Source organism: Manis javanica, chromosome 5, assembly GCF_040802235.1.
Source record: "Manis javanica isolate MJ-LG chromosome 5, MJ_LKY, whole genome shotgun sequence".
In the NCBI taxonomy this organism is placed as follows: domain Eukaryota; kingdom Metazoa; phylum Chordata; class Mammalia; order Pholidota; family Manidae; genus Manis; species Manis javanica.
The window spans coordinates 89,566,468-90,143,183 of record NC_133160.1 but is presented as its reverse complement, the minus strand read 5'-3'; the positions used below and the strand labels follow the sequence as shown (position 1 = coordinate 90,143,183).

Below are 576,716 nucleotides of genomic sequence, written 5' to 3'. Positions count from 1 at the left end.
AGGATCTGAACACACACTTGTCCAAAGAAGAAATTCAGATGGCCAACAGGCACTTGAAAAGATGCTCCACATCACTAGTCATCAGAGAAATGCAAATTAAAACCACAATGGGATATCACCTCACACCAGTAAGGATCACCACCATCCAAATGAAAAACAACAACAAATGTTGGCGAGGATGTGGAGAAAGGGGAACCCTCCTACACTGCTGGTGGGAAGGTAAATTAGTTCAACCATTGTGGAAAGCAATATGGAAGTTCCTCAAAAAACTCAAAATACAAATACCATTTGACCCTGGAATTCTGGAATTCCACTCCTAGGAATTTACCCTAAGAATGCAGCATCCCAGTTTGAAAAAGACAGATGCACCCCTATGTTTATAGCAGCACTACTTACAATAACCAAGAATTGGAAGCAACCTAAGTGTCCGTCAGTAGATAAATGGATAAAGAAGATGTGGTACATATACACAATGGAGTATTATTCAGCCATAAGAAGAAAACAAATCCTACCATTTGCAACAACATAGATGGAGCTAGAGGGTATTATGCTCATTGAAATTAGCCAGGTGGAGAAAGACAAGTACCAAATGATTTTACTCTTTTGTGGAGTATAACAACAAAGCAAAACTGAAGGACAAAACAGCAGCAGACTCACAGACTTCAAGAAGGGACTAACAGTTACCAAAGGGGAGGGGTGGGGGAAGGTGGGTGGGAAGGGAGGGAGAAAGCAATTAAGGGGCATTATGATGAGCACATAATGTAGGGTGGTCACCAGGAAGACAGTAGCACAGAGAAGACAAGTAGTGACTCTGTAGCATCTTACTAAGCTGATGGACAGTGACTGCAGTGGGGTGTGGGAGGGGCACCTGATAATATGAGTGAACACAATAACCACAATGCTGCTCATGTGAAACTTCATAAGATTGTGTATCAATGATAATTAATTTAAAAAAAAATAGTGCGTTTGCCTAACTCTTTCAATAAAAACTTATTACTACTTTGTCAGTCAATTGGTTGTATTTCCAGGAAGAAATTTTCTTTTAATCAGACTTACTTCAGTTTTATTGAGGTATAATGGACATAAAAGAAACTACATGTATTTAAAATATACAGTTTGATAAGTTTTAACATGTGTATGCATCAGCAAAACAAAGTAATAAATACAGCCACTCTCCAAAGGTTTCCTAGAGTACTGCCTTCTTCCATTCTCTTCTCCTTACTACAGGCAACCACTTTTCCATTTTCCATCACTTTATTTTTGTTTATACTTTCTAGAATTTTATATAAATGGAACCATACAGTGTATATTCTTTTCTCCAGAGTCTTTCATTGTTAATTATTCTGAGATTCATCCATGCTGTTGCAAAGTACTGATAGTTGGTTCATCACTGAGTAGTAGTACATCATCAGGGCCCCAATTTGTTTAGGCATCCATCTGTTGATGATCATTTGGGTTGTTTTCACTTCTGGCTACTACAAATGCAGCTGCTATATACATTTATGTACATTTCCTCTTGTGAATATATGCATTTCATTTCTCTTGGGTACTTACATAGAATCAGAATGGCTGGACCATGTGTGGAGCGTATGTTTACATTTTTACAAAACTGCCAAACTCTTTGCTGAAGTCATTTTCATTTTATGTTACCACAAGCCATGTGTGAAAGTTCCAGTTGTTTTAGATGCTACCAAAACAAAGTGTGGTCATTTTTTTGTTTTTAGCCATCCTAAGGAGTGTGTAGTCATAGATATTTAATTGTGGTTTTACTTTACATTTCCCTAGTGAACAGTGATGATGAATGGGTTTTCATGTATTTAACATCTATATATATTCTGTTGTGAAGCATCTGTTCAAATCGTTTGCCTATTTTATTAAGCTTTTTAATCTTATTATTGAGTTGTTAGAGTTTTTAATATCTGAGATACAAATCTTTGGTCAGATACATATTTTGCAAATATTTAATCCTGATCTGTGTCTTCAATTTTCATTTCCTTGACAGTGTCTTTTGAAGGGCAAAGTTTCTTAATTTCCAATTGGCTAATTCTTTTTTATACTTCTTGCTTTGTTTGTTACATTCAAGAAATCTTGCCAGACCAAAGTTTCAAGTATTTTCTCCTCATAGTTTTATAGTTTTAGCTCTTACATGAATGTTTATGATCCATTTGAAATTAATGTTTGCTTGATAATGTTAATACGATTATGAAGAAGAGAAAAGCTACATTTTTGCAAATGACTATCCAATTGTTCCAGCACAATTTATAGAAAAGATTATATTTCCCTTATCAGCAATTTGGTAAAATCAATTTACATGTCTGAGTCTATTTCTGAACTCTCTATTTTATCCCATTGTTATATTTTTCCTCTCTGTATTCTAATATTACACTGTCTTGATTGTTGTAGCCTTATAGTAAGTCTTGAAATTGAGTAGTGATTAGTCCTTCAACTTGTTTCGTCATTAAATTTGTTTTAGCTCTTCTAGATCCTTTACATTTTCATATAAATAGGACAATCACCATGTTACAAAACAAAAGCTTGCTGGGATTCTGATAATATACTGAATCTATACATCAAATTGGAAAAATTGTCATCTTAACAATATTGAGTCTCTGGTCCATGAATACATGTATCTTTCCAGTAATTTAGGTTTCAAAATCTCTCTCTGTAGTGTTTTGTAGTTGCAGGGTAGATATTCATCTTTTGTCAAAGTCATACCTAAAATTTCATGTTTTTAATACTGTGTAAATGGTACTTCTGTAAACTTAAATCTGTGATTTATTTGTTGCTTGCATACAGAAATACAATTGAATTTGCATATTGATCTTTTATTGTGCAAACTTACCAAACTCATTTATTAGAACTTACTAGTTACAGCAGGTATTTTGGCCAATTATATCAATGTTCTAAACAGATAGTCATGGTATCTGCAAATAAAGACAGTTTTACTTCTACTTTTCCCATCTAGATGCCTTGTATTTCTTATTCTTGCTTTATATGACATTTGGTAGAATCTCCAGCACAATGCTAAATAGAAGTGGTGACAGTAGACATATTCAATTTCCAGAAGAGTTTGTAGAATTGGTATCTTGGGAATTACCAGAAATCTATGCATTGCTGATACATACATATTGTTGATACTGACAGGTCTCCATGCCAAAGAGTGAGAAGGCAGGCTGCCCCGTTCCTGTGCACTCATTTATTAACTTTGCCATTTCTTCCCTACCTTTTTAAAAAGGCTCCAGCAGTATTAACCCAATTTAGTGACTTGGACCTCACAGACAAGTATTAGGGCAGGGAAAAAATGTGCACATGCCTGAAGTCCTTCTGAGGGGCTGTTGAATATGTGGCTGTCATTATACCCTTCTGGTCAGTACCCAGCCTCCAAGAGCTGAACTTAGCATCTCCTGTTCTTAGCTGAAGGCTTCAATAGCCAATGTCCAGACAGCAGGACAGCTGCCATTTGACACTTTATGTTATCTTGTTACATCAGGGCGTACTGGTTTTCTTTCCTTTACCACAGGAAATTTTGTGTTTTCCCATTACCACAGGAAGTAGAACCAATGTTTGATTCCAGTTATTTTTCTCTTTCCTCAGAAATAACTAACTTTTGTAAGGTAAAGCTCTAACCCCTCTCATTAATAATTCATTCATTCATTCAAGCATCCATTCAACAAGTATTTATCCAGTAGTACTATTCCAGGCATAAAGGATATAGTGGTAAGAAAAATATACATGATCTGTTTTCTCATCCTAAGAAACAAAAGGAATTACAGGTAATTAAAGACACACTTCCAGTAAAACATGATATATTAGGATGTATAGAGTGTACTAGAGAAAATAAATCAAGATTGTCGAAATCAGGCCAGCAAGTCAGAGAGCATTACGTATTGTCAAGTAAAGAGGTAAGAAAAGTGTTCCAGACAGAGGAAGCAGAATGCTAAAAGGTCTTAGAGGTAAAAGAAATAAAGTCTAACATACTTGCGGAATTACAGAAATTCATGTTAGGTCTCCTAGCAAAGATAAGGACAGAACAGTGGCTAGGTCACTTGGGGTCAATCAGGCAGGTCATGCACTGTAGATATTGTCTCAAAGACAATGGAAGGTCAACAGTTTTTAAGCACGGAAATGATGCAACTGGATTTCTGGAGAATCATCTGGCTGCAGTGTAGTGCTTAGGCTAGAGGACAGAAATGTTTGCATCAGGAATCTATTAGGAGATTTTTGTAGCAACTCAGACTTCAAGTGGATAGAAAACTGGATTAAATAGGTTAGTGGTAGTGGATATAAGCAAAAATGGACTAACTTGAGACATAATTAGCAAGCAGTTTCAAAAGAACCTAGATTGTTTCACTGTTGAAGCCTGAGGGCAATGTTGAAGGATGACGGAGATGTTAAAGATAACTTGGTTTCTGTTTCTAGCCAACTTTAGATCCCCAATACAGAAGGAAAACTGTTGAGTTCAGAATCTAGAGAGTCAATGGAAGAGCCAAAAACACATGTCCAGTGGCCAATTACATGTATGGCCTTGATGCTCAAGAGATGTTGAAGCTGAAATGTATATTTGAAAATCATCACATTTAACTTTTAAATTTCATCACATATTACTTTTCTCTTACATTTTTTTTCTGCCTTCTAAATGATCTTTTTAAATTTGAGCTCCACATCACTTAGCTTTCTGGTGCCAACTTTTTATTAAACATGCAATCCATCCTTATTTTACTATGGTCTCTTCGTTTTACCCTTCCCTTCTAACTGGGCACCTCCTTATTGTTGTCTAGTCACATTCAATAGCTTTTATTGTATTGAGGTTGTCAGTTTTCAAAATTCATTTTGGTTTCTGTAAGAAAACACTTCTCAGAACTATGCTCATTCATTTCCCATTTAGGATGCTGTTTTCATTTCAGTGTAATAGAACCTTTTCTTCATGAGCCCTGTACTGTTTCCCCTCTCACTCATTCTCAGTCAGAAAGATTCTTAGTTTTGGTTTTCGCAGAAGTTGATCCTAGGAAAGAGAATCTAACGCATGTAGTTTGTTTGGGAAATGTAAGAAACACAGATAGGGAAGGGAAAAAAATACAGGAGAAGGAAGGTCATAAATAAAAGGCCCATTGTCAAATCAGCTACTGCTATGAGCAAATCCATGGGAAAACTCTGGGAACCAATGGACAATACACACCTGATAATTATTCTACTTGTGGGACAAGGACACTGTTAATGACCTTGAGTGGGGTGCTGTCACACTTCTGGGCAGAGCTTCCTTCTGCAGCCTAGGTGAAAGCTGCCAGGTAAGAAAATGTGCGTATTGGCTGTTGGAGATCTGCCAGAAGCCACTGAATGGTTAAGTCCTGGCAGGAGTGGCACACAGGGTTTACTACAGTGACGCATTTTTTCCCCTAGTATACAGGGAGTGTGGATGAATCCTTGTTCTTTTTACCTCCTGTCGTGCTTCACCCCTAATTGCCAGCACTTCAGTACAGTTCTCACGATAACCACTGGAAGTCACCATCAGATGCCACAATTAAAGGCTCAGTTTGCTATGGACTGAAGTTTATGCACCCTGCAGAATCAGAGGTTGGAGCCTTAACCTCCACCAATGCTTTATTAGAAGATGGGGGTCTCTAACGAAGTAACTAAGGTTAAATAAAGTCATCAGGGTAGGACCCTGATCTAATAGGAATGGTAGAAATGGTGTCCTAATAAGAAGAGACACCCTCACTCTCAATGTCTAATCACATGGCTGGTCTTTCTGACAGCCTACCCTCCATCATGAGGCATGCCATTAGCAAAGCTAGCTTAGGGGCCCACCATGAGTTACTCATAGCATAGACTTTCAGGGCCCACTATGAAAATGAGACAGGGACCATGGATGTAGTCAGAGTAGGGGGAGGGCCCCTGGAGTGGGCAGGGCAGGATATTTGCAGTCAGAGCAATGTAACTACATGCAAGGAAACCCCCCTGCTAAAACTCTATGTTAAACATTGAGCTCTAGAATCATTCTTCAATGAAATCAGTTAATGTTCCCCAGATAAAGAAGAGTAGCACATGCTTTATTATGCTAACCATTTATAATCATGTGTAAGCATGATTTATACCAGGCCTATGTGCTGTCTTTCTCCTTCAGATCTGATGAAGTGATTTTGCAAACTGGGCAACTAATTTAGCAAGTAAGCCCAGGCATAAACAACACAGTTAAAGGCAGGAAGGATTCCACCTTAAAGATAAGATTGCATTTTAATACCCAAGAGGTTAAAACCTTAGAAATTCTTGACTTACTCTTTAGCAAACAATACCTCAGCCCACCTTGGGGGGCTGAGCAGGTGGCCTTGTTTCCTGTGCCCCCAGACCAAGATGCTGGTATCTCTGGGAGAAATCATCAGAGGAAGTTGCTTGTGTTAGTTAATTCTAAATATTCAGAGACCACTTAACAAGTCCATACCCCTAAGTTTTTTCATGTTCTTGAAAAATCCTCAGCTGCCTATAAAACCCCCTAGACAATGCACCACTACGGACTCTCTTGTCCCCTCCTGGCATAGCTGGGAGCTCTGTCCTTTCACTGTATCTCTAAATAAAAGCCTGTACCTTGCTCTCCTACCTTGACTGTTTGTGAAGCTCATTCTTCGTTTCCACAAACAAGAACCCCAGCATCAAAAAGAAAGAACTCCTATCCCTTATGAAATTACAAGAATTTAAAGTATCCCTTCCAGGAACCAGGGACAAAGACCAAATTCTCTATTATACCACCTCTCCCTGTGGAGACAGTTTGCATCTGTTTTAATCTAGATCTGGAGAGAGTTGTTGTGTACTATTACTAATTTCTCATTTCTAGCAGGCATTCATTTAGTGCATTTTTCATACTAAGAATCTTTCTGTTCCTACCACCCAACCTTCTAAAAAAAAATGGAGTACATTAAAACTACATCCTGCTCTGTGAAAGACACTGTTAAGAGAATGAAAAGACAAGCCACAGACTGGGAGGACTAAGTATCATTAACAATATGAAAAGCCCCACATTATATGTCATCAAAGAAATGTAAATTAAAACAAGATACCACTACGTATATTTTAGAATGGTCAAAATACAAAACATTGACAACAATTGCTAGTGAGGATGTGGAGTAACAGGAACTCTAGTTTACTGCTGATGGGAATGTGAAATGGTGCAGTCTCTTTGGAAGGCAGTTTGATCGTTTCTTGCAAAATGACACACACTTCTTACCATTTGATTCAGCAATATGCTCCTTGGTATTTACCCAAAGGAGATGAAAACTTATGTCCACACAAAAACTGCACACCAATGTTTATAAAATAATTGCCAAAACTTGGAAAGAGCCAAGATATTCAATAGGTGAGCAGATACATAAACTGGTACATGTAGAAAATGGAGGATAATTTAACACCAAAATGAAATGAACCATCAAGTTGTGAAAAGACTTGGAAGAAGCTTAAATACATGTTAGCAAATGAAAGAAGTCAATCTGTATGATTGCATAATGTATAATTCTAACTATACGACATTCTGGAAAAGATGAAACTATGGAGACCAAAAAAAAAAAAAGAATCAGCAGTTTCCAGGGGTTAGGAGGAAGGGAGAGATGAAGAGGTGAAGCACAGAGAATTTTTAGAGCAGTGAAAATATTTTGTATGAAACTATAATGGTAGATACTTGTCAGTACACATTTTTCCAAACCCACTGAATGTACACCAGGAGTGAATCTCAACAAGAACTATGTACTTTGGGTGAAATGATATGTCAATGTAGGTGTCAAAATGTATCACATTGTTGGTGGTGTTAATGATGGGGGAGTTTATGCATGTGGGGGTTTTGGGGGCAGAGAAGGTGAAATCTTCAGTTTTGCTGTGAACCTAAAACTGTTTTTAAAAAAAAAGTCTATGAATAAAAAAATCCAAACTATATCTCCAGGATATGCTACTTTCTTCCAGGACCCTTGATGTTTTATCAAAGCTGTAAAACCCAAGTGAATGTAGAAATATAAAAGAGAAAGAGTACCCTTGCAGGAAAAAGCAGACCTCCTTGTCTTCTGGGTGGACACAGACCTGGGTCATTGAATGGAAGGTAAGCCAGAGGAGAAGCACAATGTGTTGTGCTATTCTTCCAATATAGTGGAATATTTTTATTTCATGATATTTCTCCATCCAGATGAACTGGCTTCACTTTTCATAGAAATTTCCTCTAAGATTCTGCTACATGTTGTTGGTCAGTCTGAGGTTTCAGGAGTGGTACAAATTTTTCAACTTAATAATAAGTTGTGAAAAGCAGAATAAGAATATGGAACTAAGTACCATTTCAAAATATAATTTTCTGACCATTTCCTTTTAAATTACTTCTTTAAAAACTTCACATCTAATCCTATGTCATTCCAGATTTTTGAATCCTTGAATTATTAACAAGTTCTGACTTGCTTTTCACTAGAAAAGTAGATATGACAAAGTTGGCTGATAGAGCTTCATCACAGAGAACCCTCACGTACAACTTCTCTGTGTACTCAAGATAATTCAAACCCATATGCAAGTGAGATGCAGGCTTCCTCCCCATGAAACATTAAGGTTGCATTTTACAAAAGGCTTTTCACTCCCATATATTTCCTTTGTTTATTTTTGTCCTGGTTTGTTTATTTTTATTAGAATTTACAATTCAATACTCTATCAATATATCAGTGTCTGAACTTATATATAAAATATCAAAATATACAAACCCTATATCAACCTAACACTCTCCTTCCAGAATCTAATTCTTCCCTGTAACTATCCTTGCAATTAGCTAACAGCTGGTGTCATATTCTGTTCAGATTAACCCTGAGTGATGTCACCAATTTTGCATCCCAGAAAGACGAATTTGCAGCTATGCATTAAATATTTCATCAGGTTATGTAAAATATAACCAATTGGGTTTAAAGGTGAACCATTATCTCAAACTATCACCATAAACCATCTTTACCTTATTTTCAGGAGACCACCAGGGAAATATTATGCACAAAAATAATTTTAACATCTGCTTTGGTCACGATTATGATCCTCTCCAAGGCAACTTAAAGAATAATCATTTTTGTCATGTGAGAATACCAGTTCTGTTCTAACTAGATAAGTACATGCGATGGCAGAAGACAGAGGAAAGTCAGAAAGGGAAAATATGAATAGAAGATGTATCAGCTGTGAGCCATACACCCTTACTTCACAACGTAACAAATCAGTCCACATAGAGAAACTTTCTCTGATGAGGGATGCTTAGGTCAGTCAAATGTGCGTCTCAGTCCTTTCCTTGGCTGCCAGACATTAAAGACGCTTTCATTTCTCAATCCATAATAAGACTATCCCAAGAATGTGGGCTCCATGAAGAGAGGGACACGTCATTCTCATTCTGTTTTATATCTAGTTTTTAGCACAGTCTCCAGCACATACTGGAGTCTTAATCAGTAGTGAGCTACATACTATCAGAGCCCTCACCAATTTAGTGAGAAAGCAGGGAAAAGAAGGAAACAAGTTTTAAGCAATTAGGATAACATTTCATAACGGAGATATATCCTGAATGCCGTGGGAACACTGAGAAAGGAACCCCTAATTCTGCCTAAAAGAATTGGAAAACATACCCAAGGACGAGAGAAGAACTTGATCTTAAAGAATAATAACATTTACCAGTTGGGGAAAAATGGGAAGGTATAGCAGATTGAGGAAACAATACACAATTCAATGGCCCTGAATAATGAAGACTTTCTCACGCTCATGCACCAGCTGAAGTTCCTTGGGCAGCATCGTGCGTGAGGGAAGAACAATTGGGGAACGTTCTGGTAAGGTGAACCTGGGCCAGACTGTGAAGGGTGTTGTGTCTCAAAGCAAGGAGTCTAGCTTTCATCCTGTAGGTAGCTAGGAGCTACAGAAGGCTTTCAACAAGATGAAAATTGTGATTTTGAAAGATGATCTTTGTATTGAGTAGTTTAGTTAGAAAGTATCTAAAAAAGACTAGTTAGAAATTCTCACATTAAACCAGTCAGTAGTGAGTGATGGGGATAGATACTAAGACAACAGTAGAAACAGCAAATAGAGATGAGTTTGAAAGATATTTAAAGGGAAGGATAGTTAGGATGGTGATTGAAAGATTGTTTTCAGTTATATGCCAGAGATTATTCTAAGCCCCTGGAATAAAATAGGGAACAACATTGACACAGTTCCCACACTCATGGAATTCATAATGTGATGGAGTAGCAAGATGTATTCTGTGGTGATGCTCTTAGCTCCCTCAGGTCCTACCTACCCAAATTCCAGGTGTACAGAGTGCTGACTGCTGATGCCCTACAGCTACGGCATTCACTGTGCATCCACTGCCTTCACCTGAGGTTAAGGCCTCTCCTAGAGAAAGGCTTATGGCCTAAGATTGACTGAAAAAAGGAGATAAGGGGCTAGCCTTTCTCAGTCCTTCAATGTGGAACAATGTCAAAGTTCCAGAGCTCACGTGGAATCGGCTGAAGCCTCCACTGCCACCACATTCCAGTGTGATTCCGCTTTGCCCAGTCCTGCCTTCCTAACTCCCTTACATGTGTATCTCTCAATTACCAATAAACAATCTTCACACAATCCTCCACCTTAAAGTCTGTTTTCAGGGAGCCCAACTGAAGATAGTCAGTTCCAGGAGTGGTCTTAGGAAGCCAACTTTAAAATAGAATTTGGGAAATGGATCAGTTGCCAGAACCTGGCAATAAGAAGCCCGTCGTTTGGCAGGTGGAATATAGATAGGCCCTGGCCTGGTGTAATGGTGCAATTATTGTATCATCACAGTGGTAGATGGCACACTAGCTGATAAAATACCTCTGGCACTTGAGAAGTATGAGAGAAACACCAGAAGGACAACAGAACTAGGTGGCTGTTGCTGAGAACTGTTGATTCATTGGAGAGAGATAATGACAGGCTCAGGATGATTCATCAGTTCAAGGCAAAACGTGAAAGCCATGGTGCCTTCTTGGTTGCATTTAAAGTTCCTGACTTCCTGAAGCTGGAGGTCAAACAGAGCCAAGTCCAGGTGCTATATTTAAAGTACAGCAATATTTCCACAAAGGAAGCTCTGGATGGTATCTTACTCCAAGGCCAAAGCCTTACTGTGGAGTTAAGACATTAAAATTTGGAATGGGAGACTCTGTGAAAACACTGGAGAATCTTGACTGTAATCCCCTGATCCCACTGGGCCTGCAATAGGGGCTCTGAACTTGTTTCTCAGTGATGCAGGTATTGACCTCTTCTTACCTGAAAATCATGAAGGGGTGTCATGAGACAGGTGATTTACAAAACAGTGCTTGTCCCCTCTGGATCTGCCACACCCACTGCTGGCATTAGACTAACTCGGGTCAAATCCTGGCACAGATGAGCTATGCCTGCTGTGCAAGGAAAAGAGCTGCAAGAATCTGGCTAACAAGAATGGCCAAGGGCTGGATACTCATGGAACTGGACTCTGAGGGTGCTGTGCAAAAAAAAAAAACATTTAAGGAAGAGTTCCTCTGATGGAGGCATTCTCTACTGATGCATAATTTAACACTCTGGCAAGCACCTCAGGAGAAAGTATCAGTGTGCTGCAAAGATGACAGAAACTTGGAGAAAGTGATGGTTGCTAGTAGATAAAGTAGAAATGCCAAAAATGCTATGGCTATAGAGCAAGGGGTCCAAAGGCTCAGAGAGATAGATGTGCTAGACTGAAAACCCTACTAGGCACCTACATTCATTAGAAGTCCTGAAGGGTGTCTTACCAGCGGCTTTCAATCCTGAGCAAATTCACTCTTTATTCCATGAGACCAAAAAATGACAGTGGAACATTCTTGGGGTGAAAGGGTTTATAAACAACTTTATTTGCACGGTGACAGGTCACTCACTAGAATCCAGTCCACTCAGAGCAAGTCTGCATGCAGCAAGCTAGTCTCTGCCTCTGGGCCTCTCTGTCCCCGCAGCCGTCTCAGTCTCCGTCCTCGGCACTGCCACCAACTCCAGCCTCTGCTCTCCTGCAGCTGTGCAGCCCAGAGCACTGGGCAGAGCTCTTTATATAGAGTCAACAATAATGTATTGCCTACACTTGGGTAGTGAGTAAGCTGACCAAGGCCAGGTGAGAATCCTGGCCATAGGTACTTTCATTTTAGCTATAAGGAAAATCCATATACCAAATCATAAAAGGAATGTGCTGGTGAGAGGGGCACCAGGACACTGAGAAGCTCTATGGCTGTGCTGTATAGTCCAAAACATATGATAGGAGATGGTGTTACAGGGCTGGGCTAGCTGATAGTGAGGGGAGTGATGGGACCCCAAATGCTGGTGGTGGCACTTAACAGTCAGAAGCAAGGTGAGTACAATGATCACAACCAACAGCAAGGTCAGAGTGGCTGCCAGGAGTCTTGACTCTCAAGGAACTGTTGCGATGGTTTATAGACCATGGTGATCCTAGAGCCAAAATGTGTAGACAGCCAAGAAGAAGTTGCTTAACTCACACAGTCAAAAAGAAAAACGCAGATGGGTGATCGCAAGGCTGAAAGCAATTATCAGGTGAGGAGTCAGGACCCCTTGCCCAGTTTTCAGTTATGGCCAATTCTCAGGCCCTGAAACCTGAATGAAGGAGGGGCTAGGTCCTTATGATAAAAGCATACCACAATGACACCACAATAGGCATACACAGTAATAATTCTCCTATTTTTACCCCCAAAGGAACCTACAGCTATTTGTTCAGGAAACCATGCACTAGGAAAAAGGGCAAATCCGCACCTTTCATGGACTGTTAAACACTGGGTTTAGATTAACGTCGACGTCTCGAGATGCAAAACACTTTCTCAACCTCTTTTGGAGGACAAGACAAATAGAGGCCCCCAGTGAATGGCCCACAGTAGATCCACAGGCTCCATAGACCACACCCAGTGGTCATATCCCTGGTTCCTAGATGTGTAACTGGAATTCTTAGTTGTTAGTAGAACTATTATGTTGGTTTGTGGGTCTATGGCATGAGGGTTATTATAACAGGGAAAGCTAGGTCAGTCTCTGTATCCCCCAGCCAGGCCAGGCAGTGACTCACAAGTGCTCCTGCAGATGTGGGGAGTAGCAGGATTGCTGTAACACCACCCAGAGAAGTGGCTTTAAATGTGGATTGTAAGGGAGAGTAAAGAAAAATATCAAAGTATTTAACTTGTTGGACTGAATGTGTTTTAACATCATTAACCAAGATTAAGAATACACATGGAATAATGGCTTTGAAGAGTTGGAAGAGGAAGGTTACAGGTTGACGCTGGAGCCTATTAGGTCTGAATATAGAATTAGCTAACCCAGGAAAGCCAGAATGTCAGAACAGGGCCCACATCTCTGGGCTAGGGCAGGGGTGACAGAGACCGGGCTTTCCCATAGTAGCCAGTGGGGTGCAGGGGATTTGAGGACCGGGAAAAGTAATGTAGGTATCTTGAGCTGGGCATGTCTGGGGCAAAAAAAGAAGAGCATCCCAAAGGCTCAACATGAAACATACGAAATAGAGCAAATTGTATTCAGAAACAAGGAAAGAAACTCAGCAGAGCGGTGACAGTCTCGTACAGAGTGGCCTCCAGACATGCCAGTGGCCGGGCCACCAGAGGGGTGGGATGATCGTAAGGTAAGAGATCGTAAGGGAAGAGACACAGTCACCTCATGGTACACAGACTACAGGGAGACATCTCTACCGACACCTTGGGATCCAGAGACACAGCTCGAGTAGGAACAGCCTCTCACCCATTTTGTCTAAGGCTCATTGGGAATGTAGAATCTGTAGAGATCTGTGGAAATAGACTGAGTTCCATAATGGATGCAATGACTTTGAATACCAGGTCAAATAGAGATATTGGTTTAAAACTCAAGAAATGCATTCAACAACAATAAAAATTACTAACACCTGAGTATTTCCTATTTTACCTTTCCCCCCTTCTCTCCATTTGTGCTTACTCAGAGTTGCCTTTAGGTATAGGAGCTAGATAATGAGTGGAGTCCAGAAAAGGCAACATAAAACAAAGAAGTAAAGTTAATCTACGCCATAATAAACTTGGAGAGTAAGACAGAAAAATCAGGTGGGCTTAAACTTAGGCAAGTTTTTGAGGTTTTGGAGACAAGAGTGGAAAATTGAGTGTTTCAGGGAGCAGCTGCTGTCTGCTGCAGCATTCCCAAAATTGCAAAAATGAAGGTGACATTCTAGCCTGGGATATACATAAAGAATGCTATCAGCTTATACATTTCATTGAGATGCTCTTTAAAGACTTGAAGAATTTTAATTATCTTAGAACCAAATGACATTTTTTTTATTGCCACAACTGATAAAAAGGCCTGCATAGGATCTTTGCTTTAATGAATGTATGTTAAATGTTTGCATAATCATATACTGGACTGTTTATAAGACCATCTTATGCTAGGAGTTACAGAAGTGATTTTAAAAATGTGGAATTTATTCTTATGTTACCACCAAAAGTATTGCTTTAATTGTGGGCTAATGAAGGGAGGACAAAAAAAAAAAAAGACTGGACATACTATGTGATATTGGATTTGTGCCAGGTGAAATATCAATGTAATTATAATGTCCTAAACAAACAGTATGGTTCAAATAAAAGAAACTGGATGAAAAAAATGAGTTACCATACATTCCATAGTAAAGCAACATCCAAGATAGAGGGCTCATGTCTTAATGTTTTCACATTTATGTTTCAAGAAGAGATACATCAGTGTCATCAAAACAATATAATCTACCAATATAAACTAATGATGCTAAATTTAAATACTTTATTTTAGAAGTTTGCTTCTAAGTTAAAATTATGTACCTTTTTAAGTTATCAATTCATGTCTGAGTATATTTAAGTAACATCTTCATTAAAATAATTTACATTAATGTAGGAAGAAAGAATTTTGCCCCTACAAATGTCTACTTTTACTGAATTTGAAAAACACTTGAAATACAACTGGCCATATGCAAGGTTTGATTTTTAAAATGTGCTCTTTGACAGGCACAGGCCACAGGGGGCAGCTGGCAAGTAGGAAGGATGCCAGAGCAGTTCTAGAGCAAAGGAGAGTGGGAACTTTTTGTCAAATCTATAGAAAGTTTTCTTATATTGAGCTTTTTAAATTTCAGATAATAATATCTGAGTCTCAATTCATTAATATCATTTATGTTTATGACATTTTTCACCTTATCACAAATATCCTTTGCTGCACCAAATCATAATTTTGTGTTTTCTATGAGTGAGTACTGCATTAACCAAATGTAAGATGAATCTTGGTTTTCCTTGAAATCATAGTTTAAAATAATATAGTCATATTCTAAACAATGTTCTGAAAAGTGACATAATTAAAGAGCAAAATGGTGTTATGTCAACTGGAATACTTCTATTAAAAACCCCTGGATCCATAATTTTAAATCACACCTAAGCAACAAAGACTCTATTGATAAGTCATCAATCTTTATCCAGTCATTTCTATTCATTCTTGAATACTACTAACCTTCTTTTAATTCTTACTTAATTTGTTACTTATCCAATGTGAATTTTTGAGTAATTACAGGTTTCAAATATTTAGTCTGGATGGAATTACAGTAAGATTATAATTCCTACTCTGATTTATTTTTTGTCTCTGTGCTTCCTCCTATTCAAACTATGTTCCAGCCAAGTTGAAATTCTTCCATTTTCTGAAAAGTGCATGATCTCTCTAATCTTAAAAATACCCTTAAATGTTCACACCATTGAATCCATCCCATCCAGCTGCTTTTTCCCAAGACTTATATAGGGTGCCAGATTCAACAAATAAAAACACAAGACACCCAGGTACATTTGAACTTCAGATAAACAATACATCGTTTTTTTACTAAAAGGATAGCCACAATATTGCATAGGACATACTTATACTAAAAAATTGTTACTTATCTGAAATTAAAATTTTACTGGGTATCTGTATTTTATCTGGTAATACTGTGGCTACAATGATTCTAGCTGGTGCTATAGCTTGTGATTTTTCTCAAAGCATACCCTCTCACTGGCATTGCTAAATAAAAAAGTAGCAGAGCCATCTGTACAGAAAAGTAAGACAATAGCCCTAGACCCAGTCTAGCAGCCTTTGGTGTGGAATTAAGCTCTTTCTGTTGATATCCTGAACCTCCTTTCCAAGTTAATTTCACAACCTGCACTACCACATTGCTCAGTATTATTTTCTACATGCATTATTTCAGATGCATGAGATCTGACTTATGTCTGACACCCCCTCCAGGACAGGCATGGAAAAAGGGGGATCCATCTAAAACTAGAGTTCCTGGGGCCAGGACCACACATGGTAATGAGTGAGGCTGGTCAGTATGGCACAAGTTCAAGTCCTGTGTAAGACTGGACCTGCCAAGCAGGCATATGAAGCATCAAGTTAAGAAAAGAAGAGAGAATATAAGAATGAAAAAAGGGAAGCAATAGACAACATACTCTACAAGGTGAGGCAGTGGGGAGATGAGCTTCTACAGAGTATTTATAATGAAACTCCTCAGCAAGGGGAAAGTTGTTAAGAGGGCCAACCTTAGTTGGACAATTCACCTTCCACCTTTGGATGCCCAAAGACAGTTAGGTTCCATCTTCAATCTTAGTGGTGGCAGACACTCTTCTCCTAGGCAGTTCTTTGATCTCAAAGCTCTAATTCCACTGGAACAATCAAATTCTAAGACTATGTATATCACACCCTAGGAGAGACAGCCATGCAACATCACAAGATTGTATAATTTTAGCCCATGATTGGAGGGACTTTGCATTAGTCACCTTTGGGGTAAGAGCTGGCGTATCTGACAAGCAGGCAGTCGAACATTTGGTGAGAAGGTGAGAAGAGCAGACTGTGGTAGAAATTAGTGCCTCTCCCCACTATTTCCGGTTTTCCTCTCCTTCTTAGGCCCGTGCAAGGATTGTTATTTCCCTGTCCCCTTGCTTCGGTCAATTAAATGTTAACAAGTGATATGTGCATTCACAGGTAGAATCATTTAAAATATAATTCTCCAATTTCTCCCCTATCTTTGTTCTTGTACAAGCAGCTGTTAGTATGAAGAAACATAAGACTGAAACAAGCTGAAATGCTAAACTGCTAAATCAAACATGTGGTTTATTATAGTGACAGCAGAGTTTTTGGTTCCCCTTGCATTGGAATAAAATTTCCTTTTTAAGCATTCAGATTTTGAGGGTGTTACCATAGTCTAACGAAGATTATCTAATTGACACTTTAGCCTAGACTCCAAATTTTTTCTCATTTCGCACAGTAATATTTTTTGTAGTGTCTATTTTTATTCTTGCTATAATGGTAGTATTTGTCCATTTATTAGAATTGGAAAAATCCATATAGTATAAAAGGGAATCCAGATTATCCACAGTCATCACTATAGGGTATTTTGTCAACATGCTGACATTTTTTTGTTTCTGTAGCCAAATTAATGGTCGCAGATACAAAATATAATAAATTTTAATGATTAACCATTCCTTCATGGTTTAGAGTATTAGGAAGCTCAAGAACTACCCTTCAGCTGCTTATCTTTCTTTGAAGAGTGGCTAAAATTTACTTTGTATTTGCCAATAAACCACTGGAGTTATAGTTCAAGTGATTTTTTTTACATTTATATTTTATCTTCTCAATATTTCTGTCTTCAAGAGTGCTTTCCAAATTACTCAACCTTGACAATAAATTAGAGTAGAACAAATGTTGGATTGATGGATTGACAGAACCAAATTCACATGATTCTGAGTCTTCCTAACACTGTTCTAGTAAGAGGAGGTGCTGATCAGGAATTCGGAAAGCGCATAGCACTTGTCACTCAATCCTAGAGCCTCTCCAGTGATTTACGATTAGAAATTCATCTTTGAGGGTTAAATATTTTTCCTATGTCTTAGCACAGTGCCTTCAAGTAATATATTCTAAATCTGTATCTCTTGCTGCTAAACCAATTTTCAAGGGTTTTCCTTAACCTGAAGATGCATTTAATCCATCAGAAGATGCTTACTAAGTAACTACTCTGCACCCAACACTGTGCAGTAGGACATGGAGGGACAAGGATGAGTTACTATATTGTGCTGAGAGGGTTCTTAAAGAAAAATGACACCTTTAAGATGATGTTCTTTCAGCTATGTCTTACAAGCAGTTGCTTGTATATAGCTTTTCTAGAGAAGCATGAACAATTTATGCATTCTGCTTTCGATTTCAGTAAGACTTCTCTCTCATACGCCATGCACAGACTGAGGCATATAGACGTATTTCAATGTCCCAAGAGTAGTCTTGAAAATTTCCCTGGACCTTATGTTTCTAACCTGTCCTTAATCTCACTCCATCCCCATTCCATCCCAATTCTTGGCTCCATGGGATGTGTTTGATTCCACCTCTGGCAATTTATATTTAGTATCTGTAATCAGTCTCACTGGGGTTAGCTTCTCAGCTCTGCCTAAGAGATTTTGGTCCAAATTCTGATTCTTTCTGTGGCAGATTGCCTCACCTAGGTAGAGCTCATCCTAATCCTCACCTCTATGGCTTGGCTGATACTCTAGCCAAACTGGCCCTAGGACCATAATGGAACGACATGCCTTTTTCAGAAAGCATGATTACTACAGTATTCATTTTTCCTTCTGCTCTTCTTTGCAGTCTATATAGGTAAACAAAAGCCTCATGTAGCTTAGGAAAACAACGGTAAAAATTATGTGTAATAGCTTTAATGAAAAGCTAATTGGAAAAGTAAAATTTGGAGCTTATTTGGCAATTGAAAACACAAGCTTATAGTTCACAAACAGCATTTGAGACAATAGCATTCCTGTTTCATGTTGCATTGCATTTGTTTTATGGTACTAAGCAAAGTCTCACTTTTTCCAAAGAAAGTCACCAGGCCTCTCTGCACTTGGTACCAATTTAAATGAGCACATCCAGTTCCATTATTACATGAAGAAAAGGGAGCCTACTGTTTCTGACAGCGAGCTGGCCCTTTTATGAAACCACATGAGCATATTATGCAGCCACCTGTTTTAGGAGCCAGCAAATTGGCCAGCAATTATTAACCTGCCTTTTTTTTCAAAGTGCTGAAAATAAGATGGCAATTATGAACAGAAGAGTTAAACAACACATTTCTCAGGTTGTTATTACCATCTGAAATGTCACCAAATATATAAAATGGACATTCAAAAGCCCTTTTTCTCCTCTCTTTACATTAATAGGTTTCAGGCTTAAGAGCTTCCACCATATTTCCTGTAAAAGACTTCCAACCATATTGACGTTCACCAGAGCCTGCAAATCTAGAGTGATTGACCCTTTATAACAATTTTAAAATGAGGACACAGAAGCACAGAGTATTCAATGTCTTATTCACCAATAAAAAGGAGGCCAAAAAAAGCAGCAGCATACAGGCCCAGAATGACCCACCATGGCTTTGGCATCTGCAAGGTCTGGTTTGACAGCTGGTTTTAATCTGAACATGTTTTATTAATTTGGGTACCTAACTCAAACTCACTAAACCAGTTTTATCAGTAAAACAGGATTTTTAAAAAAAAAAACTGCATCATAAGATTGTTGAAACATATTGAATAAAACCATGTGGTTAGCACACAGAAAGGTATAAATAAATGGTAACCACTTCTACTGAACTTTGTTTTACTGTTTGCTTAGAGCCAATCCTAGGAAATCAATCAGTATACTTGAGTATTGAAGTGAAAGGAACATCCTTCCACCAATTAAGGAGGTGAACAGTTACCGCACAGGAATTATAACACTGTTGGGCTGAGTTTAAGGACTATAATTTGGGAATTGCATCTGGATGAATTGGAAAGGATAGATGCAAATGTGAGTGTTGGTGAAAAATCTCATAAAAATGATTTTGTGATTGTCAATAGAACCAGAGTCTTCTCTGGAAAAAAGAAGAGCTCTTGCTACAAATGCTACCACTGACTCAAAATTATCTAGCTCTGTGGTATTTAACAATGATTATAAAATCACAAGAGTTTATCTACCATGTATCAAGTGGCTCACATCCACAAATTCATTCAGTTTTACCACAACTCTGTGAGGTATCACCTTGTTTGTACAGGTGTGGCAGGTGATGTTGCAGGAATTAAATATACTGTTCACGGTTTTATGACTCATAAGGCAGAGGCAAGGAACCTAGGTCCATCTGACTTGAAAAATCAAGTTCTCACCATTCTGTTTCCTCCTCAAGAACCAGGAAGTCACCAACAAAAAAACATATCTATATTCTACTTAAGAAGAAAATAAGAAATTTAAAAAAGGGTGGGAGGGGGACAGTTTGAGACAGTGGCTAGGAAGATCCTGAACTTACCTCTTCCCATAGACACAGAAAATATACAGCTGCATGTAAAAAAGCTTCCTCTGAAAACCAAATAACAGCACGTCCACAGAAAGGATGAAGGGCCATGTGGACACAGGTAGGAGAGGCAGAGAAACACCAAAAGCCCCACTCTAGGCACAGAGACCCACCATCAGGAAGGAGCTCAAAAATACAGAACTTTCCCTGAGAAGCAAGGGGTTTGTGCCCCGCATGCAAGCACCCCAGTCCTTGGGTCCTGCACCTGGGAGATGAGCCCCCAGAATGTAAAACCAGTAAGTGGATCATGTACAGGAGAAACAGTACTGTAGGGCGTGGAGAACCTGCTCTTAAAGGGCTCAGGCACAGACTCATATACCCTGCACCAGCCTAAAAGTGCAGTTTGAAAAGCACCCGAGGCCCACTAGTGTGGAGGAGACCCACTTACTAATCAAAGTGACTGCTGGAAGTGAAAAGACCCTGGGGAAGCTCTAAGGCGCAAGTGCGCTGGGAGATGCCGGCCTACCAGGCTACCTGCCCACGCGGGCCAGAGCTACCTTGGTAGTTCCCGCCCCGCCTCCGCCCCAACCTCAAGAGCAGGTGGTCGTGTCTGCGCCAGCGCCGCCCCCTCCCCGCCAGAGCCTCGGCCCTGCATCAGCCAGCCTGCGGCAGAGCACGGCCCAGTGGGCACCGGCACCACCGCACAGGGCGGGTGGGTGTAAGCTCCTGGGCCCCAGGGGTCACCTTCCACACAGGCCACTCCTTTAAGCCAGGAGAGGTAGCTGTTTTGCTTACTACGAAACACCAGACTATTTTATGAAATTTCTAAAGATCTCAGACTTGAAGTAGATATAAAACAGGAGATCCATCCATCCTTTCCCAATCCATTTCATTAGTATTTTACTCTTATTAAACCCTTACAAAGCACTGTCAATATTCTTTAGGGGGAATGTTTGACATTTTAGAGCATTGTTTTTTAATTATTGGTGTACAAATACTCTCCTAATTAAGTGATTTTCCTCAGTACAGGTAATATATAAACAGCTCAGCAATTTTCCGAACTTTACCTAAATTCCCTACATATGAAAAGTTTCAACTCAGTTATCTCTCAATGGTAAATGAATGAAGCTAAGTAAAAATCAGGTAGCTTCTAGAAATCTTTATAATCCATTTTCCACTAAAGATGAACTAATTGCCCTTTTTTTTACATGTCAGAATGCAATATTTTTCTGTATTTTAACCTTGAAGGTGCACTCCTTCATTCAAAGGCCAGAAATCCCTTTTTTACTGTGGTTTTATTCACACAAAAATTGCTCTGTGAGCATGGTATATACACAAACGATGTGGTACACTGAATGATGGTGGAAGTATAAAAACAAAATGTTAGGACTCATTCATACTTAGATTTATCTAAGAAGTAATAGGTAGGACATTTAGTATTAGTGACATGACACAGGCCCCCTCACTTAGTCCAGAGGGCGTGTGAGGATTGGCAGTGTTGCTCTCTCGTACCCAACACAGAGTGTGCAGGCAGGTACATTTACTGATCACAATAGAAATTGCTTTAAAAAAATTCTTGAAATGAAACAGTTGATGGAAGACAATGCTAACATTATCAACTTGCCTAACATGAAGCATAGCTCTATGAATTTTTAGCTGTATTTACAAATGATGCAAAACTCAATCCAGTCATTGTAAAAATCCAGCAACCATAGAGATAAGTCTTTAAATACATCTTTTGGGGTTTTTTGCTTATTATCAAAGCACAAAAATCTTCATGCCTTTGAGAACATGTTTCTGTTGTGCCAAAAATAACCAAAACAATGTAAATAAATCAGTATGATGATAAACCAACACTCATTCCACAGTTAGCTAATATTGTTTGAAGATACAGGGGAACAGAGTTGAAGAGGTAAACAAACAGGTATCAGAACTAATTAAGCAATGTGGGAAATTTGTTATACAGTTGGGTCAAACAACTAATGTTTCTATTATGCTCAATGTACTGTATTTGCTAGATATTCTTTCAATGGCAAAATAACATGTAAATCAGCAGTGTGTGAGCCATTAGAGAATAGATGTATTACAGAATATATTTTCCCAATAATAAATGACTTATTTTTATATTACCATAGCTTATGGAAAAGAAAAGATGTTGTATAAATTGATCCCTGATGTAGAATCACCTTGGAATGCTAAGAATAATTTTGGGAAAAGTCACATAAATAGCCAAGCTTTGTAAGTCAGTCACTGCCTCTTTTTGGACAACCCAGCACTACAGTGAAAAGAAGCCAAATGTACAAAAGGTACATCATCCTTTAGGTTAAGTTCATTTTCCAATAATACCTTTAAATAAAAAGGTATCCTTTCAATGTATGTAATCAAATATGTAATGACTATGAAGATCCTTCGTCCCACAGAGAGGCTTGCTTATCATCATGTAACAAAATATATTAAAGGGTTTCAGAACTTCAAGACAGCTTACATATTTTTTTGTCTTTAAAAAAGAGAAAAGTGTTCCAACGTTGCTTTCCTTCTGGATACAGAAAGGCTGTTCTCATAACACAGATATTTAAAACAAACAAACATAAACAGTTCTATACATAAAGGTGGCATTTTTACAATGAATGACAAAGTGTTTTATGAAAGAAAACTGAGCTATAGAAAGAACACTTGAAATGGACGGTTGAAATTATTTCCCTCACTATTTGATTTGCTGAAAATAAGGAGTGTAACATAAAAACATCATCAACATGCTTTAAACACTTGTTAACAGTAACTAATGTCAAGTGAAATTTTGAAGGGTGTTGAACTTGTTTGTTAAAAACTTTTTAAATGCAATACTTCTTTTAATTATTTTGCAAGAACAACTGATTTTCATCTGGGAGAAGGGAATTTACTATAAGAATTTTATAAAACAAAATTTTTAAAAAGCAAAACAGAAGCCAAAATTGTGAGTGAAAGCTATTACTTAGTAACCACAGCCAGTGTATATCATTTCCATTTACCTTCATTTTTTTCTGCAGTAATATTTTTAGTTATGAAGACTATTGGAATCATTGACCATAAATAATAATAAATAAACTAATATAAATAATAAATTAATTAAACCATATAGTCACTTTTATATACCACAAAATGGATTATAGTCCATCTTTATATTTGAAATTCATTTTGATGGGTTTATACATAAAAATCAGTAGTTGTACGTAATAAATAAATATACATGTAATATAAGTAAAGGCTTAAAAATTTTTACTGATGAGGTCTGAAATCCAAAAAGATTGGTGATGACTCCTGACTGTTAACCTCTGCTTCATGTTCCTCTTTTGATGTTCATGCTCTTGACCGGCAGGTGTCAATATCTCAAAGTGGGGCTGAATTTTTCCTGTGGGCAGAATGGAAATCTTGCTTCATACACAGGAAAACTACCCTGCTAGTTCAAGAAATGTCAATGATTTGAGTTGTTTCCCCTAACAAAAAAACAAGGTAAGTCTTAATTTCATCAGGCAAAAATGGCAACATGGTGGTGCATTTTTGCATTCATATTTGTTCAGTGGGTTTTAAGAAGAATAGAAGCCTTGTTTGACTTTAGGAGAGGTTGAGGGAAAGACCATACCAAAACACCTTGCCGTGAAACCACCTGATTCCTGAGCTGAGCTGAGCAGGGTAGAATGAGCATGTGCCATGGAGAAGAGACACCTGGCTCCCAGTCCTCGTAGTAGTGATCTTGTGCTGAATACCCTAGGCAACCAGTCTGTAAAATTTGCAGAGTTATACCCAAATCTGGATTATTATCATGATTATAGAGTGGCAAAAAGAAAATATCATGCTGAGGCCCTTTACACACTGATTTATGAAATTAAAAACACCATCAGAATAAAGATGGATTAACTGAGTTACTTGCCTTTTTGTTTTGAACCAGGGACACTTCAGGAATGAAAATTAAGTATTTCAATAAGAACATAATCCAGTATCCATGGATCTCTCTTTCTCTCTTTTTCTCATCTACTTATTTATACATATATACTTCTGAGATAAAATGGCACATATTTGAAGTGTGCAATCTGATGACTTTGACCAGATGCACACTTATGAAACTATCACCACAATAAAGTTAACAAACATATGCATCACCCCCAAAAGTTTCTTCATGACCACTTGTAATACTTCCTTTCTGTCTCTTCCATCCCCTGCCTATCACCATACAACCATTGATTTGCTTTCTATTACTAGATTACTTTGCATTATAAGAATTTTATGTAAATGAAATACACAGTGTGTATTCTTTTTTTGTCTGGCTTATTTTATTCAGAGTAATTGTTTTGAGATGTATGCATGCTGCTGCTTATTCCTTTTCATTGCTAAGTAGTATTCAGCTGTATGGATATACCACCATTTGTCCATTTAGCCATAGATGTTCATTTGAATTGTTTCCAAGTTGGACTATTGCAATAACGGTGTTGTGAATAGTTTTATTAAATTCTTTATGTAGATATGTGTCTTCGTGTTGCTTGCAGTGAAATGAATAGGAATGAGATGACTGGTCAGATTGTAGGTGTATGATTGTCTTTTTAAGAAATTACAGACCATTTTGCAAAGTGGTTGTAATATTTTACATTTCTGCCAGCAGTGCATGAAACTTCCAGTTGCTCCGTCTCCTGATTGACAATGGTTGGTGTACATAGATTCTTTAATTTTAGACATGTTTTTGATTTTTAATTTTATACTGTTACTTTAATTTACTTGTCTCTATGGACTACTGATGTTGAGCATTTTTTTCATTTTCTTATGTACCATCCATTTATCTGTGATGTGTCTGTTCAAATCTTCCACTAATTCCTAATTGGGTTGTTTGATTTCTTATTATAAGCTTGAAGTGTTCTTAATATATCCTAGATTCAAATACTTCATCTATCACATATCTGATTTGTAAATCTTTTTTGAAGTCTATGACTTGTATTTTCATTCTTTAAGTGTCTTTCAAAAAGTAACTGCTCTTAATTTTGATGCAGTCTTATTTAATTGTTTTTTTAAGAATTAAGATTTGAGCACTGTGTCTAAGAAATCTATGCCAAGTCTTACGTCACAAAGATTTTTTTCTGATATTTTCCACTTGATTTTCTACATTGATGATTTTGACGTCTTTGATATGATTATGCAGTGATGAAAGATAACTTTGTTTCTTTATGTTTAATATGAATGTCTTCTCTTTCCTTTACTTGCCTTGTTGGCTTGAATCTCCAGTGTTGCGAGAGCAGACATATATATTATATTATATTATATTATATTATATTATATTATATTATATTATATTATATTATATTACATTATTATTTATATAATATAATATAATACAATATAACACAATATAATATTAATTTAATATAATATATTTATATTTATATAAATTATATTTATATAAATTAAATATAATAATTTAATTTAATATATAATATATATATATTATTTATATAATATAATATAATACAACACAATATAATATTAATTATATTGTGTTGTATTATATTATGTTATAATATAATATAATATAACATAATATAATATAATATAATTAATATAATTAATATAATATTATATTATATTATATAAAAGAGCAGATATCCTTCTAAAGAAATACTCAGCCACCGTCTTTCCCTCTTAATTAGGATGTTAGATGTAGGTTTTTCTTAAACCAAACCTTTAAAGATTAAGGTATTTCCCCTCCATTATTCATTTGATGATATTTTTAATTTTAGCAACTACCTTCCCTACATCTATTGAGATGAATGTGTGTGTGCATGTGTGTTAACATAGTGAATTATCTTGATTTTCAAATGTTAAACTAACCTTGCACTTCTGAGGTAAACTTCACTTGACTGTCATGTATTATCATTTTTATACAGTGTTGTATTTGCTCTGCCAACATTTTGTTAAGAATTTTTGTATATTTTAAAATATATTGTTTTTTTTTTACCTTTCTTGCAATGCATTTTTCTGGTTTTGGCATAAAGATAATTCTGGTTCCACAGAACAAGTGAGGTAATAGTATTTCCTTTTCAATTTTCTGAAAGAATATTTATATAATTGCTATTATTTGTTCCTTAAATGCTTTCTGATAGAATTCATCATTAAAGACATTTTAGCCTGGAATTCTCTTTATGGAAAGGATTTCAAATTAAATTTAAAAGTATTTAATAGATATAGGGATATTTGTACTACATATTTATTTTTCAATAAGCTTGGTATACATGTCTTTCAAGGAAATTATCCATTTCATCTAAGTTGTAAAATATATTAACATGAAGTTGTTCATTTGATTCCATGTAATCCACTGTATATTTGTAAAACCTATATGCCATCAACTCTCTTACTCATATTAGTAACTTATGTATTTTTTTCCTTTGCTTAATTAGTCTGGCTGTAGATTTATCAATTTTATAGATTTTCTTTAAAAGCCAGACTTTGGTTTCATTGATTTTTTTTCAGTTGTCTTTCTGTTTTCTATTTCATTGGTTTCTATTTGACTCTGATTTTTACTATTTCCTTTCTTCTCCTTAGTCTGGGTTCCATTTGTTCTTCTCTTCTACTTTCTTAAGATGAAAATTAAGGTTTTTTTAGAACTTATTTTCTTTTCAGTGTAGGCATTTTGTTTCATAAATTTCCCACTAAGTAATGAAGCATTACAAATATATTGATGTCCTCTATTTTAATTTTCATTCCATTCAAAATGCTCAAATTCTCATTTTAATTTTTTTTGACCTGTTTATTTAGCATTCTTTTATTGAGTTTTCTGATATTTGTGTTTTCAGGTATCTTTCTGTTACTGGTTTCATATTAATTCCATTGTGGTCAGAGAAGATATTTTGTATGACTTGAATCCTTTTAACTTTTTGAAATTTGTTTATGGCCCAAATATGGCAAACTGGTCCTGGTACTCTGAAAAGAGTATATACTCTGTCATTGTTAAGGGGAGAATTCTATAAATATTGATTGGGTCAGATGAGTTGCAAATGGTCAAGTCTCCCCTATCACTACTGATTTAATGTCTACTTAGTCTATCAATTGAGAGAAGGATATAGAAATTTATGATTATCACTGTGGAAATGTCTATTACTTCTAATCGCAGTTCTATGAGATATTGCCTAATGGATTTTAAAACTCTTTTATTATATGTTTTAACACTTAAGATTGTTTGGCCTTCTTGATGAACTGACCCTTTTGTGGTATTGAAATGAGCTATTTTATCCCTCGTTATGTCATTTTTCTCTGCAATCTACTTTGATATTAATGCATGATATTAATGTATGAATGCCCTCAGCATTTCTATGTCTAAAATGTCTTTATTTTACCTTCATTTTTGGGGGGGAATTTCCCTATGTACAGAATATAGGTTAATAGCTCTTTTCTTTCATTACTTTAAAGATTTTATTCCACTGTCTTCTGGTTTGAATTGCTTCAAATAAGAAATTTGCTGTCACACTTGCTTCCTTCCTCTGTACCTAATTTAATCGAATCCCCTCACCCCTCTGACTGCTTCTAACATTTTGTCTCTATCATTGGCTTTGAGCAATTTGATTATGATGTGCCTTGCTTACTTTTAACCATATTTCTTGTTTTGGGATATGTGGGGGGAGGCTAAGGGATTTTTTTTTCATGCTTCATATACCTGTGGGCTTATTGTTCTCATCAAATATGGAAGCTTTCAGACATTATTCTATCAAATACTTTTTCTGCAGCCCACCTTCGGGAAGTCCAATTACATGTATATTGTCCTCCTTGAAGTTGTTCATCTTAATTTTTAGTGCTTTATTTGGATGGTTTCTTTTTCTATTTCTTCAAGTTCACTAGTGTTTCCCTCAGTAATATCTAATCTTACATTAATGCCATCAGGGTATGGTTAATTCTCATTATTTGTTGATTCTGTATTTACAGATTCACTTACTCACTAAAATTTATTTGTAATCTCAAGGTCAACACTCACTGTACTTTCATGGTCAGTCTTGGACTTGAGCAGAGCAGCAAAAAGAATAGAGGCCCCTGATGTACACATTCACAGCTAAGGTCAAGTGAGCAAGACTCTGCCTTCTTGTTTCAGTTTTCATGCTGTAAACAAGTGTCCCTTTTTAAGTCCATTTAGTGCCTCATTTTTTGCATTTTTGTATCTTTGGTGATTCTACTGTCCAAAATGGACTCTAATCATAATGCTGAAGGGCTTTTAGAGTTCCTGAGAATAGGAAGGCTATGATGTGTCTAACTAACTGTGTTAGAAGGCTCTTCTACAGAGAAATACATGTGTTGATGAGCTTCATCCAGACATGAGATATAGTGCTGTTGACTTTGAGTTCAACGTTAACAAATCAACAATGTATGTTAAATACGGTGTCTCTAAACCGAAACACACATAAAACAAGCTTATGCAGTGATTAGTTGATGAAAATTTTATGACTAGAACCTAATCCCATGTTCACCCTAGGATAAAATGTTCAGTACTAGTTCAGTGTTCATTACAACTTTATAAATCCTAACTACCAAAATAACAAGAATCAACTGTATTTTTCATCTCAGACATAGTTTCATCTGTCTAACATTTTCATCACTAAGGTTTGATTTGAGAATTTTTCATATCTTTCATTTCTTTATTCAAAATGTTCAATCTTTCTCTAAGCTTCTCAATATAATAAAGTTTTAACAGTTGTGATTTTGTCTACTAATTCTGACATCTGTGTCATTTCTGAGTTAGTTGCTATTGATTAATTCTTCTCTATATATCTGGGTTTACTTTCCTGCTCCTTTTCATGTTGTAGAAATTTTTTATGAGATATAAATAATTTAAATTTTACATTTTTGGGTGGCTGATACATTTGCATTCCGTATAGATATCCCTGAGCTTTGGTCTGGGTGCCATTGAGCTGCAAATATATCAGCCAGTTTGATCCTTCAGAGTTTTGCTTTAAAGCTTTGCCTAACAGCTTAGAAGCTTAAAAGGAAGCTGTGAAAGGATCATACTGTTTCCAAGGGACTTAACTGCATCCCAGAACAAAGTTCAAGAAGATCTATAGGATATTGTAAATTTTACAAAATTTTGGTTAATTTTATCCCACTACTAAAACAAATTTCCAGATCTCCAGAGTTACCTTTTTGTGTAACTCTTTTTTTTTTGGCATTCTTATCTGCAAATTCTAGATATTTTTGCCTCCCTGGTTTCCAGTTCTCTCTCCTCACCTAAGGGAAACTACTGGCTCTGCCTGAGAGTTCCCTGTGCTGTGACCCAGAAACTCAATCAAGTTAGTTGCATGGAGGAATTACAGTCCTCACTGCATTTGTCTTGTCACTCAGCAATCAGTTTCCTTTTGATGATGTCCAATACCTTTAAAACTGTCCTTTAGTATATGTTTTCTAGTTTTTTGGTGGTATTGGACATGAAGATAAATCAGATCATTGTTATTCAATCTTTTCCTTTATATATTTTCAATTCTGAAAAAAAAATGTGACTTAATTCCACTTTTTTCAGTCAAACTCATCTACAAGAGTTAAGCAGGTAAAAAAAGAAACTATGGGCTTACTTCTTTTCTTTATTGAAAATTCTAAATTACAATGCATAAGTATAGTCTAGTACATGCCAGTAAATGTGAATACACAGAGTAATAGTATTCTTCTTCTAGTCCTTAGTGTTCACGTACTTTAGATTTAGAACTAAACATTGTAAGGGGTATAATAATCCCTGTTTTCTGTGGCTCTAGATAAAAGATTCATTTTGCAACATCACTACAAATTTATATTATTAAAAGCAAACATTAATCTAGTCTGATCCCTTGCTTTGCAAATAGGGAAAGTAATACTCATGAAAATTAAGTGACCTTCCAAGGTATCACAGCTAGTAATTGGCAGGGCTGGGAAAGAATCCTGGTACTAATTTCCAGTGTGATTTTTTCGCACCACAAAAAATGCTCTTTTCACTCTAATTATATCTGTTTTATATTAATGGGTGCACATCTACTTGGGTAAAATGCCGAGTAAATATATCATAGTCCCAACACAAAGCAGATAGAACTAAGAGCTTAGAGAGAGAAAAGAATTTATTCTTAAGGAAAGTCTAATAAAGAGAACACTCACAGGGGTGTATGCAAGGTTAAGAAAGCCAATAAGATGTGGTGACTACAATTGTGGGAATCCCATAGCACCGGTATGGCTATGAGGCTAAAACAAAAGAACAGAGTCCTACGGGAAGAATTTAGCCATAGAAGAAAAGACTTGGCAGCATCTGTGGATGTAGAACATGGTCTCTTCCCAGCAAGGAGATCAGGAAAACAAACCCCGAGATCTCTCTGCTCCAAATCTCCAATCTTCTGTGAGTATTTCCCACTGGTCAAACAGAACAGAAGCCAGAGGGCAAAGGAGTCCATAGAGGCCAGCCTCCTGGGGCACAGAGTAGAGAAGAGAAAATCAGACAATGAATCTGGAAGAGAATTTAGAAGAAACAGTAACCTAAATTTTCTTTTACCTAAGCATATGAAAAAATTTGTGGCCACAGAAATGTCAAGGAGATTGAAAATACCAATCAGTCATTTGGGGACAGTCAAAACTGTTTTGGAAATCATCTCTACTTTGACTTTTTTCATAAGCCCTTTACCTTAATTGTCTATTCTTATTTTTTTTTTTTTTACTAAAAATGAAATGTCTATGTTAGTAAATTTTCATTAAGAAGATATCACTAATGAAGTAAAATGACAACAGGATCCAATATATATTTGTATTTCCAAGATACTTATGGAATTTAAAACAAAGGATATTTTAATTTATTAAAGAGTGTCTTTGTTCATGGAATTAAAAAAATCAATTCTGAGCGCCATCAAGAGCATTCAGAACATATTACTTAAGTTTTGTTATTCAGACCTAAAAATGACACTGACATGTTTGTTCGAAATCCAGCTAGAGGAAATAAAATCTGCACAAAGATGGAGTACAACTTGTATACTGTTTTTTGGATCTTGAGGCATTCACACTTCATATCTCTTGAGCTAAGTGTTTTATTTAACCTTCGACTTGGTATACTTTGATCAAAAACAACTTGTGACATCAAGAAGGTTGTAGGTAGGATGATTTACTTTTTCTGTTTGCAAGAATGCATAAAACTTTGTATCAATCCTTTATAGTTTCAAGTTACAGAGTATACACTCAGGTCTTTCAAAACAAAATGGTTGCAGAAATATCACACAAACATTTCCTGTGTTAATTGTTTTTTCCTTGGAGGCCTTTTTAAATGGCTGTATCATGGTGAATTATGCTGGCAATAGAAAGATGGTTCATTTATAAAGTTCATGTAAATGATGCATAGGCAAACGGTTTTTTGTTCTGGTTGATAAAAGTTAATCAAATGCAAGATGGCGTAGAGCAATTCAGCATAAATCTTCCACAGAGTGCTGCTTACACCTCCCATCTACCAGGTAGAGAGAACATTCATCTATTTCTAAACTGTTCCAATAAATCTTTGATTAAGAGAACTGTATCGAAGTAGCTGACTAATGACTTGTTTTTCAGAACTCTTCTATTAAATATATTATAAATGGCATCCCAATTCTTCAAATGGCATCCCAATTCTTTCAAGCGTGAAAGCAGAGACATTTGAAACTTAAGTGAGAACCATAAATGAATCAAAGGGGGGAAAGGATTTGTCTCAAATGCATATTTCTTTCAATATCAGAGAACCTGCCACAAGGCAAAGGAGAGAAACCTAAGTTCAGGTCTACAATACTCTCAGACGGCTGGATGTCAGTCCCTCTAAGGCCTAGGTTGAAAATCAGATTCATTAGTGGTGGTGTTTATAAGCTCAATGGCAAAAACTCTATTACTATTCATTTCAGATACTCTCTAAAGCCTGAGACTAAGCACTGATTTCAAAAGTAATGCTCTCTTCCTCTGTGTATAGCCCTCAAAAGGAAAATTAAGCTGAGTAGAGGTAGCTTAACTGATGGGGAGTAAATGGCTACTGTCTGAGTAACATCTGCCTCTGCAACTGGTCTGCAGCTCAGAAAAATTGCCCTTGGCCGCGCTTTTGTACCTGACCACATGATGCCACATAATCCGTGTTTTAAAATTTGCCCAGTGGGCATTTCAACATAATGTGTGCCCTTTCATAAAGGACCATATGAACTGAACTACGTCCATGATATTGAGAGAATAATTATGATATCTACTTCTTAGTATCTTTTTTTTAGGATTAGAAACTTGTATGCCTACCACTATCACAATGCCTGACAATAAAGACCTACGTGTCCACTTCCCTTTTCTTCTCCACTGTTCAGACGCTGGGTCCAAATATTCCAGATTTGTTTGTTACGATAGTAGCTCCTGCTTATTGAAGGTTTTCTGTGTGCTGATAATTTCTCATTTATTATATTCAAACCATACAAGTCTTTAGGCTAGATATCATTTATCATATTGATGAGTAATCCAAACGTAGAGGGGTTAAGGAACCTAACTGAGGTCACAGTATCTGTTCTGGACAGATCCAGAAACAGAACTGAGTTTTATCTAAATTTGAAACCCATGTTTTTTCCATTGCTTCTTTCTTATTAAACTGCTGAAGGTATTGTGTTACAATTTCTGATTCTGCTTATAATAGAATACAGCAATTATAGATTCACACTTAGAAGACTGAAATTCAGGGAGATCAGTCAAATGCCTATTTCAAAAACATGAAAATTTCAGAAAGATTGTAATATCCCCCCAACCATCTCTTTTTTACCTTAGCTCTGATAAAATAAACTATGTGAAATTACAAGTCCTAATCTGTGGATTCAAACAAGATGGTCCCAATAGATAACCCTAGCTGGCATAAAGATATTTTTATCCAGGGCATAGTCCCACCCAACCATTGCAATTATTTGTTTATTTTAATATGAAAGAAAAAAGTTAACAAAACATTAAATCCTCCTAGCACCTGAACTTCATTTTTTTTAATGAAGTGCATCTTTGTATGTAATTTACTTAATTTACAGATGATGCTTGCATTTGGGGGACTAACTATAAATGAAAGGGGTTAAAGGGTTATGATAATAAGAAATAAATGTCCTTATGTTTGTATCATATAGTTTGCAGAATAAAAAGGCAAATCACATTACTTACCAATCATGTTTATAATGGTTCTACGTATCTTCGAAAAGCAGGATAACATTTCTCCATGTTTCTCTTTCCCATTGCATTTAATTAAAATGTGAACTTTTCTAAATTGACTGAGTCAGTTGGCTCTACTGCATATATTTCAGGCTCTGTGTACAAATTCTTGGCCGGATTTCAATTTGGGGAGGATTAACCATTTTGCAATCTAATTTCCTTCCAGCAGAATGCTTCTGGTTCTTTGTCAATATTCAGGGGGAAAAACTGAGCTCTCCAAGAGTCTAGCTCTCTCTGTACAAATGAACTCTCAGGTTAATCTTCTTGATTACTTTCTCTCCCCTCCACCCGTCACCCCATCCTGGCCAGAACAGTCTACATACAGACAATGTCTCCTCAGATGGATAAAGATTGCATATTATCATCCCCCATGAGTCCAGCCTTTGCCACACATGGCTTATGCCAGATTTCATCAGATAAATTAGAATCTTTAGCCCAGAATTGCATCCTGAGGAATTTTTCTTTTGGACAAGAATCTGGGCTAATGATTTTGAAAGTCAGTCTTAGTGCTTCCAGGTTCCTTGACTATTCGTGTTACAAATCCTTTAGAGATCACTTAGGTCAGTGACATCATTCTGCAATGACACTAGAATACAGACAGGTAAAATAAAAGTATCACAAATGATTTAATGGCAAAACATGGACCATGGCCCTTATAATACATATCCAGTGATTTTTCTGCATAACAGTATTGCATTATACACAGGACTTTTCTCATTTAAAAATTTTTGATATTTGCTTTTAATCCACTGAAGTAAGTGAACTGGACGATTACTCATATATTTGATCTACATGAAGACACATCTTTTCCACTTTTTAATACCTCTTAAATAGGGATAAATCTTAGAAGCAATGGTGTCTTATTGCTGCTGTGAGCCTGGTGTCAGTAATGACGTGTCATTACCTATTCATGTATAACCTTGTTGATCTTCTGGTGGCGTAATTGAATAACTACAACCTTTGACACTTGGTTGAAAAAGGTCTTTGAGAACTTTTGAGAAATTAAAATGACTTAGATGTTGAGTTTCATTGACTTACTCTGCTTAGATCAAGAAACATACAGAATCAAAACTTACAAGGTGGATGTCTGCAGCTTGGAAGAATCCCCAGAACAATAGTGAAAAATCTTAAAACTGTAGCATCGTAGTTGTTCTCAATAGTTCAGAAAATCGCTTGTGGGAAAGACCAGGCATTAACAACTGTGTCTAAAAATTAGGGCGTACAGTAGTCAGAATCTGTGAAGTGAAGAAGCTTTAGGAATATCTTAACTAATATATTTAGCTTGTGTATTCCATTTATTTATGTGCAAGAGTACAGTAAAACCACAATCTTTTAAAATAAATATAAAAATTATTTTCAATAAATTTAAAATAGAAATTCTAACTCATATTCCAATTCTCAGTGTTTTATTCTTTTTTAGTGGTAAATAGAACAACAGTATATCTTACAATTAATGGCAATTTGAATGTAATAAAATAATACATATGTTTAGTTTAGAGTAGATTATTAACTAGAGAAAAGATCTAAATCATATTTTTCCATCCTAATCAGGTAAGATAAATCCAACCTAATAAACACTCAGAATAACCAAGAATTAAATTTTATGATAGGGATTGTGTACATGCTGCTCAGCAAAGAGAACATTTTGAGGGCTGGTGTCCTCATGCAGGAAGTAAGTTATCAGCAGGGCCATAAAGCTTATATTGAATTTCAATAGACCAAGGGAAGATTGGAGGAGAAAAAAAAATTTTTTCATCAAGCAGGTCATCCAAATTGGCCCTGAAATGATGGACTGAATAGGCTGCCATATAGCATTGTGCAGTTTGCATGGTGCATGAAGGCCCCTTGCTGAGGGAGTGAGCAAATAGGGACCAAAATCCAACCCTCACCAGCTTATGAAGCCAAGCATCCCAACAGAGAGCAGCAATAATTTGAGGAAAGCTGTGCCTTTATATAAGTGATCCATCCAAAGAGGACCCCTTTTTACAATTCCCATAAAGGTGCAAGATGTGCTGGTGGAGGCCAAGGATGACATATGTTGACCAAAGGCTTGGTGGAAGAACAATGTGCTGCATATTTACAGGACAGTAAAAAGGTTCTCACTGGGGAATAGAAGGGATGAAAATCGGATAGTAGATAGGATTAAATTATGGAAAGTCTTGAATATCTACTCTCTGACGCAACTGGATTGAAGTTTGAAATCAGGGTCTCTGATTCATCCCTACGAAAAATTATTTGTCCTACTAATGAAGTCCAGAAATTAGAATTTGGTCAAATCTGACACACCAACTGGATACCTGGGAGTAAAGAGTAGCCAATTCTTACCTATTTGAGCCAATCCTGGCAGACTTGGTGGTTGGGAAGCATTTTAGATTTGTAGTATGGGAATGATGTGATCAAAACAATGCTTACAAGCAAAGAGTATCACGGCATGTAATCGGGGAGTGGTGAAGGAGGGGCAGACTGGGGTCTGAAGGATCAGCGAGGGGGTATTTTTTAGTACCTGACCATGCACAGGAACAACAGGGAAGAAGGAGAGGGGCACATGATTCTGTTTCGAATCTGGGTGACTAAAAAAATATAATATAAGATAGATAAGGAAATGAGGGAGACAGGACAGGTGGCTGAGAAATGAAGACTATTTACTAAAATAGAAAACCCTTATGGGCAATTGTTTCAAAGGTCTGTGAAAGAAAAATCCCTCAATCTTTAGAAGACTAAAAAAAAAAAAGAAATATTATTCCTTTAAAAGAAGCCAACAAGCTCAGGATGGGTGGATGAAATGTTGCTAATTAGCCTAAATAGGACAGTGGTTTCATTAACGTTAAACAGGTAAGGAACAAAAATGTAAACTGGTGGTTCGCTCTCTCTACTCTCCAAAGACTTGACCATAGATAATGGTTTTCTCTCAATAGAATATACTATAATCTTCTCTGATGTTGAGTATGGGTCTACTGTTCTCCTAAGGTGGTGGCAAGTTGCATTTCACTTCAAAGTAAAGCAGGCAGGATTTTGGTGGCAACAAGCATGCTGCAAACGACCTGGAGGGAGATCCACCCTGCAATGCCAGGCAGACATAGGGCACGGGGGAGCTGTGAGCAAAGGAGACTGCTGCAGGTACCAGAAGGAAGCCCAGCCTAACTAACAGCACAGTAGACGACAGGAAAGACAAGGAACTCATGGCTCCAGAAAGTCAACTGTCAGATGAAAAGTGCAGCATCAGCAAACTCAGGAGCAAGGAAAATTCCCTAGGCGGTCAGGCAGCATTAGCAAGTCCATCAGCAGAGGGAAGGTGCTTGAATCCTGCAGGTGGGGAAGGCTTAGGAAAACTAAAACGTGACTCAAATTACAGGTATCAGGTAGGCTACTGAGACTCAGGCACACAGAAGGAAATAAGGATCCAGCTGCAAGAAGGGGAGTAGAAAGGAAACACCAAACTTCTGGAATAAAACAGCTACAATAACTGGAATATAAAGCACCAGAGCTCACTATAGAACAGAAAGACTACTGTTTTCAAGGAACCTAGCATGTCATGGAAACTAATAATGGGATTGAGTCGTTCAGTCTCTCCAAGCCTCTGCTTCCTTGCCTATGACATGAGGACAGTTGCTCTTTCCTCACGTTAGTTTCAAGAAATATCATTACGTGAAAAAGAAATCCACAAAATTATATTTATCCTATGATTCTGTTTATATTAAACATCTGCATCTAAGTTTCTGGGTGCACACATGTACACACACATAGACACTTCCACGCACAGAATCTGGAAGGAAACACATTCCCCTGTTTTCAGTGGTAACCATGGGGAAGAGACAGGAGAGATGACTTAAGTTTTATTATAAACAATTCTGTTTCTTTAGCTGTTTTACAAAGTGCATGCATTAAAATGTTATTCTCAAGCAAAACAAATTTCAGAAGATCAAACTCAGAGTTTCAGTAAAATAATGTTTGTTTCTAAAGTGTGCAGCATGGACAACCACATAGTTAGACCTCAACAAATGACAGTGCTGTCACTATTGTTGTTGCTGTTGTTAAAGGGGAAAAGGCAAACATCTACAAAATTCATAAAACGCAGTGGCAGGAGAGTAAAAGCCCAAGCACAGCTCGGAATATAAGCACAGTGCAGAGAAGAATGGGAAGTGACTGATGTGTGTTAAGCAGGATGGAGTCTGCCTGAGAAGGTTCTGTGGAGATGAAGCAGATTGCACAGAATTCTGAGGGTGGGAAGAGATGTGGTTTGCCAGAGAAGCATGGCATGAGAATTTTAAAAATGGGTTGGAAGAGCTAACGATCTAATGATGCCAACATATCTAAGTCCACTTTCAGATTCAGACCATGTCAGAGCCTTTCTCTTCAGAGATTCAAACATGCAGCAGGCAGTAAGAGAGGCTGTAAATGGGCCTTCCAGGAGAAAGCACAGGTTGTGGAGAGAACGGTGCATGTAGTTTTAGAGAATGTCATCTTTCCCCAGGTGGCCTGGGAAGAACAAGGCCAGTGCTGTGGGAGATCAGACAAGAGGAGCACCTTGTGTGAAATATTCCCATCACTGAGGCTTTGCTCACGTGGAGGTCACATAATTCATCCAGTGCCTCCTCACTTCCAGACTCCTTGTGGAGGTGGCAGCAGCCTGGGACCATGCTGCCTCCAAACACCACGCGTCACAGAGCTCCGTGTGTATGACCTCATTGCCAGTTCTTTCTGCTTTCGCCAAGTGGCTCTTCTGGGCTAGCCTAATGTGGCATTATGGACAACATGTTTGTTTTCACCAAAAAATTTATATGTTGAAACCCTAAGCCCCAGTGGGATGGCGAAAGGAGGTGTGGCCTTTGGGATGTTAATCAGGTCATGCATTCTTTGGAGATCAGTGTTCCCAAAGAAACAGAACCAGTAGTAGATAGACAGACATCACACAGACATAGACACGGGTGTGGATACAGAGGGAGCGGAGGGAGAGAAAGAGAGAGAGGGAGATTTATTATAAGAATTAGCTCACATGGTCTGTCGCCTGGAGAACCTGGGAAGCCAGTGGTGCAGTGCAGTCTGGGTCCAAGCATGCCAATCTGAGAGCAAAGATGGCCAGCCCAGCTCAGGTGGACAGTGAATTTGCCCTTTTCTGCTTTTCTGTTCTATTCAGGCTCTTAACATATTGGATAATTGCTCACCTTCATCTTTACTCACACCATCAATTCAAATGCTAATCTCTTCCAGAAACATCCTCATAGACGCACTGAGAGATAATGTTTCCCCAGCTCTCTGAGTATTCCTTAACCTAGTCAAGTTAATGCATAACATTACTCATCACCGGCCACCAGGGTGGAGACTCCGGGATGGGACTGATGCCTTTATAAGAAGAGGCAAGAGAGAGCTTGCTTCCCCTCTCTCTCGGCCAAGTGAGGACACAGCAAGAGAGCCGTGTGCAGACCAGGAGGTGGGTTCTCTTCAGACAGCAGATCTGCCTGCACCTTGATCTTGAACTTCCCAGAACTGTGAGAAATTAATTTTTGTTGTTTAAGCCTCCCAGGCAATGGTAATTTAATACTGCAGGCCTCACAAACTAAGACATGGCGCGTACGGGTTTCTGTTCCTGGTCATCCACAGGGGTCTGTGCATTTCCACCATCATTCTCGGGGCCATACACAGAGCTTCCTGAAGCCAGCAGAGGTGCTAACACACTGGTAGCCAGGCTCCCTGAATCTCCCAAGCCTGCCCCAGGGTGCTGGCCCCTTCCTTGGTCATCACAGTGCCCTGCTGAGTGATGGGCCCCAGAAGCTTCTTATGCTCACTTTCTCCCTTGGAGCACAGCTTGTGCCACCGTCTCTTCTTCCCCAGACCCTCCCATCACACTCCCATCACTTCCTGCCGCACAGTGTCCAGCTCACTCACAGCTTTCTCTGTGTCAGCACACTGAAGTTTCTCATGCAACCTGGATCTCAGGAGTGTCCAGGCAGTCAAGGGATCTTTGGGGGGCTCATTCACTCTGGTGCTACATGTGTTCCTCAATATACTGAGCTCCTCTTGGCCAAGAGCAGCCTAGACATTGGGACCCATCCAGCAGACTGTCCGGCACTCTTTGAAACCAGCTTTGTCTTTTTCCTACTTCACTATACCAACATCCATCAGGCCCCCATTTATGGCTTAGGAAGAAGATGAAAAAAAAAAAGTGGAAAAATGCCTGTGAGAGCAGACATTGCACTCCCATCCTCAGGTCATGCAAACCAAAACTCTCAGGCTGCCCTTTTGATGAAGGAAACCATCAGTATCAGAACTCTCAGCTGAGGCTAGGCAGAAGCGTGCCACAGAACAACAGCAGGGGAAAGGCGTGTGTACATGCCCAAGGCCGACTTACAGGGAAATGTGGGGCGTGCGAGTGAGTCCCCACAGGCAGGGTTTACGTGAGAAGGGAAGGTGCTTGAAGCTTCACAGCAATAGTACAGAAGTCCTATAATATTACATCCTAGTTAGAAGCTTGTTCAGAAATTCACTGGTCAGTTACGCCAAGCCTGAAGCTGAGGAAGAAACCATGGGCCTTGTAGTGGTTTGCTCAGGCTGTCACAACAAAATACCACAGCCTGAGTGGCTTAAACAATAGAAATTTACTTTCTCATATTTCTGGAGACTGGAAGTCCAAGATCAAGGTGCCAGCAACCCTGTGACCTCACTTCACCCCGCTTAGTTCCTTGAAGGCCCCATCTCCAAACATAGCCACACTTGGTGTTATGGTTTCAATGTAGGAATTTTAGGTGAACACAAGCATTCAGTTCATAACAGGCCCCTAAATAGGATGAGCTTTCCCAGGAATTTATAAGTAATGTTGAGAATACCTACAGGAAAGTTAGCACTATGATTTTATTATAAGCATAAGAAGCAATACTTGCTTTAACAATACAATGACAAGGTTTCACCCAACAGAATACCAGGAAGGAGAAAGCAGACCATCCAGGTGGGGACACTTTCCCTAAGAAAAGGGATGAGTTGAAAGAGACTGGATAACTAACGCTTCCTGTAGAACAAAAGGAAGCAGAAGTACCAAGTATTGGAGCATGAACTTCGGGAAAGAAACAGAGGTGGAGCCAGTGAGCTGGGAGAAGGCTGTGCAATGCAGGCTATTCTATCCACAACTCTTTTCTCATAAGATCACAAGTCTGTTTAGATTTCTTATTAAACACAATGAAGGGGCTAATGTAACAACTCCTCATAACCAGGAAAGTACCACCCTTTGGACTGTCACAATAATTTCAAAGCACCATTTACAGGTTTAATATCCACAATGCAAGGGATGGTTCCATGGATCAAAGAATTGTCTCATCCAAATGTCAGTAAGTTTGGTCTAAATTTATGAAGTCTCTGAGGAGTACCTGAGGCCCTAGGTCACATTCATCGTTCATTGACTCCTACATACATTTGTTCAATTCCTATAGGTGTACAAAAACTGGGATGACCCAACATGAATAAGACATGCAAGTTGTTCTCCAAGGACAATTAAGTTATGCACAATTAAATATGATGTTTGATGACATGTTCTCTAGTAGTTGTATAAACAGAGCAGTAGGGCAGTGATGAATTCAAACTGGGTGAGAACAGAGTGGAGAACATCAGAGAAAACCTATGTGAGCTGAGATGGAAAGGATAATTAGAATGCCAGCCATTTACCATCATAGAAGTAAGGGAAAGGCCACGCAGGTAGAAGGACCAACAAGGGCAAAGGCACAGAGGTTTGAAAGTAACTGACATGTGTGCCACATAGCACAGGACACAAAATATAATTTTCATAGGTGAGACTGGAAAGACAGGTGGAGATCAGGCTGGGAAAATCTTTGTAAGTCATCCTAAGAAGCTTAGGTTTCAGTCTGTACAAACCGGAGACCTATGAAGGAATTTGATTCAGGGAAGTGACATCATTTATACATTTAAAAAACAGCCCACAGCAGAGAAAGGAATGCAAGGAGGACAAGCTGAGAGCACAGCGCCAGTGCGAGGACAGTACGGACAGAGGGAAAGGAGATGGAATGGAGTCCAACAGGCCTGTTAGCGCTGGAATCAACACACTCCCTGTGCTTTGGGGAAGTTCATTAAAACTGGTCAGTGGCTTTTAAGGTTTCTGGGATACCAGCTAAGAGTAAAATGTAGTGATACAAAGATCTCCAATATTGGTGCTTTAGGGGCAAGTTGAAGACAAAACAGGAAAACAACAACAGAAGGCAGTTTATTGTGACAAAAACTATATGGTCTTATGCTAATTATGAATAAAGCTAAGTTTACTTTATCTGCTATGAGTTTATCCATCTATATTTCCTTGAAGCACTGGTTGGGTAAAATCAGCTGCTGTGTTCCTAAAATGCCAGTGCACTATAGAGATAAAGTTTCTTCCAAGGTAAAGAGTTCCCAACACACAGTGATACCTCTGAAATTTGTTTCTCTACCAATTTAGCCCTCGACTGCATCATTATGTTTTCCTATAACCTTCAGGACATAGCCCATCTGTTCAGTAATGCTTGAGCCTGAACAATATGGATGGGATGGTGACAAGGAAAAAAGCCAGCAATATGATATTGTTGCTTTTTTAATCTTTACAAAGCTTAAACATGTGGGTCTCAATGTCCCCAATAATCTTAACTCACAGGGTGAAATATCAATCTTTGCCCCGAGAAAGCAACCATGCTTTTCCTTCTTTTGATGCACCACTGTTCACTTGAAGATTTGGAAAAGGCCATTGGACAGGGTTTGAGCAATAGCTCTGTGTTCACTAACTTCCAAGGATACTGACCAAATCCCCAAAATCTGTTCTGCTTGTTAGAGATGCTGCTCTTCAGGGCCAGCTAATTTCAGCATGTCACATCCGGGCAGAGGATTACCAAACTTGTTGGATCATAGTGTCTGGCAAGCAGTGCTGCTGGCAGTAGGAAGGTTTGCCCCATTTCTGGTTTGATTCCCTGTCTTTTCTGAACTTTCAGAAAGAAAGTCAATGGGAGCCAAACATACCTGGTATTTTATTATACCATTTCCACATAGTCTTACTCTTCAGGTGTTTTAATACAATGCTCATGTTATTAAAGAGGAAAATAAACACAAATCAATTTCAGTTATGTAGTTATACTTAAAGTCTGATGTGATAAACCAGAACTTCAAAGTTCAAGTCAATACCTTCTCATTATGCAAAAGGTGTGATAAACATATTAATGTTATATTTTGAAATTCTAGAATTTCATACCTAGGTTTCAGTCTTGGAATAGCTCTTACATACCCAAGTATTTCACAAATTCTGTTAAACATCCAGTGTCCTTAAATACTAACCTAGTCCAGGGTTACTAAAAAGTAAGGAATCTTTATGATAACTAACATTAATTGATAATTTACTATGTGCTAGATACAGCATTAAGTGCTTTACATGTGCTAACTCATGTAATCCTCACAACAGTCTTGTAGGAGTGCTGTCATCATTCTCTTCCAAGGTAACAAAGCTAGTGGGTAGGAGAACTGGATTTGATCAAAATCAGGCTCTTATTCCAGAGTCTACACTCTTAACCATCAAATGATAATTTTTGTTATTTAAAATATATATACACACATACAGAAGAAAGCCATGAAGGGTTATATTATCATTTTTTTCAGTGATTGTATTTCACAAGGTTTTAATCATATTTTTACTTTTTTTGTTTTGAAATAATTTCAAATTTACAGAAATGTTGCAAGGAGACTACATGGACTTCCCATATACCCTTTACAATGTTACTATGCCTTACTGTTACAATGTTACTATGCCCTACTGTTAATATCCTACAAAATCAGAGTATAATTTTTTAAACCAAGAAATTAATATTGGTACACACTCTTATCTAAAGTACAGAACTTACTCAAAATCCACCAGTGTTTCCAGCGCTGTCCTTTTTCTGTTCCAGGATCCAAACCAGGATCCCACATTGCATTTAACCAATACGTCCCCTTAGTGTCCTCTGATCTTCGACAGTCGTCCCTCTTTCCCTGTCTTTCATGACTTTGACACTTTTGAAGACTACTTGTCAGTGGTTTTATGGAATGTTTGTCAATTTGGGCTTAATGTTTTCTCATACTTAGTCTTAGGTTATGCATTTTTTACATGGAAAGTGGTATTATGCACCATATTACTGTATACCGGAGGTTGATACATATTAGTTTTGATGACATCGACATTGATAATTTTGTTAAGTTGTTTGCTATGCTCCCCCACTGTTTTCCCTCTGTATTAGTATTCAGTAAATAAAGTACGTAAGATTCTTTGAGATTATGCACATATCCTATTTCTCCTCAAACTTTTACTCACTAAGTTAACAACTATCCATGATCATATTTGCCATTATTACTGTGGAGTTTGCCTAATAATGTTTGTATTTCCTTTAACTCTTCCACACTGATAAGTTGGAATTCTGTAAGGAAGAGCTGCCTCTCTATCCACCACCCATATATTTATTTGTTTCATTATTTACATTAATATGGGCTCCTGTATATTTGTTTTATTCTTTTGGTTATAGTCTCATGGTTATAGTTTTGCACATACTGTTCCAGGTTTGCCCACCAGGAGCTCCTTCAGTTTGGCTCCTGTGTCTGTTCAACATGACCCATTTTCAATCACTTCCTTATTTTCTGGTACAGAAAGGTATTCTAGAATCTTCTGATATTTTCCCTATCCCAGCATTGGAATCAGCTATTTCCCCAGACCTGGTTTCTTTTAGTAGAGAATGGTATTCAGAAATCAAGGTCTGGGCTCCAGGTATGCTCATTGCTACTGGGCTCTCCTTTCCTGTAGGCCCACTTAGGGCACAGAGTTAGAAATATATAGGTATATACAGTCACCCACAAAAACACACATCTGTATTTATCTCTGTATCTATCTGTAAAAATATATTAAAGCCATGGATTCATATTGATCTCTCCAATTTCAACACAATACCACAAGGTTCATTCTAGCATTTTCCTATTCTTTATTTGTAACATTTTTCTCCTACCAGAAGAAATATGGATCTCATTATCTACAATATGTTTTACTTATATGTAAATCCTAGCATATGAAAAAAGCATTTTCAGAATTGCTAACCCATATTGCTATAAGAAAAAAATTACTAATGAGAATACCACATTTTCATACAGTTATTTTGGTCTTTCATCTTACAAATACTGTTTTCCAAAATTTCTTTGGTTCTTTTCTTCTCCACCCCATTACTCTTTTTTAACTAATTAAACTTCTTGTTATTTAACAATAAAAACATTTTCTTGAGTGTTTTTTTAAAGACTACATTCCCTGGGGTCTGTCTGTATGTTGGCTGGATAATAGAAACATCACGAGCAAAATAAAGTATGAACGTGATAGCAAATACAGGTTCACGAAGTGATCTTTTTAAGTCCATCATATTAGTAACAAGTGCTTACACACAGTTTTGTCTTGAATAACACTCAGCTGCTCTTTTCTGGGGTCTGTGGACAAAATCTCAAGATGCTATGAAGCTCCAGTAACAGTCTCTCCAGGGCTTCCCAGCTCTCTCCTGTCACTTGTGTTATCCATCTTTACCAGCACTTAAAATGGTCACATAATGTCATGTCTGGGAAAATGGTCAGGAAACTTAAAAATCATTAATGAACAAATCAAGAGAGTGCATCATGAATATATATTTCAAAAAGAAATCAAAAGTCAACATCTTTTGTATCTTTCATAAAACATATTCCAGGAAAATATGGGAAGCATTATGAGTATTAGGTTTATGTTGATCAGTTTACACCCTTGGAGACACAATGATATATGCTTGATTCCTCCTAATGCAGATGTGCTATTGTCCTAACAAAGCTAAGGAACTTCCAATAAACTGACCATTCCCTTTGCATGGAGAATAACATGCAGCATTCGTCACAGCAGTAAAAGAGAACAATTCTAGACTTTTAACTAAAAACCCTCACTTCCACTTCCCAATTAAAGCAGTAACTCAGTACAATAATGTTAAAATAATAATAATCTTCCTCCAAAGTTACTGATAATTCGTAATGCAATTACATTTCATAAGGCCAGTTTGGATTTTCAAATCAGAAAGTTATTAATACAGAGAAATGTTTTATTGTAATCACTATTCACTTGTCCCCAAACCAAGAAATCTGTCTTTCTACTGAAGCCCAGTTACCAAAGCCCTAGTATCAGCACTGTCCAGCATCAACCTATGGATGACCAGCATCTCTCCTCCTGGAGCGGGAAGTTGGGTCTTCAGGAACTTCTAAATCTAAAAGCAGGAATCTGCCAACATTTCGACCATCCCAATTTTATTTTCATTTCATTTGCATATAAATGTCATACCAACACATTCCTGGAAATCAGGTTAAAAGCAAATCACATATTGCCTTAGATGTCTGAGGCTTTACTTCTTATATGGATTCCAATCATATATGCCAACCAGGATGTGACAGAAGCAAAAATATAACAATAAACCCTTATCAAAATAGTCTTGTCAAATAACATTTTAAGTCCTGGAACATGGTCTTAAGTGTATGTTATGCAATGTTTGCACATAAATCCCATTGTACTAAAAAATCCACCTAGAAAATGAAAACTTCAATTGTACTGTTAAAAAGGAGTAAAATTAAAATCAGTGTATTGGCTTTAACACTAGTCATATTTATAATTAATGTACACTTGGTTGATTAAGAATTTAGAAGATCCGGAATGAGAAGAAAGAGGATGGCGATGATTTGGATTGCTCACTTTATTTTAGAAATCTGTTCAGAAAACTTGAGGTTTCTCCCTCCTCTCCCAGCTCTCTCGCCCCATTAATATGCCCATAACAAACAGGGGCAATTAGTCTCTTGCACTGACTTCTTTTCTAGGGAGAGAGTGGGACTGAAATTTAGTGGTCATTCAATGCTGAAGATTCAGGAGAAAAACTCTTTAAAAATTTTTCTTAATGTTTCAATAATGTTTTTTTTCCCTCAGCTGCATTGAGGTACAATTGACAAGAAAAAAAAGTGTAAGATATTTAAAGAATATATTATGGTGACTTGATAGACATGTATATTGTGAAAGGATTCACTCTGTTAATTAACATACTTACCAACTTTTTTTTGTGTGTGTGAAAACATTGAAGTTCTACTCTCAGCAAATTTCCATTTTATAATACAGTGTTACCAACTCTAGTCACTATGTTATACATTAGATCCATGGATCTTATTCATCTTAGAGCTGGAAGTTTGTGTCCTTTTACCAACCTCTCCCTACCAACCCTCGGCAACCACTTTTCCACTCTCTATGATGTTTGACTTTTTTTAGATTCCACATATAAGTAATATCAAGCAATATTTTTTTCTTCCTGGCTTATTTCACATAGAATAATGCCCTCAAAGTCATTCCATGTTGTCACAAATGGCAGGATTTCCTTCCTTCTCATGGCTGAATAAAGTTCCATTATATATAGACCACATCTTTATCTATTGACAGACATGAGGTTATTTACAGGAGAAATCTTTATGTCTGATTTTGTGTTTTGAATTCCTTACCTCACTATCTAAAAAGGAAACAAAAGGAAATAAAATGAAAACTTTATTAGCTGACAATGCACTGCTCATCATCATTTTTCTAATTTTACACATTATTTTCATACAAAGCAACCTATAGGAATCAAATTGCTATTCAAATATTTCATATTTCTTACACAATTATACAAGCATAATATTTCAATAAGGAGAATATTTGAAAATGGATAGATTCCTATTGAAAATCTGACCAATTAATTTCATATTGACCTATTTTATATTGAGAAAACTAAAGCCTATGAAGATTGAAGAACTAATCCAGTCACATATTTCTAGACAGTAATATTAAAATCTTAAATTTTACTATTAAAATATATTAAAAATAAAATGTTATTTTAAATTATTTTTATAACTAAAAATAAAAATAATTAAAACTACATTATTTACAAAGAATGCAAAGATATTGCATATTCAGGGCATATTTCATATTTTTTCTTTGACTATTTTGAGATACAATTTATACTTATAAGGTATACAGTTCAGTGGGTTTTTGTACATTCACTAATTTATGAATTCCAGAACACTTTCATCACCCCCCCAAAAAAATCCTATATCCATTAGCAATCACTCTCCATTCTTCCCTGGCAACCCCTAATCTATATTTTGCCTCTATAGATTTGCCTATTTTGAAATTTCACATTTATATAATTTATATTCTTAATTGTATCATAATTCTAATTCTTAATTATATTTATTATGTTCATACAGTTCTTAATTATATTCAAATGTCATGTTCTTCATGTAGTCTTTTGAGTCTGGTCTCTTAGCATGATGTTTTCAAAGTTCATCCATGTTGTGGCATATACCAGTACTTCCCCCACTTTATGACTTAATAATATTCCATTGTATGGATATATCACATTTTGCTTATCCATTTATTAGTTAGACATTTGCTTATTTATACTTTTTGGCAATTATAAATAATGCTGCCATAAACATTCTGTATAAGTTTTTGTGAGGCTATATGCTCAGTTTACTTGTATATATACCTAGAAATGAAATTGCTGAGTCATATGGAGATTCTATGCTTAATTTTTTGAGGAACTGCTAAACTGTTTGGCAAAGTGGATTCACATCTTACATCCCCATCAGTGATGTGTGAGAGAATCCCCATTTCTCCACATCCTCGCCAACACTTGACTATTATTCGACTTTTGATTCTAGTCATTTTAGTACATGTCAAGTAGTACCTCACTGTAGTTTTGATTTATAGTTCAATAATGACTTAGTCATTCTTTCATGTGCTTATTGGCCATCTTTGGAAAATATCTTCAAATTCTTTGCCCATTTTAAAAAATTAAGTCATTTGTATTTTTTTCATTGCATTGTGAAGGCTTTTTATATATTCTAGATACTGCTCCCTTTAAGGAAATATATGTTTGCAAACATATTCTCCCCTTCTGTTGGTTGTCTTTCACTTATTTTGATAATGTCCTTTGAAATACAAAAAGTTTTCATTATCAAAGTCCCATTTATTTTTCTTTTGGTTGCTTGTGCTTTTTGTGTCAAATGTGAGAAACCATTACCTAAGTCAAGGTCACAAGATTTACAGCTGTTTTCTTCCAAGAGTGTTATAGTTTTAGCTCTTATATTTGTATCTTTGATCCATTTTGAGTTAATTTTGGTATATACTGTGGAGTTTGGATCCAACTTAATTCTTCCACATTTATTGAAAAGACTATTCTTTCCCCACTGAATTGTCTTAGTAATTAATTATATTACACTGCTGTCTTGGACCTCATCGATGTCACATATTGCTAAAGCAGTTTTGTCTTCTGTGTCTGTTTCCCTTTCTTCTCTGGCAATTGTGTTTGCCATTTGGGCCCAACTACAGATAGAAGTCCTTCTAGCAACTGCTAGGGATGTTTTAAGGGCCCTTTAAAACATTCCATTGCTCTTTCACTCATTATTCTATTGCTCTTCCCGTCTCAACATTTGTTAAAAGAAGTTGTTGGGAGACTTGAACAAAGAAACTACAGAATTCTGGAACTGAGATGTGGTCACCTTCCTTCACACTCTCTGTTTACCTCTAATCCTACATAGAAGTTTTGATTTCCAAATCTTTAAAAACGAGATTGTAATGTTTCTCGACTAATCAGTCTACACTCTAATGCCCATAAAAAAGGTAAGCAGGAAAAGACCCAAAGATCCACTAGAGACTAAACAACAGCTGTTTCCCAAAGGTAATTAAAACAGAAAAAAGAAACCATTCTTAACTTTCTCATTTTGGCCCAAAGACAAACTTTTCTAAATGAAATTACTTGAAAAATGTTAATGACCTAGGAGTATATAATGACCAAAAAAAGTACCAAAATGTTAATAGACACTTTTTAGAAAAAAATTGTCTTGCTCAATTTGTGGTTCTGTTCTCAGCATAAACATTTAGGGGACTGAAGACTGGATTCACTGTTTTCAGGAAGATGTACTTTAGAACAGGTGAGGACATCTGAATTATACTGGTGGCTAAAGCATCTCAAAACGCAGAGTGTTTAGAACCAATTTAAAAAACTTGATATCTTAAGTGAATCACTACAAATAAATAGTCAACAAATTATTTGTTACCTAGCAAGCATTTAATGATAATTTGCTTGTGCAAATCCCAGCTTACCAATTGTCACTGACGTGACTGGTTAGTAACTCTGTGGGTGCCTCTTATGGCTCTAAAATATTGATAGCTGATTAAATTGACCTTACGTGAACAACCTTCAGAATTCTTTTCCATTTAATCTAGAAGTTCATTAACTGATGAAAAACAAACAAAAAAAATGAACTAGTTGGCAATGAGATACTACTACATACCCACACAACAGCTACCATTTAAAAAGCTTACAATACCAAACATTGATGAGAATGTTGGAATGAGCAATTGGAAGTCTGAAACACAGCTAGAAGAAGCATCAGTTAGGATAACCACTTGGAATTCTGGCATTATAAATCAGAGCTCATCAATGCCTACTCCATGACCCCAGAGTAATCAGTTCATGTGATCACCAACAGCAAACGTACAAATATGTTGATAGCAGCCTTACTCATCACAGCTCAAATAACTAGAAGACAAGCAAATAAATTGTGTGTGCTCATTGCAATGGAATGCTACACAGCAATAAAAAACAGATCATAGCCACAGACATGGAACCACACACTCTCCCAGCCATGATGCTGAGCCAAAGAAACCAGACACAGAAGAATACATCATATAAAACTATGTATTAAGTTCAGGAGCACGTAAAATTAATTCAAGGTGTGAGAAGTCAGAGTAGTGATTACTTTTGGAGGTGGTATTGACTGGAAAATGGGGAACTTCTGTGGTAAGGGAATATTTGCTTGAGCTGTGTATGATTATATAATTGTATACATGGGAAGATACATCAACCCATGCATTTGCAATTGGTGCACTTTATGTACTTACTCATATGCATGGTAAACTTCAATAAAAATTTTTAAACAAAATAGGGAAAGTGACCCAGGAAAATAAAGAAATTTTCAAACCTTTTCAATATGAAACAAAAAGTTACACCTCACTGACCTATAGCACAAAAACACAAAGAAGAACCTATAAGTGGCTGGAGCACAGTTGGACCAAAAAGAGAGGTGAATAAAGCATCAGGCATCATTATCTCTCCCCTACTGCTGATTTGAGTCCATAAATCCTACAGTTTCAACTCCAAGAAATCAAATGATAAACAAGGATTGTCTTCTACAGAGGCATCTGAGTTCTTACTTGAAATCATAGAATGTTTCAAAAAACAGATCCTAAAATTTCTAGACTTCATTTATTTTGCTCTGACACAAACTCACTTCACATCCAAAGAATCAATCAATATTGAGGTTCATCCACACTGAACTAAGTCATATGTTGATTCAATTCTACTTGAATGGCTTTTACATAATCCCTAGGCAGGGGCCTTGTCAAAATCTTTGCTCAGTACAATTCCTGGGACACTGCTGACATTCAGTTGATAGTGTCTATTATAATTAATACCATAATAGCAATAATATACAAGGAAAATACATACCACTTGCAGTTTGCAAAAATACTGGCTGCAGCTAACACAGAATTTTAATTCAGAATCAACAGTGAAAAGAGATCAGACAGCAGCAGGAGGAATTGGATTCAATGAACTGCAAACTCATCCTAAACTGCAGGAAAGACAATACTGTTAAGCGAGCTCTCCTATAGGAGACAGTTAAATTAAGCAAGATAATTCCATGTTCCTAATGCATTTATTTGACCATAATGAAGGTTGATGTCTTAGCAGCTATGTGAAACCAAACCTTTCTCTGAAAGTAAAAAAGGATTGGAAGGGTGTCTGTGTATGTATGTCTGTGTATATTTGAAAAGGTTCAAAAGTCTTGATGGTAGGGTGAGAAAGGAAAAACATAATAAAATACTTTTGTGACTGAAGAAGATGCTGTTTACTTAATGAAATGAGTTACACCTTTAGCTCCTAATTTCCAGTTCAGGAGAAACTGCTGGTATAATGAGGATTAATAAACATTCCCTAAACGTACAAAGTTGTTGATTTTTTTTTCTCATTTCGAAAGCAGCCAACATCTCCTTCCCAATCTTCAAGCCAGGAACACACATCTAACTTTGCCCAGAAAAGAAAAATAATCCGGCCTACATTTCACAAAAACACCTGTCAAAAAGCCCCAGAGCAAGGAAGACTTCCCTCAAATCCAGGTTTCTTCTCAAAGGCTCTTTTTATGATCTCTAGTAGGTGATGCTCCAAGTGTGGCCCCTGAATAGCAACACCAGCATGAGAACTTACTAGAAATGCTAAATCTCCTGCTCCACCCGGATTTCCTGAATCCAAATATGGCTGCAGCAAGCAGGTAATCTGTGTCTCAGCAAGCCCTCGATGATTTTGAGGCATGCTCACGTTTGTTTCACATCAGTTCCACATACTCTTCATACTCCCTCCAAAATAATAACTGGCCTAGGTTGCTGGCCACAGCTGCTGCAAGTTTCTCTTCCTGCTCCATTATTTTTTTTAGTTTATTATTCTTCATGGTGGCATCATATTTCCCATTTGCCACTTAGCATGACATTATTCAAACAGAATATACTCTCCCACTAGCAATCCTTAAAATACAAGAAAAGTTTCATGTACCCCAAATCCTGCCAGTATCTATGAAATTGCATTAGGCCAGCACAAAGCACAACAAATTTTCTGCAGCCCAGTCCTAAGCACCACATTCCTGAGCATCCCACCCCAGCAATGCCTTATCCTTCAAATGCAATTCTCCTACATAATTTGTGAGTTAGCATGAAGGCTTCTGTGGGCATGCTACTGATAGCCAGATAACAAAATGTGAAGGAAGTAATTAACATGTGACATTTCTGGGTCCAGACTTTAAAGAAGCAGTTGTTCCTTTTTCCCATCCATCTGCTGTACAACGTGGGGCTGCAGGTCCGGAGCAGTGGTTCTCAAACTTTATCATGCTGAGGAATCACCTGCTTGGAGGAGGGGGGCTTTAAAAAATGCTAATTGCTCAACTCCACCCCTAAAGTTTCTAACTCAAGGACTTGGATGAGGTCTGAGAATTTGCATTTCCAATGAGGTCCCGGGTGATGCTTATGCCACTGGTCCTGGGACCACACCTGGAGAACCACAGTCTTGAACTGTTGTTCTAGCTGATGATGGAGCCAAAAGAAAGAAACTGCTTCCCTGAGTGACCATGTGGAGAACGATGAGCTGAGCAAGAACATCAGTCTCACTCTATACACTGGTAAGAAATAAACTCCTATTGGTTTTGAGTCAGTATGGAAGTGTCTATTTTTATCACAGTTTATTCTATTCTTAACTAGTAACATTCCCTAGAAAAGTAGGTTTGGGATCTTATATTAAAATATATTTATAATTTTAATTCATATGAAACAAGAAAGACAATTAACAGACAAAAAAGAAACTTTAATTAGAAATAATTGATTTATATGTTTTATCTTTTGTTTGTTATAGATTTTTTCAGTGTTTATCTCCCCCAGAATTTCAACAAAATACTTATGAACTAATTTTCCTTAGTGCAATAAGACATTTTGCTCTGTCTAGTTTTCCATCAATATCTTTTTTTTGAGACCATTAGGAAAAAGCTATCTAGTTTATTTGTACTTTCCAGTGTCTAACACAGTGCCTGGCAAGACATGACTGAGATTTTTTTAAATGTATTTTACTTTTGGTGAGATGAGCAACAAAAAAATAGTAAGGAAAATGGGCAGATGAATGTTTTTAAAACTTTGTTTTGTTGACTACCAGATTCTAAGTTCCACAGATACATTCAACAAATATTTCCAAAAAGTATTCCAGGCACTGCTCAGATACTAAGTAAAAAAACAGTGGACAGAGAATCAAGACCCCAGCTACCAGAGTTTACATCCTGTCTTGCCTGAGGGTTTCAGCCCCATGTAAGCTCACTATGGATTCTGTGAGACCAAGAAATGACAATGAAATGTTCTTGGGGTAAAAAGGTTTATACCTAGATTTATTCTCATGGTGGTAGGTCAAGCCCTAGAATCACACTTGCATCCAGCCGTCCATAGGTTTGTAATCCTCCTCTGTCTCTGCCTCTGCCCAGAGCACTGGGCAGAGATTTTTATATAGTGATTCAGTCAATAATAGCTTATCGTCTATGAGTGTGGAAGCAGTAGCCTAGCAGTAGGCTAATTACATCATCAAGTAGTTTAGGGTCAGGTGAGAATCCTGGCCATAGGAACTCCCATTTTCCCCATACATCTCTATGACAAAAGACAGAAGGAAGAAAACGTTTTTTTAAAAATATTTTTTAAAAATCAAATAGAAACAAGTAACAGAGTCACATATTCATGAGGACAATTAAAACAGGATGACATTCTCTAAGATGCTTGGCATAGACAAAAGTCAAATTTTATTTGGTATAGAAAACAGGAAAATCTCTATTATACCAGTAATACTTATAATAGGTCCCTGTACTGATTTCATCTCACCCAGGGAGGTTTGACAGAGCACAAAGGAGGTGGCAGACATGCTGACTCGGCTTTGTGAGCCTTCAGTACAAGTTCTCCCCTGAACTCCCAGGAAATGGGAGATGGAGGAAATGGGTTTCAAGTCTAACATTGTCAGAGCTTTTGTTAGCTCTCAGAGGGCTACCTACTATGAAAATATTCTCCCTATTTTGCAATCTACTACACTTCTCTTTTCCAGTCATTGGCTTATTTTATTAATACCGTGAACTGTAATAATACTTGATTCATAATGTCATATAGGCTATAACCTCCAGCTTTGGGTCAAACAGACCTCTTTCAATTCACTCAATTAACTACATGGCATTGTGTAAGACTACACTCAAATTTCTTTACTTGTTGAAGGAGATAATAGTAGTGACTATTTCATAGGATTTGCGGGAAGTGTACATGAGACAATTGCGTATAAAATACTATGTAGCAGATGATCATTGAAAGTATGCAACTCTAATGAGGACTAAGAACTTACTCAGTAAGGGTGAGAAAATAAAGCAGCCACAGTGAAAGACTGTCTGAATCTGGGACCATAGTATAAAAAACATTCTGGATTTTGGCATTTTATAATGTGGTGATTGTGATGAGTTGTTGAAATTAAGTTAGACGGAATAAAGGAGGGTAGAAGCCAAGAAACTATGAGTCAGGGTGTTGGGTGTGAAATACAAAGATGATGACAGAGGGTAGGAGTCAAGTGCTAAAGTTATTAAGAATGTGAAGTCAGTAGATGATTCTTGAAGAAGAGGTGTTTCTCAGTTAGATTCCTCTGTTATATGCTTTAATAGCACCTAGTATTTTTCCTTTGTGACACTCATCTAAGTTGTAATTAATTAGTTTATTGATTGATTGATGTTCATCTGAGAGATAATAAACTTCTTGAGTATTAGAACCAAATGTATCTTACTCCCAAGTGATTATATTTGCTTATAAAATACAGAGTTCAGCAGAAAGCTTAATTAATGTTGGATGGGTGGATGAAGGGGTGAGGGATGGATGGATGGATGGCTAGATGAATGGATTAGTTAGTAGATAAATAGAGATGGTACTAACAATAAATGGCATCAAGATCAAAAGAAAAGAGCTGTTGAATAAACAGGATAATCATCTGCAAAATGAAATTATACCTAACATCCAGCATTTCTTAGTGATGGTTTACTTATTTTTTACCTCTCTATTTAATCCGTAACTCTTCTTTCCCAGATTAATAAACCACATATTTACAAACCTAATTGACAATTAATCAGTAGGGTAGGTGACCTTTTAGCCCCACTAAGATACTCCTAGAATCTCTCAGCATCATTTATCTTGGTAATATATATATATAACAATTTTAAATGTTAATTCCATTTCTATAAATTATCCTACATAGACTCATTCAAGTATGTATGATATGCATACAAATATTTTTCTTTGACATATTGTTTATAATACTAAAAATGGAAATAACACCACATGTCCAAAAATAAGAGATTTGTTAAATAGATAATACATTCATACAATTGAATTTGATGCACCATTGAAAAGATCCTGACCTTTAAATATCTCCATAATGCACCTTTAAATTAAAAATATGTATAAAATAGGGAATAATCTATATAAGATGATCCTATTTTTAAAGTATCTACATGTGGCTCAGGGGTTGGCAAATACTTCTGGATAGCATTGGGGGTTTCCTCCTCCTTTCCTTTCTCTCTCTCCTCTCTCCCTGCTCTTGTCATGTCTGATTAATGGAAAGTGGTCTTGGTGAGACATAATAAAAAGACAGACTTTCAAAGCAGGACACACAGACATTTGCCAGGAGTGACCAACAGTGCTAGCCATTCTCCAGCTCTGTGTAGCCTGGCAGCCAAGGTGTAGACCCCGTCCTCCTTCTCTAGGTGACATCAGGCACTTAAGCACCAAGGTTTTTAGTGAGACTGACAGTGATGACCAGGGTGCAGTGGAAGAGGAGAAGCACACTAGGGAAGGACGGGATCTCTCTGAGATTACATGCCAAGTGGGAGCTCTACAAACTGATAGATGACCTGAAGAAAAAGTAAGGAAGTGTTTTGCCCCACTCTCTGGACTCCAGAAGTAGGTGTGTCAGCTCTGGTCCATGCTTCCAGGTGCTCTTGGGGTAACAAAGTGGTAAGGTGTGTATATTTACATATATGATTGCATGTGCAATAAAAGAAATTCTTGTATGATATCAACCAAGCTGTAAGCAGTGATCATTTCTGTGAGGCGAGTAGTTTTGCTCCACTGAGGGGAAGCATTACTGGGATGCAAATCATAGAGGAATGAAGATAGAAAGGGGGGACCTCATAAACCTCTGCATCGTTTGTATGGTTTACAGCAATCAAGTGCCATAATTTAAAAATGAACAGGGATTTTAAACATGGCTCGACCAAACCTCAGCTTGCTTGTATATTAACTAAGCCTGAGCAGGAGAAAGAGGTCCTAATGTCAGTTTGACTTTCCAAGGGGAGGTCCATCTGCCATTAGAGTTGCCCCCAAATTTGGGGAGAAATTGTTCTGAAATCTCAACAGAAAAGCTTTCATTCCATCTTCTTGGAAGTGACTATTTAGCTGTGCAAACAAACATAAGTTATTCAACTTATCTAAGTTTAATTTAGACATACCTTGTTTTCATAACCACTTACATAAAGAGTAAAGAGATCACACACCACCAAGTCCCACACCCAACACTCTATAGAAGAGCTCTGTTCATTGACACAGCACAAGAATTTGTATTTTCTATTACCATTAACTTAAATAGCTTGAATTCCTTAAAAATAAGAAATTCTGCAATTATCTATGGTATTCAAAGACTCCCAGCTATATAGTAAATAAACATACTCCTTTCACATTAGTGGACTCCCAAGACCTTAGACATTAAAGTCACAAACATTACCATTTAATAACTAGGTACAAAACTGTATATTCCCATTTCTACACTAGATTTCAAGTGTTTTAAAGGCCAGATGGGGTTTTTATTGTTGTTGTTAATTTCCTATAGCACTAAGTAGAGTGCTTTGCCAAAAAACAGACAGTTAACTGCAATCGATAAATACTAAATTCATCACACAGAAGTGATGGGCAACTTCTCTTCCTTGGGCTTTCTGGCTGTAATTTTTAAGTTTGTCCGCTGATGAAGTGTAATATTTCAATTCTTCTGTTCATCTAGCACCTCCTTTTTGGAAGCCTAAATTATTAGGAAACCTACCACATTGTAGAAAAAGAAGAGGTAAAAACACAACTAATAGATTTGGTTTTTATAAATAACTTTACAGGAAGGTTGGCTAGTAAGTATGTATTTAATTCATGGCTCATATGATTCCTGTCCATAAGACTGTAACTAACCACCACTCAGCTATTGCCAGGGACTCACCAGACCTCTTCAGTTCTCTTTCATAGTTTCCCTTGGAAATGCCCCTGCCATTGATCCAACAGAGAAGCCAGTGCCTTACTCCAAAATTGTGGAATGTGGGTGCCCTTTGCTCTTATGAATATTGAAAGATCTCTTATCAGTTACTGAGTTTTAAAAGATACTTTTAAAATCGAAATTTATACACTGGTTCACTTCAGCATGTATTTGTGTTCCATTTTTTCTATAAAATAGCTTCCCTGCACATCAGCCACAGAACATGACTCCAAAATGAAAAATTCGTGACTGGGTGTAGGAGGCAAAAGACTAAAATTAGAGAGACCAACGAGCTCTAATATTAGGGATTTGTTTTAAAAACACCATTTCTAATGAGAACTATCAAGGAAAGTCTCTAAAACTGAATTTACTTGTTGAGTAAGTTGAAGTCCTAGTCTAACAAGAGAAATAGGCAGCCTTTCCACATTATTTTTGTAGATGTATAGTTAGACTCCAAAAAAAACTGTTTTCATCCATTTAGTTGGGTAGAGAAGAAAAAATAGTATTTGGTCTAAAGAGAAAAGAAATTGATCAGGACACAGGTAGGATAAAAATAAAGAAACCCAGAGAGATTCTTTTGATCAGTTTGTCTATGGCTTTTAAGACCTTCCCCATATGAGAGTTACACAGCACACAAACAAAATTAGATGTCACATACTGCGTTTAGAAGGTGTACTGTGTCACTATGGTAACTGGTTTTGCTTAAACACAGCTTTGCGTGTTGTACAATCTAAATCAGCTACAGAAGAGACACACGTACAATATTCCTGGAGGTTATATAAAATGCTCCTGTTACATTTTTCTGACATGGGGTATTTTAGTTCATGTTTGTAAGTGCTTTTTCTTTAAAATTTTCCTTTCTAGGTAGTGTGTCTATGATCACTCAGTTGTTATGATGCTGGAAGCAATACTACAGAAAAATTTCAGGTAATAATCAGCATGAGAAAAGAGTAACTTGCCTATGCTGGCTTCCATCAGTAAGTTTTCAGTGTGGCGAGTGTGAACTGTGTGACCTACCACCTTTCAAATGCAATTTTATTTGGCTTATCTTTGTGAAATCTTTTGGATCGTTTTTCTCTAACGATTATCCCCAAATAGCACTCCCACCCCCACTGACTCCTCCATATGATAAAAATTGCTAAGAAAACACTTAAGGCAAATTGAAAGAACTTCTAAAAAAGAGAGGAAGTTGCCACAACATGGTTTCCAAACTGAGAAATATTCTAAGCATTCTTCTAATCAATTTTCCTTGAAGATTTATCTAAAAGAAAAAAAATAATTCATGGATTGAACTCCATTACATCACCCTGTTAAAAGTATGTGATTCTTTGTGTTTTTAAGCCTCCTTTCCTTTCTGTTTTGTTTTGTTTTGTTTCCTGAGAAGAGAATTAACTATGATACAGCGTGGGGGAAGTTACATCATTGGGTGTTTTACAATTTTCTGGACTACATTGATTTCTGCACTAAAATGGAATAATGTCTATAGTGTTTGTGAATATTTGTCCAAAAAAGAGGAAGAAGTAATCATGATGTTTCTTTCCCCTATTGAATGAACACAGTGAAATTATCCAGCTTTCAGTTACAGGATGTATCACAAAGTTTGTCCAGTGTCTGTAGCTGTGTCCCTTCAATTTGAAGGAATATAGCTACATTTTATCGAGCCCTAATTATGTAGCAGGCACTTGATGGAAAACTTAGGATGACATGCCATTTAATTCTCACAAAACGTCACAAGGTAGGTGTCATTATCTCCATTGAAGAAAAGGAAACTAAAGCTCAGAGGGGTTATTTTCCCTATTGTACACAGATTGTAATTTGGCAAAAATCAGATACAAATGCAGAGTTCAGAACACATTTGTTCAGAAAACACTCGACCCATTTCTGAGGGTGCTACTAATTGTCAACAGGTAAGGCCTTACTTGCATTGGTTTTAGTTGGATCTGCTGTGTTTTTCATTGGAACTCTCATGCCTCTGTTGGGTATCATTACTGCCATCCACGAGGAGGACCACTAGGAGGCAGTATTAGCCTGAACCCAACACCAGACTTTCAAGTCATCATCACTGGCTTGCTGTGAGCTGGAGTCTCCATCTCTATGAGAAAGTAAGTATGTAACACATTCTGTTTTCCCCACACCATCAAGACTCATTCTGGTGAAGTATTTCCTGAAATACTGTTTAAGATGGTGCCATGTCCTGGCCTATGTGTGCAATGAAAAAAGGAAAGATAGGGGCTCAGTGGAAGTTTCTCAGAGCAAGTCAGTAGTGGCAGTGCCTGGGGACATGGGGGCAGTGGGACAGGCCAGTGGCCTGAATTCACACAGTCTGATGACATGGTGGTAGGGAGAAACTATAATCAGCCTTCCAGAATGGTAGGAGCATGGTGAGAGTGGGATGAGGAGCTATGATCTGTCTCCCCTGTAAAGAGACCCTTCTGTGCCACTGATGTGACCCACCGACAGGTCGTTGAATGCCAGAGCTGGGGGCAACCTGCAAGAGCACATCATCGATGTTTGCCTTGGAGAGCTTCTTACCTGGTGTCCCAAGGCCACGGGGGCTGGACCAGGGGAGACTCCCAGGCGAGGCTTCTGGTTGTGCATCCCAACCATTTTTTAGTTACAGTGTTCCCATTTTTATCAGTTTTATATTTAGGAGTTTGCTTAGGATTTTAGTTTATAAAAGAGGCCTTTTTTTTTTAGTTCAAAACTGTTTTATAAATGAAGAAACTAAAAGTTAGAGGCAATCTGCTAGACAAGATTCCTTTCTTCAGTAACGAGCAAACTGTTGGAGGATCTTGCTTTTGATAGTACAGATATTTATGCCCATGGTGTTCTGTAATAGCCCAGCCCAGCTTTGAAAATCTGCTAAGAGGAGTGGGCATCAGAAGAAATGACAATTGATGGAATAGCCCAAGTTCTCTGCCTCAGTTTTACCAAAATGTCTTGCTGTTATGGACCTTGAGACAAATCAGTGACAGAAAGTCTGCATTAATTTTATCTTTAAGATGAAAACATCAGTACCAGTCTCCTTTATTAGAAACAGATTCAAAGGGCAGAGTTGGCTGGGTTCTCTATCAAGAAAAGAGCACAGGGCAAAGGCTAAAGGAAATGAAATGGTATGTTAAAGAGAGTGATTTTTTTTTTTATATACTATTGACATAGAGAACTGGAAGTCTTAATTCAGCCAGGGAATTGAAATGATGCTTGACAGAGGCATGAACCAACCTCATGGTTCTTCATATGAGCAGAAAAAAAACCCAAAGCTCTCCTTGCAAGTAAATGTGCAATGTGTTTCTAAGAAAAACATTTCCATGATTCGGGGCAACAGAATGGCCTAGAAAAGAAAAAGCACCAATTTGGACCCAGAGACATTCCTGAGTGTGAACTCAGAGCTGCCAGTTCCTAGTTGAATGTCCTTGAACAAGTTGTTCAGTCTTTGTGGGCCTCTTTGAAAATGCCTGCAGAACTATTTTGAAGATTAGAAGGAATGCAGGGTGTATGCCCGGCATGTACCCGGCATTATTATTATTGTACACTGTTGCTGTGTCTATCGTGATTGGACTCGAAAATACAGATTCAGAGTTACAGAGAGGTGACTTGGGTGATTTCCCACAGTAAGGATATTTCTCTGGTTCTGCAGCCCGTTTTGTCTAGTAGGGAAATTGTAACTGTTTAGTCGTGGTGGTCTTGAGTGCTATGAAGCTTCTCAGCAGGGAAAAATGTCATGAGTGTAGGAACAGGCATAGGGTTAGAGTGGAAGTAACACTGTCATGTACAGACTGTCTCTGCCCTGGGCTAGGTAGGTCTTAGGAAATGGAAACACATGTATTAGCTCCAATTTTGTACTCAATGTTTAAGCATCATTGATAGACTAGAGAGAGAGATATACTGCCCCCTCAATTGGTATGGCACTGGCTATTTGTAAAGCCTCAACAACTGGTGCAATGAACTGTGGAAGATGTCAACTTGGAGAAAGAAGAAGCAAGAGAGAAAGTTCAGGAAAAGTCTGGGAAGGAACAATTTAGGTTGGAGATGTCTTCTTGTGTATCTTGAAAAGTGCCACCTGCAATCCTAGTATTCATTCAACCATGAAGGTTACATCTCACAGGCTGGAATATTTTTAATGTTATTGTAAACTCCAGGAATAATCTTGCTGTTTGAACAAAGTTCATTTGAAATTAAGCTATTCAGAAAAATATGAACTGAGCCAATTTTCTCAAGAAACCCCAGAGGTCTGGAGTCATTGGATGTAGAGTAGCTAACAGCCCACCTGGTTGGCACTAGGGCTCAATGCTCTAGAATTATTACTTGGCCAAGGGAGCAAATTACAAGATGGGCTATTACAGAAAAAAGGGCAAAAAGGGGACAAGTCTTGGAAAAGCTTCCCTAAAATGACTGTGGTAATAAGAACATGGAATTAGAGATTTTGTGTATTTTGAAATTTTTCTAGAGCAACAGGAAAAATAATACAGACAATAGTACTGCATGTGGATGCGATTTCTTTTTCTTTTGAGAATGCTGGAAAACACTACCTTTGCCCCACATGCAAAAGTCTATCAGGCTGATTATCTATCTACCATGGGTAGAAATTATGGTTTTGAAAATTTAGCCATGTGGGTCATACTAAGGATGTGGGATGGCCATGTGGGCCATAGACATTGAGGGCTATAGTTGGTCGCCCTGCTCAAAATGTATTAGCCAGACCCTGGTTCTACTGGGACAGAGGGCTAATGGAATCTACAGTGCTTCTTTGCCAAAGCTTTGTTTCCTAGCTGTGGGTTTTTGAGCTACAATTTCTTGCTAAAGGTGACCTTTTTCTTTTGCAAGTAAGAGGCCTAGGATGAGTTTATGAAAACACCCTATTTAAATAAGTGCATCAATTTAGTATCTTGAAGTAAATAAGGTTAATGAATTGATGCATTTTGGGTAGTCTCTGAACATAATTAAATCCAAACATTACCCAGAAGGGAGTCATATTGCTGACTGCCTTCCAAAAGGACAACACAGGGGACAATAGCAGCCTACAGACTAATTATTAAATCTTACCTCCTCATCAGGGAGAAACAATGGATTAAGTATCCTGAATCACATTAAAAGTTCAGGGTTGCTTTGCATTTCACCCAATATTCTGATTCTGCCATGCTCTTTATAAAATTAAGAGTCCATGAAGCCACACAGAAGAAATCTATGTCCTACATACACATGTTTCCTCAGGCTACATCATTGCTTGGGGATCTTTTCTTTAAATTTATAAACAGTATTTTCTCTTACCTTGTGCTCCTGAATTGGTTCTGGAATCTCCATTCCCTTTCCAGTTTCTCAATCTTGAGAGTCCCCAGTGAGCATCTAATCAATGTGTCATAGACATGCTTAGCTATCCAACAGATTCCACCATTACTTTAGTCTTCCACTCTACTTTTAGATCCCTATCTATGTATCTTCTGCCAAAACCACTAAAACCTTAGAGGCCCCAGAAAGAAAATCCACCATTGCTGTAACTGACCTGGGCACTGTCTGTAGCTGTTGCCCACCAGAGTCACTGTGTACCACCAACATTTGGACTTGAAGCTCTTGGGCCCACTCATTCCCTAAGACTAGGGTTGTTAGATTTAGCAAAGGAAAATACAGGTAAGCAACAAACAAATGTCTCATTTAAGTTATGCCATAAATATTCCACACAACAAGCCTACCTCATTTTATTGCACTTTGCAGATACTGTGATTTTTTACAAATTGAAAATTTGTGGCAACCTGTGACAAGTCTACAAATACCATTTTTTAAACAGCGTTTGCTCACTTCATGTCTCTATGTCATATTTTGGTAAATCTCACCATATTTCTAACCTTTTCATTATTATTGTATTTGTTATGGTGATCCATGATCTTTGAAGCTACTGTCGTAACTGCTGTGGAGTGCCATGGACTGTGCCCATATATGACAGGGAATTAACAGATAAATGTTGTGTGTTTTCTGACTATTCTAAAGACTGGCTATTCCCTCATTTTTCTTCCTCTCCTAGGCCTCTCTATTCCCTAAGACACAACAAAATGGAACTGGGCCAATAAATAACCCTTAGAATGGCTTCTAATGGTTGAAGTAAAAGGAAGAGGTGCACATCTCTTACCCTAAACCAAAAGCCAAAATGACAAAACTTAGTGAGGAAGCCATATTGAAAGTTAGGGTAGCTGAAAACAAGGCCTTTCATGCCAATTACCAGAGTTCTGAATGTAAAGGAAAAGTTCTTGAAGGAAATTAAAAGTTCTCCAGTGAACACACAGTTGATAAGAAAGTGAAACAGCCTTCTTGCTGCGATGGAGAAAGTGTTAGTGGTCTGGATAGGTTGAACCAGTCACAATATTCTCTTATGCCAAAGCCTCATCCAGAGCAAGGCCTTAACTATGAAAGCTGAGAGAGGTAATGAAGCTGCAGAAGAAAACTGGAAGCTGTAAAGATTGGTTCTTAAGGCTCAAAAAACAAGCTCTCTCCATAACTTCAAAGTGCAAGGGAAGCAGCAGGTGCTGATACAGCAGCTGCAGCAAGTGTTTGAGAAGATCTAGTTAAGATAATAAATGAAGGTGGCTAGACTAAACAAAAGATTTTCAATGTAGATGAAACATCGTTTTATTAGAAGAAGTCATCTAGGACTTTCATAGCCAGAGAGGAGAAATCAATGCCTGGCTTCAAAGCTTCAAAGGACAGACTGCCTCTTTTTTGGGGGCTAATACAACTGGTAACTTTAAGTTGAAGCCAATGCTTACATACTATTCCAAAAATCACAGGGCCCTTAAGAACTATGCTAAATCTACTCTACCTGTGCTGAATAAATGGAACAACAAAATCTTGATGACAGCACATCTGTTTACAATATGGATTACTGAATTTGTAAGCCCACTGTTGGGACCTATTGCTCAGAAGAAAAGATTAGGCTCAAAATGTTACTGCTTACTGGCAGTGCACCTGGTCATCCAAGAGCTCTAATGTAGATGGACAATAATATAATGTTGTTTTCATGCCTGCTAACACACTGTTCATTCTGCAGCCCATGGAACACGGAGACATTTCAACTTTTAATCCTTATTATTGAAGAAATACATTTGGTTAGGCTATAGCTACCATGGAGATTCCTCTAATGAATCTGGGCAAAGTAAATAGAAGACCTTCTGGAAATGATTTACCACTCTAAATGCTATTAACAACAGTCATGACTCATGGAAAGAGGTCAAAATATCAACATTAACTGAAATTTTGAAGAGGTTGATTCCAAACCCAACCATAGATGACTTTGAGGTGTTAAGGACTTCAGTGGAGGAAGTAACTGCACATGTGGTATAGAAATAGCAAAGGAACTAGAATTAGAAATAGAGCCTGAAGATGTGGCTGAATTGCTGCAATCTCATGATAAAATTTAAATGAATAAGGAGATGATTCTTGTGGACCAGCAAAGAAAGTGGATTCTTGTGAAGGAATCTACTGCTGGCAAAGATTGTTGAAATGACAACAAAGGATTTATAATATCACATAAACTGAGTTGATAAAGCAGAGGTGGAATTAGAGAAATTTGACTCCAATTTTGAAAGAAGTTCTGCTAGGGGTAAAATGATATCAAACAGCATCACATGCAACAGAGAAATTGTTCATGAAAGGAAAAATCAATGGATGTGGCAAACCTCATTGTTGTCTTATTTTAAGAAATTGCCACAGCCACCTCAACCCTCAGCAACCACCAACCTGATCAGTCAGCAGCCATCAACATGAAGGAGAGGCCTGCCACCAGCAAAAAGATCATAACTCACTGAAATCTCAGATGATGGTTAGCATTTTTTAGCAATAAAGTGTTATTTAATTAAGGTATGTACACTGCTCTTTTAGACATATTGCTATTGAACAAATAATAGACTATAGTATAGTGTAAACATAACTTTTATAAGCACTGGGAAACCAGAAAATTCATTTGACCTGTGTTATTACGATAGTCACCTTATTGCAGTGGTGACTGCAATATCTGTGAGGTCTGCCTGTTCTAAAAAAATAATTTGTTGTCTATCTCACATTCAAATTTAATCAGATCTTCTGTATTTCATCTGGCAACCCTAAGACATATATAAAATGTATGTTTTATTTCCAAAAAAATATTATAAAGTAGTTTGTATTATTATTGGTTCTACTTTATTAAAGAGGAGCTGAAGCTCAGCAGGATTTCATAATTAGTACATTGTCACTCCACCAGTAAGTGCCAGGTAACTGATTTCAGTCTCATGCTCTGAAGTACTCTCGATGCTACTCAATCTCTCTTCTACAATGTTTCATATACCATATTGCTGCTATACAGAGTCTGTCCACATTATTAGAAAGGGAATATTGAAAATACAGCACATAGCTGAGTGGAATTTTCCGTTAAAAGTGACAAAACCCTGGTACATCAGTCTAAAAGTAATTTGCATTTGCTATGGCTTGCACACCTAAATGAGGCGGGCTCCAGTTGCCAGGGGAACCAGTTTATCTGAGAATCAAAAATGTGATAGAGCCTTAATATTTTAAAATATATTCATCCATCTTGGTACCTCTCTTCTTTATCCCTTTGATCAATGTACCATTTGCCCCAAAACTCAAATTCCATGCCCTTTATACTCTGTTTCACCTGACTGGGAATTGCCTAACTAGTAAAGCAGTTTACCAGCTGTTTCCACGTACCTCATGGCTGCCTGCTTTCTTTGCCCACTTGTAATGCTATTCAAGGATGGCTCTGTGGCTAGTAACCGAATATTATACCCTTTCTTTTTCAACTAATAGACAGATGACTCCAGTATCTGTCCTGACCAGCCATTGGTTGTAGTCTTTATAAAAACTATGATTCTTACTAAAGAGAGTATTAAAATAATTTCACTACTTTAAAGTCATTCACTTAGAGAGGTTTGTATACCCCTGAAAGAACAGGGACCCACTTCCCTTCATCTGATTGTGTTCTGAGACATACACATGTGTGTTGGATCCAGGAGTGGAACTTCTTTGAAAAAGAACCTAAGAGGGTTGGAGCAGGAAATTATCTTATTTCTATTTCTACTATGTTCAACATATTTTTTGTTATACTGAATCCTTTGTTTTTGAAAAACAAAGGTGACTTGACATGTGCTATTGCAAAACATATCAACTTAGCAACCACAGTCCAAAAGAAGCTTTCAGTGTCTGGAATATTTCCACATATAATCTGTACACTCAGGCTAGAACCCTTCAACTTTCAGTTACATTTAGATGGGAGTTTTGAGCTCAGGAAAGCCTCTTTTTCCTGCAAGGACTCCCCATTTGTAGATAGCAACTACCTTAAATAAGTCGTTTGCTAGACATGACATAGGACATAGCTTTCCTTCCCAATAAAAAACTTTATGTGCCCAGATGGCAGGAGCTTACCATATTTTTGTTCCAAAATACATTAGTACAGGGGTTGCAGATTTGTTCCGAATCACTTCCAGCAGCACTGTGTTGAGGACACTCTTCAGGCCTTGTTTGTGCTCTAGACAGACTTTCATGAGTGATCAGTTTTGTTTCCCATGGCTGCAGAGAGGGGCACACATGCTTTGTATTTATTACACCTGTACCAGAAGCATAAATTGATCACATGAAACTGGGAATTAGCTTCAAGTTCCTGAGACAAGAGAGCAGGATTTCTATCTAGCAAAGGCAGCTTCATGTCTTCCTCAAACTAGTTGACCGGGACACTTGCTAAGCAGGGAGGCACTGCTGCCTGTCCCTCCTGCCCTGCCATGTTCCCTCAAAGACTTGTTAAGTACTCCAGGGTGCATATGCTTGCTCGTAGCTGTGCAGAGAAGCACTGGACTCATCTTCTCACATACCATCTCAGCTTCAAGAAGCACTATGATACGGGAATAAAGCACATGGAGGACTGGATGCCTTTCCCCCTCTATACCATATTCTATCAAGAGAGCCCCATCTTTAAGTTGCTTGAAACACCACCCCAAATTTATCAAGTTCTTAATGGAATACTCCTTGAATTTTACTTATCACTCTGTTTCTACCCAAGAATATTTCTACCCAACATTTTTCCAGGGGCTGGCTCAAGATAGATTTAATTAACAGGCAGCAAATCAAACTCAGATCACCACTGCCACTTAGGTGACAAGTTCTTTCTTATTAAAAAAGGACTGAAGCTCCTTCCTATATCCTTTTCCCCCTTTGTTTATAACAGAAACCCTCAAAGTGTAAAAGAAGTCAGAATCAAAAGTACTGTTTGCATGGTTATGCTTTCTTGAGACATATTGCAGTACAATGCGAAAACCCTCAGGACAGAAAACCTGGGCCAAATTTCTACTGTGCCACCTAGAACATCTCTGAGCTTTAACACTAAAATAGAACCTGTCACATGCACTTTAAGAGACTTCTAAAAATAACTTTTGCAAGTCAGTGTTTTGAATATTTGAAGTTTTATAAAAATATGAAGGAGCGTGATGATCACACTACAAATTTATATGGTGTGTTAAAATTTTTAAATAATGTTTATTTCAAACAAGAAAAGTGACAACTTTCAAATAGCCAAATTGTTCTCAAATTTTTAATTATCAGGTGACATTGTAGGGAGAGGCATTGTCTCACTTTGACCCCATCAGCAAACAAAACAGTTGCTTTCCGTTTCTTAGGATGATCCAGTTATCAAAATAAATGCAGGATATCAGGTCATACCAAAGTGAGACTTACTAGGTTTGAAACCTGAAAAAACAAAAAGATAAACCACAAAACAAAGGAAAACATGTTCAATTCATAGAGTAAGAAAACAATTTTCTCCTCAGTCAGGGGCTCTAATGAAAGTAAACACTGAAATAGGAAAAAAAAAATACCCATCACATTTCAGCAAAGCAGGGGAACTCAACTAATAGTCTCTCTCTGCAACACACACTGCTTAATGCTGCCTATCTCATTAGTGGCAATATGTTTTAAGAAATGACACACTATAAATTATTCCAATCCCGAGTGTCTTTCTCAAGATGATCCAAACCAATCACACCCCACAACCTCACTTTTGTTTATTTTAAGTAGATGATAGTCACCAGTATAATAAAACACATACTTTACTAATAAAATTTACCCTTGAGCTCCAACAATCTATATAGAGCACTGAGAATGAAGGGAGGGAGAAGCTTGAAGTTAGAATTTTTCATTTTCTTTTCTAAGGAATGAAAGACCAGATATGAAGTATGTTTTAGGAAGATTGATTTGTAAATGGTGTAAGGGAAAGAAACTGGAGATAGTTAATTATTGCAAAGTAACCTGTTGTTGGGATGGAAGGCCAATGAACAACAACAACAAAAAGAGACTATTATAATGGTCCAAGGGTCCATTTATTCATTTGTCAAATATTTTGAGTTCTTATATGTGCTGGTTATGAGCTAGACACAGAGATACCATAATGTTAAGCAGAAAACTGGTGAGAATGAGGCCAAATAATTGCATATACCAGTAAGTGTATAGTATCAGATATAGATGAGTTCTGTAAATGTAAGGAAAACTGTTTTATAAAGTCATAAAAAACAGATACAAGAGTTATGGATCAGACAAGGCATCCTTAATGAAGTGATATTCAAACTAAAATTAAAACAGTTGAAAGAATTAACCAGGTAAGATGGCAAGGAAAAATGGGAAGAGGCTGAAAAAAATATTTCAAGTAGAGCTAACATCATGTTCAAAGGCCCTGTGGCAAAAAGCAAGTGATTGCGATAAGGACATGTGTCTAGGTTTGGAGAGAGAGGACAGAAGACAAATAATGCACATGAAATATGTCAAGTGGTAGTTAAGTATTTAGAAGAAAAATAAAGAAGGAAACAGAGAGGGATAGAGCAATAAGGTAACATTTGGGCAGAGACCTAACAGATGGAGGAACATGGATAGCTGTGGACAGAGTTTTCCAAGTAGAGAAATCAGCCAGTTACCTCAAGTAAGAGCTTGTTGTTTAGTTTTGGAAAATAAGATACCCCCCTAGCTTCTAGGCAAAGGGAAGAACACTGGAAATAAGACCTGAGAAATAGTACAGACTACAGATCACTACTCTTTATTAAAGTGAAAGGCAGTGGAAGATTTTTTTGCATCAGAATTTGATTATCTGGCTTGTATTTTTAAGGATCTGGCTGTTGTGTGGAGCACACCCTGTGGGGCAGGAGCAGATGCAGTCATTGGTGTAGGTAGAAGGAAAGGTCAAGGATGAATCCTAAGTATCAGACCCACACGTCTGGAGAGCACCACACATCAGCCAATTCATTCATGTGGATTGGCAATACCAGAAGAAGACTGAGCTTGTGGAACAGATGGCAGGGGAATCACAGGAGGAGAAGAGAACATGAAACCTATCTTACACATTTGAGTATGAAGTGCTTTGTGACATCCAAGTAGAGATGCAACTGTGGAAGTTATCAGAGGATAACTGAGGACAGAGGATAATTGAAATCATGAGTGTAGAATAGATTGCCTAAGAAGGGAGAATAAATACACTGAGAAGACAGAAGGCATAAGACCCGTGTTAAACAATGTTGACATTCAATGGTGGAGTAGCAAAGAGAATACTAATCACATTAATAATACTAATAATGCACAAATGTATGAGAAGGAGGAACAACTGGAGCTGTGGCAACATTTGTGGAGTGCTTATTATACTTCAGGTGCGAATCTTCGTGCCTCACATTATGAATTAATCTTCGCAACAATCCTATTAGGGTTCTTTCATTAGCCCTATTTCAGTAATTTCAATGATTTGACTAGGATCTAGATTTCCTAGTTTTTATATCAGCTCTGTATCAACTTTCCTCAATCATCTGCAGATTCAAGTTGTTCTTTATGTCAGGACTTTTTTTATTATTCATATCTTGAGACATTTTGTTGTTATTCCACAGGTGCTGAACTCTTTTGTTTTCTATATGTTTTTACCCTATTTGTCATCCACATTTGTTTCTATTTTTTTAATCATTGTGATATCTTTGTGGATTTTTCTCTTTCATTTTGTGCAATTTCCTCAAGCCTACCCAGATTCACCCATTTATGTTTGCTTTTATTGTAATTGTTAAATATAGCTTTCATTTCTGTGGACATTTTTTCCTCTTCCATCTCCTGCTTGAAATTCTTCCTCCATGCGGTACTCTCTTCTCTTGGCTTCCCTGCTGTCTCTCACTGTCGTGTATGCTTCTTCCTGCCTCCTGGTTCCTTCTCAGGGCTCTTTACTAGCTCCTTCTCTTCTCCCTGAGTTCTACACCTTAGCACGTTCTGTACTCGACCTTCTGACTTCTTGTTTTCTCTCTTTGTTACTCTGCCCTTCAGGTCCATAGATTTAAGGAACATCTATACTCCTGCGATCTCCAAACTGAAGTTTCTACCCCAGTCCTCTCCCCAAAGACTTCTTTCTATTCAGCCTTTTAACAAATCCATTTCAGTGCCCACCAGCCCTTCAAATCTGGGAGGTTTAAATCACAGCACCAGATTTTCTTTCTGAAATCTGTTTTTCTTTACATCGTTCTTAGTTCTGTAAATGGTACCACTGTCTTCCCAGCTGCTCACACCAAAAATTTCATATTTATTATTGATTCCCATTCCCAAATCCAATCCACCATTTGGAGGGCTTAGACTTGTCTCTCGTGATCATGAGAAAAATCAGCCTGAATGTCAGCTGCCGCAGACCTCATTTCCGAGCCAAATTCTTGGCCCCTGAAAAGGAACACCAGTTTTCTTGGGATGAAGAAAAAATTCCTTGGAGAAGGAAAAATCATGTGATTAGTGATAAAAAATGTCTTTAATCCTGGAAAGATTGAGAATTAAATTTAGAAATGATTAAGTAAATCAAATCCATAGTCTTTCACATTAAACTAAGAAATAATCTCTGTGCTTTTTTATTTCAAATATTTGTGATATTTAAGAGAACTTGGCATATTAGAATCAAGAGTATAATTTAAAATATCTAATTACTAACTTATACTTGCAATTTTAAGATAAAATTTAAAATATCTAATTACTAACTTATACTTGCAATTTTAAGATAAAAAGTATAAAATATTTTATCACCTACTTGTGATACACTATTTATAAGTATAAATCATTAAAATTGCAATATAGAACTTCTTAAGTACTTTGTAAGTTTTGGATAGTCATGTAATTAAAATAGCTAAAACAATTAAATATCTCAAACATATAAAGAGAATTTTAAATGTTCACTCCCCTTAAATTTAGTTGCTTCAATTTAACAGATTTTGAATAGAAAAATGAGATTTTAATAAAAGAAACTCATAATTTCAATTTTACTAATTAAAAGGGGAGAAAATGTACAAAAACCCCCTTTAGGCAATACTGATATGTGCCTGACACACAGCAATTTTCCGACAACTATCTATTGAATGAATGATGAGATTGGATCTACCTTAAATTTATAATGCACCGAAGATCCAGGCACACAGTGTGATGTTTTATTTAAGGAAGATAGGAACAAAGCTTCTGGAAAGTAAGTATCAAGGATCGATGTATTTTATTAACCTTAACAGCAACCATATACTTAATTACTTCCTGATATTTCTAGAGCCAAAACATCCATCAGTCCTGCCCACCTTCCCATGTGTTCTCTAGATTGCCCTCTTCTCAGAAGGCAAGTGGATAAGAAGTTTACAGCAGTCATATGCCTACTCTATAAAAAGATACTCATCCACCTAGACACTTAGTCCATGGGCCAACACTGAGATCTTGTTTCTATAACTGCACAATAGAGAGAATCTGTGACCTGCATAATAAATTCTGGACTTCAGAAACCCTTTTAAAAAGGCTCATTTCCATTTTAGTCTATTCAGATTGCCATATTGTTTATTTGATTAACTGCCAGAAAAATTCAACTTTTAAGCTTGGTGTAATTTCAGACTAGACCACACTGCCACTACTCTCAAGACTATCTTGCAGAAAAACCTTTGGCTTCTCTCTAGCTCGATTTAAAAATAAGTATGGCTATGTCTAAGATTGTAGCCCTAAAGCTGAAATGCTCTGTAGTCAGATGCTCATCTTGTGACATTTTACAGGAATTTCCCCAGAACCCAACCATTGGATCCAAGTCCCTAGTACCAATTTTACACACTGGAAACATTTGTAGGTTAAAAATATCAAAATCTTTTCCAAACCAGACCCGACTCTTTTCCTTCAGTAATCTGTTTCTATATGTAAACTTTATAGATGCATCTGTTTTGAGTTACATAAATATACCAAAAATGTATTTTATAGCAGGAAGATTTATGCATTCCATATTCTCACAGCTTGAAAATGGCCAAATTTGTTCTCTTGAATAAATGCTCTGGGGATAAAATCAAAAGAACAACTCCAAAGCAATATTTTGAGAGTTTTTGCCAGCATCAGAGAAAAAGAAGGTGCATAAAAAGAGACACATGTATATAACACATATATCCACATATCTGATATTTATATTGATAAAAGGGGATATACTGCAGATAATTGCAAGTGATATGGCCATTCAAATTTCTTTCTTTTTTTGGCTTGATATATATTACATGTAAATTTTTCTATTTCAGTATGAGTGTGTTCAATATTCTTGTATTCAGTTCAAAGTAAATAAGAGAGTCAAGAGAGTACCAGTTGTGACCGTATAGAAGAAAGGATTTTATGCAGTATTTGTACAACTACTAGAAGGTTCTCACCACCAAGATGTCATGAACATTTGAGACGGTGGACTCCCACAGCTGCAGGCAGGCAAGGAGAAATGGAACTGTATGTCACTACCGTCTGTTACCTCCTTCCATAGGAAAATGTGTGTCCAGGGTGGAACCCCCTCACCTATACTCTCTTTCTCCAACCTCCCACAGACAACTAACTGCAGCAGAAAAAGAACTCTAATCAATATTCAAGAGCAGTGACAAACAGGTAGTGGGTGCAGAAGATGGAATTCTTGGAAGAGGCTGCAGAAATTGTTGGAAAAGTCCTTCACGTAGAGGTGCAGAGACAAGAAATCCCTGACAATTTTCCAACCCGAGCCCCATTAACTAGTTTCCACTCCTGCTTCATGATGCTTGGTGCTCTTTTTAGCTCCAACCCTATGGTGATATAAACTCCTATCCATAGCATGGGGTCAACTCTGCCATGCCTACCTCTTCTCAGTGGATATGTCCCCGCCTGGTATCAGTTGGTATTAAACTGGGTAGACCAGATGAGAAGCTAGAAAGCTATTCAGTTTCCTGATTTTTTTTGTTAGAGAATATCCTAATTCAAGCTAATAATCAACTTACTTAGAGCTATTAAGCTTTTTATATCTTTAATTTAGAAAATGCTGAAAAGGAAAAGTAGTCTCAAAGATTTTCTCTGCATACAAGTAAACGAAATGTTTAAATATCAATGAAGGAAAAAAATATTTGCAACATCAATAAAGGCATTTATCCTTAAGCACCCAGGCAGACTAGGTTAGGGCAATGTATTTGAAAGGAAGATCTGCCAGTAGTTGGCAACAACAAAGGACATCTCCTTGAGAATAATAAAAGGAATTCTCTGTAGATGGCCATGTGCCTGCGGAATTCTAAGCATGAAATGTTCTTATGAAGAGCTCCTTCTGTTCTGCCATCATTCCTGGTAAGATTCTGCTCATTTTGGGCTCCTCACCTTATCTGTGCATCCCATCTTTCACTAATCTTTCACTAGTCTCTTTTTGAAATATACATTTATTTTCTACGCTGGCTACTTTTGAAAAATTTACTTTTTTCCTTTCCCTTTAGGAAGCCAAATATCAACACAACCCTGGCTGGTAAACATGGGACAGAGTTGAGTTGTATCAAGAAAAAAACTCATTTTCACACAAAATGGGAAATAATAAGAACTGACATTCTCAAACTATAAATTCCTTTAACAATTCTAGAAGCTCCTTAACAAATTTCCATGAAGCTTTGCATTCTGTTTTTTATTTTTGTCAATAATCTATTTTTAATAATAAAAATGAATTAAATTTTAGTATTAACTTGAAATGTTTTAATTCTTGGTGTGGCAGTTATATTTTTGTCTGCTATCTTTCAATGTAAATGTGTAATTTTTCAGTCATACCATAAATAAATTAAATGGGTTTTTGAGGGCTGATCTGGCTGAGCACTATATTTTTATAGTATACACATAAAAAAACATTATGAATAATTAATGTCAAAAAGACTTTTCAAACACAATCTCTTTTAAACTGAGTTGTGCCTGAAAAGATATTTGCAGAATATATAACCATCTATACATTAAAGTTTCTCAGTGTAATCCAAGTTTGGTAAATTTTCCCTTTTACTATATCAGTTGTGGCATCAACAAAAAGTGTTGTGAACTCAGCAATTACCTTCACACAGAAAGCCAGCTGCAAGTATGGGTGTGGTCCCATCAATCTGACATACGTGTTCCGACCCTCTTGCAAATACAGAGATTGAATAAGATGCAAAGAAGCCAATTATCCTGATTTCAGGAGGCACTGCAAGCTTCATTAGCAGAGAAAAGCAATTTTTTTTCATTTGCCTGGATTTCAAATCTTCTCACAGCACTTTCTGGTAAAATACAATTTGACCTGCAGATTCTGTAATGAAAATCCACAATTACATATCTCTGAAACTAATTTTTATGTGCATAAAAATATGTTCCAGAAGTTCTGCCAACAATTTTTCATTGACTGAGCAGAACTTTCTCTTTTAAATCCCTAGGGATTAAGTGTCCATATATAGCCCCATGGTAATTGAGTTTTGCCTGCACAGTATGAAGATTTCCCAGAGTTTAGGAGCAATATGAAGCAGACATGGTGCTCCTTAATCTTAAACATTTGCAGAATATAGTTTTCATGCCTCACCAATCTAAAACTTAAGATAAAGGTAAGTTATATATTTGGACATTTGACATATTTTTCTTTGGCCTCATAGCTAACTGATTTTTCTCAAATTATCTACGTTCAGTGATTTCATTCTTAATTAATCTTGGTTTTGTTAGGAAGAATTTAGGTTTAATTTCCAGACAAAATATTTCAAAATTATTTTCTCCAACTATAAGCCTCTAAACTCTCTCTCCCAAACTTTAGCTTATTCTTTAGAAATTCCATTTATTTTAAAAAAAACCCTACTTTTTCATAATGAAATAAATTTTGCTCAATAATGTGATTCATTTATCAGTTGAACAAGTATTAACTTAGTGCCAGAAATATTAAACAGATAAAGGAATTAACTGGTTGTTGAGTCATCTGATTTGATAATACTGAAAACCATATTCACTTAGCTAATGTTGATTATGCTTTTATGTTCCAAGTACTGTGATGTTAATGGGTTTACAAAGCAATGATTTGAAAACCCTGCCTTTAAGAAGTTCACATTTTGCCAGAGAGACAGAAACAAACAACCAATCAAATGAAACTGCAGAGAGATAAATGCCTCAATAGAGGTACTGTGCAGCGTATTATGAAAACGAAGAAGGGGAAGGGTCTAATTTTAATGTGTGGCAAGGATGGTTCAAGGAATCTTCCTAGAAGGGGCAGCACTTGAGTTGATTCATGAAAAAATTTTCCAGAGAGAAAAGGAGAGAAGGACACTCCAAACAGAAGCCACAATAAATGTGAATGTGTGAAAAATGAGAAAGAAAGGCAAGTATTTTGGTGAAGGAGAGTGTAAAATGTATACTGGGGAACATTAAGATGTGAAGACAGTTCTGAAATGGGATTCTATCTGTGGAAAATTCTCATTTAATTCACATAATCTCAGAGTAAACACTGAGATTTGATTGACAGTATTTTCTGTATCTGTTATTTTTAGCTAATGAATATGCAGGCCCAGTGCCAGCCACCCTATGAGTCAGGAGTTGGCAGTAGGTACACATGAAATTGAAAAATAATTGAGAAAGACTAAGGGGAGTTTTCATGCCAGACTGAGTCTTCACTCATCAGTAGTATCAATATCAGCTGTACATTTCCAGAGGACACTTTGGTAGGCCTGAAAACCTGAACCAATGCTGGGAACATAGTGGTTTATCTCCTGCTTTGTGCAATCATCTCATTCAGATATTTTATTTTTTGTCCATCAAAGAAATTTTATAACATTTAATTGTGTGCTAGTCTCTATCTACTGTAATGCCCATGCATTACAGTATAGAGCTTGGATTTTTATTTCATAGGTGATATAAATCACAAAATAGGTTTAATTAGGGGAGTTATGGCTCACCTGGAAGTTGTACTTAAGTTGAATGCAAAAACATTGAGGTAGAGATATTTATAACTGGCCCTTCACAATAATTCAGGTTGTAAAATATTAGGGCCTGAACCAAAGGGTCTGGCTCTCAGTGGAGAAGAAGGGGTATATTTCAGAGATATGTAGAGCTTCAGTATTTAGTAACAGAATAGATGTAAAGGATGGGAAAGAAAATAATGACCTCTGAGGACTTTCCTTCCAGTTATAGAGGTTAGCCTGCATCAAACCAAATTTACACCAAAAATAGTACAACTAGACTAAAAAACAGAAAAAATCCACTTGAAGGCATGAAAGAGCTATCAGGCAGCCAATATTTGAGGCAATCAAGGTCCCAGAGAAGAGGAAAAACACACTGAGGTGAGTCAAGGATTCTTATGACTTCAGCCCAGATGCCTTTGCCATTCATAAGAAAACTGGAGCCAAGAACCCCAACAGCCAAACAGAAAGAGACAGAGAAGCTCAACGGAGTGACTGGCACTTTCATAATTACTGGAGACACATAGAGTTCAAGGCCTACCAACGTGAAGCAAAACTAACATCCATAACTGACTTTCTAATGGGACTCCTGAAAGAGTATGTGATAAAAATAAAGGTGAATTAGAAATAGATTGAACCTCACAGGGTGAAATTTATACACAATTAACTTAATTACCAGACTGGATTATATAATATACCCCTTATTAAACTACCTATCAAAAGCAAAATTACACTATCTGAGGGAAAAACATCAGAATCTATCCAATTGTCTATATATAACATCATGAGGTCCATAAAACATTACTGTACATACCAGAACACAGAACCAACTGATCAAAAACAGATCCATAAGTGATGGAGATATTTGTTTGGTAAATAAGTGATTAGCATAGAGCTTTGGAGCAAAGAAGTAAATCTGAGTCTATTAAAATAAAATGAAAAATTTAAAACTGGAAAACAAAGTAACTGAAATAATATTTTCAATAGCACTTTAGACAAAAGTGAAGATAGTAAATTGACAGTTATGTCAATTAAATAAACTCACAATGAAGCACAGAGAAAAATTGATAACACATACAGAAATGAGAATAAGAGACCTACAGGACATAGTGAAAAGGTCTATCATAGGTGCATTTGGAATCTCAGAATGAGAGTAATGAGCAAACAGAGCAGAAAAACATTTGAAGAAATAATCCTGATAATTTCCACAAAGTGATAAAAGACATTAAGTCACAGATTCAGGATGTTCTGATTCCCAAACTTAACAACTATAGAGAAAACTGTATCAAGAAAAATCAAAGTAAAACTTCTTAGAGCCCAGTAAAAGAACAAATCTTAAGAAGAATAAAGAAACACCACATTTATGGGAACAGCAGTAAGATGAAAGCTGACTTCTCTACAGAAACTGTGTCAGGCAGATGACAATACAATTCTATCTTCAAAATGTTGGAAGAGTAACTGCCAACCTAAAGTTGCATATCCAAGAAAAATACCCTTCAAAAACAAAGGCAAAATAAAGTCATGTCAACCCAACTAAAACAGAGAGATCATTATTGGCAGACACACACTAAAAGAAATATATACAAAGTTACTTAGGCCTCACAGAAAATGACCCCAAAAGGAAGCAAAGAGATGCAAAGGGGAATAAAATGAAACAGAAAGAGTACATATGTGAGCAAACACAAGTAAATATTGACCATTAATACAATAGTAATGTATTGTGGTGTGCAAAATACATGAATAATTAAAATACATGATAAAAATATCACAGAAAGTGGGAGTCTTGCATTTTATGTGAATGGATAAATTAATTGGTATTACCAAAATAATAATAAACAAACAAACAAACAAATAAATAAATGAATTTGGTATTAAACTCTGATGAGTCAAAGATTAGTGTTTTAATATCTGGAGTAGCAAAGAAGTAATACATAGAGGAAAACATCAAATTAAAAAAATCAATTAATCAAAAGGTATAAGAAATGAGAGGAAAAGGTATACAGAAGAAGTAGAAGAAACAGAAAACAAATAGTAAGATTATGGGTATGAACACAAATATGTTGGTAATTACATTAAATGTAAATGACTAAACATTCAGATTAGAAATCAAACGTACTCAGACTGGCTACAAAAAATGAAACCAAAATATACATTACTTATAAAAGAAACATTTCTATTTTGAGGCACAAAAATACTTAAAGTAAAAAGATAAAAAAGATACCATGAAAACACTAACAAGAAGTAAACAGTTATAACTATACTAATTTCAATGAAGCACCCTTTTAGGCAAAACTCTGTAATAAAGGTAGGAAAGAAAAATTCATGATGATAAAATGCTCACTTCACCAGGAAGATAAAGGAATTCTAAATTAAAATATATGAAGCAAACCTGAAACTGAGAGGAGGAATCTATCAAAACTAAAAGGAGAAATACGCAAATCCAAAACTCGGGAAATTTTTAACATATGTCTCCTATAACTGATAGTATAATCAAACAAAAAAGACTGGCATAGTTTTACATTTTTGCAAATCCCTTTAAAGCTTTAAATCTCTTTAAAACTTTGTGTAATGAAAAACAGCTAGATTCTTAGTTCCTTTTCTGCATTCAATTTGAAGTATGATCACACATTAAGTACCTCTGGAAAACTCCACTGTTCACTCATGAAAGAATGAGAGTTTAAAAGGACCATCTGAATGACATTTAGGAATCCCCATGGCTCCTTGGACCACACCCTAAAGCTACTATTTTAGATATTTGGATTTTTATATTATTTTCTAAAATTTCATTTTCTAACTGTTTTCTGCTCTTATATGGAAATACAATTGATTTGTGCATATTGATTTTGTATACTGAAAACTTGTTAATTTACTTAATCTTTATACTTTACTTGCAGATAATTTTGTATTTTCTACATATATAATATTAGCACTATGAAAAATGGCAGTTTTATTTTCTTCTTTCTAAATCCGTTTATCTTCTATGTTCTTTTCTTCCTCTTTTACAAGGTTGAGCCCGCCAGCTCCACATTCTGAGGTTCTGGAAATGTCCAGTTTCTCTATCTGGATGGCATGCATCTTCATCTTGTGGTGATTCACCACCCAGTAAACTTTGTGCAGAGTCACTGATTACATTTTTATACTGGCCAAAGAAAACTCAGGCTTATGAAAAAATTCAGAATAATGTTTCATGGTTCTGTGGTTTGCATAGTGCATTTGATTTTCCTTTGAGATTTTCTTAGGCAATCTACCTCTTGAGATGCATGTTAAAGGGTCAAAATTTGGATAATAAAATAATTATTGCTTCCAGAGAAAGCATTAGGCCTGCTCATGAATTATTTAGTTTTATAATTTCACCTGACTCTGCCTGCACATGTGTGCCAGAAAAAACACCCATTTCAGTTGATGCCAACTAGATTTCTTTTTTTAATCCCCACTTGAGAGTGCTGACTACTTCAGCAGGATTTGAACCAATTCACTTTGCCAAGTAATTCAAGTGGTCCTGCTGACCAACCCTTTAACCTGGTCTCAGCAAGGTTAAAGATAGAAGGGAGTTAAGGTAACTGCCATATTTCCTCTTGCTGGGTCCCAGGGCTCTTCCATTATTTCCTGTTTGCCCAATCCCCAGAATTGTGTAGGAGGAATAGCTGGGCCCTGCTTGCTAACAGAGAGATCAGCAGGTTTTACATAGTTCATCATTATCTAATTGAAAAAAATTGCAATGGTATCATCGGAATAGTAAGAACACATTTTAAAAAGGCATTCTGGAGACTGGAAGATATGCTGCTCATCATTATTTGGGATAGGAAATTTTCTAAACATATTCATTGAAAATCTATCCTTAACACTTATTCTGTTCATGTGGCTCAAATTACCTGTACAAATGTAAATACTTATTCTATTTTCCTGCCCCAAACATTCCCCTAGGCAATACAGTTGTTTAGGAGGACAGATTGTAGAGGAAAATTGAGAAGTGACCTCCAAAGCCTCTTAAAGGAGGTGGTTGGAGGCAGAGCCCAGAGTACCTGCTTGGCTCTCCTGGGGAAGATTCTCTTTTCATGCTACTCTTGAGTTCTCCCACTGTCTTTGTCTCAATTTCTCAGAGAAATTAAGACCAAAGAAGGATTAATTTCCTCTCTGGGAAGGATGGTATTTGCGATTTTTAAAATGTGCATTTCTTACATAATGCATTTAGTTTTACCCTTCAATTTAAAGTCCATTTTAAGGAAAACTCCTAGGTTTGTTAAAGACAAATAAAGCTCTTTTTTTAAATCAATGGTCAGTACTGGCAACTCTAGAACAAATCCTGGCAGGGATGGTAAAGGTAAAGAGGAGACACTGAATTCTGGAAAAGCACATCTCCTTTCCCCTTTCCTCACTCTGTCAGGGAACACTACACCTCTTACGCAGCTGACAATAACCAGCTGAGAGGAGGCATGAGGGGCGTGCAGCAGCTCCGAAGGACCCCATCACACCGGAGAGCTGGCTGTTTTCCTCTCTTGTTGACAATCAGCAAATCCTCTTTCCAAATTGGAGTGCCATTAAAATCTAGAACATCTAACTCCCTCTCTACAGGCCCAACTGACACCTGGGGTTAAGGTCAGATACATCATGGGCTCTTTTTTTGAACAAATAATGGATTTAAGGCAGTGAGGCAGAACACAGCTCTATCCAAACCCCCAGTGACATATTTACGGAACCAGGTCTGGCTGGAAGCAAGGTGAAAGAAACAGCAACTCTAATTGCAGTCAGCCAAGTGGACAAGCTGATTGGTTGAACACTGGCCAAGCTCTTACCATTAAAAATACTACAGTGTTGCTGCCAGAAGGGGTGTTGGGACCAGCTGCCAGAGGTAGCCATTACATAAGCCAGAGCTTACCTGCCAAGTAGCCAGAGCCATTGCTACATCTCTTTTGGTCACAGTTATTCTGAGAGGGCACTTGCAAGTTCTTTGGCTGTTTAAGGATTGTACCAGAAGAAATAGGTTCTTCTGTGGAGCCAGAGAAATTGCTTCTAGGCCAGAGCAGCTGGTGGAGTTAGCCCCGAAGGACTGGTGAGTCTGCCCTATTGGTGGGTAAAAAGTAAGAGAATCCCCAGGGATTTAGGCAAATGACCTCTTTAAAATTGCTGCAGCATTTTCAGAGGAGCAAGGGTCAAAAAAGCAAATAAATGCACCATGGCTTGCCAAAGGAAAAGAAGGAAAGAAAGGTGCATCAAATTATCTGATTCTCTTAATTAAAAGATGCTTATTTACCACTCTAATTAGGTTTGAGCTTAGTAGCAGTTTCCTGAGGACCATTCTCCACAAGAAAAAAGGAAAGAAAGCCCAGAGGACAGTGATGTAGGTAAACCAGACAAAACCTTTCCTTTGTCTTGAAGCCCTGGAAATGGGGATGTATAGCAGGAACCACCAGCTGAGAACTCCCGTGCCCATCCCCTGCCACGGCTGTTGGGCTAGAAGAGCCTCAGTGAGCTGCCACCCTGTTCTATCTGCCATCATTTCACTCCCAGTCTCATGCTCCCTCAGAGACTTATCTCTCCACTTCCTTTCCTCCAGGATCATCCCCTTCTCCACCCCACTACACATGTACATTCACAACGTCACATCCACAATCCATTCAACCGCCACCTGCCTAAATTCTCATTCTAATATACAAATTTGGTCTTGTCACTCATCTACACAGAATGGATGAGGGCTACTCTATTACTTTTGTTTTAAGTCTGAGCCTGATATGGTGCACTCCCTCTACTTTATAAGCCTGTTCTCTGCTCATCCCCCACAAGCTCTACAGTCCAAACAGGATAATTTACAACAGTGGTCCTCAACATGAGCAGCATTCTAATGACCAACAGAACTTCTAAAAAATCCTGAGGCACAGACAGAATGCCATACCAATTAAATTGGAATTTCAAAGCATAAACCTCAAGCATAAGTATTTTTAAAACTTCTCTTGTGGTTACAAGTTTGAGAACCACTGTTACGAACCAAGTGTTTGGATCTATCTCCCCCAAATTCATTTGCAGAAATCCTGGATCCCCAAGGTAATGGTATTAGCAGATGGGGGTCTTTGGGAGTCTGTGATATAATGAACCATAAGAAATACATATTTGGTCATTCACATGACCAAGTATGTATTTCCCAGGTGTATTTGGCCTTCACAGTTCCTGAAGACACTGCAGAGTCTTAAAGGTGAATGTGTTTTGTCATGTTAACTAGAGACTTTTGGACCCCTGACCTAAGGGTTGGGGCCGGAGGTTAGATCAGCCAATGAACAATAGTTCAGACAATCATGACTATGAAGTGAAGCCATCATGCAAACCCCTGAGAAGAGCTTATCTGCTCTCCTGGATCCTGCTTCTCAGTTGCAGAGAGCATCTAAGCTTGGAGAGCCAGGATGCTTCCATGTGTCACTGAGCCAGGCCACAAGCTCCAAGAGGGCAGAAGCTCCTTTATTGGGGACCTTGCCCTGTGTTTCTATTCATCTGCCTGTTAACCTGCATCCTTTATGGTATTCTTTATTAAATCGGTAAAAGTAAGTGTTTTCCTGAGTTCTGTGAGCTGCTCTAGCAAATTGAACCTAAGGGGGAGGTCATGGGAACCTCCCACCTGTAGTCGGTAGGTCAGAAGCACAGGGAACTGCCTGGGGCTTGCGACCAGTCTTCAGGGGAGGGTGGAGGGCAGTCTTATAGGACAGAGCCCTTAACCTGGGGAATCTGGTGCTGTCTCTGGGCAGATAGCCTCAGAACTGAGTTGGGTTCTCTGACACCCTGCTGGTGTTTGAGAACTGCTTGGTATTACGTATGGGGAGATCCCCTCACATACACTTAAACACATTGAAATAGGGTCCAGGAACCTGAACAGAGTTGTATTACTATTACTGCTGTGTAATGAAATTGTTGTTGTATATATACGTAGGAAGAGAACACCTTGCAGAGGTGATAAGGTCATGCAGGCAGATCCCTCATGGGACGGGTTTAGTACCTTACAAAAGGGACCTGTAAGAGGTCTCTAGCTGTCTTTCTGCCCTGTGAGGACACAACAAGAAGCTGGAAATCTGCACTTTCCACCAGAACCTGACCACACTGGCACCCTCATCTTGGACTGTGTATTAGCTGCCCCATATGGGATTTTGCTATAGCAGCTGAACTAAGACAATCACCACTTATGCTTTTGCATATGCTTTTTCCTGGACTGGAAATGTGTTATATTACAATTTTCTTTTTTTTCCCCCCTACTTATACAGGATATGGGTAAAATATATTCTCCTACCACCCTTCAGTGCCCTCCCATGGCAACTCATGCATGCCTGCATCCTGATCCTTGATTTCTCTTATTTCCTCCATAACTGGACAAGAAAATCCTCACTGGCAGGAATCATTTTTTATTTGTCTCTGTGTCCACAGTGTTTCCTGAGGAAGGAGAACAGGTGCACACCAGTACCAAGCTTGGACTTAATTCTCAAAGCTCTTCTTCCAACTTTTGGAAAGCAAGCAGTCCTCTGCGTACAAAAACCCCACAGGCATCCTAATTTTAGGATGTAATAGAGTAAATGGAGAAGGAAGACATCTGGAAGATAAGGGCATAACAAGTACTCCAGGCCTTTGGTAACACTTGGGGTTTTGTTACTCTGCTGTGTGAAACTGGAGGAGAGTCTCTTGATAGCTTCCATATTGAAAGATTTAAAAATAGAATTTTGAAATGTTCAGTCAAGAACAGGAAGGCTCATAAACAGTTTGATTTCAGGCCCTTACTCAAATGGGTTTTGCTCCTTAATGCATTTTGGCAAGGCACGTCCCCCGATGTAGGAGGCGGGAAGGATATTTAGATCTGTGCAAACTGAGGCCTCCCCAGTTTCCATTCAGTGGGAACTCAGAACTCTTCCAAGTAAAAAAGGGCTCCTGGACACGAGGCAAGAAGGACATAACGTTGTGAGAAGAGATCCAGATTTAGTAATTAGGATACAAACATGAAAGCATTTCTTTGCTGGAAAGACATTTAAAAATCCTGAGATCTGCAGGCCAGGGCCTGCCACTGGAATTGGCAAAAGAAGAAGAAACAACTGACTTTCATTTTGGCTTTTGCCACCAGTACGATTGCTTTGTGATTCTTGCCCAAAGACTCTAAATGAGATGCTTGGTGTGTATTCCAAGGTTCCTGCCTTCTGATGTGAGCGTGGAAGACTCAGAACACTCCTTTTCCTCTCTTTCCAGTGGAAAGAGCTATAGATAATGAGCTCCCTTTAACAGTATGTTGAAAATAAAGTGTATTTTCCAACATAGGTGGCAACCTGATCATTGCTGCTTAGGAAAACCACAAGGACATAAAAAGGAAAACATGAGGCACAAAAAACATGTGAAGAGGAATATTTTTTCCTATTTGGGAATTCTCCTAAGAAATCTCATCAGAGAATATTTACACTTCTTATGATATCAACCTTCTTATGTTAAGGAGACCCTATTTTTAGGAGCAAATATGACAAGACAGTAGAATGGTCTTCTAAAGGACTTAGAGTCTAGTGCAAACACCTTTTAAGAATCACCTAGATCTGAAGACAGGTATAGAAGTGTAATTGAGAGATACAGGGTTGAGTGCATGGTATACACATTTTACATAGAATTGACATTCTTCAAAATTCTTGGATATCAGGTTAGTCCTTTGTCTCTATTTCTTCTTTGGATCCAGTAACACTAGGTTGAAAACAGAACTGCCATTTCTATAGATCAAAACTTGTCAGATATTAGCGATTACATTTAGTTCACGCTAATATTAAAATGATTTCAAGTAAAGGAGACATGGGGCACCTGAGATAAATTGAGGCCCCTTTGAATTTCATCTTTAAATTTCAACCACCTACTTAACATTTAAAAATATGTACGGTTAGTTAACATTTATAGAGTGCTTCTTACGTGTTCGGCAGTGTTCGGCACTGTGCTAAATGACTTGGATAGAAAGTCTTATTTAATGCTTACAACAATTCTATTAGGTAGGTATTATAATTACCCCCAATTTTCAGATAAAAAAACCGAGGTTTATAAAAGTTAAGTAAAATGCTCAAGGGCACAAAAAACATGGCAGAGAGCTGGGACTCAAAACTGTGTCCTGGCTGGCACCCAGGTTTGGCAGGAGCCAGTGGACTGTTTCCAAGGACCTAGTTATAAAGGGTTATAAGGGTACATTACAGCAAACATAAAGAAATGAAATAAACTTACTATAATTCTTCTCAGGATGACTGCTGTAGGTTGGTTGGGAGAAAAACTTTGGTAAACTGCATGATTTGGGTTCGGGGTGGTGAAGAGAGGTGACAGCCCCCAAGAGATGTGGGTGCTCGCCCGGCAACAATCATTTGGTTACTCACGGAGTGCCAGGTACCAGGACAGGGTGTGATTGCCACAATGGCTGCTGGTTCATATGCTTTGAAGTGAGTGTTGTGTCACTGTGCTATTTCCTCCCCAAATGTATCCCTCATTTCCAGGATTCACTGGAGGCTTTTGAATCAATATTAAGCCTTGGGATGTGACAGATGGGCTTGTCCATCCCTTGCTCAGTGTGGATACAGTTTGCTACTCTGTGCTCTTTTCATACTATAGAATCTCCAATTACTTGTTCCAGTCAAACAGATACTTTATGCTAATGCTTCAGTGGAAAATAAAAAAGGCACATTTTGGAAGGGTGCACGTTTGGTGATCAAATAACTGAAAGCATATTGTGGCAAAAGATCCAAAAGCCTTAAAAAATCCTCAGACATTCCTCAGCCAGTGGTTTTTTTTTTTTTTCCACTGCTTATAAGCCACTAACTCTGCATCTCAGTTGCGTGAGGGTTTAAACAACGTTCCAGCTTAGAAACTACCATTGCTTCACAGAGCGTACATGTCCAGACTTTTAGCAGGAAGTTGCATGCAAGAGGACAGCCTTGTCTCCAAAATCATCCATTATGGACTCTTCTCAGAACCTTTGATCTTAACTAGTCAACCAAGTTTCTAGGGCTTTAGTGGCAGAAACAGATCAATTAATTTGACTTAGTCACATTTTTTTTTTTTTGCTGGTATAGTTTGGAGCATAATAACTTAAAAAGATGACCAAGATAGGCAAAGACACTTTATTAGACGAAAACTAATACTATAAAATATAAGCACCATTTTCTGTGACCTGTAACTTGAGGAACCCAATATGTTATATATGGTCAACCATCTCCTGTGTCTCATTTAACTCTTAATACTATATATTTAACAAATATTATAACCACATACAAACACCAACCAGTTAGAGACATTGTAATAACTGGTCTCTACTTACCTCTTTGTACCATTTAAATATGAGCCTTGATATTTTAGGTTGGCTTAATGTTGAGTCAGAAAGGTGTAAATGCTGTGAGCAAGAGAAGTTTAGAATTTTCTTTCCATCTATTATTAATTTCTAGGAATTTGATAAATAACTTAAAAATAAAATGGTTTGAACACCCAGACATCATCTGCACATAACTTTTCCTTTTGTTGAAATTCTAGATTTGCAAAGAAATCATTGTATATGTTTGTGTGCATAATACCATGTACGTTCTATAGGTTGATTAAGGCATTTGTAATAGAATTACTTCCAAAGTTTCTTTTTACTTTCTGCATTGATTTTAGAGATAAAACCCCATTATTTCTCTGAAGGAATGAGCTACAGAGTTCTCAACAGAATTAAAAATTAGCATTCAGACTGAGCACAGTGCTAGGCCATAAACAACCTGTCTTCATAATTAGTCTTTGTTTAGAACGTGATGTTCTACCTTCAGATATTTATGTGAAAGCCACATAGACTATTTAGTCCTCTTGAATACAAGGAGAAAATTAATTTTTTTAAACTGTAACTCCTACCCAGATTAACTCCTCATTTTATGATAGCCTTTACTTGGTAGGCAGCAGAGAAAGTTCTAAAACTTCTCAGCCTGACTTGGGTTAAGGAGGCAGGGTGCACCCCCCTCTTCATCTTATACCTAAATGTGGACCAAGTGAGGCCAAATGATCCCTGGGGACAGGATAAACCCATAACTTTTTCATTGTCTTTCTCCTCCTCTTTCTGCACACACCTGGCCTAATTCAGGCACAATGTAGAAAGGCTAACTACCAGGCCGGTGAGAATGATCCCCATCAGCTCCAAGGAAAAGGCAGTGCAGTGATGGGAAATGCCCCTCAAATCTTTCTGTGGATGCTGTCAGGCAGAAGACAGTGAACTGAAGCCTTGGAAGTCCAAGGCCGGCACATGCTACATGGTATGCTACAAATTGGAAATGTTTTCAGTGTTATTTATTTTATCATTTAAAATGTCACATGATTGTTTTCATTCTACTCCAATATACGTCTGTCTAAATAGGAAAATATTTTATTTTACCTATCACAGAACAAAGTTGACTTACCAAGGAATCAAATTATTACTTGGGATCAAGATCCAAGAAGATACATGATGTTTTCCCAGGGAATCAAATGTCCTTTGGCATACCAGTTCGAGGATCTCAGATGCAGATGAAAGAGTGTTGAACCTAGAGAATAAGATCTGGTTTCTAATCTGCCTCTGTCAGTAACATACTCTTCAATCTTGATTATTCTGTTTAATATCTATATCCTCCCCTGTTGCTTTTTAATGAAGGAAAGTGTTTTCAATACATTCCAGCTTTCACATTCTATAAAGCTTATATTTTGTTATAATTTTATACATATTTCCTTTAGAATAACTTATATCACATCCAAAATTCCTGAAAGCATTTGATACTTCCAGAAAAGAGAATGGAATGGTCATGAAAAATGAAGGAAACATTTCTTAGAGCAACACCAAGAGTTTATCGAAGTCAAGGAAACTGATTGAAGACTCAGAAATCAGCACCAGTGATTGGTGTACTCGAACTTCAAGATTTCTGCTTTTCTCTGATTTTTTCATTTAAAGGTGGTTAGTAATAAAGACAAAATATTTAGCAAAATTCTGTATGCAAATATTCTTTCACCTAGCAAAGCCTCTTTGAAGAATCTATCCCCAAGACATGCCAGCAAAAATACAGGCATAGCACATCTATAATAGCAAAAACACTATAGACAATCTAAAAGTTCATCATTGACGCACTGGTTGTGTTAGGCAGAAAGGCAGATATAAGCGGAGTGGTGAGAGAATAAAGCCAGTAAAGCTCACTAAAAGGGACTTAAAAAGTTAGCTAGATAAAACCAGAGAGCCAGAAAAGACTCACAGAGTTAATTAGTTGAAGTTTCAAGGACCAGGAGTGACCTGGAATGTTCAGACGCTCACCAGATGAAAAACAACTTCCTAGATGAGTAGTTTCTAAGCACAGACACTCCCCAGATAAAGAATATGTCAGAGAACAGGCACAAAAACCATCAGAGCACAGGCCATGTCTCCATTTCACCAGGTAGACCAGGACTCCAAGGCCAAAGTAGTCAAGGGCTTCTCTGCCCTGCCAAACACCTGGTAAAGGAGCCTCACAGTAAACCACCTGTGCCTGTCTAACCTTAGGCAAGCCTGTTCACCTGCACAGGGCAAAATAAAATTTTACTTTGCCTTCTTAACTCTGGTTTCATGTGTCAATCTATGTGACTTCCCTGTAACTCCAAATCAACTTTCTCCCCAAAAGTTGAATAAACCATAGTTTGTCCATATTAGGGAGTACTATAGAGCTGTAAACAGGGCATTAGAAGTACCTTTATACAGTTCAATAGGTTGATCTCTATAATTTGTAAAAAAACAACAGAGACAAAGTGAATATAGTATAGTTCATGTAAGAATGGAATAAATATGAAGATATATATATATTCATGTTTTTTTAAATGGAAAGATAAACCAAAAAGAAGTTTTATTAAAAATACCATCTATAGGGGGAAGGAGGAAGTAGAATGGAAAAACAAAGATGACTTCTTTGAATATACTTTACTTTGTTAATTTGACTTTGGAAGTTTTGCATTTTTATAACACAGAATTAAATATCAAAAAAGCAATGCTTAAAAATGAAAAGCAGCATTGAAACAATGTCAGCACTTGTCAAATTGTTAATATAACTGCTTAGAAGGTATTTTAATCAGCTTTACAGCAGAATACATTTACTGTATGGAACAGGGGATATATCATATGACAAAAAAATTACAAGAAACAAAATAATAAATCTTAAAATATTTTCAGTAACTGCATTTCTGGAGATAGAATTGGTATTGTTATTCTGATTGCTGCACATGAATTGTGGGATAAACCAAATGAGTGATTATGTTTGTTCATTGAGGACTGGGATTTCCTGTGTGGAAGAAAAGATAAACAGATGAAAGATAAAGTAAAAAACATTATAGCCCTAAAATTAGATGTAAATTATCAGTAGAAACTTATAAATTGGTTATCTTTTAAGAAGAAACAAATTTCTTTCTTGGCAATATTCACTAAATATTCAAGTTTAGAAACAAGAGCTTATCCCATAGCAGTTCACACCTATTTGCTCACAGTCTCTCAATTCCACTATTAGAGAACAAGGCTGCCTGAAGAAAAGGAGTGTTCCAGGTCTGGGGCCGGAAATGTACAAGACAAGCCCCAAATAGCTCAAGGTAGCAGGAAGCACTCAATAGCTTCAATAGCCACACTAACAGGTCTCAGAAGCAAGGGTGGGCTGGAGCCAGGACACATAGGCTAAGCAGAGCTGATTGTTAAATATCCAGAATTTTCTGACCCTGTTGTGAAAATCTTGATAGCTGAAAATTAGACATATTGGGAGAATTTACACCAAAGAAATTGGCAAATGCTACCTGTTAGCCTCATTTTTTTTAAAGAAGTATTTTGCCAGAATGACATTATACAGGAAACAATTCAAAGAAGCTACTGTGGACAAAGGGATAATATTCTGAGCATCAGTAAGTATAATAACTGCAGTGAAGTAAAATGTATCACATGTAATTAAATCAATGTGTTTATAATATTATCACACAAACAAATATTTCATTGTCCACCCTTCAAAGACTATGAGGTAATCAAACTTCTATTCTGCAAAACTCAAAAAGAAGAGGAAAGAACCTAGTATTTATCTTGTTTTTCTATACCAAATATACAGGGCAAACACAGAGGTAGTAGGGAAATCTTCTTTCTATAAATCTATGCCAGATAATAAGTGATAAAAGAATGATATACTATCACCATTTATAATACCTAATTAATGAATGACTCTTGGCTATGAACAGAAGCAGCTGCTCACATGACCAAAAGGGAGAGAATCAGATATGTGCTTACCTACAAAACACCATCCATGAAATAGCTTTGCTTCCTCCACCTGCCATTTAGAGGAAATACATGGAAAAGAAATATATTAATGAAATGCAATCAGCAAGACTTTTTGGAAACTCTACAGGACAAACTGCAATTTCTTCAAAAAGAGTTATGAAGAAATATACAGGGATGGGAAAAGGGGGAAAGAAAGAAAGAATAGCTATAGATTATATAGAGATCTTTAAAACAATCAATCAATTGCAATGTATGGACCTTATTTCAATCCTGATTCCAAAAATATGAAGGGGGAAAAAAAGAGTTATAAAACAATCAGGGAAATTGAACAATGAATGAACATTTAATGTTATTGAGGAATTAGTAAGTTTTAAAGTAGAGTCAAGGTGTTGTGTCCATGTTTTTAAAATAAATTTATACTTTGGGGAATATTTGTGGATGAAATGGAGTTTGTGTCAAAATAATGAATGGGCAAGTATAAAGGTAGGTAACGGTATAAACCTTTGCTACTCCAAGAACAATCCGCTGGCCAGCAGAATCCATATCATCTAGGAACTTACTGGGAATGGAGAAGCTCGAAGCATCAACTGTAAACAATACTTCTGAACACTCAAGTTGATTCTTATGTTCATTGCAGTTTGAGAGGCTTGGATTTAATAAAACACAATTGGCCATTGTGTAAGCTGGTGATAGGTGCCATAGGATGCCAGCCTCCCTGTATTTGTATGTATCTGAATGTTTCATTATGTAAAGTTTCTCCAAAAAAGGAGAGCCAGATTGGAAAGAAGGGTGGCTGGAGTGTGAACAACCCAGAAGTATAGACCTCTGGTTTCTCTCTTCACCTCACTTTCCCTAACTCAGCCCCCTGCTCTGGTACTGTACCATGTGGCACATTCCCTCACTGATTCTGAGGTGCCCCCACAGGGCACCCTGCAAACCTTTTGAATTTGGAGGTCATTTTTATTGGGCTCTGATCATAAACCACAAGATATCTGCAAGTAGTTTACATAGATGGAACAATTTCTCTGTTCCCAGAGTCCTAACAGCTTCTCTGTGAACTGTGTTTGAGGCTTTCCATGGGAGTTGAGCAGATGGTGATGCCTCCGGCCAGGAATGATTGGCAAAACTCATGAGGAGACCAAGTTTTCCAGCTGACTCCATGCCATGGTCCAGCTGCACTTTGTTACAAAGGTCATTATGATTTCTGCCATGATTTTCAAAAATATTTCAGCACTGTTGTGAAGGCAACAAGTGAGAGGTAAAGGGAGATGTCTGTAGACATGGATGGAGCATTGGATTTTCTGCTGCCAAACGAGAAATAGAAGTAAGGTTCAGAGGATTGACCAGACCAGAGGAGAATCAAGAAAACAAGGATCATTTTGTGTGCTTTCCCTCTTCTGTTAGGCAAGTTCTTTTAATATACAAATAGATTCTCACAATGTTCGAAAAATCTACTCAACTTGATGCATTTATACATTGTCCCACCTCATTGTCAATCTTAATATCTGTTTCTTTTTTTTTCAGTTTACACAAATAATTGCCAAGAATCCAAGGTCTTCTGGGAATCATTCTGCCCAGAAATTTAATAAACCAAGCCAGTCAGTACTAGGCAAATTCCATCCTATATTTGAAGACAGCAATAATGGTCTTTCAAATATTTGGGGAAAGAAGTTAAGTTTTACTAAAAATCAAAATAAATGCAAAGGAAAATAATGAGGTGACACCTTCACTCTCAGCTTGGCAAGTGCTAGATAGGGATGAGGAAAAGCCAGCAGTCTCCCACAGTGCTGATAGGAAAGTGAGAGGAGAAAACTTGCTAGACACAAATTCAGCATTATATATCAGTAGACTTTAAAGTTTAAGTATAACTGACATATAATAAATGGCCTATATTTAAAGTATACAACTTGTTAAGTTTTAGCATGTGTTTATGCCAGTGAGCTCATCACCATTATCAAAGTAATGAGCATATTCATCAGCCCCCAAAATTTCCTCATGCCTTTCAGTAATTTCATTGTGATAATCATCCCTGAGGACGCTCCCTCAGGTCCATGGTGTAACCTAGAATATGATTGAAATGAAATTATACAGAACGTATTATTTCATCTGGCCTCTTGCACTCAGGATTATTTTTATTTACGCTCAAGCATGCATCAGTAGTTTATTCTGTTTTAATGGTGACTAGTTGCTGAATGTTTGCCCCGCCACCAACCCAAATTCCTTTGTTGAAACCTAATGGGATAGATAGTATTTGGAGGTGGAGCATTTGCCAGGTGGTTTGAATCATGACAATGGAGCACCCGTGATGGAATTAATGCCCTTATAATAAGAGAAAGTGAGCTAGCCTTCTCTCTCCACCATGTGAGGGTACAAGGAGAAGATGACAGTCTGGTAGCCAGGATCTGGACCTCCAGAAAAAATCTAATAATGCTGGCACCCTGGCAACTTCTAACTGAGAAAAATAAGTATTTGTTGATTATATCACCCAGTCTATGGTATTGGGTTGTTCACCCAGTCTATGGTATTGGGTTGTAGCAGCCCTAAGACACTAGGATTCCATTGTATGGCCATGCCACAGTATGTTTATCCATTTACAGCTCTATGAACATGCATGTACAAGTTTTTGTGTAGATAAATACCCTTGTATAAATACTGGGAGTAGAATTGGAATGACTTTTTTAAGGTATTAACACTGTTTTCCATAGTGATTGCACCATATACATTCTCACCAACTCTGTTTGAGAATTGTAATTACTCAACATACTGGCCATAGCTTGGTTTTATCCATCTTTTTATTTTTGTCATTCTAGTGGGTGTCTATAGTATTATCTCATGGTTTTAGTTCGCACTTCTCTAATGAATAATGCTTAGTATCTTTCCTTTCACGTGCAAATTTTCTATCTTTATACCTTCTTTGGCAAAATGACAACTCAAATCTCTTCCTTGGCAAATTTGGTATTCTTTTCTTATTATTGAGTTTTGAGAATTCGTTTTATGTTTTTGATATAAGTCCTTCATCAATTATGTGAACTGAATATTTTCTCAGTCTGCAGTATATCTTTCCATGAGTAATACTCTTGTATAAATACTAGACATTTTTATTTTGATGAAGTTCAATTAATCACTTTTTTCTATGTATATCAAGGATACATATCATTTATTATCATATCTGAAAAAGAGTTGGGATTTTGATTGGGATTGGATTGACTTTATACAGCAATTTTCAGATCATTGACATCTTATCCATACTGAGTCCTATGAATATGGCATATCTCTTCATTATTGAAGTTTTCTTTAATTTATCTTAGCAATGTTTTCTAGTTTTCAGTACACAATATTTTCAGGCATTTGTTGAATTTATCCTCAAATATTTCATATTTTTATGCTAGTGTTAAATAGTCCTATCTTAACTTTCAATATCTAATCATTTTTGGCTAGTATATAGAATTATAATTGATTTTTATATGTTGGTCTTGAAATGATCAAGTGATCTTGAATTTAGCAAACCTGAAATGTTCTGTATTTACTGGTTAGATTGCTTCATTTTTTTTAAACTTTGTTGTTAGATGTATAAACACATAATTATTAGGTGCTTTCAAAGAATTATTGTTCAGCTACTTATACTATTGTGCCTATTGACTTACTTATAGTTCACAATTTTCTTCCCATTTCCTTTTTCAAATAATCTCATTTTAGGTAGTTTCTATTATTATGACTTCCATATAACCAATCTTTTCTTCTGTAGTATGTGCCGTGTGATTAATCAATTCTATTCAGTATATTTTTTCATCTCACACATTGTAGTTTCCTTTTCTAAAGCTTTGATTTGAGTCTTTTTTTATATCTTCTATGTCTCGACTTAACCTCTGAACATCTGGAATCAGGACCAGGATTAGGGTCAGGAATGAGGCATGTGTGGGCATAGAATTTAAGAGACCACTCACTCTGAGGATGTGCAAATGCCGACCTTAATCTGTATGGAATACAGTTATAATAACTCTCAATGGCCCTGTCTGCTAATTCTAATATCTGTGTTAGTTCTGTATCTGTTTCAGTTGATTAATTGATTGATTTCTTCTTTGTGGGCCATAAAGAAATCTAGAGGTTTATAGAGCCAAACTTGCCTATCTCTTTGGTGCAGTCATATTTCTTGATTAAATTTTAAATTTTATTTATTTACACATTCAACCTCCTTTCATCAATCACGTATTTCCTATGTATTATATATCATGCAGAATTAGGTAACATTTAATTCTGAAAAAAAATTTAAACTTACAGAAAAGTTGTAGAAATAATGGAGACTCCCAAATAGTCTTCACATTAATTTACAAATTCTTAACATTTTAAGTTACAAACCTTATTGTGAAGTATTTAAACCATGAAGAATAATATACCAAATATCTCTGAACTTGGTCCCAAAAGCATGGACTACCACCCTCATTTATAGCACTTAAGTACAAATACTTGCAGCTGGCCAAAAAGCATCCAGGGTGACATGTGGAATGATGAAAAAAAAACGTCACTATTATCAAGGGAAAAATAGCATTATACTGTGCTGGTGAAGAGTTAGAACACTATTCAAATACAAATAAGAGCAGAAGTTTGTAGATAAAAATAATCCCTGCTTGCTCCTTTGGCAAAGCCTACATGATCATCTGTTTGCTTCTATCTGTAGCTTCATGCCTGTGTGTTTCCTTTATCATGGTGTCAATTCCTCTTCACACAACATAAGGTCATGCGATCTTAGGGCTAAGGCAGGGAGAAAGCCATAGGACCAAAATATTTTATTTGGATGTCACCAGGTTATTTCCCAAGTTGGAAATGATTGAGGGAGAGAAAGAATTTTGGGGCTAGATCTCATCCCCAGACTAATTTTTTAAGATCAGTTGAGCAGGTTTATAGTCTACTGGTTTTATTTTTTTCTCTTGGAAAATTGAATACTGATGCTTTTGTTCAATGTCAAGAAAGGCAGTCTTAGAATGTTATGGGCAGGTGATGCCTCCAGCTCTTTGTCACAGCCTCTCAATCCTGTACATCTGTTTCAGCATAGCTGCAATGGACACTTCCTGTGCTCATAAATCCACCTTAGTGTCAGCCCCCAAGCAAACAGATGTCTTTCTGCATTCTGCCCTGTGTCCTTCTTTGACACAGCAGGAAATTGTGTGGCCCATATGCAAACACAGAACAAGAATCTGAGAGAGTTCATGCCCCACAGAGTGGCCCTCAAACAATGGGAGCAGTGGACAAATACTCCTATCCTTTGGCTTTTCAAGGAGCACGTCTTGGAGATGTACACTTTTCAAAGCAACTTCTTGTGGAATCAAGCCAACATGGCCTATGTTAGTGATCTTTCAATCTTACCCTCTTTGTTCCCTCACTCTTGCTTCCTGGGATGAACTACAGCATCCTAAGCTTTGTCTTGGACTTTGCTTTGGGAAACCCATACTAAATACCCTGCACTCCCTTGATACTTAATGCTTGGGTTACTGAAGGCAACTGGATCTAAGTGCTTGTTTTACTAAATGACCACAAGAGCCAGGACAATGCCTATTTTAGGCACCATTTTATTCCCAGAGCAAAATCACTTGAGTAAAGACACCCCTGGATGAAAAAAAATTGTTTAAAATGTGGCAAAACAAAAGTCATTCCTTATTCATAATTTTAAAAACTAACATACACTCTTGTTGGAATTGTATAACCACCACCCAAGAATCCTCTATTCACTTTGTTTAGTTTTATAACAACTGTCCATAAGGCTAAAAAACTCAATATCCAGGAACAATTTGTAAAATTATAGTGTAGGATCATTAAAATCTAACAATTCCCTTATGTGCAGGGTGTTTCAAGAAATGTATTAGGATCTTGGTCCCTCACGTACGCCTAGGAAGCACAGAGAGAGCCACGGCCCGGGTGAAGTCCTCTTGATGTGGTACCTCCTAGGGACTTGTCCTCTAGGAATACCAACTATGACATGCAACACAGGCTTTGTAATTACTCACTTGGTTGTCTGCCCTCCCTGTTAAACTATATGCACTCTGAGGATAGGAACCATGTTTATCTTCTTCACTCCATGGCCTGGCTCTCTTGGTAGGTCTCAGCACTTATTCACTAAAAAAGTGAAAGTATATTTTTCTTCATTTGATTTTTTTTTCTCTGCTTCCAATTAAGAACAGGTGGGGGAAGCAGAGAAGATGGGAAGGGAACGGATGAAAGGGAAAGGGAGGGCAGAAGAAAGGAAGGGAGCAGAAGAAAGGGGAGGGAAGACATGGAGAGTAGTCTCCCAGCAGGAGGCTTCTGCCAATCGCTGCTGAGAAGGAGTGGGAATAGAAAGATTTTCTGGGGAAAGGAAATTGTTCTCCAATTAGAACAAAATAGTATATATGAGGCTATGTTGACTATATTTATAAAGATGTCCTAAAAAATCCCTTACCTGTTCCTTTTCCTACTCCCTGAATGTTTAGTAAATACCATCGGTACGTTTACACTGACATCTCTCCTATATTTATAAATATACCTACAGACATGTAGCTTATTCTGTCTCCTTTTCACACCATAAGAACATAAAATAGTGTATTTCTACTTTGGTCCAGAAAACATAATTTTGCTAAAAAAATTGGTTGGTTCATTAGACAATTTCTAAACCAAACATGAAAATAATTATGAGCTAGTTAATGCCTAGATACATCATCTTTCATGTTTCATCTAGTTCTTCCTAACCTCTGATGAAGGCATTTTTCTCTCCATCATTTTCCATTCCCTTTGATTTAAAATATCTTTAGGGCTCTTAATGATTGCTTCAGGTTTGGTCTGAGAATCAGACATCCTACAGATTCTTTTCTTTCCTCAAGTATCAGTAGGTTAAAAATTCAGGTCTGCTATTTTTCATTAAACCTAGAAGATTAAACTTCTGTGTAATTTTTCTTGTAAAATAATGGGACCTGCCTAAGTGGGCCAATCAACAAATAATTTAATTTCAGCCTATCTGACTCAAACACTCTTTCCCCAATCCTATCGGGTGACTTGGGGAATGAGTATTACTGTCCTTTGCCCACTGAAATCTGAGTATTATATATAGCTTTCTTCGCTGAGTATAAACATTGTACATCCTTTCCCTTCTTGGATGACTCATATTGTGTGTGCACATGTGGGTGTGTGCGTTTGGGTGGGAGGAGGTGAGTTAGAGGAGCGCCAGCCTCCAAATTAAGGACATCTTTGCAGTCCAACTCTCCATCTCCTGTCTCTTAGCCTGCCACCAATGCCCTTTGAGGAATTTGCAAGCTAACAATTGCCTTCCTAGATGTACATCAGTTCACAGTACAAACTCCTGGTGGTCTGGGTTTTCAGCTGCTCATAGGCTACTGGTTGCTATTATGATGTTTAAGTAAACTCTCTATGTTTTGAATTTATTGTCAATTTTTATGCCTGTTTTTGATCAAATTCCATGTTTCCTTCCATAATTCCCAGGCTGCTGTTAATCTTGTCCAGTAATTCTCTCTCATTTTATTCTTTCTTATAATGTTTGATAAACAAGGCAAAAGACCATTGTCTTCTTTAAAAGACAATTTCTCATTTAGAAAGTTCCATTCATTTATTGCGGTGTGGGTCCCAGCACCCACTTCAGGCTATATCCAAACTCAGATTTCTAAGGAATAAATTATTAATTGTTTCTATATATCTCCCATATGGTAGTAAAGACTACTTGTCATTCATTCATTCATTCAATCTGAATATTTTGAGCACCTTCTCCAGGAACAGCTGGAACTTCTTTAAATAGCTAGGAAATTAACTTGCATATTGAACTCTGGCAACCATCTCAGTTTTGTATGACATCAGATTGATTAAAGAAAACTTTGATTTGGAAGCACAGGGGTTTGATTCAAGACCTCTTAAATAGTGGCTAAATTTTAGACATCACTATTTAAATACACATGGCCAATTGGAGAATGGTGCTTTGAGGGAATTACATTGAGAAACCATGAGCAGGCAAAGGAGGCCTATATGTAGGACAAAGAGAAGACGACAGTGTTTGATAGCAACGGGCCAACAGGTTGTCATGGAATAGGATGGAACTGTGAAGCCATTGATAAACACTGAGGCAGCCAAGATAAATGCTCCAAACTCACTGTGTTTGGAAACCTCAACAACTTGGCCCTCCAAGGTTCAGATTAAACACCATTCACCTAAGAGCAGGAGCTGTGGCTTTTGACTGTAGATTTTTGTGAGAAATATGCCAGGAATTCACCACTCTTTCAATTTCAGTCTCTAAGGATGTATTCTACTTTCCTGTTGAAATTGACTTGCTCCAGTCTCCCCCTCAGAACAATGAGATTAGAAGGCAAAGTCATACACCGGGAGCTCCACTTTCATTACTGCTTTCCTTGTCTTCAGACATCAAATTTTTGTCATTAGAAGAATGGGGCCTCATCATAGCTGGTGATATGAGCAATTCTATGTTTGTAACTGTACTCAAAATTCTATTCATGTTTGTACTTGTAGCCAAAATCGTTGTAGCCAAAAGTGTGCTATGTTTAATAAACATGTAGGTGTGAATATATAAAGAACCAAAATAACAGAATGACAAAAGAACACAATAACATGTCAGCTTACACCTGCAAAAGGGCATCACACAGAAAGCATGAGCGTGGAGTACAGTGGGCTGTAAGGGCTGGTGTGGCAGAGCTGTGGGAAGGCTGGATTGGAAGCTGACCCCAAGGGGGGAAACCTAGAAGAAAATCAAAATGTTAAATTTGGGAGAAGCCTCTAGGAGCGAGAACAGTTAGCTTTGAGCTTTTAGGTGATTGCCCAAGTGCAGTAGAATAATTAATTTTTTTCTATTCCTTTTTTCAAGAACCAACAAGCTTAAGGAAATTGCTTTAATCACTGTGATTGTAAAACAAGTCAGAGATGAGAAGTTAGATTTATGTGCTAAATTAAACACAGCAACATTCCATTTTTTTTTTTTTGGCTAGTATACTTATTCACACCTAAGTGGCTTAATTTACACACAATATCTACTCCTTTCAAAAAGCCTTGGTAATAGCAGGTCAAAACATTTGTAATAAAATTAAATTAACCACCCTTCTAAGCAGGTTCCTCAAAGCATCAGGGTTTCCTTGGGATAGGATCTGAGAGGGTCTAAAGTGGCAATGTCCTGCCAGGAGCAAAAGAATATTGGAAAAGAAATGAAAACTGAGAGGAAAAGAACAGTTTCAGCACAGATGGCCTGGTTTGTGGTGGGAAAAGAGGTCAGGTGTAATATAGCATTCCATGTCATTCCAAAAATGAAAAATGCCTGAATACTGGCAGGAAAAGTCTGGTCTTCTGATTCAGGCAAGGAGGTCAGGTCAAAACTTTATCTTTTAGAGAAATAGATCATGTAATTGGTTGTTGAAAGTAATTGAAAGTGGGCACAATTGGAGAATCATTTCCCCTGAAGACTAACTCCCCTTAAATTGAGCAAATGTCAGAACCAGGCATTAAAAGGCTAATGTTTGTCTTCTAATTCTCAAAGACTTTATTGTGTGTGTATCCTGTGCATGTGTGTACATGAACTTTCCTAAGCTTGTGTAAACGGTTCATACCAGGCTGCCTCTGACCACTGATCCCTTAAATGGAAACAGCATTTCAGAAACCATTAGTGGACTTGAAATAGAAGGACTCATTAGAACAGTGATTTGTAACTCTTTCGGACCCAATGCCCTCTTTGTGTGTAACAAGCATTCTTTGTTTATTAATATTTGATTTTTGTTAATTTTTTAAAAACAGAAACTGAAAATATAATACAAATAAGAATCTTAATCTCTTCAAGCCTTCTTCTGTTCTTAAGTAGGGGAATTATATCTATTCTTAGATGATTGACTGGATCTATCACACTTCTTTTTTAAAGAGTATTTGCATTGATACAATTTTGAGCTTTCTAGAAAAGGTATTATTAATTACGACATTACCAATATTTTGGTGTAATTAAAGGATTTTTAGCTATTTTTGGCTTTCAGTCTTTCTTAAATATCTGATTAAAACATATGCAGGGCTCTAAAAATTCAAGTACTTCTAAAAGGCTTTCAATGTAAGTGAGGTTTCCACACTTAGGTCTTCCAGCCCTTAATCCTTGCTCTTTAGAGAGAATTATTTTCAAATGTTAGCTGTTTATTCTGGTATGTACCCCATACTTATAAATAATATGTTTGTACTATTATTTATATTTTAGCTTTATTGAGGTAAATTGATATATAAAATTGTAACATATTTAAGGCATACATCATGATAAATTAATATGCATATAAACTGTAAAAGGATTCCCCCAACATAAGTAATCAACACTCCAAACACATTCATCATCACCTCCACATATTTTACCTTTTTTAATTTTTTGCTGAGAACATTTAAGTTTTACTCGCTGAGAAAACTTCAGTTTTATAGTATGTCATCAACTATAGTGACTATGTTATACATTAGATCCTCAGAACTTATTCATCTTATTTATCAAAACATGTAACTATGTATGGTGATGGATGTTATCTGAACTTATTGTGGTAATTATTTTGATACATATAGATCTCAAATCATTATGTTGTGTCAATTATAGGTCAATAATAAAAAATGAAGAAAACTGTGTTAATTTTTAAGTACCTTAATTTACATATAGTAAAATTAGCTTTTGTTTTGAGGTACAGTTATGAGTTTTAATGCATATATCGATTCACATAAGAACTACCACAATCAGGTCAAAGAACAGTTCCATCATACCAAAAAAATTCCCTCATTTTGACTAACTCTTGCCCCCATCCTATAACCCCTGAGAACCTCTGATCTCTCTTTGACTTGTCTTTGCTTTTTCTAGAATGTCAAATAACTAGAATCATAGCATGTAATTTTTTGAGACTGACTACTGCTGGGGGTCAATTCTCCTCCATTGCTTTTGTGTATGTCTTGTGACAGCTTTTGTTCATACTATTATTTTGAGACTTTTTGCTATGATAATGTCAAGGCTGTTCTCTAAGGTAGAGATAACTGCTCCTTCTGAGGCAGAGGGCAGATCTATTTCCTGACCAGGATCATAAGGATTCTGATTCTCGTAAGGCAAAGGTCTCCTTGTAGGGCAAAGGTTGGGCAGGATTGCTTGGAGCTCCCTTTATAGGACTGGGTTTTTTTTTAAGGTGGAGTTCCTCCAGTGTGACAAAAATCAACTCTGTGTGTGTGTGTGTGTGTGTGTTGCACAAGCACTTGATATAGTCATTTTTAAAACTTGTGAGGTGTGTGTGTGTGTGTTCGTGTTGTCATTCAAATAGCCATAAAGTGCTATCTCATGTGACTTTGTATTTTCCTAGTGACTAATGATTTTGGTCACATTTTCATGTGTTTATTTGTCACATATTTGGTGTGTCTGTTCAAATTGTTTGCTCATTTTTTTTTGGTTTGTCTGCTTATTTGGAGAGATTTGTTTATATTCTGTGTACAGTTGCTCGATACAGATGTGATTTGAAAATATTTTCTCTCAGATTGTTTGCCCTTTCATTTTCTTAACAAACACCCTTTGCAAAGCAAAACCATTATAATTTTGATGAAGTCCAATTTATCATTTTTTTCTTATATAACTTGTCCTTTTAGTATCCTTCATATGAAATCTTTGCCTAACTCAAGACCATAAAAATATTCTGTTTTCAGCTAGAGTTTATGCTTTGTGTTTTTAAATTTAAGTCTATGATCCATTTTGAGTTAACTTTTGTATAAAGTGTGAAGGTTGAGTTCTTATTTTTTTTTTTTTGCCACTGGCTTATCAATTGTTTCAGCATGATTTGCTGAAAAGTCCTTTCTTCATTGGATTGTCTGAACACTTCTCAGTCAACCATTTGTGTGGGTCTATTTCTGACTCTTCTGTTCTTATATCCATTCATCAATACCATATGATTTTAATTACTGTTAATTTAGAGTAAATTTTAAAATCGGGTGGTGTAAACTCTCCAACTCTGACTTTACCAAAACTGTTTTGGCTGCCCTAACTCTTTCTTTTTTCAATATAGTTTTTAAACCAACTTATCAATATCTTTTAGAAGATACTGCAACAGTTGTGATTGGATTGCATTAAGTTTATTGATTCACTGAGACGAACTGATGTCTTTCTAAGTATATTGAGTTCTCTAATCCATGAACGCAGCATGTGTCTCATTTACTTGGGTCTTTTTTTCTTATCTATCATCAGCATCTTCTAATTTTATGATTTTGCTTTCAATTGTCATATATAACTCAAATACCTAGAGACCAAAAAAAGTCATTATTTCAAGCCACATATTTTTGCTTGTGTTTCAGAATTCGCTTAATAACTCTCCCCTTGCGGTTTCTTCCAATGTTAAACGCCTTAAACTTTGTCTACTCCTTATCAGTCTCCTGCATGGAAACATCCACCTTAACCAGAAAAGCTCTCATAAATATTATGCTTTTCCATTGCTACATCTAGATTTACTGTGACTCTGCCAAGGTAGTGGTTACATGACTACAGTAAGAAATCAATTCAGTTTTGCTTTATTTATATGTTAATTTGGTGGTATTTCCCGGGAGTCAGTGTTGTGCAGAGAAGTGATGCTGGAAGCTGTGAACGTCCTCTGCAGCCATGAGCACTTGTGGCATAAACTGCTTTATTTTAAAACCCTGTTATTGCATATTGTGAGAGGAGAGATCGTGTCTTGAATTTCATTATATTCTACTCTCTGCTGGCACATGCCTAAACAGAAAGTTACACAGTGAATGTGCCAGCTTATCACACGAGAGGCCTCTTCTCTGAGGGCCAAGCTGCTACCAGCGGTCCCAAGCGCTGTCCCAGGCTCCAGGTGTGACCTTCCCCTCTCGATAAACACGCATCTTTATTAGGCTTTTTGGTCTGCCCTGTTGCAATTGTGTTGAGTTCTAACATGTTACTGACTGACAACAGCTGTGGTTTCCTCCTGTAATGTGTATAATAAAGGACTTTTGGAGAAAGTGCTGTTGAACCCAAAGGAATGACTCTCTCATGGTAAAACCTCAGATACATTATGAGATTCTTGAAGATAAACTGTGCTGTAGATACATTGAAAGGCATTTTTGAACAAATTACAGCTGGTGGTGGTAGGTGAGGTTGGTGCAGTGGGGGAGTGATGTGAAAGAAATAATCTTTTCAATATGAAAGCATTTTATTCCCTTCAAGACACATGAGACTTTTTCCCAGAGGAGTATCCATATACTTTACCATCCTAATCTCCTTTCCTATAAACTCAAAAAGGCTACTGCCTCCTCCCTATAACCTATCTAGTAGTGAATATTAAGGTTTACATACTTAAATAATCCAATATTTTCATCTAAATTCATATTCATTAAGCCACCCTAAACAAAAATTAAATTCATTATGCACAATTCTGTATAGTAGCAATGGTAAGCAGTAAACTATTTGTCCATGCTAGATAATCTGTTGAATTGGAAATACAGGACTGAGTTTTAAATTTGCTATAGAAATAAACTATGACATGATTTCTCAAACTTGTCTGATCATAAGAATTTTGGTGGATGCTTATTAAAATGTGGGCTTCATTCTAGACCTTCAGGCCCTGGGAGATTCTTATGAGGCTGAGTGGGAAATACTGGACTGGGGGAAGTTCTTCATTGGTTCTCCAAAACAGGTTTGCCGCTTGGACTCCGGGGTAGCCCATATCACAAGACCATGCTGAAAATATTTTTGTTTTCTTTCCCTATTTGCCCTTCTTCCAAGAAACATTATGCCAGGCACTCCTACATGCTGAGAAAACAAAGATAAGCAACAATTCTCATGGAGGTGTCAAAGACAATAAACAATTATACAGTGTATTAAGTGCTAAAATAGAGGCAGTACAGGATACTATGCACTTAGGAGGAGGAGGAAATGCCTCGTCTGAGTATTTAAGGCAAATTTGACATGTGCAAAAGAGAGGTCATTCTGCATAGAAGGTGTGTGAATAAAGATTCAGAGGCTTAAGGGGATCATGTTTTCTGAGTATTATTAAATGTCTGGCATGCCTGAAGCTCAAGGTCAGGCTGAGAAAGCGGAGGCAGGTTAAACTGGTGAGCCTCACATCATGAATGGCCTTGCATGCCACCTTGAAGCTGAATTTAGTCCTATAGATGACGTGGAGCTGCTGAGAAGAAACCTGATGCCCCAGCACTGGGTATCAATTGATTTCAAAATATAACTTGCCAGGAATGCCTTAGAACTGGAGTTTAAGTGAACTTTGTTTTGAACTAATATTTTACAATAGTTTTGAGCTTTGTTAATCTGGTGGCAACCCTTCTCAGCTGGTATCTTTTAAGTGCAAAACGGATAAAAGGGCTGCTTTGGTTGATGCAGAAAGCTCAGCTCCATGGCACTATTCCTGTAAACACAGGGTTCTGGGAAAGTGTGCAAATCAAAGTTCTATGTTCCCAAGAGATGAAGTAATGGAATAGATATTTAAAGTCTTGCTTTTGAAGGCTAACTTCAATATTATCTTTGAAGAGAGCCTTTTCTACCATGCCTAGTGTAGCTCCTTCTATGCCTCGTCATGCAGGCGATGTTTGTGGTGCTGGGCGGAGCCTGCCTAGGTTTTAATACTTTAAGTGAGGGGAGGCATCCACATTCTCCTGCAGTTGACTACTCTCTACTTAAACAGCCTCATTCATTTGCAACTTCTTCTTTATAATAAGCAGGTGTCTCTGATTTATGAAAGTTCTTTTGGAATAACCAAGTCAATATAGCTATCATCTCTTCTTCTATTAACTTTTAGTTTTCTTTAATCTTTCCTTAAAATAGACTCTCTTGCCTGGAAAGTCTCCATTCTGCCACAGGCATTCCAATGTGTAAGTGTTGTCTCTTAAAAATGTGACCACCAGAAAAAGGTACAATATTTCTTTTGCTACTTCTTGCCTCCCATTACAACCAATGCTTTTCTAAAAAAAAATGAATGTATCAATGAAAGGGCCTCATTGGAGGCTTTTCTGGTTAGTATTACCTTAAAATATATACAAAAGGAATACCTATGAAATAGTAAAAATAGCATTAAAAATCAGTTCAGTGTTAAGCCAGACAGCGACTCACTTTTTGATGGAATGGTCACATTTAACATTATAATGAAAACTGATATGCTGTCAAGATTGCCTGGTATTTTTTTTTTTTTTTTGAAAAAATAAGAACCTAGGTCAGTGAGAGGAACATAGGAAAGGATCAACATTTGTGTAATGAATGAAGTGGAAGACCACATACCAAGGGAAAGGAAGTATGTTTAGTTTGGGAATCTCAGATTTATCTAACTCAAGGGGCTTCCAGTGTTGAAGAAATGAAGGCTCTCAGGCAGGGCAAGCTGAAAGGTCCCTGCTTCAAACAGAATGCGACAAGATCCAGGGAGTGGGAGACATGACATAGTCAAGGGAAAGTGTGAGACACGCAGGTAAGGCCTTTCCCACTGTCCTCTGTGGTGCTGCATGGGGGCGCCTGGCTTCTCCATGGAAATATGGGTGTATACTAGAGTTTATTATTTCACATGATGTAGTGGGGGTGGGAAGGAAAGAAATGTTTCAGGACAAGATCATTCTAGGGGCTTCAGTGTCACCAGAACACTGTTGGGGCTGATGCCATAATTCCACTTGGACACATTGCACTAAGACATGCCATTGTCAATGCACAGGGATGTTCCTTTACCCTCCCCTCATCATACAAGTTCAGCCTCTCAGGATGTTTCTTTCATTTCTTCAAAAAATTTTTTTATAAGAATATATGTAGAGGATATTTTAGATAAGAAAAACCGTTGATCTAGGCTCAAAGCTGGCCCTTAAGCCCTGAAAAGCTAGATGAAAAACGCACTGAGTTTGGGTCCACTGAGAGGTAAGTTACCTTGGGAGAGGGTAGAGGAGGGGGCAGGAGGTTGTTTCTGTTATGTGTTATGTGTGTGTGTATGTGTGTGTGCGTGTATGTCTTGGTTACAGGCAAAGATTCACTGGCATGAGCAGCTCAAGAGTTCAACAGTTTCTCCAACAGGACAGGAGACAGACCTCACAACCGATGATCTGGCCATGTTATCCCCTGTGAAAAAATAACTTCAGTTCTTCATCAATTTCTTTGATAGACTGAATTATTATGCAAAAACACACAGTATGACGTTCCTAACTTTTGACCAGAAAGACCAAGCAATACTCACATCAACTGCTTATTTTAATGTCAAATGTTTATTTCTATGCCATAGTTGTCTCAGCACAATTTGTAAAAGAAAGGAATCCAAAAAACAAAACTTTTTTTTCTTGTCAGGATATTTTCTCTGCAGTTATAGAAAGAAAAGAAACACCTTGGTACCAGAATTACCATTTCTTTCACATCATCTAGTAAGTTGCATGTAAATATTTTCCTTGGATGTCATTTGTTTAAGATGGAAAAATATCCACAGGAAAAAATGTCTGGATTCATTAAAATAAGTTTGGGATAGTCTTTGTCAGAGAATGTATCTAGAACATCTTTGTTTTGGTATACTATATCACTAATTTCCATAGTCTTATTATTTAATATAACAGGCATACTTTATTACATAAAGCAAAGTGCACCAAAAATGAACAATGTTAGAAACAAACTGAAATTTGGTGTATCTTAAATCTTTAGGTGATTAGCTATTAGCTGAAGTGCTGGTATACAAATTTTGTATCAATACAAATGCAACTCTCTTCTGTGATGAAAATTCACTTAGTAGCTTAGTTCTTTTTGCCTTAGCAGGTAGGGCATCCAGTACAACTGAAACAACCTGATAACAATTTTTGTTTTTCAATAAAAAGAAATGCTCTGATTTCTTAACTGGCTCCCACACTTGTGGGAGCCAGAAGATGGCATTTGCTCTTTAAATATATTTCTCTTGTTCTGATTTGGGACACAAATCCACCAAGATTCTTACAGAGGAAGTAGGCACCACACCTTAGATCACGAGGCCCTGGAGAAGCCTGTTCAGGAGATCTGTGATGCGCGGTGGTGGGCCCAGCACCTAGAAGACGGCATGGTGGTTGTGCACGTGAATCTCTTCAGCAGACTCAGGGAAAGGATGAGAGTTCTTTAAGTTCATGCACATTTTATTGAGTAGTAATATAAAATGCTTTTTCTTTTTCATTGTTACAAGTGCATGCTTTGATTGCCAACATTTCAGAAGTCAAATTACAAAGGCAAGGCTTTAGGCTGTAGTGAATTACTTGGGCACTTATACAATTGTTAAAAAATATGAATGGACTTTTGTTGTTGTTTTCAGAATGAACCAGTTGTAACCCGTAACTGATATACAAAGGGAAAAAAGTGAAAAAAGTACATATTTTGTGGCACATGACAGAACAGAACAAAGTAACTAAACCATCATGACATTAACAGTTACCATGCATTTAGAATTTCACATGTAACTACAAACTTATTTAAATTTCACAAGGTTTGCTAAACATGCTAACCATCTATGTGTGCACTGACAAGCTTATGTTAAAAACTTTTAAGAATACTCTCCCCTTTAGATTTTTCAAAGCTTTTTTGATTACAAAATTTCAAAGGCATTAAGCATTTTAGAGAATATAAAGTAAGCCAGTATACATACATTTCCAGTATATGTCAGACCACTAAGCGCAGTACAGTCCCATACAGGCCGATACAGCCATTTTTTTTTTCTTAAAAAACATGCATAGGCAGAGTTTTTTTTTTTACAGAATATAGATGCTTTATCACTGTACTTAATATGGTGTCTTGTTCACTATACTTAAAAATGCACCACTCATAAATATTTAATTCAGCAAGCCACAATCAAGACTTGATTTATCAACAAAAACCCCTAAATATAAACAGCAAAAAAAAAAAAGATAGATGTAATTATTCCAGTTTTTTTAAAACTTAGATAAAAGGAAAAATAAGATATTCATTGCTAAATTAATAAGATGAATGTTATCTGGAAAGAAGGGCATTCAAGCACACTAAAGAAACCTGAGGTAAGCATAATCTGTACAAAATTAAACTGTCCTTTTTGGCATTTTAACAAATTTGCAACATTCTTTTTTTTTTTTCTTTTTCTTTTTTTTTTTAAGACTGCCTAATTCATTTTATAGCCATTGTCTGACAAGAGTAGCAAAACATTATCAATAAATAGTCCTTATTTAGTTTGTACATCATTTTGTTAAAAATGTTTGATGTCATCCATTTTTAGTGCTGCAACTGTAAACGTACAATAGAGTAAGAAATTAGACAAAGTTTTCATGTCCAGTAACATAATAATAAAAGACCTTTCATTAACCTATCAAGAAGTCCCCAATGCAGTAGGAAAACATGTTCATTCACCTAACATTGCAGTATATACTAGCATTAGCTTCCTTTTAAATTTTTTTCCCTATAAGCATTTTGAAAAGGCATACCCAAAAGAGGTGTTTAATCACCATCCCCACCAAAATATAGTTTATTATCTCTCTCCCTCTTTTTTAATGATAGTGTAAACTGAATCCAATTCCTGGCCCCCAGAGCAAAGACACTACCATCAGAGGCAAGAACATCCCACTGCTCTGTGCAGCAATCCCCATCATGCCCCGGCGGGAAGTGGTCACTGAATATTACTGCTATTACTGCCATTGCTGTCCGTGCCGTTAGTCTCTGAGGCGAGAGCCTTGTTGATGGAGTTATGGTTGGCGTCGGAGGGCATGGCATCTCTGCGAGGTGGCATCCTTTCATTAATTCGGTCTAAGCCCTTGGCCTCCTCGAAGCTAGTGATCTTATGCTGTGGTGAAAATCCTTTGATAGCTAAACAGAAAATCATTTAAAAAAGAAAAATTAGGTTAGCCAGAGGAAAACAAACGGCACAGACGTTGCATCAGGTGATGTTAGAGATTCACGGTGAGGGAGGGAATCCTCTAGTAGAGAACAAGATGACGGGACCTGAACACGACACGACAGACTCCTTACCATACCTGAGGATGACCGAAAGGTCTGAGGACAGCCAATGTCTCTTGCCAACCAAAATGTCCTCTTCAAGGTAGTAAGATGTAAACATTTCACTTGTCTTCGTGAAAAGTTTAGGTCAATGAAATCCGAAGTGGATATGTAAAGAGAAAAGTTGCTACCGGGAACAGGCCTCTAGAGCCAGCACTAAATACTGGCCACATCATGATGACTGCATCAAACCCCCTAACCTAGACAGGCTGTAGCCCTGCTTTGACTACTCCATTGTGCTAGTAACAGAAAATTCAACAGAATCACTGAAGTAGCTATGTGTAAAAATCTAGGAAAGACTATAGAGCAGAAGCTAAAAGGAGTTATAAAAGGAATTAACTCTGGTGCATTTCCATGCCATCTTAGAGTCCCATTAAGACTTCCTTGGCTAACAACTCAATGGTGGCAGGAAGAAAAATACAATTATAAACTCCTGCTTCTCACTCAACTTTGGAAGTATGTGGAGTGGGCGACAAGGTAAGTGAAAGTTAGAAAAATGAAGATCAGCTCACTAAGCAGAAAAACATGATCTGCCCTTCAGCAGTGAACAGGTCAAACTGATGTTCATCTGGTATCCATTACTGCCTAAATCAAAGAAAAACTCTTTCTTAGTAAATCAGTGTAGATATAAGTGATGGTTCAAGAATAACAAGGGAACATACCTTTGACAACTTTCAACAAAAGCGAATAGGACTGGTTTTGGCCCTATTCAATGAAAACATGGAATTCTCAAAAGGGGCAGCATGGATATTTGATTTTTTTCATTAACCCTCAGTGTGCTCCAGAGATAGATAAGGCATTTGAGCAAGAAACATAATGATTTCTTTAGTGGGTGCACCAACCCACGAGCTGAAAATGAAGTACATAAATGCTGAATTGGGCTGCATCTCCATGGCTGATCAAGGACAACTGCATGGTACATTTACCCTCCCTAACTTATTTGGGGAAAAAAAGGAAAGCAGTTTCAAGCTGAAACTTTACCAGCCAGTCTTACACAGATATGCAGTGCCTTTCAGTGGTATGGATGAGATTCTTAAAAGATATACACAGTTGCTATCAAACTTATTTAATGATGAGAAATAGTTTGTCCCCTCTTTGCATTCTGAAGGTTAGCATAATGGTGATTAGTCAATTGTAAGAGTAAAAGACAGGGAAATGGGGAGAGACCAAGGCCCAAAGCAAAGCTTCTTAATTCTTCTCTAATTTAGGAATAAACTGCAAATAATAGATCTGTCTAATGAACACCTACCCTGAAAACTAACTCAGTTATTTTAAGGGACAAAATAGTGGCATAAAGTAGTACTCTATTCTTTTTCTAATGTACTGTGAATATCATTTCATCATAATTAATAAATATAAAAAATTTGTCATCATGATAATATATGAAGTGATTTTATTAATTTAAATGGTAAAAGTAGAATCTCTAGGTTTTAAAAACCAATAAGGTGGGAGCACAGAAATTCGAAATCTAGCGAGAACAACGGGAATGCCTAGAATGGGGCTCCATTTCTAATTGTTTTTGTCTGTCCTGGTATGGAAGAATGTGCTCTGCTGTAGTTGCTGGTCAGACAATGGATATTAGCAATTTACATTGGTAGTATACTTAACACAACACAGAGTCACAGAAACCACAGAAAACAGCCAAACTATCAACAAGAATGCACACTGCAGATTAGAATTTGCCAAGAGGAATAGAGAATTCCCACATAAATAGCAGTTTGTTCACTGCTATTTAGGAAGCAGTTGTATTTTCTCTTACAGTGCTATCATTTCCCCTACCATATCCAAATCATGTACAAATTAAAGAGTCTAACGTGGCACTTTTTACATCATATCAAAGGACCATATGCACACAATTTTGGGAAAAATAAGAGTTACCTTGCAAGAACAAAATACAACTGAATACTTTTGTTTTAAAGGGGAACTTCAAATTATTCTTTTTAAAATTGCCAGAGGGTATGGTGTGTATAATATTAAAAGCTATTTTGATATGTAGTTCTCTCATAACTATATATATTTAAACAGCTTGACTCAAAGGTAATTGCCACAGGGTCATCTCTATTGTCTTTGAGGAGTGCTGGGACACAATGAGGCACACTTCCTGACCTCCCTGCAGACCTCAGCACAGTGACTGACACAGAGCAGACACTCAGTAAATGACAATTAGGTGGATGACTCGATATTCACTATTCTTGTTACCAGCCACTTGTATCACCACTAAATATTTTTGACCTCTTTATAATATTTTGCTGGTGTTAAAGGTCCTACAAGTACCAGTAAATTAAAATTTGATAAGACTAGCAGAACTGTTTATCTCATACACAGCTGTCTCATGTTATTTTTATAGAGACACAAATTAGTGTTGAACTTCAACAAAGCATTATTCAAATGAACATTATTTTTTTCTAGAAAATTCTGACGACTAGAATTAATAAAGTTATTTTCCTTCTCTTCTTTTTAGTGCTGACTGAAAGTGATTTGAGGGAGGGACATATTCCACTCAAAGAATTTGTGCAATTGGTCAAAACAGCTGCCATAACCCCCACCCCACATTGTTCAAGATATATAATCCTTGTGTTTTCTGTGATTAGATTAGGCTCATTGTATACAAAGTCAAACATAGCTTTAAGAGAAAAAAAACAAACAAACAAACCATAAAAGGACATTTTCCCCTTTAAAGCAAGAACATTTTGGTTAATACTGAGCCACAACTGTTAGCCCAACACCCACACACTCTGTACAAGCTACAGCAAAAAAAAAAAAAGAAAAAAAAAAATGAATACACCCAGCAGAGCCCTTGTCTGTTGCAGATACAACAGAAAGGGGACTGGCCAATTTACCTTCATCAGCCTCAATAGCCTCAACAGTAGCTGAAGAGAAGAAAGGGGGTGCAAAATGAATGAGAAAAATGAGCAGAGGATTTTTAACTCTAAGCACAAATCAGTGACGATCAAGGGAGCCAAGAGAACTAATGTTCCTGAAAGTGCTGGTTCTGGCATAAACAACAAAACAGAAATGACAAAAAGAAAGAAAAAAACACTGAAAAGAATGATGAGTTTATTTTATGAGCTGAATACACCTATCTGAGTGATTTGCTTACTAAACAAATGACCGATCAATCCTTCATTCAGGGAAGATTTCTTTCACTTTGAATCAGTAAGGGAGTGGGTCAATCTCAAATGTATTGAACTCACACACAGTCGGATAAAGCCACTAACGTGTTTGGTGATAAACAGCTTTAAAATGCCAGACAAAATGATAGAGCCTGAAGCATGGTTTCCTAATGCAATGGAAAAGCAGTGTGTGTGTGTGTGTGTGTGTGTGTGTGTGTGTGTGTGTGTGTGTGTGTGTGTGTGTGTGTGTGTGTGTGTGTGTGTGTGTGTGGTTTCCTAATGCAATGGAAAAGCAGTGTGTGTGTGTGTGTGTGTGTGTGTGTGTGGTTTCCTAATGCAATGGAAAAGCAGTGTGTGTGTGTGTGTGTGTGTGTGTGTGTGTGCGCGCGCGCGCGCGCGCGCGAACACAAATTTGGAGGAAGAATAAAATTTATGTTTCTGAATTGATAATGCATGGAACTCTTCAGACAAACACCAACCAGTTTGGGGCAGTGAGGGAGAAAGGCAAAGGACAGGTGTGATAGTCTGGATTTCTTTTGCCAGGCAATCCAACTTAAAAAGTCAATTTTCCTTATTGGAATACCAGTTTTGGAAATAAAATTCTTGAAATGTTACAGTCAAGTGGTAACATGCTAGTAGCAGCAATAATTCTATTAGCATTTTAAAGAAAAGGCAGTCTACATACTGAAAGCTCAGCATATTACAGAGGCAAAACTTTAAAAGCCCACTGCTTTATCAGCAAGTTTTTTAAGAACATTAGGGTCTATATTCTCACTCTTCAGGTGTGTAAGTCCTTCTATGTTATTAAGATTAGTCGATATTTCCTTAATTAAGTGCTAAAATGCAGAAATTCTCAGTTAACTACAAAGTGATTATTATTAAAATTCCACACCTTGACTTTTATTTGCACATCTCTTATCATTTGAGATTTAAAAACTAGAGCAACTACCAAGTGTGCACTATAACATTACTTACAGTGCATTCTAAATTCCTTATATTAAAATTGTGAAATGGCTATAGCCATTGTAAAAAAGCTAATAATAAAACCTTAAGTAGTTTCTCCTTTTGACAAATTGAAGGGCCATCAGACAATGGATTTGAAATTGTATTAATGTATTTGGTTTAAAATATATACAGAGTTTCCAAATTCTCAGGACTAATGAGATTCCAACCCTTATATCTGTTATGTGTGTATATATCTTTGTGTGTGTCAGTTCAACACAGAATACGACCAACCAATGGATTTAAAATAAAGTAACAGAAAAGGAAACAACAACCTAAGTTAAAATATAGGTGAAAATCTGGAAACAGAACAAAGAATTGTAAGAACTTAAGTTTAAAAGTAAAGCAAAACATATCTGGAACCACACCAGCACCAATATATTAGAAATATATATTGCCCATTATTAAATGTATCCTTCAAAAGCAAATGTGGCCCAAAGTTTCTGAAAGTGCACTTGCTGTACCTTAAATGTGTTTATAAGAAACTATGCAGACTTCAATCAGTTAGGTGATTGTGCATATAAATGATCCATTTATGCTAATGTTTTTAGAGAGCATGTTTACTCCAGTGGAAAAAATCTTGTTTTGTTTTTTTTTTTAGTTTTAATAATAACTTTTAGCTATAAATTTAAGGGGGGGATTTACTTTGACATTATGTAATTTCCTACCTTCATTTAGGAATTCTTTCTTTTTGTGTAACTCAAATACATTGAGTTTTGGAATAAATTCATATATAAATAAAAGTGTAGTTTATGTTTTAAAATTTTAGAAAATGTTGCCAGGATGTGATCATTTAGCAATATCATATTAATGTAGGTGAACATTACTCTCTGAGTGGAAGAGGTATGTCTAAATAATGTTTCCATAATACCTGAATCTTTCAGATTAAAGAATAGGGATAGAAAAGAAAATATCAAAAAGATTTAGTGAAAGATATAAGAAAATAAGCAAGAGGCTGAGATACTTTGAAATTGTTACAGCTTATTTCATTTTAATTTTTTTCTATTAATCTAATAGAAAAATTTCTATGAAATACTGTTGAAATTGGACTAGTTAATGATAATATTAGTTAAAATAGGTAACAAAAGTAACAAATGCAAAAGAGTACATAGTACCAAGCTGTCTGATATGGTAGCCACTAGCCACATGTGACTATTTAAATCAAATTTGAAAATTAAATAAAATAAAAAAGGGAGTTGCTCACTTGTACAAGCTAAATTTCAAGTGCTCAACAGCCCTATGTTACCTGTGGTTTCTGTACAGATACAGAAATTTCCATCAGCACAAAAAGTTCTACTGGACAGTTCTTGTCCAGAAAGCTACACATTTTAATACAAAATCTCTACCTCAAAGGAAATGTTTGAATTCTTTTTCAAAAACAAAATGTGGTTCTACTCAGTCTCTTATGTTTTGGATGGACAAAATCAGAGAAAAGACTTAGATGACTCCCAATTTCTATTCAAGCAGATAGTGAAATCATCTTTTTATATTCTTCCATTCTCCACCAAACTCTAGACTTATGGGTGTATATTTATGGGTGTGCTTCTTTTATCAATCACAGAGCTAGGACGTTTAGTAAAAATGTAATTATGAAGTTGTTTTTAGCAAACTGATTGGCTCAAAGTGGTCAAATCGACCATGTCTGCAGGAAACCTAAATGAGTCTTCTTACAGCAAGGCCTGAATATGTGGTTAACATGTAAATGAGGGATGGGCACAGAGGTCTGCTCAAGACCACATTCCAGGTGTATGAGGGAGCTAGTAGGGGTGGACAGGACCAGTCAAATTGACGGGGTGTTTTAGCCTTTCTTCCAGCTGAGAAGAGCTGACGACCAAGACCAAGATAAATTGGGTGATTATATCAGGGCCCTAATGACCCAGCTGCCTCTGAGGCTCTGGGTACACGGCCACACCAATTGGCCTGCTTACCGCTTTGCAGCGTTTGCTTCCCTCCAGAAAGCACCCCGCTGGGGAGCATGCCCGTGGGAGTCAAGCCTTTCAGCGTCAGCACGCTCTCACTCTCTTCTCTGGAAGGCACAAGGGAAGTCAGGGAAGAGACATTAATTTTATTTTCTTTCAATAAAGAGAAAACACTTGAAGGGAAAAAAAAATACGTGTAAGAACTCACATTTACCTCTATCTTGGCCACCAAGAATTTTTTTTTTACTTAAAAATATTTGTTTATACATTCCTATAATACAAGTTAGGGAAATAATGTGACTTCCATGACAAAGGGCACAGTTGCGCCATTGTGGAACTTCAGAAACTTTTGAGTAGTGAAGATACGGAAAACAATTCTGATTCTGTAAGCAGGAATCACAACGCTGTGTTGTCTGGGCATCCTCTGTGAAGCCCATGAATATGTTAAAAACTAGCCATCAGAGAGTGCTGATGCAAGTTTTCCAGCCAGGGCTCAGCAGAAGTAAATGGAACTGATTAGACTTAGGGGAAAAAACCAAAGAGTATATGGAGATTAAAAAAATAAATCTGATCTATGGATTAGGGAACTATAAATTACATTCAGGGAACTAATAAAGAATTTTGACATTACATGATAAACATACAAAACAATGACAATTAGCTAAGAGAGCCACTGGCAAAACTTCCTAGCCTTACAGCAATCTCTTTCCTCCCTGATTTGCTAATAATAAAATTATTTTATTACTCAATAAGGCAACTGTTTTACAAGTTTAGTACATCATTATTGCAATTGTATTTATTAATCACAGTACTGTTAATCATTCTAATTTCCCAATAAATCAGAATGATCATATAACCATGAAATAGAAATAACCTCATATCTTTCCACATGGCAGACAATGTAATTCTACATAGGCAGAACAAAATGCTTATAACACACATATGTAATGTTTACAATAAGTGCAACTACCTACTCCACATGTTAATGACAGTGTCTAACCTGACTTGAACAGAATTCCTAAACTCCTCCCCAAAACTTGCTACTTCTACAATCTTTCTTCAACTTGCTCTTTCAGTTATACTGAAGTATCAGCCTTCATTCCTTTTATCCTTTCTCAATCCACATCCACTCCACAGCAAATCTTGAGGGCTCTACCCTCAAACTGCTTCCATTGAACCACTTCTTACAGTAATATTACTTCATCTCTTTTAGAAACAGTTTTATTGAAACATAATTCACACCCCAATTTGCCCAGTATAAGATTCTGATGGTTTTGAGTATACTAACAGAGTTCTGAAACCATCACCATAATCAATTTTAAAATATTTTCATCATCCCAAAAAGAAATTCTGTGTCCATATGGGTCATTCATTCCCTATTTCTTTTACCTTTATGTAACCACTAACATACTTTCTGTAGATTTGCTCCTTCTGGACATTTCATACAAACAGAGTCATACAACATGTAGTCTTTGGTCACTGATTTCTTTCACTCACCACCAGCATCTTGCACCTAGACTGTTCTGCCTTAACTGGTATCTCTGATCCATCCTTGTTCCCCTCCCTCCCACATCTTCTCAAGTGTAGCAGCCAGTCTGAGCCTTTTAATACCTATGCAGATCTTGTCACTTCTCTATTAAAAACTCTCCAGTTGCTTCTCTTCTCATTAAAGGTGAGAGGCAAGTCTTTAGAAGGTTTGACCAGAGCCTTAAAAAATGAGCTCCCAGCCCACCCTCTCCTATTGTTACCCATCTCTCAGACGACATGCCTCCCCATGTCTATTCCCCTTGCTGTTCCTCAAACACACCCAGCACACACCACCTTGGCTTTGTGCTTGCTTTGTCACGGTCTCCTGTTATCTGCATGGCTCACTGCCTCCCTGCCTTCGAATCTCTGCTCAAGCATCTCCTTACTGAGTGAGGACTTCCTTGAGAATGCTATTTAGCTTCAGATTCCCTTTCAGTACTCCCAATCTCCCCTTGCCTATAATTTTTACCTGATGCACTTATCACACCTGAAAAACTATACAGTTTGTTTCCTTGGTCTCCTTGGAGCTCCACTGCCCACTACATCCTACCCTGGCTAGAGAAGCTCCATGTGAGCAGGGGGCGGTTTCTGGCTCCTTTGCTCCCTGCTGCATCCGCAGGACCTAGACCAGCACAGCACCTGTACATGGTCCACATTAAAAAACCGCTCACTAGAAGAATGAGCAAAAGGAAAACAGAACGCAGAGAGGCAGAGTTCATCCATGTGTTAGATTTTTGTACCTGTTACTGCAGTGTTTACTCTAAAATATTAGGTTTGAGATGGCGAGTTAATCACGGTTTCCTTCATGCAGGGACTTCAACCTTTTGAGGTTTTTGCTGATAAACCAATAGAGGCACATAAAGACAGAATACCTTAAATGCTAACATATGGGTTTGGAAAAATTGGGAGTAACTAAAAAAAAGAACATATTTTTCCCTTTGCATTCATATTCAACATCAGGCTTCCGTGCTCCTTTGCCCGCTTTCACTCACTACGTTCTCCATTTCTCTATATTCTGTTCGTCACTCCTGCTCCACACAAAACCCAAGCTCTCAGAGGTTTCTGGCAGCTTCTCCATTCCTCAATTCCAACCATTTCTGCTGAGTTCTTACTCAAATGGGCACCTCTGTTGTATTTCCAACCGACAGTTATGCCCCGCTTCCTGAAAGAGTCTTCACCCACGTCTAACACTTTCTTTCCGGCTCTCCTTTTCAGTCTCTTGGCTGAGGTCCCTCTGGGCCCAGACCTGAGCTTTCTAACACAGTAGCTCCAGCCACGTGTGGCTCCTACCCACTTGAGATGTGCTACAAATACTGGATTCCAAACACTTAGTACGAACATAAGACTGTAAAATATCTCTTTGGTAAGTTTTATACTGACTACATGTTGAAGCCATAAACTTATTGATATGTGTTCAATAGAATACATTACTAAAATTAATTTCACTTGCTTCTTTCCACTCTTTTACTGTGGCTTCTAGAAAATATAGTATTACAAATGTGGCTTACATTCTATTTCCACGGGAAAACACTACTCAGAGGACTCTCGTCTTTCCTCCCTATCTCACTCTTTCCCCTAGTGAGACCACCCACTTACACCACTTCCATCTGTTTGCTCCCATATCTGCATTTCTAACCTTTATTTCTCTCTGAAGCACCAGTGGCAGAATTTCTAACTGCCTCAGCATCCCAGAGGAAAATGTGCCATCATTCAAGTTTTCATGGTCTTCCCAATAAATACCTGTTAGATATGTAAATGGAGAAATACTTTCACTTTCCTAATAACAGTGCTATCATTCTCTTCATCACATAGGTTAGTGTCTCTGTGGAATATTCTTAGACTATTTCCTCTCCCTCATCACCCTCTGGATAGGTCAGGATTCTTGGAGCAAACAAAAGAGCCTATTCTGGCTAATTTTAGTAGTCAAGAGATGTATTATTAGAGCATTTACAGATCAGAGATCCAGACGTGAATGCTCTGCAACCAAGACAAATACTAGCGCCCATCCACCCTGCAGAATCTGCTCTGGGAAACGCTGCCAAGTCCACACCTAAGCTCGTGCTGATGCTGTGTGATTAGTCCCCAGAATGCTGAGAAAGAAGTTCTTCTGTTGGCCCCTCAGAGTCCACACCCGACGGAGAACTGATTTTGCCTGCCCCACCCGCTGCTTCCTCCTGGTGCTCATTCTGAAACAGAATTTATATGCACATTCATTTGATTGGTGAATCCCAGACAACATGCCTGCACCTTACCAGCACTGCTGATGACTCTGCTCCCAGGCAAGCCTTCCCCATTCTCCTCCACCCGACAGAACCCAGCCTGCTCCTCACAGCACTCCTCCAAGGCCAACCTCTCCATGAACATTCCTTTCATGAAATACAAGGACTCCTTCCTGTTCTCTTCCACAGCACAACATCATTTCATGCATTTAGTACACATTCATTGTCTTATATTCATTTATTGTCTACATGTGTGTCATTACAACTTGATATCCATTTTGCCTAATGCAGTATATAGCACATTTAATATTCAGTCATTACTTACTAAGTTTAACTACTTTTCTCTGGATATGATGCCCCTGTATTTGCAGATTTGCTACAGATGCATTTATTATAGGAAAGCAGTAAAATATACCTTGTTTTTATTTTCTATCAATATGAAGAATCTTATTCAAGTCACTGACCATCACTGGGCTCAACTTTCTAATTTTAAGACCTACCTGTGATTCTATAGCATTGCCCCTACCTCTTCATGGATTAAAGACTATCACAGATGGAAACAAGTTTTTATGTTAAGAAAGGTTTCTTCTTTACCTAAATGTATTTTCACACAGAAATTTTGGAACTGTTTTACTTCCCATAGAGACTTCAGAAAGAAAAAGTCTTAAGTGTTTGTTGATAATCTGAAGAATGATAAATAAGCAAGCTATGCAGAGGTGACAGTTGAGCTTAGGATCTTCCTATATCCCTTTGCTCCCTCAAGACATTTTTGTAGCCACACCAGTCTTCTTGCTAGTCCTCAAACTGCTGAACTTGTTTCTATTGAAGGATTTTTGCACTTGCTATTTCCTTTGTCTTAAATGTTCTTATCCCATATCTTCATGAAGGTCATGTCCACACCTGCTCAATGCCATTATTCAGAGTGTTCTTTGTTTGAGTACACAGAAAATTAAGTACCTCATTACCTACTTGCTTTCCCCTGTATTGCTTTATTTTTTCTTAATGTATAATCAGTGCTTTAAAATGTATTACATTTATTGTGGAATGAATGAATGAGTCCTGAAAATTCAGGCAGGAATGTAAAGCATTAGAGCAAAGGCGCCTCATTCACTAGGGTGTAGGGAGCAGCTATGCTCTCTTTTCAGTTTCAATATGACTTCTCAGGATTTGACTGGCCATCGCAGAGCTATGACTGACTTTGATTTGGTGTCTCTGAGAAAGGATGATAATGATTTTCATCCTCATGTTTCCCTGCTTGTGGCATCAAGTCATTTAGTTACTAAAGTGGCTCTATTAGGAGTATAATAGAAACAGCAAGAGCAAAGATCGAAAGAGCCAGGGAGCTATTCTGAGTTGAGGCAAAAATTTGGCTAAAATTAAGTTATGAGATTATGCAATATGTAGATGGGCTAGTTCCTCTTGTTCATGTCTAATTGTGAATTGCCTCTATAACATGCCTAATATGTCTAAACATGCCATATTTTAAAGTAGTTTTTTGAAAAGATATATAGTTAATTTGTACTATATAGAAATAGATAATTGCATTAAGTAAAGAAAAGTGTAGTTAATCATCTTCAATAAAATACTTGTTTTTAAAATAAATTCAGGCTTCATAATAACATGATTCATGGTCTACATGGAAATTAAACATAAAATAACAAGGTTTGCAGTTCATGTTCATTTTCTACAAACCTAACAAAATGCATCTGAAAAATTCATCTTTTACCATAGAGCCAGAATAAAAAAATAAAAAGGATTATAATAGCTTTCCTATTTCACTACATGTTCAAACTATTGTGAAATAAATGTTTTAAAGTCAGACAGTAAATGGAGGGATAAAATATGAAGCAGTCCATTTAGAGGTTTTCTCTACAGAAATGATTTAGTATATTTAAAATTCGACTGAGAGAAACAGACAGTTTCACATAAAATTTTTAAAAAAACAAGTAAGGAAAAGTAAATGGTTTCTAGTAAAGTATTTAAATTAGCAGATTAAAGTATTAAAATATTATCAAGTCACACATTATCAAACTCAAAACAGAAATAGAGGAGGAATGATCCCACCTGAGCACTGAGAACACTCGGGCCATTTTGCCTATTGCTCGGATCTTGTTCCTTATCACCTCTTTGCGGGCTGCAGCTGTTGCTCCTGTGTGTTAAGGAGAGAGTTGGGTAGTCAGTGACTTTTTTCCTAACTGTACTCATTTTACAAATTTACATATATCACAGACTGTAGTAAGCAAAACCAGTTTTTCTTCCCCACCTTTAAGAGAGTTTATCTGTACATCAACTTTAAAAACCTATGCATGTCACCACTGACACTTGGATATGATTCTTGAGAGGCCCCCAAAATGCCAAGAAGCAACTTTTGAGATTTCCAAGGGCAGATGGGTAGATAACTAACTGAAAAAAAAAAATCCCTGAGCAGAGAGGGTAGGTTCCTGCCCTTCTCTTGTAAGTGAGTCCCCTTCTCCTGTTTATAGAAGGATGGCTGCATTGGCAGGAAGAATAAAGTGCATCCGCGGATCTTCTACTCCTTTCTGGTCTCCATGGGGAGAAGACTACTTTAGGAAAACGCTTTTTCAAAAGTTCTCTTAAAGAGGGAGTAGTCAGTGACTTTTCCTTTAATTGTATTTACATATACAACAGACTGGGGTAAGCAAAACCAGTTTTTCTTCAATAGCGATCTTGATCAAAAGTGATAAAACTAGAGAGACCCTTAACTCCCTATCTCTCATGTTTATTACTATATTATTTAATCATTCATATTATTTATATTATATATAAATATATCATGTATATTATTTAATGGCCTTAAAACAGTTGTTTTAGTAATTGATGCTCTTTCATCTTCTGGTTGGTTCACTAAGACCTAAAGGGAAAAGTGGAAAGCTACTGAATTGGATTTAATGAGATATGGTGGGACATGGTTTATAATTCGGTACTTACATAAAAAAGTTACACATAGGTCTGTCTGATTAAGTTTTACCACTTACTACATTTTCCAAATGGGAAAACAATCAATCTCTATTGGCTATTGATATTATAAACATTTTCTTTTTTCTTAAATTCTCAACACGTGTTTAGAGAAACGCAAACCATAAAATTTTATAATCCAAGCAAAAAGGGATAAGATGTCCTTTTTATATATTATATGGGACTTTTCAGACTGTTTTTCTAATTCTACTGCCACTAATAAAAATACAACAAAATATAATTTTCAACTAGAAATGTTCCTAATCCGAATGAACAGTTTAAATCCTATAATTTGTTCAGATATTGCAGCGCACAGATGGTACCTGGTGTAAGTTTTGGATTTCTAATCCATGATAAAAATAAGCTTTCTGACCTTTTGGAGGGAAAGATTTCTGCTGCTTCTCTTAGCCTTTAATAATGTGATTTGGAATTTCATTGTTTGATAAGGATCAAACAATTAATAAACACTCTAGCATTTCTGTAGAAAGAAAACTCACACCAACAGTGACACAATTTTGAAACGGCTGGAGGAAAGATCTCTGCTTTTCTCTCCACCCCAATAACACAGCGGGCTGAGTGGGCTAATTTGTCAGAGGCAATACCAAGGGACACCCATCCTCACGTGCTCATGGCTGGTACCAGAAAGTGTGTACCAGTTAGCTGGCTTCCTCTCATCTCTCTGAAAGCCCTCAAACAGCCCATACTTTGGCCATTTCTTACTCTCTTGTGGCAGGTTATCTTTCAACACATCTGATTGGCAGGACTTACTACTGCCAGCTAGTCTGCCTGCAAATGAGTAAACTTAAATCCATTGGAAGAAAGCCATTCTCCAATAAAGTCTTTCAGATGACCAAGTGGAACCAGGGATTTTCATTTGTTCTTGGTTCCTTGGATTGTACTACATGGAGGGGAAGATGAGATGTATATAGGATTTCTGCCTCAAGCTTTCTTTATTCTGAGTTTCTAACAATATTTATTATCTGTGGTTTGTAAGCAGATTCTTTATGCAATAAATCCTGTCCTGCAGCCCATCTAAAAGTCTGAAGTTTCTGTGCTTGGTGTTTAGGTAATTTGCTATGAAAAAAAAAAAGTGATGGCCATTACTCTTCTTAAGGTGGTTTTTCTATATACATTTTTTCAGTTATTAGTTAAATGCTGCTTGCTAACATTGTGCTATTACTACTCTGTTTACTATTTCCCAGTCCAAGAAGAGGTCATAATGTGCTAAGTGAGGAAAACTTAGCTTAACTCTCCAACAAGCAGTGTGACCAGGTCATAAAATCCATCCAACAGACACACAGAATGGAAAGTGTGACCAGGCTCTAAAAGTGTGAGCAAGTCCAAAAATGGTGACTAGATTTAGAAACACAAGAAAAGCAGCAAGTAGTAATTAAATGTCTAGAAATAAAATTCTATATAAATATATAAGAGAAATGAGAAGGGAAAACATAAAATAAGCGAAAAATATATAAAAAGGATAATCTTGCAAAAAATTTCAATAATGACTTACAAAAACCATAATCAGAGCAAAGAAAAGCAAAGAACTAAAAATAAATTATGTAGACCCATCCTTCTCAGCTCAGTATAAGCTGATGCTCAGAAAAATGCTCAAATAAACACGGAATTTTAAATGTAAGATGAAGATTTTGACACTCAGGGCCTGAGTTTTTCAGGTCAGTTGACCTACTGGAGAACATTCTCTGAACAGGTATTCTTTGGTACAAATTCATAGTTGTGCTCCCAACAAATCGTGATACACAGCATATCTTAACTTTTTCTAATGAAAAAATGCCATCTCTTTTTAAATTTCTCAATAACAGGGAAGTAAGAGGTTCTACTGCCCTTATTATAAAATCAGAATATGTTTACTCAAAAAGTCAAATAACCTGATCATAAAAATAAGTAAGAAGGGGCATTAAAAACAAGTATCTCTTAAGGTTTCACCCTGGGACTTACCTTCAATATTTCCCAAGTAATCAAAATTAAAATTGAACTCATATTGCACATTTATAACCTCAGGAAAATTTTCAGTATCCAAATAAAATATCTGAATATATAATTGTTCTTAAAGGAGCTGAATTGTAGCAGAATAGAATTAAGCTCAGATATGAATGTCCTGGTATATTTACTATTCTAGCTTTTGGTATTTTCCAGAGATCATTGAAACTGTTTTTTGAATACTTATGATCCATTGCAAGTCCTCACAGTCCATATTCAAAAGAAAGATTGAGGAAAAATGCATGGTCTTCAGAATTTTACTACCTAAAGCATGCATATACAATGTCATATTTAACATTCTTGGTTCTTGCTCTGTTTATGTAATGGAAATGTACCCCAGTAACTCAATTAAAATTCAGTATATTAAAGAATGAAGGCAAGTAAAATACCTTTTACATTAAAATGTAACTATTTTTCATTAAAAATAATATGATCAGTAATTTTAACTTGAAAGTGCAAAACTGAAAGGCAGTATTTCATACGGTTTAAAAAAATTAGTGATTTTAAGTAAAATTTCATTTTTGTTTTCATTCAAATAATTATCACTTCTTTTTGGGGGCTTCTCTTTTCAGCTTTTAAGTTTTAATCTTCTTTTATGCCTGGGGTATTCTGGTACTACTTTTAGAATGTGGGCAACCCTGCGCGATTTTCCTCCAGATGGAGGATAATGGACAACCAAAAAGATTTGCTTTAATATGTGTCCTTCCTGACCTTTAGTTAGCAGCATGCTGACTTCTTATGAGGTCTTAAAGGTGTCGGTGCTGAACAGCCTCCTCAGTGAGTGCTGCATGCCCAGCGGGTGGACTTCAGCCCCTAAGGGACCCGGGAACTGCAGGGGAGTTACAGTGATGGGGGGGCCAAGGGCCAGGGAGAAGAGAGATCCTTCTGGCCCGGGGTATTTGCCGCACACCCCAGATGCTGCCTGACATCCACTCAGTGCCTACTCACTCAGCTCCCACTATGCAGTCCTCAGTTTTACCTGATTAGAGGTGTGCAGAAAGTGCTATACAGAATACAACTTACTACCCAAATCATTGGGTCATTAAGTGTTGCTGTGACTCCTATCCTAGAGAGCCTGCCTTGTGCTCACTGCTAGCAACAGAAATATCAATAAAACATGGTCTCTGCTTTAGGAGGTCATGTGAACAGTGACAATGGGCTGTGACACGTATCAAGAGTGGAGGTGGCAGTGGTGTGCTGGAGCTGGATTCTGAGCTAGTGAGAGGATACTGAGCACATGTCTTCTTAGCCCAATGTACAGTAACTACATGTGGGCAGCATAAATCAGAGGTAGGGAAGAAGATTCATACCATGGAAATCTGCAAATGCTACAAACCAGGGGTATTTTTCCCTGGAAGGACAGGTTGTTAAACATTTACCAACACACCACTGGAAGTAGGTGTTAATTGCCTGGAGGCATGAGAAAAATGGTGAATAGCTGGAGGATCTTGAAGGATAAGTAAGAGTCAAAGAGTTGGGAAAATGGGTCTTCTCCATAGAAGGAAGAAGAGAATTTTCAAATACACGGAGGCCACAACCATCCATGTGTGTTCCCATGATGGGTGAGATGTCTGGTGTGAATGGAGTCTGGGCATACGGAGGGTGGGGGTCAGACAGGATGAGACCAGGAGCAGGAGATGCCTGGGGGAAACTGTAAAGGGTCTGCTCTGGCTCAGTAGTGCATGCAAACAAGAAGTGTGGACATTAGAATATTTGTACTAGACATAAACAGAACTTCCTTTGTCACTTACCCACACCATGTATCCCCAAAAAGAAATAAAAAGATGGTCTGATGGATGGGTAGAGAGAGATATATGACAAATCAAGTAGAGTTAAATGTTAAGTATATAAAATAAGTGATGGGCACATGGGTATAGACCATATAATTCTTTCAACATTCTTACATGTTTGAAGCACTTTGTAATAAAATGTCAAAAAAAAAAAGCGCCCTATATTTGGAAGAAGCTTGGTTTTTAGGGAAAAGAGAAATAGCAGCTTTGAGAAGAGAGGTCTCTCCATCCCTCCCTTTTGTTGGGTTATCTGCAGGATGCATGACTTGCCAAAGGACCCAATGAGAAATGTTCTCAGCACATTTACATTCACTCCTTCCCTTCTCTAACAAGCTCTCGGAGAAAACTGGACAGGTAGGAATTTTTTTATAAGTCCCATCCATAAGATTCTCATTGCTTTTACCTTTTTGCAGGCATAAGAATTCAAGACAATCAGCTACATAAACATTTTATACTCAAATATAAAATACACTAGAATGTGTAAAAAACTGCTTTTAAAAAATTGACTTGTTTATTCTTTAAAGAAAAAAGTTACAGAAATTTTCTGCTTCTTCTGATTAAATAGTGGCCTCAGATGTTTGGCTATTATTTAGGCTTTTTTTCTTTAAAGGACTTTTCAACTAATACAAATGTATCCATAATACATGTTTTTAAATGAAATGCAGTATATAGAAAGGTATGAATACACATCAACATTTCATACTTTTTTCAAAGGAAGGATTATTTTAAAAACTATACTTTGCTAGTAGGCTTCAACTCTCTTTAACCTAATTTTCATTCATATTCTAAGAAAATGATACATAAAACTCACCATTTTTCCAAATTTGTTAAAAATCAACAAAGTTCACTGTGGGAAACTTACTTGAGAGTAAAATGTTATCATGGCTCATTATTACCAAGCAGAGCTTAGACATGCCACCAGATTTTATTTTTTGTCAAATAGAGCAATTACAGAATTAGAATAAAGGTTATTGATGGAAGGAAGCAGAAGGTGTTGTGATAAGAAATATCTTTTGTTGTGTTTTATTACAGAAAGAATTAGTTTGGCATCCATCTAAAATAAGCACCTTTGAAATGTAAGACAGAATAATAATGCACAGACAGAGTATGTCTTCAGGTACTTCTAAAAACCTCACATATTTGGCCTTTACAGCTTTTTACAGAAAATGAGGGAAGTGTAAGAACAGAGACTGTTTCATTTAGGAGAACAAGTGTCCTGAGCTGGCTCCCATTGGGCTCCAAGGCCAAATCATGTGCTATAATCCCTAAATCTCAGCTTTTTTGTCTTTTACTTTCCTGACCTAGTTTAACAATAACAAACCTTGAGCTTGCATATCCCAACAAAGTGATGCTATTGAGAAATTAAATCACTTAGACATCCACCCATTTTCGCCCTTGGCTGCCTGTCCCAAATGCTGGACCACATTTCTCTACACCATGGTTCCTGTGTCCTTGGCCTTAAGGGGAACACCTTGAACTCTGAGTGACTGTGTTCGCTCTGGTGGACTGGATTTGAAATTGTAGCCTTTACTTTTTTTTTACTCATGCATCTACAAAAGAATATCCTCCAAAGAGCATTATTCCCATTCCAAGATGAAATAGTGGTAAATAATATAATAGTGTAGACATTGGCCATTTTAAAATGAAATGACTATATTACTTTCTTTAAACTAATGGCATACAAATATAATAGCAATTTATCCCACCGTCAAAGAAAAAAAATCCATGAATAAGACATTCATAGATAATTTAGAAACCTTACATTCGTCCCTTTTTCCATTGAAATTATATTTCCATCTAAATTTCTCTCATTTTACTGTAGTGAATTAAATATTTATGCTTCAAAATATGTTTTATTACTACATTGTACTTTGGTATCAAAAACATGTTTAGAAATTTAAATTAAATGTATTTAAAAAACTTCCTGAGACACTAAGGCACTAAATGTTCAGAAATCCCTTTGTAATCAAGGCATAATTATCAGGAGTATGTGATTGAGCTAGAAAGCACAAATTTATGATAACTGTTTATAAATATTTAAAAAGCATAGAAATAAAATTTTATTGGAATGCATGATTTAATGAGGATGGAAGGGGGGTTATACTGCCTTGATTAACCCGGAGTTTTTCCAACATCTCTTTGTTCAGTATTTCAGGTCTAAACATCTCAAGGCAAGGTTCACAGTGATTATGTCTAGGGAGACCTATGCCTTTCTGTTAAAATGGGAGAGTGGCGACTGAGGAAGAGGAGTAGGGAAAGGAGAAGCTGCATGGAGACCTGCGGTTTTCAATGCAGGCGAGTGCCCAGGCTGATGGCATTTAGGAGAGACATGTAGAAACTGAGTTTATGAAAATGGATTTCCTGTAATATCTTTGGGTAATCCCAATATAGTACAAATATTTTTCCAAGAAGACTGCTGCTCTACTGAGAATCAGATAACTTAGTTTCTATGGCTGATAAAAGATCTCCTTGACATATCATAACCTGGAAATACAGTTAGGGTCAGTGTTGGTTCAGTCTAGTCCAAAGAGGTTGTCAGGTGCTGCCCCTCACAAAATAGCTATGTATTTATATACATACATACATATGCATCTATAGGTTCCTCTACTAGACAGAGGAAAATACCTTCAGAATAATATATTTTTTAAATCCCTGTAAAAATCATCTTTCTGAAGATTATGACCTAAAATGTTTAGAATACCTTTCTAATTTTGATTCTAAATTCATCATATTACATATTCATAGGTGATAAAATTGGGACAAAACAGCTACTCACTCCAAAATCACTCCAAACCACTTCATCTGAATTTCTTCCATATGTTTTTGTAGCTCAACTAAAATCTCAGTATGTAATAGAAACTGCAATGGTGTGATATTTGGCATAAGGCTATTCTGTCTTTTATGCTATTTCAAAGCAACAGAAGATCATTTAAATATATATTTTAACATAAAAAGTCTCTCTTGTGTAATGGATTTTAAGAAAGGACAGTATAGTCTAGATTGTCTTTTCCCACTTTTCATCATAAAACATAATGTAATTCTTTGGATACAAACTCTTGAACATGTAGACTATTCCCAAATATCAAGTAACTGTCACTATTTGGTTATCTTTCTACTCAGTTAAAAGTTATTTTTGTTTACAAGCTCTAATTTAAGTCCATGGACTTTTGTTCTCTGAGACACGGTGTTCCATCTGTTCAATGACTCCTCAGTAGAGCTGTAGGAAATGAGTATCAGCAAAATTCTAACTTGGGTAAAATTTAAAGACTTTAAAGTAGATTAGGGAGCTTCCACTGATTTTTTAAGACTACCACATACTCAAGCTATGCCTTTCAAGGGACATTTCAGTTTACTTATATTTACCAAGTAGAGACCAACAGCATATGAAACCCTTCTTGGATCGACCTCTTTATTATGACAGAAACACATCAATTACATAAAATGGCAAGTGAAAATAAAAGCATAATGAAAAAAAATGTCAAGTTAATAATGTAAACTCATTGTCCATAGGAGGAACAATCATAATGCTGGAATGTTTAATCTATCAAGGATTACTCTGAGTCTAGATGAGAATATAACATTTTAAAAAAGTATTTATTAAGGACCTGATTGTGCATACAAGCTAAATGCTGGAAGAATGCAGTTAGACTAAAACTGGACCCCATGGAATTACAAATTTATCAAATGCTAGAATAATATTTAAGTGTTTTCACAATATTTAGTGATAGTTAATGAAATTAAATGAACTGAAGGAAAGAATAGACAAATACAGTAAAATTTTATGTCTGATTGTCCCACGTGTTATTCCCTAGATAGGAAGTTAATTGAGCACCATTTGATAACACAACAAAAAGGAGGCTGAAAGAAGTATGCAATTCCTTCATCTAACAGAAGATGATGGCCAAGGCACTAGCCTGTGTTGAGCTTCTCTGAAACAAAACCCCTCAAAGGTCTTCTCTATGCTATTCAAGACCTAGGCAGGGTATTTTGTCAGTACATGGGGGGTGCAATAAAGTTTTGCCCAAAAAGGAGAATCAGGGAAATGAGCCTTAGGTTCTGGCCAGTGGTCAGTGTAAGGGCATACACACAGGCAACTTAAAGAGGCAGAATGACTCCCAGGTTGTGAGGCTTTAACATCACCTAAACATATTATCTTATCATAGGAAGGGGATTTGACAATCAAAAATGTGCTAATCAGCCAAGAGGCATAGTAGACAAGCTGAGGCAAACATCTGAAATGTCTAAGGAAGAAATGTCCAGGGGCCAATGGCCTTCAGGCTTTCTGGCCCTTCTGCAAGGCTGCAGAACATAAATATCTGGCTCTTCTACTTCTTATAAGACTTCTTATAAGACATGAATAAGTTGGCATATGAGAGAGACAATAGCACAATGGTGAAGGACTCTTGTTCTGGAGTGAAAGAGCTAGGTTTGAGTCCCAGGTCCCCATTTACTAGCTGTGCTAACTTGGGCAAATCACCAAGTTTCATTAAAGCTCATTTTCCCCATCTATCAAATGAGAGGTATTCTAAGTGCTTTATTGCATTATGTCACATAATCCTCACAACACCCACATGAGGAGGTACTGTATTAGTCTGCCATCCTTAAGAGGGTTCTAAGGAACAGAAATGGTAAGTTGTTTGCTTAAGGTCCACAGCTGGAAAGTGGTGATCCAGAGACAGGATTCATTACAGTCACAGGCTGACTGGTCTACTGCATAGGTGGATGGAAGAATTACATAAGTAATGTGTTCATTCATTCTCAGCAATCAATAAACCCACATGCCATGTACTGTGCTACCTGCTAGAGCACTCAGCATAGACTTTGGTACATAAATAGTAAAAAATATTTGCTATTATTATTAAGAAGGAAATGCTTGTACAGTCATGAATATTCCAGGACTACTAACATTTACATTTCTCACTGTAAATTAATAGATTGATTGTGTCATCTTCATTAATATCAAGCTGCTTAACTTGGGACCTCAATTGTGTTTTGTGCCACTCAGGCTAAAGGTTGGACCAAATGATGGCAGATTCACTAGGGGAGATGTTAGCAGGCAGGACGCTGCTGGCTTTGCTTTGAGGGAAAAAAATGGACTGACCAAAAAGTTGGGCTGACCAAAGAGAATCAAGATTTCTACTTCTATAGAGTTCTGATAACTGGGAGGAAGTTTTATAGCTTCTCATGAGCTAGGAACAAAGATGAAGGAATAAATAGATTTTTAAAAGAGCAGGAATAGACTACTTTCACAGAAAATATTTTTAAAATCTAGATTTTCTGAGTATTTATTAAGCCTTTCATATATCCTTTAAACCTGCCATCAATGATCAATTACCATAAAAAGAATGTTTTACAAAAAGAATGTGGACTCACAGCAATAATTCTGTCTGAAGTTGTTTAATCAATTACTAATTATCCTTATAAAAGTACAACTTTCAGGTTGAGAACTTGGGCCTATAAAGTGTTTTAGTACAAAGAATCATGACAGCTCTGCCAAAAACACAAGAAAAATAGATCTTATTTTCTTATGGTATCAACTTTCAGCAAGCTGACATTACCCACTATCATTGGTAATGTAAAGAATGCCTCTTCACGTGCTAATTACCTCAACCTTGTTTGTGAGAAGTGGTGTTTTTCTGGAACACAGAGACATACATAAACACGAAATCTTTGCCTTCAGTGAGGAAAGAGAGCTCTCTACTTAATGCTTTTCAAGTAGAGAATACAGTAAGGTTTATAGAGCACATGCTTATTTCCCTTCTTATTATGGAACATGGATTTCCTTCTCAAATAAATTTTATAAATACATTTAGTTGACATGTATGCTTAAATATGCAGTAGCTAATGTTTGGTGTTAAGTTGGCCAATGTCAACATTAGTTGCAGGAAGTCTCAAATGCTACAAGAACCAGTGATTTTTAAAACTGTAAAAATACTATATGTGTGTATAGTACATGTGTCTATGGAAGTGAAGTATAACATTTGAGAGAATTATTTTACTGTGAGCATAATATTCTAGTCAATGGTGGAAATTAGCCAACCAATGAGCTGAAACAGGGATCTGGCACTTTTTTAACATTGAGTTTTTTCTTCCAAGTCTGTGCTTACATGCAATGTGAAAATTATGCTACGTAATAAAGAAACACACTTGTGCAAAATCATCGTGGCACAATATGAAGAGAAAGCAGTGCTTTTAATGTCTGTGTTTCTGTATCATTTTAATTTATAAACTACAAGGATTTATTAATTATTGGAATCAAATATGATAAGCCAGAGTTGATAATACTGATTACAGTACGATGGCTAATCAGGAACTTTGTGTGACAGTCAAGACTCCAAAACATCAATGGCTGCAACTCCGAGGGAATTTCTAACCCACTACCTAGTAATGCCTATGCATTGTTCAGACATGTTTTAGTTTTAATGATATACTGCATATAATTATTTGTTTCCTCCTTTATGGTATAACCTTGATGTCAAAGGCAGTTACTTGCATGTAAAGCAGTTATCTGCACAAGGATACTGACAAAAATAATTTAGCCTTTAAATTATGCCCCAAATATTAACTAATTGAAAATGAATCAATGATAAACTAGAAGGTAATTAACAAATGCTTGAGGAGAACTTTAAGACTTTACAAAATATTGAATAATCTTTATACATATATTTTGTCTTTTCGTTTTTCCAATTAAGTCATGCAAAGTTGTTTTTATGCAAAGATAAGAAAACTTAAAACTGGTAAACTGATATCCATCTTTGCATATAGTTTCTTGGAAAAATTATATGGATTTCTCACATGGCCATGCTTCCTAAAGCAGGAACATGCCATGAAATGTTTTCCTTGCCAGAAGTAGAAGACGACAAGAAAGATGTCCTCTATGAATTCTCCTTTAATTTTCAGGTATTTTATCCTAATTCATGCTCCCTTCTCCACCCCTCTAAATCCTCTGTAAGACTAGCGTATTTAAAACTGGGTTCTTGTTGCACTACACTCTCAGTTCTATGAAGGCGAAGACAACGCTTGTTTACCATTGTATGTATAGAAAAAGATAGTCCATGAGAAAATATTATTACTAAGAAATAAAAATATATAAAATCACATAGAAATATAACCATATTTAAAATTGAGGTGCTTTGAACTTTTTTTGGCCTTTTTTCAATGATTCAGTTTTCTTTTTTAACTATCATAGAAATAAAATAAATTTTGATATTTTTCTCTTTTCAGTAATCTGATACCTGATAACTAAAGTTATGCCCTAATACCTCAATTTCTGGCCAGACTTATATCTCACAGTAATTTGTATGCATTTGGTGAAAATATTTTTAAATAGCAGCTGCATGAAGCTCTCCACAATCCAGATTCTTGCACTCTCTCATTCTTTTCTCTTTCACTTGCTCGTCTTTCTCCAGTTTTAGCAAGAAAGATTAATTTGGAGGCCTATTTCATTCTCAGTAGGTTCAATTATGACTTCTAATTCCAAGCCTCTGTCACCAACCAAGATTTCGTTCCCAGTTTCCAGGACTCCATTTCCAAGCCCTGCTTGAACATTTCCAGGGCTCTGTGTGTCACTTTTACTCAAACTCGTGTCTGCAGCTGAACTCATCTTTCTCCTGAAACTGATGAGTTTTCCTTAAATGATCTCATCTTCCTCGGCACCTTAGTTTGAACCATCCAAATGAACTTTGGTTTCCCTTGCTGCACTGATACTATACTTTTAAGTCCTTGGACATACACAGTTTTAAGTGCTTTTTGGAACAGCTCCCTGGTTTTAACTTCATTTTTAATTTTCATTGTTAAGATCTGGTCATCTTAACTACAGATACAAAAAGAGCTCTCAGTTAATGGCTCTTGGTTTCCGTGCTGCCAGGTGCACAAAGCAGAGGGGAGTTTTTGAGATGAGACTCATCTTAAATGAATTCATCATGGCAAGTAAACACAGTTTCTATAGAAAATAATTTAACCAAACCTTTACAGAGGTATTCCTCAAAGACCAATAAGATGGCACATCAGTCCCACTGATTCCCAACTTGGTATTTTAAAAAGTTGGGCATGATTTTTTAAAGTTAGAAAGAAGTGAGGAGACACTGTGGAACCTGTGATATTAGATACCACAGATTATCTAATAATTCAAAGCAGATGATGAGAGAGAATGTTCTGGAATACTATGTAGATGGTTTTGTAGAGCCATGCAAAAGACTGCTCTGATCCCATATTCGGTGACTTGCCCTGTGCTTAACATTAGAATAAGGCAAAAATGTGGACAAAGGATAAGAGTTCCACCATGTGGTTTGCTCTTTAGATGAAAGCAGAGACATAAATTCTAATTTAATATTAAGTCTTTCCAGTACAGCCTGAAACTTTATTTGGCTTGAAATGTATTTATTTTTTTCTTGCCTTTCTTATTCTACAGGATTTCACTTTCACCACCACAATTCTTTCTTGTTAGCCAGACTTATCATATATCACAGTCTCAAACGTTATTTGTGTATATATCTAAATATGATCTCAGAGTCTAAGATTTTAGGACAAAAAAGAATGTTCCAAATAGATATTTCTAACTCATGGAACTATCTATCACTGGGTTTCTAAAGCTTACTGCTCTTCCAGATTTCTTTATTATGATAATGAATAAAGAAACCTTTGTGATGTAGACTGCTTGATTTCCGTCAGCTTCGAGCCCACCATCCCCCACCCATTTTGGGATCACTTAGTAGTCCTTGGTCTGAAATGAGTCTTCTTCATTAATGAAAATTAACTACCAAATGAGATACATCTATTTGGATTTCTTCCTCTCTAAAATGTTTTGGTGAGTAACAACTGCAAATTGAAACCAGACTATCATTTTATCATCCAAAATCTGAAGTGGAAAACAGGAAACAAAGACCCCAATACATAAAATTAGATCCTCAAAAGACATTCACTGGCATTATGCTGTTTCAAAACTTAACAAGATAGTAGAAGTTTCGTACTTTGTTTTCAACATAAAAGAACCACAGACCAATTTAAAACAGCAACTTTTTCTCAATAGGCTATCAAATTCCTTTATTTGTAAGGCAGAAGCTAAGGGGAAGAGGTTTGTGATGTGATTTCCACCCAGCAGAAGCCTAGATGAGCTAGAGGGCTTTCTGTCTGCTCAGATACACCAAAATTTTTAACACAATGAAACACTTAAAACTTCTTGGCATAAACTAAGATTAAAGGAACAGAATGAAACTGTTTTATTTGCAATTTATTTGACTCTTATGGCCAGTAGTGCAGTAAAATCTCTTTATTTTAGAGTATATTTGAAAGAACAAACTAAAGTATATTATATTTAGCTATTAGTATTGTTTTGTTCTTTAAAAAAGGCATCATGTTGTTTCAAAGAAAAATATTTCAATTATTGTAATCACAGGTTGTGGAGAGTTCAAGAGTCTGACAACCAGGCAGATATTAGTTTGAAGCCAGGCTCTATTACTTCATTAGCTGAATGACCTTAGGCTTTAACTTCACCTCGCTGAGTCTCAATTGCTTCTTCTGTAAAATGGGGGCAATCAAAGTACCTATATCAACAGGTTGTTTTGAGGATTAGAGATAATACAAGTCACTTAGTAAACATGTATGTATATATGTGTATATAACACACATATTTATGTATAGATTTACTTTGAGTGACAGTTAATAATTATATACTTTTGTTGGTCATAAAGGTCAAGACTGAAAACATATAAATGAATTAAAATGAGGCCTGAGCGTAAGTGTTAGCTGCTGTCATCATTATCACTAAATGGTAAAACGGAGCTGACAGAGCCTAAGGAAAAGCAAAGTTAATCCCATAAACTCTCATTTCTTAAGGAAATGAGAAGAATTCCTGTTTACTATGGACTTTTTGGACACTAAGAAGTCAACCTAATTAGACCAAAATACAGAAGTCATGGATTTTTATGGCACCATTACTACACCTCTGACTTTCCAGTTGACCTTGGATATGGAGCAAAGTATTGGGAAGGGTTTGGTAAATGACTCATGAACAGATGGCCCTTCCATAGAATAAGCAGTGGTGTATGGAAGAGCTTCGATTAAGTCCCTTGCTGTATTCTGATTCCTGCTTTTACCTCTGAGGCCAGCAAGCCCAGGAGGCTGGTAGGCAGAGCAGAGGGTTGAGCCCAAGGTGGACAGATGCTGCAGGCTGCATGCCAGAGGGACAGGCTGCGAGAAGTAGAAACTTTATCTTAAGGTTGAAAACAATAAGACCAAAATGTGACAAAAAGAAACTTCGATATATGTTCTTGATAAACTAGTCCCAGAGAGCCAAAGAGCTCTGGAAAGTTTTACAAGTTGTTCTTGGAACACCTTTGAAGAAATCCACAGTTTTTGTGTCATGCTAAGTAAAGTACTAAACAAGATTTCTGACTGTTTACTCCAAAATGTATAACATCCTAAGTTAGACATACTTTTAATTAATACTTTTATTTCTGTTTTCTCTGTTTTCCTTAGAGGGCTTATTTGTGAGATTTAAACTAAAACATCATGTTTAAAGGTAGTAGTTCTTTCTGGGCAGGCCTGACCTAAGATTTCAGCTGGTGGAGTGAGATTTCAGTGATCTGCTTAGAAAGAAAAAGTATTTACAAAAGCCTTGAAAAGGACATGCACTCTTATAATTGGAATTAGTAGGCTCAAAAGCAATTGCTGATGAACAGGGAACACTGATTAGAACTAATTATTTTAAAGCAGAGTAAAGTCACAAAATATATCCTTTCCTGTAAGTGAAAGGGTGGTTAAAGAGAGGGTGTGTAAAGAGAACTCACTATAAAGTGAAGTAAACTCTGAGTTGTATTGGTAATGTTTAATTGTGCAGGAAACACCTGTGCTATTGAAATATGCAAGCATTTTGAGCTACAGTACCTGGCAAATAGTAAGTGTTCAGTATATATTTGCTGAGAAAATGGATTAATGTATAATTACAAATTTCTGCAGGTCTACTTGTCTATTTATTCTATACAAAGATTACATTCTTATTACATTGTATTTTAACTATTGGCCAATGAACTTGACTAAACAGAGAATTATTAACAAAGGTGCACCACTTTACTAATGCTCATTAAACTTCCTTTTGAGGAATAAAAGGGAGCATAGTGAAAGGCTTGTATTGAAAAATGTTTGTTGATTTTCAAATTTAGATTCCACCAGGATGGTATTTTTACATTAGGAAAATCTCTGCCATTATGAAAATATTACCTCTTAAATGATAGCACTATCCCTGGAAAGGTTAACAGTAGCAAACTGTGGCTGTACTGTATGAAGCATCTAGGATCTTGGTGAAGCTCAAAATCTCCACTGAAGTCCTGAATATTTTAAAATATATCAATATATTTACTTAAGTTCTTACAACTAATCTTTAGCTAATTCTAACCTAGTAAAGGTTTATATATATATATATATATATTTTTTTTCTCCTTCTCTACATTGTACCTCCCCTTGCAACATGATACATGACTAAAGAATAGTATATGAGACAAGTAATGAAGACAAGAGAAGCTGTGGAAAGCAGGAAAGCTATGAGATGGTGGGAATAATTGTATACTTTAATTTTACTTAAGTTATAGTGTCTCTTACATGAGTACTTTTGTTTTACTTTTGCCTGCAGCATTGGGTATTTGCATTTATAGATATGACCTGTATTAACCCAAGTAAACATTAAACCATGCTGTTCAGATACTATTAGAAAGTGCCCCATTCACTTCTCAGTTTACCCAAGTGCAGTTTTTAAGGGAAAACTTTCAACTTAAACTTGCCACAACATCTATTTTCCCCTACCAACTTTGCCCTTTATCTTCTAACTTATTTTATTGCTATCATCTATTTACTATCAGTCTTTCTAACCAGACTGCAACTTCATCAACTCATAATTCTTGAATACATCTTGAAATCCTGACTGCCCTTGACAGAGCAGGTACTTATTAAGTGTTTATGGAAGCAAAGTTTGCTCTTCTACCTTCCTCCTCTAACTACAATTTTTGTTAGTTTCCATTCATTTTGGGGTGAAAACGCACAGTAATTTTTTCTCTCCATCTTTAACCTCATGGATCTTTGTCTCCTATGGAGAAAGCATACTCACTGAGGGTAAATGAATACCAAATAGTATCTTAAAAAGCAACGATAAAAAACCTGGTAGCCTATTTATTACTTATTATTACAGATATGAAAAAAAATATAGGGATTGGCATAAATACCAACATATCAATCTGCGAATACCTTATTTATCACAGACATCAAAATTTGAATAGTTGATAGGAAAAAACTCACTGAAGGGTACTTTAAAAAGCTACCCAGTAAACCGTAACATCTGCTAGAAAATGAAGGATTACCTTGTTTTTAATCAAAGAGCCAAAAAGTCACATAGCAATGGAAGCTACTTAAAATGAGAGTTCACTATTCCCGCAATGTATTCAAAGCAATGGGAAAATTTTCTCATAGTTTTTGTTTCTTGTATTTCTTCAAAGAAGATAGAAAATATGATGATACCTTTTATTCTCAATAGTCTGTTATGATTTAAACATAATCCAAACCTTAGAAAATTATTGTTACAGTTAACTATGACATGCTTGGCAAATGGCATTAACACAAAGGCTCAAGCCTCTTACCATCAAATCCATCTTCTTCTGACCCTAGTTCATCATCTGAGCAGATATTTAGGACATTCACCAGCATCTCAGTCACTAAAGGAAAAAAGGAAAGAAAGAAAAATAGCCAGATATTTTATTTTAACCTTAATGATCACTCTGGCATTGTTAATGAGCAAGGTAAGCAATAACATTTCTTACCTGTATTGTATATAGAATCTCCTGCAAAGCAGTTTCTATAAAATCCAGATCATAAAAGATAATGGGCTTTGTGATTCTATGCAGATTTTATGTTTATAAAATAATTAGCTCATGCCCATGAAATCTAATGGTAACACTTAATAGCTATAGGTCTCTAGACAATGGACAAATTAAATATGTGGATATGAAAACTGCAATACCTATGAAGGAGAAAATGGTTACTTTTGAATTTTTACTTATTTTTACACTGATGCTGCTAGATCTAAACCAGATTACGACCTTCTATTTGCAGGCACTAAGTGAATGCTGAGTCTCTTTTTAAATTTTTTTAATCCCCCAGAGAACCCAAGATAGTAATAAGCATGTGGTTTTGTGTTTAATAAAAATTGTTGCTTGATGAGCTAATATATTCAAAGTAGTTTTGAGAACACTGGTTTAAAAATGAATGTGTCCCTTGCTGTCTTCTGATTCATTAAATATCATTAAATTTTATTTTCAAAAAGGCTTTAAAATTAAAGTTTAGGTAAACTTAACAATAAATTTAGCTGAATACACAGACCACAATAGAATAATATTAAAGTGCTCTACAGAGAAAATTAGTCCTGCATCACTTTTACACTACGGTGGATGCTATATACATTTAGCATTTTTCAAAATTACGTTGAGTTCTATCATGAATGTGAAAAGGAACTTGTATACTATTTCTTCAAGGACTACTTTTTAAAATCAATGTTCTTCTAGAATTGAAGATATAGAATGAAAACTTCAGAGAAGCTAACATTAATCCAGAGTTTCAGTTTAATTACCAAAAGTGAATTATGCATACCAATTTATTAATACGTTCTTTTATAATAGATATTCAAAATCTGAATAATTAATGGAAACAACCTAACTGAAGGGTGTACAAGCAGCTGTTTGGATTCACACAGTTTCTGTTTCTAAAGAAGCCGACAGATGACAGATGTCACCTGAGCAGGGCAAGCAAGTGGTGACATGAAGTATCACTGGAACACTTAGCAGAGTTTATCAAAATTCACTTTTGATTAATTTTGGTATCCAAAAGGAAGACTTCTTCACTGACAGTTCGTAACTTCCTGGTTTAATCATTTTAGGGCATTTAAAGAAAAATAAAATAACTATCATGGGAAAATAAATAATCCATATATCAATATTAATGTATTATATATTTATTAATATAAATAAAAAATATTTCAGAAAAATGGCTTTTCTCGAAAGCCTCCCATGGGGGTTCTGAAACACATGCACATTCTTATTTTTATCCCCACACCCGTTCACTTGCTTGGGCGCTGTGTGAGATGCTGTCTGAGGAACCATCCAGTCTATTACCACTAGTCCCCTGAAGTCAAAGCTCAGGCTTAGTGGGTGCAGGCCTTCCTTCAACATGTTTGCTGAGGTGTAGCTCAGAATATGAAAACAAAACAAAGGGATAAGGAAGGAAGGAAGGAAAGAAAGAAAAGGCCAATTCTTCTGAGAAAGTGGGGCGAGTTAACAGACAGTTTTTAAAATATGAATCTGTCTCTTCTTGTAACACCCACATGGCCACTATATTTGTAGTAAACTATTTTTGTTGTTGTACAGGTAGTCTCCCGAAATATTATAGCTATTCATCAATATCCTATAATGATTACTATTCATATCAGAAAGGTGAGAGAAGCAGGGCTATCTTAACTTTTTAATTTGACAGGTAGTTTGTAAAATAAAACAGCACTTTTCAATTGTAATACAGAAAAGTAAGGGCAAAAGGTAGCCATTATAGCTTGAAGCCAGTGAAAACTGAATCTCTGTTACTTTCAAAGAGTTTTATTATTCTAATGAGTTTATATCAATACTCCTAATACTCCTCATGTGTTTCCCCTTGATTTACTCGTATTTTGTTTATTTGTATTACTCCTAATACTCCTCGTGTGTTTCCCCTTTGATTTACTCGTACAGTGACACACTTCCCAATCACTTCTCTTATGGTGTAGCTTTTACATTTTATTGGTTAGGTTTATGTTCCTCTTTCTGACTGTCAGATAACCCACTTCTCTCCTTCTTTTCTATATCTTTTTGCTATGAACATCTCAGGATTCTACAACCTACCTTTTTCCCCAACAAATGGCAGGGACCAAGTGAAAACATCCATGAAGTTTGGAAGCCAGTATGGATGAGGAGAACAGTTGAATTGCCTGATATTCATAACATTGTTCTCATACTTCAATACTGCAGCTGGGAACAACAAAAAGAAGGATGTTGGATTCACAAGCACATATTTCTGCATCTACACATGACTTTAGTTGATCAAGAAAATTCAACTATTTGACTTAGGTTCCCAACATCAAGGCAAATAGCTTAATCAGTCTTGGATGTTTATAGTACTTATGGACTTACCCTCCACTCAGTGTAATATGTAACTGCACAACATATGAATGCTGAATATGATATGGCATTACAATTTGGCAAATATTTACATAAAATAGTTAATCAAATGCTTGTCAGGCACTGGATCAAAAGCCCCTCTTGCAATCAAGCACATTGTAGTCTTATTTAAAAATCTGATGACACTAATAAAAGTGGCATAGCCATGTTTAACTTAATAACCTCCTCAAATATTTGAACAGAATTTATTTCTAATTTTAGGAAAACCACACTTTTTTTTCCAGGAGAACTCACAATAGTTGTGTAATATAGTTTAAATCAGATTGCATTCTTAATGAGGTAAAATTTTGGACTCAATCCTGCATAAAATACTATGCTAGTACCTTGACTTCTGAAAAGGATGTACCATTCATGACTTAGGAAAATGAATCTGCCTGCTTCACTCTATAGGTTAGACACACACTCACATACAACGTTATGTTTGCAGAGATAATAAGAGCATAGCTAGTCTCACTTCTAACCAGGTTGAGATATTCACCTACAGCAGGGTTAGCAGGTTTCTGGGAGTACTTTCAAGGAAGGAAAAGCTACCTCTATGGATAGATACCTTAATATTGTGGAAAACTCTCAAGATGAGTTTAAACCTTCTTTACCACTCAATGACCCTAGCTCTGCCTTCTGGAAAAATACAGAAAAAATATATTTCTGTTTCTCAATGACTGTCTTTCAGACACTGAGAACAATACACTCAAATCATACCTTCCTGAGTTTAAAAGCTTTTACTTTTTATTATCCTGTCATGGAATGATTAGCATTACATTAGTGGGCAGATCCTAGATAATGTCAAATGGATTTTTCTTGGTTTTGTTTAGGAGTTTAAAATGTAGAAAAATTAATCATTTCATTACTTCTTTATTTTAGGCTTACTTTTATATGAGGATATGTTGTAGCATACAATTTTAAATAATATAACTAAGATAGCCCTCAAAAATCTATTTTTTGGAAAGTTACTGAAAATTTATTGGTTTGAACTTTTAAATTAATATCTACATTAATGTCTTATTTGACTTCCTACTTAATTATATCTTTAATATAACATTGTTTTCTTAACTCCCCATTTGCTTTTCCATCTGGAATATTTTTCTCAGGAATATCTGAATATCCAAATTCTTCCCATCCTTCAGTGTCCAGTCCAAACTCCATTCCTTCAGTGAACTCTTTTCTGATTTCTTTTGGTGGATGTAATTGGTCCTTCCTCTGAATTCCAAAAGTCCTTGATTTATACCTCTATTTGCATTTATTATTCAATTTTGATCATAGCTATTCTGTGTATTTATATATATATATATATATATATATATATCCACCTAACTTCTCTCTATGTTTTTAGGGACAAGTACCATACAACAAGCTTTATATTCTTTGTGCTTCACATAGCACCTTCTCAGCATAGATGTTCAGAAGTTAAGGACACATCTTCATATTTCCCCTACAATCTTTCTCAAGAAAGTTCTTCCTAATCCCTTTAACTGTTCTTCCTACAAGATGGCTTCCCAGGGCGTCTCCTCCTCCTGCTTGTCTCTGTTCTGGACGCAGGCCACACTGGCAGTATTGCTGGAACAGCGTGGCCCAGACATCATGTAATCTTGGTGGGTTTGATCAACGCAGAGTATGGGGAGGATATATAGTTTTCTGTGGTTTGTATACTACATACAGTGTATTGCAGCCTAATAATATGTTGATATTTTCAGTAGTTTGCAGTTAACTAAAATCAGCAAGGTCTTTACTTCAGATTGTATTTCTGGCTCACCAACATGGTTCCAGGGAACAGAATCACGGACATTTTGGGGACAAGAAATACAGACAGCAGAGTCAACACTGATATGAAGGGAGTTACTCTTTTCTTCTGAAGGAATAGTGTATGCTGCATATATTTCTGTAAGCCCATTCTTCTTTACGTTATCCTATCATTTATGTCATATGGCCTAAGGATACATTCATAGAGTATTAAAAACATGCAAAATGAAAAAAATCATGGCCAATTACCTGACTGATACTTTGGATATAGCAGATGGGAAAAGTGGTGAAGTATTTCTCCCCTTTGCTAAGTGGTACCTGATAAACAGCTCCATGAAAAGGTCTTCACTACTTCTGAATACTGCATATTTGTAGGAGGAGTGTATCCTCATATCTTCAAAACAATCTTCTAAGGTTTTAAATTGTCTTCTTGGAGAGTAATTTCTCCTCTAAGATTTCCCTACTTTTTATTAGCACTAGATTAGTACAGAAGGAGGAAAGGAATTAAGAGTGCCCTGGAGGAAAGGGAGAGGCTTACATAATATGTCATTTACTCCTTACTGGATAGCAGATGCAGCAGATGTAACTCCCCTAATGGTACAGACTAAGCAACTGAGGTTGAGAAGTGAAATGACTAGAAGTTCAAGATCACGCAGTCACTGGAAGATCTCACTCATTTTTAAACTCAGCTTTTACTGACACCAAATCCATTCCCTTCTTTCTCCCATAAATTATGTGAGTTATAGTCTTAGCTGTTATACTAGTTTAACTTTGAATATAGTATTCAAAATTAATGAGGTTTTGCTTTTGCCAAAATACATATCTGAGAAAAATGAAATAGGATACAAATGCATAGGTGAGGGTAAACCTTGTCCAATCAATAAAACAGAAGTTCTGTTTTGCAGCTGGTAAGATAAAGCACTTATTAATTTAATGTTGGCTTCACATAATTTATCAGAGCGACTACTGATAAAGCAGATACTGTTTTCAGATTTTATTTTTGTTTATTAATAGCTGAAATAATAAATTTTAACAGTAGCTACATTTACTAAGCATCTGCTGTCTGCTATATTACCAGGCACTATATTTGGTCCTTTATGAACATAACCCTTTACGAACATCTTTACAATATCCCTCAAAAGTGGTTCTTACCATTTGCATTTTGAAAATAAGTAAACAGAGAGGTCAAGTTATTTGCTCAGTCAAACGTGAGAAGCAGAAATCTCAGTTTTGGCCTGAATCTGAAGTCCTCGATCTTTCTGGTATGCCATGACATTCTCACCCTAACTAAATGATGATGTGCACATCATTCAGTGTCTGCAGAGCTTTGGATGCTGATTCTCCTTCCACATTTATTCTTTTAAAAAAGAGCACTGGACTGGAAGGCCACAAGCTCAGACTGCTAGTAGGATTCTTTCATTAATTATTCAAGAGACTCACAGTCACTTAATGTGTCTAGATCTCAATGACCTCACCTGACTACATGGATTTATCTGGAAAATTTATATGACTTCTTCCAGATCTGAATGATGTTAACAAACTTCTGGAATAAAGACCTCATTATTAATGCAATGATTGATTCACAGCCTCAATAATTCTAGTGGCTATTAACAGAAGATATTTTCCTTATTTTTCTATAGATTAAAAAAAAAGAATAATGTTATATAAATTTATATAAATACACCAACATAATTCTTTTTTCTTCAGCAACGTAAAATATTCATGCAAAAACTTTTCAAATAACCTTACATTTAATGTTACTCATGAATTCTGATGTTTTTGCATAATAAATATATACCACAAAAATTACATAAAACATTTTGAGCAGAAATAGTTCCAAATATCTACAGTCACGAAATTCACAGTTAATGTTTCATCTTCCACCTCCCACATCCTCCACCCCTGCCACCTGCCTCTGACTATCACTGGGATTACAAAACTCAACTGGAGCCCTGACAGTGTGCCCTTCTCTGAAGGACTTGAAAGCCATTAACCTCCGATGCAATATAAATAATACAAATGGTTGTACTTCAAGAATTACTCGAGACCACCTCCTGGGACCTTGTCTGAGAAACAGAGAAAGAACAAAGTCTACTATCAAGAAATTCCTCTAGGCTGCAGGCAATTACACATGACCTCTTGTCATTTAACAATTGTATGGGAGGTTTGGAGAGGGATTAGGACATATACAAAGGCCAAATTTACAGCAGACCAGACAGCACAGAAACAAGTATTCCTCTGCTGCACATGCAACTGTGGAGAACAGCCAGGAGAAAATTTGGTATAATGGAAAGAATACCAGATACCCATGAATCTGGAGGCCTGACTAGAGGTTCCTTCTCTGAGGTCCATATTACGGTGCTAAAATTATGCAATTACTTGGACTATTTTAAGTAATATATGTTTATAACATAATTTATATATGTTTATATATTATAAACATGGCAATATATTATTAAACATGGATAACTCAATATTAATTAATATATAAATTATATTATCAAACATGGTTTATATATTTATTAATATATTATTAAACATGAGCCCATGTGTTACATGCTTATGTAGAAGACATAAAATTATCAATTAAGGAACAGCTCCTACTTGACAATAGGGAAGGGACACTGGACCTCTATTATTTCTAATGACACACCAAATATAGTGAAACCCAAGGAAGAGAATCTAGATCTTAATCCATTCCCCTGCCTAACAGAACAGGCACTAAGCTTCAAGGCCATATTCAAATCTGTAGGTTAAAGGAGTCTCTCCTACTTTAAAATATGAAACTTCGATAAGACACAAAAACCAGTATTTCATAAAACTTGGTAACATTTCTCAACATCTTCCTTACAATTTCCATCAGCAAGGAAGCTGATGACAGGGCAGTGAGTGACAACAATGGAAAGATCTGAAGAGAGCTTCTAAATCTAAGAGAAGTTATCAAAATATTGCTGGCAAGAGGCATTGACTGGCTCTCCAAACCTTGGGTTCAACACATTCTGAGTGGATTTCAAGAGGAAAACAAAGGCCCTTTCCTGAAAGCCTTTAGATTAGAAAGTGTCATGCCCCCCAAAGGCCCAGGCATTCCCAGCACTGCTAGGGCTGTTTTAAGATAGGGCAGAGGGGAGGTCAGAGAATGGAAATGATGAATTTTATCCCCTTTCTAGTAACATTCTTCATCTTCTTAACTCTAAGTGATCATCCACTCCCATTTTCCAAAGATGGGACAGAGGGAGAGAAAACAAAGATGAGAGTAAAGCCAATAGGAATACTCCAGAATCATTATAATCCATCTAGAAATAACAACAACAACAACAAAAAATCCAACAGCATGGTAGACCCAGGATGTATTTTTCCTTTCAATGCTTCCATCTGCAGACACCCCAGCAGAAAAGCTGACATCAGTGTGTTCTTCTGGTAAAATCTTACCATCACAGAGGGAGACGTGGTTTCTTGATGGATAAAATTCTTCAGGTAGGATCTACGTACTCACATGTCCTCTGGCAGTATTTTAAGATTAGGCTGTACACTGCCTGAAAGGGTTTTCTGATTTTGGGAGAGATGCTACATAAGATATACATTTTTAAAGATCCATATTTTCCCATAAAGATTACTTTTTGGGGATACAATTTTCTTTTAAGGGTTTTGCACAGATGGGTATATATATATTCACCAATATACATAGTTTCTTAATACAGACTACAGCATCTATGAACACAATCTCTATGGTCCCTTCCATTTCAGAATCTGACTTATAACGCATCTCTGGTTTTCTCTTCAATGACCAGTATTTGCCTGATGAATTCTGTTTTAAAATACTCCTTTATTATTATTATTATTAGTGACATAGGTTAAGGAAAATACTCTAATTCACGAGGGCCATTGTAATTTTTAGGTAATTTTGTCATAATGATACTCTTAATGGGTTTCCTGAAAAATGTAATGTTTAAACTGCTTGATTCAGTACTTAACACAGGGTCTTTCACAGGCAAGTTCTTAGTAACTTCTATGTAATGACTGAATTTCAACCAACCTAGAACATTTTATTAATGGATACAAACAGTAGGCATATATAATTTCCCTGAAGCTCTGAGCTAATGATTTTGTATTTATCAGGATACACACATAGATACGTCACTACATATAATCCTCCTATGCCCACATCTAGTCCTTGCCTGGCTCCTCTTAGCTCACACAGCATCTCCATGGCACCTATGACATCCTCTAACTTCACTCCAGATCTACATAAAATTTAGATGATGTGATTTTGCTTACATGAAGGTGGGAGACTGTACCAGACATGTCTGTAAAATAATATGAGCCAGTGTGATGATGATGATGACGTGTGTGGGTCTCCCTTCTTTACACTGCATTAGTAAATTCTGAAATCATTATTCAAATACAGAATTTTGGATAAAGTAAGTAGAAAGAAGATGATGGAAGGGATGAAGAAGCCATAGCTCTCCTTTTTTTCCTTTCCAGTGCTTTGTACCACACCTTGCTCATGGCTGATGTGCAACAGTGTTGGATAAGGAAAGGATCTAAGGAAAGGGACCAGAGAAAGGAAAGACAGGATGGAGACAAGGACAGAAAGGAGGTAGGCTGGCAAAGAAAGAGAAAGTAGCTTTTCAAAACCCTAAAACATGTAACTTGTCAGGACACCAAAAATGTGATGAATACATCTGAACAGAAGTCTGAAGAGAGCATGAAGGAATTTAGGGAAAAGGTAATGTCCCTTTAGAGGCTAAACTGTTTTAAAACAGTAGAAGAGTCTCTAAAATAGATACGAATGGAGATATATTGGCTCTGTCACATAGTATCTGTGTGAATGCAGGCAAATATGTCTCTTTCCTTGAGCTTTACCTTCTAAACTTGTAAAATAGGAATAATTATGACCTGTTCTGTCATTTTCAAAGTATGAACGTTAAATAAAATGATACATGTGATTAATATCATGATAACATATCCAATCAAATAAAATACTTAGAGCCTGAAAAATGTAAAGTATCATGACTCAATTTCAAATTCCTCAAGGAGGGGATGGCTATCTATTCTTAATAGTTTGCCATTTTTTAATTCCTACCTTAAGTTTCATATCGAAATACTAGAATCCAGAGAATTGGGGCCAAGAACTGATCCTTGGAATTAGCTCAAGTCCAGTTAAACACCGTGAGTAATTTCTAACATTGGAATTTCACATAGAGAATTTGAATTTCTTCCATTAAATATTTTTTGCTGACTCAGTAAGAATCAGTTATGAGTTCCTTAGCAGTTAAACTAGTATACTCCTTTAAGTACTAATCCATATATTATAATTTTTAAATAAGGCTTCAGCAATCCTAGACTAGACAGAGAGATTTAGTGGAAGCTTTCAGGTACTGGACAAGATGGCATGGACACAGTAAACACTGTTGCCCATTCCTTGCTCTCATTCAAAGCAGTTGATACTTAACCAGCTCCAAGTACATAACAAGGGTAAGTAAACCCTGGTCAGAGGTATCTTGAAAGCTGGTGGCATCTGCATGCAATCACAAAACACCCTTTTCATCTTCAAGCTTGTACTTGGTATCTAGCCTTGAGTTGTAGCTTGCAATGGTTGTGTTTGTTATCCTCAAGACATCATTGGCATTGAGTTAATATTAAGTCCAGATATTTAATATAGACATTTTCTGTGTAAGTAATATCAGTGCAAACTTTTTGACATTGTCAGGGTAAAGTCCAAAAGTCTCTTGCAGATTTAGAGTTTCTAGCTAATGAAAAGCAAATGATAACCCATTGATATCCTATTTTTAATATTATATATATTGTCCCTATCTTTCTCCTTTTAAATGCTTTGTAGAAAATTAGATTTCTAAGTAAGTTGCAGTTCACTGTAAGAATCCTCTAACCATGAAAACTTCAAGATGCATCCTTCAACTGCCCCTGTTCCATTGGCAATAGAACAGCACTGACAGTGAACTTGTATTGAGGATTCAGGATTGCTTGAGATCCTGTCTTCAGCCCCATTTAAGGTCTTGTATAACTCTGAGATCTGAAATCTGGTAATTTTATGGGCAAAGCTTTGTGAAAACCAAGTTCAAACCAAACCACTGCCTTTTACTTACTTTGTTGAAGTTCCACAATTACTTAACTGACAAAACATACAATTACGTAGTGGTGATGGTTAAGAAATTGAGGAAGGTCATTTATTACAGCAAAGATGCCTAGATTACATGTAGATTAATTCAAGTAAAATACATGGTGAGAGTAATTCTTGAAGATTAAATCTTGGTAGAGTTTCTATTTTTTATTTTATCCTCTGTCCCACTACTTCAATGTAAGCAAGTTGGCGATTGTACTAAAAATGATCTATTTAGCAAGATCCAGCAATGACACTTGCACAATGGAACTGAATAAACAAAAGTATGTAAGTATATAAATGCTTTAAAGAGAGAAAGTAATTATTTATTATAGAATAACATAAAAGATACTCTATTTTGATAATGTATGTATTTGGATGTGTAACGCTCATGTAATTTTGAAGCGATAACAAATGACTCTTCATTTCAAAAGCTTTTCTTTTCTTACGAAACAACAGTCAGTCACCTCAATACACTGGAGCCATGAGCTGAACAGGGAACACTGCAAACACCACCCTGAGAGCTTTCAGATACCACAGCTACCCAGATGAGAGCACAGAGGTTAACCTGGGGGCTCTGGCATCAGTCTGCCAAGTTTCTGTCTCAGTGCTATTGCCTGACCAGACTCTATGAACTTTGGGGAAAGTATAAAATCCCTTGTGCCCAGGTTTTACATCAATGAAATCAAGATTATAATGTAATTCATAGAGCTGTTGAAATTTAGAGCAGTGTCTAGCACATGGTAAGCACTTAATCAATGCCAGTTATTATTATTATTATTATTGTACACTACTCATAGGAATAAAGCAAATAATACTTGTACAACATGTTATTCTAATTGAAAGGAAACATTTACATTTACTAATTTTATTATTACCGACCTAAGATTTTAAGAAAATATATCAAGCTACATCACTCAAGGTGACAATGATAATGACAATTGTATAGGAAATTATAACCCTCGTTAGATTAATTCCATACATTAATGATATAATAAACTGGTTATAAAAGGCAGGGAAAGGGACATTCTGCTGAAACCTCCCTGCAGTTAATTTAATCCATTCATCTCAGAGAGGTGATTTCTCTGGAAACCAATCAAAACTTCTCAACCTCAAATTCTCTTCTGCCTTAAATGTCTACCCAAATTTATTTTCTATCACCTCATATTGATAATAAAAAGAGTTAATACATATTGTTAATAAAAAGAGTAAGAGTTTTCTTCACAGTTTTGCTTTGCTCTTTTGTAAATCTGTATATTCCATACCATTTCTTGGTAGATTGTCCAAGGTTTAATAGTTATTATGAAAGAAATTATTTTCCTAGTAATTTTACCAATACTCATTAGGCAAAGAACACAAATGTTTATTAAATAAATGAAGGAATGAGTATTTTTTGCTAGAGGAGTATCTTATAGTTCTGCTTTAGAAAAAATTTTTCAAATTTGGCCTATAACTTGTTAGTGGATATTAAATAACAAAATGCTACCATGAGTATGGATTTACATTTTCTATATTAAAATAAGTGATCTGGAAAACAGTTGCTCAAGATCAATTAAGAGGATCTTTAGATTTGAGATGATGGCAGGAAAAAAGTAAGAGCTGTGAAAACTGCTGCCTTTGGGTAAAGTCTCTAGATTAATTTTATCTAACTTGTAAAGCAACTAGTGATCATATTTATGCCAGTGGTTGTAGGACCCCAAAAATGCTCTTCCTGTTTTTGTCAATGCTAAAGATTATCCCCATGCTTAATACAGGCCTCAGACCCTACAGAAATGGTCCCTTGCTGTCAAATGTGGGCAATGTGGTAAAGAAGTAAGCTTTCAGACGTGGTTTAGAGAGGGAGAGATGCTACTCTGGATTGCCTAGGCATTGATTGATTCTACTCCCTTGCAGAGGATCCCTCCACCCAGCCCTGTCCCATTTCCCTCTCTTAGCCAGGATAAGGATCTTATCCAATTGTTTCGGCATTTGGCTCCCGAAACAGGCAGGTGCCGTATTTCTCTAAGTCTGCAAGTATGTTCACATCACGACTGCCAACAGATTCTTCCCTCCCTTGGTTCATCATGTTAGCAATCTGAACCTCCCTTACAATGGTATGCCAAGCCATACATTATCTTTTTATTTATACATGGTACCTTCCTGAAGTCCATGATTACTTTTTGATGGAAAATATTTGATGTTGAAAATGTCAAATCTGGTAAGACTGAAATGCTTTTTATATATAATTCTGTCAAGTTGCCTAATTATTCAAAATGTCACAATAAGTTTATTTTCTATCAAAAGGTAGACTTCTGCATCTCAGAACTTAAGCAAACAATGCTTTTCTTGACATCCTTGATACCTGATTTTCTACTTCTCTCTTCTTTCACCTACTTTAATATTGAACTATTTTCTTCCTGGTCGGTATTTTAATCTCTGATCTTGATTGCTAAATTAGTTTGGCTGCCATTTAGATTCTCCTCTCAAATACAAAATATATTTCATTTAATACATTTTATCTAATTGCTTAATTTTACTGTCTGTAGCTTTTCCTGGAACTGGGTTATATGCCTTTGTATGTATATTTATATTTCTCTACATCTATATCATCATTCACCTATGCACCCACCCACACGACAAGCCATCTAAACTATAGAGCACTGGAAACCTTGCATAATTTATTCCAGATTTTTTTGAAGCACAGGTGTATCAATAAAGAGATAATGAGGGTAAGTGTTTATATCAAGGTTAAAAACACATTTTTTCCAGAGTTAGAATTAGAGTTTTTGGCCACACTAAATTGTTTAAAGCAGAGTTCACATCTGCCATTGTATTTCTCAGTACTGAGAGGTTTTACTCTGATTGCTTAAATGCCACTTCCTTAGTTACGCTTTTGTTTATCCCCATGCATTAATTTCCACTCCCACTTCATACCACTCTTTCCTTTGCTGTATTTTCCAATTTTTAAAAATAATTATTGCTGGAGTTCTTTACTTGATGTCTATCACACTACTACATTATAAACCTCAGTGGGCAAAGACAATGTCTGTCCTGTTTATTTTACATCCCAAGGGCCAAGCCTGGTGCTTGGCGTAATGGTAAGTTCTCAGTGAAGGTACGTTGCATTGGTGAGTGGAGAAGGCTAAGGTAACGTTTACGAGTGGCAAATATTAAAAAAGGAAAAAGAAGCAGCAACAGCTACATGCCGTTACTGTATTTTTCTTCTCCTTGGCACATTTGGGTAATTATGAAATGGCTTTTCCCTTGGGTTACAGATTCACAGGAGAAAAACAATTCAAATGTGCAAAGTGCTCTGCAAATGTTTAACTTCACTTTGCAAGGATTATCAGCACTGGTTACAACAGTAATTTGAAATGAGATAAAGCTCTGTGGATCAATGCTGACAGGGCGCTCTTAGGCACTGTCCTGAGATCAATTGCCAGAAAGCAGATGTGCCAATCAATGCATGTGCTACCTGCCCACCTTGTACAAAGCATGAAACTTGACTTCATGTGTATCAACAAGCCCCTGCTTCCAACTAATTATAATCTAATTGGGAAGTTATGAGAATGCTAACTATAGGAAAAGCTAGCTAGAAAAAAAGTAAATGACAAGTACAAGAGCAAATGATTCATATTACAGGCATTCAGAGAAGGACAGCCAACAGAAGTCTTCAGTGCTTCACAGCGCTGTGGGTCTCATCCATCAGATGGACAGAGAAGAGTGAGACGAGTATTTCTAGATGGAAAGAAGTGTATGGGCAAAGATGGGGAGAAAGAGGAAGTCAACAGCTGTTGAGAGCAATGAGCAGAAAAATTTGGCTAAAGTAAAGGGTTATCTGGAGAGAAGCAGAGAGACAGGTCATGGTGGTAGATGGACCCACAAAGTGCAGTCAGAACTATAGCGCTGAGGAGGCAGGGTTCACTGCTGCCAGCTTCTCTGAGGCCCCCACTGACACGGGGCATAGTGGCGGCAACATACAGGATTCCATGATGGCAGTATCTTCGTATTGCACAGCATTTGCTTTCAAAGAATTTCACCTATTACTGAGGAAAGACTTTTTTTTTCTTATTTTGCAGAGATGTCACTGCATGTCAAAAAATTAGATGAGTTTGTTGTTCAATGGCAGAGCTGTGATTCAAATCTTCATCTTTCGCCCTGGCATCTTGCAGACGAAAGCGGGAGTCATCAGAGTGAGGATAAAAGGGATGCAAGAAGGTGGCGAGTTGCTGGCCTGTGATAATACAGCCTGGAAGGCATGAGAACTGACTGAGTTCATGAGGACGGCACCAAGGGACTGGGCACTTACAGACCTTGTGACTTCCTGAAAGCTGCTCTCATCGCAGGTAAGTGAACTACTAATCAGAATTATTGGACATTTACACACGAAGCTGATCACACAACTATTACCAGATTTAAAATGATAGACTAAACCTTCTTCTCCTCATTCTTTCATTTTGCCAGAGAGCTATTACTGTTGCCTTAATTCACAAGAGCTTTAAAACTCTACTCATTCTGTAACTATTAGCTAATCATTTCTGAAGTCTTTATGGTCATCTGTTTCTAAAAATTAAATGGTTAATTCAGAGATTCTTCACTGCTCTCTTTTCACCAAGTATGTTTGAAGGTACTTGCAACCCACTTTATTGCCCTGCCTTTTACAATGCTCGTTAACATTTATTTTTATTCAAATACAGTAATCCTCATTCAAGCACTGAATAACTGACTCCCACTCCCACAATACTGTACACATTGTTAGCAATAATAGTTTTACAGTGCTTCAGAAATTTTACATAAAAGCCTTTTGAAATTATGCTCAAAATGAAGAATATATCTTTCTTCTTCCTACTGGTTTATCTTTTCCTCTCCGGAGAATTTTTTTCTTTTATGAAAATATTCCCAAAATGAAATGCTTCTATTCCCTCCTTAGAGATTGTGATCTACTCTAATGGTGAGTGAACACAGTGAAAGAATGACAAAGCCTCAAAAATATCAATGCACCAATGTCTACTGTTTTTCTAAGTGCATACCTTGTTAAATCAGAACCAGAGACAACAAAGGAATGCACGCCTTATGTGAGAAAGAGTGATTGGTTTCAAGCAAACTGCTCACCTATGATGAATGGGAAAAGTCTGTTTTTGTGGAATGAAATCCCAATTTTCTTCTTTGTTTCTTATTGTTTTGACTTTTTAAAAAATTGTTTAAAAACCTGTGGGTATAGTACATGCTACTTAGTAAACGTTCTCTGTAAAGAAAATTACTTGTTTGGGCACTCCCTTCACTGGGTATGATGGAGAAAAAATTTAATGCCATAAAACAATAAAATGTAAGTGTTCAAATTTTATATACTTTTGGTAAATAACAGGATCATGGTGGAACATGCAAGATGACCTAGTGAGTTCTTGCATTCCTCAAAGTTACCACAGGAGAACTCTCTGGTACGACATGGAGAGCCCCCACCCAATAAAAGGGAATTAGCTCTTATTGGCTTTATACAAAAGACTTCAAGATTCAGATTTTGTCTGGGAAAAAAGTTTGCTTAAAAATAAAAAAGTTTCAAAAACATTGGCCTTGACTTTACATTTTCCTCTTTCTAATCAAATGTTAACCATGCTTTAGCATCCAGATCATATTTTACCTTAAAGAAGACCTTCAATGACCATTCTGGAAAATCACCCCTTGTTGAACATACTTCATGCTTGACTGCCTTAGTTTTACTTAATGACACTGTGTTTTCGATTTTTATTAAATCACCCAAATGTCTTTGTCAGCTGGCTTATAAGCATTTGACATGCTGAGAACATGTTTTTGTTTTTCTTTTAATTTTTCATGCTTCTTCCCCCCACAGAGCATGAAAGTAGAGCCTCTTCTCTAGACATTAGGAAACCAGAAAAGAGGGGACAACTCCCCCTCTCACTCTACCATCCATAGTTGTGACAGAAACCACACTGTGCCTACTGATGACCGTGCTCTTGGCCACAGAGGAGGGCTATCTGTAAGTCATGCTCTAGAGACAGGACAGTGCAGATGTGTCTGGGAGAGGTGAGGACCAGGAAGAGATGTGTGCATATGCAAACCACTGCAGTGCGCATGGTTTGCCTTCTGCAGAACTGCTGACAGATCAGAAGAGATGGGGGTCAGGGTCCAGCCCGGGTGGCAGGAGGTGAGAGTGCTAAGCAGGAAGGAAGGCAACAGCCCATTTATACAAACTGAGGACACTGCCCAGGCCCTTGGGAATCAGGGTGGCCAAGGCCTGCCTCAAGCCTGTCATACAGAAAGCCACCTACTACAGCTCACTTGGGCACGGGACTGGCTCCTAATTCCAGAGTTTTCAGACTGGTTCAGAAATGAGGCTGCCTTCTCCTTCCTCTCTTGAGCTAGCTAGCTTTGATCTCATGCATATTATTTGACTGCTTTTTCTTTTTTCTTTTCCATTTCTCTTAATCTCAGAGATTAAGCCCCACACAGACATGTGGTATATATAATAACCAGGGCAATGTCAACTAATGTTATGGCTTTTTCACATTTTATCACTCATTCTGCCACACCCACAACACTTCACATCATTTTCAAATAAGGAGATTACCCTGATGAAAACAGACAATGTATCCCTTACTCCTCTCTTCCCTACAGTTTGCAAACAGTGTCCTCTTGTTTCCTGGTCTCTTTGAGGAACAAAGGTGTGGAGTTGCAGAAAGGAAGTACGGAACAATGAACCAGATGTGGCTGACCCCCGATCATCACTACCTTAGTGAGTGGCGTTGGGCAAAGCGACTGGCCACATTGGCCCATTCTGCATATTAAAAATGAGACAAGTAGTGATTTTACAGCATCTTACTACACTGATGGACAGTGACTGTGAAGGGGTATGTGGGGGGGACTTGGTGAAGGGGGGAGCCTAGTAAATATAATGTTCTTCATGTAATTGTAGATTAATGATACCAAAATAAAAAAATTATAAATAAATAAATAAAATAAAATAAAATAAAATAAAATGAGTGGAAGGGTAATGATATATACACTTAGTTTAATTCAATTTTTAAAAAAAATAAATGGATATATACTTGCCTAGCACAGGACCTGACTCGTGGTACATACTCAAAGAGGCAATTTGAATTTCAAGGTATAGCTTCCTTTTGCCTATTTTTCTTGGTCCTTTACATGCACAGTTACACTATTCTGATTTAAATCCACATCCTTCTTACACAGAATGATTTTGGATTACTTCCAATCATTATTTCTTGCAAAGCCGGCATCTACCAGAGCAGTTGCTATCATCCTGCTATATATTAGCATCTCCTGGAGGGCAGTTACAAAGTAACGGTGCCTGGGCTCCACCTCTGACTAAGTGAGTATGTAACTCTGAAGGGAACCACAAAATCTGCATCAAATAATAAATGAAAAAGTAAAGGGGAAAAAAACGGCTAAAAATGCTTAACAAAATGAAATAGTGTAAGGATTATTAAGCATACAAGACTACAAGAGGGATTCAAAATCACTTACCTTTGTTATTGTACACATCTAAGTAATTTGGTGCTGAAAAAATTGTAATTAGAGAAGGGAAGCCTGTTGTTTGGCTTTTCCTATACATGCGATACCTAAAAACAATAAACACAAATTAAAACAGGGTTAGTATGGAAAAAAGGTGATATCAAATTATAGATTTAGAAATAGAAAACTGAAGTTGTTTTATCACTTGAAGATAATTCAATTACACATCAGTAAACAAATTTTCTTTCTAAAATCTGTTATATACAGACATCAGTCAGTTCATTTCAGGGATGACAATGAAAACATATAATCATATGTACAATTTCCAATTAGGTCTTTTCTAAGTTTAGCAGACCTAGGGGAGGGCAGAATTCAGTGCAAAATTTATTTCCATGTGTTCAACATAGAGGAGAGAGGCTACTTTTTGCACACAGATACCCTATGCTTACCATGTTTTTCAGAAGTTTGCCAATATTTTTGACATAAACAGCTTAAATAAGCAGGGCTATATATAAATCTTAGCACTAATAACCAGGCTATTATTCTATTTATCTACAACATTATTTTACAGTTGTATATAACCATTATGCCCAGGCAAAGTGATTTGCTTTTCAAAGAATGTCTGGTTAAATCTATGGGTTTTATGAATTAAAATTGTTTTTAGTTTAGAAATTTGTTTATTACTCATCTCTTCTGGTATCTGCAGGTCAAAGATCATTGTTTCATCAGGGTAATATTTAATCAATCAGTAATGAAAGAGACCATCTGCAAGATCTTTGGAAATAAACCAACCATCCAGTTACTTTTCTTCCCCTGAGATAAAAATAGGACTCGAGTCCTCAAAAAATCAAAAAAGTACAGAAGACTCTGGCTCTTTTCCATCAAGGTGAAAAACATATTTCATGATTTCTATGTAACAGATTTCAGGAATATCAGTTTAGAAACATTCTTAGCAAGTGCACAGCAAAATTTATTACTCCTTGGTAACCTGGGTCAGTTACTTCTGACAGCCTAACCATGCCTAATTTAGCTGGGTTCTAAAAGTGCCTCAAATAGTTACTTTGGATAGATCAATAGCCAAATTAAAATTTATAATTACACAAATATTTTGATGCTACTTTTCCCATATCCCCTTAAAATTCTTTAATTCTCTGAAAGTATTCTGCTTATGGGACTGAGCTTTGTTGGGAGACAAAAATCAGAATGTGAAAGATATCTGAAACCAATATAATGTTGTGTATCAACTATACTTCAATAAAAAAAAAAGAAAAAACATAGTTAACGCTTAATTCTAGTACCTTGACTTTGCAAACCTGGGCTGGTTACGCCTACTTGATGAAACCAAAGGAACTGGGTTACATGCTCTCAGTTTCCCCAGTGAATCAATCAGCTTCTCCTTTTAAACAAATACACTTGTTGGTTTTAGCTGATCCGCGGTATATTTTCAAATAAGCAGATGATTTCAGGTCTATAGTGGGATTAAGATAAATCTGCCTAAAATGTTCAGTTGGGACAGTCAACAAAAAACCATGGTGACATGGCTTCCTGAAAAAGTGAAAAATTATTTGAGGAACCTGAGTGATTGGGTTTCCTCAAACATCAGCCACAAAAGTGCTGATACATGATATCAGATCAGATCATACCTACTGATTGCTTGAAAAAGGCTAATTTGCAAAGAAATTTATGATCTGCCTTGATTCAGCTTCATCGCAGACATGGCTTACTTCAGAATGCAGACATCTATATTCCTTCCACATTTCAGCACACGTTATAAAAATAAATGTTCTTCCTTTTTGGAAAATTTAGAACATGAAGGAATGAATGTAAACATTTGAAGGCAAACAATGCCTTTCAGTGGTGCATACTGGGAAGGGTACTGGACTTCAAATCCTAAAATTAATTGTGCCTATGTCTCCCTAATGCAGATTTAATGCACCACCAAAGTGGTTATCTGATGTTACATAGTTCTCTAAACCCTTAAAAATTGATCTATGTTTTAAAGATTTACCAGGTATTAAAAAGTCATCTTATGCATTGTTAGTTAGAATATAGGACTTTCACCATCATTTAAGCATCTCTGCTTTTGTCCTTTAAAACTTTACAGAGATCAGGAATGATACTCTGAAGCAAAAGTGTAACATGCAGTATCTGTTAAATATTTACGTGTAATTCTCCTTCACCATGGCAACCAAGATGGAAAAGCAGCTGGCAATTTACTCACATATGGGACAGTGGTTAAGAGCAGGATTTGAAAAAATTAAGAAAAGGTACACAGTGTGTAAGAAAGTCAGCTGAAAATTTTACCTGTTCAAGCTAAAAATGGAAGAACTTCAGAGGGGGCTCTACAACACACCTGCTGCCATTCACTCCCCAGCACCCTGCATCTCTGCCTCATCAGAAGACCATTTTAAGATCAAATCCCGTCAGGGAAAGAGCCGAGCAAAAGGGAAGCCCCACTGCCTGAGCAAAGAGAGACCATGACAATGGGGCCAACCCTGGTTTTCAGAAACCCGCAAAACCGCTCACCCTGCATCCTGGGCTTCATGTGCTCGGAGTATAGATAACAAGTTATTGTGCTGCAGGAACTCACAGACAGCTGGGTAACTGCCAGAGACAAAAAGAAGAGAAACATCTGTTATGAAAAATAAGGAGTAGCACATCTGTCTGTAACATCCACACCTATGTGGTCTTATCGACCATAATCAAACATACATCATTCATGAAACGAGCCTCCTGGCTCTGAGGACAGGTTTTTCCCTGTAGCACCTTCATCCGTACTTTTTACATCATCAGAAAGGGCTGGAGGTGTGTGAATTGGAAAACGATCACAGGCCATTATATAAGAACACCAGGCAAGTGGCTACTTCGAGGGAAAATCAAAATTATCAAGTCTACATTTAAACACAAAGTGAATAAAAGCATAAATGTAACATGAAAATGGACTTTAAAATACAAAACTCTGTTTTCTCAAACACAGCACTGTTTGTGTCTGGGTACACATGTGTGCCAGTATGATCCACGGAAAGGACTGAGTTTGGGGAGTGGGAGAGAGTAAGTCTTCTGGGAAATCAACTTTTCAACTCATTTATGGGTACATTAACTGACTGCATCACTCAAAATCTAAACAAAATTATAGAATTCACAAGGTTTTAAAACATGTACTTTAAATATGATCAACAGAATTACTGAAGACTTATTCTTTATATCTTGACTTAATAAAAATACCAAACATAAAATCAAGATGATTTTGCCTCTTAAAATAATCTCAAAACCAAAGATGAGAATGTCTTACAAGTGAAATTCAAATTATAAACCACACTTGAAAAATCCTTTGCAATCACTTTGTCTCTGCTCTAAGAATTTTTAATGATATAAATGCATGCCATAAAAATGAATAAATTTTAGACAGTTCAAATCAAGAGACAGCAAAACAATGCTTGTTTTATTATAAACAAAATGCAGATATCCACTGGAACCTAAACTATATACACTACAGGAAACAATTCAGCAATTATAAAAATAGCACTTTTTAATAGTATATGGCACTCAAATAATTTATTATAAAAGAGAAGATGAAAGTAGTTTCAATGCTACAGATTGCGTAAGAAGTCCGTTATCAGTAGGAAAAAATCCCATGAAGATGGTATTCCACTGTAGAGATACTGATTGTAAAAAGCGTTCTGTTGCTTGGCAAAAGTGGGATCTGAAATCAGAAACTGTCTTCATGCATAGGTACATTTGTTCGTGTGCAGGTGTATGTGTGTTTTAGAATATTCTAGCAATTTGCTAGGGGGAGAAAACGAAGACAGATTCATGAGGCCTTTACTTCCTAGCTGTCCCAGGTTAACCCAGGATATAAACCATTTAACTTACAAACATTAATATAACTTCCTGATGAACATTAATGTAACTTATATACATATATAATACATATAAATGTATATAATATAACTGGAGAAGATGCCCCAGCATGTCCACATGGAAACATGTCCACATGTACCTACACTAAGAGTTGACTAACGTGTCTTCAATGACTTCTGTTCTACTTTAGGAGGTGAGCATACAACCTTTCCAGAGCAGTATGTGTTAACAAAAGAAACCTTAATTTCAGAGATGCTTGTTGGTGTTTAAAAAACGGCATATTTGCTTGGTACATACCTATCTATAATGTGTCCACTCAATGGGTGGCAAAGCAGGGGTAGCACTCAATACATGTTCCTTCCTTTCTCTTTAAGCCATGTACTTATATTTCTTGTGCCCTCATAATGCTTCTATAAAGAGACAGTTAATTTCCTTGCTGTACCACTGCAATACAGAGGTTGTTTGCCTACTTTTGTCACTTTTTTGCCCTCAGGCAAATGGCTTGGCTGTTCTTTTTTTATTTATTGTTTCCTTTTGGAAGAACTTAACACTAGTCTTATGAAAGCATAATTTTAATATATTTTCTTCATGCTAAGTTTGATACCCTTACATGTTGAAGCTAAGTTTCCCCCCATGGAAATTACATCTAATTTTTGATGGAAATCTGAGGAAAGTAAATTTAACCCAGCAGCAATCTGCTAAGCTAAAAGCATGAAGTGATGAACACTTGCATTATTACTTAGAGGCAACTCAGTTTAAAGAAAACCTTCAGAAATTTAAAAGTATAAATAACCAAAGACTCAAACATTCTAAGAATTACATTTTTCTAAATGAATTTAGAAAATACACGAGTATCATCGAGATTCCCATTATTGGTGAACTACCTGCCTTGGATACAATAAATCTTTAATGATATTAGGGGAAAAAACTCACTGTAATATTTTATGTTTTTTTAATGGAAATGATGATAAATCAAAAAGTGTTCAATTTGAAAAGCATTTAAAAAGTACACAACACCTTAACACTATGGAGAGAGTTGGAAGTCACTACTTGCCAATCATTTATCACAGGCTCATTGGTGATTTGCTTCATTTGTAAGGAGATTGTACTATACACAGGGCAGGGTGGTATGATGAGTGTATGGTGTAGTTTCTGTCTTGAGGTGTTTATAATCTAGTAGGAAGGTAAGGTAAAACATTAAAAAAATTTTAACTACTTAAGAATAAAATACATTAAAGATAAAATAGTACAAACTATTATAGATATTATAAAGAAAGAAAGCACATGGGTTTGAGAAAATCCTGTTGAAAAATGTCTATCTCACATTAGATTTTTTTTTCCCTCCTCATCTTTGCATTAATAAGGTGAAATATCTGTGCTCTGCACCCATCAAGGAAAAAGAACCCTTCTCCCCCCAGGCTGGTCAGTCAAGCCTGGGCCCATGGCATTTTGAGCAGAGGGCTGGCCAGCTGGATCTCAGCCCCTCTCATACCCCTGCCAGGGCACCCTCATTACACATAAGCTGTATGTATGGGCAACCCTGGAATGCTTTTATTTAGCCTAGTGTCCTGAACATGGCTTGAAATGAGGCTTGCTGCAAGGCTGGGGCAAAGCCAGCAATGCTCTCAGTTCTGTGATACTCATTTAGCAGCGTGCACAGCTGTGTGTGGGGAAGAAGTCAGGGTATCTCTGAAAGTGCTTTTTGTTTTTTTCTTCTTCTATGGAAACATGCTTAGTTCTAAAGCACTGGAGAATGTATCTTCTCTAAGTAGAAAAGGAGGTGGAAATTTCCATGGAATAGTGGGAGTCCTTAGATCTGGGTTCTTTTTCCAATTTCCTGTGTAAACTTTGGAAAATTTCTTAACCTCTTTGAGCCTGAATCACCTCATTTGTAAAAATGCAGCAGTATTATTTACTTAGACTTGAGATAAAGATTAAATGAGTTGGCAATATATATAAATTTTCTAATCGAATGCCCAACTCATAGTAGCGGACATTTAACAACTCTTCATTTTCTCCCAGCCACCATGGTGTGGAAGGAAGCAGGCAGCACAGAATGGTGAGTCAGCAGCCCCAGATTCTACTAGTAGTTGTGAAGTTTATTAATTGTGACTTGTGTTAGATCTTAAAGGCAATGATGTATAGGATTCCTAGATAGGAAAGGGGTTACAATTGCACTGAGAGGGGGAAAGGGAGAGAAAGCAGACTGAGCATGAACAAAGGTCAAGAAGGTGGAAAAGACAAAAATGGGAGAAATGGTAGAACAACTGACTTGGCATGAGAGAAAATAGCTATTATTAGATGCATTCTCTTTATCTCCTTTTTTTGTTTCTTGCCATATTAAAATATATTTTAGATCTTGAGTTAAATCTCCCAGATTTCTGGCTCTTTGGGTATAACCAGCAGGCATGATCAAAATGCCTTTTTTATGCTTATGTGCTTTCACATATACTTTCCCGGAGTATTATTTCCTCCTGGAAAGGCCTACTTTTCTGCTAAACCTTAGCTAAGTGAGCCCTTCCCTTCAAACCTACTTCAGCCTGAGGTATACAGAACTGCTACATCCACCATGTTGCCAAAACATATGTATCATATATCACTTGTCATGTTGCTGTGTAAATTATGTTTATACATCTGCTCTCCAGCAATAGCGAATGCCTTAAGAGATGGACAGGTTTGTCTTCATATCCTAAATGCTTATCAGCTATTTGTCAGCTTATTGGAGCTCACGCTTAATTGCTGGGACAGTTTTTCAACAGGGACAGTAAAGCGGGTGAGATACACAAAGGGTTTCTTTCCCTCATCGGCATCAGCATAGCAGAGGCAGACAGCCGGCAGTCCCTTGCTGAGGGACCTGGAGACAGCTTTCCCTGCCTCCTTCATGTCCTTCCCTTCTCTTTGCCCTGTGAGAGGGAGGACTCTGCCTGACCACAGACCTCCTCTCTTCTTCCAGTGCCTGGCAATGGGTCCTGAGCTCTGGGGGGTTCCTAGCACTGCCAGGATGCTGTCAAGCTACCTTTTTCTATGTTTTTTTTTTATGACTTGCTATGTTTTTTCCTTTGTCCCAGAATTCTCCCAGAATTCTTCACTTTACTCACTAGGGATCAAGTCTGGAAAGGCTCCAACTCTTCCTGCCAGACCTTCACCAGAACTTAAGTCCTCACATTGGTCTGGCTGTTGGCTGCCTCAGGAGTGATGAACAATTTTTACTTCATATTGATGTATAACATTACTACAGAAAACCGCCCCAATCAGAAGATTACAAATTGATGACCTTACACAAAGTGACACCTTTGTAACTAGCACTCAGACCAAGACTCAGAACACTGCCTGAACCCCAGGAACTCTTCCTACCTCCCTCAAGTCATTGTCACCTCCTCACTAAGGGTAACCTCCATCCTGGCTTTTAACATTATAGATTTTGCCTTCTCTAAAGTTAAACTCTTATTTCAATGGAATCAACTAGTACGTCAATGTGGGTTCCTCCACTCACCAGCCTGCTGCATGCAGTTATATAAAAATGCTGTAATTTATATTCATGCTATTAAGTGGATATTTGGGTTGCTTCCATTTCTTGGCTACTACAGATACTGCTGCTGTAAACAATCTTGTATATGCCTTTTGGTATATATTATGCACACATATCTGGTGGACATAAAAATAGGGGTAGAATCACTTAGCTATATGAATGTCCAGTGTTTGAGTATACTGAATCAGCTATCTGTAATTGGATTAGAGGTAAAGGGAAACCATTCAGATCAGACAGTCATCTTTCTAGAATTCCTAGTGTTACCTTTTTTCATGAACACCACCTTCCCTCCCTGCAAGAGTCTTCCTCCGTGACTCTTGGCTGCATATGTTCCACTTTTCCTTTAAAAGAAGGTCTAATAAAGCTTCCACCATTAGTAGATCCTTAAACTCCAATATATCTCTGGGTTAGGCCCCCAGTTGTATGTGTAAAATTACCTCTACCTTTATCAGACCTTCCCTTACCTTGCATTTTATTTGCCAGTTCTGCTTAGCAGTCTGCCACTAGCTTGTCATCCCCTCAAAGGCACATATAGTAGGTGATCAGCTAATATTAAGTAATTGAATTCTCAAAGGATTCCCATCAATGAAACAGTATGATTTGGGGAGATGGGGAGCAGGAAGTATATTGTGAAATCAGGTGTGATTTTAACAAACTACAATGAAGGTCTTGAACTCAGAGTGTGTGCAAAGAAGGCCAGATGGTGTAGTTGCCTGTGATATTTTGAAGAAATGGTCAGTAAGACATGATGAATGATTGGTGGTGATTTCAGTGCAAGAAGAAAAAGCAAAGATATTTGTTAGTCTGCATGACCAGGAGATAGATTGTTAATGGAAACAGACAAAACTTGGAGGAACCCGCAGTGGGGATTAAATAAGTAGGGAAGTAATTAAGTGTTTTCAGGCAAGGTGAGTTTAGGTTAAGACTATAATGGAACACCTAAATTAAAAACTCCAGCAAGCAAGTAGAAATAGAGAGTTCAGCTCAGGGAAGATAAAGAGATGAAGGAGCTAGATCCAGTAATCAAATCACAGAGTTTATAGCTTACAGTTTGAAGTTAATGGAATAGATAAGGGTCCAGAGAATAGTGTGAAGAAAAAAATGTTGAAAGCAGGAGAGAGACAAAGAAAGAGACACCAGAAGAGGCAGGGGTCTACTTGATAAGTCAGAAGAGAATCGGGTGAAAAAGGGAGAACCAGAGGACTGCCAGGTGGCTGATAAGAGTGTCAACTGCAGGAGAGAAGCTGGGGGAGTATGTGACTAGGAGAAAGGTGGCTGGTCTGGATTAAGAGGCCAGTAGGGATCTGAGTGAGCTGCAATTTGCAGCTTCAAAAACATTTTTAAAATGACTGTCACGATGTTCTTCAAATCTCTGAGCTCAGGGGAACTTCAGAATGCCTGATTGAACTCATTCCTTTTGACGCAAGCAAATCTAGAGCACAAAGCTTACGTGATTCATTCAAGGCACACACGCAAACTGACAGTCCGAGCCCACATCCAGCCTCTGGGTGCATCTGGTCTACAGGAAAATGAAATTTTTACCTCTCAGGTGTCATACGCCTCACTAATATTTACAATCTAACACTTGGCCTGCTTCAAATATCCCAAATACTTGCATGAACACTACAGGTAGGTGAGTATGCAAATTCTGGCCTACAGTTATAAAGACGATAGTAGCAATGGGGACAAACGGTTCTAGGGCTTCTTTCCTTGCTGTCACATTGCTGATCCTCTATAACTCATGAACAGCACTGCCGAATTCCTACTGATGCATTCTTGTATACAGCTTCCTTTTATTTAAAGCATGGCCTAGATAAAACATATTAGACCATGGATAGAGTGGCACTGCAAATTAAACAAATTAGACTTGGTAGACTTGGTACCCAAATTTCCAAAACAGACTAATGAATTGTAAACTTTCTGATAAATAAGGTTGGAATAAAACTCTATATAAACATGGAAAATTAAACTGGGACTTATGCATCAAAGTAACTGCTACTAACTCAAAGAGCCATTGTCATCACGTTTCTCTACCAATTTTATTGTTCCCTTGTGCCTCTCCGGAGCAGCTTGATAAACTATGACCAGGGAGTGTGCTTTGACACCTTCAATATGGCACTAAAGACAAAAGAATTAAAAACCTCTAAGAGAATCAAAGGGTCATTTTCTCTTCCTGAATAAAACCTAATCCATATTGCTTTGCCATTAGTTAAGAGTTGATAGGCTGTGGATTTAGTTAGCAACTGTCATGGCTAAAGATTATTATCCATTAAGAAATTCTAACGAGAGGAGTTAAATAATCATTTTGTTAAGAACAAAAGTGTGAAAACATGCATAATTCTCTAATTATCTGATTGATAGAATATCTCTGGTATAAACACATCTGTGTCTATATTCACAAAACAAAATTATTACAACTTTATGTAAGTTCAGTACAGGACTTTATTTAGAATATGGCTTAAACAACTGACTCATAAAACTCTCAGAAGAATAGTACACTATGCATTAAAGAAAGATTCATGCAATATCGCTCAATATCAAAATCAAGAGGTTTGGGTTTGTTTGATATTATATTATTGCAGCACAACTCAGTGGTACAAAATAGGTAATTTAAACAATCCTGGTATTATTAGAGATTTAATACCAGATTTGGAAAATGGAACACTTGGTTTTGACCTAGTTCAAATATACTTTTCACTAAAAGTTTGAACATCTTTAATAAAAGATTACTCCCCAACTAACTAATTACTGAAAAGAAACCTCAGGCTTTTCAGAAATACTATAATATACCATGCTTCATTAGTTTAATCAAAATAGACTCAGTAGACTTGGTACCCAAATTTCCAAAACAGATTAATGAATTGTAAACTTTCTGATAAATAAGATTGGAACAAACCTCTTTATTTATATTTACATCAAAAACTATTTTTTGAATACTTCTTTATAGTGTACAAGACTTTTCTGTTCACAAACTTAAATTTCTCAGTCACATTAACAGATGTATAAAAGGAAACTTTTCTCCTATAAGGAAATAACAATGCATGGAACAAAATGTTCTACTCTGAATAAGCTCTGATCAATGTTATGTAGAAGGAGGATATCTCCTTGTTCTAGAGACAGAAGATACAGGCCTGGGTGCAATTAACATTCTTCCAGCCTTGCCAGGGCTGCCAGGGCTGGAATGGAGCATAAACTTCAGTGAACATCAGATTTGGTGTTTAAGTTTAAAAACAAAAATTGACTATGCATTCCAGAGCTTAAAATTCTCAACTTCTCCATGACCTCTTTCCCCCACCATTGTGGCCACTGTCATATATACTGTGTCTGATGATAAGGGGACCTAGTGAAATAGAATAATCAGATGCAGGAGGCTACAGTTGGAGTGAGATGTCAGGAAATCATGAGGACACTCAAACAGCCAACTGTGATGCTGATTTCTTTCTGAAGTGCTCCGAAATAGGGAATGGGCAAATCCCCATACATTGGGAAATATAAATATTGCTATAAAAATGTTTTCAATGTGGCTTGTCAAAATGCTAAAGATAAGTCTACTATGATACCTGTATATTGGGTTGTTGCTAATCTTAATTCATCCAGGAAGTCCGATATATTTAAGGAAATTTAAGAGGAACTTGAATATAATTTAATTAGCCAATTAAAGTTTTTTTCCCATTTACATTAAGAAAACAGGTAAAAAATTTTTTCAAAGTGATAACATAATTGTATTAAAAATTAAGGTGGGCATTGGATTTTCTGCTGCATTTCTGGGATAGAACCAATTTTCTATTAAATCCTACTATCTTCTTCAGCTGCCTCAACACCCCTGACACTACATGCCTCTTTTATGCCTTGTCTGTCCTTCACAGATATTATATTTGTGTATTTATTTATTTACTTATATGGTCATTTTCAAAGTGTGAAGAACCCATTTGAACCAGGCTTTCAAAGTGAACCTTTCACTTATATCTCCTTCCTAGAGAAATTATCCAAACGTCCTAAATAAATCAAACACGTGGACCAAGAAACTACAATTATGAACCGAACGTGCTGCAGAAGCTGAGTCCCACACCCTCACCTGTAGAAGTACGAACACCCCCTGACGGTGTTGTGAGTGAAATGTTCCTGAGTCTTCTCGTTTCCAAAATCCTCCAGGGGGTCTGACCACAGGATATCACACATAGGTCCATAAGCAGGTGGTTCTTTGAATCGGTCTAACTAAGAAAAGTAGAAGACAGAGAGCAAAATACTAATCTTTGGAAACTTTGAAATAATTCATAAAACAGTAGAGTTCATCCATTACCTACCTGCCTTCATCCATCTAGCCTTTACCTCCCTCTCACCTCTTTAATTCCCACTCTTCCCTCCCTTTTTTTCCCTTGCACCTACTTCCCTCTTATCTTCCTCTTTCACTCCTTCTCACATATTTCATCTCTCCAAGTATTGTAGTCATTTCCACTTGATGTGAATCTATCTGTGTTTCATTTGTTGAGGCAGGGGCTTTCATTTCATTTTGTCTTTGGGGCAATTCTATCACTGCCGCCATAAACTGTGATTTAGAAATCTGGATGGGGAACAATGTATGGTATTTATATTTAACCAAATCATTTGGAGAATAGACAGCTTTCATTTTAAGAGTAGCCACTTGCCATATGACATTTTGGATATTTCATTAGGAGCTATGTAGGTTTCTAATCAAAGTACAAGCATGTTGTAGTTTATCTTACTGGGGACAAACCAAGAGTAATGACAAGCAGTAACATGAACCCAAACTGAGCTGGTCATTCTTCAGCTCCCAGTTTTAAGCTTTTTAGTTTTTACCTGAAGCCTTCATGTGAAATCCATTTTCCAGCTATAAATGTTTAGCAAAGTCATATTTTAATTTAAAAAGTTGCTTTTAGAAGGCATGAGCAACATAATAATTGAAAATGACATTTTACCAATAATTTTATAACACTGTCACCTTAGTTTATCCTGATTTAGCTGCAGTTAGGAGTAAGATCTTTGGTGAAGTTAGCAGATCTTATAAAGTCTCCTTTAAAAAAGCATAAAATAGCTATGAAAACCCCTTAAGAATTGATATTCTTCATAGTCAGAACTTTAATATTTTTTAATAACTCATAGGGAAAGGTGAATATATAAGGCTGACAGCCTATCAATTTTCTTTTCCTGAGACATAAAACGATGTAAATAATAGTTCTGTTACACACCAGTTTTTACTAATATCTAAAAATAATGAAGCAATATTTCACATTTTCAACACCCAATGAAAAACTTCAGTAAGACAAGACCCTCTGTGTTTCAACCATTATATTATCCATAAAATAGGTATTGCAAACTGAGGCTTGTATTTAAGAGATTTAAGTAATATATACTTCTAGAACAATTCATATAAGAAAAATAATGCTGGTTCAAATGCAAAATTTCTTTCTGAGAAACAAGAACTTATGGGTAGAACAAAAAAGGAGGGGAGACTTTGTGATTAATGTGAATTCCCAGCTAAGGTTTGCTAAGGCAACTGGAGTACAAAATTTATTCCAAAAAAGTTACAAAGTGCATTCTAAAATTAATAAATTTACAGTAAGAATAAACAACTACCAAATTAATTAAATAATGTAACTGTGGTGGCAGTACTAATTGACATATGGTAAAATGCAAACCTAAAAATCATTTTATGGCTAAAGATTAATGACATATATGAAAATTCAATGTAATATCTGAAACATGTCAGAAAGTAAATCTTGGGGCTAGAAGATTATGTTTTAAAAATCTTAATTTATGATAAGAAGTTTAGTTATTTATTTCAAGAGTCCAACAGATTGGAAAAGAATAAATTGGTTACCATTCATGCAGAAAAGTGGACTACTTTACACTTAAACGCCACGCCTATATTTCAAGGCCATGTTTCTCTATAATACTTGAAATATAGAGCAAATACCAATGATGTATGTGCTATAGAACACCGGGAGTAGTCGTGTCTTATAAAAAAAGACACAAAGCCACAGAGCAGAAAGCAAAGGTTTACTTAATATACTTTTCCTTGATTTTAAAAATAAAAATCATGCACTTCCTTTTTAATAGGAGAACAAATACAGTATTATTTTTATACTTGAAGACTTAAACCTTAAAAATAGCGTATTAAAGTAGAATTTAATGTTTTTTTTCCCTAAAGTATAGTTTTTCTTTAAAAAACAATGGACTCTTATAAGAACACTGAACATAACCAATGAAATAAAAGATTATCTCTTCTACTACATAAAACTATTCCACATTACATTTTCTCATGAAAAAGGTACTTCCTCATGATTTAACTCATTGTTTTGTTGGCTAAAACAACAGAAAAAGGCAATGTTAAATTAAGTAGAAAAATACCTAAATGAACTGTTTTTTTTACCTAGTGCTCAATACAACCAACAGAATATAATCAATGCTTTTGTTTATACTGTTAAAATGTTAAGCTGTAAAAACTATAGATTTTTTTTTAAATGACAATATGGACACATTTTAAAGGTCAGGTTGTGATATTTTCCCAAAAGCAAAACAACATTCTTGAACTCTAATATACCATGTATATACTATGGGTTGTTTGAATCAAGCCAAGGGCAATGAAAAGCTGTATTTTTTTAGGAATCATATATTTTACATTTCCAGTGACACTAAGATGAACTCTGAGGTTTTAGAGATAAAACCTCTTCGAAGTATAAATACATCTTTCCTTCTAGATTAAAAAATTATTATAAAGAAGAATTCATGACCACTTTAAATCACTATAATTCAAAATGATAAAAGTTAGTAAGAAAGGCAGGGAAATTAATGTCTTCTTTATTACTGAAGCCCACAGCATGATTAGAGTAGAAAAATAACAGAACTTACTTTTCTGATATCATCTAAAGTGTTAATCTCTGGAGACAAACCACCGTGTACACACAGGAACTGCTGGTTCATCAGGGCAGCCAGGGGCAAGCAGTCAAAGGCATCCATACAGGCATCGTAAACACGTTCTGAATACTTTATTTTACCTTGTAAAACATGATTAAAAAACAAATATTTACTCTCCTGATTTCAGAGCTAGGATCATTTCATTAAAAAAATTTTTAAATGTTTACTTTCCAGAATCATATTATTAGCATATATGTATACACAATGCAAGTCCAAAACATTGAATAAGACTTTTTGAAGAGATATATGCCAGTTTCCCCCACTATCTGAATGTACAGTGTTCCTATGAAACTGTTTGTAAGCTGAAATGGCATACAGTGAAAAAGCAATTACCATTCATTTATATAGAGCAATTTTTGAGCTTTCACAGATTGAAAAAATAACCTCTTGTAGACTTTCCTTATACATTGGGATGCATCTTGCTAAAGGATGCTCAGAATAAACTGAGATAAAGCACAGATGTTCACAGACACAGTCAGTTACGGTGCCTTGATGCCGCCATGCTGAGTGTGGTTCCTGGGAAGGGGCTTGATGCCAGCCACTCTCACTACTTGGCGTGCACTCTGCCTCTACACTGGCTGGCTGCAAAGCAAATGGTGAATACCAGTTTGGCATTTTGCCTTTTTTTTCATAAAAATGAAAAATATTCTTTGGATTTCTTTTGGTTAGCAGAAACAGGTACTAATACAGGTCTTTTGTTAAAGCAAAGTGATGTACTCAAACTTTCAAGAAGTGGGAGATACCCGTATTAAGCTTAATAGCTACTGTTTTTTGTTGTTGTTCATTCATATTGTACAGTTCTGGGTAACTTTTTATACATATCCTTGCTATTTATCTGTGATGTATCTCAAAAAATTATATACAAACAACTAGGAGACCAACAGAAAGATAGTTGTAAAGCTTGCTGGTTTTCCTGAAGGATTTTATAGAAACTAGATGGCAAGAAATTTTCTAGTTGTTTCTGCATCACTGCACATTGTTTTTCCTTTATTGACTTACATCTACTATTTTGAGAGACGTTGTTATATACCATTGAATATAGGACTAAATGACAGAGAGAAATTTAAATTTCACTGGGCAATAAAGAAAATTGAGGGGAGGAAAATTAAATTTATATGAAGTACTCCTCACTCCAAGCATTTATGTTTGAAGGAAGAAGTCATCTTGAATTTTACAAAATTCACTATAGGCTAGTAAATCTATTGGGTCCAAAAAGAGAGGTAAGAGGTTGACTCTGCCCAACACCTGCTTTTCTTAAGTAATTGGAGATTAAATGGTAGGGCTTTTATCTCAAACAGAAGTGTTCTGTTTTTGTTTTTGTTTTTAATATTTAATCGTGTTTCGTAGGATAAATTACATTAATACTAATTCAAATTTTAAACACTTTATAGTGAATTTAAAACTTAAAAACAAATTCTGAATTCTCTTAACTGTGCATACCTAGAAAAAAAATGAAATGACATAAAATAGTATCACTTTAAAAATTTTTGACTTTTAACCAGTGAATCATGCTCTTAGTATAGATTAAAGTGACTTTAACATACAGTGTTAAAGTAGGAAGCTTTAAAGGATACTCACATTCTTGTTTAAACGTAAAATACTCTGTTAGATGTCTACATTCATGATTTCCACGAAGTAAAAACAGTGTTTTGGGGTAAAGAATTTTCAAGGCCCACAAATACAGCACACACTGGGGGAAAAAAAATAGAATAATAAAAAGTAAATATTTTTCTATTATGCCTCAGCATCCCATATCCATCATTCACATAACAGAAGACATGAAACAAATGTGTGACTATGACCACAAGTCCCCCAAAGGCTAGGCTTTATTTAGCAGGATACTGAAAATCAGAAAACATAACCTTGATACAAAGCCAAGGTTCATCTCTGCTTGAAATATATACATATACTGAGGATCTATACACCAGAAGGAAACAATGGACTGCACTTCTTCTTTTAGAAGAAGTCTGAATGAAAATATACCAAGAACGGAAATACGGTGTAAATGTATGAGAAAAAATGTGATCGGTAATTAAAAAATTAAAGATACTTCTCTTTATAAAGCTGATTATTTTTAAAAAATCAGGTAACAGAAATGGAAGAACTGGAAAATAAAGGTAAGACAATTTGGGAGCCAAAACTGACAAGCTCAGGCTGACTCAGACTGTGTCTCTTATTTTCTGTTACATTCTCTCCTTCACTGGCTTTCTTCTCTCCCATTACCTTGCATTTTATTTTTGTGTCTTTGGTGTAAAAAGCTTAAGATTTTGTTTTGGTTTATATATAAGTAAGTTAAACTGAAGGCCAGGCACATCTGAGTACATATGCTGCTTTCATAACTATGGGAAACTTTTCATATACCTTAAAACTCTCAACTTAGTTACTTGGGGATTGCACTTCATGTAAAAATGAGGACCGTATGAATTCACCAGGTTTGGGATAAACCTACATTGACCAGGTCTTCCTGGAGCGTGTGCTGAGATAACGGGCACACTCAATTACTCACATCGCCATCATTATGTTCAATTGTCATTCATGAAGAACCCACAGGAAACTGAAGGTCACGCTTTGAAAACATTTACTCTCATTACATTTATGTTTTAAAGGTTTAGCTAAGAAATACAGAGGCACAAAAATACTGAGACAAGTCTGATTCTGGTTACTAAAATCTTAAACCAAAAAATACAATATTTATATTTTTATAAAGCATTTTCCAACATAGAGTAAATATGCTAGATAATGTTCTTAAGGAAAAGCTACTGGCAATTCATTCATTGTGATACCAGTGAAGAATAATTATCTCTGTCAGCTTATATGATAATTTATAAAATGAGTAGAAATGTTTGAATATACAGTCCAAGTTTTGGAGAAAATACTAATTATTAGAACAAGCATGTATTACTGTGCCTCCCAAGCAAGATATTATCTACAACTATATAATTATGTTTGAGGTAGATAAAAATAATGGTTTGACATCAAATTACATATGTACACACACACACATATGTATATACGTATATGTTACTTTAATTTTCTAATTATTACTTTCTGATTATAGTTATTGGCTGAAGTTCATGTGACAAATCATATTACTATTTTTGCAAAGTTGAGCAAATGGCCTATACATGTGATCTTTAAAGCATCATGATCTGTTGTTGATATGTGCAAAAGTTCCCTGTTATCCCGGTGAATAATACCATGGCTCAGTGAGTCTCCAGTTGCAATGCATCAGGTTTTATAGGTTCACTTACATGTTTTCATAAAGAGTTTGTATTATGCAAACCTATCTTTAATTTCAGAGAAGATATTTATAAACCATTATGAATGTCAATTAGAGGAATACTCCCAATTTAAAATTTATAAGGTTGTACCTTAATATGAATATATATATATATGTATATATATATATATATATATACATATATATATATATATACACACACTTCACATATATAAATTTGGAAATTTCTAAATTGGTGTTAACTTTGGATGTCTAATTTGGAATAGGAGCTGGCATGTCAAGTCTTTTAAATATTGCTCAAATTGCAATGTTTAATGTATTCTATTCATATATTTGGGGAAAGAATACATATTTTCTGTTATCCTGCAGCTACTTTTAAAAGTTTTCTTTGTGGTTTTTTTTGTTTTTACTAAAGCATAACTTACATACAATGAAGTGCACATATTTTAAATGTACCAGTCAATGAATTTTACATATATATATATATTTCCATGAAACTACTACCCAAATCCAGTTAATTTCAACATAGAGGAAGTTCCCTTGTGCTAGGTTCTAATCAAAATCTTTTGGAAATCTAGCTACAATGCTGAACTCTGTAGATTAGTTTTGCCTGTAACAATTTATTTTAAAGCAAAGCTACTACTTCTCTGACTAAAATCTAAAATGTGATTTTTAAACCCCACTCAAATACTACTATAGGAATCACATCTAGGAGCCATATTTTTTTTTTTGACATCTGTTTAAGATCCTGTTTTGATGTTAGCACATAGCTTTATCACCTCTAGTCTTAATTACTGTAGCTCTTTCATAACTGAAACCTCAGAGTAGTATAGAAATATTCAATGATACTCTTATGCTTATTTACCTTTTAAATGATTTAATACACATTTAATGCCCATTATTATTTCATGGATGTAAAGCACTTAGTATATAGTATTAGTTTAGGAAATAATACTAGCTTCTTTCTTGTAAATGAGAAGGAAGCACAAAGAGAGGAGGGAGGGAGGGAGTAAAAGAAAAAAGGAAAAGAAAAGAGGAAAGAAGGAGAAGGGAAAGGAAGGAAAGTTGAGAGAGAGAGAGAGAGAGAGAGAGAGAGAGAGAGAGAGAGAGAGAGAGAGAAAGGAGACATAACTCAATTTCCAAACTCTTGGCCCAAAACAGCCTAAAAATAAGAGTCCTGTTTTCACATGTTACTTCCTTCTCCCCTGTGGCAAGAATAAAATATCTTCCCAAACACTGACTAAAACTACTAATTCGGCCAATGTGGAAGAAAGTGGCACGGTAAATGAAAGGGCAAGGGTGGACTGGAGAGTGGAGCCCTGCCAGCTTCACCCTCAACATCTGGCAGGAGCGAGCTGCCAAGCACAACACTGTCTTTGCCATCTAAAGTTCGAACATTCTGGAGACTGAAGACCTTAAACAGAATCATAACCTTGTATTACTTCTGAAAAGGAAAGTCTCTTGTAAAAAATTGTGACAATCAGTAAGCAAGGAAATACAAAGTTGTTAATTAGTTATGTTCATCTACATGGGTGTCGGATGTTAATTTGAGTAAAGCGTTCACTGAATTAACTAGCTAATGTGGAAAGTGAGAGGCAAGTTCCATTAGCCGTTTTGCATGGTGAGACATAAATTAGCTGCACTCATCACTCTCAACAGGACCTGGGCTGTCTTTCCAGTTTTAGTCTAAACAATTAAATAATTATTTATAATTTAAACTTAGTCTGGGTTCGTTAATATGAAAGATTGAGCATCCTCTATCTTCTTGTTAATTTTTATCATAGACATAGTTTCCTCCAATTTAACTATCTATTATCTCCTATGAAGTAGCACTAAGGATATCACTTTCTTCATTAGTTTAATTGGCTTACTGATAACAGTGCAAACATTTACTTTGTAATTCACGGCTTTTAATACTGAGCATTCTTGAAAACTTGCATAGGAAGTAAGGAAGTATGTAAAAGAGGAAGCAAGGAAGTAAAACAGAAAATATACAACTTCAGGTAGATATCAATCAGCCAAAATAACTCTTGCTGTGAAACATTCCAATCAAAAGTGCTCTGCTGTCTCCCAATCACATGACAATTAAATGAAGGATGTACATTAGTTGGCAAAATAGCCAAATGCTTGAAATGCCAAATGCAGCTCTTCTAAGACATCGCCCGGCCTGACAAGCACACAGCGAAGCGGCAGGGTAACAGCAGTGCGCTGTAAAGACGACGGGCTGCAAGGAGCCAGCAGCCACTTTTCTTCCTCATGTCCAAGGCATCACGGTCACCCGACATCGCTTGTACCATTTGCTGGTTATTCTCAGGCAGAAGCATGGAACACCGCCTGACTTGCTGTGGTTCACTCTAATCTGAGTTCACAGCTAATAAATACAACTCTTCATGCTTAAACGTGCTTGAGGCTGCGGCTGAACTCTGGATGTGAGTCCAAAGGGAGGGGAGAGCTCGTTGCTAAGCTCCAGGCCATGCAGTGCAGTGCAAAGTGGCTAGAAAGGAAGGGTGGGGAAGCCAATAGAAGGAAGCCGCCGCGCATGCCTCTGTTTGCAATTCTAAGTTTTTCCCGTTTTCAGAGAAACATTCTCAGCCACAGGCCTATAATATGCATATGCTTGATCAAAGAGATTAGGTAGCATAATGTAATCACCAGAAAGAGGATGGTATTTGGTGTGAGACAAATTATAACCCTAAACAAAATTACCTCTTTCATCACCACTCAAATTCGTGCTTGTTTTATTTGGACTAACTTTATGGGGAATGAATTCTAATCTTGGCATTAAGAGAAGAGTAGGGGTAGAAGGTGGGAGGGGGTGTGTAAAATAATAAGCTGTATGTGCTGCCCAGAGCACATTACCTATGCCTGCAAATGCTGCTCAGCAGAGACTGAGTGAAATCTGAAACTACTGTTCAAAGCTCATTGGGTAAAAATTACACTTAAAGTGCTTCTCTTTGCCCAGAGGATAGAAAAGAATCCCCACAGTGGAGCCCCAAATTATTGAAATGAATCAAGAATATTTTGAAGCCTGTTAGTATATGCTGGAAAACTGAGCTCCTATTTTAGGATTTTTCTTACCCAACAATATGTAGTCAAAGAGAATATTTTATGTTTAATGCTGTGACCTTCAGTTTATATAGGTGGCAGAAAGGGCTGTGTGCGCAGGCTTGTACATGCGTGAGTGAACAGAAGAATGTGTATCAGTTCCTGCATTACTGATGTGGGCATTTTTGTAGTTCGTTTAGTGAATATATGGCCAAGGCATGAGGTATAGTGGAAAGGGCACAGACTTTGAATCCCAGTGTGTAACTGTCCCTGAGCCTCAGTTTCCACATACATAAAAGAAAAACATTTACATGTTCTTTGTAGAGCTGTGAGGAATAAATGAGACCATTTGTACCTGGTAAACACTAGCATTTCAGCATGCAAGCACTATCAGCTTCCTAATCCAGAACAAGATGCACAAGGTGTTCTCAGTGAGTATATTTTATATAAATGGCTATTCTACTTGGAATATGATGACATCACTGAGCTATCCCAAGGCCCTTCAAAAGTCACAATCTAATAAAAATGAATCAGTTTTACATACAAGGCCTTCACATTTTTGTCATCTCTGCATGCTTGTGGCAAGTCCCTGGTGCTATTCTCTCAGACTCTTAATAGTTTAATTAAAGAGCTGTTTTTGAAGATGACAGCTCTGATACATGTATCTCAGAACTTTTAAATATCTCATGATACCTACATCTGGCATGTCCCCAACATGCTTTGTGTATGTTTGATTCTTTGTGTGCATATTGCACAAATATCACAACTTTCACAGTTCAAGTATCTAAATCAATTGTAGACAAAAAAAAAGTCTGTTGAGGAGCAAGTTAGTGATGACTGCTTTTCAGCTTCTTTAGGGAAACAGAGTTCTAAGAAGCTCTAATTGGAGATATTTTAGGAAGTTTCAAGGTGTGAAGCCAGAGATTCAGAAGACTGAGCTCTTTGAGTAAAAATACCAAAGGTAAATAAAGACTAATATGATTAAGAAATAATATTATCCATTGATGGAGAGAGACAAAGAATAAGAAGTCCAATTGTGCCAATTGTTACTTGAGCAACACATAATTTGGTGCTTTATCTTTATTGCTAAATTAATAAGAAACAGTGTTCTCATCTTTGATTAGATTTTTAAAAGATGATAATTGAGTTGTTAGGAATCACAAATATTAGGATATTGAAAAAATTTCCAACATAACACTCCATCATTTGGCCAATAAACATCATTACTCCCAACAGGATAATCTTGGTGCTCCTTGCTTCAGAAAGTAGAACATTTATTTCATTCACTGTCAGAACCTTTCATAGGAGCACTATACATGTTAAATGAACAAGATGAATTTAACAGTTAATAAAATAATTAAAAAAATATTTACTTAGATTCCACATAACCCTAATTTAAGGGAAGCAGCAGAAACTTTATACCTCTTACTGTTATTCTCTGCCTATTGCAGTCTTCAAATCTGGCTACACATTGAAATCACCTATGGCCACATCAACAAATACTGACCCACGGGATGCAAGTTGAAGAAATTGTGCCACTCTGGGAAACATCCGTAAATGAAAGGATATGCCCTTATCATTTTCATTTTCCTCCCGGCTGAATGGAATGTGCAGACATGGTGCTTGAAGCAGGTGTGGTTGTCTTGGGTAAAAAGACTGCCTCTGGAACAAGGCCACACACATCAGAGCAACAAGGCAGACAGCGGCAGGGGCCCCGGCACCACGTCGGGTCACACCAGCCTGGTCTGCCCACCTGTAGGCATCTACAGGAGAGAGCAGTGAACTTGTCTTGTTCAAAACACCATTATGTAGGGGTTTGTTTGTTTGCTTTTCTTACTGTTGGTAGATATTAGCCCTAATGTGATACAAAGGTCTTACAAAATTTGAACTCAGTTGTACTTCCCGGTCAAGGTGGTTGGGCTGGCCCCCGAATGAGGTTCATGAGGTTTATTAATTTCTTCCTCTGTACTATTCTCATTTCAATTTCCCTCCTAGGTAATTTTTTTCTTTGATTCAGTCTTCCCCAGCCATGTGTGCCCTCAAAATTCTCCTGCTTTTCTTTTCCAATGGCAATTTTCTGTATATCTTTTATCACATTTTAATAATCAATTCAAATAACTGAGTCCTGGGTGAGCATCTATTCTAGGCTTCCAAATCTATATAAATTTTATGGTTATATTTTTCAACACAGGTTTAGGTTTCTAGACAGCAAGGATGGATATTTCTTCAAATTCTCCAGTCTTGATGATGTACATTTTATGAAGTAACACCAACAATTTATTTTCTCCGTTTGGATTTATAAACCAAAACCACCCCTCCCTCTCTCAACATCATAAATATTTAAGAAAGATGTGAGTCTTAAATGTAGAAAGGATTAATATATTAGTGGAAATATTATATAACATTATATCCACATGTACACACACATGTATAGTATATACATATACTGACATATAGTCAATGACTGAGGGTGAATTAAATAACCATAAAATAAAGTTAGTATTATAGTGATAGAAGCAAAAGCTGTTTAAGAGTGACATGTTTTTCAACATTAAATATTCCTATAGCAAATAAAATATTATAATGAAAATTTAAAATCTTTTATATGATTACTATGAATATACATGTTGGTGTGAAAATTCTGTGAAGTTGACTTATCTTTCTAATTAAGAATAGTTGTTTTCCTTTTAAATGCTTTTTATCCTGAGAGCACACATAATGTCAGCTATGAGACCTGATTTTTTAAAACTTATTATTTGAAACCACTTCCTTTAATAGGTATTTAATGAGTCCTCTCTATGTATAAGACACCATGTTAAGCACCAGGAAGAACAAATATGTGAATAAAACAAGGCTGTTGCCTTTCTTTTGATGTAATTTCAACTTACTTGAAGCAGATGCAGATGGGAAGCTGAGGAAGAACCTTCACTCAAAGGTTCTCTGGTTTGTTTAATTAATGAGTTTGATAAATTATACTAGTTAGATGACAGGTACCAAAAGAGGCAAAATACAGCAGCTGTAAGTATTCACACCCACACACACCCACACAAACAGACATACATGCACTTGGCCATTTACAAAGGTGAGTTATTATCTCTCAATTATAAGACATAATCATGCAAACACATTCCGGCTTATTTATTCAACTTTGATTAGATCTGACAGCAGGAAACAGCATTATCTAATGTAAAATATGATGTAATTTTTGCAAAGTTTAAAATACATAAAAGGTACCAAAGGCAAAATCTTACTATTGGCCATTTCCTTGGCATCTCTATGCATTAAAAAGCATCTGGGGATCAACTGAAAATGAGATATATATTATCCCAAGAATTAAGTGTATTAAAGTTCATCTTAGTAAATTATGGATTTCCTTAAGGCAGTAACAGTTACCACGTTCATTTTGCTAAGGTATTGCTGGTCCATTACTGAACAGCTGAGAAGAAATGATGTGGACTTACTTCAATACTGAAGTATCCTCTGTCAACATAGTCCCCTAAGAAGAGGTAGCGAGTGTTGGCAGGAGATCCCCCCACTTCAAAGAGCTTCATCAAGTCAAAGAATTGTCCATGGATGTCACCACAAACTGAAAGAAAGAAAGAAAATTAATTTATGGTCAGACTGTGTTAAGAATATGAATTAGGTAACAGAAGTGCAAAAATTTTAAAGCCAGAAAGAATTTAGAGGTCACCTTGGCAAAAACATTCTTTTGCAAACAGGAAAGTGGACAGATTCCAAAATGTATTAGTGGCAGACCTGGCTCTAGCATCTAGTCTAACAATTCACAGATTAACTAGAAAAATAAAGATAACAATAATAATAATGGCTTTTATTTTTGTGCATTTAACAATTTTGGACCAGACACTGTGCTAAGAAATTTATACATATTTTCTAATTTAATGCTAACAGTGTCACAAAGTAGGTTTTCCTTTTGCAGATAAGAGATAAGGCAAAGAGAGGTTGAGGAATTTGGTGTAATCCATACACAACTGAGATCTGAATATAGAACTGCTACATGTTATTTCCTCCTGGAGAACAATATTGATATGTATCATAAAAATTGTTATTTCATTGAATCTAAAATGCTATCAATTGTAAAACACATCATTATTTTATGTACCCCTAAGGAAGAAAAACCTCCAATCAATTGTAGAGGAGCATTTTTGTAAGATGTATTCTAAAAATCAGATGTTAAACTGGAAAAAAATTGTGAAATAAACAAAAAAAGTCCTGTGAAACAGTAGGAAAAAATCACTGGGAATTGATATTTAACTTTCTCATCTTCTTTTTTAAACCAAAATTATTGAAAGAGCTATGTTTGCAGTCTCTCTTTTTAAAAACCACTTACTCAGTACTTGTTTCATTTACTACTTTCAAAAGCATAAAAACATAAACATGATCTTTACTTTATGGATGAGGAAACAGTGTAGCTAAGAGATAGAGCTAGGCAAGGTCACTCACTTTAAAAATGGATGACCCAGGGTTAAATTCAGGTTGCTTAATTCAAAGTTTTTCACCTTATAATAATATCTTTGATACTCTGAATGTTTTATATATCCATATATTTAATATTTTTAAATAATTTTATGCTTGAATGATGAACATAATGTGGCTGTTGCTTGAACACTAAGAGGTTCATGGAATAAATGTATCAATGAATATGAAATCGTGTTATCTTAACATGCTGTATTCTGCAATCACAAGCAAGTTACTGAAATATCTTCAACTTCATTCCTTCATCTTTTGAAAGTTGATAGAAAAGTCAAAGGAGTTCACTGATGAAACAACTGTAAAGCAATGGATAAGTAAAAATGTCATATAAATTCCTATTTTTAAGATCAAGGAGCAGCTAATAACCCAGAGCTCTCTACACCTGAAACAGGTACAGGTGGACTCTTACCTGCTTAGAATGTCTGCATTTGAAAATCTTAGAAACTGCCAAAACAGAGGTAAATTACAAGAAGCTGTAACTACTAATGCATCCCTTTTCTGGGTTCCAATCCCTTTTCTGGGTTCCAATACATTGCTTCTTCCCTCAGGTGAGCAAGAGATACATTGTAGAAATATCAGAAACACATTCTTCTAGTTTTCTTTTTTTTCAGGTGAAAATAATTTTAATAATGTTTTTTATTATCATTAATCTACAATTACATGAAGAACATTATGGTTACTAGACTCCCCCCTTCACCAAGTCCCCTCCCCCACAAACCCCATTAAAGTCACTGTCCATCAGCATAGTAAGATGCTATAGACTCACTACTTGTCTTCTCTGTGTTGCACATCCCTCCCTATGCACCCCCCCACATTATACATGCTAATCATAAGGCCCTCTTTCTTTTTCCCTGCCCTTATCCCTCCCTTCCCACCCCTCCCACCCAATGCCTTTCCCTTTGGTAACCATTAGTCCATTCTTGGGTTCTGTGTTTCTGCTGCTGTTTCGTTCCTTCAGTTTTTCTTTGTTCTTATACTCCACATATGAGTGAAATCATTTGGTATTTGCCTTTCTCTGCCTGGCTTATTTCACTGAGCATAATACCCTCTAGCTCCATCCATGTTGTTGCAAATGGTAGGATTTGTTTTCTTCTTATGGTTGAATAATATTCTATTGTGTATATGTACCATATCTTCTTCACCCATTCATCTGCTGACAGACACTTAGGCTGCTTCCATTTCTTCGCTATTGTAAATAGTGCTGCGATAAACATAGGGGTGCATCTGTCCTTTTCAAACTGGGCTGCTGCATTCTTAGGGTAAATTCCTAGATGTGGAATTCCTGGGTCAAATGGTATTTCTATTTTGAGCTTTTTGAGGAACCTACATATTGCTTTCCACAATGGTTGGACTAATTTACATTCCCACCAGAAGTGTAGGAGGGTTCCCCTTTCTCCGCAACCTCGCCAACATTTGTTGTTGTTTGTCTTTAGGATGGTGGTGATCCTTACTGGTGTGAGGTGATATCTCATTGTGGTTTTAATTTGCATTTCTTTAATGACAAGCGATGTGGAGCATCTTTTCATGTGTCTGTTGGCCATCTGAATTTCTTCTTTGGAGAATTGTCTGTTCAGCTCCTCTGCCCATTTTTTAAATTGGATTATTTGCTTTTTGTTTGTTGAGGTGCGTGAGCTCTTTATATATTTTGCATGTCAACCCTTTATCAGATTTGTCATTTATGAATATATTCTCCCATACTGTAGGGTACCTTTTTGTTTTATTGATGGTGTCCTTTGCTGTACAGAAGCTTTTCAGCTTGACACAGTCCCACTTGTTCATTTTTGCTTTTGTTTCACTTGCCCAGGGAGATATGTTCATGAAGAAGTCGCTCATGTTTATGTCCAAGATATTTTTGCCTATGTTTTTTTCCAAGAGTTTTATGGTTTCATGACTTACATTCAGGTCTTTGATCCATTTCGAATTTACTTTTGTGTATGGGGTTAGACAGTGATCCAGTTTCATTCTCCTACATGTAGCTGTCCAGTTTTGCCAGCACCATCTGTTGAAGAGACATTCTTCCATTTTTGAAACAATACCCCATTAGATTATTCACAGTGTTTTTTGTTTTTGTTCTTAGAGTCCAGTATTTTGCAAATAGGTCTTTATTCTGAACTCATGAGGAATCTGGTTTGTGATCAACATATCATATACTGTCTTGTAATAGCATGCAATATTTTAACCAAAGGCAAAGAAAGGAACAGCAAGTGTTGTGGTTCAAATGTTACCAGGCACAGATGTCAGTACCCAAATGGAGGAGACTTCCATGGCTGCATTTAGAATGGCAAAAAAACTGTTGTAAATAACATTAATAATAAAACAATAACAGAATAAGTAAATAATAAAACAATTCTTAAAATGTAAATGAGCAAATGATGCTACTGCTAATAAATTGAAAAAGCTATTATCCATTTAAAAGACTGAATTAGCACATTTTGTATTAACAACTTTTTAAAAAGGCAAGAATAAAGCTTATATTCCACTGCTTTATCCTTGGAAATTATAGTTGGTATGGATTAATTAACAGAAGCACCAGCTTCTCTCAAGTTGTACAGATTTTTATATCTGTCATGTGTTTGTTTCAAACCAGAAATTATAAACAAAGGTTTGGTTGGAAACCAAGGTTTTACATGCCCTCCATCAAGTTCAGAAGTTGAAGGAACTTTAAGGAAAGAAAAGTATGCGGCAGTGCGTTTTGTTAAAATGGATTTGATGGAGCCCTTCAATGTGAATGCCAGTGACCATGACACTTTCTATAGCCTATGTCTTGCAACAACTGACATAGGCTATAGAAAGTGGATCCTATCAGACAGACAAGGGTCAGTTATGGGGTAAGGCTCAGGTAAAACATGCAGCCAGGTGATGGCAGAGAATGGAGGCCTCAAACATTACATGGAGTTGTTATTATAGTGGCAAGTTTAATAATTGTATTTTTAGGCTACAATTAAAAGGTCCCCAAGTCAAACGGTTGTATCTAAGCCACTAGAGGCAGTGTGGTGTAGCATTTAACAGCCTGGATGCATGCCAGGCACTCAGGCTCCAATCCCTGCTGTGCTACTTATTCTCTGACTTCAGTAAATTGCTCAATTTCTCTGGGGTTCCACGTATTCGCCTATAAAATGGGGTGACACCGGTACCTCACTTTACTGGGAAATTGTGAGAATTAAATTGTTAATAATGTAAAAGGCCTAGTTTTGATGAACTTGATAAATGTTACATCAAAGTGGCATTTCAAAATTGTTGTATCTAAAATATCAAGGCTCCAGAGAGGATGGGATTCTGGTGTTTGGGGTTGGGTGAGCAAGGAGCAGAAGGCATCTTCTGTACCTTTTTCTCCCCTCTATCCACTTTTTTCCTTTTGATCCCTCCATTTCAATTACTGGCCAGGCTTAAAAATCAAGCATAAATATTCCTTATTGCTCTATGCCAATGATATAAACACCAAAATATTAATTCAGGCTGTAGACTATGAGTTAGGAATTAAGTGATTTTAGCAACTGACATACAACTGCAGCACAATCCAGCAGCCAGAGTTACACAAGTCTATAAATAAATGAGTTCTAGACAATGCAAACATTAAGGATATCTTTTCTTTTGCCAGAGTACAGAAGTACATTATCATGAATGCAATTTTATAAAAACTGAAAAGTACAGTCTTCTTTCTGCCCTATAATAGCTTTGTGATAAGAGGTAATCACAATGATTCACAAAGATTACTGGATCTTGGCTTGATGATCTAAAACAGTAGACAGTAACTGCTGTAAATTCAACACAGCAAACAAAATATCCTGAAATCCAGTTACTCGTATGATAGCTACATCATCACTGACTTTACCATAAAACAGCCAGCCACACAATTCAAATCATGCTTTTATAGCAGGGACCACCTGTGATAATGTTCATCAAACGAAGACAACTTGCAAACATAGTGATAAAATTCTATACAATTCAAGGCCTAACTAAAGGAATTATAAAATTATAAAAAATTATCAAATCAAGGCCTAACTAAAGAAAACAGTAATTCAAATAAAATACACCTGGAAAATAGCAACATTTTATTAGGAGTTTAAAAGATTTTCCAGACACATTTAAGATAAAGCCATTGCACATGGATGGAGCTGGAGGACATTATGCTCAGTGAAATAAGCCAGGTGGAGAAAGACAAATGCCAAATGATTTCCCTCATTTGTGGAGTATAACAATGAAGCAAAACTGAAAGAACAAAATGGCAGCAGACTCAGAGACTGCAAGAATGAACTAGTGGTTACCAAAGGGGAGGGGTGTGGGAGGGCGGGTAGGGAGAGAGGGAGAAGGGGACTGAGGGGTATTATGCTTAGTACACATGGTGTGGGGGATCACGGGGAGAACAGTATAGCACAGAGAAGGGCCATAGTGGATCTCTGGCATCTTGTTGCACTGATGGACAGGTGACTGCATTGGGGTATGGGTGGGGACTTGATAGTATGGGTAAATGTACTAACCTCATTGTTTTTGCATGTGAAACCTTCAGAAGAGTGTATATCAATCATACCTTAATAAAAAATAAAAAAAGATAGAGCCGTTGCAGTCAGTCACCACCCATCCCCTTGTTCACCTTGTTCACTAGATGCCAGTCTTCTCTGTCCTAAATAACCCAAGTTTCTTTCTTCCTCATATTCTCACACAGGCTGACTCCTTTCACATTAGGTCTTGGCCACATGTCATGAGTACTCGGTCTTTCTTGGACACTCTACATGAAGGAGCTACCTCTCTCCAAAATCATTCTTCATCCATGAACTTGTTTTACTTTCCCCACAATACTTATCACTATCAAGCATTACCTAATTGGTGTATTTGCATACAGTCTTCTTCCCTGATTCTTTCAGTGGAGTCTAACCTCTGGGAGGTTGTGTGACTTGTCAGCCTTGTTTGCCGCCTGCCCCTGCTGAGAGGAGCATTTACAACCAGCGGGCACGATAAGCCTGCTACCCTAGGTTTCTTGCACCGCGCCCTGGGCTGGGCTGATTCAGAAACCCATTAACTAAGAAGTCAGGGGTTTTGAGGAGCGTTTGTGATTGAAAAAGCTGGGTGAAAGGTCTGTGGAGTTTGCTTTGGTGGACGTCAAAGGCCTTCAACTAGTCTGAGGTCATGTACGTTTTAAGCCTTTATGCCTCAGCTTTCAAAATAGCGTGTAGCAGGACTGAGGCAGAATGTGGGAGCTCATGCACCTCGCAGTGGTTTCCTTACCTAGTTCAACACCAGCAGCACTTGGGGAGATTTTGAAACTACAGATTCCTGGGCCCAGAATCAGAATCTCGAGAGGTGTAGATTTACAACAAGCTCTTAGATGATTCTTATCTTGTCAAACTAAATAGACCTGTAACTTTGAACCTTTCTCTCAGCAGACTCAACCCCCATTCTGCATGCTTGTGTGGTTCCCCTCACAGGGATTATATGTGAGGGAGATAGATATTTGAAAGGAAATGTCTTTCAATGCTAATTCCAGATTGGTATGAGATTAGGATTTCCTATGATGTGAAAGGATTATATTTAAGTGAGTGAAGGAATATAGGAAAGAGGGATGAACCTAAGAAAGTGATCACAAAAAGCAAATTTCTATGGGCTTTTGAATGTAGCTATTGCTCAGGCCTTGTAAATTTCAGCTTTAAGATAAAGGATTTATCCTAAAGTCCTAATACAGGGAATATTCACTATTTTGATACCTAACTTCAGGAAGAAAGTGATTGCCATACTGAGGTATCCGTACTTCGGTACCCAAGAGGATGGAGGGTGGTGCACACATCACGCAGAGGGAACCTACATCTATGTGATGGCAGATGAAAAGTATGACCAGGTAGCTTTTCCTCTATGTGATGCTGTGGTCCCACCTCCCATCCTCTTGGATACCTAAGACACTGATGTCCCAGGAGAAGTACATTGCCAGCTATCGAGGCAAGCCATCTGCTTGGTTGCTCAGTCTCCAGTTTCCCAGGAGGCTAGGTCCTTTCATCTCCAATGTCACTGAGTTTCAACAGCACTTCTAGAACAACCAGACTTTGCAAGTTCTACTGTACCTTGAAGGCAAACTCATTCTTCACCAACACACCCCTGTGCCCCACATTTACCTAGCTTCCCATTATTTGCTTCTCATTCCCAATGGAACAGCACTGCGGGCAGGGTACTCAAATAGGGGCCTGCACTGAAAGACCTACAATGTGGAAAAAGCACTAAAAACATAGAAACACAGCTCAGGTAGTAAACACACTCCTAGTCTCTATGAAAATGTCCATTCCCTTGGCTGAACATTCCAAATATACATATTATGTCTTCAATAGCTCACTAACAGAACTATACATATTTCCAGCAGAAATGTATAGAGTTAGAGCATTAATGAAATTAACACATTAAAGATAATGAAAGAAAACAAAAGGGTTTTGTTCTGAACCATTGCTACCCTTATCCAATCCAATAACAACCTAAGGAGCTACATGCTGGTTATCTCCCCTTTGCACTGTGTTTGTTTTTCCACTGGAGAAGTAAGAACAACCAGGTGCAGGGAGCACTGGAGTCCATTTGGTGAGAAGGTTGCAATGTTGGTGTCAGCTTCTTGGTTCTTCCCCTAAGTGGGGGGCTAAGTGGTTTCAAATGTGGCTGCTCTAAGATCCACAGTACAGCCCAAGGGTGCAAAAAACGGACAAAATCCTGTGATGCTCACACATTTATTACTTTTCTCTCTTCTACTATCAGGAAATACACAACTTAAGCCTAAGTGGTCAACTACTAAGTAAAGAAAACAATTTCTTTTGAGTAACTGCCTTTTAATATTTTTTCCCTACCTCAACCAATGACTCTTTGCCCACATTAAAGAAAACTTTATTAGAATGATTCTCACACAAAAATGGTGCCAAAAACTTTTGATCAAAGTCTTCTGAAGCTCAGGAGAAGAGAACTTTGAAGTAGAAAACAAAAATAACATATAAAATCTGTCTTTATTTCTCAAGAAAGGGAATCACTTTTATTTCTAGTATCATATTTGGAGAACTAGCTTTGAAATTACAGGTTTAGAGGGGTTCAAATATTATAAACATAAATGTGTGTGCATGTCCTTGTGTGTGTGTGTGTGTGTGTGTGTGTGTGTGTGTGTGTGTGTGCTCGCGCGCACATGTGTAAAGCTACCCACCATAAAGGAGGAATTATTTGGAGATTAGTGGTCAGAGTAGCAGTAGGGAGTCATTAAAAAAATCCAAGACGTTACTGAAGATTACAGCAAAGTAGTGCTAAAGAGAAACAGCAATAAACAGCTGGGGCAGTAACAAGGGGCTCTTTGTGGTCAGCTAAGTTCTAGTGATCTATGAACTGGACTGTGAATGAATCAGCCACAGACCAAGTCTAAGAGTACCTAAAACCAGGACACCGCTAAGTACAGAAAATGATGGCCAGCAGACTGAAGACAAACAGGCTCTTGAGAAAATAATCTCAGGCAGGTCAAGGAGGGCAGGTTGGAAAGGTACCCACAACTGGGACCAAGCCTTCGCCTTGAATCTTCTGACAACAGCAATGCTGGTAACTGTTGAGAAGGGACAGATGTGCAATCTAGACCCCTGCCTATATCATATGTGTCTATATCAAAATTGCATCAATATTTAGGTATCCATGTCTAAATTAATTTGCTGAATCTTAAATAGGTATATCCATACTATAACTGAATTATTTTTCCAAAGAATTCCACTGCTTCTAAGTTCACATTGGCAATTAAATTACTACATTAGAAAATGTAAATAGTAGACAATACTGAACATATTAGGATGAGATCCCAGTATAATCACCAAACAACTGATAGCTTGAGAAGAAAAGGACTCTGATAAAAATCAAATTGCCATCCTAAGTAGAAGACATGCTAACAAATGTAATGTAAAATACAAGTTTTCAAATAAAACTATTAAAAACAACTTTGAATTAATGCTCAGAATTATACATTTGGTCCTGTTTGCTTGCCTACATAAAAGGAAATCCATCAAAGAACATCATTGGGTCAACTTCTTAGTGACACTAAGACACAATTTTATGTCATAGAATTCCAGGATAGAAAAAGCTCATACAAATTAGAATGCCCAGGGACAGGGGAGTAAGTTCTTAAAAACAAATGAGCAGTCAAACAATAAATTACAGGTGAAAAATAGATTTTTATGAAACAGCTTTTCAAAATTGCATCAATATTATGATTTAGAAGTCAAGTGCTTTTGATTCTTAACTCATTATTTATTTTTCTATAAAGACCTTCTAGTTCCTCCAAAATACTGGCTTTTATCATCTTGGAAGCCTTTCATGAAGTAAAGTAACTTCAACAAGTTTTTCCAGTTCATGCTAAACTAACAGGTTGTAATTTTTCTTTTTGAAAAGACATTACTGAATCGCTTAACAATTTTCACCATTAGAGTTCCACTCTACTTTCAGCTTCATTGACTTCAATCCAATATTTTTTCCATAATAGCCACATTTTCCCAAGACAATAACATTCCTAATGTTAAGCAACTAATGTTATGTCTAATTCTCAGCATGAAGGAATTAACCTATTGAATTCACTGTTTTGGTTTTTGAATCCTGTATCTGCTACAACTTTCTCTTTTCCAGAATCTGCAATTTTGCAGAGAACAATTTTGTGTTTGGAAGTTTTGTTAGGGGTAAACACAGCTGGTGCCACTGGTACACATTATCTGATACCTCCTGTTGATAATCCAGGCCTGTGTAACCTTTAGTGAATGATAAATTCAAGTACAAAACAGCCAGCCCTAATATGTATAGTTCATTAGCAAAATGTGTAAACTTCCAAAATCAGTCAATTACTAAGGTAAAAGAGAGTTTTATTACAAGCATTCACTTACATCTAGAAATCATCAATTGTAAAACCAAGTAACCAAGAAAAAAGTCACAGGGTTCTAATTCACTAAAGAGGTATATTTCAAAGTAATTAATATTTTTCAAATGTTAAACATGTATTAGGTACTCTACAAAACAAAAAATATGAATTCTTTACCTGGGTACTCTAGTTTGATAGTATAAAACAATAATGAAATGTTTCTAAGTCAAATCAAAATTTGCTAAATACTGAAGTTTCAAGGATTTTGTAAGAAATAACAGGCAGGCCTCTGAAATTAAACAGAGAATAGTAGTACCAGTGCACATTAACAGCAATAATTTCAAACATTTTCTTATATTGACGATGCTGTTTTATGATGATAAATAAATGATTTGTATGACAGTGTTAATGAGAAATATAACAGGAAAATTGAAAAAAAACAAGAGTGGAATACATTGCATATTACAATAGATAACAACAAACCAGCACTAAATAGTCCATTAATTCCTAAATCTCAGTTTATAACTATAATCAGTTGGAAAGAAACTAAAATAATTTGTTTTTAAAATGTTTTATAGTGGGATCAAGGATACACAACCATGATATGTACACAACACTGTGTACATATCTGATGAACAAAAAAGAAAACTATTAAAATTTATGTTTTTTTATCCTAAAAAAGAGTGTTCTCACCATTGAGATAATTTTTTGAAGATTTTTTTCCTTCATGGGCTTTTTAAGATTTTGTTACTCAAAGCACTTAGTTTATTAAATAAGAACGGCTTTGTTCCATTTGTTACCACTGTTTATCTATTTCAGTACCAATGCAGATTGTAACAAAATACATAACTATTAAGGCTCCATAAGAACATTAACGAGTTATGTAAGTCATGGTCATGGCTGTGACAGTGATAACAATATGTATGTACAATTGTTAACAGCATTATTTAATTACACTTGGTCATTACTCTGTTCATTTCCAAGTTTGGTCAGACCTGAAAACTGCTGGTTATTTGATATATGGATTTATTTACCTTATATAATTCACTAAGCCCTTGATTATTATCACTAGTGAAATAGAGTATTGGGTGAACACACTCAGTTGATGTAATTTCAGTCAAATGTAAATAAATTTGGTAATTTTTGTACTTATATATACATATTGATACATGCACAATTGTTCTCACTTCTTGAATACTGAGTCTAGGTTTCAGATCCCCATAAACTCCCTCCAGGACCCTGAAGGATGGGTTCTCATTAATGTGACCAGATTTGCAGGTTACAGCTCTAGGCCTTAGCATTCCCATCTTGGACCTTCCAAACATGTATTTCTAGGGCTTTCTTTTTAGCTTGTGGCCACAGTATTCTTCCAGTCAGCGTATTGCTGTTTCCTGGATGCATTATTTCATCCTTGGGAAGAGGCAGTGTGTGCAATGGTTAAAAACACACTCTGTGAATCTAGCCTGCTTGGTTTCATAATTGCTCTTTGTTAGTTTTTGGTTTGTATGTGTATTCCTCCTGATTGACCTTAGTCAATGACCTATGGCTTCTTAATTATTTTATTCTTTCTCCCTGAATTGGCTTTACTATCCATAATATGCATGAACTCTTCTAATTTGCTTTCCCTAATTTCCTCCCTTACATATTCACAGTCTATTGTTTTTACTACATTTCTTCAGGCATTCACCATCTTGCCCTGTAAAGTGCCACTTGTGTAACTAAAACAAGATGGTTAATCTTTGCAGGAGGTCTTGGATGCTTTACAATAGGCCATATCTTGTTTTGCTTTGTTTTTAATTAAATGAAGTAATATAAGGGAGAAAAGAGCTTCGCACGCTGTGGCACACAGAATGCACGGACACATCATGAGATGGTAGGTGTAGCAACTATTTCCGAGGTTGTCTGCGTAAAAAATACCTTGAATGTATTGACAGATTTAGACAAATGACCTAAGTACCTGTAATCAATGTAGCCATAAATAAAATATACAAAAAGTTGTTTTATTTTTTCCATTTTTTATCCAAATGTAGACTGTCATATGTTGAAAGCTGTCAAGCCTGAAATCAAACAGACTAGGTCTCCTGCTCCACAATTTCCATTTTCAAAGAGTAGAAATGTCTCTAAATGGCTTTAGTGATATTACCAGTCTTTCAGAAAGCAGCAGCACATTGATGAGTTTCCAGTTACTCTCATTTTCTCTTGTAGCAAAGCTCATTTACAAGACCACTCTGTTCCATGGCTTTGTAATGGTAGTAATGTTTTAAAAGCTGAAAGTGACATAGTAAATAGAAAAAATGTAAGGTATTTCAGCAAATGGATTTGAAAAAAAAAAACTACTCTTAGATTTCTGGAAAACTCAGTTAAGAAAAATCTTCTAAGAAGGGAAAAGTGAGTCATTCTTTCATGATACTCCTCAAATTTTGACAATTTAAAGGATTGCTTTGTTTTTAATATTTTAAAAATGCAAGGAAAGCGACTGCTCAAATTTTGACAATTTAAAGGATTGCTTTGTTTTTAATATTTTAAAAATGCAAGGAAAGCGAGCTAATGATATTGAATTCTAACGTCCACATATGTCATTAATTTGGCAATTACAGGCTGTGGGGATATTAGTAAAAGAGTGTTTAGCTATCACTGTGGCACATGAACTGTGGTCTTTCAAGTAGTCACCTCTATGTTGCCTGCTAGTAAGTGCACAAAGCCATTAAGTGCTGTACTTATAAGATGCTACTCAAGTGACTTAATAGAAAGAACTGAATCGATTGTACTCTATCATTTGCTCAGAAAAAATATAAGCTTGTTATATGAAGCATATTTGGAAATGGCATTTTTAATTCTTAATGAATCAATTATTAAAAATACATGAACAGCTCAGGCATATTAGAACACATTCATTTGAAAATTAGTTAAGAAAGAGTATTTTCTGCAAAATAATTCTGACAAGGGTAAAGCCTATTTCTTAATTCTACCTAGTTTTCCTTAATTTTTTATTTCCTCATCTCTCTTTCATTAAGCAGATATTCCAGAAGTATTTACTCAGTTACATATCTGAAAAAAAGAGTAAAACATTGAAAGATGAAATATTTATCAAGTATACTATAATTAAAGGATGAATAAATACCACCAAAGATTAATTACTTTTTACTTGTACTAGATTATACTGGGATAATAAAGAAATGCAAGGCATGGAATTTGGTCTCAAGAACTTTAAAACATACTTGAGAGGACACACATATACAAAATTGTATTCAAAGTATTGGCTTCCTGACATCAGAGTATTTCCCTCTCTATTCTGAAACTTCTGAGCACTGGCTTATGGTCAAGAAAAATGGGTTTAAGAGTTAGTTCTCACATAAACATTTTATATGAGCAAATGATTTTATTGCCTGTTTGCCACAATCAAACTTCTTAACAGAGGCAAGAGCATATACAGTTTTTCTAAAAATGAATGTCGAATTATAAATACCTACATTTACTTTTAGTAATGATACTTTTATTTTGAAATTTCATATTTTATCAACAGTATGAGATTATTTTGTTTACACAAAGGGGCTATCAATTAAAAAATATGGAAACTTATATACTAGGTTATCTCAAATTTTCATGTCAGAACTAATATAATATTCATTCAATGAAGACTCCTTTTGTGGAGTTGATTATATTCCACAAAGATACAAATCATTTATTCCATTTATATGAATACAAATTGGGGTCACAGTCCTAAACTGACATAAAATAGCATCCATACAGTCTTTGTACATCTTATACCTTTACATATGTGCTTGGCTCCAATTTATGCATAAATCATATTTTATGTTTCTTGTTTCTTCACAGTTTGACAAATAGCTAATTAAATTATGCAAAAATCATGTGTTGCCTAACAAGTTATATACAGCATATAAACTGAGTGATCACAGCAAATTAATGCAGGTGGTTGAAAAACATAAAATAGTTGCTGATAACTCGTCATAATTTGTGATTCATTAGTAATCATAATTTCAAATTTAGTTTAATTTCCATCAATTAAAAATGATGAGTGTTTGTTATATATTTGAATTGCTAAAAAGACCAATCAGTATTGTCAATCAACTCTTCTCCTTTCCCTTGACAAAATATAAAATATTGAAAAACATGTTGTAATGTGTTTGGTGAGTTATTAAACTGATTTTGACTAGGGAAAAGTTTGTTTATGAAAATCACGTAATTTCAAGTTCCATTTCCTATGTTATAGACCTACTTCATTAAATTTCCAGAACCCTTTCTGTCATCTACATCCATTGCTTAATGTATTTTAAACAAAAATTTTAAATGTTTTTAATACATATAAAGCTATCTTTTAAAATTTACATCTCTTTGTTAATAGTCACATCACAAATTGAACTGCATTTTACAAAAGAACATTTGATTTTTCCTATGATGTTTTGATACTTTATAAGAGAGTTCACAAGTCAAAGTGGACAAATTATCTATCATCCCAAATAATAGCTAAATGCACACTCTAGGATATTTTATTCAGTCTTTATTAACAGGTAGTCACTAAGTACCTGCTATGTGATAGGTGTTATGTAGAATTTAAAAAGTAATCATTTTTTCAATAATGGGAAGACAAGCTTGTATAAATATGAAATAATTAAATAGTAATATGTAATTTTATAGTAAAGGAATATAAACACAATCTATTCCCTTAACATAGAGTATACTTGAGATATAAGATTTCTGCATATGAACAGGTACCAGGTGGGGCTTCCAAATGCTTACCTGCTACCCATCTGACCTTTTATCAGTAAGAAAACACTGACCTTTGACCATGGACTTCACTCTGTAGCCTCTAGACATGTGAAATGTGGATGACTGAAAAAGCTTCAGATATATCTAGTCTAGAGGCTCTCTAACATTTCAAATGTCTCAGAACTAGAAATGGAATTAAAATCAGACTCTACTCTGTGTGTCCTACAGATGTTTCTTGGGAAGTAGGAAGAAGCCAAACACATGGGGCTTGAACGTTTGCTGAGCAAGCCTGGCAAGTATGATCCTTCCCTTCTGTTTCATGAATACGTAATTTTCCTCTCAGCTGTGCGAGGTCATCCTGACCGCTTTGGACATTTCCCAGCTAACAATAAGACCAAGCAAAGACCAGTGTGGCTGAGATCACTTGGCTTCAGACATGTTCTGCAGAGCTGAAAGGGCACATGAGGAGTGTCAGGGGTAATTATTACAATAAGCTCTACTGTTAATATTTTTTATACATTGGAGTTCCACGTAAGATTTCTTTGTGTGTGTGTGTGTGCTGAAATCAGGGGTGGGGGTGGGGCGGTAGATGCTGCGCCTTAAAATTTATGATGACTACTGATCAAACAAAAGTCTTACAGAGAATCAGAAATAATGGAAATGAAAGTTGGCAGACATTATCAAAGAAGACTACCAAAGGGAAATGAGATTTAGTGTTGATAAAAATTTGTAATAAATTGAGACTAAGAGGAAGGATATTTAGGTAGACAAGTGCAAATGAGCCAGAAAAAGTAGATTACAAAAAAAATGGGATTGATTAGAGGGTATGTGTGAATCAGCAGGAGATAAAGTACAAATGTTACATTAGATTATGAAGGGCCTTAGATTTCAGTGTGCGATTTTTAAGAAGAAAAACAATCCCATTAATGAAAGTAGATAAATTTGACAGCTCTATGGAGAATCCAGTGGTGTAGAAAAATTGAAAGCAAAGTTGCTTTCAATTAGAGGTTCATTGTAATAATACAGTCACAAGACAAGGAGGTCTGATACTACAATGGTGGAGGTATAAAAAGATAAAAGGGGCCAAATTAGAATGTTCTTATACTTCCATATGGCCACTGTAAATTATATAATAAGTGAAGTCATTCATGTATGCCCTGATTCAAGAAATATTATGTTCTTACAACATTCCTATACTTTCCACTGTGTTAAGACTCTACAGATGTAACATAACAACTTAGACATCAACCGAGGCTCTCTTGAAGTAAGCATGTAATGAAGGCACTGAACTAAACAAGTGATAATACTAAAGTAAAAGCTTTAAAGGCAGAGATTTTTTCCCTTCTTTGTTCACTATTGTATTCCTAGTGACACTTAAGGGATCTTAACAAAGGAAGAGATGAAGCAATAAAGTTGCACCATGGGCCACCAAATAAGGGTTTTGTCATCCAAGTTATGAAGTCCGAACTTCACCCAAAGAGGAGCCACTGAAGGACTCTGGGCAAGAGAAGATTCTCTGTTACTTCTGGTAAGTCAATCTACTTCTCTAAGCCTCAAATTCCTTAGAATAAGGACAATAGCAGCTACCATACACGATGGTTGTGAAGATCAAATCCAATAATGTTGCAGTAACTGACACAGGTTAGTAACTCAACCTCAGGCAAGTTCCCTATAGCTTTGATACCACAGCTCTTTTCAGCTCCTCTTGATTGGAGCTCCCTTCTTAACAAATGATTACACTAATATTTCAAAGTTTAAATATCATTGACTTCAGTCTGGATAAAAAGTTTTGTTTATCTTACACTAATATTTTGCCTTCATTTATTTAATGCTAGGTAAAGGGTGAGAGGTGATGGTCTCAATTCTATATCTCTAGGTGCAAAGTACAAGCAAGGTGACATTGTTTTTTTATTCACCTCTTTTCACACAATACAAGTGAATCAGAAATATTTAAGATAGAAATTCTATATGCATTAATTATATAGAAATTACTACTTTAGTGTTGAGTGGCACATTTTTATTACCACACCTGAAAATTCCCATAATTTATAAAGTCACTTAATTGATACTCATTATTAAAGTAGCCACACATTAACAGGTTTCTGAATTATTAACTGATATACACAATGCTTTCTACTGAGCATAAACATAATGCATTTAAAATGAAGCACAGAGTTTCGATGTGTCTTAAAACACAATCAGAATTCATCAAAGTCTTAAAGACAGCAAGGAAGGCTACAAGCTTGTGAGCATATAGGTGAAAAGGTACAAGATACCACAGAACCTTAAGTCACATGAAGGATCTGCTCCAACATCTTTGAAAATCCTATAATTAACAAATACTACTAAGCATAGTATTCCTCCACATAAGGCAGTGAAATATAAGCACTGGCTTCAGGTACAAATGGATCTGGACGTAAACAAAGGCTCCCTAACTTTAACTCTCATCTCAGCTTCTCTCTGCACACTGGTCTTTTTTTTTTCCCAACTGCTGTCAGACTTACTCCAGCTATCCTCAAATCACATCCTGCCACACTGATTTAATAGGTAGACACAGCAATTCCAGCAAAACACAGCCATGGAATAACTGCTACTTTGAAGGTCCCCTGCTCACTCGGGGATCAAGTACCGTGTCCGGGGAATGGTGTACACTGATGGGCCATTCATGGGTCATGTGGCCACTCCAACGTGTTAGTGGGCAAAGTCTATTGTCAAAAGGAATAGGAATGGGAAAATATTCCAGGCAGCCACAAAACAGGGTTTGTGCATTTTTTAAAAAGCAGCTGAAATACTTACACTTCTGTTTACCTTGGAGATTATTTCAGTGGCCATTCTAGTGCCTTTGCTAGATAGAGCTTAAGTTCTCATTTGAGCAATGTTGGCAAGACCCGGAAGCTCACTGAAACAATTTAATATTTACTTTTCCTAGCATCTGCACAGAACTTATGGGTTCATTTATATTACAGATGCAGATCCCTGAAGGCTATGATATTTCACTCTTCAGTTTATCTAAAGCCTTTCTTTCTTCCTAGACTCAGCACTTTTTACTTCCAGTGGAAGTGGCTGCCTTTTTTTGTGGGCATCTTTTTTCACAGAAAACATATACATACACACATATTACACACACACACACAGGTAAGCATACATACAATATTTTAAAAAAAGAAAAAAATGAAATTCAGACACTGAAGGGTCTTTTAGCTCAGTGCATAAACTGAATTGACACAGTAATGAACCACGGTGAAAGGTAGAGCCTTAGAATGTAAAGATTGCGTGTGCCAAGACTCTACTCTTCTCCTGCCATATCCTATGATGTCTCAAATATGGTGGAAATATTTTAAGTACCATGACTCATGTCTCTGAAGATGGCAGCAGTTTTCATACAAAGATCAAGTGTTAGAAAGACATGGAAAACTGGAAACAAAACAACTATATAAAAACCCACTTAGGGGATGATCTAATCTTCGTTGATTCAAATTCCTGTAAGGATTAGGAACTTCTACGTTAAGCACAATTTCCATTTTTCTTTTTCCACAGTTGTCATTAATATGGTATTTACAAAAGAGTTTTTGACAAAGATACAAAAGAGATGAGTTTCTTAATATTTCAGCCCTGTGGCTTCTTCGTTGCAGTCAGAATCTTCTATTTGGAAAAGCATGAGTGGTCATTCAGGAAATACTGACAGTACAAATATACAGCTTATCACAACAAACCTTTATTTATGATGCACCTTTTCTTCACAGTATCTTTAAACACTTTACAAATCTAACAGACTCCTACTCACCAACCAGTAAAGCTCTCAAGAACAGACAATGTCTAATGGCTATACAGAGCAAATCTTAAGTGTTTCAACAAGAAAAAAAAACAGTTCTCTTCCCCAGAAGACTTCAAATAAATCTTATACAGTGAAATCTAACTATGTGTGCAAGAAATTGGTCAGGCAACCAAAATTAACAACATTGCTTTTATGAAGTCTGTTAAAACTATATTAACACTTCAAAGTTGTCAAAGTGTTACTTACTCCATTTTTGAGGAAAGGCACTTCCAAAAGCAAAAACAGGATCCTCAGTGCCAACTACAGGCTTATACAGTTTACCTTGGTGACCCATTCAGTGTTACAGGTCTTCTCAGGTTTGGGTCCAAATTTGCTCCCACAGGGGACTGAAATTTTGTTTTCCCCTTATTTTAGACCAGAGGTTTGCTTTGGGCTTTCTATACTTATTCACAGAAACCCCTAGTGCCTATTCACTGGTTAAATCTCAAAACATCAGCTGTTCTTAGTTCTCTTTCCTCACCCCTCTGCTGAACTTGTTTCTGAGACATCCAGTTCCTGTTCTGAACTTCTCTGTTACTAGATATTATGAGTTGAATTGTGTCCCCCCAAAAGACACACTTAAGTCCTAACCCCTGGTACTTTGAATGTAACTTTATTTGGAAATAGGGTCTCTGCTGATGTAATCAGGTTTACACGAAATCATATTCCATTAGAATGGGCCCTAAATCAGTATGACTGGTGTCCTTATAAGAGGAAAATACAGAGACAAAGACACAGAGGCCATGTAAAGACAGAGTCAGAGAGTGGATCATGCTCCCACAAGCCAAGGGAGGCCTGAGGTTGCCAGAAGCTGGTAAAGGCAGGGAAGAATCCTCCCCTAAAAGTTAGAGTGAGCATGGCCCTGCCAACACCCTGATTATAGACTTCCAGCCTCCAGAACTGCAAAACAATAAATTGCTGTTTTTTTTTTAAAGAACATTATGTTCACTAGGTTCCCCCCTTCACCAAGTCCCCCCACATACCCGTTCACAGTCACTGTTCATCTGCGTAGTAAGATGCTGTAAAATCACAACTTGTCTTCTCTGTGTTGCGCAGCCCTCCCCGTGTCCCCCACGCACTATACATGCTAATCGTAAAGCCCTCTTCCTTTTTCCCCGCCCTTATCCCTCCCTTCCCACCCATCGTCTCCAGTCTCTTTCCCTTTGGTAACTACGAGTCCATTCTTGGGTTCTATGATTCTGCTGCTGTTTTGTTCCTTCAGTTTTCCTTTGTTCTTATACTTCACATATGAGTGAAATCATTTGGTACTTGTCCTTCTCCGTTTGGCTTATTTAACTGAGCATAATACCCTCTAGCTCCATCCATGTTGTTGCGAATGGTAGGATCTGTTTTCTTCTTACGGCTGCGTAACATTCCATTGTGTATATGTACCACATCTTCTTTATCCATTCACCTACTGATAGACATTTAGGTTGCTTCCATATCTTGGCTATTGTAAACAGTGCAGTGATAAACATAGGGGTGCATCTGTCTTTTTCAAACTGGAGTGCTGCATAATTCCTAGAAGTGGAATTCCTGGGTCAAATGGTATTTCTATTTTGAGCATTCTGAGGAACCTCCATACTGCTTTCCACAATGGTTGAACTAATTTACATTAAATTGCTGTTGTTTTAAGCAACTCAGTTAGGGAACTTTGTTATGGCAGCCCTAGGAAACTAATACTAGATTTATTACACAATTATTTGAGTTCTACTCGTGCACACAAAAGAGCCTTTTGGCTTCTTTAAATATGTCTATCTGTGTTTCTAAGCATTTTACATGCCTAAACTCAATTAATCTTCAGACAACTATAGCAGGTAGGTATCATTATTTGTCACCATTTTCAGATGGGGATTTGAGAAAAGTCAAGTAACTTGGCCCAGCTGTTAGGCGGCAGAGTTGAAATTCAAAGCCAGGCAGCCTTGCCCTGGGCCTCCGCCTGGGAATACCAGCTACCGCACTTCTGCCATGTGCACTGGACTTCCTGTGGCCACCAGCACCTGGTTCTTCGTAGTGGGCCATGCTCCACATGCTGATGTCTAGGCAGCAAACACCATTCTGGTCTGCCTACCCCAGTAATGCCCTTAAGAAATCACGTGAAAATGCCCTTAAGAGATCACGTGAAAACCCTTCTTTAAAAAATAGGGTAAGAGAAGCCTGGGTTCACAGCCATCCCCTTGAAGAGGTCCTGGAAGTTTGGGCTGACCGCACACTCTGCGTGTGCGCATCTCTGTGAAAACTCCTACTACAGTGATTCACTCTGGTCTCCACATTTTTAAACACAACAACAAAATACAATATTCTAAGGGGATATGATAAACACTATTTTGGGCCTTGAAAACATATTTTATTTTAAAAAAACAAACAGAGGTGATTTGGCCAGAATACAAAATAAATGGCAACATGATAACCATTCTCAAGTATCTGAGAGGCTTAGATGCATCAGACAGCATACTTATTTTCTATTTTTTTGAAAGGCAAAGGCAAATGAGTGAAAGTCAAAAGGAAGTCTATTTGTCCAATTAAAAAAAATTCATTTCTAACAAGAACAGCATTCAGAATGGGACGGCTGATATTGCAGTGTAGTGAGCTCATCCATGCTAGAAATAATTAAGCTAAGTGTGAAGCACCGAGATGCTGTTGCTATTTCATAGTATCTCTGTGTCCCCCCTTCATTTTCTTCTTTAGGAACAGTGATTCTCTTCACTTGGGGCAACTCACTTTGGGTGAACAGCTTGAACTGGGCTCAGATGGCAGCTACTATCAATGAACTAGGAAGTTTCCTAGGATATTGAGCTGGTCACTTCAATATTCTCTCTGTAAAACTGAAATACTAACATCTCACCATAAAGCACTATGTGAGGATAAAAAAGCATATTGCATTGCGACTGTCACTACCATATTTTGATGACCTTAAGACACCACAGGTTATAAGATACACTAATATTTTATATATGACTAAATTAAACAAATAATGAAGCATTTTCTTATCACTTAATCCTTATTTTATACTTTATAAGAGAAATGTTGATTAATATATTCCTAAGTATGTCTTCTTCCCATGGAGTTTGACTCTTCAGAATCCTTTTTCATATCAGGCATTGATCTTTTTCACCATATCTCATCAACCATGGTATCAAAAGTGTTTGTGATGCAGTATTTCTTACAGGAGTTGCTGAACTTTCTTGTTTGGTGTATGATAGACAATCCTCTGCTTGTACATTAGTATGAAAATATAATGGACTTCATCAGCTTTGGTAAATCTTTATTTCTCATGGTTTCCGCTTAGTGTGAAAATAAGAAATGGTAGACACATCATTCAGCAATGAATATTTCCTTCTCTAATATGAAATGTGCATGTATTTCTGTACCATATTTTCTGCCTTTGCACATAACACTTGGTTCTGATATCAAATACTATTTTTTTAAGACATTATTATCAGCAATTAAACTTACCATGTGGCTCCAAGAGTGCACGTAACTCCCAGAGGCAGCAACATCAATAGGTCTGACCATGCTTGTGTGTGACAGGAAATGGCAACTGTACCATGACTATTGTGTGACCAACAAGGATAATGAGGTCCAGGTAAATTTCAGAGAAGTTAAAATATGAAAAGAGTGCATTTCAGAATTGGTGAAATATGGTATTGTTTGATTACTATATTGCAGTTTTCCTTACCAACAAGGAACACATTTTATTAACATGTCCCCCTGTATTTACATAAAAGAGGGGCTCAATGAGTATTTGCTAAATGGAGGTAAAAATCTACCAGGCATATTACACAGGGGATTCTCTGGTATTGTCTAGAGTACAGGACTGCTAAATTCTTCCTGAACCTATGATTCTTTCATCCTAAAGCAATTAAAAAGGCAAGAAGTAGGGAGGGAGAGGGCATCTGACTGAGCCAGTGGTTTGAACTGTGGACACCTCAAGGCCACCCTCCCTGACCCACCAAACCAAACCAAAGGCTAGGTCTTCCCAGATTATGGGTAGGTTGACACCCTCTGGAAGAGCTGAGTAACCACTATCCTTGGTTCAGGTGTCTGCCTGTGTGCTATTTTTTCTTTTCATCACTGCTGATCTTATTCTTTTCAGAGGCTCATCATCCCACATTGGTTTTAATTAGTAAGTGCAGTGCTGGCCCCCTCTCTCTACTTCTCTTGACCTAAATGTGTGATGAGAATGAGAGCAATTCACTACTCTCCATGGGCTGGGAGGGGGCACATATACATCTGGGAAGACATTATAACTTACAGCTGTCAGTCCATAAAGAAAAAACAAAAACCTTCCACAAAGCAAAACAATTAAAAACATAAGCCACCAAGGACTTTGTCTCCATTATTCTGTGTTCTATAAAGCAGGTCATTAATAAATGAGCAATCGTATTTTTACCTCTGTAAAGCTGAGGTCTTACTAATCTTCAAGTACTGCTTTTACCATGTGACTTCTCTGGGCAGGAATAATCAATGGCTGCCTTTTGACTAAATGCTAACGTCCAGATTTCCTGTCATGGCACCACCATATCCTTTCCTCTCAATCGAATATGGTTATCTCCCATCTCTCCAGGATCATTTCTAGTCAATCCTTTTAAGAAGCTGTTGGTGCTGTGGTTAAGTGTGTGAGGTGTAGTGCTTGGCTTTACTGCTATTGAATGGATGAGTAACTACACCCCAATGGATTAACTGGGGATAAGACATGTACTCATCAGCTTATTGTGTGATATATCTAATTACCATGCACACTTTCTGACTATAGAGTAAGTGTATATAAATGACAGTTATTACTAAAACAGAAGCATTCCCCTCTGTACTCTCACTTGTCTGAAATCTTACTAGACTTATCTTTCTTCTACTCATTCTATAATTGTAATAAATACATATATATATATGTGTGTGTGTGTGCATATATATATAATTACATATAAGGTTACCTATACAACTTTGTACATAGTTATAAGGTTACATATGTATAGGGTTTCATATTTTAAGGTAATATGAAATTGAGATGAAATTACATGAATGATATGAAAATTATATGAAATGATAAAATCAGACATATGAAAATTTTTTTAAGAAAGCTTTCACAGTAAGCAGTCTAAGAATTTTATAAAAGTAGAAAGTCAGTCTTAGATTTTAGATGATATGTTAAGGGGATTTGATGGTTTAGTGACAGGGTCAGGCCCAGAACTCTTGATTCCTAGTAGTGTCCACACATTCCAAATTTGATTAGGCAATTAGAGGACAAGGATAGTCCTAATGTTTTTACATAGGAGTGGAATGGATTTTCTACCCACAGCAGATTTTTAGTTTTTTTAATTGTTTTTGTCAATTAACTACTTAACAAATAAAGGGCTTTGAAAAAACTGAGTCTGTTTTCCTCTGGCTTTGAGTTTAAATCTGTTCTAACAATACCTACTATTTGGAAAGACATGCTAATGTAAATAGGACAGTGCAATTAATTCTCTAAAGTCTTTACAATTCATTTTCTCCTATGGTATTTGTAAACTTTTTGGCAAAATGACAATATATAATTGTAGGTTTTTATCTCAAATTATGTCTTCTGCAATGCCTTTCCAAAGATTTTTACATAGCACTTTCATATTTTACTAACATTTCTAACTAGAAGTGAATGATTAGAATAAAAATTACCCATTCCAAACTATTTATTTATTTACATAGAAGTTTTTAAAAAAGTAGTTGATAATCATACAAACTTCATTCTATCTCTGTTTGCTAAAGGGGATTACTTATATAAATGTTCATTTGTCTTCAGTAAAGAAGAACTCATGCTATATTTCTCTTTGCAATTTACTTTTTAAATTAACTTTGATTTTAGTATATATCCATGCTGAGTTCTGAGGGTAGAATTCAGCACTAATGATTTAATGATATTCTTATTTGCAAAATACTACCCTTTCAAGACACAGATCTCAGCAGACAAATACAAGCCCCATGCAGATACCTGGTCTCATTAATGACAGGTGTGGGCTGGCAGTCTGGAACAGCTCTCCTCAGTGGCACTTAGAACATTAATAACACACTATTAGGCACCAAGGATATATTCCTCTTCTCTCTTCTCTTTTCCAGTGATCCTCTCTGGATAAGATGCATTAACTATGTGATTCAGAATAATGTGGAAGAATGTGCTCTAAAGTGCTTTTATTTGGGAAGAAAAAATGCAAGTTGTCCTTTCCTTTTAAGGTTACTTTTAGCAAGTCAAATATATCCGTGCCCAGTGCACAAACACTGTATATGGACCAAGAGAAACGATGCCAGAATTATCACAGAGAGTTTGCAGTTCCCAAAGTACTCCAGTTAAATATCCACAGCACTGGAGTTATGGGTCTGGCTATCTATCCATTGACACACATTTCTTTAAAACATGTGATTAAATTTAAAGGAAACAATGTTATGTGTTTCTAGCATTCTACTCCCATGCAGTAAATAAAACCTAGTAGATTTGGAGATTTGAGCTTAAGCTATGCATGAGATACCATTACTTAGTAGAACATTTTAATGTTCTACTTTTCAGCAATTTTGATTAATTGCAAATGATTCAGAAAAACGTTACAACATAATGGGGACAGAAAAAATAGGACCTCAGGATGTCATAAGACCAATATTTCACTTTCTGCTCAAAACCCAGGGGCGTCCTACTTGAACTGAGTAAAAGCCAGGGAAGGTCCTGAATGTTCTGGCCTCACAGCTCCTTCTCTATCTAACCTCAGCTGCTCTTTCACTCACTTTGCTTCAGATGCACCTTGATTTCCTAAGGACCCCAGGCCAACCCCCACCTCAGGGCCTTTGCCCTGCTATTTCTCTGCCTGGAGAATTCTTTCCTAAACGTGTGTCCTCTCTCCTCTTGCTGCTGACATATTACCTTCTCAGAGAGACCTTACCTGGTCCTCCAACTCACATTCCCTCCCAAAAACATTCCATATCTTATTCCTCCTTAGTCTTTTTCATAGCACATGTTATAACTTTGTATATTATGTATTTTTTTTAACTTAATCTGTTTGTTTCTCTCCTCCACTGGAACACAGTTCCCTAAGGAGAGAGACTTTGTTTTATTCACTGCTGTGTCTCAACATATTGCTTAGTGATCGGCTCAAAATGTTTCTTGAGTGAATGAATGAATGAATGTAGAGGATGAGTGACATAGAGGCTGACTTTGCAATTATAACACTATACAGCCTCATAGATTTTACCTAGTTGTGGTTCAGTGATATTTAACACTAGCATGTAAAGGCATTAGATATTAAAACTACTATATGTCTATCACTTTGGATTATTTTGGCAGGTGAACCAAAGTAAAAAAAAAAATCCCAATAAAACAAAAAATATAAAAACAAGTTATTGCAGTTGACTATAAATTATCTGATCAGGTAAAGAAAATGTCTCTTTAAACTATGTTTTACATTTTATTTAGTTTATTAAATCCTTTAATCACAGACATCTTCAACGTAAACTTCAGCATGGTCCAGATCTAAGTATCAGTAATCTAAACTTAGAAGTATTCACATTTATGAAGTTTTTTTCCTTTCATATATACAACTGCAGTAGTCTCACCTATACTCATGCATTTTCTGTATTTTAGTCCTGTTGTTCTACAAAGTCCCTAAAGGGCATGAAATGCATTTTCTCTGACTTACCCAAAAACACCACAGAGAGTAACTGAGCTTGCATGGCAACATGTAAGATGATTCACAACATCCATAATTCTCGCAACAACCCCTAAGGCCAGTGTTATCCTCTGTTTATAAAGGAGGCACTAAATACAGCTGACCCTTGAACAATTTGGGGGTTCAGGGTGCTGACTTTCTATGCAGTTGTAAATCATTGTATAACGTTTGACTCCTCCAAAACTTAAATACTAATAGCCTACTATTGACCGGGACCCTTACCGATAACATCAACCATCAACACAGTTTGTGTTATATGTATTATTTAGTGTATCTTACAATAAAGCAAGGTAGAGAAAAGAAAATGTGTCTTCAAATTACTGCACAGCTCCACAACTTTTTCCAATATGTTTATTGAAAAAAATTCATGGACTCACACAGTTGCAAATCCATGTTGTTCAAGGATCAACTGAAATGTGATTCTGAACCACAACACAGGAAGTACAGAAATTACTATCAAAACCAGGGGGAAAAAACATATTTTATTATGTATTTACTATCTGCCAGTATTATAAAGTATAATATAATATATGTAACACATATAATATATTGTGCTTTACATCTACTATCTCATTTATTTTGCAAAACATCCCTCTGTAATAGATACTATTTTTATGCCCATTTTTCAGGTGAAAAATACTAGAAAGAGAACACAACTAGTAAGCGATGGAGCTAATAATGCTTGAGCCCAGATTTCTTCCAAAGTCAGACTGTTCCCTGGGGACTCTCTGGTGTTAAATAAACTCAGTGAATAGTCAAATAATGATAAGACACTCGATTTAGAGTTTGAGGTTTTTCTTTTCTGGCCAATAACTTCCCGTTTCAATTCTTTTTTGGAGCACACAACTAAATTTGGGCTTAATTTCCTTTACACTCTATAAAAAAGCTACTGTTCTATTAAATAATTTTAAATGAATTTGAATAATACGAACCTTTCTTAAAGCTGCCATGAGTAAGAGTTTGATGGCTTGCTGTAATGTATGATCAAAGAATTCACAAGGATGTCTTTTATCTGCAAATATCAAAGGTCACTGACTAAAAAAAGACACAGAGTTCTTATTACACCAAGGAAGAAAAGCTGAGTTCACTGAAATATTATACAAGAATGTTGGCATACAGGTAATTCACAGATATTATTATCTTTGCTACTTGTAATTGAACCAAACCAGATTCTTTCCAAGAGCCATTCTTTTAAAAGTGTAATACACTTAATTCATTTGTTACAACTGCCACCTTTTTCCCTTGGTACTCTCCCATACCTCACCCACACCCTACACAAAAGCATGCACACAAAAATTTACAGATTCAAATCACACATCCCTCTATTATCCTGTTTTTCCACTGTGAGTAGTAACAGCCTATATTGTAAAAGAGCTAGTATTTATCATTTTAAAAACTACAAGATGAACTGAGTTATCTTTCTAAGTTGTTACAAGTCTCTAGTCATTGTGAGGGCACATGGAAATTTCTGAAATCTGGTCAATTAAGTAACCTGTGCTTCTACTAAGATCCATGTTTTTGCCTGAAATAGACACAATCAGGTAATTTCACAGGTTCTGGGCATATTTCAGGCAATAGCAATCCCTTCTTAAAATGTTTATCTCAACTCCCTCATCCAAAATATAAACAAAAGAACAACCTTTTTCCCTAGCACACATCAAAAGCAGCATTATTACTGAAGTACACTAAAAGTTACTACAAAAAAACAGGTCCAAAAAACCCAAAGAAACAGGTCTTATGGCATTTTTAAAACACAGCTGGAGAAAAAGTTCCCTTTGAGCTAGAATTGAAATAAAAACAAGGGTTAGAAAAAGTAAATATGATTTGTGAATTATCTTACTCCTTAAATTACATGCCCATGTTTTAATAACAACATCAAGGTAAATATTCCCATTTACAATTTGTTTTAGTCAGCATGGGTTTCTGTAGCAAAATACCATAGGCTGGGTGGCTTAAACAATAAGAGATTTATTTTCAAAGCTCTGGAGCCTGGAAGTTCAAGATCAAGGTACCAGCTAAATTTGGCACCTCTCTCTTCTTCTTATACAGCCACTAATCCTATTGCAAGGGCCCCACTCTCACAACCTCATCTAACCCCAATTACTTCCCAAAGGCACCATCTCCAAATACTATCACATTGGGCTCTAGGGTTTCAACATATGAATTTTGTGGGGGATACATTCATTCGATAACACAATTTGTAACATTGTACAGTTCCTTAATATGATTGTTTTAATGTAGAATTATTTCCAAACATTTAACTCAGTTGCCCTAGTTAGGCTGTTTGTTAATTTATTAAGAATCTTGATTGTCACAATTAATTTTTCTTTCTAAAAACAGTAATGTATGATGTCCTGGAAAGAGACATTCCTGAAATTTACTTTTTATACTTACAATTAATAGATCTCTTAGAGATATTAACCTCTGGATATGCTGTTCATAAGGCAGAATTAATCATTAGTTTTGTTGACTGAATTCTTAGCCAAATGAGCATACACATTTTAAAGGTAAGAAGTCCGCAGCAAGACTGCCACGTGTTTGTGGACTCTGATAGCATTTTGTATGGTTCTGAGGAGCCTGGTGTGTGGGCATGTCTTCCATCTCAGACAGTAAGTGCACCATTAGAGGAGGAAAAGTCTCTATGCCAGTGAGGGGGAAGTTTCTTGTTTCTTGAAAGTGTCATATGATCATTTAAATTTTGTATATTTGTTAAAAAGGGGAAAAGCTGGTTACTCTCTTAGGATATCTTGTTACCAAATTCCAAATTATAGAAAAAAAATGGTAAGCATAATATATTCAGGTTTTCTAAAAAGCAAACTATCATAACAATGGTTCTTATTTTCTTTACTAATATACCACATTACTGAAAAAAGATAAATTAAAAAAATACCTCTAGTTGAAGTTTCTTATTATGTTTTTAAAAAGTGTTTAAAATGTTGACGATTAGAAACTGGTATTTTTTAAAATATTGCTATTGAAAATGCTACAATCTTTTATTTTTGAAACCATAAGCACATCCAAAATAATTGTTAATCCTAAAAAAGTTATTTAAGGTACAAAAAAATAGATAAAATTGAATTAGGAACAATTGTAGCATGTTTTAAGCATTTAGTATGTGCAAAGCACTTTCCTTGCATGGATTACATCATACCTGTATAGTTCGCTAGTAACTACATGAAGCTATATATCATGCTGGCTGAACAAAGTGACTTTGGCTTCACACACTTTCTTATATTATTTACCTGCTTTAGAAAGCATTGCTTTTCAGTACATTACCAATGTACCCAGGTTATAAACCAAACAAGCCATATATTAATCAGAAATACGAAAAGAAATTGGTTTCATTCTCTAACTTGTATAACTAAAAGATTAGTATTTGAAAACCTGTGTGAATTCAACCCCAAGGAAAGGAGAAAGTCAAATACTAACCAAAATGAAAGATTTTTGCTAGAAGTTATACATTCAAAATAAGAATCAAAATGAGAGCAATGATTGTTTTGCCTTTACTTTTGGTTTTCACAACTATTTGAGTATTCAGCATTAAAAATCCAACAATCTTCTATAGATAAAGGTGCAAATAAATATTACATACAAAAAAAAAAATCCAGCAATCATGTGTTCCCATATACCCAATTGATAGGATTTTTTCTAATCAAGATTTCAGAATTGAGCAGAGCAACCCAATCCTAATATTTTTATTCCTCAAACATTTTAATTCCTCAAACAGTCTTAAACATATTGAACACTAACAAATTACCAGGCACAGTTGCTGAAAATATAATTTAGATCTCAAGTAGTTACTGATGGCAGTACCCGCCATACTCTTACAGCCACCTCATTAGGTCATTGTCTAACCAGGCTAGGTTATTGAGCTCACAATGTGCAAAATCCTGTAGTAAGGTCTTTATATTAGTAAACTTTACAATAACTCTAGAACCCAAATACGACTCTTACTTCATTGCAGAGGCGAGCAAACTAAGGCTCAAAGAGAGGGTAACGGTCCTAAAGTCACAGGGCTCCAAAGGATGGAGCCAGGACTTGACACTGGCCGTCTGACGCCAGAGTCTGCTCTTGACCTCTAGCCTATACTTACCCATATTAGTATTTTGGGTAGAGTGCTAAAGCACATGCTTTCACCATACCTCCACTATACCAAGACTGGAGTAGAAGGAATAAGATCAATAGAACTGTACAGGAAGTTAAACTCAGAAGAGGCCCATAGTCATTAAAAATCCAAAGGTCAAAATATTATACTCGGCAGACTTTTTAGAGGTTAATAAGTTCTTTTCTAGGTCTGACTGTCTGGAGATTTGTCCAGATTCTGTGCTTATATCTCTGGTGGCTCTTAAGCTTTCTCTGTGCTTCAAAATTTTGAGAGTTCAAGGCAGCCATTGTGTGGTGTGAAGAGAGGTCAACAGGGAGACAGAAGACATATGTTTAAGACTGGTTTTGCTCTTTACTAACTTAATATCTCTCACTTTCATGTTTCTCATTCACTAAATGAAGCTAACTCCTACCCTACTTACCTCATTTAGTTATTGAGGGAACATGCATTCAATTTCTTTGAGAATGCAGCTCTTTCCATGACTACTATCATAGCTACTAGAATATAACACTATATATTGATAGAGTAGTTAAAACAATCTTTTTTTTCCCATTAATTCACTAGAAACAAAGTATTTTTATTGGATTTAAAATACTGTTAAATAAAACACATGTGTATACAATGTATACAATGTAGAATAACTGATGAAACAATTAAAAAGCAAAATACAGAAAATCTAAATAGTTATCAAACTATGAGCAAACAAAAGAAAAGACAACAAATCAATTTAATTTTACCAAAGGTCTTGGGGAAAAAAAATTAAAAAGAGTTTGCTTAAAGAGAAAAACACAAAGACATAAGAAACATGTAAATGTGCTCTTTTCAATGGGAAGTTTCAGAAAATAAAAATTTTTTATTGGAAGTAAACTTCAATTGTCCTCTTACCCTGGCCTCCCATCTAGTTTAAGCTATCCTGTTGATTCTTTCTCCATCTAACCACTCACCTTATTTCCTCCTTTCCATTTCTACTGCCACTGCCTGACCTGTACTACTTTTTGTCAGGATTAATCCAACAAGCACATGAGTGGTCTCAACTCCAGAACTCTCATCTTTTCATGTATCCTATTTATTACTACCAGGATTGTCATTTTAAAGGAAGGACCTGACTCCATTCCTGTATCAGTAAAGATGGGACGGACTGTGCTGCATAATAAACTATTCTCAATGCTCCACATGCAACTTAAAACAACAAAAGTTTTGCTCAAACTATATGATTTGTCTCTGGTCAGTGGACAGCTCTACTCATTTGCAGCAACTACTATCTCAAACATACTGAAGGACAGAAAGACAGCTCAAAAAAATTCTTATAGGTCATTAAATTCTCCATCAATTTTAGTACCAACACCATTCTCAGAAGTAGCTACATGATCCCATCAAACCAGAAAGAACAGAAGCAGGACTGTGTGAAAAGTGCAATTCTCATAAATGCCTGGAAGAGAGAAATTTTTGGTGATCATCAGTGATTGCAAGAGTCAATTTTCAATTAAAAAAAAACTTTAGTGATGGTTCCCTATTACCTATCAAATAAAGTTCAATTCATTTAAGGCTTTTCTCAATTTGGACATAATCAGAATTGCCATGACTACCTACAAGACCCATCCCTCAGCATACTCCGTCCAGTCCCACTGAATGGTCCTAGTCCCTGGAAACAAAGTAAACTGTAACTTGATCCAGCAGCTCTATTCTACCTGGAATGTTCTGTCTTCCATGATGTATCTACTAAAATGCAGCATTCTCTGATTCTACAAATTTACATTAATCCCTTCCTCTCTGTTATTCTCATGTTTTCTTTTTCATTTAATTTTCAGAGTCTATCATGGCACACAACATATTATTAGGGGACATACTATTTAAGTTCCCTAGAATCCCCATCCTTAGGGAGAGTTACTAGGCTTTTTCATTTGACCATCTGCCATGTCTAGCTTCCTATGCTATATGCAATGTGTAGTCTCTGGTCAGTGGAAAGTTTTTTGTTTTTTTTTAAAGGAGTACTACAATTAAAGTTCAAAATGTTTATGTAACTTTAGTGCCACAAAACTAAATTCATAACATTTTTACAATAGCATGACTTTGTTTTTAACATCAGACATTAAACATTACTTTAAACTTTAGTAGCTCTCCACAGAGTGCTGTTTCACTGCTGGCCCATGCACCATGACCATGAACTTTTGGTCAGGATTTTAATGTAAAGGTTAAATAATACTGTTCTCGCCCAATATTTATCTAGGTTATCTCATTGAAGTTCAACAGACTTATTTCTACATAGAAATATTTAGTGTCATGTTTTTAAACTAAGAAGAGATACAGATTATTCCCAAACTTTAGCTAGGCCAAAGTCTTATATTTTTCTAAATATATTAAAATAGTCTAGTATTCAGGAGACAAAATGCAGCAAAGTCATTATTATTTCAGCATAACTAGAAGAATGAATAATATTTGAATCACTGAAAGTTTGAATCTTAATATTTTCCAAATATTTCTATAGTTAGTATTTTACATTTCTTCATAAGTACTCACAACGTAAGCCTAGAATTAAAGTTTTTAAAATTAATTAATTTATTCATTTATTGTTCCATCCAATAAGCAATGACTGGATAGATCACTGATTAAATATATATAAAAATGAAATTAAATTCTTGAAAAAAATATGGTTCTTTGATCTAGGATGAGATTAATAGACATCATTAAGGGACTTCATATATAAAGAATAGACAGGAACTGAGAATTACCAACATAATACTTTAAATGTATAATAACACACCTATAAGGCTGTTGGATGTTTGAGACGTATTTTTCTTTCATGAGTTATCTCAAAAATTCTTAGTTCAGACTAACTGATTACATTCTAATCTGGTAGGTGCTTAATGAAGACATGTTATTTTATAAATCAAAGAATGCGGAGATTAAAGATGGCAGCATGAGAGGTGAGACAGATATACTCCTAACACTACATATAATATGAAAATATAATTAATACAACTAATCCTGAAAGAGAAACAGGAAAGAAGGCTGTGCCAAACTGCATACACCTGGAGAAAAGAATAGAGCACACGGAACAGGGTACCACCAAAGCCATAATCCAGCAGGACCCAAGCCCTTCCTCCACCCCAACTCACTGGCAGGAGGAAGAGAAACACAGCAGGGAGGGAGTGGAGGCCTGGGACTGATGAACACCCAGCCCTGGAAATCTGATCCGGGAGCACAAGCCTATACTGCATGGTACTCTGGTGATTAGTCGGGGGTGGAAAGCTAAGACAGGCAGAATACCTGGAGAGACTGAGATTCCAGCTGCTTGTGAAAAACAGAGATCCACATCTGGCTGCTCTGGCAGGCAGTCTGAGAAACTTCCTAACAGTGAGAGGGCTAATAAAGGGGCAAGAATTGCACAGTGTGCTTACTGCTCAGGAGAAAGGACAGACAGACAAAATTCTCCAGGCACACTCTGCCCAGCAGGTTGGGAACTATCAGGATGTTCAGGTGCTTCCATGTCCCTGGCTGGCTAGACAGCTCTGAGGCCCCCCACAGGGATACACAGCCTGGTGTGCCTTCCTCCCGGCCAGCCTGCTGCTCACAAACTAGCAACCCCTGCCCTGGTGTCAGGCCAGCCAGAAGGAAGCCCTGCCTACAGCAGCTACAAACACAAAGCATAGAGGCTTACACTTGTATGTTCTGACACAGGTTCTGGCAGTGGAGACAGGCATAGCAGCTGGGAAGCAGGAAACAGCTCTTTCCTCCCTGCAGGCACCATCACTGCTCCCATGCAACCCATGAAATTGCTCCAGGAGCTGAGCAGCTCCAAAGAATAGAGATTCTGGGCACTACAGGGTGCCACATACAAATATGAAATGTCAAAGGAATCTGTTCCAAAGCAAAATTATGAATACACCAGAGAGAGATTCAAATGAAATCCATGTCATGAATCTTCCAGAAAGAGCTTCAAAATAAAAATAATTAACATGCTCCTGGAGGTACAGAAAAATAGTCAAGAAACCAGGAACAAACTTAGGATGGGATCCAATCATTAAGGAACACAATGGAGGGTTTTAAAACCAGATTAGACAAGGTGGGAGGGACGATAAATGAAATAGAAATTAGAGAAGAGGAATACAAAGAAGCGGAGGGACAGAGAGAAAAAGGGATCACTAGGAATGAAAGAATATTGAGAGAAATATGTGACCAATCCCACTGGAACAATATTCACATTACATAGGGGTACCAGAAGAAAAGAGAGAGAAAAAGATAGAAAGTGTCTTAGAAGAGGTAATTGCTGAAAATTCCCCAATCTGGGGAAGGAGACAGTTTCTTAGGCCATGGAGGTGGAAAGATCTCACAACACAAGGGACCCAAGGAAGACAACACTAAGACATAATTGAAATGGCAAAGATCAAGGATAAGGATAAACTTTTAAAAATGGCTAGAGAGAGAAAAAAGATCACATACAAAGGAAAATCCATGAGGCTATCATCAAATTTCTCAACAGAAACCTTACAGGCCAGAAGGGAGTAGCATGATCTATTTAATGCAATGAAGTAGAAGGGACTCGAACCAAGAATACTCTATCTGGCAAGATTATCATTTAAATTTGAAGGAAAGATTAAACAATTTCCAAATAAGCAAAAGCTGAGAGAATTCATCTTCCACGAACCATCTCTACAGTGTATTTTGGAGGGACTGCTACAGATGGAAGTGTTCCTAAGGCTAAATAGCTGTCAACAGAGGTAATAAAACCACAGTAAAGAAAGTAGAACAGTTAATTACTAGGCAAAAGCAAAATTAAATCAACTACTTCCAAAGTTAGTTAAGGAATAGACAAAGAGTACAGAATATGACACCCAATATGTAAAGCATGGGGGATGAAGAAAAAGGAGAAAAAAAAAAGAACCTTTAGATTGTGTGTGTAATAGCATACTAAGTGAGTTAAGTTAGACTCTTAGAGAGTAAGGAAGTTACCCTAGAACCTTTGGTACCCACAGATCTAAAGCGTGCAATGGCAAAAAGTACATAAGTATCGATAATCACCCTAAAGGTAAATGGTCTGAATGCACCAATCAAAAGACACAGAGTCACTAAATAGATAAAAAACAAGACAAGTCTATGTGCTGCCTACAAAAGACTCATATCAAATTCAAAGACATATATAGACTAAAAGTGAAGAGATGGAAAAAGATATTTCATGCAACTAATAGGGAGAAAAAAGCAGGAGTTGCAGTACTTGTATCACAAAATAGACTTTAAAACAAAGAAAGTCACAAGAGACAAGGACATTTAATGATAAAGGGATCAATCCAACCAGAGGATATAACCATTATAAATAACTATGCACCCAAAACAGAAGCACCTACATATGTGAAACAAATACTAACAGAATTAAAGGAAGAAATAGAAAGCAATGCATTCTTTCAAGGGCACATCAACACTACATTCACTCCAATGGACAGGTCAACCAGACAGAAAAGAAGTAAGGAGACAGAGGCATTGAACAATACATTAGAACAGATGGACCTAACAGATATCTACAGAACTCTACAGTCAAAAGCAGCTGGGTACACATTCTTCTCAAGTGCACATGGAACATTTTCAAGAATAGATCATATACTAGGCCACAAAAAGAGCCTCAGTAAATTCAGAAAGATTGAAATTGTACCAACCAGCTTCGCAGACCACAACGGTATGAAACTAGAAATAAATTATGTAAAGAAAACAAAAAAGCCCACAAACACAGGGAAGCTTAACAACATGCTCCTAAATAAACAATGGATAAATGACCTAATAAAAATAGAAATCAACCAATATATGAAGAAAATGACAATAATTCAACACTGCAAAATCTGTGGGACACAGCAAAGGCCATGCTACCGGGGAAGTATATTGCAATACAGGCCTACCTCAGAAAAGAAGAACAATCCCATATGAACAGTCTAAACTCACAATCAATGAAACTAGAAAAAGAAGAACAAATGAGGCCCAAAGTCAGTAGAAGGAGGAATATAATAAACATTAGAGCATAAATAAATTAAACTGAGAAGAATAAAACAATAGAATCACTGAAAGCAGGAGTTGGTACTTTGAGAAAATAAAAACAATACATAAACCACTAGCCAGACTTATAAAGAAAAAAAGAGATTCTACAGACATAAACAGAATCAAAAATGAGAAAGGAAAAATCACTACAGACACCACAGAAATACCAAGAACTATTAGAGAACACTATGAAAAATTATATGTTAACAAACTGGATAACCTAAAAGAGATGAACAACTTTCTAGAAAAATACAACCTTCCAAGGCTAACCCAGAAAGAAACAGAAAATCTTAACAGACCAATTACTAGCAACCAAATTCAACTGGTAATCAAAAACTACCTAAGAACAAAATGCCTGGACAAGATGCGTCACTGCTGAATTTTATCAAACGTTTAGTGAAGACCTAATACCAATTCTCCTTAAAGTTTTCCAAAAAGTATTTGAGGAGGGAATACTTCCAAACTCATTCTATGAAGCCAGCATCATGCTAATACCAAAACCAGGCAAAGACACCACAAAAAAAGAAAATTACAGACCAATATCCCTGATGAACATAGATGCAAAAATACTCAACAAAATATTAGCAAACTGAATTCAAAAATACATCAAAAAGGTAATCCATCATTATAGAGTGGGAATCATCTCAGGGATGCAAGGATGGTACAATATTAGAAAACCCATCAATATCATCCACCACATCAACAAAAAACAAGGTCAAAAACCACATGATCATCACTATAGATGCTGAAAAAGCATTCGATAAAATTCAATATCCATTCATGATAAAAACTCAACAAAATGGGTATAGAGGGCAAGTACCTCAACATAATACAGGCCATATATGACAAACCCATAGCCAACATAATACTTAACAGTGAGAAGCTGAAAGCCTTTCCATTAAGATCGGGAATATGACAAGGATGCCCACTCTAAACACTTTTTTTCAACATAGTTCTGGAGGTCCTAGCCACAGCAATCAGACAACACGAAGAAATAAAAGGCATCCAGACTGGTAAAGAAGAAGTTGAACCATCACTGTTTGCAGATGACATGATATTGCAGATAAAAATCCCTAAAGATTCCACTCAAAACTACTAAATCTTATATCTCAATTCAGCGAAGTTGCAGGATACAAAATTAATACAATCTGTAGCATTCCTATACACTAATGATGAACTATCAGAAAGAGAAGTCAGGAAAACAATTCCATTCACAACTGCATCAAAAAGAACAAAATACCTAGGAATAAACCTAACCAAGGAAGTGAAAGACCTATACTCTGAAAACTACAAAACACTCATGAGAGAAATTAAGGAAGATACTAATAAATGGAAACACATCCTGCTGTGCTCATGGATAGGTAGAATTAATATTGTCAAAATGGCCATCCTGCCTAAAGCAATCTACAGATTCAATGCAATCCCTATCAAAATACTTACAGCATTCTTTAACTAGAGCAAATAGTCTAAAATTCATATGGAACCACAAAGACCCTGAATAGTCAAAGCAATCCTGAGAAGGAAGAATAAAGCTGGGGGGATAATGTTCCCCAACTTCAAGCTCCACTACAAAGCCACAGTTATCAAGACAATTTGGTACTGGCACAAGAACAGACCCATAGACCAATGGAACAGACTAGAGAGCCCAGATATAAACCCAAGCATATATGTGCAATTAATATATGATAAAGGAGCCATGGACATACAATGGGCAAATAGCCTTTTCAGCAACTGGTGTTGGCAAAACTGGACAGTTACATGCAAGAGAATGAAACTGGATTATTTCTATCCCCATACATGAAAGTGAACTCAAAAAAGATCAGAGACTTAAATGTAAGTCATGAAACTATAAAACTCTTAGATGACAACATTGGCAAAAATCTCCTGAATATAAACATGAGCAACTTTTTCCTGAACACATCTCCTTGAGCAAGGGAAACAAAAGCAAAAATGAACACATGGTACTACATCAAACTAAAAAGCAAAGGAAACCATTAATGGAACAAAATGGCATCCTACAGTATGGGAGGATATATTTCTAAATGACATATCTGACAAGGGGTTAACATCCAAAATATATAAAGAACTCACATGTCTCAACACCCAAAAAGCAAATAATCTGGTTAAAAAATGGGTGGAGGATATGAAGAGACTGTTCACCAAGGAAGAAATTCAGATGTCTAACGGGCACATGAAAAGATGCTCCACTTCGCTACTTATCAGAGAAATGCAAATTAAAACCACAATGAGATATCATCTCTCACACCAGTTAGGATGGCCAGTATCAAAAAGACTAAGAACAACAAATGCTGGCGAGGATGTGGAGAAAGGGGAACCCTCCTACACTGCTGGTGGGAATGTAAGCTAGTTCAACCATTGTGGAAAGGAGTATGGAGGTTCCTCAGAAAACTAAAAATAGAAATACTATTTGACCCAGGAATTCCACTTCAGGGAATTTACCCAAAGAATATAATTTCTCAGATTCAAAAAGACATATGCACCTTATGTTTAATGCAGCACTCTTTACAACAGCCAAGATATGGAAGCAACCTAATGTCCATCAGTAGATGAATGGATAAAGAAGAGGTGGTATATATACACAATGGAATACTATTCAGCCATAAGAAAGAAACAAATCCTACCATGTGCAACAACATGGATGGAGCTGGAGGATATTATGCTCAGGGAAATAAGCCAGGCAGAGAAAGACCAGTGCCAAATGATTTCCCTCATTTGTGGAGTATAACAACAAAGCAAAACTGAAGGAACAAAACAGCAGCAGACTGAGTGACTCCAAGAAGGGACTAGCATTTACCAAAAGGGGAGGGGTAGGGAATGGCAGGTGGAGAGGGAGGGAGAAGGGGATTGTGGGGTATTATGATTGGCACACATGGTGTGGAGGAGATGATGGGAAGACAGTGTAGTACAGAGAAGGCAAAGAGTGACTCTGTGGCATCTTCCAACACTGATGGGTAGTGACTGCAGTGGGGTATGGGGGTCATGATAATATGGGTGAATGTAATAACTGCACTGTTTCTTCATGTTAAACCTTCATAAGAGTGTATAATACCTTAATAAAAATAAATAAATAATTAAAAGAATGTTACAATACTATTTTACTGTTATAAATACTATTTATAATTTCAAGTAAGCAAGTAGGCGATTGTTAGTGTTATGTAACATAAAATGCATAAATGTGGCTCAAGAGTTAATTTTTAGTAGGATTAGGTTTCTCCATCATGTAGTAAGTACTGGCACAACTTCTCCTTATCAATCAATCAGCAAATATTTCCACTAACTGACCATAGGCACAGTATCACACACTGGGAAGAAGCAAAGAGAGAGGGATATAGTCCTTTTCTTCAGAGAAATCTAAAGTCTAGAAAAGAACTCCCGTAATAGGCCACTGAATGCTTGATTAAAAGTAAATTTAAATGAATTAATCTCACCAAAAAGAAGAGAAGAGTATGAAGTCAGAAAATGCTTCTGTGGAGAAGGAAAGATTTTCCACAGGAGTGACATTTAAGTTGACACCCAAGAGGTGAACACACTTAACCAAAGGAGAGCTTAACAAATTCCATGAAATATCTAGTATCTAGTAAGGCTAGTGTATGTAAAATAAGGAGAAAGGCTCCGAGGAGGTTGGAGAAGAAAACAGTCCTCTGGACATTCACTATAAGGAGTTTGGATTCTCTCCAGAGGAAGAAAAGAAGCTACTAAAGGGTTTTGTGCAGGAGCAGGGGACTGACGTGTATGTACAGAACTCTGTGCGTGGGTCTGAATGAGGCAGGCATTGTATGAAAGAAAGAATTCAGGCTTCTCAACACAGAACCTAAACAAAGCATGATGCGGTACTCATTAAAGGAGCATTTCCTGTTAAGTTCAATCATTAGCAAGATGTAAAATAGTATAAAAGAAATAAAATTCTTTTTTTTTTCATAACTTTCCACAGCACAAATATAGCAAGAGATTTATGAAGATATCATACATTAGTGGCAAAATACAATTTGATATTGGCTACATGGAATGTACAATTCTACTCATCGCCCCACATTTGTTTGTTTAGCTGCTAAAAGCTCTCTGAACAAAGAGCCAGGTCAATAGAGAGAATATCAAAACATCAATAGAGGGAGATCTTGTCAGGGCTTAATTAGGACTTCTAATTAAAAAACCAAGCTGAGAATCCTATTAGTACTCAACTAGGCATTCTCCTTGATTGGAAGAACAGCATCCCCTGCTCTTCCGCTAACAAAAAGGAACTTTTTACCTATCTGATGACCTCCTTCTAGTGGGCTTCAGTCAACAAAGAAGAGTAGCATGAGAATCATATTCTCGGAACCACACTGAGGAGGAACCATGGTGTGCTCAGTCGTACCTCCTGCAATGTCTCCAAGTTACTATCACAGCTCATTTTTTAACACTAGAACAGTTTGCACAATGGCCTTGTCTGCTACTCTTTGATATAAAGTATTAAATAAAGCCCATGGCCATTTAAGAGAACAGAAATTTTTTGCAAATCACAAAGAGGATATTTTCTACCTAACAATGGAATAAACTCAATTTTTTATGAAGTACTATATTTACTTGTTTATCCATCTGTATCATGAATACTGCTTGCCTGCCTTGCCTTCCAGTTTTGAAGAGAGTTCTTTTCACAACTTCCAATTATTTCGTGGTCAGGGTGCTTAAAGAATGATAAATGGTCCTACTAGTTAGTAAGAAAAAGTTTACAATGTTGAAACACTGTTTGCTGTTCTTGTACAAACTTCAGAGACTCTTCCAATGAGTACACAAAAGAAAATTTTCAAACTCAGAGTAGCATACCCAATCACATAAATCTGACTAGAAACTTACAAAGAGGATCAAAACTTAAGTTAGTCCCCAAAATCAAGAGCATGTGGCTTATAATGGACAGGAATTTGGAAACGGTTCTTTTCCCAGGCTGATGGAATAGGTGGGTGTGAGTAAAATTATAACATTTCCAGAGTGTCAGGCCTGGCTTTAGTGCATTTGCATATCCTCAGGGGTGGAGAGTTCATCTCCATGTCAATGGGTAATTACCTGGGCAACTGAGGGCGTGTCTGAACCTGAGAGTTTAAAAGGAGGGTCTGGCGTGCTTGCTTGCTTCTTCAGGGGCAGAGGAGAGAACCGGCCTTGGACTGCAGTTTGTAAGCAATAAACAGGTTTTTAACTTTATTTCTCCCTTTGACTGATTTTGGTTTTTAGAGGTATTCTGCCCCAGGACCTCTCCCTTGGACTTAGAGTGGGAAAAAACTCTATGCTAGGGCAATAAAAATATTTTCTTCACATCTAAAAATCATATGACCTGGTAGTAACATTTAAACTCCAATATCTTATCACAGAGATATATAAAGTGACTGGATCTCAGAAATCGCTGGTTAAGGCCTGTCCCAGAGTTCCCTTCTCATCATGACTCCAACTTGGCTGGGTTTCTTCCTCAGTAAGAGATTCTCCAACTGCTACAGCACTTCAATTTCATGATTTTTAATTATTCATTACACTGGTTCCACTTGGCACTGAGTTTAGAAAATGTAAATCTGTTTCAGAAAGCATTCATTCCCAGAAGAAATATATTTTAAGATTTAATTTGACTTGCTATGTTAAAACACACACAAACAAAATCTCCCTAACCTCAAGGCAGAGAACTGAATCACATTCTTTTCTTCTGAATGCTGATACCTAGCACAGTGCTTGTCACCAGATATATGCTCAACAAATAGTAGATGAAGTGAACAAACAATGAAAGAGTGAAGAATGTACAGATGAATGAATGAGAAGATTCACACATACAGAGCAACTTCCTTGGGCCCTTTTCCTCGTGAAGAGCTGAAGAAGGCATTTGTTTCTGCATGTTAGGCCTCAAATTGGCTTCAAGAAAGAACAGTCCTCCTGCTTTTGCTGCCTCACTTACTGCTCTTTCTCATGGCAGAGGCAGGCATTCCAAGATCAGGCAGGTAGCAATGGATCAGAGGGTAGATAGCCTTTATACTCAAATCTTTGTTCAGCCAAAGTGATAGTTCCTTTCTCCTGGGAACAGATCCATTTGGCCCCAGGTTTCTAAGAGAAGGGATAATTACATGACTAATACAAGGAATTGTTAAGTTTAAATGATTCCTTTGTTGTAAGTTCTCACTTTGGGAAGCACATAACTATTCAATGCACTAAATGCCTCATTATTACTTAAGGGTATATTAGATGAATTTTTATTTTAACTTGAAATAGATTCATTGAGATTTCATTCTCAAAGCAGGAAATACCTTTTAACTCAAAATTAAATGTGGTGAACTAAATGCTGAAAGAGCAAATATCAAATTCATCAGAAATAGATTAATATTACTACTATTCCTAATACAAATAGCAGTAGCTAATTATGTATTGAGCTTTTACCATGTGCTGGGCACTGTTCTCATCTCCACTACCACCCTAGGAGATAGGTAGGTAGAAACCATTATTTATACCCACTTAAAGATACAGAAACTATGGCCAAAATTAAACAGCTAAGAGGCAGAGCGAGTTTTTGCACCCAATCTGATTCTACTGCCTGCTCTATGCTCTTACGGGTTTTCATAGGAAAATATGAAGCCTGCTTTACTAAAGCTGGGAGAATTACCAACGATAAGCAATTATGGAATGGTTCCAATTATAGAATTATTGAGTGGTTCTTTTCAGAGTGTGGTCAATCCCCAGTCCTAATTCAATTAACTTTTTGTGTCAACAAACATTAATGATTGAAGTAATGACATTTGCTTATGTCATGGAATACTCCCACATTTCAACTAGTGTGGCCTTTTCAACCACCCAGGTCCCCAGGACAAGCCTGAAGGACCTGCACACAGATACAGTAAAGATAAAAGATAGAGAATCAGATTTGAAAGCTAGTCTAAAGAAAATTCAGAAAAAGGCAGAGATAGGAAAATATATACTCCAGAGGTGAAGAACAAATCAATTTGGCTACATTTGAAAGGTTTATGAAAGAGAACAGTAGATACGTGGGTATGGGTCAAGTTGTGGGAGGACTGAAACCTCTATTAAGGCCTTTGAATTGATTTCTAACACTAATGGGGAGTAACAGCAGGTTTTTAAATAGGAGATGAGGAATGTAAAATGGTATTTTAGCAAAACGAATCCAGCAGATTTTTTAAAAAATGAGTTAGAAGAGAGAGACAAACTACAGGCAGAAAAGGCAGGAAATACCAGAGCCCCTCAGCAATCACAATTTAGCATTCACAATTTCAATCTTTCCCAAATGATCTTCAAATGTTCCATTTCTAATTTTTCTAGGGCACAGAATTACAAGGTGGATTTGTGAAAAGCAAGTTGCTCTCAATACCAGGCTTCTGCTTCTCAATGAGGTTTCACTTTTTCCCCCTAAACCAGGCTCTGTGTCTGTACTCAATCCATCCCACTAAGCAATGAAATATGTTTCTTTATGCAAGTGCCTCCAAATAAACTGCAACTATAGGTGTAGAAGTAAACAGTTAGTTATAGTAATTAACGATTAAATTGTGAAAGTTCTACACATTCATCCCTTGGGATTTATAGAGCTTACTGGAACTGCCAGCACCAGGTGGGTGAACTGACTAGAGATGGGGATGAGGGAAAAAAGAAATCAAGATGGGCTGTAAAGTTTCAAGCCTAGGAGACAGGGAGCATATTAGTGCCTTGAGTAGAAATACGAGAGGGCACCCAGTATTTAAGAGAACTTGATAGGTGTCTCTGCTCACAGACTAAAGATCTTAGAGGCTGATTTAAGTGAGCTCTTATGTAGAAGAGAAGCTACTTGGATAATTTTAGGGTTCTTTAAAATGCATCCTAGAGGACATGGAGCTTTTCAACACGGTTTTTTCTGCTCTTTTAATGTTGCATTTGGGGGCATTGTAATTTCTTGATTTTTCAAATCAAAATCATATAGTTCTATCTCATAGTTCAGAAAACATTCCGTGAATCCTGAACAGTCCCTTGGCAGGAGTAAAAACTCCCTGTTTTTATGACTAGTCTCTAGGTAGTTCTATTTTTAATCAGCATCTAACAGCTACAACTGCTTTAACTTTTGTGCACTGAAATGATATTGATATACATCATAATGGAGAGAGAAAGGCCACAGGTGAAATAACTCTACCATGTTAACTTTTGTCTACGTTTTGATGAAAAACTTCAGAGTAACATTCTGTGAAATAATTAAAGCTATATATATATATACCAAGAAGGTAAAAAAATACATAGGAAAAAATGAAAAAAAAAACCACAAGCCTGGTTAATTCCTGAGAATTCAAATAGAGAATTATTCACAATGACAAAGAGTCTTTATCTCAGTGTTTCCCAGCCAGTTCCTTGTGGGTCACCAGCCTTGTCTGGACTCCTCATGGGTAACAGCATCAACTCCAGGGAAGATGAGCAGTGAACAGAGAATGTGTTATGTGCAAATAGTTATTTCAGATGGATCACAAATGGGAGCCTGGTGAGAAGACAAAAGCTGGAGCAGTGTATAGCAAGAAGGCTTTAAAAAGCAGTACTTAAGAAGAGAGGGATTTTTTTTTCATATTTAAAAATTTTCTGGAAGTTCAAGTGAAAAATGGATGTTGACAGGAGGCCACACAATTCACATAGAGACACTCTCTGATTGCTGGCCATGGTGGCCATGGGGGCTAGCATTTCTGAGCTCCACAGGAATGTAACAGTCAGAAATGTAGTCCTTTGTAAGTCACTATCCTCAGGCACTACACAGATAGTCTGAAATACAACCTCCCTCCACCTTCCTGTGCAAAAGGCCTATATACTCAGCCTGGAGTTTCAGCCTGATGGACAGGTTTCAGGTTTCCCACACATCTAGAAGCTAAGGAGATGCTCCCTGGGAACATAAGAAGAGAGACACTATCCTTGAGCATCACTTTGGCTTTGCTACAGCTTGACAAGACTTGACAAAAAGGAGCCTATACACTCATCTGGAACTCCAATTTTTGCAACTCTCACCAGAGATGCCTTCAGATCTCCTGGTGTGGAGGCCAAGAGAGATTATGATTGCATCCCCACAGGATCGTATGTATTTGCATACTTTAATGTTGCTTCCTGAGGGCCTGGCTACCAGACAGACCAAAAATAAATGTTAAATAGACTCCTTCCCTCTGAAGACCGACAGGTCTTGGCACACCTCAATATGGGGATATATTAAGAACAAATCAGGTGGTATAGACAATCACTAAGATTCAAGAGATAAATGAGAGTTAGGGCAAGATTGAACGAGGCACTTCATCACCTACACAAAAGCCAACTCCATAATGACCAAGAGGGAGATAGTTAGCCTAATACATAGAAACAAACACAAAGAGTCAAGCAAATTGAGGAAACAGAGAAATATGCTCCAAATGAGACAATAAGACAAAATCTCAGAAAAAGACCTTAATGATATGGAATTAAGCAATCTACCTGATTAATAATTCAAAGTAATGGACATAAAGATGGTTGCCAAACTCAGAAGAATGGTGAACAGAGTGAGAAATTCAACAGAGATAGAAAATGTGATAAGCACCAAACATAAGTCACAGAACTGACAAATACTATAACCGAATGCCTAATTACACTAGAGAGCTCAACATCAGATAGGACAAAATAGAAGAAAGGATTAGTGAACTAGAAGAAAAAGCAATGGAACTTTCCCACAAGAAAGGTCAGCATAAAGAAAAAAGAATTTTTAAAAAATGAAGTAAATTAAGGGCCTTTTGGAACAACATCAAGCAGAATATTTGTATTATAGGGGCCTCTGAAAGAGAAGAAATAAAGAAAGGGGCAGAAAACTTATGTGAAGAAATGATGGTTGAAAACTTCCCTAACCTAGGGAGAGAAGCAGACGAAGTTCAGGAAGCTCAGAGAGTTCCAAATTAGATGAACCCAAAGAGATCCACACCAGGACACATATTTAAATGTCAAAAGTTAAGGAAAGAATCTTAAAAGCACCTAAAAATTTGGTGCTAGGAAACCCCATAAAGGTATTATCAGATTTCTCAGCAGAAACGTTGCAGGACAGAAAGGAGGGTCATGGCATATTTACAGTGCTAGAAAAAAATATATTTCCAACCAAGAACACTCTACCCAGCAAAGTTATCATTCAGAATTGAAAACAGATGAATAATTTTCCAGGAAAGCAAAAGCTAAAGAAGTTCATCACTACTAAACAGGCCTTACAATAAATGTTAAATGGATGTATTTAAGCTGACTATAACTGGCATTAATTAATAGTGAGAAAATACATGAAAGTAAAAAATCTACTGAAAAACCTAAATATATAGTAAAGGTAATGAATTTAATCACTTATAAAGCTACTAAGAATTTTAAAAGACAAAAGTAGTAAAATTGAAGCTACAATAATTAGGTAAGGGATACATAAAATAAAAAGATGAAAAATGTGACATAACAAATACAAACTATGGAGAGGCGGTAAAATGTATTGAAATGTGTTCAAACTTAATTTGCTATCAACGTAAAATAGTGTTATATACATAAGATAATATGTGAACCTCACAGAAACCACAAGGCAAAAATTTATAGTAAATACAAAGAAGAAAATAAACGAACCTAAATATAACACCAAAAACTGTCATCAACCACAAGGGAAGAGAGAAAGAGAAGATGAAAAGAACATAGAGGAACTACAAAAATAGATGGAAAACAATTACCAAAATGGCAATAAGTATGTGCCAAACAACAATTACATTAAATGGTACAACCAAAAGACATAGAGTGGCTTAAAAAAACTAGACACAGCATTTATTCATCTGTGGTCTTCCTATTTTCTTCTTTATGGGTCTAGTAAGTATGATAAAAGTTTGTCAATTTTGTTTATCTTGCAAAGAACCAAGATAAAGTTTTTTAAAAACTATACTGCCTACAAGACACATTCACAAGTAAGGACCAACACAGACTAAAGTGAAGGGATGGAAAAGATATTCCATGAAAATGGAAATAAAAAGAAAGCTGGTGTAGTTATATTCATATCAGAGAAATAGAGACTTTAAAACAAAGACTGTAATAGAAGACAGTGGGGTACTACCTAGTGATAAAGGAGTCAAGAAGGTATAACATTTATAAATATATATGCACAAAATATGAATACCAAAATATAAAACACAGACACTAATAGACCTAAAGGGAGAAAATGACAGCAAACAATAACATTAGAGGACTTCTGCATCTCATTTTTCTCAATAGACAGACCAAGACAGAAAATTAATAAGGAAATATTGGCCTTTAAAAACACATTAGACTGATTCAGGAAGGGAGCCAACATGGGGGCGTGAGTAGGACAGTGGGAATCTCCTCCCAAAAACATATATATTTTTGAAAATACAACAAATACAACTAATCCTAAAAGAGAGACCAGAAGACACAGGACAACAGCCAGACTACATGCTCACGTGCAAGAGCCCAGCACCTAGTGAAAGGGTAAGATACAAGCCCTGGCCCAGCGGGACCCGAGCACGCCTCCCCCCAGCTCCCGGCAGGAGGAGAGGTGTCGGAGTGGGGAGGGAGAGGGAGACCAGGACCCCAAAACACCCAGCCCCAGGCACCCGCACAAGAGCGCAGACACAGTGCATGCGTGGAGGGCTGGAAACTAGAGAAACAGGGCAGCAAGACCTCTGAGCAGGTTCCGAAGCTGATGCCCCTGTGACAAAGAAAAGCGAGTGTTTTTTGAAAGTCTTAAAGGGACAGGAACGTAAAAGCTGGAAACATACAACACAGGTCACAGCCCAGTGGCTGGAAATTACAGGGAAAACTGGGCACTAACTCCCAGCTCTGAGACCCCTCACGGAGGTAAACAGCCAAACAGTGCCCCTGTCCATTACCCCTCCGGGCGCTGCAAAAGCAGAGAAGCAGCCTAAGGCGGACCATGCCCACAGAAAGGGAAATTCCTCCATAACAGCCAGGCAAGACACAAAGACCCAGTCTACACACAATTACCCAACAAAAGCCATTAGGGGTGGCAGTTGTCCCAGTAAAGAAAGGCCAGTAGCAAGTGAAAAGTTGGGCCCTGCCAGCTGACACTCAATAGCACCTGTCAACATGAAAAGGCAAAAGAATATGATCCAGACAAGACTAACCAAGTCAGCTTCAGCATCTGCTACATCTTCCCCTGAGAAGGAACCTGGGGAGATAGATTTAACCAGTCTTCCTGAAAAAGAATTCAAAACAAAAGTCATAACCATGCTGATGGACTTGCAGAGAAATATGCAAGAACTAAAGGAGAATACAGAAATAAAACAAGCTCTGGAAGGACTTCAAAACAGAATGGATGAGATGCAAGAGACCATCAATGGACTAGAAAACAGAGAAGAGGAACGCAGAGAAGCTGATGCTGAGAGAGATAAAAGGATCTCCAGGAATGAAAGAATTCTAAGAGAGCTTAATGACCAATCGAAATGGAATAATATCCACATTATAGGGGTACCAAAAGAAGAATAGAGAGAAAAAGGGATAGAAAGTGTCTTTGAAGACATAATTGCCAAAAACTTCCCCAAACTAGGGGAAGAAATGGCCTCTCAGACCACAGAGGTACACAGAACTCCCATGACAAGGGATCCAAGGAGGGCAACACCAAGACACATAATAATTAAAATGGCAAAGATCAAAGACAAGGACAAAGTATTAAAGGCAGCAAGAGTGAAAAAAAAGGTCACCTACAAAGGAAAACCCATCAGGCTATCATCAGACTTCTCAACAGAAACCCTACAGGCCAGAAGAGAATAGCATGACATACTCAATGCAATGAAACAGAAGGGCCTCAAACCAAGACTACTGTATCCAGCACGAATATCATTTAAATATGAAGTAGGGATTAAACAATTCCCAAACAAGCAAAAGTTGAGGGAATTTGCCTCCCACAAACCAACTCTACAGGGCATCCTACAGGGACTGCTCTAGATGGGAGCACTCCTAAAAAGAGCACAGAAAAAAAATACCCAACATATGAAGAAGGGAGGAGGAGGAGGAATAAGAAGGGAGAGAAATAAAGAATCATCAGACCACGTTCATAATAGCTCAACAAGCGAGTTAAGTTAGACAGTAAGATAGTAAAGAAGCTAACCTTGAACCTTTGGTAACCACGAACTTAAAGCCTGCAATGGCAGTAAGTACATACCTTTCAATAATCACCCTAAATGTAAATGGACTGAATGCACCAATCAAAAGACACAGAGTAATAGAATGGATAAAAAAGCAAGATCCATCCATATGCTGCTTACAAGAAACTCACCTCAAACCCAAAGACATGCACAGACTTAAACTCAAGGGACGGAAAAAGATATTTCATGCAAACAACAGAGAGAAGAAAGCAGGTGTTGCAATGCTGGTATCAGACAAAACAGACTTCAAAATAAAGAAAGTAACAAAAGACAAAGAAGGACATTACATAATGATAAAGGGCTCAGTCCAACAAGAGGATATAACCATTATAAATATATATGCACCCAATACAGGAGCAACAACATACCTGAAACAAATACGAACAGAACTAAAGGAGGAAAGAGAATGCAATGCGTTCATTCTAGGAGACTTCAACACATCACTCCCTCCAAAGGGCAGATCCACCAGAAAGAAAATAAGTAAGGACACAGAGGCACTGAACAACACACTAGAACAGATGGACCTAATAGACATCTACAGAACTCTACATCCAAAAGCAACAGGATACACATTCTTCTCAAGTGCACATGGAACATTCTCCAGAATAGACCACATACTAGGCCACAAAAAGAGCCTCAGTAAATTCCAAAAGACTGAAATCTTACCAACTAACTTTTCAGACCACAAAGGCATAAAACTAGAAATAAACTGTACAAAGAAAGCAAAAAGGCTCACAAACACATGGAGGCTTAACAATATGCTCCTAAAAAATCAATGGATCAATGACCAAATCAAAATGGAGATCCAGTAATATATGGAAACAAACGACAACAACAACACAAAGCCCCAACTACTGTGGGACACAGCAAAAGCAGTCTTAAGAGGAAAGTATATAGCACTACAGGCATATTTAAAAAAGGAAGAACAATCCAAAATGAATGGTCTAATGTCACAATTATCGAAATTGGAAAAAGAAAACAAATGAGGCCTAAGGTCAGCAGAAGGAGGGACATAATAAAGATCAGAGAAGAAATAAATAAAATTGAGAAGAATAAAACAATAGCAGAAATCAATGAAACCAAGAGCTGGTTCTTCGAGAAAATAAATAAAATAGATAAGCCTCTAGCCAGACTTATTAAGAGAAAAAGAGAATCAAAACAGATCAACAGAATCAGAAATGAGAAAGGAAAAATCACAACGGACCCCACAGAAATACAAAGAATTATTAGGGACTACTATGAAAACCTATATGCTAACAATCTGGGAAACCTAGGAGAAATGGACAACTTCCTAGAAAAACACAACCTTCCAAGACTGACCCAGAAAGAAACAAAATCTAAACAGACCAATTACCAGCAACAAAATTGAAGCGGTAATCAAAAAACTACCAAAGAACAAAACCCCCGGGCCAGATGGATTCACCTCGGAATTTTATCAGATACACAGAGAAGACATAATACCCATTCTCCTTAAAGTTTTCCAAAAAATAGAAGAGGAGGGGATACTCCCAAACTCATTCTATGAAGCCAACATCACCCTAATACCAAAACCAGGCAAAGACCCCACCAAAAAAGAAAATTACAGACCAATACCCTTGATGAATGTAGATGCAAAAATACTTAATAAAATATTAGCAAACTGAATTCAACAGTATATCAAAAGGATCGTGCACCATGACCAAGTGGGATTCATCCCAGGGATGCAAGGATGGTACAACATTCGAAAGTCCATTAACATCATCCACCATGTCAACAAAAAGAAAGACAAAAACCACACGATCATCTCCATAGACGCTGAGAAAGCATTTGACAAAGTTCAACATACACTCATGATAAACACTCTCAGCAAAATGGGAATAGAGGGCAAATACCTCAACATAATAAAGACCATATATGATAAACCCACAGCCAACATCATACTGAAAAGCGAGAAGCTGAAAGCTTTTCCTCTGAGATCGGGAACTAGACAGGGATGCTCACTCTCCCCACTATTATTTAACATAGTACTGGAGGTCCTAGCCATGGCAATTAGACAAAACAAAGAAATACAAGGAATCCAGATTGGTAAAGAAGAAATTAAACTGTCACTATTTGCAGATGACATGATACTGTACATAAAAAACCCTAAAGACTCCACCCCAAAACTACTAGAACTGATATCTGAATACAGCAAAGTTGCAGGATACAAAATCAACACACAGAAATCTTTGGCTTTCCTATACACTAACAATGAACCAACAGAAAGAGAAATCAGGAAAGCAACTCCATTCACAATTGCATCAAAAAAAATAAAATACCTAGGAATAAACCTAACCAAAGAAGTGAAAGACTTATACTCTGAAAACTACTATTCACTCTTAAGAGAAACTAAAGCAGACACAAACAGATGGAAACTCATCCCATGCTCGTGGCTAGGAAGAATTAATATGGTCAAAATGGCCATTCTGCCCAAAGCAATATACAGATTTGATGCAATCCCTATGAAACTACCAGCAACATTCTTCAATGAACTGGAACAAATAATTCAAAAATTCATATGGAAACACCAAAGACCCTGAATAGCCAAAGCAATCCTGAGAAAGAAGAATAAAGTAGGGGGGATATCACTCCCCAACTTCAAGCTCTACTACAAAGCCATAGTAATCAAGACAACTTGGTACTGGCACAAGAACAGAGTCACAGACCAATGGAACAGACTAGAGAATCCAGACATTAACCCAGACATATATGGTCAATTAATATTTGATAAAGGAGCCATGGACATACAATGGCAAAATGACAGTCTCTTCAACAGATGGTGCTGGCAAAACTGGACAGCTACATGTAGGAGAATGAAATTGGACCACTGTCTAACCCCACATACAAAAGTAAACTCAAAATGGATCAAAGACCTGAATATAAGTCATGAAACCATTAAACTCTTGGAAAAAAACATAGGCAAAAACCTCTTAGACATAAACATGAGTGACCTCTTCTTGAACATATCTTCCCGGGCAAGGAAAACAACAGCAAAAATGAGCAAGTGGGACTACATTAAGCTGAAAAGCTTCTGTACAGCAAAAGACACCATCAATAGAACAAAAAGGAACCCTACTGTATGGGAGAATATATTTGAAAATGACAGATCTGATAAAGGCTTGACATCCAGAATATATAAAGAGCTCACATGCCTCAACAAACAGAAAAGAAATAACCCAATTAAAAAATGGGCAGAGTAACTGAACAGACAGTTCTCCAAAAAACAAATACAGATGGCCAACAGACACATGAAAAGTTGCTCCACATCGCTAATTATCAGAGAAATGCAAATTAAAACTACAATGAGGTATCACCTCACACCAGTAAGGATGGCTGCCATCCAAAAGACAAACAACAACAAATGTTGGCGAGGCTGTGGAGAAAGGGGAACCCTCCTATACTGCTGGTGGGAATGTAAATTAGTTCAACCATTGTGGAAAGCAGTATGGAGGTACATCATAATGCTCAAAACAGACTTACTATTTGACCCAGGAATTCCACTCCTAGGAATTCACCCTAAGAACACAGCAATCAAGTTTGAGAAAGACAGATGCACCCCTATGTTTATCGCAGCACTATATACAATAGCCAAGAATTGGAAGCAACCTAAATGTCCATTGGTAGATGAATGGATAAAGAAGATGTGGTACAGATACACAATGGAATACTACTCAGCCATAAGAAAAGGGCAAATCCTACCATTTGCAGCAACATGGATGGAGCTGGAGGGTATTATGCTCAGTGATTAAGCCAAGTGGAGAAAGAGAAATACCAAATGATTTCACTCATCTGAGGAGTATAAGAACAAAGGAAAAACTGAAGGAACAAAATAGCAGCAGAATCACAGAACTCAAGAATGGACTAACAGGTACCAAAGGGAAAGGGGCTGGGGAGGATGGGTGGGTAGGGAGGGATAAGGGGGGTGGGGAGAAGAAGGGGCTTATTAAGATTAGCAAGCATGGGGGGAGTGGGAGAAAGGGGAGGGCTGTACAACACAGAGAAGACAAGTAGTGATTCTACAACATTTTGCTATGCTGATGGACAGTGACTGTAAAGGGGTTTATAGGGGGGACGTGGTATAGGGGAGAGCCTAGTAAACATAATATTTGTCATGTAAGTGTAGATTAATGATAACAAGAAAAAAAAAAGCAGTTCCTGTGTGGTGACCTCCAATGAGTTCTACACAATGGTATAAAGGGCATATAAAAGTGTAGGCAAAGGGTCTGTTTGTGTTTAGACAGAGGATCAAAGCCTAATTTGGCTACCCAGAAAATGAACTAAGATACGATATGAAAAAGAACTTCCAACATCAGTACTCTCTGGAAGACTTATACCAGAAGATGATCATCAAAAAACCCCAACAAAGATCCACGCGCTGCTACAGCTGTAGATGCACTCATCCCACGGGTTCCTGGACTTGCCATGGGAATGAAGAAGGAGATATCTAAGCTGGCCTGTGCATACAGTAAAACAACAAATTTGACTGGATCTACACCGTTGTAACTCAACCAAGAATTAGGAGAAGTGCAAATTGTAGCACTCCAAAATCTTACAACTACAGACTATCTACTGTTAAAAGAACATATGGGATGTGAACAGTCCCCAGGAATGGGTTGTTTTAATTTGTCTGATTTCTCTCAGACTGTTCAAATTCAGTTGGACAATATCCACCATATCATAGATAAGTTTTCACAAATGCCTAAGGTGCCTAACTGGTTTTCTTGGTTTCACTGGAGATGGCTGGTAATTATAGGTCTGCTTTGGTTATGTAACTGTACTCCTATTATGTTAATGTGTGTGCACAATTTAATTAGTAATTTAAAACCTATACATGCCTAAGTTACTCTACAAGAAGATATGTCAAAGAAATAATCAATCTTCCCATGTTTTCTTCCGCCTGCTACTTCTATAGCTTTTCTTCCTCCTTCCTAATTACAACCCTTAAATAGAATTCGTGCCTCATATCAAATTTACCGAGTATCATAATTCTTCCACGTGGTAAAAATACCTCAAGACAAATGCTGGGCATAGAAGCCACAGGGCATAAATCTGCAAAGTAAAAAGCTAACCTTTTCAACCAATACGGCTTCTCTCTCACTTACCAACTTTACATTTCCCTGTATGGCCCTGGAAGATGACTGATTAGCCAGAGACAGGTAAGATTCCTCAAGGGAGGAAAAACCTAAGACAGGCACAGTCGCAGGGGGGCCATCAGGTGAGAAATTGGGGATCAACAGAGGTGAGGCTTAGAACCTCACCCCCCTATTTTGAGGGAAATCTTCTGCATCCGTGGATGTTTTATTGCCGTTGTCTAGCTTGGATTAACACATAGTCTACAAGCACACACCTGATCATCTACATTTGCTCTCTTACAACACTAAGCTATGTTTTCTACCTTTATCTTACATCTACCTACCACTTCAGCATTTTATTAAAAATAATAATAATAAAGAGAGAAATGTGGTATCCACATATAAATCAAGTATAAAAATCAAACGACTATTCATATTTGAACTGACTGTTTATAGGTCATAATGCATGAGCAAAACCAAAAGTTTCTGTGCTGACTGCCCTTGTACTGTTCACCATGTAACTTATTCACTATGTAAGAATTTGTTCTCCATGTAAGAACTTGTTCGTTATGCTTCAGAAGATTGGAGACTGACGAAAATTAGCTTGGGGTGGACTAATGATTGTGCATTGAGCACTGACTCCCCTATACAGAATTTTATTGTTGTTAACAACCATTTGTTCAATAAATACGAGAGATGCCCTCTCAAAAAAAAAAAAAAAGTACACACTTTCAATTGTAAATTAAATAAGTAACCGGGATGCAATGTATAGCATAAGGAATATAGTCAAAATATTGTAACAACTTTGTATGGTGATAGCTGGTAGCTAGAATTATTATGTATATAAATGTTGAATCACTGTGTACACCTGAAACTAATGTAATACTGTGTGTCAACTACCCTTCAATAAAAAATAATTATCTACAAAAAAAAACAAACAATTAGACTAAATGGCTTTAATAGATATATATAGAACATTCCATCCAAAAGCAGCAGAATACACATTCTTCTCAAGTGCAAATGTAACATTCTGCACAATAGATAACATGTTAGGCCACAAAACAAGTCTCAACAAAGATTAAAATCATATCAAGCATCTTTTCTAATCACAATGGCATAAAACTGGGAATCAATTACATGAAGAAAAAAGTACATGAAAAAAAGCTATAAATATGTGGAAATTAAGCAACATATTACTAAGCAACCAGAAGACAGGAGAAATAAAAAATGCCTAGAGACAAATGAAAATACAAATACAACATACCAAAACCTATGGGATGCAACAAAAAGGTTTGAAAAGGGAAGTTCATAGCGACATAGGTCTCTCTTAAGAAAAAAGAGAAATATAAAAGAAACAATTTAATGGTATACCTGAAGAAACCAGAAAAAGAATAAAAACAAAGTCCAGAGTTAGTAGAAGAAAGGAAATGATAAAGATCAGAGGAGAAATAAATAAAATAGCAACTAAAAAGCCAATAGAAGAAAAGTCAATGAAATTAAGGGATGGTTCTTTGTAAAATAGACAAAATTGACAAATTTTTAGCATATGTACTAGACCCATCAAGAAGAAAAGAGAAAGACCACAGATAAATAAAATGTGAAATAAATGAGACATTACAACTGACACCACAGAAATACAGAAGATTTTAAGAGACTACTATAAACAACTATATATGCCAACAAATTGATAAAACTAGAAAAAAAGTGGATAAATTCCTATAAACATACAATCTTCCAACAATGAATCATGAAATAGAAAATGTGAATAGACCAATCACTATTAAAGAGATTAAATCAGTAAAAAACCTCCCAACAAAGCAATATCCAGCACCAGAATTAATGAATTCTACCAAATATTCAAAGATTTAATACCTATTATTCTCAAGCTTTTCCAAAAAAATTAAAGAGTAAGGGATGTTTCCAAATTCATATCACAAAGCCAGCATTATTCTGATACCAAAACTAGACAAAGCACAAAAAAGAAAATTAAAGAACAATATCCCTGAACAAACATAGATGAAAAAACCTAAACAAAATATTAACAAACCCAAACAATACATTAAAAGGAACATATAATATGAACAAGTGGGTTTTATTCCAGGAATGCAAGGCTAGTTCAACATCCACAAATTCATCAACATGATATGTCCCATTAACAAAATGAAAGATATAAATCATATGATCATCTCAATAAATACAGAAAAAGCATTTTGACAGAGTTCAACCCTGATTGAAGATAAGAACTCTCAACCAAGTAGATTTAAAAGGAATGTACCTCAACATAATAATGACCATGTATGACAAACCCACAGCTAATATCATACTCAACATTGACAGGCTGAAAATTTTTTATCTAAAATCAGGAGCAAGACAAGAATGCTCACTCTCTTCAATTTAATTCAACATAGTACTGGAAGTCCTAGACACAGCAGTCAGGCAAGAAAAAGAAATAAAAGGAATACAAACTGGAATGGAAGAAGTAAAACTGTTACTATTTGCAGATAATATGATTCTATATAGAGAAAAGAGTCACCAAAATAGAACTGTTTTCTGAATAAATGAATTTACTAAAATTGCAGGATACAAAATTAATATATAAAAATCTGTTGTTTCCATAAACTAATAACAAACTATTAGAAAAAGAAATCAAGAAAACAATTCATTTATAATCATCATTATAAGAATAAAATGCAAAGGAATAAGTTTAACTAAAAAGGTGAAATAACTGTATGACAAAATTATAGGATATTGACAAAAGAAATTAAAGGCACAAATAAATTGAATGATATTCCATATTCAAGAATCAGTAAAATTACTATTGTTATGTGTCCATATTACCTCTATTACCCAAAGCAATCTACAGATTCAAAGTAACCCCTATCAAAATTCCAATGCATTTTTCAAAGAACTAAAATAAATAATTCTAAAATTATATGGAATAACAAAAGACCCAAATAGCTAAAACAATTTTGAAATGGAAGAATAAAGCTAGAGATATCATAATCCCTGATTTCAAACTATAGTACAAAGCTATAGTAATTAAAACAGTATGGTATTGCCAGAAAAAAACAGACCCACTGATTCATGGAATAGAATAGAGAGCATAGAAATAAATCCACAGACATGTGGCCAGTTAATGTATGATAAAGAAGGCAGGAACATACAATAGGAAACGGATGGTTTCTTCAAACAACCGATGCTTGGGAAAAGTGGACAGCTACATGCAAATGAATGAATCTTGACCAGTATCTTACATCACATAAAAAAATTAACTCAAATGGATTAAAGCCTTGGCTATAGAACCTGAAACCATAAAACTTCTAGAAGAAAACATGGGTGGTAAGCTCCTTGACAATGGTCTTAGTGTTTTTTGTTTGTTTGCTTGTTTTGTGGATTGGATTCCAAAGCAAGGGCAATAAAAGTCAGGAGTACCTCAAATTAAGTAGCTTCCACACAGTGAAGGTAACCACCAACAAAATGAAAAGGCAATCTACTAAATGGGAGAAGATATTGGCAAATCATAGATCCAATAAGGAGTTAATATCCAAAATATACAAAGAACTCATACAACTCAATAACATGAAAACAATCTAATTGCAAAATGAACAGAGGATCTGAGTAGATATTTTTTCAAAGAACATACATAGATGGCTAAGAGGCACATGAAAATATGCTCAGCATTCCTAATCATCAGAGAAATGCAAATAAAAACCATGGTGAGGTATCACCTTACACTTGTCAGCTACAAAAAAGATAAGAAATAACAAGTGTTGACAGGGATACAGAGAAAAGGGAACCCTGGTACATTGTTGATAGGAATGTAAATTGGTGCAGCCTCCACAGAAAACAATATGGAGCTTCCTCAAAAATTAAAAATATAACTACCTTATGATCCAGCAGTTCTGCTACTGGGTATGTATCCAAAGAATATGAAAGTACTAATTCAAAAGACATATGCAACCTTATGCTCAATGCAGCATTATTTGCAATAGCCAAGATATGGATACAACAACCTACATGTCCATCAATGGATGAATGGATAAAGAAGATGTAGTATATGTAAGTATAATGGAATAGTGCTTTGCCATAAAAAAGAATAAAATTTTGCCATTTGGAACTTGAGGGTATTATGTTAAGTGAAATAAGTCAGAGAAAAATACTGCATGCTTTCACTTATATGTAGAATCTAAAACAAAACCAGTCTGAGACAGAGAACAGATTAGTGGTTGCCAGAGGAGTGGGGTGTTGTTGATAGGTGTAAAATTGGTGGAGGGGATCAAGAAGTTCAAACTTCCAGTTATAAAATAAATAATTCATGGGGATGTAATGTACAGAATGGGGAATATAGTCAATAATATTGCTTCAAATTTTTATGGTAACAGATGGTAACTAGACTTAATTGTGGTGATTATTTGACAATGTGTACAAATGCTGATGTACACATGAAATGAATATGATATGTCAATTATAACTCAATAAAAAAAACTAAATACCCAAACTTGCATGTCCTATGAATAAATTCTAATTTATTAAACACAGTAAAATACCTGTTATTCAAATGTTTTATGCAATGGAGAATGCAATTTAATTAAAGCATTTTATCAACTAAGAGTTAATACATATCTCAGTAATATTTAAGTACTTTTAACCAATATCATCCATTTTCTTTAATCTTCACACTACCTATGATACTCCATTTATGAATGAGAGAAACTGAGGCTCCAATGGTTAAGAAATTTAAGCAATGATAATAATAGCTGGTTTAGCTCACTCTGGTGTTTGGCTCACTTAATCCTCACAGTTCCTAAAGAAGCTATTTTTACCTCCACTGTGTAGGTAAGGAAATTGAGACTCAGAGCGTTTTAGGTAACTGGCCCCAATTCTTAAGGGTAGCAAGTCATACCCTCAGCCAAGATATGAACCAATCTTGGCAGTTTGCCCTCAAGGCTCAGAGAGCTCATGAGTAAGGGGACAACTGCAATTAGGAAATGGATGTCTGACTCAAGGAGTTCTTCCCACACACCACTCTGAGTTAAATAGGTACTTGGTGGCTTCCTCCCTTACATCCTCCTCACCCCCCAGTTACCTACTGACCTGTTCCTTCCACCCCGGAAAAAATACTGGCCTGTCCCAGATTTCATCTGGTTTTACATTATCTCCAGGGAAGAGATCAGAGATTTTACACTAATCCAACCCTTCCACACAAAAGAGGTAGGTTTCATCTTATGCTACGGATAGGTTTTTTACCAGATTTTTTTTTAATTCAGTGAACAGGATTGGCCTTCTTTCTAATATCAGTAAAAAGCCAGCTTTATTTATTAATGGTAAATAATGGTGGAAATGAACAGCTGTACTTCATTAATTAAATGAATCCAGAAAACTCCACAATGTCCCTAATCTGAAAATTATTCTTACATTATGTGCTGTACTGTCACTACTTTTAAAATTTAAAGTAAAAAATTCAATCTTATTGCAGGACTGCATGGTTCCAGAAATAAATCTGTCAAAAATACACATTTATGGATGTAGGACTAATTCTAAAATAAGTATCAACCAGGACTACCTTTTTCTGCATTGCTCCAGATACCTGATATATATACATCAAAACCATCTGTACACAGAAATGGGGCCACTGCTAGGGGCAGTATTATTCTTATAGTTACAAAAATCGGAGCTACCTATAAAATTTTTTCTGTCTAGTTTTTATTGAAAATAGCCTAATATAAAAAAAATCATGTATTCATCATATAATAATCAAGATAAGATAAAGCAACAATTATCTTTGTAAAGTAACAGAGGAAAATGTAAAATAGAAAGAATAGAAAAGTACAGTTGGCACATGCACACTACATTCCACCATCTATTTTGAACTGCTGTGTGCCATATAATATAACAGTATGGTAAGTATAAACCTATATAGCAGCTGCAACGATGAAGTGGCTAACAAAATTATTATTTTTCCTTGGACAATCCACTGGCAAACACTAGTAATAGTGAACACTTCTAATCCTTACAAACAAGGTTTGACTCACTTTAGGCAAATAATTTATTCTTTCTGCCCCAAGTTTCCCCGCCCCACCCCTCAGCTTTTTGAGGTATAATTGCTAAGTAAAAATCATTTCATTTAAGATGTATAATGTGATGTTAAACCAAGTTTTTCATCTCAAGAATCAGGAACATGGGCAACACGATTTCTTTGTCCTCTTCAAACTTTAATATTCATCAACCTACTCAAAAACCAATATCCTCAAATTTATGTAAAAATAAAATATGTGGGAGTACAATCATATTAAATGCAAAAAGGAAGCTCACTATAATTGTGAATTCTTTAGAAGCAAAATATGTCTTGCAAGATGACTATTACTTTCTTGCTTGTTTCTGTGAAGCCAGATTTTTATTTGGGTGGCTTAAAACAGGCACATCAACCCTCTCAAGAAGCAAACACTTTACACTATTCTACTGCAAAGAAAGATGGTGGTGTACTTTTGATTTTCATAAATCAATAGACATTTCTGCTTTCTGTATACCCAGAGTGCATCTGTTCTTTAAAAATGATTTTAAAGTCAGAGAAATGAAGGTGTTCTTTAGAATATGTGTGTGAAGGAAAGCATCCAAACAGATAATAAGGGGCCAGGCTTTAGGAATATAGAGAAAATGAGCTCTGGAAATTAAATCAGCTAACATAAAAAGTAAATCTGAATCCTGGCTGAAGTTCAAAATAATGACTCAGAACTCAAGGGTTTCTATTTCTCTCTTACAAAAAGAAATTTAATAATTTTTATTGATTATTTGAACAAGGCCTGCAGCCCCCACTCACCAAGCCTGCCATTACAATGAATTCAGTCTCCCAGGAGTCCTTTCACTAGGTGCTAGAACATGGTATAATACATTATACATTTTCTCAAGCTATAATTTTGGTATTTAATGAAACTAAACAGATTGCCTTAGCGTTGCTATGGAAACACTTATCAGAGAGGAAAGGGCTGGCAGTAAGCTATCTGCTGCCAAATGGGAAAGAATTCATTAGCTCTAGGAGACTGTCTGTCCCAAGAATCATTTAAATACAGACATTAAGAAAAAATGCTCAATTGACAATTGGGTTACACAATCCTAAAATCTCTCTTAACACATGAAGCTGAGCGCTGTACAGATCCTGCAGTATTTGGTAAAGGATTCTGAAAAAATTCAACTATAGTTGCAAATTTCTGAAGAATCTAGAGAAAGGAACAGATGGAGTCAGTGTATAAGAGAAAACTCACTTGCTCCCAAAAGAACAGGGAAGCCAACATTACCAGCTCACCGAAGTAGGAGTTGCTCTGAGGCAGGCAAGCTGATAACTTTTTCACAGGCAGAAGCCTGCAAATGATTTGGCTATACATGCGTTCTGTAGGAAAATTCTACTTTTACATCCCATAATTTTTAAAAGAAAAAAAAAGTGAAATATATCAGTTAGCTAAACAACTGATTTCTATGCCTTTGATGATTTATAGAAATTGAAAATAAATTTCTAAGTCAATCCACTCCAAGTGGCATTCCCAGACACACATTCATGCACACAACTATATACACAGTTTACAGTATCTTGTCCCTGGAATTAAAATTTCTTACTACCAAATTTACATTTGACTTGTCCTCTCCCTTTAAGAATTTCACTTAGCTTTCACTTCTTTCTTTAGAAAATGTTCACTCCTTTGACAAACTGTTGTGGATCAACATTGATTACCAACACCCCTGCCAGACCCTCCCCTGTATGTATCCCTGGGGCTGGAAGCCTAAGAACCGCGTTTCCCAGACACCCTTGCCTTTAGGGTCCTGGAAAAGCCTTAGATTTCTGCCAAAGAGGTATATTCATGGAGTTCAAAAGTGAAAGAAAGTCAAAGTAATCCTTATCCCAGATACGGCTGCCTGTGGGCTTTGGTAAATACTTCTTAGTGAATTACAGTATCATTTTCCATTACAAGTCAGCCGTTAAGGGGCTGTGGATGGCAGCAATAGTTTCCAGGAGCTGGTTCATAGTTTGCCGTGCATGAACAGCGATGAAAACAAACCTCTAGCTGATACTCAAACCCTTCCAACAATTTTGCAGGTATTTAACTCATTGTTTTAATTCCTTTTCAGTATGAAATATGTACTATTTCCGTTTCCTGCCCTGAACCCTTTTCCCAAGAAAACTAGTGACTTGTACCTATCAAATTTCAAGATATTTATTAGTCCACAAGTCAAGGTTATGGGGTTTTCAAAAACACCACAAAAGCCTGTAGCAAAAGCATGTGTGGTCTCTGCAATTATTTGGTGAAGGCTTTAAAGAGGACATGCCGTTATGTCCTTATTTCCACCCTTTCTACAAGGCTTTAAATGACCTTCCTAAAAAGGTGTGTCCATTCTCATTCTTATTCTCCCTCTCCTTCTCTCCTGCGACTCCTTGCCCTTACAAAAGGCCTGAGCTGGGTTATGGGAGCACAGCTCTAGATGTTGGGATGCACATTTTGTTCTCCCTTCTCTTCCTTTTCCTGGTTTCTCTCTGGGTAGGTATATTACAGTTTCAAAATTCTGGTTGAAATTAGGAGTGTAAATAGGTAAAAGCAGATCCTACTTAATTTTTAACTGTACTTCATAGGATCAGAAAAGTTCTCCATTTGGCTTGGCTTAGGTCTTTGGGCATTATATGGAAGTTTAGGGCCAAAGGTTAAACTGCTAGTAGCTACTTATAAACAAATAGATTTTTCTCATGTTCACATGTACAAGCTGGTAGATGACAGAATTTTGGCATTTGTAATTCCACATCCAGGCCATCATTCTCCCTTCCTGGAAACGTCCACTGGAACTCATTTTGATATAAAGAGAGAAAATTGTATAATCTTCATTTACATCAGGAGAAAATATTGATAAAAGTGTTCTTTTTACATGCAGCATATTACATAGTTACTCTAGATTCAGGGTTAATAAATATTCAAGTTTCCATTTTACCAAAACAAACAAATTAAATAAAAGCAAAGTAACTCAGGATATTTAGGGTGACAAATTCCTACGGAAAGTATTAGAAGAATCAATTATCAAGCCATTCTCCAGCTTGCTGACTTTTCATTAAGTCCTATTTGCCTCCCTGCTGTTCTTGAACACTCGGGCATATTTGTGCCTCAGAACTATGCTCTGGCTGTTCACTCCAGGAAGAGCTTTTCCTCCACAGATTTGCTGGGCTTCCTCCTCAGCCACTTCAAACCTGTTCAAATCCCAACTTCCCAACGAGGCCTACTCTGACGCCCCTGCTTAACAATGCCACCTGCTGTCACCCTGGCACTCCCTTATTCCACTTTAGTTTTTCTATTTCTGTGGCACTTATCACCCTTATAATTAACTTACTTATACTTTACTGCATTTATGGTTTATGTTTTGTCTCCTACTGGTAAGAGAGTAAGGAACTTTGAATGGTTTGTCCTGTTCCTTTTCTACATTTTTTTTTACATAAGAGCAAAATTTTTCTCCCAAACATTTCAGATTTTGGATTTAACAACATGAAACAATGCCATTTGCTAATAAAGAATAAATCATTACGCTCTATGCAAATAGTAAGATAGTTGCAATGTCAGCTTGTTATCTATACAATCTTTCAAATAGCTGCAGAAACATGAACCCATTATCAACTCTTTCCTGTACTTCATGCAGTTCTTTATCCTTTTATCTAGTCAGATATAATTGTTAACTGTTAAAAATTTGATATTAAACCCTTTTCTGCTATTGCTTTACCCCAACATAAGAAAAACCTTTGAACACCTGCAATTGCTTCCTTCTTCATATCTATTCTGTTTAAGCCTTCCAAATATTACAAAACTTCTATGTGCACATCAACAAAAATTACATAATCTCAAGATTACCAGCCATACACAAACACATAGCAGTCCTTTATGAGAGAGCAGGCATTTCTACATTAAAATAAGAGGAATTTAACAAGTTACACTACTGAGATATACTCCAACTGGCATTAGCTTTGTTGGTAGTGTCAGTCAGGCAACAGACAAATACAATTTTCTAAATAACAACAATAAAATGGTATCTATGTTAAATAAGACTCATCTCATCTGGTAAATTGAGAGAAAGGCAGAAGCACAATAGATATGGTGATGGAAGGAGCCCAGGTAGAGGGCTGCAGACTTGCTGAATTAGTTAGGTATGTGTCAAGGCATGAGGGGGTGATAAGAATTCAACTGCGTGGAAGTTGGAACACATATTTGGATTTCTAAAAAGATGAACATGAATCTGTATGCACAAGATAGCTTAGAAGTATTTTAGAATGAGACACATACAACAACCACTTGGATGGCTTGACGTATCCTCTTCCAGATTCAGTCCAGTTTCATCAGTTAGATTTTCCTCTCACCTCAACCAGCTGTTCCCTTAGCTTTTCTGAAGTACATGTCCAGTGGTGTCTCTTGACCCACCTTTGTGCCACAGGAACACACAACTGCCTTGCTAGGGCAGTACATGCACTGTTGCCCAAACCCAATGGAACAGATTTTCATCACACAAAGTTTAGTCTCAATACCAAGATTCCATGCTTATTTTTTTTAGCCAATTTATTTTGCTTCTTAAGGATATTTTTTCTTGAACATTCTCCCTCCTCCACAGAAGAGATTAAAAAAAAGAGAAGAGAAAAAAACTCCTGAAGTCATTTTCTCATGGCTTAAGCTGCAAGTGGCATGCTGTGTGGCATGCCAGCCACTCGGAGTCTACACTGGGCAGTTTATTTCAGAGACAATCTTCTGTTATTTTGGATTTTCAAATGGGCTGTGCCCTTCTAGTAAGCCGATCACTTGAATATACTTAACCCATAATTTAAAAGATGGATAAAAACGATCTTACCTCTCAGGATTCCTAAGCAACATTAACAACATGAACACATTTGTTGACTGCTTATATTTTCTATTTCCTTAGAGTACATTGATATATTTGAGAGCCTGGTACACTGTATCGGAGCCAGAGCACTATGATTTACATGCCTTGTACTGTTGGTGTAAAGAAGAACTATTTATTAGAGAACAATACCACAAATGTATAAACTGAAATCAAAGCACATGGCTGGTCCCTTACTCTTCCCTGCTTCTCCTTTTTAATTATACCTGCAATTGAACATTTTAACCTCAATTCAGGAGAAAATTAGGTGAGGAATGATTTGCCTGAAGTCAAACTCCAAACTCCCATGTTTCAATTGAACATGTTATTTAGAGTATCACTAATTGAAGAAAGTGGGACAGACACTGAAGAACATTTATATAGGAGAAATAACTTGTTAGGCTCTATGGACAGCCACTGCTGACAGGCTGGGGAGCCCCAACCTTCACAGGACAATAGAGGTGATGCCTCCTGCTGCCATGGCAGGGCTCTTGTTAAGCTACCTTAAGGCCAAACTGCCTCTGGATGCACCTACAGCAGCTTTGGGGGCGAATCCTAGCCACATGGTCACCAGATGGACAGTTTTGTTCAGGTAGACAGCTCTAGTACAAAGCATTTAAAAAGGGCTTAGTAAATGTGTAAGTCATTATTAATTGAATGAACAAGTATTCTACCAAGTGCCAGCTGTATTTCAGATACTCTTCTAGACACTGGAAATAGACCCATATAAAAAATAAACATTCTTGCTTGCCTTGAGCTTACATTCTATTGAGAAATATAATAAAGAAATTTAAAAAATGAGCTACCAAGTGCACATTGCATGATAAGTACAATGGAGGGAAATAAAATAAGAGTATGTGACAGCAAGCCCATGAGAGGTGGGGAGGGTGGGATAAGAGGAGCCTTCACTTTCTACGGGGTAGTCAAGGAAGGCCTCACTAGAAGGTGACTTCCAAGCAAAGACATGAAGCAGAGGGGACTGTACAGATATATGGTGAGGAGCTCTCCAGTAAATACGGAGCATGTGTGAGGAACGGAAAGGAGGCCAGGGTGCCTCAGGTGGAAGGATGAAGGTGAGCAAAACAGGTGATGGAATGAATGAGACATATGGGCAGAAGAGGGATCAGACCCTGTAAGGCCTTAAAGGCGAAGGCGGGTACTTGTCCACTTTACTCCTGCAGTAGGAAGGGAAGTCACTTGAGGAAATGAACAGAAGAGAAATATAATCCTACTTATGTTTTACCAGAGTCTCCCTGACCACTGGTTTGAGAATGTGGGGCAAGGGAGACGCTGGGGAAGACCTAGCTAAAGGCCACTGCAACAATCCAGACAAGGTGGCCCAGGAGAGGGCAGAGGTGGATGGGATAAGACTCGATCAAAGTCTGGGCATACTTTAGAGAGAGAATCATATGAAGTATCAGAGAGAATCCACACACAGTGTGCAAGAAGGAGAGATGTCAAGAGTACAGTTGCTGTGTACCAAGGAGGAGCAGCTTTATAAAAGAAGGTCAGGAGAGTGGTTTGGGACACGTTTAGATTAGACATGTCCCTTACGTGGGCAAATGGTGATGAGCAAGCAGTGAGAAATCCGAGACTGGACTTGGAGGAAAGGACTAGGCTGGACATGCACACATTTAGGAAGCACAAGACTGAGAATGTTTTTGAAAGCCAGAAAGCAGATGGGATGTCCAAAGGGAATACACACAGATCACGGACAGAAGCAGTCTACACCTTGGGACACTCCAAGGGGAGGAAGACCAACCAAGGAGACTAAGAAAATATGGCTGTGAGCTAAGGGAAAACCAGGGAGTGTGGTATCCTGAAAAGCATCTGAGGAAGTGCTGGAAGGAAGGCTGTCAACTTGCCAAGAAGTCCAATAAAAGAAAGATTGAGAATCAACTAATGGCAAAAAAAAAAAAAAGCATTCAGATACTATAAAACTGAATCTTACCTATCAGGACCACAGATGCCACTCTTTGGGAACTGTTTTTAGGGTCTGTGCCATCTTCTCCATTTACCCACAAGTAAAATCTGTTAATATTATATTAGGTGTTTACAAGAAGTTGCTTATATTTGCTGTCTCTTCTTATACAGATACGTGATACCTCTGCCAAAGGTACCATCTTAGCCTGATAAAGCCAGGTGAGCCCTAGGAACTAACTCTTGATAATTCTATCCTCTCCTTTACATTTATTTGCTGGATCATCAATAATATGCATTCAACAAAGCAATAATAAAGCCACCTCCTAGACTTTAATAACAACTGCAAACAGGAAATTGAGATACTTGCCCACAAGGGCAATTAATTACAATAAGGAACTACAGATAAGCAGCTAAGCAATTACATCTAGACACCAGAGTCAACAACCAGGCTGGCCTATTCACTGAAGATCAAACTGAGCATCTTGTAATCATGTGCAGGCAATTTAAGAAACTGAATATTTTACCCAAATCCTAACAAAGCCACTAGGTGGAATTCATCACTTGTACTTTCTGTGTGGATTTGGCACAATGCCTAGAGAAGGTGATCAATAAGCAGTGATGACAAGAATGAATGGTGTGCATGCCAAGAGCTACTAGAAAGTACCATGCGGGTTGTGCCCTGTGGCAGTGCAGAAGGCACCATCCATGAGGCTGCCGTGTAATGACATGCATAGCACACACCTGCCTAGCCACATGTGGTGGCCCTGTGAGCACCAGTCAGCCTCTGGCTTTTATATTCAAGTTGAAAAACAATCACAGTAATGGCACACATATGCTAAATATCCTTTGAGAGCAATATAAACTGAAAACAGGCCTACAAAAATGTGTCAGACAGGAAGAGACAGTTACTAAATGCCCACATACAGATTTGATGATTTTTACCTTGCTCTACATGAATATGTTTTCCACATTTGATTATGGACTGCTAGAAGGCAGGGACTGATCATGCAAATTTTATATACCAGAAGCAGTAAACAACTTTTTGTAATGCTCTTATCTGATGACTTGTGAAACCTTAAAAGCAATACACAAGTGCCTTTTAGAAATGCTTATTCAGAAACTATTTAAAAGCCATGTTTTCAAGACATGTTGGTAATTTTTATCCTCTTAAATTTGGGGGGTCAGTGTTAATTCTGAGAAGACAGTGAGTACCATTTGGCATATTTTACATTAGAGGCAGTTTATTAGGAGGCAGACCCAAGGTATTTGGCTCATTTCCCTATTTGTATAATTTTCCATGCAAAATCAAGTATTTATTTCCCATCATTTCCTTATCTGCATCATCCTCATCACAGCCTGATTAAGAGCCACAGGACAGAATAGCATACTGACTTCTAAGTTACCTGCAGACAAAAATTTCTGGACTACCAACTGAAATCACAAAACCACACAAACAAATCACACAAACTCTCAGTTATTTAAAGCCTCAAGACATTATTTTTTTCCACATTTAAATAAAGGTGCATAGAAAAGTGGAATAAAACATGACAATTAAAAAGTGGAAACAAAAATCCTCCTGCTTCTTACTGAAAATCACCCATAAAGATCAAAAGCCAGAGCCCACTGCAAACCACCTGAGATGTTTGGCTTTAATATTTCTGACCCTCAGGGCTACCATCCTTTCTGACAGTTCTCAAGCCATAGTAATCACGAACACAAAGCATCAGCCAGTATTTAAAAACAAAAGCAATAAACACTTTACATGTTAGTTTAAGTAACTGAATAGAGTTCAGCTAACTTGAAAGGAGCTAAAACCTGAGAAAGAGGACCATTGGGGTGGGAGGTAAGAGATGATTAAAAAAAAAAAAAATGAGACTTTTATGGTTGCCAAACAGTCCAGCAGGCTTGAATCAGCCCACACTGAGCTACTGTTCTCTGTCTCTGGTCCTTTTTTAGATTTATCTTTATAAGGATTCTACTCAGAAAAATAATTGAATAATCAGTGTATGTTTCATCTACCCTCATTAGAAAATCTCCATACATGACAAAAATCCGTGTCCTTTAGCTCACATTCTAGGTTAGTCAAACTTACTTGGGCAATTAGAAAACCATTTGGGTATTTTGAGTAAGAATTAAAACTTAAATCTCATTTGGAAAAAGAGTTATCTAGAGCCCACAGGAATTTTTAAATATTTATTTGGCTTTGCTTGCTGGTCCCATTTTTTTCAAGCAACTATCAACACTCACAGGAGGGCAGGGACATGGAGCAAAGACCTTGGGTGGCTGTCAGCAGTTGACATCTGTGTTCCACCATGTATGTAATCTCCTTTCTGTGTCATTTAAAAATCATCAGTTTTTACCCTGGGGTGTGAATCGAGTCATCCGTGAAGCTTCCGAAATGTAAAGCTGAATCCAGACTTACTAAATAAGTATCATCTACAAGAGAGCCTGGATATGTGTATTCTTTAAAGCCCTAGAGTTGGTTCTGATGCACACTCCAGTTGAAGAGCAATCCTTTTAACAAATTCTTAGAAGGTTAACAGTACAGGTGAACACTATGGGCAAAAGAAAACTTTCTGAAAAGTTCTAAAATATGATAATAGTAGCAACAATGATAATAACTACATCTTCCCTGCACTTATTATATGTCTTGGAATCTTCTAAACTGTTTCCTGACATTTTCTCCTTCAGCCCTGACAACAGCCACTGGTCTCTGTATTCTGCAGGAAACTGGAATTTGGGGAGGCTGAGGAAATTGCGTTGCATCCCCCAGCACAGGAGGCAGCAGAGCTGCTTTCTCAACTCTGGAATGATGATATTTGAGTCCCTGTGCTCAGTCACCACTTTGTAGAGGAGTTGATTCTAATCATTCATTAATTTACTGATTTATCTGGTAAATAGGTACAGACTTAATAAGATACATGTCTCTATTTTACCTCTGTAATAGTTACCACAAATAGAAACAATCATGTAATTTATGTAATATCCATCTCTGCTAGGGTATAAGGATCACATGAAAATAAACATGCCTCTCATTTACCAGGCACCCCCATAGTTAGCACGGTGCCTAATGCATGGAAACACTAATTTGTTGACTGAAGGATTGAATGGGTGAATGGCAGTTTGTAGAATGCAGATGTGCATTATGTACTGCAGAAATCAGGTTAACCCAGACCGTTAATGCTCTATCAAAGTATCAATACAGAGGAGAGGGAGACAGAGCGAAACTAAAACCCACCACAAGCAAAGTGCCACCTGATTCTCACAGTGAGCTCAGTAGATAGGTGGCAGGTGAATTTTGTAGCAAAAACACTCAAAAGAAGAGTGCTTAGAAAATTCATGCTCTTTTCCCCAAATCTGGGCTGTGGAATTGGAGGCTTGTGTTCAAACCCTATTTCTAGCATTTCTGTCTGTGGTTTTAGGCAAGCTGCTTAACACCTTTGAGCTTCAGCCGTCTTATTTGTAAAGAGGAATATACTAATCTTGCCTTTTATTCATTGTTATTTCAAACACTTAGAATTGTGCCTGGCACATAATGTGCATTAAATTTATTACTGAATCACAGTACTGTAAAAGGCTTAAATATGAAAACATGTATAAAAGTGCCCAGCACTGAAACTAAGACACACCGTTAGTCACAGTTCTCTTGTGACTAAATGTCCTCAAAATGCTATTCCCACTTCTCCTTCCCTTTAAGAGCATGAAAGGGATGCTCTGTTCCCATCCCCATTTCAGATTCCTTCTAGCCATGTGGCCCCTTTGACACTAAGCCTTAGGAGGTTTTAGACCTATTTCCATGAAATTACCTAATTCACAAATGCAAGAAGAGGGGGAGAAGATTTAATCTTTAAATCAGGACAGACTCCAACTTACACCATGAGTTCATTTGCTTTCTCATTCCCATAAGACATATTAAACATAAGTCTCTAAGGTCCCCTTCTTTCTAAAAATCCATGGCATTACTTTAATACATTTTATAATGATCTTATAAAAAAGGTTTACAAAATCGCAGCATTTCTTTATTATCACCATTCAGACTAATAAAACCGATTTAATACACAGCTACACATTAGATTTCTTTGCGCTGAGGCATAGTGACCTGGACATTTAAAACCAGCTTCCTCCCCCAGTTTGTGATAATCCATATATACATACACTAAGTTCCATACACTCACTTCCTTCTTCACACTCTATCTGCCACCATCTTCACCCCTTAGTGTAGAAGCAGATCCACCAGGCCAGTGCCACGGCATGGCTGAGATGTTGAAGATGGATTCTGAGCACTGACAATGGCTTTTACAGGTTAATGGAACAGGGCTTCTGTTTGGTTGGTTATTTATTTATCTATTTTTGAAGTGGCAGTAAGGGGTAGTGAAAAGGTCCAGTAGGCCCAACTATACTTCTGTGAGTCATACATGGATGTGTAGTGAGCAGAGTGTTTATTTAGCCTGTGGTAGGAGGGAGAAGGCAGTGCTTGGAGCACAAGATTCTGCAAATCTGGTGTGCTAAGTAAAAAAAATCCAAACTTTGGTGGGCCTGTTTTTTGCAACAGTAAAATGAAATACTTGGTGGTTTCCAGTTATATCCAGTGTTAGTAATCTATATTTTTGTTAACAACTAAAAAATCAGGATTGCTATATTTATGCCACACATTTATTTTTATGCACCAGGAAAGGTGGTGATGTCAGGCTGTATACAGAAGAAGAGACAGATACAGATATAAATACAAAGATGGTAACCTTCTGTGAGCATAAGTTTTAAATAACAGTTCAGCAAAGAGGTCTTTCATCCAATTTAATTTAATTTAATTAGGCTTAATTTTAATTTTTTAATCAAAATAATTCCTGACTTACTAATTAGCTAACTCAATATAATAATATTAAGAATGACCATACCAATGCTAACAATAAATAACATTTATCAATGTGAAAGCATACAAAAACCCATTGAGGTATATGCTATTAATATTCCTACTTCAAAGATAACAAAATCTTATCCATAAAATAGGGCAAATAAGGTAGCTTATCCATAAGAAAAGAGACTTCATGTTGTTTAAGTGACAGATCCAGAATTTGAACCTCGATCAATCTAACCGTTAAGTCCCAGCTGTTAACACATGATATTCTAAATAATTTATAGATAACTATAACAATAATTGCACAGAGCAAAAGTGGAATGAAATATGGGTATCAAGCTTACATAGGAATTAAGGCAGCTGATTGCTACTCCTGGTTTAGCTATTAACTAGCTCAATGTCCTTACAATGAAACAAACCCCTCTGGGACTCAGTTTCTTTACAACTAAAAGGAGAGATTTAGTTAAGCTGATATTTCCCAACTCTGTTTCTGTATGATCTTTGGTTTACATAAAACCTCTCTGTTTTATATGTGGGGTTTTGCATAATACTTCATTAGACTTACATTATTAACAAATAGTTTGGGAATAACTGGATTCCATTATCTCTAAGGTTTTAAACTCTTTTGACACTCTATGGGTCTATTAAATGCTTTTGTCTTGATCAATAAGATCAACTTCTTCAATATTACTTATTTAATATTAGCTCTTTTAAAACATGAACCTAAAAGATTTCTTTTCAAGGAAACAAAACAACCAAACTATTTGGTGGATTAACTTTTTCTGTAAGATACCATAAAATGTATTGGGATTGGGGAATAAGTCACCAAAGCATAAAGTCTTAAATTGGTTTTTATTTTTTAAAAAAGAAACAATTAACACTTTCATATTTATATAGTCTTGTAATCTAGCTTAAATCTTTTCTAAAACATTTTCTTTAATTAAGTACAACATTTCCTCCCAACATTGTGTAAAAGCCATTAAGTATTGTGATAGTAATTTTTAATTCTGGGGGAATACAGTGGGTGTGTGCTCAAACCTAAAAATGGGATTAGACATAAATTGAAGTATTTAAAGGAAACCTAAAGGAAGCCTGTGGGCGCCAGCTTACATATACTTCCTGATCTAAGATAACATAAATGGGCCTGCAGTCTGAGTCTAGGGAAGATCAGATCCTCAGCTGGCCAAAAATACGAGGTAGCGTGACAGAGCAACACCTGAGGTAATATTCCAAGACCCACAATCACACAGCACTGACTGGCACCAGACAATGCTTCAAGAGCTCTCCCGAGGCTACTGCACTTCATCCACACAACAATCCTGTGACAGAGGCTCTGAAGCACAGAGAGTGTAAGCAGCTTGAACAGTCGCAAAGCTGAAGAGTACAGGGCTGGATTTGAATTTGGCACCACTGGACTGTGAAGGGGTGTGCTTTGTGAAATGGGAGTGGCCAGCAAGGGGAAGATTTGAAGACCTGAAAATACCGGGAGACATGCAAAAGATCTAAGAAACCTATTGTGACAGAAGAAAAGGAAATGGGACGGTCCTAAAAGCAGAGATGAAATCACAGACTAAAGCAAGGAAATAAAGAATTCCTAGAAGGAGAAGCTAGAAGGATATGATCCTTGCTTGTGAAGCAACAGAAATCAGCCGGGACCTACAGAAGACACAGCCTTCCTTCTGAGAACTGAAGAGAAGCACACAGGGTGACGGCTCAGATTGGGATTTAGCCACTGGTCTGCGGCAGACTCCTGGGAAACAGAACGACCTATTTTAATGAATGGAACCACAGGAAAGTGGTGGCTGGTTAATTTCTGCCCCTCACTATCTAGCTCATCTTATCTTTTAGAAAACTGATGCACAACGCTTGAAGTGATTTGCTCCAGGATTACTCCAGCAGATTAGAGCCAAGCCCAACATTCTTTCCACTATACTACTTGAGATGTTTTAATTCTTAAGGTTTCTTCCAGATTTATGACTTTTGATGATTCTGAGTGTTTGCTAATGGAGAATCTAAGGAGACCAAAGGGAATTAAAGCTATGATATACACACTTGGGTTTTTTTAATAATTCTGCAGGTGCACACCAAACTGAGACATGTATACCTGAATCTGCCCTAAATGCTCGGTAGAAAGAAGAAACTGGGAGGTAATGGTCTTCGGTGCATGAAACACCTTCTTTTTTCAAGGGATGGCCAGGAAAAATCCTCAGGAGGGAGCGGGGCAGAATGTCGTTTGCTCTCTAAACCCAAATATAATGAATAAGGTTGATTCTTCCACACAGACGCCCAAGCTTGGGAAACTAAAAACATTCTATTTTATTCCATTTTCCACAGGAAATGGAGAATGGAGATCTGTGGTATACTCCCACTAGCATTATGTGCTCTCCACAAAACCCAACTTTCTCAAGTCTAAAGACATTTAGAGGTAATTATAGGGAAAGATGAGGAAAACTTCCTCAGCAGCTAAATAGGGGTAGTCACGAATGGGCAAACATCATGCCCTGCACATCATCACCTCTACCTGGCTGCCAAACAATGCCACAGAAGCAGAAGAAAGCTCCAGGTCAAGAACAAAATGAAAGGACATTGAAGGGTTACTCTATTTAAAGGTAAGTGTGGAAAAGTAAGTTAATATGTGGTCTACAGGCTAGGTAGGAGTAGAAAAACTCAAATCTACTGCTAAAGGGTAACTGTTAAATGCACTAATGTATGTAAATACACATTAAAATCTACTATAGGCATTGGAAATTAAACTGCAAAGGTTAACAGTGACAGGCTGCAAAGGCAAAATCATGTATGTTCTCTGTTGTTCCTCAGGAGGAGGTGGCAGAAGATGGCAGTAGGGCCTTGTGAGGGACCCAGGGTTATGGGCCCAACCCAGCAGGAACAGCTATGCTAGGCTTCGCCACACCAGACCAAGGCCCTGCTCCTCAGTTCTCTGATCTGTGAGGCTGGTGGCTAGAGCTTTCTCTAACTCTTCCAAAAGTAAAATCAAGATGATCATTCATAGCAGGAAAATAAAATTAAAAAAATTCTAATATGTTTTAAAAGTCAAGAATTTAAAAATAGAGGTTGACATGATATCAGATATTTGAGCAAATCATTAACCCCTAAGGAAATAATGGAAGTGACCAATAAACTTTTCTATTATTAATATACTATGATAAAATCCTCCCAACCAAAAAGAAAAAGAAAAAAAACGTAAGGAAAGCTGTTTCTCTACTTACATCACTTCTGATACCACATGCATAGATAGGGTTTTTTTTCTCACACCAACAAATTTTCACCCTTCCAGACATCAACTAAAAGCCCTGTAATTTGATCAATTCTGATACTAACTACCTGGAGTTAAGCAAAGTACTTCAGATGCCAGTTGCAAGTAATGGGTCCTTAGGTACCCACATTTTTGTCAAGTTTGTTATAAAGTCTGGAGTTCCTGTAACTTGCCCCACCCAGGTTCAATAATTTGCTGGAATGGCTCACAAACTCAGGGAAACATTTACTTATATTTACTGGTTTATTTTAACGCATGTTATAAGGATACACAAGAACAGCAATATGAAGTACCTGCAGTGAGTTCTGGAAGGATCCTGAGAGCAGCAGCTTCTGTCCCTGGGGAGTCAGGGTGTGCCACCCCCGGCATGTAGATATGGTTACCAATTCAGAAGCTCTCCAAACCCCACAGTTAAGGAATTTTTATGGTGGCTTCATCACATGGACAGGAAAAATGATTAACTCCCTCCCTAGCTCCTCTCTCCTCTCTAGAGGATTGAGGGGTGAGCCTGAAAGTCCCAAGCTTCTGATCATGTCTTGGTCTTGCTGGTGACCAGCCCCCCATCCTGAAGCCACCCAGGAGTCCACCAGGAATCGCCACCTTAGAACAAAAGATGCTCCTATCACTTAGGAAATTCCAAGGGATTTTTAGTGGGTTGTGTAAAATGCCCTTATCACCTGTATCAATCAGGAAGTGCTATGGGTTTCAGACCTCTGCGTCAGAAACAAGGGGCAAGGAACAAAGATATATTTCTTATTATGCATAGTGATATATCAAATATTTTACTTAAATTCACAAATCCATTCTCTTTTCCCCATTCTTTTTTTTCTGTAGCCACAATAAAATTATTCAAACTAAAAAGCAGCCAATTCACTTATTAGTCATATTAGAAGAGGGCAAAGATCATATACTTAATGAAGAAAAAATATTTTGTTGCACTAGCTCTTCTATATCTTAAAGACAGAAGAAACACATGTGGGGAAGGGTGGGGAAGCTTCAGCTACAATAATATAGATTATTTTGGTAATGACAGAAGTCATTCTGGATATTGAAGAACTCACAAAAATAAAACTAGTGGTTCTGAAATGTTCAGGAAACCATTATATGGTGGGAAGTGAAATCACACAATAACAAAAGGGGGTTATCTGTTACTCTGACACAGCAATGTTTTTCAAGGGTGGCAGGAGGAAACCCTGATAAGTTAATGAAGTATCTAATCAGGATATTGGCTTTGAAGTCATGTAATATGTACTTTGAGTAATAAATACATTCATAGAATCAAAATTGAAAAGGGCTTTGAGATCACCTTAGAATAATCTCATGAATTGCAGGAAGAAATTGTTGTGAGAACTGGCATTCCTAAGTGACAGTCCTGTCCTCTTTCTCAGTGCTTTCAGACAATAGTTTTTGCCGATATCTTTATTTTTATCTTCGTTTTCCTGTTAGGCTCAGAAAAAAGTATTCTTTCAGTGTCTTAATGACAAGAAGATCCTAAACAAAACAACTATATTTCTACTTGGAACCCAAACAAATGTCAAGTAACTCATATGTGAGTCAGATGAAAAGTGGAATTCAGGTGACAAGAAAGCACATTACACAAGACGAGGGAAGAGTTTACACAAATTCTCTGAGTTGAACTTTTGAATTTTCGATCATAAATTGAATTTAATGATTTCTGATTTTCACCAAAAGTGCTGAATCAATCCACAAATATGTGATGTTTCTTTTTTGTCAAAAATGATCATGAAATTCAGCAGACAAAATAACACAATCCCTATAACCACAATGATCGTTGTCCAGTAAGGACACAGGAGACATAAGGGACATACGGAGAAATACCACTTTTCTTTTCTTCCTGAATATAAGCATATCTTAAGTACAGAAGGTTTGAAGGTATGCATCAACGTTAATGGTAATCAATGATAACATTTGTTCACTGACTTCCTACTGTATGTAATGTATTATATGAGGAACTTTTCAAACATTGACCCAAGTCTACAGTATAAGGTAGAAAATTATGTCAACCCTTTGCACAGATGAGTAAAGGGAGAGGGATGTGTTAGGTGACTTAGCAGCAGGATTAAAACCTATATCCATTTGATTCTAGAGCCAATGATCTTTTCACGAGGTGGCAGAACCTTATCCTGAAACAGTCCTGTTTCATACACAATGCAGATCTACTTGCAAAAATCTGGAATACAAGACTGAACACATCCATGCACCGTTTCAGTTTTACTTTCTACACAAATATTTCAATATTAGTATTTGTCAGGAGCATCATAAACACCTAACAGCTTTAGCATTAAGCCTTACTTAAACAGAAGATCCAAATTGTTCACAAGGAAGCCTTATCTTTACATTTTAAAAATTTATTCAAACTCTTGATCATTACTGACCCTTAAAATAATTATTTCTATCTGACAAATAGAGTCACACTGTCTCCTAATGACCCCTACTGGACAGCTGTTGGTACTATGCTCCCTTTCCCATGGGCACGTCGGACATTTCCGAGATTCCTTTGTCAATCAGCATGCTTATTTTGCTATAACCCTTCCTCTTTTTCCCTCCATCATTCGAAACTGGACAATCACCCACCAAGAGCCAACCCTGACATCTTCCAGTCTATCCTTGTTAAGAGTCAGGTCTGTTGCCATTATCACTTCACCACCAGACCCTTTCTTTAAATGAGCATTTGTCATCACCTTACCAAGCCATCACCAAGTTCAACATAAAGCCCCTGAGCCACTAAGGGTCCCCCAGACACACCTCATACCAATGGAAAGGCCCCCATTAGCCTTCCCAGCCTAATTCCTCAAATCCAACTACACATGAACTACCTCTGAAAAACCCTATCCCTACCCCAGAATTCACATCCTTTCAGCACCCTCAGCCAACAGGTAACTCCATCTATGACCCCTGGGTGGGTCCTGATGATTTTCACTTTGTCTGTTGAGCCCAAGTCTACTGGCTGGCACCAGCCAACTGGACTGGATCTTGCTAACTCTCCCATTTTACTAAGTAAGTAGTCCCTTCATCACACTTGATCATCTGCAATTTCTTCCTTTCTTGAACTATTTCTAAAACAACCACCTACTCCCTCCAGTTCACCTCACTCTCACTGTAGATAGAAACTTTCACTGTAGAAGAGTATCCAGGACATCACAGGTTCCTTGGAGGTGATCTAAGTGCCTGGTTGCGGGTGGGGGTGGGGGTGGGGGATGATTTAGAAAAACAGCTATAGAATTGGACCTAACTTCCATCTACAACCTCACTACTTTCAGGGTAGGATTTGCCACCTTTTGGATGCCATCCCAAAGAACCTATTACCTGGTTGACTCAACAACAGAGTCATCTATTCATCACTAAGCCAATTCGCCTTGTCCCCAGACAACATCACCACTGGCCTCGATCCTATGACTTGCCAGTCATGAGAAACATGGTGCACTGTCCATAAGCGTAGCACCCTGGACACGGAACAACTGCTCCACCTTTGCTCCAGTGACCTCAGCGATGTCTCTGTCATACCCAGGAAGGTTCAAGATGTGACTGGAGCAATCCCTTGCATTGTTTCCATGGTACTGACCTGACCCGCGGAGGAAAGATGACAGGTTCTGAGACCCCTCCAGGTGGATCCCCGAAGGCCTATGAAGTTGGGCGTATAGATCGGCTCAGCTTCTGATCTCTGTCTGCATTCATACGTATACTTCTATTAAATTTCTTTGGGTTGCACAGTACAGTAATTGGCAACTGTCCAAATCTCAACAGGTGGTTCAGCTGGTCCCTCAGGAACAAAAGGTGACCAGCTGACAAACGGACTGCAGTGTTCAGTGCAGAGAAAAAAAGTGCTGCTTCTTTCCTTGAACCAGTGAAGAGACTCACAAAGACCCTCTCCTTGACCAAGCTTCAGACGGGCTCCTCTGAGCACTGTTTTTGTCCAGGCCCCATCTTTTCGGCCCTGTCTTCAGCCTACCCAGTCCAGTTGTAGGAAGAATCCCTTCAGCTTTGATATCTGATCACCCTGTCCTGCCTTCAGCAAGAATTCCCCTACCTTTACCTTCTCCCCTTGATAATTTTTCACCCACTGACCCCCATGCCCTGCTCTTTGGCTATAAACGTCCACTTGTCTTTGCTGTATTCTGAATTGGGCTCATTTCTCTACTAGTCTTTTTTCCCTATTGCAATAGTTTAGGAATAAAAACTGTTTTTACCACTTTCACTGGAACCTTACTCCAATTCTCTTTGACACATCGTATATGTGGCCATAGGAATATTAATAACTGAGGATATTATAAACTGAAATAATGCATGCATTATTTCACTTGACAAATATTAATAGATAAAATTTCCATCAGTAGAAGTCCCTATGCTACATCATGAGGACAAACGGCACGCAAAGCAGACAAAGGGTCTGCCTCATTAAACAGTTAGTCTAGTGAGTAAGAAACACTCCAACACAATGATCACACAAATAACAATATCACTACTGTGATATTTTCTAAGAAAAGGTACATGGTACTATATTGGGAGGTCAGGGAAGGCTTCCCTAAAGAACTAATGAAATGACATTTAAGCTGAAATCTGACTATTTAACATATTAGGTGTGTGTAGGGGGAAGAGGGACATTCCAGAAAGAAGGATGGCATGTGGCAAGTCTCTTACTGAAAGGGAAGGTGGTACATCTGAGGAACTGAAAGAATGCCAGTTAGACAGATCTCTGAAAATAAAGAGAGAATCAGGGAAACAAGTACTGGATGAGACTAGAAACTTATATAGGGACTGGAACATGCAAGACTTTCTAAACCATCATAGGATTTGCAACCTGATGCTAAGAGTGATTGGATACCATTGCATGTGTGTGCTTAACACAGTGCCTTTTTCAGGGTAAATGCCCAATAAATGAAAACTTGAAAAATATTTAAATCATCTTAATGTGTCAATGTGTTTGTCTTACACATAGGGCAAATTCCAGTTATTAAAGACTTTCAGCCCTAGGGTGGCCAATGGGAGAAGAAAAAATAAAAAATCACTGGATATCCCTGTCATGTTTTTCTGATTTAAACATCGAAGAGCAATCTACAGTTGCATATTATGTGGGAAATGTAAAATCTTGATAACGTTGGTAGTTTCATGAACTATTATTTAAAGTCAATCACTCAAATTTAAAATGAAAATGTATTTGCATTAGAATGACTCAGCCATCAAACATGAAGAATTATTACTTGATGTGGGATGCTTGGGTAAGGTCCACCCTCGCATATTTGGTTAATTACTTCTAATTTAAAAAGAATCTTATTCTTAATCTTTAAAAGAATTCAATATTAATAGCTCATGTTTCAGGTTTTTAAAATTTTTTCATCTTCCTCTTTCTAATTGATGTACTGACAGCATGAAAAATGTCCACAAAAACAAAATTTATTTTTCTTTAATTAATGTTAAAACTCATTTACAATTTAGAAAGGATGAGAAATAAAGAACTGTAGGCATCAGGACCTATCTGCTCCCTCTTTCATTCCACAGCCCTCTTAGCATTTATTTACATCTATAAAAAGAGAAATGCGATGTCTGCTATATTATCCAAATTAATATAGCTAAAAGCTCTCTATTAATCACCAAATAATGGAATAGAACTGATAGTTGGAATATTAGCTACATAACAACAACAGTCATGACAAAAATGTAATAGCAATGATAACCAAGCAGCTACTGTTTATTGGCAATATCTATCTGTCTAAGAGCTAGAGTTGCAGTATTTCTCTTTATATGAGTGACAGGCGTTAAGTCTAACACCTCATCTCTTCAAAGATGAGGAAGCAGAGGTTTATAGAGGTGAAATAATTTGCCCAGTTGTACATAGCTAGGAAACTGCAGCTCCGGAATGCTAATCTAGAGATCCATGATTTTTAATACTGATACCACAGTACACAGGGGAACAAAAAGGTATTGTCATACTGTCATTAAGCATCAGCGTTGTCATTAGGAGATGGATCTCAGATGACCTGCAGGCAGAGATTAAATATCAGTTTTTTCTCACTTCTCACTCCATTTTTTTCTTTTTCTTTTTTTAGATAAACTAGCTGGACCAGAAGTATGACCATAATTTGAGAATGCTAAGCAGACAACAGTGAGAAAAGAGTCTATAAATTGGCTTGCTGCCACCTTGCCCTTAATAAAATAAGCTGAACCAGTCACAGAAAATTTTGGAAGGGCCTAAAAAAAAATCTCATGTATTTTTAACATTCCGTCAGTTCGTATTCTCAAGTGGAATGGATGTTTTATGTCAATAATGCAGACAATTAACTTTCTAATTTTCACCCAGCTTTGATATATATTTCATAAGTATTACCAGCTTATCTCTTAAAGAAGGCAAAGAAAGCAGTATTAAGATTAAGCTAAGGTCTACCTTTTAAGGAGTTGGCTTTTCATGTTTAAAACATGAGGAAGAGAATTTCAAATGAATAATTTGTTTCATGATTATCTGATAATCTATTCATCACATGATATCAAAATGACCAATCAAATCTCACCATTGAAAAACTACATGAAAAACACATGCAATTAGGATTTTAAGGGGAATGCCGAATATCTACAAATTTTTGTGAACTAAATTGAGTCCTTAAAATTGGAGCCTGATTTTCAAAGTGAACGTTTTTTTTAAGACAGAATCAGATTATGCTAATAAAGACCAAAGCAAACAAGCGTATTACTTTGAGAAGACAGAAAGTAAGGTGCAAAGTATCCTTTGTTTGAAATGGAAACAAATGTCTTGGCAAGTCGGCTCAAAAATATTCTCCTTCATAAGCAATAAAGGATGTAAGACGCTGATGGCGAAAGTACTAGATGTATCGATGCACACCACCAGATGGCATCTTGTGTCAGCACGTTCAGAGGTTGTGTGAGTTAATAACTGCGCCACCAAAATGGAATCAAATTCATGCCTTCCCAATAGATTCTCGATATTAAAATGTCTGACACTAATCATAAAATCCAAAGAATCCTAAGTTGAGTTTAAACTGTCTTGGATATTTTAAAAAATTATAAGAATCTGAAAAGAAAGTCCACATAAAAAAATAGTGACTTCGACATCAACTTTTATTTTTAAAAAAAGATAATTACAATGGAACTGTCAGAGGAAAAGAAAGTTTGGTTGGGAATATAAATTTCCTTCATTTCTTCCTACAATTTTTCTTCCCACTAATCCTAATTTTACTTTCATAGGGCTTTGTTTGTTGTAAACATGAAGAAAGTTCAGAGAACATTAAGACAAAATAAGAAGAAAACTGTATAGAAAGAATTAAACAGGTCAAGTGTCCTTCCACCTACATATATGACTCTCATGAAGTTGAAGTTCCAAAGCCTCAGTGTCCAAACTTTAAATATCTTAAGGAACAAAATGAAACAATGTTGCTATGTCTAAACTGGCTGATACATGGGTCACAATGCCAAATATGGACAGTAATCAATTACACAGAAGCATTTTATACAATGAACTAGAGTTAAAAAGTAACCATACATTAATAGGCATAATTCTGAATAACATGACATTTTGTTCAGAATATTATAATACAATGCTGTTTCATAAAAATCTCTGAAAGACACTTGGTTATCCCCTGGATGTGGAATTGGTTTGTTGGGTTTTTTATTGTCATAGAATCAGGAAAATCCTATTTTTACAAAACACAATTTACTAGAAATGTTTTCATATGATAAAATCCATTTCAAGGAGATTTGTTACCAGTGTGTGATTGATTTCTGAATCATGGTTTATGTATACATACAGTATCTTACATAGACCTTTTAGGGTTTAATATTAGGAAAAGAACATCCATCGGCCATTTTTAAGTTTTTTTTCCCCCTCCTCAACAGATTGACTTAGACTCAAACCCTTCCACAGTTTTCAGGTTAGTGCAGACTCACTGACTGGTGGAGGGCTGGACAAAATGGTAGGGGAACAACAAGCTACCAACCCCAACACAAAAGCAAAGCCAAGATGGAGCTGCCTAAAGGCCTTCTCTCAGGGAGTGTATTTTCATATTAGCAAGAATGTGTGCATAAAAGCATTTTATTAATATTTTAAATAATACACTTATAAACCAAGAACATCATTTTACATAGTACTAAAAAGCTGCTTCAAGATTTAATTTTATTTTTCTCTTACTAATCCACTAATAAAACCATGAATTCTTAAGAAATTACTTCAGACAAATTCATACATTTTATTTTATTTATCCAGTAACTCATGTTTCCAAATCTTCCACATAAGACAGAGATCAACAAATAGATATTCAGGAAAAAAGAACAGAATAAAAAGATAACTGTTGTTCAAATGATTACATGGACACATAGGCAGAAACAGATGTTTCCACACACATATGTAAATTGATACTGTTTCAGAGGTTTCTATATACTTCCACTACCTTATTTTCATAATTTGCTATTTGCAAATCAGCAGTGCATTTATACTAAAATTATCTTGAAATAGAGGAACACGTACAACACCACAAGATCCAGGTCTTCAGAATGTTAGTAATTGATAAGATAGTAGCACAAAACAATAAAAGATAATCAGTACAATATTGTTAAATGCCACACTATATGATTACTCCCAGATTTAATGATTTAATGGACCTCTGAAATCAACTTCTACCCCCAAATATAATGGGACTAGACATGGTTGTACCGTCTGGGCTTCAATCCTAGTTCTGGCACTTCTTAGCTTAGGGTAAACTTACATACAATACTCAATTTCACAGAGTTTCAGTTTCTTCATTTGTAAAATAGAGCTGATAACAGTACTTCCTTCAGAGGGTTGTATGAAAACCAAAAATTAAAAAGTGCAGTGTTTATAATAGCGACTGGCAAACACAAGAACTTAAAAAATGTTAGCCTTACAATAAAAATAATTTATTAATTTGTCCCCCAAAAAGCTATAAAAATATCATCTATTGTCATCATAGTTTCCTATATAAAAAGAAAGCTTTCTCTCTTAAAATGAAGAAGATAATTTCACTCTGGACCAGCAAAACCTTTGTCACAAACCAGTACCAGTCTGTGACCAGTATTTGAGAATGTCCACTAAAGCCATAAACTAATATTACCAACTCACAAGAGAATAAAATGGAGTTTGAAATTATTAGGTACACTTCAAGGAGAAAAAGGAACATAAAATAAGTTCGGAAACATGGATATAATCTGAGTAGACAAAAGATGTGAAAATACATTTCCCCTTTAAGTTACCTAAGAAGAATATTCTTTCCTTATCTGGAAACATTTCAGTATTATTTGAAACATTACTTCTCTTAAAGCCATGGTAGTACTGATTATATTTCATTCTTCTCCAAAACATTGGGAATACTATTTCTGCAAGTGATAACTTTTAGATTTTAAGGATAATAGTGTTGGGGATTTTTATCTTCCTATGAAAATAACTACAGCATTGTCCCTTACCAATGGAGCTGGAACAGTGCATTATTTGTGAAAGTACTGATTCATGGTAAATTGAAAAAGACAAGTACACTGTGTCTTAAGGCAAAATATCTGTTCACATGATTACAATGTAATTATAATGACCATCAAATGTTTCCTCTGGATGGTGTTACATGTTCAGTGATGTTAACACATTATTACTAACTTGCATATTACATACAAGTACTGAGTTCTACAGCTCAGTTACTCTTAATACAATACTATACTCATTTCCAAACACTTCATTTAAAGATGCTTTCAATCCCAGTCTTCCTTTTTTTTCCTTTGTAAACCATCTCAGCAGCAGCTTTCCACAGTCAACTCAGAAAGCTTATTTTTAAAAAAGCACTAGAAAGGTATTTCACTGGGAAAAACTATATAAACTTTCTGCCCAAATATGCTCAGCAGTATTTTTCTGTTTTGCATCTTTATATTATAGCAATACATTTTTATTTAAAATGTAGTAACATGATCAACAGTCAAAAGAATTTATTCCTTCTTTTTTGAGAAGCTTTAACAACGTTCTTAGTATGTTTTCTTCAGCAATAAGCAAGAACAAATTCTGGTCCAGTAAACTGAAAATGGATGGTTTTTTTTTTTTTGAAAATGAGTGATTTTTTAAACTTTAGTACAGAGGTAGAATACTGTATGTAACAGAGTGCAACTGCTAAGCATGAGTTATACAAATGGATGCCTGTTCAAAGAAAGGTTTTCCAGCTTACCTGACATGAGACCTCAGACCAGTTACTTAAACCAGTAGTTTCCACAGTGTTGTCCCAGATCAAGGGATCACTTAGGAAACTGTTAGAGGTTCAAATTCTCAGGCCCAACTCTGGAACTACTAAATCAAAACCTCTGGAGGTGGGACTCAGCAGTCTGTGTCTTATGAAGCTCTCCAGATGATTCTGACCCAGACTCAAGTTTGAGGAACTGACTTAAACTCTCTGAGACTCCCTTTTCCCATTTGTAAGATGGGTTTCCTAAGGCCAAGATGGCAAAACAAGGGAGATAAACACTTCAGGGAGGATTCTGCCTCTCATTCAGTGACCTTTTATCATTACTATCCCTTTCTGTTTGTTTGTTTGTCTGTGTTTTAATTGGGCCTAAGTGAAGGGGAATAAGGACATCAAAATGACAGGCTGCCGCACGGCTGAGACACAAATATGCTGCCTGCCAGAGGCAGGCAGGCACAAAACAGGCCTCCGGCTGCAAGACAAGCCCTAACGATTTGGCCACTGAAATCCCAAGTGGGAAAAATGCCCCAGGAATAATATTTTATCCCCATATAAACTAAGGCCATGTTGCTCTGACAGTGAAAATGAGAGTATGAGGAGAATAAACACTGATCTTTCAGGTCTTAACAGACACTGGATGCTTATCCCCGCTTAACTCTCCCGAGTACAGGCAGGGAATTCTCCTAACTGACGTCAGCTGCTGCAAGGGAAGGAATGCCATGACCTTAAACTTGGCCACTGGTCCACTCTCACATCCAGGAACACAGCCAGAAGGCTCTCCTGGCAACTGCCTGACATGCTAAATGGCAGGCGCAGCCACGGAGGGAATCCTTGCTACCCTGGGGACAAACCCCACTGCAGGACACAGACGAACGGCAGAGATTAGCAGTCTGCCTGGCTGATGCTGGCCCACCCCCTCGGCCCAGATGGCAGAAAACATGTCTAAATCACTCTGCTCAAAACCTAAGCTCTTGCTGTGCTTTTGCTTTACAAATGAGGGAAATGTTATCTGTAAGACAAAGGGAAACAGGGAAATATGAGAACTTCAAGAAGAAATGTAGTAAACTGGATCCCTGTGTAAGCCATCTTGCCATATTCAAGACGTCTTTAAATAGATACTGATTTTCAAGTACAATCAGATGGTTTAAGATCAATGTTAACTATCATTTTTAAAAGGTCCCATAATGAAAATGACTTCCAATCCTCCTACCCTGTCAGTCCCCATCACAGCTCCACTGGATGAGAATGACAGGTGCCTCTCCCAAGAGCTTCTCCCCACTCCACTCCACTCACCACTTCCAGGAAGGGATTCTGGCCCCAAACCTGATTATGTAACTCCTGGGCTCCAAGACCCCCGGAATCCACAGAGCCCATGAAGCAGTACTGGAATCTCAAGTGCTACTTATTATCTGGCCTTGTTCAAGCACCTCTGGCTTACCACCACCTCCACCCCTCACAGCCTCTGAGACCCTGTCTTCCCACAGCAAACCTCCAAGAACACACCTTGCCACCTTACAGAAAATGCCAGTACCTTTAACATGATATTGTCTCTGCCCAGAATATCCTCTCCAAGTGTTTTCACATGAACCAGTTCAGATATCATGTAATCTGTCAAAATTTTCTTAGCTTCCCTGCATTTCTTTTTCTGAGTTCCCACACTAGTTTGTAGATGCCTCTGTTACAGTTCTTTAATAAATTACATAGTAATTATCTGTTTAGGTGTCTGACACCCAGCTAGGCCTTGGGTATCCTAGTCGACAAATGCACCTCACATGTTTTATCATCCACAGTCCCTAACCTTCAAAGAGTTATCAATCCATGTTCAAGATATTTAGGATCCCAGCTACCAGTTTCTTTCACTCAAAGATGGACTATAAAAATTGATGGCACTATCAGAGAAACCTTGGCCATTTAGGACACAGGAAAACTTTTTGGCTTTAAGTTAGCTATATCCATTTGGATGCTTCTTAATTTGCCTGAATACATCTATAGCTTAAACTGTAATTTAATCAAGTTTGATATATGTATCTCTGCACAATACATGGGTTTCAGTTTTCCTGTTCTGAGCCCCTGGAGAGCAGAGACCAGGTGTTACTCACCTGTGTGCCAGGAAAATGTTCAATAAATCTTTGTTAAGTTGAATTCCCAAAATGAGTTCTGTCTTACTTTGGGCTGCTATAACAGAATACTGCAGGCCAGGTAACTTTAATAACAAATACTTCTCACAGTTCTAGAAGGTGCAGCCTAAGATCGAGGTGTTGGCATATTAGTGTTTAGTGAGGGCCCTATGTCTGGCTTGCAGATGGTCATCCTCTTGCTGTATCTGAACGTGGAGGAGAGAGAGAGGGCTACTGTCTCTTCTCTTCTAATTAGGATGCTAACCCCAACATGAGGGCTTCACCCTCATGGCCTCATCTAAACCTAATTACCTCTCAAAGGCCCCAGTTCCAAATAACTTCACACTGGGAATTAGGGCTTTAACATATGACTATTTGCAGGGGGAGGTTGCAGAGGGGTGAGGGGCACACAAACATTCAGTCTGTAGCAAGTTGCCACACTGATATTTTGGCCACATTTTTTAATAAGCCATTTGTATGTTGCAAGGAAACAAAGATAAATTCAACTCAATTTTCAGAAAAGACTCAGAGAGGGAAAAAACTTTCCTTGACAAAATGCCTCCAATAACAGAAGCACATTCTTCAAATTAAATCTCTGAAGCAGCCACCATTCTATTGGGCAAGTTAGTTTATAGACAAGTTAGTTTTGACTGGGGACCAGAGCTAATGCCCATCTCTACCCTCATGCAGATGGTTACTGGTTTATCTAAATACACCTCCAGGAAGGCAAAGGACACAACGTTTCATCTCCTTCTCCAGACTCACTCATGCAAAGGGACAAATTACAACTAGGAAGCTTCCTGATTCTTCTTTCATCTCAAAAATAAAATGTACAGAATTTCAAGGAAAAAATGAATCCTACATGAACACAAAACATTTCACCACTTTACAAACAGTTTTGGATGGGGGAAGAAAGTTGAGCAGCTTTGCACATTAAAATTAATGAAGTGCTAAAGGAATGAAAGAATGTCCAGATTTCAAATTACCAGAGCACTAATTTCTAGGTTTTTCTTGAAATGGGGGCAAACCATGGGGTTGATGTGAGCATATCTTCTCCCTAAACATTTGAAAGTGAAACATTTTTATTAATAAAAAGTAGGAGGAGGAGTTGAAAGAAAACTGGGCAGGGGCTTTGCATGTAATTCTAAAATATTTGCCATTTGGTTCATTTTGGAAGTTTACATATAACTAGACTTGAAGTTGAATGCCACACAAGAAGTTCCTGGCCAGTTTTCTCCCTTACCCACCTTGTCATTTTTAGGAATCTGACATCTGTAGGTGAGAGACAATTTCTAACACCAATTGAAAACCACCATATGATCAGGCTTCAGGCTTTCCCCCACAAACACTGGAAGTCCTGGCTTCTTTCCTCTTAAATCTGTTTTCACAGGTCCTCATTTGTAATATTACTTTCCTTCTTCTCCCCTTTCTCTTCAATTTCCATCTTCTTCCTTTTTCCCCTTCTCGCAACTGCTTCTTAAGGTTCCCATTTCCCTTATAACCTCTGAAACAGCCACCATTCTTACCAGGCAAGCTAGTGTACAGGCAAGTTAGTTTTGACTGGGAAACTCTGAATGATAAAACACCCTACCCTGAAGATTTTTAACTGTAAACTATGCCTTTTATTGCATAGCCTAGTATCACTAATAAAGTTCAATCTTATCCAAATAGCACACATTCTAAATTTAAAAATAAATATTACACTGCTGGTTCAGCTGTCCAGATGAAATCAGATATCAGATCATAATCGTATATAAAATTTTCCCAATAAGAAGTATCTTGAAATACAAAGAGACTGTGTTTTTTCCTCTGATTGGCACGCCCTGCTTGTATTATGCAATCCTCTGAGTTTCAACTTTGCACAGAAACTCATAGGTTGGAATATGAGCTATATATTCCCCTTTGCTGTCTGATTTTCCATCTTTTATCCAAATGTTAAAATAAATTCCCTTTTTTTCCCCATCCTCTTTGTCACTATTATTCCATGTGCCTATATTGCCAGAAAAGAAGGAAAGAGATCATTACAATGGAATCTACTGATAGCTCCTGAGGATCCTGTATGAAATATAAACACTCTTCTAGAGAAAGGTTTTTCATGCTGGGTTATATTTCACTAGTGATGATTTCACTAGTTATGTCTCACTTACTCTGTGATGTCTCCATAGCTGCTTCTGTCACTATCTAAAAGACTGAGTTTTTCTCCCCCAGGGAAAGTTATACGTACTTGAGTTCTGATTTCCAGTCTCTTCATATCTATATCCCCAAATCTGCCAAACTGTCAGCTGGATCTCACTATGGATCTCACTAGAAAAAACCAGATGTGATCTGTACTGTATATGCAGGCAATTAGTCTACAGACTCCAGAAAGGTTCTGGGCTAACACAACGTAAGTCTGACCCTTCCAGAATCTTCTCTATGTGCTCTTTCAGGACAGAGCCTTATCAAGCTGAAGAGCTGACTGCATCCCAGAATGCACAAAGCCCTAAATTTATATTTCACATTTCTATTTAGTTGTAGTTATCACCTTTATTACCACCTACTGGGCTCATTAGTCAATTTATCATGAATTCTTCATTGGAAAGCACACATTATCATGTGAGGTAGAAAAAAAAACTCATAACAAAATATCAATCCATTCACTCTTAACAAAAACAAATAAGCTTAATGATAAAGATATCACTTAAAGCTAATATTTTAGCATTAATTTGTAAGTGGGATTTATAGTGAATTTTTTAAAGTAGGTTTTTGATGTTGGATTCCAAACTAGTATTTAGATACTAAACAGTTTTAGTATTAAGAAAGTAAAGCATGCCAGTGAAATAAGGCAGGTGGAGAAAGACAAGTATCAAATGATTTCTCTCATTTGTGGAGTATAACAACAAAGCAGAACTGAAGGAACAAAACAGCAGCAGACTCATGGACTCCAAGAAGGGACTAGCAGTTACCAAAGGGGAGAGGTTGTGGAGGATGGGTGGGGAGGGAGGGATAAGGGGATTAAGGGTTATTATGATTAGCACACATAATGTATGGGGGTCACAGGAAGGTAGTACAGCACAGAGAAGACAGTAGTGACTCTAGCATCTTACTACTGATGGACAGTGACTGCAATGGGGTGTTGCGGGGGACTTGACAATATGGGTGAATGTAGTAACCACAATGTTGCTCATGTGAAACCTTCATAAGACTGTATATCAATGGATATCTTTATAAAAAAATTAAAATTTAAAAAAAGAAAGTAAAGCATGTTCACATTTGTTTTGTCCTATGTTTTCACAGCACTTATGAGTTGGAGATAATAATGTGTGACTCCATTTTAACACGTGGAAAATGGGTTTCATAATGATGCATACAGGGGAAGTCTGTGGCTTGATGCATTCACCACTGGCCAACACTGAATTAACACCACTGGAGCAAATTTCTCCTGCTGCCCAGCTCCAAACACATTCATTAATTTTCTGAATTATAGATAAGATAAGCATCATTGCCAACCAAAAATAAAATGTGAATAATGCCAATTCCTTTGGCATAAGTATCATTAGGGACATTGTGACCAAGGAAGGTCTGGTCTGATATGCAAAAGAGCTTATCTTTCTCTTAACAGTAACATTCAAGTACACATTTGAAAGCCAAAAATATAAGTAATGAAGATTTAGAAGAAAGAAGCAATCAGTAGTATACATGAAATGTTTTTCAATGTCCCTTACTTTGGAACAGATAATAATCTTGTATCTAAAATTTTTCTCTTTGCCAGAAAAATGATTAAGAAGAAAAGGTTTTTCACTTCACTAAAATGAAAACTTGCAAGTTTAGCAAACTCCACAAAGGGTAGATAAAATAATCTCTAGTTTTTGACCCTCTATACCATATAAAATTTTTTGACAAGATTGAATTTTATTGCCTAGTGAAGTTATACTTATGAAAAATATGTATCTGCCCATAATAAGTAAGAGAACAAAAACACTCAAAGAGTAAAGACACATTTTCCAGAAACAAAATACTACAGGAAGGAGAGAAATTTGGCCTTCTTCCTAAAACTGAGTGGTTCTCAAACCTTTAACGTGCACTGGAACCGTCTAGATGACTTGAGACAAATTGTTGGGCCTCACCCCAGAGAATCGGACTCAGTAGTTCTGGGATGGGGCCTGAGAATTTAACACTGTAACAAGTTTCCAAGCAGGATGCCGATGCCTCTAGTCTGGGATGACACTTTGGGAGCCACTGCTTCAGCTTAGTTGCTTACTCAGTCACTTAATCTACTTCATCTAATCTTTGTCAGTGAATACGTTGTGTTTTTGTGCCAGTTAGTGTTTCTGCTGACAAACAAGATCACTTCTTAATTAAAGCATTACCTCAGAATATCTGCCATCTCCAAGAGGCACACCACTTTTTAGAGCATCACAGTCTTGCGGATATTTAATACATGAAAGTGAAAATATTGTTATATATGTATAATACCTTTAGTTCTTAATGTAAAAATTTGACAGTAAAAGAGTAAGATGAATAAAGTATTTGAAGACTCATTGATAGCTAGGACTTCTGACATGATGTTAAAAACAATAAATCATGAATACAAAGGGGTCTCAGGACTTACCTGTGACTGGTGCATCGATATCCAGCAAATTTTTTTCCTGTCGGAGAATTGAAGCCCCCTCTGTTATTATTCTCAATGCAACACTCTCTTCCAGCCTGCCCTCCTTCATGAGATGTGCCTTTAAGATATCCACACGAGGCTTCCCATCATTATCAAACACTTCTTTTGCTGTAAGCCGGTGACTTGGAGGAAATGGGACAGCTGAAAGAGAAAAAGTCAAATATTACATTAGTCAAAACTCAACAATAATGACCCAATAAGAACCACCAAATATCTGCCTAGCTATCACTAACCACCTGGTAGAGTATTTAAACAGTTCCTACATTAAAATACAATCAAGGGCTGTCAAGAATTCATACTGCCTTCTTCCTTTGCTGCTAGATGTAATGTGAATGCTGAAAAAAAAAATTACAGACTTATTCATCCAGTACCTATCTCTTGCATTTAGAAGATCCTGAATGAGTTAATACAGAAAAAAGAGACAGATATGTTTCTGACAGGCAATAATCAATTTCAGCAAAAGAAAATAGTTCTTATACATCCAACTATAACCGACTTGGGAGAAGATATTTCTCTACTAGAAAGCAGACTCCTGGTCTGGGATTAGAAAAATGGGAAGAGGTCTGCCAGACCCGTTTTGCCCCCTCCAACCACAGTCACATCTCTGAGTAAACTGACTGACTCACTGTTTAATGAGAAAGCAGGAATCTGAGAGCAAAAAGGCAAATACACTTATTATTGAACAGGAAGTCAGGATTTCTGTGTGCATGCACTGAAGGAACACCTTCAGCTGTGAGAGAACAGTATAATATTAGGGGAAGAGACACAGATATGTAGGAATATGATACAGTGACAAACTCCACTTGTTGCTCAGACTTATCATACATATAAACAACTTATTACATATAACCAGACTTATTACATAATATAGCTAACTATTCTTTCTCCCCCACCCCCCATACCTTCTTGATAGTAAGAAACTCTCTGGTGCTACTGGCATTCTTCAGTCTGTGAATACAGTGGTTCATTTATTCAGCCAGGGGATATTCACTAAACTCCCACAAGGTGCCAGGACAGCCAAAGGTTCCAGAGACAGAGATGTATCATAAAGATAAATTTCCAGTGAATGGCCAGTAAGCCCCTTCAGTGAGGGAAATCCATTTTTTTCTGTTTCACAAGGGTTCATTTGCTGAACAACTTGTGCTCCTTTGGAAGGGGCACAAACACAGTATCATGAAGCTTTGATCTGCCATGTGCCTTATGCCCTATGCATAAGAACATTTTCATTTGATGGTTCCTCTCTTGTGAAGAACACTTGATGTTAAGGAATAAATCCGGCCCCCCTAGTTCCTAAAACTATCTCCTATAGAAGCGGGATTGATGGTAGACCAACGCCAAGAAATTCTGTGCAATCTAACAGCACAGGTTTGTTATCCAAGAGAAAGTATAACTACTTAAGAAGAAAAGAAATACCAGGAAATGAACCTGTACTAATGGATGCAAGCTTGGTTTTCCTAATAATCCAAGCATACGTACTTAACTATGCTGCCAAAATGAAGTGGCAGGAGCAGACTCAGTGGATGAGCATGAGGCTATGTGGTCAAACCAAGGCTCTGCACACGCACCTGTCAGGTGACCCTGAGTGAGTTAATAACCCCCTTTGGCTCCCAAAGTTACCTCACCTGTAAAGTGGGGACTATATCTACCTAAGGATTGTTATAATAACTGAAGTACACAGTAATAGTGGGAGCAACATTTATAGAGTGTTTATTTTACACCAGGTATTGTTTGGGTAATAAAGTCAGTAACAGCTGTAAGATGAGTAAGACATATATACAGGGGTTTATATATATAAATTTAATTCCCATAACATTACTGTAAGGGAGAAACTTAAGGCTCAAAAGTATTAAGCACCTTGTCCAAAATAATCTTCTAGAGATTTATATATAGACCCACTGAGTGTAAACTCCAGCAGTCTGATCTAGAATACCTGTGTCAACAACTACACACACTGCTTCCCAGAAAGTACTTAAGACAGTGCTTAACAATTAAAAAGTGATGAGTATATCACTTTTTAGAATTGAAATTCTAACAAATACTGAGAAGTGTCTCTTATAAAGACAGCAGTTATTTTCAAATTGATTTGGGGCAGTTTACAGCAGAACAGGCATATAATACAAAAACATGATATAAAATAAAAGACAAAATGCACAATGACAAAGCATAGTGTAAAATAAAAGAAAATCCAAGAATTAAACAAGGAAGAGAATAAAGGAAATTAGGTATTAGACTTTGGCAATGGGAATTATTTTGTTCGTTTTGTTTCTTTGTCCTCTTCCGCTTTTGCTTCACTAACATACATGCTTGTTAACAAAACATGGAAACACTTCCATGGCCACATGTCTTTACTTGGGTCTTTATGTATGGTTTGAAATTAGAAAGTATCTTACCTGGAAACTCCTCAAAACTCCCAGATATAGGGTGGAAAATAGAAAGGGGGAAACTTCAAAAGGATACTTTGGGTAAGGCCAAGAGCTGAATCTTTCTGAGTGATTTTCCAAGATATGAGTTGGACAATTAGGAAGGCTTAGGTGACTGCAGAACAGGCAAGAATTGAAGCATAGATGAAAAGGAGGCTGATTTATTGTTGAGCATATAAAAGCAGTGGGTCTCTCCAACCACACACTAGCTGGCCTTACTAAACTTAAGATAGATCAGAGGGTTAAACCTAAAAGAGCTGAAGCACTTAAGAAAGTGAGAAGCAAAGAAGAACACCTCCGGGAGAGCATCACCTTCATGAATTAGACTCTCTCCAAGGCCAAGATTATGGCAGCAACAGATGCTTCACCCTTTGCTGCCTACCTTTTACCTTCCAGTAATTGCTAATCCTAAGGTAACTGGCTAAGGAAAGCCACCTGCTCTGAGATATTGGAGCTAGTTCCAAATAAACAGGAGTGAGCAAAGAGGAAAAAGGCCAAGCAGAGGGACCTATTTCCAAATGGATGACAGGGATACTGATGAGATGGGCACTTTTCCAGTGAGGCAGATGGTAAGGCTTGCAGGGAACCAAGATGGGCGGCAATGGTGCCAATGATTGAACACAAAGATGCTGTCAGCAAGAGAGAAGCTTTCTGGGACAAAAATAAGAGTGGGCTAATATTTGTGTATTTGTGCTCCCTTTGGCTTCATAAAGAAAATATCAGCTTTACAAAGGTCACATTTATTTGCTTTCTCTCTGTTCACCTACAGTCCTACATGTAGACCTGTGCCACGTATTGAGCAAAAATTACTTAGACCAAAGATTCCAAAGTGTTTAGAGTGAAGAATTTCTTTCATTAACTTGGGAAAGTGGCTACGCTTGACATAATAAAGTTGGATTTCCCTTTTCCTCCTTTGCTTTGAGTATTACAAATTGTTTTCCTTGACACATGAGCCGGCTTAGGACTGGAGGAATTGAGTTTGTTCATGCTAATAAAAATTCAGAAACAGCTGTTGATATTTGGGCTGACTCCTTCTAAAACATTTTGTAATTACCTATGAAGTACGGAATATAATAGACTTCTTAGATGCATCCTAAAAAATATGGAAAACCTCTCAGCTTTCTCCACTTCAAAGTTCTCACTCAATGTCACTCATTTTCTTCTTAAATGCAACCACAAAGTAGCTAAAATTTTGAAAATGTATGGCCTCGACTGACTGCTAACCCAAACCACGAAGAAAGCTTCGAAAGTAAATGACATACTGAAGTAGGATCATGTTCCCAGGTCACTGACTGTGGAACTCTAGCAGAGGCTGATTTCCAAAGAACAGGCTATCATACTGTTTCTTTTCTATTTGTTGATGCCACCGGAGAGTTCATCTATCTGATAAAGAGAAAGGTTACTAGTCTGGAAACCAAAATCATGTGTGAGTATTGCCATGTATATAACAATTACTGAAGTTGTCAATTATGCCTTTATCAGTAGAGAATCACATTCCAAGTCAGAAAAGTCTGGTAGCCAGAGTAATCCCAGTCATCAGTTTGGCTGACTATGGGGGACCATACCTCAGAAAGAGTCAGGAGTCTCCTGCAGCGATTTGAGCTAGCCCAGTTTTAAAGGGCCATTATGTGCCTTAGTAGGCATAGTGCTCCGCTATCACTCCGTGGTAAAGCTAGCTAGGTACCTGAGATTTCTGCTCCTCAAACCTGAGCCCTTTGAGCCCTCCTGAAGGGATTAATACTGCTTGATAGGAAGTCAACAAAAGTGATTATGGTGGTGATACCTTCAGCAGAGGGCAGAACAGGGTGCCTGCTGCCTGATTGCCCGAAGTTGTCTTATAAATGATGACGAGAGAGACTCACATACCTAAGAAATATCTAGCAATATTTTTATCAACCTTTGTTTTCCTTAAAAAAAAAATTTTTTTTTCCCTCCAACAATATGACACCTGGAAATTCAAGTATATCCAACAAAAAAAGGGACTAAGGCATCTTGCTCTCCTCTCTTCCTTACGGTGGCTGTTAAGGCATACCCACAAAATCCTGGGGCTTTTTAGAGCAAAATCAGAAAACTCCCAGTTTACACTGACTCCTGACTCCCTCATAATACACTAGGGGAATCTGAAGTCCAGAAAGAGGATAAAAGTGAATTGTCCAGGGTCACAGGATTAGTCAGTGGCAAAATCAACACTAAGCTTTTGGACTCTGTTTGTATTTCAGCACTTCACCCACTAGATGTTCTGTGTCCAGGATGGATTAACTAGCAATGTACAGTTATTAAACACTTGAAAAGTGGCTAGTCCAAACTGAGATGCACTGTAAGTCTACAGTATGCACTTGATTTAGAATGCTAGATACAAGAAAAAAAAGAAGAATGTAAAATATCTCATAAATATTTTTGTATTGATCATATGTTGAAATACTAAGATTTAGAATGTATCAGGCTAAATAAAATTTATTATTAAAATTAATCCCATCTATTCCTCCTTACTCATTCATTTAACATGGCTACCAGAACATTTAAAAATGAATAGTTGGCTTGTACTAGGCTATTACTGGACAGTGATGCGTCCTTCTCAACAAGTAAATGAGAACAAGAGTGGAAATTATATACTTTAATCTTTTCTCTTCCAACTTTGGCTCCTACTAAACTGCAAACTGTCTCAAAACTGGCTGTACACTGGAATCACTTTTAAAAATGAATAATGACCAGATCTGACCTCTAGAGATTCTAATTCAACTTGTTCAGGAGAGGGCCAGAACAGTGTTTTAAAAGAAACCCAACATACACTGACATGAAGTCCATATTGAGAGTTAATCTGTACCATAAGAAAAGGCACACAAGATGCCAGGCAAAATGCCCCCAAAATATGCTCCACAATGCCAATTAACCACACAGATGCAATGTGTTTGAAAGTTCACACATGGTTATTTCATCCCTCTCTGTAATCAGAATGTGTAAGCAATAGCTCTTGTCCCATATATCATGGGGTTACTGTCTGCACAAGGGCTTTCTAAGATACTCATGTCAGCACATGTTAAGAAAAGAGATTAAGGATATCACATGTCAGATGCAACTTAAAACACATTCTGGCCTTACTTTCATAGATTGGCACTCCATCCATCCATTCCCTCTTGAACATTTGTCTGTGTCACGAACTACTATCCTAATCAATCAATCATTCAATGACTTATATTCTTGTAGGTTGAAAAAAAATCTATCAGTATGGGGATACATGTTTATCCAGGTGCATAATTGTATATGCAAAGACATACAAACCATGTCATCTGGGAGAGAGGCTTAAAAATTAACATAGCCAACCTCTAAGAAAAACTGTCGCAACTTATTTATTAGGGTTCTACTTAAATGCTACTCCTGTGGACATTTGTCATTTGTTTGTTTGAAAGTCTCTGGCTTTCTTTATAGATATTAATGTCTGCCAAATTAAAATATGCTTCCCCATCTCAAGTGTGGTTGAATATTAATCTTGCAAACAGAAAACATCCACTTCACTTAAGCTAAAATAACTTCACAGCATGACTATAAATAAAACTCCAATTTATTAATTTACTGGTGTTTTTTTCCTACTGCTATGATGACCTTTGCCCATCCCTAACAGACCTCCTTACTCACCTCCTCTCAGTACTACCACATAGACCCTGAGTCTTAAAATGTATTCAGTTGTTAGACACAATATGTGTACTGATCATTTCACTAGCAAACTGAATACCTCATTTGGTTTTCCTGAATGATGACATGCAAATACAGCACAGTGTTATGTTACATAATAACCCAAAGTATTAATAAAAGGACACTATGTTACTTGAGGCACTTTTTAAATAAGTGATCTTTTTCCCTCTGGCTTACAAAAAGTATTTTACACACAGTACTTTTTGAACCCAAATCAGAAATGTGCTACAAGCAATTCAGTAAGAATCAGACACTAATTAATTAAAAGAATTATAGTTCCAACTGCAAGGGATTAATAATTAATTAGAGAAAATGGGTACCTTAACAGTACAATCAGAGATTCTTTTATTATCTGAATTTCAAAATCATTTTCTTTTAAATGTGTTTATTGACATATAGTTACTCATTATCCTTTCCATGTACAGCTTTTCTTATTCTGGGCCATTGTGCATTTCTTGAGTCTGACTCAAGGGCAGGGGAATGGGTGACAGTCCACAAACCACCTCCACATGGGTAGTTTTAGCACAAAACCCTTTGAAGTTTGGGTATTTTGATTAGTTCATTGAACTACTAGAAAAATTACAAGTGGCTTACATAATGAATTATGTAATAATGATTCAACACGAAAGATTATTTGACAAAAGTTTTATTTTAAGAGTTTTAAACTATTTCAGCATCATTGGAAAGGTTCAATAAAATCTGATCTTTTTTGTTGTTAAAAAACTTACATGCATAAGTCAAGTCCAGTGATTAACATGGGGGCCATGTCAATCACAAGTTATTTTATATAGTATATGATAAAAACAAAATTATATTTACTGATTTTGATATATGACATTGAATGTTCAGATTAAACTAAGAATTTTAATTACATATTAAATGCTCTAATTTAAATATTTAAGTGACTTAAAAATATTTAAATATGTACCTGAGGATATATTCTTACTCTATTTTTTTTTAATATTTAAATATTTAAATTACTTAAATATAAAAAATATTTAAATATGTACCTGAGGATATATTCCTACTCTATTTTTTTTTTAAATATATAGTCAGCCATATTCAGTTACACCAACTATATTGGATCTCAGTACTAGATAAAGTGATTACAGCAATATTTTCAGTGAATGGTATTCACAGTAGTAATCTCTAGAATAGCAAACCTACAGTAAGGTATACAATTATATTCACTGGGATGAATTTAAGGAAAGGGCTTTTTATTTATTTATTTTTTGCCTTGAACATTTTCTATTTCTCTGGAGAAATAGGTCATAGGAGGAGATTAAAATCAAGAAACAAACAAGATACTTTAAGATTAGTTGAATTTATTTCCCAAGTGAGCAGGTCCCTTTGAACATAATAATTATCCCTTTGAAATGAGGAGCATCCAGGGATTCTAAAACTTTATTTAACCCAAGACACACTTTACCATTCAAAACTCCTCAACTGAATGGCCTAAGACATGAAATATATGCAAGGAATTTACCTATCTTGGAGTTGAACTATTTGACTAGAAATCCCTTAATAAATAAGAACTTTAGAAATCTCTGTATTAAAAATAGCAAACCTATGTGCCTTCTTAAACTTCAGTCTTAAAATTGTAAGTTGATATAAAAAAAAAAATCAATCTATGCCCACACACAGTTCTTTCCTTTCAAGTTCATCACTCAGCTCTAGGTGCCCACACATCTTCTATGCCCACATGCCCACCCACACTCCCCATCCCCTGTGGTTAAAACACCTACTGGCACAAGAATTTTTTTTTTTTTAGTGAAAAGACTTTCCCCTTGAAAGGTGTTGATGAAATAGCAGATCCATGTCTCAGCTGATATGGAATAATGTAAATCCTAAGTGGCAATTTAAGGATGTTACCATTACCACTTTGGTACATATAAAGGGTGGTTATTTTAAAAAATTATAAATTCGGCATACAGCCTTATATCTGTGCACCACAGTGAAGCAAAGATTGAAATATTTTGCCTCAAAGTCACTCCCCAGAGAGCAAGGGCAGGAGCTAAATTCCCAGGTTTGCATTGAATCCCCCATCCTAGCTCTGTGCCCCCTACTCTCCATTGGCTCCAAGGTGAAACATCAGGTGCTCTGGGCCTGTCCATGGCTCAGTAATGCTTGCACTGACTGCTCCACTCTGATGACCAGACCTGCTCTCATCCACGCCCTCTGGTCTGCCATTTCCTAAGAACCAGCCACTCATAGGAATAATAGAGAACACACAGGAGGTCCCAATTCTCAGCACCACAAATGTGTACTCCCGACTCTTCACACATTTATTTGAAAATCAGAATGCCTTAGTGAATACCACCTACAATTGTATCCTCTCAAACTTTCTTTCATTTATCTTTAAAATGTGCCTGTCAATTTTGATTTTAAATCAAACATGCATTTCTTAATCTATCAAATAAAACATGGCTAATTTCCTAATAAAGCTGCAACAGCCTGCATTCCTTCCCTTAATGAAGAACCACTCTCAAGCCTATTTTATAGAAATTCTCAAATAACTAAGGAAACAGCTTGCTGCTTTTATAATGCCAACTGCAAATTTACAGGTAATACCAAATCTCACTCTTTAAATGAGTCAATCATCACTACTCAAAATCATCAGAATAATTAAGTGAAAGATTATCAACCAAGTTTCACTGAGCTTCTAGTCCAGTACTGTTGTGTATGATTTCAAGTCCATTTGTTTATGACTTAAGAGAAGTTTTTATCTGAGTGGATAGTGTACACTGAAGAGGCTGTGTAGGGATGTTGTCCTCACATCTGTTGTCAATAAGTACTCAGTAGCTCAACTGTTGACAGGCACCTCTAGGGACTTCTCAATAAGAACATATGGAAAGGTTGCTATGACATACAAACATTTAAACTTTAAATACCAAGAATTTGTAAGGACTTATGGACAGTGTTCAGTCTGGGTAAGGCTGTCCTTTGCCAATCTAAATAGCACTCAAAGACCGTGGGAATCAGCAATTGCCATTGCAAGGAACTCTCTGCCATTAGTGGGGAAACCACGCAGTGGCCCGCTGGAGGCAAAGCTTATCTTGCCCACCAACACCTGCCCCTTCCCTCCCCTAGCAATGGGTTCTAACGACAAGCGGCTTTAGCTTCACGCTGGATGTCGGGTGGATGTCAGCTCTCGGTTAGCTAAGCCAGCTCCTCCAAGAACCAGCTTGTAGAAAGGTACACCTCTGTTAATTTGGATTGCATTTCTCTCTCTCTTCTTTGCCTGGAACAACAGGGCAATCAATCTGTCATTTGTTTGAAGTATGTTTCTTTTTTTTAGCTTATTAAGATACATTAACCTATAGACTTGTGAAATATTATCATGAATTGTAATTCCTACAGTGAACCTGTGTTAAATAAATTATTGGCAAAGACAATCTCCATCTCTGAGCATAACTGTCTCAAACAAACAAGTGCCCCATCATTCTATACAAATTCAACTGATGTGCTTCTGAATGAATGAAACAAATGTGGGTTTTTTTCCTCCTTGTTCACTCAGAATCTGCATAAAATTTCTGTGCTACTCAAATTAGTTTAAGAAGGAAAAGAGAAAGAAATGGCCTTGTTCATCTCTGAAAGTATATATAATTACAAAAAAGCATAGTCAATAGCCAAAATAACTCAGAAACTGAAACCTTCATTTAGGAAATGTCTCTTTCAAAGTCTCATTACAGGAAAGAGATCATGGATGCCAGACGGTGAGACAGGAGGAGCTAGAGGCTCATACCCAAGATGAGAAACATGCACACGGTCACAAGTGAGCAACCACCATGAAACTGAAAAGGGAAGGAGAGAAAAACCACTAAAAAAAGTTTGAGGCACTAAATGTTTTAGTTCCCTATATGAACACAAGGTTACAGATATATCGTCTTGTTATTTGTGATGTAAAATGGATCCAATAACAGTAAAAATGATACATTAGTCTGCTAGTGCCCTGGTGCTCTTAAGCTCGTAAAACACCAGCCCACCACATTTCAGAAAGCAGTTCAACTCTTTCCTTTAAAAAGAAAATGTAGTTTATAAAAAATGTTACTAATATCTATTTATTGAAATACAGTTCAGCAAAAAAGACTTTGTTAAACTTGAGATATCTGAGACTTACTAGACTAATGCCTTCTCAGCATCCCTAAGTGTCAGAAGCAGTTCTCAGGGTCAGAAGGGGGCCTTTCTCTTCTTTTTAGTATCTGCTTGACAAACTCTCACTACCAGTCAGAGTGAATCCACATCTTACTAGTAGACGAAAATGAAAAATGTACTATGAAATGCAGCTGTTAAAAACAGCTATAACTTGGGTTACCTAACTCATTTTAAGCACATACAAAATGACAAAGAGAACAACATAATTCTGTGATATATGACTTTGGGTTATGGTTCCTCAAAATCATCCAAATATGTCAGTTCCATATATTTTTCACTCTCCAAGTTAACAACACTCATGTAGGCATGATGGTGAGTCATTTAGGCAGCACTATGAATGTCTGTTTTAAAGTTACATTTGCAGATTTCACAACTGGCACACTAGAAATCGAATGCTTTTTAGTATCATATCATTTAAAATCATTTTGGCTTACATTCCCACTCAAGAAATAATTATGACATGTAGAACTACTAACAGGTTAATACAAACGTAAGATACAGGATATGTCCAATGAAAAGCAATCACACACACACACACACACACACACACACACACACACACACACACACATCAAATGGTGTCATATTGTATGTCACTCTAATAATGGGAGTGCATTTATTTAAGTCCTTTGATACATGTAATGGTCCATTTATTCAGAGCTCTGGTTCCCACCATCCACACCAGCCACAGTGCAATGACATACCCAGAGGTAATAAAAAATTGATCAAGGATAAGAACACACACCACAAAATCTATCCCTGTTATCCCACAGGAAAAGAATGGAGCCATCCTCAGTATATTATACAGAAAAGGATGGTGGCCTGGCAAAACTGAGCATACGTGTGTACAGTTCCATATTTCACAATAGCCCTAGGGGAAATCAGTGCATATCCACGATGTTCAGGATGGTTTCCATTCCATACTTCATAAATATCTCTTATTTCAGATTATCAGACAATATACTCTTATTACCAAGAAGGAAAGGTGTGATGCAGTTTTGATACACTTTCATTAAGTACAATTTTAAATAATTTAACATTTAAAGGAGATGCATCAGTTATATGAGACCTTCACCTTCAGTGAAATGTCTTCTTCCCTGATCATAGCACTGAAATGAAGATTTATATATACTGTCAATTCTTTTTGAGGAATATAACTGAGGTCAGGAAAAGGTCCTCATTCCCAAAAGAGTGCATTCAGTTATTCATAAGGAAATTCAAAATAGTCTTTGATTTGCTAATGCTCTATATGTTAGGCATATCCACAAAAATTATATCCATTTTTAAGCATACTTTTTCTTCAAATTTACATCTTTTCTTCAAAATTACATCTTTTCTTTAAAATTACATCAATAATATCACAGTTCTTTAGAACATTTACATTTGCACAAAGAAATAATTTACACTTTTGTCATGGAGACTTTTCCAGTCCAAAGTGAAGTAAAAGTTCACAGAAAATTAAACGAAAAGTAGAAACAGTGGTTTTCATAACACCAAGAAGATAAATTTGAATTCAGTTCACCAAATTGCCAAGTCAGATCGTACTAAAAAAAAAAAATGTGAAATCCTAAACAGCATATGAATTTTACTAGAACAATTTCCCATAGGTATTGGCAATGCTTACTCTCCACATAGCCAAGGGGGACCTAATTATTACTCTCGCACCAAATGATAAACAAAACAAATGATACTCAGTCACCCAGTCTATTCTGAACTCCCTCACCTCTGGACTCTAATTACCCTGGGGGTTCCATGCTCAAGAGACAAAAAAACACAACTGTGTCCTGGAAGGAAAGGCAAAAACTTGAATATGTTTCTCCACATGAGGCCATTTTTTCAACTGCATTTTGTAAATAGGATTCATCTTTCTTTTGTAATACAAATAATTTTCTCATCCCAGATACAGTGGTGATTCAAATGACAAACTGCCCAGAACACAGAACAAAGGGGATCATAGGAAGGACCATGCAGTGCCACAATGTCTCCTACCACTTTTGTACTCATGCAACAAAGACAGTCACGCAAAATTTCGCTACAATCATTTATTTTATGCATTCCTACAATGAGGATACAAAGTTGATTAAGTCATTAAAAACTCACCAAAATTGTATTTTGTAGAAGTTACTAACCAAGAAGAGGAATCTAAAGCTAGTGAAATATTTAAAATATGGTAACTGAAAGAAAACACAAAACAAACACAAAATAAAGAAAAACTGCAGACTTTTCGGAATACAATTACTACAAGGGAGAAAAACCAAGCCGTGTAAAGCATCAGATAAATTAAAGGTTTTGTGAAGTTGTTCAGTTCTGTGGCAACGTTGTGTGTTGCACGAATTTCTGGGGAGAAAGTCCACAATTTATTCAGTCTCAAAAGGGTCCTCAACCCAAAGGGGCTAAGAGCCCATCCAGCACAGCTTCCTCACCATCACTATGGTAACCATTCCAGGCTAAATACTCAATTACTGTTTCTTAAACAATTAAGATAATGATCAGACTATTTTTCTAAGTCCCCAGTTATTTCTCTTAATCAACCTTATCCCAAAACCCTATGGTCTGGCCAGACCCTATTCCTCCACACCCCGTATTCCATAAAATTTCATACCTTTCCTCAAACCTTTCAGAGAAAGGGTCTAAAAGCACAAATTTGGAAGCCAGACTGTCCAGGTTTACATCCCAACTTTGCCAAATTGTATGACCTTGAGCAAGATATTTAACTTTTCTATGCAAAAAGTTTCCGGTTCTGGAATTTGAGGATTAAATAAACTAATATTTGTAAAGTGCTTGGAACACTGTCAGCATAGTAACTACTTCATAAGTATTCACTGAATAATAAATGCCTCACTTCCCTCCTTAAGCATATAACTTCCTAAGCATCTCTATTCAAATGTCACAACTTCTGAAAAGACCCAAAGCCTGCTTTCAAACCAGCCCTTGAGTACTGAATGCCTAATAAAATGTCCTTTGGTCAATAAAACACAAAGTTTTGTTTATTTTGTATATGTTGTGTGTTTCTCTTTGCAGTAAAAACACAAAGCACTTGCTGCCTGTTTTAACTGTCATATTTTTATACTCACAAAACATCCACAAATCATTACAAGAGTTCTATGCTAATTTTAACAACTGTGCAACTATGTACAATTATGAAGTTGTTTCTTAAATATTACTTAATTCTATTCTGTAATTTTCTAGTTGAAGAAACTGAGGTTCAAAGAGAGTAAGAGCAGTAGTAGTAGCAACATAAAACAATCAGAAAATAAAAACAATTATAAAATAATCACTAACATATAACACTTTCTGTATCCTAGACACTGTTCTAATACTTTATACATGTTAACTTGTTGAACCATCATTACAGTCCTGTGAGGCAGATATTATTTATTCTGTTTTTCATATGCAAGAACTCAGGCAGAAAGAAATGAAAAGATTTAACCAAGCTCACACAGCAGCAAGTAAGCGGGGAGGCCAGGGCTTTACAAGAGGCCCTCTGGCACTACAGCTGTGCTTTCACTTCTTGCTGCCCAGGCTCTGTAGATAAGCAGTGACTCATCCAGCGATACAAAGCGACTTACTGGCAAAACCTGAAGTACACACCTTGTCCTCTGGATTCTCTGAACAATGCTCTTTCCTTTTGAGCTCACTATTCCCCACCCTGAGTGATAGATAGAATAAGCATTCAAAAATATTTGTCTAATGACTTACTGGTACACAATTCACATCTCACCCTGTAATTCTCTAAATGCAATAATATTTATCTTGAAGCACAGTTTGTTCTTCGAACATCTTATTTGGCTTTTCCTATCTTATTTAATTGCTCCCAGGCTTGAAAGAGATCAAAATATTACAAGAAATGATTGATTAGGTATGCAGCTTGTAAAAAGTATGAAGTCTTTGATGTAATTTGGTTTCCGAAGGCAAGAAGAGCCCCCCAAAAGTATTTCCACATATGAGCAAGGAGCCTGGCTGGGCTCTACCAAAGCCCAGAATCTCTCCATCAGTGACTAGTGGCCACCTCTCAGACTAGCCTGTGAGTTTAAGTGTGCCTCCCAAACCTATACCCCTTAAAAAACTAGTTAGTCTATTGATAATTTCCAGCAATATGAAGCAGAAATTGAGCTCTAAGTACCAAAAAGTACAGTGGTTATGAGTTCTGAAGTACCTGAGAAACCAGTTTCCTCACCTATAAAATGGAGATATTTACCTCAAGAATCTATTGAAAAAATTAAATGAGACCATCATTGCAAAAGTGCTAAGTACCATAGTGGGGGTGAAATATGAATTCAAATTTGCTAAGTATATATATTTTTTATTCTGTGTTATTATTGTGCTTTACTGAATTCCCATAGGATTTGTTTTCTTCCACCTACCAGCATCTTGTAACACTCCTAACATCATCTGCATGTGACATATTTATGCCTCCTATAAACCCAGAGTAATATTACATAAATGTTTGTACCATAGGTGCAGCCTAATAGGAAGGAACTTATCTTGCGAGTTGGCATTATATATGAAACCAAGATGATTATCTAATCAAGAATTATATTCATCATCATGGACATATGTAAAATTTTTACTATGATTATGTGACCTTAGAAGGTTCAGAGGAGCAATTCACATAGAATCCCAGAGACTATTGGGCCCTCAGAGAACCTAAAATTTTATATATACAGCAACATTTCTCACTAACAGTTCTAAGCTAACAGATGAATTGCAAAAATACATTTTCTGGGGAAGAAAAAGGCTCAAGAACATCTATGTAAAACATGGTTAAATAAGCTTATTTATGGAAAGTTTTCTTTGAGATCTGAATACGCTATTGTGTCTTAATGACTATCTAGGAGGGAGATCAATCATGCCTAATTTCCCAACTTCTTTCCCATAAACCTCAGTCTTCCCAGCACATATTTTGTGCAGCCCTCCTACAAACAAATAACAATTCAAGTATTTTGACAAAGTAGATCAGACAGTTCACACTAAAATGAAAATTCAACAATAGAGGATATAAGTAAAATTGGCCAAAAATTTTCAAAAAAATTATAAACATGTTTGTTTAGCTGAGGAAATACTATATTTGTCTATCAATTTCCCCACCCCAAAAAGAAAGGAAGAGAGGAAGGAAGGAAGGAAGGAAGGAAGGAAGGAAGGAAGGAAGGAAGGAAGGAAGGAAGGAAGGAAGGAAGGAAGGAAGGAAGGGAGGGAGGGAGGGAGGGAGGGAGGGAGGGAGGGAGGGAGGGAGGGAGGGAGGGAGGGAGGGGGAATGGAAGGAAATAGTAGAAAACCTGCTTATTTCTCATTTCTACTTACTCACTGTGCATCATACTGAAGAGTGTACCACCATGCAGTGAAAGTTAACATCTTTAAATCTATAATGCACACAGTGTTTACTTAATGCTACATGAATACGGCTATATTATATTGGTTTAAGTCGAATATGATTTGAAGATACTAAACGGTGTTCGGTGTTTCTAAACCTATAATGGAGAAACTGCTAATACTTTATTTCAATTCAAATCCATCTGGTTGTCTTAACTTGATTACACTATTAAACAAGAAGAAATATTACTTGGAACAAACAACTGTTTTATGAATATAAGATTTTCAACTTTTAAAAAGAAGTAAACATTAAAACAACATCTGTATATACTTTGCATATTTCAAACATTTTCATACATATACATAAATTATTTCACTCTTCATAATAAGCCTATGTGATAGGTATCACAAAATTTATCATTTTATAGGTCAAAAGAATAAAAAAATGAGTTTACTTTACATATTAAAGAGAACACAGCTAGTGTGTGGGGACAAGACACAGTCCTAGGGTCTTGGCTCCAAATCCCATACCCTGTCCACTAGAGCATGACATCAGTCTGAAAATGTCTGCAAATTGTGGGTTGTTAAGGCGTTTGCTGTTCATCTTTAAGCAGCTAATGAAGAAAGAAGGAAACCAAAGAATTCCAACCAATGAAAAGAAAATCTTTGGCTTTTGACGTTGACAGGGTTATCATAGGCACAGGCATCTCCCTGTCTTCCCCCTGCTTTCAAACCCAATAGTCCACATTCTACACTCTGAGCTGGGGCCAGACCAACCTTTGAACATGCTGGTCAGAGATAACAAAGACTATCAATCATCTAAGCATTTACTCATATTAGTTACAGTGGATTTTTCTTTCAAATAACAGATTTGTTCCTTCCTATTTTAGGGGTTTATGTTAAAGTTTAGGTAATGCAGTTGGTGCTTGCCCAAGGGCCCTTGACCGCTATTATCTGGATTCAGATGTTTTTTTCTGCTACATAAGAGGCTAGATCTTTGGGTGACTTATTTAATCTCACTCTGCCTGAGTTTTCTCATCTGTAAAATGCAAAAGCACCTATTGCACAAGGCTATTGTGAGAATTCAATAATATACGTTATATAAAAACTTAGAACAATGCTTAATTGTACTAAGTGCTCCATATGTATTCACTATTATTGTTATGAGACTTGGTAAGAGCAAAGGCAGAAAAACACAGTATTTCACGGCATTGTGATTTACCACAAAAAAGATCAAGAATCATGACAGGCCTTTATCCCGATGACTCCCATACCATAAGGCATGTTTTGGCTACCAGCATTGATAAATGTCTCCATGGAGGAAGTTCTATTTCTACCCATTAGATAAACAAAATTTAAAACTCAAGAATGTGACTCCTCCCATAGCAGAATAAACTGTAACAGCTTCCCTTATCAGGCTGATGTGCTCCCAGGAGCCATTCAGGTAAGTTACTGATGTAACTGGCCAGCAAAGTCACCTGAGAGAGCTTACTGAAGTAATCAGGGATCAAATGCACAGGGCCCAACTGTGCTATGAAAGTCCCTTTTTATAAGTTCTGACTGCACAGAAATCCAAAATCATTAGCACACTGATTAGGCACATGCCTATAATTAGCCATAGTGATGTTTCTCCTAGTCATTTCCCTCATTTTCATTTGAATTAATATAATTCCTTAGGTAAAATGCAAGAGAAAAATGTTAAAGGAACACAATCTGTTCACCCTAACAGCAATATGCAAGTGTTTTTATTTTTACAGGGCAACATGTAACTATGTACCTGTAGGCTGAGAAAACTCTCATGACCTTTCATTAGATTTTTGTCCTGCATATATTCACTGAATTATGTTTGCATTGAAGGAATGTCATTTTACCCAATGTAATATTTATATGTGATGTGTAAGGTTTACAATAATAATATTTACAATTAATAGTGTACATAATAGTGTACCAAAATATTACATTTACAAAAGGTAGCTTGTGCCCACAGGCCAAGAAAAGAAAATTATCTTAAAAAATTTTTAAATAAATGAGAATTACTATGAAATTTTAAAAAAATTTAGCTTTCAAAGAGGTATTAGGCAAAATATAAGAGAATAAAAATAGATTTCTCTTTCTAAGGAATAATTGTATGGAATTGAATAAAATCATTACTAAAACACAAAATGCTTTAATTAATATGCATAAAATGGATCTATTCCAAATTCCTCATTTTTGATATTAGAAAGTAATCAAAAGTTTTCTCTATTAATTTTCTCTTACCTAATACCTATTAACCACCTAAACTATATTATTCAAAATAATATTTATTATATTAAGCAAAATATAATTTTTCCTTAATTTGTTACAGTGCAAGCTTTTCTTCCCTTTGATAAGGAAGGATGAACAACAGTGAAAGGGAAAGAAATGTTCAGTTACATGTTTCAGAAACAAGAACTTGTTTACCATTCTAATCCTAATATCCCTTCTAAATAAAACTGACCTTCAGTGGCTCTCATTTAAGCATTTTTTAAATGCTCATTTCATAAAGCTAACACAATTTTCTCTAGAATAAACCTTGTATTGCTGATACAGAGAATTTATTCTAAAACACTTCTCATCCATGTAAAATGTGCAATATATTTTAGTATGAAAAAATGCTTGTCATTCAGCAAAGACTTAGAAACATAACACGAACAGTTTAAGATTAAAGTTGTGTCACCAAAGCTCAATAGAAGCAGCACTTAATTAGTAAAGAAATATAAGACATACTCAGTAGATGACAGCCTGTATCATTACCAAATTTAGAGGATCTTTTATGAAACAAGTATCTGGCTTAATTAAAAGGGAGAAAGTCCCTAGGTCTTGAACTTTTCTGCCAACAGTGAATATCTAATAGAAGAATCTAAGAATGAAAGTGCTTTTTGAGGTGAATTTTTTGGCTGACCTATATATGAATGCAAAGGAAACACATTTCACTATCAATAAGCTGCATGGCATTATATATAATTTCTCATTTAGGAACATACTATTTAGCCATTGTACCATATCAAGGAAAACAGTGATATGGCCCCCCAAATGAACTTCAGTTATATAAAGTATTTTTCTCTCCTTTGCAGAATGAATGGCACTGTCCCAAATTAAGGAACTACTGGTGATAACAAATGAGTACAATTATACATTTTTGATTCCTGAATTTTCTTTACTGTTGTCAGTCATGATGCTATGAATTATATTTCACCAACTGATCACTAGATTGGGGCCCTAAAAACTACTTTCTAGAGCTGCTCACTTGTTACAAAAATAATTTTAACAGTTTACTTAGAATTGAATAAAATTGCCACATGTATCTCTAGTAAATTATATCAGAAACCACTTTGAAAGAGAAGCTACTGAAAAATTTTCCTAAAGTGTTATCTAAATATTAATAATGTGCCTTCACTGATCAGGGAAAATAAAAAATGTTACAAAAATTATTTAAGTAAAAGATGCTATTTTGTAGTACAAATCAGTTAAATGGTGTTAGCTCTTAGAAATGCTTCTGAAATTTACTGCAGAAATGAGCAACATGAATGGGTAAACTGTGGTGAGACATTTTATATGGATTTCATTTATCCTTGGACCACTTTACTCTGGTGTCAAGAATTTTGAATACTGGGATTTGAGACCATAACCATACAAAATAAGTGCTCACTTTCCCCAATTACAGATTAAGAAAAAGAGATTAAATATGTTGTCCATGTTCACTCTAACATTAAGTGACTCTAACATTAAGTAGTTCTTTATACTGTATTATGCTAAACTACCTAATTTATTAGATAAAATTGGAATTCTATGTAATTTTTAGGAACATACTCAATTTTTAGACTATCCAATATAATTTTGGATATGTTAAATATTCAAAGCAAGTGAAACAGTGTAGTATAAAATTCATTGATTCAAATTAGCAGACAGAAGTGCTGGGAGGGCTCCACCACTGACTGGCCTTGTAACTGAACTTCACAGTTGCTCAGTTTACTCATTTGTACAATGAGTGACAAACACCAGGAGGCTCCAGAATCCTTTCCATTTTGAAAAACAAGCTGTATAGTGGTTTCAGGTATTCACCTCTGATACATAACCATTTCATCTGTTTAACAAATCCTGGGGGCATTCCCCATAGCTACAGTTCTGGAAGGAACACTGTTAGAAAGACCAACAGCATGAGAGAGGCCTGCACACTCCATGTGGGTATTGCACCAAAGTGTCTGAATGAGTCAGAAACTGAGGGCTAAAATTATGTCCCTGCAGAATGAGTCAAACCATTACCTTCACTACTTCCTGCTCAGGGTGAAGGCAGCCTGGCAGAGACCTGGGGTGATGCTAAAGGGATCTACATCTTAATAAAGAATTTGTTTCTCAAGGTGGAACGAGAAAAGAAACACAGTGGTTTTATTACTCTTTTTCACTTTCTTGAGCTTGAAGATGGCCCCTCTGTCTTGAAGAACAGCCCCTCAAGGAGAAGACTCTTAGTAAAGACTGGTGGAAGGAAATGGGGAGAAGCAAAAGGGAGGAAATCACACACACACACACACACACACACACACACACAGAATATTAAATGAAAGGGGGAAGATAAAAAAGGAGGAGGAAGAGAGTTATTAACCATTCTAAGAAAAATTCCTTAAAAACTGCATTATTTTATTGAATCACTTTTTGGGGGGTTAAAATGTAGAAAAACTGAGGCACACTTTCCCACCTTCATTGTTTATTTGTTTTTTCACCTTCACTTTAAAAAAAAATCTGTTACACCCAAGTATTGCCATAGCTCTTCACTGTATAAGGTCAACTTTTTTGCCTTCACAAACACTAGGAAGGCTGGGTAATAATCACCCGCAGTTCAGATTCTTTTCCAGAAACAATTCATTTCGAGAAAACATAGGAAAAAAATTACACGTAACAATGGAAAATACAGCTCATCCAACATCCAGATAAGTCAGGAACATAAATAATAAGGATATTTCAGCAGTGCGGATAAGCTATAAAACAAACTGCTCTCTGGGAAAAAGAAACAGAGAACTACACAGTAAGTGGATATGAAACAAAAAGTGACAGGTTTTGAGGGCTGAAATGAGCAGAATATACATCTTTTAAAAAGTCTCAAACCGGACATAAGCAATCAGCAACCCATGAAGTTGGTTGCTATTTTCCCTCCCCACAGCTTTTGCCAGATACCCATACACTTCTTCGTATCACAAGCCAACACATGGTCTTTTGAGAACATCAGCTGAAGATGGGAGTTTGTTCACTCACTCATTTAAAAACCTTTTGTTAAGTTGCCCATTATGTGTCAGGCACCAGCTAGGTGTTGTGGGATCAGTGTGAAAATTCCTACTTTGCTACAGGGCATCAGAACAGGGCAAAATGGAAGGGTGAGACTGAGGTTCTCAGATTCACTGTCAAAGTCTTACCATCCTGTGCTCAAAATTCTCCTGCAAAGTTCATCAATACATCTGGAATGTATAATATTTAAAGAGTAATTTGAAAATCCATTAATAATTTGGAATGTGATTAGAATAAGATGGAGAAAATTAATTAGAAAAAATACCATAGTAAGAAATATTCCAAATACACCTGAGTTAATGCAAATACCCATGTACATAGCAGTCACATCCAGCTCTCAACAGAACAGCACAGAACTGCCTATGATCACAGTAAGATATTTAAAGAAAATCTAAAGGTAAAGCTAATGGCTAAAAAAAATACAGAGAATTATTGCCTCACTGATGATCATTAGATATATTTGTGACATTTCTAACTCATACTTCTTTAATGAAGTCATCAATACTTAAAACCCAGGTTCTTCTACTTATATGACAGACACCCAACAATGAACATTATATGCATGAAATTTTAATAAAATCTTTACTCCCTTTAAAAAGTATTCTATATGAACACTGCAGACATTTAGAAACACAGTGAAAAGTAAAGCTCCGGTATATTATTTTCAAGAGACACCTTCCTAATCCAAATCTTTAAGATAATATTAAAAACTAGCAGGGAGGCAAAGACAGAAGAGAATAAAATCTCTTCTTAAGAAATAATTAGATTGTGATGAAATTTCATCCCAAATTAAACACATATTCTCTCTAGGATTTAGGTTTCAGTAGACCAACCTATAAGGAAATGCCATTTATAAGTTATCTCAAAGGGAAAATTAAATTATATTATCCTGACTCATCCATGATTAACAATAAAACTTTTATTCCTAGAAACTCTCTGTGGTCAATATCCAGAATGAAATGAATACTCCACACACATTGCAGCCGTCAGCACTGTCACCTTGGGAGAAGCCAGTTAACAAACTGTATTCCATAGAACAATGCAGGCTGATTATCGTAAGGTATTGTTTAAGTTGCAAAATGAAATGAGAGACTTCAAACTCAAAAATCATAACAATTTCCAAATTTCCTTCATTAACAAGATACACAAATGCCTAATTTTATAGCATGAAGAATGGAACTAACTGTACATGAATGCTAGTGAACATCCATAATGATCATTTTCCATGAAGTTAAATACATATAATCATGAGGTTTGATTAACATGCTGCGGTTACTTGCATGCCATGTTATCATTATAATCAGAAAACGGGAAGAAATCTTCTCTAATTAAATATAAAACAGATGATCACACTTAGGAAGAAACCATGTTTCATTGCTACTTGTAGAGTTAAGATTACAAATACATAGGAGCATTTTCTTCATAAAGGAAATCAGATTATTTAGTATCCTCATTTATACAACAGACTTAAATTTTCAAATTCTTTCAGATAAATCCAAAGAATACCTTCTTAATATTATGTACACCGAATGCTTTGTTTTTCACAATTCCTTGATAGCATGTCTTAGGGTTTTTTTCCTTTTGTTTTCTTTGATTTGCTAAAATAATCCAATGACAAAGGGAAAATTAACCTATTTCTTTTTCATCAGAAACATTTCTATTACTATCTTGATATCGTTTTTATAATCAAAGTAAAATATAATCTCTTAAATAGACATTACTGACACTAAATTTTATTTACCAGAATTACTGATGTTTTCTTACAGATTTTCTGATACTCAAGGAAAACTATATGTGCCTGGGTGCATCTGGCACTATGGAAACATTTTTTATTTGTTTCTTCCTTGCTGTAATTATTCTTCTTACCAATTACCATGCAAATGAAATACTTTGGTTATTTTACCTCTCCAATTTCCCAGTTCACATAGGATAGTATCTGTGATCTAATGGGCCTCATACATTCTCTATCACTAACTCACAGACACTCATAAACATTTGAAGGTTAAACTACCCATCCCTATTAAATTATGGTATGCATGCTAGTCATTTCAATTACTTTCCTAAACTTACAGTTTTACCTTAAGGTCTGCATTATCAAATGTTGGCTAAACCCAAATGAGGCCATTCGCCTTAAATTCTTCCTGTGTTTTCACAGAATTAAACCATGAGAAAATTCAAGTATTCTATTCCAAATCACTCCACATCAATCTTGGACCAGAAATTCCAGTGAAGAGGCAATTTTTTTTCTCAAAAATGATGTCAAATAGAAGTCAGCAATCCTAAACTAACAACATTTATATCATAAGTTGGTAAGAGAAAGGTTTCTAAATTCTTTCTATGAAATGACTTATTTCCAGAGATTAAAGGTTTCACTTATATTTTCCATTAGTTGCTCTGTGGTAGAAAGCACTAATTCCAACTGTACATTATGTAAAATGTGAAGTGCTATGATAGAAATATTACTCAAAGACAATAAAAAAGTCACATTGTAATAGTGTAAGGGGACTCACAAGGATTTAGAGGAAACATACAACTAGCTCTCTAGTTGCTCTATATAATAGAATAAGTCTGTTCAAATTAACAGGCTTGGGACAATAATATTTTACATCAATCTAAAGGATTTCTAATTTTGTCAAATCTGATGTCTTCTAGTCATATCACTTGAAAGCTCGTTTCAAAGAGAAATCATGTTTTGAGAATTAAAAAGCATTCTAGTCGGCATCTCTTCACAGATACAAACAAAAACCCTGCAGAAATTCCAAATTGGAATTCTGAGTTTTAAGACCATTTTGCTAAAAAAAAAAATGGAATGCACATAAAATTATTTCAAGCAGGCTACTTTTTGAAAAGATACATATAAAATCAAGTCCCACATCAGCAACAGGAACATAGAAATGTAAGGCATATACCTGGTTTCTGGTGTCAACCTTTAGAAATGACTACATTCCACAAGAGTGAACACATTGTAGTATATAATAACATTTGCAACTCCATTGTTATTGTACAAAAATAATATATAACAGCATCAGCTAGTAACTTTTTAAATTGCTTCAAGGAACAAAACACTCTTCCCTTTAAAGTAAATATATGTCTTAGTTGCTACGTGAGAGCCAATATAATATAAAGTTCACACATGCTCTCTTCTAAATTGTAATCTTAACACTATCAAAACACATTTAAAATAGGAATATCCAACCAAGAGGAGGTACCCAAAGACTCCTTAATTTTTTTTTTGTTTCCTTTAGAGATCTACTCTATTGAATTTTTCTCATTCCTTCTCATAAATACAAAGAACCTGTATTTAAATTTAGAAGTCCAGAGGATACGTGAATTCTGAAAATACTTGAAATCATAAACATATATCAAACTTTTCAGACCACTTGGAAAATCATTGCTGTGTTGATGTACATTACTTTAGGAATCATTTGATGTAACAGTGGTACCCCTGTAGCAAGCATATTGGTATGGAACCCTAGTAATTCTACTAGGTATTCACATCAATAGCCAAAAATGAAACGAAGACCCAACATTCCTAGGCTCACCAATTAGGCAACCTAACTGGTGTTGGAAGCATTAACATGCATTAATCTGATTAGATTTGCCCAACAACTTCATTAGGGAAAACTGAAAAATAAATAGTAGGTCAGACAGCCCTCTTTCTAAATAGTGGTATAACACAGATACTTGAAATAGATCTTCTACACACAACATAACAGAGATATAGTTTAAGAGGAGCATTTCCTGGGTAACGTGGGGCAAAAAATTAAACATCCTTTAATTATTTTCCATAAAAATGAATATCAGTTGAAAGAGCAGTATTGCAAGGCAAATTATTAAAATTTCAAAGGTTTGAAATACACAAAATGTTTAACATTTTTTACTTTTTTTTTTTCTCAATTCAATATACTTTTCAGACAGTGCTTCCTTGCTATCATGCATATGACTTCCTGTCAGGTTCAATGATACGTGATACTAAGGATGACTTGTGGAGAATTAAAAATTCTTTACCTATTGAACTCTTCACTGTTAAAATCTACATTTACTTATTCCGATACATCATATTTAAAGGTAAATCCATTCTTTCTCACTTTTGCCGGCTCCATCACCACCAGGACCAGTAAAGCAAAAACCAAACCTAGAACAAGCTATACCAAAAACCAATCCCAGGGCTTATTCAGGAGCTTTTATTCATTTCTTTTCCTTCTTTCTTTCTTACTCATTCTTTCCCTTCCTTTTTTATTATTTTAGTGAAAGAGAGAGAGAACCACTTAATTCCAAAAAATGAGTAAGAAAAACACATTGTAATATTAATGGATGGAATTCATTTCCACACTGAATCAGATATCCCAGCTAACAAAACTTTCCACCCCAACTCCACCCCAAACACACATTAAAAATACACACAATACAATGGTACCCTGTAATTGCTCTTTGTAGTTGTTTTCCCAGTCCTGACAAATATCACACAAAAGATTAATAACTTCATTTTCCTTCACTGTATGTGTTTAAGTGTGCACTAGAGAAAAGGAACACTTTAGTTTGCCCAACATTACATATGGAAATCTGATTATTTTTACCAAATGTTAGTTTATCCCAATGTCATGACTATCTATTGGCAGTCATCCAAGAGTGGATAATTCATTGCATTGATGAATATGTGATTGATAAAAATATCATTATAATCAAAGATAGATCAACTGTAGGAGGACAGAATGAGGATCTATTCTTAATCAAACAAAAAAATATGAATGAACATTATTAAAAAGGAATATGCTTAAGCCTATTCAAACAGTCATTCTTGCTCCAATATTTCTGATGAAAGCTATGTCCTAGACTGACCAGATTTCAAGTAGGATTAGGTGCAAAGACACAGTTAAAATTTCATTATTTATGTCAATTGTGCAGGTCATTGGTGCACATAACATAAAAACATTTGTATGTGAAAGATAGATATCTTCATATCTCTGACAGCCTATTAATGCATATCACTTTCCATAAAACAATAAAGCCATTTTGAAAGGTCTACACAAGTCTATTTGCCCAGGCTCCAAACCTGTCAAACTGTTTACATTACTCCTTCATTCCCCCCATGCAAGGGATGAAGTGAGTAGTCTCCTAGACTAATGGAAAGATTGCCTTAAATTTGACCTTGGCTCTCTCTTTATAATTAGCTGATTCATTCCCTAGGGGAATGAGGTAATTAACTTACTGGTTCAGAACTTCCTTAGAAAAGAAATGAAACTGTCTCACTTAAAAGGGCTTTCTTTTTTTCTGCAGATCTAATGCAATCTCAGATTTAGATAGACATGATCATTTATAAGATTCTTTCAAACATATTAGCTCCTTGGCTCCACACAATAGCCCATGACTTAGTTTAGGCCAGAGAACCCTGAGGCAATAGATAGGATAAATGATAATGGCAAAATTGTAATGCTACTTCCCAGATAGAACAAAACCAGAATTCAAGTTTCCAGACTCTCAATTCAGTTCTCTTCCGCTGACTCCACAATGCCATATTCATAAGAATGTTATAGAAATACTTATAGTCTAGTTGTGTTTCCAGTTGAGCTAATGTATTAGTAAAGCAAACATGTATACATATATGAAAGCTTCCATTCCAGAAAATTCCCTTTAAAATGAAATATTTATTTTATGCTTCAATCACCTTCCACAAACCAAAACCCTAATGCTTTTAGATAATACATAAATAACATGTCACAATTTTAATATGTAATTATTTAACATTATTTTAACAGCAACACGCCAGAAAGTACATATAGCTTTGAATCTAAAATAGTGAGACAGGGACCATGGGCTTAGATGAGTAGGGTGAGGGCCTCCAGAAAAAGCAAGGCAAGATATTTACAGTCAAAGCAATGTAACAATGTAAAGTCCCTATCAAAACTCTGTGTTCAGCATTATGCAAAGTCAAGGTCATAGTAATTCTCTAGGGTAAAGATACAACACTAGGAATATAGACATCTTCAGTGAGATCAGTTAAAGGCCGAAAGGCCAGGAGCAACTTGGCCTGGAATGTTTGAGTGTTCTGCAAGACTATCTCCACATAACCCATGACTTCACTGTAAACAGCCCTAGTAGACAAGACAGCAACCCAGCCCACCTTGAGGGCAGGGCAGGTGGTACAAGTCCACACCCTAAGCCCTCAATTCCCAAAAATCCTCAACTGCCTATAAATCTCCTAGACAACACAACACCCCGGGCTCTCTTGTCTCCTCCCGGCATGAGCCAGGAGCTCTTACCTCTCACTGTATTTCTAAATAAAAGCCTCTACCCTGGCTCGCCTACCTTGGGTGTTTGCTAAGTTTATTCTTCAACTTCGCAAACAAGAATCCCAGCATCAATAGTCTCTCATTTAAAGACAAAAAATGTTAAATAAAATTAAATATAAGCATCTTCTAAAATAAAAGAAGTGTGTGTTTTTCTGAATTGCCTAGAAAACAATCTCCCATTTCTTCAAACAAAAATCTATAAAATTATTGCCAAAGGGGAAAAAATTTTTAAAGAGAAAACAAAATACGAAACTAATAGTAGTAATACCCCAAATCAAATTAAAGCCATGAAAATGCAAAAACCTTAAATGATTCAGAGTAATATAAAAAGTATGAAGCACAAATATTATAGACTTATAGGCTGTGTGACCAAATAATTTATTACCTAAATCAGAACACTTTTGGGAATGAAAGGGGTGTTATTAATAATTACACTGGGACAACAGGAGTAAACTTGAATTGTCTTGGGACAGAAACAGGACATATGGTCACTCTAATTTTATGTCTGTGTCACCAGCTAGATTGTTCCAAGGATTCCCAAGCATCTTGATTTCTTTTTTTTTTTTTTTAGGTCAGTATCATTTTTTTCCTTCATTCTCTCCTACCCTTACTTCTCTTTTATAATCCAGGAAAATATTAGTCAAGCCATTTAACTGTTTCTTCTCTGCATGTCTTATTTTGTCTATTAACAAGGGCAAGAAATGTCTATTAGTCTGGAAGTCTCCTTAAAAGCTATTACTTCAACAATCTCAACTTTATGACCCCTGTGATTCCATTTCAGAATGCCATGGCCAGAGCTCTGAGATCAATTTAACTCTTCAACTGCCTTCCACAAACCAAAACTTGAATGCTTTTAAATAATAGAGTGTGGTTTCTACCTGCCCTACTACACTGCTCTATACCTGAAACAAGCTAAAACTGGACTTGGAAAAATCTGCTACAGCTAATTTGAGGGATATATGTTACAAATGTAAAGTCATCAGAAATTCAATATTTGGAATAAATAAGGAAATCTGGAGGGGAGAGATAGAAGAACTAGCCATTATAAATAAGAGGTTTCACTACACAAAGTATGGTTAGGGTTTCTGAGGACTTTATCATTAACTCTTCATGCTTAAAGCCATGCAGTTGTTTTTCATCTTATTCAGAGCAAAGCCAAAGCCCTCACAATGTTGTAGGATTTTCCCCTACCTGCCACACATTATACCTCTTTTGACCTCCTCTTCTCCACTCTTGCACTTCATTCACTCAGCATCAGCCAACCCAACGGTCTGAGATTCTTGGGCCAACAGACATGCTGCTGCCTGACATGTACTTGCTCTGGTTGGAACCCTCTGCCCATGTCAGTACTTGGTTACTCCCTTACCTCCTGTCCATTAGTCTGGAAGCCTCCCTTCCTCCAGATGTCAACTCCACAAGCCCTAATATGACTGTCCTATTTTAACCTGAACACCCCCAGCACTCGCCATCTTCCTTTCTAGCTTTACTTTCCTCCATAAAATCACTACTTGATGTATTATACATTTTACTTATTTCTGCCATGCTCCTGCTACAATGCAGAACTGTTACTAAAAAAAGGCTTAATAAAAATTTGTTGAATAAATAAACAAACTAATAATACAAGAAATATGTATTAATATACAAGAAACCCTTTAACTACACTACTAAGCTCAAAAAAATGGGTGGCAATCCAGCACATAGGCCACAAATCCCTCCACAAGCCTTGGTTGCCTAAAGATGATTTAAAATTTACAATTAAAATTCAGCCATTCTAGAAATGTCCCTTTTGGAATGTCTTTGAAATACAGGTTCTTTGGATTTCAAATAATTTACTGGTTCCAGAATGTTTTTATCAACAACAGTTGTAGCAAATTCGAATAATTTTATTATGTGTCTAAGTATATTTCTAAAAGGAAAATTTAACCTATACATTTTATGATAGATAAAGGGAATTTAAAATAGAAAAATATAAAGACTCCTTTATGTATATAAATATATAGAGATCATTAAAAGTAATAGCTTTTAAAAAAAAGTAAAAAGTAATAGCTCCTTAAAAGCTACTACTATTATATATAAAATAAAGGAAATAATACATAAAATACTAACAGAAAACAAAGACCTTTCTTTTTCATCTCTAAGACATTTGGGATAGATGTAGATTTAACAGTGAGCACTGTGTCAAATTACATTAAAATGCAAATACGAATCTTCCATTTTCTCCAACAAGACAAACATTTGTATATGAGTGTGGGAAAGCAGAAAAAAATAGTGATGTATGAATACAAATTTTTATTTCTTTGAAAAGAAAATGCTTACAAATAATAAACTATGCTATATAATATTGTCAAATTGACGTTGAAATACCTGAATCTTGAAATTCTAACATTAAAGTAGTATGGCACTTCTTTGTATGTGAAAAAATCCTTATAGATAATAATAGGACCTGAGCTTCAAGGGAATTTAATTTATGAACAGATTTATGCTGAGACATCTCTCCAAGAGCTGAGTTGTGAACTTTCTGAGAATTCAAGTTCCTTGCAATCACACACACACACACGCACACACAGTCTCCTTCCTCTCTCCATCCTAGCTTTTATTATACCCAACACCAAGGCAAAATTTCCCAAAAGAAGTGACAAAATAAAAAACCCAGGACCTCCTGACATCCTGATATGATAGTTGGGAAACAATCACAGGTTTCAATTCCCCAGGTTTCCTTAGATATTGTACATCTGTAACATAATAACCAGACTCAGAGGCAGCAGATTACTGATATTGGGAAGAGTTTTGCTAGATAAAAAAAGTCTCTATACCGATCCTCTCTTCAACTGTCAAAAGCAAAACAAGTTCTAACTCCATGGACTCACAAATTTAGCATATCACTGAATGGTTATTGGGAAGTAATTACAACCTAAAAAATCTTTCTTAAGCATCAACTTCACTCAAAGAATTAACAGAAAATGATCTTTATTTTTTGTATTAAACAAACATATTTGGAAGGGTGTGAAATAAATGCTTGCATAATTTTCATATAAAGCTGAAATACGTCCCACTTACAAAGGCCTCTCAGAGCTCTATTTCTTACGCAGTCCAGAAGAATGTGATCGTTTACCTCTGCAGTCATGGTGTCTTCTGACAGAAATATGTGAGAAATACTGGTATCAAAAAACATTATCACTTCAAGTAGAGAAAAGAAAACAGACATGCAATCATAAGACTGTCAAAGTTCAGCAGGATTATTTTTTTATGTGATGGTGAGCACACAGTACCAAACACACAAGTGTCTATAGTTCCTTTACAATTAAAGAAGTCTACTATAAATAAGCATTCCAAAAATAAAATAAATGTGCTCCAAATGACAAGTCCAATGTTGAAAGAACAGATGTCTATGTGGTAATGGTATACAGTTTCTACACTCATACATACACATACACATTACAAATATATTATACATACACACATAAATTATATCACAATATATTAAGACAATACACTTGGTGGGAGTGGGGAAGAAAGCTGACACCATACTTAAATTTCTCTTAGGAAAACAAATGCTCATCAATTTTGTAAGAGATTCACTGGGTTATATATAACTTAAAATTCAACTATATCTTCCTCTTATGTCTGACTCCTGCTTTCTCCTCAATTTCTATAAATTCGCCCTCTGGTTTTAGATACAGGATTCTGGAGTCTTATCACATATATAATGCTACAACTATTTATCAGCTGTCTTTCTCTTGCTCTACAGCATAACTGCTGAAAAAGCAAGAACTACTTAATGTATCATCAGATATTTAGCTTGGTACCTAGCATATAGAAGGTCATTCGCTAAGTAGTTGTTGAACTCACTAAGTGAATAATGAAAGAATAAAGAAATATTTAATTCTCACTTCTCTTCCTCATGTTTCAACCACCCTAGAGGTGCTTCAAGGGCAGTGAACAGAATTCCCCTCATCATACAGCAGGTATTTTCAAGGGATACTTTTCTCAGCAATTCACGCTGTACTTGACCAAATGCATTTCAGTTGCACAGCACATGAAGTTTGATATGGTAAGTAATTTTAATAAACGCAACCTCCTTTTCCTGACTAAAGAACATCTACAATACTTGTGCTTCAAGGGAGCCAGAACACAGTTTCTTTTTCATGATGTGAATCCTCTAGTCACCTAAATAGGGAATTCTCTTTGAAATCAGCATGAGACTTCATGTTCAGGGTATAACTCCAGAGACTGCTAGAGAACTATCAAAATCTCAGTTTCTGAGTGAAAGGTATTGAAATGTTAATATATGTGGAAAGTCTTATGAGAATTAAATCATAATTCAAAATTATGAAAAGACAGCATCCTCAATACCTAGAGAAGTCTTTATAAAGCAATGGCATTTAACTTTAAATATAAAACATTTCAATCTTAGATATGTGAACTGAAAACAAACACTTCAATAACATTAAAAAGCCTTGATTAAAGATATACACAATGAGGAGTTTTACATTTTATCTTTGCAAATTGTTTTATTTTGGGACTCTTTCATTTGGTTCATGAGAAATCAAAACAAAACTCTACATGCATATCTGAAAAAAAATTCTTCATGCCAAGGAGCTGTTTTTCATAAGATGCTTTTGTAAATGAGAAGTACTTGCTGAAATTCACAAAGAGCCAACTATTAAGGACTTAACTTTTGGAACCAGGATAGAGCCAGACAATCCTAATGGAGGTGTAACTCATCCCTGGGTAAAATTCTTCCTTTATTAAATGCCAGGGAACAATAGGCAATGTCAAAAAACTATTGTGAAAGAGAGCGATTTAATCTGAAAAGATCTAGAAATAAAGTCTCCAAAGATAATCTCTACTATAAAGTCTAGTTGGTGCTGACCCGTTAGAGATTGGTTTTGATTTTCCAATTAACAAAGTGTGAGACTCTTAGGAATTTATTTCTGATGGGACATCCAGTATGTAAAATCCTACCACTGCACTTAACAGAGCTGAAACAGTATGCCATTGCTCCAGTAATATTATAGTAGCTTGCAAATGGCTAAAGTATAAAATAGAATGCTAAACTGAGTTTAATGAATAACTCCATCTCTCCAAATATGTGCTGCAGAACCGTACGAAACACAGAATTGTTTTTTAGAGACCAACCAAAAAAATCATTCAATACAACTTAAGAAATAAATAACAGAGAAGCAACCCCTTGAAATACTAACAGAAAAATTCGATATGATTTTCAGAGGTGAGATTTTTATTCATTATTATACATACATTACTTACATATACTCAAAAACAATATATTTGGGAGAACTGCCTTGCAGCTTTGAATGGAATTGCAAATGTCTGGTTCCAAAAAAAAAAGAGTTGAGTTTCTAGGCAAGTTCTAGGGAGTCAGCTATTTATTCAGGGGTCTTGCCTCTGCAGATTCCTCTGTGCAAAGAAAATGATTGCTCTTCAGGACTCAGTTTCCAAGTATATGTGAAAACAAATAAAAGCATTCTAGCAAGCACTTTTCAAGAACTGTCTTTATTTTCTGTTTAGATCTATTTGGTTTTTGCAAAAGTAAACCTTGACTTGAATAAACAACTAGGGAGTTTGGCAGTATGCTACCAGGTGAAGAAAGTGAATCTAAAGGCAGCATTGATATAAATTGAGCTCTAAGGAATTAGTCACAAGCTAGTCAGTCTGCACTATAATTCCTGGGCTAAATGTTGAATTAATTGCTCCCTTAGGTATTACATATTATTCCCAGTGTTGTCCACAAGGCATCAGGTAAAAAGGGCAGCAGGAAAAAGGAGAGGCAGAAAAGAGGGAATTAAAATGTAGGTACATAATGCTTTTTGGGTGATAGTAGGTGTTTTTCAGGCCAACAGAACGAGAAAAGGGAGAAGATAACAAATGGAGAACTGGGGAAAAATGAAAAGAAAAAGCCCAAAGAATGGGAAAAGGACAGAAAAAAATGGAGAAAAAATACCCTATATTTGAAATTTACATTTGAAACCATGTGTCACTAGTCTTGATTATATACACATACTTTTGCCATTAAACTTTTTTCAACCATAAAATTGATTTTAAAAAAATAATCCTACTCCCATGAAAGCAGACTGTTTTGAGCTACAGAAATAGACTTTAATCAAAGTAACTTGACCATTCTTAAACCTTAAATTTCAACAATTTAGAAACCTTTTATCATAAGCCAGTAAACAAATTTATATCAAATTTTTCTACCCCAGAAATGTACTTTAAATTCTATCTATCCCCACTTGCACATCCCACTCTTAAGACCAACATTATCTCCACCTGAATTACAGTTTTCATTGACTTTGAAACATATCATCATTATACGTTCCTAAGAAAAAAACAAAAAATAGTGCCAATTAATTTATAACTTCTATCAATTATAAGGTACATCCCAACTCAGAAATGTGTGGGAGGAAAAGAAATATTCATTCTAGAATGGATGAACTCTCCCAACTGGCAGTTTGCCTCCTAGCACATCTACCTACTCCTCCATACTTCACTTTCACTCTGCTATATCAATTACCTGCATGCGACAGCACTGTCCAGCTGAAAAGTCACTGTGTCCCCCTTTGTCTGCATGAGTAAAATCTAAATTATGTATTAATAGCACACAAATTTTTCACAAAGTGAACACAATCAGCTCTCTAGTCTCCCCTTCTGCCACTCCCACAGCATAACTCTTTCCTCACAATGAGGATCTCTACTTTCCATAAATACTGCATGCTCTTTTCAAGATTTTCTATATATTATGTGAATTATCCATTTCCATGAACTCTCTCCTCTCCCCGCTGTCTTCATCTAGGAAAATCCTACTCACACTTCATAAATAACCTGTCATTGACAAAGCATTTTCAAAACACAAAGTCATTCTAGAATGCACACGGATATGGATAATTTCATAAGTATCAATTTCCAGATCTTCAATTCCCAAATTTCCTCTTTCTTAAAACTATCTCCTTGAGATAGTTTTTCTGGTTCTTCTTTCCCACCAAGCCCCCAACCACTTTACTTTAACAAATGTTCTCAACTTGACAAATCTTATAATGATGCACTGCTCATGGCTTAAAAATTTTCAGAGCACCAAGCAACTGGAGACAACTCAGAGCTCTAGCCTGGAGGGAGAGCCATACAGGAGCAAAGCAAAGAAACGTGGAAGTCAGAAACTTGGTTCACCTGGCCACAGCTCATAGCCAGACTCAATGCTTTTAGTTACTTGTTTTATCTATAAGTCCATCTATCTTAGATTAGAAATCAGATATGAGATGCTTGGAGATGAAGGTTGAGTTTACTCACACAGAAAAATGAAGTCATACTTTTTCTTATCAAAAGTGAAGTCTGATTTGCTTATTGGTTTGACAAATAAAGGATAGTTTTACTTATTAGATATTGTTGTGGATATCTTCCAGTTTGAACTAAATCTAGTGTTAAAGGCTTTGACAAAAAAAAATTAGATATTTAAAGCATATATATAACATACCATAAGCAAAAAAAAGGATGTCTTTTACAGATGCATTATAACACTTATCACATCTTGCTATAAATACTTGCTATATGTCTGTCTCCCTTCAATGGAATATGACTTACTTAAAAATCTTAAACGGTGTGTTGGTCATCTTTTAATCTTAAATATCCTATTTAGTCTAGGCACTCGATAAATTTTTTATGGATTATTGGATCGATCAGAGCTGAAATAAAATGTCTTTGTTAAAAATTGCTGGTAGAACATAGTAGTAATCACACCGCTGAGTAAATGAAAGAAGTCCTCCTAATGGGCAGTACTCCTTCCGTCCTCTGAAATCCGGTTTCACACGACCTGTAACTCACTCAGCAGTCTGTGTTTCAAAATAAATTACTTCAGGATATTTCATATTTTCTCTAAGAGCTCCTCCAGGATAAGACCTGTATCAGACTGACCTCTGTCATTACCTCAGCATCTAAGGCAAACCTTATTCAACATTTTTGAGGGAATTACTGATTTAAAATAAGCATATCAGACTTTGCTCTTTGGAACACCGACACCTAACTTAATCTTACTGCCATGTGCTTTGGCTCAGGATAGAAAATGTAATTCCTAAAAAGAAAAAAGGTGCTGTCAGTATATGAGTATGATGCCGCTGACTCACCACCACCAGGGCAGGCATGTGTGTCATTTTTCCAGCACTGATGGTGAGCCGTGCTGACTGGGGCACTTGGTTCCTCCCGGGACAAATGGCACACATTTTTTATACAGCCTGCCAGAACTTACAGTGTAATTTTTGGCTGCTGAGCAGGGTTGGCTTTATTTTTTCTTTAAAAAAATGTAGCCACTTCAGTCAAAGTGACAATATTAAGAGCAAAATAACCAACAGCATATGCAAAAGCAATAAATGCTTCAACTCTTGTTGGGAGCCTTTAGACCTTCTGATCATGCCTAATTCCTTCATACATGAGTCACTTGTTGGTCTCAATATCTTGTGACTGAGCACATGTGAACCAAATACGTATGAGTTGAACGTTACATGCTTTCCTTCCAACTGTTTGCTGGCCATACAGATCAGCTGCATAGAAAAAGGAGTACTCACTGCTTTCCAATTTCTACATAAAACCGCCTACCTAACACTCTTAAATTTTAAATTAGTATCATGGCCTTAAATAAAAAATACTACTATTATTTGGTGTTCATTTATTCTGAAAATGTTCATTTTAAAGACATGCATTCCATTTTTAATAGCATATATTCTGATATTTCAACAGAAAAGAAATCCCTGGTAATAAATGAAGAATACAATACACACTTATTAATGTTTATTAAAATGCTAGTTAAGTAATTAATCCTACCAATGAAATAACATCAAGTAGTTCCCTCATATTCATTTAAAGGATTTCAGTGTAAACGGATACAGTACTTCCATGCAATGGAATCAACATGAAACAGCAGAACGACATTTTTCAGTTCACTACTGCCTCATTATGTCATTTTTTTATTTATTGATTTGCCATTTTCATGCGTTTAGGCTGTCCTCTCCCAAAATAAATTATCTAAACTTAACATGAACTACAAAAATGAGGTTTTGTTTTTGTTTCTATTTTAATCTATGCCTACTTTCAAAGGGAAGGCCGCCTTGAAGCAAACACTAGTCCTAAGGTATACATGAATCTCTGAGAAATTGTATTAGAAAGAATTTTAAATACACAGACATAAAGTACGGCTACCTAGAAACATGACTGGAACAGCATACAGGTAAAAAGGACTTTAAACTTGACATCACAGTAGCCAGCCCTCCTGGTGTGCCTAGAAATGACATGGAAGTGTTCCTGATGTGATCTTACTGCCATGTACTTTCAGTACTAAAACCAGGAAAGTCTCAGGCACATTGGGAACAACTGGTTTCCCTAGCTGACACAGCAAGCGGAAACAGATCTTCACTTTCTCTTCATACTGCAGTGAACCGGAAGCAAATCATAAACATTTCAAAGAGAAAACTGTATGCTTTTAACAATTTGATCTTTATAATATTTCAGAATAATTCTTGTTCTGTTTGCATATTTTAAGGAAAATGCACATAAAGCCTAGAATGTTTTTGAAAATCCATTCTTGAGTTAGAGAATTTAGCCTACAGTGATTACTTTTTTACTTTGTTATCAAGATAACTAGTATTAATGTATGAGCTTAAGTCAAGAAAAACAAATAAAATGAACTAAATTATTATGTATTTAACTCAAATTGAAACTTTGCAAAGGTCTTTTTTATTAAATGCTTTAGGTTAAATAAAGCACCCATTAATCAATTTTTATTTTTTGCATCATGAAGTAGTACTAAATTGCTTGGCAAATTATTAAAAGTAATAGAAAGCCCATCAATTTTAATATGAGTTAAGGCAGTGAAGAATTTACATGTTCAAAGTGAAAAATTACAAAGATAAATATTATCTTTTACTTAGTCATAACTCTGCCTAAAAACCCAATTCTCCTGTGGTTTATTTCCTAACCATGAACTCACAACATCTGATTATTCTAAACTTATTAAAGAAGCAAAGGACTAATCTACCAAAATGTGAACTCTTCAACAGAGTGATTCATGAATAATATTTGCTTTTTAATATATGAGTTATTAATGCATGAAAGATATTGTTTGAGGTATTACTTCAAAATATCAGAACTTTTACAAAATTATGTACCTGAATTTAAACTGCCCAAATTATACATAATTCATGCAATTTAAGAAACTAAACCATTTTTACAACAAGCTAAGTCTGCCTAAGAATTTGTATGCGGCTGAATTGCCTTGGAAGAAAATGTAAATGAAAACTTTTTTTTAAGGCATCTCATTTGGGGCTTAAAGGACATTACTGAGGTTGACCATTCTCCCTGTCAGCTTCAAACTATGTCACTTCTGACTTTTGAAAGGGTTACCAGACATACATGTACATAAGTAATGTCAGAATTCTACAAGCATACACACACATATGGATATATAATGTGTACATTTGCTTTAGTGTTATTAGCACTGACATGAATGCAAAATTACTTGCAATGGAAAATGTTTGCTAATTAAACACTGTAGCCCCACTAGACTGTAAACTTCATAAGGACAGGGGTTGCCTATATTTCTCTACCATATCATTAAAGCCTATAAACATGCCTGGGCACAAAGCAGATGCTCAGTAAAATGTTTAATTCACATAGCATATATTATGGCCATTGAAATCTTGTCTTTTGGCATGATAATAAATGGCAAATACTTTAGAACTCTAACAACTAGTTGAAGGGATCAGATATTTGTGGTAGTAATTGTGCACCTATTTATCCCAAAACAACACAGTATAATCATTTGACAGCCAACTTGTCTAATACTGTATTACCTCATGTTCAGAAAGATGTTTCCCCCAGTGAGGCATAGAAAGTAATAAATAAACTTTTAACTAAAATGTATATTGATTCTTTTTACAGTAATACATTCTACGTATCATACAGAGCCCACAGGGCTTTCCAATAACATTGGCAATTATTTTTCTGCATTTAAACTTAAATCTATTCTACCTTAAAAGGACCTTAAAAAGTAGAGCAAGTAAAAGAGTCAAATTCATCATGGCTTGACTAGAAAGAACATTACATTACCACAGCCTGATTCACTCAAACAATATGAACATCTACTCTGGTGAGCACTGGGCCAGGCTCTCAAAAAAAAAAACAAAAGATAGGCACCAGCCCTGTACTCACTGAGTTTGTAGTATCACAGAGAACATATAGATAACAAATAACCAAAGGAACACATGACACAACCACCAATTATGGCAGGTGCAATGAAGGAAATGGGGTGCAAAGAAGGAGAGTAAAAGGGGAAACTAACTTTAATATAGTCAGGACAGACTCTACTGAGGAAGTACTGTTTCGGTCATGATCTGAAGGATGACAAAAACTCAGTCATGTGAAAAGCAGAAGGAAGCACATTCTAGGCATAGAACACAGCAAGTGCAAAAGCCCAAGGTGGGAAAGAGCTTAGCATTTAGAAGATCTGAAAGAAACCTTATCGACTTGAGCAAAGTGGAATGGGGTTGAGGTGGGGACACCATCTGTGACTGAAGGAGTAAGTACCAAAGTATATACATTCATGTGTAACAGGAAGCTGGTAAAGGATTTAGGTAGGAAAGTAATAAGATCCAACAGAAGAGCCCCCTCTTTGCCCTGCAGAGAATGACAAAGGGGTGCAAGAATGGGAACTGATGGTGACCGATCCCTTCCTTTGATATATTTATATTTCCCCATCTGAATAAGGCAAGGGATCACTTTTAAAGTTGCTTAGTTTCCCCTGAATTGCTCTTTATTTTTTTCAATCATCCTTGATTTTTTCTACTATCAACACATTATTTCAAATAAACATAATCGATATGTCTCTAAGAAAAGCTCTGGATTCAGAATGCCAAATTTTTAAAATCTTGGCTCTTCTGCTTATTTGGTGAAGACTCTAGTGTCCTCACCTGTATATTGGGGATAATAATAGAACTTAGTTTCTAGAGTATGAAAATCATATCACATAATCTGTGTGAATCTCTTAGAACAGTAGGGCAATAATAATTGAACAAAATAATCCATATAAAGCACTTGACAACTAGATCATTATAATCAGAAGTAACAGTTATTCTTATTATAATTATAATTATTATTAAAAAGCTGCCTCAGAAGTCTAGCTTTATTGGCTACACTATTTCTGTTAGTTTAAAAATACAATTTCTCCTAGAAACCTTAAGTCCAGCAGAAAATATCACAACTGAAAGTGTGGGTTCCCAATTAATCAAGACTAATGTGTACATAGTAACACTTTTCCAATGGGTGAATATAACATTATAATAGTGTCAGCTGAATCATCTGAATTAGAATTATCCAGCATTCTGGGAAGTGGAAGGTTTGAGTGGAAATGTGGAAATTTAGTACTGAGTAGTTAAACAATGTCCATAGAAAATTGCATGAAAATGTAACACAGGACATGCTTGCATTAGAGAATGCAAACCAGTAATGAGTTTGCATAAAGATTTGGTTGACTACCTTCAGTACATATGTGTATTTTACCTATAGCTTCGTAACAGATTTTTAGCTTCTTAAAATAGGCTTTCATAATACCGTGTATTAGCATTTATAGCAACTACAAGTTTGTTTTCATTTGTGCAGTTTTTGAATAATGTCTCTTCCCTATGAGATATCAAATTCTTGAAAGAACAGAGCATGTCTATTTGTTCAACATGGTGTCCCCAGTGCAAGATTGAAGCCAGATTCTTGGTGGGAAATTTTAGTAGATGCTGTGGTGAACAGTCCAATGCCCCAGTCAGGACTCCCTTTCAGAATCAAGGCTCACCTGCCCCCAGCTAACAGCAGTACTGGCTATGCTGACTGCTCATAAGGGCACAGCTCAAGATGTACCACTTCCCGATCAGGTCAATGCAGGACTGCAAAGGCTCAGTTCCATTGCCTCCATTAGGGACACTCTGAAGGGCATTTTCACTCCAAAGCTCACCATAAGATGGGCTCTTATTTTTATTGCAACTGCATCACAGTTCAGTGTCTCCTCTTTCCGATCCTCACTCTCCTTTCAGTCCCCCATGGATGCTGATCCTGAAACTATTCTCCAATAAATTACCTGCACATAAACCTTAGACTTTCCCAGCAACTTGCCCTGAGACGTCACCCAACAAATGCTTGCAGAATAAATTAATGATTTTGCTACGAGAGCCATACGTACCTTCTTTCAAAAGAAAAACATATTCTTAAAGCATAAGCCGAGTTAATTTAATAACAAAGATATATAAATAACCTTTCAAAAACACAGTCACATCATTTCATTTCACTATTTATTTTATCTAATGCTGTCAAACAAAAATAATTACTACCTGCACATCTGATACATCTTATCCTTCAATCAAACCACAAACCATCAAAAGGCTATAGGAGTCTCAAGAAAATTATTTTATTTTTATGGTGAAAGGATGTATGGTTAAAATATAAGTCTTGAACTAGTTCAGTTCCTTTAAACTTCCTCACTCAAATATTTTTTTAAGGATAAAGTTGATATTTACTTATAGGCAAAAATGATTTAATTCAAGAAATAAAGAACTCAGTTTCTTTAAGACAATGTAATATCTTAGCTTTGAATTAAAAGAATAGCTTTGAATTAAAAGTGTAATCCAAATTTTAATATATAAAGTGATGAAAACCATATTTTATTTTTATGGTGAAAGGATATATGATTGAATATGTAAGAAAAAACATTTTAGCTTGAAAATAAAAAATAAGTGGAAATAACAAATGGGACTACGAGAAATACATTCAAGCCAATTTTCCTCCATCTAAAATAATAAACTCCCCTGGGGCTATTTATAGTCTTAAAGAGCATAGCTTAAAGAGTTGAAATTCAAAAATTATTGTTTTTCTATTTGAAAAATCAATATTTGTATCAGACCACAAGGCTAGACCTTAATTGTTTTGGTGGGAAGCTCTTCAATTTTAATGGATGTAAAAAGAGAACTAATCTGTTCACCAGAAACTAAAATTATGTTCTCAAATATATCCTATCATCTATCCCTCAGCTAGCCTTCTGAGACATAATTCTCTTTCTGACCGAAGATGTTGTGATGTCTTGCCCAATTATTGCTTTACTGGCACTTTGATGACTCATAATTATTTTTAGGACCAAACTTAAACTTACCATCCTCCTGTTTGCCTACGCTCTCAAGTGTAACTGAAACATACACATCTATCCCTAGCAATTAAATTAACTTCCTCTATCTACAAACACTATTATTCAAAGAAAGTTTACTGTAGGTCAGGAAACAGATTGTGAGGAGTTACTGAATCCCATAAACAAAACTTTAAACAAAAGTGTATTTCCCAGTAAAAGCAAGAGGTTACATATGTAACTTGGATTGTTCTGCCCTACCTTGCATCTTTGAATATGCAAATATAAACATCTCTCTCTCTTGTCCGAAGTAAAGAGCTAAATCATTTTCTTAAAAAGTTATGGTCTCTGAGCTTTACTTTCCAACAAAATTTAAACATTGTTTCATATTATTCCTTTAAGCACTAAAGCAGTCTGAGTCATTGTTAATTACTTGCTTTCTCTTTCTCAGTCATGTCAACATCTCAATTGTCTAATTTAAATCGAACAAACATACCAACAAACAAAATTTACAACTGTCTTTACAAACAAAGAACACAATTCTACCCAGATAGAGAGGATATTTAATAATCCTTTTTGGAAGCAAGAAGAAACATTGGTGAACAGCAAGCAGATGGTAAATGTAAGAGTAATGGTTAAATACAAACTCAACAAGTAGACAGGAAAAAATACTAAAAATGATGATGATTTTAATGATTCATCTCTTGTCTCCAATCATACCATTAAGACATAATACGAAGACATATTAAGACTGCCTTAGGCCTTATACACAGAATAGGCACGTTAGTACAAGAAGTTGATATCTAACACTGGCTAAAACTGCCTCATCGAAGTCATTACTCCTTTAAGGTAACCAATAACAAACGCGATTCTATATGCATGTCAAACCAGGCCAAAATCTCACTCTTTAGACACAATGTAGTTAAAATGTAGCTCCCCTGTGGGTGGTGGTGGAGGGCTCAAATACATTTTACTGCATACTGACATCAGCTAGATCTCAAGTGAATGCAATATTCTAAAATAGTTTGATTAAGCAAGTTTAGGGTAAAGGGAGGCTGCTTTTTTGAGCAGCTGCTAAAACACAGTAACTGGTTTGTACATCATCTCACTCTATAGTTCTACACACACTTATGTTTAGAACTACTGTGGAGGAAAGCATTTTTGAAGTGAGAGTATAAGCAGGATCAGAGCAGCAGTTAAGGTTGTGAATGCTCTGAAAAATCTTCTGGTCCTTTGAAGTTTATGTAAACAATGGAGTTCTCCTCTCCCCAGAGAACATCACTACACAAAACCAAGGGGGACCACATACTTCTGCAGCAGCTACTGGGAATTACCAAATTACATAAAATTAATGGGATGTGGCTCTTTGCAATGAATAAATTTATAACTAAATGATAAGTGCCTTGTGCTTTTTATTCCATTGGGTAGAAGTGCAAGAGTAATCAATTCAATCAGGTCTATTAGAGTGGCCCATTACATGTCTGACAGATGCTGTACTTTCTTTTTCCTTTCCTTATTCAGATTTCTGTCTGTGTTGAAGGAAAAATAACCAGGTTGTTCTTTGAATTTAAATCTGGAGTGCTAGGAAGTCAGATATGCAAACAGGAAAAGAACTGAGCGCTCGGATTTGGATAAGCCAAAAACACAAAAGAACAGAAAAAATCAGCAATATTTAAATATTTTGTGAATAAATATTTTCAATTCATTTCAAAAGTGGACAGTTTGATAATATTCAGAAAACCTTTATAAAATCTTAAAAAAAAAACCCCTAAGGGTAGAATTAATGCGGCCCAATCTTAGAAGAATCCGAACCAACATGGATGCTTACCCTAGGTTGGTGATTCACATACACATCAGCAGTAAGAACAGTAAGTTCCAGGGGAATGTAAGCAAGGCTCTCCCTAAAAGGAGATGGTGTGATAGAGTGAAAAGAGAAATGATCTAGGCTTGGCTTCCTATAATGCGGCAGATCTTCGTATTTCTAGGAAGCTATTTCATCTATAAACCGGCAACATCCTTTTTCTTAAGCTACCTCCATAGTTTTGACAGGAAAGCCACATAAGATACTATATAGAAGGGCTTTGTAAATGTCAGGGCAGGAAACAGATATAATTAGCACTGACAGCAGAGGACATCAATGCTATAGTTTCTAACACAAAGCAAGAACTCAACAAATATTATTTGAATGAAAGTAGTTTTAAATAATTTTTTAAACCTAAGACCAAATCACCAAATGATTCCAATGCTTAACGTTAAATTGACATTATATTCTGGAATGTTTAAGTTCTCTATAATAATTGCCAATATTAATTCAGTGCTTATTATTTGCCAGGCCCTGTTCTAAAGACTTTAGGAATATTATAACCTGACCTCATTCCATGAGGATGAATATACTATTAGACTCTCCTTCATCTATAAATCTTTATTCACAGATGAAGAAAATTACCTAAACCAAAATACAGGGTAAAATAATTTATCAAAAACCACAGTCTGTAAGTGGAGGATTCAATCAAGCCTAAAAAAATTTGGCTCTGGTAACCATCTTTTAAACTAAAATGAATTCAATTAACACAGATACTCAGTGCAAATTGGTAAGTAAGGGTATCTGCACAAACGTTACAATACATGACCAAAATAGTGTTAGGCTGGAGAAAGGAAAAACAAGGACATGCAAACAGAACAGAGAGATGCCATAGGGGGAGAACAGACCAGACCCCAAAGTCCGTGCCATATATGGAAAGGAGCTCTCCCTGAATTCCATCCTGATGTGCCAACTAAGACCCAGATGTCAGCCTCCTCCCTCTTGGAAGGAAAAAGTTTCTAGTCTTTTATGTTTCTAGACTATTATGTCACCTTTAGCCAATCATACCTCTCAACACCCCTTAGGATAGCTTGCCCACTCCTCCCCCTCCTAACCCCTTATAAGCACCCCACCTCCCTAACCGGGTGTGACTTCTCTGGCTTGTAGTACCCAGGCCGGGAGAACATCACCCGGGGGTATTTAAATAAATTACCTGGCCCTTTGTTGCCTCTCTTTGCCTGCTTATTCCGGCTAGAATTTATCTTACAAATAGTATTTGACAATAAAATCAATTCAGTATCACTGTTAACTGTGCTACAAAGTCCTAATTCTTTTATATTCTGGAGCTAACACAGTGGCAACATAATATCAATTGTATGGCCTCATTTCTCTTCTCCCTGTCTTCAAAGTCCTTCGTTTCCCAGCCCCCAGATAGACACATAATTACTTATCTGAGGTAGTTTGTACAGACATGAAAATGCTTAAACATGAAGAATTTTTAAACAAAGAATCAGAGTAGAAACACTTAGATTAAGTGAATATTTGGGGTCATTAGTTCACTAATAATTTATTTACTACTGTCAACAATAAGCATCGTACTGGTTGCTGAACAGCGACAGACTAGCAGTTAAATGACACAACCTCAATCATTCATTTAAAAAATCTAATTAAGACACAAAACACTTATGTGAGAAAGTCTGGAAACTAGATTCTTTTTTAAAAACCACTTATCTCCAGTTGAAACCTGATATGCCACTAGTTGAACAAAGAAGTTATGAAGAAAAATAAGAAGGGTCAATTTCTGGGGAGAAAGTGCCAGAGAACAAATGAAATTGACTCCATGTGTTTGCAATTATTTGGTAAGAAAAATATAATTTAGTAAGAAATAGTAAAACTGGATTTTCCACGCAGTTCTCACATCATGGATTCACATGGCTTCCAGGATATCTGCATGTATCATTAGGAGAATTAAATTAAGAAATCTGTGTTTCTGATCCCACTAATGCAGCAGCAGCTCGGGCAATGGGGTATTACTGTGGTAAAGTGAACAGAAAGGCTGATCGACGGTGAGCACGGTATACCTCTACACCAAGAGTGGTTCAAAGATTTGGGAAACATTTTAAACAAAACCATTTTGTCTTATATCCCAGTCTTCACAACCGACAAACAAGAAGAATCTTCTGTTTATTCCTTCTGCTCTTCTTCCTTGAAGTACCCCAATTCCTATCCTGTCAATCTATTGGGCATTTGCCTGACTCCCATACACCTGCACACAGTCATCACACACACAACTGTGTGCACACAAGCATGCAGCACATGCTCTTACGTACATACCTAAGGATAGAGAAAATATTCCACATACTAACTTCCTTTGATGCCGTTTCTGGGTTGTTCAAGTTCCAGATTGAAGAGGTGAATTACATAGTCTCCCTATTTCACTCTTCTCACATTAACGTTACAAAAATGATTAAGCAAAAAGTAACCTCTATGACACAGCACGTGCTCTTACATACCTAAGGATGGAGAAAATATTGCCCATTTCTGAACCAACCACCCACATAACCTCAAGGCTGAGAAATAGCTTACTGAGTTACAGAACAAGGCTGTGAAAATAAGTATATGGTTAATAATTCTTGGTCAGGAGTTCGACCTCCTGAGTTAGTCAAGAGTTAATCAAATCCCAGTTCTTTCCTTCATGCCTGTGTGGTCTTGGGTGGTTATTTAATCTTTCTGACTCTCACTTTTTTCATTCACTGAATCTTGGATGAAGAAATAGCTAATACACTTTCCAGTTCAAAACTCTTAGTTGGTAAAAGAGTAAGAGTGAACTCAAAGGGAGACAGAATAGTTTTGATTTATATGCTAAGGTTTTAGTATCTTTTTGAATGTGATAAAAATTGTTCTATGTCTTCTGACGGATCACAGTCTCTTACTGAGTGGCATGTTGGCTTCCCTATGCAAAGGCAAAATTACATTTGTCAAATATTGGTAATATTTGAAACATTCAAGGATTGTATCACTCTGCCTTTAAACTAATTTTTCATGTCAATGGGTTATTTTAAAACATGCTTCCTATATATAAATTTATTTCTTAAAATGCCTTTTATAGAAAAGTCACACCACAATCACCCTCCAATAACATGCATATCTTTATTCTCCACCACACAAAAGTAAGTAAGCATCTGCAGACTTCTACAGGAGCTCCTACTTTTTTACTTAATCATTTTTGTAATGTTAATGTGAGAAGAATGAAACAGGGAGGCTATATAATTAATCTCTTTAATCTGCAAGTTGAACAACCCAGAAATGGTACCAAAAGAAGTTAGTCAGCACATGGAGTATTCTACTGAGAACACATAACATGCTGATTTTAATCAAGTCCACAGAATAAGAGGAAGTGAGAAATAATTCCCTCACCATAGTGCTAATGAGAACTGATGAACAGCACAATTAAAGAGAAAGCTGGCCCCAGACAGACAAGAAGAGAGAAGCCAATGGCTCCCATACACAGGGACACACAAAGCTACACAGGAACACAGAAGAGCTTGTTATTTGATGTGACACATATTTTCTACATTAAAAAATTTTAGTAGCTATTCTTGAAGCCGTACCACACATGACCAGTTTAGTCAGGTATGAAATCAGTTAACATGGAATTTCAAGTCAAAGTGGTGCAAACTCAAAGCTATTTCGCATCACAGTACCTGCCCAAAAAATTAAACGAGAAACCAAATACGTGGCTTTGTAAGAAATGAGCTTTAAAGGAAACTTTTAAATAACTTCCAAGCTATGTCATAATTTTGCACACATCACTGACAAAAAAATAAAAAGAAGAAAAACTGACTCTACCTATGAAATCGGATGATCATAACTGTCATCCTGCATGTATTTCAAAGAAATCTACTGAAATAAACTAAGACTGGTGAGTAGTTTCTCCACACTTGTTTGAATGTATTTTTTAAAAAGGCTTCCCAACAAGGCTCTTAAAAAGATAAGAAGAGATGCAGTCCGATATGCAAAAGAGAAGGTTCACTATACAGGACAATTTCCAACCCTGAGTTCCACGTTACCCCGATCTTGGTATCCAGCTGCACTTGCTTACCTTGCGTGTAACTCACCTTCTGCCTCCAGCACCAGCTCCTCTCCACTGCTACCTCATTCTTCATAGTGGTGCCACCATAGCCTTAGTCTCCTCAAATAAAACACCCATGGCTGGCTTCTGATTTTTCACCTTTTTATGACTACCAGGGACAAGCACTCTATACCACATACTTTTACCATCAATGTATTTAAATCCACTTCCTACCACATCCTGGAGGTTGTTTGGTCAATCGGTTGTAAAAGGCCTAAAGTTTACCTCTTCTCCAACCCTCTCAAGTATTTCAAGAGCTTCTAGCCTGTCCTCCTCTACCGATTCACTTTATCTCTAGATGAATCTTCCTAAAACACTATTCAGTATATCCTCTAACCAATATTGCTTGCACATATTTCCTGTTCCAGTATTTCCCAAAGTACATTTGTCATAAGAAAAATTAAAGAACACCTCTGGTCAACTAGGTTTGAGAGACTCTGCTCACTACAGCCCCTTCTTAGAACCTCGCCATGCACAGTAACATGAAAATCTCTTTAGTTTAGAGGTATATAAATGGATGTATCTTTCTTTAGCCTCCCATATTCTGCAATTGTTTAATCAAGGGACCTTTTCTTTCCCCAAAACATGAATTAATAGAGCATTTGGGAAGTAATATTGTCATGCACCAATTTCAAACACTTCTCTGGCTTTCAATTCTCTCCTCCATCCAAGAACACTGGAAGGATTTTCACAGAGAAGGATATTTTCTAGTCATATGATAATCAAATCTTAACTAATTAGTAATGGACATAAGTTATTTAGCTTATTTAGAGTTAACATATTTCTTTCATCTTACTTTATATAAACAAATATCCTCTCCATATTTTTCTGAGTATAAAACACCTACATGTTAAATCACTGTAGATACAGTATATGTGTACATGTGTATAGGTGTGTACATATACATATAGATGAGCATTCTGAGGTCTCCTGCTGTATGTATAGAGTTAAAGGGCTTTGTCATTTATGTTTTATAAATACATTTAGTTCAGTTGTGGTGCTTATGATACAAAATTGAAAAGGGTAACTCTTCCTAAGCCCACTGACTTAATCTTAGTTGCAGCCTTATCCTGTAGCCCTCACCTGCATCTCTAAGCTGCCCCACAAAATAACAGAATGAGAAAAATTCCAATACAAAGCACAACACGTGATTCTTTTAGAGTAAAAATCAATTGTATTCCAATACAATCACATACAAACTTACTAGCTAGAACAGAGTACTCCTTATCATAAGGTTAATTTGTGGGAAATTGGATATTATTTTTTAAAAGTCTAGTTGTAAGATGTGGTAATGCTGGAAAAGATACATGTTGTTGACATACGTCTGCCTGTCATCACTGGAGATACTGAGTCAGGTGATAATGTGAGGCAGACATAGCTTAGGGCCCCTGGAAGTTTCAAGACCCTTTTAAGTTTCAAAAAATAAGCTCCAATCAAACCTAGCCTCTCAAAAGTGCACTTAAACCTCAGCTCTGATTGGTACCCCTATGCAAATGAGCATTGTACTTTCAGCCAATCAGGAATGAGTTGTGACATCATTCGTGCAGTTCTCTATTAGGTCTGGAGGGGTTGGACTTCCTCTTTTCAGCCCTGACAACTCCTCCCTGCCAGCCACTCCTGGTTAGCAGGATCCATTTTCTTTTCCCTTCTCATTAAAATCTTTGCTGGTTGCTCCATACTCTCGTCTGCTGGCATCATTCCTCATCGTCTCCAAGACATGATCCTGGGAAAAACGGCATCTCAGCCAGTAACAATATATCCTCATCAACCCTTCCTGTGTCACATTGCAGTATTCTGCCTTTTGTACCACCCAGCATATATGAGCATTATTTCTGTAATTACTGTGAGCAAAGAATTTAAAAATTAAGCAAGTCAGCCTAATATGTTTCCCCATATATACTTAATATATTTCACTCAGTTGATTTGTTTTGTGTTAGGATACAGTCAGGAAACTAGAAATCATTATGGTTATTCAACAAAAGAAATTTAATGTAAGAAATGGGTTAGAGTTGTTGCAGGGCTAAAAAGCAAAACAGAGCACACTGCAGTAATAGAGAAACAAAACAGTAGCAATACAGTAAGCAATGTTTACCAAACATACTACATATATGCCACTTGACTGGACACTGATCAAACCCTTCCCTGCTTTACAGACACCTACAATAAAATGAGACTGAAACACACACACACATACACACAAAGAGTTGAATAACATATGCAATGTCCCAAGAGAGTATTTGACTAATTGCTCCTGAACAGTATTGGAAAGAAACTTAGAGTAAATACTAGGAATCAGAAGACTAAGTTCTATTCTAGCCACTATCTGCCATTGGCCAGTCCATGAACTTCTTTTGGCCATCCAAGTACGTAAAACTGAAGAGTTTGACTAGATGACCAAAAGGCTCCTTATATCTCTAACATCCTATGAATATTTACAATTCAAACTGCAGAAGAAATCACATGAAGGCAATATAATGTGAAAAGAATTTGAGTTTTAGAGCCAGGGAGATATAAGTGTACATTCAATTTCTAAATTAGAATTTCTCACTTGCATTATTGTTGTTAGAAATAGAGATGATGCATTTATGGCATGTAAAACATGCATGCAAAACATAGCACTGTAAATGGCAATTATTGAATTAAAAGAACACCACTGTTCTTCAGAGGAAGTCCACTTCATCACAATGTAAGATGAACTCTCAGCTCGTAGATATTTAATTGTATATATTTATCAATACTTTTAATAAATAGTAAATTTATTTACTATCTAATTTCAAAATCACCCAACTGCTCCAGGAAAAGGGTTTTGCCATTACCATTTAAACTCAGTGACATAAAAGACCAACTCAAATCAATGCTGTTGATTTAACAAAAAGAGATGTGTTGGATTACCCTTTTGCATTGCAAAATATTACCTGTCCTTTTTTTCCCAAAGGTATTAATACAGATCTGGATGTCCAATGGCTATATGCTGACAAATAGCCATTTGACAAAACTGTCAAACTTTTAATTAGTGAAATTCTATTTTTCTTCTCTTGTCCCTCATTAGTTGTTACTCTTGTAATTCATACCTGAACTGAAATATCCTGAAGACATCTGTCAGAAATTCTTAAGGGTTAACCAACACTTACCAGGAAAAAATAAATTATTGCTTTTTGGGGATATAATATAATTTAAAAATCTGTAAGCATTACTATAAAGTTTGATGACTTAAATTTCCTCTTTTATAACCTTTTCTCTACATTTGACATCATTAATACATTGTTAGTAAGTATAAGATAAATTTAGCTTTACATTTTTATTCTATGCTACATAATACAAAAATCTTAAATACTGTATTTGCTATCATTTGTTTTTATATTAAACCATTCATTTAAAAAGTATGACAAATTCTCTTGGAATAATATTGCTAGAAATTTTTCATTCCCTTAAAGATGAGTATTTCTTTTTTCTTTTTTTTTTAATAGCATTTATTCACTGAAATACCTAAGTTAAGGAAAGAAAAAAAGAGTAAGCACTGAAGTTAAGGAGCTATTATTATGTAAGAGAGCAATATATTACCATTCCAGTTTTTGGATATATTCACTTAAATTGTCAGAACTAACAGACTTATTTTAAGAACACAACAAAGAACTTACTGCAGACATTCGCTTTTAATTTCATTTCACACAGATAAATTATTTAAATAAATTCATTTCTTTATTCTTAATGTAGGACAAAGATGGCATACTATCATGTATTAGCAGACATAGATTAAATATGACAAGCTGAAGTACGACAAAACAAGTTTAGTATTTTTATATTATATCACATTTTGAAGAATGCCCCTTCAATATAACATTATACCAAATAAAAAACAAATTTTCTAGTGAATTTTTCATGATTTATATACAGACTACTGTTTCTCTAATTTTCTCAGAGCTGATATGCAACTAAATAGCCTTTTAGTATTTGATTTTAGATTAATCTCCACTATGATTCTGAAATGCTACAGAAGATATTAAGGTCATAGTTTATTGAATATATAATTTAATATGCAACTGCTGTCATACTTTATGGTCTCAATTTTAAAAACAAGGAAATATTAGAATTGAGAGGCAATGAGATTCTGATATAAATTCTGATATAAATCAGTAAACTGATAGAGATTAAGACACAGTTCCCTAAAAAAGTCAAGCTCCTAGGTCAAGGTCACACAGTATGGTGTGGGGAGGCGGCCTAGAATTTAAGAGTCAGACAGACCTGGATACTAAACCAAGCTCTACTCCTTCCTATGTTATGCTATATGTTACTGTATCTTTCATGGCCTAGTTTCTGCACCTGAAAAAAGGACATAACAATAAGTATTCCACATGTCTGATGATTAAATTGAATATGTTATTGTGATACATAAATGCATGGTAAACATGTGAAGTTCTAGCTTTATTAAAGAAACAGCTACACGCAATTCAGGTTTCTTGCCTCCTTGTCTATAACTCATAAGATGACATTCTGCTTAACTTGATAGTTGCTTAAGTTTCAAAATACATTTCTTTACCGTACAGTTTTAAAAGTCATCCCAATTATGTTAATCTACAAAACTGTCCCCTTCACCATCTACATACTAAATTAGCATAATTAGCTAATCTGAAGTGACTTCATCAAAACATTCCATTCTATTCATTAGCCTCTGCTTTTTTTGTGAGGTTAGTTCTTATTCCCAAATGCAAAAATTTCAGTAGGATTAATGAGTATAATTCTCCTTGTAATACAATGGACTACTAACCTTTATACTAAGGGGAAATCTTAAAAAATTTTAAGTCAAATAAAATATCTCAACTCTGATTATCAAGTGGCTTTTTTCCTGAAAAATTTATTTAGTGTAATGATTAAAAAAGAAAAAAAGCATTTTTTAATTTTAAATAACGTATCTTTAACTATAGCCTACAAGGAAATAACACTTTCAATTTTATAGGAGAAACTACATCCACTTTATCCAAAGGAAACTTTCACATAATTATCTTTAACCACTTTATTATACATTCATTTAAATTTATACTCACTTAAAAGAACACTCTCAATTTTATAAGAGAAACTGTACATCCACTTAATCCAAAGGAAATTTTCACATAATTATCTTTAACCTCTTTTTTATACATTGATATTCATTTAAAAGGAGGAAGCAATGCTTTTTCTCAATTCTTAAAGTATCATAAAATTATGTCTCCATGGAAACAAACGTGGCATGGTGAGAAGGAAATGACAGGGGAGAACTAGAGGAAGTCCTTTATCGTTTTACTTGTCAGAGAAAAAGAATATACATAGTAATATATAATAGCATATATTCATATATATATATATATATATATATATATATATATATATATATATATATATATATATACACACACACACATTTTTTATTTCTATGTTCTCCCAAACATAAATAAATTTGTTTCCTTATATATTGTACCTATAGGTGAAGGGCCTTAGACATTCTTATTATATTTTGCTAACCACAAAACTCAATTCTAGGGATTTTTCTACTGTGTGAAAATGTGACTGACACATCCACATCAGTAACACAGGACAAAAATTAAATTGGATCCAATAATGACTACTCCTTTGAAATATAGTACATTGACATTTTGCCCTATAGAATCACAGACCATTTGTTAAATGTCCTATAATTGCTAGCAATGGGGATTCCCTAATGCTCTTCCTGAATAATAGAAAACAAAAATGATGTAGATATTAAAAGCAACGTTCAAGTCCCAGATGACCTAAAGGTGTACAATAACATCTGCCATTTCAATCAAAGTCCATTGTAACACCCTCTTTCCTTCCTTTCCCAAGAGGTTCAAAGATGACTGTACATCAATTTTAGCCAGCTGGAAGACATGTTTACCATTTTTAAAGCAAAAAGCAAGGTAGGTCTCAATCTCTGTGTATAAACAAACATACATGTAAATAACAAGGGCAGTGTCTGTGGAGGTAATGAGTCAAAGGATAGTCATAAACCAATACTCTATCTACCTCCTTGATCAAATGGTTAAACAGGTGCCCCTTATAAACTCAGAACCAGATTATCTGCAAGAAAGGTGCTTATTTTAGAAAGATCTGCTGAAAAGGTGCATATCCATAGCCCTCTCTTTGCATTTCTGGAACTATGACTTTAAGACAAAGGAATAAATATTATTACCCCCCATTTCCAGATAAACTGCCTATATGTTCAATTTTGAAGAGCCTGCCTACATGTCCAATGATGATCAGAGACATGCAGCAGAATCCAGACCCAAAATCCATATGTTGATCCATAAGTCAATGTCCTTAGTGAAAATCACCACACCAGCCTCCATATTGCCAGGATATTACCAATTTAAACGGTTTTTATTTGTCCACCTTGGTCTCCAAAGAGTTAAGGTAAACATGAACTCTTTCTTAGTTTGTTGGATGACTAAACAGACTTTGGTAGGATAGTAAATACAGTAGAGATTACTAAAGATATATAAACATCTACTTACTTAAAATATAATTATTTTTCACCTTTTCATCTGACTTATATGCGATTTTTTTCCCTTACTTGTTGATAATTCAACAGTGAAAACTAAAACACACCACTGTGGAACTGATGAAAGAAAAGGTCTGGTGAAAATCCCTTTACTCACATGTATAACTCCATAGTAATGGTTTTTAACTGTGTACACCTATCCAGAAAGTGTTGAATGGAATTTTGGAATTCTCAGACCCTCAGAAAACCATACATTGGCTCCAGGTAGGTCCATATATAACCCTGTTTTATGAACACCTGAAAATGCATAGCAAATTAATGTAACCATTAACTTATTTGTTATGCATTTGCAGCCTAGCTCAGAGGCACAACTCCTTATGTCTCTATTTTTCCCCTTACTAATGTCTCTCTTATTTGACAGTTGCTCTCACATCAGTCTCATGCTACCATCAAGCCCACATTTAATATCTGGGTGAGGTGGAATGGTGGAGGAGTAAGGCTGCTATCTGCAGCGGACTCCAGGAGTGTGCTTCTTGCCAAGTCATGTGGCTCCCACATGGAGTGTACAGGACTCTGAGAAACCTGACAGAGAGGGGCACACCTCAGAGGAGCTGACAAAAAGGTAGGAAGGTGAAATTAATAGGATGAAGAGTGCATCTAAGCTTTCCTTACCCATCCTCACTTTTCCTATAATAGGATGGCCTGTATTTGTTCCTGATCAACACAGATCAGTTTGTTCAGAGACCTGTATTTTTATATTACATACTATGTTTAAGAATTGTGTTTTTTGAGCAAAAGCCATCTTTCCTGCCATCCCAGCTTAAACTGAACCTGGAAAAACAAAAACAAAAAACATACTTGTTACCAACACAGGGCAAAGATACTTTTTAATCTGTCAAGGCATTTGGTCAAATATAATCAACTGTCAAATATACTTTTTTAAGCTCCCTGGTGCTATATCAAGTTTTGATCAAAAACAACAGCAAAATTTCATACATGCAAATAAGAGACAAAAACACATGCTGAGATCGATCATTAAAAGTTTTTTTGCTTATGTTTATTTTAGGAACAGATTCATGCTGAAATATGATTGTCCCAAATGGTACAGCTTCTCTAACCAACCACTAAATAGAAGATCCATCCCGTGCTGTTTTTTAGCATACAAATTATATACGTGAGAAGCAGATGGTGAATGTCAACTTGGTACCACTCCACCATCTGTTCTTTGTATATCTAGCCAAGTTCAGAATGTTACTTAATGATTAAGGAAAGACAAAAGCCAATGAAATTGTGGAAGCCTAGACAAGCCTTCTACTTGAGCTCCTGCAACATTTGCAGCATACATACAAAGCACTTTCAAGGGTTACAACTTATCTATGATACACAAAATTTGTTTTAATCTAATGTTATTAAATAAAACCTAAGTAAAAGCATTCATCTCTACAGCACTTCACAGATATTTCCTGGCAGGAAAAAAACAATTAAATGATTTTTAAAAACCGTTGAAATATATCACAGAAGGATACAAAGCAAGAAGAATGAAGAATAAATATTCTTCCTACTTTTTCACTTTGGTTGCTACCAGAGAGCATAAAGTATATAAATGCAGGAGAATCTTTGCAGGATTTTGACTTATATCCAATTGTAGTATAAAAGTAGGTCTATTTTACACCATTGTGAAACTTTTATCTTATAAATATTTACAGTTATTATACTGAAAAATCCAAAAATAAATCCACAATACTGGTAGACCTATATATTTAAGACCACTGAGAAGCAATACTTTATTTTAAAATGATCTAATTCCACCTGAATGCAAATATCATTTCCCTGTACATGTTGTCATGAATAATTACCTTTTTATAAAATTATTGTTATATAAATATATTAAAATACATATAATTAGCACTTGAAAATTAACTGATGATATGCTAGATGTCATGCTAGAAAACATTAAGAGCAAACATTTCTATTGGGCCTACTTTTTGCTAGGTAGGTTCTAGTTGCTTTACATCTATTACTTCTTCAGTCCTCAAAACACCCTACTCAGGGTCAGCTACATGATTTGCAGGGCCCAGTGCAAAATGAAAATGTAGGGTCTCTTCTTAAAACTACAGGGTAGAGGGGGCGGAGCCAGGATGGCAGCATGAGTAGAGCAGTGGAAATCTACTCCCAAAAACACATAGAGCTATGAAAATATAACAAAGAAAAATCTTCCTAAAATAGAGACCACAGGACACAGGACAACATCCAGACCACATCCACACCTGCAAGAACCCAGCGCCTTGAGAAGGGGGTAAGATACAAGCCCCGGCCCGGCGGGACCCGAGCGCCCCTCCCCCCAGCTCCCAGAGGGGAGCGGTTTTTTTTTTTGGCGAGTGCTTTTTGGAAGCCTTAAAGGGACGGGCCCCCGTTGCTAGGGAGGCAGGGTGGCGGGACCGGTGAGCAGGTGCCTGGGACCAGTGCCTGAGGACAAAGAATATCCTGCGTTTCTCCCTGCGGGACCGGAGGGCAGGTGCCTGAGACCGGTGCCTGAGGACGGAGGAAATCGCGCGTTTTTCCCCTTTTTTTCTCTCTTTTTGGCGAGTGCTTTTTGGAAGCCTTAAAGGGACAAGGACCCCGGTGCTAGGGAGGCAGGGCAGCGGGACTGGTGAGCAGGTGCCTGGGACCAGCGCCTGAGGACAAAGAATATCGAGCGTTCCTTTCCTACGGGACCGGTGGGTGGGTGCTTTTTGGAAGCTGTGAAAGGACAGGGACCCTGGTGCTAGGGAGACAGGGCAGCAGGACCAGTGAGCGGGTGCCTGGGACAGGCACCTGAGGAAAAAAAAAAAAAAAATCGCGTGTTTTTTCCTTTTTTTTTTTTTTTCTGTTCCCTCTCTCATTGTTGCTGTTGTTTTGGTTTGGAGAGTGCTTTTTGGAAGTCTTAAAGGGGCAGGACAGGTCACAGGTCACTTAGACCAGAGGCAGGGAATCTGGGGATCTCTGGGCACTCTAACCCCCTGGGCAGCAGGGAGCACAGAGGCCCCTTACGGAGATAAATAGCCTCCCGGCCGCTCCACCATTTTGGAGGAACAGCCCCAGCCAGGCCAAGCCCACAGCAACAGCGGAGATAAACCCCAAAGCAACTGGGCAGGAAGCAGAAGCCTTGTCTGCGCAAAGCTGCCCAGCACAAGCAACTAGAGGTCGCTATTCTCCCAGGAAAAGGCTACAAACCAACAAGAAGGAAAGCTCTTCCACCGGTCACTTGTACCAGCTCTGCAAACTATATCTATCACCATGAAAAGGCAAAACTACAGGCAGACAAAGATCACAGAGACAACATCTGAGAAGGAGACAGACCTAACTAGTCCTCCTGAAAAAGAATTCAAAATAAAAATCATGAACATGCTGACAGAGATGCAGAGAAAAATGCAAGAGCAATGGGATGAGATGCAGAGAAAAATGCAAGAGCAGTGGGATGAGATGCAGAGAAAAATGCAAGAGCAGTGGGAGGAAGTCCAGAAGGAGATCACAGATGTCAGGAAGGAGATCACAGAAGTGAAACAATCCCTGGAAGGATTTATAAGCAGAATGGATAAGATGCAAGAGGCCACTGAAGGAATAGAAGCCAGAGAACAGGAACGTATAGAAGCTGACATAGAGAGAGATAAAAGGATCTCCAGGAATGAAACAACACTAAGAGAAATATGTGACCAATACAAAAGGAATAATATTCGTATTATAGGGGTACCAGAAGAAGAAGAAAGAGGAAAAGGGATAGAAAGTGTCTTTGAAGAAATAATTGCTGAAAACTTCCCCAAACTGGGGGAGGAAATAATCGAACAGACCATGGAATTACACAGAACCCCCAACAGAAAGGATCCAAGGAGGACAACACCAAGACACATAGTAATTAAAATGGCAAGGATCAAGGACAAGGAAAGAGTTTTAAAGGCAGCTAGAGAGAAAAAGGTCACCTATAAAGGAAAACCCATCAGGCTAACATCAGACTTCTCAACAGAAACCCTACAGGCCAGAAGAGAATGGCATGATATACTTAATGCAATGAAACAGAAGGGCCTTGAACCAAGGATACTGTATCCAGCACGACTATCATTTAAATATGATGGTGGGATTAAACAATTCCCAGACAAGCAAAAGCTGAGGGAATTTGCTTCCCACAAACCACCTCTACAGGGCATCCTACAGGGACTGCTCTAGATGGGAGCCCCCCTAAAAAGCGCATAGAACAAAACACACAACATATGAAGAATGGAGGAGGAGGAATAAGAAAGGAGAGAAGAAAAGAATCTCCAGACAGTGTATGTAACAGCTCAGTAAGCGAGGTAAGTTAGGCAGTAAGATACTAAAGAAGCTAACCTTGAACCTTTGGTAACCACGAATCTAAAGCCTGCAATGGCAATAAGTACATATCTCTCAATAGTCACCCTAAATGTAAATGGACTTAATGCACCAATCAAAAGACATAGAGTAATAGAATGGATAAAAAAGCAAGACCCATCTATATGCTGCTTACAAGAAACTCACCTTAAACCCAAAGATAAGCATAGACTAAAAGTCAAGGGATGGAAAAACATATTTCAGGCAAACAACAGTGAGAAGAAAGCAGGGGTTGCAGTACTAATATCAGACAAAATAGACTTCAAAACAAAGAAAGTAACAAGAGATAAAGAAGGCCACTACATAATGATAAAGGGCTCAGTCCAACAAGAGGATATAACCATTCTAAATATATATGCACCCAATACAGGAGCACCAGCATATGTGAAGCAAATACTAACAGAACTAAAGAGGGAAATGCATTCATTGCATTTCCCTGCAATGCATTCATTGTAGGAGACTTCAACACACCACTCACCCCAAAGGATAGATCCACCGGGCAGAAAATAAGTAAAGACACACAGGCACTGAACAACACACTAGAACAGATGGACCTAATAGACATCTATAGAACTCTACATCCAAAAGCAACCGGATATACATTCTTCTCAAGTGCACATGGAACATTCTCCAGAATAGACCACATACTAGCTCACAAAAAGAGCCTCAGTAAATTCCAAAATATTGAAATTCTACCAACCAATTTTTCAGACCACAAAGGTATGAAAGTAGAAATAAATTCTACAAAGAAAACAAAAAGGCTCACAAACACATGGAGGCTTAACAACATGCTACTAAATAATCAATGGATCAATGAACAAATCAAAATAGAGATCAAGGAATATATAGAAACAAATGACGACAACAACACTAAGCCCCAACTTCTGTGGGATGCAGCGAAAGCAGTCTTAAGAGGAAAGTATATAGCAATCCAGGCACACTTGAAGAAGGAAGAACAATCCCAAATGAATAGTCTAACATCACAATTATTAAAACTGGAAAAAGAAGAACAAAGGAGGCCTAAAGTCAGCAGAAGGAGGGACATAATAAAGATCAGAGAAGAAATAAACAAAATTGAGAAGAATAAAACAATAGCAAAAATCAACGAAACCAAGAGCTGGTTCTTTGAGAAAATACACAAAATAGATAAGCCTCTAGCCCAACTTATTAAGAGAAAAAGAGAGTCAACACAAATCAACATAATAAGAAATGAGAATGGAAAAATCACGATAGACTCCACAGAAATACAAAGAATTATTAAAGACTACTATGAAAACCTATATGCCAACAAGCTGGAAAACCTAGAAGAAATGGACAACTTTCTAGAAAAATATAACCTCCCAAGACTGACCAAGGAAGAAACACAAAAGTTAAACAAACCAATTACAAGCAAAGAAATTGAAACAGTAATCAAAAAACTACCCAAGAACAAAACCCCGGGGCCAGACGGATTTACCTCGGAATTTTATCAGACACACAGAGAAGACATAATACCCATTCTCCTTAAAGTGTTCCACAAAATAGAAGAAGAGGGAATACTCCCAAACTCATTCTATGAGGCCAACATCACCCTAATACCAAAACCAGGCAAAGGCCCCACCAAAAAAGAAAATTACAGACCAATATCCCTGATGACTGTAGATGCAAAAATACTCAATAAAATATTAGCAAACAGAATTCAACAGTATATCAAAAGGATCATACACCATGACCAAGTGGGGTTCATCCCAGGGATGCAAGGATGGTACGACATTCGAAAATCCATCAACATCATCCACCACATCAACAAAAAGAAAGACAAAAACCACATGATCATCTCCATAGATGCTGAAAAAGCATTTGACAAAATTCAACATCCATTCATGATAAAAACTCTCAGCAAAATGGGAATAGAGGGCAAGTACCTCAACATAATAAAGGCCATATATGATAAACCCACAGCCAGCATTATACTGAACAGCGAGAAGCTGAAAGCATTTCCACTGAGATCGGGAACCAGACAGGGATGCCCACTCTCCCCACTGTTATTTAACATAGTACTGGAGGTCCTAGCCATGGCAATCAGACAAAACAAAGAAATACAAGGAATCCAGATTGGTAAAGAAGAAGTTAAACTATCACTATTTGCAGATGATATGATACTGTACATAAAAAACCCTAAAGACTCCACTCCAAAACTACTAGAACTGATATCGGAATACAGCAAAGTTGCAGGATACAAAATTAACACACAGAAATCTGTAGCTTTCCTATACACTAACAACGAATCAATAGAAAGATAAATCAGGAAAACAATTCCATTCACCATTGCATCAAAAAGAATAAAATACCTAGGAATAAACCTAACCAAAGAAGTGAAAGACTTATACTCTGAAAACTACAAGTCACTCTTAAGAGAAATTAAAGGGGACACTAATAAATGGAAACTCATCCCATGCTCATGGCTAGGAAGAATTAATATCATCAAAATGGCCATCCTGCCCAAAGCAATATACAGATTTGATGCAATCCTTCTCAAATTACCAGCAACATTCTTCAATGAATTGGAACAAATAATTCAAAAATTCATATGGAAACACCAAAGACCCCGAATAGCCAAAGCAATCCTGAAAAAGAAGAATAAAGTAGGGGGGATCTCACTCCCCAACTTCAAGCTCTACTACAAAGCCATAGTAATCAAGACAATTTGGTACTGGCACAAGAACAGAGCCACAGACCAGTGGAACAGATTAGAGACCCCAGAAATTAACCCAAACATATATGGTCAATTAATATTTGATAAAGGAGCCATGGACATACAATGGCAAAATGACAGTCCCTTCAACAGATGGTGCTGGCAAAACTGGACAGCTACATGTAGGAGAATGAAACTGGACCATTGTCTAACCCCATATACAAAGGTAAACTCAAAATGGATCAAAGACCTGAATGTAAGTCATGAAACCATTAAACTCTTGGAAAAAAACATAGGCAAAAACCTCTTAGACATAAACATGAGTGACCTCTTCTTGAACATATCTCCCTGGGCAAGGAAAACAACAGCAAAAATGAGCAACTGGGACTACATTAAGCTGAAAAGCTTCTGTACAGCGAAAGACACCATCAATAGAACAAAAAGGAACCCTACAGTATGGGAGAATATATTTGAAAATGACAGATCCGATAAAGGCTTGACGTCCAGAATATATAAAGAGCTCACACGCCTCAACAAACAAAAAACAAATAACCCAATTAAAAAATGGGCAGAGGAACTGAACAGACAGTTCTCCAAAAAAGAAATACAGATGGCCAAGAGACACATGAAAAGATGCTCCACATCGCTAATTATCAGAGAAATGCAAATTAAAACTACAATGAGGTATCACCTCACACCAGTAAGGATAGCTGCCATCCAAAAGACAGACAACAACAAATGTTGGCGAGGCTGTGGAGAAAGGGGAACCCTCCTACACTGCTGGTGGGAATGTAAATTAGTTCAACCATTGTGGAAAGCAGTATGGAGGTGCATCAAAATGCTCAAAACAGACCTACCATTTGACCCAGGAATTCCACTCCTAGGAATTTACCCTAAGAATGCAGCAATCAAGTTTGAGAAAGACAGATGCACTCCTATGTTTATCGCAGCACTATTTACAATAGCCAAGAATTGGAAGCAACCTAAATGTCCATCGGTAGATGAATGGATAAAGAAAATGTGGTACATACACACAATGGAATACTACTCAGCCATAAGAAGTGGAAAAATCCAACCATTTGCAGCAACATGGATGGAGCTGGAGAGTATTATGCTCAGTGAAATAAGCCAAGCAGAGAAAGAGAAATACCAAATGATTTCACTCATCTGAGGAGTATAGGAACAAAGGAAAAACTGAAGGAACAAAACAGCAGTGGAATTACAGAACCCAAAAATGGACTAACAGGTACCAAAGGGAAAGGAACTGGGGAGGATGGGGGGGCAGGGAGGGATAAGGGGGGGGAAGAAGAAGGGGGGTATTAAGATTAGCATGCATGGGTGGGAGGGAGAAAGGGGAGGGTGGGCTGCACAACACAGAGAGGACAAGTAGTGACTCTACAACATTTTGCTAAGCTGATGGACAGTAACCGTAATGTGGTTGTTAGGGGGGACCTGATATAGGGGACCTGATATAGGGGAGAGAATAGTAAACATAGTATTCTTCATGTAAGTGTAGATTAAAAATTAAAAAAAAAAAAAGAAAGAAAGAAAGAAAAGGGGGATTACTCCTTAACAGGATAAAACTATTGGTAAATCAAAGATCAACGCATGCTTTAAATATCCTTAATGTTGATCACTTAAAGGGTGTCAGATGATCAGCTATGGAGGTACTCTTTTCTGATAATATTCCTTTCTCTTAATTAAAAAGAAAAAAAAAAAAAGCAGTTACTGTGTGCTGACCTCCAATGAGTTCTGCACAGTGGTATAGAGGGCATGTCAAAGTGTGGGCAAAGGGTCTGTTTGTTTCTATGCAGAAGATCAAGGCCTAGCTTGGATACCCAGAAAATGAACTAAGATACGATATGAGGAGGAGCTTCCGGCATCAGCACTCTCTGGAGGACTTGTGCCGGGGGATGATCATCAAAAAGCCTCCACAGGGATCCGGATGATGCTGCGGTTGTGGCTGCATCCAGCCCACCGTCTCCTGGACTTGCCATAGGAATGAGGAGGGAGATGTCTAGGCTGGCATGTGCATACAGTGAGACAACGAATTTGACCGGATCTGTACTGTTGGAACTCAACCAGGAGTTGGGAGGGGTGCAAGTTGTAGCGCTCCAAAATCTCATGACTATAGACTATCTATGGTTAAAAGAACATATGGGATGTGAACAGATCCCAGATATGGGCTGCTTTAATTTGTCTGATGGTTCAAGTACAGTTGGACAATATCCATCATATCATAGATAAATTTTCACAAATGCCTAGGGTGCCTAAATGGTTTTCTTGGCTTCACTGGAGATGGATGGTATTTATAGATTTGCTTTGTTTATGTCACCGTATTCCTATTATGTTAATATGTGTGTGCAAATTAGTTAGTAGTTTAAAACCTATACATACTTAAGGTACTATACAAGAAGATATGTCAAAGAAATAATCAATCCTCCCATGTTTCCTTCATATGCTACATCTATAGCTTTTCTTCTTCCTTCCTAATTACAACCCTTAAATAGAATTCGTGCCTCATATCGAATTTACCGAGTATCATAATTCCTCCAGCTGGTAAAGATACCTCGAGACAAGTGCTGGGCATAGAAGCCACAGGGCATAAATCTGCAAAGAAGTAAAAAGCTAACCTTTGCAAACAATATGGCTTCTCTCTCACTTACCAACTTTACATTTCCCTGTATGGCCCCGGAAGATGACTGGTTAGCCAGAGACGGGTAAGATTCCTCAAGGGAGGAACAACCTAAGACAGGCACAGTCGCAGGGGAGCCATCAGGTGAGAATTTGGGGATCAACAGAGGTGAGGCTCAGAACCTCACCCCCCCTGCTTTGAGAGAAATCTTCTGCATCCGTGGATGTCTTGCTGCCCTTGTCTAGCCTGGATTAATACTTAGTCCATAGGCACACACCTGATCATCTGATCATCTACATTTGCCTTCTTACAGCACTAAACTATGTTTTCTACCTTATCTTGCATCTACCTACCACTTCAGCATTTTATTAAAAATAAAAATAATAATAGTTATAGGAGAAATGTGGGATCAACATATAAATCAAGTACAAAAATCAAACGAATATTCATATTTGACCTGATTGTTTATAGGTCATATTGCATGATCAAAACCGAAAGTTTCTGTGATGAATGCCCTTGTACTGTTCACCATGTAAGAATTTATTCACTATGTAAGAATTCATTCACCATGTAAGAACTTGTTCGTTATGCTTCAGAAGATTGGAGACTGACGAGAATTAGGCTTGAGATGGATTAATGATTGTACATTGAGCGTTGACCCCCCTATACTGAATTTTATTGTTGTTAACAACCATTTGATCAATAAATATGAGAGATGCCCTCTCAAAAAAAAAAAAAAACTACAGGGTAAAAGCTTTTTTCTTTCTGGTCTCTCTCATCCTAACATGAGGTATTTGCAAGGCAAAAGCAGATCTTGACAGGTGCCCAGGACTTTACCTGTTCTTATACTCAGTATATGCACTACTGACTGATTGATCTGACTATTTCCCTGGCCTCTAAACCCAGGTCCCACTGGAGGCAGAGGGAGGCAGAGGGAGACAGAGGAGGCTGGAGAAGAGACACCCAGAACTTCTCCAGAGAAGGGAGGAGGCAGTAGCAAGTGGGACCACATGTAAGCCAAGGCTCCAGGTCCCCAGAGCATGCCTCACTGCCTCATCTGCTTTCATCACGCAAATTTGTTAAAAATGTCAAGATGATGACCTCAAAGTATCAAACACCAAGCACAGGGCCACAGTCTGAGTGCTACAGCACCTGCGATGTCAGTGGTTGCAGGCCCATAAAGCTGCCCCAACCCAAAAAAGAAACACTATTATTATCTCCATTTTACCAATGAGGAAACTGAAGAACAGAGAAGATAATTAAATTTCCCCAAAGTCATCCAGCATATAAATGCAGGGTCAGGATTCAAACTCAGACAGGATTCAAATGAAATCCTGACTCTAGGATCTACATTGTTCACACTACACTAAAAGAAAATCTAAAGAAATATTTTTCTAATCTCTATAATCTATGTAGTCTACTCTTTCAGAACAATTATTGTTTGTCTAGCCATATGTAGAAGGGACATATACAATTGCTAGTTATAAAATCAATAAAAAAAATACCAGAAAAAAATTCTAAACCTTACTCATTTATGTAAATATGATCCAGGTATAGAAAGGTGACTGTTTGTTGATCGTCATTTCCAGAAAAGAAGGAGGCACTATATTATATATATTAGCAGTAATACATGTCTTATATATTGATACCTCCATTTCAAAGATCTGATAAGTTATTTTTTAATGTCATATTTACATAACTACATTGATTCCGAACAGTGTTCTAAGTGTGACTCCAAGATTTTCAGAAACGTTAGACTATCTGTCAATATTTGAACCCCAGGCAATCATATGGCATCTCTCTGCCACTTCCACATCTCTTTTCTGGACACCATTCCTCCTCTCCTTCCTGGCCATTATCTCCTATGTCCCAGAACACCTGGTATCATCATATATTAAAACAAGTTTTCTCTTAAATTTTCCCATCACTTATACCAATAAAAAATGCTAACATTTCAATCTGCTCACTGATTTTGTTCAATGAATATTTACTGAACAATCTGATTTGCTCTGTAGACTTTAAACTGCATGTTTGCAGGTTATCAGATTAAGTTAACACATTAAGTTGATAGATTATGATAATATTATGATTTAAATAAGAGCTCTAGCATTTACTCAGTCCTGCACCCCCAACAGACACTATTCTGGGTTTTCCAATGAATAGAATCAGTCTTGTATTGTATCAGCATGCACATATGAAAGGAAGAGGGGAAAATAGAGCACCTCTCTCTTAAGATCCATCTTAGAAAAAGAGAATCAATTCCAGTCCTCTTGGTCGGAATATGGCTAAGAAAGCACCCTAGAAAATCATGGCAATTACTTTATTCCTGTTGTCACCCTTTGCCTCACCCACCTCAATTAGTAACCATTCAACTTAATTGCTGTAGTAACACTTTGCTTTAGAGTTGTATCATCCCCATGCCAGGCAAGATTAACAATCATTCAATCTCTCAAGAAGATTTGTATCCAAAATGACCTGGTCAGTATGACTCAGTCTCCTCCAGCTCTCAGTAGGGTTTGTTCTTCCAGTTACAACTTAGCAAACTGTACTAAGTATTGGTTTACCTATCTGCCTGAGCACCAAAACTGTGAGGTCAAGAACTGGGTCCCCATTATCTCTACATTCATCAAGAGAATCTAGCACATATTAAACACTTAATGAATAATGAAAGACGTAATTATCAGATATAATTCAGTTTGTATACTGACTCAGCATACATACATACCTGTGATCAGCAAATAAACTATAAACATTCTCTAACTGGGGAAGGATAGTTTTATTTACACATATTTTTTAAAACTGTTCTGCATATTACATTTTTTTAAAACAAAGAGTCACTGATTTAGTGATTGCTCTATAACATCCTTCAACTCCAAAATATTAATTATTATAATAGTTAACACTTATAGTTCTTGACAATGTCTCTACAAAATAAAGACGGAATAATATAATTTGTTTTTAAAAGGAAAAGTATGCCCTCATATCATCAGAAAAATGGAACAGTGTTCACTGCCATCATTCAAGTAAAAAGAGTTAACATTGTCTAGATGGACTTTGAAGATCAACTTCACTTAGTAAATTTAATAAGATAAGCCAATAAGTATGAAATTGACTGTTTCCCTCAATTAGGAAAAATGTTAAGTATTGGGTCTTACCCTTTGCAAGTTTTGCTTCTATAGCCATTATAATTACATACGAATTTTTTCATTCAGTCACTCGATCAACATTTAATGACCTTAGCCTGTTTCTCTCTCTGAACTATACCATTCTTGAGGACAAATCCTTGGTCCACTTAATCTGTATTTTCCATCACACAAAATGTAGAGCCTTAAAAATAACAGAAATTGAGTGGTATGGGAATGAATAAATCCTTCCACCCTACAATACCATAAACATAAAAAGCATTAAAAAAAAGTTACAAGAAAGCTTAAGTCCCAGCATTAAGATGTAAAATTGTACCGGAAAACATTTCTTTCATTTTCTTTTTATTTGAGGAGCCAGAAACCTTCAAATTTCACAAACTTGAAATCAATGAAATGGAAAAGCCTTCCCCTTGGGACTTCCAATTTTGTTCCTCCCTGTCCCCCAGAGACCCTACCCCACCCCACTGCAAATCCACGGTCAGAGCCCTAGCCTCTGAGATTCCGCTTACACAAACCTCCTAAGACCTTTCCCTCTTATCTCTGATCAAAACACCCATTTCCTCAGTGTCATCTGTGTCAATTCTGAATAAGAACTCATATCGCACTGTGATGTTTAATAACCAATAATCCTGAGTAAGGTATTTGTGTTTATTAACTCCTGTAAATTGTTGAAGAAGAAATACCTTGCTCTGCAAGGAAAAAAAAAAAGGTGGGGCAGAGTGGCTGTCAACAATTTAAAGAGATGGTACTCTGGGGATGGAAAAGCATCATTTACATCTAATTTCCAACTTGACACCTCTGTTCTCCCTCCCTTCTCTCTTCCCCATCTCAGTAGTTTTGATTCCTATTTCACCAAAAAGCAGAGGTTTTCTAAAATCATTGTTATTTTTATAAAGGCAAAAATATGTCTCCATGTTCCTCGGCTACTTTTAAGTGAAAATTATATTTTTCAGTTACTATATCTTCAGTGTAATGTAAAGTTCACCTCACACAAAATACAAAACCTGCACTAAAGGCAACAATGGGGATAGAACACAAATTAAGATACACTTCTCCAATATTTTATCAGTTATATTTATAAATGTATCAACTTTATTTTTATATTAATAAAAAGAATTCGCACATCTTACATCAACTAAATGTGACTGAATTCTGCAAATATAAATGCAGTCTATTATTTAAATGTTAATCCTCTGATGGAAAAAGAAACTTTACGAAGATTTATTACCTCTCTTCTTTCATCTCACACTTCTGCATGGTGCCTCATGGATTTAAGTACTTCATTCAAAAGTGTACTGACACATGAGAGGTATGTGTACTTTGCTCTTTTGTTTTGTTACTGCAATCACTAATGGTGCTGTTAATGTTATTTTTTCATAAGAAAATCATTTTAAAAATCTTCAAATCTACTTTCTTGTTTAACTTTCTCTTCCCCTTCCTTTTTTAAAAGTAACATAATTACTCCTTTCAGGTCATTTTCCTCTCTTGAGTCTATACTATGGGTCGCTGAATGGTGAAAATAATTGGTGAATTACCAATATGTCTAACAATTTATATTCTTTTCTGCCCTTGGACCTGGTACTGATCTTCTATTCACCACTTCTTTTATATCAAGATTTTTACTGAAAACATGTATTACCAATGGTATCAAAGGTTCATGTATTGATTCTTAATAGAGATTTGTTATTAGTCCAATAAGGATACTATATTATTTTGTTATCAAACCAGAGCAGGATCAATAGAGTTAACTTTTTGTAAATCATTCAGTCAGTAGAGTTTCATACCAACCAGGAAAAAGGATGTTATCTCTCAGGGTGCAATATTAAAGTCAGCAATGCACAATCTCAGCTATTGTTCATTCTGACAAATCACTACTGGTTGCTAATTATATGACAGCACATACACCCTACTGGATATTTCAAATATCTACCTGCTAAAAGTGTAACTACATGTGCTGTAAAGGTAGAGCAATCATGATCATTGGCCAACTACAAAGCAAATATTTGGATAACAAGGCTGCCTGTTCACTAGCATTAGTATACACTGATACCAAAAAAACCATATCCACAACAGAAATTTCCATTTAAATGACTATTAAGAAGTCTGATGTAGTTAAACTGAGATACAATGATTGCAGAATGTTAATGATAGAAGGAATCAACAGACCTGTTAGGAAACAGCTGTGTGTGTTGGAAATAGTTGCCAGTGGGACAGTCTGGTTCCAAGAGGAGCAAGGCAATCTTAGGGCTATGTCCTAGGGTATCAGATTAAGTTGTGGGAAGTAAGAGAGACAATGAAGATTAAGGAAAACTGGCATTTATTGTGTTCCTACTATGAAATAAAGCACTGAACTAGATACTTTAAAGAGTATGAATTTGCTTATTACTCTTATTGATGCTGGAAACTAATTTTATCATTGATATGTTTTACACACATGAAACACCCGAAGCTGTGAAAGATTAATTTTACCAAATGGGAAAGGGGTGAGATTTGAATCTAAATACTTCGATTACCTACCTGGGTCCTGCTTCCTTCTACAGGTCTCCTAACCTTTCTGAGACTCAGTTTTCACATCTTACAGTGATCTCTAAAGATACTTCCATGTTTCTTCTACTCCATATTCTTTTATCAATGCATATTGGAGGGGTGCTTAATGGAGATAAGGTGTATTAATGTTCCAAAGAGAGAATCATTCAGGAAACTGGTTAAGTACCTTCACTGCAAGTCAGAGAGTTAAAGGTTCTGCACATGGAAGACATTTTATCATGGCTCCAGGTTTAGCAACTGAATCCAATGAGATCAACAGCTCTTTTATTTGACATTTAGAATCTATTATCCACTTGTTATGAAGCCCACAAATATTTACTGTTTATGGACTGTGATTACTTCACCTACAATGTTTAAATCAGGGACTACTGATTTAGTACTTAAACAATATTTATCACACAGGATTGTTCTAATAACAAAATGAATCATATATGTAAAATACTTAGAACAGTCTGGCATGCAGCATGCTCTACAAAGTACTATTTATTTTTATTCTGTTAGATAATGTACCCCTTCATCCAGGAAACATACATAACATTATGTAATTCCTGACAAACGATATTAATAGCTGTATAAAAGGATTCCTGATTTACCATAAACATATCTTTTATTTATTTATTTGTGGTCTAAGAACATTAATTACTGATCATGCATTATTTTGTATTTAGAAAATATCCAGGCACATTTTCAGCTTTTCTTCTCTATATTCTGTCTAGACAATTCAGAATGTGTTATAATTGTTTCCCAAAAGTGAGCAGAAATAATTTCTCTTGAAATTATACAAAAAAATGAAACAGCATTCAAATCAAATTTATTAATATCATGGCCTACTTGTCCAGAGGCAGGAAAACATACAAAATTCCCTGTAGACATATTCAGTAAATAGTTACTGTTAAGAACAAATGAACATACAAATGAACAAATAATTCTTTAAAAAGGCATGATCCCAGAAGTAAGCATTTAAAACAATACAAAAAACAAATAAAAAACCAAATTCCAATTTTAATCAAGAACACTAAATCTGAAGTACAATACTAATTTCTCATAACTTTATTCATAAAAAGACTGTAGAATATAATAACTAAGGAGAACTTCACAGAACTCACTAACAAAAAGTGAACACTATAGTGGATACTTAAGGAACTATCCAAACGGATTGTCAGTAAAGTAAAAGAACTATGAACTATCTTTCCACCACAGTCAATCCATTCAAATTTTCTGATGACCCCAAGAACACTAGCAAACAAAAGAATGGAACAGTGTCAAAGATGAGGGTTGCTGCATCACCACACATCTTTCTCTTGGACAAGACAGAAATCTGTATGTTCCCTCAAGTCTGTCAATGTTTCAGACACTAATTTCCTAAGTGGAAACAGCAAGTACTATCTACAGTCCTCTGCTTTGATGGGAAAGGTGTGATTTTGACACAAAACTGTAAATATCTCCCTCCCTGGGAAACTGGCTCATGACTTTGAACTTTCCCTTTCTTCTTCTACTAGTATTGAGCTGAACCATTTCTCTGTCACCATCCATGTGCAGGTCTCCACCTCGTCCCTTCCCCAGCATCACAGCGAGCTTTCCTGATAAAACTCAAAAAGAAGAAAGCTTGACTCTTCCCTCGAGCTTGGCAATAAAGTCTCCAGTTTCCTTTTTCAAAAGAAATTAAATCTCTTGGAAATTCAGTCTCTTTGAGAAGAAACTAGATAAACATAACTTGATTCTAGAAACCCAACAAACCACTCCAAATTAGGATTTTTTTTCACCCAAGTCTTCACAAGGCTTAAAGGAGCAACCAGCACACACCCAGTCAGAAGACCTGGTTTCCATTTTTGAGATCTCAGCTGACTCCATCTAGAGTAGATTAAACCTCTTTATCTCTGCTCTGGGCTTCCCCATCTACCAAAAACGGGAACCAGAGGTTTTCTTCAGTTTGTATTTAAATACTTTTATTACTCTGAACACTTCCTTCTCTTCACTCTGAGGAAAACAACACAAGTACTTTCCTCCTATCATCCCTCTCGACTGCCTCACATGCCAGCTCTTTCCTCTCATATGTCCTTGAGATAGATTTGACCTGGGAAACTAATCAGAACATGGGTCATGAACCCAGCTGTTACGAATCTTACTGTTGAGCATTTTCTTTCCCATTCTATGTGTTCCTTTTCCTCTCCCAGTTGACAGGTAGGCAATCAATCATTCATCCAACAAATACCCACAATGAGCCTGGACAGCCTAGTGACCAGGATCGCCAGGGAGATCACTAAATCCCAGCAACTTCAATCCCTCACCCATTCCAAAGATTGGTTCCCACAGTGTGCATGATGTCCTGATAGCTACAGGCTTCGTTATACCAGGTAAGAATCTTTTTTGATGAGAGATAAAAATGAAGTATCTCAGCACTAGCTTAACAAATGTACTCATCTGAGTGTATCTGAGATGATGTAAAAGTAACCAAGTTAGTGTTGCTTATAAAGTACATCATTATAATGCCAGATTTACTCACAGTTCTACATTGAAATCATTATGTTCATAGAAACTTTAGATTTCTGATGCTTTTAGAAAGATGCTTTAGATTCCTTGGATAAAAAAACAAGCACACTGTCCTAAAAGATGCTGACTTGTTATCAGGGCAGTAGACCTAGCATGGCAAACTGAAATAAGTATGTGAATGTAGCATCTGAGACTGGTGCATTCTGCGTATCTCACGGCTCAACTGGCTTCATGTTCCATGAGCTTCTATGTGACCCATACAGCCTGTTTCCAAAGTATATGCTACTAAAATGCTAAGAGCTGTCAAGGCACAGAACATAAGAAACTTCCTGACCAATTTTAATACTAATTACTCTTTCCTTTCAAGGCAGAAAGTGCTGTTTTCAGCCTCAGCCCATTTTAGCTAGATGACCAGTTTAGAAAGCATTATTGTAAAAAGTCAGTTTTACTGATGCCAGTTTCTCTTAATGACTCATTTTCAGCTGCACAGGCTTCTGAGGACAGGGCAAATCATACCAACAAGAAAGGTGCAAAACTGCTATTTTCTGATAAAGATCTTGGCATTACGGGATTTCATACTATCTTGAATTTAAATTTTTCCTTAGATAATTCTGAGATGACAAAGAAATTGTGGTGTGTCTAGTGTATGTGAGGGAGTCTGTGTGTGTAGTATTCGAAATATAATAACTTAAAACTTTCTTAAAATGCTGGCTTCCTTTCCGATCTTAAAGAGTACTTCAGAATCTAAAAACAAGAGAATTCAAAATCTAATACAAAATTTGAATGACCTAACTCATGCCTCAAAGTAGTATATCTGGCTTTCCGGGAAATCTTTTACTTCCCTAGGATTATTGTGGTTCATATAAGACTACCTGAGATCTTTCTAAAATGATAGGTATGTCATCTAAGTAAATTTTTATATCAGAACTTTCAAGTGGTCTTTCATCAATAAGGCAAGTTCTGTTTCAAACATTAGGTATGACCTCAATGAGCCAAATTATTAACTCAAAGATGAATGCCAGCAACATACTGTAACTCTCCATCTCTCTCCAAACTGTCAATCCAAACTGTCTCCTCTTCCTCTGAAACAGCCCCCTCTGTGCATTTAAAGTAATTTATTCTACAGCCTGCCTTCAGACAACCTTACAATCACTCTTCAGTTATTATCATCAGGTAAATTACTCCCATAAAAGATGTTAATTTCTGTATCTAATTAACATTGTCACCTACTTTCTGATTATTCCTGTCTAGAATAATCTAGAAGGGAAAAGCCACTAAAGCAAATCACATAATTACTTTCACTGTCCCTGGAACACTTGAGATATTAAAAAAAGTAAAAAGAGAAGAGGTTAGAGGCATCACTTGGACAGAGAAAGCACCAGCCAACAGTCAAGGAACAAATGATTTTTAGCCCACAGGCAAGAAAACAACATCAGCACTCTTTAGTTCAGAGCAGTCTCTAGACTTTATATGCACTGTTTTACATAATTTTAATGAAACTATAAGACATTAGACATAGGTACCATTACATCTCAGTATAGAGATAACGAAGCTGGGCCTGTTAAACTAAGTCGCCTGACCAATATCAAAATGGGTGAAAGTGCCAGTCAAGGCTCTCTCACCACCCTCTGAAAACAGGCCATCCTTCAAGAAAGAGAAAGGCTTGACGATTCCCAGTGATAGTGAGAGGGCATTAGGGGAGAATTCTGCTAAAGGAGAAAACAATGCACATACCTAGCCTTGACCACTCCAGAATGAAATCCTTAAATATGAAACCACAGTAGGACTTTCTTTACTCTTTAGTATTTACAACAAGATAGTCTGTTCATCGAATGTAACATTATCACTCCACAACTTTGTAAACTCCTCCAGGCTTTTAAAAGTCAAGTCTCGAACCACTGCGTTTCTTTCAAAGCATTTGCAAACACCACACAGTAACTGCTTTGAGTACATCACTGAGAAAAGCATGCACTACCCTTTATAAATTACTAATGTAGTGTAATCCTTTTCATTTAAAAAGGTGAGAATAGTATTTCCTGCAAAGATATCAGTGATCCCATTGGAAAGCACTGGCCAGTCATTCACATATTAGTTTAGAAACACCTAATTAACTATGGGCTTTGCATATTCCCAAATTAATTATAGAATCACCATGAAGTTTCTCACACATTCTTCTAAAGATCTCATTTATAAAATGCTTAAACTATATGTGTGTTGTTAACCCCTCAGAAAAAGCTATTAAAAGAATCAAGAATTAATGCTTTTTCTCTGCAGAATTATTTAAACTAATCTACTCTACCTACTTCTATCTTTTTATAGGATTAAAGTATGAAATCAAGGAGGTTATTAACCTTGCTATAACAAAAAAATGGTTTTCAAAGATTCTTCCAAGATTATTCCGTAAATTAAATAATGGCCATGAACTAAGATAGAATACAAAGACTGATTTTTTTAACGTAACAGTTTTTATACTAATTTTCTTTAATAAGAAAGGAGGAATCCACCAATCCCCTTCCCATTTTACTAATAATCATTCTGCAAAGGTAATCAAAGGTAGTGTTACCTCTATTTTATAGAAGCCCTTTAAGTGAAGTCAGTATTAAAGTACACACATACACCTACAGCCGTCACCCTCTCTCATCCAGATTATAAAAATATTTCTAGGCTGGTGTAGTCTTTCTAGACTAAGACAATTCTAATTAATATACCTCATAATCAGGGTATATATGAAATTACATAAATTGTCTTAAGTCTTTAGTTCTTACTTCATTCTTGGTTGAGTTTTTTTTAAGATTTAGTTTTTTAGAGCAGTTCTAAGTTCACAGCAAAACTGAGAAAGTACAAAGGTTTTCCAAATACTCCCTGTTCTCAACGCAAGCACAGCCACCCTCACTGTCAACAGCATTCACCATAGTAATAGATTTGGCTGTACTTTTTTTTTTAAGTTGGGAAAATAGTATTTAGCTACAAGTGGATGCTTATGTTTTCTTAAACTAATAATAAAAGTAGCATTTTATATTTTAAGGGCTAGAAGGCACATTAGTGATTGTCTAATTCCAGCTTCTCATTGTGCAGAAAGGAAACTGAGACAACGGCAGGTAAATAAGTTGCTAAGAAGTTCACAAAGTTAGGTGGCCCCTAAATACCTGAGACTATGACGTAAGTCTCCTGACTCTCACAGTCTTAATTTCCTGGACTATAGCATGCTCCATAACGTTCACTATACATAATACCTTCTAAGAATAATTAGAAAAGTGCAAATCAGGCCGGTATTAGCTACACCTATCCATGTGACCACCTTAACCCCTAGTTAGTGTACCAGTCACTTTGCTGAAAAGGAAATCTGCATGAAGCTTGGCCCCTGGTTGACCCAGAGGCCCTGGTATGCTGTCTCAGGCAGTGGGGACTCAAGAGGAGCCTGAAGGAAGGAGGAAGTGCTGGGCAGCATGGCTGGGAACGCACCATGATGATCCACAGCACTGTTACAGAAGTACTGTACTTAGGACGCACAATGCATGCATCCCCAGTGTGCACGTAATGAGGCAATACATTTAAGCTGGACACTTATATCACATATTCTAAGGGGTAGTTTCATTTTCATCAGCTATTGATCTTACCAAGCAAAATCTTGTGATAAATATACATCATTAAGTAATAGCTATTGCACATAGTGGGAATATGCCATCCTCTGTCCATCTCAGAAAATTTTAGACTTGTAAATGACTTAACTAGTAGCCTTAACCCTGGTTGAATATTCAAATTATCTGAAGAATTTACACAATACATTCTATACTAAGGCCTGGACCCCATTCCAGGTCAATTATATCAGAATTTCTAAGAGAGGGGCCTAGGCAACAGTGTTTCAAAGTATGTGTTTAAAGGCAAAATTGCTAATTAGTATGAGAATAGGTACATTAAGATAATGTGGAAAGAGCTTTGCTTGGCGATTTCCCAGTAATTGTTGTATCATACCTATTAAAATACTCTCTTCAGTAGGTTCTGTGTCAACCGAACTGACCTCACTTAATAATTTGGTAGCATGAAAACAGTGATTAGAAGAAGGAACTAGATTTCTGTTCCACTTTTGTAAAACCCTTGAATGGTAACTTAGTGGACACAATATACAAGAAAGCTAATGTGGGTTAGATGACAATGTGTTTAGATGGATTTCTCCTTGTTTGAACAAAGGAAATGACAATTTAATTAATGGATCACTATCAGTCTGGAGAGGTACCATTCTTATCCCTATGACTTCAAAATACATGTTACATCTCATTCCGTGATTCACTCAACAAATGTTTTTGAATACGCACTTCACAGAGCCAATATGATAGCCTTTAAGAATATAAAAAAATAAATTAAACTGATAAGGTATATTTCTCACTTTCAAGAAGAGATGCTTTAAACACAGACTTTGAAACAGGCAGAAAAATGTAATATACCTTCACATAAAGCATTTAATTTACATTAAATAAATCAAAGTATAAGTCTCTTTTCATATCTTTTTGTCCATGTACTAAATTCCTGCAAGGGAGGTAGTGTTTATCTTTATCTCTCTTTTTAAATGACCCAGCACCAGATTAGCAAATGAAAAGTTACTGTAGTTCACAACTATTTGCATTATTGGAGTTTTTAACTTCAACAGGAATTGGGTTTTTTAATCTTTAAAACAAAAACTGAAATGACTTTTGAGGGGTATGAAAGAAAGAAAAAACTTTCCTCTTGCACTTCCCTCTTGAACTATTTTTTGGAAACCAGCAAGAAATCACTATTTAACATACAGAAAAATGCACAATGTACAAATGCACATAAAACTCAGTTTTCTCTGCTAACCATGTCCCTCAGTCTTAGAGGTGATCTAGATTCTAAATGCCCAGTTGTACAGGCCAGCAGGCCAATGACACTTAATTTCTCATAATGGCTTGTCAAATTCAAACAATCATTAAACAAGTATCTCATGTAATAACAAAAAAAAAGGGGTAGCAAACTCAGAGACATATAGGAGCCTAGGGGAAAAAGTAAGTGAGTGCATACATGGAGGGAAGAGGAGGTGCAGGAGGTGAGGGGAGGTTCTGCAGTACCTGCATTTATTGACAGAGGCAGCTATGACAAGTCAGATTTTATGTGAAAACTCCTAAAACCTGCCTGTTGGAAACTAATGCAAACTATATAAATCTCTTTGCAGCCAAATAATTCCTTCTGAACTGGGAGGCAGCCTTCACTTCTGATCCAGATGATAAAAAGACAACTGCAGAAAGAAATAAAAGTTTACCTTCCTACTGTTGCCATAAGCATTCTGCTGAACTTTGTTTTCCTGTGCTCTGCCATGGCCGTATGCATTAGAGCCTGCTTCTTCAAGATACTCAAGTTATTTCACCATGAGTTTTTCTAATTTGGTCTGAACCCCTGTGAATGTTCTTACAAATACAGAACATGGATAAAAAGAAGACTGAACCCCCTTTTTTTTGGATGAAGGGTGATTTAGGGATGGATAACTGAACATGAATCACTTGGAAATCATGAATAAATACAAACAAGGAGTTTCTGTTCACTCATGCTCTCACTCTGTTTTTGCCAACATTTCAGGGAAGAAGCTGAGTGAAAGGTAAGGCATGGCTGAATTCCAATGTAGACTGATAAACCAAATTTAAAAATCAAGACACTCAACCTTACCTTGCACCAAACACACACAGAAGTGACAAAATTCAGTGGTCATTTGCTCATCAGATAGAGTAGGACTTAATTATGTAATAGAGGTGAATAAATCTAGGAAAGTGACATAGATAAATGTCTCTACATCAATGTAGTTACATGTTCTACCTGAAAGAAAAAAAAAACATTATATTTTTATTAATGTATTTGTGACAGCATATTAGAGGGAATGTGGGATTTATTTACATGTTACTGCTACCTGTGAGTGAATTACCTTAATATATATGAAGTGAAAATAGAATAATTTTTAGTTTAACGAGTCTACTTTTTTACCAAATGCCTTAGAATAACAACTGATAATTGCTGTTTTTAAAGCTTCTTATCTCCACCCATTTGCCCTATTTTTCACCAAAACTCTGTATTTCTTTCATCAGTCCCCATACTCTTATTCCTTCCCTTCAACTCTGTCAAAATATGTAAAGCCACTAATACTAAAAGGAAGAAAATAAAAATAATTACACCACTATACTTCTATGATTTATATACAGCATCAAGAACATCCAAAAGTAAATAGAATTATAAAGTAAACACACTTTTTCAATGAAGTTATTAAATTCAGATACAGCTCTGGCTATGTGATGGTTACTAACCAATTATAAAAATTAATTTTACTATTATAATTCAGTGACTGTCCAATGTCTCTCATTTATTATCATGGTGTTATTAACTCAGGAAGCACCAAACACAGATTAAAGACAAAATAAAAGACCTATAACTAAGACTTATCTAGTAAATTCTCAAAGAGAAATCAAGGTTAGACTAATATGAAAACAGTAGTTTAACACTGATAGCCTCAGAGACAATATGATGAGAAATAAAGGCAGTCTACTCTGAAGTCTCCCAATTGAACCTGAGTTGAACCAAAGGATTTTAAAGTAGGAGTTATCTGTAACAAACACAAACATGCACAGAAGCAAGGTAAGAGAACAGATATTCAGAAAGGAATCTGACCAACAAACTGCTGCCTTAAAATAAGCCAAATGCTGAAAGAACATGAGACATTCATACACCAGATTACCACCCTGATATCTTTTTCAGACTACTGATAGGGCTATGGTGTAAAGCATATAACCTCTTCTTACCAATCAGCCTCCCCCTGGGGCTTCACTGGTTACCAAGGAATGAAATAATATGGATGTGTAGACTTCCACTATTCTGAGTGGGAGGACTCTATAAAATGGAACTCTGTTGCCTGATTGTGAGGAAAAGAAATATTCGTAGATAATTCATGTACTGGACAGTATAGACATTATATATATAGGATATTTTAAACTCATCCTATTCATTTAAATATTGAATACAATTCAACTTGCATTAAATGAAGAGGTTTCTAGAAGTCAGTGTAATAAATAAGTTAGATGAATTATCCATAAATGTGATTTAAGATTTTTTTCTTTCAGCCAATATTTATTCAAGGCCTCGGAATTGTGTCATATACTAGGGATTACAATGCCCCAGTACTCACATGCTTATAATCTAGTGGGAGAGACAATTAAGCAATCAAATCATTACAGTACAGAAACTGGGCTATGATATCTACTTTGAAGGCCACAAGAATAAGGTTTAATAATGGAAGTACTTGAAATCCACAGTATACTGAGACTGGAAGAGGAAGGCGTAAGGAGGAATGGTTTCTAAAGGAGGTGACACCTAACCTGGCAAAGAGAAGGAGGGAAATGTGTTCCAGGCCGTTGAACCACCACACGCCAGGACTGAAGCAACAGTGGGCCTGGCCTCACAGAGAAGCAAAGAGATGCAGTATAATCAGGGGAGCTTGGACTTTGCCCTCTAAGGACAGGGAAGCCACCCAGAGATCTTCAGCAAAGGAGTGCTACGCAAGGCTACTTCCAAATGGCACAGGTCAGCTACTGAACAGCCTCAAAATTGTCTTTATGTAAAATAAACACTGGCTTAACAGTTAAATCCATTTAACATCTAAAGGCAGACTCCAATTAGTCTTTTAAAATCTTAGCCCCATTCTTGTTAAGTAGTTAATTGACTCGAAAAATATTTTCTGAAGGTGGAAATATGTTTTAAAGAAAAATAGAAAAAAAACTTTTGAGAATTGGGGTGGGCATGAGCCGTCAAGAGGAACGAAGGGCCAGACACAGGAGATGGGAAAGGACATGCATGTTCTGGGAAAGCAAGTAAGTAATGCTCCTTTTCAGTGTAGTAGGATTTCAGTGTCAAACAAAATGCAAAGGTAGAAAGGGATATTCAAAGCCTCTAATTTAATTTAGAGGTGCATGGAGAACAACTAAAGCGTTGTAACCTGGGAGTGACAAGTTGAATGGTAAAACTCACCCTGTCTACATGCAGCATGTAGGGGAAAGTAGAATTGTGTAAGAAAATGTTTAAGATTTTTTAACTTTTCCACTTTAAATAATTTCCTTTTTTCATGGATACCGTAAATGGCCTGGATTAAAATCAATATGCAGAAGAAAAAATAATCTGTAAATCCTCATTGGTTGGTCTATTTTCAAATAAAGTAAATGGGAAAGAGACATCACTCTTTTTCTGCAAGCCTCTGTACACAGTTCATCATCAGTGGAAGAAATGTGAAAAAAGAGGCTACACTTTGTCCCATTCTAGAGATTACATTCTTCAGGTGGTGTGTCCTGGTTAGTGGGCCTTCAGCGACAGCAAGGGGACTTCTGGCCTCTCAGTTCTCACTCTGACCCATAGCGCTATGGAACCACACACTGTAATCAACTGGAGCACATAAAACCACTCTCATGTAGCAGAGTGCCCTAGATATGTCAGTATCACTATAAAGAACTGGAAGTCAGAGAGTCAACAACACAGAATAACATTGCAATCATTTAACTACTCAAAAGCTAAAGTTAATAAAATGTCTACTTTATCTCACCTCCATACCTAGACAAACCTAAGAATGATCAAATTCCATAATATCCTAATAGCATATGGTTTACTATGCTGAGTATTAATTATATTTTATATATATATACACATTTAATTAATGGGCTGAGCCACATTAGGCCTAACACATTAGTCATACATGTCACATACCTATAAACCAAATGCCTAAGACTTGTACATAATTCAAGGTTTCTTCCTTAAGAAGCTACAGGAAAAAGCCAAGGACATTGTCATGATTTAATTTCTGTCATATTCATGAACGTGATCTTGCAATTTGATTCTTTTAGCTGAGTTGACTCATAGACTTCCTGCTAAATATTAGCTGCCCAAAATTCATACACAGTATTCATTCAGCCCAGGACAAAACTGCTATAAAAATTCTATAAGGGCAGTCACTAAATTCATTTATTATGTCTACTACTACCAAATTGGCATTTTTCATTTTTATTATTTTTAGCGATGTACACAACCTGCCTTTGGAAACTTTGCCAAGAAGACTGAGCCCCACTGCCATGAGATTCCACAGCCACTGTCTTCACCACCTCAAAACTCCTGTTCCTCAATTCCCCTTCTTTTCACTCCTTTGCCTGAGTTGCAAGTGCCCCTCCTCTTCTGCAAAGCCAATCTTCTACCTATTTTCTTGAAAGTGCCTCTCTGCCACTCTAGTCCATTGTTTTATCAATTACACAGAAGTACATTTTCAGATTCTCCCTGTGGATTGGTTCTCTACTCTCTCTCTTCTACAAAAACTCTCAAGTCTCCTCTATGCTAAGAAAAGAAAAAGAAAAGCCTTTCCTTTGATCCTGTTCCCTCTCAACAGAAAACCTTCGATTGTGTCCCCTTCCTCTATGGATACCTTGAAAGTGAAGACCGTGCCAGCCTGCTCTAACTCCTCACCTCTCACCCACCACTTCACACCCTGGTATGCCAGATAAGCCATCTCTACGTTGCTTAAGTTGTTCTCCCAACTCCTAACATCCCCATTTTCCCACATGAACACCACTCTATCTGATGGCAAGTCAGAAATTTGGGGCCATCCGAGACGCACTTTGTTCTGTCACTTCATATACTAAGGTCTCATATTTAGTTGGTATTTCTGCCATTAGTCTCAGATATATCTCTCAGTGTCAGTATATTGCTTTGGGCATTTTTTACTTCCACCTAACAGACAGATACCCTCCTAACTGGCCTATCCACCTTTATCAACCCATTGCCTGCAACAAGCTATCACAAATCTTTCCAAACATAAATCTGACAATTCCTTACTTACAATTTAGACCAGAGCTTACCCTAGACCCTGGAGGTAGAATAATCATCCAGAGCCCAACTCCAGTCAGGCCACTTTCTTGCTCTAAATCTTCACTACCTCCACATCCACACATGAATGAATTACGTGAAATCTTCTTAGTTTGTATTCAAGGCTCTGCACAGTATGGCCCAACTATCTTTTTAAATCTACTTCTCTTTAGCTGATGTCCTAGAATTCAAATAAACAGTATTTGTTATTCCCATCCATGAAGGCAGGGATCAAACGTTACTCAATTTTGCCTGCTCCTATCATACACAGAAGTGTCCTTATGCAAAAAAAAGTGTTCAATAATAATCATCCAATGGACCACCCATTGAGTTAATGACCTAATCAAAAGAAAAAAAAAGGATATAAGTTCCATGCAACAGGGAAGTTTACATATTTATTACTTATTATATTTATTTATATTTTTTAACTGCTATATCCCCACAACACAGAAAACCTTGCATTATTGACAGGCACTCAGTAAGTTGCACTGCTGGAAACACAGGCATGCTAAGGTGCTAACCACTTTGTTTTACAGCCATGAAACAGAAAGTGTACTGCCGTCATAATTAAGCACTTAAACAGGAACATCATGAGGAAGATAACACACAAGTATTTATAAGATAAGAGTCCAAATATGGCAGTACTCCAGAAATGTATTACCATTAGAAGGAAGGCCTTTATTTAGCCAGCGTCTGGGAGCTGGCAGTAAGTTTCTCCTGGAACATGTGAACGTTTCATAAAATTTTATTTTTCCCAAGGTAATCTCTGTGCCATTGAGTTGGCTGCCATGGATTTGATTAAATGTTAGGAGGAGTTCCTACAAACGGACTTAAAGGCACACAGCATGTGCGATGGTAATGAAAATAATTCCACGTGCTTCTGAATGTACTGTACTGCAATCAAGTTCTTTGAGGAATGTTGTGTAAAGACAGAAATTTCCAATGGGCCAAAATTTTTAAAAAGATCCTTTTATCTAACATCTGTGACTTTTAAAGTGGCTATAGCTATTACATAAAAAAAAGTATCGATGAGGGCCATGAAAAACATAGGCCATTTATACATATGCCTATGCACCTACACAACTAAAAACACATTTAGTAAAAACCTTGCTAGTGTCATAAATGTGTATGTCAATCTATTGCTCTATCACGAGGCATACAGGAATGCCTAACATCGGGTGCTAGATGAGGATGTTCACACTAAGCTTCCTTCAAACTCTCAGGTGCAAAAGAAAGGCTCGCTGCATAATGCTCTATGTTTCTAAAAGTATATTCGGAGACACAAAATAATTGTTTACCAGTTATTTGAGATGCACTATGCTACAAGAAATAAGGTATCAAAAGTTGTTTCCAAGAAGACTTTTTTGGTCTGTTAAAAGGTTATATTAAGGTATACCTCCTAGATACTAGCACATCCGCTTACTGACAAAAAGGACCTACCTGTCCAGTAGTTTTTATGCTCACTTTTTATAACCCAAATAAGCTTTAGTTCTTACATTTAAATTTGGCTGGTGCAGCCTCTGACTCCCTAGGTAAACTTTAACAACTGGAAAAGATCCATTTTTAATCAGCAGTATCATTACCGTTTGCATGTCTAAAAGTCCTTTTGTAAATCCCTACTCCAAAGGAGATTAAATACAGTGTAATGCTATGAACTTCTGACAACAGTTCCATAAACCACATGTGAAAATCATTCTAATACTTTTTGTTAGGCCCTGTGTTACATGGAATGCCAATTTCCTAGCTTCCGGAACAGGCAAGACCTGTGGTCCTACCAAAATTACCTTAAAACTTAACTCATTTTACCGATACTGAATCATACACCCCTCTAAAAGAAATCATATTGTGACTAAATTTGTAAAATATAATCTGCATTATATTACAAAAACAAGACAAAGGATACAGAGTAAATTCTGTAGCTAAAAAGTATGCAGATAGGGGTGACTTTCAGGTTTAGGGACAGCAACTAGTTGTAGCCACTGGCAAATCTACCTACCACTTCATAATGTTCTCCTCAAGGTCCCTCAGAGAATATAACTCAGACACTATTTTCTAAATATCAGTGCTCCATACCCATGTTTTCTAATCCTCTGGATTTCTCCTTATAGGACTCCATATGTTTTCTAAACCTCCATAATAAAAAGCAGCATTTAGTCAGCAATAAATTCCTCACAAATACTAACAAGTCATGCATTTAGCTAGACAGTTATATTTGGAATAATAAAAATCCATTCAACAATTCTTTCTTTCAACCAGTAAGAACATACTAGTGCCAAGCACGATTAGTAAGTGCCAGTTATCTACTTTCCCACATCCATATCACCAATTAGAAGTGGAAGTTGACATTTAGTGCATAAATGATATTCCCCTTTCACTTTTCAACTAGCAAAAGCAACCATAAATTTGAAAGGTAGTAAGCATTAACAGTTGTTTTCTCATTGGTAAGCCAGTGGAGCAAGAATGAAACACAAATAAAAATGCAGTAAGTAAGGACAAAAACTTCTGACCCAGGGCTTATTTATCTATGCCATATGTTGCTTTGTAACTGTGGCTTTACCTTTTGGGGGAAAGAGGACCTTACGTAGCCCCTCCCTCCCATCTTCACACATCGTTTGTCTTACTGCTGCTGTATGAGTCAGCACCACTGGAAATGGACAGCTTCTTGCTGTTCATTTATTAAAAGGAAAAAGTCTTCTCCCCATGGAATGACACAAGGTAGCTAAATCACAAACAAAACTGAAAGATGTGCCCAAAAATGTAATGGGAAAAATGAAACACACACACACACACACAACAAAAATGCTATTGCTAAAGTGTTTATGTTGCTCATTGATACAAGTTATCTTTTTAAAAGGAAATTTAAAATATACTACTGTTACCTTAGTCATTACTACTGCTGATAATATAATGATGTAACAATTGTTAATTCACTTAACAAGTAGAAATAATGTCATTTTCTTTATTCAGAGTTAGGCCTAATTTGCTGCAAAAAGACTTCCCTGACACCCATCCCCACCCCTCAAGTTAGGTTGGGTATCTTCACACTTGCTGGTATATACCTCACTCACCACCCTTAGTCAATAACATGATAATGCTGAAACATTCTTTTTAGATGTACCTCCTCTACCACATGGCTTTTAGCTCTATCATTCTAGTTACAGCACTTAATACTACACATCATTTAGTGAATGTGTTCAATATACTTGGTCTGTTACAATCATTATCTCATTTAATTGCACAACTACCTTAGGAAGCATTTAGTTCCATTTTATATTTGAAGACATTTACCTAGAATTTTAAGTAATTATAAAAATTATAAGTAAGTAGCAGGATATAAACCCAGTTCTGGTAAGCACCAAAGTCTGGGTACCTTCCCAAGACAGAGTGCCTCATCCTATAATACACAAGAAGTGTAGAATAATATAGAGGATAATAAAGTAATCATAACAAGATTTATTTATTTATTCAATATAAGCTTAGCCAAGAAGAATGTTTTCAAACTTACAAGCCATTAACATACTTCTCTTTAGTACCAATTCTTCTCTCACCCTTGAAGAGGCAACGCAGCAAGAAGCTTTTATCATCCGATACCCTGGGTTCCCACCCCAGTTTCCCCACTGAGGCTCTGTGCTCCAGTTCCCTCACCTGTACAATGTGGATAATAACCCCATCTGCCTCATAAGACTAAGTGAGCCGATGTTTGTAAAGTACTTGTACACAACAGTCCCTGGCAGAGTAAGGCCTAGGCACTGGGTCAAACAAAAGCACCATCCATGGGTAAGCTGTATCAAATCTGCCTCATGGCAAACCATGTTGACAGCACAACATGTACTTTATTTATAGAGAAACACCTTGTAACCCAAACACTTTAAAACATTCTAATAGGGTATGGAAGCTAGTTGAAAGGGTAGATACTAAGCAAACTGTTCCCAGGTAGGAATGAAGAGGTACCAGCTAGAAAGAGAAGAGAAACTAAACTGGCTTCAGACCATCTCCAGACTAACATATTCCAGGCTGATTTTAGATCATTCAAAGTAGCATCAGATCTTAAGATAACCAACCTAGTTCAAAGCACGTAGATTCTGTACATTTTGCTTATGATCCTCCAATTGATGACTTCAAAGACTTAAACATGATATGTATTAGTTGACATTTTGAAAATACAAACTGATACGTGTTATTTCCTAAATCAAATTTTTTGTAATGTCACAACTACATAAGGATTTCTATTACTCTTAAAGAATTAATGAACATAATTTCTTCACCCTAAGATTCTATTTTTAATAGCGAACAATAATAATTAAAATTATTCACTTATTTTATTAAAACAACTCACATGAAACCGAATCCCAGGTGTAAATAGTTTTATTTATCCTCTTTTCAAAAATAAGCTTCAATATATGTCAAACTTCTATGGTCAGAATGAATGAAAGAATAAAATAGAAGAATCCTTTCAGAAAGAGGGCTTAGAGTGCTACCTGTATGGGACTGACAAAACCTGTCAACACTGCAGGCTGAAGGAAAAAAGGAGATGAAATATGAAAACATCCTGAAGCAAAAAGCAATAGAAAATTGACTATTATAGCTTAAATTTTAAAAAATAAATCTGAATAAATTAAATACCTTAAAAAGACTTTATATAAAGAAACTGCAGAATAACTCTTTAAACAGCAAAGAGTAGATACAAAGAACATTATAGATGAGAAAATGTATTTCATTCAGTCTGTTTTGCAGTCTTTACTCAATTACTATTGAAGGACACCCAGCTATTATTTTGCTACAATTTCCACAATCTTCAATTATTTTATTTCAACTAATTGGATTGAAAATCTGTTGAGTTGTTTAGCAATTTAGGACATAATTTATTCTGATGAGTACTAACCCAAAACTACTTTCTTTCTTTCCAATTTCTTCTTTAAAAATGAGATTCTTCCAGAGTTCACAAATACGTCCTTTCTCTGTTTAATCTTTTCTTCCATCTGCTTTATTATGGCATGAAAGTTGTGGATTACATAAAAAGAATACTTGAAGCATTTACCAGGTTAGCAAAATCTTTGGGAGTTTTCTGTCTTCAAAGAGAGTCCGTCCTCCCTCCCACAAATCGAGTCTATAAAGTTCATTTAATGTTCCACTTCATAAAACACTTAAATCAAGCTAAACAGAAGTTCATTTAAATTATTACAAATCTAACAGGTGATTTATTATATTCCAAGCCATTCTGAGCAATAAGACAATTTAAATAAGATAAAATGTGTAAATAATAATATCTAAAGCCATTAAAAATCAATCATTAATATCTGATTTTTTTTTTCTTAATCACAAGCTGTACAAAATTCAAAAATAAAACTGAATGGTTTTCCTTGATTGGGCTTCAAAGTTAATTACTTAACATGACTTGCAGGCTTTTCATCTGACCCTGTTTCCTCACTAGCCTCATTTCCTAAACTCTCACTTAGCAGCATATACTCCAGACACAAAGGACGTCTTCCTGTGTTTCAAACTCTCCTCAGCTTTGACTCTACACTTCTGTACAGCTATCATTTCCATGCAATAAGCACCCTACCCTCCCTCTGAGCACCTCCTCATTCAGCTAACTGCCACCTGTCACTCAGGCCCCATTCAGTTGTCACTGCTCCTAGGACCGCTTTCCTGACTTCTCAGGGATGCAGGTAAGCATCCTGCATCTGCTCCTAGAGTATCTTGTTCCTCTCTGTAAAAGCCTATATAGAAAGTTATACCTTCCCTCATGTCAAATCCTGCAGAAGATATGGTTGGAAACATATTACAACCTTGCACCACCCACATTCCTATAGACAACTGTAAAAAAAAAAAAAAAAATACAAAGATGAGAAAAAACATACTTCTACCAAAAAGAAATCATTTGAAAGCTACTTCCACAATTATTTCCAAATACAACAAGAAGCTTCTTTGAGAAAAAACAGCAATAATACACCTTCAACATATTTGCACTTAACATTATTAAAGGAAAGCTAAAAAACCAAGGTCATTCCAAAATTTACTCAGAACTTAACAGAAGAAGTTACAAGTTTTCTTCAGACCAAAGACCCAAAGTTATAAATAGCATGCAAATGAAAGTCCACTATTCTATTTCTTTTAATTGCTTTTCAACCTTCTTTGCTGGCCGCTCCTTATGTAAAGAGGTCACATTTGTATCTAATCAAGATTATAGAAACCTGACCACATTAAACAATGAAAGAAACAAAAGGTACCTCCAGAAAATGGCCTCCTCTGAAACCTATAACCTGAAACCTCTAGAACAAAAGCAAATACACAAGCAGTAATTTGATTCATAAGGGTGTCTCCAATTCACACTGTTGGGAAGTACAGGTGTCAACCTTTATTTGAAGGAAATTTTACTGATTATTTTTTCTGCAGACTAACATTTTTAAAATAGTTTCAGTCTTCAATTCAAATTTAAATCCCTTTTATACCATCTCAATATATTTCCCTGAATTTTTTCACAATTTCACTTTTTCATTTTTCTCTATTAGCTCTTTTCCTCCACACTTGAGAAGTTTATGGTTTGCATGGTACTTTCATATATATTATCATCTGGATCATTTCATCCCATCCTGCATTCATGTCCCACATATTAAATAGACATTGATTGTGGACTAGGAAATGGATTTGCCATTTTAAACATATTAATAGACTAATTTTCAAAGCAATTTTAGATTTACAAGAAAACTGAACACAAACACTGAGTTCCCATTATACCGCCTGGCCACCTCCACAGTTTTCTCAAACACCTTGCATTAGTGTGATACATTTGTAACAACTGACCAATATTGATACATTACTATTAGCTAAAGCCCATAGCTAATATTAGGGCTCACTTTTTTTGTCATATAGTTCTTTGGATGCTGACAAATGCATAATGTCATGTATCCATCTTTACAATATCATACAGAATAGTGTCAATGCACTAGAAATCCTCTGTGCTTCACCACCTGATCCTCCCACCCTGCTCTCCCATGCTCCCACTGAACCCCTGAATCACTCATGTTTTTACTATCTCTTTAGTTTTCCCTTTTCCAGAAAGTCATATAGTTGTAGTAACATAGCATTTAATTTTCAGACTGGCCTCTTTGACTTAGCAATAAGAATTTAAGATTTCTCCCTTTCTTCTGGTGGCTTGATAGCTTATTTCTTTTTATCTCTGGATATTCCAGTGTATGGATGTACCAGTATTTTTATCCACTCATTTACTGAAGGATATCTTGGTTGCTTCCATGTTTTGGCAATTATAAATAAGGCTGCTATAAACATTCATGTGCAGGTTTTCATGCGGATATAAGTTTCCAACTCATTTTGGTAAATACCAAGGAGTGTAGTTTTATTAATAATAAAGCAGCTAATTTCTGATTTTTTTTATTTCCTAGTTTGATAGGACTTGCTCTTTCACTAGCATTACAGTGATCAATATTTAGATAACTAAGTATGCAAGAGTTTCTAATGTTCTTCTCTCCTCAGAGGTTCATTTATTATTCAGGATAAAGTTAGGTACACATTCAATTTTCACTTGCACACAATTCCTATGAGACAAAAAATATCAGCCACGATTTCTATAGAGAAATGTACACAGCCTGGCAAAAATACTCACTGAAAATTAAATGGATTAGTATAGGTGCTCTGACTGCATCTTTTTCCAGTGCCGACCTGCAGCCAAACCAAGTCAATGATATCTATTAAAGTACTTACTATGCACAAGGCACTAGTTGGCTGCAAACAGGGTCTCCAATTTCTACTACTCAGTAGTTTAATAAGAGGGCTCAGAATTCTATTTCAATGACATACGGTGTTCTCCTTAAACAGAAATTCCCATGAAAACTGAGGCAGTGAGTCACAACACTAAATAGTGACTGTATTATAGTCTTCTAAGTCCTCTCCCTAATCTTCCTTGAATCTGTCTTGATTTCTCGTAAAGCCTCAATAAACCAGGTATTTTCCCCAAGTCACAATGCTGAAGCTGCCTAATACATAAAAATGCATTTTCTTAAATACGGAGAGATCCACTTCTGAATTCTTACACAGAAGCAAATGTAAAACATGAATAATAAGTAAATCCATTACTGAAAAATTAAGAACCGTTCTTTTTAACTATGACCTTAGTACCCAACGTTTGGGAATAAATTTAATACTGCATTTACTTTACCCCATATAATTTAAAAAGAAATCTCCCTGTTATTTGCCAGCCCTCTATTAGCTCATTACTCTAAATTTTGCCTCTCACTGGTCCTCAGAGTTAGGTCCATTAACTGCCCAGAGAGAAACCTGATGCCCGTCATGGCCCTGCCTGCAACACCCTAGTGTCTGTTGTGGTTTACAAACGGACCTTTCCACACTGACCTCAGGGCTCTTGCACCGCAGGCTTCCTGAGTCTCTCTCTCTCTCTCTCTCTCTCTCTCTCTGCTACAAAGCAGGTCAGGAACACCATGCAAATGAGATATTAGCTTCATTGTGTTTTGAGAACCTGGAGATCTGCCCATAATTCTGACATGTTAGCAATGTCACAGGCAGGATCTGAATAAGGCAGTCCCAGTTCTCGGCTGTCATATTTCTATCTTCAAAGCATCCTGATTTAGACAATAAACTATGTGATTATAAACATCCTGGTCATAAGCAACCTGTCCCTCTAGCTATTCAGTATACATACCACCCATTCAATTATCACCCATTCATGCCAGTGGCTAGCAAAACTTCCAGAACTCTGGCTACAAGAATTCTGCAGCCACTATTTTCCATACACACTATATTCTATGCAAGACTGTTTTTAACTATACAGATTTGTTTTAGGAAAGTTGAGTGGCTTCCCAATAAAGCATTTTTCCAACTAAAAATGTAATTTAAAAGTCTTGCATCACACTTAAGACCTTAACACTTTTTGAATAAAAGAATCCCAAGGCAGTCAACTTCTCATGAAGAAAAGTTTGTTCAATATTCTAAAGTCAAGATAGGAATTGTTATAGGGAATCCTAGATTAATAATAAAGATGAGCACCTAGAATTCAAGTTACTTTTAAAAAAGAAAAAGCCTGCCCACTACACATGCAATTCAATTTCATTTTACAGATGGTAAGGCCAAAAAAAAAAACATGTGATGCAGGAGCAGCAGAGGGGTGAGAACAACATGAGAAAGGAGTTTTGTGTAGCTTAATTACAGGTCTGAGGAACGACATTTAGAGAGCAGAATGAAGAAAGGGCAACAAAAATGCTTTAAGAAGTACTGGAGGGGCAGGAGCAGAGAAAGAGGCAGTAAGCAGATGACCAGCAGTGTCAGACACCTAACCGTTCTGCATTTGTATGGACAGCCTAAGAGCATTTGGTTTCCTTTACACAAGGGGTGAAGAAATGTATTCCTGTGATAACTGCTGAATGGTTGGTGCTGTATATGACTTGTTTGGTGTCAGAATTAAGGCTGGCCCAGCAAAAGGTAACTTGCAGAGTCACTCACCAACTTCAACTGGGTTCAGTTTGAAACCAGCTGAGCCAATGACATCAGCAGAAACTTTTTACTATAAAAAGGGCAAGCTCTGTGAGTTCAGAAAGCAGAACTAAGCTTGCTGAACAGAAGCCAACCTGGAAGAGGGAAAAGCCAAGTGAAGTTCAGAGGAGAGGTTCATTCCAAGAAGAAGCTAGGATGAATAATTTTCTCAGACACAGCTGCCCAAGAAAAAAGCGCACAATGGAAATTTTCCTTTAAGATCAAGGGCTCCTGTCCCCCAAAAAGTTGCTGAAAATAAAGCCTCAAAGGAGGAACTGATTGAAGTTCTTCTGGATTTTCAGTTCCTGAAAGTGAATTAAACTGCAGCCATTATACACCACCATAACAGTATTCACGTAGTGTTTCACTTGACATAATTAATTGAGCACCTACTATGGATGAGGCACTGACATAGAAACTGGAAATACATTAGTGGATAAAATGGACAAAAGCTGATGTCCTCATCGAGCATATTCTTGCAACAAAAGAAAAAATAAATGACCAAATACATATTATGTCAAGCATTGCAGAGAAAATTGAGAAGAGAAAGTGGTTGGGTTGGGAGTGGTAATATTTGTGCAAAGACTTAAGGAGGTGGGGAGACAAGCTGTGTGGGTACCAGAGAGAAGAGCATGGCAGGCAGAGGCAACAGCAAATGCAAAGGCCTTGACTTGCAGGACTGTTTTCTTCATTGGAAGAACATCAAGAAGGCTAGTGTTGCTGCTCTGAGAGAACAAAGGGAAGCAGGAGTTTCACTATAGACATACTAATTCAGAAAGCAAGTGGAGGTGTCAAGTAGATACTTGGATATATAAGACCAGAGGCTCTGGAGAAAGATTCAAACAGTAGACAAAATTAGGAACCATCAGTGTATACATGACAGGTGAATGGATGGCATCATTCCATGAGTGCATAGAGACAGAAAAGAAAAGAGGACCGTCTCCATGTGTAGAGGTTGAGCAAAGGAAAAAGAATCAGCAAAAAAAAAAAAAAAAGGACTGAGAGCAGCCTATGAGGTAGGAGGAAACTAGGAGAGTGTGATGTCTTGGTACTCAAGCAAAGAATGTTCCCAGGGAGATGGTGTTATCAGTTGTCTTAATGTTATCTCAAGTTAGATGGGCCTATGACTGCAGGTTAGTAGAGACCTTGACCAGATCAGGTTCTGAAGCAGAGAAGGAGGAAAAGCACTTGAGAGGGGTCAGGAGAGAACAGGAGAATATTACTGTACCAGAAGAATCTTAACAGGAGGCATAATATTAACTTTTTGGAAATCTTGCAAAGGATTTCTGGGTATTCTCAAGGATTCTAGGTCTTGGAGTTAATGTCACTTACAAACTTAAGAGTTTACTCCCACCACTCCTGAACTCCTTGTAATCATGGAATTTAAGAACTTGGAAAAACCCTAGCAAACAGCTAATTTGATTTCCTGTTTTTCACACATGAAGAAATTAAGACTCAGAAAGCTTGTAACTTCTTTTGTTTCTGAATCCGCACTTCAATTTGATTTAATAGGTTATTTAAAACAAGATAAATAAGAAACCAACTAAAACGTAACATATAACATAACTCTGAAAATCTCATGATTACACAGTAACTAGGCATGAAGTTTAAATATTTATTTACCTACCAAGCTGTTACTACACCAACCTCTTCCCATTCCCCCAAACCATCTCCTTTTTTCCCCCATTTATTTTGTAAGGAACTTGTACCATGGTTACCCTTTTTCAGTGTCCAAGTTCCCCAAATCTATAACGCATAGAAACATTCTTTACTTTTAAATCAGGGAGCAAATGCATTTTTATTGTAATTTTATTTTTCACTAGAAAAAGCTGCTACACAATTAGTCATCTGTACAGACTGGAACCAAGACAGCTGGAGATGTTTTTAGTCAGTTGCTTTTAAACAAACAGTAACCAAACATCCTTTAAAATATATAGATTAAAGTATCATACCTGTGCATCAATAGATCTAAACTTGCTAAAAGCAAGCTCTTAGCATCTTCATAACCAGAAAACAAAAAACGCTTTTTAAAATACAAATCCAAACACTGACAATAGACAAGGATTCTAACACTCCACAAACTCAATGTCTAACACCTAACAGCAGAGACATCTGTAGTTGTCCACCCATCAGAGAGAATTTACAGGTTGCTTTCAAGTAAATTTGGCATTCAATATACATGCAATATTAATTTTGACATAGAGGATTATTTTTTAAAATTCTTATACTGTACTTGTGTTCCTGAAGTCAAGTGCTGTCAAGTGTTAGAGAAGTTTATGACCTCCCAGCCATCCCTTCCATTAAAAGTAAATGACTTACATGTTTTCACCAAAACAGATTTGCATCTAATATGACTTGGTAGTCTATAAAGAAATGGAGTGAAATGGTTATGACCCCTGCATATATCAAATTACTGCAATGCATATTTTTGTATGGCTTCTTCCTCTTAAGTGAAAACAAGCAAAGATTTCTCCCTGCTCTTATCACATCACATAAACCAATGTTCCATAACTTCTGAAACAATGAGACACATTTCAAAGAATTAACTGAATCTATTTCTTTTTTTTAACTAAGCGTAAACAAATATAGATACATTATTTGTTTCACAGTTTTCTAACACACAGGAGCACTGGCCATTCCTGTATCAAGAAAACACCTCTCCCAAGATTATCAAGCTTGACCCACAATGTCAACGAGGGGAGGTCCTCAACTTAGTGGCTGCTGCTTTGAATCCTGCCATTAATCAACAGTCGTGTGAGTCATCAAAAAGCAGTCAAGAGAACACAGACCAAGAACTTGCAGTCTTTCAACAAAGATTCTGGCAGATAACTTAGACAAAATAAGCAAAACAGCATAAACTCGAACCCTAAACTGCATGGCTAAAGCATATGTTCTTTAGGGAAAATGTGCTAAAGCCACTAAGTATATCTTAAAGCAAATGACCACAACAAACGCCAAGCACAATCTCGGCATGGCTGTCACTCAGACACCTTACTCCTTCGAAACACATGCATACATCGTGGAGGGGGTCACGAATTAGCTCGGTCATAAAACTGTGCACCTGGAAATATTTATGATACTAATAAGTTACCAAGAAGGTAGAAAAATCATGGCGTTCCTATGAATGGAAGTTACATCTTTGATTATTTTAATAAAATCAAACTGAAAAAACTGACTAAAAAACAAAAGCTTCCTTACACAGTTGACAGGGCTCTATAACCAAACTCACAGAATCTACAGCCCCTTTCTTCATTTCGAAATGGAACTCTAAATACTATTACAAGCTACTCTGTTTGTCAGAATTTTGCCAAAGTTTCACTTTAACCATTATTCTAATGCTGATTAGTTCCACTAAAGCTATAAAAAGGCATAAGGCATTCAGCTTCAGCAGCCCCAGCTGGTTCTGACAAGCCATTGAGGGAAAATCTGGAGTAACCTGGTCCTTTAACAAGGTCTGAGTAAGTGGGTCAGCTGTCACCTGTGACAGGGTTCAGCCTCTCCAAGCAGAGTGCATTAGCTGCAGCGGACCAGGATCAGCTTTCAACAGCTGAGACTTGAACCTTTAGGCTTTTCAAAGTCACTGGAACTTTTTTTTCTAATGAAAGACATACATTTTTTTTCCAGCAGGTTGTAGGTTATATGTAAAGGGCACAAAAATGTATGTATATGGACAATTTTAACATATCTCTTAAAATCAGAGGAAAAACACTTCAAGGCTGTGTTTACTAAACACTTAATGTTTACCTATTAAATAGAAAGTCATTCTCAAATCCGTATTTCATTTCTCAAACCCCGCAACTGCAAGAAAAAAAAAAAGCTACTAGTGGATATATCTTAGCTAATTTATCTTGTTCTAGCAAAGTTTAAAATTTTTGGCATAGCCATTAGCTTTACATCTTTGATTGCTTTAAACATATTTAAATATATTTACTTAAACATTAGAAACACAAATGAAGTCACACTCCTTTTTCTGCACTCCTTTTAAAGTATACATTAGCACTGCCCCAACAAAAGAAACAGAGATAAGAGTCTTTAGAAAGAACCGATGTTGCCCTTAACTTGACAGAGATCTTGTTTTGAAAATATTCAACATGGAAACACAGGGTTCCGATCAAAACGTTGGCAAAGCACTTAGATACGCAGCCTGGCTCTCAGCACAAGAGTATGAAGCTCAGATGTCCAGGGAAGCCTCTTATCAAGCATATTGTCTTCTGAATAAAGGACCCACATGCACACTGCATCCAGGCCAGGAGGTGCTCACCATTTCAGTTAGCACATCCACAGTATTTTCTTCCTTTTTTTTTTCTCTTTTTTTTTTGCCTTCTAAGATACATGGATCATGTGGAATTACAAAGGAAACATCATAGTAGCTAGTTGTCTATTAACTCCCTCCACCCCAGCTTTATTTTAATTGATGTAGGGAAAGTGCCTAAATGTGTTTTCAGTAAATTTGCCCACAGATAAACTTCCAAGTTATTTTGTTTATCAATGGTTGGTAACTTCAGTTCCATACAATCTCAAAAAACGCAAGTTTTCCAACAGCCTAGCTGCTGCCCCCTTAATGTTTTTATCCCTCCTTGACCAGACTGTAGAAGTCAGACAGGCTGAGGAGACAGTCACCTTCAAGAAAGCCCTTTGCCCTGCCAGGTTAAAGTCATGCCAGCAACCAAAGTAGAATCCGATGTAAAAATAGGAGTCTAATGAACCCTGGGAAAGCAAAGCACACAGCACGGCCAACAGCACAAATGGCCAAGAACACAAAGGAAGCACTAGAAGCTTGAGGCCATATCTGAAGAAGCTATGGAGATAACCTGTCCTACTACATTAACCAGTGAGATTAGTAAATCACAGAAATGACGAGGTGTTAGGCTGAAAAACCAAAGTGAGGAGATTATTTGGTGTTGCCAAGTCACAGGTAAAGGACATTTTTAGACTCTGGCAGATACAAAAAAGATCTCAAGGCTGTCATACAGTATACTAAATATGACATTAATTACTCTTATGTCATCTCACTTTTCAGGCTCCTAAGGTCAAACTCATAGATAATTTTTTTTAAAAGGAAGAAAGGGATTGATATCAAAATAATGCTACCAAAAACAGAAAGTTATGGGCCTTACCAGAGTCAAAAGCATGCTAGCTATAAAGGCATGATGTCTGTGAAGTAGTAATAACACTAGTTGTATATTAAAACAAAAATAAAGGAAGCAGCTGTCTAAACATTTTAGCTTTTCTCTCCCAAAAATGTGTATACACTGTTCTGAGGAAAGAAATAATCCAAGCTGAGGCAATGTTTTAACCCACTAGAACACATACATATACACATACAGTCACACACAATGGAGTGCCTGTGTCCCTTCCTCTTTCCCCTTTTTGATTTGAGGCATTTCCTCCCAACTTGGCAGCAAGAAGGAAATCCTGAAAGTGAGGGTCACCAACAAATGTCTGTCATGACCCAACTGTGCACAAAGAGAAAGAGCTCTTACCTGCCGGTTTCAACTTAAAAAAGGAATGATGTGGGAGTACTATCTTGTGTAAACCATCTTGCCAATTTAATGCCAATCAAACTTCATTAAAAAGATGTACCTATATTAAAATATACTTATAAAGTAAAATTACAACCAAAATTGCTCCTGTCTAGGATATGCATCTTTATTTTGCCTATCGCCTTCATCTTTATATATCAGAATATATACTGGTTGAATAGTATGTTGTCAGTATGGTTCCCTTACAGTTTTTTATTCTGCATTTTCTTTTAAGATTTAATCATAAACATTTCTATATGTCCCACATATCTGTAGTTACAATTTCACTAAGAATTCTATAATATTCCAAAAAACTTAGTAAGCTATTTATTTATTTGCTTACTTATTTCTACCCAGCCTTCTTACAGAAGGGGCTTGTAGCTAAACCAGCAACATGCAACTTCATGTAATATAGCTCCCTTTCTCAGTTGAATTATTTTTTCTGAATTAGTCAAAGGTTATAAACAATATTTTAGTATCTATAATGTCATATTGCCTTATTAAATGTTCATGCCTATTTATAATATCAGGAGTAGTAAAGTAAGTGAAAATATACAGTCACTACTTCAACATTGGGACAATTCTGGGGTCAATTTTTAAAATGTTCTTCATTTTTTTCACTTTTTAGAATGACATACATACTGTATGCTTCCAGATAAACTTCAAACATGTATCTGCCAGAGTCTAAAGTAAAATCAGTATTCCCCCAACTCCTAAAACCTAGTCTCTGATGTGAGCTCTGCTAACAATTTGGTGTGAATCTTTTCACACTTTTTCTTTCGTATGTATTAGCACAGACATGTATATGTAGGATTTCTAAACTTTAAAGAAGGGCACTTTCATTTCATGCACTCTCCCTATCTTCAAATACAAGCTCATAATATGACTTCTATGATTCTATGAAGTCATAATAAGACTATCTCATTCAACTATTTGATATCAGTTATACACTCAGTTTTTATTTAATGGCTACTCATGGAAAACCTAAAAGAGAATATAACATAATTCCCAAATTAACTGCAACACTGGGTGTGCACTCACACATGTGTGTTTCAGAATTATCTTCCTAATCATGCTTAAGACCACTACTAAAATGGGCTTGAATGCCCTAAAATCACGTTGCTGGCATGGTACAAGGAAGCATTTAGGAAGGAAGCTAGTCTGACAACAGATAGGTGTCACCTATGTGTGGATAACCACAGTTATATAATACCAACATTGTACCTACCAAGACAAGACAAAGGCCAAAAGTGGTCTACAGTTTCAAAAGAAATGAGTGAAGTCACATAAGTAAAAGTCAACATAAGGCCATGATACCTGCTAGGAAGAACTGAGCAAAAATCTTGGAGATAATGGTTACCCTAAAGGGTAGAACTGCATTCCTAATTTGATTATCAGGCCACAAAACGCCCTCTGAAGGGAACATCATTTTTGTCACCTCTGTATTTGTTATCTGATTATCTCTGTATCTGCATCACTGTGCTACCATACTTAACTCTTTCTGGTACAATCCCAGGAATTTCCATGGCAGTCCCATGGCTCTCCTGTGAAAGGCCGTATCATCAAGTTAGAACTGTCCCCCAAATTGAACCATCCTTCCTCCCTTTGCTGTCTCATAGATATGTTTTATTTTAATAATACTTGTAACTACCTGGTATTTTCTTGCTTACTTAATGTATGTCCTCCCCCACAAGAATGCAAGGAGGAGGTAAGGGTACTGTCTCTTTTCTTTCATTCATTTCAATGAGTATTTACTGAGCACCTATATATGCTGGAAAAAAGGGACAGAGTAGTGACCAAAACAGGCAAAAATGCTTGCCCTGGGGAAGCTACCATTCCAGCAAGGAGAGACAGACAACCTGCTACAAAAGTAAATGGGACAATGTGTTGGGGGGTAATGTGGATTGTGTAGAAAAACCAGAAAGGAGCATGGAGAGTGCCAGGGTGGGAGAGGAGTGTGTGGCTGCAATTTAAACACCACATCCAGCACCTAAAGGAGAACATGCAGGTAGCTGATAAATATTGGCCTTTGGGATGAGGCCAGACAGATGAAAGGCAAACAGCACATCCCAACTCCTTGGATACAGGGATTGGTTTTGAAATGGGCAGATAACACCACCAAAGCCATGCGGATGCAAGCGACACTGGAGAGGCACACTCCACTGTGGACATGTAAGGTGTGGAGCTCACAGAGCCACTGTGCAACCTTAAGAAAAGCTGTCACAGGCAGGAAGGCAGAGCCCCAGAGAGCAAATAACCAGTACTGGTTACATCACTCTATTGTCTGGTTCAAATAGTATCTGAAGATTTGTACCTTGACTGGGGTATTCAGTTACTTAGGGCTGTAAGAGCCTCTAAATCAACAAAATCAGCTCTTCTTCATGGGGCAAAACAACTTTCTGCTCTGCTTTCACTAACACAAGTTCTCGCAGGGGCCATTTCCTCATTTGGAAAAGTTAGAGTTATTCCGTGGTGGTGTTTAATCCACTCTGAGCTGGGTTTCCTCTTCCTTGCCATCTAATGAGTCTGTTCTGAAATGCATTCCAATTTATTATATAAACCTAAGACCAACTATCTTCCCCGCACATATGCTCATCAGCATGGCCTTCTTTGGGTTTGGGATATTTCCTCTACCTTCCACTCCCAGCCTCACTTTACCAACCCATATCCATATCCTGCTTCCCCACCTCTTTCACAAAGCCTTACCCGCTAATCCATTCATTATTCATTCAGTCATTAAATCCAACATATGCTTAGCAGGCACTGACAGGCACTGAGAAAAAGGCTCTAATAAGCACAGTCCTTGTTCTCAAGGACATTTCAGAAAGGAAGGGAAGTGCTTGAATAAAGCTAGAACAGCAAATGCAGGCAGAAGTTCTTTGACCAGAATGGGTGATCCAACACATCTTTCAGACGACCTGCAACTTCCCTTACCCCCTCTATGCCCACTGATGATATCAACTTACTGTCCTATATACACACACACACCCCACAGGAGTCATCTCTTCCCTAAAAAGTTCTAAGGTCCTTCAGGTCAAGAACTGTGTCCTTCTGTATCTTCCCAACTGTCTAGCATATAATACAGATAAGTCTCCAATAATGTTTGTTGAACTCAAACATGGGTACCCTGCACTCAAATTTTGTAAAGGACCATAGATCCTGTTTCTAGCTCATTAAGTTTCATTGCTTTTTGACAGACTACTAATTTTCTCTTATCTGTTTTCATAGATCAAAGCTTATCAGAATTTCTTACCCTAGTCTCCATCAGTATAGGCAACTCTTCTTCCCATGGTATCTGTTAAGCACAGATCTTACTCAGCTTACAGTAGAGTTGCAGCCCAAGAAACCCATCATAGGTTGAAAATATCCTAAGTTGAAAATGGATTTAGTACACCTAACATACTGAACACCATAGCTTAGCCTAGCTTACCTTAAACATACTTAGAACATGTCCATTCGCGTAGAGATGGGAAAATAATCTAACCCAGGCCTATTTTATAATACATTGTTGAATATCTCATGTAAGCTGTTGCATACTGTACTGAAAGTGAAATGCAGAATGGTTCGTGGGTACAGAATTTTTGTATCAGTTGTTTACCCTCCTGGTCACCTGGCTGACAGGAGCCCTGGCTGCTGCTGCCCAGCATCATAAGCAAGTGTCACACAGCTTATCACTAGCTTGGGAAGAGATCCTAATTCAAAATGTTAAGTGCATTTGCTACTGAATGTGCATGGCTTTCATACCACCATAAAGTCAAAAAATTGTTAAGTCAGGGACCATCTGTATAAGAATAATGTATATATACAGATAGGAAAAATCAGGATTTCAGCCTTTTAAAAGTAAGCCTATTAAAATAACAGGTAAAGAACAATGATCTGCTATTTTAGTTCAGCTGTCACCAACTGCTTTACCCGTGAGATGCCAGCATCTTTCAGCCTCCATGTTAACATGGAGTAGAAGACAGCAGTGGCTCTCAAAGAGGTAGTGGAGTGGGGATGGAAGTAAGGTCATCAGAATTACTTCCAAAAAGTACTTATAAAGATTGAGTGAGCTTATTAAAAGTACTATAGTAGAGTGGGACTCCAGGCATTCTTCTTTTAAGGAGGGCATCTCCTCAAGTAATTCTAAGTGCCTATCAACATATCACCTTAATTAGGAACCATCAAATGAGATGATCATTAAGGCCCCTTCCAGCTTGACCAGTGTGTAATTCTAGGACACATGCTAAATTTGAACATATCTCTATTTGTTATTTTTTCAGATATAATTCATTATTTCTATTTTACATTCAGATGTCACTAGATGCTACAATTTAATGCCCTATATGTAGCTAATTTATTTATTCCATTAAGGGCTGAATTTTAGTCTCTAATACTACTATATTCTATAAGTATATTTTGTGAATTTGAATGATAAAAAATAAACACATTATATATGGCAAGAAAGAGAAACAGACCATCCCTTCCACCTAGGGTAGGGTTTCTCAACCTTGGCTCTCTTGACATTTTGGACTGAACAGTTCTTTATTGTAGGGGGCTGTCCTGTACATTGTAGGATGTCCAGCTGCATCACTGGTCTCTACTCACTAGATACCAGTACCTGACCCCTATCCCTAGTTGTGACAATAAAAAATGCCACCTGACAATAAAAAATGTCACCAGACAATGCCAACATCTCCTCTGTACCCCTCCCACCCTCGGAACCACTAGGGGAGTAACATTAAAACAATTTAATTATCTAGGGCCTCAAAATACAAAACATCATTATGCAAAAGGTAGGGCTATGGTACCAATAGGCAGTTATTGCAGGGAAAGAGCTACTTACCTGAAAGAATATTCACTCACTTGTTAGTGGCTCAAAACCTTTCATGAATAATCAGACGAATGAGTTTTATCAAAATAGGCATCTATTTTCTGATTTGTACATAAAGCATACACTGGCAGAAAACCTCACACATGAGCACCTGTGTGTTCTAAGACTATTAGGGAATTATAAATAACATTTCCTGAATGTTTCTGCAACTTCCCTTTTGGAAAACTGAACACCCTCACTCAATATCTCATTGTAGATCTCATGATCTAAGACCACCACACCGAGACAGACTACAACAGAATGAAGATTTGGGCAGTTCTTCTCTATGATTACATTGCTTCACTTTTCTCTTGTGATCTAAATTGCAGTTTTTTGCTGTCAACACTAATGAATTTAACCAGATAATTAGCAAATCCACAAATAACTTTTTGCCATGTTGGTATTACGTACTATAACAATTTAAAGATGTTTCCATCTCTTTCCAGAGTCCTCCTGACTGGTTCTAAATCCCAGGGGAAAGTATAAAAAGAAAACCACTCAAATTCTGAAAGTCTAACAGTGGAGAGTGGGATCTCACTTTGATGCAGCAGACCCAACATCTTAACAAACTTTAGATAAACTTCTTTGCAATTGTAAGGCCTCAAGAACGGTTCCTTCTCACTGAATTTTCCTTTGTAACAGATTTGAAAACAGGCAGTTTTCTGGTTTAAATTCCTTAAAGAATATTATATGTCTTTTGAGTTAATGTGTCAAGAGGAGAGATAAACTGACCACTGAACCTTTAAAACAATAAAATTTTACAGTTTAAAGATGTTTTTGGTTACATTTTACATTTTAATAAACTATAGAATCTGTAAAACCATCTATAAAATTATACATTTTAAAGATGGTAGCATGAGAGGAATTTCCGAACTTTGCCAAGAATTACCAACCTTGTTAACATGGGTAATCTTCTCCAATAACATTTATTGATTTCAAGTAAGCTTTAAATCATTTAAAACTCTATTTGTTTCTCATTCCCAGTGGAAGACAGGAGAAACCCATAACTCATAGGCCAGTATGTTTGTTTCTACATAAATTCTATGTATGCAAATGTTGAAGTTCATTACTCATGTAGAGTCGAAGATAGTGTGCCTTTCTCCCACTGCCTACTTTCTGTTCATTTTATTGTTCCTTAACAGCTGTGTGAGAAAACTAATAAAAATTTTTTCTTTTAAAGAAGATAAATGATCTATTTTCACTACACTCCAGGTTTTGAGAAACCAGTTCATCTTTCTTTGCTTTAAGTTAGCCTCCTCCAAAGTGATGAGGAGGTAATTAGAAGAATGTGAATATCCATCCTCTCTTTCAAGACAGAATCCCCTGTTCTTACTATTCTTATGGATTGTGGAGACAGTGTCATTTTATTTAAGGGTTTCTGTCACAGGTTATTGTCCTGGGGCCTTCAACTAGATTACACTGTTTCTATATCTCAATAACTTTTTTAAAAATATATGATAGCTTTTTATTTATAATTGAAGACATAAGCACAATTTTACATTCATGCATAGGCGAGTACCACTGATAAAGTAAACAATCATATATCCAAAAGTTAGGAGACTTAAAACTAGAGGTCACATGAGTCAATGACTCATAGGAAAACACTAAGTCATTTAATGTACCTTTTAACTGGTCCAGAGGTAGTAGCAAATGAAATAATACATAACAAAAGAGGGAATATTTACACATTTTCCTCATTTTCTCTTAGTGTCTGTTCTTTTTAACGAAGTTTGCCTTCTGTCAATGATATAGGCAAGTGACAAGTTCCCTGAGCCTCCCTAATCATCTCTATTTCTTTTCGAGTTTCAATGGGATTTATTCCCAATAATAAACACTGTCTGTTTTAGCACAGTGCCTAACATGTAGTAAGTTCCAGAATAACTGTAAGATTTCAAAATGAAGAACCTATGGCACATAGCAAACCAATCATCATCCTACTCATTTACCATGTCCTTACATGATCGCTGAACAGCCATCATGAACTGGCTTCTTAAGACAGGTCACTGCTTAACTTAACCAGGAGAATATCGGCAGACCCACGTTCAAGCGGTCCTAAGTCGGCCCACAGTCTTTGGAGAGCCACAGAGTCTGCTGCTGCAGAACCCACCGGGTGACCAGTCCTGGCAAGGGCCACCCACACCAGCCCCTACACACAGCTGGCTGTGAGCGAGCTCCGAGTACGGCCTATCAGGACAGAAGCTTCAGCGGGTTTTTCTTCCCTGTGCAGTTACACTGGTCTGGGCAATGAGGATCCCCTGTCCTAAATCTCAGATACTTTAGGTCTGCAGCATACTGCTGTAGTCATTTTTAAGTAAAACCATGAAGGCAGTTTCGTTTGACTGATTTTTCATAGCTTATCATCATGTCTTGATTATAGCTCCTTTTGTTTGAATTGTTCAGCTGTTTTTACTTTTATCTCCACCACTTCAGGAGTAAGAGCACATTGCTGATTCAAAGCAGCGGGACCAGAAGGCAGAGAACTAGCTCTTAAAGGAACTGGCCTAGCTCAGTCTTAATTGTGTACTGGGGCAAATCCCTGCTGGGCTTTCTCAGCAGGTATAGGCCAGTTCCAGTGAATGACTCCAGAGGATCCTCTGTAGTTACAAAAAATTCTAGGATTCTAGTATTTCCCCTCTAGATCTTAAAATCAGCATAAGCCAGTAGATCCCACAGCTGCTTCTCTGCCAGCATTTCAGAAGGATGCCCCCCAGACAGATTCAAGGGGCCCTAAGGTACAACCCACAGGCAGCACGATAAAGTCTCATACTTCCTTTCAGACCAGGCTGAGGCCAAGAAATCTTCATTCAAGGTCACCTAATAACTGGCTGTCAATATAGGGATTGTGTGTGTGTGTGTATGTGTGTGTTCGATCAATTTTACGTATCAGAATTTTATGGTTTTGTCCTCTGTCTCTAAAATGCTGGAGAACAGAGACTTTTTTTTTTCATCTTAATACCCCTTTGTGGCAAACACGTAGTAAGCATCAATAAATGATACTGAATAAATGACTTCTACTTTGTATTTGAAAATGTCTAACTTTCATCAGGGCATAAGCATTAGCAGGCAAAGACACATTTGAACTACCATCTCCCTCTACCATCAAGGACTGCCATCCTGCACATTCTGACAGCTACTTTAAAAGGCATCCTTTCAGCTCACTTTCATTGGATACAAAGATGTGCCCAGCTCCAGGCTTGGCACTAGGCTTGTAACACTGATTATAATAATGATCTCTGCCCTCAAGGAACATAGTTACTAAAGAGGAGGAAAAAAAGGAAAGTAAAAAGACAAATACAGACTAACATGCTAATAATTTGGGTCATAAGGACAAATATGCTAAATATTACCCACTCTATTTAACAGAGACAAACTAATAAGAATAGTTCACATAAATGTTAAATATTTCAAGCTGTCAATTCAAACTATCCATAAAAGTACTCTGTATCCAGAAGATATGAATCATAGTAACATTAAAAAACATGTTTAGGCAGAAAACTTGTTTGGATAAAGATTGGCAAAGACATGTTGGCTTAGGTTTTCCTGACGCATCAAGGACAAACCATCAGACCCAAAACATAAACGGTGATGGCAGTCTACCAGGGAAAAGACATTAATGTCACAATAGTGATAAAACCATTTTTGTCACTACTTTTAAATTTAGCTTTTAAAATTACTCTGTGACACACAAGATAGTAATTCAAGGAGAGGTCTTAAATATTACTCTAGACCGTACTGAAAATCCCATCCCCAAAGTAACGCATCTCTGAGCAATTCTGAGTTCTCTTCATACTAGGAATATCATCAGTTCTACCACTACTCATGGAGAATTTGGTGGTAAAAAATGAGGAAAAATGAAGGGAAGTAGTGAACTAAAAAGTATCTCGATCTTAGGAAAAAATGTAAGACATTGGATTTAACTTTAAACCATTTCAAAGGTCCAAAACAGTAGTTACCATAATTCATCACAAGTAGAATCATCTTAAATGACAACCCAGTAAACATATTTATACAGACCCTTATCTATAAATTTACATATATACGTATCTACATATAAAATGTCTCACTTCCATAAAGCTATAGAAATATAAACTCTGATGACATTAAAGAAAGCATTCATACCTTCAAATATGTAAAATGTATTGAGACCACAAAGCACAATTCATTTACTATGAAAAACATATGTATTGCTTTACACATATTAGCCCCTCCCTACCAAAATATTTCCAGTGAAATCAGTGGGCAAGTCACTCCATTCTCTGATCACTCTCACACTCAACAACATACCAACCATGCTCACTTCTAGGAAAAGTAATTCTGTTTAGGTTTTGAAAGGGTGGTTTATATATTTAAAAAATTATCCTGTACTTTGACACACACTTAATGTGGTGGTTACTTCAAACAAGTTTCTTCCTAAAAAAATTTATATGTATTTTTAAATCACATACAAACTTCAAGGGAATCATGACATAAGGATCCAATTAAGCACAAAAAACAACACATGTAAATAAGGAAATGTATTTTCTGCAACAATTAGTCCATTTAATATAGCTTATTCTATAAGAATAACCTAAAGAAATTCCAGTTTGAAAGAAAAAAGGAAAAAAGGAAAGCAAAGCTACCCAGCTTCTAAAATGGTACACCTTTCCTTTCAGATACAAATTGCATGGTAGAAATGACTTAGATGTCTAGTAATATTCTTTCAATGCATGATAAAAAGAGAAAAATAAGTAAAATTGTATAAATGCTACAGAAAGAACCCTAGATTGAGAGTAAGGAGATGAATTTATAAATTCATGTATGCCAGAAATACTTCCCAGCATATGGCTTGAATGAAGCCCAGCTCTGTCACTGACCAGTTGTGTAACCAAGGACAAGGAATTCACCCCAGTTTGATCATCTTTAAAATGCAGCTGCTGCCTCATGTCCAAGGTCCCTTCTGGCTCTAACACTATGAGAAGACCAAGCTGCAACAATGTATTTGATAAGCATCTCAGTATTACACAATCCCCTAAGCGAGGACAAATTTTTCTAAGTTAGCTACCATTGTAATTCTTGATCTGTAATGCCAGTTTGTTTTAATAAACACTAATAAGAAGATAATTAACAGAGCATGCCATTGCCAAGCCTGTCATTACCATACTTTTTTTTTCTTTTTTTGGCTTAAAACAACAAAGATTCATTTCTTGCTCATATTACATATCCATTTCAGGTCAGCTGGGTGCTCTGCTCCACACTTTCTTACTTGAGGACCCAGGCTGACGTTGTAGTCACCATCTTGAATGTTGCTAATCTCCATTACAGAGGAAAAGAGCTCTGGTGAGTCTTGGCAATGGTAATTAAATTCTGACCCAGAAGGAGAACATATGGCATTTGCTTAAAACTCTTGGCTCAGAACTAGAAAAATGGCTCTACCCAACCAAAAGGGAGCCAGAAAATCCAATTCAACACTATTCCCAGGAGTGGGCAGACCCAGAAATAACTGGTATATACTTATTACATATATACCATTTATTATATTTTTAGGCACATATTTAGGTATATATTTTTAGGCAGAGCTCCAAATAATCTAGAAGTACCAACTAGTTAATTCTCAATATTATCATTCCCAAAAGACAACAGAAAATCGAGTCTCAGAGCCCTGAGAGTAATCTGGCCTTATGGCAGCAAGATGAGTCAGCGTACCAGTGAAAGGCTCCTGGCTCTCAGCCACTCCTTTCAGGGGTAAGGAAATAAGAGCCCCAAACCACTCCAAGGGAGAGTTAAAAACTAAGTGCAGGAATCAAGTTGAAACATTTACGAACAAATTTATGCCTCACTTAAAAACTGGGAGTGGCCATTAAATTTAGTTTGAGTTTTATTCAAAGCTATATTCCCCTTAAAAATTCATCCATCATTAAAAAACCTTGGGAGGATGTTTCAGAATTTAGAAGGGCCCCAACATCCCCCTGTGACTGTGTCAAAATGAAAAGGAAGCATAATGACAGAATCTACAGTTCTGTATATTTGCCTCTAAATTCAGAAAAATTTGTTCATAAAATGTGTAATTTTGACTTGTTCTAAAGAAACATGTTTCCTTAAAGTAAAACAGTCAAAATTTCAATTTAAAACTTTTATTGATACTTTTAAAATTACAAATGTCATATTTTTATTTCTTTTACCTCCACCTCTCCAGCAATTCTCTCACATTACCTGCCCCAAGAGAAATATACATATTTTGATTATGTGTACACAAAAATAAATATATGCATTTAATAGGATAATTGTTTTCACTAAGTGATAATACATGACCATATATTCATACGTACATAAACATTTACAATTTCATTTGTTCAATGAAAAAGTACATGTACATTTTCCGAAGGGTACAGCAATCTACTGATTATTTTTAATGTAGCTGCATATATTTGATCAAATATTTTCACTGATTTTTTAAATTGATAAAAATATATATTTAACAATTAACTTATTTAAAAACATATAGCACTCTTTTACTCAACCCTTATGTATTGGTATTTTCTGTAGGATGAATTCCTGGAAGAATAGGATCATTGAGACAAACAGTACATACATTTTAGACATTAAAAATTCACATTCTTATCAACAGCACATAGAATTGTCAATTATCTTATATCCTTACTAGCATTAGATATAAGAAGTTCTTTAAAGTTTACCCATCTGATGGGATAAAAATGATAACTTACTATTTTCATTTGTGTTATCCTAACTATTCACGTGGTTCAGTATATTTATAAATCTTCACTGGCCATATTTGCATTTTGCCTACTATTCATATCCTTTCCAAACATACTTACATATTAATTTTCTGTCTACTACATTTTTTGCAAGTGTTTTTCGGCCTTTGTTTATGGTGTCTTTTGCAAATAAGGATGTTTTACTTTTTATGTAACTAAATCTATCAATCTTTGTTTTATGGATCAAAGTTTCTTGGCAAACTTACAAAAACTACATCCATCAGAATATTCTACTAACATTCTCCAATGTTTTATCCTAATATTTTTTATTTAGATTTTTAGTTTACTTTATAGTCGACATGGTTGGAATTTATTTTTATAAATGATATGAAATTAGGCTAAAAGCTATGCCATATAATTTTTTGAATAATCCATGTCTTTCTCTATTTAATTGAAATGTCATTTGACCACTTAAGTAAATTTCACTATGTATCAGAACCTGTTTCTTGATTTTGCCTAATGATGCCCATTTCTCTGCCAATACTGCCCTACAGTTTATAAGTTTTAATTCTTGATATAAAGGCAAAAATCTTCTGTATTTTCATTTTTAGTTCCATTTCTACAGATGAAAAAGGTTTTATTTATGGTTCTTAAAATTAATGCAATAAAAATCTAAACATAGAATGTTGTATAGAATGTCCTCTTAAGATTAATCATCTGCATAAGAAAAACACTGATCAATATTCTAAATTCTTTAAGATTTTAAATAGTATTACATTCAAACATGAATAAAATGTACATATTTACACATTTAATAGATTTTAACATAAAAATATAATTTCTACATGTTCTAAACTCTATACGCACTGATTTAACTTATCAATACAATTAAAGAATATGAGGAAAAAATCTCTATGACCTTACATTTTTTTAAATAGAAAAACAAATTCAAAAATCTCTACTAAATGTTCTGTATTTTTTATATTACAATTTATAAGAGACTGTCTCACTTTAAACAGGCCCATCAGTCTGGCTCAATTAACGGAAAAACATTGAGGCCATTGAAAATTAACTGAAATGTCAACCCACTTTAGAAGAACGCAAGCAACCCACTTTAGAGTAAAACAAGGTTGAAGTTACAAGCCCTTGTGAAAAGCACAATAAATAAACAATCAGACCCATTCAAAGATACTGGGGAGACATTCAGGCTTTGCAGACTTAGAACAAGAGACAGCAGAACCAGTTCCCACATGGGCAATAGTCTGTTTATTTTATTTTGCTTATCTGAGATCAGAGTAAATGATCCCAGTGGTTTGGAATGGCTCGACAATGTTTCTCAGCATGGAAGGGGAAAAAACTATCTGGTTTTCAACTAGTTTAACTGCTCTGTAGTAACAGTTTTGCTCATGTGGACCTTAAACTTCATGTTTGAAAATTCAACTATTTGAGACCACAGAAGATATTCTTTTTTTCTGTCATCCTCTACCGTTTTTTAATTATAATTTTAGGAGGTGATTCAAAGAAAGAATACTTTCTATATAACTTTGGAAGTACCACAGTCTGTACCTGTGAATTACAGTTTTTGGAAGTACATTTACAGAATACCCCAGGAAAAGATGTGACATAAACTTATATGGCTACTTTCAATGATAATTGAAGTTTCCTAGAAAATCAACAAATATTTAACAGATGAATTATAATGATCTGTTTCCATTATTTAATTCGGGGCCAGGCTAATCAATAAAGCCTAGAACATACTTCTTTCATTTAGAGGGCAAGTATGGAAAGAAAATGACAGTCATCATCCTTTTTTCATATAAAGGTAAAAGGTATACTCTTTGAATAGGATAAAATGAAATTAGTAATATCAAACTTTCTATTCAAGTGCAACACCAGAATGAAATCATTTGTTGCTATCTTCCTACTTCAAAGCAGAGAACAGCAGGTTATCAAAGGTTTTGGTTGGGGTGGGGAGGAGTTTAGAAGAAGCAAACAATGATAAAAGTTTTTAACCTTACATACACCTTCTTCTAGTATCTAACAGTATAACATCTATTTTTCAGAACATATACTTAATTATCACTGCAATATATCTAGTCTAACAACCAAATTATTTTTTAAGTGTTTTTCATGATTTACAAAATATTATTACATATTCAGTGAGTCTTAAATAGTGGAAATAGATCCATCTTCAGTACCTGAAAACTTCATTGCTGACTGAACCAGTCAGTAAAGCTTTACACAATGTTTTGAAAACAAAGTATTTACTGGAAAGATGCATTTAATAATTTCTTTTTTCACAAGAAGACATCTTGAGGAGGAAAAAGTTTTAGCACTGTCTCCCAAAAACAAGAATGTACTATACCTCCATAAGGTAATGAGGCAGTCCACTCACAAAGATAAGAGGTAAAGCTCCAAAGTCTTTAGTGCAGGAAAATTAGCTCTTTGTCACGTCCTTGGAGCATATTCTGTTCAGTTAGCTTACTCTGGAAGAGGTTTCAAAATGGGTTAGCTGTCATTAAACTAATTGTATATTGAAGCAGCTAATTAAAGAGGGAACTTTTCTATATAAAAAATACTGCCTCAGGTGAGGCTTGAATTAGTAGCCAACTTTCATCCTACACCCTACTCACTCCACAATCAGTGCTCTGTCTGTAACACCTACCACTCCACTGCTGGAATGTGGCCTCCTCCACCTGACCACAGAGGTTCCTTCTCCGGAAAGCCACAAATTACAGTGCTAAATTTCAGCCAACAGAAAAAGCATTTGGGGCTAAAGCCAAACTGACGGTAAAAGAAAAATTTCCACTAAGAAACCAATAATAATTGATGTATGAGCTACATGAAAAGTAAACAACTATGAGCTATACACCCTCTACCATCCTCACTTCTCAGAAGATATATAAAGGAATAAAAGAAGAAAGAGAACACAAAAGGCTCATATTCTGACCCAAAAGGAAATATATTCAACAGAAATAAATAAAAAGGAAAACAAGCTACACTAACAAGTTTTCTGAAACAATAAAGAAATCAATCCCATTTACAATAGCATCAAAACACCAAAAAATGTTAGGAATAAATTTAACTTAAGAGGAGAGAAATCCCTACTCTGAAAACTATAAGACATTAATGAAAGAAACTGAAGATGACACAAATAAATGGAAAGGTATCCAGTGTTCACAGACTGGAGAGTTAATATTGCTAAATGTCAATCCTATCAAAAGCCATCTATAGATTCAATGCAATCCCTGTCAAGATTCCACTTGCATTTTTTACAGAAGTAGAAAAAAACACGACTAAAATTTATATGGAACCAAAAAAGGCTACAAAGAAATCCTAAGAAAGAAGGACAAAATTTCCCGATTTCAAGCTATACTATAAAGATACAGTCATCAAAACCATGTAGTACTGGCATAAAAACAGACAAATAGACCAATAGAATAGAATTCAGAGCCCAGAAATAAACATGGCCACATATAGTCAACTAATATTTGACGAGGGAGCCAAAAATACTCAATGGATAAAAGACAATCTTTTCAATAAATGGTGCTGGCCTAATTGGATATTCATATGTGTAAAAATGAAATTGGACCCATATACCACTCACAAAAATTAATTCGAAATGAATTAAAGACTTAAACGTAAGACCTAAAACCATGAAACTTGTAGAAGGAAAAACAAGACTAATGCTACTTGGCATGGGTCTTGGTAATGATTTTTTTTAGTATGACACCCAAAGCACAAGCAACAAAATCAAAAGTAAGTGGAACTCATGAAACCACAGAGCTTCTGCACAGCAAAAAAAAAACCATCAACAAAGTGAAAAGACAATCTATCGATGGGAAAAGATATTTGCAAACTATATATCTGATGAGGCCAGGCAGTGGTATCAGCCACCTCTGATAAGGGGTTAGTACCCAAAATATATAAAGAATTCGACTCAGTAGCCAAAAAAAAAAAAAATTACCCAATTTGAAAAAGGCAAAGGACCTCAACAGACATTTCTCCAAAAATGACATATAAAAGTCTGAGCAGTACTTGGAAAGATGCTCAACATCACTGTCATTAGGGAATGCAACTTACAACCACAGTGTGATATCATCTTATACCTGTTAGAATGGCCATCATCAAAAAGACAAGAGATGATAAATACTGGCATGGATATAAAGAAAAGGGAGCCCTTGTACACTGTTGGCAGGCAGGTAAATTGGTGCAGTCACTATGAGCAACAGTATGGAGGATCCAGAAAAAGTTAAAAATAGAACTACCATATGATCCAGCAATTCTACTTCTGGGAATATATCCAAAGGAAATGAAAACACTAACTCAAAAAGATATCTGCACCCCCATGTTCATGACAGCATTATTTACAATGGCCAAGACATGGAAATAACCTAAGTGTCCACTGATGGATAAAGGAACACAGAAGTTGTTTTGTATATATATATATAAAATTCAGCCATACAAAATGAGAAAATCTTACCATTTACAAAATCATGGATTGACCTTAAAGGCATTATGCTAAGTGAATAAATCATACAGAGAAAGTAAAATATTGTATGATCTTATTTATATGTGAAATCTAAACAAAACAAAAACTTATAGAAAAAGAGATCAGATTTGTGGTTACCACAGGCAGGTGGGGTTGGGGAAGAAGAACGTGGTTAAACACACATCCAGTTATAAGATAAATAAGTAGTGGGAATATAACATACAACATAATGACTATAGCTAACACTGTTGTATGATTATAGAAAAGTTATTGAGAATAAATTTTATGAGTTTTCATCACAAGGAGAAAAAATTTTCCTTTTTTCTTTTTCTTTTTATTGTATCTATATGAGATCATGGTATACACTCAAAAAATCTAAACTGCAATTAAAAGAAATCACTTCCCTAATTTCATTGTAAACAAAAGAAAATCAGATTTTGTTGGCACACTGTATTTGTATAAGGGATGCCATATTATGCAAAAAACAATTGTGACAGAGTTCTGCCCTGTAAACTTGCCCTGGTCAATGTTGTGACTGCACCATCACTCATCCTGGTCCATGGGTACTTGAACACAGTGTTGAAATAAGGATGAGTAACCTCCACATTTCTAGCATTTGGGGGTTTTTACCTCTGTGAAGCAATTCTGAGAATGCAGTATGGCAGCACAAACGTTGGAAACCAGAGAGGTCACCATGGTTAGCTGACTTATCAGCTGAAAATCAACCTTCTTTGACTGAATTCTAATGTCTGCAGATAGAGACACTAACCCCCTAAAAACGTTTTCTCCAAACCAAATGACTTGTCTCAATTACATGGCAATTGGTTATTATCTTGATTTTAGAAGGCAGTTATAACTTGTCCAAAGTTAAAAAGGTTAAAACATGGTCAACTATGTGACATTCTTTGGTTGGAATTTTCTCTTACATTGCTACATCTACCAGATGTGCCTTGAGGCCGACAATTGGCTGCTCAGTGCCTGGTATGTGAAGAAGCCTTCCTTAAGAGCAAATACTGTGCTCAACGTTTTTCTCACAGACTGAAGTGACCAATGAGGTTATAACTGAAGTATTCACTGCTTGTTTAAGACTAAACTTCTTTAAAAATCTTTCTACTCCAATTCTATGATAAATTGGTTTCCATTTAAGGACACAAACTGCCACTTCACAATATGAATCCTTACTGTTAATCTATTGAATATGTTATCCAACAATAATTAATGATAAAGAAAGCACAATGGTAACTCTCACTAAGGGGGAATTTCCTAATTACATCTAACACATTTTTTAGCGTTTTTATCTATTGGGTGTGTCCCAAGCAACTTAACAATACATCTTGTAATGACTCATGCTTACATGTTAGAAGGACTCCTATTTGTGCTCTTAAAGATTCATACACCTGAAGTCTGGCCTGGAATGTGACATTAAAAGTAATTTATCAAGACGTTTATGTATTTTTTACATTCAAAACTCTTTGTGCTAAGCAAATGGACTTTAAAATTTATTTTATTCCAGGGTGACTATACCTGAGCCAATGTAAACCTAGATTTTAAAAGTGGGAGAAATTACTCTACAGAAGACTAATATTTTGTGCTCGTATCATTGCACAATTATATACAGTCTACTTACACTTTTGTTACCATGACACCATTATACCTGGCATACAAAATGTTCACAAAATCTTGTGAATGTAATATTCAGAATTATTTCTGATGAAAAATTATTAGTCAAAAATTTCTTTTATATTCACAAAAAACTTCATTATTCAATTAAAGCATATTCTCTGAAATGTAAAACTTTATACACATACACACATGAGATTTATATATTCATGAGATGAAGTTATTTCCCAGAAAAAGGAATGTAAGGTTTTATATAAAAAGCTCTCCCAGATTCAACCCGTCCTTCCTCTGCCATTCCCTTTCTCCACTTTGAGAGCAAAGCCTCGTCATCTATGATTCATAAGAGCTAAGGGAGAGAAAAGGCAAAATAGGTACTACACATCAGGTGTTGTCTTGGTACTTCCTGTGGGTTCCCGCTGTAGGGGGCTTTCTTCCTGGGGATCTTATAAAATGAAAAAGCTTTCTACTTGACAATAATCCATAAATAATAGAATGTAAGAAACATAATCCTTCTGAAGTAGGGGCAGCCAGACTCTGAAGTAGCTAGGCTGTAATGTAGCTTCATATAAACACTTGAAACCCAAAACGCAAAATGTCGGAGGGAGGGGTACTTCACCATCCCACAGGCTTCATCTTGTCCTAGGGCTCGTAGAAAACCATCTTGCAAATGGCAAACTGGAACACTATTTACACAGAAAGAAATGTGCCCTTGCCTGAAAATAAAAGTAAGCAGCTAAAAGAAAAAATATGTACCTGCTATATAGGAACCTGGGAAAATTCCAATTGTATTTTTTTCCTTAAAAAGAACTCCAACAGACTAGAGAGTCCAGATATAAACCCAAGCATATATGGTCATTAATACATGATAAAGGAGCCATGGATATACAATGGGGAAATGACAGCCTCTTCGACAGCTGGTGTTGGCAAAACTGGACAGCTACATGTAAGAGAATGAATCTGGATTATTGTCTAACCCCGTACACAAAAGTAAACTCAAAATGGATCAAAGACCTGAATGTAAGTCATGAAACCATAAAACTCTTAGAAAAAAATATAGGCAAAAATCTCTTGGACATAAACATGAGCAACTTCATCATGAACATGTCTTCTTGGGCAAGGGAAACAAAAGCAAAAATGAACAAGTGGGACTATATCAAACTAAAAAGCTTCTTTACAGCAAAGGATACCATCAGTAGAACAAAAAGACATCCCACAGTATGGGAGAATATATTCATAAATGACAGATCTGATAAAGGGTTAATATCCAAAATATATAAAGAGCTCACACACCTCAACAAACAAAAAGCAAATAATCCAATAAAAAAATGGGCACAGGATCTGAACAGACACTTCTCCAAAGAAGAAATTCAGATGGCCAACAGGCACATGAAAAGATGCTCCACATTGCTAATCATTAGGGAAATGCAAATTAAAACCACAAATGAGATATTATCTCACACCAGTTAGGATGGCCAACATCAAAAAGACAAAGAACAACAAATGTTGGTGAGGATGTGGAGAAAGGGGAACCCTCCTACACTGCTGGTGGGAATGTAAACTAGTTCAGCCATTGTGGAAAGCAGTATGGAGGTTCCTCAAAACGCTCAAAATAGAAATACCTTTTGACCCAGGAATTCCACTCTTAGGAATTTACCCTAAGAATGCAGCAGCCCAGTTTGAAAAAGACATATGCACTCCTATGTTTATAGCAGCACTATTTACAATAACCAAGAAATGGAAGCAACCTAAGTGTCCATCAGTAGATGAATGGATAAAGAAGATGTGGTACATATACACAATGGAATATTATTCAGCCATAAGAAGAAAACAAATCCTACCATTTGCAACAACATGGATGGAGCTAGAGGGTATTATGCTCAGTGAAATAAGCCAGGCAGAGAAAGACAAGTATCAAATGATTTCCCTCATCTGTGGAGTATAACAACAAAGAAAAAACTGAAGGAACAAAACAGCAGCAGACTCACAGAACCCAAGAATGGACTACCACTTACCAAAGGGAAAGGGACTGGGGAGGATGGGTGAGAAGGGAGGGACAAGGGGGAAAATGGGGCTTTACGATTAACACACATAATGTAGGGGGCTGGGGACATGGGGAAGGCAGTATATACAGAGAAGACAAGTAATGATTCTATAGCATCTTACTATGCTGATGGACAGTGACTGTAATGGGGTATGTGGGGGGGGACTTGATAATAGGGGGAGTCTAGTAACCATAATGTTGTTTAAGTAATTGTATATTAACGCTATCAAAAAAAAAAAAAAAGAATGCTGAAAAAAAAAGAAATAAAGAACTCTGGATGTGCCTGCATAGGATAAACAAACTTTTTGATTCTCTGTGTAGTCTATACAAGAATGCTTAGCAGTCAGAATCAACCAAAAGAGATCTTACTCTCTAATGTGTAATACAATTCAGTGTTTCTATAGAGTATTCTTATACTGATCTAATATGAAAAAATACTTTAAAAAAAATACACTACATTTTAAAAAGAAAGCTTGTATTTATCAATTTATCCTAATGATTTAAGAGACCCAAACATTTTAATTCTGTATTCCATGCCCTATATAAAAAGATCAACATATAAAGATTTGCTTAGCTAAGTGCAATTATGAAAACTCAACCAATTATCAAGTTACTTAACACCTACTTAAGTTTCACTAAAGTATGCCAGCTGTACTTTCTTCAACTTTAGCATTACTGGTAATTGTATTTGTAAAGTAAAAAGAAAAGCTTTTCATGATCAACTTCCTGTTTTTCTGCGCACTAGTTTGTTTTTCACTGCCAAAGGTTATTAAATCTCTCACAATTAACACAATGCTTCAAAAATAAAAGTAAGGCTTAAATCTTTAAAAAATCCATTAGCCAATAATAATGATTATTAAGCTCTATTTTAATATTGATAAACTTGGCTCACGAGAATTATTAATGTGATCACACAAGCCCTCAACCTTTTTCAAAAAGACTGATCTTGTCCTGCAAGAACAGTAATGGAAGTCAACTAAAGGACCTCCATCTTAAAAGAATGAAGGAATTTATGTCTGATTTTTAAGTTAATATTATTTACTTAAATCAAAAAAATTCCTTGGGAATAACACATGAAATCCTTAGCAAAATTTAGTTCAGTAAAAGCATGCGTAGTTTCTTATCCCAGCATCTTGTTCAAATTAAATAAAAATTATAGATTCACTTCATGAGATACAATTTATATAAATGTATTTGAGATGGAAGAACAGATTGCTTGAAATTAATCATCCTAAAGATATGAGTAGAAAACTTAATTAATATTAAATGGAATAGTGAAAAATATTAAAATCTTTTTTTTTTTTAGGCAAAGAACAAAACCACAAAAAAGTTAAGCTTTATGAAAGAATGCTAATTTAAAAATGAATAATTAGTCAATTCTCACTTATGGTAAATAACTCCTGGCAAAGAAATCAAGATAGTCCATCATTTCAGGATTTCTAATTGGCCCATGATTCCAAGTGCAGCTAAAATTCTAAGAGATCAGTATATGTACTTTTTAATTATGAAAAACAGTGCCACAAAGTCAACTTTGTTCTATTATACTCCTGCCATTTTTCTCTTCTCTGTCCTAGAAGAAAGAGAATTAAAATTTCAGTATCTAGTGTGACAATCTCTTTACATATCTTATTTCATTTAATCTTTACTCTCATCTTTGGGTTTTACTCTTAATATCTAATGAGGAATTTGAAAATAATAAAAACTGAGTAAGTTACCTGAAGCCATGCAGCTCTTTATTAGGTGTTCTGGTCTCCAACCCTATTCCACCTCTATATTATAAGCAGTGCTAAACACTGGGGTATCATGCTGCAATTTCTCTGTTGGTAAAGCTTGAGTTCTGGGCAAACACATACATTCACACCTTGTTTACACCAGCCAGTTTATAATATCTTTTAAATTTATCTCTTCCCACGCAAGGTAGGTATGGTGATATGCAGAAAACCCATCAATAAGTTATCAGGCTCAATCCTCTACCAGCAATTACTATATATCACTATATACCATTTAAATATTAAAATAATAATAACAGTTGACACTTAATGAATGCCTACTCTTGCCAAATGTTGTTCTAGGTGACTCACATACATACCTCACTTAATCTATAAGCAGTTGAAAAAAACAACCGGAAATAAATGAGAGAAGTATAAAAAGATCACATATACTTTAGATTTAAACTACACTCTCTTGAATTAAACACATGATAAAGGAAATAACCATCTATGTAGCTGACTTATTGTATGACACAATCATAATATGGATCTTTACAATAAATTCAATTTCATTTTCATCATAAGTTTATAAAGTGTAACTTTAGTTATGTGATATGAAACATAAAAAAGAAAGCTAGAACTTATCTAAATATTGCTTTGTGAACCATTAGTTAATAGAAGAATTCACCTTGCAGAAGATATTTTATCTAATAATGCAAATGCCTGAAATAAAATATCTGGATTCCTACTTTTACATTCTTATAGAACTAACATCCATTAATAATTTTAGTGGTTAGATTGGATGAATGACCATTTGCTTTGTCAATGTACAGAGACTTTGTGTAAAATGAAAAAGTTAAAATAATTCATCCTTCAGTAAAATGTTTGAAAAATTTAAGCTGCATAATCATTTTCTGAAGGCATTTCAAATAATCTTTAATTACAATTTTAAAAAAGAAAAGTTGTAGATTAGTACTATTGGGACAAATAGCAAACAAAGAATAAAATATACAAAAGCCAATCAAAATGCAAAACAAGTGAGCCTAAGTGCTTTCTGCCAAGCCCTGCCAGCACCGGCTAACACTGCTGGACATATTAACACGCAGTCACAGGCAAAACCAGCTACAGAAATAAAAGACAGACACAAAAAGCATTTTAAAATGTAAACCAAAATATAAAACAAGTTATTGCGAAGAGTTCTAGTGCATTTTTAAACATTTGTTCTCCCTTCCTTCTCTTCTTATTTAACCAAGTCTTCCACCTCAGACCTCTTCAGCCCGAGACCTGCATTTTCCTGAAGCCGCATCCATCCTTCTTCATTACAAAAGATCCCATGACTGGGAATGCATTTTTCTCTATTATAAACATCTCTTTTTGTTTTTAATGCCAAGAAATTCTGAATTCTTTAGAGGATACAATATATGCAATTAATCTCTTGGACATACCAATAAAGTTCTGACTTGAAGCAAGTTAAGAGTTGTTTTCTTGTCTAAACTGTATTACATTTTAGAAGGGTCGTTTTCTGAAGGGTCAAATTGACACTCCTATTTGTGTAGCTGATATCTGCAAACATGGCAGACATGGACATTTTATACAGTTTTCTCTTAATTTCTGGTTATGTTCTGTTTTGAGTTGCCAGAGAACATCCTGGCCCTAATTCTCCCAATCAGCCTCTGGAGCAGTATATGTGGAGAACCTGACATCTGAAACGCTTTCAGAGCCTAAGGCAATTCAGACTGCACAGCTGTCTACTCAGGAGTCCCATTAAACAGACTTTGCAAATTCCTAGAAGAAGGCATGATTTATTATAAGCAAATGGCTATATTGGTTTTTTTAGAAACCAAATTTAAATGAAAATAAAATTACATAAGATACACCTTGTTTGGATTTTTTAAGACTCTATTAAACTTTACTTTTAAATGGCTGTGAATATGAGGGTTGGCATAATTAAATGTCAATCCTAGCTGATTAACGAACACAGGAAAAATAGGGGAACTAATCCCAAAAGCTCTTATAAGTAACAGTCCACTTGAGGGACAAACACTAGACGACAGACATTACTCTACAACAGGAAACACTAGTCAGAAGCTGTCAAGTAATTGCAAGAAAAAATAAACTGTATTTGCAATTTTTAAGTGCATTTAATGCCCAGCAATTTCATCACCTCCCCTACATTTAAAACTGGGATACAATCCAGACACTGAAAGGAATCAGATATTTGCAAAAATATGTTTTCACTACACTATCCAACACATGTACTGGCAAGATTACTGGGGATATTTCAAACATATTTTGATTTTTTAAAAGTTTTGGAGTTAGGCATCTAATTTATCATATTTTAATTAAGGAGCTATTACCAGACAAGTTACCAAAGATTTAATTTCCAAAATGATAATTCAAGTTGCTTATTAGTCTGCTGTGAAAATTACATGGTTGTAATACCCCTCTTGCCATTTGTCATCTTAAATAATTTATTGAAAAATATCTAACTCTATATTCTTGAAAACAAAAATGGTCCCTAGGAGATGCTTTCTACATTTTTCATTTGAACTACAGAGAGTAGATTGCAAACAAAATATGAAAATTCCTCCGAACTATTTCTTCCAGTTATTTGAATAGCCAGCTTCCTTCATTGTAAGTCTTTGCTTATTCTTTCTTTTATAAAGACTGCTCTGCAACAGGACCATATATTTTATTTGAAATTTTTCAAAACAACTAGCTCTTGATTTATGTTTCATTTAAGTATCACAGTCCTACTGAGTGAGAGGAATCTTAATTTACATCTCTAAGTGTCTGTTCTCTGTATCTAAGTCCACGTAACTAGCTTTAAAACATAAAGGCTAGGTCCTAAAAACCCAATTTTCGTTTCACATCACACTGAATTCTCATCATCACCTTTTTGTCTGGAGCCTTCTGTGACTGTTCTTTGGTAGAGGTCCTCCTATCTGGAAAAAGTTTCCTTCACTTATTTTTTTGTGCCAATAGCCTTAACATGTTCTGTTTTCTGACTTCTTTATTTCCCCAATTCCATTAGAGGAATATGCCATGTGACATGATCTCAGATCCCTTAATGCAAAGGAAAAATAGGAAGTTATGAATGTAAATTCTGAGCTGATTATGTGCTAAAAATTTTTTGAGTCTAGTCTTTATATTTTATTCAACATAACCTTTGGAAAACAGTATAACCCTAGTTTCTGTAAAGGAAATTGAGTCTCAGTGTGGTTAAAAAACTAACCCAAAATCACATAATTAGTAGAATTAAAAGTCAAGTTCCTGTTCTTCCCCTTTCATGCACTTTGTTGCTTCTGACTATTCACTGACCTTTACCTGTGGGTATCAGAGTCTCTCATCTAGGATGCAGACTTGCCCATAAGAACAAAGCCAATAAAGTATCTGAAAAAGTAACCCTTTTTTGTATGGGAAAGGAATTAGATCTCCTTGAAATAGACTCAGCAGCATATGACAAACCCAAAATTACAATGGCTTAAATAAGATAGTAGTTTAATTCTCTCTCATAGAAAATATCTCAAGGTACGTAATCCAAATAATAGGGCAATTAGACAGTCATGGAGGACCTGGACTCCTTCTAGTTGACTACTTCACATTCTCTAGAGTATGATTCTTAGCATGGCACATGGCTGTCAGAGCTCCAGCCATCATATTTGTGTTACAGAAAGTAGGATGAAGGAATCAGAAAAAGGAATGTGTTACCCCCTCCTTTTTTAGGCTACATGGCAAAGTAATATTCATATTTCAGCTTCTTCTTACTAAACAGAACTTATTCATATGCACTCACCTGGCTATAAAGGAGACTGAGAAATGTAGGTTTTCTGGCTGGGCAACAAGGTGCTGAAATTATTACAAAAATGGAAGGTAAGAATGGATATTTGGAGGCAACTGATGAACCTGCCAAAGAAATCTGCATATATTCTCCAATTTATTCATAATATTATCAAATTTTCAAGCAAATCAAAGATAATTGAGACGGACAGACCCAATTTTATTTCTTAGGTAGGATATATTACCCCATTGGATTCATCTGATTATGGATAATCAAATGAAAATAAATGTGGCTTTACATTTTTGGAAGGTTTTTCAATGTTTACATTATAAAGAATCACAGGGCCTATTAGACAAAATTAGGTGGGGTTTGTTTTACAAATGGTAATCTTTTTCCAAGGTTAGAATGCCCAGCATTGGATTAGATGATAAACTATACCAATGGGGTGCCACTAAGTTAAAATGGTCATTTACCTTTCAAAACTCATTCTAATATCCAAAGATCATGAACAAATTACCAAGTAGAGAACATAGGAGAAAATGCAAACATTGATAAGGAATCAAATCTGAAAGGTGCTTTGATAATTAAAGTAATCTAAGCTCAAGTATTTGCACAGATTTACAACTCTCCTCAAATATGTTATAATTACATTAGTATTTTAAAACACTATCAGGAAATGTGTACACCTGTCACTTCGGAACATCAGTGGGCTTTCTTGGTTCCCGGCTGTCACCTACAACTCAGTTTTTTTCTCCTAGAATACAGTCTTTCATGATGAGGCATTTGAGAAAAACATAACTTCAAAAACACAAACCACAAAAAAGTCAATTTTTATAAAAGTTTTGGGGAAGAGTGAGAAGGGAGTCATTTAACACACAATAAAGCAGATGTCCTTGAAATTCTCTTTAAATATTTTTTCCGTAATGTTCCACTCCTCATGGCATTTGCCCTATCCATCTCTCATCTCTCTCTCAAAAACCTTCCTAACTTCTCACAATCATTTTCCATGACCCACCTTCAGCCAGACAAAGCCAGCCAAGTAGTCCTCTGCAAAATAAAACCAGGTTACATGTTGTCCCTTAAAAATGGTCCTGGGGCCCCTCATTGCAGCATTCCTCAGCATGCATGCACACACATACCACACAACCACACACACATACATGCTTCTCTTCAATTTCTCCATTGGTAAAGTGATGCAATTTCTAGTAATCCAACCCAAAATCAAGATAGTAAAATTTCTCGTTCAGTTTCATGTAATCATGAAAAATTGTCAGACAAATGCATTTCATTATCCTCCCACAGTATCAAATACTGGATTAAATATTCCCTGCCTCTTCACACTCTCTTTGTGTGATTCCACCTTATGTGTTTTGTGTAGTTGGTTATTCTTTAGATTTAGACAGCTTTCTAAGGATCTTGATGAAATTGTGAGGCTCAAAATTAAATGAAAGAGAAACAGTATCATATCAAAATACATATAATATAATGGCATTACTTGGCATATCAGATATCTGGATACTGGCAACATTATTTGTCCATTTTTTCCAAAATCAGAGAACACTGCTCAATAAACTGGATTTTTGCAGATTTAGATCTCTCCACTTGATGGTTCAGTAATCTTACAGTCTTTTGTAAGGCATACTGCATAATTTTTGAACAGTGGGTTCTGGATCCACAGTCTCTGGGTTGAGATCCACTGTCACCACTAACAAACTGTGACCTTGAGCAAGTTATCCCTCTGGGACTCAGTTTCTTTATTTATAAAATGGAGATAGTAACAGTACCTACCTCTTGGAGTTGTTCTGAATATAAAACAAATGGCAACATAAAGATTAGGTTGGGATGGTATACAAATTACTCAGTAAACATTGCCTGTTATTATTTCTCACTTTCAAAAAAAAATAGTAAATAATACATCAAAGCAATTTTTGAATATATATCACCCACTCAAGCATGTATTCATGCTTTAGGATACTGGATTTTTTATTTTTAAGATAAAAAAGCTATTTTCTATCTGACATGAATTGTGAGAGAGACTGATGTACTTCATTTAGAGATGTGCCTAGATTTAGGACAAATTGTTAAGAAGTGGCATAATACTTACCTAACCAATCTCAAAACAAACCATTAATCTACGAGCCTTATGAAAATTTTTAGGCTTGTTAAAATTATAATTTTATGTTTGCATATTACATAGTAGTACAATAACTGCTGTCTGTATATCCGTTACACAGTGCTAACATAAAGATACACAATAGATATCAAGAATAGAAATATAATAGGTGTCTCCCATCAACAGAGTATTAAACCTTAAAGTATTTTAGTATTAAAGTATTCATTTGGAGCTAAACATGGAAAAGGTTAGATTTGATGGGTTTCTTAAAGCTAGGATTTAAAACCTCATTACTGAGTCAAAAATAATAGTCACACTCTTCAGTGTGAACATAAAATCCACTATGAATTCAATAAAATTCTCATAGTCCAAAGGTCTGTCCACTATGCATCACCACTTGCATGTAACTATGCACATTAAGGACCTGTAATCCAAGAAATGCACAATGATAATGATCTTGATATTCTCGTTTTTTTCAAACCCTCTGTGTCCATAAATTGTTCTTGGCAGGTTTCCACACCGGCCAAGGTAAACCAGGCCCATTTCTGCTGGACAAGCAACCTCTCAGCTAAAAAGTTAAAAAAAAAATTCAAATTGGTCGCAAATGAGAACATAATGAGGACAGAAAGATTATTTAAAAACTATTTTAAAAGCAGGGAATTTCTATCAGAAATCCTATTGAGAGAATTTATGAGGTACTGAGCTTTTGAAGCAAAGAATTCTCTCTCACAGTTTATGTCAGATAGAAAATAGCTGTCTGGATTAAACAAGGAGGAACAGAAGAGAAAGTTATTTTGTCTTGCTTTATAATGTTGTGGCCTCCAAAAAGAATGAGGAAAAAACTGCACTGTCACTTTTAAAAGCTAGTGAAATACTATTTTAAAAACTAACCAAGATTATAGTCTGACTATAATATTTAGCTGTTTAGCATGTCTCTAAGGAAAGGGCAAAATTAGTGGAGATGCCCCATTTAAAGTCCATTCACATTCATGAGTGTCTGGTTAGTGTTCATTAATTCCAACAAATTTCTAGACTGGCTACAACCTATACGAACAAACTAGTCTTACTCAAAAGTACAAAAAACCATTAAATCTAAAAAACAAGATCAGGGCAAATCTATAAGATCTACCTTATAGAAACTACTAAGAATTCACACACATAACATTTACAAGCGCAGGAGTAACTATGTCAAATTGTGATGAAGAGTTTACATTTGAGAATAAGTATTATCATTAGAGAGGCATTCCCTATAAGCGAAACAAAAATAGTTACCCTGAAATGCAATCAATTAAAACTGTATTGTTCACTTACATACTACATTGATATTAAAGATGGTTTTTAAAAACAGGTTGGCACAGCCACAGAACTGTTTCAATGGCCTTTTTTTTGAAAATGTAATTATTTCAATGTTCTTCTCTCAGTGGAGAGAGCTGAGATCCAGGTCACTGCTCATGGTTCTAAGAAATATACAGAAAGAGGATAATGCTTCAGGCTACAAGAACTTGACCAAAACCCAACATAGTCACAGGTATGCCTTCATTCTAATCCTGAGTTCAACAAGCAATGTTGTAATTTGTAATTACGCTGTCACTGCTTTGTAAACAGCTTAGCCTATCAGACCTAGACACAATAATCCAAGAACAGGCATATGATCCAGTTAGAATCTTTTGAGTGTGATCATACGGATTTTGATGGAGGCTGGGTCAGGCCTACTCTGACATTTCTAGTGAAAGGACCATGTATGTTTGGATTTGCTGGTGGGCATCTTTGCCTCTAACATGGAAAAAGTCTACATGATTATAAACCTACTAAGGGGAAAGCATCACAGAAGGATAAAGATAAGAACTCGGATGTGTGTGTTTAATGCCAAATAACCTTTATTTATAACCCTTGGACTTCCAGTTACAAGACAAGCTACTTTTATGGGATTTATGTTATCTGCAATCAAAAGACTCTTATACAGTAGACACAATTTTTGCTTCTTTATCCACCAGTGATCTGTGCAATCCAAAACTGTGATTCCATTTTCTCACCTACATGCTACAGTTGATAATGCTTATAAACAAATCCAGGACTGCAGATCTACAGAGATAAACATGTCCATACATGTTTACTGTTTATGCATTTTTAACCCTGAAACAAAAAGTAGAAACACAAGTCCTTTAATACAACAGACTTAGAGAATTACATTTTTCAAAAAATAGAGTTCAGAAACCACATATATTTATTTTAAAGACCCAAACACAAGAGCACTTCATGGGTAAATTAGTGTTGGGTGTGCCCCTGGCAGGCACTACTACATCAGTAAGGCAAGGAAAGCAATCTTGACCCTACCAGCTTAAATACATCAGCAGGGACCAAAAATCCATTCACAGGAGTGCACAGCATTCCATCTTCAGAGCTGATAAGAGTACAATTTTTTTTTAATTTTCTTTCTCTAAATTTTCTTCCCAAAATAGCTGTTAACTATAAAAGGACCAAGGAGTGAGATTCATTTGATGTCATGATTTGAAACAAGGAAACCCTTCCAAGGTAACCAAGTAACAGTGAACAAGCCCCCAAAAAGCAAATAACAAAATGAAAACAAAGGTGACCAGCATGGTACCAACACCACACAAAGCTTGAAAAGTAAGAGCAAGAAAATGTCATTTTATGCAGGCAAAAAGAGAAAAAAGTGAAGAGTCAAATGGCAGAGTTCAAGTGCCAAGAGAAAAGTGTCCTAGCAGCAAAATTCTGTGAATAAAGGGGAAAACCAGGCCAACCAGAAAGGCAGCTGTTACAACAAAGGATGTCTTAACTGCAAAGGCCATTTAGTCATTTCCCCTGCAGACGGTTGGCCCTTTCCCCCTACCCTGATTAAGAATAAGAAATCCTTGTTTCATTTGTCCTTCAATACTTCTGACTGGGAATTCTTGTCAAATGAGCTCTTTTGAACACATTTTGACTTTCAGGTTAAATGTTAAATAAATAATATGATAGTCACTCTCACCATAAAGCAATTTTTTCTAAGCCAACAAAAACCTGCCTCATCTTGCCTGTAAAAAATAGATACCATAGTCTATTCCAAAATGCATACAATCACTGTGGTAAAGAACTAATATATTTAGTTGATATCACAACTTTGAAGAGTGATACATAGAGACACAAAAATATTTTATTGTAGAAAAATGTTCAATGCTATTACAATTACTTTGTAATTGTAATTTGATATGTAGGTACACATATCAGGTTTGATATGTAGGTACACATACACATAAAATATATTTAATTGAGAAAAGTATTAAAAATTAGTAAAAATAGAACATGCATTTCTCATTAAGAGCATTAAAACCTTCACATTTCAACCATAATTTTGTCATCTGTGAAATGAAGGCACAGGGCTAAAATGTCATCTTAGGGTCCCTTAAAATATCCACACTTGATGGTTCTAATATTCCAGACTCCAGGCTTACTTTGCCTGCCTCCTAATCTGTCTGCCACATTTCCTCTGTCTAAAGCCATTCCTCAAATGAAGCCAAACTATAAAATGCTACTAATGAATGAATGGCTTTAAAAATACTCAAATGTGCTACTACAGGGCTTTTGGGAAAGCAATTATTTTAAAGACTAAAGTTTGAATTTCTACAGTGCCTCTTATTCAAGGAATATAAAGTACTTCAACAAACCAAGGTTAATTGTGTCCATGTGATAAGTATTACTTGCCCCCGTTTCCATCAAGGGTATACTGATTAACCCACTTACCAATATAATAAGGAATAAATGGAGTCAGAATGTATGTCTGAATATCTTGTGACCCTTCTCTAATCAGGGACCCAATTTCTCTGAACAATAATCCTGTTTTAACCTAAAGAACCTCTCAAAACCACTAAGAGTCTACACCTTCATACATAGGTCACCTTTTCTCTCAGAGGAATATTTAATAATAAATAGTAATACTTTTAGCAAAAACTTATAGCACATACTATGTACCAGGCATTCTTCTAAGTGCTGTATATATACATTCATTCATTTAATTGCCTCAAAAACTCTAACCTGCTTTACAAATTAAAAAAAAAAAAAACTGAGAGACATAATTAACTTGCCCCTGGTCACACAGCAATAAACAAGAGCTAGGACCAATGCAGGTTAGTTTGCTCCAGATTCCATTCTCTAAACCACTCCACCATAAGCAACTCAGGGTAAAAAGCACAGAAATATGCCAGTTCTCTCAACTTTTCAGTTCCCTTCTATTACATTGTCCTTTGGCTGCATTTACCAAGCACTCAGTGATTACTACTGAATGAACAAAATACACGACTGGATTTGAAGTCACTGACTTAAAGAAAAGCAAATAGCCACATACACACGGAAAAAAAATTTAAGAAAATTAAAATACTTAGAATCCACTCCAATGTAGCCTCATGAATTTACTTAATGACTCTTTGTCCAACTTTTATCCATTTGGTATTTCCATATCTCCCCGCCTCCCTCTATTTAATTCTTTATATGGAAGAAACAATAGAACAAAAACGAGACAATAAATTTTGGCAGCATTTCTCATTCCCTAGTGCCAAGGAGGGATAAGAACAGTAAAGAAGTTCAGTCCCACATAAAAGAGAATCGTTTCCTTTAGAATTATCAATGAATTATTACCGTCATCAAAAAGATTAAGTGTACGTCCAGAATTTCTTTCAATTCTCATTTATATTGACAGCACCATTTTCAATGTATGATTTATAGGATGAAATGTTATGTTCAGAGTCAAGTAACAGAATGGAAAGATACTCTAGTCCCATTAAGCCAGTGCATTTTAAAGCCTGGCCAAACTTAAGAATCACCTGGGAGACTTAGACCAAAAAAAAAATGATGCCAGGGCTTCACCTGTTGAGTGTAATTTAGTTGGTCAGGATAGGGCTGGATACTGACTGGTAGCTTTGCAAGCTCTCCAGGTGACTGGAATGTGCAGTCACGCTTGGGAGGCACTGTTTAAATGCTATCCAGGGTTTGTCAAAATTTAATATACATATAAATCATCTGCGGATCTTATGATTTACAGGTTGTGATTCAAAAGGTCTGAGGCAGGACCTGAGATTCTGTATTTCTACCACATTTCCACACAATGCCTTTGTTGTTACCGACCACACGGGATTGGCAACCTTCCATCCCTCCATCAATACACTATTAAAGGTGAGAAGGAAGGGAAAAGATATTACAATTTAAGGCAATGTAGTATATTTCATTTTTATGTAGAGATACTTATTTTTAAAGGCAATGTGAACCCACAAGAAATGATTATAGAGCACAAGGTTATTGTGAACTAAATAAGCTAATGTGCATGAGGCATGAGGGTTGTTCCTAATCCAGAACCAGTACTCAGTAAGTATTAACTATTTCATTACTATTTTATTAATAAACAAGTAGCAAATGATGACTACCTTTATCAAGAAAACTGAATGCAGACATACAACTCATTTTCTAGAAAAACATTTCTTCAGTCTTCATGCTGTCCTCTCCTACACAAATGAACCATTCAGTATAGAGATAAAACATTTGCCCCAGGGTCAAAATTTACACATTTAATAACATGATGTCTGGGATCTGCTTTAAAATACTTCAGCAAAGAGAAAGAAAAAGGTATAGAAGAACAAATTCAGTGAAATCTGGATGTCTCAATGATTAACCTGTGGGATAGGTATATGGGAATTAACTGTCCTCTCTCAACGTCTATGTATGTTTGAAATTTTTCAAAGCAATTTTTAGATGTTCTGTTTTTGAATCTCAGCTTTTCCATTGATTAGGTCTGTGATGATGAACAAATTATTTAGCTTCTCTGGTAAACAGGCTACTCTTAGTAAAACAGGTTTCCATATTAACTACCTCATAAGGATTGCCATAGGGATTAAAGAAAACAGCATTTTTAAAAATTACTGACACCAAGCAGATCACATCATAAAGATAAATTTAATCTTAATCCAAATAGGTCCAATTTAAAGAGAAGTAAAAAGAATGGTAAAGTGTTTTTAAAATATGAACAGGTGGGTCTGTGAAGACTTAAGATGGTACACCATCACCCTGCCATTTCAGCCCTTTCTAGTACCTCTCAACATTCTAGAAGACATTCCATCAGAAAAAGCAACACGTGGCATATAATGAATTCTCCAGAATGCTGTAACATGAGATAAATGCATCAAAAGGTTTCCTGCATGACAGCCCAAATCAACTAAGGGTGATCTATAAACAAATACCACTTCTAACAGTTATACTATTGCTACACTATTGCCCTGACTACAAGTAATATGGCTTTTCCTCCCACTAACTCCCTTTATTTTGAAAATCTCTGAATAGTAGCTGGGGATAGAGGTCCAAGAGGTAAGTAATATCTTGAATATATGCCAAATAATCAAAAGCAAAAATTTCATTTCTGGTGCTCTCTTCATAAGACAGAAATTTTAAAAAGAACAAGTGGTATCTTTAGTATATGTAAGAGAATCACAATAAAACATCATAATTTTAAAATATACATTACTGGAGACAGTTCCATCATTCTGAAAATAAATCAAACCATTCACAAAACCTCACAGTTGGAAACCTTACACAAAAGTGCACAATTTCAAAATATGCAGTTTACCATGAGTGAAAAGGAAAAAAATACTAAAAGTAGTTGGTGTACAGAAAACAATTTTAAGTACATTTCAATTTTTCTTACAATATGTAAAGCAACAGTATACTGAGTCTCACGTCCATTCCAACTGAATTCTAACCAAATGTTGTCATTGAATGGGACTGCCTCTTTCGTAAGAAAAGATTCTACAGCCTAGAATGTACTACAAATCTGCTAGCTGCCCTTGTTAACTTAAGAAAAAGCAAAAGCAATGAAGTGGGTGGAGAAGTTGTATTCATTAGGGTAATTCTCGAAGCACTCTCCATGTTAATCTTCTACTTTACAATGTCACTCTTAGGATACAAGTTAAAGACACATTTTAAAAAACAGCACCCAGGCATATTTCTTATGTATTTTTCACATTATTCATATATAGAATGAGTGGAATGCTTAGGTACTGGTTATTTTACTTAGGTATTCCTATTTGAATACAGACCTAACTGATATTTTTTCCTATACTAATAACATTCAAATTATCTATGTATGCAACAATGAACACTAGGCATAATCATATCTCAGTATCAAATTCCTTAAAAGGTAAAGCTTATTTCAGGCAAGGTCTGGCTCAAATATTAAAATAAACACACACAGCAGAAAAGTTGTAATGTATATTTTGTTTTTTCAGGCCATGAAATACCTTACATTTCAATATATATAAATTAACAAAACAAGAACTGTCCATGAAACACCGGGGTTTTACTCCTATTTAAGAATTAAAGTTATTCAAGTTTTTTCTTCTGTGTGTTAATGAACACCTTTAAGGAACCACCAAAAAGAAAAAAAGTCATATTTGAAGTCCAAAGTTCACAAAAACGTCACAGGAGAAATAATGAGAGGAAAAGAAAATATGAACTCAATCGAATTCCAGCATGGAAGAAACTTTCCCACATACAGAGGTATTATCGTGAAGCAAGGGAAAGCCAAAGGCCTCAGTATGAAACTGGAGCTCTGTGAATTTACACTCAGGGAATCAAGGCAGGGAGTTAAATCTTCCATTCCCACCTGAGCCTGTGACCTGCAATTACTTTAACCACAGGACTTCTCAAAATCAGTCAAACCAAGTTCAGTTGGACCAGAAATGTGTTCAGCAAGCATGTGAACAAAGAAACAAATTTCTTTAATCACCTGCCTCAAAGAAGCATCAAAATTCTGAATCTGAATCATCATCCTTTTATTTTAAATAATTACAGTACCAGTTTAAAAATGTAACTAGGCTAGCCCTAAACATTCGCCATGGTACAGAATGTTATAAGTGATAAAAGAAAAATTCTGATCTCAAAACAATTCACATTTGCATCCTGAATGTTACGATGAAACCACATAACTCCCTCCTCAAAATGTTTCATGTGACATCCCCTTGAAGTGGCTTTCACTTTAGCTATGTGTGGCTTCCTTTATTTGCTTTAGTGACAAAAATATGAAAATGAATATAAAGAAGCAAAGTCTCTAAAACAAAGGACAACAGTATATATAACAGCCAACACTAGATTTTTTGTCATAGTTTTAACCTAGAGGAAAAACTCAAGGTCTAATAAAAATACCTTCTTTATGTAACTCATAGTCAGCACTTCATTTTACATCTTAGATTAATGTGTCTTGTAACACCATGATAAGGTCAGTAATGCCAAGTAAAGCCTAGTTTACAGTCTAGCCCCATTGCTTATGAGCCTCAGCCACATACTCTTAAAAAGGAAGCAAAAATACTTGCTCCACAGAACTATTAGATTTTTCTCCTACAGAAACAGTCAATGATGTTTCACTAAAATTAGTCTAGCAGCAACGATATTTTACATAAAAACAAATCCCTAATAAAGTCTATGTTCTATCAATTCACTGATACTGCCTAATAAATTTGACCTTGTGTGCACCTCAATTTAGTGTTATTGTGGTAAAATATAACTCCAGGATATGGAGCCAAGACTGTTGGACTCCAAATACCTGTTCCACCACTTACTTGATGTGTGACCTTGGAAAGGTACAGAATCTCCCTTAGCCTCAGAGTTAGGCTTAGGCAAATTTACTAAAGACATAAATTGGGGCAAATAACTAAAGTAAGTAAAATAATCCAGATGTTTACATAAGATATAAAAAAGTCTAGAACAAGAGTACAAAGTAAGCAATAATAATTCAAATTAAAGTGTTACTTTAAATCTTGTGCTTAGAATTGTATAAAATAATTACAAAATCCAGAATGAAGGAGATCTGACTTTTAAGTTTATATGAAAATATAAATGGGGGAAGAGAAGAAGTCAGGTATTCCATTAAGTCAACAGTACTAGAAAAAGTAATTGACCTTGGGTTACATTAATAAAAAGTATGGTATTGATAAGAAGAAAACAAAGAAAGTACTAATATCATTATGCTTTTGTAATGAACAGGTATGTCTTTTTCTAGTCCATTTGTTTCCTAGGGGAAAAGAAAAAAAAGAAAAAAAGATTAATTATGTGCCAGGCAGTATACTAAACCCTGGAGAGATGAAGTGAATACGTCCTTGCCCTGGATGATTTCACAAAAAAAAATTTTGTTGCAAATGTCTGTGATGCACTGCATGTATAAGGCACCAGAAATAGCACAGATAGCTGTGCCTGAGGGGATAAGAGAAGTTTCACACAGAAGAGGGACACAGTAATGAACAAGGGTTTTATGCAGGGACAAAGCAAATACAAAGCCATGAAAGGTATTACTGCAATTTTTAAGCACTTTAGTTCAATCAGTTTTATATCTGCCAAACACAGATAAGCATTCAGAATACATATATGAATAAAAATTTTCTCCCTGATCTCAAGAATTTATATTGGAAAGACTTAAAATAAATTCAGTACAATGTGACATATACTACACTATAAATACTCTCAAAATTCATGCAATGAAGGCAAAATTCCTTAATATACAAAGAGTTCCTACAAATCAGTAAGAAAAAGATCAACAACCAAATATGAGATTAGCATAATCAGTCAGTCATTTTTAAATGATCATTCTAGTGACAATGTGGGAAAATTAATGTATGAGAGGGACAAGTTTGGAAGCAAAGACATTCATGTTAGGTGGCCACTGCAGCACTAAGTGAAGAATTTAAGAGACCTGAACAGGCTTAGTTAACTGGATGGATGGTGGTAATACCACCCAGGATAGAAAAAACACAACAAACATCTCTCTTCACTTTCACCATATCCATCCATACAACTGCTGCATATAGGATTTAAGAGAGGTATGGAAGTATACACTTTAATACAGAAGTGTACACTTCCAGAAGCAGAAAGCTTCACTTTCAGAGGAGGTGTCCAATAATAAACAATACAAAATATGTATGGAGGACTCTCTTTGAGCAAGCAGTAGGCTAGGGACTTCACATAGAATTCCTTTCAACAACCTTGCAAAATTAGTATTTTCATTCCCACTTTTCAGTAAGGAAAATGGGTCCAGAGTGGTTACATGACCTCCCCCATGGACTAACAGCTGACACAGAAAACAAGATTTAAATGCAGATTATGTCAAACTTCAAACCAATGTTCTTTCTACTCTTTGATGTTGCCTCCCCATCACTGGAAATATCTTGAGGGATTGGGACAAGGAGAGGCTTATTAGCCATTTAACAGGAAGGTCTTTTTTTAATTTTGAAAATAATCTAAGAAGTTGATTTTCAAAGCCTCTTCCACTTTCAATAGCCCATGATTCCATCCTATGGGCTCACAGGTGAGTTGTAATAGCTACTGAACTCCAACTATAAATGCTTAGTACTCTGTTTGCAGCACCTTTTATGCCATCTGCTCTTAAAAATAAGCCCACATCCTAATATTGTGCCTATATACATATACACATATATATATATGTGTACACACACACAAAATTTATATTTGTTCCACTTATTTTTGCCTAAAAATGGAAGCACAGTCTACGAAAACAGTTCATCGCTCCCTTTTCTGCACTCCACAGCACCTTGCATCTTCTATTAATTACAACTTACATTGTGATTTGCATTTGTCCCCCCAATGCTAGACAGTAACCTTCAGAGAATGCTAACTTTATTTTAAACCCTGAAAACATAGCACAGAGCCAGCAAGCAGCAGCCACTTAATCTAAAAGCATGAACATGATGAAGTGTGGATGGGCAGATGTTTGATAAGTGAAGGAAATAATATTTTCAACATCCATTTTATATTCACTAATGGATTATTTAACCTATTTACCAACTGAGGTATTACAATTGTATCATACTTGAGGGAAACAGTATGGAAAATTGAGTGGTACTTACAAGAGGCACGGATATAGATTTAAAAAGAGACACAAAAATTCACTCGGCAAAGGATAAAATTCATGACTTTTCCTGGATTTAATACCATCGATAGGCAAGGAAAAAAAATGCACTCAATTAATTTTTTTAAATAAATTATTAAGAAGAGTTACTTTTGAAACTTCTATCAAAGAAGGCCAATCTTTCTGTAAGTAAATAACTAATCATGGAATTTCAGACATGGACCCTGGGAGATGCTTGAGGAGAGAAGCTTCACAAGGCACTCTGAAATCCCCCCAAGGGGCTACCTATATATCTCAAGATTTAGTCAATCTCCAGATCTGGCTGGCAAAGGTGTACCTCTAACTGCCTTTTTTCCCATCGAGATTCACACATGACATTCACTTGCACAAAACACTAGCTTAAGTGAATTCAGATTCTAATAAACTACCCTCAGAAATGCTCACGGAAATAAAGCAACACTACCACTGATTACAAGAATGTATAACTTCCACTGTGATGAAAGTTAGATTGCAAGATTGAGAAGACTGCAAGTCACGCAAAATGCACACCCTTCCTCTCCTGCATGAGGAAACCTATCAGAATGCAAGCAATAGTGACGCTGCAGGGTTGGACTTAAACACACCCCAGCTTCTATACAGGCGTGTTAAAATCAGCTGTTGGCAGGCTTCTGTATGTCATCAGGACACGTTAATACCTCACAGCAGAGCGTCACATAGAAATATGTTGTGACACCATAGTGGGAGCCACTGACCTCTTTCAGGCCTCGGTGAAAGTTACACTAGCTATCCAATTACAGCTGAACTCACTGGGTTAGCCACATTCAATGGCCTTAGGAACCATTTTTTTTTTTACCAACAACCTTCAAAGACCAAGTGTCAGAAGTAAAACACGCAGAGGAGGAAGGCTCAGCTTAGGCCAAGCAGAGAACTGAGCTGCCCTCCATAGCATGACATGAAAAGTAAACAAGGGACTTGGCCTGTCCTCAATGATGCCACTAACACCACTGCGGTGTCGTGCTCTCCTGCTGCCTTTACTACTTGCCTGTATTAGGAACAAAAGAAGCAAAACAAAAACAGTGCCTCTAGAAAGTCAGTTAAAATGCATCTACTATGAGGTTTTCTGGAAAGCTCCACTAGAAAGCAGGTTAAGTATGCGACACCTTAAAGCTGCAGAGGGACTGAGAAATGATACAGCTGAAGAGAATTTCAATACGAAGGGCACGGGGGATGATAGTCGAGACAGTGGCAGTCCTCGTCCAGACAAGGAATATTATGGGTTAGATGCTAGACTGGGCCTCCCAGTGGAGGACTGAGTTCCGGTTAGTCTATAGATTACCATGACAAATCAGAAGGACAACTCGTACTTCAATAACCAAGCCCAAGGTGCTGAACGTTCCAGGAAAGGAGGGAAAACAAGATGAAGCTCTGCTCGCTCTCCATTTTCAAAGGACCCTGACAACCTGACATGGTTCTAAAAGGAAGGCTACTAGGAGGGGGCAGGACCCAGAAACCATGCCATATGGGGAACAACTAGAAGACTTAAGAACATGAAAGCTGTTTTAAATATAAAACAAACTCTAGTGGATAACAGATTAGGCTTTCTTTTAAACTTCAGAGGGCAATGCTACGAGCCGTGAATCTGTGCTTCAGAGCATCAGACTGAGGTCAAACCTAAGGAAACATTCTGGCAGGCAGAAATGGCTGGGAAAGAGTATGTGGTCTTAGGAAGTAGAGAGCTGATTACCATCCATCAGGGTAACCACAGAGGTCCCACAATAGGGATGGCCTGAGCTAGATCTCAGATGCCCCTTCCAATTCTAAAAGTCTGGTCTGTTTTCCTGCTTAGGCTCAGACATGAGCAAGCATAAGAAATAAAAGGTATCCCATATATCTGCCCGTCCCTTTCCCCAGTATATGATTGGAGGACTGGCTGTGGGTCAAATGCGGAGTTAGATTTACAAGGTTTCTTCCAGCTTCAAAATTTCTTAATTTTAGATTTAGATTGCATTTATAACCCAAATAAGTGGAAATCATTTATTCTCTCCATTCAGACATCTATTCCTTAAGCCATGCCAATGTTAAATGTCCTCGATTGGTTAAAAAAAAAAAAAAAAGTCACCGAAATCTCTTATGTTTCCAAATGGTGTCTTCTATTATTCAGTTGATAGTGGTGATATCAGGACAACATCTGAGTGGAACCCACTGCAGAGACTTTTTAACACTTGAAATCATCACTCAACCTTTTCTTATCAGACTGAATAGTCTCTCAGTTCATGTCATAAAGGAAACTGGAGGAGAGGAGAGTAGGAACCTTTAAAAAAAAAATCTCCAAATTTCCACATCAATTTCTGGAAGTGCATGTGGCATGGGGCAGAGTACTCATACAGAATTCTGACCAGACATGGAGGCAACAAAGAGTTTTCTTCTGGTCTGAATGCAAATAGGAAGAAATTGACAATGATGAGATTTTATGTAGGAAACAACAGCTCCCCTAGTCTTCAACTCCTTTAAGTATTTCTGCATTAAGGAGACACTGAGTCCTGGCCCATAAAGCAGAGCGAAAGCCCTGGCAGGCCTGCTGACCAGGGAGCCACCTGACCACATCTGGGCTAGCACTGGTCCTGCTGTCTCTCTGTAAGAGCAGGGCTGGGAGCAGGTGCCTCACCATGCTGCCTCCCTGTTAGTATGGACCTCAGGTCTGAGATTCTCTAAAACATTCACCACACAGACATGCCACCCTAGGAGCTGACTCAGGAGCAGCCTGTACTCATGTAATGGGGCTGAAGATTGCTTATTAGTATTACAAAAGTATCTCTTATCTGGGCCTGCAGTATGTTTTATATCTCTGTTCTGATTCTAAACATACTTTTATTCACTTTCTCTAAGCAATATAATTATGAAATCTAATCTGGACCTCCCAAGTGCTTGTCACAATCCCTCTCCCCCACCTTGGTATCATCACCAGTCTTCTTGAGGAAAAAAATCATCACCCACGTTTGAGAAAATCGACCTAAACACCCTTTGACTGACACTGACTGAAAACCAATACTCCCTGGGTAAGCCACTCCTGCCAATTATGCCTCTGCCAGCTGGCTACTGGGCCAAAAACATATAATCCCAATTCATGAAACAGACCATTTCAAAAACTCATGTAAAGAAACCCTTCTATAGGAATGACACTTACAAATCAAGAAACTCACTAGATGTTTGTAAACTGACCATGATTTAAGATCCACAAAATCTAAGAACAGAAAAGAATCCTCTAATTTAGAAATTTCAATCCCTCTCACCCTTCATCTGTATTTCATTCATTTAACAACCATGTGTCAAATGCCTAATCTATAGTAGGCACTGTGCTAGGGCTAAAGATATAAAGACAAATGGAACCAGACCCCACTCTTCTGTACTCTCCACTTCCTGGGAAGGAGAGGCAGACAGGTAACCTGTCACAGAACATGCTCTACTCAAGGGGCTCTCTGTGAAGAGGCTGAGTCCCTTTATTCCAATCGAAGGTATGAGGAAATGTAGGTCCCAGAAGAGGGGACATCTGAACTGAAGCCCAGGTGATTAGAATTAAATGATGAGAGCTGTTATCATGCCAATAATCAGACCCACACAGAGAAGATATGCATGTAATTTATTAGCATTAAATATGCACAACAGACCAACAATGCCAGGTTTAATTTTTCAAGTTTTAATTCCTTTGTAAAAAGCAAAATAGTAATAACAACACAAACTTGAAGTCCTGATTCAGATTCTGCTATCTAAAGAGAATGTATTGTGCTTTAAATTTAATTTGATAAAATGGCATAGCTTACAAAACACTTAGAAACCAATGTCAGTGGATGGGTTCCAGCCCACACAGGAGAATATAAGGAAGCAGCAGAGTCGTGCCACCTTTTTGAACTTCCTGTTGCCCATATATCTTCTCACTGGATAGCCTCCAGTGACATTTGGGGGCCAGAGGAGGACGCGAGGCTGTGTTGGAGAAGGCTGAATGGATGATAAAAGCATTGCAATAAACGACAAACTGATATAAACACAAGAAGAGGATTTTTTTGGTCTTGGCTTCATTTGTTTTTTGTTTTTCTTGAAATCTGCCAGGCCATTTTCTCTTCAAGTCCAAGTTTGGGCAATAATTGAAAAATATAAGTCTCCCAATAAATAAATCAAACACTGAGTAATTAACGTATCTTTTCTCACCTGTCAAAAACTGAGGAAATACATGCTTCCTCAGTCATGATGTATTTTTTTAATATATAAGGCTTCAGCTCTACCTTAATACAACAAAACCTGAAAGAAAGCTTTCAAGCTCAAGCTAATAGGCTAAGCTGAAAAAGGTTTATTAGCCTCTTAAAACTCAGTCCAAATGACCGAACAACAAAACTGCCCTCACTCTGTGTCACCTCATTAATGCTTCCTTCTCTTGGCTCCATCTCCTGATATGGCCGGTAAAGGAAGCATTCCAATTAGCTAGATAAGTCGTCATACAGAACCATTTACAAAGAATCAGAACTTACTATGATGCACTCAAAATAAGCATGCAATTTGTCTCCATTTATTGCTTTACGATGCATGTGAGAATTCTGGAATGCCCAAAACATTCAAGGACTTAGTGCATAATAAGCAAGGCACGAAACTAGGCACCACTGGCTCAATGACCATAATTTTTAAACTAAAACTTTGTATACACATATTAACAAAATAATTTTATGTAACTTCCAAGTATATGCAACAAACTGAGTGACATGGTTTAGATACTGACATACCAGAATTCCCAAAGCATTCCAATGCTAAAGACATCTGAACACTTTAAATCAGAAGTAGTAACTCCTCCCTAAAATGGAAAAACAGGCTATACAGTCACTGTACAAAAGACTCTTCAAGTCTTAGAATCTTAGGACTGATGAATTTTTTTTTTAATTTAGCTCTATATGAATGTAACTCTTTAAACATCAACCATCTTCTGATTTCATAACTGAAATTGACAAACACTGTAAGGTGGTATGTCAGAATCTAGAAGCAGATCTTAAAAGAGATCTCTGATACCTAATTGTTGGCTTTGCTCTTTTGCAGACACATGCAGAATTTCCAGCTGCAAGAGACAAAAGTTCCTAGAAAGTCGGACCATCCTGTAAAATAGTGTCATAATATATTTGGGCTGAGAGGCAAAAGAATAGAGAAATAAAAAGAAGAAAAACACAAAAGTTTTATTTCCCTCTATCATGGTCTCAAAAAGAATCCATCTATTTTCAAAAATGCAGTATTCTAATAACTAATTACTGCTTCCTCAGTCATGATGTATTTTTTTAATATATAAGGCTTCAGCTCTACCTTAATGTACATTTATGAAACTGATTTGAGATTGCAGCAACAGGTCTATGTCCTCAGCTGAGAGGTGAATGCCAAACACCTAACTGTTAAGGAATATGAATTTTTTCTTTGACTTCTTATATGAAATATAATTGGTGACTTATCACTGAATATTGGCTGTACAAAAAGATGGAAAAATTATAAAATAAAATGGGTTAAAATGCTGAAAATGTCAAGATCACAAAAGACTGATTTTACAAACTGAAATCTTATTTCAGTGCCTTCATCATTTGCACCTGATGACTACATTTTAAAAAAGGAGTGGAATACCAAGGAGGCTTTGGCTAAGACTGTCACTTGAGCTCTCTCTAGAAATCAACAATTTTCTCAAACCAGAACAACCGTATGTGCCATTTTTCATAGTTCCAACAAGGAGGCTGACAATAACACCCTTCAAAATATAAGTAAATAAAACTCCCTGACAGGGAGTATGCTGTTCCTATTTCTGTGTATATATTTACCTGAATAGGAAATAATGTTTAACAGTTTTTCTTAGGTAAACTTCAATGCCAAGATCAAACCAGATTGTAATATTTATCATCAGAATCTGATATTCTGCTGTGATATTATATACATTATACATCATATATATGCTATATCTGCTAAATATAATAAATTTTATTCTCCTAATGAAACTATTTTATATAGCTAAGTAATTCAATAGAAGTTCAAAACAAAATGTGATTTCTTAAATACACCAAAATAAGTATATTTTCAGGAGAAGAGCATCTTTGCTAAAGGGAAGAATTTGTTTACACTTACCGGTATCCTACACCCACCTGTGCCTGACCATTCTATTTAGTCTCACTTCTTCAACTATAAAATAAGTGTCACCATAAGCTACTGTTGTAGACCCAAGGCATTCGTGGATTTCAATATTAATGGTTCTATTCTTGAGTGACCCTGAAAATACATTAATATGCTGTCATTTGTAATTCTGTGTCAGCAGTGATTGAACTGCCATTCCCAGGTGAGTGGACTGAGTGTAACCACTCAGGTCTCAAATTCCATTTGATGATGCTCTGGTTCTCGTGAATGAGTGGTAAGTATAATTATTGTCCTTTTATATACATGAAAAGTGGCCAGTGGCATTATAATATAAAACACTGGAATTATAGAAAGTTGGAATTCAAAATCTCACTACATCCCTCTTAAATATCAAGAAAATGCTACAGCAGGAACTTGCTGAAAATATTGACAAAATGATTACTTTACTATTTATCAAAGTTCCATATCATTAATCATCATCATTCTTTTTAGTTCTGGAACGTCCAATATTTTCACAAAATTCTCAAACTGGTAACTGGATTTGCAAAAAGGAGAGCATGTCTAGAAAAATGCTGTTTTCCAATCAGGTCACTCTGACTGAATTCTTTATTTGGTTTCATAATTAGTTTCAACTTTACACATAGCTGACACAAAAAAGATAAGGAAAAGCATAAGAGGCCAATTATAGAAGTTATAAATGCACAGTATATCAAAGTCATGTTCCATATCTCTAAAATTACAAATAAAAACAGGTCATAAAGAAACAAACTGATTTAAAAAGGCATTATTTCTAAACGAATATAAACAAACGTTAGAGTAAACCTCTAATGAGATTCTAAGGTGTTACTTTTTTCACATTTTAACCGGATGTCTTAAAATAGATTACTCATTTAAAATAGAGGTTCTTCCCCACCGTTCCCAAAAAACTATTATTTTTTTAAATGTTAATTTTTCTAATTGATGGAATTTCAGAATCACTGAAATTTCTCTGAATCCCAGTCTCAAGGGTTGCCTTAAGCCTTAAATTTACAAAATGTTTTTGCAAATAATGCTCTTATACTGGGTTTACATTATAGTAAAATGCTAAAAGGAAATACTAATGAATAGATCAGTCTAATTTGTGATTAACATCATTAATCTGCATGTTTTTCACTAAGTCCTTAAAGGAATTTGTTCTCCTAAGTATATTAACCATGACCAAATCTTGTTGTTTATTATTAATTATATTAGCAGACCCCCTTCTTCACATCCAGTGCTGACATAAACTTCAGCCACCAAACACTAAGTTTAATTATAGTAAATTTCAATTAATGATACCGAATTAATGAGGTTTTACTATAATCAAATGGAAAACCAGATACATGGAGTAACTCAACTGATGGCAACAAACATCAGTAAAAAAAAAAATTCACAATGAGCTGCTCTTCTTGACACACCACAGAAGAAATGATATTTTTTAATACTCCATTTCAAGATTCAAACATGACAGTTATTACTGATGTAGCATTTTTTCATTCCTTTTTAAGTAATATTCAGTCTTATTCAGCTAGAAACACTCGCGGTTTGAATTCTTATTAATATTTTACTTAGCTACCATCATCTGGCTTGTATGACTTAGGTATCTTTCCAGAATATTCCTATGTCAACACAAGTAGTACAAAGGCTGACATCACACCGAAAGACAGCAACTTTGCATTGCCCACAGCCAAAAGCAATACAAAGCACAAGAGCTCCCTACCTAGAGTTTTTAAGAAACAGTCCAAAACTCCTCACAGAAATTTACCTCTCAACCACCTGCCATGGTATCTAGAGTTTCTACCATTAAAAATCAGTTTGGGTTAAGGTAAAACACTCCTTGCAAAACACTCAGAGATGGGACAGAGGGAAGAAGTGTAACAGATCAATGCACTCATCAAATACAGCTGAATCTCCTTCAAGTATTTAACTGTCATGGAGTAGAGATCTATAGCCAGGAGGGAATGTTAGGGCTAGACAAGGAGGAATTATAGGCAGGAACAGGCAGGAAGAAATGAAGAGAAGCCAAAATTTGAAAAAGGCATGTGGAGCACCACTGCAAAGAAAAAACAGACTATCAGATGTGTTGAGGGGGAGAAAGGGAAATAGTTATTCTTCTCTTTATTGCCCTCGGTTTTTTGCCATATAGTTAGTTATGCAATGCTTCTTTTTAAAAAAAAATGTAAAACAGTAAATGGGTCAAATTATTCTCATTTCCAACAAATGACATTACCAAGATGTTGCCTCTGAATTTTTTATACTTTCCATTGTTTTTATCCAAGAACAGTCAAAATGAAACAGCACCAGTTTTGTAGTAACTTTTTTCTGAGGTCATCTAAATGAATGCTCTTCATCTCAAACACTGCCATTCCTTTTCATTCTTAAGATTTAGAAAACTGATCAGTCTCGGACACACTTAACAGATGCTGCAAACCTAAAAAATTATAGAGTTAGCTGAGACTTAAAATCAACCTGTCTATAAAGTTGCATTCTGCAAGTAAAAATCAAGAAAGCCGTCCCATCAGGGTATTACTATAAACAAAACCACAAGCACAGCTTTTTTTGTAAATAGCAATTTGTTACAAAACAAAAGCCATATCACACTAATGAAGATAACTGTAAACAAACACCATGGTGTGCCATGGTAATAATGATCCAAACACTTCTTACTTCTGTATTCAGTAAATACTACTAGTTGTACTTCATATAAGGAAAGAAGCTTTTAAGAAGCAAAAAAATTTTCTCAAGGATAATCCTTTTTGCATTAAAGAAAAAGCACTGAGATAAAGTACTAACAAAATTTATAGTAAAGCTATGTAACTTTACTACAGTTTGTGAATCATATCTTAAATTTTTGTAAATGCGAAGTCATATGGTAATCTCTTTTCCATCAGCATACATGTACTTTGTACTCACTATGCATATGTTTACATACTCAAGGGGAAATGCTGCTTCATAGAAGACTGATAATCTAAATAGATTATCACTCAAATAACTAGTCGTAAAAATCATACATATAACAATGTTTAATCCAGTGTTCAATAATGACTTTTAAGCCAATAATATAGCATCTATAAGAAAGCATAAGGGAAAAAGTGGCAGTGTGTCAAAACCTTGAAATCAAGATTCATCAATAAAACTTTTTTCTAAACAAAATTTCAGATTTAAAATTTCACATCAAGATCCCTATCAAAACATGCAAAATTAACTTTTCCTTTTTTGAATCTATCAACCACATTTGCAATTCGGTTCTGCAAAAATATATAAACCAAATTATTGGAGTTATGGGTGGGTGTAGGTACTTATAATAGAAAGCCATCTATAACATAGCACAGTATTGGAAAAAAAGGCAGCAAGCAAACCACAGAATGGCTGAAAAGTCTAAGTGAGCCATGGAATGGCTGAATGGGTTCTTTCACCTTAACTGGTGAAGACCCAAATTATAATGTGAACAATTACTTTTATATTCATAACTTAATGAAAAATTTACATTTACATTGAGAATCCACACTTTGTGATTTAAAACAGGGACCGTGAATTTATGTGTGCAGTTATGAGTGTTTTTTAATTGCTGACAGGTTTACAGCTCTCATCTGAATTAAGCTTTACATTAATTGTTTCAAGAACAGGTAACCTTAACATACATATTGGAACTACAACTAAATGTCACACATTTGGAGATGTTTCTGAAATATTAGTAAAAGGTCTTAATTTTTGAAAATGTCAACAGAGTCCTTAGGACAAAGCACAGTTCCTCTGAATTTGAATTGACTATATACACGAGTGTCCATGCCTGCAGTTGTGCATCTGTCGTCCTATTTCAAGTCATTTTTGCAGAGATATTTCCTCCTTATTTTGAAGGATGTATGCATACTGCACTGAAGCAGGAATGATTCTAATTCAATCAAAACAAAATATTTTATTCTCTTAAAAAAATCTTTTCTCTCACCACCACACACACACACACAAAAAAAAAAAAAAAAAAAAAAAACTGAGCAAACCTGAATGAAGGAATGCACAGTTTTGAAGTCCTAGAAGGACATGGGAATCCTGGTCTTCAGGCTGCCGGGTTACTTCACCTAAGTGCTCAGGGTGCAAATGACTTTATTGCCATGCCCTCCACTTGCATGCTCTGGCAATGTTAAGACACTAATTCTGTTCTACATACAACTATCTATTTATCTCGGTTTCTCTCTCACAGTCTCACTCTTTCTCTCCTTCCACCAGCCACCGCTGAGACCACTCCGCGCCTAGCCCACGCCTATCTCTGCTCTGCTGGGTGTCCTGACCCCCGTAATTAGGGATACTGGTGGGTTCACTCTGTGGTCTCATCCTTCCAGGATTCGTAGGCTGGTACCTCCCCCACTTCACCAAGTAGAACAGAGGCTTCCCCGGAACGATAGAGGAAGGAGTACCTGCCCCCATCCTCACCCCCACGCATCCCGGCGTCTTTTCGCCAGGAACCCTAGAGCCATCCCCGCCAGTGCATGATCCCGGGGCATTGGAAAGAGCCAGTGTAAGAGTCAAATAGGCCGGTAACAAGGGGGTGCCAGGGGCACGGAGAGCGAGCGGGGTGAGGTTACCACAGGGGCAAGGGAGGGGTGAGCTCCAGCTGGAACCGTTCAGGAGCACTGACAGGTCGCCGAGGGAAGATGCGGGGCGGAGAGGGAGGCTGAACTGCCCGACGCGCCTCCCTAAGGGCCTCCGGGGGAATCCCGGGGCGGCGTCGGCGGGGCTCTCGGGTCCTTCCCTGCCTCCCGCCGCCCCGCGCGGCCGGCCCCACGCTCCGCCCGCGGCCACCCCTGCCCGCGGAAGGAAGCGCCGGGCGCCCCCACGCTCTCCCGCGCTCTCGCGAGTCCTGTGCAGGCTCTTTGGGGAAGGGGGAGGCGGCGCGGAGGTACTGCTGCAATGGGGCGCCGAGAGCCCTGCCAGAGCCTGGCCGTCGGTGAAAAGCCACGACCACATAAAAATGCCATATAAATTTTTTAAAAGCCATAAATCACCCCTCCCTCTGCAAAAGAAAACCATAAACCCGATCCCATGCAAGCCTGCGAGCAGCCACCCACTTCCTATTTCTGTCACAGCAGCTACACCCTGCCAGCAGCCACCCCCCGGGCGCCCCGGGCGCCCCTCCCGCCCCGCCAACCCCGCCGCTCGCAGACTGACGCCCCGCAAATACAAATGCCCCAGGTGCGGCTGGGTGGGAGGCGTGGGGGCAGGCAGCTAGAAGGAGGGGGCCCGAGGATTACACAATATCCTAGAAGGTCCGTGGCTGGGGCCGGCGAGAACCCGGGGCGGGGGAGGGGAGGCGGCCGCCCGGGTGCCTGCGGCACGCGCTGCCCGGCGACCGCGGCGCGCCGCTTACCTTTCACCACCCTGTCGGTCGTCGACAACTTGGGGTCTATTGCTTTGGGCTCGGACATCTCCAGTCGCCGGGGGACAGCGACGCGCCGCTCGTCCGTCCTGCTGCACACCGACCGGACCTGCGGGCCAGACGCTCGCCGCCGCCGCCGCCGCCGCGCTGCACACCGCTCGGCTGAGGTCTGGGCTCTGCGCTGGCTTTAAAGTTACTGCCTTCCCCGCGCGTCCCTCCTCCGCCTCCGCCGCCGCCGCTCCGGGCTGCGCGTGTGTGATGGTTATTTATTTATTTTCTAAGCACGCCTCTCGGTTCTTCTTTTATCTTGGGGCAGTGGGGGATGGGAGGAGAGGAGCACACACGAGCGCCCACCCTGGCACGGCGCTCGGCACCGCGGAATGCAGCCCCACGCGCGCACACACGGCCGGGACTACGACCGATCACATGGGGAGGGCCGGGGGCGAGAGGGGAGAGGCAGGGCCGCCGATGTCAGCGCTCCCGGCCGCGCCTGGGCGTCCCCGGCGGCGGAGAGCGGCCGCCGCAGCCGCTGCTTCCCCCACCCGGCGCCGCCGCTGGTCCGGGCCGCCGGAGACGTCCTGCCGCCTCGCTCGCTCGCGCCCGCTTCTGCCTTCCCGCGGCGCTCCTTCCCTCGCACACGCACAGCCGCGGAGCTTCCCAGACAGTCCCGGGCGCAACCTACCCTCCGCCGCCGCCGCCGCGCCCGCCGCCGCCGCCGCGCCCGCCGCCGCCACCTCCCCTTCCTCCCCCCCGCCCCCGCCTCTAGCGCCGGGGCAGCCTCCGCCTTCCCTCGGAGCACTCCCTCAGCTCCCCACGCCGTCGTCGGGGCTGCGGGAGTTCATTGGTCGCTGCGCACGCCACTCACTGCTGGTAGCGGCCTCCCCGCGGGTCCCGCCTCCCGCTCCACCTCGCGGGCCCGCCCCCAGCTCTGTTTTCCCGGAGCCGCGAGTCCGGCGGGCCTGCCGACTGCACCGCCCAGTTCCCGCTCAGGTGTCACTGTTGCCGGCCGGTCGGGATTAGGGAAGGATAATGGGCACGGGACGTGGCTGGGAGGAGAGGGGCTCCACCACGCCACCCCGGCCCCGTTTGGCTTCCTCTACTGGACCCCGTAACGCACACCCGCGCGGCTTTGGCAACCATGCCCTGTCGGCCGGGTTAAGCCGCAGTGTGAGTGGCCAAGTGCGGAGGGTGTCTCCGGGTGTGTGCGTGGCCCAGAGAGGACGAAAAGGGAGGCGGCAGGGGAGGGGAGGGAGTGGGGGTGGGAGGCGACCGAGAGGGCGGAGGAAGGAGCAGCGCGGGGAGCTTCGGGACCGGCACAGCTGCTCTCGCTGTCGCAGCTGTCCGGGGAGGATCGCCAAAAGGGCGACGGATAAACACCGTACCTTGGGGAGACGGGCTCCGCCTGTGATGGATGTACGGTTGTTTTCATATTTGGGCATTTTTGTGGGCGGTGTAGTGGTTATTGATGTTTCCCACCCATGCATCCACACCTCCCGAGGAAGGGGCTGCACCCGAGCGTCGTGGGCGGGGGACCTGGAGTAGTGTTCAGGGCGCCATGGGATGCGGGAGCGGGATGCTCTAGGAGGATGGGGACGGAGTCTAAGGGACCCCAGGCAACTCTGAGGCACCAGAGACCTCCCTGCTGTTTTTCCAGGGAGAAATGAAGGGGTGGGAGAAACACCAAAGAGAACATCGACTTTTCCTTGTTCACCCACGCACCCGCAGCCACTGAACAGGACTGGCGACCTTTCCTTTCCCCCTCCTCCCAATCACTCGACACTCCCTTGGTGCCCCGATGCCTGCAGGGCCTTGAAATACAACTCTGGTACCTCCCGTTGAAAGGAAAGGAGAGAATGCAACGTGCGAGAGGCCAGAGTAACAATGGCCCAATGCACCTTTCTGACCTGCCTGCCCTGCACTGACACCGAATGAGAAGAGGGTCTCCCTCTACCAGAAGGTCACTTCCGCACAGCCCCTCTCTCCAACTAACCTCAGCACCAAGGACAGGCAAAGAGATTGGAGCTTCTTTGGAAATAATGAAGAGAGCTGAGCAAATTTCTCACCCTCCATCTTTCCTGTTTTATTTCCAAGACCCTTCAATATTATGTTTTTCCTATTTCACGAATTGGACCATGAGCCCAGTAAAAGGCCTAATAAAAGATTTAGGAAGCTAGGAGATGGAGCAAGAAAAAGTGTTTTGGGGCACAGGGATTAAAGTTCAAACTGGAAAATAAGCTTTAGGAATTGACTCATGGCACTGGAGTATGACTTGAGCGATGTGGCCTACAAAGAAAGAACAGATGCTCACACTAGAAGGCAGGAGGGTTTCTGTGGAGTTCCCCAAGCAAAAGAGACCATGCAGGGTGTATCCACCTGCTCAGGGAGGCCAGCTCTAAGATTCTGCTGCTCAATTCACAACTCCAGGGTACTGTTTGGTGAATAGGCAGACAGTACATTCAATAAATATGTATTATGCTCCTTTCATATGCCAGACACAGTGGTAGGTAATTTGTATGAGGGAAGAGGCATTTGAAAATGGTCCTTGCCCTCAATAAAACCTACAGTCAAGTAAAAATGACATAAAAATAAGAGCTCTGAGAGGCTACTGTAACGCCTCAGAAAGGGGTTGTTGAAAACAGCCTCCTGAGCATGAGCAGAGCTAGTTGCTAAGGCAGATTTGGGAGGTTGGTCCCTGGCCAGCTGGCTCAGAGCAAGCCAGAGATGCCCAGGCCTGTGGGTGAGAAGAGGACTTAATTGAGGAAAACCCAAGAAACCATGTCCAGGGATGCTCACTTCTAGGGCCATGGTGTTCTTTCCCGCCTGTTGCAAAAAGAAGTGCTGTGCCATTCCCACCGTTATTTGGACTCACTTTTCAGGTTTAGGAAAACGCCTTTGAACCAAGATGAGAGGCTTAAAATGTCAGCACCCTAGAAAAGTTTTATGATACAGATAGGAGATAAAGGCACACCTTTGAGGCACACCCTTCAGTCTGCTACAAGTCTAGGACACCTCCCAGCTGAGGTATGTGTGGGGAAAAGAAGTTATGAGTCATAATCACTTTACAACACATCTTATTTTCATAGGTACCTTTAATTGCATGTGTATGATTGTGTACAGTTGCAACAAAAACACATCTTAGACAAAATTGGAGCCTAACTCTAAGAAAACTAGACATCAACATATTATCTAGGGACTAGTTATGTCCACATACCTGGCCTACTGAAATAGCCAAATCATCTTTTTTATTCAGGTATTTTTTTTTCAGATGTCCTACTATCTGCTACTGCCATTTTTTTTTCATCCTGTTAGACTGCCTGAGCAGTCCTTGATTATATTACCACTTAATAAGATTACCTCACACACGGAATTTCCATCTTCACGGAGTTCCTGAAATTCCTGGATGCTGACTTTGACAATGTCCTCTGCTTATGAAAAAAAGAAAGGAAAAGAGAGAAAACCTTGGCAAAAAATCCAACTTGCCATTTTAGTAGCAAATTACTAAAAATTGCCTTTCCCCTTCCTTAGTTTGCTTCTCTCTGGGAAGCATCTGTCCAGGTAGTGATTCCATTTCCTAGTCTGCACCTGCTTACATTTAAGTAGGCCTGTCGACTAGGTCTGGGCTATGAGCTGTGGGCTGAAGTGTTTCATCAGTTTCAGGCCAAAGTAGTTAAGCAGCAGATATGCCTTCTCCATCTTATGGCTTCCTCTCCTATAGCTGAATGCAGAGGCTTCTAGAACCCAAATGGAAAAGCTGAGTGCCTGAAATACTGCATAGAAGAATGGTGCTCACCTACTAGGAAACTGCGTTAGACTTTACATGAAGAAGAAATTAATTTTTATTGAGTTGCTACATTGAAATTTAGGGATACGTTTGTTAGGATAGCTAGTGTAACCAAATTAATGCACAAAACTTACTTACGATGTTAGTTCAAAAAGTAATATCCAGAATTATGGTGTATGTTTCATATAATAGAACTACAAAAAACCTAAAAATACTATTTCTTTTAATATATAAGCACCAAATTTGACTTTTATAAATAGATTATTCATATAACAGTTGTTTTGAAAACCTGTTCTATGCAAGGTATTGTACTACATGATGTACGAATGTATGGAGCAAAGAATTCAATGACTCAGTCCCTTTATTCAAGGATCTCAAGTATTGTTATACATGAATTATGTACATGTCATCTTTGCAACATTTAGGGATAGGGTGCTACTTCCTCTCACTACTGGAGAATGCAAACTAATTTTAGTATTCACTTTATCAAAACTAATTATGAAGATATGTGTAGACAAAAAAGAAAATATTGATTTGGAGTCATGTGTCCACTCAAATGCTCCAAGTCACAGCTTACCTTCATTGGTGCAAATAATAATAAATGAACAATACAGTATTTTAGTTTTCTATTGAGTGTTTTGCTAGATCTGGAGGCTTTTTTCTTTTTTTAAGAAAAAAATAAAGACACTGTATTCTATATTCTGTTGTGAGAATAACCTGATTTTGAAATTTTGGACTTTGGTTCTTAGATAAATGTACTAACATTTTGACATTAAGATCTGAATAAGAACATCTGGTTTTGGCTCTCCTAAGGCGTGTGCTTCATTCTGCATAGTTGACAGCAAACAGCAGCAGTATGTCTGGCCCATTCTAACCTGATCTGGTGGAGCATAGTGCTGAAGAACGTGCAAACTAGACAGCCAGTCCTGGTGGGGCCATGAATGTGTATGAGATCGTGATTTATTATCCTAAAGCAAACTCCTCTGACATTCACTTCTAACATGTCAAGTTTTATGCTCTTTACTATAGAGGCTCAATGAAATATATTATTCAACATGGATTTTATTTGAGGTTTAAGCTAAAAGGGCTTCTTATTGTTTATCTTTTAGATTGCTCTTAAAATTTTATTGAGTCTTGGTTTGTTCAGCAGGCAGTTTCCCTCATTTAGAAACATAATTTCTCAAAGAACATAAAAAATTGCTAAACCAAATGTATTCAGGATAAATTTAATTGTTTTCCATCTGGGACCAAACTATAACTTACGGAATTGTAGGTTAAGTTCAACATGGAAAGGATGTATTTTACATAAAATTTGGCAAGACTATGGATGATCATTATTCATGTGGATTTAATAAACATTCTATTATTTTTATGCATATTTGTATCTTATATCTCACTTCTGTGCACAGAGTAGGTGCTCAACTAATTTTGTTAAGTGACTTTAAAAAATGTATGGACATCCAATATGTGAGGCACTAGGTTAGATCCTGCAGGCCCTTATCTCAGGGATATTTCAATTTATATATACATATTTCATAGGCATATATGTGTACATCTATGTATGTATATACATATACATAAACACACAATGTAAAGAAATCTTATTAGCCCTTTCTCCTATGTAGTTTGAAGTCTAATTTTATTATTAATTTTTTAATTATGAGTAGGTTAATGGTGTCAAGTCAAAAATGTTTACATTTAAAATAGCTATATAAAATACTATTATATTGAAAACCCAAGAAATAGTCATGCTGTAAAACTTTATGTATACTGGATTTTCTAAACTCAGAATGTTTGACCTGAAATAAACTGAAGTTTACATTTGAAGTGCTTTGAGATCAACTTCAACAACAGTACAAGACTAAGTAATCAAACTAAAGGAGACCTAGTAAATCAATTGAGGAAAGTTTGTCAAGCCTTTAAAAGCACATTTGCATATACAAAATCAATATAGTAACTAGAAATGAGTTTGACTCATCAAAGCTGGCAGAAATTTAACTTTCTGAAAGTAAGTTTTGCCATTATTGATTGAGAATTCATGAATTCAAGTAAATATTCTATTACAAAGACATCTTGCACTCAGACTAGCCATCTATCTTTTACTTCTAATAGTGAGGGTTTTCTTTTTTCGCTAGCATACATGGTTATTGGAAAGCATATATTCAACAGGCATTTATGAACACCCACACAAATTAAGCACTGGGAATATAACATTAAAAAAAAATCAAAGTCTCTCACCTTGTAAACCATACCTTCTAGTGAGAAGAGACAATGGATTAAGAGGAACAGATAAAAACAGTTACACACATGTGACATGTCAGGTGAACCAAGTGACAGACATAAAAATCATGTGCAGTGATGAAGGCCCTAGAGGAAGTGATGGGCAAAGGCATGCTACTCACTGCTGTAGACAAATGGTTTAGGGAAGACTTCTCTGAGAAAGTGGTATTTCAACAGAGATTCAAATGAAATAAGGATAACATCTATGTAGCTATCTGGAAAAAAGGTGTTTCAGGTTCAAGGAACAGCAGGTGCAAAGGCTCTGAAGTAAGACTGACATTCTTAAAGAACTATCAAAGAAGTCCCAAGTAGGTGGAACACAGTGAACTAGAGAAAGTGGTACAAGGTGAGGTCAGAGCGGTGACATAAGGTCAAATCATATAGAGCCTTGTAGGCCATAAAAAATATTCTGAACATTATTCTGGCTAAATAAGAGTTATTTCATTAGAAAAGTGATATGATAAAATTTAAGCTTAAAGAAAACCATCACTCTTTCGTATGAACTGACTCTGGATGTAGTGATAGGAAAGGAGCAGGGATAGAAATGGGAAGACCATGTAGAGACTATTTTCATACCCCAGGCTAGAAATAAAGTGGGTTAGATTATAGAGTTTAGATGTAAGTGGTGAGAAGTATCCAATTCCAAATATATTTTAAAGATTAGAGCTAACAGATTTGCTGATGGGTTGGATAGTGGATGTGGGAAAATTAAAAAGAAGGATCAAGAACTCCAAGATTTTGGAGTGGAGTCATTGGAAGATAGAGGAGTTACCATTTGCACAGAAAGGAACATTGGGAATGCAGCATATTTTGTGGAGAAAATCTAACACTAGTTTTAGATATGTTAGCTTTGAGATGCATATTATACATAGAAGTGGGGACAGCATGCAGCTAGTTGGATATATAAGTCAACTTGAGAGAAAGCCAGGCTGGCATTGTATAAAAGTGAGAATCATGGCTTCATGACTTTATATATTACTTTAAATAGTATTTTATTTCAGTTAGTAGGTAGGGAGAAGAGGAAGGACCAGTGAAGCCTACTGAAAAGGGAGAGGTGGTGTCTCTGAGGTAGAACAAATAAAGTAAATTCTGTCAACAATGCTGATGGATTTGGACTGAGTAAAATGACAACTGAGAATTGACTATTGGTTTTGACAAAAGGAGAGTTCACTAGTGGTCTTAACAGAGCAGTCTTTATACCTGCCTAAGTCAGCACCTTATCATTCTCTGCTTCTTTATACTGTTTTAGCTCCTTTTTCGTGCTTGTACTTACTTGACATTACATGTGTGGGTGTGGTATGTGTGGTGTGTTTGTCATCCTGCAGTAGATGATACAACCCTTGAAGGTAGAGATTGTGTCTTATCTCATGTGAGTTTTATTCCAGTACCTGTAATATGCCTAGCGCATACTGAGTACTTAATAAATATGTAGTGAATGAATATTTGCTTATAATGTAGTCCAGGTCAGTTTTTCTAATTTTCTCAATAGCTGAAATAAGCACTTCAAGGGTGTGGAGTGGGGGAATTTGGTGGAGATGTTCAAAAGGTATAAACTTCCAGTTACAAATGAGCTCTGGGGATGTAACGTACAGCATGGTGACTATAGTTAACAATATTGTATTGTATATTTGCAGTTGCTAAAAGAGTAGACCTTAGAAGTTCTAATCACAAGGAAAAAATTGTAATCATGTGAGGTGATGGATGTTAACTAATCATATTGTGGTGATCATTTTGCAATATATACACATTATATGTCAATTATATCTCAAAAGTGAGGTGGGGAGAAATACGCATTTCAAAGCATTTGTAGGAAAAAAATTAAAATTCATGTTTAGATTTTCTTAAGTTACAAACTCAGTTTTCATTGAGTAAAAAGACTTGACTCAGGCCTTCAGGATGAGAAATGGAATGGGAATTCAGGAGGTCAATTTTAGCATGAGGTGTGTTTCTCACATATCCTCACTGTAAGAATAATTACGTGTATAAACCTAGGCGAGGGCACTCTATTACTCATAGCTCCTCTTTCTCCAAATACACAAAGAGTTCTACTGTTTGCAACATGAGTTACTCTCTGGTGATAAGTTAAGCCAGACATTAGCAATTTTCAGGGAGGAAGTGGGCAGGGTGTGGGTTATGGTTGTTTAGAAGCAGTCCCTCAAAAGAGTTTCCTTCTCTCTTTCAGGGTGTCCCTGATGCCAGCCCAGAGAAATCTAGAGAGTCAGGGAAATTGTGCTAGGTATGCTTTAGGGTGCTTGCCCAACTCATGCACGTTTTAGATTAAATGCCCCAGCCACAGCACCTGCTGAGTGATCATCAGGTTACAGATTCAGCTGCTGCCATCACAGAGAACTGGAACAGGGTGGGGGAACATCTAACCAGAGGGCGCCTCAGGACCAGTACCCTTTAACTTCCCTGATCTAATCTGCAAAAGTAAACTAGGCTAATCAGATACCCCCTGGGACGAACTTGACTCCAACATTTGAAGGAGAGTTGGTGTGGTTGTTTGAATGCAAGGCCTTGAGGCTGGGACTGAGCTGGCAACTAGCAAATAATTCATGAGCAAGGTGAGTAAGGAGATGAAGCCACTTGGGCCAGAGGGACCATAATTCAAATTCAGCAGGGGTGAAGAGAGATGTAAGAAGGAGAGAGAGATAGGGAGAAAGAGATTTCTAAATCTTTTTTTCCTTTTTGTCTTTCCTCAGGCCTGGTTGTTTAAATTTTTTAAGGATTTATGAGGCCCCTCCATATCCTTACAATAAACCCTGTTTGCTAGAGGTTGTTTGAGAGTTATGGTGCTTAGAACCCAAAGACCCGTCATCAGAGGGAAGACAAAAAGAGAAGCTGTGACTGTTTCTCCATGCCCTCTGTAGGTTTTCAAAAGTTGACACCTCCTTATTCTGCTGCTTATAGAAATCGTTTTCTTCATTCAAAAGATGACTATAATATGCTCCCATCCTTGCCCAACCCAGGGGTTTCTACAGCACACCTAATGCCAAAAATAAAAAGAACAAAACAGCGTATGTACGTGGAAAGTCAGAAAGAGGGGTGGTGGGGGGTGTACTCTGGGGAGTCTTGGAAAGTTTTGGAGCTATTTAATTGAGTTTTCCCTATGCCTCTGTCCACATCACCATCAGGAAGCTTATAGTTTACACAGCAATAAAAATGGAAAAATCTCAGTACCTTAACAAAGTCTGAAGTCGTCTGCAGGTCTGGGCGCCCCTCCAGGGCAGTGAACGTCCGTGTGCTGACTGAGCATCCAAGCCTGCTTCAATCAGATCATCAGAGGCACCTTACAGGCACCATTCAGCACATGCTTCCAGTCACCAAGCAGGGGAGGAGAGCCCTGGACAGTTGACACTCACTGCAGGCTGCACTCACATTTCGTTGGCCTGACCTCTTCATTTAGCCACACCTAATTTCAAGGGGGTCAGAAGTATGTAATCCCCTCACATGTCCAAAAATAGATGGACAAGTGGGAGGTGTAATTATAAAAGGTAATTATGCCAACATTTTTAAATAATCCATCTTACCTTGTGGTTATTGTTGAACACCCAGTAGCTAGGGCGTGCCCTATTTCTGTTTTACATGCCAAGATTCTCCTGCATGACTGTTGCTCCTTGCACTGAACCTCTCCTTCTGTCCCTGTTGCATGGCCTCTACAGGGGTGACTCAGATACACACCACTTAGACCAGCCTGGATATCATTACATAGTGCCTGGGCCCTGTGTCCCTAAGCCAGATTCTCAGCATTGCCACTACTTCTGGTGCTCTTGCTAGCTCCTTCTAGGCCAAGGTTAGGTGCTGCCTCACTCACTGAGCTCTAGTGTCTCTGTAGATGAGCAGTGCGGGGCAACAGCTGACAGTTGTGAATGTTATACAAACTTGACTAGAAGAAATACCCTCTTAATGTTTCTTAGCTACAACTAGAAGTACTAAGATCTCTAATTTTCAAAGATGTAAACAGATTACCTAGAAATATGAATATATTTATATAGAGACATTCAGCAAATACAGTTTATTTTTGTGAAACACTGCCTTTTATAAGAAGTTAGCATAACCAGTTACTATGCTGCATAAATGAAAAACAGTTTCTGTGAATAACATGTTTTGGTACTATTTTTATACAACAAAACAAGCTCTTTCTCTTACTTTGTTACTCCCACAGTATGCTAGGTAGTCCTTTGTGTTCACCTGACTAGGCTATAATACCCAATTATTTAACCAAATGCTAGTCTAGGTGTTTCTGTGAAGGTATTTTGTAGATGTGGTTAACATCTATTGTAATTTTATAATCAATTAAGGAAGAATTACCCTCAACTCTGTGGGTGGGGCTCATCCAATCAGTTGAAGGCCTTAAGAGCCAAAGCAGTTTTCTCTGGAGAAGGAATTCCGTTTCAAGATCAAAACATCAGCTCCTGCCTGAGTTTCCCTCCAGTCAGACTGCCCTACAGATTTCAGTATCACCAGCCTACATTTGTGTCAGCCAGTTCCCTAAACAAACCTCTTTATACATACACACACAGAAGTATATATATATTCTCCTATTGGTTTTGTGACAAACCCCGACTTATACCTACAATGTATATTTATTTCCTAATTCAAGGTCAGCAGTTATTGTAAATATGAATGAATGCCTTATATGCACCCATATTTGTCTCTCATACATGTGCACTTGCCTACACACATATATATGCAATACATCACTTAGTAGGAACATATCACATAATCATTCAAAGATAAAGTTTTTGATTTAACTTTCTAGAGTAAAAAATCACTTAATTTTTCTCATTTATAGCCTAAATGAATAATTTCCATTCTCCCAGATATACCAACTTCTCAGGTAGTTGTAATAGATAATCAGTTATCTAAGTTTGGGTTTCCCAGATGTAAACCCTAAGATGAAGATTCATGTAAAAAGTGATTTATTACAGAGTTTTCCAAAGAAGAGTAGGGCAAGTGACAGGAAAAGGAAGGAAGCCAGGTAAGGGTGAGATGTCTAGTGAAGATCCAAGGATGTTAACTTTTGCTCAATACTGCAAGGACCTCTTGCAGACTTAAGAGTCAGACCTCCAAGCTGTCCCCCTCAGGGACCAGGGAGCTGAGTGTATTGACTCACCAGTCATTGCTGGAGATGTAAATTCCTGGGCACATCTCAGGCACATGCCAGGGAAGTCTGAGGACAGAACTCCAGCAGAGATGCAGGTGAAAAGCACATAGGGGGCTGTGTGCCAGGAAAAGGCAAAGATTCGGAGAGCATATGGGTAGGCCCTCAGAATATCTGCTGGTCAGAATTGTAAACCCCTAGGATAGAGAAACAGTGCAAGGAAATAACCAAATCATTTTATTGAAAGCATACAGTTTTTAAAAAGTCCTCTCTCTTCTTCCAGCACTTCAAATGAGTCTCCTCTCACCTCCATAATGAACTTACCACCCTAGGAGTAAGTATGATGTGATTTCATGGGCAGATGGCCTCACTCCTGCCCCATTTCCAATAACTAAATAATGCCCCTTCTATCATGTGCAATTCTTAAGTTTCAGAATACATCATTTAGTCTCTTTATGGATAGACTAATGTGAAAATATGCCCAAGACAGGAAATATATAAATTAAAAATTTTTTTTGTATAGTTAATGTACAATTACTTGAACAACATTATGGTTACTAGACTCCCCCTTTTATCAAGTCCCCCCATACACCCCATTACAGTCACTATCCATCAGCATAGTAAGATGCTATAGAATCATTACTTGTCTTCTCTGCATATAATGCCTTTCCCATGTCCCCCCCGCCACTACATTATGTGTGCTAATCGTAATTCCCCTTTTTCCCCTTTATCCCTCCCTTTCCACCCATCCTTCGCAGTCCCTTTCCCTTTAGCAACTGTTAGTCCATTCTTGGGTTCTGTGAGTCTGCTGCTGTTTTGTTCCTTCAGTTTTTCCTTTGTTGTTATACTCCACAGATGAGTGAAATCATTTGATACTTGTCTTTCTCTGCCTGGCTTATTTCACTGAGCATAATACCCTCTAGCTGCATTCATGTTGTTGCAAATGGTAGGATTTGTTTTTTTCTTATGGCTGAATAATATTCCATTGTGTATATGTACCACATCTTCTTTATCCATTCATCTACTGATGGACACTTAGGTTGCTTCCATTTCTTGGCTATTGTAAATAGTACTGCAATAAACATAGGGGTGCATATGTCTTTTCCAAACTGGGCTGCTGCATTCTTAGGGTAAATTCCTAGGAGTGGAATTCCTGGGTCAAATAGGAAATATATTTATTCAACTTATGACTGAGATATGTCCTGGTCTAAGCACTCTGCCCAGCCGTAGAAGGCATTGGATGTATGCTGGATGTTTTATCTGTTTCAAAGCCTCATTTCAAACCTGACTCATCCCCATGATTCATGCAGAATCATGGGCTCGTAGTTCTATGGATCAAGACTGGGTATAGTATGTCACCTCCCCTTCATCAGATTCTTTTCTTTAAAGATTGGATTCAGTCTTTCTTTGGAAGACAGGTCATATTTATACTGAGGCATTTTCAGTGCCATGTTATTCTACTCTATAGTTCAGGAAAGCAGAGAAAGAGTTTCTACAGAAAAAGAAAGAAATATGAATCAGACATGCAGAGAAGAACAGAGGTGAAAGACAGAAGAAAGATGGCTAGTATTCCATTTCCTGATTCCACTGCATGATAGTTCTTATGGTCCATGAGATCCCAATATATTCTTATCAATCATCCCATTTTGTTTTGCAGTTGGGTTAAAGTTCCATTATAGCAACCAAGGAGTAATAAATAGCAAGGGGAAACTAAGAATAACAAATTCTCTCAGCTTTGGACTCTGCCTGGGAGGAATCTTGGGAAGAGACCAGTGGAAATCCCTTACCTCCAGGCATCTGGCTGAGTATGGAGTGACTCAGAAGCAAAAGTGGTGAAATGGACAGCCCTGGAGGTAGAAGAAGGCTTTTATGCTGATAGAAACACTTTTCAGAGGACTTGGGTTGTCCAGATCTTCAAAGTTTCATACTATCTTAAAACTGACCTGTGAGAATCTTCCATGATCTGTTACTTCTTCTTCTCATATCTCTCTTCACAGATCTTTTGCCTTCCCCTCATTCATCTGAAATTAGTATGGTGGTTACCACAAGGTGTGAAAACTTTGGTGGTGCCAAACAAAGAAACAGGAAGTGATGCTAAGGAAGCATTACAAGGTGTTAAAGCTAGAAAGGCTTTAGTAAAAATATGGGAGAGGAAAGTGCCCTTTCTTATCTAGGTAAAAGACTGATGCTAAGCTCCTGTGACTTCAACTATCTCCCCAAAACTATATATTACTTACATACCTTAGATTTCAGAAGTGAGGGAGTATAGAGGTGGGGATGCACATTTACATGTTTATTGTAATTGAAAAACAAAATAGGGTTTTCTTTTCCTCACAGAAAAGCCTAATTTAGATTATTGGTTTCACAATTAAGAACTGGCTTTGCCAATTAAGTTCTTGGGCAGATATTTTTCCTCTAAATTAAATAAATTTAATTTGTTGCTCTAATGTTTTGATGAAAACTATTTAATGCACTAGCCAATATACAATTTGCTAGAACTTATAATCATGTTTAACTATTAAACTTCAGTATAAAACTTTAGTTAGCAACTGAAACTATGCTTCTAAAAAATTACTTTAGGAGGTACTCAAGCAAAACATTTAATACCCCTAGATTAGCAAAACACTTTCCCATGTCTGGATTAAACCACTATGATCAAGGCCAGCTGACCAAACCCATTTTTTTTCTTTTCATACCTTTGAACCTCAGGACCTTAAGGCTGCAACACTTTGATTGATTAGCTGAGTGACCAAGGTGTAAAAGCATCACTAATTTCTTGTTTTGACTCGAGAGAGAGAAAAGAGAACACAAGCATACTGGAAGGTGGTAGTTTTTGATCTTCAAGAGAAAATGAATCAAAACAATGAACTTTACCTTTTTTATAATTCTGCATAATGTTAAAATCAACCTTTTATAGTACACTTAATAAAATGGTGGTTATCGCAGAGACGGAGAAGTTCAACTCTTTCTGTGTCACGCTATTGCATGTCCAGGCTATACAGGCTATGGAGCCAAATAATCTGATATGCAAGTAAACTCTCACATTACTAGCTACTTTCATGAGCAGGTTACTTCAAGCTTACGAGTCTCAACTTCTTAATTTGAAAAATGTGAACAATAATAACTATCATGGTATTCTTATGATTTAAAAAAAACTTGTAAAGACCCTATCATTGTGCCTTACATAGTGTATATGGCCCAAAATATCTGTTTCCTTTCCTTTTCTCTTGTACCTATGAAGAGACATATTAAAGCAATGTAGAGAATATATTGCATAGCACATATATAATACTGGATAACATGTAAACAGATATACCTGACTAAGTGGGAATATTGTAAAATTGATTAGATTTCCTAAAAAGTCCTTTTAGTACAAGTTGCCACCACAAAGCTTTAAAATTGACTACTATAATTTGGTGATCACTTTCTTCCTCTATTTGAATCTGTATAATTTTTTTTAAAAAATCTACTCAAGTACAACATACATACAGAAAAGTGAAAAAGTCATAGTGTATAGCTCAATGAATTACTGCCAAGCTAGCACACTTGTGTAAACATGACAGACACAGGGAATAAACATTACCAGCTGCACAGAATCACCCCCCTTCCATCTTGGACTCCCTCCCTAGTATTGATCCCTTTCTTGTCCCTAAAGATAACCATATTTGGGACTTATAATAACACAGATAAGTTTTTACCAATTTGAAGTTTATGTAAATGGGATCAAACAATATTAACATTATGTATCTGTCTTCTTTCACTCAACTTTTGTGTATGTGTGAAACTTTTTTTCATTTGCATTACTCAATAGTATTATTATGTATGTATATTTATTGAAATATGTTATTGTTGATGAACATATTGGTTGTTTCCAGTTTGGGGAGTATTACCAATAATGCTGCAGTGAATATTACTAAACTTTTCATCTGGGGCACATGTATGCATTTCTTTTGGTCTTAAAAGGCAGGAGTTAAATTGTGGAATTATGAAGAATATTTATGATAAACTTGAGCAAATCCTAGTAAACAACCTTCCAAAGTGGCTGTAACAACTTAACACTGTACCCCCCAGCAATTTATAGTAGCTCCTGTTGCTCCAAATTCTCACTCTACACTTGGTTTTCTGTTTTGTTTTGTTTTTACCATTTTGGTGGCTAACCACTACACACCTGCCAAAATCATGTTTTTACTTTCTAGTTCTAATGAATGTCTAGTGACAATGAACATCTGATGTCTAGTGATAATGAGCACCTTTCATGTTTTTTGGCTATATTAGTATTCTTTTTTATAAGTGATGTTTCAAGTCTATTGCCATATACCTATTGAACTGTCTTTTACTTACTGATGTCTAGAACTCTATTTTAGATACCAACCTGTTGTTGGCTATGTCTTCTCCCACTTTGTAACTTAACCTTTCATCTCTATTAATAATGTCTTTTCATATTCTTAGTTTAAGGTACTCCAACTTGTCCATCTTTCCTTTCTAGCCAGCACGTTTTCTGCTTTCAGAAATCTTTATCTCACTTTTATAATGACATTCTTTATGGCATCTTCTAGACACTTTATTCTTTTACATGTCATATTTATTCTACACTCCATCTGAAATTGACTTTTATTTATTGCATGTGGTAGAGGTTAGGCTTTATTTTTTCCACATGGAAAAAAACATCCAATTAACATAACATTATTTATTGAAAAGACAGTCATTTTGCCACTATTCTGCAGTGCCATATTAAACATAAATCAAGTATTCATATATATTCAGGTCTGTTTCTGAATACTTTATTCTGATTTGGTAGTCCCTTCACCTATCCTTGCACCAATATTGTTCTTTCTTTATTATTGTAGTTCTGTTATTACTTTGATATTGAGTAGAGCATATTGCTCCAATTTTTTGGTCTCCAAGGTTGCCTTGGTTATTTGCATTTCAATATTTATTTCTACAAAAAAAATCCACTGGGATTTTAATTAGGATTGCATTCAATTTTTAGATTAATTTTGGGAAGATTTTTACAATATTAGGTCTTCCAATCCATGAACATGGCATATTTTTCCATTTATTTGGGTCTTTAGTTCCTGTCAATATTGCTTACCATTTATGGGGGAGAGGCATTGTATATATTTCTTTAGATTTTTAAAACCAAAAGTATGGATTTTTTTGGTAAGATATTTTTCCTCTAAATTCTGAGGAGGAGTTAACTGATTTAGAATTTGACTGATTTTTTGTGAAGGCCAGATTCTTCAGTCTGATGCTCATTTGCACACAGGCATAAGGTAATAAGGCTACGGTGAATGTGCTAATTTCCTGGGATATATTATTTTAATTTTGTATAGTAATAACTTCAATGAGTTATAATTCAGTATTATGAAAGGCTTCCAAAGAAATGGCCATATGAAGAACATTTCAAATATTTTTTATATCATATTCAATGCATTTTAAGTTAGAATTTATTCACATAGTAAGTTGTGTCTAGAATTTAGTGTAAGGGAAATATTCATTTTTGTAATGAAATGATATACCACCTATATTAGTCAGGGTCACTTCAGAAAACAGGTAGCAAACTTAATTTAAGTACTTTGAAGGAAGCTTAATGAGGAAATTCTTTACAATGATATGGGCAGGATGTGTGCATTACCATGAAGCTGGTAATAGTGAAGTGTCACAGCTACTCTTGCATCTAAAATGACAAGAGGGAGTATTACCAAACCCTGAGAGTGGGCTCCTGGAAAGTCCTGTGACCCTCAGGGTAGGCACACAGCCAGCAGCATAATCCCCATAGGAATGGAATTCTTTTTGCTGATTATTCTCTTTCCAGTGACCCCATCAGCTCAAACCAGTCAAAAGCCAAAAATTAAGAGAATACTGATTCAGTTCATACATCCCAGCTTCCAGGGGATAGAGCCCAAAGCAGAGAAGTATACAGAATGGCTCCAGAGGGCCAAACAGAAGACATCTAACATATTTGTTTTATAAATCAAGAAAATCTTTAAAACCCTGTTTTCCTTGACTTCCAGGAAGTTAAACGACCTAGCAGTCAACTTCACTAATAATGGTACACCTGGACCTTTTACCTTATATCTTCACCTTCATCTTTGTAGTGCATGCTGTTGGTGTCCCACTGCTGTTGCCTTTACCAGTCTGTCTCCATCACCTTTTACTGGATTGTTGGCTAATAATTCACTATTGCCCCCTCTCTCTCTTCATTCCTTCAAGAAGTCGACCAGTGACAGACTGATACAGCAGTACAATAGCTGGCCCGTTTGTCACTATGTGGGACTAACTCTATGATTCAATCTGTGCTTCGAAATTCCCAGAAGGGATCAGACTAAAGCTAGTGCCTAACTATACTACATACTTGGTTAGTTTGTTCCACTTACCTATCTGGCTTCTCCCTTCTGCTGTCCTAAGGGCACTTCCCCAGAAAATCACTAGAACATGAATCCCTGTCTTAGGTTCCACCTCTAAAATACCAGACCTAAGATGTCCTGTAATATGACACATGTGTACTTGTTAAGAGGACATATTTTGTGGTATCTTTGATGATTTATTTTATAAAAGCCAGCACTATTAAGTGCCAAAAAATAGACTGGCAATTCAATAAGTACTTTACATGCATTTTACAATTTTATCATCTCAGCAAACCAAAGAAGAACAGTCATAATTTTCACCCTATTACTTAAGGGTTAAGGACTATTCTGAGGACACACAGATAGTAAATGGCAAAACTGATATTCAAAACTCATCTATTCAACTCTAGAACTAAGCTCCTAACCACTAAAATATGTTGCCCACTTTTTGAATTTTAAAAAAATCTAGTATTTATTGAGAACTAACTAACCACTTTACCTGTTAAATCCTCTCATGTTCTATAAAGTAGATACTGAAATTATCCCTATTTTACAAAAGAGGAAAACTGAGAAGTAGATAATATATATGAGATATACAACCTGGAATTAAAGTTCCCCATCTCCAGGGAGTGCCTGTTTCTTTCTTCAGCATTTCTTCTAGAGGTATGTGAATGGACTATATCACATAAGAAAGAGTCTATTTTACAAAGATTATAGTTGTATGCCTATCCCACTAAATACACAGACAGCAAATATTTATTTCTGTATTTCTAGCACTTCCTGCAATGTTGGGCACATAGTAGGTATTCTTTAATTGCAATTAATTAACTGACTGAAGGAATTCATAGGTTGGGAAAATTAATCTTGTCTTAGTTCAGGCTGCTATAACAGAATACCATAGACTGGGTGGTTTAAACGTGTATTCCTCACAGTTCTGGAGGCTGGGAAGTCCAGGTTGAAGAAGCCAGCTGTGCGGGGAGGGCTCCCTTCGTGGTTTGCAGATGGCTGTCTTCTCATTGTATCCCCCTATAGTGGAGAGCAGAGAGAGAGAGGGAGCAAGCTCTAGTGTGTCTTCTTATAGGGCACCAATCCCATCCATGACAGCCTCACCCTCATAACCTAATTACCTCCCAAAGACCCCATCTCTTCATACCATCACATTGGGAGTTAGGATTTCAACATTTGAATTTTGGAAGACATGAACATCCAATCCTAACAATGCTTTTTCAATTACATTATAATCTGTTGCTGAATTCTTGTTACTCAGTGAATTTGGTGGGAGAAACTCTCTTTTCAGCCTTTTATTTTTCCTTCCTGAGACTCACTTTAATCTGTGACTCTACATATTCCCATCTGGTATTGCAGATATATTCCTTTAAAAAATGAGTCATTGACTATTAAGACTGAAATGGTATCATAAAAATCCTCTCATCTAAACTCTCATCTTACAAATAGAAAATGTAAGACATGGAGAAGCTGAATCTTTACAAAAAGTAGCTTGTCACAAAGTAGCTCACAGCAAGCCAATCTGGACCTGGTCCAGTGCTGTTTCTATTGGTCCACGTTGCCTACTTAACACAGTGTGTATTGTGTTAAGGAGTATTTTGAAGAAAGCTTATATGTGTATATATGTATTTATATGTATTTATATTTAGACCTTCATCACCTGTGATAACTACATCATTTAAGAACAATAAAATGACTGCATTGGGGTATGGGTGGAGACTTGATAATCAATAAACCACATTGATTTTTCATGTGAAACCTTCATAAGAGTGTATATCAATCATACCTTAATAAAAATTTTTAAAAAAAGAACAATAAAAGAGCTATCAATTATTGAGTCTTAATATGTGTCCAGCATTATGCTGGGAGTTCTACATACCTGTTGCATTCAGCCATCCAGTCTCATGTGAGAAGAATTGTTATAGTCTCCTGTTATAAATAAATAAATTGAAGGGCAAAGATGTTAAGCAGATTACCCAAGTGGTGGTTTTGAATCACAAAATCTTGACTCCAGAGGCTTCCATTCTTTAAACACTAATACTGAGAAGGTTTGTTCTAATTTTGCCACCCATGAAATTTCTGATAGAAAATAAACATTTCTATTGCTTAGCAAAAAAGTCATTGAAACCAAGAAATTTGAGGTTCAGCTTTCTCCTTCTCTCACTGAAAGCCATCAATGGCAAAATATACTTTGAGGCAATTTTAACATTAAGGAATTAGAAAGGAACAAATACTATGTACAAAAATAAAAATCACTCAAATTTTGCTACCTAATAACAATAAAATCATATTTTTAGTACAGTTCTTACTATTTTAAGTCAAAGAAATCTTACTTTTTCTGTAACTCTATCATAGTTGTTTTTCTAATACAAATACTTTATAAATTTATAACAAAGTAGAACTATTTTTATTAATTCATAAGAAATAGAATATAAGAAGGCAAAGAAACTGTTCCAGTGAAAATTATCATCAACATACATGCTTATTGTTGTTGAAATATTATTAAGTGTAGAGAGTAAAAAAAAGTGTTTAATAAAAAAACCTCTTAAATATTACATGTTTTACTTACAGACTGTTGCCCTATTGGGAATCACACAAGTTTACCATCTACATTTCCTCAAGGGAAAGGCAAAAACCTACGTCTACTTGCCAAAAGGCATTCTCAGTATATATTTAGATATAAAAATGAAAGTGTATGTGAATTTGTCTTTAATACACATTTTTCTCTGAGAGACTATCACCATTTTTCTTCAGCTAAGACCTACGTAGAAGGTACACAATTAAATGTATTATTTGGATTTGGTTGCTCTGAAGCAACTCTTCTGAAAACAAGTACTGTATTTCAATTTTATTTGCAAACTGTATTGAAAGGAATGGAAATAGGTCAGCCTGTTTTGAATATATTTTAATGTAATACAGGTATCAACAGTTGTTTCCCCGGCCTTTGGAAATCTGAATAAACATGGCCTGGTTTCTATTTGAAGGCCTAGTAGCAGTTCAAAACTCTCTTTAGAATGTTTGTTCCTCTTGTTTTCTCACATCTTTCTATGCCTCTGAGCTCTGTCTCTGTGTGCTATTCTATTTCTCTGCTGTGTCAAGCCCTGATGCAAATATCACCTCCTTCACTATTTCCTCAAAGTTTTGACCTCAGTCAGCATTTTATGATTTAGTGAACTTACCGAATATATGATAGGTTCATTCTGAGGGAGGATCTTTTCACACAATCCACAGCATTCTACCATCTTCTTACTTTGCTTCTTCTCTTCCTTTGATCAGCCTCTAAGGCCTGAAGGCCGTTTGGTCCTTGGGTCACAGCCCCCTCTGCCAATGGGTTCTCTCAAGTGAACCAGCCCTGCCTGTTGCTCTGCCTTCTCAGTCGCTGCTGGAATTCCAGTGAGAAAACGCTCTCCATTTTTTAATATTAAGAAGATATAAATCTTCTAAATTCTTTTGAGTAAGTGACCCTTTCTTCTTATTTCAAAGTCAGTTCCAAAATAAGACACGACCTGCGTAAAGAAAAATACATCAAAAGCAAATGTACTTAATAATGTAAAAGTCACCAAAAAGATAGTATTACCCAATTTAAAAAATAGAGCTCAGCCTTAACCATGCCTTTAAAAATATGTAACAACTATGGCTAATTTTATATAAAGAGAGAGAAAAACTTTGAATAAAGGGAGAAAAGAATTAAAGTTTGGAAGATGCTCTGGCCTGTGGAATAGGTGAGGATAATTTCCATGAGCAGGTGGGATGAAATATATTTGGCAAGACCAAGCTCCTTTTTTCAGTTATTAAGAAATAGATTTAGAGACAAAAAAGCATTGGGAGACTAAAACAAGCACCCAGGCAGCCATCACCAAGAGAAAGAAAGAAACCATTACAAGTACAATTGATGCCTCCTGTGAACACTCCCTTATTGCATTCACCTGAATTTGATATCACTCTTCTTAATGTTTTGTATTTCTACTACATATGCATGAATTATAAAAATGCTATTATACTCCATATATTCTTTAGCAGCTTACTTTTTCAATATTGTTTTCATGTCCATACATTTAGTTTTAGTTCTTTCATTTTAATTACTGTATAGGTTTAATCATATGAATAAGTAGATGTTTATCTGTAGTCTCAGTAACAGACTATTTTCTTTTGTTTTTGTTTTGCTATTAAAAACAATGGTGCTATGAGCATTTTGGTAAGCTTCTCTTTGTGTACATGTGTAGATAGTGTATATCTAATAGCAGAATAACTGGTTCAAAGGTATGTACATCTTCAATTTCATTTGATATTCCAGTGTGTTTGGTAATGTGGCTGAACCAATTACACCAATGTATGTGATCTTCATTAACACTTTTAATTTTATCCAATCAGATGCATGTGGAAGAGTATCTCATTGTGTTTTCAAACTGCATTTTTCTGAGTAAATGTGAAGTTCAGCATCTTTTAGTATGCTTACTGGCCGTTTGGTTTCCTTGTGGTAAATTGTCAACTCTGGTGGGTTTGTACTATATTAACTCGGCTGGGCTAGATCTGTTCCCCAGAATGCCCTTCCCTGTACCGTTCCAGTTAGGGTTGACCAAAGAGAACTTTGTATGAGATTTGGAAGGCAGAAGTGAAGCAGCTGCCATTTTGCTTTGGAAATTATCATTATTAGATACAGTAGAAATAGATAGAGAGCTGTCTGTGGTCCACCTTGCCCTTTTTTCCCTGCTACATTTAGCTTCTCTTCATGGAGGCCATCCTGATGATCTCTTGTGATCCTAAGCTCCCATTAGGCCCAGAAGCCATGGCCTTCTGTAGGCCTCTCCACCAACACTCCAGTGGCTGGAAGCACCTGGCTTCAGGAGAGCTAGTTAGTGACTTGTTTCTGATTCTTCATTTTCTCCCTTTGGAATCTTCATTCCACTATTTCTCCCATGATTGTGTGAGTTCTTATTACTATAATAATAAGTTCCTCAGACAAAAACAAAACAAAACAAAAACTAGAAAAACTGGAAGCAGTTGAAGAGCTCATAAAGTTGTGAGAATCTAACGAGCTAAGATCTGAGAGAGTCAGGGGCTGAAGTGAGCCTAACAGGTGGCTTAGCTTTTGGTCACAAAGCATTTGCCAAATCCTAAGCATCTATCCACATTCCAAGATGATGAGTGTAATAGTTACGTAGAAGGTAAACTAGGTGGAAAGTGACCAAGAGGACAAGAGCCTAAGCAAAGCTTTAGGCAATTTTACAGAGTGGGTGCGGAGGGAGGGAAGGAGAAAAAAATTAAATAGGGAGTTCTCCAAGAAAAAGGGGCCCTGGCAGAAACTTTGGCTTCCAATTGGATGAAGAGGTCCACTTTATGTGTGATTGCTAGCCAGTAATAGAACAGAATTCATAAAATGATGCCCAGCTTCAAATCAATTTAAACCTCCATTATACAAAGGTTATCTGCCCCACATTCCTTAACTGATAAAAGCAAAAGTAAATCCTTTATAGAGAAAGATAGCATCATTCTGCTTAAATTATTTTTAGAAAATTTTGTAAAAAATACTCTGCATTCAATAAAATTACTGTACATAGTCAATAAAAATACTGTATAAAAATCAAAATGTATACCAAGAAATATATTCAAGTGAGCAGAAAACAATAGTTTAAAAAAACAGTAGAAACAAACACACTGGAAATATATATTGGAGTTTTCAGACAGAGGTTTTAAAATACCTACGATTATGATATTTAAGAAAATAGAAGAAAAGATGAATTTTACCAGAAAATAAAAATTCATAAAAATAAATCTAAAATAAATTTTTGAACTGAAATATACATAATTAAATTTTAAAACTCTGCAGATGAGTTCAGCACAAACGAAAGGTTAGTGAACTAAAGCACCAAAAGAGAAAAAATACAGAAAAACACAGATAAGAGATACATGGATACATAGTGAAAAGTTATAAGATATATGCAATTGATGCCAGAAGAGAGAAAATTGGAAAAGAACCAGTATTTGAAGAGTTGACTGAAAATTTTGCCAAGCTGATAAAAAACCTATCGCTACATATCTAAGAAGTACAATACACAAGACAAGACAAATATCAAGAATATCACATGTAGAAACATAAGAGTAAACTTCATGAAAATCAAAGGAAAAAATTCTTAAAATCAATCAATAAAAATGCCAGAAGATATTTTAAAATGCAATTTAACAAGTTGAGTTTAAAATTTATACAGAAATGCAAAGGGCCAAAAATAGCCAAGACATTCTTGAAGGAAAAGACCTCAAAGATTTTGAGTTTAGAGAAATATTTTTAAAACAAGAACAATAAATATTAATAAGTAGCACTACATCAAAATGCTGTTCACCAACAGATACCATTAAGATAATGACTCAAAGAGTGGGGGAAGATATCTGCTACAGATAAGACTAGTAAGAAAATACAGACAGAAGACAAACTAACGGAAAAATGGGTGAGAGATGTTAAACTGGCACTTTAAAAATTTAGAATGAGCAAGTGATCAGTGCACATATAAGATTTTTCATCACCTTCATCATCAAGAAAATTTAAATTGTAAGTATGAGATTCCTCTTACTAGAATGGTTTAAAATTATAAAGTATCATAAAGCCTTGTTGTGCAGAGATGTAGAGCAAGTAGATCTATCATAGATGGTTGAAAAAGGATTGGTATAAGGACTTTGGAAAGCTTTAGCATTAATTCCTCAGTTTCAATGTACATATTCCTGAACACCAGAGATTTCACACCTAGGTTCATACTCAAAGACACATATAAGTCCTTCACAGAAAAAAAAATCTTGATTGCCTTATTTTGTGCTTGCCAGTGGAAACAACTCAAATGTCCACTGAACACAGAATGGGCAAAATTTCATAGATTCATACAACAGAATAGTTTATAACACTGAGCATGAATGAACCCCACCTAAAAATAACTTTAAAAAGAAAATGTTTGTAAGCAGTTTTTCTGCCAACACCTGAAATCTGGCCCCCAGTGGGAACTGGTCTGAGAACCGCCCTGCAAGCAGCTGGACAGGGCTTTGCTAAATCGTAGGGTAGGGGGAGAGCTCTGCCTCCACTGAGGTTGTAGACAACTGGAAGGAGACGTGCCTTTACCTTAACAACAAGTAAATGAGGGATAAACTACAGAATCATAACTTCCCTTAAGCCCATCACAGGGCTGAGATTTTAGGGTAGCCAAGTAGCCTGACCTCTAAGGAATGACACATCATTCAGGAAGAGACAGTAGGAGAGCAGTGAGCCTGCAGCTTTCTGATTTAGTTCTAGATGCTGCGCAGAGAGCATCTGGGAGTTCCTGGAGGTGAAAAGCCATATAAATGCTAATTTGCCCTAGGGCAGGTCCCTTTCAGAATTTGAGATCACTCCAAATGTTTCTATTTTTCATCTCACTTCAAGTGCGTTCTTTAAAAAGTTTTCCAAGAATTCATAATTGTTATAAGCAAAAGGGTTAGTCCAATACAAGCATCTCTATCACGATAAGAAACTTACAAATTAAATTTTTGTCTTGATCTTATATCAAACAATTTTGCTAAGCTTTCCTTAATTTTAGTAATTTTTAAAAATACATTTTAACATTTAAAATGTATAATACATAATGTCTGAGGAGAACAATTGCAATTTCTCTTTTTTAATCTGTATGCCTTAATTTTTAATTTTGTTCTTATATTGGCTAAAACCTTTGGGGAAAAATGTAAAAATAATCATTAAAAGCAGATGTCCTTGTCCTGTTCCTTATTTCAAAAAAAGAAATCTAAGTTTCACCATTCCATATTATGCATGCTGCAAAACTGATAGATACTGTTTGTTAAGTTATGGAAATCTCTTTCTATTTGTAGTTTGCTGAGAGTTTATTATCACATATGAATATTGAATTTTATTAAATGTTTGATCTTCATCTGTTCTGATATTTATGTGATTTTTTTCCATGAAATTATAATTATAGAAAATTATTATATGAATGGGTTATATGGATGATCTAATGTTAAAACAACCTTGTATTTCAGAGATAAGCCCAGATTTGCCATGATATATATATATAATATTCTGCAATTTTAAACATTTTATTTATTTGTGTGTGTATATGTAAGTCCAGATTTGTCATTATGTATGTGTATATATATATATATATATCTTCTGTGATTTTAAACATTTTATATGTTTGTGTATGTGTATATATATATATATATGAGAGTATATATATATATGAGTATATGTGTGTATAGTTTTATATTATTTCTGGATACAATTGGCTAATATTTTTAAAGGATTTTTATATCTATATATGAGCTAAGTTATAATCTTATTTTTTATTATCTTTTTTCTAGTTTTGCTACCAAGATTATTATAGTCTTATAAAATTAATTGGGATTTTTTTCTCTTATTTTTATTATATGGAACAGAGTTCATGGGATAAAGACTACCTGTTACACGATTTTTGAAAGGACTTTACTGTAAAATCATGTGACCTAGTGTTTTGTTTGTAGATTTTTAACTACTCTTTCAATTACTTTACTTGTTATAGGTCTATACTCCTATAGGCCTATGTTTTCTTGAGACAGCTCTGGTAAGATTGATTTTTTCTAGTAACTTATCCATTTTATCTAAATTTGTAATATATTGGAATACAAATATATAATTAACTCTCCTGTCATATAGTTCTTTTTTAAAGTATCAATTTTTATGTGTCCTCCTCTCTGTTGATTCACCTTGCTATGAATGTCTTTTCCCATTCTCCTTTTCTCTCCTTCTGTAATGCCCACTTAGATATATGCTGGTCCTTCCATTTTATGTTTCATGTCACTTTTTTCTCTTTCCCATTTCCTATTTCTTTTCCCTCATGTTTCTCATTCTAATTTCTTGAAACATACTTTACTCCATTATGTTCTTTTCAATCTGCTTTAACCTAATCCCACCTCCAAGTATTTTATCATTCATTACATACTTTATTTTTCACCTTTCTCTTGGTTTATTATTTTGGATAATATGTCTCTCCCATGTGTTCAATTTCTCCTTTTATTCCTACTATAATTTCAAACATTATTATGAGACACCAGATAAGTCTTTCATCTGAATATTTTAGGAGTATATGTCTGCCATTTATTTTCTTGTTAACTTTGGCTCATCATGGATGTTTTTCCTCAGACGTTTTGTAATTTTGAACCAGGAAATCATCTTTGACAGACCTTATCTATTAGAATCCTGGATGAATGTCTTGATGTTTTAACCTTACAGAGCAGTTTGGGTTTGCATCTACTAAACTTAAAAACATTACCATATTGGGAGAAACGCTTTGTATATTGATTTCTAGACCATGGAAACTGTGTGAAATTAAATCCCTAATTTTATTAAAATAGGCCTGTGGATAGGATGTTTTTTTGGGAATATTTTTTGTTTGTTGATTTTTGTTTTTGTTTTTTCCTGCCTAGAGCCAAAAATGGCACCAAGTGCTTTTGTCATATCTATTTTCAACTTGGAGAGACTTTAATGAAGTTCACACTTTCATTGTAGATGATGTCCTTCATGTGTCGTAGTTATGAGTCAACCTCATTTCAACTTATCAACTCACAGGTGCCCAGGACTTCATGTGGCCTTTAAAGGCCAAGTCTCTTGGTTACTCAGCCTAGCGAAACCTCTAGGACTGCCAAATCGCCAGGGCCTGATTATAACACTGGTTTTCAATTTCTCCTACTTTTGGAGACACGGGAGGTTTCCTTTAATTACTTGTGAGCTCAGATATTTTAAGATGTTTATTAAGGATTTTCACAGGTTCGCCTCAAGAGGGCTTTTTTTTTCACCATCAAATACACACACAAAAAAACTTTTCAATGCAAACTATAGACTAGGTTTCTCAGTAGCTGATGATCACTGCTAAGAAATGTAAAATATTTCCTATATAAGAAAATGGCTTAGATATTAAACTATATTATACTAAACAAGCTATTGTTTTCACTGGATAATATAAAACAATCAAATATAATTTATGAAGAAACCATACTGTTCAAAATTATTGAAGGCTTCAAAAACCTTTTATTTTTATGGGTTACAGCTATCATTATTTACTATATTATAAATTAAAACTTTAAAAACAAATTTTTTATTAATAAAAACACATTTTAACATAAGGTATTGTCATGAAAATTCTATTTTCCAAAAAAAAAAAAGTGAGAAAGGCATCAGTGTTTCATATATTTGCATATTTTCTTAATAGAAAAAGAGCTGAATTCTCATATGCTTCTGCATTCAATGTGTTACAATACCTGGCTGCACTTACTGAAGAACTGGTAGTATATATTGCAAATGTGTGAAGAAAACCCAGTCTCAGAGATATGTAGTTGGAAAAAAAGAGAAGTATTTTAATAAATTTTTCAGATCACTATGGATATTTTTCTTTGATTCATCATCTTTCTAGGCTGCTAAATTCAAAGGGCATGGCTAAGCACTGGAATAGTGTGAAGTGGGGGAAATAAGGATAGAATACCATTGTACTGGTGTCCCTATGTCCCATAATTACAGACACAACAGATACTGCTTAAATTTACAACGCTCCTTTCTTACCTTAAAGCTTTCTCTTATCTGCCTTTTCCTATAATACCATTTTTTCGCCCAACTTTCTTCTCCTGAGTATTTCCAAAACATCATATAGAAAGGTTTGAGAGAAAACCAGGGAAAAGACAAGATGCAGTACGGCTAGAACGCTGGAGATGGAAGAAACAGACAGTAGCAATGATGGAATGACAAGAGGCCTAGAAGACATTGCTGTTGAACAAATAATAAAGCAGAAAAGAGGAAGACAAGAAACAAAAAGCAAGCAATAGGATAGAGAAATCAAATAGAAGATAGGCACAAATACCCAAAAGACAGGGGCAGAGAACTGAGAATAAGGAAAATTTTATTTCTTTCATTTATCAGAAAGTGAGCTACTTTTACAGAGAGTAGGAACAATAATATAAAATAGTTAGCATGGTTTATCCAACTTAATATTTTATTGGTAAATAAGCTTCCAGGAGACCGTATGGTCATCCATGGATGTCCTTACTCCAAAGATTTAGGAACTGTCAATAAAAATCCATCCCTCCTTAGAAAGAAAGTCATCTCTGACCACTATACACAGTGGTATCAGACACTTTTCAGAATGTTTTCATTTCTTCTTAGCTTGTTCTAACTCTTGGAGTACAATATAATCTATCTCCCTGTTGTGTAAAATAACTCTTTTACCACCCATTTTTATGTTTACTTATTTCACATTTCAAAGAGTTACATCTCATGCCAGTTTCTCATTTTCGCATGTTGAAACTTTTATCTTTGGGTTCTAATCTAATTAAAGAGTTCTGCTATCCTCTTAATGCTCTCAGATTCCCATTGTTGGGCTTAATTTCTTTTGTGTCCTTGTTTATGAGTTTGTGCACTATCCAATTTTTTATTCTTTTATTTTCTTTAAGAATAACTAGCTTTTGAGTCCCACCACCTCCCACCGCTCACCTCTGGCAAGATATCACAGAGAACCAGTGTCTTCAGAAAAAGGGTTTATAATGATTGCCTAGTCCTTTATCTGGATCATTGCTTTCTCCAAGTTTTCCATTCCATGCATAAAGTATGGATTAGTCTTCCATAAGCACTTTCTTTCTGGATTTTGTTAAATAGAAATTCATTTGTCATTTTTATGCTTTCTCATACCAAAAGAGATTTCTGCAGTTTATCTCCTTCAGCTTAGAATTTCAATTTTACTGCAATAAAAAGTTTACACCTTTTATAGATTGGGAGATTTAACTATGGACCACTTCCTCTGAATCATTTATTAATCAATTAAAAAAAGGACTACAGAGATGAGTGTATTTATCATTATTCTGTAATTCCTGTTCAAGCCCATTGTAAAACCATGGCTATCATCACTGGGTGACTCAATGAATTTTTTTTTAAATTTTTTATTAAGGTATGATTGAATACACTCTTATGAAGGTTTCACATGAAAAAATAATGTGGTTACTACATTTACCCATATTATCAAGTCCCCACCCATACCCCAATGCAGTCACTGTCCATCAGTGCAGCAAGATGCCAGAGATCCACTATGCCCCTTCTCTGTGCTACACTGTTCTCCCCATGATCCCCCACACCATGTGTACTAAACATAATACCCCTCAATGACTCAATGAATTTTAATAGTATTTGATATGGAAAGATATCTTAAAATCTGAATAAATTACAGAATTACTGGTCCTCATTTTTCTCCTTTCATTCCAAATAAGTACCAGCTCTCTTAAACACAGAACATAAGCTTTTATGTTAATATAATATATGTAGCTTTATATGTTCAATGCTCCAATGCTTTATTTTAAATTCTAACTCTCTGAAATGGAAGAGAGAGTTAGTAATTGGTAGTTCCCAGTATTCTCTCTGGAGACTTGTTATAAATGATTATCACATTGGAAAATAACCAGCTGTTTTTGAACATTCTGGTTTTGAACATTTGAAAGCTTGAACATTCTGGGAAATATTTCACAATTGCACACCTTAAATTTTTCCAATCTTGTAGGTCTGTGACAATCAGGTGAATTATTTATATTTACTTAGTGATTTAGTATAGAACAACCTGTAGTTCTACTTCTGTACAACTTAGAAATTGAAAATGTCAATTCTGAAATAATTTAGGATGAGAAGCTCCCTAAACTTTTTCCTAGTAAAGACCCACACAAATAATTTATTATTCTCCAGTTGCTCTCTTTTCCATCCCAAATTCTCCTTTTATGCCATGATCTTCAAATAATTCCACTATGGATTTCTTAGCTGAACTTCTCTTTATTACACTGTTAATAGTTTAGAAGCTCCTATAATAGGGACCTCCACATACAGTTTGCCCCACCTTGTTTGCAATTGTGAACATTTCAGTTAAATATGGAACTATAATTATCCTAGGAAACTACCATATTAAAGAAACAACAGTTTAGAAATCAGGAGAAAGGTAGAGATCTCAGACATCCAACCCCATTTCCCCACCTTATATATGCTGCCTCTCATCAACTTACAATTTCTTCTTAAACAGTAGTTTAATAGCATAGTTTCATATCTAAATCACTATAGGTAGCATGTTCTCTTTAACACAATGTAGGGAGAATTCACAACTTTATAGAAACGTTTTGAATACAGAAGAGGAGAGAATCTGGGAAGAGTTTGAGTAGTGGTTTCCAAAGTGTGGTCCATAGTCAGGAGCAGTATCTGGGAACTTGTTCAGAAATATACATTTTTGATTGCCCATCCCTAGACCTACTGACTCAGACCCTTTCAAGTGGGATCCAGAAATTTGTGTTTTAATCTCCAATTGATTCTAATGCCCACTAGAGTTTGAAAACCACTGTTTTAGGGACATAGGTCTGTTTATCAAAGGCAGACCACATCCTGGAGTAGTGCTTCTCACCTATAATGTACCCAGGAGTTGTAGGTCTCAGGCGCGACTAAAGAGTCTATATTTCTAAGAGTTTCCTGGGTAGCATTACTGCTGCTGTTCTGTGGTGTGCATTTGACTGCCAGCTCATTGATAAAAATCTAGGGGAGATCACACAAGGAGGTGCCAAGGAAAACAGGCTAAATGGAGTGACCTTGACAGGTTTGGCCCAACGCAGAGGGAGGTTGACTAGACTTGGCTTCATTGGGAACCTTGATAGCTGATACAAAGGAAGGCCTTATTCTGAGTCCAGGATTTTAAGAAAGGTGAACTGGCATGAAAGGTCAGTAAAGAAAGAATAGAGAGTGCAAAGCTTTAAGCTTATGCCAGGTTATATTATATGGTTTGAGACTGCATCATGTACTGTATCTCAATTCTTTATAGCAGTTTTTGGAAGAAATAGATGTACACTTGAACTTTCCAGAAGCTATACTACATAGACACAGTGAGGAAAAGTGTCCTCATAAAGAACAGGAATAGGCCGAAGCCATGTGGGAGGAACCCAACTTAGAAAGTGTACAGTGTGGAGACTTCCATGTGACCTTGCGCAAGTCACTTAATATCTGTTTCTCTGTTTTCTCATATCTAAAATGTGAATTAAAAATAAAATCTATCTTATAGAATTTTTGTGAAACTTAAATGAGTAAAGATTTGCAGGACACCCAAAAAAGGGCCTAACACCTGACAAAGCTCAGTAAACTATTTATTCTCTTTGTCTGGAACTTTGTCTTTACTTTAAAATTTTTGTTATTATTATTATTATTATTATTATTATTATTATTACATCTACCACATTCACCTTTCCTAGGAATAACAATGAGGCTGAAAAAATTACGGGCTTATCACAATAAAAATGTTAGGTGTTGGAGAACAAATTAAGATGGTTGAAAAAGTCTCTTTGACAAAGGGGAACATTAGCCAAAATAACAAATTCTCACATCAAGTATTTTCATATAAAGAAACTGAAAATCTATTCTATGCCTAGTTGCCAAAGGATAATTAATTAATGTAAAGTTATTTTTATTAGAGTTACTGCCAGATTAGGTAGTAATATTTCAATATTTTAGGTAGGAATATTTTAAGGATATGTAAGTTAAATAGCAAGTCCTGGTATTAGTTCACTTTCTTTTGGCTTTTCCAAGGTCACTCATAGGTCAGATTTCCTGTCCAGTCAATCTTTTGACATGCTGAGGTGCTGAATAAAAATGGAAGCATCCCTCTGGGGAGTATATCTCTGTTTTTTTTTCTTTTTTCTTTTCTTTTCATTCTTTTAGACAGCCATCAATATACCAGTCTGCTTCAGGAAAGAATTGGTAAAATCACTTCTGTAATCATCTCTCAGAATAAGAGACTAGTGTTTTGGGATAAGAGTCAGAGGAAGAGAGTTTTTCCTAAAATTTTGTACTTACTATTTAATGCATCTCCATGATTATTTATTTAATATTGGAGTAACTTGACTTCATTTCTTAGAAAATAGACTTATTACCACACAATAAAACTTAGGGTTTTTTTGTTGTTGTTATTTTTATTTATTAGTCTTAACTTTTTTGTCCTCTTTAGAAGAAAACACTTATAGTCTAAAAATGACAAGCTAGTTTAAAATACCTTAATGCATGTGCATGAGGCTCTAGTCTCTTTCCCTCTTTTTCTTTCTCTCTTTTTCTGGTGTGCGCATGCACGCGTGTGCGCACACACACACACAAACACACACACTATTATTGATGATCCTTAGCGGTAATTTTGATTTGCATAAATTTTCAGGTATTTTTAAACATTACATTCAAACTCTCGATAAAATCAAATCAATCTAAAAACTCCTGAAAAAAATAGAAATCAGAATTTTTCAGTCTTTCCTATGTTCTCCAAAAAAAAGGCCTTTAAAAATGATTTTTAGTATTTAATGTTTTTAAGAAATGTACCTGTTTGATGCATTATTAGAAATTAATTTCCTTATAGCCCTCAATGAAAGCAGTGCAAGATAATAATGTACATAAATCTCTTACCCAAGCAGAACTGTTGTCTAATCCAGTGGTTCAAACAGCCAGTAATATTTAACTTGTATGCTTCCTATAGCAATAAAACAAATAAATGGCCCTCTCAAAACTTACATCCTGCATTATATAAATATTCTTTAGCACATTGTAACCTGTCTAGCCACAAAGAAGTGCAGCCTTACTAGCCAAAAGTAAGATCTCTCCTGATTGAGGCTTAGACATTTTCATTGATTTTCCTCACATCTCAGTGAGATAGCCTAGGCCAACAAATTATGCAACAGTATTTAATTGAAATCCCCAACACATCTTACTGTCAATTAGTATCTTATATAGCCAATTGTAGCAAATGCAATGGCTCTTCCTAGATGAATTAATTGCTTTGTACCTCAAAATTTATATGGAGGTGAACTAGTGATCAAAGAATCTGCTCTGGTGGGTCCACATTTATTTAGTTTTGCTGACCTCCAAAACTCCCACAAATTTGGCAGAGAAATTTTGAGAGACTCATAGCACCCTGGCTGTGTGAAGCAGGCTCAGTTTTACCTCCTGCCAGTCCTGCTATAGTGTAAGCAGAAGTGAGCCCACAAAGCTCAAAACCAAGAAACTGTGGTCTGCTTTTTCTTTCTGAAGGGAGGCTGACAAGAGTGAAAGTGTTAGGGAGATTCTCCAAGTGGATAGTAACAAGGCAATCAAAGACAAAAAAAAGAAAAAGGAAGGGTTATATCCTCCCAGTATGTTGACCTTTTTGTAGGTCACTTTCTCTTTTTTAACCTTCACTTCACTCACGGAGGAGAATATACAAACTTCCTCCCACTCTGAGAGAAGGTACAAGGCAAGCCCTTTACCATCTCTTCCTTCAGTAATACATAAATAAACTATTAAAAAATGGTTTGAACTTCTCAGAATATAGGTAAAAAGATGTAGTAAGCCTTGCCCCTAGATCTGATCTTTGAAGTATAAATATAAACTGTTTTGTTCAGACCTGATATAGCTTTTGATCTACAAATAAATAAGGTGCTAATTAGAGTAACAACACCATTCTAGAACATCAAGAACATGTGCAATTTCATAAACTTAAGGTAGGGCTAAATGACCCATGCCTTTAAATCTCTGCAAATGGGAGAAAGAAAGTGTGTGGTGATTCAATCACCAGGTTTGGACTGATCACAGGTTCTAACCCTAATACCAAACTATAGGCTTAGGCTCACTTTTTAGACCCCTAGGCTCAACTCCACATGGATGGTAGATACTCCTCTTACGATAACCTGCTTATGTTATACTCCAGTCCTGAAGATGGAAAATACTTCAAGTGTTCAATAATGCTCCTCTCCACTGTTTCCCCCATTTGATGATGTACCTTCAGGCTGCGTGGTAACTCCTGTAGCTTTTAATAGTTCCTGTTTGACAACTTCTGCTCAACTTCCCAGTCCCAAATCCCAACTCCAAATACCTCTTCAAAATCAGTTATTAAAACAGTGTTGAGTGTCCACCACTCATGGTAATTTATCTTCTAAATTTTTTGAGAAAGTTTTTATCTTTTCAGATGTGGAGGCTTTAACTGAAATTGTGTAATGAAGATGAGACATTGTGGAGAAAACAGGAGAGAATTAATAAAACATACATTTTGAAATTTAAAACCCCAATTATATTAAAGAGGATTTGGGTTAATTTCCCAAAGAATCTGTGAGAATGAATGCAGGTGGGAAGTATTTTTATATACTAAATAGCATGTCTTTAACTCTCATGTCAAGTTTTGACCTTGCTTTGCCATCTTGCAAACTTTTCACATACAAAGCACTTTTAAAAGCTTTCCTAGAAAATTATTTTGAGAGGATACTTAGTTATAAAAAGTTATCTTTTGAGAAATATGCACATTAAAATGTAATTTATTTTTGTACCACAATCTCTATTTTATCTCATTTCCCTTAATCTCTAAATCCTTTTCTCCCTTGTTTGCTGTATTATTTTAATCAACATTTTCTTAATCCATTATCCCAAATATTCACATTCTTTCTTTCTCTGGGAAATTTCAGGCTGTTTTTCTAGAAAATTTCATCACATGTTCATTTATTTTACTTTTTCCTGCCTGCTTTTTAAATTTCCAAGAGACAATTACATAATAAAGAAGTGGAGGGAACGTTAGTGTCTGTGACTCAGATACTGTCCCAGAGAAGGAGGTAGAGCATGCAGGATGTTGGTGAATGGAAAGGGTCTCGCTTAGGAAAGTGACCCTGATCAGAGAGGAAATATGTTTGTCCAGGGAAGACAAGCTCAGGCTCACAATATGCAAAACAGCATAGGAAATACTGAAAATCTGAAGCATCTCATTTACACTGAAAATGGAGGAGACACAAGAAAAGAGAAAATACCAGGAGAGGGAGAAGAAAATAGAGGGTCTGGTGAGGAACAAAATGAAGCTGCAAAAGCCATTTGAGAATCTGTAGCATGTGAGACAAATAATTAAAACCCATAAATGTCCCACAAAATGAAGACAATTTGTGTCACCTATTTTAATAGCTCCTGCATAGTACTTCCCCATAAATCGACACCTTTTCCCACTCACTAACCCATTCTGGCTCAATAGAAAGGAATTCTGGTGAGGAGTTTTTAACATTTATTTTTCATCTAGCTTTCCATTTCTTCTGATTTTTTCCCCCTTATGTCTGACCTGAAGCCCTCCAATTTTGTTTTCTATCTCCTTTCAGGAAGCTCCTTAACTCAAATGGTGGTGGCCATTTCCAAATTTTAAAGATGATTTAGAAAAAGTGAAGGGCAGAACCCTGTGCAGTTCTCAACTGCAATTTCATGTTCTTGGTTCTGTAACCTTGGGAAAATCATTTCACCTCTTTGGACTCGGGTGAAATAAAATACTACTTCTTTTCAGATATAAAGTTCCATTATTTAAATTGGTAAAAAGAATGCAATTTTTACCATGCCTTACCTTATCTAAAGATATCTATATTTTGGAATTAACTTAGTATGTAATTAATGTCTTGTTAAAAATTTAGATATCAGGTGCATTACTTTTTTATAATAGCTTTATCAAGATATATTCACATCCCATAAAATTCTCCTTTTAAAGTGTACAACTCAGTTTTTTAATATATTCCCAGAGCTGTTCAACTACCACCACTGTCAAATTTAGGAAATTTTCGTGACCCTACACCCCCCAGACCTTATACCCGTTAGCCATGATTCTCTATTCCTCCCTCCAGCCCCTAGTAATCACTAATTTCCTTCCTGTCTCTATGGACTTGTCTTTTCTGGACATTTCATATAAATGGAATCATACAATATGTAACTTGTTGTGCCTGGCTTAATTTCACTCAGCATAACAGTTTCAGAATTCATCTGTGCTGTAGCATGTGTCAGCACTTCATTCCTTTTTATTGATGAATAATACTCTATTGTATAGATAATCACTTTTGTTTATGGATTCATCACTTGATGGACATTTGGCTTATTTGCACTTTTTAACTTTCATAAATAATACTGTTGCAAACATTCACATTTTTGCATGCACATATGTTTTCAATTATCTTGAGTATATATCAAAGAGTAGAATTGCTGGGTAATATGGTATATTAGTTTCCTACTGCCACTGTAAAAAATCACCACAAACTTACTTGCCTAGAACAAGGCAAATTTATGACCTTAAATTCTGGAGGTCAGAAATCTAAAACGGGTTGCCATACATTCTTTCTAGAAACTCTAGAGGAGAATCTCTTTCCTTGGCTTTTCTCCCTTACAGAGAAGGCCTAAGCTCCTTACTCACGGTCTCCATCCTTTGTCTTTAAAGCCAGCAATGTAGTATCTTCCAACTTTTCTCTGATTTCTGCTGCTTCTAGAACTCACATCTGTTTCATGTACTCACCTGCCTCTTCCTTTCCTTTAGTGTTTCTTTTTGTATCATTAATCTACAATTACATGAGCAACATTATGGTTACTAGACTCCCCCCATCATCAAGTCCCCACCACATAACCCATTACAGTCATTGTCCTCCATCAGCGTAGTAAGATGCTGTAGAATCACTACTTAACTTCTCCGTGTTGTACAGCCTTCCCCGTGTCCCCCACCCCCTACATTATATGTGCTAATCGTAATGCTCCTTTTCCCCACTTGTCCCTCCCATCCCACCCATCCTCCTCAGTCCCTTTCCCTTTGGTAACTGTTAGTCTATTCTTGGGTTCTGTGAGTCTGCTGATGTTTTGTTCCTTCAGTTTTTTTCTTTGTTCTTATACCTCACATATGAGTGAAATCATTTAATACTTGTCTTTTTCTGCCTGGCTTATTTCATTGAGCATAATGCCCTCTAGCTCCATCCATGTTGCAAATGGTAGGATTTGTTTTCTTCTTATGGCTGAATAATATTCCATTGTGTATATGTACCACATCTTCTTTATCCATTCATTTGCTGATGGACACTTAGGTTGCTTCCATTTCTTGGCTATTGTAAATAGTGCAGTGATAAACATAGGGGTGCATCTGTCTTTTTCAAACTGGGCTCCTGTATTCTTAGGGTAAATTCCTAGGAGTGGAATTCCTGTGTAAAATGGTATTTCTATTTTGAGTTTTTTTGAGGAACTTCCATACTGCTTTCCACAATGGTTGAACTAATTTACATTCCCACCAGCAGTGTAGGAGGCTTCCCCTTCTCCACAACCTCGCCAACATTTGTTGTTTGTCTCTTGGGTGGTGGCCATCCTTCTTGGTGTGAGGTGATATCTCATTGTGGTTTTAATTTGCATTTCTCTGATGATTAGCAATGGGGAGCATCTTTTCATGTGCCTGTTGGCCATCTGAATTTCTTCTTTGGAGAAGTGTCTGTTCAGCTCCTCTGCCTATTTTTTAATTGGATTATTTGCTTTTTGTTTGTTGAGGTGTATGAGCTCTTTATATATTTTGGATGTCAACCTTTTATTGGATCTGTCATTTATGAATATATTCTCCCATACTGTAGGATATCTTTTTGTTCTACTGATGGTGTCCTTTGCTGTACAGAAGCTTTTCAGCTTGATATAGTCCCACTTGTTCATCTTTGTTTTTGTTTCCCTTGCCTGGGGTATATATTCATGAAGAAGTTGCTCATGTTTATGTCCAAGAGATTTTTGCCTATGTATTTTTCTAAGAGTTTTATGGTTTCATGACTTACATTCAGGTCTTTGATCCATTTTGAATTTACTTTTGTGTATGGGGTTAAACAATGATCCAATTTCATTCTCTTATATGTAGCTCTCCAGTTTTGCCAACACCAACTGTTGAAGAGGCTGTCATTTCCCCATTGCATATCCATGGCTCCTTTATCATATATTAATTGACCGTATATGTTTGGGTTAATATCTGGACTCTCTATTCTATTACACTGGTCCATGGGTCTGTTCTTGTGCCAGTACCAAATTGTCTTGATTATTGCAGCTTTGTAGTAGAGCTTGAAGTTGGGAAGCGAGATCCTCACCCAGCAATGTGTGAGGGTTCAAAGTGCCACACCCTTGTCAACCCTTTTTTAAATGAATAAACTTTATTTATTAGAGCAGTTTAAGTTCACAGAAAATTAAGGGGAAAGTACAAAGAGTTCCCATATTCCTTGTGTAGAGCACATGAATCTGCCCCACTTCCAGCATCCTTACAGAGTGAATCATTTATTACAATCTGTGACCTACTTTGACACATCATTATCATCCAAAGTCCATAGTTTGTGCTAATGTTCATTTTTGGTGTCATACATTCTGTGGATTTTGACAAATACATGTCATGTATCTACCATTCATACAGAAGAACTTCCTTGCCTTAAAAATTTTCTGCACTCATCTACTCATCTCTTCCCCCAATCCCTGTTAACCACTGATCCTTTTAATGTCTCCAATAGTTTTGCCTTTTCAGAATGTCATACATTTAGAATCACATGGTCTTTTCAGATTAGCGTATTTCACTTAGTAATGTGCATTTAAGTTCCCTCCGTGTCTTTTCATGGCTTGGTAGCTCATTTTGTGTGTGAGTATGTGAGCCAAATAATATTCCATTGCCTGAATGTACCACACTTTATTTATTCACCTACTAAAAGACATCTTGATTGCTTCTGAGTTTAGCAATTATGATTAAAGCTGATATAAACATCTGTGTGCAGGTTTTGTGTGGGCATAAGTTTTCAATTCATTTGGGTAAATACCAAGGAGTATGATTGCTGGCTTGTATGGTAAAAGAATGTTACATTTTTTAAGAACTGCAACACTATCTTCCAAAGTGGCTCTACCATTTTGGCTTCCACCAGAAATGAATAAGAGTTCCTATTGCCCTAATCCTCACTAGAATTCATTGTTGTCATTATTTTGGATTTGTCCATTCCAAGAGGTGTGTAGCGGTATCTCATCATTTCAATATGTAAATCCCTAATAACATATAATGTGGAGTATCTTTTCATATACTTATTTTAGTACCTGTATATCTTTCAGTCAGGTTGTCTGTTTTTATCTGGATGAGTTTTGAGCATTCTTTTTATATTTGGGATAACAGTATTTTATCAGTTGCCTTTTTACAAATAAAGAGTATTTGCCTCTCCCAGTTTGTGGCTCTTCTCATTCTCTTGACAGAGTTTCTCACAGAATAGATGTTTTTAATTTTGATCAAGTATATCCTATCAGTTATTTATTTCATGGATCATGTCTTTGGTTGTACCTATAAAGTCATCATCAAACCAAGGTCATATATATTATCTGCTGATATCCTATCAGTTATTTATTTCATGGATCATGTCTTTGGTTGTACCTATAAAGTCATCATCAAACCAAGGTCATATATATCATCTGCTATGGTACCTTCTAGGGTATTGTATTATTGTATCTTATATTAGTTCTATGATCCATCTTGAGTTAGCTTTTGTGAAGAGTGCAAAGTCTATCTCTAGATTCTTTTTTTTTTTTGCATGTGGATGTAGACTTATTCCAGCACTATTTGTTGAAATGACTACTTTATTGAGCTCGATCTTTTGTCTAAGATCACTTGACTATATGTGGTTCTACTAGGCTCTCTATTCTGTTCTATTAATCTGTTTGTCTATGCTTTCACCAATACCACATTGTCCTGATAGCTGTACTTTTATAGTAAGTCTTGAAGCTGGGTAGTAGCAGTCCTCCTCAGACTTTGTTATTCTCCTTCAATATTGAGCTGGCTATTCTTTTTTTTTCTGCTACATTAAATTTTAGAATCAGTTCATCAATATCCACAAAATAACTTGCTCGACTCTTAAGATTGCAGTGAATCTATATATCAAGTTTCAAAGAACTGACATCTTGACAATATTGTGTCTTTTTATCCATGAATATGAAACACCTCTCCATGTATTTAGTTCTTCTTTGATACCTTTCATCAGAATTTTGTAGTTTTCGTCATATAAACCTTTTACATATTTTGTTATATTTATACCTAAGTATTTTTTTTGTGGGTGCTAATGTAAATGATAATCTTTTTTATATCAAATCTCACTTGTTCATTGCTGGTACATAGCAAAGTGATTTTTGTGTACTAACCTTGCATCTTGCAAACCTTGCTCTAATTGCTTATTAGCTCCAGAAGGGATTTTTGGTTGATTTTTAAAAAATTTTCTCCATATTCAGTCATATCATCTGTGAATAAAGACAGTTTTCTTTCTTCCTTACAAATCTGTATAACTTTTTCTTCTTTTTTTTTAATCATGAGTTAGTACTTCCAGTATGATATTGACAAGCAGTGGTGAAAGGAGACATCGTTCCTGCCTTATTCCTGTCTTTGTGGGAAAGCTTCTAGTTTCTCACCATTATGATAACTGTAGTTTTTTTATAGATGTTGTTTATGAAGTTGAGCAAGTTACCCTCTATTCATAGCTTGCTGAAAGGTTTTTTATTTTTTAATCATGAATGAGGGTTGGATTTTGTCAAATGTCTTTATCTATTGTATGATCATGTAATTTTTCCTTATTAGCTAATTGATGTATGGATTACATTAATTGATTTTTCAGTACTGAACCAGCCTTTTGCATGTCTGGGATCCCACCTGATCATGGTGTGTAGTTTTTATATATATGTCAGATTCAATTTGCTGATATTTTGTTGAGAATTTTTGCATCTTTGCTCATAAGAGATATTGGTCTGTATTTTTTTCTAATGTCTTTGGTTCTGGAATTAAGGTAATCTTGACCTCATTGAGTGAATTAGGAAGTATTTTCTCTGCTTCCTCTGAAGGAAATTGTAGAGAATTGGTATAATTTCTTTCTTTAATGTTTGACGGAATTGACAAGTAAATCCATCTGGGCATGGTGCTTTCTGTTTTGGAAGACTATTAATTATTGATTCAATTTCTTTAATAGATGTAGGACATGCAGATTGTCTATTTAGTCTTATGTGAGTTTGGCAAGTTGTGTTTCAAGAACTGGTCCATTTCTTCTAGTTTATCAAATTTGTGGGCATAGAGTTGTTCACAATAGTCTTGTATTATCCTTTTAAGGCCCATTAAATCTGTAGTGATTTCCTCACTTTCATTTCTGATATTAGTGAATCCAAGTACTTGATGTCATTTTGTCTTTCAAAGAACTCATGGAGTAAAGTATTGTGATACTGTTTATAGACATTAACAAAAGAGGTTCAATAATCTTAAACAAATTGATTAATCTTTCTCCTCTTTAACAATGTCTTCCAAATGCTAATCTGTGAACAGGTACAGGGCTGGCTGCATGTTATCATCGTGGTGGAATTATTTAAAATATAAATTCTAGGACTCTCACTCCTGAAGATTCTCATTTGATAGACTTAGTTTAGATCCAGGTATCCTTTTATGCCAAAGTAATTCTGTTATACAGTTAAGTTTGTAACATCTCTTGTATACACCATGGTTCAGAATGGTTCAGGGAGTTAACTAGGTTTCATCTCTTCCACCCACAGGAATAGGTGAGAAAACCTGTTCAGAGTTCTGTGTTGAGAGGGTTCTAAGACTGATAGGGAAGTATTCTGTGATCTCTTAGTAATAGCTGTGATAAGGCCAGATGGAAGGAATAGAATCCACTGCCAAATATCAGCCAACTGTGATCGAGATTGTGACAGTTGGTAAGTGGGTGAGGATTAAAAAAAAAGGAAATTAGAGAATATGAGTTCCATTTTAATTAAAAAGTTGCCTGGGAATAAACTAAATATCTTATACATATATATGTAACCCTCTTAGCTATCTCAGAAATCTGGAGTTGTGAAAGAGACATAGTAGCTCCTGGAAAAAATACTAGTGATGACCACAGTGTAGAGAGCCAAATGAAGGAGAGGAGCCAAAATACTCTTGCAAATCTCTAAGACACTGTATTCCTCCACTGTCCCGTTCCTGTGGGAATGCCTGTGCCAGGAATATTGGGTACTCTGTGTAAGAGTAGCTGCCATGTGCCCATGTTCTTTCTGTTGCAATATTATTTCCTCTGGAAGAAAAGATGTGGTTCTATGTATTTTAGCAATTGATCAAATATTTCTTATTTCAAAACTTTCAGAGAGAAAGCAAATGTATTGTACCACATGCATAATTGTGTATGCTTATTTTTCATTTTATTATTAAATTTTAATATTAGATGGGTATACTGTATTTGGACAGTTTATAAGGTGTGTCTGATAAAAACGTGCCTAAGTAGATATAATGGCTATCATTACTTAGAAATATTCACAGGAAGAGGTAGATAAAGCTGCGCCATTCAACAGAAAGAGGCTTCCTCTTAGGGTTTAATTTTCCATGATGATGTAGCCTTCTTTAAGGGAGAACTCTATACTTCGAATTCATTTAGTCCAAAACTGTGCACAGAGCTCCTTTTTGTAACACTAGCAACCAGGGCTCCTGAAATCCTCATTATTTTAGTGCCCATCAGCAGGAAACCTGTTGCAGATTGAATAGATTCTTAGGATCCTCCACAAGTTCTTAGTTTGCTTCCCACTCTTGTGGACATTGTTACTTCCTTCAATCCACTTAGTGTTGAACAGAAATGATTCATAAGGTAGCTTCGCACAGTGAGGCTCAAGGATGACCTTTGAGCTGTTTAGTTACCTCTCTGACTTTAGAAGTGTTGTGAAAGAGATATAGCAAATATTAAAAGAAAATACGTTGCAGTTTATTGGTGATATCCAGCATCAGACCAGAATTGGGAAGTGGCAGCACATTATTAGTATATTTTTCATCTTTGATTCATATGAGTGACAGTGGTTAGGTGAGTGGGGAAAATATAAAAATATGTCAGCCATGATATTGCTATTATCAACACAAAGGCAGGAAAAAGAAAGCACTGGACAAAATGGATGGGATGAGCAATTTGGAATAATTTCCACAAAATCCAAACTGAGCCTTATCTATTTTTTACAGTGTCAGAATTGTGGGAGCCTGGCCTACGGCCGAGGCTGAGCCCCACTCTAGCTGGACAATGCCCTAAAGATGGCGCCTGCTTCCTAGACACCACTCTTCCTGGCCCTACAGCTCAGCGCATAAGGAAGTCTCCATGATTGGCTTGTCCCCATTTCCGTGCTCATGCTCATAGCACGCTTTTCACGTTTCCAATAAGACTGAACCTGGTGCGTGATCAGTCAGCTGATTGGTTGGGATATGCTATATAAGCTGCTGCCCTCGAGAAAGGAGTGTGGTTGTTGTTTTTTGCTTTTGCCTTTCGCTAGATGGATGCTCAGACGCCCATAATAAAGATTCCTAACGAACCAGGCCTTTGGTGATTGTTCTACTGCCGTCGCCCTAGGTGGCAGGACGCGATAGCTGGTGCCGAAACCCGGGACCAAAACCTGGCGTCTGAGGACAGAGTGGAACTTCTTACCCTGCGGCAATCCGAGTGGACACCCTTTGGAACAGTTACACAAGTGACTGACATTTTGGAGAGTGGTGAGTATGGTCAGGGACAAAGTGAAAGCAACATCAGGTCGTGCGAATGCAAGCAATTGTGGTGTGTGTGTTTAGCCTTTGTGTTCCTTGTCTTGTTCTGTCTTAGTCTGTATATGTTTCTGCGTTTCCTCACAAAAGAATAAGAGCGCTGTGGAAAGTTTGCAGGTAAAGCGACGTAGACTAAAGTTCACGGGAAGCGACAAAAACCAGTTAGCGAGGACTCTCAGGCTGTAAGGAGACTCAATTCAGGGGTACGAGTGCGGGCGCACGTAACCTCAACTTAGAATAGAGTCAACCTCCTTTCCTCTGCACTATGGGTTCAGAGGTGTCTAGGATGCAGGTGAAGGAACCACTCCGGGCACTCCTAAGGGCTAATGGAACTCCATTAAAGGTTAAAACCGCAAGGGCTTTCTTAAGCATATAAGGAGACTTAGAATTGCCCAGAGGAAGGAACACCCTATCCCCCGCAGTTATCCCTCCCTAATGCAGCTGAGGCAACAGAAAGAGGAAGAGGAGTTGGAGGACACCCCCCTCTCAACAACCCTGAAACTGTCCTTGAAAATGGTGCCGTCAGCCCCCCCTCTTCCTCCGGCTTCATTTGCAGAACCGTCCCCGTATCACGTACAGCCCTGTCGTCGTACATGTGATTGCAATCAAGGACTAGAAAGAGGGGGGTGGAGAGAGTGGCTGAGAGAACAAGGAAGTGCCGCTTTCCCTGTATTTGAAGGCCCTAATACACAACAGAGGTATCATCAAGCCCTAGATTTCAAGGTTATTAAAAGTCTGAAGGAAGCATCCACAATGTATGGCCCCCAGGCAGCTTTCACTGTTTCTTTAGTGGAGTCAGTAGCTTCTCTTAATCCGACGCCAGATGATTGGGCCAATGTAGCAAGAGCAGCCCTCTCTGGAGGTCAGTACCTGACATTTAAGACAGCCTGGCAAGAATTTTCACAGGACACAGCTCGGCGTAATGCCACAGCAGGTAATCATCAATGGAACTTAGACATGTTGATGGGCATGGGTCCATATTTGGGTCAACAGAATCAGGTAGGATTCCCCCCAGCGGTATATATGTAAATAGCTGCGGCAGCAGTGAGGGCCTGGAAGACGCTGCAAGGCACAGGTGACCTACAGGGTCAGCTGTCAAAGGTGTGCAAGGATCTAATGAGCCATATGCAGACTTTCTAGCCAGACTGATGCAAACAGCCGGTCGCATATTTGGTGATGTTGATACTGCTATGCCCCTTGTGAAGCAGCTGGCCTATGAGCAGGCCAACAAGTGGTGTAGGGAGGCCATAAGACCCTGGAAGAACAAAGATCTGAGTACTTATATTAAGGTTTGTAGGGACATTAATGACAGCGTGATCATAAAGGAAGATGAATGGCCGAAGGAATGGCCTTTAAATCGAGCTGCACAAACCTTAAGAGGACTCGGGATAGCCCAAGCGCCCCTATGTAGTGCTGCTTCACTGTCTTGGATGGACCAAGAAGGGCACGAGGGGATAATTCAACCCTTCGTGCTAAACATACCTGTGTCCCTCTGGGGAAGAGATGTACTAACCCAAATGAATCTCAAATTGACCACAGAAACTTTCTACAGCGAACAGTCTAACTGCATTCTGAAAAGAGAGGGCTACCCCGGGACAGGTGGACTTGGGAAGAACTTGTCAGGTTGAGAAAAGCCCATTCCTTTGTCTAACATTACACCCAGTCGATTTGGAGGGCCCGGGCTGGGTTTTTCCTCGGGGCCACTGAAGGAGAACAGCAAATAAAGATTCAGTGGCAATCTGAGAATCCTGTGTGGGTTCCTCAGTGGCCCCTTACTAAAGAGAAGAAGGAAGCAGCCCACACTTTAGTAAATAAGCAGATGGTGCTTATGGGCTCACATCTGGGTTTGCCACTGCCCATGGCCCTGCCTAAGGCATCTATCATTATATGGATGACATCCTTTTGTGTCATGAGAGCAGCAGGGAGCTAGAGACAGCCCTCAGGGTCAGGGTATGGTGGAAGGCACCCACCTCACCCTCAAGAATGCCTTATATAAACAAAAAGGGGGAATAGGAGAAGACTTTAGATCCCCCAGAGACAAATTAAACATCATATTATTCATTTTAAACTTTTTAACACTGGACAAAAATGGCCGCAGTGCAGCAGAGCGACATGGCCAACAATCCAATCCAAAACACATGCCTAAAGTTTTGTGGAAGGATGTGTTGGAAGGAACATGGAAAGGCCCAGACCCAGTGATAATCTGGACCCGAGGCTCGGTTTGTGTTTTTCCACAGGACCAGCAGAACCCCGTTTGGGTGCCTGAACGTCTGATATGCAGAGTGGAAAACCCCGGAGCGGAGGTACAAGATGATCGCACTGCTTCTGCTCCTGCCGTGGATCCTACAGCAGGCGACGGCGGAGCCAAGAATGCTGTGGGGAGTGGTGAAGGCGTGGCGACTGCCACTCCCGGTACAAGAGAGACTTCGGCATCTCTGCAACCATTGCCTTGGCGGTTGCCACCTTGGTGGCCACTGCAGCTGCAGCCACCGCCGCGCTGACTATCACCATTCCTAAGGCAGAGACGCTGAATGGTCTGTCCCAGGCCACTGCCTCGGCAATGACAACACAGAACGTCATCAATGGCCATTTTAAGAATGGGATGGCCTTGGTCAACCAACGCATGAACCTTCTTCAAGAACAATTGGACCTCTTGAGGGAGGTTTTGTCTGTGGGCTGCGTCCATTCTTATACAGGGGTGTATTACTGGTATTCCTTTTCATAATTATTCTAAAGCTGCCAACTTGTCCAGACAGTTAGGCAAGATGTTAAACGCCACCAAAGCCTGGTCAGGTGTAGGTGTAATTGTGGGCTCCTCCTGCTTGGGAGGAAAGTCTGTTTCATACAAAAACAGCAACGGGGAGAACGGAAGGTCCTGTTGCAGGCCATGGCAGCACTAGAGGAAGGCATCTCCCCTAGAGTATGGCTTAAAATGCTGGATCAGTAGTCAAGGACAGGTAAGATCGGGAGCTGCGCATATCAACCTAAGACAGGGCACAGACCTAAGTTGTCTGTTGCCTGAGGATGGGTAAGAATGCCGCAGACTCCAGATGACCTAAGACAGGCATGATCCCGACAGCCCTTTGGTTATAAAATAATAAAGGGGGAGATGTGGGGGCCCGGCCTATGGCCGAGGCTGAACCCCACTCTAGCTGGACAATGCCCTAAAGATGGTGCCTGCTTCCTAGACACCACCCTTCCTGGCCCTACAGCTCAGTGCATAAGGAAGTCTCCATGATTGGCTTGTCCCCATTTCTGTGCTCGTGCTCATAGCATGCTTTTCACATGCTTCCAATAAGACTGAACCTGGTGCGTGATCAGTCAGCTGATTGGTTGGGATATGCTATATAAGCTGCTGCCCTGGAGGAAGGAGTGTGGTTGTTGTTTTTTGCTTTTGCCTTTTGCTAGATGGATGCTCGAACGCCCATAATAAAGATTCCTAATGAACCAGGCCTTCGGTGATCGTTCTCCTGCCGTCGCCCTAGATGGTGGGACGCGATAAGAATTACTAGAAAAATTTTAAAAAGTTGTCTCAAATACAACTGCTAAATATATTTTAAAAATATAATTGACTTTGAATTACATATGCATTATTTTTCTTTGTTAATAACCATGCTCCCCATTTCAGAACCCATAAGCTGTGAGTTCTCAGAAAAATCAAGTTGGAAAAATACTTTATTACTTTGCCATTTATTTTTCAGGGCCTGGAAATTGGTATTACTTTGGTTCACAGTCTGAAGGTCTGGCATTTTTCCTCAGTGCTATCATTGTATCACTGAGACTCAGTGTTTTAAGGATAATTATACTTATTGTAGAAGCTAACTGAAAAAGTGCTGAATAATTGTCACTCTTTCAGAGATTAGATTTTGTAGGATGTTTTTCTGCTAGTGCAGCATGCTTTTGATGGAGGGAGCACAGTAATATTAAAGAATTGTTGACAGCTACTTATCAGAGGGATTTATACATTTGTAAACAAAATTTGACTTTGTCAAAACAAATATCAAGCGTCCATTTTACCCAGTTACACCTCATGGATGCAGTACTGATATATTCTTGAGCAGGGGTGGGATGGGTGAGAAAAGTTTACTATAATATCCTGAGAAAAGCCTAGTGTGTGGCAGATCAAATGACAGGGAGCTAGAAAAGTAAGGCCAGACAATAAAAATATGTTTGAGCAACAATGCATTGAGATTTTTAAATAAGAGTTCCTATTTGCCTTAAACTCTGGGAGTCACACTCAACTGTCAATATTTCCTGAAGCCAATGAGAATATATTTTTGTCTTTTTGAGAACATTATCTTTAAGGCAAAGAGCAAAATAAGGAAACTCTCTAAACAGCTGATTAGAAACCTAAGCTGAAGCCAGGATGCATATTGAAATTAGAGCTATCATCGCTTTACAATGGCTCAATTTCTGTTTTTCTCATTAGATGTCATACATGTGTTTCCTGCTGTACTTACTGAAAACAATATTTTATATTCAGGTCACATTTCCTACAAATACCAACTAAGAACTAATTTTCCAGCTTGCAAATTAACTTTTAAATGTGATCATGCATTACACTTGAATAGGAAAAGTGATGGTGATTTAATAAATGGCACTGGGTAATTAATTAATTAATTGGGCTTCACTTCAACTTGTATGAAACATGAAAGGGAGCGAGGGAGGGAGAGAGAAAGGCAGGCAGGTGGGCAGGCATGAGAGAGAGAGAGAAGGAGGTAGGGGAAAGGAAAAGTCAAGAAATTCTAGAATGGTTAGGGAAGGAAATGCTAAGCATGGAACCATAAAAAAGAGAAAAATTGGGGAAAATACCTGAAAATACAAAGGGTTCCTAGAAATATATAACTAAAATATTAAGATCCCAATAGCTTGAAGAAATCAGCCATAGGGTTTTGTTCATAGTTCACTCAAACAAATACTGAAAATATGATGAAATATTTTACTTAACTGGTAATCAAAGAAATGTGAATGGAAATCAGATGTTGTTTTGACTAATACTTGTCAAACATAAAATATACTAAGTAACAAGAAGGATTTGGTAGACTGAGAGGCATCCACATGCAGTGTAAATTGGTGCAGGTTTTCTGGATAAGTCTGGCATATATATTGATAGTCTCCAAAAGTTTGTAACTTTTTAGTCAGTTATTTCCATTGTAGAAACCTAGCTTATGGACATTGTCATGCATACAAATTGTCATTCTAGTGTTATTTATGATGAATAATCCAAATATACAATTATAATCTAGTCCACCATTGTGTAGTCCCCATGCCAGCAAGATCAGCATCACAGGGCAAATTGCTAGAAATGCACACCACTCTTGGTTCTCCCTGACATCTGTTTATTCAGAAACTCTGGTGGTTGTCTCACATCCACAAAGCCTTCAAGGTAATTTTGATGTATGCTAAACCTTGAGAATCACTGATATAATAGAATATCATTCAGACATTCAAAGTGTTTTCAAAGAACATAACATGGAAAATTCTACAATCTAATATTAAGTGAAAAAAATGAGAATAAACCTTGTTCATACTTAAAATGATCATGGTAATTGCATATAACATGATTTCCACCTTCTAAATACATGAGTATATATCATATACTTGTAAAATCAAAATCATTCATGTATATATATATATATATCTATATATACATATATTCACATATATACACATATATACTACCAAAAAATTGCTATTTTCAATATATCAGAGGATGTGACTTTGAGTTACTTTTCTTTGCACCTTTATATATTTTTTCAAATTCCCTTTTGTGACGACATATTATTTTTCATTAATCATGAACAGATCTTGGACACAAACATTTTCACATGTATATATAATGTACAAAACCCTAAGTTTCCTGTAACCCTAAATGTGTTTTAACATTTCATGATGACATTGGTTTATTACAAAGAGAGGCCCCCTCTTCAGTAACAGGTGGTGTTTTATCAATCAAGAAAACAGTAAGATGTGGTACTTGGGTTGACCTAGCCACAGGCAGGATGTGGCTGCCTGAGCAGAGCTATAAGTCTTTGAGTGATGAGCCACATCCTCCTCCCACTAGTTCTTTTTTTAGTTCATGGCAACTCCCAGGATTCTGACATTAACCAAAGTTCACATTTTCTTCATATTGCTATCATACCCTCTTCTTGCATCAGCAATTTTCACAATAATCTTAGTACAGAGCACAGAGTATAGAAATTAAAGAAATATTAGGCATTAAAAGTTTCAAATAATCGAGCTTATTTAACCAAAATGTTCAAGCAGGGGGAACCAAGAAAAAGTAATAATCAAACCACAGTTGCTTATGCTTCTATGTTAAAAATTATCTGTCCTTTATTATCACCAAAAACCATCAGAAATTCTTCTCTGGTTGACTTTAATTTGTAACTGAGCACACAGAAGGTTCAACCTGTTCTTCTAGTACTTGGACAATGTAGTGAATCTAACATTGTTTACAATGGTTTTAATAGCCCTTAAGTATTGGAAACATTTTAAATGTCATAGAAAATAAATATTGTAGCATATGTCTCTTTACTTTTTTAATCACTGAAACAAGAGAACTTCATTTTTGCTTCCTGCTCATGATAACAGATAGAAGATTAGGGGACAACCTCAACTACTCTAATCTGGCAGCTGCCCTCAGAGTACTAGGGGCTAAGAAGAGGCATCATTCAGATTGCATGCTGTGATGGGCTTCAGCCTCCATAGCTTATGTTGGAGAAATTCTATGGGCAGAAATAAAGTTCCACTCCTTAAGTAGGTGCAGAAATTGCTGTGATTGCTGTGATAAGGAAGAATAATTGAGTGCTAAAATAGTGACATATTAAAAGAAATATCCCAAATTCTCACAGCAAATGAGAATGACAGAGTATAATTTTATATAGTGATCTTGAAAATTAAATCTGCTTATTGAGCCTACTAAATGGCAGCAGTCTTAGATCTCCTAATATCTGTTACTCAAAATGTGTGGACGTATGAGTGGGGTCAGAGACTGATTTTGAAGACCTAAAATCCCTCAGATGATGGCTAATATTTTGTAGCATGTTGATACTGTCATCTGAATGTTACCGTTCTGCCCTCAGGTTTTATTATGGTCATGTTTGTGACTTCCTTTTGTGCTTTCTGTCTCAGATACGTTTATAAATATTTGACTAAGTTTGGAAATACTCAGAAGGTTTTCAAAAGAAACCGATGTGATGTATGAAAACTAACATGTAAATGCTGAAGATAAGGTGATCCTAATAGAACAAAGGTAAATACAGCAAGGATCAGGATGGAAATCTCAGTAAAAAATGAGGAACTTAAAAACACCTGTGTTTTGTCAACAGTGGCTTGGCAGCTAGAATAGGAAGGACAGAGGAAGTTAAACCCATGCTGGCTTCCAGAAGTGAGCTACAAAAAAGGAACCGCTAGGACCAGATGGTTTTATGGCTTTAGAAAACAATAGATTTGCATAATGTTTCCTCAGTACTTTTGTCAGCGAGAGAGTGGAGCCAGAAAACAATGTACAATCGCTGCCTTTCTTGAAACCAGCTCTTCAAATGGTCAACTGGTAGTTAGGGAGAAACTGAAATGTTGGGAAGGACGGAGTACATAAAGGGCTATTATCAGACCCTCTTGACTACAAGGTAATTGTAAATACCAATATGTTTGGAAGTTTTAGGATTCCCCTGGTGGCTACATTATAAACTGATTACCAAATGGGAATGAGGGCTTGCTCCTCTGATTTTGGACACCACCTGCCTAAGATTTCCTTGTTTGTTCTGATTGTAGCTTCCTTTGAGTTTTTTTTTTCTAAGGCTTGGGTGACTGCCATTCGGTTTCTCTTCAGGAAGAATCAACAAACCACTTAGTGTTGAATTCTTTTCTGTTATACACATGCATCACTACTCCCTATTGATCCCAGGATGTGGGATCCCCAAACACCTTTTGAACAACATCCTGTTTCAGTAAGTGGATAGAAACCCTCATCTACTTCATTCATTTAACTGATCTGATTGACAATAATTATTCCCACAGGCGATTTCACAACGTGCAAATAGAGATTTCTACTTTTTAACAGCTGAATCAGAAAAGGGGCCACTAGAACAATACACTACTTAAGTCCACCTTTTCTATCCCTGAAACACAACAAAGATTCCCTCCCACCTTTAAACTGAATACCAAACAGTGGTCTTGAAAGACTGGGCTTACAAATTCGAAAGCCTATAGTATTCAGGTCAGTAACATAAGTAAATATAGCTGATGTTTAAGGAAATATAGCCTAACATAGGAAATGCTGGGTACTGTAGTGAAATGGCAAACATGGTCTAAAAAGTCAGCAGTTATTCAGCTCCAGACAATGGCTGCCATGTAATAAAGGAGCCCCCAAAGTGCCCAATTTCCTGGATTTTCAAGAAAAGCAAAATTAATTTTTAAAAACTCTCAATGTAATGAAAATGCTGATGATTCTTCAAAGTTCGCAAAAAAGTTTAAATTTTTATATTGTAAAAGACAAAGCACTTTTGTGAGCAATATTTATCTTAAAAAGTATCAGGTCGTAAACCCTCCTTCAGTCTCTAGGAGCTGACAAATAGAAATACATTGTAAGTCAGATGTGCGATTAAAAATTTTCCAGGAGCACCACTGAAAAGTAAAAAGAAATAGGCAAAACTAATTTATATATTTTATTTAGCCCAGCTATCCAAAACACTGTCACTGTAACATGCCATCATTATAAAAATTGCTAATCAGCCATGTACACTTGTGGATAAAATGAGAGTTCCTGTGGCCAGGATTCTCACCTGGCCCTGGTTGACCAGCTCATTGCACACCTGTGGGTAATACATGGCTGTTGACTCTATATAAAGAGCTCCGCCCAGTGCTCTGGGCGTGACACGGTGGCAGGGCTGCAGGGCTGCAAGAGAGCAGAGCAGACGCTGGAGTGGTGGCAGCACCAAGGGCAGAGGCCCAGAGGATGGCTGTGTGGGATGACTGTGCAGAAAGGCCCAGAGGACGGCTTTGTGGGATGACTACGCGGGGCGACTGTGTGGACAGAGGGGCTCAGAGGCAGAGATCGGCGTGCTGCATGCAGACTTGCTCTGAGTGAACGGGATTCTAGTGACTGACCTGCCACCTGGAAATAAAGTTGAGTATAACCCTTTCACCCCAAGAACGTTTTGCTGTCAATTTCTTTGGTCACATTGAATCCATAGTGAACTTGCCCAGAGCTGAAGCCCATTGGCAAGACATCACTCTCCTCTTTGTGCTGATCTGAAACTCCGTATGGCAGCCCCTCCTTACCTGCGATTTTACTTTCTGCGGTTCAGTCACCGGCAGTCAGCAGCTGCAGCTCAGAATCTCCTTCTGACCAATCGTCAAAGTTCGGTAATAGCCTAACTCACGTCACAAAGCCTCCGTCATTGACCTACATCATCACGTCAGGTAGGCGCTTTACCTCCACCGGCACTTTATCTTGCTTCATCGCAGGAAGAAGGGGGAGTTCTGCGCAGTAAGGTATTTTGAGAGACACCTCATTCACAGAACTGTTATTACAATAGATTGTACTTATTCTACTTCATTATTAGTTATTAATTGCTTACTGTGTCTAATTTATAAATCAAACTTTATCATAGGCAGTAGTGTAAGGCACACAGTATATAGAGGGTCAGCCCTGTCCACGACTTCAGGCATCCACAGGGAGTCTCGGAACATACGCCCTTTCGTAAGCGGTGACTGCGGTTGGTATCTTAGACAGGCGGCACATTTCGCTTCTTACTGGGTGCATTTCCTGCTTCATGGCCAGAGGGGCTAGAGGCTCAGTAAGGTCCGCAGAGCCCCAAGGCCTGGAGCGCCTGCTCTCAGGTCCACACAAGTGAGCAAGTCCTTGGCTAGTTGAGTATCACGGCCTTGGGTGTGGGGCTCCGCCTTTCCTGCCCAGCAAGTCGCTGCTGCCATTGCGGCCACATCTGTGCGCAGCTGCTGGAGTAGGTGCAGAAGGTGGGCGGTGCAGTCTGTGTTCAAAGGATGTGTTTTCCCAAGGAAGTAGTGTGAGGAATTTGGGTATTGCTTGAATTATGTGATATAGAGTCTTAGAAGTATCATGGGAAATCATGTAATGCATATACCTTCTGTAATATTCTGGAATGAATTCCTTTTGTCCACATGTAGTAGGGAGTCCACCACCTAGTGAATTAACAAAAAATTAAATCATTATTTTAATTTAGAGTCTTTTTTGGGTGAAAAAAAAGGATTTGACTCATTCTAAAACAAATTCAAGTGGAGAAAACAGTGAGGAGACATATTAATTTAAAAATGAAATCAATTAGAAAAAAACAGGATAGACAAGAACTTTGTGTTGTTCAAAGATTGAATGGATTTCCTTGAGTTCCTTAGATCTAGAGATGTCCAAGCAAAAAATTGTACAAAATAATTGCTGAGTTTTTTATGGTATATCCATTGCATGACCTGGTAATGTTTTCTGCTCTGAGATTTGTGATAGGTATAATAATAATAATATATATATATATATATAACACACACATGTACTTAACATATTCTCAGGGTTCAGGTAAATATTACCACATTGTATGTGTTATTTTGAAACTTGAAATGTCTTCATTCTTGTACTCCTACATTTTTCTGTTACCAGTGAAATTGAGCATATTTGCAGATTTTCAGTAATTTGCATTTTCCTTTCCCTTCAACAATCACGATGTGATTGTGTACATAACAATTCGTAGTCTTCTCCCATTTTGTTATTAGATTTTGTGTTTTGTTTATCAAGTTTTATGTATTTCAGACACAAGTAATTTGGGTTATATGTGTTGTGCATATGTTCTCCCACATTCTGGCTTACAGTTTTATTCTCATTAGGTATCTTCTGAGGAAAGAAGTTCTTAATTTTAATTTAGTCTAAATTATCAATCTTTTTTATGATTACTGCTTTTAGTACCAGTTCAAGAAATCCTTCTTTACTCTGAAGTCACAAAGATATATACTATATTAATATTTTGTTTATTTATCCTTTTGTATTAAGTCTTCACCCACTTGGATTTGATATTGTGTAATATGAAGATAGAAGTGCAATGGTGCTTTCTCAGTTAGATACCTAATTGACCAACTGTGTTGACCGTCTTTCTCCACTGGATTATCTAGAAATGTCCACTTGTGTATGTAGCCTAGCCTTTCTTTTATGACATTTTGGTCTGTTTGTTGGTCCTTGCTTCAATATGAAACTGTCTTACTATCTATGAATTATGTCTCAACACCTAGTAGGGCAACTTCTTCCAGATGTTTCTTCTTCCTAGGTGCCTGGATTATTCTTTTTTTCCCTTATCACTTTCATGTGAATTTTAAAATCTGCTTAAATACTATAGTGGGAGTGAAGTGGAGTGGGGCTTGGAGTTTGGATATGGGTGCATTGAATCTATAGACCAAATTGAAGCGATTTAAGAACTTTATATTAAGTCTACCCAATCCATGTTTATGGTATGTCTCCACTTATTCAAGTTCTTCCAATGTTTTTCAATGAAGTTTCTCCATAGAGGTTTTGTATTTCTCTTATTAGATTTATTCTTAAATACTGCATATGTGTTTTTTATTAATAAATTTTGATTTTTAGAGCAGTTTTAGGTTCAAGCAAAATTGAGCAGTGTAGAGATTACCATACACATTCTACCCCCACATATCCACAGCCTTCCCCCATTACCAACATCCCCCAAAGAATGTTTCATTTGTTACAATTGATGAACCTATACTGACACATCATTATTACTGAAAATCCATAGTTTATATTAGGTTTCACTCTTGATCTTGTATATTCTATGTACTGCCTATGTTTTAATGTAATGGTAAGTGTTATCTTTTAAACTTTAATTTTCTAATTGTTGCTGGTATAAAAATGCAAGTTGATATATATTTAATTTTTTTATCTTATAAATTTGGCAAAGTGTTAGTGATCCTAAAAACTTATGTAAAGATTATTTTGAATATTTAAAAATATGTACAATTATCTACAAATAATGACAGTTTTATTTTTCTTTCTAATTCTTAAACCTTTGTTTCTTTGGTTTGTGTGACTGTGGTAGTCATATATAGGCCAAGGTTACTTGCTTGCTGTACAGAAGTGTCACGCTTATCTCATTCTTAATCTCAAAGGGAAAGCTGCTAATATTTTACCATTAACTATGTTGATTGCTATAGATTTTTGTAAGCACCCCTTATTAGATTCAGAACATCCTCTATTATTCCTGACTTGTGAGAATTTATATCTTGAAACAATGTTGAATTTTAACTTTTTTGTCATTTCATGATAAGATCATTTGATTTCTGCCCCCCTTCCTTGTTTATATGTTAGAGTATATTAATTGATTTTCAAAGAAAAGCAAGATGTGATAATCACAAAATCCTAGATAGTAAAATATTTTGGAGTTGAGCACAAGGATAGTGAGTGGGAGAAGCATAAGGAAAGTTTCTGGTGTGTTGAAAATGTTTTCTTTATGATGAACTATTAAGCTATGAATCTTTGTCTTCTGTATTTTCTTACATGTATTTTATATTTTATATAAAGTATTATGGAAAAGAGATTATTGACTGGGATTTCTGCATCAGAATGTATATTTTAAATTTTAATAGATTCTTCCAGATCATTTGATTGGAAGATTATAACAGTTTACTACCAGCAGCAATGGTTTTGCGCAGACCTGAATTACCATGTGACACTCCTTTGACTTTTCTTTTTCATCTCCAACCCTATGTTCTTAGAGGAAATGTTATCTTAATCAGTTCAGATTTTTCCTTCTTCTCTTCTCTTTCTTGTATAATATTAATAAAAATAGACCAACCCCAAATATTAGTGTTTTAGCACCATGAAGTTTCTATTTGGATATGGAAAGAATAGGAGATACACAGGTTTGGTGTATAGCAGTTCTCAAAGCCTACAAGGCATTCATGGTAAAGCTTTATTTCTCCCTTATTTAAAGATCATTGTGGAATGAAATAATGGCACTCCTTCATTTTAGGTGTTAGGGGGGTTGAGTTTATTCTCCTCAGTTTTGTCTTCACCACACACAAGAAAGAATTGAAAGGCAGAGACACAGTAGTGAAGCACAGCAAGTTTTATTTGAATACACTTTCAATGTATTAAATGTAAGGGAGGAATGGGTCAAAGTCAAGGTAGACAAAGGCAGGTTTACTTGAATAAAGCAGTGAGAAAGAAACAGAGGGAGGAAAGGGAAGTTCATTGAACTCCTACTTAGCATAGGGCATAATCCTCTGCCAACTCCCAACGCCACTGTCACCTGGCATCCAGTGTCCGCTTGAATTCTGCATGGTGTGGGAACTAAGTCTGTACCACCCTAGGATTTGGGGGAGCTTCAGAGAACTGGATTGAGTGATAGTATGTTCTGAGAACTTCCCAAAGGTAAAGAAAAGAGATTTTCAGGCAGGCTACTAAGGAGCATGATCGTATAGCTGCAGTGTTGTCAAGCCCAAATCGGAGCTCTCAGTAGCCTCTGCCTACTTACCTGAAGTAGGACAGAGAGTGTGACACACTTGAAGAAAGACAAAGTGGGCAACCTCAGAGAGGATGTCCCCTTAAGGGCTTAGGATTCTCTTTTAAGGCTTTCAAGAATGGGCAGAGGGCAGGGGTGAGGGTTGTTGGGCATAGGGCACATGAGACTTGTGGTCTCATGATGTCTATCTCCTGTGAGAGACAATATGTCACTATCCATTGTCAGTCCTCCACATAATTCTGTAGGGTAAACTTCTTGTTCCAAGATAGTGGCTATCCCCAAGCACTGGGAACATATTAGTTAAGACTGCTTGCCTTGCCTTAAGATAGGCTATTGGCTGATTACTAAAGAGTGTGTTAGGAATCTTACCTCCTAACTCTGTTTTTTAAAAAGGAATCTTAGCCTTAAGATGGAGTCCCTCCTATTCTTACTATACTATTTATATCTTGGCATTTTTCATCATAGGCAGGAAAATTTTATCATGATGCTTGTCCCATGTCTCTGCCCTATCTTACCTGCATTAGCTAGATGTTACAAGTGTCAAGGTCAGCCCAGATTCAGAGCATGTGGAATGAACTCACAGTGCAAAGGGTGTTAACTCTGAGTTCTTTCTGGCTCTCTGGCTTTAATCTGATTAACTCCCTGAGTTCTTGGTGGGCCCCACCCTGTTCTCATCCCACTCACATCTGTCTTTCTGCCTTTTGGAACTTGGGTCTTCCAACATTGCTGTAACAGAGGAATAGAAAAATGGAGGAGACACTGCAATAAATGTTGGTAGGCACTTACTTTTCCCATTTGATGCAAAATAGTTTTGCAGCATTCTTTCTAAACACAGAAAATACTCAACCTTTCTCACAGGAGACAACCCCAAGATCTCATCCTGTCACTTAATCTAACTCAAGGTGCAAGGCCCTAGATGATATGTAGTTGTCACTGCATCAGGTCCAAACTATCTCCTCTGTGTCTAGAGAACTAAAAAAAGAAAATTCATCTCATCCCATACCTTCACACAATCTACAGAGACAGGATACTGGCAATTAAGATTTCTTGTAGTCTGCTCTACCAGAGCTTGAGTTATGACATATAACCTGAGAAGGGTTTCTCTTTGATTATTATCAGGATGATTGTCTTCTACAATGTAAGAATACTGTTTATTGGAAATACTCTAAACACTTGCAGTTATTTTCTATCCTGTTTCCCCCAAATAAAATATTGGTAAATCTAATCTATGTTTGGTGAATAGAATAGAGATGTAGAGCCATAATCCCTTAATTACAATTCTAAAATCTAAAATTTCAAAAACAAAGCAAAGTAGAACCCTAAATTCTTTGATGTTTAGTGATAAAACTTAGTTTAGGCTGAAATGACATTTATAGTCCTTTTTTATCCCACTGCATGTGAATATTCATGTATTTCATTACAGACATATTAATGTGTTGATTATGAACTTCTGCTTCAGATCCCCCTGAGAATGTTTTCTAAAACATGCTGTATGCCCTGTATTAGACTTCTGAAATTAAAAAACTTTTAAAGCACATGCAAAACACATGTTGCTCTAAGAATTTAAGATGAGGGACTATGGATTTGTATTTACACTTCTTTTTTTGCTGTTAAGTATTTGACACTTGCTAAGTATTTGACACTGGGACAAATATTTACATGCTAAACAGTGCCTTTAAAGTTTCATTGTTGATTTTATCTTTCAATCCACAAACTTTAGATACTTGTCACTTTTATGAGGTAAAGTCATTGTTCAGAACTATGACCATTATGTTACATAGAGTTCTATTTTTGAATAACAGATGTTTATTCTGGTGTTTAAGTAGGAAAAGCTGTTACTCCTGAAGACAGCCTTGTGCACATTTCCTTGTTAATTGCTAGAACTTTATAGCCATATTTGGTTCAAAGTATATGGCATGCAATTTTTTTTCTAATAGTCGCATTTTCTCATTTCTGACTCCATATTTTAGTTCCTTTCTTTTCCATTCTATTTTCTACTTTGTCTTGATTTTGTATTTTACTGTTTCCTTACCTCAACTATAGGAACAAAGTAGGAGCATAGATAATAAAGTGGTATATAAAAATTACATGTAGTGTTAAGAGTAATGTTAAGTGGGGCTAACAATATGTATGTGCATGTGTGTTTACTTTAACAATTTCATAGTATATTCTGTCAGTATTCAAATTTTGTGAGTAGTCCTTTCATTACCATCCTTAAATTATTATACATTTTTTTGTCATCTATTTTCTTCCCTGACTGATAGCACCCTGACTGATAAAGTAATTGTTACCAGAAGTAGTTCCAGAAAACAGGCTGTCAAAATGGCAACTGAGAATGGGTTACCCATAAAATCAAGAAATACAGAGCTTATTTTCTTGCAAGAGGAAAATGAGTCACAGATAAATCTATGACATGCCAGGGTGTCACAATTACTCAAACTTTCAACAGTAGTGCCTGAAGGAGGCAAGGAATTAGGGCAGTACTTCTGAAATTTTAATATCCATACAAACTACTTCAGTTTCTTGTTAAGATGCTGTTACTGCTATAGTAGATCTGTGATGTGTCTAAGAGGCTACAGCTCTAATAAGCTCCCAGATGATGTCGATGCAACTGATATGATACCACAAATTAGCAGGAATCAGATCAAGTGGTTGTAGCACTCAGCTTCTCTAGCTGTAAGATAGTAATGGTGAAGACTGAGGCATCAATTGGCTCCTCCTTTTTATGTCCCTAGAGATGTAAGTAGGTTAAATGGGGATACTGAAAGCTATGAATATACATTTGAGAAGAAATATGGAGACTATCAGGCCCCCTTGCAAGTCTGAAGCTATCTGTCATCTGCTGTAGGTGCAGGGCAGATATGACTCAGGACCAGATCCAAGGTCTATCTGACAATGATTGCAGAATTGTAGTTACAATTAAATGCCAAGTTTTTAAAAGCTGAAGTAAAGACATTGGTAGGGAAGGAAGAAGTCTCAGAGATAGGGACTCTTCAGGAGACATGGATTCCCCTGGTACATTCTTGCTTGCAGAGGCAGGCCACCTCTGCCATCCGAGGGAACCAACCCTCTTCGATATAAAAACGTTTTGCATCTCTCTGTCTATGGCAGTTTTCTCTCAGCGTGATAGCAGTTCTCTTCCTGGCTTATCTTCATCTACTCTCATTGCCTCCAGGACAAGTATAAGAGTTAGGTACCAAGATAGCCTAGACCTGGGGGGTATAAGATCATTAGGAGAAGACAAAATATATATCAAAATTAAAAAACATCATTGATGTTCATCAGGAAGAGGCTGGCTAACATGAATGGGAATATTAAACCAAGGAGATAGAAATATAAGGCTTGATCTGGCTAATTTGGCAGAAGTGCAGTCTTCCTGGATTTGGCATTTATTGCATTTTTTAAAATCACCTGGGAATGGACATAAGGTTACATTATCAAAAACTTAGACTATTCTATCTTATGGTAAAAAACACATAACATAAAATTTATTACTTAACCATTTTTAAGTGTCCAGTTCAGTAGTGTTAAGTATATGAACATCATTATGAAACAGATGTCTGGAACTTTTTCATCTTGCAAAGCTGAAGCTCAACACCCACTAAACAGCTCCTCTTTTCACCCTCTGCCCAGCCCCTGTGAACACTACTCTTTCTGTTTCCATAAATCTGACTTTACATAACACCTGATATTAGTGGAATTAGACAGGTCAGGGCTCTTGCCATAGCATCTAGAGGGGAAACAGTCCAAACCTCAGAGACATGTAAATGCTATAGTGGATTTACATGTGCTGCGTGTTCAACACCCACCTCCCTTAGCGACAACCCTGTAAGGGCCTGGAGAACTCTACTTTGTCAAAGTATTAAAAAAACACATTGGATCAGCCATAAAAAGAAAATAAATCCTGCCATTTGCAACAACATGGATGATCTAGAGGGTATTATGCTCAGTGAAATAAACCAGGTGGAGAAAGACAAATACCATATGATTTCACTTATTTGTGGAATATAAAAACAAAGCAAAACAGAAGGAACAAAACAGCATTAGACTCATAGACACTGAGAAGTGACTAGTGGTTACCAAGGGGGAAGGAGTGGACAGTGGCGGGTAGGGAGGGGAAGGGAGACTGTTAAACCACTGTGATGTACATTGGATAAAATAAAAAAATCATTAAGAAATCCCCACTTTGGGTAGGAGAACACGAACACCCTTGAATAGCTTTGTGGCAGTTAGTTTCTATAGACTAAGGGTAAAGTTGAGCTTGCACCATTAGAATTAAATTTCTTGATTCCAAAGGGAATCAATGACTCAGAAGTGTTTGATGTTATATATCAGTGCTTAATCATTGTAGATTATGTGGCACCCATTACCAGAGAAGCCTCAGCAAGAAACCTAGGTGACTGAGTGCTAGGAAGAAGGAAAAACTTGGACTCTCTAGGACTTAATAGATACTGGCTTTAAATTTTTGTTGACCCTTAAAGACCCAAAATGTACCTATGAATTACTGACCATTGGAGTAGGGTCTTATGCAGGTCAAGAGATGAGGGGAATTTTAGGTCTGTTCTATCTCTCAGTATGTCTAGACAGACCACAAACATGTCCTATTATTTTCCCAGCCCCAGAATATATATGTATATTTAATAGTTACCAAAATCACAACAGTGGTTCCCTGACCCATTGAGTAAGGGCTATTAAAGCAGGAAGAACCAAATGGAAGCCCCTGCAGTTGTTTCCAACAACCCTCACCGAAGTTGTATGTAAAGCAATCCTGCATCCCTGTGAAATTAGCAGAGATTAGTCCCATCATCAAAGACTTGAGAGATCCACCATATCCTATTTACATTTAACTCAACTCTTTGACATTAATTGAAAATTTAACTCAAAATCCAGGTGGTCCATGGAAAACCAGATTAGTTGCACATACAGTCTGGGACCCACACATGACCTTGGGAGCCAATGTGGTGCCTTTACTGGAGAAAGTTAACACAGTCCATGGAAACTGATATGCAATTATTGACCTGGCAAATGCTCTCTTTTCAATTCCCATCAATTAATAAAATCTGAAGCTGTTTGCATTTCCATGACAGAGGCAATGGTATAATTTTACTGACTTGCACTAGGCTGTTTTTCTGTTCTCTCTTTATCTTGTGATATAGTTCAGAAGGTCCTGATCACCTTGGTAACCAACAGAACATTACACAGGTTTATTACACTGATGAGTATGACAATTGCATGGCAAGAATAAAGTAGCAAAACCTGAGATACCTTAATGAGGTATGCCAGAGGGTGAGCAATACTCCTTGAAAATGTCAGAGGTCTGCCACATGGGTGACGTTTCTGGAATGCTGCATTCTAGGCCATATCAAGAAATGCTTTATATAGACAGTGTCTGAAGTGACAGGCTTGTTCTCAACCTTGGAGCACCTGATATGCATAATGAGGCATACTGCTTCATGCATCTCTGGAGTTTGAAGGTGACATAAACATAGTTAAACGTTTATGAACCCATTTACTGTATATCTAGTAATGCTACTGGTTTTGAGATCATCCTGGTTATAATTAGGGCACTGCAGGAGTTCCAGGCTGGTGCTAGCTGCTCTATAACATACTCCTTAAAACCTAATAGATGCATTAAAGATGGCGGCATGAGAGGAGAGACAGAGGCTTCCTCCTAAAACTGTATACAATTAGAAAATATAGTTGGCGCAACTAATCCTGAGAGAGCAACAGGAAAGATGACGGTGCCAGACTGTAAACATCTGGAGAAAAGAGCAGACCTCACCGAATGGGGTCACATACCAAAGCTGTGGCTCCATGGGACCCGAGCTGTTCCCCCACCCCAGATCACCAGTGGGAGGAAGAGAAACTGAACAGGGAGGGAGTGGAAGGCTTGGGACTGCTGAATACCTACCTCCAGAGATCTGCTCTGGGAGCACAAACCTACATTTCATGGTGCTTTCATGATACTCCTCTGATTACAGGGTTGGAAAGCTGGGACAGGTGGAGTTCCTGGGGAGACTGGGATTCTGGCCGCTTGTGGAAAGCAGGGATCCATATCCAGCTGCTCTGGGACAAAAACGTATATCTGTGTGCTTGGCCCGCTAGTTCAGGCAGTGGAGACAGGCACAGCAGCTGGGAAGTGGGGAACAGCTCTTTCCTCCCCCCAGAAACAAATACCACTCCCCTGTGACCCCCAACATTGCTTCAGGTGCTGTGTAGCTCCAGAGTTAGAGCTTCTGGACACTAGATGGCGCAATATACAAATATGAAATGCCAAAGAAATTTGGTCCAGAGTAAAATTATTAATACAACTCCTGAGAAGGATTTAAAGGATATGGAGTTCAAAACAAAAATCATCAACATGCTAATAGAGGTACGGAAAGACATCCAAGAATTCAGGAATGAATTCAGGCCAGAGATCCAATCATTGAAGAGCATGATGGAAGCTATTAAAAGCAGGTTGGATATGGTGGAGGAGACGATAAATGAAATAGAAACTAGAGAAGAGGAAAACAAAGAGCTGAGCCACAGAGAGAAAAAAGGATCTCTAAGAATGAAAGAATATTGAGAGAACTGTGTGACCAATCCAAATGGAACAATATTTGCATTATAAGGATACCAGAAGAAGAAGAGAGAGAGAGAAAGGGATAGAAAGTGTCTTGAGGAGGTAGTTGCTGAAAACTTCCCCAGTATGGGGAAGGAGGTATTCTCTCAGGCCATGGAGATTCACAGGTCCCCCTACACAAGGGACCCAAGGAAGACAACACCAAGACACATAGTAATTAAAATGGGAAAGATCAAGGATAAGGACAGACTGTTAAAAGCAGCCAGAGACAGAAATAAGATCACATACAAAGGAAAGCCCATCGGGCTAACATCAGACTTCTCAGCAGAAACCTTACAGGCCAGAAGGGAGTGGCATGATGTAGTTAATGCCATGAAGCAGAAGGGCCTGGAACCAAGATTAATTTATCTGGCGAGATTATCATTTAAATTTGAAGGAGGGATTAAACAATTTTCAGATAAGCAAAAGCTGAGAGAGTTTACCTCCCACAAAATATCTCTGCAGTCTATTTTGGAGGGACTGCTATAGATGGAAGTGTTCCTAGGGTTGGATAGCTGTCACCAGAGGTAATAAAACTTATACCTGTGTGCCCGGCCCACTGGCTCAGGCAGTGGAGACAGGCACAGGAGCCAGGAGGCGGGGAACAGCTCTTTCCTACACCCAGTACCGCTCCCCTGCGACCCTGACATTGCTTCAGGGGCTCAGCAGCTCCAGAATAGAGCTTCTGGACACTAGTGGGTGCCATATACAAACATGAAATGCCAAAGGAACCTTGTCCAGAGTAAAATTGTTAATACAACTCCCGAGAAAGATTTAAATGATATGGACCTTCTGACTCTTCCTGAAAGGGAGTTCAAAATAAAAATAATCAACATCCTAATGGAGGTACGGAAAGACATCCAAGAACTCAGGAATGAATTCAGGTCAGAGATCCAATCATTAAAGAACACAATGGAGGGTATTAAAAGCAGGTTGGATACGGTGGAGGAGATGATAAATGAAATAGAAACTAGAGAAGAGGAATACAATGAAGCTGAGGCACAGAGAGAAAAAAGGATCTGTAAAAATGAAAGAATATTGAGAGAACCGTGTGACCAATCCAAGCAGAACAATATTTGCATTATAGGGATACCAGAAGAAGAAGAGAGAGATAAAGGGATGAAAAGTGTCTTTGAGGAGGTAGTTGCTGAAAACTTCCCCAATATGGGGAAGGAGGTATTCTCTCAGGCCATGGAGATCCACAGATCCCCCTACACAAGGGACCCAAGGAAGACAACACCAAGACACATAATAATTAAAATGGGAAAGACCAAGGATAAGGACAGACTGTTAAAAGTAGCCAGAGGCAGAAATAAGATCACATAAAAAGGAAAGCCCATCGGGCTAACATCAGACTTCTCAGCAGAAACCTTACAGGCCAGAAGGGAGTGGCATGATGTATTTAATGCCATGAAGCAGAAGGGCCTGGAACCAAGATTACTTTGTCTGGCAAGATTATCATTTAAACTTGAAGAGGGGATTAAACAATTTCCAGATAAGCAAAAGCTGAGAGAATTTACTTTCCACAAACCACCTCTACAGTCTATTTTAGAGGGACTGCTAAAGATGGAAGTGTTAGTAAGATTGAATAGCTGTCACCCGAGGTAATAAAACCACAGTAAATAAAGTAGAACAGCTAATTACTAAGCAAATGCAAAACTAAATTAACTATCCCTAAACTCAATCAAGGGATAGACAAAGAGTACAGAATATGATACCTAATATATAAAGAATGGAGGAGGAAGAAAAAGGAGGAGAAACAGAAAAGAACCTTTGGATTGTGTTTGTAACAGCATACTGAGTTAAGTTAGACTCTTAGATACTAAGGAAATTAACCTTGAAACTTTGGTAACCACAAATCTAAAGCCTGCAATGGCAATAAGTACATAGCTATTGATAATCACCCTAAATGTAAATGGACTGAATGCACCAATCAAAAGATACAGAGTCACTGAATGGATAAAAAAAACAAGTCCCATCTATATGCTGCTTACAAGAGACTCACTTCAAACCCAAAGACATGCACAGACTAAAAGTCAAGGAATGGGAAAATATATTTCATGCAAACAACAAGGAGACAAAAGCAGGTGTTACAGTATTAGTATCAGACAAAATAGAATTCAAAACAAAGAAAGTTACAAAAGAGATAAAGAAGGACATTACATAATGATAAAGGGGTCGGTCCAACAGGAGGTTATAACCATTATAAATATATATGCACCCAACACAGGTGCACCAGCATATGTGAAACAAATACTAACAGAACTAAAGGAGGAAATAGACTGCAATGCATTCATTTTAGGAGACTTCAACACACCACTCACTCCAAAGGACAGATCCACCAGACAGAAAATAAGTAAGGACACAGTGGCACTGAACAACACTCTAGAACAGATGGACCTAATAGACATCTATAGAACTCTACACCAAAAGCAACAGGATACACATTCTTCTCAAGTGCACATGGAACATTCTCCAGAATAGACTACATACTAGGCCACAAAAAGAGCCTCAGTAAATTCAAAAAGATTAAAATCCTACCAACCAACTTTTCAGACCAAAAAGGTATAAAACTAGAAATAAATTGAACAAAGAAAGTAAAAAGGCTCACAAACACATGGAGGCTTAACAACACACTTCTAAATACTCAATGGATCAATGACCAAATTAAAATGGAGATCCAGCAATATATGGAAATAAATGACAACAACAACACAATGCCCCAACTTCTGTGGGATGCAGTGAAAGCAGTCTTAAGAGGAAAGTATATAGCAATCCAGGCATATTTAAAGAAGGAAAAACAAACCCAAATGGATAGTCTAACGTAACAATTATCAAAATTGGAGAAAGAAGAACAAATGAGGCCTAAAGTCAGCAGAAGGAGGGACATAGTAAAGATGAGAGAAGAAATAAACAAAATTGAGAAGAATAAAACAATAGAAAAACATCAGTGAAACCAAAGCTGGTTCCTTGAGAAATTAAACAAAATAGATAAGCCTCTAGCCATACTTATTAATAGAAAAAGTGAATCAACACACATCAACAGAATCAGAAACGAGAAAGGAAACATCACGATGGACCCAACAGAAATACAAAGAATTATTAGAGACTACTATGAAAAGCTATATGCTAAGAAAGTGGAAAACCGAGAAGAAATGGAAAACTTCCTAGAAAAATACAGCCTTCCAAGACTGACGAAGGAAGAAATACAAAATCTAAACAAATCAATTACTAGCAAAGAAATTGAAGCGGTAATCAAAAACCTACCCAAGAAAAAAACCCCAGGGCCAGATACCTTGGAATTTTATCAGACATACAGAGAAGGTATAGTATGCATTCTCCTTAAAGTTTTCCAAAAAATAGAAGAGGAGGGAATACTCCCGAACTCATTCTATGAAGCCAACATCACCCTAATACCAAAACAAGGCAAAGATCCCACAAAAAAAGAAAATGACAGACCAATATCGCTGATGAACGTAGATGCAAAAATACTCAAAAAATATTAGCATATGGAATTCAAAAATACATCAAAAGGATCATAAAGCACGACCAAGTGGGATTCATCCCAGGGATGCAAGGATGGTATAACCTTTGAAAATCCATAAACATCATCCACTACATATACAAAAAGAAAGACAAAAACCACATGATCATCTCCATAGATGCTGAAAAAGCATAGGACAAAATTCAACATCCATTCATGATAAAAATTCTCAGCAAAATGGGTATAGAGGACAAGTAACTCAACATAATAAAGGCCATATATGATAAACCCACAGCCAACATCATACTGAACAGTGAGAAGCTGAAAGCTTTTCCTCTGAGATCGGGAACAAGACAGGGATGCCCACTCTCCCCACTGTTATTCAACATAGTACTGGAGGTCCTAGCCACGACAATTAGACAAAACAAGGAAATACAAGGAATTCAGATTGGTAAAGAAGAAGTTAAACTGTCACTATTTGCAGATGACATGATATTGTACATAAAAAATCCTAACGACTCCACTCCAAAACTACTAGAACTGATGTTGGAATACAGCAAAGTTGCAGGATACAAAGTTAACACACAGAAATCTGTGACTTTCCTATACACTAACAATGAACCAATAGAAACAGAAATGAGGAAAACAATTCCATTCACAATTCCATCAAAAATAATAAAATACTTAGGAATAAACCTAACCAAGGAATTGAAAGACCTATACCCTGAAAACTATAAGACACTCTTAAGAGAAATTAAAGAGGACACTAACAAATGGAAACTCATCCCATGCTCTTGGCTAGGAAGAATTAATATAGTCAAAATGGCCATCCTGCCCAAAGCAATATACAGATTTGAAGCAATCCCTATTAAATTACAAACAGCATTCTTCCATGGACTGGAACAAATATTTCAGAAATTCATATGGAAACACCAAAGACCCCGAATAGCCAAAGCAATCTTGAGAAGGAAGAATAAAGTCGGGGAGATCTCGGTCCCAACTTCAAGCTCTACTACAAAGCCACAGTAATCAAGACAGTTTGGTACTAGCACAAGAACAGAGCCACAGACCAGTGGAACAGAATAGAGACTCCTAACATTAACCCAAACATATATAGTCAATTAGTATTCGATAAAGGAGCCATGGACATACAATGGGAAAATGACAGTCCCTTCAACAGATGGTGCTGGCAAAACTGGACAGCTACCTGTAAGAGAATGAAACTGAATCACTGTCTAACCTCATACACAAAAGTAAATTCAAAATGGGTTAAAGACCTGAATGTAAGTCATGAAACCATAAAACTCTTGGAAAAAAACATAGGCAAAAATCTCTTGGACATAAACATAGGCGTCTTCTTCATGAACATATCTCCCTGGGCAAGGGGAAGAAAAGCAAAAATGAACAAGTGGGACTATATCAAGCTAAAATGCTTCTGTACAGCAAAGGACACCATCAGTAGAACAAAAAGGTACACTACAGTGTGGGAGAATATATTCATAAATGACAGATCTGATAAAGGGTTGACATCCAAAATATATAAAGAGCTCACGCATCTCAACAAAGAAAAAGCAAATCATCCAATTAAAAAATGGTCTGAGGAGCTGAACAGATACTTCTCCAAAGAAGAAATTCAGATGGCCAACAGACATGAAAAGATGCTCCACATTGTTAGTCATCATAGAAATGCAAATTAAAACCACAATGAGATATCACCTCACACCAGTAAGGATTGCCACCATCCAAAAGACAAACAACAACAAATGTTGGCGAGGTAGTGGAGAATGGGAACCCTCCTATACTGCTGGTGGGAATGTAAATTAATTCAACCATTGTGGAAAGCAGTATGGAGGCTCCTCAAAAACCTCAAAACAGAAATAACTTTTGACCCCGAAATTCCACTTCTAGAAATTTACCCTAAGAATGCAGCATCCCAGTTTGAAAAAGACAGATGCACCCCTATGTTTATCACAGCACTATTTACAGTAGCCATTAAATGGAAGCAACCTGAGTGTCTATCAGTAGATGAATGGATAAAGAAGATGTGGTACATATATACAATGGAATATTATTCAGCCATAAGAAGAAAACAAATCCTACCATTTGCAACAACATGGTTGGAGCTAGAGTGTATTATGCTCAGTGAAATAAGCCAGGCAGAGAAAGACAAGTACCAAATGATTTCACTCTTATGTGCTGTAGAAGAACAAAGAAAAAACTGAAGGAACAAAACACCAGCAGAATCACAGAACCCAAGAATGGACTAACAGTTACCAAAGGGAAAGGGACTGGGATGGATGGGTGGTAAGGTTTGGATAAAGGTGGGGAAAAAGAAATGGTGCCTTACAAGTAGCATGTATAATGTGGTGGGTGGGCATGGGGAGGGATGTGCAACACAGAGAAGACAAGTAATGGTTCTACAGCATCTTGCTACGCTGATGGACAGTGACTGTAATGGGGTTTGTGGGGGAGTCTTGGTGAAGAGGTGAGTCTAGTAAGCATAATGTTCTTCATGTAATTGTAGATTAGTGATAACAAAATGATTAAAAAAAAGATTGCAAAAAAACAAAACAAAACAAAACTTAAGCCTAATAGATGCAATTTTGCTGGAAATACGTGAGGCAAAAAGGATGCTGTATGAAGTCACTGGAAAACCAGAGAAAGAATAGCATTGCATGCCATTAGAATTTTAGAGTAAAGCTCTTCTTTCTTTGGCCAACAGCCATCCTCCGTTTGAAAAGTAGCTCCTGGGTTGCTCCTGGGCCTGGGCGGAGACAGCACACCTGACTGCAGAACACCTAGGAACTGTGTTATCTGAGCTATTTAAACAGAAGCCTGCATGCACAGCAGCATTACATTATGAAATGGAAATAGTTCCTATAAGGCTTGGCTTTAGCAGGTCTAGATGTAATGATAACCTGCAAGAATGTTGGTTCAGACTCCTCTTGTATCTTTTCTTCACAGTGTCCTTCTCCATTCATACCTGTAGCCTCACAGGAAGTTTCCTGTTAACCTTTTGGTGGGGGAGGAGGAGGAGAGGGCCTGGTCTATGGCTGGATCTGCTTGGTTTGTCATTGCCAGACAGAGGTGGAAAGCTTCTGCATGATAACTCCTTGGGGAGTGTCCTGAAGGGTGTGGTGAAGTAAAAACCTTCAAGAAAATAGAGCCTTTGGAAGTACACCTGGTTTGTCCACATTTTATGGAAGGTGAGATGATTTGAGATATGTATCTGTGTTGAGTTACGGACATTGGCTGATTGCTTAGTGACCTGGAACAAAGAATATTGGAAAATGGGTTTTTGGAGACAATTGCAGGGGCTTCCCTTTGGTCCTTCCTGCTTTGCAGCCCTTACTTCATGAGTCAGGGAACTACTGTTGTGATTTTAATAGATATTAAATATACATATGTATTTTGCTAAGATAGTTAAAGGCATGGACTTCTAAGATATTTAATTTTATCCTATGTTAAACATAAAAATTATTACTGTTATTATTGACAATACAATATTTATTAGATAATAATGAAATTTGCCAACATTTTGGCTTACCATTTGTAATCATGGTTCTCAGTCCTAAGCAGAAATTTTTTTCCCTAAAAACTACATCAGAGAATATGCCCGACAGGCAAACTGCTGTGTCTGTGCAGTGGAGGTGAGAACAGCCCTTCCTGCACATCCATGGCCCCTCAAGCCCCAGGAAGACCGTCGGGCAGCTGCTGGAAAGCATTCCTGCTTCAACTGCCACCACCAAATACCAATGCCTCTCGTAACTACTCAGGCCAGAGAAAGTACAAGTTGCATAAATAGACTAATTTCTTTCTTGGCTCACTTTCAAATCCAAGTCTCAAATGTACATGTCTGATTAGTCGAGTCAAATATACGTAAGCAAATCCAAACTTAAGGGGAGTCAGGGAATTTGAGTTCTGACTTCATTTGGGAGGAGTATCATTTCCTTATGTCTTTCAGCTCTGTTCTGATGACTTCTTAAATTCTAACTTAAATAACCTAATTCTGTATTGAATATTGTGACTGCAGATTTTTTCCTTTGAGGATTTCCAAAGATTAGTTTTCAGTTCTTCCATTCATTAGAGAAAATAATCTCCTGTCTTCTCAAAGATATTGTTTCCTCATTATCTGTGAGTATTCTAAATCTACTGAACTTTAAAAATCCTTTTAAGATTATTTCATCTTTTTTCTATTGGTGTGAATTCTTCTGTTTGAGGAATCTTCTGGATTTCCTCACGTACCTTTTTTTTTGAGCTCTGTTCTAGACTTGCTGCTGGAAAATATGATCTAGGGCTTCTCAGTGGACAGAATAATACAGTGTTTGGTTATTTGTGATCCTAAGGGTGCATTATCCACTTCATTCCTCAGAGAGAAGATTGTCTTCACATTCTAAGATGGTGGAAACTGCTTTTCAGGTTTTTTTTTTAATGATCTCATTGTTTTGCAGAGTAGGACTCAAAGAAGTCCTGCACCCCTCAGTTTTTTTTTCTGGTATTGAAAAAGGTCATTTATTAAACTTATTTGAGACAAAATGAATGATCATACCCTGTACGTGTATCTTAAGTTTTCTAGAACTCTTACATTCTAAGAGTGATTGTTAACCTGAATGTAGAGTAGTCCCCCCTTTTCTGAGGTTTTGCTTTCCTTGATTTCAGTAACCCCACTTCTGGAAGCAGATGATTCTCTTGCTGATATATCATCAGAACATGAATAATAGCCTAACAGTGTCACAGTGCCTACTTATGTCCCTCACCTCACTTCATCTCATCACGTAGGCATTTTATTATCTCACATCATCACAAGAAGGGTGAGCATAGTACAGTAAGATACTTTGAGAGAGAAACCACACGCACTTAACTTTTATTATAGTGTACTGTTACAATTCTATTTTTTATTAGTTATTGTTAATTTCTTACTGTGCCTAATTTATAAATTAAACTTTATCATTGCTATGTATGTATTGGAAAATAAAACAGTATATTTAGGTGTCAGTACCCTCTCTAGTTTCAGACATCTACTGGGGGTCTAACCCTCTGAGGATAAGGGGGAACTACTGTATCTCAGTTTGGTAGAACTTTTTTTATTGAAGTATCATTGATATACAGTCTTATTTATATTAATTTTTAATAATATTATTAGAAAAGTGATTGCATTAGTATAGTTATTTATTTCCTGAATGCAACACTTTGTGGGTCCTATCTTTACAGACCCTGACTTTTCACATTCAGAGTCTCCTTGCAATGAGTAGACATATTATAGCTTGGTTATTGTGAAATGGTGATTCCCAGATGACTGCACATGTGTGATACCTGCTTACTACATATTAATTAGCAAGAGTCATCATTTACCTCCTACACAGATTATAAAGCTTAATATTGTGCCTTGTTGAAGGCAGATTTTGGAACATCATCATTCTGAAGATTTAGGTTAATGTGGTTAGAGCTATTTGAAGCTCTGTTAACCCCGTCTTTTGAGCTTTTTGCAGTGTGACAGGGCATCTCTGAACTAGCAGAATCAGAGCTTCGCACACTTAAGTCAACATCTAGCCTGACGCTGCTTGTTACTCTTTACTTGGAGGAGATACCCTTTATTTTGCCTTATTGTAGGAAATCTTTAACTTTTACAGGACTTACAAACGAGAGAAGGCTTTTTCACAAAGACCCAGTCCGAATCCTCTGTAGGTCTACAGGCTTCTCCCCACAGCCTGTAAGAAGAAGGTAATCTTAAACGTTAGTATCACTGCTCTCATGCCTAGCAAAGCGTCTGCTCATAGTGAATGATTGTTGTGTGTCAACTTTTCACTTAAAGTCTGTGAAGTGAAAAATGCCAGATTAGATTACTTCACTGTGAATTTTAGTTGAGGTGGAATGTTTAAAATTTGTCTGATGGCAAGTAGGTGAGTATCATTACAACACCATTACAAGAATAGAATATTCTTTTAGAGACTACTTAGATTTTGGTAATTGAATCTAGAGGCATTTGCAGGATACTAACATTTTATAATAAGAATGAAATTATTTTTCAAGTGCTATATATTGTGTTTAGAATAATAATAATTTGAGATAGAAAGTAAATTGAATCAGATCACAATAAAATTAATCCAATAAATAAATTTCTTCTGAAATTAGCATCTTCAAAGTTTAATGTCAACTGATTTATATTAAAGTTCTCCACAAAAAAGAACATTGTCAACATTTATATATTATTAGTTAATTACTTTTAGTGAAAGTTCACAAATTTTACTTGTTAGACTGCTCTTTTATCGATTCCTCATTTGAGTTCTCAGTATTATGTGCAATGGGGTCTTTGACCCTTTTACTTTTTCCATATAGTAAGTAATGAAGAAATTTAATATTTTGGCTCACATTTAGCACTCTATTGCAAGTGTGGCATCATTAGGCATGAAAAGATGGGCCTGTGTAAAAGAATGTGACAGTGTTTTGGTTCTTCAAATTTTTGCTCTTAACTTCTTTAACCCTAGTTCATAGGCAATAAATAAAAACAAATGAAAAAATCATTTTTTGATCCCTATGGTAATCATGTTACTACTGACACACAGAGAGTAATACAAGAATTGTTCTCCTAATAGAACCATTAACTGATGCTTGGGGATTCAACAAAGACTAATAAAATAGATTTATAAATGATAACTTGAAAAATGAAAAACATAAATGCATAAAGACAATTATTTAAAATATAACCATATAATTAGAGGTTTATAAAGAAGGCTATTCTCATTTTTCTTTTTTTTTTTTTTTATCTTGGGGAAAAGCAGAGGGTACTTGGCTTTGCTTTTCTATAGTGGCATCATGATCCTATTTTATTCTTACGCCTGCTAGGAAAGGAGAATGTTCAGTCACTTCTGCCTTATTTCTGTCCCTAGTTACTGGCTACTGTTTCTGTCCCAGCTGGGCTTATGAGCAGGGTCGGCATAAAGGAGGGGGAATGGCTAGTTAAAGGGGAGCAGAAATGTTCTCATTCTGACTGCATTGACGAAAGATAGCTCTGTGTGGTCTGGTCACAGCAGATCTTTGAAACTAATGCTTTCCTTTGTGGAGCATTTTTATGGGTTATGTGAAGTCCTCCTCCATTTCTGGATATCTCTTACCTGAAATTCCCTGAAATATTTACTGTTTTATGTGCTTGCTTATTCTCTCTGCAGCTTCAAAGAGTTTTCTTCACAAAACTTCCCCACAAATTCTTCACATAACCTGACTCATTATCTCCATGTGGCTGACAAGTCCAAGAGTCACGAAACCTTTTAAAAAAAGTTCAACTGCTTTATAAATTTGGCATTTTGTCTAACGCTTCCCTTGTAAACAATATTTATTCTACTGTGGTGTCCCAGCTTAATCATATGCTCTCCATCATGAAAGTAGATTTGAAATCTATATTGGGGGAAAGGCTCTTTTTACAGTTAGCACAGCTTTGAGCCAGTGGGACCCATACTTTCACTGAAGATCATAAGGTTTCTTTTCTGTTCTACCTTGGACTTGCCAGAATCATAAAAAAGCTCCATTTCCTGTTACTTAAAGGGTGATTTAGGTCTCAATTATGTTTACTTAATTCATTGGCTCTCCCTTGAGTTGTTGGTGGAGGGTGCTCAGTGAAAAGGGATTTAGGAGTTGTCATTTATTCTTATAGAAAGATATTTTATTTTCAACTGTTGACAACAAAAGTATGCTCAGTTCTTCAGTATGATAATAAAGGTTATAATTTTAAAAAGCGTTTTTAATTAAAAATGTATTTCCTATAAAGCTAAACATAATTCACTTACGATTTAGGTATTTTTCTTAGAACCCATTCCCTACTTTGCTTTTCCCCCACCTCATATTTCTTTCAAGTTGCCTGAATAACTGTATCCCCAAAGGATCTTAAGTCATTCAGACTTTTGGTCTACACTGCATTTTGCCTCATGAGAATAGCAGACACTGACAAAAATGCAAGCCAACCATAGCTTTTAAAACTGCCTTTTGTTTTTAAAAATGTCAAACTGGCTTTTCATTGTAGGACTAGAATGTTAAACATAAGTGTAAAAATAAAATTCTCATTGGACTAGTATATGTTCAGTGTTCCCCCTACTTCTCCATCTGAATGTTGATTTAAATCAACTTTATCTGTGGAATCACTTGTTCTTTTCCTTTTAGTTTAGTGTTATATTTATTCATCTGTTATTTTCATTTAAAGGCATGAAAAAGACTACATAGACTTTGAAATAGGATCAAGAGAGTTGATTGCATAATGACAGTTTCTAACAGTTCTTAAAGCAGAGGGACTGTTGGTCAACATTTCTACTTGTAGCAGCAATGGAATGGCCTCAGCACCTTTATCTATAAAGTTAAATAATATCAAACCTAGACATGAGAATACCATGAAATAGCACATGTGAAGCGCTTATGTGGCACAATGCCACACTTTATATAGTTTGACAAAGTTATGTAGAAAATCAGGAACGTCATCCAAAGCACTGGGTATGGTCAGTCTCAATTTATATTTTATTTTTATAAGCCTGTTGTCTTTTTTTCCTTGCCTGTCAGAGTCCTGGCAGTGTTCTTTCATGAGATTCCTCCTTAGTATTCCAGTTTTCCATCCTGGGTGCTGTCAGCATTGTTGAAGGGGATCCTGCCCAGCCTGCTCAGCCTCTGTGAGCACTGCCCACTGAGTGCCCTCATCTGGGGTCAGCTTCCAGCTTGGCAAACTACCTGGAATCACACTTGGCAGTGGCAACTTGGTGAGATTGATGAAGACCATCTGATGACTCCAGTCACAATTTTCTTACACTAAGATTTTGACTTTGGTTCAGATCTGACCCATGTTTACATGTCACTTTTGTCGTTAAAAAAATAGCTTAAAATCACAAATGTTTGAATTATAAGGAAGATCAAAGAAGATGAACTAAAAATTACGAATTATCTACAACCCATACTTAATAAATGTCAAGATTTGGCCACATATATTCAGTATTCTTAAAGACTATTAAAAGTACAAATGAAATTACTCCCTTCTCATCCTTTCCTCTTTATCTAGAAGAAACTTCTATTTTATCTCCTCTCCTATTTTATCTAGAAGAAACTTTTCTTCTAAATTTAGTATCTCTTTATCTATGTATTATAATTTACCTTACTCTCATACCATCCTGTGCTTTTAAAATTTTCATATGTGATATCATATTGTATGTATCACTCCAAATTGTACTATTTTTGTCCTTCAGTGGCCATTTATGCTTATGGATATATGTAGATTTAGGTTATTCATTTTACAGTATTCATACAATAGAATCTCCTTATCCTGCATATGTGTGTGTGTGTGTGTGTGTGTGTGTGTGTGTGTGTGTGTGCTGGATTTAAGTTTCTGTAGCTTTTCTTTATTACAAATAGTGCTGAGAGGAGCATCTTTACACTTGCAAGTTTTCTTTGCACATGTGCAATAACACGCATATTGCAAAGTGGAATAGCTGTGTTGTAGGGCTTGTATATCTTCAGCCTTTCCTTAGCATGTTGTTAGACTAAGATTCCTTTCTACCAATTTGGGATGCCATACTTGGCTGCCATTCCAAACAAAAAGAGAAATCACTTGGGATAAGATGGACCTGGCATGTCTTACTGGACCAATAGCACAGCATGAATCCTGTTTTCCATCACCACTTTCATGGCACAGTCACTCCTAAAGTGCCTACAGGACCAGATATTAACATCTTGCATGATTGATTTACTTTGTAAGAGCTTATATATCTTTACTGGAAAATAATTCTACTAGATTAAAAATACTGATACCCAGCAGGCTCTGAGAGGATAAAACATAATCTCTCATTTTCTTTGAGATTAGAAATCAGTGAATAGCGGGTTGTTGTCTAAATAATGAATTTTGCTAAAGTCATGAAAGCAAGTCATAAAAATAGACAAAAGTCTTCTTTTTTGGGACTTTGTTATCTAGGTTTAAAGTCTAGTTGGCGGTTATTATTTAATGCATGTAACAACTGGATTATAGCCATTTGATTATTCACCCATTTGGATCTAAATGTTAATTGTTTGTTAACAGATAAAGCTTACTCAGAATGAAAAGAACTCTTGAGTTTTATGCAAAAAAAAAAAAAAAAGGAAAAAACCCACAGAAATGACGTGTTGGATTTGAATTTATAGTAACAGTTGATGGACATGATTAAAAATCATTGATTTTGAATTAAGAAGTTAATGAGTCATATATCTATGAATGTTTGGAAGGGAGACAGGAAAGTAGTCAAAAATATTATTTCAAAATGTTAATGAATGAACAAATAACATGTAACACCTTTGAGAGACAAGTCCATGTCTGATTTATCTTTGTATACTTTGTAGTCTCAAGCACAATAACCCATGCATGGAAAATGCTAAACAGCAATTGTTGAGTGAATAAATTAATGAATAGACAGTGATGCTTTAAATGATGACAACTCATGCACCTATTTGTTTACTTTCTCATTAGGAATAAAATCAGGCAATGAAATATTAAAATTAGAAAATAACCCTAGTGTGATGTATTATTCTAATATTAAAAGCATCTTTTTTGGTAGTAGATGGTTTGGTTGATTCAAAATTAGAAAGGATATCTCCTCTGTAATACTTAAATCCCCCTTCCCAAAGTAGTATTTTTTATTCAATTTAAAATTTTTAACAAAATATCTTTTTGACATCTGTAGCATCATAGAAAAAAATATTCTGGAGACTTACTTATAAATCTCTCTTAAGCTTATTTGAGTTTAACCAGGACTATTACCTAGTCTGTTGCTTGTTGCCCTCACCACGTGACATATTTAGATGACTGTGACTGAGCAGACTGGTCGCTTCAGGTTGTTTGAATCACATGCAAGAGAAAGCATAATGTTGAGGCAGAATGCTGAAAAGTGTATAAATGAGGAAATTAAGTGATGAGTTATGACCAATACCACTATTTTTTGAGATACAGTAATTATATCAGAATTTATTTTTGCATAGTAAGGGTTTCATGAAATCAGATGTTTTTGACTTTAAGAAGAGTGGCACTTTAAATCATAACGGATTTATGATCCAAAATATGTTTCCTGTCAAGGTTACAATAAAAATATTTGGAAGCCCATCTCTTAGGGACACAGAGGGATAAGAATCCTAAAAAAGTGACTACAATAAGTAGACAATGGCCAAAACCAGGAGAATGTGGGATTATGGAAACTGAGGGTAGAGGCATTTTCTCACAGGAGGGAGTGGTCAACAGTATCACTTGCTATGGAGAGATCAAGCAAGAAAAGGGGAGAACGGGCTAATTTGATTTAGCAATAAGGAGGCCAAAAATGATTTTGTTTCATTTCAGTGATGAGGTGGGGCTTGATTAAATCAGCAAGTCAGGGGTATTAAGGAAGTAGAATAAAGTAAATACATTAAAAACTTGATCTTGAAGACACGAGAAAGAGGGAGGTAGAAACAGTTTATAAAACCTAAGTCTCAGTTTTATTATCTGTAAAAAAGATACAGGAATACTTATATCAAATGGCTAATGTGTAGTTTGGGCACAATGCCTGAACAACAGGTGGTACTTAGTAAATGTGAGCCACCACCACTACTACCATCCTCGGCATCATTTCTGGAGGTAGGTAATTTCCAAAGGTTGTATATACATATATATCTCCTATTAGTGATTGATAGCATTAACTCTGTTAGTCTCACCTACCACTTTAGAATTCTAGATAAAAGATTTAATGACTCTGTGTGAATGGAAAAGGGATAGGTAGAGTAGGGGGTGGGTATGGTATAAATTACCAGCTCACAAGAAGACCAGGGCTGGACTATGTTGCATATCCATCAAAATCTTGCATAAAGAGTCATAAGCACAGTTAACATGTCCTTAATGTTTAGTATATGCTAGGCACTCTTCTAAGCAATTCGCATTCAATAATCCTTACACTCACCCTATAGGGTAAGTGTCCTGAATACCTCCTCATTAGATGAGGCACAGAGGAGTACTAAGAAATTAAATAGGCATGGAGCACATATTATTTTGTTGTGGCAGTGGTTCAGGTCCTTTTGGGGGAAAAGGTTAAAGAAGTTGAAATCAAAGAGGGTTGGAAAGAGAGAGAGAGAGGTGCCACATTTATGTTCTTTCTTTCCTCTTTCTCCTTCCTCTGCCCATGAAAAAGAGTGAGGTTCATGTAAGTATTAAGAATCAACGCAATTCTGTAGAGATTATCAGTCATCCTTTTTGAACTTTCTTCAGGTTGGGCTTAGAACCTTTGGTAAAGACTTTGCACAGTTCCTCTGTCAACTGGGCAAGGGAAAGAGCTGTTACAGCACTGTTTTTAGAGTAAATCAGAAGAGGATGCCTGAGTTACCCTTCACCATGCACTGTTAATATATACTGATCACTGTAAATAAAGAGGTAGAAACTATTGCTGTTTGGGAGAATGTGATGGAGGTGGTTGAGACAAATATTGGCTGTGGAATTGAAAATACAATTTCACTGTGAAACATTTCCAAAGATACTGGAGGCTAAAATTTCAAAGTATCTCCAGAGGATTTAGTTTTATTACTCACACTGATGTCGGTAGGAACTGGGCAGTTACAGCCTTGGCTGCTGTCTGGAACTGCCTGACTACTTTTGTTTCAGCCATTAGAAATTATTTGTTTCAGTCTCTGCCTTCCATCCAAATAAACTAATCTCAAATAATTGATATTGAGGTAATAGCAGAAAAGTAGTCCCAAAGAGCACCTACTAGACATAAACTGTCAGCTAGGGAATACAGATGACCCTCTCTTTATAAAACACACATTGCCTCTGAAGGTAGTTCTCTGCACTGGAAAGCTTATCTTGTTTGGCTTCCATTATAAAATTGGACAATTACTCCCCCAGAAAATCTCTGACAAATAAAATAGAAACACATTTAAAGGTAGAAAATTTAAAAACAAATCTTTTTAATAAAAAAAATTAAAACTGACATGAAATATATATATGATCATTTGTACAATGAGTTTGAAATAGTAAAAGTTATTTTTGTGTTTCTTAAACTGGCTTACATTTGAAATGTAAATCAGTTCAAACAGGGAATAAAGCACATTTTGCTCAAAGTTTTTTCCAACTTCTTTCAGTCTTCATTCCTTCATATTCTGTAACACAATGTTGTCTATAGACCCCTTTGATTAGACAAACTAGCTTATTATTTTTTTAAATAATAAGCATGCTTATCTGGTTGAAGTTTGAAGAATATTCAGATATTCTTATCTGAATATCCATAAGCATGACAATAGCAAAAATTTAAATTATAAGACACTGAATTTACTGTAGTCATATTCCATAGTTCTATTCATATTATCTAAAAAGGCATTTTGCTAAATAACATGTTTACTATATAACATTTTAATTTAATCTCAATTGAACTCCACTTTCTGGATTAAGTAATGTTGGACCTGCCACAAGTTTCCCTTAACTTACTTCCCTGAGCTCATCTCATTGGGAGCATCCATTTCCTTTGACTCCTTTCATTTTATATTCTTCTACTTGCAAATTCTGATTTATATTTAGTCAGTCAGAAACTAGGCACTATCCCCAACTCCTAACTGGCTGATGATATTGGCCAGTTGACATTACTTATATGCCACTCATGGTCACTGGATAAAAGATGCTGGCTGGCCTCTAGAGAGAACTCATGGCTACCATCTGCATCACCACCTCATCGCTGTCCTTACATCATTCTTGGGTGTGCTAATAGAAATATTTTATGTTCAAGGGTTGTAGTGAACCTATTTTAGTTTATTTTCCTTAATCCTGATCTGGGACAGCCCTATGAGTGCTTATCCATTCAAATGAGGTAGAAGTGACACTGTGTCTGTTCTAGGCCTTTAGACTTTAAGAACAGTGGCAGCTTCAAATGCATGCTGTTGGGCTGTGTTCTATTGGACACCAGCTGACATGCTGTGCAAAGCCCCAGCCACATGGAAGGATGCAGGTGTTCCAGACAACAGCCTCAGGTGAGCTCCAGCCAATAGTTGACATCAACTGCCAGCCATGTGGGTGAGCCATCTTGGAGCTCCAGCCCAGGAGAGCCCTCCAATAAGTGCAGTCCCAGCCAACATCACGTGAAGGAGGAGAACTGCCCCACTGAGTCTAGTTAACTTGCAGAATTGTGAGAGAAAATAAAACCGCGGTGTTATAAGCCATTAGATTTTGGGGTGGTTCATTACACAGCAATAGGTAACAAAAACGGGTATTTATTCAGTTATAGTACTAAGGATTGGAAATGCCATGACGAGGAGAAAGGGGGTTTATGTCATGAGTCCCTGTCAGGGTAGTTCTTCCTCATGTCTGTGGCTTCTCCTTGTCTAGGATGTTATGACTAATCTGGTGGTATATGGAGCACTAAGCTCTTCTTCCTTTTGGGAGTTGGTAGCTATTCTGTCTCCCTCACCTGCTTTGGAAATCTTTTCTAGGTTACAAGGAGGACTCAGGCCTACCCAGGCTGGGCAGAAGAAGCCTCATTAATTCTGATATGCTTCTAATGTTCTGCAATGGGATTTGATTTGCTTGCCTAAACTTTCAATAAGGTTCTTCCTCATCAGATATTCTTTATCCATAAATCTCCCTCAGGGAACTTGAGGAAGGTGGCTGTGGCAGAATCTGGTTTAGATATTTGTGCTCCTTGGCCCTGGCTATTTTTGTGCCCTTCCCATCTCATCACAACCATTTTCAATTGGGCTTTTAGAGAAAAAGACAATGTGTTTATGTGCCCATTTCCCCCACTAAGCCCTGTAGCTTCCTAGAGGGTAGTAATTGTGGCTTATTCATCTCTGCCTCTAGCTTCTGGAAAATAGTCAATTACATAGCCCTCAGTAGAAATTTATGGAGCTAAACTGGAGGCCAAAACACTGAAGAACACATTGAATTTATTTTTCTTCTAGCTTCAAGTAACTCTGAGCCTGGCTATGTCATGTCCTGTAATTCAGGACTAAAACTCACTGGTTAATTAACCTGAATAGATGTTTATATAGGCATATTAATTTCCATGCCTTACAATATCTGCTGCTTGCTTTCAGGTATTATTTTGGGTACAGGAGCATTCACTTGCAAACATAAAAACTGCGTATTTACAAAGATCTTTGTGTTAACTGACCTTACTCTTTTTTTAAAAAATTTTTATTAAGGTATTATTGATATACACTCTTATGAAGGTTTCACATGAAAAAACAATGTGGTTACTACATTTACCCATATTATCAATTTCCCACCCATACCCCAATGCAGTCACTGTCCATCAGTGCAGCAAGATGCCACATTTCCACTATTTGCCTTCTCTGTGCTATGCTGTTCTCCTCGTAATCCCCCGCATCATGTGCACTAAACATAATACCCCTTTATCCCCTTCTCCCTCCCTCCACACCCGCCCTCCCACATACCTCCCCTTTGGTAACCACTAGTTCATTCTTGGAGTCTCTGAGTCTGCTGCTATTTTGTTCCTTCAGTTTTTGCTTCATTGTTATACTCCACAAATGAGGGAAATCATTTGGCACTTATCTTTCTCTGCCTGGCTTATTTCACTGAGCATGATGTCCTCCAGCTCTATCCATGTTGTTGCAAATGGTAGGATTTGTTTTTTTCTTATGGCTGAATAGTATTCCATTGTGTATATGTACCACCTCTTCTTTATCCATACATCTACAGATGGACACTTAGGTTGCTTCCATATCTTGGCTATTGTAAAAAGTGCTGTGATAAACATGGGGGTGCATATGTCTTTTTGAATCTGAGAAGTTGTATTCTTTGGGTAAATTCCAAGGAATGGGATTCCCAGGTCAAATGGTATTTCTATTTTTAGTTTTTGAGGAACCTTCAAATTGCTTTCCACAATGGTTGAAGTAGCTTACATTTCCACCAGCAGTGTAGGAGGGTTCCACTTTCTCTTCATCAGTGCCAGCATGTGGTGTTCTTAGTCTTTTTGATGCTGGCCATCCATACTGGTGTGAGGTGATATCTCATTGTGGTTTTAATTTGCATTTCCCTGATGATTAGTGATGTGGAGCATCTTTTCATGTGTCTGTTGGCCATCTGAATTTCTTCTTTGGAGAACTGTCTCTTCATGTCCTCTGCCCATTTGTTAATTGGGGTATTTGCTTTTTGAGTGTTGAGGCATGTAAGTTCTTTATATATTTTGGATGTTAACCCCTTGTCAGATATGTCATTTACAAATATATTCTCCCATACTGTAGGATGCCTTTTTGTTCTGTTGGTGGTGTCCTTTGCCATACAGAAACTTTTTAGTTTGATGTAGTCCCATGAGTTTATGTTTGCTTTTGTTTCCCTTTCTCAAGAAGATGTGTTCAGGAAGAAGTTGCTCATGCTTATATTCAGGAGATTTTTGCCTATGTTGTCTTCTAAGAGTTTTATGGTTTCATGACTTACATTCATGTCTTTGATCCATTTTGAGTTTGTTTTTGTGTATGGGGCTAAACAATAATCCAGTTTCATTCTCTTACATGTAGCTCTCCAGTTTTTCCAACATCAGCTGTTGAAGAGGCTGTCATTTCCCCACTGTATGTCCATGGCTCTTTTATCATGTGTTAATTGACCATATATGGTTGGGTTTACATCAGGGCTCTCTAGTCTGTTTCATTGGTCTATGGGTCTGTTCTTGTGCCAGTACCAAACTGTCTTGATTCCTATGGCTTTGTAGTAGCCCTTGAAATTGGGGAGCATAATGCCCTCAGCTTTATTCTTCTTTCTCAGGATTGCTTTGGCTATTTGGGATCTTTTCTGGTTCCATATGAATTTTAGAATGATTTTCTCTAGTTTGTTGAAGAATGCTGTTGGTATTTTGATAAAATTTGCCTTGAATCTGTAGATTGCTTTAGGCAGGATGGCCATTTTGACAATATTAATTCTTCCTATTCATGAGCATGGGATGTGTTTCCATTTATTGTTATTTTCTTTAATTTCTCTCTTGAGTGTCTTGTAGTTCAGTGTATAAGTCTTTCATTTCCTTGGTTAGGTTTATTCCTAGGTATTTTATTCTTTTGATGCAATTGTGAATGGAATTGCTTTCCTGATTTCTCTTTCTGCTAGTTCATCATTAGTGTATAGGAATGCAACAGATTTCTGTGTATAAATTTTGTATCCTGCAACTTAGCTGAATTCAGATATTAGATCTAGTAGTTTTGGAGTGGATTCCTTAAGTTTTTTTTATGTACAATATCATGTCATCTGCAAACAGTGACAGTTTGACTTCTTCCTTGCGAATCTGTATTCCTTTTATTTCTTTCTATTGTCTGATTGCCAAGGCTAGGATATCCATTACTATGTTGAACAGAAGTGGGGAGAGTGGGCATTCTTGTCTTGTTCCTGATTTTAAAGGAAAAGCTTTCAGCTTCTCACTTTTAAGTATGATGTTGGCTGTGGGTTTGTCATATATGGCCTTTATTATGTTGAGGTACTTGCCCTCTATACCCATTTTGTTGAGAGTTTTTATCATGAATGGATGTTGAATTTTGTCAAATGCCTTATCAGCATCTATGGAGATGATCATGTGGTTTTTGTCCTTTTTGTTGATGTGATGGATAATGTTAATGGATTTTTAAATGGTGTACCATCCTTGCTTCCCTGGAATAAATCCTACTTGATCATGATGGATGATCTTTTTGATGTATTTTTTAATTTGGTTTGCTAATGTTTTGTTGAGTATTTTTGCATCTTTGTTCATGAAGGATATTGGTTTGTAATTTTCTTTTTTTCTGGTGTCTTTGCCTGGTTTTGGTATTAGAGTGATGCTGGCCTCATAGAATGAGTTTGGAAGTATTCCCTCTTCTTCTACTCTTTGGAAAACTTTAGTGAGGATGGGTATTAAGTCTTCACTAAATGTTTGATAAATTCAGTGCTGAAGTCATCTCCAGGGGTTGTGTTCTTAGGTAGGTTTTTGATTACCAGTTCAATTTCATTACTGGTAATTGGTATGCTTACATTTTCTGTTTCTTTCTATGTCAGCCTTGAAAAGTTGTATTTTTCTAGAAAGTTGTCCATTTCTTCTAGGTTATCCAGTTTGTTAACATATAATTTTTCATAGTATTTTCTAGTAATTGTTTGTATTTCTGTGGTATCCGTCATGATTTTTTCTTTCTCATTTCTGATTCTGTTTATGTATGTAAACTCTCTTTTTTTCTTGGTCTAAGTTACAGACCAAGATAAGTCTGGCTAATGGTTTATCTATTTTGTTTATTTTCTTGAAGAACCAGGTCTTACTTCAGTTGATTCTTTCTATTGTTTTGTTCTTCATGAATTTATTTATTTATGCTCTAATCTTTATCATGTCCTGCCTTCTACTGACTTTGGGCCTCCTTTTTTCTTCTTTTTCTAATTTCGTTAATTGTGAGTTTAGACTGCTTTCCTGAGCAGGATTGTTTTCTTTCCTGAGGTAGGCCTGTATCTTCTTTTCTCTCAGCATGGCCTATGCTGCGTCCTGCAGATTTTGCGGTGTTGAATTATTGTTGTCATTTGTCTCCATATATTGCTTGATGTCTGTTTTTATTTCATCATTGATCCATTGGTTATTTAGGAGCATGTTGTGAAGCCTCCATGTGTTTGTGGGATTTTTCATTTTCTTTGCATAATTTATTTTTAGTTTCATACCTTTGTGGTCTGAGAAGCTGGTTGGTACAATTTCAATCTTTTTGAATTTACTGAGGCTCTTTTTGTGGCCCAGTACATGATCTATTCTTGAAAATGTTCCTTGTGCACTTGAGAAGAATGTGTATTCTGCTGCTTTTGAGTGTAGAGTTCTGTAGATGTCTGTTAGGTCCATCTGCTCTAATGTGTTCTTCAGTGCCTCTGTCTCCTTCCTTATCTTCTGTCTGGTTGATCTGTCCTTCAGAGTGAGTGGAGTGTTGAAGTCTCCTAGAATGAATGTGTTGCATTCTATTTCCTCCTTTAATTCTGTTAGTATTTGTTTCACATATGTAGGTGCTCCTGTGTTAGAGACATAGATATGGTTGTATCTTCTTGTTTGATTGACCCCTTTATTGTTATGTAATGTCCTTCTTTGTCTCTTGTTACTTTCTTTGTTTTGAAGTCTATTTTTTCTGATATAAGTACTAAGTACTGCAACTCCTGCTTTTTTCTCCCTATTAGTTGCATGAAATATCTTTCTCCATTCCTTCACTTTTACTCTGTTTATGTCTTTGGGTTTAAAGTGAGTCTCTTGTAGGCAGCATATAGATGGTTCTTGTTTTTTTATACATTCAGTGATTCAGTGACCCGATGTCCTTTGATTGGTGCATTCAGTCCATTTACATTTAGGGTGATTATCGATAGGTATGTACTTACTGTCATTGTAGGCTTTAGATTCATGGTTACCAAAGGTTCAAGGTTAACTGCCTTACTATCTAACTAAGAGTCTAACTTAACTCACTTAATATGCTATTAAAAACACAATCTGAAGGTTCTTTTCTTTTTCCCCTCCTCCATTCTTTATATATTAGGTATTCTGTACTCTTTGTCTATCCCTTGATTGACTTGGGGGAGAGTTAATTTAATTTTGCATTTGCTTAGTAATTAGCTGTTCCACTTTCTTTACTGTGGTTTTATTAACTCTGGTGACAGATATTAAACCTTAAGAACACTTCCATCTATAACAGTCCTTCCAAAATACACTGTAGAGATGGTTTGTGGGAGGTAAATTCTCTCAGCTTTTGCTTATCTGAAAATTGTTTAATCCCTCCTTCAAATTTAAATGATAATCTTGCTGGACAAAGTAATCTTGGTTCAAGGCCCTTCTGCTTCATTGCATTAAATACATCATGCCACTCCCTTCTGACCTGTAAGGTTGATTCTTACAGGAAAGATATTCAGTGGCCTGAGAGACTATCTCTTCCCCAGATTGGGGAAATTTTCAGCAATTACCTCCTCAAAGACACTTTCTGTCCCTTTTTCTCTCTTCTCTTCTTCTGGTACCCCTATAATGCAAATATTGTTCCATTTGGAGTGGTCACAGAGTTCTCTCAACATTCTTTCATTCTTAGAGATTCTTTTTACTCTCTGTGCCTCAGCTTCTTTACATTCCTCTTCTCTAATTTGTAATTCATTTATTGTCTCCTTCACCATATCTAATATGCTTTTAGTACCCTCCATTGTGTTCTTCAACAATTGGATCTCTGACTGGAATTCATTCCTGAATTCCTGAGTTCTTGAATATCTTTCCGGACCTCCATGGGCATGTTAATGATTTTTATTTTGTACTCCCTTTCAGGAAGATTCATGAAGTTGATGTCATCTTCCTCAGGAGCTGTATTAATAATTTTACTCTCAACCAGGTTCCTTTGGCATTTCATATTTGTATATGGCACCCTCTAGTTTCCTGAAGCTCTACTCTCTGGAGATGCTCAGCCTCTGAAGCAATGTCAGGGGTTGCAGGGGAGTGAGATTGGTGCCTGGGGGAGGAAAAAGCTGTTTCCTGCTTCCCAGCTGCTATGCCTGTCTCCACTGCCTGAACCAGTGGGCCGAGCACACGGGTATAAGCTTTGTCCCAGAGCAGCCAGATATGGATCCCTGCTTCCCACAAGCAGCTGGAATCCCAGTCTCCCCAGGAACTCTGCCTGTCCCAGCTTTCTAACCCTGTAATCACGAGAGTATCATGAAAGCACCATGAAATGTAGGTTTGTGCCCCCAGAGCAGATCTCCCGAGCTAGGTATTCAACAGTCGCAGGCCTCCACTCCCTCCCTGCTCAGTTTCTCTTTCTCCCGCTGGTGAGCTGGGGTGGGGGAAAGGCGTGGGTCCCGCCAAGCCACAGCTTTGGTACATTACCCTGTTCCATGAGGTCTGCTCTTTTCTCCAAGTGTATGCTGTCTGGCGCAATCCTCTTTCCTGTTGCTCTGTCAGGATTACTTGTATTAATAGTTTCGTATTATATGCAGTTTTAGGAGGAAGACTCTGTCTCACCTCTCACGCTGCCATCTTTAATCCTGCCATTATTCTTTTAATGTCCTGACCTCATGTCTAATAATTTCTTGACTGTTCTGTGCTACTCAATCCATGTTTTAATATTACTTCATAAAAACTTATTTCAGTGCTTTATCACTTTGCAAATACTAAATCTGGCTAAGTTGGATGTAAAATACTACCAGTTTTCTGGTCCTTTTTTTTTTCAGTGTGGGGATTATTGTAGTGTTCTCTGTCATCCTGGACTCTATTACCAATGCTGTCACTTGTTAGTGTTTTCCCTGGGCCCATTCTATCCCTGTGTAACTCATTTGTGCATCTAAATTTTCATTCTATGTCATTGTTTTGACTGTAGTATAAAAATGAAAGTGTCAGTCCATATTATGAATCCTCATTCTTTTTAATCATCTTTCTTATCCTTGGTGCATTCAATCCTCCATTTTTAAAAATGTACTTAGCATTCTCTATCTGTACACTGCCATTCAACTTTCTCATTATGTTTGTTTGTCTTGAACAATGCATAAAATAAATGATAGACTACATGGACCTTGTTTTTTCCCAAATGTTTTCTTGATTCAGCAAACCACTGAAGCAACTCTAGAGATGTTTGAAATGGGCTGTTTGTGCTGTTCTCCACTTGATTCTTGGAATCAATCCACTTTATACTTTTGTTTTCCAACTTGCTCTGTGCACAGGAAGGCTGCCTCCAAACACGAAAAATGATGGCCCCTTTGCCTTTGGGTTTCCAGTTTAGTTTTGCCATTGGGAGGTACATGCAGGAAATCAGACAATGGGAAGACAAAGAAGCCCTAGTATATAATATCCCCCCTTCCTACTTTCCTCTATCCTTGCTTCAGTGTGGCTCTCCTGAGGCTTTGTTCCTATCCCTAAGGCCATAGCTGTTAAGGTGAGTTTCCCCCTGGCACATACGTATCTTGCTAGTTTTGCTAACCACATTTTTCCCTTTTCAGGAGGTGCAGTGGCTTCTTACAGTTTCTAGTCCTGAGATTTTTCTCCTTCTTGTTTCTTAACTTGCCTATGCCTTGTAAATTGTTTCTTCAGTACATTGTTATTGAATAGCCCTGTTGGGCCATCTCTTACCTGTCAGGTCCTGCATGATAGAACTGCAAGTATTTGTAAACTGTCCTCAATTTTTGACTACAGATAACTTGAATTGTATATTCCATAAGAGTCAGAGCCATACTCTGCAAATTTAGGCAAGACCTGGACATTATGTATGCATGATTGTGAATATTAATAAGTCACTAACTTACTTCTCTACAAATCAATGTAACTTCAGAGATTCTCCTTTTCTAACATTGTCTTTGTTGACTTATTTCACCTATTACTGACAAACAACTATTTTTTCCTTGTAGCACCCGTTCTAGTTATGTCTACTTCTCTCTTTTATGTATTTTCTTTCTTCATTGCTTCATTTGCATTTCCCCAGGTTCTTAGATGTCCATGTTGTAATTCTACCTTTGAAGATCTCATATGAGCATGACTGTAATGTGGTAAGATTTGGTTGTTTTCCCCATTTTCAAAAGTTCTTAAGACCTGCTATAGACTTATACCAAATGTCTCAGCACTATAACCAGTTCATTGTACACCTAAACTGTCTGGACCTTCTGAACTTGAGTAATTACAATTCATGTTTGATGAACCATTCTTTTTTTTATTTTGACAGAAGAGCTTTCTTTACAAAGTTTTAACGTGTTTTATGGTTAGGTTGCACTTTTATTTTGTCTTGTTTTGAAGAACTTTCCTCATCCTTGCTTTTCCCAGACATTAAGGACCTTGTTACCACTGGCTTTACCAAAGGAAATTATTTCTGTCCTCTTTCTATTTATTTTCAAAATTCAGTGTGTAGGAGTTAACTTAAATACTAGTTTTAAATTTTAACTTAAAATCTAATTTTAAATAACTTAAAACTAGGTATGTTATAACATATTTTACATATTATAAAATGATTTTCATCATCCATGGCAGAAGCTCTATTTTGTTAAACCTATAACATAATCAGTGACATTGATAGAAGAGGAATTTATAACTCCTTATCTAGTTATAAAACAATAATAAATTACATATCTGTGTGTCTATGAATCTGTGTATCTGTCTGTATCCTGTTTAGCTTATGGGCCATCTCATCTACTCAGTGGAAGCCGCAGATTCCCCTGTTCTGGTAATGAACTTAAAAATTCACAGAATTGCCAGAGAAGAGAGTTTAAACTTAAAGAGAAATCTAGTTCTGCCAGGGTATTACCTTTATATTTCTTTTTTGATGAACTTCTAATACTTTTCTGGTCCTTTGATGAGATTTTCTAGATTGGACTCATTATATCAGAAAAGGATATGTCCTTTTCTTAAACAGTTAACTCTTGACCAAAATGGGTTTGAACTATGCAGGTCCACTTATACACAGATTCTTTTCAGTAAATATATTGGAAAAGTTTTTAGAGATTTATGACAATTTGCAAAACATTTTCTTTTCCCTAGCTTATTTTATTGTAATACATAGAATATGTAAAATATGTGTTAACCAACTGTTTATGTTATCAGTAAGGCTTCCAGACAATAGCAGGCTATTAGTTACTAGGTTTTTGGGGAGTTAGTGTTATATGTGGTTTCTCAGCTGCACACGGGGGTCAGTGCCCCAACCCCAGCATTATTCAAGGGTCAGCTTTACATATAAAGGAAAATGAAAACTCTGATTTCTACTATTATATTTAACACTGTTATTCTGCTTGATTTACAAGTACTGTAAAACTTGAATTCTTTTCCCTCATTAGGAGAAAAGAGATATTTTGGATACCCTAAGGAAATGGCATTTAGTAATATGCTATCTTTATAGTGTTCTAAATTCTCTGTATCATAGTCATTTCTCAAGATAAAGAATTAAATGATTATTCCAACAGAAGTATGAAATAATTTTTGCTACAAGTAACCATTTCACAACCTCTTTTCAAGTTAGAACTTTTAGTAACACAATGCATATATTTAAGTGACTTAGGTCTATTTAAAACTGTATTTTCCCCAATCTTTGAAATTCTTGTTAACACAGCAGTCTTAACACTAGAGATATTCCTTCAAAGGAAAAATGGTGTTGTGATGCAAGTGGGAGAAATCCATTTTACTATTCCAAGACAAAAACCTAATGTTCATAAACTCTGGTTTGAGAAGTTTAACAAGTGAATTACCATACTTACCTCAGTTAAGACTTTCCTTTTCCTCCTCCCCTCCTCCTCCTTCATCAAATAAGATGTGCAAATTTTAATTTAGCAAATAAAGAGGGATGTGTATGGACATTTTTACCCAGCATTTATGAGAAACTGTAGAAACTACAGTTTTCATAGAAACTACAAGTCTGGACAATAGTTACTTTGATGACCTTTAGTTTAAAGCTGCCAAACCAAGTTGGCCGATTCCAAGATCGGTGCTCTTCACGGGTCATCCTAGTGAATGTGTAAAAGAAGCCTGATCTTTTCCATAAAATGTTCATTTTTCTCAATGGATTCTAAAGAATCTTAATTTTCCCAATTAAGCACAATTTATAACGGAACAGCTTAGGTGATGGACAGTTGCACTGGACTTCAATGTAGATGTGGGCCTCATGCCCTCCTCTCTGAATACTTCATTCTGGCACTTCCTAGAAAAGCAGGGCACAGCAGGATTTCCTGTGCTGTGCTGCCAAGTCATGCTCTTGGTACATAGTGATACTCCTGGAATACTTGTTTGACTTTGTTAATTTCTTCCTGCTTGCAGTCTTATGATATTGTTTTAAGCTGATTTTTGTTTGTTCCTAAGTATTTTTTTGTTTTACTGTTGCCATGGGCCTGTATTTTAGAGTTAGAAAGACGATGAAATATGACCCTTAATATAAAGAGCAACATTGAGTCTTTGTTCTGTTACTTCTTTATAGCAGTTTTCTTTGTTCCCTTTCTCTTGGCTTCTACTTTACCAATTCTGAATTGTCTCATTATATTTAATCACAGTCTCAGGAAAAACCCATGTAAAATATTCATTCCAGGGGACTGGAATCCAGACCTCTTTATAAAACAATTTATATACTTTATGCTGAAACATATATCATAATATCAACATGCATCCATATAATATGATTTGCTTTAATTTCCTAGAATACAAGAATTTTATTCTCCAAAACATGGTACTCAGTTGGTTACTAGTCTTAAGTCTTTATCTCAGACACCTTTCCATCTTCCTTTTGAAGCTGATTTCAGCCTTACTCAATGGCACTCCAACTTTCATTTAGCAATATCATATCTTCAATCCATATCCTGCATGGAGACCTTTTGTCCTAGTACTTGTCATTGAATTACTAACTGCTTCCTTTTGGGTTATTTCTTTGGCACCTCTCTTTCTCCAAAAATTTACTTTTCCTTCTAACTCTAGAGGAAACATAATTTCAAAACCAGAATTTGACAAAAACTAGTTCTGAGCTTTCAGGCATTTTTGTTTCTGGATAGGAAACAAAATATATTTATTTTGTTTATATATATTATATTTCTATCATAGACTCAGTCTCCTAAGTTTTGTGCATGATTAGAAAATGCAGTGCTAACATTTTAGTCCATAAATTTGATAGCTGAGTAGCTCTCAGGAGGTATTTAGATTTGTCCAATGCATGATAGCAGGGAATACCAAGAAATTTTATTGATAACATGATCTACTTATTCTGGTATATGGGGCACTCTGCTCTTCTTCTAAGTCTGGTCTCCATTCCCCAGGCATAAATCATATCCATACCCAGGGTATTGCTAACCAAACAAAAATAACAACACTACAAACTTGTTCAGAGATTGAAGTATTAATTTTAAAATATAAAACACACAATAAAAAACAAAGGACAGCTATAAAGACACCTGTCAAGCCTCCTAAGGGTGCTGTATTAGGGAAGGGGAAGACTCTAAGATTTAGTACCTAGCTTGAGACATGTATCATGTTCATTCAGTTTGGCATGTTTTTCATTTCCTGGAGACTCAAAATTAGAATTCAAGGCAAGAAAGGAGAGAGGTTGTTATAGAAAGCAGATAATGAGAAAAGCTAATCTCAACATAACACACAAACTATGTTTCCCATCTTTTGAGCTTGCAAATATCTCAATTCTCACTTTGATTTTTTAACTAAAATTTGACTTTTTAGTGTTTTTTTTCCCAAGATTTAGATACTTTTTTTTTCCAGTTAGATGTTCTTGCAAATTCCAGAGGTTGATTTTTATATGTGCTTTAAAGAGAAACTTCAGCAAGATACTTTGGTTCTAGCACTAGTAAGAACAACAAATATCCTATGAAGACTCACCAAGGACTGTTCTGCACATGAGTAGAGGTTTCTTTGGTCTAAAGAAATTAAGTCAGTCTTAAGTTTTGACAAGAATAAAAGACCTGTGAAACCGGAAGTGCTATTTAGTTGATAATGTTTTAGGGCAGGATTTGAGTAATAACATTATTGTGCAAGGGTACAGTGACCTTGGGCATAACATTTGATGGCAAGACCTACCTGGATATCAAGCCCTGGATCTTTCAACATTTAATACCAGTTCCGTGGGTAAAACTGACATGCTGTAGAAGCTCAGTGAATATTTGTTGATGCAACACTCTCTCGCTTGCTATGCTTCAAGACCATCTAGCGCAGACACAAATATTTCACTTGTATTTCCCATGAAGCCCTATAAATTACAGTGGCCCCTGTAAAAGTAGGGGCTCAAAGTATCTAATGATAGAATTGATCATTTCTAGTTAGCTGAGTTAGGTAAAATGAATTGTGTGGGGGAGAATATTTTTTTTTCTCTTATTTCCAGTTCTATAAATTTAGGTTTGCAATGGGGTAAAATATATTCCCCAAAGAAGTTTACCTTTGATGACTAATTGGCATTAGTCATATTCTGGTAGTATCTCTGGTCTGCTTTAAAGAGCTTAGATTTCTGAGGTCACATGCCTAATGCCTCTTTTTGATGGTATCTGAGGCCCTTGTCCCTAAATTATTTTCTAGCTTCTGGGATTTTCTTATTATTTCACAGGATGTTTTAGTTTTATGAAATTTCAGGTATCATTTGGCTTAAATTTCTCATGACATAGATGAATAAACTGAAGTTCAGAGTAATAAAGGGTAAACAGAGAATTATCATCTATTGTAAATCAGATGTATGCTGGACATTATGCTATACTCATCTCTACATTATCTACTTTATAATTTCAAGTTAACTTTCATTATGTAGATGGATATCTATTTAGCATTTTACTTCCCTGGCCAAGATGAAAATACTCTAAAACTTGTTAGTGTGCATTCATTAAGAATTATTTTAATCAGCAGTGGGATTAATATACTTCCTCAGAAGCCATATAAAAATTAAGGGTCGGATTTTGATGTAGCCTTTAACATTCCTTTTACTCATAAAAGACAATGATACTTTAAAATTAATCTGTAGAAGGTGATTGTCTAGTGTAATCCATGCTGTCCTTCAGTGGTAACAGAACCCTTAATTAATACTAAGTAGAAACATCCAATTAAAAGATTATACTTGTCACCCTCCTCTGTATTTGGGGTGAATATGGAGATGTTAACAGAAGATGTTGGGTGAAGCTTATTAGAAAGCTACTTTTCCCCCTTTCCCCATCCTGTAGTGTTCTCTCTGGATCATGAATATGATGACTGAAGCTCTGAGGACAGACGGGGCAACTTGCTGATGGCATTGGAGAGCTGCCAACTGCTGGACTTCTACATGAGAGAATAAATCCACCTGTGTTTAAACCACTGTTGTCAGATTTTTGTGACTAGCCACAATTCCAACCGCTGCACAACCTGTGACAGATTTGGAAGTGCTCATTACTGTTTTTAAATTATGTTCCATCGTTTTGTGCTTTCTTGATGTTGTCCAGTGAGGTCACCCGGAAGCATTAGAAAGATGGAAGGTGTGATTCTCAACTCCTCTGTGCCTGTCCAATCAAAATCTCTCTAATGCCATCTGTTTTATTATTTAGACATCTGTGTGGCAAATCATTTGAACCAAGGTCCCATAGCTTTAAATAATTTGAAAACCACTGAGCTCTAGATCAAAGTTCTCATTATATAATTGCTAAAACAAGTACTATGTTTTGGGGATTCTTCTAAGTGCTTAACACATAAAAATCATTGACTACCTCAATAACTCTGTGAATTAAGTGCTATTATTATTTCCATCCTACACACAAGGAAGCCAAGGCAGAGAAATACAAACTTGTACAAGATGACGCACCCTGTATGTAGCATAGCTGAGAGTCAAATCTGGCAGCTTGCTCCAAAAATCCAAGCTTTGAACCCTCATCCTTCCTCTATACATGATTACTAAATAAATGCTCATCAGTGTAAATGATTTTCTCAAGTTCAAACAGAAAGTTTGTGGGAGACAGGAAGCAAGCTCTCAGATCACTTGACTTTAATGTTCTTTCCAGAACATCAGGCTGGATCTCCCTTCTGGTCTTAATTTTTTCTAAATGACACAATAAAATTAAGTCACTTTTCTAGCTGCTACAGTTGCAAATGAATGACACCATCACAAATAAATTCAACTTTCAGCTTCTTGCTTTTTTTAAACAATTAGTTCTACTGAACAGTGAAACAGTGACATCATATTTGACTGAAATTTTTTCTCTTAAGGTTTCTTTTAAACTTTATTATAGTCTCTCTCCACAAACTTCAAACCTTCTATTAATTCCAGTTTTAAGAGTTCTAGAATGCATGTCATCTAGTCTCAGACAGCTGGTAAAATTTCCCTTAAGTCCCTACTGCACTAGTCCAACTTAAATCAAATAAGCATCTAGTAAATAAGGTGCCATTGCGCCAATTCCTTTATAATACATTAAAAACTATCTAGCTTCATAACTGTTTCTTTGGAAAGACATCAATGCACAATATTGCACAGAATATTTTTTATTAGACTTTAAAGTTCTAATAATATTAGAAATTATGACTGTATACAAGGAAAATAATTTGGTTTTCTGGAGGAATTTTTTCATGCAAACATTTCTCCTAATTGCATTCAAACATTACACTTCTCTTAATTTTAACCCACAGAGTTTTATGAAATCAAAAAAAGTAATTATTTTTTCTTGATTTAGAGTAAGATTTCTCTGAGGCCTTTCATTTGCACTAAATTTTGCGTGCAGTTTTCTTACAATATAAAAATAATGGAAACAATCTACTTCTGGAATAGTATGGGTGTCAGATCATGTTTATTTTCTTCACTAATGGCCAAAAACAGACTTTTGTTACCAGATAACTCTGTTCTAAGGATACGATAGGATACTTCTTTGTAGAATATTCATAGATGTAGAAGTGGAATATCATAATACTGCTGAGTAACTTCTTAGAAGAAATAGTGAATAGACAGATGACAGTCTAAATTTCCTTTAGATGAACTGAGTTTCAATTATGGGAATTTTCAAAGATACTTCACTTTATAGTTTGCCTAGAGTTATTGATGTTATTATCATAGGTGAAAGGTGGAACAGGTTCAAGGAATGGAATTATTAATTACCCTAACCTGCATTTACCTGAACTGACTTATTATCAGAATCATCTGAGAATTTCTTAGATGTACAGACTTCTAAATTGGCCCCAGAACTACTGACTTAGAACATTGTGGGGTGGACACAAGTAATTTTTAAAGTTCTGTGGTGGTTCTGATGTGCAGTTTAGTTTGCAAACATTGACTTAGAAATTTCTTGTAGTTATAGGAAATGTAAAATATGCTAAAATAGGATTATTTCAAAAAGACATGTTTTAAAAGTCAGGAATTTATGTTTCTTAACTTTCAATGCTATGGATAATTTACAAATATAAATAACTAGAAACACATGCAACAATAATACAAATGTGTGTACCACTTCTCTTTTCCAATGAGTTCTTCATTTTAAAACATAGGAATGTAGCTTAAAGACTTTACAATAGAAAAGTGTGATTGAGAAGGAAAGGCAATAGAAAGGGCACAGTATACAAAGGAATAATGAAAATGAAAATTTGGAAAAAAGTTTTCCTTATGTACTAATTCAATAATTTAGTCTTAACTACAAAAAATTACAAGTTTATTGTGAAAAGTTTAGAATGTACAGGCATACAAAAGGCAAACATACATAAACACTGCTAGTATTTTATAAATATATTTTTAATCTTTTTATTAAACATACCAGTAAAAAATAAATTTGGGATCATACTATATATGCTATTATATCATTTCTTTTTTTATTTAGTATTATTGAGACTAATTTTTTAAATCACTGAACATCATTCTGTGACTTGATTTTTTTTTAAGGTGTTACTGATATACACTCCTTTGAAGGTTTCACATGAAAAACAATGTGGTTACTACATTCACCCATATTATCAAGTCCCTGCCAATACCCCATTGCAGTCAATGTCCATCAGTGTAGTAAGATGCCACAGAGTCCCTATTTGCCTTCTCTATGCTACACTGTCTTCCCCATAATCCCTGCCACACCCACACCATGTGTACCAGTCATAATACCCCTCAATCCACTTATTGCTCCCTCCCTACTTGCCCTCCTCAACCCCTCCCCTTTGGTAACTGCTAGTATCATCTTGGAGTCTCTGAGTTTGCTGCTGTCTTATTCCTTCAGTTTTCCTTCATTTTTATACTCTACAAATGAGGGAAATCATTTGATATTTGTCCTTCTCCACCTAGCTTATTTCACTGAGCATAACGTCCTCTAGCTCCATGCATGTTGTTTGTTTCTTATGGCTGAATAGTATCCCATTGTGTATATGTACCACCTCTTCTTTATCCATTCATCTACTGATGGACACTTAAGTTGCTTCCGTATCTTGGCTATTGTAAATAGTGCTGCAATAAACATAGGGGTGCATATGTCTTTTTGAATCTGAGAAGTTGTATTCTTTGTGTAAATTCCTAGGAGTGAAATTCCCAGGTCAAATGATATTTCTATTTTTAGTTTTTTGAGGAACCTCCATATTGCTTTGCACAATGGTTGAACTAATTTACATTCAAACCAGCAATGTAGGAGGGTTCCCCTTTCTCCGCATCCTTGCCAGCCTTTGTTGTTCTTAGTCTTTTCAATACTGGCCATCCTAACTGGTGTGATGTGATATCTCATTGTAGTTTTAATTTGCATTGCCCTGATAATTAGTGATGTGGAGTATCTTTTCATGTGTCTGTTGGCCATCTGAGTTTCTTCTTAGGAGAACTGTCTGTTCATAACCTCCACCCACTTTTTAATTGGCTTATTCGCTTTTTGGTTGTTGAGGCATGTGAGCTCTTTATATATTTTGGATATAAACCCCTTGTCGGATATGTGGTTTACAAATATATTCTCCCATACTGTAGGATGCCTTTTTGTTCTGCTGATGGTGTCATTTGCTGTACAGAAGCTTTTTACCTTGATGTAGTCCCAGTTATTCATTTTTGCTTTTGTTTCCATTGTGTGAGATGTATTCATGAAAAAGTTGCTCATACTTATATTCAGAAGATTTTTGCCTATGTTGTCCTAAGTTTTATGGTTTCATGACTTATATTCAGGTCTTTGATACATTTCGAGTTTACTTTTGTGTATGGAGTTAGACAATAATCTGGTTTCATTATCTTGCATGTACCTGTCTAGTTTTGCCAACACCATCTGTTGAAGAGGCTGTCATTTCCCCACTGTGTGTCCATGGCTCCTTTATCATATATTAATTGACCATATATGATTGGGTATATATATTCTATACCATTGGTCTATGGTCTTTTCTTGTGCCAGTACCAAATTGTCTTGATTACTGTGGCTTTGTAGTAGAGCTGTAAATCAGGGAGCATAATATCCCCAGCTTTATTCTTCCTTCTCAGGTATTTTGATAAGGATTGCATTGAATCTGAAGATTGCTTTATGCAGGAAGGCCATTTTGACAATATTAATTCTTCCTATCCATGAGCATGGGATGTGTTCCCATTTATTGGTATCTTCTTTAATTTCTCTCATGAGTGTCTTGTAGTTTTCAGACTGTAGGTCTTTCACTTCCTTGGTTAGGTTTATTCCTAGGTATTTTATTCTTTTTGATGCAACTGTGAATGGAATTGTTTTCCTGATTTCTCTTTCTGCTAGTTCATCATTAGTGTATAGGAATGTATCAGATTGCTGTGCAATAATTTTGTATCCTGCAACTTAGCTGAATTCAGATATTAGATCTAGTAGTTTTGGAGTGGATTCTTTAGTGTTTTTTATGTACAATATCATATCATCTGAAAATAGTGACAGTTTAACTTCTTCTTTACCAATCTGGATGCATTTTATTTGTCTGTGTTGTCTGTCCTTCTGTGGTGAGGACGTCCAGAAATATGTTGAATAAAAGTGGGGAGAGGGGGCATCCTTGTCTTGTTCCCGATCTTAAAGGGAAAGCTTTCAGCTTATTGCTGTTAACTATGATGTTGGCTGTGGGTTTGGCATACATGGCTTTTATTATGTTGAGGTACTTGACCTCCATACCCATTTTGTTGAGAGTTTTTATCATAAATGGATGTTGAATTTTGTAAATGCTTTTTCAGCATTGATGGTAATGATCATGTGGCTTTTGTCCTTCTTTTTGTTGAGGTGGATGATGTTGACGGATTGTCAAATATTGTACTGTCCTTGCATCCCTGCAAGAAATCCTACTTGATCATGATGGATGATCTTTTTGATCTATTTATGAATTTGGATTGATAGTATTTTGTTGAGTATTTTTGCATCTATGTTCATCAGGGATATTGGTCTGTAATTTTCTTTTTAAGTGGTGTCTTTATCTGGTTTTAATATTAGAATGATGCTGTCCTCATAGAATGAGTTTGGAAGTATTCTGTCATCTTCTATTTTTCATAAACTTTAAGGAGAATGGGTATTAGGTCTTCACTAAATGTTTGATGAAATTCATCAGTGAAACCATCTGGTCCAGGCATTTTGATCATAGATATTTTTTTGGTACCAATTCAATTTCCTTGCTAGTTATTGGTCTGTTCAAATTTTCTGTTTATTTTTGGGTGAATCTTGAAAGGTTGTATTTTTCCAAAAAGTTCATTTCTTCTTGGTTATCCAGTTTGTTAATGTATATTTTTTCATAGTATTCTCTAATAATTCTTTGTATTTCTGTGGTACCCCTAGTGATTTTTCCTTTTTCATTTCTGATTCTGTTTATGTGTGTAAACTCTCTTTTTCCTTGATAAGTCTGGCTAGGGGTTTATCTATTTTATTTCCTCAATGAAGCAGCTCCTGCTTTCATTGATTCTTGCTATTATTTTATTCTTTTCAATTTCATTCATTTCTGCTCTGATCTTTATTATGTCCTTCTTACTACTGACTTTGCACCTCAGTTGTTGTTCTTTTCCTAGTTTCGTTAAGTGTGAGTTTATACTGTTCATATGGGATTGTTCTTCTTTCCTGTGGTAGGCCCGAATTGAAATATACTTTCCTCTTAGCATAGCCCTTTCTGCATCCCACAGATTTTGTGGTGTTGAATTATTGTTCTCATTTGTCTCCATATATTGCTTGATCTCTGTTTTTATTTCATCATTGATCCATTGGACATTTAGGAGCATGTTGTTAAGCCTCCATGTGTTTGTGGGATTTTTCTTTTACTTTGTGTAATTTATTTGTAGTTTCATACGTTTGTGATCTGAGAAGCTAGTTGGTACAATTTCAATCTTCTTGAATTTACTGAGGCTCTTTTTGTGGCTTAGTGTATGATCTATTGTTGAAAATGTTCCATGTGCACTTGAGAAGAAAGTGTATTCTGCTGTTTTTTGGTGTAGAGTTCTGTAGATGTCTGTTAGGTCCATCTGTTCTAATGTGTTGTTCAGTGCCTCTGTCTCCTTACTTATTTCCTGTCTGGTTGATCTGTCCTTTCGAGTGAGTGAAGTATTGAAGACTCCTAGAATGAATATATTGCATTCTATTTCCTCCTTTAATTCTCTTAGTATTTCTTGCATATATGTAGGTGCTCTCATGTTGGGTGTATAGATGTTTATAATGGTTGTATCCTCTTGTTGGACTGACCCCTTTATCATTATGTAATGTCCTTCTTTGTCTCTTCTTACTCTCTTTGTTTTGAAATCTATTTTGTCTGATACAAGCACTGCAACTGCTGCTTTTTTCTCCCTATTAGTTGCATGAAATACCTTTTGCAACCCCTTCACTTTTAGTCAGTGTATGTCTTTGGGTTTGAAGTGAGTCTCTTGTAGGCAGCACATAGACGGGTCTTGTTTTTTTATCCATTAAGTGACTCTATGTCTTTTGAGTGGTGTATTGAGACCATTTACATTTAGGGTGATTATTGATAGGTATGTACTTATTGCCATTGCAGGCTTTCGATTTATGGTTACTAAAGGTTCAAGGTTAGTTTCCTTACTATCTAAGACTCTAACTTAGCTCACTTAGTATGTTATTACAAACAAACTAAAGGCTCTTTTTCTTTTCTCCAACTTTTTCTTTCTCCTCCATTCTTTATATATTAGGTATCATATTCTGTACTCTTTATCTATCTCTTGAGTAAATTTGGGGTAGTTGATTTAATTTTGCATTTGCTTCATAATTAAATTGTTCTACTTTCCTTACTGTGGTTTTTTTTTTTTTTTTAACCTCTGGTGACAGCTATTTAGCCTTAGGAACACTTCCATCTGTATCAGTCCCTCCAAAATATAGATATGTTTTGTTGGAGGCAAATTCTCTGGCTTTTGCTTATCTGGACATTGTTTAATCCCTCCTTCAAATTTAAATGATGACCTTGCTCGGTAGAGTATTCTTGGTCTAAGGTCCTACTGATTCATTGCATTAAATATATCATGTAATTCCTTTCTGGCCTCTAAGGTTTCTGCTGAGAAGTCTGATGATAGCCTCATGGGTTTTCCTTTGTTTGTGATCTTTTTTCTCTTTCTGACTGCTTTTCATAGTTTGTCCTTGTTTGTGATATTTGCCATTTTAATTATTATATGTCTGGTGTTGTCTTTCTTGGGTCCCTTGTGTTTGGAGATCTGTGCACCTCCATAGCCTGAGATACTACCTCCTTCCCCAGATTGGGGAAGTTTTCAGCAATTACCTCTTCAAGGACACTTTTTATCCCTTTTTCTCTCCTTTTCTTCTGGTACCCCTATAGTATGAATATTGTTTTGTTTGGATTTGTTGCACACTTCACTCAATATTCTTTCATTCCTAGAGATCCATTTTTCTCTCTGTGCCTCAGCTTCTTTGTATTCCTCTTCTCCAATTTCTATTTCATTTATCTTCCCTTCCACTGTAACTAATATTTCTTTTAATCCCTCCATTGTATTTTGTAATGATTGGCTCTCTGTCCTGAATTCTTGAATAGTTTTCTGTATCTCCATGAGCATTTTTATGATTTTTATTTTGAAATCTCTTTCAGGAAGATTGATGAGTTCACTTTCACTTGATCCTTTTCCTGGTGTTTGTGGGATTTTGGTTTGAATCAGGTTCCTTTGATGTTTCGTATTTGTATGTGGTGCCTTCTAGTGCCCAGAATCTCTGTTCTCTGGAGCTGCTCAGCCCCTGGAGACATGTGAGGCATTGCAGGGAGTGATGCTGGTGCCTAGGGGGAAAGAAAGAGCTGTTACCTGCTTCCCTGCTGCTATGCCTGTATCCACTGCCAGAACCATTGGGCCATACACACAGGTATAAGCCTCTGTGCATTGCATTTGTAGCTGCTGTATGGGGGGCTTCCCTCTAGGTGGCTTGATGCCAGGGCAGCAACTCTCAGTTTGTGAGCTGGTGCCTGTTGGGAGGCAGGTACAGTAGGCTGAAAATCATCATGGGGGGCCTCAGTGCTGCATAGCCAGCCAGGGGGATGGGGCACCTTATGTTACTGAACATTCCCAACCTAGTGGTGTAAGTGTGCTCAGGCAATTTTGTCCACCTGTCCTTTTTCCTGAGTAGCAAGTTCTGTGCAATCCTTGCCCCTTTAGCAGCCCTTTCATTGTTTGGAAGTCTCTCAGATTGCCTGCATTTCTTTTGTCCCAGAGCAGCCAGACATGGATCCCTGTTTTCCAAAAGCAGCTAGAATCTCAGTCTCTCCACTGTTATTCCTCCTGTCTTAGCTTTACAACCCCACTGATCAGCAGAGCACCATGCAACATAGGTTCATACTCCCAGGGCAGATATCCAGGGTTAGGTGTTCAGCTGTCTCAGGCCTCTACTCCTTCCCTGCTACATTTCTCTTTCTCCACCTGGTGAGTTGGGATGGCCAAAGGGCTTGGGTCCTGCAAGCTTTGGTACATTGCCCTGTTCTGTGAAGTCTGTTCTGTTCTTCAGGTGTATGCTGTCTGGCTCAGCCTTCTTTCCTTTTGCTCTTTCAGGATTAGCTGTATTAACTATATTTTTGTATTATATGTGGTTTCAGGATGAGGACTCTGCCTTCGCTCTCACACCACCATCTTTTAACTCTGTGACCTAATTGTTAATGACAACATAGTATTCCATTTCATGAATGATCCTCTATTTATTTGGGCAATCTTCATTTTAATATGTTCCCCCATTTTAAAAATTATGATCTATATAATAGGTATCATTGTGTGTAATCTTTATATATATTATTATTTACTTAGAATAAATTATCAGAATAGTAGTAGTTGGATCAAATATATACTTTTAAGCTTTTTATACATATTTTCAGATTACTCTCTACCAATTTATACTGTCAACTGAGATAATGAGAATGTTATTTGCCCTGTATTCTCATAGTTTTTAAATAAACATACTTCAGAAATTGATAGGTTAAAAAAGGCATCTTACTATTTAATTTGCATTTGTTTGATTGCTATTTAAGATGACTATTTCTTCCTAAAGATAATGGCCTCTTTTTCTTTACTTTTTAGAGTAGCCCCTTTGTGTTCTCTGCCTATTGTTTCTTTTTTTTTTTTTGAAATGGAAAGTTGTTTATTTTACTGTAAAATTTCAGACATACACTCAGCTTCAGCAATTATCAAAATGCTTTTCACATTTGCTGGAAAGGGTGGTTTTTTTTATTAAATGATTATTGATATACACTCTTATGCAGATTTCACATGAAAAAACAATGTAGTTACTACATTCACCCATATTATTATGTCTCCTGCATACCCCATTGCAGTCACTGCCCATCAGTGTAGTAAGATACCACAGATGTCCCTATTTGTCTTCTTTGAGCTATATTGTCTTCCCCATGACTCACCCCCACACACCATGTGTGCAATCATAATACCCTTCAATCCCCTTCTTGCCCCTTCTCCATCCACACTCCCTCACCCCTCCCGTTTTCTAACTGCCAATCTCTTCTTGGAGTCTGTGAGTCAGCTGCTATTTTGTTCCTTCAGTTTTGCTTCATTGTTATATGCCAAAAATGGAGTAAATCATTGGTATTTGTCTTTCTCTGCCTAACTTATTTCACTAAGCATAATATCCTCTACCTCCATCCATGTTGTTGCAAATGGTAGGATTTGTTTCTTATGGCTGAATAGTATTCCATTGTGTATATGTACCACCTCTTCTTTATCCATTCATCTACTGATGGACACTTAGGTTGCTTCCATATCTTGCTTACTGTAAATAGTGCTGCAGTAAACAGGTGCATATGTCTTTTTGAATCTGAGAAGTTGCTTTTTGTGTGTAAATTCCTAGGAGTGGATTCCCGGGTCAAATGGTATTTCTATTTTTAGTTTTTTTAGAAACTCAATTTTGCTTTCAACAATGGTTGAATTAATTTACATTCACACCAGCAATGTAGGAGGGTTCCCATTTGTCAGCCAGGGGGATGGGGCACCTTAAGCTCCTGAACATTCCCAACCTCCTGGTGTGAGTGTGCCCAGACAAATTTTGTCCACCTGTCCTTTCTCCTGAGCAGCAAGCTCTGTGCAATCCTTGCCCCTTTAGCAGCCCATTCATTGTTAGAAATTTTTTCAGATTGCCCACATTTCTTTTGTCCCAGAGCAGCCAGATGTGGATGACTGTTTTCCAAAAGAAGCTGGAATCTCAGTCTCTCCAGTTATTCCTCCTGTCTTAGCTTTCCAACCCCACTGATCAGCAGAGCACCATGCAACATAGGTTTGTAATCTGTAACAGATTTCTGTGTAATAATTTTGTATCCTAAAAATTTACTGAATTCAGATATTAGATCTAGTAGTTTTGGAGTGGATTCTTTAGTGTTTTTTATGTACAATATCATGTCATCTGCAAACAGTGACAGTTTAACTTCTTCCTTAAACATAGTGACAGTTTAACTCATCTGATCTGGATGCCTTTTATTTCTTTCCATATCTTACTTTTATGAAAGTTTTCCTCAAATTTATCTTCCCATCCTTCTATATTTCACTTTCATTTGTCTTATTGTATTTCAATTTTCCATGAGTCTTTCTGAGCACCATCTTGTTCTTTTTTCAGGAATGTATTAAATTTCTTTACCTTCTTGACCCCAGATTGTTTACCCTGGACTCTGTTTTCACAATTAAGGCTTTTATCACATCCATAGGATGGTGGAGTAGACATATAGCACTTCCCCATTTTGTCAGACTAATTATCTCCACTTGTTCCTTCAACTTTAGAGGAACCTGAGGCCTCCAGTTCCTGGCTGACCTTAGAGAGTGTCAGGCTGTGTTTCTTGGATTCTTCTCCTAGAAGCACTGGGGCTATTATCTTTTTTTTTCCTGGTTCGTCTGCTTTTCAGGTTACACAGTTCTGTGATTTTCTTTGTCTGCCTTCATTTTCCATAGTTCTATTCTTTTTTGTCCTTTTTAGCTAATGCTTTATGCTTCTAGATTATTGCCATTTTGAGACATTGTGGAATTACATAAGCATATATTAACTGCATGAAATACCTGGGAATTTCTGTAGTGATGTTTAATAATTATTCCAGGTATATAGAAAGTGTTTTGATTTTGTATATATATGTTTTATTACACATCACTTTCTTAAATTCTCTTAGTAAAAACATTTTTAGCCAATTAACTTGGATTTCCTAAGTAGATTTTTCTTTTTTATAAATTTGAAAAAAAATTTTCTTTCTTCAATCACTGGTGCTCATCAAATTATTTATACATAATTTTAGCTATTTTATTTCATTGGCTAATACTTTGAAATGATTTTATCTGATTTCTTGGATATTTAGAGTAGGTGAAAATTTGAATATTTTATATTTGAAATTTTATTCTTTTGTATTTCATTGGCTATGACTTTAAAAAATACTAAATAAATGTGTGAGTATTCTTTTACTATTTCTTTACTTATGATATAACTGTTAATTTTTTTCTCATATTTATAGCTTGGTTGATTTTATATAGTTATCCTGATTGTGTTAATGAAACCTTCTTCTATCCTTAGTTTAATCCTGTCTTTCCTAATATTAGAAATGAATATACCATTTTTTCAAATGTCATGTTGGCATTTATTGTTTGAATTATGTGACTGTTCTTTATTCAGTGAAGACTTATCTAGTAGATTCTATTATTGAATAATATTTATTTACCAATTACTTTAAAGTTAATCTTTCTAGATTGCTGTATTAAAGTTGATAGGTTAAGAGGATTAAAGATGGCAGCATGAGAGGTGAGACAGGGGATTCCTCCTAAAACTGAATATAATATGAAAATATAATTAATACAACTAATCTGGAAAGAGCAACAGGAAAGAGGACTGTGCCAAACCATATACACCTGGAGAAAAGAAGAAACCTCGTGGAGCAGGGTAACATACCAAAGCTGTAGCCCGGCGGGACCGAAGACCTTTTCCCACCCCAGCTCACCAGTGGGAGGAAGAGAAAGAGTTGGGAGGGAGTGGAGGCCTGGGACTGCTGAATACCTAACTCTGGGGATCTGCTCTGGGAGCACAAACCTACATTTCATGGTGCTTGTATGGTAATCTCATGATTAGGGGCTTGGAAAGCTAATACAGGCAGAATTCCCAGAGAGACTGAGATTCCAGATCCTTCTGGAAAACAGGAATCCAAATCTGGCTTCTCTGGGACAAAAGAAAGGCAGGCAGTCTGAGAGACTTCCTAACAGCAAGAAGGCTGCTAAATGGGCAAGGATTGCACAGAACTTTCTGCTCAGGAGAAAGGACAGGTAGACAAAATTGTCTGGGTGCACTCTGCCCAGCAGGTTGGGAGCTTTCACGATCTTCAGGAGCTCCAGGTCCCTGGCTGGCTACACAGCTCCAAGGACCTCCTCCGTGACACACAGCCTACTGCAACTTTCTCCTGGCCAGCCCCACCTGGGTCACAAACTGGCAAACCCTACCGGGGTGTTAGACCAGCCAGAGGGAAGACCTGTCTACAGCAACTACAAATGCAAAGCATAGAGGCTTATACCTGTGTGCTCAGCCCACTGGCTCAGACAGTGGAGACAGGCATAGCAGCCAGGAAGCAGAAAACAGCTCTTTCCTCCTCCCGGGCACCAATACCATTCCCCTTTGATGCCCAACATTGCTTCAGGGGCTGAGCAGCTCTAGAGAGTAGAGTTTCTGGAAACAAGAAGGAGCCATTAACAAATATGAAATGCCTAAGGAACCTGGTTCCAATTAAAATTTTGAATACAACTCCTGAGAAAGATTTAAATGACTTCGACCTCATGAATCTTCCTGAAAGAGATTTAAAAATAAAAATCATTAACATGCTCATGAAGGTACAGAAAAATATTCAAGAACTCAGGAATGAATTCTGGTTGGAGATCCAATCATTGATGAACACAATGGAGGGTATTAAAAGCAGACTAGGTATAGTAGAGGAGACAATAAATTAAGTAGAAACTGGAGAAGAGGAATGCAAAGAAGCTGAGGCACAGAAAGAAAAAAGGATCTCTAAGAATGTAAGAATGTTGAGAGAATTGTGTGACCAATCCAAATGGGACAATCTTTGTATTGTAGGGGTACCAGAAGAAGAAGAAGAGAGAAAAAAGGATAGAAAGTGTTTTTGAGGAGGTAGCTGCTGTAAAGTTCCCCAATCTGGGGAAGGGGATAGTCTTTCAGGCCATAGAGATACTCAGATCTCCCAACACAAGGGGCCCAAGGAATACAACACCAAGACATATAGTAATTAAAATGGCAAAGATCAAGGATAAGAACAGACTACTGAAAGCAGCCAGAGAGAGAAATAAGATCATAGACAAAGGAAAGTCCATCAGGCTAACATCAGACTTCTCAGCAGAAAACTTAGAGGCCAGAAGGGAGGGGCATGATGTATTTAATGCAATGAAGCAGAATGGCTTGGAACCAAGATTACTTTATCTGGCAAGATTATCATTTAAATTTGAATCAGGGATTAAATAATTTCCAGATAAGCAAAAGCTGAGACAATTTACCTCACACGAACCATCTCTACAGTGTATTTTGGAGGGACAGCTATAGATGGAAGTGTTCCTTAGGTTTAATAGCTGTCAGCAGAGGTTTAAAAAAAAAAAACACAGTAAAGAAAGTAGAACAGCTAGTGACTAAGCAAAAACAAAATTAAATTAACTCTCCCCAAAGTCAATCAAGGGATAGACAAAGAGTACAGAATATGATACCTAATATATAAAGAATGGAGGAGGAAGAAAAAGGAGGAGGAAAAAACCCTTTAGATTGTGTTTGTAACAGCACACAAAGTGAGTTAAATTAGACTGTTAGATATTAAGGGAATTACCCTTGAACCTTTGGTAACCACGAATCTAAAGCCTGCAATGGAAGTAAGTACATACCTATCGATAATTACCCTAAATGTAAATTGTCTGAATGCACCAATCAAAAGACATAGAGCCAATGAATGGATTAAAAAGCAAGACCATCTATATGCTGCCTACAAGAGACTCACTTCAAACCCAAAGACATACACAGACTAAAAGTGAAGGGTTTGAACAAGGTGCTTTGTGCAACTAATAGGGAGAAAAAAAGCAGCAGTTGCAGTACTTGTATCAGACAAAATAGACTTCAAAACAAAGACAGTCACAAGAGACAAAGAAGGACATTACATAATGATAAAGCAGTCAGTCCAACAAGAGTATATAACTGTTGTAAATATCTATGCACTCAACACAGGATCACCTACATATGTGAAACAAATACTAACAGAATTAATGGGGGAAATAGAATGCAATGCATCCATTTTAGGAGACTTCTACACACCAATCACTCCAAAGGAAGATCAACCAGACAATAAATAAGTAAAGAGACAGGGGCACTGAACAATGTATTAGAACAGATGTACCTAACAGACATCTACAGAACACTCCATCCAAAAGCAACAGGGTACACATTCTTCTCAAGCGCACATGGAACATTTTCAAGAATAGATAATATACTAGGCCACAAAAAGAACCTCAGTAAATTCAAAAAGATTGAAATTATATGAACCAGCTTCTCAGATCACAACGGTATGATACTAGAAATAAATGACACAAAGAAAACAGAAAAGCTCACCAACACATGGAGGCTTCATAATATGCTACTAAATAATCAGTGGATCAATGACCAAATAAAAACACAGATCAAGCAATATATGGAGACAAATGACAGCAATGATTCAACAACACAAAAATCTGTGGGATGCAACGAAGGCCGTGCTAAGAGGGAAATACATTGCAATACAGGCCTACCTCATAAAAGAAGAGCAATCCCAAATGAACAGTCTCACAATTAATGAAACTAGAAGAGGAAGAAAAAATGAGGTCCTAAGTCAGTAGAAGGAGGAATATAATAAAGATTAGAAGAGAAATAAATAAAATTGAGAAGGATAAAACAATAGAAAGAATTAATGAGAGCAGGAGCTGGTTCTTTGACAAAATAAGCAAAATAGATAAACCCCTAGCCAGATTTATCAAGAAAAAAAGAGAGTCTACACACATAAACAAAATCAAAAATGAGAAAGGAAAAATCACTATGGACACCACAGAAATACAAAGAATTATGAGAGAATACTGTGAAAAATTATATGGTAACAAACTGGATAACCTAGACGATATAGACAACTTTCTAGAAAAATACAACCTTCCAAGGCTGACCCAGAAAGAAACAGAAAATCTGAATAGACCAATTACCATCCAAGAAATTGAATTGGTAATCAGAAACTACCTAAGTACAAACCCCTGGGAAAGATGGTTTCACTGATGAATTTTATCAGACATTTAATGAAGATCTAATACCCATCCTCCTTAAAGTTTTCAAAAAGTAGAAGAGGAGGGAATACTCCTAAACTCATTCTATGAGGCCCACATCACTCTAATACCAAAACCAGGCACAGACACCACAAAAAAAGAACATTACAGACCAATATCCCTGATGAACATAGATGCAAAAATACTCAACAAAATATTAGCAAACCAAATTCAAAAATACATCAAAAATATCATCCATCATGATCAAGTGGGATTCATTCCAGGGATGCAAGAATGGTACATTAAAAAACCCATCAACATCATCCACTACATGAACAAAAAAAGGACAAAAATCACATGATCATCTCCATTGATGCTGAAAAAGTATTTGACAAAATTCAACATCCATTCACGAAAAAAACTCTCAACAGAATGTGTATAGAGGGCAAGTACCTCAACATCATAAGGGCCATATATGACAAACCCACAGCCAACATTATACTTAACAGCAAGAAGTTGAAAGCTATTCCTTTAATATCAGAAACAAGACAAGGATGCCCACTCTCCCCACCTTTATTCAACATGGTTCTGGTGGTCTTAGCCATGGCAATCAGACAACACAAAGAAATAAAATGCATCTAGATAGGCAAGGAAGAAGTCAAACTGTCACTGTTTGCAGATGACATGATATTGTACATAAAAAGCCCTAAAGAATACACTCCAAAACTACTAGATCTAATATCTGAATTCAGCTCAGGTGTGGAATACAAAATTAATACACAGAAATCTGTTGCACTCCTCTAGACTAATGAAGAACTAGCAGAAAGAGAAATCAGGAAAATAATTCCATTCACAATTGCATCAAAAAGAATAAAATACCTAGAAATAAACCTAAACAAGGAAGTGAAAGACCTATACCCTGAAAACTACAAGACGCTTATGAGAGAAATTAAAGAGTACACTAATAAATGGAAATTCATTCCATGCTCTTGGCTAGGAAGAATTAATATTGTCAAAATGGCCATCCTGCCTAAAGCAATCTACAGATTCAATGCAGTCCCTATCAAAATACCTACAACATTCTTCAATGAACTAGAGAAAATAGTTCTAAAATTCATATGGAATGATAAAAGACCCAGAATAGTCAAAGAAATCCTGAGAAGGAAGAATATGGCAGGCAGACTTAATGCACCCTGACTTCAAGCTCTACTACAAAGCCACAGTAATCAAGACAATTTGGTACTGGTAGAAGAACAGACCCATAGACCAGTGGAACAGAATAGAGAGTGCAGATATAAACTCAAGCACATATGGTCAAGTAATATATGATAAAAGAGGCTTGGATATACAATGGGGAAATGACAGCTTCTTCAACAGTCGGTGTTGGCAAAACTGGACAGCTACATGTAAGAGAATGAAACTTGATTATTGTCTAAACCAGTACACAAAGTAAACTCAAAATGGATCAAAGACCTGAATGTATGTCATGAAAACATAAAACTCTTAGAAAAAAATATAGGCAAAAATCTCTTGGACATAAACATGAACAACTTCATTATGAACATATCTCCCTGAGCAAAGGAAACAAAAGGGAAAATGAACAAGTGGGACTAAATCAAACTAAAAAGCTTCTGTACAGCAAAGGATACCATCAGTAGAACAAAAAGACATCATACAGTATGGCAGAATATATTCATAAATGACATCTGATAAGGGGTTGATATCCAAATTGTATAAAGAGCTCATGCAACTTAACAAATAAAAAGCAAATAAGCCAGTTGAAAAATGGGCAGAGGAGCTGAACAGACACTTCTCCAAGGAAGAAATTCAGATGGCCAACAGGCACATGAAACGATACTCCACATCACTAATCATCAGGGAAATGTAAATTAAACCACAATGAGATATCACTTTACAGCAGTAAGGATGGCCAGCATCGAAAAGTCTAAGAATAACAAATGCTGTCAAGGATGCGGAGAAAAGGGAACCCTCCTACACTGCTGGTGGGAATGTAAGCTAGTTCAACCATTGTGAAAAGTAATATGGAGGTTCTTCAAAAAACTAAAAATAGAAATTCCATTTGACCTGGGAATCCCATTCCTTGGAATTTACCCAAAGAATACAACTTCTCAGATTCAAAAAGACATATGCACCCCTATGTTTATCGCAGCACTTTTTACAATAGCCAAGATATGGAAGCATCCTAAGTGTCCATCAGTAGATGCATGAATAAAATAGTGGTGGTACATATACACAATGGGATACTATTCAGCCATAAGAAAGAAACAAATCCTACCATTTGCAACAATGTGAATCTATCTGGAGGATATTATGCTCAGTGAAATAAGCCAGGCGCAGAAAGACAGGTGCCAAGTAATTTCACTCATTTGTGGAGTGTAACAATGAAACAAAACTGAAGGAACAGAATAGCAGCAGACTCAGTGACTCCAAGAAGGGATGAGTAGTTACCAAAGGGGAGGGGTGTGGGAGGGCGGATGGGAAGGGAAGGAGAAGGTGATTAAGGGGTATTATGTTTAGTACACATGATGTGGAGCATCACGGGGAAAACAGTGTAGCACAGCGAAGGCAAATAATCTGGCATCTTACTACACTGATGGACAGTGACTGCATTGGGGTATGGGTGGGGATTTGACAATATGTGTAAATGTAGTAATCGCATTGTTTTTTCATGTGAACCCTTCATAAGAGTGTATATCAATAATACCTTAATAAAAATTTTTAAAAAATAGTTGATAGGTATTCCTATTTCTGTATTTTTTAAAAATTTTAGTATGGAGTTTAAATGTTTCCAATAAACCCTCATCTTACAATCTTAAACTTAGCAGTACTTTCTCAGAAAAAGAAGTTTTATGTAGCCTTAAGTGTCTTATTTTCTTTTGGCTCCTTCCATACTGATGTATTTCTTAAATTTTATGATATAAAGAGCCCCTTGCCTATTTTCCAGTGATGGTTGCTTTTATCCTATTTATAAATTCCTTTTATCATTTTGGTCAGAAAGTTGGATCAATCATACAAGGTTACTTGTGTTTACATCCCATTTTATTCCAAACTTTGGGCATAAAATTGTGTTAAATTAATTTCTGTAGTCTGCCCTAAGTAGTATATTCACTTTGGAGAAGTTAGAAAATTGCATTATAGATTTGAGCAGTAGTCATACTGAACTTAAGAATTATAATAATTTCACAAGAAAGTAGAAAATGGCAGTTGATTCTCATCCCTTATCTATATTCTGGTAAATACATTCAAATTTTCATTGACTTTCTAGACAATAGGTCAATAAAAATTCACTTTTTTAAAATCTGTGTTTCTCTTATTATGTAGCTTTTCATCTTCAGTCCTATATTCTTTTTTTAATTGAAGTATAGTTGACCTATGATACTGCATTCATTTTAGGTGTATAACATAGTGATTCAACAAATATATACACTACAAAATGCTCACCATAAATATACTTACTGTCACCATACAAAGTTATTACAGTATTATTGACTATATTCCCTATATTGTATTTTCATACCTGTGACTAATATATTTTTTAATTGAAAGTTTATATCTTTTATTCCCCTTCACCTATTTCACCTGTCTCCCCACCCTCTTCCCTCGGGCAACCACCAGTTTATTCTCTATATTTAGGAGATCTGTTTCAGTTTTTTTCTTATTTGTTCATTTGTTTTCTTTTCAGATTTCACATACAAGTGAAATGATATGTTATTTGTCTTTGGCTTATTTCACTCAGCATAGTATCATCTAGGTACATCCATGTTGTTGTGAATGACAAGATGACATCCTTTTTGTGGCTGAATAACATTCTATTATATCCATATACCATATGTCTTTATGCATTTATCTATTGATGGATACAGGTTGTTTTCCTGTCTTGGACATTGTAAATAATGCTGCAATAAACATATAAGTGAATAAATATATCTTTTAGAATTATTGTTTTTATTTACTTTGGGTTAATTCCCAGAAATATACTTGCCAGGTGTTTTGGTATTTCTATTTTTAACTTTTTGAGGAACCTCCATATTTTTTCCCATGATGTATGCACCAGTTATAGTCTCACCAATAGTGCATAAGGGTTTCTTTTTCTCCATATCCTCACTGACCATTGTTATTTCTTGTGTTTTGATACTAGCCATTCTGATTGTTATGAGGTGTATCTCATTGTGTATTAATTTACATTTGCCTGATGATTAGTAATGTGTAGCATCTTTTCATGTGCCTGTTGACCATGTGCATGTCTTCTTTGGAAAAATGTCTATATTCAGGTCCTCTGCCCATTTTTTAATCAGATTATTGTTTATTTGGTATTGAGTTTTATGAGTTCTTTATATATTTTGGATATTAACCTCTTTTCAGATATATCATTTGCAAATAGCCTCTCCCATTAAGTAGGTTGCCTTTCTGTTTTGTTGTTGACTTCCTTTGTTGTGCAGATTTTTAGTTTGATGTAGTCCAAATTATTTATTTTTGCTTTTGTTTTCCTTGCCTGAGGAAACAGATTGAGAAAAATATTGCTAAGACTGATGTACAAGAGATTATTACTTATGTCTCTTTTAGGAGTTTTTGGTTTATTGAAGAGACTGTCTTTATCCATTGTACATTCTTGACTCTTTTGCCGTAGATTAATTGACTGTGTAGGTGTGGCTTTGTTTCTGGAGTCTATATTCTATTCCATTGATCTATGTGTCAGTTTTTGTGCCAGTCCCATACTGTTTTGATTATTATTACTTCATGGTATAGGTTGAAATCAGAAAGCATAAAATCTCTTTTCCCATGATTGCTTTGGCTATTCCAGATCTTTTTTGGTTCCATTTAAGTTTTGATTAAATTTGTTTTAATGCTGTTAAAGATGCTTGGGTTTGCTAGAGATTGCCTTTTATTTGTAGGTTGCTTTGGGTAGTATGGCATTTTAACAATATTAATTCTTTCAAACCATGAGTATGGTATATCTTTACATTTATTTGTGTGGTCTTCAATTTCTTTCACCCGTTTTATAGTTTTCAGAGTACAGGTTTTTCACCTCCCTGGTTAAATTTACTCCTAAGTATTTTATCCTTTTTTATGCAAGTGTAAATGGGATTGATTTCTTAATTTCTCTTTCTGCTACTTTGTGATTATTATACAGAAATGCAACAGATTTATGTATATTAATTTTGTATCCTGCAATAACACTGGATTAATTTATTAGTTCTAACATACTTTGATAGGCTCTTTAGCATTTTTTATATATAATATCATCTACAAATAGTGAAAGTTTTATTTCTCCGTTACAAATTTGGATGCTTTTCATTTTTTTCTTGCCTAGTTGCTGTGACTTGAACTTCCAGTAATATGATGAATAAAAGTGGTAAGAATGGGCACCCTTATCTTGTTCCTGATCTTAGAGGAAAAGCATTAATCTTTTCACCATTGTGTTTGATGTTAGCTGTGGGTTTGTCATATATGGCCTTTATTACATTGAGATATGCTCTCTCTAAACCCACTTTGTTGGGAGTCTTTTGTGAATGGATGTTGAATTTTCTTCTGCATCTATTGAAATGATCATGTGATTTTTTATCCTTCCTTTTGTTAATATTGTGTATGTTGTTGATTAATTTGCAGATGCTGAAGAATCCTTGCATCCCTTGTGTAAATCCCACTTTTTGTTGGTTAATGTATTGTTGAATTTAGTTTGCTGATATTTTGGTGAGGGTTTTTGCATCTGTGTTCATCAGGGGTATTGGCCTATAATTTTCTTTTTTTGTGGTGTCTTTGTCTGGTTTTGGTATTAGATTAATGCTGGTTTTATAGAATGAATTTGGCGGAACTCCTTCCTACTCTATTTTTGGGGTAATTTGAGAAGAATGTATATCAACTCTTCATTAAATGTTTGATGGAATTCACCTGTGAAGTTCTGGACTTTTAGTGAGGGTTTTTAAAATTACAGATTCAATTTAGTCTGTTCAGATTTTCTATTTCTTTCTGATTCATTCTTAGAAGATTGTAGTTTCTAGGTATTTACCTATTTCTTCTAGGTTGTCCAACTTTTTGGCATATTATTTTTCATAGTAGTCTCTTACAGTCCTTTGTATTTCTGTGGTGTTGGTTTTAACTTCTCTTTCATTTCTGATTTCATATATTTGAACCTTCTCTCTTTTTTTGTGATGAGTCTAGCTAAAGGTTTATAAGTTTTATTCATCTTTTCCAAGAACCAGCTCTTAGTTTCAATGAAAGTGGAACATAAACAAAGGTGCCCATCAACACCTTCAATCCCAGAGAGAGAGTTTCAGCAATATCCTCCCCATAACACAGTTTGGCAGATGCTCTACGGTTAGTAAATGGCTTTATTTTTTGATGCAATTGTAAATGGAACTGATTTCACTTGAATTCTTGTTGTTCTTTAAACCATGTTTTTTTTTTTCTTTCTTTCTGGGTCTGTATGGCCAAATCTCTGTGCAGCTCTCTCAGTGATATCCCTCCCTACTGTAGTTTCTAGCTTGGGGGTGGAATTCCCATCATTACCATGTTTCTGTGTCTTCTGCTGTTCCCCGTGTGGCTTCTCTATCTTTTTTGTGCAGAAGCTGTTCAGTCAGTCCTCAGTTCTTTAGGAGGAATTGCTCTATACGTACATATAGGTTTGGTGTGTTCATGATAGCAGATGAGTTCAGGGACTTCCTGTGCAACCATCTGGGACTCCCTCACCCAATCCTATCTGTAATACTCTAAAAATACTAACACGTATTGTAGAAAATAACATTTATGTTTTGAAAATATTCTTTCTTGGAAGATTCTTATTCTACCACACATCCTAATACTGTCATGCAAAAGGAACTGTGCTCCTTGAGAAAAATTATGGCTAGCGTAATCATTTTTTTGTAAAGATATATTACAGCTGACTTGTTACCATTTCTTACACTTGGAGCCACTTGCCTGAGTGATGACATGATGAATAATGATAGAAAACCAGAGAATTTTGCAGTTAAAAACTTAATTTTCTTTTCTACCCCAGGGAACAAGCAATGTTAAAATGAGCAGCTGTCTAGTATTTTACATATTATTCTTATTTCAAAAATGTGTTAGTAATCTGGGAAATATAAAAGATATGCAATAGACAGGTACTTATTTTTACTTGATATGTCTGAGGTACACAAACATATAACTACCAGTCAGTGTGCAGGAATTATAAACAAATTATAAAAAGAAAGTGTGTACCCTCATTAGTCTTAAGAAAATGTTCATGTTGCTGTGCTAGGATACAGTGGACAGCTCTGGATTCTGTCAGATATACAATAGCACACATTTGCATGATTCATTCTGCTTTAGCTTATGATAGTTTCTGTCTCTAGGCTCTTTTTATTTTCTGTGAATTGCTCAAATGAGAAAATAGACATAACATAGGGAGGATAGAAAGAGAAAATGGATGGGTCAAAAACTGCTTTGGTCTGCATGTATTTTATCTTTCAGTAAGAAAATAAGTTCTGCAAACCTCTTTAAATAGTAACATAACATTCAGTCTGAACCATTCATTTTCTTTTCACTCCCTTCTTTCTATTTTTTTTTCTTTTGTGTAGTGTGCTGGTGATGTGTAGGATTTAGGGCTGAATTGGGAAACTTGTAGGCAGTGAAGAGACTACAAGTCAAACTAATATTTATGAGGAGGCTTTGGAACATCTTTGGCATATTACAGAAGGCATATGAGAGCCAGTGAACCTTAAATACAGTCCTGGATTTAGTGAAACTGTCACTGCCACAGAGCAGGATATTTCAACTGCTACAAATTTCATGTTCCTAAAGTGCCAGTGTACTCTCATCAGCTTTGAGGATATGATGTGATCAAAGATTGTTAAATTAATATGCTGTGTTCTGGATTAAGAAGGCACATGTCTAAGTAGCTTCTTCCAGCCTTCCACAAAACTAAGGAAAACATGGACAAACTGAAAACTCATTACAAAACTGAAAAGTACACACAACAAACAGCTTATAGTTGGAAACTATGAAAAGTCTTCTTTTCGTATAAGTCAAATAGAACTAGAGTTAAGAAAACCCAGTCTGGCTTGACATTATGGTACATTTAGATTTTGTCTTGTTATTTTAAAGAGAGGCAGAAAGATGATTTATGATTTTCCTGCTCTGTTGACAGACTCAGAAATTCAAGGTCTGAGCCAAACAAAAGAAAGTATTCTTTCTCTACTTTGTTACTAATCTGCACAGCATAAATGTTTTTTGCATCTGCCCCTTAGTTTTTCCCACTTTCATTTTCTCTGCTAATGATATGACCATCTAAAGACAGCAACTTTCAGAGAACAACTAGGTAGAAAATAATCAGAGACTTATGGTAGATTATGTTCCCAGAAAAATCAATGGAAAAAAATCTATACTTATAGTCACCTTGGGAAACATTTAAGCAACAAAGCTAAAGAAAAAATGCCATAAAATATCTAAATAAACAAAATCAAACCAACAAAGTTACCTGCAAATGAGTAAAACTAAAGCTATTTCTTTTCTTCCAACAAAAGGTAGAACACAATCCTGACAGAGTACTTACTACTTAACAGATGTCTGCAATCTTTTGCATGTTTTCCAGCCCCATTATAGTTAGCTATGTGATTGAGCTCTGAGAAATGACACTTCTTTGTGTGAGAAATCTTACAAGATTTCATCTCACAAAGGGACCAATGGACCCACAGACCCAGCCTAGAAAGATCTTCTCAGATCCTGAATGCAGAGTTGGAATAAATTCTTGGTCACTAAAAAAATCCCCGTATTTCCTCCTTATGTGTGCAGTGAGCACTGTTATGATAGATGGGACAAGAGAAACCCCTGGAACTTTCCTTTACCTCCAAAACAGTAAAAGAAAAGGTTTTCATATCCCTTGGCATCCTTTTTATGGCTTCTTCACAAGTTAGACTTTAGGTAAAAGGAGGGTGAGAGCAGAAGCATCTAGGCTTCTTGAGTCTTAGATTAAGAAGTCTCACAGCATCATTTCTACTGCATTCTGTCAGTCAAAGCAAGTTACAAGGCCAGTTCAGGTTCAGGGGGTGGGAAAATACATGTACTCACTGAAGGGTGCCCTGTAGGGATATGGGGAATTATTACATCCATGTTTGCAAGAAATCTACCACATCATAGAAACTGGCAATGATAAGAATATTCATTTTCACCTGACATGAATAGAAGTGTGCCATCACTGCTTTGAATTCTTGCAAATCTATGTACTCATGTAGTCTAGTAGGGGACTGATTGTTGGGAAGGGCGATTTCACATTCTCAGTCATTCCATCCCCATTCAGCCATGTACGTGTGGGCCTTGGACTTGGAACACTTCCTTGCCAGGAGATAAATAAATAGTCCACATAGCCTATTCTAGGGCTATTGCCCAGTGTGGGAATATCTTTCCCTGTTTCAGCCTCAAAGAATGCTCTTTTGAATTTGCCTGAAGCCTGTGCCTCATATGGTACCTTGCCAACCCTATTGTTATATCCATCCTCTGGGAGGAGGGGGCAGGGTCTTTCTGCTGTGGCACAACAAGGGTACAGTAGACAAAATGCTCTATGTTGGTTACAGGGAGAGACCTGCTGGCCATGGGGGACCTTTTCCTTCTATAGAAGCTGATCTTGCTCCGTCTCTTCTTTATGTAAGTAGGATGTTGTTTCACCTAGTGCTTGACTGTATTGTGTTGTTCTTGCTGACTCTGATACCAAGATGCAATGGGGAGAAGTGTTTAGAACCCTCTGAGATGAATACATGGCAAATGGCTCCAACATTGATCATTTGAATGTTTTTCAGAATGTCATACTTTGGGAGCACTATATCGATGACATCATTCAGATTGGACTGTTGAAAAATAGCATGATGCTTTAGTTGGGTACATATGTACTAGAGTTTGAGAGATAAACCCTGTTCAGGGGCCTGCCAGTTCAGTAAGTTTTGGGAGTCCAAAGGTCTTAGGCATGTTTTGTTAGCTTTTCATGAGTGGAAGGTAAAATGTTGTACTTAATACTACATACCATTAAGAAAGTAGTACAACATTTGGCAGATTTCCCTGGAAGCCTTTTAGGAGTGAAACTGTGATCCATTTTTTGAGTAACCCATAATGTGCATGTTTTGAGTGGGAACAGAGCAAAAGATTGCTCTGCAACAAGTTCAGCCTATTGCAAGCTTCTTACCATCTATCAGGTTCAGTTGTGCTCCAGGTTATCAGTGATAATTAAGGATGTCATGTGGAACCTCTGGCAAGCTACTTTGAAAGATTCATGACACAGTTCCCTAGGGTTTGGAGGGAAATTCTTGTGCTGATAACTCTTTCATTATGAGAAGCAGTTCCTGACTTGCTGTTGGTACTTGGTAGGGGCTGAGTGCTAGATAAACCACTAGACACCAAGACACTATGTAACCTGAGATGCCCACCATTCATTGGGTGTTATAAGATTTATCCATAAGATTGTGCAGGGTCAATCGCTATGAAATTTAAATATTATAATCTTGGTTAGATTCATGAAGGTATGGAAGGAACAACAAAACTGCACAGACAGGTGGCTCAGGCTCTTATGACACCTATGCAGGCTGCATTGTCATAACTGCTCCCCACACCTATGGCCTCATGGAGAGTTTCTGGTGAATAGCTGACATATAAAGAAAAAAATCTCAGATCTTGTTTATAGAGAATTCTGAAGGATAAGCTGGTACCAGCTGGAAATGATCTATTAGTATTTTATATGCCCACTGAGAGGTAACCATCTGGTGAAGGGAAATACCAGACAATAATACATAATTTTCCATTTTTCCTGGAAGAAGGCATGATCTGAGGAACTTACCCATGGGTGGCAACTAATAACCTGGCTTGTTAATCAGGAGCTTGGAAAAAAAGGATTGCATGATCAAAGGTGAGGGGGTTTGGAGAAGATGTATGTGGATGGATCTCTTGTAATGGGGTACAGAGTTGGAAGATATTGTGTCTCACATAATTTCTCATACAGATATCACCTCTGCAGAAGAAGCTTTAAAAAATTAGTTGAATTGCCTGACTTATAAATGTTGGTTAGCCTCTTTCCCCAGTCATATACCAATGTATAAAATGGCTGTGGTGGCAAGGATAGAAGCCTTGCAAAGATTCAACACCTTGGGCTTCCGCTCATCAGCAGTGATACTGTACTGCCAGTGCTGGCTGCCCAACTTAGCAGAAGCCAAGCCAGTCTGAGGACCTGATCCTCACTTCCCAGGGAGACTAGCTAACCTTCTAGAGGTAGATTAATTATATTGCCTCTCTTCCATCATGGACATAATTTGTCCTCACTAGAATAGATACTTATTCTGATTTTAGATTTTTCCCTTCTTACTCAAAATATCACTACTGAAAGCAACAGCAGCTGAGGACTTAGAGAAAGCGTTTGCATCGTGAAGGTGTTCCCTACATTGCTTCTGCCAAGGGACTTATTTTGCCACAAGAGTTCTGTAGTAGTGAGCTTTTTATTGGGATGTTCCCACTAGAGGAAGTGACAATAACCCCATCAAACTAGAAGTTCAGACAGCCACTTAGGTATTTGGGACCTTCAAACCACAGAATTAATAGACAGAGAAGGAACTTGGAGATTGATCCCTATTACAAAGGGGACAATTGGATTATTTTAAAAGTGGGAGCAGTTGATGTCATTTCTGCAACCTGGTGATTAACTGTAAAACCTCTTAGTGATTCCGTGTCTGATAGTAAATGTCAGTGAAAGAAAGAAAGAAAGCCTAATAAAGGTAGGGACACTAAGGACTCAAGACACTTCAAGAATTAAGATTTAGATTATCCCACCAGTTAAAAATGCCAACCAACTGAGACACTGCTGAGGGCTAGGCAACAAAATGGCAGAGAAATAAGAAACATAGTTACGGAGTTGGAACTAGGGACAGATCCAAAATTATAGCAGCTGTGTATATATCCTTAAGATATTTATTACTCAGTTGCTGTATCCCCTCTTCATCCACTGTTATTGTGTATTAGGTGTGTTGTTGGCACTAAATTAATTCATAAGGCATGTCCATAGGGAACCATATCCATACCTGAGTGACAAAGACTGCTTATCTTGGAGATTCTAAACTTGAACTTGATTCAAGGACTGATGGTTCTTAGTGTCTCCTCTTGTTGGAAAGAGGATGAGATTGTTTATATTTACACAATGGATGGGCCTATTAAACACAGAGCCTATTAAATATGAGTAGAATGATGAGAATGGATGCTGAGTACTAGAAGGAAGTGGACAGTGAAAGTTCTCAGACCCATTCCTTGCCCTCTCCTTGCTCTGCCATATGTCATAGGGGTCTGACTCTTGTCAACCCCCCTTGCCAGCTGGCTTCTGGCTGAGGTTTTGCCAATGATAGGCCCTAGTGGAGGATTAAAGGAATGAAGGAAAGTACCTTCCTCTGCAGTACACCTGGCAGAGCTCCATCTCTTGGTGCTCCAGTTCTGTCTGGACAGGCCTATCATAGTTATCATGGGTGACCTAGGCCAGTATCTCTGCCTCCTTCTCTTTAATTTCCCCTTGCTTTTGCTATCTCTGGGTTACTTCACTGTCTTTTATTTGGCCTCTCAGCCTGCCTTTCACCTGTTTCTAATTGAATTTAAATGCATCTAATTTCATGTATTAAATTCTTTGTGTCTTACAGCAAGCAGTGTGGTTTCTATTTTTTTTTTTTTTGGTTGGACTCTGGTTGATAAACTACTTAAATATATATATAAAAATTGTTATAAATCTGTTTTAAAAAATGAACAAAACCAATAAAAAATTATTCTCAAAATAAAAACATTATATAAAGAAAAGATGAAATAACAATTACCTGGATTTAAAACCGTAGATTAGGCCAACACAGATCATGAGAAGGTTAATAGAAAAACTGGGCACAGAAATTTAATATATTTGAAGGAGGGAGGCAATACGGAAATTATGCCATTTCACTTTTGACTCTGATTTTAATTATAATACAAGTTTAATGCAGCTTTCAAATTCTTAAAAGTTTAAAAATAAAGAATAGAAATAAGATACACATCTCACAGAAACAGAACTAAAAGCAAAGAAAATATATTTGTATACAATAAAACTGGCAACAAAAACAATGTCAATGCAGCATTAAAATCACATATAAAATAAGGTATAAGATTTAAGTAAGGCAAGATAAGTCACTTAAAAAAAAAGACAAGCCAGCATGTGAAAGGAAAAAGAAAATCTCAGTTTGGGTCAAAAGCAAATATATTTTAATACACATGTGTATTTATTAGATAAGCTCAAATACAAATAAACACAAGAAGATACGGTAGTATTATGAGACCAAGATTTTATATAAAAGCTGTTAGTAGTTGTCGGCACTCACAGTGTAAACACATATGATCCTCCTGATTTTTGTACATTTCTTCTGTCCTCAACAATACACTCTTGGTCCAGAAACATTCGACTTTACCCTCTTCAGAGATAACCCTTCAGTTATTAGTTGAAGCCCTGATGGGAGATAACAGGTGGGAGGAAGGAGAAGCCAGGGCATCCACTGGGTGTGGGGGCAGTTGCTTACTGTATGAAGTGAGGGTAGAGGTTGTCTAGTCTAACTGTTGTTCCCTAAACTGACTTTCAGGTAATCCTCTATTTTAACCCTACCTTTAGCCTCGCCTCCTGAGCTACCTTCCACTGCCAATCTTAAGCCTTTTGTGGATTTTTGCAGCATAAATAGTGATGCTTTTCTATTTCTCCACTGCTTCTGTAGGATTCAGTTTACTTAGGATTATGGTATCAGTCACCTGCTGTCTATGGCTTTCTAGCTTCCAAAGTACTATTGTGACTGCTGATCCTGTTGCCTTTGTGAGTTGCATCTTATTTCCCTGCTTGTTATCCCTGCACTGTTGTTTATTTGATCTCATGTGGGGTGGGTAACTCAAGGGTAATTCCTGGGTTCAGCCACCCATCTTTAACCAGAAAAGCCCTATTTTTCTATTCAGTTGTTCTTTATTTATGTTTTTGACTTTTAAGAATTCTCTATAAATCCTGGATATTAATCTTTTGTCTAACACAAATAGGCAACTATAATTCAGGAGTTCTATAGTTAAAGAAGGGAGAAATGGAAATTAGTGGACAAGTAGCTGTCATTGCCAGAGCCTGCTCCATGGAGTTCCCACACATCGAGGTGCTCCCTTCCTTCCATGCTTAGAATATACTCAAGTCTTCCCAAGAGGGACAACCCAAAGTCCCATACAGTGACTGTGTCCAAATCAAAATATTGCTCCTGTGGCTTACAATTCAGTTGCAGTTATGTGCAGCCCTTCTAACACCCAATAACCAATGGTAAATTTGAAGTAGTTAACTTAAAATAACACTCATCTGGAAGAGGGAAGAACAAGGAAGCACACAGCAATCGCTGCACTATAGCCATAAACATGTCTTGCTGAGAAGAACTTCAATATATCATGAATATATATGAAATTCCATCAAATTTTTTTGTTCTTGCATCTGCTAATATTGACAAGCTTTTCTCCTATAATATGTTAATGTCTGAAATAAATTAATCTGCTTTTCTAATATCAGGCCATTGTTAAATTCTGGGAATAAATGTAAATTGAAGATGATCTATTTTCTTTTACATAGAGTCTCAGCTATGGTTTAGAATATTTTGGTTAAGAATTTTGTATCTGTTCATCAAATTCAGCTGCCTGTAATTTTCCATTGTTATACTTGGCTTTCAGATTTGCAGTATCAGTAAAATAGGTTGACATTTCCCTCTTTCTAGTTTTTGGAAAAGTTTATTTAAGATTGAGATTATCTGTTCCTGAACTATTTGGTATAATTTATTTTGTAAACTTCTCTGGGCCTGGTGTTTGCTTTGTGAAAACAATTCCTCAATTTTTTAACATGGTTATGGGCCAAATTTTATTTTCTACTTATTCTTTACTCATTTTAAAATTTTACTCTGATTGGTGAGGGAATAGAATGTTTTCTTTGACTACAAAAATTAGAAAAAATGTTATCTCAATATCTGGATATTGATTTCTCATGACGATAAGGATTGGAAGGGAACAAGGCACACAGCTTCTCTGGTGTTGGTAATGTTTTCTTCCTTGATTTGAGTGCTGGTTACAAAGCTAATGCAATCTGTAGAAATTCACTGAGCTATTATATACTTTTGAATTGTTCACTCCTATATTCACATACTACTCTTATGCATTTTAAAATATTTAATCCAAAAGTATAAAGAAAAATAAATAATTACTAAAGTGATAATGGTTGCAAGATATGCATTAATGATTAAATAGGATCTGTATTAATGAAAGTTATCACTTTAGTAGGTTAAATAAAAGTATACTGATTTAATATGATAAGGCATTAAAGTTAAATAGTGATTCCTAATAAGCTCAGAAACGTGGAATATTATATTTTTAACAGGATAAAGGTAAACTCCATAAAAGAACAGATCTATTTGACCACATAAAAATTTAAAATTCTTTTCATAGTAAATTAAAGGGCAAGTGATAAATTGTGGAAAGGACCTGCTGCTTTAATGTCAGATAATGAATAAGTATCATAATAGACTTTTATAAATCAAAAAGAAAAAGTTGTTATACCTAAACAATTCACAAGAGAAAAAATTGAATATTTTTTCCATAGGCTATCATTTATAATTTTTACATTTATATTTTGTATTGTTTTGATCAGAGAATTAAAGCCTAAAGTGGAGCTTATTAAAACTTATCATGTGTTTGAAATACTATTTTAATGCACCTTCTATGGGCAGGTAAATCAGCTTAAACTTTTTGGAGGGTAATTTGGCATATGTCAATTGTCTAGAAACTGATTTATTCCTGACTTAGCAATTACATGAATGAAGCCCTAGATAAACAAACATTAATGTATAGAGATGTTATTGAATTGTTTTATTATATTACCTTTATAATAGCAAAAACTTAGACTCCAACTATGTGTCAATATGGGATTGATAGTTTTTCAAATTAGAATCCTGTTCTTGATGAGTGCTAAATGAGATGATATAAATTTCTATTGTTAAGGAGAGGAGATTGAAGATGGCGACGTGAGAGGTGAGAAAGAGACCTCCTCCCCAAACCATGTATAATATGAACATTATAGTTAATCCAACTAATCCTAAAAGAGCAACAGGAAAGAAGGCTGCACCAGACTGCATACAGCTGAGAAAAGAAGAGACCTCGCAGAACAGGGTAATATGCCATAGCTGTGATCCAGTGGGACCCAAGCCCTTCCCCCACCCCAGCTCACCAGCAGGAGAAAGAGAAATGGAACAGGGAGGGGATGGAAGCCTAGGACTGCTGAATACCCAGCTCTGGAGATCTGCTCTGGGAGCACAAACCTACATTACATGGTGCTTTGGAGATTACTGAGGTTGGAAAACTAAGACAGGCAGAATTCTTGGATAGACTGAGATTTCAGCCACTTGTAGAAAGCAGGGATCCACATCTGGCTGCTCTGGGACAAAAGAAATACAGGCATTCTGAGAAACTTCTGGACAGCAAAAGGGCTGCTAAAGGTGCAAGGATGGCATAGAGTTTGCTGATCAGGAGAATGGACAGGTGGACAAAATTGTGCGCACTCTGCTTATCAGGTGGGGAACATTCAAGAGCTTTAAGTGTTCCATCCCCCTCGCTGGCTACACAGCACCGAGGTCCACCATGGTAATATGCAGCCTCCTGTGCCTGCCTCCCAACAGGCACCAACTCACAAACCAGAAGTTCCTGCCCTGGCATCAGGCCAGCCAGAGGGAGGCCCCACCTATGGCAGCTACCAATGCAAAGCATAGAGGCTTATACCTGTGCACTCAGTGCACTGATTCTGGCAGTAGAGACAGGCATAGCAGCCAGAGAGTGGAAACAGCTCTTTCCTCATCCCAGGTACCAGTGCCCCTCCAGTGTGACCTGTGACATCACTCCAGCGTTGAACAGCTCCAGACAGTAGAGCTTCTAGGCACTAGAGGGTGCAACAACAAATGTTGCACAGCCCCAAGACATATAATTAAAATGGTAAAGATTAAGGATAAGGACAGATTATTCAAGCAGCCAAAGAGAGAAAATAGATCACATACAAAGGGAAGCCTACCAGGCTATCATCAGACTTCTCAGCAGAAACCTTACAGGCCAGAAGTGATTGGTATGATATATTTAATGCAATGAAGCAGAAGGGCCTCAAACCAAGAGTACTCTACCCAGAAAAATAATCATTTAAACTTGAAGGAACAACTAAACAATTTCCAGATAAGCGAAAGTTGAGAGAATTTACCTCTCACAAACAGTGTATTTTGGAGGGACTGCTATATATGGAAGTGTTCCTAAGGCTAAATAGCTGTCACCAGAGGAAATTAAACCACAGTAAAGAAAGTAGAACAATTAATTACTAAGCAGATGCAAAATTAAATCAACTACCCTCAAAGTCAGTCAAAGGATACACAAAGAGTACAGAATATGATACCTAAAATATAAAGAATGGAGAAGGAAAAAAAAGGATAGGAGAAAAAAAAGAACCTTTAGGTTATGTTTGTAATAGCATACTAAGTGAGTTAAACTGGACTGTCAGACAGTAAGGCAGTTACTCTTGAGCCTTTGGTAACCACAAATCTAAAGCCTGCAGTGGTGATAAGTACATACCTTTCAATAATTACCCTAAATGTAAATGGACTGAATGCACCAATCAAAAGACATAGAGTCACTGAATGGATAAAAAAACCAGACCCATCTATATGCTGCATACAAGAGGCTCATTTCAAACCCAAAGACATGCACAGACTAAAGGTAAGGGATAGAAAAAGATATTTCATGAAACAAATAGGGAGGAAAAAAACAGCCGTTGCAGTATTTGTATCAGATGAAACAGACTAGAAAACAAAGAAAGTAACAAGAGACAGAAAAGAACATTACATAAAGATAAAGCAGTCACTGCAGCAAGAGATAATAACCATTATAAATATCTATGCACCCAAATAGTAACACCAACATAGGTGAAACAAATACTAGCAGAATTAAAGGGGGAAATAGAATGCAGTATATTCATTTTAGGAGATTTCAACACAACACTCACTCCAAAGGACAAATCAACCATACAGAAAATAATTAAGGAGACAAAGACACTGAACAAGACATTAGAACAGTTGGACTTAATAGACAACCACAGATCACTCTACTCAAAAGCAGCGAGACACACATTCTTCTCAAGTGCACATGGAACATATACAAGAATAGATCATATATTAGGCCACAAAAAAGAGACTCAGTAAATTTTAAAAGATTGATGTTGTACCAACCAGCTTCTCAGACCACAAAGGTATGAAAGTAAAAATAAATTACTCAGAGAAAATGAGAAAGCCTATAAACACATGGAAGCTAAACAACATGCTCCTAAATAATCAATGGATCAATGACCAAATTGAAACAGAGATCAAGCAATATATGGAGACAAATGACAACAGTAATTCAACACCACAAAATCTGTGGGGTGCAGTGAAGGCCATGCTAAGAGAGAAGTATAATGCAATACAGCCCTACCTCAGGAAAGAAGAACAATCCCATATGAACAGTCTAAACTCATAATTAACAAAACTAGGAAAAGAAGAACAAACGAGGACCAAAGTCAGTAATAGGAGAACACAATAAAGATCAGAGCAGAAATAAATAAAATCAAGAAGGATAAAACAATAGAAAGAACTAATGAAAACAGGAGCTGGTTCTTCAAGTAAGTGAACAAAATAGATAACCCCCCAGCCAGACTTATCAAGAAATAAAGAAAGTCTACACACACAAACAGAATAAGAAATGAGAAAGGAAAATCATGACGGGCACCACAGAAATACAAAGAATTATTAGCAAATACTATGAAAAATTGTATGCTAACAAACTGGATAACCTAGAATAAACAAAACTTTATAGAAAAAAACAACCTTCCAAGCCTGACCCAGGAAGAAACAGAAAATCTGAGCAGACCAATTACCAGCAATGAAATTGAATTGGCAATCAAAAAACTACCTAGGAACAAATATCCTGGACCAGATGGCTTCACCACTGAATTTTATCAAACATTTAGTGAAGACCTAATACCCATCCTCCGTAAAGTTTCCTAAAAGTGGAAGGGGAGGGAATACTTCCATACTCGTTCTTTGGGGCCAGCATCACTCTTATTTCAAAACCAGGCAAAGAAACCACAAAAAAAGAAAATTACAGACCAATATTCCTGATGAACATAGATGCAAAAATCCTCAACCAAATATTAGCCAGTTGAATTCAAAATTATATGAAAAAGATCACACATCATGATCAAGTGGGATTAATTACAGGGACACAAGAATGGTGCATTAAAAAATCCAACAACATCATAGACCACATCAACAAAAAGGACAAAAACCACATGATTATCTCTATAGATGGTAAAAAAGCATTTGACAGAATTCAACATCCATTGGTGATAAAAACTCTCAACAAAATAAGTATATAGGGCAAGTACCTCAACATAATAAAGGCCATATACAAAAAACCCAAAGCCAACATCATACTTAGTAGCAAGAAGCAAAAAACTTTTCCTTTAAGATCAGGAACAAGAGAAGGATGCCCACTCTCCCCACTTGTATTCACCATAATTCTCGTGATCCTATCCATGGCTCTCAAAAATAAAAGGCATCAAATTGGAAAGGAAGAATTTTAACTGTTACTGCTTTCAGATGACATGTTCTTGTACATAAAAAATCCTATCCTAAAGAATCCACTCCAAATGAGTAGATCTAATATCTGAATTCAGCAAAGTTGCAGGATACAAAATTAATACACAAAAATCTGTTGCATTCCTGTATATAGGTAAAGTAGCTGAAAGGGAAATCAGGAAAACAGTTCCATCCACAATTGCATCTAAGAATGAAATACCTAGGAATAAACCTAACCAAGGAGTTGAAAGACCTATATTCTGAAAACTACAAGACACTCATGAGAGAAATTAAAGAAGACACCAAGAAATGGAAACCCACCCTGTGCTCATGTATAGGAATAACTAATATTGTCAAAATGGCCATCCTGCCTAAAGCAATCTACAGATTCAATACAATCCCTATCAAAATACCAACAGCATTCTTCAATGAACTAGAACAAATAGTTCTAGAATTCATATGGAACCACAAAAGACCCTGAATACCCAAAACAATCCTGAAAAGGAAGAATGAAGTTGGGGGAATTATGCTCCTCAATTTAAAGCTCTACAACAAAACCACTGTAATCAAGACAATTTAGTACTGGCACAAGAACAGATCTGTAGACCAATGGAACAGAATAGAGAGCCCAGATAGAAACCCAAGCATACATGTTAACTAATATACAATAAAAAGGAGCCATGGATATACAATGGGGAAATGACAGCCTCTCACAACTAGTGTTGGCAAAACTGGACAGCTACCTGCAAGAGAAGGAAACTGGAATATTATCTAACCCCATACACAAAAATAATCTTGAAATGGATAAAAGTTATGATTGTAAGCCATGAAATCATAAAACTCTTAGAAGAAAACAAAGGCAAAAATACCTTGAATATAAACAAAATATGAGCAACTTTTTCCTGAACGCACCTCCTCGGGCAACAGAAACGAAAGCAAAAATGAACCACTGGGACTACATCAAGCTAAAAGGGTTCTGTATAGCAAAGGACACCATCAGCCGAACAAAAATGCATCCTACAGTATAGGACAATATATTTGTAAATGACTTATCCAGCAAGGGGTTAACATCCAAAATATATAAAAAACTCACATGCCTCAACACCCAAAAAGCAAGTAACCCAATTAAAAAATTGTTGGGGAAGATGAACAGACAACTCTCCAAAGAAGAAATTCAGATGGCCAACAGGCACATGAAAAGATAGTCCACATTGCTAATTATCAGGGATATACAAATTAAAACCACAATGAGATATAACCTCATACCAGTTAGGATGGCCAACACTGAGAAGAAAGGAACAACAAATGCTGGTGAGGATGCAGAGAAAGGGAAACTCTCCTACCCTGCTGGTGGAATGTAAACTAGTTCAGCCATTGTGGAAAGCAGTATGGAGGTTCCTCAAAAAGCTGAAAAGAAATACCATTTGACCCAGGAATTTCACTGCTAGGATCTTATCTAAAGATAGGAAGATCTCAGATTCAGAATGACATATGCACCCCTATGTTCATAGCAGCACTATTTACAATAGTCAAGGTGTGGAAGGAACCTAAGTGTCCCTCAGTAGATGAATGGATAAAAAGAGGTGGGACATATACCCAACGGAATACTATTCAGCCATAAGAAAACAAATCCTGTCATTTGCAACAACATGGATGAAGCTAGAGGGTATTATGCTCCGTGAAATAAGTCAGGCAGAGACAGACAAATACGAAATGATTTCCTGGATCATTTGTGGAGTATAACAATGAAGCAAAACTGAAGGAACAAAATAGCATCAGACTCACAGACTCTATAAGAAGGGACTAGCAGTTACCAAAGGGGAGGGATGGAGAGGGCAGGTGGGGAGGAAAGGAGAAGGGGATTGCGGAGTATTATGATTAGTTCATATGGTGTGTGGGGGAGGTCATGGGTAATATACAGTGTAGCACAGAGAGGACAGGTAGTGACTCTGTGGCATCTTACTATGCTGATGGACAGTGACTGCAGTGGGGTGTGGGTGGGACTTGATAATATGGGTGAATGTAGTAACCACATTGTTTTTCTTGTGGAACTTTCATAAGAGTGTATATCAGTGATACCTTAAAAAAGTAAATAAATTGTATTTTCCTAAAAAGCTGTTCATTCCTTTTAGATCATCTAATTTGTTAGCATATAATTTTTCATACTATTCTTTAATAATTCTTTGTATTTCTGTGGTATCCTTAGTGATTTTTCCTTTTTCATTTCTGATTATGTTTGAGACTTTCTTTTTTGTGGATAAATCTGGCTAGGCGTTTATCTGTTTTGTTTATTTTCTCGAAGAAGCAACTCCTGGTTTCATTGATTCTTTTATTTTTTTATTCTTTTAGAAATAAATAAAATAATATAAATTAATAAATTTTATTTATTTCTTCTCTGATCTTTATTATATCCCTCCTCTTACTGACTTTGGGTATCATTTGTTCTTCTTTTTCCAGTTTCATTAATTGTGAGTTTAGACTGTTCATTTGGGATTGTTCTTCTTTCTTGAGGTAAGCCTGTATATTGCAATATACTTCCCTCTTAGAATGGTCACCCTTGCACCCCACAGATATTGGGGCATTGAGCTGTTGTTTTCATTTGTCTCCTTATATTGCTTGATCCCTGTTTTTATTTGGTCATTGATCCATTGATTATTTAGGAGTATTTTGTTGATCCTCCATGTGTTTGTGGGCTTTTATGTTTTCTTTCTACTATTTATTTCTAGTTTCATACCTTTGTGTTCTGAGAAGCTGGTCAGTACATTTTCAATCCTCCTGAATTTACTGAGGATCTTTTTGTGGCCTAGTATGTGATCTATTCTTGAAAATGTTACATGTGCACTTGAGATGTATGTGTATCTTGCTGCTTTTGGGTGGGGTGTTCTGTAGACATCTGTTAAGTTCTTCTATTCTAATGTGTTGTTCAGTGCCTCTGTCTCCTTACTTATTTTCTGTGTGGTCAATCTGTCCTTTAGAGTGAGTGGTGTGTTGAACTCTCCTAAAATGAATGCATTTAATTCTCTTTCCCCATTTAATTCTGTTAGTATTTGTTGCATATATTTGGGTGCTCCTATGTTGGGTGCATGGATATTTAAAATGGTCATGTCCTCTTGTTTGACTAACCCCTTTATCATTAAATAATATCCCTCTTTGTCTCTTGTTACTTTCTTTGTTTTGAAGTCTATTTTTGAATCTGATACAAGTATTGCAACTCTTGCTTTTTCTACCTCTTATATGCAAGAAGTATCTTTTTCCATCCCTTCACTTTTTGTCTGTGTATGTATTTGGGTTTGAAGTGAGTCTCTTGTAGGCAGAATATAGACAGGTCTTGTTTTTTTTTAATCCATTCTGTAACCCTATGCCTTTTGATTTGTACATTCTGTCCATTTGCATTTAGGGTGATTATCGATAGGTATGTACTCATTGCTATTGCAGGCTTTAGACTCATGGTTACCAAAAGTTCAAGGGCATCTTCTTTACTATCTAACAGTCTAACTTAACTCACTCAGTATGCTATTTCAATCACAAGCTGATGGGATTTTTTCCTACCTTTTTTTTCTTTCTCCTCCACTCTTTATTTATTAGGTGTCATATTCTGTACTCTTTGTGTATCCCTTGACTGACTTTGTGGTTAGCTGACTTAATTTTACTTTGCTTAGGAATTAATTGGTCTACTTCCTTTATGGTGGTTTTGTTTTCTCTGGTGAGAACTATTTATCCTTGGGAGCACTTCCATCTGGAGCAGTCCCTTTAAAATACAGCATAGAGATAGTTTGTGTGAGTAAATTCCCTCATGTTTTGCTTACCTGGAAATTGTTAAATCCCTCCTTCAAATTTAAATGATAATCTTGCTGGGTAGATTATTCTTGGTTTGAGGCCTTTCTATTTCATTGCATTAAATATGTCATGCTACTCCCTTCTGGCCTGTCAGGTATCTGCTGAGAAGTCTGATGATAGCTTGATGGGTTCTCCTTTGGAGGTTATCTTTTTTCTGTCTCTGACTGCTTTTAATATTCTGTCCTTTTCCTTGATCTTTGCCATTTTAATTATTATATGTCTTGGTGTTGTCTTCATTGGGTCCCTTGTGTTTGGACATCTGTCCACTTCCATGGCCTGAGAGACTATTTCCTTCCCCAGATTGGGGAAATTTTCAGCAATGATTTCCTCAAGGACACTTTCTATCCCTTTTAGTCTCTTCTTCTGGTACCCCTATAATGCGAATATTGTTCTGTTTGGATTTTTAGCACAGTTCTCTTATTAATCTTTCATTCCTAGAGATCCTTTTTTTTCTCTGTGCATCTGCTTCTTCTGCTTCTTTGTATTCCTTTTCTTTAATATATATTTCTTTTACCATATACTCTATCTCCTTTAATCTACTTTTAAATCACTCCATTGTGCGTTTCATTTCAGATTCTATAGTTTAAAATTTTCTGTCTCTTTCTTGAAGTCCTCACTGAGATCTTGAAAATTTTTCTGTAGCTCTGTGAGCATGTTTATGATTTTTGTTTTGAAATTTTTGTCAAGAAGTTTGTGATTTCAGGTTCATGTAGACCTCTTTCTGATGTTTGAGCAATTTTGGTTTGCACAATATATTTTTGTTTTGTTTTATATTTGTAATGATAACTATAGAATAACTTTGTGTTGGCCACCCCTCTGGTGCCTAAAAGTTCTACTCTCTGGAGCTTCCTGGCACCTAGAGCATTGGTAGGGGTTATAGTCTAGTAGCACTGATGTCTGCTCAGAGAAAAGAGCACTTTCATGTGTCCCAGCTGCAGTGCCTGCCTTCAATGCCAGGGCCAGTGGGTCAAATGGTCAGGGAGGAGCATCTGCTTTACACCCTTATAGCTGCCTTAGGTGGGGCTGCCCTGTAGCTGGCCTGGTGCTATGGCAGGGGTAGTAGATTTGAAAATATGTGCCAGCCAGGAGAAAGGAACAGCAGGCTATGTATCACTTTGGGGTGCCTCTGGGCTTCATTGTCATCCAGTGGGATGGAATGCCTGAATCTCCTGAACATTACCAACCTGCTGGGTTGAGGGCACCAGGATAATTTTGTCCACCTTTACTTTCTCCTGAGCAGCAAGTAATCCTTGCCCCTTTAGCAGCCCTCTTGCTGTTGAGAAGTCTTTCAAAGTGCCCACCATTTTTTTTTGTCATGGAGTGGCCAGTTGTGGGTACCTTGTCTCCACAAGCAGCTGGAATCTCAGTCTCTCCAAGTAGTCCACCTGTCTTTGCTTTCCAGAGCACCATGTAATGTGGGTTCATGCTCCCAGAGCAGAGCTCCAGGGGTGGGTGTTTAGCAGCCCTGGGCTTCTACTCCCTCCTGCTCCATTTCTCTTCCTCCCGCCTGTGAGCTGGGGGAGCGGGAGGGCTTGGTTCCCACTGGATCTTGGCTTCGCTACTTTACCCTTTTCTGCGAGGCCCTCTCTTTTCCCCAGATCTAGGCTGTCTGTCACAGTCTTCTTTCTGGTTGCTCTTTCAGGATTAGTTGTATTCGCTGTGTTTTCATGTATGTGTGGTTTTGGGAGGTAGTTTCTGCCTCACTTCTCATGCCGCTATTCTTTTCCACCTCCTACTTTTATTGCATATTATATATTATGTGTGTTTTGCCATCTCCTCTAGATTTTTTTTTTTGCACAGAGCAATTTGTTCTTTTGAGCTTTTTTTCATAGTAGTTTAAAACAATAGGTGGTTTAAAATGCTTATTGATACCAGTATTTAAGAGTGAATATCTTCTTTATGTTAACTCCCTCAAAATGTCTTTTAAAAATCCATTTAATCTGCAAGCCACTCTGTATCATTTACTTTAGTCACTTGTAGTAATAAGGAATTTCACTGATTTTTTTTTCATTTCTTAGAATTCCAACATGCTAAATGATGAAATGACAGATGAGGTCATTTTTTTATGTACTTTTTTATTCCTTTTTCCTGTTGAAAAATATTTGTTGAGAACCTTCTCTGTGTGTGTGGTGGTCTGGAAGGTAAATACAGAAATGAATTCAGGAAATCAAATAATAAGTAGAAATTGCTTTTTGCTACATATTAGACTTGAAACAAAGGGAGTTACCTGCTGATTTCTTATTTATGTTCTAAGATCATTTTTGTTTAAGAATCAGGATGAAGTGTATGGAATAAATATGTTTTCCTCCTTGAGCAATTCCCTTGAAAAACTAAAAAATTCCTTCTTATTCTTCTGTTTCAAAGCTTCTGTGATGATTATGCCTTTGAGTCCCACCTCCACCATGATTTAAATAAACTTCCCAATTCCTCTACTTGAGGCAAACAATCTCAGTCCATTTTCATTGCCATTTCTCAAAGGAGGTGTCCCTGCCAGTACTGATCTTTTCATTTCCTAAGTGAAATAAAACAAATTAAAAAAAAACACTATTTAATATTAACCTTTAGAAAAAGGTGCCAAAAGTTAGAGCAAGAAGAAAACGGAGTTAGAATTTAGGAGACTGTTTCACTTTACTCTTTTGGTGTAAGTGATGGAATTGGTCATTCACCATAAATGAAACACAGTGTGGAAAAGAATAAAAATAAAACGTAAAAGAAAATCATCCAGTATGATGGTTGACATACTGATCACTCCTTTCAATCCATAGACTGACAAAGGAGTATTCATATGAATTGACATGACATGGTGAGTCACAGACCAAAGAGTGTCAATTAACTTGTTTAAGTTTATTCAGAAGATTAAACTGTTCCTACATACAGCCGCTGACTCAAAGATTTCGGGCAGGAATGTATTTTGGCAACCATCTAGGAGAGGGTAAAAATTATTTTCAAACTTAAGCAAACATTGTGGGTGGATCCATCTACATGCTGAAAATATTGAAGTCAGTAGTCATATTTTCATTGGCTTTGTGTGAATTCTGGTACTAGCTGGGAGACAGGGGTAGACAATATTGCTGGGATAAAATGGTTAGAACTTTGGAAATGAAATCCAGAAAGCCCAGAATATCTCCAAATATTGAGAGTGCTTTTTCTGGAAGTAGTTAATCCAGAAGTTGTTCTCTTTAAAATCCCAAATGTTCTAAAAATAATAATTCTCCCTGCTGTGCAAGATGCAGAGCAATTCTGTATAGATTATACTGATGGAATATCAGCATTCTGGGCAGATAGGGAGACTTACAAGGTATAAAATGGTTAGGGCTTTCAAAATTTAGTTTAATTAAACTATTATTTTTGAGTCTGTAGTTTGAGCAAATAAGAATATTACTTCTGCTATGAGACAGTGATCATTGTAGGCATGCAACGCTGACCAGGTAGAAGCACACAGGAGAGTAGTGAAGAAAGAGATGACAAAACAAGTAGGCTTGGCATAAAGGAGAATCTGTTATCACATGTAATCCTTATAATACTCCTCTTTGAAGCAGGTATTATTATGTTCATTTTCCAAATCAGAACATTGAAGCTTAAATAAATTAAAATACATATTCAAAACTTAAGGGCAATTACCATTTTCTTTTTCACAGCTAAATCTCACTTTGGCTATTCCTCATGGATACATGACTCTGTTGAAGGGTTCTATTTGCAAACCACAAACTGACTGTAACTTGAGGGGACCCTGGAATGTATAGACAGGGTGACAGGGTTTGTTTGGAATTGGGTGAATAAGCTGGAAAAACCAGTGGAGGAATTAGGCCTATTCTGGGAAGTTTAGCATCAGAGCTTATGTATTTCTCATTAGACTTTCAGTCACTTGTATTTCCATTCAAATTTTCATATTCCCTAGTGACAAAGTCTTAATAGCTTCAGCCATTATTTTGTGAAGGTCAAGCAGGTTATTAAATATGTGGGAGGTGGTATTAACAGCACTGTTTCAGTAACTGAGGATAGCTGTTAAGACTTTGTGTGATAAGTATGTGCATGTATGTAAACACACATGCATGTTATGTACATAAGCACATTATGTTTTTATTTAATTTTGGTGAAATATAAAGACTGAATTACAATGGATAGGTGTGATTATTTTGGGCTTAAGACTTTTTTTATCTTTTTGAAAATCTAGGACTTCTTTAGATATCATTAAGAAGAAGTGTATGAACTAGATGGGCTAAAATATTAGAAGTAGTTAAGACTTTCTGCCCAGAGTGAACAAATCTAGTCCCTAAAACTTGAACCTGAATCTTAAGCCTGAACAAAACCTAATGTTTTTCAGGAGTTTTATACTTAACACTTAACTATACAAAGTGCTAGACAGACTATTAATTTCCTTCACATGTATTCATCAGTTTTTCCTCATAAAATAAGCTTAGGACCCTAGTCCAAGAGAAAACGCAGGAGCAGTACTAATGTTTCTAACTTTATGAAGCTGAGATTTTCAGTAAAAACGTTTTGGGCATATAAATAACCACTGAAGACTTTGCTATATGTGTCACTTTTAAATTACTTTAGAGTTGTATCATAGACAAAAATTTAGTTGCTTCCTCAGATTTATCACTTAAGTACCTCTTCTAATCTCTAGGAACAGCTTGTCACATTTTCTAGAAAGGAAGAAGGAAGCATAATTGACAATGATCCACTGAATTTGTCTTCATGCTGGGAGTGAGCACATTTACCACCTTCAGCATCCTCTGTCATTTTAGTTTCTTCTTGTACTTTCTTGAACTGATTGGTAAAAAACCAAAATTATTTGTTCATAGTAAATACTGTGAGTTTTCTCCAAACCCAAAATTATCTGAAGACAAGAAAGGAGTGGAAATGAATTAGTTGTCTTTAACTCTTTGGGGGGCTCAGGGGTGAGATGGAATCCTGGGGATACTCTCTTACCTCAGGTGGTAGGACACACACGTGGCTCTGCTCATCTGAGCTCAAAGAGAAATAATTAGTAGTTGATTTCTCTTCATTTACATATTCTATGCTGATTTTGAAAGCTACCTCAAAAGGGTGTAAGCAAGAATTATGATGCATCAATTTAATGTTAAAGAGCCAAAGGCCGACTTCTGTGCCCTAGAAACATCCATGCAGCACGCTGAGCAAACGCCTAGAACTCGAAGCCTGCAGGCAGAATTTTCCTGGATATAGCCTCTGCTGCTTTTTCCTATTTGCAGTTCTGGAAAACTGCAAGAAAGCAAGATGCCAATCATAGGGTAGATGCCCTCTGAGATAACCATGAGGCTCTACTTTCTAGCAAGTGTTTCTAGTTGCTATATTTTCTGATAACTTCTCAGTTAGTTACTAGTGAACAATAAGTACTAGTCAAGGCAAATTTTAACACAGTTGGGTTCTGAGAGCTCTATGGGCTGTGTGTGTCTGTGTATGGGGGATGAGAAAGGAGGTTTGTAACTCCTTAGCCAAGTTTTATAGTTGTCACATGTGGGAGTTTCCAGAATCTTAAAAGGCGGTGAAAGTATCCTGTACGTTCACCATGTTTTAAGTGGTGAAGACTTAACATTGTCCATGAATGGAAATGGAGGAAAATATTCATATTCTTTGTATCTTAGTGGAAATTGAAAAATATCCGGAAGCCCAGGAACCTCCTCCTTGATGCATTCTTGCCGAGAATGCTGACCCTGGATTGTGTCTTTTACTCCCATACACCCCAGGTGGGAGTGCTGATCTTACAAATGGCTTAGCATGCTGCCTCGCCAAAGGAGTACCAGCATCTGTGCCATGCCAGTCCTTCTGTCCTTCCAGATGGACATGACTTATGATTTAAGTTCCAGATATAAAAATGGTATATTTATGATGGATTTTTGGGTCCCAGCTTTTCACCTGCCTAGGGGTTGGAGTGGAAACATTTCCAGTCTCTGAAGAACAACATCTCCCTGGAAATGGACTGTATCCATTGGTTCCCTAAAGGATGGCCTAAAGGATAAGAGGGCATTTTTTAATCCACTATAACATTGTCACTCTAGCGTAGGGAAGATGTCATATAAATAAAAGCAAAACAGATGTAGCTTCTATACAGACATCAATAGTGTACAGTAGTTGTTAAGAGTTCAAACTGGATCATCCAGCAAATTCTGGGATGCCACCTATTAGCTAGCTGTGCAATACTAGGTAATTCATTTAGCTTCTGTAAACCTTAATTTCCACATATGTACAGATGATATGTATTATGTAGGAATTGGGGAGGATAAAAATAAATAAATCAGCACTCTGTCTAGCATCTAATAATGTTAGCTAGAGTAGTAGTATGGTTATCACCAGTATGATTTTTTAAAATTAGGAGTTTGAACCTAATGCCCCACTATATGGTCACATTTATTATATCCACACACACGTGCTCTTTGGGTGCATTGTATGACAATGCCTTTATCACTCTCTAAGTGATTTGTCTAGCCATAATCACCATTAATTCCACTATAGTATATGCTTTTATCTGGTTTTACCTGAGCATGTAATTACAGTGCTATATAATTTGCTTGTGGCTCTACTGATCTCTGTTCTTAAAAGCATAGATCATTGTTTGGACACACATCTTTATGGAACATTGAACTTAATACTATTTTTTAAATTTAAAACTTTTCAGTTAGTTGTATATTACATATCATGGTAGCCCTTTGTGAAAACTTAACTCTTTGGATATACAACTTCTTGTGGAAAAAAGAGGACAAATTGTGGTTGTGGTGGGTCAATGTACTTGTCCACAAAGTAAGAGCTGGAAACAGAATTAGTAACAGTTCTTAAGGCTCTAGATTAGGTTCTGTTTTCCATGCAGTAAAACACTGATCACCCAGTTTTTTCCTCCTAGGATCTCTTTCTGCATTCTAATTAGATCAAGTGGAGCAACTTTCACCAGACGTTTTTCTTTATCAGATCTTTCCACTGAGCCCCAGGAATTAGAGCTGTGGTTCTTCCTCACAATTCTGCAGTTGTTAACTCTATTGAAGTGATACTCCTCAACCTTCCCTAACCCTTGGCCTGGGAAATTACTGAATATTGCAGGCAGGAGATGGGAAAAGAATGGCACAAAAGGACTAGAATTGGCCAGGAAATATTGGAGAAAAGATATTCACAAGTCAGGATGATGAGAGAGAAAAGATGGGTGAAGGTGTCATGCACTTAATTACAACATAATTCAAAATTCAAAATCCCCTGTGAAAACCATAGTAAAAACTCTGTATTCTCTATGTCTGGCCCCCTAGATTTTTTCCCCAGAAGCAAACAATTTAATTAGTTTCTTATATATAGTTTTATATTCCTCCACATCTGTATCTTTTTCTATATCTATATGCATAAATGGTAACTATATACTCTGTAATTAACCTTGCTTCTTTCATTTAAAATATATAACTGGGAGATTATGCCATGTTAATACCTAAAAATCCCCCTATTTGTCTGTACATCAACAATGATATCTATTCAATCAGTCCCTGATTATTGATACTCAGCTTTTTACCATTACTAACCGTGCTGCATTGAAAAACCTTGAACACATATGAGTATGCTTCACTCAATGTCCAGTTCGGAAAACAGAAACTGCTCCATTCTATGATGACAGGGGTTTAATATACCTAGTTCTGTCATGAGACAGAACTAGCATACAAATCATGAGAGGTTGTTGGCACAGCTGGAACAAGGGGCTCTTAAGCCAGTCCTCAATCCCGTGGAGTGTCTCAGAATTGGCAGGCCCTGGGAACTCTTCCACAACCTCTGTGGCTACTCATGTAATACTTATTTCAAAACATCTCATACTTGTGATTCAGGGACCATGAAACCAAAATCAAGAAAAAAATTACGTCCAAAGAAACTGCCTTTTCATAAAATAGTCAAAAGAGACAAAAAGATGGCTTCATTTGCACTTCTGCCTCCTCAGTTATAGTTGATTTCATGTAATTGATGGAACCTAATTTGGTTTTGGAGCCCTGATGCCCTAGGAGTTTGAGCAACATTGATTTTAGTTTTCTAGACTCTACAGCAATATATGAAGGTACTCTAGAAAAAAGCAGGATTTAAGGGTGTGTGTCAATCCAACAGAGACTACAACTATTCCTTTAATTGATGATGATATTCTAAAGAATTCAGAAAATCACTTACAGAAACACTGAAGGTAAAAGTACTATTAATGTGGCTAATTGAAATTAATGGTTTTTATTGACCAGTAATATTTGGCTACTTTAGTTCAGAGCAACATCCAACCCAACTCCAACTTACTCTCTTTAGGCAAAGAAGATGGTCCCAGAGAAGCAGAAGCTTCCAGAGCAAACAGGCAGCGGAGCTTAGACACGTACATACAGCCCAAGCCATAGTGACTCACACAGGAAGGTAAGGTGGTAGTAGGATTCAAGAGTGATCCTATAGCCCATAAGTGAGGGAAAAACAGTGGAGAAAATGGGGGTAACAATACCAACAGTCTAGCTACTTGGTAAAATGTTTGGTTGTTGGAAGTAATAATGGTAAAGGATTTTCTCACAAAAGTTATCAAGAGTAACTGTAATGGACACAAGATGCAGTGTAAGCAAAAGGGCATTATTAGCAATTGTTTGGAATATAAGGTAATGGTGCATGACGTTAGTAAGCAACCAAAATGTAGAAATAAAGCATAGTGGCTGCTGTCATGCATCAGTAGAAAGTAAAAAAGGCATGATTATGCTGCTATTAAACTAGCGTGGTTAAGATAGGACTATATATTTCCTTGTTGTTTGCATGTAGAAGACAACAAAGCCTGGTATGAGCAGGAGCACTGAGGAATAACTCCCAGAAATAATGTGTTAAACTCTCTTCTTAGAGGAGACTTTAACTAAAAGCAACAATACTACAACTTTAACAAAGAAGCAACATTGTTTTGACTGTAGAGAACTGTGGTCTGATTTTTCTGAGGATTTATTTGAGGGGATAAGTACTAATGCCTGGGTTAGGTTTTATCAAAGGCTGACATTATTTTTCACATCAAAATAATTGCCATCATCTTTGACTTAGCATTTGCTTCCTTTTTCAAAAAAATAATTTAAAAAACATTCTTAATACACATTTTATAAACTCTATCATCTTGACCATTTTAAAGTGTACAGTAGTGTTACGTACGTTCACAGTGTAGTTCTACCAATCTCTAAAACTCTCTTCATCTTGAAAAACTGAAACTCAATATCCCCTAAGCAACACTTCCCAGTGTTCCCTGCCCTGAGCCGCAGCAACCACTGTTCTGCCCTTTGTCTCTCTGAATTTGGCTCCTGTAGGGTCTCCAGTGATTGGGGTCATACAGTTTGTCTTTTTTGTGGTGGCTTATTTCACGTAGGGTAATGTTCATCCACTTGGTAGCATATGCCAGGATTCCCTTCCTTTTTAAGGCTCCTTGTTTGCTTCCCTTTGAACTGGCTTTTCTTTCTTCCAATCAACATCCAATTCTTTAGAAACCCTTTGACTCTACTTTCAAAATTCCTGCAGAGCCAGTACTTCTCAGTCTTGCTCCTGTTGCTGCTGGGGTCCCAGCCCCCCATGGCTTCTCACCTGTATTTCTGCAGCTGTTCCTCAGCTTCTTTGCTTGCTCCCTTCGTTGCTGTCAACCCCAGCTTCTACAGACATCCTTCAAAAATCAGGTCACCTCTTTACTCAAAATTCTGCAGTGTCTTCTCATCATGCTTAGAGAAGAAACCACAATCCATGCCTCAGTCTACAAAGCCTGAGAAGCCTGCAGCTCGCCATCACCAGTTCTGCCCTCTCACCACTCTCCCTTCCTGTGCCCAACCCACACCGTCCTTTCTTCCTGTTCCCTGGACTGGCCGGCAGGGTCTAACAGCAATGCCCTTGCACTGGCATTTCTCTCGCTAGGTATCTCTGTACGCTATTATTTCCTTTAAGCATTTCGTCGAATGTAAGCTTAAAAAACCCTAACCTGATCACCTCACTGAAAGTACAGCCCATCTTACCACACGTGCTATCCTTTCCCCAGTCCTTTTCCCCTAACAGTTACCAGCTTCTAACTTGCTATATTTATTTATCATTTTAATAGTTTATTGTCTATCTCCCCATGCTGAATATGTACCTTTGCCTGCTTTGTTCATCGGTGTACCCCAAACATGGAGAGTTATTCCTGGCACAGAGTGGGCATTTAATAAATGAATGTATGTTTTTACTGGAAAGATTGCTTCTTCACACTGGAAGCAGGTTGGCAGGTGCTCTCATGGTTGATGCGATGATACCAGGAAGTGATGAGGAAGGAAGCATCCACCGTGTCCCTATTTCTAATCCCTCCTCTACCCATATTCTCACCATCAGTGCTTTGTTTCTCAGAGTCCACCTGCAAGGAGTGTGGGACCATCTAGGGGTTTTGAGATCTAACACTCTAAATTCAAACTCCATTCTCTACTGATTGAATGGCTTGGTGGCAGTCTTCTTATACCTGGATTTCTTCATCTATAAAATTGGGGTACTATTAACTGGGGTTCCTCATAGGATATAAGAATTAAATAAGAAAAAGCATGCAAAATGCTGAACACTTTATGAATTACCTGTAGGTAAATATAATGCAAACCAGTTAAAGACAATGCATTTAGGGTGTTATGCATTCCTCTATAATCTCATTTGTAATTTTAATTTTCTTAATAAAATTGTCTTTATATAAGTAGTATAAAGATAAATTTCATCTGAGCTTAGATCTGAATTATTATGAGCTCTGAAATACCAATACATGAATTATTTTACCATATTGTGAATTCTCAAGATAAATCCCTAGTCAAGTGAAATGAAAATAACATATAATACACATAAACACGTGTATAGTTTTTTTTACATACAGTAAAACGTAATATCTGATCAAATATAAGAGAGTTTTTATGATCTATTTAGATTTCCATGGTATTGATTATCAAGACATGACTATATGTCTAACTCAATTGTATTTTCTCAATTAAAAAAACTACAAATAGATAATGAGCTTTTCATAGGTCTACCTTTCAAACAATACTTCATTATTTGGAATTTCTAGTTTCAACAAAGCTTCTGTCTTAGCTAAGCTCTCTGTGCAATACCAGTTTAATTTATAATTTGATATTCCAGTTAGCTTCAATTTCTCAATCACATACCTGAATTAAGCACTTGTAGTATATTTTAATCACTTTTTGGAAAAATATTTGCATAATTGATTAGTGACTCTTGATATTGTGGTAATTTCTTCAAGAACATCCTTTCATTAAATGTGGAGATTTGGACCAATTGGAAATTACCCTTTTTGTTATATAAATCTGCCTTTCAATTTTTGAACCCTTTACTCTAATGTTCAGTGCTATTTACCATTGTGAAAACTCATTTTGTGTGTCTGTATTTGAAATGAACAGAGATATTACCAAGAAAATGACCAATAAGCCATAAAGCTGCTGAACGCATTACTAGTGTAATTTATTTGTTACTGGGAAAGTTTCATTGTAGACTACTTTGAAAGAGAGTATGGGTGTGTACGGGGCAGTTCTCTTGGTATAAGGACTTATTGTCCTGTCCACAATTTATTTAGAGTTTCTGCAGTAGCTGTTAAATAAATGTGAAATTAACACCATTGTGTTTAAAAATGTACTACAGGAATCTGAGCTTTCAGTGGAATCAGTTAAGAAACCTGAGAAAGGTGTACAAGAGCAAAAGTTTTATTTCATCCTCCGCACTTGCGTAAGAAAGCAGTGCACGTCCGGTAAGGCGTTCAGACCTGCAGCTTCATCAGCACGTGGAATGGCATGGAAAAACACCCAAGAAAAACCTTCTGCAAACAGGCTTCCCTGAAGAGGATATATTCAATCTCTCCACTGGGATTGGATGAATTAAACCCAAGAAAGGAACTTAACAAATTGTATCTAAACAGGATGATTTCAATTTGAATTTAACTTTTCATCATTCTCCGATACCTGCAGAGGATTTTGAGTCAGTTACAAGGGATCTTGGTCAAATCCTTTGATGTAAACCATCTTTTTAAAACTTATTAAACAAAGGCAAAAGAGGCACATGGTAGAGTGGTTCTCTGTGACCTGTGGGCTTGAAAGGAAGGCCCTGGCTCTTAATCTTTCAAAGACTTCAGATAATCACAAGAACAGATTTCAGGTATGCTTCCAAGTGCATTTAATTTTCACTTTGATAAGTGGCATGTAGTATATAGCCCATTTTTCTTTGGTTTTCAGTGGGATTAAAAGCTCTTCTTGAATCATTTTATAATCTTGTGAGAAGAAGGTGCTTCAGAGCAGCTAGTAAGATATATAAGACTATAGCAAAACTTTGTTAATTGTCTTTATAAACACTTTAAGGATCTTCGGATCAAAGGGACCATTCATAGAAAACATTTATAGTTGCTAAAATAGAGTATGTGTTCCAGTTTTGGATTTTCTTCATTTTTATTTTAGTTATAACTCCTTTTTGTGGTGAATAAGAGAAAAATCAAAAGATAACTATGAGCTGGTCCCTTCCTAGAAAGCAGGTGTTGAGGATGGGGATAGTCTCTAGTAATGAATGAGGTAAGGTAGAAGCAGAAAGCCTTTGAGTCATTTGAGTCTAAGTTACTGATAGTTGTCTTTGTTAACAAAAACTCATAGGGCACATAAAAATAGGATATGGCTACAGATTATATGTTCCTGGATGATACAACTCAATTCATAATCCCAACAAAAGAGGACATGAAATAGTTTGTTTCCAGGGAAGTTTCACATAAGAAGTAACAGTGCCTCCAGATGGCTCCTAATATGAGAATGTATTTTCAGCTTTTGCTCACAATCAGTATATCATTCTTTCTGACAACATTATATTCTACCCAGGGAAGGGTGTATACCCCTTTCCTCACAGTAGAAATGACATAATAAATAGAATTTTCAGTCACAATGGAGAGAAAGACTCAAAAGCATAACACCATGGTAGAAACCAGGAGACCTTTCCCAGTATAGGTTGCGGGTTTGCTCGGATGAAGGGACACAATGTAAGGGCTAATAACAGTGACTTTAAGATCAGTCAGACTTGCATTCCAACCTGTGGATTTAAGCAAGAACTGTAAGCCTTCATTCCTTCTTCTACAAATTGGAAATATTAGCAGTTAATAAATAAACTCATACATTGGTATGAGAGTTAAGTAAGGTAATATGGCATAAACTGCTTAATGTAATGCCAGTTTTATAAATGCTCAAGTTTGCATCTGATCTCATTTGCCCCAGCTAGCCACTGGTAAAGGCCACAGTTTAAAGTAAATTTGGAGCCAGTTCGTGTGCAGTACCTGAAAGCTTAAAAAGCCTTTATGTCAGGAAACAACACTGAAGTTTGAACCACTGAGAGAACAGAAATGTGTGGCAATCAAGAGTGTCATTAGATTGAGGAAGAAAAACAGCATGGACTGAACTAGAGAGAGGATTAAATGTTTCCTAAAAATTAATATAAAATTTGTCCATCCTTTGTTATCTAGATTTATGACAAAATTAACTGTAGAATGACCTACAGATGGCTCTTATTCTAAAGCATGTATTCATTTGTTTTCAGCCTTTACTCTTCATCTGTCTTGAATTAATAAACCTCTCCAGATCTGAAAAAGGCAATCTGGGTGGTTTCTATATGTTTGCTGCTGTCTAGACTTTGATGCCCAGAGAGAGAAGGAGCTGAAAAGGAGGACTCCTTAACAAGCCTCTATTTTATCTATCTATGTTAGTGTTACCTATACACATTTAAATGTATTGACCTTAAAATGCTTTGTTCCTAAGTATGGCTAACTATATTATTTTAGACTTACCTGAACTTTCATTCAATATGGGTCTCCAGGGAAACAAAAGAATCCTCTCTCTATTCAGCTCTCATCACTTTTTTGAGCAGAGGAATTGGAGAAAGAAATGTTGGATTTGTTTCTGTCTGATCACTTTCTGGCTATGGAGCCGCCATTAAGTGAAGCAGTATTCTTGGATCGTTCAGGTCTGGTTGGGAAAGCAGAAGCCATTCTCGGTCTATTTAGTGGAAAGAAAATTTATATAAAGAATTTGAGGCTTAGATAATTATTGGAAGATCAGCGAAAGCGGAGATCAGAAACAGCCCTTTCAGGAAATCTGGAAGTATAGGATTTCATGGGAGCCACCAACAATGATTGTTGTTGCCAGCAGAACTGAAATAGGAGCACAGTGGAATGTACGTTAATACAGTGAGCCAGACCTCATCTGTTTTCCTCTACAGATCTTGTCTGCATCTCCTCTTCCCTGTTTTCTGCCCCAGGAGGCTGACTTGAGTGGGTTACATTGGTGGCCCTCCTTGTCCTCTAGCTTCCAGTCGGTTTGGCCGAGGAGGAGTGCTGACAGGCTCTTAAAGGTGGGGAGAAGAGTGAGGTTAGAGTGGTCACCCTGCCTCCTCTCTTTCCGGGTTGCTTCAGGATGTCTGTGTCCCTTGACTGCAGGTGCTTTCAGGTTAGCCTTCTCTCCCAACATATGCCTTCTGTGTTTTGGTAACTGTTCCTTTCTCTTATCCTTTCAAGTTATGGGATGATAAGAGTTCTTCTTAACCCCAGGATCCTACACTATCCCTTGTGATTCCACTATATCCTACAAAATCTTTTTAAGTACTCCTTTAGTAAATAAACAACTCAAGTTATTCTAACATGAATGTGCCAACTCTTTTCTGTTGGGAACCTGACTGATATAATAATTCATACTGTAAGTGTTCCCAAGAAATCCACCTTAACAGTGTGTCTGGAACTAGGTGGCTTACATTTAAAGGAGCTCATGGATAACTTCCTTGCCAATAGAAAAGGTCACGGGTAATCCATGACTGTGGAAGAATCTTCCGTTCTTGCATTGTCATGCATGACAGCAGAAGATAAGGTACAGGTGAGGGGCATGGGAATTGGCTGAGGAATTAGTTGTTTTCTAAACAATAGATTGTAAGGATTGTGGAATCACCCTTTTCCCTTTGGGCTTCCAAAGGCATAAACAGAAATTGAGATCTATTAACATGTTATTAAGAAGGGATTGGAAGGCTACAGGGAAGCTTGGAAGTCTTTCCTTCCCTCCTGAGGTTTCATATCTGGAGGATGAGAGTAAGGACTGCAGAGTTGCAACCCAATTAAATTTTCTGTCTTACCACCTTGCTCATTCTAAAGCAGAGACACTGGTGGAAAAAAATGAGACTTCTGGGTTGATGTCATGTGGGAAAGTGTGGGCTGAGGTCGAGATTTAGTAACTGTCACCAAAGTGGTTTGTTTCCAGGGTTCCAGATTCTTAAATTATTTTTTTTCATTTATTCAAAGTCTGGACAGCTATTAGAGGTATGAATCAATAACATGTAAATCATCAGCTGTGCAAACTCCTCTGTTGACAGATAGCCTTACCACTTTTCAGTCAGTTATCAAACTATGAAATAGTATTGCTTTCCCCATTCACCTGGTCTTGCCTGAGGGGTTCAGCCCTGGGCAAATTCACTCTGGATTCAGTGAGATGGAATAATGATAATGGAAGGCTGGGGGTAAAAAGGGACTCATACCAGCTTTATTCCCATGGTAGTAAATCGAGCACTAGAATCCCATCTGTTGCCATCTCTGCCCCAGGCTCTGCCTCTGCCCCTGCCCCAGGCTCTGCCCTCACTTTAACCTCTGCTCCCCTTTCTCCTGCTCTCTTCCTCTCTTCTCTAGGCTCTGCTCTTAGCACTGAGGAACCTCTTTTGATAGAAATGCTGGCATTAATGGCTTATCACCAACAGGTATACAAGTATTCGCCTGTGTAGTAGGCTAGCTATTACACCATCGCAGGTACACAATGGATGAGATTAGGAACAGGTGAGAATCCTGGCCACAGAACTGCCATTCTCCCTACACTCTACCCCTCCAGGATTCTCACCTCACAATCTACGTGCCCTCAGTCTTTCATGATGGTCCCTGGTGGAGAAAGCTGGAGCATTGTAACCAGATCCCACAATAGCAACAGAGGCTGTAACAACATACAAATAACAACAGAAATTATGATACCAATGACAATAACATTATGATAACAACAGTTGTCCCAAGCTTGAGGTGATCAGTTGCCACCAAGTGGTCATTCCAGTCACATTCAAACCAGTTCTACTCAGATGAGTCCATTACTCGCACTGTCCACGGGAGGCCAGTAGCAGAACTGGTAGGGAGCTCTATGCACACCCAGAAAGCAGCAGTTTTTGCTAGGGTGTGTGCCCAATCAATCCACAAAGATATTAAAAGAGATTAACCTTAAGGGCAATAAGACACATGTTTTAATGACACCAAAATAGGCAAGCCTTGTCCATCAGGTAAGTTTCATGGAAGAAAGTGGTCCTGTAATAGGACTATGGCAGGAAATGGGTCCCATCCAGGTCAAGTGTATACCATACCTTTAATGCCTCTCCCTGGGGGTTACTGAACGGTCTGTGTGTAGTGCTACTGGAGGTAAATGCATTGGTCTTGAAGATACAACTCCTCAGTAAGATGCTCTTGCTTCCTGGCCATTTAGGGTACACTACCATGATACATGGGGGCCACTCTGCCATCACTCCAGGAATACACAGGAGGCCAGCGTCAAGGCCTTGTCCCCAAGGAGCCAGGAGGACCAACCATTGCTGGTCCATGTGTCAAAGTGTCTGAAGCCATGTCCACTGAACAGAGTCTCCATGTTTCTGTGGGACTCAGTCACACAATGCACTCCTACTGGGCTCTACTGACTTCTCCAAAGGTCAAAGGCAAGCCCCACCATCAGGCTACAGCCCACATTGTCTTCTGCCCCCAGGTAGACTTTCGTTCTAGTCAAGGTACCTGGACCAATTCATCTCCTTCATAATTTCCTGGGGATGCCAGCAACAAATGGCCTGTGTGCCTTCCCAGATTTGTGATGAGAATCCAATAGGTTGGCAAGTTCATTCATGCCCCTGCTAGAGGCCCCAGCCATAACCATCCTCAGTCACATGGTCATCCAGCTTACAGGGCCTTTATGAGTATCACATTCAAGGCCTGCATGACCTTGACTGCCTCCTCTGCAGTGGCAAAGCAAATGCACATTTTATTCCAGCCCTACCTGATGTCCTTCTGTACCAATAATATTAGAGCTTCAGAATTTGTGCCAAGTGAGAGATAAACACTTTCCAGTGGCCTAAAAGACCCAAAACCTCTTGCAATAATGCCACATTTGTAAGAGAATCAGAAGTAAGCATAACATCATAAGATGGTAAATCGCCCTGATTGAGCCATAGACTGTGAAATGCAGCCATCAGCCAATCCGGGAGAGAGTGGTTCCCTGAGGTCTGGTATGCATTTTGTTATTGCTGCCTCATGGCAGGATGAGTTGTCAGGGAAGCCAGCTTTCCCATTTCTAACTCGGACAGAGTAATCCCATCCATCCCTACATGCCAAAAGTGCAGGAGCCAGGCTGACATGGACTCCAAAGGTTTCTGTTGAAACCAGGAGCTCAAATCCGTCAGCTCTGCCTGAGTATAGGGGTGGAGCATGGAGTGCTCCACAACCTGAGGAGGGTCTGCACCTTTCCCTGAGGAACCCGTGGTTGCTGCATCTTTCTTAACTACAACTGGGTGTCATTTTAATAGGGGAGGGGTTGATGCCTGCAGCACCACCTCCATCACCTCATCCTCTTCTGATGTATCTTCCACCATTTCAGGACCTGACAGCATCACAACATCCTTTATCTCCCCAACTGCACTTCACAGCCTGCATTCTCATGCTGCTGCTTCTCATGCTACCATTATATCCTTTACCCCCTCCACAGCACCTCACAGTGATGCCATCTTAGTCGTCAGCAAATTTGTTACCTCCTCCATGGCACCTAGCAGCTCGCACTCTCGTGTTGCTGCCTCTTCTCATGCTTCTTGCAAGAGTACGTCCTTCTCCTTTATGGCCTTTCTTAACACTGTGAGAAATAGCCAACCCATGGTTTCTGCCACCTCCTGGGCACTCTGTTTCTTTAAGGAACTCCCTATTTTTCAGTGTGCCTCCTCTACTGCCTCAGGCATCACCTCCACTTTCCCTCAGTCAGGAGGGGCCCACTACTCTAGGAAGAAGGCCATCTCAGGTCATATGCCCATTATGAGACACCCGGGTGTCTCCCTATCCATAGGGGAAGCCCATTGAAGTAGCCTTCTCATGAGGGCAGCTTGTTTTTCAGTCTTAAGTGAATCCTGCTTCTGTGCTAAATGTTTCACCTGACGTTTTCAACCCTGGGCAAATTCACTTGATTCAGTGAGACCAAATAATGACAATAGAACGTTGCAGGTAAAAAGGGACTCATACCAAGCTTTATTCACATGGTGGTAGATTGAGTGTTAGAATCCCATCGGCCTCCAGCTCAGCCTCTGCCCCAGGCTCTGCCCTCACATCCAGCCTCTGCTTTCTTGCTCACTTCTACAGGATCTGTTCCTAGCACTGGAGAACCTCTTTTTAGAGCAATTCTGGCAGTAATGGCTTTTTGCTAATGGGTATATAAGTATGCACCAGCTCAGTAGACTAAGTATTACATCATTGCACATACATAATGGGCACGCTTAGGATCAGGTGAGATTCTGGCCATGGTTCTATTTTCCCTACAGCATATAACTTTATCACTTTAATGCTCTGAAGCCAGCTACCTCTTTCCTTTACTGGAAGAAGGGAATCACACAATTATTTAATCTTTGTAAGGGAAATACTTCTGCTCCATACAGACTTCCTAGTCAGGGACTCCCATGGATAATCCTTATTTACTTGTGTTTGTGCATTCTGGAAAAAATTAAAAATTTCCAAGTCAGTTATGCTATAACCGTCATTAATTTACCTTTCGAATTTAAACTTCTCACAGAATTAAATCAATTCAGATGGCTAATTACTATTACTCAGACTTGCTTTCTTTAAAAAATGTAAAATACTGAATATGTATACTGATAGGAAATACATGATTTGGGGTTAGTCTGTGACTTTGAAATGCCTGGGTTATGGAAATTTGCTGATTACTATAGGAGCCCTTAGAAAATGGATGACAAATTAAAGAAACTGGAGCATGTTTATTACCTAAGAAGATTGCCATGATAAAGTGGAATGTACCAAAGTGCTTCATGATATTAACCACAGTAGCAGAAATAAATTAGCCATGATACTGAATGAACTTTGTGGATTTTTAAGGGTACTGTTGGGAATGTTTCCAAGTTACCTGCTAATAACACAATCCTAGTGAGCCTCTGAAGGTAGGATGTGGTCAGGAATGTAGACCTCAGGACCCTTTTGAATATCTCCAAGTGCCCTGTGAGTAACTTCTAGTTATTGTCATTCTTTGTGTAGTTTGATGCTTTACCTTGATGGGGAACTCTGGCTGTAATGGTAGAAAAAATAACAGCAACGACAGTGTGATCTTATGCTGCTGACTGGAGGAATTCCAACTTACATCTCCAGTAGGGATGCACATTTCATTGGTACTTTTCTTTAAGAACTCTGTGCATGATAATTACTCAGAATCTCCACAATCTTTGTCATCCCAGACTTCAGGAAAGATAAAGAGAACCAAGGAAATTCTAGAACTATAATTAACAAAGCTCAGGAATCTCGCACTATCAAGCTCACAGTACTGCCCATAGTCTTGATGACAGTAACATCCATTCTCTCTAGTAACTACAAGTTACCTCCTTTTGAATGAATAATAGGCCTGCCTTGGACATTTGGAAATTACTTCCAAATGTAAAACCCCAGGTTTTTCTCTATCACAAGCTGATATGACGGATTATTTCTGAAGACTCATAGTGTACCTCTAGCTTTATCACCAATGGGTAAAAGATATATTTCCAAAATACCTACCTTTGCATTGCATACAAAAAAGCAGCTTTTGTATGATCTGAAACCTGTAGATCTGGGTTTCTGAAAAAGGTGTCAGAAAAAAAACTGCCCTCAAGCCTCAATGGAAAAATACTTAAAAGGTATTGCTAACAACTGACATAGCAATGTAACTCCAAGGTATGATCCTTGGGTTCATGTTTCCCAAATTTAAAAATAAATGGCAATTCCTGCTGACTACTGGACATCCATTCTGTCTGGAGAACATAAATGCATGATTTTTAGGAATTCTAAAGCTGCTGACTGTGTAAGTAGACAACTTCTGCCCAAAATGACTGGACAAGCTACTGGCTATAGAAGCAGACAGCTTCTGCTCAAGATGATGGAACAAGCATAATTTTCTGGTTTTTCAGAAATGACAAGGGACAAAGAAAGTCACCGATTAGACAAACGTATTTAAAAATATGGGCCACTGGGTCTGAGGTATCAAAGGCATGAACAACTTGATGACTGCTTGGGAAGCTATGCTATCTCTGTGAGGCCTCCAGCAGAAATTCCCAGCAAACATAGGAATGAAGGCCTAAAAAGAGGCAGAACTGAAATGTCATATATTTGAGAAACCCAAAGATTTTGAATCCACTATAAAAGGCAGCAATGTGTATATAGGGAAGAAGGATGGGAGAAAAGGAAACCAGAGTTGATGGGAGAGTGACAATTTAGATAAGGCAAAGGAGGTGGTAAGAAGTATGTGGTAAATTTTGTCCTATGAAACATAAACATTGAAACCCATTTAAACTATTAATAGCTCTAGAAATATAAGTTGTTTGGCTGATATTATGAAGCATCTTACCTATACATTGTGACTTTTAGAAGGTCCAATAATTTCACTTAACCTCAGTTTCCCTATTAGTGAAGTGGTAACAATAATGCCTATCTTGAAAGACTTAGGGAAAAGATTAAATAATAATATAGGAAGGTGTGCAACATAATGAAAGGCACAAAATCATGGCAAATTTTGGTTATCTTTTCCATAATTAATACTTAAGTCATGCTGGTTAAGTATTTTAAAAAGCAGTTTGTCTATCATCATTTCAATTTATTACTATCAACAGAAATTTAAACTTAAGTATATGATAGTTGATCTAGGAATTATGAAATGCAGATGCCAACAGCAGGAATAATTTGTTTAAATATGGTACTTTGGCTTTGCCTGAAACAAGCCGGGGGCTAGCCACTCCCCAAAACTCCACAACTTCCTCAGACTTCCCTTGCGGCAGGCAAATAAGTTGTGTGATGCTGTGTGGGAGTTTAAGTTGGCGCTCTCCAGAGCATAAGCATAACTGTTATGTTACAGGCTGATAACTCCCAAGGTGTACGTCTGGACTCCATTGACCTTTGGAACTGCTTGCTTGCACTTCTCAACCTGCATGTGCCTGTACATATGTTTGACATTGTCCAAAAATAAATCCAAATCCCAGATATGCTCTCAGCCTGTATTTCCTATTGTTTGGGGAAACAGCACCATATATTTAGGCACCCCAAAGTTAAAAGATCTCAGTTTTATTCTTGAATATTTTTTCTCCTTTGCCAAATATCTAGTACCTAGGGCCTCCTAAATCTTTCTCAGTCTGATTTTCCTCTTTGTATCCCTGACACCAATACCTTCGCTCTGGCCCTTGGAATCTTTCACATGCATCACTGCATATCTTTGCTGCTCCAGGAACCTCAAATTAACCAATATCTGTGGCTATGTACTACTCCCCCATTACACTATAAAATTTTATATGCAGTCCTAATAAAGCACCTGGTACATGGTGAGCACTCAGTAAACATTTGTTGAACTAAGCAAAATTGAAGAGTGGATAGTTCTTAGAACTATAGAGAATAGGATAGCTCCTATCTGAGGAGCCTGAGGGCTGTCATTGCAGATTAAAACTCATCTTGCCCAGCCTAATTTTCAATCTTAGCTTCCATTCCTTTCTTATAGCTCATCCTAATTGGACTTGCCACCAATCATCTTGTCAGAAACCCCCACCTCTAGAACAGCAGAATAGAGTGATTATTGTCTTTTTTATTAGAATGAGACAAACATAGATTGCACGTCCACTTTCACCAAGTGTGCTGTCTTTGCCTGCTTGAGGAAATTCTGTACAAACCAGTTTAGTGAAAATGGGAATAATACCCACCTCATAGTGTGAATGTGAAGATTAAGTGAGATGACATATATGTTACAACTGCCAAAAGATTACTGCTCCATAAATTTTAGCTATTATCACTGTTGTAGGGCCTGCCCTGCAATGCCCCTCTCTGTCTCTCTGAATCATATCTGCGGTTCCTCCTCTTTCAGGATAGCTCATCCCCACTGTAATAATAAAGACTTCTCTGCTGGCAATTAATTTTCTTCCTTCGTTCTTATAGTAATAGCTCCAATAATGATATTCACTACTTAATGTATTAAGAATGCTTTATATATTATTTTATATAAAGAAGTAGATATTATCATCTCTATTTGATGAACAACAAAACTGAGAAATAGTGTAGTCAGTAGCTTGCCCAGAGTCATATACAAAGAAAGGGGCAGAATGATAATTTGAACCAACTGTATAATCTTTTCTAAAGTCAAAGGGACTCTATCACCTGAAACTAGTCTGATTATTATAAATTTCTAAACTCTATTGTGTTTCTAGTACATAATGGTAGGTTAAATGTGGCCACAGGTGTTTTGCAGCTTGTTCCATCAGGAGTTTGCTTTTGCACATATCTGGAATCCTAATTGACCTAGTGACTTGCTTGTCTAGTGGCACACGGTAGAAGTAAAGATGTGTGAGCTGTGGTGTCTAGGTCTTAAGAGGCTGTGCAGCTTCAGACTTCACCTCCTTGACATGCTCCCAGACTGAGGAAGCCCATGACAGCCTCCTAAAGGAGGGCAGACCGCCCAGATGATGGCCGCACCAGCTTGCAGACCAACCAGTGAGGAAAGGCATCTGCACACCCACCAGTCCCAGGCAGACTGCCAGCACGCTCGCCCCATGGGAGCCTGACAGAGGATCTTCCTGTCAATCCAAGAATCATGAGCAGGGATAAATGCTTTTAAGCCACTAAGTCTTGTGGTGATTTTTAAAAATGTGTAAATAGTTAACTGAGACCAAAACTGGTACCTGGGTGTATATTGTGGCTATAACATAGATCTAAAAACATGGCATGGTCTTCAAGACCAGGTGCTGGGTCAGTGATAGAGAACCACAAGATTACTCAGAAGGCTGAAAGAGCAGTGAGGAAATTGGTATTGGAAGCTGGAGAAGGGGTATCCGTTCTTTATCATGCCAGTACAGTTAGCATAAATATAGCCTGTGGTAAATTGGAAGAGAGAGAGCATACCTAATGAATTTATGCATCTGGTAAAAGATATCTATA

At 36.8% G+C, this 576,716-nt stretch overlaps 1 protein-coding gene and 2 long non-coding RNA genes across 5 annotated transcripts; 1 reads left to right on the top strand and 2 right to left on the bottom strand.

Annotated features, from left to right (window-relative positions):
* Window positions 1-106,994: 106,994 nt before the first annotated feature.
* On the bottom strand, window positions 106,995-420,260 carry PPP3CA (protein phosphatase 3 catalytic subunit alpha). Of its 2 annotated transcripts, XM_037020090.2 has the most exons (14): window positions 419,534-420,260; window positions 273,235-273,435; window positions 180,956-181,080; window positions 172,787-172,898; window positions 171,143-171,288; window positions 168,348-168,487; window positions 159,409-159,486; window positions 156,895-156,989; window positions 141,222-141,347; window positions 138,939-139,013; window positions 121,616-121,700; window positions 115,815-115,912; window positions 112,612-112,641; window positions 106,995-109,582 (listed from the first exon to the last, which is right to left on the bottom strand). In XM_037020090.2, exons 1-14 carry the CDS (start codon window positions 419,589-419,591, stop codon window positions 109,386-109,388), a joined length of 1,566 nt encoding a protein of 521 aa, XP_036875985.2. In that variant the 5' UTR covers window positions 419,592-420,260; the 3' UTR covers window positions 106,995-109,385. The 2 variants fall into 2 exon arrangements, with proteins under 2 accessions (XP_036875985.2, XP_036875987.2); XM_037020092.2 differs by lacking the exon at window positions 112,612-112,641 and having other exon boundaries at window positions 419,534-420,259.
* Window positions 420,261-437,903: 17,643 nt separating this feature from the next.
* LOC140849378 (uncharacterized) lies at window positions 437,904-440,560 on the bottom strand. Its single transcript, XR_012131111.1, has 3 exons — window positions 440,240-440,560; window positions 438,940-438,989; window positions 437,904-438,080 (listed from the first exon to the last, which is right to left on the bottom strand). It is a non-coding gene; the product is annotated as an uncharacterized lncRNA (long non-coding RNA).
* Window positions 440,561-472,791: 32,231 nt separating this feature from the next.
* On the top strand, window positions 472,792-565,565 carry LOC140849377 (uncharacterized). Of its 2 annotated transcripts, XR_012131109.1 has the most exons (4): window positions 472,855-472,921; window positions 539,573-539,642; window positions 561,788-561,889; window positions 565,136-565,565. It is a non-coding gene; the product is annotated as an uncharacterized lncRNA (long non-coding RNA). The 2 variants fall into 2 exon arrangements; XR_012131110.1 differs by lacking the exon at window positions 539,573-539,642 and having other exon boundaries at window positions 472,792-472,921.
* Window positions 565,566-576,716: the final 11,151 nt, after the last annotated feature.

What these genes read in the sequence shown, in the direction of transcription:
- PPP3CA (XM_037020090.2), bottom strand. Translation starts at nt 419,591, where the DNA reads ATGTCCGAGCCCAAAGCAATAGACCCCAAGTTGTCGACGACCGACAGG. An exon ending in GAGGATACTTCAGTATTGAA is followed by an intron (nt 172,899 to 180,955) that starts GTAAGTCCACAT and finishes TTTTTCCCCCAG; the next exon opens with TGTGTGCTGTATTTGTGGGC. An exon ending in CATGAAGCCCAGGATGCAGG is followed by an intron (nt 156,990 to 159,408) that starts GTGAGCGGTTTT and finishes TATTGTTTTTAG; the next exon opens with GTATCGCATGTATAGGAAAA.